At 38.8% G+C, this 474,594-nt stretch overlaps 1 protein-coding gene across 1 annotated transcript; it reads left to right on the top strand.

Moving 5' to 3' along the window:
• Positions 1-78,723: 78,723 nt before the first annotated feature.
• sorcs3a (sortilin related VPS10 domain containing receptor 3a) lies at positions 78,724-469,030 on the top strand. Its single transcript, XM_057842965.1, has 27 exons — positions 78,724-79,469; positions 256,267-256,334; positions 308,087-308,186; positions 314,419-314,577; positions 348,693-348,766; positions 358,781-358,845; positions 360,367-360,485; positions 372,016-372,105; positions 377,078-377,257; positions 392,351-392,497; positions 398,606-398,708; positions 411,477-411,553; positions 411,807-411,898; positions 423,506-423,613; positions 427,758-427,875; positions 427,980-428,113; positions 433,274-433,387; positions 435,045-435,216; positions 439,038-439,224; positions 441,657-441,790; positions 447,351-447,474; positions 447,788-447,900; positions 453,889-454,020; positions 454,115-454,214; positions 459,591-459,696; positions 460,180-460,337; positions 467,429-469,030. Exons 1-27 carry the CDS (start codon positions 78,900-78,902, stop codon positions 467,485-467,487), a joined length of 3,603 nt encoding a protein of 1,200 aa, XP_057698948.1. The 5' UTR covers positions 78,724-78,899; the 3' UTR covers positions 467,488-469,030.
• Positions 469,031-474,594: the final 5,564 nt, after the last annotated feature.

Genomic DNA, 474,594 nt, shown 5'->3' on the forward strand with positions numbered 1-474,594 from the left:
ACATTCATAGGTTTTCATTAGAGATGTCCCAATCAATCGGGATGTGCCGATCGATCGGGTCTGAACACGTCATTTTCAAAGTATCGGAATCGGCAAAAAAGTATCGGACATGCCTTTTTAATATATATATATACATATATATATATTATTATTATTATTATTATTATTTTTTAATTAAATCATTTTCTAATTGTATTTAACGTTACAGACAAAATGTCTTACACTCATCCAGAGTCTTTAGTTTTGGCTTAAAGTGGGGCTGTCAAATTTATCACGTCAACGGCGGTAATAACATTAAATATTTAACGCAATTAACGCATGCGCTGCACTACCCACTCACGCATTGTCGCGTTCAATCTCTAATGGCACCGTATTATGTATATATAAAACTACAAGGCAACGTAAAATGAGTAGAGAGAATTTTGGCAGCCTTTGAAGCCTTTTTTAATTGGCTAAAGCCTTACAATCCCTCTCTCAACGATCAGAAATATCGTAGGAAGCAATGTGGGGAAGAAAGATAGTAGTTGATAATTTTATTTCCTAACGCTGAGAAGATATATCAATTGGTACCATTACGCACAGTCATGGTTGCAGTTCCCATCATGCATTTGGGCAGAAGTTAAATGGCTGAATTATCATTTACTGAAAGCTCATAAAAATCCACTAGATGGCAATATTTAGTCACAATATACAAAGCCACATTTGTCCTTTAAGAATTACAAGTCGTTCTATCCGTGGATCCCTCTCACAGAAAGACAGTTAATAATGTAAATGCCATTTTGAGGATTTAAAACAAATACAGTACTTATGTACTGTATGTTGAATGTATATACAGTATTCGTCCTAGTTTTATTCATTTTTTTCTTAATGCATTGCCAAAATGTATATGATCGGGAAAAATTATCGGGAATGATTGGAATTGAATTGGGAGCAAAAAAAAAAAGCAATCGGATCGGGAAATATCGGGATCGGCAGATACTCAAACTAAAACGATCGGGATTGCATCGGGAGCAAGAAAACATGATCGGAACAACCCTAGTTTTCATAGTTTATTGAGGATAGTATGCAAACAATGACAGAAGGAGGAAAAAATAAGTAAGTGAAACATCACATTTAATATTTTGTGGCCCACCCTCTGGCAGCAATAACTTCAACCAGACACTCCTGTTGCTGCATATCAGTCTGGCACATTGATCAGCACTAATCTTGGCCCAGTCTTCTTTTCAAAACTGCTGTAGTTCAGTCAGATTCCTGGGGTGTCTGGCATGAATCGCAGTCTTTAATTCATGCCACAGCATCTCAATGGGGTTCAAGTCTGGACTTTGACTTGACCACTCCAGAATGTGTATTTTGTTCTTCTGAAACCATTCTGAAGTTTATTTACTTCTGTGTTTTGGATCATTGTCTTGTTGCAGCATCCATCCTTTTTTTAGCTTCAACTGTCTGACAGACAGCCTGAGGTTTTCCTGCAAAACATCCTGATAATTTTTTGAATTCATTCTTCCATTAATGATTGCAAGTTGTCCAGGCCCTGACAGAGCAAAACAGCCCCAAATAATGATGTTCCCTCCACCATGCTTCACAGTGGGGATGAAGTGTGGATGTTGGTGAGTTGTTCTATTTTTCCTCCACACATGACGTTGTGTGTTACTCCCAAAACAATTCAACTTTTTTTTCATTAGTCCATAAAATATTTTTGCCAAACTTCTGTGGAATGTCCAAGTGTCTTTTTTTGCAAACACTAAACGAGCAACAATGTTTTTTTAGACAGCAGTGGCTTCCTCCGTGGAGTGCTCCCATTAACACCATTCTTGGCCATAGTTTTGCATGTAGTTGAGACATATTGGACTGTGCCAGTGATTTCTGTAAGTCTTTAGCAAACACTCTAGGGTTCTTTTTTACTTCTCTGAGTATTCTGCGCTGAATCCTTAGTGTCATCTTTGAGGGGACAGCCACTCCTTGGGAGAGAAGCAACAGTGCCAAAACTCTCCATTTGTAGACAACTTCTCTGACTGTCGATTGATTAACATCCAGACTTTTAGAGATGGTTTTGGATCCTTTCCTGGCTTTATTCAAATCAACAATCCTTGATCTTCAGAAAGCTCTTTTGACTGAGTCATAATGAACATCAGACAATGCTTCTCATCAAGTCAATTCTTACCAGTTGTGTGTTTTATAGTGGGCAGGGCAGCTTTAAACCACTCATCAATGATTGGGCACACACCTAATTGGTAAAAATTGTATTTAATTGTTCTTTATGTAGAAAGAGGGTTCACTTACTTATTTTTCCCCCTTCTGTCATTGTTTGCATGCTATCCTCATTAAAATATGAAAACCTATACATGTTTGCGTGGTTTTAGTTAAAGCAGACACTGTTTTTACATCTGTGTGATTGTGATAAAGATCATACCACATTTGATGGTGATTTTATGCAGGAATGTGAGAAATTCCAAAAGGTTCAGATACTTTCTCATACCACTGCACCTATATTTAAAATAAATCTATATTTACACTATCCCTTTGTTTTAGTTGCAAATTCTTAAAAACTCAATAAAATCATCGTCATCATTATAATAACATCGTAAACCTGTATTAAAAAAAATAATAATAAAAATGTGTATAGCATCGAGCTGAGGATATGAAAAAATATATAAATAAACATACAGACTGCCCAGTCCTAATTTAACATAAAATGTAGCTAGCTTAATGTTTTCTGTACTGATTTATGCCAGGAGACAATATGGTTTCAATGTTGATTCGCCCATGACTGGAATGCAGTCTACATACAAACGAATGAAATGAGGAATACTGCAAACTCATACTTAACATTTAAACAAGCGTAACATGAAGACAAAAAAGAGGTAACGAGAGTGAATATGTGTTTGATTACTATCACTAGCCTTTAAAGTCCTGGTGGCATGTGGTGTTTTAGTCATTACATTAGACATAAGACAAATAGTCACGTCATGCTAATGAATTGACATCTGCAAATATCAAAGTGTCACAAGCTCTCTTTTAATAGCCTTGAGTCGCCAGTAATTATGCCTAGTGTGTACTCTGAGCTAATTTGTCTAATGTCTCTTGGTAGGTTAAGCTCCTTTGTTTTGAAATTCTCCTTCTACACCATAGCATTTTCCTATTTATTTCTTTGCTGCCCTTTGCTCACTATACATATCACACAAAGACCATAAGTATCTTTATAGTATCTCACAGTGGCCATTACTGCTTCTATTTGTCCCACCTTTCTCCCAAACTAGCATTAGACCTGTCTGTTATGATGACCATTAAGGTTGGGGCCAGGAGTGCCTGTGGGCCTGCTTCTTCCCTGCTTCCATCCCTGTTGCACAATAGTGATCTTCTTGGCTTGGAGCAGCTAACAAGATGTGCATTTAGACAGTTGATGCCACAAATGGAACTGTGCTGGAGACCAATGTCCAACTGGGGTTCCTCTGAATGTTTTGACTGATGGAGGAAGGATGACCAACTTAGTGTTGTCTTATCAATCCCTCAAGGATTCTGTGAATTCAATCATTTTCCACAAATAATACTGTATGTGATCTTCCAGTCTGGATGAATCCGTGTAAAATTTTCATCGTCATGATTTATTTATTCACAGTTGTGCTCAAAGTTATTCAACCCCCAAAGTAGATAAGTGTTTTTGCAAGTTTGACATTTATTTTTCATCTTGTCCACAATCACATTAAATAATGACATGTCAAATAGACAAATACAACTGAAATAACAAAAATATTTGTGGGAATATTCCAATTTATGGCGTTTCTGTGATTACTTCATTGACAAAATTATTCAACCCCTCTGGTACAGTGCTGGCCAAAAGTATTGGCACCCCTGCAATTCTGTCAGACAATGCTCAATTTCTCCCAGAAAATGACTGCAATTACAAATGCTTTGGTAGTAATATCTTCATTCACTTTGCTTGCAATGAAAAAACACAAAAGAGAATGAAAAAAAATTAAATAATTATCATTTTACACAAAGGTCCAAAAATGGGCAGACAAAAGTATTGGTACCCACAGCCTAATACTGTACTTGTTTGCACAACCTTTCGACAAAATAACTGCAGACAATCGCTTCCGGTATCGATCAATGAGTTTCTTACAATGCCCTGCTGCAATGTTAGAACATTCTTCTTTGGCTAACTGCTCCAGGTCTTTGGGATTTGAAGGGTGCCTTCTCAAAACTGCCATTTTCAGATCTCTCCACTGGAGTTCAATGGGATTCAGGTCTGGACTCATTGATGGCCACTTTAGAAGTCTCCAGTGCTTTCTTTCAAACCATTTTCTACCGCTTTTAAAGTGTGTTTTGAGTCATTTTTCTGCTGGAAGACCCATGACCTCTGAGGGAGACCCAGCTTTCACACAGTTTCACACTTTCCCACCCTACATTGTCCTGCAAAATGGTCAGTAGTCTTCAGACTTCATAATGCCATGCACACATTCAAGCAGTCCAGTACCAGAGGTAGCAAAGCAACCCCAAAACATTAGGGAACCTCTGCCATGTTTGACTGTCAGGACCGTGTTTTTTCTTTGAAGGCCTCATTTTTTCCCTTGTAAACTCTATGTTGATGCCTTTCCCTAGAAAGCTCTACTTTTGTCTCATCTGACCAGAGAATATTCTTCGAAAACATTTTTGGTTTCCTCAGGTAAGTTTTGGCAAACGCCATCCTGGCTTTTTTTATGTTTCTGGGTCAGAAGTGGGGTCTTCCTGGGTATCCTACCATAGAGTCCCTTTTCATTCGGACGCCGACATTACCATTTGACACTGTTGTACCCTCGGTCTGCAGGACAGCTTGAACTTGTTTCGATGTTGGTTGAGGTTCTTTATCCAACATCCGCACAATCTTTCATTGAAATCTCTCGTCAATTTTTCTTTTCCGTCCACATCTAGGGAGGTTAGCCACAGTGCCATGGGCTTTACATTTATTGATGACACTGCGCACGGTAGGCACAGGAACATTCAGGCCTTTGGAGATGGACTTGTAGTCTTGAGATGGCCCATGCTCCCTCAAAATTTTACTTCTCAAGTCCTCAAGACAGATCTTTGGTCTTCTTTTTTCCATGCTCAATGTGGTACACACAAGGACACAGGACAAATTGACAGGTTGAGTCAACTTTAATCCTTTTTAACTGTCTGCAAGTGTGATTATAACTATTACCACTATCTTTTATGTGCCACAGGTAAGTAACAGGTACTGTTAATTACACAAATTAAAGAAACATCACATGATTTTTCAAAGGGTGCCAATACTTTTGTCCGGCCCAGTTTTATGAAAATTTTATGATTTTTTTTTTTTTCCATTCTCTTTTGTGTTTTTTCATTGCAAGCAAAATAAATGATATTTCTACCAAAACATTTGTAATTGCAATCATTTGGTGGGAGAAATTGAGCTTTATCCAACAGAATAGTGAGAATGCCAATACTTTTGGCCAGCACTGCATGTAAAACTTTAGCACTTAGTTCAACATCCTTTGCAACAATAACATCCTTTAGACTTAAAGCATAGCTTGACACAAGTTTCTTGCAGTGATCCACAGTTATCTTTGCCCATTGCTCATGAGCAAAGGCCTCCAATTCATTAAATTTTTTGGGATTGCGCGCTGCAACTGCCTTCTTCAAGTACCGCCAGAGATTTTCAACCGGATTGAAGTCTGGTGGTTGCGATGGCCACTCTAGAACCTTCCAGCACTTCTTTTGCATCCAAGATGTGGTAGATATTGAGGTATGCTTAGGATCATTTTCCTGTTGGAAGGTCCAACCTCACCTAAGCCTCAGCTTTGTCAATGACTGCATGACATTTGCATTCAAGATCTCCTGGTATTGAACTGAATTGATAAAACCTTACACACGATGAAGATTCCCTGTACCTGAAGAAGCAAAACAACCCCAGAGCATGACTGACCCCCCCACCGTGCTTCACAGTAGCTCAGGGGATCTTTTTTTTTTTTTAACCTGTCCTGTTCAGCTGTTTGACACAGAGAATGGAAGTCTAAGTGCCCAGGTTGTCTGAACAGTTTTAATGTTTCACATTGAGAGTCTTATATACTCCCATTGTGATCATTCAAAATACCTTTTTATTATGACAAAGCAGCGAACAGGAAGGGATTATGGGGGACAGAAGAAAAGCAACACAAGAGAAGAAAGAAAAGAAACACATACACAAACAACAACAAGAAATACATAGAACATCTAGACTAATTATTAATATGCTAGTGCCATCGTCAGCGAGATGTATTTCCGGTTTACACAAACGGGGGTGGGGGTGTCTATAAGCTAAGTGATTGAGAGAGAGTGTACACAAATCAGTTCTGTGATCTAGAACCCAGTAATCATGTGAATCTCTTATGAATGTAAGCCCGTTGGCGACCAACCCTACGCCGCCCCATCGCCAATCCCGGCACCAGGACCCCCAACCCGAGCATGCCCTACCGCATCCAGCGGCACGTCAGCCCCACCGGGTGCGCGACAGCCACGCAGGCGGGTGGGGAAGCTGCGCGGGCGCCAACCCAGGGCCACGGCCCCCACCCAGCCAGCCCGGGAGGGCTTTGGGGGGGTCAAGCGCAGCCCATCCCTCCTCCTGCCGCCCAGCAAAGGAGCCATCGCCCCCCCCCCCCACCCCCCCGGGATCCAGGGTGGTCCCCCGGGCCACCCACGCACCCATCAACCTGCCTTCAGGGATGGCAGGAGGGGACGCACCACCAACCCCACTGGGATCTTTTCTTTATTGGCATCATTCTTTCTCCTTCACATGTACTGTTGATCCATTGGCCCAAAAAGTCCCAAAACCTCATGGCGAGGGGTGCGCCTGGGAGTTCTTGCATGGAAACCATCACTTCACAGTGTGCGCCCTTTTGTCTGGGATGAAACCTAAAAACCTTCCTATGAAATGTCCTGTCGTAGTTCCTTAACTGTCACCTAGGGATTTCTCTCCACCTTTCGTGTCAGGTATCGCTCAGCAGTTGCAGACACTAACCTCTTTCTACCACACCCAGGTAGCTTTTCAAATGTGCCTTTAACTTTAAACATAAGGACTATGCTCTCAATTGTGTCTCGTGAAATTTTTAGTCCTTTTGCTATCTTTTTATATCCATATCCATGCTTATGAAGTAAAATGACCTCCTCTGTGGACTTTTTTGACCATACTTTGGACTTTACCATGTTGTAAAGATGTCATTAACTGCCAAGAAGAGCTATGTGTCACAGTGCTTTTAAATCTTCTTAATTGCTGCTCATTAGTGTTCCATTCACATCTACAGATATTTTCATCAGCTGTTTGACAACACCTGATTGAAACCTTTGTTCTTAAGAGTGGTGGACTTCGGGCGTTGAATAATTTTGTCAATGAGGTAATCACAGAAAGGCCATTAATTGGAATATTCCCAAAAATATTTTATTTATTTCAGTTGTATATGTCTATTTGACATGTCATTGATGTGATTAGAAACAAGATGAAAGATGGATGTCAAACTTGCAAAAACACGTATCCACTGTGGGGGTTGAATAATTTTGAACACAACTGTAAATTTTAATATAATTCATTATATTTATTAGTTTCAAATTCTTCCACGGGTATCAACGCTCGCAGGGCCTCACTTCCTAACGTAGCTGATCTGATAGTTCTTATTCAACAACTAATATGCACGTAACATTGTTGAAAGCAACACTATGTAACTTTCAGTTTTGGTCGATTTTAGCGATATCGGTGGACAAGAGTGGTAGTGTTTTGACTTAAAAAAGACTGCTTTTCCCATGAGGACCAGTGCACACCCACACAGTGTCGTAATGATCTCCAAGGTAACCTGCAGATAAATTAAACAACATTTGTGTTTCCAGTGGCTGTTTGAAGGATGAACAGTTATAAGGTAATTAATCCAGTTGTGGCTAAACAATAACATATGACGGTTAGCAACCATTTGGCTTAGTGGAGCTATCCTCCCACCCCACCTGAACTCGTGAGTGCTCACCATTTCGGTGGTGGTGGTGGTGGGGGGGGGGGGGGGGGGGGCGTTATGCCAGCGAATGAATGCCCGGCCAATGTTTATTCTGTATTACCTGGTAGCCTGCCTATTTTTTCCTCCTCAGACAAAACGTTTATTGTCTTTTGTTGCTCTGCCATCTTTACAGAATTCACACGAAAGTGCGGGTCTTTGTGGCAGGACCAGGGGTCAAGTCATCAGCCAACCAAATGTTCGTTTGGGGGTGGTGGTGGGATGGACTGGCACATTCTGCAAGTGAAAAGGAATAACTAAGTCTTAAAATAATGAAAATAGTTCACTTAATAATTGTAGGGTCGATTCTACCCTTACAACATATGGTAAGACAATCTAAATTTGTTACTGTAATTTTTGGACTGTAAGCCGGTACTTTTTTCCCTCATTTTGAGTCCTGCGGCTTATAGTAGTCCAGTGCAACTTATTTGTTGATTTATTTGGGTTAATAGGTAACACTTTATTTGGCAGTGGCGTCATAAGAATGCCATGAGACCGTCAGAATTATGAAATGACATTATCATGGGCATTAATGAATGTTTTTGACAGGTGTCATTAAGTGTCATCCAGCAAATTATGTCACTAACTCCATTTATGCCCAGCTCGGATCTTTTACAACCATTCAAAAGGGAGATAACTTGCCAGAGGACACAAAATGACATCTGTCATAAGCATTATTTGATGCTCATGGCAGTGTCATGTCATAATTTTGATGGTCTTATAACAGCCTGATGGTGTCACCTTCAAATAAAGTGTTAACGAATTCCATAACTAGCAAATATTAAAACAACTAGAACAGTAACTGAAGAAATAATTAGCACAGAACATGAATTTTGATTTGTTATTTACATTTGTAGCGTTGCAATGCATGCTGGGAAGCATGTTGGATGACAACAGTGTTGATAGCAGCTGGCAGCAGAGGTTGACTGTGTCCCTCAAGAGAACAATGATGGCCAAATGAAGCTTCTTGACGCAATAAAGCTTTGGAGCTAATTAGTTCAAAGCTTCATGGTGGTTCATTTGGTCTTATGACAGTCTTATGATGCTGCTGTCAGATAAAGTGTTACTGTTTGATATCTTTTGGTCTAAATATCCCATAACACAGTGAGGATAGCTGTGGCTTATAGTCTACTGCGGCTTATCTATGAACAAATGTCGTTTTTGTGTAAAATTTGGTGGGTGGCGGCTTATAATCATGGGGGGTTATGTCCCTATGCAAACCTACACCCTTGCATTCAAGAGGTTGTCAGTCGGCGTGTCATTACAAATGTTACGAAAATATTTTTATAAAGGTCGGAAAGTTGCCTAGTCTTGCTTTATCATTTGCCCTGTATTTTTAACTCGTTTTTTTTTTTTTTTTTTTTAATCAACATGGACAGCCGTATTAAAATATATAATGGACAACTGCAAAACACATTTGGAGCATGACTGAAGCCAGATGTAACTTGTTGCATTCAGCCAGCAAGGAAAGGCAATTATTTTCATATAGTCCTTTCACAATAGGTGCAGCTGCACGAAAGCACATTATAAGACCTCATAAAAACCACAATGCGCTTTTTACCATTATTGCCTGTAAACCTGTTTCTACTACATCTTTTCCTTTCCTTTTCTTGTCTATTGATGAGCTTAGACACAGAGCTCTGCGAACAGCCATCCTCTATACGCATTGACCATTTGTGTCAATAGTTGTTTTTTTTTGACAACTGTCAGGTCAGCAGTCAACCGTACGGTTGCCTAGCTTACCTACAGAACTAGAGAGAAAGATCATTTAAAAGCCTTTTGAAAGTGTTGTCAGTTAATTAGCTGCCGAGAGTGTCTTTGGAAATGACCCTTTCCAGAATCTTTCTGACGTACATTGTTCCAGGACCTGGTTTGTAAGTCGATATGGTCATATGTCGAGCGGGATTTTCCCATAAGAATACATGTTAATTCATTCCAGAGCCCAAAAACCTACGCTAAATCCTCCATAAATACTGCACGTACAATTACTAATAGCAATTTCACACAGCAAAACAAATAAGTTATAAATACAAATCAGAATAAAAACAATGTAATACAGGTAACAATAATATCAGATTAATGTACCAAATTGAGTTTTAATGTGGCAGTTGTTTTGCATGCTGTTCATGAAACTCACCAACCTCATCATTTCCTTCTTAATTTCAATGGTAAGCGTCACCTTTTTCCTTTTTTCACCACCTACACTAACGTTCTTGGGACCCATATTGATTTTGCTCACAAGAAAATACAGCGTGCATCTGTCTCGCGGGAAAACAATGAAATTGCGACACTGTCATAAATCTTAATATTTCGAGCATTTCGTCATATGTCGTGACAAATGGCGAGTCAAATTTTACCTCGGATGTCGAAAGGATCATATGATGTATGTCGGCATAGGTGGAGTTTGACTTTTGGGGCATGGGGGGCACAACATGTTGATGACCCCGAAACGTAGTGTCAGCAATAAAATTAACTTACAAGAATATTTATAATCATAAGTTGACAATGAGTGTTTTTTGTTTCCAATTATTCTTGAGGGGAATTCAAAATCAGGCTGCTTCGGCAATACTTTTCATCATCCATTGAATGGTATGGTACGCCCGCCGGTGTCGTGCTAATGTAGTTACCCCAGTCAAAAATTGTTATCCCCTGGGCGGAGCCATATGGCGGTAGATTTGTGTCTTTATTATTCAACCAAAAAAATGTTGCTTCAATAAAAAAAAAAAAAAAAAAAGTGTTTGAATGGAAAAAAAAAATTAACGCAAAAAAATGCACGTGACAGCTAATTTTCTTTGATTGATTGATTTTTTTTTTTTTTTTTTTTTTTGATTGAAGTCAAGTTTTTTTGATCAAAGCAACTTTTTTGATTGAAGTTGTGTTGATGTGTTTTTGGGCCACATTTCGGCTAGGACATCTGTGTCTGTATTATTAAATGAAAAAATAAGTTGCTTGAAAAAAATATAGATTTTAAAAAAGAAAATCCCTTCAATCAAAAAAAAGAAAAAATTCAATCATAGAAAAAGTTTTTCAATGCAAAAAAATATTTGAGATTGAAAAATTTGCATTTTAACACTTAATTTTTCATTGAAAAAGTTTTCTTTGATTGAAGCAATCCTTCTTGTGTTTGGGCCATATTATGGTTAGGACATTTGTGTCTAAATCATTCAATCCCCCCAAAAGTTGCTTCAATCAAAAAGATATTTTCGGTCAAAGAAAAAAATCATTTTTTAAAATTAAAAAAAAAAAAAAAAAAAAAAAATTAATTATATGCAAAGCAAATGACCGTCTAGGTCAGGGGTGGGCAAACTATTCCACAAAGGGCCGCAGTGGGTGCGGATTTTTGTTCATACCCATCATGAGGACAGCCTTTCACCAATCCGGTTTCTTACAAGTGCAATCAGTAGATTTCAGTCAGGTGCTTCTTGTTTCCACTGACACCTCATTGGCTAAACTGTCTGTGCTGAATAAGTTTGAACAAAGACCAGGACCCACTGCGGCCCTCGAGGACCGGTTTGCCCACCCCTGGTCTAGGTGCTTGAAAAATAATTTTGACCCATTATAAAAATATTTATTTTTGTTCATTTCATTCATTTTTGTTGCAGTTTTATTGCCTTTCAACTTTTATATATATAGGAAAGTCAATTACATGCAATGACACTTTTCGGACACCAGGGGGGGGTCTGGCCCCCCTGCCCCCCCATAAAATCCGCTTATGTATGTCGAGGTACCACTGTACTCAACTTAAGGTTTTCCTTAGTTGTCAGTTATAATCATCAAAATAAAAGTAAAATAAAACTTCAGCCAGCATCTGTATTGTGCTTTTAACTATACCATCACACTATACCATCACACTGCCCAAAACAACAGTTTATGTTCACCCATTCAAGCAAATACAGTACATTTATGCACCTGTATGCAGTGCTGCTGTCATGTTATGCTGCCATGCCCACTGGTGTCTTGAGCAAGAATACTTTGAAAGTTGACTGGTGGGATTAGTACCACTGACCAGCTGTGGACTCGGGGGTGGAGTCTTTGAGAGACTGGCCTACTTCATGCATGGTGTTGAGAGCCATTCAGCCAGCAACACCACTGCTAATATTCACTGACTCTGGCCAGAATTCATTCAGGACTGTGGATTTACAGTTCCATAGAAGAACTGTTATCTGATCAAGGTAGTTATGTAGGACTTTTAATTGCACAGTTTTTAGTAAGGGAGTAATTACAGAGTTCCACAACTCATATTCACTAAACATGGCCATACCATATTCAAAATTGTGGAGTAACAGTACCACAAAAATGAGAACTGTAGTCTGTAATTGGATCAAAGTCCACATTTAGGATATTTCATTCTAATTTTCTAAATATTGGTACAGTAAAAATGCAGTTTTGAGTCTGAGAGTAGTCAGAGAGGTCAACTTCTAATATTCACCATCCTTGTTCAGAACTTATTGAGAATTGTGGCTTTAGAGTACTGCAAAAATGAGAACTGTAACATGATCAAGTTCACATGCAGGACTTTAATCCATTTTTCCAAATATTGGTACAGTAAAAATGCATAGTTTTGAGCATGGGAGTAGTCAGAGAGGTCCACTACTAATATTCACCAACCTGAGCCAGTACGTATTCAGATTTGTGGATTTACAGTGCCACAAAAAGAAAACAGTAACCTATCGTCTGCTAGAAGTTGCTCACGGGAATGGCATAAGATTGTACTGACATGACAGCGCACGTAACACACATGTAGATGGAACGGTTTTAAGATCACGCAAATTTATTTCATTTTTGAATAATGACAATGGTGGCGTTATATATTTTAGAGTGTTGAGAGCAAGGGCGTAGGTTTGGTCTCAATATTGGTAGGGACGATATAACAGCATAACCTGCATGTACAATTTTTGCTGGGGACGAGACGTTAATAAGACTAAACAGATTGTGTGAACGGCGGTCAGGGCTACATTTCTCACCAATATGAATCTAATTATTTGATAGGCTAAATGATTAATGCAAAATAAATCTGTATTGACTTTCAAACTGCAGATTTATAACGTCTTTATCTGATCATTTTTCTTAAATCTAGTCGAATAATGTTCTCCATTTTGTTTTGAGCGTTGAAGTTCTTCAACTTATTTCAAGTAAGTAATACTGTAGTATTTGTTCTTATTACGGTCGTACATCCAAACGTTGGTCAATTTTCACCTAGATCAAGAAAAAAAAAAATGCTTTCAAATAATGTTTTGAATAATATCTATTCTTGAATTAAAAACATTTCTGACAAACAAGTTTTTTTTTTTTTAAATATACAAACTTTTTTTAAAAAATAGGTGTTAAGATTATTTTCATCTAGGTATTTTTCTTATTTCAAGAAATCTGAGTAAAATTTACTTGAAGCACTAGCATATTATTTAATTTAGTTCTAGTAGATTTACAATGAAAACAAGGGAATTTCGTTTTTTTTTTTGTTTTAAGGAGGTGGGTTTTTGCAGTTTTGGTTCAGGTGATACACAGTTAAACTTTGTTTTAAAAAAACTACTTAAAAAAACATTTTCAAAACCTCCTGAACAAGTGTCACAATTTTATAAGCAAATTTAAATTGCAGAATTTGAATACAAGTTATATTAAAATGCACAAGAAACAAAAACTTGTTAATCATCTCTTAACTATCAAGTAATGCTAACAAAAAAAATGATTCTGCATATGCACGTAATGTTAAAAATGGCCGCGAATGCAGCGGTTCCAAAGTAAACACTACAAACTTTCGATAAAGAAAGGAATATTTACTTACGTTTTATCATGGACGAACATGTATAAAAGTTGTCATCAGACACATCTTGCCTTGTGGCTGCACACAACTCAACTGCACGCCGCTTTCTCACTGTTAACGTCTTCACTGTGTCTTTAAGCATTTATTCATGCCATATTCATGTTGCACGTGTATGTTTATGATGTAACTTGTTTATTTAGCACCTTTGGATAACATTGAGAGTCCAACTGAATGTAAAAGATTGCTTATTCACCACCACAAAAGCTTCGGGAGCAAAATATTATCCTGGTGAAAACGTTGACAAAACACTGGCTATGAACTCGTGTGTGTGTGTGTGTGTGTGTGTGTGCGCGTGTGTGTGTGTGTGTAAGGAGGGGGGGTCAAGTCATCAGCCAATCAAGCTTATGTTTGAGGGGGGAAAAATAGACTAGCACATTCAGCAAGTGAAAAAGGGTCAAATTAAGTATGAACATATTGAAAGTACTGTAATTCACTTAATAACAGGGGCGGACTGGGACTAAAAAGCAGCCCTGGACTTTGACTCAGCCCAGCCCATAAGAATCGCTATACGAAGGGAAACACAGACCCCATAGGGGGGTCCGGGAACATGCCCCTCCCGGGAGAATTTTTTTTTTTTTTTTTACATTTTATTGTAAAATGCACCAATTTCGTGTACTTTGAGAGAAAAATGAAGAAAATGTGTCTAGACTGTGACTGTCTGACTACGGGCGCTCAAAGTACTGCAAGGCTGAACTGGAGTTGGATTCATTTTCTGTACTAGCTCTATGATCAACCTGAATAAACAAATGAAAGAATTTATTTTTCAAAGCAAGTTTTACGTATCCAATTGATTATAATATATCTCTATAGATCTCTGTCTATAAAATGACTTCATTGTTTATGCCATAATTCAGTGGTCTCCAAACTATTCCACATAGGGCTGCGGCGGGCGCAGGATTTCATTCCAACAAAACAAGACAAAACCTCTGCACCAATCTGGTGTCTTACAAGTGTAATCAGTTGATTGCAGTCAGGTGCTGCTTGTTTTAGCAGAAACTTAATTGGTTAAACTGTCGGTACTCGATCGGTTAAAACAAAAACCAGGCCCCACAGCGGCCCTTGAGGACCGGTTTGGAGACCCCTGCCATAATTAATCTTGCCATACAAATAATACATTTCAATGAAAATACAATACACATTTCAAGACAAATCCTGTATACATAAACTTCATTGGAAAGTATTAACCAGAAAACAAAACGATATATAAATGATTAATAATGTATATAACATCAATTTAACTCCCTAAACTTTAAAGTAAAACCATTCATTTTATTAATATTTTGTTATATTTCTTCTGAATTAATATTGCTATGCTGCGTGTGCATACATTGTTTTACGGCTAAAATATTTTTTCTTAGGAGAGGGATAGTAGGACTAGCATACTGTAACTTGACACGATTGCAAACGGGTACATCGACTAGCTGGCACTAACCCTTTAATTGTCATTTATTTGATTTAAAATGTAGCTACCTGATGGATAACAATTGCCAGTTTACAGAGCAAGTAACCCTCTTCATCCCAATTTACTTGCCCTGCGCTTGTCTGGGGAACTTCCAACAGTTTATCGTTGCCCCCTCCCTCTTCTTTTCTCTCTCCCAGCACCGTCTGCACGTCAGAGCGGCTGCAGCTCCCTCTCACCATCGCCGGGAGCTGAGCTGTTGTTACCCGACGTGGCCGTTGCAGCCAGACTGCTGCTTGCGAAAATATTTGTCGATTTATGACATTTTAATGCTTCACTCTCCAGTTTCTTTAATTTTTTCTCTCTAACCTTCTCCGCGCCACCCTGCTCTTTTCAGTTTTTTTGCCACCACCATCCATATTGTGCATTAACACTCGTCGCTATTTTGCTTCCACAAGGAAGGAACCAATGAAGGCTACTCTGTGCTTTCGTCGTTCCTAGTCTATCAGATTGGCGGTGAAAAGCCAGGCGCATTGCTGCCACCTGTCGGATTGGATGCGAACTGTAGATAATCAGAGGATAGGGGGGATAAAAACAGTGATGCATAATGAATGGCGGCCGCCGGCCGTCCAGGGCACCGGCCGTTCTGTGATCCTCCAGAACCCACAGATTACCAGTCCGCCCCTGCTTAATAATGGTAGTGTTAATTATATCCTTACAACATGGGAAGACAATCTAAATGGTCCGTGTCTCTTTTGGTAATTGGATATTACGTTTTGAAACGAGTTTGAAAAACAGAAAAACGGCTGGTTATTTGGTTTTCGTTTTAAAACGGAAAAATCAAAATTGAAATACAGCTTGATTTTCTTGTTTCTTATATGGAACGAGTAAGGAAAAGTCCCAAAACAGTTTAATTTTAAATGTTAAATTCTTTAACCAAAATAGAATTTAGCACGAGACAAAAATCGAAAAATGGTCCGTATATTTGTTTTTAGTTACCGGAAGTTCTCCTTCTGACCGGGAGATGGCGACAGCTTGACGCCTACACATATGTCTGCCATCCGGTCTTTGTCAGGTGACGTAACACTTGCAAAAGCTACAGTGCATTGTGGGTCGAATCGCCATTTTGGATGTAAACAACTGAACAACGATAAACGTCTGCTTTCATTATTGTCTTTGATAAAATGGGACACTCGTGTTGTGTGAAAGGCTGCCATACTAAATCACAAGACAAAAATGGCACTACGGCGTAAGATTTTTTCGTTTTCCCGCTTGGAAAAGAGGATATGGAGAGCAGGTTGAACTAACGAAGCGGCCTGGGTCAGAGTGGTGGTGAGACGGAAGGGCATCACTTTCAACACCATACAGTGCTGCTCGAAAGTTTGTGAACCCCACAGCGATGGTCAGATTTTTTGTAAAAAAAACTAAAATAACCTTATTAAATGTTAAGTTATACCCAAATCCACAATACTGACATTCCAAATAATGGACTGAAACAAAAGAAATAGTTATATTGTCATTCTTTATTTAACAAAAGTGGTTGATTTAAGAAAAACTCAGATATCATGTGTGCAAAAGTATGTGAACCCCTTCAGTTAATAGGATATTGCGCCTCCTTTTGCAGAGATTACCTCAACCAAACGGTTTCTGTAGTGACTAATCAGCCTCTCACATCTACTTTGGGGGATTTTTGCCCATTCTTCCTTGCAGAACGCAGTCAGTTGAGAGAGGTTTGATGGGTGTCTGGCATGAACTGCTCGCTTCAGGTCCCGCCACAGCATTTCAATGGGATTTAGGTCAGGACTTTGACTGGGCCAGTCCAGAACACGAATCTTCTTCTTTTTCAGCCATTCCTTGGTTGTATTGCTGGAATGCTTTGGATCATTATCATGTTGCATGATCCACCTTCTGCCAAGCTTTAACTTCAAAACAGATGGCGTCAGGTTATGTTCTAGGATTTGACAATATTCCTCAGAATTCATGATTCCCTGGACTATGTGGAGTTGTCCAGGTCCTGAGGATGAAAAGCAAGCCCAGATCTTGACATTCCCACCTCCATGCTTCACTGTTGGGAGAAGGTTCTTTTGGTGGTATGCAGTGTTGACTTTTCGCCAGACATGGCGGTTTTGGTTGTGACCAAACAGTTCAATTTTGCACCTACATCAGTTGATGAAAACTCTTTTTAATTTAGTCTCGACAACACAACTGTTAAAAAAACAAAAAAAAACTACTGAATTGATTGATTAGGAAATCAGGTTGAAATAATAGAAAATTCCAAAATGTTGAGGGGGTTCACAAACTTTTGAGCAGCACTGTATCTCCCTTCATGCGCGTTTGCTCTCGGCATTTTCATAAAGGCAAGTCTTTTTTTTTTTCGTTCAAGTATGGATACTGAATATGCTGTTTTTTTTTTTTTTTTTTTTGCTTTCTAAAGTCGCTATTTTCTCATTGGCTAACCTTAGCTAGCTAGCTTCAGTTGTAAATTACAGGCAAAGAGGGGGGCAGTGGAAATGGGTTAAACCAGGGGTGTCCAAACTTTTTGCAAAGGGCCAGATTTGGTGTGGTAAAAATGTGGGGGGCCGACCTTGGCTGACGTCCTTTACGTAGAACAATATATTTAAGAAAATTTTAGCAAGTCATTCTGTGTGTCACATTTGCTCTATTTTTATTTTTTATCAATAATAATTTCAACAATGTCGCATCTAGCCTTTGTGGCGTTCTCTTTCGACTCTCGGCCTATTGCGAAATACTAATGCTGTAAAATTAAACTAGCTTCAAATTGCTTCAATTTCTCGCGACGAATCTTCCCTGTAATCTTGTCGTACATGTCAATGTGTCTTGTATGGTAATGTCGCCTCACATTGAACTCTTTAAAAACAGCGACTGTCTCTTTGCAAATGAGGCAGACTGAGTTGTTGCGTATTTTAGTGAAGAAATAGTCCAATTTCCACCTATCCTTGAAGTGTCGGCCGTCGTAGCCAACTTTCTTTTTTTTTGTTGATTGTCGCCATTTTAGAAAATTGGAAGGGTCACATGGGGTAATGTTGTTTAGAGTGCTGCTGCCTTTTAGTGGGTAAATGAGGAGCAGCATTTAGTGTGTAAGCTAATTCGTATGCTGGTAGCAGCACTGCTGACCAATTTATTAAGTCTGTGCGGGCCAGACGTAATTGATTTTATGACAAAGGCTGTGGGCCGGATGAAATTTGACCGCGGGCCGCATTTGGCCCCCGGGCCGGACTTTGGACACGCCTGGGTTAAACTGTTCGTGATAAATCAGTGTTTAATTTATTTAGTCATCGTTTATAAAAACATTACAGAGTGAATGATTTGAAAGATAAAGATAAACAGCAAAAATGCACAGAAATATTTATCAATGCATGAGTTTTGTGATCTGATAGGATGGTAGCAATTCTAATTAAGTGGTTACGATTGTGAAATGCCATGGAAACATCCAATCTTACCTAGCTTTCTAAATAAAACCTAACGTGATTGCAGGTGAACCAGCTTATGAAATGATGGAGACTGACCCAGACTGGTCAGTGGTCACCTACATCTGGGACACACATCTGTTACACCGACATACACTGCACGCTCTGCAAGTAGGCGTGAGCAGCTATGGAAAGAGACACTGTAAGCACCAGAAATGGTGGTCCAGCAGGATGCAAACATTGAAGAGCTGCAGACCAAGGAGAGACCATCTGAGCCTGGTGAAATAAAGAGTCACCAACAGAATAAGGAGGGGACACCTGATGCTGGAGAAGAAAGTGGTCGGCTACAGACTGAAGAGGGGACACATGAAGCTGAAGAAGGTGATCAGCTAATCACAGAGGATGAGACACACAACACCAGTCAGGATGTAACATTGTGTGCAAAATTGAGGCGTTCGATTGTATGGCCAGGTAGAGACGCGCTGCACACAATTATGCCTCACCAGTTTGTGGAGGCCTTTGGAAACAGAGTGGCAGTGATTATTGACTGTTTTGAAAATGTCACTGAGAAACCATCAAATATGAAAACACGTGCCCAAATGTTTTCTAGCAACAAGCACCACCACACTATGAAGTACTTAATAGGTATTACACTCAAGGGAGCAATTTGTTTCTTATCAAATTTGAGAATCCATGTTTAAAGGGTCATTGGAAATGTTTGTCAGAAGTATAAGCTCTTAACAGGAACCATGCCCATAAACATGATTTTTCCATGTGAAGGTGAAGAAGCCAGAATGTTGGATAAGGTTGTCACTGTGTGCTGTGCACTGACAAACCATTGCCCAACAATAGTTTAATACAATTAGTTTTCTTTTTGTAGTATTTGTGCAAGCAAAGTTTTTATACGTTTTTAGATGACTTAAACCTGTTTAATAAAGTATGTCAATGACAATTTTGATGTCTTCTTGACTCTCTGCCTCTCAAGTACATAAAGAACCAGTGTTGGTTTTGATAATGAAAAGTTCTTTACTAATTACATTCAATTTTGTGGAGATTAACACTGAATAGGAAATACGATGTTTGCTAACAAAACGAGAAGCTTTACAGTTTTACTTTTTTTAGATGTATAATTTTTACTAAAATTCTCAAAACAGCAGCAACACAATGGTAAACAGAAAATAGCAATACAAGGAAATATAAAGTGTGCATACGAAATAAGATAACACTAGTTGTAGAATAACGTATTCAAGTAAATTTGTCCCACTTCACATGACAAGTCCTGCGTTGAGAGAAGTGCACATCTTTACATGGCAATGTCAACACTGAAACAATATATTGTGCACTATACATGAATTTGCATGTCATTATGACAGTTCCTTCACCTGTTTGTCATGTGATGTTTAAGATGATATTCAAGGAAGCGCTATATAAGTATAACACCATTTACAATTCAAGTTCAACAATGTTCAAGCATGGTCTATGGTTCAAGTGAGAGCTGTATCATGTTTCTTGGAGGAGCAACGAGAGCAGATCCAAAAGTCTTTAGCGTTCTGTGTTGTCGCAGTCCTGCGGTCGAAATGCTGAGAGATCCTGCACCCAGCCATTCGAGAAATGTCCGTGAGCTTCGAGAGATTTATAGTTTAAACGGTTCATATGTGTAAGCAATGATACCGTAAACGAGGTAGTTTGTTATATCCAGCGATGAAGTTGGAGGCAGTAATGTGGCGTCGGAGCTCCATTCTTTTGTAGGGAGGTCGTACGGATCTATATTATTGATAGTCGACAATTTAGCCAAATACCGATCCCTGGCCTCCTTGATAAGTTTGTCCCTGTACGGTATCCTCTCATGCTTTAAGCAAAAAGTTTTAAAACGGTTTAAAAACTCACTGCTTCCCTGGCTACTCATGCTCTGGTTTGTTTACATCCGCGGTACACCCAAAATGGCGACTGGGGGCGCGTCCGCTAGTTTGGGCACGTGACTGACAAAGACCGACGGATGGCAGGCATATGTGTAGGCATCAAGCTGTCGCCATCTCCCGGTCAGTAGGAGAACTTCTGGTAACTAAAAACAAATATACGGACCATTTTTCGATTTTTGTCTCGTGCTAAATTCTATTTTGGGTAAAGAATTGAAAATTTAAAAAATCACACTGTTTTGGGACTTTTCCTTACTCGTTCTAGATAAGAAGCAAGAAAATCAAGCTATATTTCAATTTCGATTTTTCCGTTTTAAAACGAAAACCAAATAACCAGCCGTTTTTCTATTTTTCGATTTTTCTATTTACGTAATATCCAATTACCAAAAGAGACACGGACCCTAAATTACCTATATAATTGAAGTCATTATATAATGCATATAAGGTTGCATAAAATTTGGTGGGGACAATTTGAGCATTGTCAAAAGTTGGTAGTGTTATGTACCTACCGTCCATATGCAAACCTACGCCATTGGTTGGGAGTGTTTTTAAGAGTTGGTAAGAACGTGAGCACAAGAAAGTCAACTGCCTTGCAGCTCGCTGCATTTACCGTAATCCTTCGATTACGTGGGTGTACTTATTTCAGTGTTCCCTCATTTGGCCATGGCTCCACCGGCCCATCGGGGAAATCCGTGGTATCCCCGTGTGCCAGTCCGCCCATGCAATGCACTGACCCTTAGCTCTTTAGACAGCCCACTCACTGAACTACTGACGGACATGCCTCATTTATAATATGTCTTGCATCAGTGCATGAAGGGGCAACATTGGGAACTGTCTAGCAGATTTTTATAATGTGCTACAATTGTGCTAAAAAGCCAATTGTGCAATGACGGATGTTCTTAAAAAAAAAAAAAAAAATACTTGCCATTCTGTGAAAACACCTATGTGCTCTTGGAAAGAAATCTAATAAAAAGACTGAATGTGATGTTGGGGAATAGGGAGCAGACTCCGTAGATTTCTTTCCCTTTCTCCCTATAGTGATTTCTCCTGGTGATAGAGCATAACCTTGAGTCATATAGGGTATTTCTTTAAAGAATGAGCAGGACGTGTCACAGGAAAAATGAACCATTTTCATTCATGCAGCAGTTGTTGTTATGAGAGGCTCATAGTGATGATATCTTTTTGGAGACACATTTTCCGGGGATTAAAAAGCCACCTAAAGTATAGATATTAAGATAGATTTCCTCAATTTAGAATGTCAATGAAACGGTTGATGTGTGTGTCTGGGTGTACAATTATGTCTTAGATACTGTATTAGACTACACGGAATAGAGGACTTATGATGATGTGCTTGAATTTCTTTAACATTCAACGGTATGTTAACCTTAGGCACAGCAGACATCCAGAAATCCTGAGCCTCTTATTCTGCCTTAAGCCTGAGTTATGCTCCCGCGTTGCGATGACGGCGCAGCTACTACGACGTCATTCGACATTCGATGGTTCTCTGGCCAGGTGACGCGTTGCTCTGTAATTCACCGCCAAGCCACTAGAGGGGTGTTGCATTATGTTTGTACGGTTTTGGGGCATGCTTGTTGACTTCCTTTTGTCTAGTAAACTGAGAAAAAATAAAAAATGCAAGATGGAACGCTTGAATGTGGATCTTATGCTCATCAACATTGAATAAATGTTGATCCTACAAATGTTGAGGCGCAGGCGAAGGTTTCGAGGCAGTCTGTCCAACCTTTGATGCCGCATAGAGTTCTCGCCTAGGGTGAAAACCAGCTAGCTGTGGCGGCTAGCTTCAAACTGTTGTCGAACACTGCGTCCAGCGTTTTGTCCGAGGTCTGCAAAGCCCTCCAGCCCCGTTTGTGTGCCGTGTCCTACAACCAGCCAGTGGCAAGCCATAGCAGATTTCTGGCGTCTATGGAACTTCCCAAACTGCGTTGGAAGCCTTGATGTTAACGTTATCATAAAAGCACCGAGGCACTCTCAATCAGTGATTATGTGTCGTGTGTGAACTGTCAGTTGTTGAAAATTAAAGATCATAACAACTCTTTTGACATCAGACCTGTGCTTTATTCTTCATATACTTGAAGTGTGACACGTAAATAAGTCACAAACTCACAGCAAACATATATACACAATAAATGATGAAGTGCACCAACCAAAAATATGACATAAAGTGATAAAAAGCTGGCAGTTTTTGGCCGACTGGGTCACCGCTTTGTGTGGCCACTCGAATCCGAACACACACGTCTCGGTGGTTCTTCCATGTTTTTTATTCAATCGCTGACCTTGCCATTTAGCAATCTTTATGATGTCTTGACGAGACTTGCTCTTCGATGATACTCCCGTCGGCTTGGTCCATTTTGGCGTGTAGAAAATTATTTAATTAATCAATTAATTAATTAATTAATTAATGTTTTACAATGGCGGTGATTTCGCGCTGAACCAAAAACAACAGTCTGAGCAGACCAATCACAGTCCATTTTCCCCACGTCATATGCGTTGACGTCACGATAGGATTTGAAAAATCAATAGGTACACGTCACGCTACAGCGCAGGGTCGTAAATCGGGTCTTCCTTGATGGCGCAGGTCTGACGCGGAAGCATAACTCGGCCTTTACACATGGAATTGGACTACTATACTTCTAAAACTAGGGTTTGACCGACTTCTATTTATTTCAGGCAGGTGTGACTCCAATATTTAGCAGTACTAACATATTGGACTAATTGAGTGATTGATCTAATATACAAGGCATCTCAAAAAGAATGTCCTAAAATCATCACGCGATATTTCAAAAACATTACAAAATTCAGGCTTGGACACACATGTTGAACACGACTTCATGTTTTGCATGAAATTCCTCACTAACACGCCTAAGCATGTTGCAGTCTACTGTGTTGATCTGGGAGTAATTCTTGTATAAGCTTGATGCTGTCTGTGCTGCTTGTGATAGCCATATTTGAGAACTGAACTAGTAAAACATGAAATACCATGAAGTACCACGAGGTACGATGTTCTCAGTGCATTCGCATTTGTTGATGTGGTGGCCCTCAGTAATTCTTTCTGTCCTTCATGGTCGCTCTTTTCTCTTTCAAAAAATTCCAAAGGCTTAACTTTTATTCCAAGGTGCTTAGTCTCTATGTGCCGGAGCAGCTTTGAAGGCTTCATTGACTCATTTGCTAGCTTTTGGCCATATATTATGGAGACCGGACTTGGTGCCCGACTGTCACCTGTTGCGACGAACCCATATTTTAGGCAGGATTGTTGGTATTGTCTGTTAAAAGAAGATATTGTTTTCTTCGAGCTTGTAGGCTCATGTTCTGGTTCGTCTCATGCCCTTTTCCCCATAAAGAATCCGTCCAAAGACATCTGTTTTTCAGTCATCTTCGCTAGTGTGGGGACTAATTATTTCCGGGAACAAATGTGACGTCATAAGTTTTTATCGAGGACAAGGTCACATAGATATAAAAAGCTAGATGTACTGGTATCGTTAATAAATGATTTATTAATTCTGTGCGGTCCGGTAGCAAATGCGCCACGGGCCGGTAACGGTCCCTGGCCCAGCGGTTGGGGACTCCTGTGCTAAAAGACAAGCTAACTTCGGCAGCTGTTGTGTTATTGCAGTTCTTGCTGTTTCGTCCTGCTGTTTGTGCCTTTATGAAGCATCGCTAGTAAGTTCAATTCTAATATTGTTTCATATACACAGGGTGAAAGTGGGCCGGAACAGTCAGGGACGCTGGTGCTTTGATCCCGAAAATATGAAGGCAACTGTCAAATTGCATTTATAATTTCATAATTAAGGAACACATGGGCTGCACTTTAGAATAAGTGTCCCAAAAACATTCAGTAATGGTTCATTAAGGTTAATTAATACTTATGAGGTAAGTTCAAGTCAAATAATACCATACTTAAGGTTAGGTTATAATATATAATATATATAATACATTACTTAACATTAATTCACATATACATTAATGCATTAATAAATAATTATTAATGTATACTGGTACTAGGAAGTGATTGTTATTTTAAAATGAGAAAACCTTCTGTTTTATCATTTAAAGATAGATTCAAGTCTGTCACATCATGGGGGAGTTGTCACGTAATTTCCTGTTTTATTTTGAAGGCTTCACCCTCTTCATAGTTGCGTACTTGCCCTTCCTCTTGTCATCTAATTACCTATTGTTTCCACCTGTTCCCAATTACCTTGTGTGTGTATATAATGCCCTAATTCCCCTAGTCTTGTGCAGAAGTGTCTTTCTACCAAGGTCAGTCACGTCAGCCTCTCGCCATAGCCTGTCATAGTGATACTGAATATTATCCTCCACTTGGAGCGCTTTGTGTTTGAGCCTTTTTTGATCTTAGCCATCTTGACTTTTTCATCCATTAGGAGTGTTTTTAGTTTTTGCCTTTCCTCCCTTTTGGAGTGCGTTTTTGTTTGAACTGTGGTTGCCCTGACTTATTCCTCCGTTGGAGAGCTTTTTGTTTGTATTTTTTCTCATCCCCGCATGTCAGCGGAAGAACCTCTGTTTTCAAAATAAAGTTTTTTGCCTGAACCTCCGCAACTGAGTCCGCCTCTTCGTCTCGGCCTGACAAAGTCAAGATTTTGCCGATTTAGGAGTATTTTAAATAAAAAGTTACTTAGGTTAGCTAGGAAGATTCACTACAAAAGAGTCTTTCTGAGAAGTCTACTGCTTTAAAAGCTGTTTAACAACGCCGCCGAGTCTGTCATTTCTCATGTAGTTCTATATGCATTTGATATCTAGGCGTAGATTGTAGGCTGTGGACTACAGTCAGGAAATAGTGGAGCCTCCTAGCCTAGCATTGCGTTTGCTAAAGCATCACAACAAACACTCTTCTCGCTCCGTGTCCCTGACTTTTCTCGCGTAATTCAACCAACGTAATGCATAGTAACACACATTGTCTCGTTGCCGAAACGGTGACAAAATCCAAATGGATAGATTGTGAACGTACGGCGCACACATTTAAAAATCAGTGCTCACTTGTACAAATTACGCCGAAATCGTACAACTTGACAGGTATGTTATTTAATATATTAATAAATGTTAGATAAGCAATTATATTAATTATTGTAATGTTACTTAAACATTAGTTATTGTCTAAAAATGCATTAACTAATGTTAATTAAGGGGCCCTTATTGTAAAGTGTTACCGAAAACAATCTACCATCGTCAGATTTACAAACGCCACTGTTAACAACATGCCTAATAAAGTGCTTGTGCAGCGTCATCCGTATCTACCGATATTTGTTATTTATTTATTCCATGGTGTTCTCCTAGCGTGTATGTATTTGAGTCTGACAAGGCAGTCGACTCTCGTCAACGTGGGCATGCACATAGCAAACCACATTGCTTGGACTCCAGCAGTCCGTTCAATTGGCTGACAGACTGACATGTGATCAGCATGGATAATTAGCTTTGATTGGTTTGAATGCACATGTTTCTGGGACAACAAAAAAAGAAAAAACACAAACAAGCTTGTGGAATTAATGTGATAAAAACGGGAGATGCAAAGAAAGGAAAGAGTTGAAGAGGCCTTTTTTATTTTATTGTATTTTATTTTATTTTCTCTGATAGGAAGGTTCAAAATATAATAAGAATTTTTTAGCAAATTTTTTAGAAAATAATTTGCATACATGTTCTCTAATTTGTATCATAAATGATACATTAAGCATTACAAGCATTTCTTGTGGTAAAACAAATATGACTAAAGTGAGATAGAACACAATCAGGTTTCAAACAATTTTTTTTTTTTTTTTAATTGCAATAAGGTCCAGAAATGGTTGTCTCGGATGTGACATATTTGGCAATGTAGTTAATGTGCACTTTGGACTTATTTTTGTTCGGTTACCAATGTATGTTAGGCTATTTAACTATTTCCTTAATGATATAAAAATTCAATGTTTGTGCTATCCTCAAAATATATTTCATTTCACTGTGCATAATGTAAGTCATTTGTACTTATTTTTGTTAATCTACTAGTATGCTACTTTTTAAAAATAATATACAGTATGTCTATGTTTACATTATCTTCAATTTTAATTTACTGTACATCCTATGTTCTTAAGTAGTTAAGATTGAGATTTTGCATTTAGATCTGATGAAATGAAGGAAAAGAAGTATAGGAGATGGAGGTTGCGGTTGCTGTTATATTGCACATCATTGAAAACACACAATTTTGAATGAAAAACAGCTTCTCATGTACGCCTTATGTCAAGGAGTTCTGGCAAGAAATTCTAGCCACTTTAACCCCTGCATATACAGTACATGAGCATTGTGTAGCATATAGTGTTGTGTATATTTCATTTGTTTACACTTATAGTCTAATGTAGTTACTTTATTGCATTGCTCGAGCGGGAATTATCTATAACAGTATTTATTATTTTTCGCATGATGAATCATTTTTCCTAAAACGAAGCGATAAAGCTTCAGAAAAAAATTCTGTAAAATGATTTTTTTCGTATACTGAAGCTTGATCGTAAATGGAGAGTACTTATATAGCGCTTTATCTACATTGTTACAATGCCCACAGCGCTTTACATTGCACACATTTACCCTTTCACGCACACATTCACACACCAATGGTGCTGCTGCCAACCCATTGGGGGCAAGCTAGTGTTCAGTGCCTTGCCCAAGGGCACTTTGACAGTGGGCAGTCATATCGAATCGAACCGCTGACCCTTCGGTCCCAGGACAACTCAAGCTACCGTATACATACAGTGGGGAGAACAAGTATTTGATACACTGTCAATGGGTGTTCGATACACTGCCAATGGGAAAACCCATTGACAGTGTATCAAATACTTGTTCTCCCCACTGTATATATATATATATATATATATATATATATATATATGTGTGTATATGTATGTATATATACTGTATATAAACATTCCTCGAGTGGTATGTTTGTGCAGGTGATGAAAAAAGGAAAGAGGTGAGACTTACCATTTAAATGAAGATGGAAATGATAATGATGGAAAAATGGTGTGCACGTCCATGAACTGGCTTGACAATACGGCCGTAGAATGTCTACAATCGGTTCGCCAGTTTTTTTTGTAAGTTAAGGTAACAATTATTGTGATTGTAACATCACTAAAGAATTGCCACAATATTGCATTTTAAATACCATAATTTTCGAACAAAATTGCATGACTTTTTGTCACACTTTAAAATCTTTAAATGACAATTCATGTCGGGTAGTCACAAATGTTGTTCATGCATTTCGTGCTGAGCCTTCGCAGACATTTTTGAAAGAACCCTCATGAGGCGATCACTATTTTACGAGTGTGAGTGCTCCATTACATTGCAACAACGCTCTGAGTTACCAAGTGTAGCAGTGCATGGTTGGACAACTTGAGCTACATTTCCAAACACAGCCCACACAGGCCATAATAGCCTAATGCTGTTACTCTTTATTTATCCTTGAAAATTAGCCAGAATTAAATTACAGAAAATTGACAGACTAACGTGTGATTCTAGAGTTGTTCGATATAATTGACCTAATGGGCTTGTATTACCTTCTATATACTCAAATTGCTTTGACACTATTCAAACAGGGCCGCTGGATGAGGTGGAATGGTGTTGAGAAGAAGATGCTCTCATGGAGCGAACTCTGGGGCATGGAATCCAACAGGTTGCGTTTCATCATTGGAGCAACGTATGATGCGCTACCATCTCCTGTAAACCCGTAATTACGGTTTGGAAAAGGACACAGAGTGCCCCCAGAAGCATTCAAGGACATCAAGGTGGGCTGCAAAACCAGCCTCACTTAAGGCATATCGATACAAACGAAGACACAAACAGGTCCAGAGATGTCTTGATGATGATGCAAAACCGTTTCCATCAATACCCTACCCACCGTCAACCAACATCTGTACCATAACCCGCCGTCATTTGTCCGGGAGGGGGGAAAAGCAGAGGTCAAGGCCTTCATACCCTGACCTGGACCACTTAATGCAGCCAGGGACTTGCAGATGCAGGTCGATTTAGATCGGAGGCTCACTTTCCTGCTGGAGATCGCAACGACCACCCTATGTCCAGACTGGAGGAGGCTGAAGTACTTTGGTGTATCTAATCAAATGTTGGCCATGTTTATGTTGCTGCTGCTGTCATTTTTTATGCTGCTGTTTACCGGGGCAATAACTTCTCCGATATAAATTGTCACAAGCTCGCTCCCTCTATCTACTGTATTGATCCGTCCGTCTGTCCGTCCGTCTATCAATCTATCTATTTAGACCTTGTCTTGTGGTCTAATAAATCCAAGCTTGTCTACATCATTGAGCTAACAGTTCCTTGAGAGAATGCCGTTGAATAAGCGTATGAACACAAGAAGCTGCGGTACTCTGACCTAGCAGCTATGGCTATAAAAAGGCTGCAAGGTGATGGTGTATCGGTGGAGGTGGGGGTGGCAAACACCCCTGACAGTTCAAGCCATTGGCTGTGACTGAAGAGGAGCGAAACCACATGGGCCACTAAGGCAAATCCCTGAGACACATACCTAGGAGTGGTCAACCTGTGGTGGGCCTGCCTCATCTGAGGGCATCTTGTGATAATTGGTTGAAGTGCCCAGTGATTTGAGAACACACCTGATGATATGTCTCAGTGGCTTAGCAAAGCCTTGAAGCAGCAGCTCCTTTTCCACCCAGATATGCGGTCAGGCACAAACTTGGCTAAGGGAGGAGATCACCCCTGCCATGCATAGTCAGAGGGATTGTTACATCTAGTCCTTTCATCGACTCTCATTCACCGAATATTGTCGCAGCATCAGTATCAGCATAACGTTCAGTATCTTGCTCAACAACGCGTTGAAATGGTCACCAGGGCGGTTGAATCAAACTCACTACCTTTAGTTTGGGAGACAACTATGCTACCACTACCGTGAGTCAGCATGTTCATAACGAATAATAAAGAAAAATGAATTGATGTGCATTGTTTGATGTTTAAAAATGTGTGACACAGCATCAGGGACAACTAAGCACACATCTGAGACGTTCAAACAGTAAGACTGGATTTAAACCATTGGTATTTATCCTATGCCAGTCTTTTGAAGTTGGGCAGTTTCAAGGCACTTCAACACTCACTGTGCCTGTCAGACCTCATGGCTGTACGCCAGGGGTCCCTTATCACAGATTTGAAGTGCAAGGAGATATTTTAATAATATAACAGTTCAATGACAAATCAGTCCAGACCTTGTCTCATTTCACAAGCACATGAGCTGTCCTCGTTATCCGGTAATGAATTTATTTTAAGAAAAAGCTTCTAGATGTAAAATTTCCACTGATAAACTCTACGATGAGTAAATCACTTATTTATTTCTGCAGCAAGAGGGAGGGGGACGGACAGAGAGACAAAGACTGCCAGATAATGAATCCCAGGGACATCACTCAAAATGTTCTCTGATGTGTACTTGAAGACAGACAGATCCGTTTCCACTTACACTTAACTTCACTCTAATTTTTTCCAATTTTCTCAGTAAATCCATCTAAATCCTTCCTAAGCCTTTCATTTAAGAGTAATCCCTTAAACTCGATCAATTTAAAGGAATTCATCCACCAAATTGCAATCAATCAGACTCCCCGAAGGAAAAAATAAATCTTGTGTAAGGGTGTTGGGGATGCTGCAGTTTACAGCGCCTAAGATGATTGTCACTCGGTTTTATGGATGCCTAGAAATTAAGCCCCTAGAAGAGACGATGGCAAATGTAGCATACAAGGCAATGCAAGGCAAATTTATTTGGGTAGCACAATTCAACACAAGGCAATTCAAAGTGCTTCATCACATGAAGGTCATAAAAATCACATTATACCAAAAGAACGTTAAAACAAAGGCAATCGAAACAGGAAATAAAATTATACATGACAATTTCATTAAATTGAAATCAGAAATGGAAATAAATAAATAAATAAATAAATAATAAAGCAGAGGACAAAAAGCAAATAGCTTGAAGTTTGAAATATGTAGACAGTTATGGATATGCTGTAAAAAACAAAAGTGTTTATAGCCCTGATTTAAAGGAGCTAACATTTTTAGCACACTTCAGATCTTCAGGTAATTTGTTCAAGAGGTGAGGAGCATAATAACTAAATTCTGCCTCATCCTGCTTGGTTCTTTGTTCTTGGTTTCAGACGACCTTAGAGGTCTAGAAGTTTCATAGGGATCCAACAAATCAAGCATGTATTTTAGTCCAAGGCCATTAAGTGTTTTGTAGACGAGCAGTGGTATTTTATAGTCTATCCTTTGACTCACTGGAAGCCAGTGTGACGATTTCAAAACCGGTGTAATGTGGTCAAATTTCCTTGTATTTTCTAAAGACTGGCAGCAGCATTCTTTACTAGCTGCAGTTTTCTGTCTGATTTTTTAATCAGGACCTGTAAATATAGCGTTGCAATAGTCCCATGGACTAAAAATGAATGCATGCAGAAGTTTTTCCATGTCTTGTTGAGTCAGAACCCCCTTAATTCTGGCTATATTTTTAGGTGGTAACAAGCAGATTTAGTGACAGACTAAATGGCAAGATGGCTGTAAAATGTACATATTATACATACATATATATAATATATACATATATATATTAGGGCTGTCAAACGATCAATATTTTTTAATCGAGTTAATTACAGCCTAAAAATTAATTAATCGTAATTAATCGCAATTAATCGCAATTCAAACCATCTATATAACATGCCATATTTTTCTGTAAATTATTGTTGGAATGGAAAGATAAGACGAAAGATGGATATATGGTTTTCCCATTGGCAGTGTATCAAATACTTGTTCTCCCCACTGTATATTCAACATGCGGTACATAAGGTACATGCGGTACATAAGGACTGTATTTGTTTATATTAACAATAAATCAACAAGATGGCATTAACATTATTATCATTCTGTTAAAGTGATCCATGGATAGAAAGAATTGTAGTTCTTTATGATGAAATGTTAGTACAAGTTATAGAAATTTTATATTAAAACCCCTCTTAATGTTTTCGTTTTAATAAAATGTGTAAAATTTTCAATCAAAAAATAAACTAGTAGCCCGCCATTGTTGATGACAATAATTACTTACACTATAAAATCAGTCGCACCCAAGCGCCAGCAGAGGGCAGCAAAACTCCGCAAAACACAATTAACAAGCGGGCCTTTCACTCTACTGTCATTTAAATCTGTCTGAGCTGGGCAAGTGCGTTAATTGCGTCAAATATTTTAACGTGATTAATTAAAAAAATTAATTAACGCCCGTTAACGCGATAATTTTGACAGCCCTAATATATATGTATGTATGTATGTGTGTGTGTGTGTGTGTGTGTGTGTGTGTGTGTGTGTGTGTGTATATATATATATATATATATATATATATATATATATATATATATATATATATATATATATATATATATATATATATACATATATATATGGCGGAAAACACTCAGGTGACTTGAAGTTCCGCACTGAGACCCCCAATGTGGCCAAATTTCAAAATTGTCCGATATGCACGTGTGATACATCATTGGAAAGCTTAAAATCTCTATTTTCTGGTGGAAGAAATTTTTTGAGCAGGAGGACATTGTTTGACACCTGAAAAGTACATCAAATCAAGTTAGTTAAAAATATACATTTTTGAGACCTTTGACATTTTCTGTAAGTTTCTGACTAAAAAAAAAAGTTTTGAACACCCATCCTGGTACATAATAAATAACAAACACTTCAAGTAACATTTTGTAACAGAATTTTTATTGGATTAATTTTTTTAAATATGAATTCCCCCTTCCTTGTCATGTCGTAATCATTGGGTGAAAGGAATACCCATCTGTAAAAGTCTGGAGGCCCTTGTTGGATGATGCCAATGTTGTCCTCCCTGCCGTACATGTACAAGGTCCCCTCCTTCAAATATCTCACAGAGAAGCAATTAAATGCATGCACTTCAACTACCTGTTGACTAAAAGGGAAGATTTATATTTAGTGTACAAAGGAATACTTCACTGTTAATTGAGGATTAGAACAAAAATGTGCCAAATAAAAAAAATCTTCCTTGAATGCAGAGCTGAGGCGATAGAAGGCATCCTTCATCAGTGTTTTTTCTTTCTGATCAACCGTTGCTACCAACTCTGCCAGCTTCTTGGCTTGCTTTTGGGCATAGTCCCTGTTCTTCATCCGCCTCACAGCCACAGATTTTCGAGCTGAATTCTGGCACCTCGAGTACACACGCAGAGCACTGCAGTGGACGCTTCTCTTCTCCTCTGGTGTCATCAGCCTAGATAGGATAGTATATATACACTGAAAAACACACCTCATTACAACTTGTTAAATTCCCTTGTATTCAGCATAAATCTACTATGAACTAGAAACTAATTTCTGAAGAAATTACGATGGGCCTTTACTGTGGTAGATACAGCTCTATCGGGTCACTTCCTGTTGATTTGGGGACATTTTGTGGACACTTCCTGTTGATATTTTGACGTACATGGCTGTCAATGGCATAGACGTGCATGGCTATCAATGGCATCAACTTATTTGGGTGCCAGTTGAATGTCAATGGGTTGTAGTGGTAAGTTGTTGATTAAAAAAAAAAAAATCACAAAAACAGGTTTTTCTGCAATTGAAAATGAATAGAAAATTTCGACGTACATGTTTGTAAAAGGCATGGACTTTCATGGCTGTCAATTGCCAACTAGTCTAACACTGAAAACAAGATGGAGAAAATAATCTGACTAGATTTAAGAAAAATATTCTGAATAAGACGTTATAAAATAGCAGTTTAATTTTCATTCGTTAGAAATGCTAATTTAAACACCATTCATGTAAAAACCAAATAAAGTAAATCAGGCAATATACTATGTAGATCAGGGGTCCCCAAACATTTCCTGTTAGGGCCACATAACTTTTCCCTTCTCTGATGAGGGGCCGGGGTCAGTTTGTAACAGAAAAAGCGTGACGATTGCAGGACTGCCTAATGGAAAAAACTATTGTTTTTCAGATTGCCACAATCAAATAACCCTTTCTGGATTCTTCACGGGAAAAAAAGTAAATAAAATAAAATAATAATATAATATAATAACACTTTTATTAAATATATAATAACCAAATAACCCTCTCTGGGTTCTTCACAAAACAAAACAAAAAGCCAGTGAATAGACAACAATATTGGGAAAAAAAAAAAAAGTTCAGGGGGCCGGACCAAATGCGGAGGCGGGCCGTATGCGGCCCGCGGGCCGTAGTTTGGGGACATATTAAATATATATCTACACTGTAGATGCATAACACATAAATACCTTGGCTTCTTGCCCTGTGAGCATGCATCGCAGCACTTCCTTGGTGGGAGTGGTGTCTCTGCCAAAAGGCTTCTCCTGGTGAGTTGTTGGCCATTGTTTTCTGCCTCTTTTAATTTGTTCTTCATGGCATAGCGCTCCCTTTGCTTTGCATTTCTCTCCACACGTTTTCTTTCCCCTTTCGCAAGTTCCTCCTGCGTCATTTTCCCTGAAATAATCTTCCGTCACTTCTCTGCGTCCCTTTTTCTACCCGCTTCTAGTGACGGGATCTGTCGTTCACTTGAGTAAACGAATCCATTCCGGATCGTTCAGTAAAAAGATTCGTTCAAACGAATCGTTCAACGAATCGTTTGCCCCCCTCATCTCCCTCCCCGCCCAAATGAATCGTTCGGTTACTGAACGGGAAGTGACGTTGCCGAACGAATCACCAAAGACCGCTTCGCAGTATAGACCCTACCCACGTGACGTCATAACTCCGCTCTCCTGAATGGTACCGCCCACTTGTCCGTCAAAACATAGTGTTAACCTGTTACGGCTACGTACATTTCTCCTATTTACGGCGTGTTTTTCTGCTCCTTAACATTAATAATCAAAATGGTGAAGGCGTGTGTGGCTGTTGGTTGCACTAACAGAGAAGATGGAAGGAGAGACTTGAAGTTTTACCGTATTCCGAGGGATCCAAAGAGGAGAGCGAAATGGACGGCTGCAATTCGACGTGAAAACTGGGCACCAAAAAATCACCACAGACTATGTAGTAGTCATTTTATATCCGGTAAGATGCATTTAAGATATACTTAGAGCAGTGGTCTCAAACTGGTCCTCAAAGGGCCGCAGGGGGTACTGGATTTCATTCCAACCAAACGAGACAAATACCTTTTCACCAATCTGGTTTCTTACAAGTGTAATCAGTTGATTGCAATCAGGTGCTGCTTATGTTAGTAGAAACCTCATTGGTTGAACTGTTTGTGCTGGATCTGTTGGAACAAAAACCAGGACCCACTGCGGCCCTTTGTGGAGTCGGTTTGAGACCGCTGACTTAGAGGGTTTTGGGCTGACAAATAACCACAATTAAGATCATTGCGAGGCTAATCGCCGACAACATACGACGTAGTACGACATAGTTTCAAATTCAAGATGTTTGTGACTTCCCTTTCTTCCACCATCGTTATTTTTTGAATAATATTTAGCTGGTACCAAGGGAAAGAAACTGGCCTCGTCTACGGGGCTGACAAATAACCACAATTAAGATCATTGCTAGGCTAATCGCCGACAACATACACGTATGTATGTAGTGAGAGTGCTAACGCTAAACCATATAAACATTAAAAGCCTTAACTCCATTGACAAACGACATGAAATACATTAGACTTGACAGTGGATGTTTGCAATAACAAAAGATTTTGAATTGAAAATTTCGTAACTCACCTTTCCAAGCACAAGATAGATTCCTGCCGAACGAGGACCTGTTTCACCCAACCAGCAACGAAGTATTTATAAGCCTCCAAGCTCTTGAAGTTTTTCAAATTTTCGTGGGAATAGGCTGATTTTGTGTGGACAAGATAATTGTAAATATCAGCGTAGCAGATGTCAGGCAGACAGGGCGAAGACAGTGGGTCGAAAAACATCGATTTGGGCATCAAATATGGATCTGGCGACTGTATAGAACGAAGCTTTTCCACATAACGCCTTTTATGCAACACATCCAGTGAGTTTACGGCATCAGAAAGCACCGGGTCTTCCATGAAATGCATTTTAAATTCCTCGATCAATTGAAAACAATGCTAATACAGAGACAAAATGACGGACAAGTGGGCGGAACGACACAGCGAGCACGTGGTTTTGTGACGTCGGTGGGTAGGGTCTATAACTGAACGGGAAGTGACATTCTTGGTCCCTCCCTCTCTCTTGCAGACAGGCTCCTCATTGACCGCTCGTCGTAGTTTCAGTAATGAGTGACAGGCAATATCATTCTGCTTTCACAGACAGCCTCGTCTCCCTCCCTCCCGCTGCTGCAAAAGCGAGGGAGAACTTCCACGTCGTCTGTCCTAGTTCTTTGGGTTCAAAGTCATGGCTCGTGCTTGCATTTCGATTTAGGACACGGTTAAACATTTTCCTTTTGTGGGAGGAGTGGGGGTTTGGGGTCGGGGGCGCACGGACTTTCTTTAGCATGTTCTTGATCACATATACAATGCTGCTGCTAGCCTGCTACCAGCCAACGCAGCATGCTTGCTGTCACGAAAATAAAAATAATTCGAAAGTTTAATTTCTAAATATGGAACGACCAACACATCATATTTACCTCTCGCTCTGTTGTATTTTTGTTTTTATGCTCATCACTATTATTTTTAGTCAGTGAATGAATGAATGAATGAATGTTAAAACTATAAGTGTAAATAGCTAGTTGTCGAATGTGCTGCTCTGAAATAAAGACAATACTGCATTTTGATATTTGACAGTTTAATTGCAAATCAGTATTAAGATGATCGTATTGAATTTTTGCACTGGTATTAATAATAAATAAAATAATCCGATCAGCTCCCCTGTCGTCCCCGCATCTCAGATCGTCAAATGCTGACGAGAAATGATTGTTTGCTCTTTACGATATCGCCTTTCTACTCTCATTAGTCTGTTAAGAAAAATGTAGACAGATTGCGACATCTCCTGTGTCCATGTGCGTTGTTGTGGGGCGCTTGAGTAGCACATGATGGACGGATTGACATAATTTGTCAAACCAACCAACACCTGACACTTGGAAAAAATGGACATGTATATTCCGTTTCATTGCAAATCAGTATTATGGTGATCATACTAAATATTCTTTTGTTCTGTGCACATATGAGGTAAATATCGCTGCCATGAAGCCTCCATATAGTGACAGTTCTTTGCCCCCTTCATTGCCGTCACGCGACCGCAGCTCAGCTTTTGCTTGCCTCGTAGCTACCCGTGTTTTAAATTACTGTAAATTTGATAGTATGTCGTAATAGGTAGTCCCGAATCTGTTGAGAAAAGTAGTACACTAAACCATGCTCGCTAGATTTGTGTGGTGTTTTTGTCTTTTTGAGCTGCATTTGATAGGCTCCACGTTAACAAATATGTGACAAAGTCCTTTCCTTTCATTTTTTTGATTCGTTCACCGCATAGTCATTACTGGAAAGTCACGTTAGCAGCAAGCTAGGTCAGGAACCGGAGGACCGAGTCACTGAACGGGAAGTGACAAAACTCAGTCTTGCCCCCTTGCCTGCACGCTGGCTGCTTATTGGCCACACGTGGAAGTGAGTGACATATGCCCTGATTCTGTTTCCGGTCCATCCCCTGCCCGCGATGAGGCTGGCGTCTGATTGGTCGTGTGCGATGTCAGAAGACGCTGCCGCTTGCTCAACGCCCTCCCACGCAGCGGACAAGCACCAACTTCATAGAACGAATCAGTGCAGATGGTGATTAGTTCGGTCTCGTTCACCCAAACAATTCGTTCAAAAAGAACGAATCGTTCGCGACCGATACAACACTACCCACTTTGCCTATCCGCTCATGCTCATTCTGGCTCATTTTCTCTGCTGTGTCGACTTATGTGGCATAACTTCTGAAAAGCAATACAGGCAATAATGTGAACGTGAATCGAGAATTATCAATAAAAATATCTAGCTAGCGATCGTGTTTGGTCTCGTACCCTGGCTCTAGTTCGTTTGAAAAAAAAAAAAAAAAAAGTCACTAAAAAGGTGAAACAGCCTTTTTATAACATCGTGAGAAAATGAATAACGTGAATCGCGAGCATGAACGAACATAATTAAAGACGCCCCGATTTTAACGAGATATTATCGCATAAGTACCGTGTGTCGAAGCAAAAACTCCGTGTGGCGTGTATCATCGAGTCTAAATACACAGCCGTGAATGGCCACAGCCGCACTTAGCTTGGATCTTAACAGCAAAACACAATAATATAGAAAAAAACGCGATTTGAAAGTCACGGACATCAAGGAGTGGTCGAGATTTTCTTTTTCAAATATTTACCCCTTTAAACGTTTTTTTCCTAATTTTTTTTGTTTGGATCAATTGTTTATGATCTAAAATATCGGGAAAAATGCGACAGGAACAAAAAAAATACAATTAAGCCATAGTTATGAGGTAGATATCCGTGACCTATTTACAGACACCATTTTTTTTCATTGTCACATAATTTGTTTAAAAGTTAAAAAATATGCGAGTGAATAATTTTTCAAAGTCGTTTTTTTTTTAAACTAAATATTAGACCTCAATTAACTATTCTAAGCCAAAAATGATAGACATTTTGACTAATAAACATGATTACTTACCTTCTTTTTATGGCTGGGTTGAAACTAAAGCGGTTGCGCGATGTCTGTAAACGGGGGTTTTCGGGGTAAAACGGACAAATAAAAAATAGTTCGGGGACTTCATGCGCCATGAATCTGCTATTGCAGCATATAGACATATTGTTCTATCAAACGCAACAGTTGTTTTGTCTTAAAATACAGCAGTTTATTTTAAAGAGGGGTGCAAGAGCAGAAACTGCTTTTTCAGCCTTGCCTGTGTTTTCCGCCATATATATATATATCAGGATCAATCGCAATATTTAACATATCATATAAGTTTTTGCCCGAAATACCGACTTATTTCTTTCAAATGAGTGCAGTTTTGACATGTTTTCAACAGCTAATATATCACTCAGTTTTCACATCAGAAACTTAATACCTTACCAAAAGCATGCTGAATCATCTAATTTTGTACCCAACAAAAGCATATTTCACTTTTTTTTACATGCACACCCAGGTTAAATTCCGATGTCCCTATTGCCTCGGGACGTCTTGCCGGCTATCTGGCCCTTGTCATTTTTAGACTGAAGTGTTACATAAATTAAAACACGTAAATTCTGATTAAAAAAACATTTTTTTTGTATGAATGCAGAAATGTCTAAGGCGGAAACACAGAGAAGGCTAAAAAAGCAGTTTCTGCTAATGCACCCTTCTTTACAATAAACTGCTGTATTTTAAGCCAAAACAACTGTTGTGTTTGATAGAACAATATGTCTATATAGCAGATTCATGGCACATTCAGCCCCTAAACAATTTTTAATTTGTCCGTTTTACCCCGGAAACCCCCATTTACAGTCGTCGCGCAACCGCTTTTGTTTCAACCTAGCAATAAAAACAAAGGTAAGTAATGGTATTTATTATTCAAAATGTCTATCATTTTTAGCTTGGAATCATTAATTGATGTCTAATATTTAGTTAAAGAAAAAAAATTATTCACTTGTATATTTTAAACTTTTAAACAAATTACGTCACGATGAAAAAATTTGTATCTGTAAATAAGTCATGGATATCTACCTCATAACTAATGCTTAACTGTATTTTTTTCGTTACTGTTGCATTTTCCCCAATATTTTAGATGATAAATAATCAATCCAAACAAAGAAAAATTGAAAAAAAAAGTTTAAAGGGGTAAATATATGAAAATAAAAATCTCGACACCTCCTTGATGTCAGCGATTTCTGCAGCGCGACCCTTGTTATATTACCATGTTTCACCCTTAAAATCCGCCAAAAATCCGGCTGTGGCCATTCACAGCTGTGTCTGACACTCGGTGATACATGCTACGTGAAGTTTTTGGATCGAAAAGAGGTACGTATGCAATAATATCTCGTTAAAATAATGGCGTCTTTTAAATTTTCTTCCCCCAGAAAAATGATATTTTAGGCTTTCCAATTATGTATTACATACGCATGTAGGACAATTTGGATATTTGGCCAAATTGGGGCTCTCTACCGTGGCCCTGAAGTGCAAAACACAACGGCAAATCAAAAAACACAACGGCAAATTAAAAAACAAAATGCCAAATTAAAAAACACAACTGCAAATCACATAACAAAATAACAAATTAAAAAACAAAACGCCAAATCACGTAACAAAAAAACAAATTAAAAAACACAACTGCAAATCACATAACAAAAAAACAAATTAAAAAACACAACGCCAAATTAAAAAACACAATTGCAAATCACATAACAAAAAACAAATTAAAAAACAAAACGCCAAATCACATAACAAAATAACAAATTGAAAAACACAACGCTAAATAAAAAAACACAACTGCAAATCACATACCAGAAAAACTAATTAAAAAACACAACGCCAAATTAAAAAACACAATTGCAAATCACATAACAAAAAAACAAATTAAAAAACAAAACGCCAAATCACATAACAAAATAACAAATTGAAAAACACAACGCCAAATAAAAAAACACAACTGCAAATCACATAACAAAAAACCAAATTAAAAAACACAACGGCAAATTAAAAAGCACAATTACAAATCACAAAACAAAAAAAAACAAATTAAAAAACACAACGACAAATCACATAACAAAATAACAAATTAAAAAGCACAACGACAAATCCGAAATGAAATTACATTTCGGCCCGAAATGAAATTACATTTCGCCAACCGGAAAAGGTAGGGACCAGTCAAAATGTTAACTCATCGCTGATTGGACGAATCCACCGGAAACAGTACGCTCATCGTTGATTGGACGAGACGGAAGACTTGACTGCAAGACGGCGCCTACCAGCAGGGATAGTTGCTGCTCGCTTTTGGTTGAAGTTCAACATTTGGCCAAAAATACGTAAAACACAACTGAATTCTTGAAGTATAATGCATTGCCAGACCTGTGGAAAGCAGTTGGTGGAATTTTCACCTAATTGTTGCAGCGGCTGTGACAAGAGGCTTCGAGAAGTTTCTAATGTCAATGACGCAGAACGTCCTTCGAGTAAGTAAAACAGTGCAGTATGGCTTTCTTTACCTCTACGATACATACGTTTACCGGAGAAAGCTAACATTATTCATTCGGTTACCAGGCCTTAATACGATTTCCTTGACATGTCCTAATTATGCACTTTCATTTTGGGAATAAAAGCATTGCGTAATGCATGCCAATCAAATGATCTACTGCGTTGTTGCCATTCTTATTTCAGAGAAAGTTGCAGCCGTTTCCCTGGAAGAAGTTCTGATGTTCACTACAGGTTTAGCAGCATTTCCACCAGCCCCTTCCACGCATCGAGTTCTTGACACTCACGGTTCCACTCGCCAACCCTTGTGCCAATACATTGTCAGCTTTATTTTAAGACACATATGGTGTCTTCAAGCAAAACATGGACTTCGCAATCCAGAATTCACCTGGATTTGGGTGTTTTTAATGTACTGTATTTACAATGTTTTTTGTATGACGTTTTGAGAAACATCCTATGAAATTTTTAAAGTAACAATTAACTCACTGCCATTGACGACGCTAGATGTCAAATCGATTGAAATGGGAGGGTTAGCAAAGGAATGGATGTTCATTCTGTGACCTCACCTATTTTAAATGGATTATATGTCTGCTTGTGATATTGAAATTCACAGCAGAAGTATGAAAAGAGCCATGTGGTTATATGTCTATCATTGTCAATGGCACTCAGAGTTTAGGATTTGTCGAAGTCTTTTTGCACTACTGCATGTTAGCCAAGTAGTAACCCCCTGCACCATAAGAGTTCTGACATTGTGGACTCAAATGTGGCCTTGTCTGTTTAGTGTATGTTATTCTGTTTATTAATATGCCAGTTCTCACCAGGTACTGTTGACCGGTGTTCAGCGATTCCTTACTTACACGGCGAAACGTCCCACACAATGCTCAGCGCGCTTGCGCAAGCATTGGCACGTATGCGCACATCGGTTAGAAGTGGCGAGTAATAGGCCTGAACGATATTGGGAAAAACTATTGCTGCGATTTTTTGGGGGGTTTACGATATATTGCGATATTATATTGCGATATTAAAAAAAAATTATATATATTTTTTTCAAGATATTTTCACAAGATGACTTAAATAGCTGTTTGGAAAGACTTTAGATCACCACAGTGTACAGTCATCCCTTGTTTTTCGCGGTTAATGGGGACCAGAACCCGCCGTGATAAGTTAAAAACCGCGAAGTAGCCCACCCCCCCATTTAATTTTTTTTTTTTTTGTGTGTGTTTTTTGTGCCCAATGTATTTATTCAGATTTAGCATTGGAAAGAGATACATACAGCATGACCCCAAAAAAAGTTTACACTCAGTTGACTGCTTGTTTAAAAGCCATTGAAACATATCTAAATAGGTTGTCATGCTTAAGTGATTCATTAAGGTCACTCAGTGCAGCTGGTAATCTCTCGTCTCTACAATTCCTGTGCTTCTGCTGAAAATGAAGAAAACTTTAGCTGTACCTGAATTGCTGCGTGCCGGTCTGACATCTACTGAGATTGCAGCAAATCTGAGAATATCCAGATGTGCAGTCTACAAAGTTAAAAAGAAGCTGAAAGATATTGGAACAGCCTCACGAAAACCTGGGTCTGGAAGTGCCGATCTGTGCGGACCAAATAGTTGATTGACAAGGTGATATGTGGCCACCCCAGAGTCCAGATCTCAATCCCCTGGATTACAGCATATGGGCAACTGTGGAGGACAGTGCCTGTAAGAAGCCACAAACTTCTGTGGCAGCCTTGGAGAGGTCCATTGTTAGATCTTGGGAAAAGATGACAGCATCCTACATAAAGAAGCGTTCCGCAGGAGCCTGGAGGCTGTTGTGACACTTAAGGGAGGACACATTGAAAAATAGAGTGTACTGTACATGTTCTTTACAATAATGTATAATTTGTAATTCAATTCTAATTCTAAGCTGAATAAACATGGCATTTAAGTTGTATTATGGCAGTGTAAACTTTTTTTGGCGTAACCATGTATAAGACATGTTTTTTTCTCACTCCCCCCCCCAACTCCCCCCCCAAAGTGATTTAAAAAATGTATATAAATAAATGGTTCTTAAGCACTTCAAATTTCATAATTATGATAAGTTTTAAACATAACTGTCCAACCAAATCATTTTTTAACAAGAATAAAGTACTGTAGCAGATAAATGCTTGGCTTTATTAAATGCTTCTGTTTATCTACTTTAGCTGTGACCGTTGAAGTGACATGTAGAACTTTCAAACTCCTCATGATCACTTCTGGCATTTAAATGTCTCCAACGTCCCCACAGTACACACATTCATTCCAGCGCGGCTTCCTTACAACTGTTTAACAAGTTAAACGATGATTGACAGATGCCCGTGTGAAGTCTGCTTCTTTGGCCAGATCAAAGCCATTGTTGTGCCGCAGTGACTGAGAGGATCAAAAGCCTGGGAGAGGGAGGGTAGGAGGACCATAAAGTCCAGAAAGTGACCAGAAAGTGAGGCGTATGTGGATCAAAAAAAACAAAAACTATCGCACGTGCTTGCATGGGACTATTGCGCACACGCACATCGCGATGGCGATGTTTAAACGATATATCGTTCAGGCTTAGCGAGTAAACACTATTTTTGTTTTTTAGTACCTTTTCATTGCCTTAAAAAATACTTTTGCATGTATTACCCTTTCATACTTTTTACCATCGTGTTTTTCTGTGTCAGCTTTGAAGCAGTTGACCACATTAGTCACGTAGCGTATTTAAACTGTCCTCATTACTACATTTAAGTTTTCTTAAGGCATTTTTTTTTAGTACGTTCTGCCTGTATGCATCTAAACAAAAGTTGAGAGCGCAAGGTAGTACTTTGGGTGTCAAATTCGACTCATGTAGAACGTTTCGCCAATGTAGGAAATTTTGGCAGAAACTGGTACTAAAGTTCTGAGAAGCACCTAGCTTTATTTTTTTCTCATGATTATAAATCTTTAATAAAGTTTACATTGAGAGTGCCAGACTTAATTTTTAACTCATTTTTCTAGTATATATGTTTTTAAACATTCCATGTTGCTATGCATGTACTGGAAAATGGTATTCATTAACTGTACATTTTCAAGTCAGCCAATACATACGGAAATTAATTACTAAATGCACTGACCACAATAATTTATAGACGAGGGTGAATACATTTACTCGGAAGTGGCCAAAAATTTAAAATTCTTTGTGCTTAACTTTTTGGGTTTCATAATAAGTACCAGGTAAAATGTTACCATAGCAAGTTTATTGTGAGGAAAGAAAAGTCACATACTATGAGCGAGTTTCAAAAATACTACAACCCAGCTATTTCCTTCAGAGTAAAATACAAATCTGTGGGTGACTTCCAGTCCTGTGGCCGCAGTAGTCAATGTTGCTGAGCAGCGTGCTGTAGGTATTCTTCAATATTTGGGTCGTTGCACAAGCCTATGGTTTGCCTTGCCTCAGGAAACACATCCAGTTCCCTCCCAACAGGAAATCCACCGTCTCTGGAACCGTATATGCAAAATGAGAAAATACGATTAAGGTTTCCTTACACAGATCAAATTAGACGTCAATCTCAGACATCACTACTAAATGAGTTTAAATTAACAGCATTTCCCCCATTTTGTTTGGAAAATCAGTTCTGATGGAATCATTTAACTGCACTTCGATATATTTCAGAGTCCCAAGTAATTGCTTATCAGGTGATGGAATAGTAAATTGATAGAGAGCACTTATTCTTAAGTTGCTTTACCCATGTATACAGTTCACACACTTTGATAGACTAATAATGTGTATATTTTATGACATAAAATGTGATACAATTCAACATGAAACAATTACCTATGGGGCAAGAGATAGTTCATTTGATATCTCTCCAGGACAAGATGCAAGACCGCTTGGACGAATCCTGTGCTTGTTCCAGTGGTCCTTGCATTCATCCAGGTCTTTTTGTACACCACCACTGAAGCAAAATCCTAGCAGGCAGTTCGTGGCTTCCACTGAAACTTCCATAGTCTCTCAGGTCTCCAAAGAAGCCTATCCAAAACTGAGACCTGGGGATACATAAGATTTTATGTGGCAATAATTAACCCTTATATGAGGTGAATTAAATAAATTAAAAAAAAGATTATAATTTGAATGACTCGCTTTTGGTATACACAATTTTGTTTAAAATGCTGTGATCCTCTCATATACACACTCACCTTCTTCTGAACAACGACCACCAGGATTTAATCCGCTGATTGCCGATTGATGATCCATAACGGTGGGTGGATGAGCCGGCGTAAGTCTAAGGCGTTGACGGAGGGCACACTGTATTGCTGCCATTGACCCATTTTCCGTGCCGAGGTCTGTTTGCATTCTCATTGGGATGGCACAAAGACCCGTGACGCAATTAATAGAATTGCACGCGATTACAGACGGATTGTTGTTTGTTGCGCCACAAGCCAGCCACATTATTCTTCTCGAGAATCCATACACCCAGAGCCAGGCCAAAGGGTTTAAGTTTATCCTAGCCATCCACGTGCCTGATGTAATTTGGCCCCATGGAGTGGTACGTGCGTCTCACAAACCTTTTGCGAGTATGTCAATAGGACTTCATACGTATGCCCCGAATAAAAATACTCTTTTATAGCGGCAGCCATGTTCGCATCTTCAGTAAGGCTCATTTTGAAATTCCACGCCAGAAGCGGAGAAACTTCCTTCTTCATCAGTACTACGCTTTCCGGTGGATTCGTCCATTCAGCGATGGGTTAATATTTTGACTGGTCCCTACCTTTTCCAGTTGGCGAAATGTAATTTCATTTCAGGCCGAAATGTAATTTCATTTCGGATTTGTCGTTGTGTTTTTTAATTTGGTATTTTTTTTATGTGATTTGTCGTTGTGTTTTTTAATTTGTTTTTTTTGTTTTGTGATTTGTAATTGTGCTTTTTAATTTGGAGTTGTGTTTTTTAATTTGTTTTTTTGTTATGTGATTTGCAGTTGTGTTTTTTTATTTGGCGTTGTGTTTTTCAATTTGTTATTTTGTTATGTGATTTGGCGTTTTGTTTTCTAATTTGTTTTTTTTTGTTATGTGATTTGCAATTGTGTTTTTTAATTTGGCGTTGTGTTTTTTATTTTTATTTATTTATTTTTTTTGTTATGTGATTTGCAGTTGTGTTTTATAATTTGTTTTTTGTCATGTGATTTGGCGTTTTGTTTTTTAATTTTTTATTTTGTTATGTGATTTGCAGTTGTGTTTTTTAATATGGCGTTTTGTTTTTTAATTTGCCGTTGTGTTTTTTAATTTGTTATTTTGTTATGTGATTTGTCGTTGTATTTTTTAATTTGTTCTTTTGTTTTGTGATTTGTAATTGTGTTTTTTAATTTGGCGTTGTGTTTTGTAATTTGTTTTTTTGTTATGTGATTTGCAGTTGTGTTTTTTTATTTGGCGTTGTGTTTTTCAATTTGTTATTTTGTTATGTGATTTGGCGTTTTGTTTTTTAATTTGTTTTTTTGTTATGTGATTTGCAATTGTGTTTTTTAATTTGGCGTTGTTTTTTAATTTGTTTTTTGTTATGTGATTTGGCGTTTCGTTTTTCAATTTGTTATTTTGTTATGTGATTTGCAGTTGTGTTTTTTAATTTGGCGTTTTGTTTTTTAATTTGCCGTTGTGTTTTTTGATTTGTTTTTTGTCATGTGATTTGGCGTTTTGTATTTTAATTTGTTATTTTGTTACTTGATTCGCAGTTGTGTTTTTTAATTTGGCGTTTTGTTTTTTAATTTGCCGTTGTTTTTTTAAAATTTGCCGTTGTGTTTTTTGATTTACCGTTGTGTTTTGCACTTCAGGGCCACCGTAGCCCTCAGAGCGGAACTTCAAGTCACCTGCGAGTTTTCCGCCCTAAATTGTATATATATATATATATATATATATATATTGCCAAAAAACAGGCAGTTGGCCGAAAATTACCTGATTATTTGAATGTAAAGTTAAACTATTGTGTATGGATACAAAATCCAACATGGTAGCCATCAAAAAACAAGCTTTTTAAGTTGAAAAGTTGAAAATTCTGGAATTTCTATAGATATGAACATAAAACAGTCTAGATTCTTGGCTAAAAGAAAAAAAAAGTGCAGTTAGCATTTTTTAAAATAAATATATCAATCTAAAGTTACGTTAATTTTTACCATTGATTTCAGTTTTTTCGCAATGTTTCATAGTGCATTCATGGTGCTATTTTATTAATAATTACCTTGAATCCTCAACCAAATAACTCAAGCCTGCAAAAGCCCTTTCGTGCCGTTTCCACCTAAATCCGGCGTTAGAATGCAGTGTGTGTTTGAGTTTATTGCAGTGAAAGCTGTCAGGCCGCTCTGCCTTGCCCGGCCGCCTAAGGGAAGCCTTGGCACAATGTCTGTAGGAGTTGTTTCGTCAACGGATAATGAAGTCTATGTTTTAAAATAATTATGTCGAATGTTAGCATCCAGAGCTGTCGTGTGCTTTACATGATTAGGATATGCAGTGAAACACAGCAGTTGTTTGGCGTGCGTTAGATGGCCACTGTACCGCTGCATTGGACGTGTCTGAATCCGTCTGAGTGGCAGTATTACTCCTATCAGGTAAATACTGTAACGATACACTTACTGCCTGATGAACTGACTGAAGAGGTGAATTTCACTTCCAAGCGTCTTGTAAGGGAAAACAGTCGGAACAGCATTTAGTTTTAGTTTCCGCTTAAATCCAGCTGCTCCAATCTAGTCTCTCTGAAAGCAAGCTACGAGATGTTTCTGTTGAATTTTATTTTGTGCGCTGTACAGATTTTCTTTATTAGAGTATGTGCAAGCAGTGCAAGCTTAAAGAGAACATTGGTCGCATCCTAGTATAATGTCCAGGAATTAACTTGGACATGACATGTATGAAAGCAGCTGGTTAATTCCCGGGTCACAGTGCGAAGGCTCATGATGCAAATATCATAGTTGGCCGATCGTCATTTCCTCTTCCTTAGCAGTCAGACGAAAAGCAGTTAACAAACATCGCAATTATCAACATGAAAAACTGAAAAATTTAACTGGAAACATAATGAAATTAAATTGCTACTCAATCCATCTTTATTTTGTTGCCGACCAAAATTGAAGTAATGTCTCTGTTATAAAATCCCGTCCCCTGTCCTCCCCGTACAGAGAGCGGGCGGAGTCGCCAACACGGGACAAGTCTGAAATAGTCCAACCCGGGTAACTACCAGTAAAGCTCCTTGTCTGAAAGCCAAGACACAGGTAAATCTCGTGCCACATCACACGGGAATTTAGCTGGATATAAGTCTGAAAGGGGCTCTAGTTTCGAGCTGCTATTCTCCCAGCAGCAAATTAGCCACCCCTCTGTGTCATCACTCCCAGCGTGCATTGCACGCGTAAAACATGAGTCAAAATATGTATCAAATATTACAAAATTTTAAATCAATGGGAATATTTTATGTGTTTCTAACATATTTTAGTACAAGAGAACAATTGTGGCATATTAGGGCATACAAGTCTTCATATCCGTGAAGACAGAAGAGGAGCCTACAACTAAGTCCATTCTGCATAATATGTGGCTGAACGCTGGCAAATGAGGCAACAAAAGCAAATGCACTGAGAGCATCATGCCTCGTGGCGAACCATATTGCTAAAGCCAAGAAAGAAGAGCTAGCAAACGAGGCAAAAAATGTGAATGCACTGAGAGCATCATACCTCGTGGTGAACCGTTTTGCTAAAGCCAAGAAAAAAGAACTCGTTTTTCCTGCAACCGAGGATATTTGCCGTCAAGTTTTAGGAGATGAAGTGCACCACTAGTTTCATAAAAAATCACACAACGTAAGCAATTACTCACAATGTTACTCATTACTTGAACATTCAATGAATACTTTTATATTTGTAAATGAGTAAATTTTTGGATGACTACTTTTACTTGAATAATCTAATTTAGAAGTAACGCTACACTCGGGTAAAATTCTTGGCTACTCTACCCACCTCTGCCGATATCTACAAAAAATATGAAAAGCCTCAAAAACAACAGAAAGCATCCCGGTATACCAACCATCTAGCAGAGCTACCACCGCAATTTCTCCAGAAATTGCATTTTCTAGTTATGTTATGATCATCGTAGTATTCGGTGGAAATAGTCGTATTGAGCACCTTGAAAGGTGGAAAAGCGCTATATAAGTATAACACCATTTACCATTTTTCACAATCATCAACACATTTTAGCAGTTGGCAGTTAGCAGTTAGTGTTGAAATATCTATCTATGGTTAATCAGTAATTTTCTTTTAATCCTTCGAAGGTGTTCAAAGAATCCTAAATTCAACACCCGAAAAGACAAGTCAAAAACTGAAGTCTGAAGTTATGTACAAGGGATAATTGCTTCAATTATTTTTGCCGGAGTTATTTTATACTTGCTTTCTGACAGGTTGGTTTATCATTACTATAAAGATAAAGTAGGCAAAATAGCCAGAACTCATTATCATCACAAGTATTCAGTGAACTTAACTATCCTCTTTTTCTTCCAGAAACGGTTTGTCTGCTTTTTCTGTCATCCCCTTCGAGATTGAACACTTTGCATTTAAAAACTGGGCCACCCTGGCAGCTTGACAAATGAAAGCAATAGCATATTTGGAGACACCTGTTTCAACAGTTATTGAAGTTGATCACATATAATTTGCATATAGATAAGGCATTCTTACCTAGAGTAAATCTCAGCATACAAAGTAGTCTTATTTTACTCCAGTCTGTATTATACTGACAAATACTGCATTGCAATTCGAATCTGGAATGGTTTGAATGTTTGGGTAGCTGTTTATAGCGAAATTTAATGAAGGCAAGCCAAGCAGTCTGCCAGTAGAGTATGTAATTATAAATGATAAATATTCATTACCCCTCTAAAAAGGTGCAAGAGGCAAACATTTTTCATTTTTGGGAAAGATATTTACTGTGCAGTTACTCAATACGGAGAATTAAATCTCAGTTTTACCCATCAGTACTATGGCTTTGATCATGGATCATGAAGGAGTAATCTAATTAAGGAATAATTACGTACAGATGATGTTGTGACATACAGCGACGTTTGTGGCTGATGAGGCACTGGTATAAGAGTCAGATTTAAATATTTATGAGCGAAACAATCTGACGAATGGGATTCTGTCTGTCTCTCCGTCTGTCCAGGGTGTGCATTTTTTTCATTCATTCATTCATTTTCTGAGCCACTTATCCTCACAAGGGTCGCAGGGGTGCTGGAGCCTGTCCAAACTAAAATCATTGTAAATATTTTTTTTAAATTAAGTTTTGGGGATAAATGGTGTTATTCTATATAATTAATTATCACAAATAAAAACTGGGACAAAGATTAAAATTTGTGCATTTGAGTCATGTTGACAACGGCGCTTTATGTCAAATACTTAATTTTTTACAGTGCTTTAAAGATGCCATGTGCGGCGCTTTATGTAAAATACTTCATATTTTACAGTGCTTTACAGATGCCATGTGATTGAACAGCTAGTGTTATCATAGACCGGCAAACTTGAGTCTGACTGGTGTAATGGAATCATGTGATTATCAGTGTTGTTAATCTTACTTTAAAAAAGTAATTAATTACAGTAACAAACTACTTCTCCAAAAAAGTAATTAAGTTAGTAGCTCAGTTACCTATAAATTATTTATTAGTTACTTGGCAGAGTAACTGGTATTACTTTTGATGTTTTTTTGTTGGTTTTTTTTTCATTCCCAAAAAAAAAAAAAAAAAAAAAAAAAAAAAAAAAAAAAAAAAAAAAAACATAGGTCACACTATGTGAAGTTCAAAGGGTTTTTTGGGGGGGACAATTGGCTGTAGTCCAATTTTTTACCCTAAACTTAACTTGACAGGTGTATTGCGGATATTGCGATAACTAGACGGTAACCTTTGCTATTTTTGGAAGTCATTTAATGTTGTGAATCAACTGTTAAAGTTGTTGAAATTGCTCCCGTTATTGTATATGCTCTCTTCTGTCTAGTTTCGACATTGGAAAGTTTTAAAACGGTTTAATCATTTAAAGATACTAGTAGATTCAAGTCAAGATTTTGATGTTCTACCGTATTCCGAGAGACCCGGAGAGGAGAGCGAGATGGACTGCTGCAATTCGACGAGAAAACTGGGCACCAAACGATCACTACAGATTATGTAGTAGTCATTTTATATCTGGTAAGATGCATTTAATATATAATTAGAGGGTTTTGGGCTGACAACCACAATTAAGATCATTGCGAGGCTAATCGCCGACAACATACAGTTTCAAATTCAAGATGCTTATTTCTTCCACCATCATTATTTTTTGAATAATATTTAGCTGGTACCAAGTGACAGAAGTTAAACAGGTGTGTCCAAACCTTTTGCAAAGGGGGCCAGATTTGGTGTGGTAAAAATGCGGGGGGCTACCTTGGCTGATTTACATAGAACAATATATTTAAACAAATTTTAGCAAGCCCTTCTGTGTGTCAAATTTGCTTTATAATTTTTTAAAATTCATAATTTCAACAATCTCGTCTTTGTGGCGTTCTCTTTCGACACTCGGGCTCTTGCGAAATACTGCTGCTGTGAAATTAAACTAGTTTTAAGTTGCTATAATTTCTCGCTGCGTATATTCCCTGTAATGTTGTCGTACATGTCAGCGTGTCTTGTTTGGTAATATTGCGTCACATCGAACTCTTTGAAAACAGCGAATGTCTCTTTGCAAATGAGGCAGACACAGTTGTTGCGTGTTTTATTGAAGAAATAGTCCAATATCCACCTATCCTTGAAGCGTCGGCCATCGCAGTCAATTTCTTTTTTTTTTAATTGATTGTCGCCATTTTAGAAAATTGGAAGTAAAGGGTCACACGGGGTAATGTTGCTTAGAGTGCTGCTCTTAAAGTTTTTCAAACTTTCCTGAGAATAGGGTGATTTTGTGTGGACAAGATAGTTGTAGATATCAGGGTAGCAGATGTCAGGCAGAGAGGGCGAAGACAGCGGGTCAAAAAAATATCGATTTAGGCATCAAAAATGGATCTGACGAATGGATAGACTGAAGCTTTTCCACATAACGCCTTTTATGCAACACATCCAATGAGTTTACAGCATCTGAAAGCACCGGGGCTTCCATGAATTGCACCATAAATTGCACGACAAATTGAAACCATTGAGAATATGGATAAACACTGACGGACAATATGGCGGCCGGATACAGCGACACGTCATTCTGTGACGTTGGTGAGTAGGGTCTATATACAGTACATGTGATATCTACCGTAGCATCATGTGGGCGTAGTTTGCAGGCTATCGGCTACAGTCAGTTGGAGCCACCTAGCATCGCGTTTGCAACGGCGTCACAACTCCCCTTCCCTCCTCCCCACTCCCGCTCTGCTCTCTCCGGGAGTGTCTCTCAGATTTTTCTCACGTCATTCAACCAACGTAGTAACGCATAGTAACGCACGCCTTTACATCTTCAGTAACGGTAACAGCGTTGCAATGATGAGAAAAGTAATTAATTAGATTACTCACTACTGAAAACAATAATGCTGTTACACTCTAATGCCGTTATTAACAACACTGAAAAAAAGAAGTAAAATTTAATATGTAGAATAAAGAGGAAAAATGTAACAACTAGTGTACACCAAAGTAGAGGAGTAAGAGTAGCGTTCCCTCTTCCCGAATCTACTCAAGTAAAAGTAAAAAGTATGGCTTAGTAAAACTACTCTTAGAAGTAAATATTTCTCAAAAAGTTACTCTAGTAAATGTAACGGAGTAAATGTAACACGATACTACCCACCTCTGAAAAAGGCATACACGAGAAACCATTTTTCATTCAAAATTGTATTTTTCAATGATGTGCAAAATAGCCCAAGTACAGTAAGTAACCCAAACCTCCATCCCCTATTTTTTTTATTTTTGCTCATTTCTTTAAATATAAATTAGGGCTCTCTAACGAGTAATATTTTTAATCGAGTTAATCACAGCTTAAAATTTAATTAATCGTAATTAATCGCAATTCAAACCATCTCTAAAATATGTATATAAATATAAATTATTGTTGGAATCGAAAGATAAGACACAAGACGGACATAAACGTTCAACATACTGTACATAAGTACTGTACTTGTTTATTATAAAAATAAATCCACAAGGTCACATTAACATTATTAACATTCTTTCTGTTAAAGGGATCCACGGATAGAAAGACTTGTAGTTCTTAAAAGATAAATTTGAGAACAAGTTATAGTAATTTTATATTAAAACCCCTCTTAATGTTTTTGTTTTAATAACATTTGTAAAATTTTCAATCAAAAAAATAAACTAGTAGCTCGCCATTTTTGACGTTTGCCGAGCAGTGACGTCACATCGGGCTCCCTGCCATTCTTCCACGGTGTCTTTAACTATGTAATGTAGTGATTGAAATCCACCACAAGGTGTCAATGGCGAGTTTTAAATTAATTTAAGATCTAGCCAAGGCAAAGTCTGAGTAAGTTTTATATGTATTTTGCATAGCTATTTTGATTAAGAATGCCAGTTCTCTTTGCATTGAGCACTTTTCTTTTTGTGAACATTATTTTTTTGAGGGATAGGAATATTATTTTTGTTGTGCTTTCACTATATGATACTGTAGCGACTTAACTGTTCCGCTAAAATACATGATGGGAAGTTGGGCAACCATGACTGTCAGTGGTGGCTGTAAATGGTAAATAGTATGTTCTATGTTGTGTTCAATTAGATGTGTTAAGAAAAAAATTGTCTCCCGTGAGAGAAAGCAATATTATTATTGTTGTGCTTTCACAAAATGATGCTGCAGCGAAAAGATCGTCTCCTGTCATTCTTCCCCACGTCCCTGGCCACAATACTTATATTTGTTGTGAAGGAGTTGCCAAAGCTTCAGTCAATAAACAGCGCATTCTAATGAACGCCTGTGTCCACTCGCATTTCTCTGCCTTTTCGCTCTCAGTGTGCTAAAACGGCATCATTGTAAACTGTTTGAGGCAACGCATGAACGGGTCTTTCCGTGCATGCGTTAATTGCATCAAATATTTAAACTTGATTTAATTTAATAATAATTTAATAATTAATTACCGCCCATTAGCGCGATAAATTTGACAGCACTAATATAAATGCAAAACCTCTATTTTAACTGCTCTACAACATAACATAGGATGTATATTACAACTGTTGATAATGTAAAAAATAAAATCAAATAACAAAGATTGAAATGCAATATGATTTAAAGATAACATTGACTTTTTTCAATTGTAAGGAAATAAATAAGTAGCCTAATATAAACAAAAATAAGTCAAAATGTGGTACATGATGTTCTGAACCTCCCCATCAGATAAATAAATAAAATAAATCTCTTCAACTGTCTCCTTTCTCTTAAAGTTCTGATCAATTTCGTCCTTTTTTATCGCATTAAATTCAATAAGTTGTTCGTTATCTCTCTGGATTGTTCTTTTTTTTTCTTCATTTATGTTGTTTCACAAAAAGTGCATTTGAACCAGTCATAGCTAACTATTAATGCTGATCACATGTCAGTCTGTCAGCCAACTGAACAGACAACTTATGCAAACATCGACTCGTCAGGCTCAGATACACTGAGACGGAGCCGCTGAGCAGAACTCTGTGGAGTAAATAAATCATAAGTATCGGTGGAAACGGATGATGCTGCACAATAACTTTATTAGGATTGTTGTTAACAATTGGGTATGTAAATCTGATATTACTAGATTGTTTCCCTATTGGAGATGCATGAGTGTCAGCCTGGCAGTCTTTTTTTACAAGGGTTTTGACAGTTGCCGTCATATTTTCAGGATCAAAGAACCGTTCCGGCCCCCAATCTTTTTCCGGAATGTCGTACCGGACCGTTCTGGCTCACTTTTACACCTTCCTGAAGTGAACCGAATAGATTGTACCTTCTCAACCAAAAGCGCTGGAAGTCCGGGGGGCGAGCACTGTCCTGGCGTTAAATGCATTCTCCATCTGAGCTGCTGATTGGCCACTGTGCCTCCAAATTAAAGGAGAAAAGGGACACTCGGTCCAAAGCTAGTGTGGTAATGAGGTAACCTGGGAATGAAAGGTTTGCAGCTAGTCTCCAAAAGTTTGACCGAGTCTAATTAATCCTGCTAGTTAAAAAGGTCAGGGCTCTGTGTTAAAGGGCTTGGGAAAAGATATATAAGGACCTTTCACAGTGACCTTATTACTAAAGCTTCATCATCATATATTAGAATTGCATTGATACTTTCTAAAGGCTGATTTATGAATCTGAGTTGCGATGACGGCGCATCTACGCCGTTATCACAGACCCGATTTATGACCCTACACTGTAGCCTGATGTGCGCCTCCAAAAAATCCTGACTACGCGTCATGCCAACGCTTCATGACCTGAACGTCAAAGGACCATGATTGGTCGGCTCAGAATGCACAGCACAACAACAACACAGTTTTTAAACATTCGCAAACATCTACTGTGTTACCCATGCTTCAATCTTTGTATAAACAACGTTTCTTGTTCATTATTGATTTTATCTGCAGCTGCAAATACACACAATCCAGCTCTGTTGCCATTGCTGTCTATGACCAGAAAAAAATTAAAGTAATTCGACAAGAGTCCCCTAAAACCATACAAAGACAAAGCCACACCCCTCTAGTGGCTAGGCGGTGAATTACAAAGCAACGCGTTCCCTGGACGAAGAACTTTGAATGCTCAATGACGACGTACAGTCCTTGTCTAAGTTCAAAACTTAGCTAAATGGTGGATTGCAAGCCTATCTGGTGCCTAACGCCATCTACTGTACAAGAGTGTGGTGGTTCTTATTGGTCATTGTCTTGTTCACCTGTCCAATCTTCCTTGTACTCGTGTTGCTGCCTCAGTTATAGTATAGTTGCACGGGAGGCATGAAAACGAAACTATCAATTCACAATGAGAAAATCAACTTGCTTTAACCAAGATTTGAGACTGTTTTACATCCATATCTATAAAGAATTCAGGGATTTAAGCATTGATTCACAATAATTTGAACATAAAAAGCTCTGTGTTGTGGACTTGTGGTAAGGGGGCGCCACAGTGAACTTAAAGACGAGCCGCACATTCGACATATTTACTTAAAATAAATGCTACCTGCACGGTTTCTTTTGCTTTAAACCAAGAATCGAGACTGTTTTACATCCATATCTATAAAGAATTCAGGGATTTAAGCATTTTTTTCACAAACATTTTAATGTAAAAAGCTCTTTGTTGTGGACTTGTGCCAAGGTGGCGCCACAGTGAACTCAAAGACGAGCCGCAAATTCGACAGATTTACATAAAATAAATGCTACCTGCATGTTTGTTTTTTTTTTTTTTTTTGCTTTTAACCAAGATTTGAGACTATTTTACATCCATAATTATGAAGAATTCAGGGATTTAAGCATTTGTTCACAAGAATTTCAACATAAAAAGCTCTTTGTTTGTGATTCCACTCGGTCAGCTTTGACGGCTTCGCCAACAATGCAGGCCCCCTATTTATCGGCCCCGTTCCCCGTCAATTACATTATGAAGTTTATGACTGAGATTAAAGCCTTTTGGATTTTCACTACACTGCCTGGCCTCCCTGTTTTCTGCATTTGATTCCACCTTGCCTCCAAATAGGCCTGTCACGATAACAAATTTTAGTGTGCGATAATTTATCTCATAAATTATTGCGATATGCGATTTTATTGCACCCCCCTATCCTTCTTTATTTCCATTCATTCAGTCATGGCGGTTTATAATTCATCGATGTAGTATATCGACTACGTGTCCCATAATCACTCTGGGCTCACGTAGCCAATATCATGGGACGTAGCACATCTAGTTTGCTATTTCGTGATATCTAGTGTGTGCGCGCTTTACAAAAGTTAGCAAACGCCACAGAAGTCACGTCTGCTCATTACTGCACAACACCAGCATATGACAATCGACTTTCATAAACAGGACGAGTTTGAAGCACAGCGCTATTAATTTGCCACTCAATGTTCATCATGTCCGTTGTCAAAGCGAGGTTGTTCGTAGCAGCCAAGTCAGTAACGATATTTTGGCGGACTTCGTTGTAAATAGCCGGTGTTTAAAAATATTGCCCCGCGTGAAATGTCACCCCTGACGGGAGCGCCCACACGTCAACAACACCGGCACGGAGCACTGATGCGGCCGGTATACGTTGAACAATAGGATATAATGGGAACGATTGGCTCCGGCGCTATTTTTTGCCGGACCTGGAACGAAGATGCATTTTGCGCAGTTGGTAACAAGGAATCCGAACTTTTAATCGCATGTCTGCCTGCCGCACGCACGCACGTGCACGTGAGGCGATAAATCGCAGCAGAAAAATTACCGCCTTCATTTTTATTTATCGTGCGATAAATTGAATTATTGCATATTGTGACAGGCTTACCTCCAAACCGTAACAGAATATAATCATTCATGGACCCAGCAGGAAATACCCGGCGTTGACATGCTCGCCGACGCCTGGCTGCATGCCTCAGACCCAAAAGCCCCCCTCCACACCTATTTTTGGGCTCAGATTTTTCAGACTGAAGAAGGCCACAAATTGGTGAACCTCCTCTCCAACACAGATTCCGCTACGATTTTGATTACATGACTTTTTTTCCACCCTACCAGTTTTGTCCCCTCTCTCTCGTTCCAGGTCATCCTGCCAGTCTTCCCCAACGGACCCTTACCTATCTTGGTAAGCCAACTATGCTGGGCCTCAACGTGGTGCCCTCCGGGGGCACCTAGGCAATTAAACACCCCGCCCAACCAACCAAGTTACGTGTCACTTAGTCTGCCTGTGAACTCCATCCGGAAGCACTGGCGTGATTGCCAGCCGCCACCAGACCCAGACTGTTGGCCCATGGCGGCCGAGCAGCCATGTTTTCCCTCTTTGAAGGGGAAACAGAGACTATTCAGTTGAGGTGGGAATCTTGTGGCACCTAACATTTCTATAATGATCCAGAGGCTCCGAATCGATTATTCATGCACACCCCCACCGTTTTTAATGTTTTGTATGTAAGTTCCAAAATTGTTTAAAAAAATCCTCTCAGGCTAAACCAAACTACTATTTCAGTATCAAGTTAACAGTTGAAAACAGTAAATAAAATACTCAAGTCCCCATTCTGTATCAGCAGCTTTAACTAAATTCAATTAATTTAATGTTGTGAATCAACCGTTAAAGTTGTTAAAATTGCTCCCGTATTCCATAATTTCCCTTCTGTCTACTTCCAACGTCAAAGTTTTAAAACTGTTTCATCATTTAAAGATAGATTCAAGTCCAGATTTTACCGATTTAGCAGTATTTTAGATAAAAGTTAATTAGTTTCGCTACAACAGAGCCTTCTAGAGGCGTCTACTGCTTTAAGATGATGGCTGTTTACTAACGCCGGCAAGTCTGTCATTTCGCATCTAGTTCTCTATACATGTTCTAACATTGCCGTCATCTGCCATTTCGCATCTAGTTCTACATATATGTGATATCTACCATAGCCGCATGTGGGCGTATGTTTGTAGCAACTAGCAACTGGGCGTTGTTTGCAGCGGCTGTCGGCCGCAGTCAGATATTATTGCTTTTTTTTTTTTTTAATCTAGTGGCATGAGTTGAACATGATATTTACTCTTGGTCCGTTCCTCATTGCGTCCTGAAGACTGTGCTGACTGTGTTTTAGTTCCCTTTTACCTGGTATAATTCAATAATCTGAATTTGGATGTTTGTGAATTGTTCTCGAATCTTCCACGGCCGAATCGCGAATAATCTAAGAATCGGAAATTTCGCACGCCTCTACTATTCAGTCTCCCAAGCGAGTACTGGATCGTCCCCTGCTGCCTCCTCGTGGTGGCTCATGCCCAGAACACCTCACCAGGGAGTAGTCCAGGAGTCATCATAACCAGATGGGTGTGTTGCCTAGTTTATCTCCTCTCGTCACTCTTCCCAGATGACCTAACTTCTCACCCAATCTTCTGTATTACATTTTATAAAATTGATTTTTTTGTTTTTGTTTTGTTTGTTTGTCTGTTTTTATTGTTAGTTACAGAGGTTAAAATAGCTAAACTGTCTATCTCTTACTGATTAACAAAACATACACAACGGATGAACAACGTATTCTGTGCTAGCAGTAAAAGTTTGAATTTGTAGTTGACATACAGAGGCATCCACTGCTACAAACCCCTATACAAGTAGTCCCCCGGTTACAAACGAGTTCCGTTCCCACCTTGGTGACGTTACCTGAACTTACGCGTGAATCAGAATTAATCTTTTAAGTACCCCAAAATACCCCAATAAATTTCAAAATAACTATCCAAAAACAAGTATTATACGTCATTATACTGTCCTCTCCAAGACATTGGAGTTAAGTCCTAGCTAGATAGTGAACTAAGCTCCGAAATGGCGATGTCAGATGGCTGCTCATGACATCAACACTTGCCAAATGAAACAAAAATAAAATTGAAATTAAATGAATTTCATCTTCGATAACAGAAATTCAAATTTGCATATATAACTAGCTGCTGATACAGCAATAACAATCCACACAAATGATTAGCATGTATCAGTTAGTGTCCGCACATCACTGCTCAAATGTCTCGAGTCAAGACAAAAGCACATGCAAACACAGAGAACATGCGAGCACAGATAGAACATAAACACTTCACACAGCAAGGCACAAAGGAACATTCAAACTTTGATGCAGACTGGCAAAATGCATGCATCACTGACACAGTTTTGATCAGCTCCTTAAACATTGGTCTGCTCGTGAAATGCACCATCAGAATCTCATATACGCTGGACCAAAGGCTTTATGTCTGTCTGATGTATTACGAATCGGTCTGTGAAAATTGGTGGAAGATGGGAAATGGTATAATTGAAAGTTCTGTTCCTCATCTCTTCAGTCCAGTGCTTTTTCATACTTATGTCATCAGACTTTACTGACCATGGGCTTGAAGTCGACTGCAAAGTCAATCGTTGACTTTCATTTCAGAACTTTTTTTTGTCTGGCCCTTCTACCCTTTTCTCTCTGTCTTGTCTCTCAGGCCTACAGAGAGAGAAGAAACTTGAAAAGGTGCATAGTGTATTACCTGCTTGCTGAAGCAGCTACTATGAGGTGCTTTTCACTTCACAACAGCAATGCACATAAATTATTCAAAAGGCACTGTTATAAAGCAGTTTAAAACCTCTATTTCTTAAGGAGAAAAGCAAAATTGGTAATTGAAAATGTCGGGGTATGAGAAAACAACGGGCAGTCAAAATGAAAAATATACAATTAAAAAAAAAAAAGTCAAGTCAGAAAATTAAAGGTCTTTAGTTTTAGATTAGTTACCCCTTGTTCTTCCCTTTGCTTCCTCAAATGAATTACTCAATTTTGTTTTAACTGATTCTTCATTGCCACTGTGTGTCAATAAGATCATAATTTGGATAAAACCTTATTCGACAGTGGTATCATAAGACTGCCATAAGACAGTCATAATTACGACATGACACTGTCATGAGCATTTACAGTATGAACGCTTATGACAGAAGTCATTAAATGTCATCCATCAAATTACAGTGATCCAGCACATTACAGGCCTCCGTGCATTGCAGATTTTTAAAAATCTTGTTATAGCTACCTTGTTATAAGAAAAAAAAGAGTTCTAAAAACATGTTTATGTCCACTTTATTTACATCTACGTATGTTTAGTCCAACGATACCGTTCAAATACCAAAATGACCGAAATTCTCGTGCGACGCAGGGAATCTTCCAAATTACCTCCAAAAAATTACCATTTATGCCAAATTGTGTGTTTAAAAAAAAAAAAAAAAAAAAGTTTTTCAAAATGTGTTTGGTCCTACAATTTTTATCCAATACACTGTAACTCATACATAAAATATTCAGGAAGGAAAGGGGCCCAAAAGTTGTATACAGAAATGTTCCTATTCTGTTCTAATAGGATGCTATTGCCATGTACGTTGTTCCATTCGTTTCTAATGGCCAGAATTTCCCCGTTATATTTTCAAAGGCAGAAAAACATGGGTGGTTGTGATTTTTAACCAAAAACTTACCATTACAGCACATTGACATTCAATTGGCACCTGAGTAAGTTGATGCCATTGACAGCCATGCACGTCCATGCTATTAACAGCCATGTACATCTTTGCCTCTGATGGCCATGTATGTTAATGCTGTTGAAAGCCATGTATCTCGATTCTATTGATGGCAATGTACTTGGATTCCGTTGATAGCCATGTACGTCAATGCCATCGACAGCCATGTACGTCCTTGCCATTGACAGCCATAAATGATGATTCTATTTATGCCAATGTACTTGGATTCCATTGACGCATATGTGAGTTGAAATGACCTGATATCAAGAGGTGACCATCTGTCTGTCTCTAAATAAACAGAAAATGACCTTATATCAACAGGAAGTAACCCTGGTCCCCAAAGGTTCCCAAATCAAACGGAAGTGACCTGATATTTGCCTGGAACTCCAGACTCATCACCATTGTTCCAGCAATAGTCTGGCGATCGTTCCGCGTATCAAAGTCCCAGGGCGGAGCAAGCCAAAGCAAACATGGGAAAGGGTTGTTGGTAAAGCGAAAAGAAACTCTAGAATGAAGAAGCACGTCTTTTTTTAAAGGAAATGCTTCCAGTGCTGTCAGTTGCTGGGGTTTTAGCGACACGATGTGTTTTTGGTCATTTAAAACTGAATTTACCACGGATTGGAACTTATTCTCAACTCCCCCGTTCGCCTTCTGTGTTGTTATGGAGACGACTTCCGACGCGCAAGGTAACGTTGTTCGTTAAGAACACTTCACGCAAATAAACGAATCTTGGTTGCACGGATATGTTCGTTCTGGTTCGAGTGGCCAATGTGGAGCTTGGTCCCAGACTTTTCTTACGGAGTTTGAAAAATACAGGGAGAACAGTCTGGCCGTGCCAGGCAAACCTGATATCAACAGGAAGAGACCCTGAAATGTCTCCAAATCAACAGGAAGTGGCCTGAAATCAACAGGACGTGACCCCAAAGCTACCATCACAATTTCTTTTTATGTAGGTTATTTATGTTATTTTATTTACGTTTCAAACTACCGTAATTTCCCGAATATAACGCGCACTTTTTTCCCCCCAAAATCAACTTGTAAAATCATGGTACACATTATAAACCAGGGATGGAGACAAAAATATTGGCAAGGCAAGGCAAGGCAAATTTATTTATATAGCACAATTCAACACAAGGCAATTCAAAGTGCTTTACATCACATGAAGATCATAAAAATCCCATTTAAATCAATACAACGTAAAAACCAAGACAATCAAAATCGGAAATAAAATTATCCATAAAAATCGCATTTAATCACAAATAGAATAAAAAAAATTATAATAAAAATAAAACAAAAACTACTACTAATAATAATAATTGAAATCAGCAATGGAAATAAGCACAAGAGGAATAGAAAGCAAGTAGATTGAAATATATTGACAGTTATGGATATGCAGTGCTAAACAAAAGCGTTTTTAGCCCTGATTTAAAAGAGCTAACAGTTTGAGCATACTTCAGACGTTCAGGTAACTTGTTCAAGAGGTGAGGAACATAATAACTAAATGCTGCCTCACCCTGCTTGGTTCTTGTTCTTGGAATATGCAGGAGACCGGTTCTAGACGACCTTAGGGGTCTAGATGTCTCATAGGAATCGAAAAAATCAAGCATGTATTTTAGTCCAAGGCCATTAAGTGTTTTGTAGACAAGCAGTATAGTCTATCCTTTGACTCACTAGAAGCCAGTGTAGCGATTTCAAAACCGGTGTAATGTGGTCCAGCTTCCTTGTGTTTGTGAGGACTCTGGCTGCAGCATTCTGTATAGCTGCAGCTTCCTGACTGATTTTTTATCAAGACTCGTAAATATACCGTTGCAATAGTCCAATCTGCTAAAAATGAATGCATGCATACGTTTTTCCATGTCTTGTTGAGTCAGAAGCCCCTTAATTCTGGTATATATAAATATATTATATACAGTTGTGGTCAAAAGTTTACATACACTTGTGAAGAACATAATGTCATGGCTGTCTTGAGCTTCCAGTTATTTCTACAACTCTGATTTTTCTCCGATAGAGTGATTGGAACAGATACTTCTTTGTCACAAAAAACATTCATGAAGTTTGGTTCTTTTATGACTTTATTATGGGTTAACAGAAAAAGTGATCAAATCTGCTGGGTCAAAAATATACATACATGGATCTGAAAAAGTGAATCATTGACTTGAACAAGTCAGGAAAGTCACTTGGAGCCATTTCAAAGCAGCTGCAGATCCCAAGAGCAACAGTGCAAACAATTATTTGTAAGTATAAAGTGCATTGCACTGTTTTGTCATTGCCACGATCAGGAAGAAAACGCAAGCTATCACCTTCTGCTGAGAGAAAATTGGTCAGGAGGGTGAAGATTCAACCGTGAATCACCAAAAAGCAGATCTGCCAAGAATTAGAAGCTGCTGGAACACAGGTGTCAGTGTCCACAGTCAAGCGTGTTTTGCATCTCCATGGACTGAGAGGCTGCCGTGCAAGAAGGAAGCCCTTGCTCCAAAAGCGGCACCTTAAGGCTCGACCGAAGTTTGCTGCTGATCACATGGACATAGATAAGACCTTCTGTAGGAAAGTTCTGTGGTCAGACGAAACAAAAATCGAGCTGTTTGGCCACAATGCCCAGCAATATGTTTGGAGGAGAAAAGGTGAGGCCTTTAACCCCAAGTACACCATGCCTACCGTCAAGCACAGTGGTGGTAGTATTATGCTGTGGGGCTGTTTTGCTGCCAATGGAACTGGTGCTTTACAGAGAGTTAATGGGATAATGAAGAAGGAGGATTACCTTCAAATTCTTCAAGGTAACCTAACGTCATCAGCCCGAAGATTGGGTCTTGGGCGCAGTTGGGTGTTCCAACAGGACAATGACCCCAAAAACACATCAAAAGTGGTACTGGAATGGCTCAATCAGGCTAGAATTAAGGTTTTCGAATGTCCTTCCCAAAGTCCTGACTTAAACCCCATTGAGAATTTGTGGACAATGCTGAAGAAACAAGTCCATGTCAGAAAGTCATCAAATTTAACTGAACTGCACCAATTCTGTCAAGAGGAATGGTCAAAGATTCAACCAGAAGCTTGCCAGAAGCTTGTGGATGGCTACCAAAAGCGCCTAATTGAAGTGAAAATGGCCAAGGGACATGTTACCAAATATTAGCGCTGCTGTATGTATATTTTTGACACAGCAGATTTGATCACTTTTTTCTGTTCACCCATAATAAAGTCATAAAAGAACCAAACTTCATGAATGTTTTTTGTGACAAAGAAGTATCTGTTCCAATCACTCTATCAGAGAAAAATCAGAGTTGTAGAAATAACTGGAAACTCAAGAGAGCCATGACATTATGTTCTTCACAAATGTATGTAAACTTTTGACGACAACTGTATATATAAAGACCGCTTTTTTTTTATTGACACGGCCATGTTGTGTTGAAGAAACATATGCGGCGATCCGTTGCCGACCATTACGGTACGTGACGTCACCATTTTGTTTCGGTCGTGGCGAGCTAGGGAGGCGGAGTATCAAACAACGGAGCTAACCCGCGTTGCTTTATTGACATTTAGGCTGCAAAAAATACGGTAGCAATGTCTGTCTCACATGCAACCCGCGGAATATAACTATCTTTCCGACTGTTCCCTCAACAAAATACCTCCCCCCAGGAACTATACAACGTGCCAACATAAGTTCCGCCTGTTATAACTCGTTACACGGTGATACTTCACTCTGATTCCTCGAATGATTTCGTCTGTGTTATATTCTGCCTTTTTCACTCTTCATAAAGCACAGAATTTAGTTTCTTGAACTCATTTGAGTCAACGTTTATTGCAGCTCCGCAATTCGGACCGTAACAAATGTAACACAACACAGACTTTCTGTGTCCGTCAACTATATCTGTCCCTTAGGAAACTCAAACCCAAATAACAATAGTTCCTCTTGTTAGTTTACAGCGATGCGTGTTTTCGGTTTTCCGACTTCTAGCCTCACTTTTATTTTACCGTATCTATCCACGGAAGAAACATTTATTCATCATGATAAAACGAGCAAGTTATACAGCAGCCTTTAAAAGAAAAGCCACATCTGTTTTGTGTTCTCCTGGATTCTGTTAAGTTGGAAAAGTTGTCAAATCATATTATTACCGTACATATTGTCAGTTTACGGTGATGTTTTGAACTACCAACGTGCTATGCTTGTGCTGTGTTTCACCAGTCAGTAAAATGACATTTCTGTATCCGTACACGAGCTCTGTTTTCTTGTATTCTTCTATTTTATCGGTGCTAAAATTAGGGTGCGCGTTAGGTACAATAATTTTCCCTAGATTTTACAAGTAAATTTGTGGTGCGCGTTATACACGGGTGCGCCTTATATTTGGGAAATTACGGTATTCTTTAATGTTCTATTGATAACATATGCATTTATAGGGTTTTATATACATTTATTATAGCTACACACAAAAAAATGTATGTTAAATGGGGGGGTTGTGACACTACTTTGCGGTTTTTCACTGTATATATATATATATATATATATATATATATATATATATATATATATATATATAAATATACATACAGTATAGACTCACCAGTGGCCAGTGAGTGTACCACTTTATTAGAATTGAGAGAAGAATTGAGGCAGTTCTGAAGGCAAAAGGGGTCCAACCCGTTACTGGCATGGTGTACCTAATAAAGTGGCCGGTGAGTGTATACATATATATACATATATGTATATATATATATAACTCTTTCCTCCCCCTCCCCCCATCTCCACTGGTAGGGTGGGTGACTGTTCATCTTAAACTCAGGTCCTCTACCAGAGGCCTGGGACTCCTGGTCCTGCGCTCTTCCTAGGACTGTGCTCTTCTGGATGGAGATGTCTGATGTTTTTTTTTAACGTGTTTGCTGGAGCCACTTCTCCAGGGAGAGGGACACGGCCACCAGTGCTCCTATGACAACGGGCACCACGCTTTCACTGCCCAAGCTCTCTCCAGCTCTTCCTTGAGCCTTTGGTATTTCTCCAGTTTCTCGTGTTCCTTTTTCCTGATATAGCCATCGTTGGGGAAAACAACATCAATCACAACAGCTGTCCTCTGCTGGTTATCCACGATCACGGCATCCGGTTGGTTGGCCACAACCCTCTTTTCAGTCTTTATCTGGAAGTCCCACAGGATATAAGCCCTCTCATTTTCCACCACTTTGGGAGGTGTTCCCCATTGCGATCTAGGGGTCTCCAGTCCATACTCTGCACAGATGTTTCTGTACACTATACCGGCTACTTGGTTATGGCGTTCCATTTATTCTTTTCCTGCCAGTATCTTACACTCTGCTGTTATGTGCTGGACTGTTTCAGGGGCCTTTTTGCACAGCCTGCACCTAGTATCCTGCCTGGTGTGGTATATCTGGGCCTCTATTGCTCTGGTGCTCAAGGCCTGCTCCTGTGCTGCCATGATAAGTGCTTTTGTGCTATCTTTCAGTCTAGCCCTCTCTAACTATTGGTAGGACTTGTTAAGATCTGCCACTTCAGTTTTCTGTCGGTGGTACATCCCATGCAGAGGGTTTTCCTCCCGTGATGGTTCCTCCAACTCCTCTTTTTCCAGTTTGCAGTGCATGAGACATTCATTAATTGCTTCATCTCTTGAGGCCATCTTCGTGATGTATTCGTGGAGCTTGGATGTTTTGTCTTGGATAGTGGTCCTGATGCTCACCAACCCTCGGCCTCCCTCCTTGCGCTTAGCGTATAGCCTCTGGAAACTGGATTTGGGGTGGAATCCTCCATGCATGGTGAGCAGTTTCCATGTTTTCACATCTGTAGTTTGAACTTCCTCCTTTGGCCAGCTTATTATCCCAGCAGGATATCTGATCACTGGTAGGGCATAACTGTTAATTGCTCGGATCTTGTTCTTACCATTGAGCCGACTTCTCAGGACCTGACTTACTCGTTGCGGATACTTGGCCGTTGCAGCTTTCCTTGTTGCCTCTTCGTCGTTACCATTTGCCTGTGGTATTTCAAGGTACTTGTACCGTAAATTCCGGATTACATGCCGCTACTTTTTCCCCTCATTTTGAATCCTGCGGCGTATGCAATGATGCGGCCAATTTATCAATTTTTCTAACGACCGCCAGGAGCGCTCGAGCATAAAATGCAAGCATAAGACACGTGGAATATGTGTGTCGAGGAAGACGCTAGTTGGCACTCTTACCCGTATTTTAAGTTTGTGCTTTGTGCACGAATAAAAGTAGCAGACCCTCATCTTTGTGCATTAGTAGAATTAGCATAGCCTGGTACTCCAGACTCACCGCTGTTCCAGCTATTGAGTCTGGCCACCATTAAGCGGATAAAATTTTCAGAGCGGAGCAAGCCACAGCAAACAGACAGCGGAGTGGACCAATCAGCGACGGGCGGGACGAGGGACTTGCGCGCGGAAGTAAACATACGAGCAGAGCGGAGTTTATTCAACATGGCTAGCGCGAGACAGACTGTTGTCACTGACTTGTGTCGATGTGTTTTTGGTAATTTAAAACTGATTTTACCGTGGATTGGAACATATTTTCGGCTCTCCTGTTCGCCATCTGTGTTTTGGAGACGACTTCCGACGTGGAAGAGTGACACCGCTCGTTAAGAGCACGTCACGCAAATAAACGAATCTATCGATTGATTTTGTACTTGCTCGAGAGGGCATTAATGGGCTGGGTCTCAGACTTCTCTCAGTGTTTGAAAAACACACGGAGAACAGTCTGGCCGTGCCAGGCAAGAATTAGCATACCCGCATCATGCTAGAAGAAATGGATATGATGTGCCGAGTTGAATTGAAGGCTTGGATGGCCAGCGGCGTCAGATCGTTTACAAAAGTGGTCGTATGCGAAGAGCAACTTTTGCAAAAGTCTGACAGCATGGAGCAGCGTGAAAAAAATCCACCATCACCAACGGGTTTCGAAAAGCCGGTCTGCTGCGTGATGAAGAGGACGACACGCTAAGGAGTGAGCTTGAGGAGTCAGCTAAGTGCCGTGTTGCTGGCGCTGTTTGGAAAGAAAAGTTAAGGTATTGTAACGATGACAAATAGTAACCCGTTAAGTTAGGTTGCAATTCTTTATTTTGGAAACTCGTCGAACAACACACGACTGCTGCCTCTAGCAGCCAACGCACACACACAGACACACCCGCAACAACAACGACAGCACGTCTCTTGCTCTTCCGCACCTCCCTTACCTGTAAGTCACGTGCTGTATCATAACCCGATTTGTTAAAATATGGTATTTAAACTTGGAAAACTGTGTATTTCTTTATAAATATTTCAGTTTAATATGTGGGCACACGCGGCTTATAGGCAGGAGAGGCTTATGTATGTACAAAATGCTTTTTCCTTTAAAAATGTACTGGGTGAGGCTTGTAATCCGGGGCGCTCAATGGTCTGGAATTTACGGTAGTTCTCCTCAACATCTTCTATCCTGCCCTCTGGGAGTGCAACCCCATCTGTCTGGACTACCTTCCCTCTCTTAGTTACCATTCGGGCACATTTCTCCATTCCGAATGACATTCCAATGTCCCTGCTGTAGATCCTGGTGGTGTGGATCAGTGAGTCAATGTCTTGCTTGCTATTAGCATACAGCTTGATGTCATCCATATGGAAGAGGTGACTGACTGTGGCCTCATTCTTAAATCTGTATCCATATCCATATCTGCATCCAGTCTTGTTAATTAATTGGCTGAGGGGGTTCAGGCCAATGTAGAAGAGCAGTAGTGATAGGGCGTCTCCTTGGTATATGCCCCATTTTGTGGAAACTTGCGCAATTGGCTCGAGGTTGACCTCAGTCTGCCACAGCCTCATTGAGTTAGCAACGAAGGCTCTTAGTGTGGTGTTGACTTTCTACAGCTTCAAACATTCCAGGATCCATGTGTGCGGCATTGAGTCATAGGCTTTCTGATAGTCAATCCAAACAGTGCACAGGTTTGTCTGTCTAGTTTTGCAGTCTCGGGTGACAGTTCTATCAACAAGTAGTTGGTATTTGGATATATATACGTATATATATTGTTCATTTCATTGTTTTTGTTGTTTGTTTTATTACGTTGCAACTTTTGTAGACAACGTTTTAAAATGCCTAGGCTAGGCTAGAGCTTTTAAGACATTTTGGATTTTTTTTCTTCTTAGAAATCATCATTATCTTTCGAATTCTAACTCAATTTAAATATCACCACGGGGTATGTTCTTACCATTATTGATCAAATTACCCGTATGCATGGTAGGAAAAAATACGTAATGACTCCCTCAGCAGTTTAAGTAATTATTCGTGTACTGCCACGAGTTAAGATAAACCCCTAAAGAGGTATTAGTGGATCAAAATTGATGGCAAATGAAATAAAAAGGTCATTTAGAGATGCTTGTCCAAGGACGTCCTATCACACAGCCTGACCTTTTACTTTCGTGTGCCTGGTAACTCACAAGTGGCTCATTCAGCTGTCACTATACCTGACAAGGCCCAAGTCCCTGGATTCAGCTGTCTTTAAAGTATTTACTCTTCTACTTGTATGCACTGATTTGCAATGTAGGGTGCAAATTCTAATGAGTGAAATTTGAAAATTAAATGCTTAATATGCCATTAAAAAAAAAAAAACCCTGTCAAACCATCCCACTCATTTATTTTCTGAATAGAAACTAAAGAGCTGCATGTCAAGAGTTGAATATTTAATGCTATACTGATTGACCCTCCTTGTGCAATGTGTCAGATTTAAAAAAAATGTAGTCTGGTAAAAGTACGGTGTTAAATTTTTTCTGTGATCACTATATAACGTTTTTTCTGTGTTTATTGTGCTAATTGTGTCAAGTTAAACCTAAAAAATGTCATTTTGAAAAAAGAATAGATAAATTATGAAAGTACTTCAAATAAACAAAACATTTCCGTCACACAAAACCATCAAACTGCCGTCTTGTAAGATGTCACGCGAGACGACAGCTTATGCCGCGTGACCTTAACAAACCACCTTGCTGAAGGGCACCTCAACAGTCAAAGCTGACAGTCATGTTTAACAACCTGCTGCCATTTTGTTTTTAATATTTGTCCAGTTCCAAAATACTGGATGAACTACTGCCACACAGAATATTATATATTCATTCAAATGTATTAATAACAATTTAAGACAAAAATCTAGTGAGTATTCAGATTTTTTTTATTGTCTTCTGTGGCAATAACTTAACTTTCTTGTGAGGTGGACTTAAATTAGTCATTCATTTATTTTGTTATACCCACCATTTATTTTGTTATACCCACCATTTTTTAGACTGTTATGATTGGAAATCTGATGAAATTCAGATTGGGTCTCTTGGGTTCTCCCTGATGGACATTTTGTTGACAGTCAAGTTGACAGGCAAGGACACAACAGATGAGTAACCCTCAAACAGACTCTCTCTCTTTTTACACTACTACACTTCTGGGCTTTCTCTTGTCATTTATGCACGTGTCCATGTAGACACATGCACACACTTCTCGTTTTTTATCTCTATATTTTTGCCTGTACAATACATGACATTACATTCCAGCAGGCAATCTTTCCTCCCATTCTCGATATGTTGCTACTGACTTTTTCCTCGCCTGGGAATGCTGCAACTTGATGCCAATTCTCCTCAATCCATCGGTGAATGTTCTGCTCCCCTGAAGCACCACGTTCAAGGTTACCCCTCCTGTGGCCTGCCGTCAGACTGACCTGGTCTCGTCACCCCTTCATTCTCAGATAAGAATGCTGGTTAATGTAATGGACAAATAAGGACGTGCAAAACGATTAAATATCATCCATCAATTTACCTTCTTCCGCTTTATTCAAGGCCAGGTCGCGGTGGCAGCAGCTTCAGTAAGAAGAGCCCATATTTCCCTCTTATTAAATGCCTGCAATCAGCACAAATTGCCGCAGGACGACTTTTGACGATGAAAAGAATGTTTGAGCATATGACTTTGATGGTGGCGGGTTTGCATTGGCGATTTAAAGAATTCATTATTACTTATATCGTTACACTTTTTTACCATGTCGATTTAGTGACATGATATTTTCCTTATAAAAACGTTTATACCAATGACTAGCACTTTAACTGGGTTTTAACATTTCATGAGTAGGATAATCTTGTTTCACACTGAAAAATTTGTCTTAATAAAAGACTGTTTGAGCTTTGTGTATTTTGTACTCCTTACACACACACACACACACACACACACACGCACACACACACACGAACCTGTACCCCCACCCCCCTCCACACACACAAAAAAGCACTACGCAACAAGTACACATACAAGTCTACATACGAAGTTAATTCGTTCCAGGACCTTGTTTGTCAGTCGAAATGGTCGTATGTCAAGCAGGATTTTCCCATAGGAATACATTATAATTCTGTTGCAGTTTTTCTCGATTGCTAAAGCACAATTTCTTGATCTCTGAGCACAATGACCAGTTGCCTAAACACATTTATTAAATCAGGCCACTAGTTGGCTTAACTATACACACATTTCACCCCAATCTCCAATTTCACAAAACTCTAAACAAAATTGCAATTCTCTAAATACATTCACACTTAGGCTAAACACTTGCACACTTGCTAAAACACACGTTGCACAATCATATGAACACATTGCCATTCACTGAACAAATTTTGCTCACACAATGCAAAATGGTAGACTCAGACATCAAAAGTTGAACACAATGAAAGCACGGGCGTCATTGCTTAAACACGGTAACTCAAGATTGAAGACAACTGAGAGTATCCACGTTGGCCTCTTGAGAATGCCACTCAAAATTGATGCTCTCCTTGGGTCCTTCAACAACCAGTGTCTCCTCACATTCTTGGAAGAGCTACAGGACATCCTGATTGACCGTGAGCAGCAGAATGTGGTTCCAGCACAGCCTCCTCCCATCTATGTCATAATCTGGGACAACATCGGCTTTCACCGCACCAACCAGATTAGAGAGTGGTTCAATATACACCAACAATTCCTCAATCTATGTCTGCCACCCAACACACCTTTCCTCAACCCCATAGAGGAGTTCTTCTCATCATGGCGGTGGAAGGTGTATGACAGGGCAACATAGTGGAGAGAACCTCCTCAGGGCAATAGACCTGGCCTGTGATGATGTGGGGGATTACTCAGACTGGGTCCGGCATGCCAGAACTTTCTTCCCCTGCTGCCTGGCAAGGGAAAACATAGCCTGCAATGTGGACGAGGTCCTGTGGCCCCCGCACAGCCCCCCCCCCCCCCCCCCCCCCCCCGCAGACACAATATAGTACCTCTTTACTGTACATACAAGAATTTGTGACATGTATACCCATGTATGCTTTTGTTCTCTTTTGAAATATTTGTTTTGAGAAAACTACATTTGTACAGGTTGTCATCAATAAATGGGGTTCAATTCTCCTAAAAATAATCTGTGACATACTATTGATTACGGTACAGATGATGGGGTACTTAGAACATCACACCCTGAACAATGTGTTTTCAATCTTTATTGAAGTGTGCAATTTTGCAAGCTGTGAGGACCATTTTGTTATCAAAGTTTAGTCTTAGCCATAGGAGCAACAGTTTTGTGGTGAAAGTTTGGGTTTTGTGGTTGAAAGTTTGGGTTTTGGATTGAGAGTTTCGTTTTGCAAAGAGAATGCGAGTTTTTGTGGAGCTAGCTTGAGAAAAGTGTTTTGTGTTTAGAGTTTAGAGAAAACAGAGGGCAGTTTCCTGAAATGTGTTCTGATATTCGAGAAAAACTGTATTTCGTTCCACAGCCCAAAAACCTATACATTAAATCCTGAATAAATACTGCTGGTACTGTTACAAATGGCAATTGCACATAGCAAAACATATAAATTATAAATAAAAATAGGAATAATATAATAATAATAATAATAATAATTCCTGTAATAATGTAACGAATTGGGTTCTAATGTGGCAGACTTTTTTTGCTGTACCTGAACGCACCGCGTGGTTGACGTGACAAGGAGAGGGAACGGTGAGCTTGAGTTTACTTTCGTTTTCAATGTTTTCTTGAGAACACGGTTGGCGTTTTCTGTTGGATAAGTTGTGAAATAAATGATAAAAACGTGAAAAAACTGGCGATTTCTTTGGCGATGTTACCACAATAATAATTGTCACCTTAACATATGAAGACTGGTGAGCGGTGGTCGGAGGTTGACTGTGGAGATGTATTGTTGAGCCAATTCACGGATGCGCACCCCACGCTCATATTTCTCAATAATTTGCATCTTCATTTAGCCGGTAACTGTCACCTTTTTCCTTGTTTCACAACCTGTACCAACCGGTTTGAAACCTGTGTTGATTTCTCACAAAAGAAAATCCGCTGTGCGTTCGTCTGCGGTACTGTCATGTCGTCGTATTTCGAGCATGTCGTTGTATGTAGAAACAAATGGTGAGTCAAATTTTACGTCGGATGTCGAAAAGATCGTGTGTCGCAGCGATCGTATGTCGAGGTACCACTTTATACATTTTAATTAAATACAAGTTAATGATATACAGTTTTATCAACCTGTTGTGAACACTATTTTTTAGTAAGTAAGTAGTAACTTGCAGCTGGAAAACATGCCTAACTTGATGTATATCAGTTAAGTCAAATTAGAATAAAATTTCGGTACCCAGTGTTCTTTCATACATGCGCAGATCTGCCTCATCTTTTTTGCACCAAAACATTTCCACACACGTCCACTGTGAACCACGCTGTCAACTACAGCTCTGTTCAGCACCTTCACTTACTTCACATCGATTTGGTAAGTAAATATTTTACTCTTTTATAAACTGTTGCGTTTCCTTGTTGTATATGGCAACGTGGCCGTTTATAAAAGGGTAAAATATTGTAGTCTATCTATTCAGCCGCAATGGATGAAGGGTTGTTGTGCCATCGCTGATGGAGAGTAGTGATTACTGTTATGTCATGTGTGTTCTGTTCTATAAAATGTATTGTTTCTTGGGGTCTTGCGGTGAATGGAGCAAAAGAACAGCAAGTGTTAAAAACAAAAGCCAGTCTCTATCATTCTTCTCCACGTCGCTCACCATAATATTTACGTACCAAATAGATGCAAAAGTGTTGAAAAGAGCACTGTTTATAGTACTGATTGTTCATTTCACACCAAGCATGAACAAAATATTCAGCAGCATGTCAAGAGCCAATAACTATTTTGTCTTGAATCCATTGCTGAGCATTTGAAAATACTTGAAATACCCTCTGTTAATCCTTTGAGTGTTCTCCATTTATTTGGGGTTAGGGTCATTACTGTTTGAAAATGTGTTATTAATTAAATTAGCATGTTTTTTATATTCTATCATTATTTCCGGTAACAAAAATGAAGTTCACTTGCATATGATGAATGAGCAGCACAAAATTTAACTAAGGTTTCACTTCAGTATGGAAAACTTAAATTCAGTTAGTCCCTGGGTTACTAACGAGTTCCCGTCCTACACTTATGATGTTACCCAAATTTCCGCATAAGTCGGAATTAACCTTTTAAATTCCCCTAAATGCCCTCAAAATCTCAAAATAACTATCGAAAAACATGTATTCTATGTCATTGTATTGTCCTCGCCAAGATGTTGGAGCTAAGACCTAGCTCGACAGCGAGCTGAGCTCCGAAATGACGATGTCAGACATCCGTGTTGTTTGACATGACATCAACACTTGCAGAATGAAACTAAAATAAAAATGAAACAAAATCAGTTTCCTCTTCAATAACAGCAATTCAAAATTACATTTATAACTAACTGCTGACACAGCAATAACAATTGACACAAACGATTAGTATGTATCAGTTAGTGTCCGCACATAATCAAAAACAATCACATAAACTCGCCACAGGTCTTCAACCACAATTGAAAATGCACAAAGAACAATACAAAAAGCGTTATATACAGGTGTTGCCCGTTGATGGGGGTGCGAGTGGCCCGGGTCGACGATGGTCCCTTTGTTGGGCTGCGGGAGGAGAGATGTGCTGTGCTGGCTCACCAACCCCCACCACTCATAGTTAGTTAGAGTAGGTGTTTAATGTATTTCTTGTTGTTGCTTGTGCTTTTTCTGTCTCGCTCCCTCTTTTCTACAGTTCCCCCAAAATCCCTTCCTGTTAGCTGCTTTCTCCTAATAAACGAGGTACGTAGAATAATCACAATGGATGTACAGTATGTTGAATGTATGCTCAGATCAATCGGACACGCATATCTCCATGTCATGCAGCTGTACAGGACAGGTTACAAAAAAAAAGAAGAAAAAAAAAAGTAAAAACTCTAATGCACCTCTCTCACTCTGTCACATCAGCCACGCACTGTGTTCAGGTACACCACACAAAGCACACCCGCCACGTTAGAACCTGATTTGTTACATTATTACTGGCACAGTGGTACCTCGACAAACGATCGCTTCGACACACGATCTTTTCGACATCTGACGTAAAATCGCCATTTGTTTCTAAATCCGACGACATGCTCGAAATACGACATGACGAACGCACAGCAGTTTTTCTCATATCATTCTGAAAGGATTTAGTGTAGGTTTTGGGGCTGTGGAACGAATTAATGGAATTATAATGTATTCCTATGGGAAAATCCTGCTCCACATACGACCATTTCGACTTACAAACAGGGTCCTGGAATAAATTAACTTCGTATGTAGAGGTACCACTGTATTGTTATTACTATTATGATATTACTATTCCGATTTTTACTCATAATTTATTTGTTTGCCCCGTGAAATTGCTATTTGCCAGCAGTATTTAGTAAGGATTTAGTTCATAGGTTTTCGGGATGTGGAACAAATAAACAGAAACTATAATGTATTCTTATGGAAAAATCCTGCTCGACATAGGAACATTTCGACTTACAAAGGTCCTGGAACTAATTAACTTTGTATGTAGAGGTACCACTGTAAATATTTTTTTTTTACTCTTTCTATATCCCTGTGAAGAATGGATTCAAAAAAGATTTGTTTGTCAAAGTCTGAGTTGAGGCAATACGTGCCTGATCATATCATTTTATATTCTTTATTTTATAGTTGATATGACAGAAGTGGAAGAATTTAGTGCCCAGATAGCAGACTGACATTAGGCGATGGTTGGGTTAACATTGTTTTATAGTTGATGGAATAATTTTGACAAATAGTTGATTTTTGATTGACCAGGAAATATGATTGAAAAGTCAACGAATTATGGATGAGCGGGAGTTACAGTATGGTCAAAAAATAATTTTAGTGTGGTTGTTAGTCGTGGTGTTCATGGTTGAGCGGGAAGACTGCGTATCACCTCAAATGAACCCCACTGGAAAAACCTCATTCATTACTGGATAGCCATATTTAAAGGTAAGCCTGTTGCTTTTCTTCAGAGCCTTTATCAGGATCGATGTCTTAGAGTAGAATAAACCGCGTTTTTAAAAATTTTTTTTTATCAAAGTTGTATATAAAACAGTTTGCCTGACACAACGTGACAACGTTGCCGAAATTGTAAGAAACTGTATTTGCTGTGACTGGCATACAAGCGAAGATCTACTTAGTCTGGATGTTAGCTAAGTAGAATATAGTTCAGACAAATGTAATTCTTTTTCCAATTAAAGCACTAATATCACTAGATATGACACAATCGAGCCAAGTATAAAATAATTTATTGAACACCAAGACAGTGCGGTCATTTTTCCATCATTGCTAGATAACTCGTTAGCTCCGTTCCCATATGTAGCCCTAATTTGGTTATAGATTATTTGAGAAACTCACTTCACCACAAAATAATGAAGTATGTCATACTAACCCAAGATAAGTGCTTGAATTCCTTGATATGAATTCATTTCTTTTTTTTATTTATACTCACTCAAGAGGCAGATCGGGATGGACTGGTCACAATATGCATTTGCTGCTGTTGTGCAGAAGTGGCTACCCAGATAGCAGACCGACATTGAATAAACATTGATTTTCCATCAAAATCGTCAGTATGGTTGACATCAACATTTTCAACGTCAAGTGACGTTAAAACAACGTTGTTCTATGGTATGTCAGGCGATGGTTGGGTTAACATTGTTTTATTGTTGATAAACTAATGTTGACAAATACTTTATTTATGATTGACCAGGAAATATGATTGAAAAGTCATTGAATTATGGATGAGCGGGCGTTTTGGTCGAAAACATTGATTCAGCATTGTTCCAATATTATTAATAATCGAAACGACGTTTAGGTTTTGTAAGGATTTGAACGTTGAAACAACATACATTGAGGGTGCAAAAGTGACGTGGATTCAACGATATAAGATCGACAGCGGAATGTTGATCCAACATCTTTTCAACGTCGGTCTGCTATCTGGGTATGCTATGCCCCAGACCGCGCTGGTGGCAAAGTTCGCAGCAAAGCTCGTCCGACTAAGGAGGAGACTTAAATTTAAATTGAGAGCGTTAATGAAGTGTCCAGTTGTTGTGATTCTATTAAAAATAATTTGAAATCTAGCCAAGTTTTAATTTTTATTATTTATTTATTCATTATAAAATTATTTATTTGATATATGGCGGAAAACAGACAACGCTGAAAAAGTAGTTTCTGCTCTTGCACACCTCTTTAAAATAAACTGCTTTACTTTAAGCCAAAAGAACTGCTGTGTTTGATAGAACCATATGTCTATATGCTACAATAGCCGATTCATGGTTCATTAAGCCCCCGAACTATCTTTAATTTATCTGTTTTACACTGGGAAGCCCCATTTACAGACGTCGCACAACTGCTTTTGTTTCAACTCAGCCATAAAAAGAAGCCTAGTAATCATATTTATTATTTGAAATGTCTGTCATTTTTATCTTAGAATCATTAAATGATGTTTCTTATTCAGTAAAAAAAACAAACAAAAAAAAACTTTAAAATATTATTCACTCGCATATTTTAAACTTTTAAACAAATTACGTCACAATGAAAAAAATGGTGTCTGTAAAAAGGCCATGGATATCTATCTCATAACCATCCCTTAAATGTATTTTTTTTGTGTTACTGTCGCATTTTCCCCGATATGTTAGATGATAATCAATCCAAACAAAGAAAAGTTGAAAAAAAAAAAAGCGTTTAAAAGGGTAAATATATGAAAAAGAAAATCTCGGCCACTCCTTGATGTCTGCAATTTCTGCATCGCGACCCTGTTATATGGTACACAAGAAAGCCTGCCCATCTCATCAGACCAAAGGACATGGTTCCAGTAATCCATGTGCTTTGTTGACATGTCTTCAGCAAACTGTTTGCGGGCTTTCTTGTGTACGGTCTTCAGAAGAAGCTTCCTCCTGGGGTGACAGCCATGCACACTAATTTGATATAGAGTGTGGCGTATGGTCTGAGCACTAACAGGCTGACCCCCCACCTCTTCAATCTCTGCAGCAATACTGACAGCACTCCTGTAACGAGTCACATGACATTTTGGAGGGAAAATGACAAGCAGTACTCAATTTGGAACTTTTAGGGATGTACGTAGTTTCTAAGTGGTGTACTCACTTTTGTTGCCAGGGGTTAATAGCTATATTTAGAGTTATTTTGAGGGGAAAATACATTAAGTATTATATGAGCTGCACACAGACTACTTTTCATTGTGTCAAAGTGTCATTTTGTCAGTGTTGTCCCATGAAAAGATATACTTAAATATCTGCAGAAATGTGAGGGGTGTACTCACTTTTGTGATACACTGTATCTGGGATGGATTCAAAAAGATTTGTTTGTCAAAGCCTGAGTTGAGGCAATGGGTGTCTGATTATATCATTTTATATTCTTTATTTTATAGTTGATAGGACAGAAGTGGAAGATGAGTTTAGTTCCATATAAGCAAAAATAACAACAGTTGATAAAGGATTGGTACAATTAATAATGTTACAAGGTGGTATATAATTATTATATTTGGTGAAATTGAAATCCCTATCATCGCATATGGCTATGTTGGTCAGATCTCTTGGGGGAGGTGGGGTTGGGGGGGGGGCAGTACCATGGACAGTCACTCCCTTCCTTCCCTCCTCGGTCTCTTCCGGGCGCGCACTAGGCAGCTGGCTGCGTTACAGCTCCTCCCTCCAATGTGTGGCTTTCCTCACCAAAGAACCTTGGACGTGAACAGTTTCGCTGAAGAGCACCATCCCCTTTGAAATAACCAGACTGACAAGCCAGGCTTCAGTTATTCTATATCAACCTGAGAGAAAGAAGTTGAGATTTTGGACTCCGGAGCTCCATCCTCTCTTAAATCTCTTTCAGCGATGGAGACCTGGACTGTCTGCAGCCCGGGCTTGTACTTCGCTCTGGGTGCGTGGCTCATGATAGTCACTCACACCTTCCAAAACACTAAAGCGGAGATAAGTTGCGCATCTTGTCCGTCTCCAGTTCAACTTCCCGCCGGCGAACTGCGCGCTAAACCAACAGATGGAATGAGCGCCATCAAAAATATCAAAGTGGAGTTTAGAGAATTCGGGTTACAAAATGAAGAACAGGACAACAACCAAGATGATGCACCTGACTTTGGGAAAGACGCTGCTATCGGGAAACCTGATTTTGGTGATGGAGCTGCGCTACTGAGAGGGAAAAGAAACAGCCCTGAGTTTGCCGAGTTTATTGAGATTGGGCTGCCAGGCCAAGCTGACCTGAATTCGGGTACCTCAAGTGAACGGATGCCGGACGGACTCAGGTCCACCGGACTGAGTAGATCGGAGTTAAGAAAGACCAGGAATGGACAACAGGATGAGCACAAGATCACAAGCAGCACTTTCGCCCTGACTGGGGACTCCGCACATAACCACGCTGTGGTCTACTGGTCAGGACAAAACAGCAGCGTAAGTCGAACTTGAATTAATTGCCACATGAAGTCCACAATTTAAACGAACTATTCATTTTGGTCAGCTGTGTGCATGGTTGGCAATTGCAAGATTAGAAAAAACTGAGCTGAATACTTTGGGGTCGGTCATGCGCAGAGTTGGCTGTTAGAAAGAGGTGCAAATGCGCACGACAACATATCAATCCGCCACTATGAATTAAATTCGAGGAGACTCTCACGTAGCAGTTACGCACGAAAAGCTCTCCGTGCAGTGGTAGGGTATCTATTTTCTGAACATTGCCATTTAAGTCCATTTCAGTGCGTGGCTCGAAGGTCACGCACTGTAAGAGCAAGATTTTGTTCCTCTTGATTTATAGCTGAGAGGGAGGAATGGCTATGATCTATTTGCCATATACTAAGGCATGAATCATTCCCATCCAAATTAATTGATTTGGAGGAGGAACTCATAAATGATTGCTTAATCAACCACGAGCCCTTTCATTTATAAGTGGAAGATTTTAGTTTTCCATTCGATTTTTCAGCCTGAATGATTTTGTCTTCTTGATTAGTGATTGCTTAAAAGAGCAGTGGTGAATATAAAAATTAATTATCAAGTTTGGCTCTCTATTCCGAGGACATGGTTTACACTAATCAGTCGAATCACCAAACTAAAGGTTAAATAATTCACTCACTTGCACTACAATGTGAATGCTTTGGCAAAAATGTGTTTATTTTGTATTTTTCAATTTCATTTAATTATACAACATGTAACCTAAAAACACACTCTAAATTATATGTAAATATCTGTGCATTAGAAACTATTACTCTGGATGGCATACTATGTAAGACATCAACATTAAGTGCTAACACTACATACTAAATAATACAACAACACCACCATTAAGACAAGGGCTCTCATAGGACAGGGAATTTGCCACAAAATGAATCAACCACCAGTGTAAAAGATCTTTGTCCTCTTAGCAGTTTTGCACACTTAATGCGTTGTTGTGGTTTCTGCTCATGCTTTATTCCATTTGAAGAAAAAAAGAAAGTCATATTCAAGCTTGTCTGAGCTGATTATAACATGGTGCCTGAACTTGTTTTTTTACCCGCAGTAAAGACTGAGGCGATGTGAGTGGAACATGTTTTTGTGCACATGTATGCGTGTTTGAGTGAGTGTCTGCTGCCCACTGATCTATGTAAGAGCACAACTGTACTACTGTCCGTAAGCTTATGATCTTTAATTATTATCTTGATCAGACTATTACTTCAAAGTATTTATTTCCCCTAAATGGCAAATGGAAAATAACCCTTGGCTTAAGGATTATCGGCAAGACATGTTACTTAACCTTCATCGCCTTCATAACCTTCATGGTGTGTTGATGAGTGGTGTTAAAAGACAAGGAGATTAACCACGTAGTCCTCTGACTTGTGTCCAACACTAGTTGTTAAAATTAGTGTAAAGGCCTTTTCACACTAGCACAAGCAATGCGCATCGCACCTCCGACAAACCTAATCATTGTGTATGTAGCTTGGTAAGAGGGGGGTGCTCCAACCTAGGGGGGGTCCCCAAATAAAAACATACAGGTCCCCGGGTTACGAACGAGTTGTGTTCCTACGCAGGCAATGTAACCAAAATAATTGCAGTATGAACAGCAACATTTGTAATTTAGAAGCTCTGCAGAGGAGCAGGGCGGAGTGATATCACATCGGTTTTTTGTCACTGCTGACTTTTTTATTTCGTAGCCAGCAGCAAGTGACTGATGCTGCATTCGAGGAAGGTGGGAAGTCAGAGTTTACAACCTCTGATCTGGAAAAATATCATTAGTACGCCTCCACTATTTGATCGCTTAGAAGAAGTCTGGTTTGCTGGAGGTCAAAATGTCTTTTGAAGGCCAAAATAAAAAACAACTTCTCGCGATCAGCCACATTTGCTGTTTACATTCGCTTCGAACATTTTGAAGTCACAAATTGTACCATCCGAGCGGGAGATGTCCGACTTCCAACCTTCCTCGAATGCAGCGTGAGCACAAGTGACCAAGCCACTCCTCTCTATTGTGGTCGTATTACGCATGTAAAAAAATAATAATCCAGCAGAATAAAATGAATTATGTCAGTTTTTTGTGACTTTGTTTTGGCCCCATGGGTGTTTGGAACAGTGATATGCATTTTGAATTTATTGGATCTGTTCGTCGATCCAATTGTTTTTTTTTTTGTTTTTTGTTATTGGCATGCTAAATTGGTCACATTAACTCGCGCTAGCTTAGCCACTCCGGAGCCCTGAAACTAACAAATAACTTGCAAACGAAACTGAATTTTTTAAAATCAACTCCACCAACTAACTAAACCCCTGCTAACTCGAAGATTAAGCCTATTGTCAAAAATCTTGAACTTTCACTTTCTCAAAATATTTATCCAATAAGTCCAAAAGTATTGCAGTTTGTTTAATGATGCACATACACTACCCTCTGGTGACAGCATTGGGTCTGGCTGTACTATCGCCCTGTAGGACTGAGGAGCAGATTCGTCTGACATGGATAAAGAACAAGTTGCGCTCTGGTTTGGCCCACATAAGGCCGTATGTTGTTTCAGCTATTACCGTATTTTTTGGACTATAAATTGCACCTGAGTATAAGTCACACCAGCCAAAAAATGCGCATTGGAGAGGAATAAAACATTTCTAAGTCGCACCGGAGTGTAAGACACATTTTTTGGGGAAATTTATTTAATAAAATCTGACACCAAGAACAGACATGTCATCTTGAAAGGCCACCTAGCTCTTAGCCAACGATTAGCTTTTTTTGTTTTCTTTATTTCAGTAAGAGTAACCTCATTTCGCCCGTCCCTTACCAGTTTCTCGCTAACGCCAAACTTTCTTTCTGCTGCTCGGTGCTGCTTTTCAAATGCATATTCCACTAGTTGCAGCTTGTTATCTGCAGAATGATTTTCTTTTCAGTGTCATTTTGTCCAGCCCTTTTGAGTTGTTTTTATTTGGTTTTATAAGTTACCGTCAATGTTGAAACACTGGCCTTGAGCGCCCTCTTGCGGTTTAGTGTGAAAAAAACATGTGAAATGATTTAATATTGTGTCAATAATTTCACCTATAAGTCGCTCCAGACTATAAGTCGCACCCCTAGCCAAACTATCCGAAAAATCCGGTATATGCATGTGTTCTTGGGCTGAACAATATTGGAAAAAATTAACATTGCAAATTTTTTGGGTGTTTGCGATATATATCGCAATACTGAAACTAGAAGAATTTTCACTTGAACTTGAACAGCTCACTTTTGGAACACTCTTGTTGACTCACTATGACCACATTATCTTCATTAGAGATGTCCCGATCTGATCACTTGATCGCAAATCGGGCCGATCGCGCCATTTTACAGAGGATCAGAATTGGGTGAAAAAGATCTTTTTTTTTTTTTTTTTTTTAATATATTTTTGTTTTTCTGCTTCATGCTCGTAAAGCCTCTCACCCTCCTTCCTGAAAAGCAGTGCGACCAAACTGTTTTTCTTGGTCACAAGTGCAGCTGGTGTTTGGTACTTAAAGATGATTGACAGATTTGTAGCTTTGATCTGGCTATACACGCCTCAGTAGCTCTACGATCAAAGGCACAAAGGTGTTAATCATCGTTAAGCATGGTACACAGTCTGAAGTGTTCTGTGGCAACCCATTCATTGTGTAAGTGAAAGGCAAACAAAACAAACTTTTATCGGTATAGGATCGGGACTCGATTTCGACAAATTCACCAGATCATGTGACTTCGACTCAGACTTCAGTGCAAAAATATGCGATCGGGACATCCCTAGTATTCATATAATACCGTTAAACCAGGTTTAGGGGGATTATCTGTGAATGATTAAGATCGGTGTATATAAAAGAGATCCAGGAAGCCATGCCTCTGCACAATTGCTGCTTTTATGACGAAAAACAAAAGTTTACATTAAAAAAACAAAACAAAACAAAACAATCATACGTCCTGCGATGGGACTATTGCGCATGCACACATTGCGATTGCAATGTACAAACTATATATTTTGCAGGTCTATTGTGTACGTATTTTTAATTAAGTTTAGAGCTACAGTTTGTGAGTGATTTGCTATGAGAATTATAAATAAGTTAGCATTCGTACCATTTAAGCTGGAGGACTTTTGTTAGGCAAATTGGGCTAATTTAATCTAATAAATTTACATTTTGATCAGACTAGATGGACGTTTGAAAACCAATTGTTGTGTGTTAAGTGTTTTATTGTTAAAATGTGTGGCGTTTTGAACATAAGTACATGTACATGTGTGCATTACAGCTTTAGAAATGGTCAAAAATGAAAGAAGTAAAAAGCTTCAAAAACCACAATTGCCTTGTTTGCTATCTATCAAGCTGAACAACTTCATGTTTAGTAAGGACAGAACATATATTAATAAAGTAAAATAAAAATTAAGATACTGTGAGGTACAATGACTTATTGTTTACTGTTTGAAAAAAAAAAAAAAAAAACACGACTGGACACAAAATGTTGACTGAGACTCCAGCTTCGTAAAGTCGAAATCAAGTAAGTCGAGTATGTGGAAATCCGGGGACTACCTGTATTCTGTTACATAGAGGCAATGCTCTGATGTCAGAAAGCGCTTCCAACGGGAGAGCGACTGGCTGCGGGATGTTGTGCTATTCTGTGTACATATTCACAAGTAATGACACGACTAGTGCTGCAACGATTAATCGATTAACTCGAGTAATTCGGTTCGAAAAAGCTTTGAATCAAATTTTGCTGCTTTGTGGGTTCGTTTATTTAGAGGGGCTTTGTAATGGTTTGTTTTGAAAGTGTTTGAATTTAGTTTTGTTTATTTGGGTGAATACAGTGCCCTCAAGTGGCAATAGTGAATGTGACATAACTCATTTAACATGGCTAAATCCAGCTGCTCCCTGTTAAGACCAATTAAGTTCAATTTTTGTTTGCGCTAATGTTTTTTTAATGCATTCATAATTTAGTTTATAGGTATATTTAGCAATTTTCGTGTGAATATGTGTTTGAATGATTTGTTAAGAGCATTGTAAAAAATTGTTTTAGCATTTTATAGCATTTAAGGTAGCGGACTTTTGCTACGCAGGTTAGCGAGTTGTTCTTTTGCTGTACTTAGATCCTAATTTATTTATTTTTTTATACGGTTTGAGGCTAAGTTCAGGTATTTTAATCTATTTTTAACCTATTGTGAAATGCAAGTGCAATTCTGCATAGTTTTAAGAAACACTCGGGAATTTTATTTTGTACTTGCATTTAATGCTCTTTTGAAAGTGTAGTCTTAACAAGCCTTTGTGTTACATCTCCTAAAATGTATTCTTCAACACATTAAATGTTCCCAATTCGATTACTCGATTATTCGAACTGACCAGTTGATAGATTAATTGATTACTTAAATAATCAATAGCTGCAGCCCTAGACATGACAATAAAAGAAGCCTTGATAAATATGCTTTCGTAGAATTTCCCTAGGTTTGTGACACTCGAAAAAGGACTTTCAAATTCCTCCTTGCTCAACCTAAATTATAGCTCAAAGCAGTTTGGGTTCAACTGTGGGCCTTTAACATTAAACTCATGTTTTTGCCATAACTAGTATAGGTCTTTTTTATGGCTGCTATAGTATCCCCTTCCTCCTTAAAAGCTCAAAGCACTGGCTTTGGACTCAGTGACGAAAAAACCTTCTGTTTACTTCATAAAATGCTGTTACATCACTTCCAAAAAATTGGTAATGCTGGCGAGTGGGTCCCAACTTCTTTTTGTGGTGCTGCTCTTTCACCTTGCTGCCACTAGTGTGAAAAGGCCAGTAGTGGTTGCCTAATAAAGAGGGCTGCCCTAGCCGCAGCTCAGATCAGTCACTTTTTAACAGACTATTTGATTCTTATTTTGCTCTTAATTGCACTGCTGAGACTTTTGTCAACAGAATTGGTTATTTAATTAGACACTTAAAGCCACCCGGGCTATAGTTTTGTTTGTGTGATAATTTAGTCCCTGCGGTTCTGATGAGGGACATGTTCTGCACAACACACACTGTTACCTTTTCCTAACACTCTACTTGCTCTCTTTGTTTTTCACCTATAAGGTAATACCTACACTCCACATTTTCGGTACATATGAGTGTATGAATGACTGTTTGTGTTCTTGTGCCCTGAAATTGGCTGGGAACCAATTCAGGGTTACTGCATCATCTATCGCGATATGGGCTATAATATATCACGATAGCAATATGCCACAATATAATCTACTTTTTCATTATTTTCTAAGACAGTCTTCCTCTCTCACTTTTCTCATTATTATTTCCCATATTTACAAAACAGGTACATGCATGGAGACAATCATATTACTGTAGGGCAGTACTTGTCAAATAGTGGGGAACCCCTTATCTTTGCTGCTGTGTTGTTATGGGCACTGTAAACTAATTTCCCTGAGGGAACTCTCCCATGGGATAAATAAAGTTTATTGAATTGAATTGAATTGAATTGAAGTGGGTGGCAGTAGCACTCTCATTTTCAGAGTGTGCGCAGTATTTTTGAACCAAACAAAAGCTCACAGAAAGAGCAATGGAGATATGAAGCGTTAAGACAAGGAAATATGACAAAGCGTATGTAGTGTTTGGCTTTTGGCTTTGACTTTTAAAAGAGTGGGAGACAAGGAAAGACTAGCCTCTTTACTGTGTCTAAAAATGTTTGCAGCAGGCAGCAGGAAGCCAAATCAATTAAGAAGTCACTTAAACACATTAGACCCCAATCACATTGCTAAGCTACTTCATTTTTTTTTTTTCCGGCGAAAACGTGCCAAATATTGCCAACAATCGTCCCACTTTGTCAGTGTTACGTCAGTAAACCAGCGAGTACTGTTGGCATCATATAAGGTGGCATACCAAGTTGTGCAGTGCAAAATAACCCTACATTATAGCAAAGGAGCTGATACTGCCAGCAGCAAAAATGAAAACTATCTCTCTTTCCAATGACAGTGTCGTTTTTGTTCTATTAATTTTTGATTTTTCAGTCAAATTGTTTGGCATATTGTCCTCATGGTACATCATACCTGATGTACTTGGATAATCAAAAACACAGACACACATCTTATTAAAATTGCTTAATCCATTACACCTCAAACAAGCATCCTTTTTCTATCACAGACACCTAGAGGTAACTTTCGGCAAAGCTGATGTTCTAAACTATGATCAGTAAGTGACTAAGGTGTGCAGGCTTGTACATTTACTCTCTGCCCAACATAACCTCATGATGATATGTAATTTTATATAGTTTTGACGATATACAATGCCTTCCATAATTATTGGCACCCCTGGTTAAGATGTGTTTTTTAGCTTCTAATATATATTTTTTAATTCAAATAATATGCGACCTTAATGGAAAAAAAGAAACATCCAACCTTCAATACAAGTGCATTTATTCAGTGGGGAAAAAATCCCACATAAAGAAATAATTATTTGACATCAAATAATGTGTGTCACAATTATTAGCACCCCTGGTGTTAATACTTTGTCCAACCCCCTTTTGCCAACAAAACAGCACCTGATCTTCTCTTATAATGTTTCACAAGCTTGATTTTGTGTCTGGTGAACCATTTCTGTGTAGATTTGGCCATATGTTTTGGGTCATTCTCTTGCTGAAAGACCCAGTGACGACCCATCTTCAGCTTTCGGGCAGAGGGCAACAGATTTTGATTTAAAATGTCATGGTATTTCAAAGCATTCATGATGCCATGCACCCTAACAAGGTTCCCAGGGCCTTTGGAAGCGAAACAGCCCCACAGCATCACTGACCCACCCCCATACTTCACAGTGGGTATGAGGTGCTTTTCAGCATGCGCATCTTTCGTGGCACGCCAGACCCACTTAGAGTGTTTGTTGCCAAAAAGCTCAATCTTGGTCTCATCTGACCAAAGCACACGGTCTCAGGCTTCAACTGGGACCGCATGCTTTGCTAAACATATGGCCAAATCTACATGGTTCACCAGACACAAAATCAAACTTGTGAAACATTATAGGCAGGGGTGCACATAATTATTTTGCCCAGGTTCTCAGAGGAGGACCTGGAGATGTGACTTGGTCCTCATTGAGCTTGAGAGCCGACACGCCTAATGCGATAAATTTATGACAAGCTTTACTTAGAGCCAATTAACTTTAATTAATTATATTAACAATTAATGCCTGATTAACATCAACTGGCACAACAAAATTGCCATTACTTTGAAGTGAAATGTAAAGAAATAAACATAAACGCACCAATTCAAAATAAAGGGCATTATGTAGCTCCCACATTAACTCCTAGCCTTTTTAAAAGTGGAATGTCCTCCTCATAAGACCTCATTGAACGTGCATGTTTAGCTTTGTAAAATGCGAGCAAAAACACGTTTGTAAGTGCATGGCGCTGTTTTCATTACCTTTATTCCGCCACTTGTCCATAGGGCGACTACGGTGCTGTCAAATTGTGCATCATATTGCCTCTGTAAAGCCCTTTGAGACCTCTGTTGTGATTGTGGGCTATACAAATAAAATTGAATTGAATTGAATTGAATTGACATTGATAGTTTGCTTAATTGCCACATGCTCTCTGTTTTTTCTTGCTTTTCAAAGTTTGGATGGCTGAAATTCTTTGACCCTACATAAAATGCGCTGCTCTTATCGGCGACATTGGGATTCTCACGGCACATTTTGTACCGCATTTCCGTGCGAGCATCATTTACTTCTAGCCACGGTACCTCCTGCAGCCACATTTCAGCAAAAGTCCTTTTTTCGGTAGCTCCGGTGACGTCTCTGTCGTCTGTCTGTCTTTTGACGGGGGTGGGGGAACACGGAAGTAATTACTCAGTGTGGCCTGCCTCTTTGACATTTTGAGAAGTTATTTTCTCGTGTCCGCCGTAAATACAGTGGTCAGCCATCGGTACGCAAAAGCGTATGGAACCCGTTGAGGGCCAGCGCGTTTGTCTACGTCCAGTACGCATGCGCGCATGCGGACCACTTATATGCACTCCTGATTATAGGAGAAGATTAGGTGCTGTTTTGTTGGCAAAAGGGAGTTGTACAAAGTATTAACACCAAGGGTGCTAATAATTGTGACACACATTATTTGATGTCAAATAATTATTTCTTTATGTTGGATTTTTTTCCCCACTGTATAAATGCACTTGTATTGAAGGTTGGATTTTTCTCTTTTTTTCCATTAAGGTCCCATATTATTTGAATAAAAAAAATATTAGAAGCCAAAAAACACATCTTAACCAGGGGTGCCAATAATTATGGAGGGCACTGTATATCATCACATTAGGGCTGCAGCTATCGAATATTTTAGTAATCGAGTAATCGACTAAAAATTATATCGATTAATCGAGTAATCGGAAAAAAAAAAAAAATTTTTTTTTAGGTGAAAAGCAATTATAAATATACATGAGAAAACAAGAATTTCATCAAATATTGAACAATTTTCAGTCAATCAATGTCTTTATTTTCGATGTCCAGTACAATGTTGAAAACAGCCAACCATTGCATCTCAGATGTAACTCGGTTACAAAAAAAGACTAATTTACTGCTTTCACTCCAAAAACTTTTAGATCTTAAAAAAAAAAAAAAAAAAAAAAAATATATATATATATATATATATATATATATATATATATATATATATACATATGTATATGTATTTCTTACCTAAAAATGCCATTACGCTTGATAACACACATCACTTTAAAGTTAAGTGTTTTTCCCACATGTTTCAATTGAATTTCTATTTGTGTCAAGCTATTTTTAAGTTTTAGTAAAGTTTTTTAAGTTTCAGTAAAGTTTTTTAAGTTTAAGTCTAAACTGTAAGTCCTGATAGGATTTTGAGTTTTTGCAGTGTTCAAAATAAATGTATGATACCTGCTGTATTGGAGCACATTAGGGACCAGTGCTACTTGGTGTTTTATCCAGCAATGACCACTGAGCTAAAGTTGACAGTTAGCATTATCAAGTTTACATCCTCATCACTCTACAGTGCTATGTTTTCACTGATTAAATAAAGCCTGTATGTAAGACACGTTAGCCAGGCATCGACAGTGGTCATAATTAATAGAAACCTAACCCTCCGCAGGGCTAGCGTTACGTGAGCGAGTGACAGTAACGTTAAACGTATTTATTAACGCTTAGAAGTCTACTGCTTTAAGATGGCGGGTGTTTACGAACGTCGCTGATTCTGTCATTTCACATCTAGTTCAACATACATGGGATCTGTGAGACGCATCAGACGCTACCTGCTACCAATGTAGCATCATGTGGGCTAGCTTTTAGCAACGTCGGCGTCGTTTGTAGCGGCTGTCGGCTGCAGTAAGTTTATTTTATTTATTTTTTTTATTGCTTCTTCCTCTACGCACGTGACATCAGCGCGTTGTCCAGCATTAAAAGCAGTCCGGGCAAAACGTGATACTTAGAGCTGTCAAAATTAAACGATTACTCGAGGTGAATAAAATTACTCGGATCAGTTTTTAAACTCGAGTTACTCGAGTTGCTCGAGTATTCATTTCAGCTCTACATCACATCGTACATCACTACTGCCCATGATTAGCTGGGATAGGATCCACAACCCATGTGACCTACAGCATGCTAGATGGCTTTTCTGTGTAGTAGAATTGACTCTCTAGCCTGTCACAGGCATCCACAATACTCTATCAACACATCATTCCTATGTTAAATATGTTTAAGATTGAAATGATAAAAAAATATGAGCGGGGTGTGCGCATCTGTGAACTGGCTCGACAAAACTCCGACGACCTGTTCGCCAGTCTTTATCAGTTAAGGTGACAATTATTATTGTGGTACCATCAGCAAAGAGATCGCCAGCTTCGTCAGGTTTTTAATCATTTATTTCAGAACTTGTGCAGCACAACACACCTAACGTCTCCGTAGTTGACGCCAGCAACAACAGAACGTTAAAAGAGAAAGTAAAATCTCAGCTGCACCTTTCTTACTCCGCCACGTCAGTCATGCAGTGCATTCAGGGACAGCACGCAAAACACGTCCGCTACATTAGAACCTGATTCATTACATTATTACAGGTATTATTATTATATGATTATCCTGATTTTTATTCATAATATATTTGTTTTGCTATGTTTAATTGCCATTTGTACCAGCATTAAGGAATTTGTGCAGGTTTTCGGGCGTGGAACGAATTAATGGAATTCTTATGGGAAAATCCTGCTCGACATACGACCATTTCGCCTTACAAACAAGGTCCTGGAACGAATTAACTTCTTATGTAGAGGTACCACTGTATTAAAAATTGTAGGTGTGTGTATTGAGAGTAACAATAAAATTAACAATTTTATTCCTCATAATTGTGTTCATTCATTCATAAAATTCAAATAAATCAGACAATAAAATAAAAACATTGCAATGATGATATCAGTAGTAAAAAATTCAGGGAAGCATTTTTATTTGAAGGTGAAAATGAAATGAACGGTAGGCCATTTATTTATTATTTAAAACAGAAATACAATCACGAGGATTTAAAAAGTGTGATATAGAGGCCTATACAATGAACACCTGAACATGAAATAAATTTAATAAAATAAAAATAAAACTACTGAAATTATTATATCCCTATTCAAAGTTGTGGAGTGTGACATTTGAAAGACTGTTCACCCCCCAAAGGAGTGAGGGGCAGTCACTCATGCAAGCATAGTGGGCATGGTGTCCCAAGTGTCAAACCCAGTGTGGATCTCATTTCTCTTAATTGCAATGCTCTTAGCTCTTCAATTCTCAACACTTCAACGATGACCCTGAAATTGTTCTCATGACACCATTTTAGGGAACATCTTAGTGGTTTTACTTTGCCTCGGCCGAGAGAGGAGCTATAAATGTGAAACCACTGTTGTTTCCTCTGCAGAAGTCTTAGCTCCTTGACCGTGACATATAAAAATGGCCAAGTGATTTTATTGTCAACATGCAGGAGAATGAAAAGCATAATGACCACATGGAAAGTTTGATATGTATACTGTATTCTCTTTTTTTGTAAATGAGGGAGATGATGGGAAAAAATGGATCTTTGTGCTGATGGTTTTTGCTCTATGCAGTGGATGTGAGTGCCACCCTAACTCAGTGGATCAAACACATCCACCAACAATAATGACTCTCCCCCCCAAACTACTTCTGTCATATTACAATGACTATGTTCCAAAATAATAACGACAGCAATAAAAAGAAAGTTTAGAAGAGGATTTCTTCAAAAGGTTCGAGGATGAAATGATTAGCTCATCAGCAAGCTCTGCAGGAGCCTGATAACGATCCTGATTATTTGATTTAGGTGTGTTAAAGGAGGGAGACATGGAAAACTAGCTGGATTGTGGCTCTCGAGGACCGAACTTGCAGACCTCTGGTCTAGACAGTGTTGTTCCTCCCAGTTGTACAGTATAATGCTGGCCAAAAGTATTAGCACCCCTGCAATTCTCTCAGATAATGCTCAATTTCCCCCAGAAAATGATTGCAATTACAAATGCTTTTGTAGTAATATCTTTATTTATTTTGCTTGTAATGAAAAAACGCAAAAGGGAATGAAAAAAAAAAAAAAAAAATCATTGTCATTTTACACAAAACTCAAAAAAATGGGCCGGAAAAACGTATTGGCACCCTCAGCCTTATACTTGGTAGCACAACCTTTAGACAAAATAACTGCGAACAACCGCTTCCAGTATCCATCAATTAGATTCTTACAATGCTCTGCTGGAAGTTTAGACCATTCTTCTTTGACCAACTGCTCCAGGTCTCTGAGATTTGAAGGGTGCCTTCTCCAAAATACCATTTTCAGATCTCTTCACAGGTGTTCTATGGGATTCAGGTCTGGACTCATTGTTGGCCACTTTATAAGTCTCCAGTGCTTTCTCTAAAACCATTTTCTAGTGCTTTTTGAAGTGTGTTTTGTGTGTTTTGGGTCATTGTCCTGTTGGAAGACCCATGACCTCTGCGGGAGACCCAGCTTTCTCACACCTGGCCCTAAATTATGCTGCAAAATTTGTTGGTAGTCTTTAGACTTCACACACGCGCACACGGTCAGGCAGTCCAGTGCCAGAGGCAGCAAAGCAACCCCAAAACATGAGGGAACCTACACCACGTTTGACTGCGGGGGTCGTGTTCTTTTCTTTGAAGGCCTTGTTTTTTACCCCAGTAAACTCTTATGTTGATGCTTTTTCCCAAAAAGCTCTATTTTTGTCTAATTTGCCCAGAGAACATCCTTCCAAAGCGTTTTTGGCTTTCTCAGGTTAGTTTTGGCAACTCCAGCCTGGCTTTTTCATGTTTCTGTCCTCACAATTTTGCTTCTCAAGTCCTCAAACAGTTCTTTCTTTTCTCCATGCTCAATGTGGTACACACAAGGACACAGGACAGAGGTTGAGTCAACTTTAATCCATTTTAACTGGCAGCAAGTGTGATTTAGGTATTGCCACCATCTGTTGGTTAGTAACAGGTGCTGCTAATTACACAAATTAGAGAAGCATCGCATGATTTTTCAAAGGACGCCAATACTTTTGTCTTGACCATTTTTGTAGTTTTGTGTGAAATGATTGATGATTTTTTTTTTTTTTTTCATTCCCTTTTGTGTTTTTTTTCATTGCAAGCAAAATAAATGAAGATATTACTACCAAAGCATCTGTAATTGCAAATATTCATTCATTCATTCTTTCTGGGTGAAATTGATTATTTTCTGAGAGAATTTCAGGGGTGCCAATACTTTTGAGCAGCACTGTAGGTGAATAATGTAAGCAGTCTGAATGTTGTACAGAAGTGCGGAGGAAAAGAGATGTGCAATGTGGCAGCCAGGTAGACATGTCATGTAAGGGATTTGCAGTTTAACAGTCTAATGGCCATGAGAACCAAAATATTTATGAACCTAGTGGTACTGCACCGCACGGTGCAGAACCTCTTACCAGAGGATAGCAGGGTAAACAGTCCATGATGTGGGTGAGAGAGTTCCCTAATAGACATGTGCCGATTATTGGTTTCAAGGTATACCGTATTATGAAAACGTTAGGTTTCAAAATAGCAAATATTTACCGTCATTCCATCTCTTATGTATTAGCTATTTTTTATGTACCAAAAATGCATGGAGAAATCCCTCACTTGCAGCTGTAAGGCTCAACCTTCCCCCACCGGTTGTTGCTCAGTGGAATTGAATCAGCTGAGCAACACAATGGCTGGAGGAGGTGAAACTCCTGAAATTTTTCCCCCGTCGAAGAAAACAAAATCGCTGGTATGGGAATTCTTCGGCTACAGAAAAGTTACAGACGGTCGCGGTTTAGAGGATGAGGGCGCGGGATAAGCCCCGATAATTTTCTGTGCTGTCCTTATCTTTGTTTGCTATTAATTGTGGTTCTACTGTTTAAAATATTAGAAGTTTTGTTTGTGAGATGGTCTTATATTATGTCAATATTTGCTTCATATCTAATTCTCCTGTTTCCGATGCTTTCTTCGCGAGTTCTTTAAATCTAATACCAGTAGTTAAAAATTGGAATATTGAGATCAGATAATAGAGGGGGTAAAGTCCCCAAAGCAGGATCCTTATTTTTTGACCAGGTTACTTTAGTCCTAGTTTTGAAGCAGTTAACTGAAATAAAAATACAGGACCAATAAGGACTTCTTCATTGTAACAATGCATTCCATTACACAACAACCAGAATTAAAATTTTAATAGATAAATAATAGGGGTGTAACGGTACACAAAAATCTCGGTTCGGTACGTACCTCGGTTTTGAGGTCACAGTAAGAAAACAAAATGCAAAATTTAAATGTGCTAGTTGTTTATTACACACTTTTGTGCTTTCAACAACAGGAACATTAGCCTATAAAAAGCTAGAATTCTGCTCAAAAAGTAGCGGGTATTTAAAGATAATAATCCAACAACAATTTGCCATTCAGACCCCGCGTATTGGTGAGCTTTGTTTCTGGAAGAAAGAAAAAGAAGTCCTGTGCTAAAGAGAAAAGCAATCCCAATGACAAAGATTTTAACATGTATTTTACAAATGAAATGCCTCAATGAATCTTTTTTTTTCTTATGAACGGTTTTCAAAAGCTTTATTGGTGGATTTTCTCAAAGCGCCACACAGAAATTCATAAATTTAATTGTGTAAGCGGGATCTTATTATTTAATTACAGGTGTTTTAGCTCATTTCAATTTATTTTTTTTGAATGGGCTATTATTTATTATATTATGTGTTTATATTTTACAAATGTGATGTAGTATTCATTGATATATTATATTTTATGTTGTATAACTTTAGTTCCTATGTGAATATTAGTTCCTACTTGTTTTGTTGTGGTCCGAGGGTTTTGTATTGAACATGGTGCTGTGTCGGTTATTTTTATAGCAGAGAAGACAGCAGTAAATCAACAAAGACAAGTCAACTGTGCCCCGATCTACCACTCAAGAGATATGATGGACTCAAAAAAGTGAGTTACGATTGCATATTAGTTTGAAAATCGACCGGATCCACCGTGTTTTTACACGAGTGACTTCCGGTCAGCCCGATGCTAGCTAGTAATATGTATTGACGCAGGAGGGCCGGTGTAGGCGCACTATCCTATTCCCCTCACTATCCACTCGCGGGGGCCTACGCTTGTCAGTGACGTTCCTTATTCTCGCTATATGAATATACAACTTTAGCATTTGTTAATAATATGCTCTGTGTGTAGTATCATCCATCGATTTTCCTTTTTAAATGAGCACTTTTAAGCGAACGCAAGAAGTAACAACGGGAACATTTTTAAACAGGCATTTCACAGGAGAGCATTTCGACTCTTCGGCCAATCACGGGAGAGCATTTCGACTCTTCGGCCAATCATATAGCGAGAGTGAGTGGATAGTGAGGGGAAGAGGATAGTGAACCTACACCGGGCCGTGTCTCGCGTCAAATAATAAACTCTGCCGTTATTTTCTTGTGCGTCGCGTTGAGTCGCTTCTGACACGCAGCCGCACTGCGACTGGTGTGCGTTGGCTGATTGACTTTAACGCCCGCGTTTCACTGCGTTCTCGCGGCGCGACAACGTGCGCGACTGTGGTGGTGATGTAAAAATCAATCAATCAATCAATCAATCAATCAATCAATCAATCAATCAATCAATCAATCAATCAATCAATCAATCAATCAATCAATCAATCAATCAATCAAAATAGAACTAATGACAATTAATTAATGAAAATGGTAACTACATAACCAGAAGTCCATTTCATTGGAACTGAATATTGAGGAATACTCATATGAGGACAGTCTAAATGTCAGTTTTTAGTAATTGCCAATTAATTGCCCATACCTACTGTAAATAGGATGCCATGCTTCTTTTGAATACTACAAGTAACAAAACGAAACAATGGCAGGATAACTGAAGTGATATCTAATCGCATCATATCTTACTGCATCACAACTACTTGTTATGGTATTAGTGCAATCCTATCAAAGACCCTTTTTCACAAATCTTCTTAAACATTCCCACGCAGGGCCTTGGCAGTGAGTTGAAGTGATTTAGGACCCAAGGCTTGTAGGTTACCTTTCACTTTTTACTGACTCATCACATCCCTCAACCTTAAATTACTGATGGAAATACATTATAGAGTGGCTTCCATCCACTTCTGCTGTCCTGGTGGCCCTCTGCTATGGAAGAAGAGAGAGGAGGAAAAAATAGAATATAATGAATAATGCAGCCTTCCAGCGGACCTTATCTCCCTCATCGCTCAATCTCTCCTCCCTCCCCTCTCTCTAATTAGTCTACAAATTTGTTTCACTTGTTCCTTTTTCTTTTTTTTCTGTTTTTTTTTTTTTTTTTTTTTTTTTACCATAAAGCAAGCGTGAAGGCAATCTTTACTTTTCTGCAGACCTAATACTACTGGTTTATTTGCTTTCTACCTTTGTTGATCATACACACACTTGAACCCACACAAAAATCAAAACCACAGATACAGTCTTTAACCTTAACAAAACCAACTCATTACAATGTGATTATTACATGGTATGACTCCTATAAATCATTGTGTCAGATAATGGTAAAAAAGTAAGTTCATGTTAAAAATCTTTATACGTAAGCCATATTTGACACCAAATTAAAGAGGACAAAAAGAAGAAAAATGCCATTTTGTCAGAAAAATGTGCACACAGGATTGTAGATTCCATCAATCCATCCCACTCTATTCTTAAAAGCGATGTGCAAGTTTACAGTGAAATTCCAGTCTGCAAGACAGTAATCAAGCAAATGATGTACTGTTATAATTTATAATATTTTTTAAAAATCAAATACAGTCCCTGACAAAAGTCTTGTCGCTTATCCATTTTGTAGAAACAATTGCTAATAACCTGACTTTTAACTATTCAATTGGTTTCAGAAACGGCTCATATGAAAGCTAAGACCCTCCCAAATGATGTTTAATGTACAAAAATATATTTGTTACACTGAAAAAAGATTTATCATTTATTGAAGACATTAAGGTCAAATTTTGGCAAGACAAAAGTTTTATCGCCTACAGAAAGTAGTGTGAAAATTGAACAAAAAATGTACTTCAAATACAAAAATAAGTTACATAACATAAGCGAATTAAGTAGTGGTGCTGTGAGATCCAAATTTAATATTTTGTATGACTTCCATGGGCTTGAAGGACTGCATCCATGCGGTTTGGCAAGGATTCTTACAATTTATTAATGAAGTCATCAGGAACATCAGAAAAAGCAGTCTTACATGCCTCCCAGAGTTAATCAACATTCTTGGGTTTCGTCTTCCATGCTTCCTCTTTCATTCTACCCCAGACATGCTCAATGATGTCCATGTCTGGTGACTTGGCTGGCCAGTCCTGGAGGATCTTGATCTTCTTTGCCTTGAAGAAGTTTGAGGTATGGATTGAAGTATGCGATGGAGCACCATCCTGGTGCAGAATTTGTCCCATTTTATGGTTAGGAATGTCAGAGGCAGCTAAGATTTGTTGATATTTCAGACTATTTATGTTGCCTTCCAACCTACAGATCTCTCGCACACCTCCATACCGGATGTAACCCCAGACCATGATTTTGCCACCACCAAACTTCACTGTTTTGAGTTATTCCCAGATTCATGCGGGCTCCAGTAGGTCTCCTGCAATATTTGTGGCGACTGTGGTGTAATTCAATGGAAGATTCATCTGAGAAATCCACCTTTTGCCACTTTTCCAGCGTCCATCCTTTTGACAGGCTGTGGGCCTTGGCAAATGCCAAACATTTTTTTAATTATCTGCATGCTGAGAGATCTGGATTTGGATCTCACAGCACCACTACTTAACACGCTGATGTTATGTAACATATTTTTGTATTTGAAGTACATATTTTGTTCAATTTTCACACTACTTTCTGTAGGCGACAAAACTTTTCTCTTGCCAAAATTCGACCTTTACGTCTTCATTGACAAATTAAATGATCTTTTTTTCAGTGAAACAAATATATTTTTGTACATTCAACATCATTTGGGAGGGTCTTAGCTATCATATGAGCTATTTCTGAAACCAATTGAATAATTAAAAGTCAGGTTATTAGCAATTGTTATTTCTCTTTATCCACCAGCCGCATAATCTTTCATTGAAATCTCTCGTCAATTTTTCCTTTTCCTTCCACATCTAGGGAGGGTAGACACAGTGTCATGGGCTTTACACTTATTAATGATACTGCACACGGTAGACACAGGAACATTCAGGCCTTTGGAGATGGACTTGGAGCCTTGAGATTGCCCATGCTTCCTCACAATATTGCTTCTCAGGTCCTCAGACAGTTCTTTGCTCTTTTTTCTTTTCTCCATGCCCAATGTGGTACACACAAGGACACAGGACAGAGGTTGAGTCAACTTTAATCCATTTTAACTGGCTCTAAGTGTGATTTAGTTATTGACACCACCTGTTATGTGTTACAAGTAAGTAACAGGTTCTGTGAGTTTTGTGTAAAATGATAATAATTTAATGGTTTTTCCCAATTCTCTTTTGTGGTTTTTCATTGCAAGCAAAATAAATGAAGCTATTACTACCAAAGCATTTGTAATTGCAATCATTTTCTGGGAGAAAATGAACATTATCTGACAGAATTACAGGGGTGCCAATACTTTTGGCCAGCACTGTAAATGATTTTAAGATTCACTACTCACACACTCAACCGCACACACACAAATAGAGAAACTGGTAGTCTGTCAAAAATGACTCGGCCAACAATTTGTCCAACATGTGGCTCTCCGCCCCAAATGTAGGCAATCTTCCAGTGGTACTGTGAGTTTTAGTCTGGGTTGAAAGTAGGCCGGAACGGTCAGGTGCACCATTGAAACATTTGGGAGTGTAACGGTGCTTTAATCCTAAATATATAACGTCAACTGTCAAAACTTCATGTTAAAAAAAACCTGCCAGGTTGCCAAACACGCATCTTCAAGAAGAAAACAATCTACTAATGTCAGATTTACATACACAAGTGTTAAAAATAAGCCTAATAAAGTGCTTGTGTAGCGCAATCCATTTCAACCGATAATTAATATTTATTTATTCTACGGAGTTCTGCCAGGTGGCTTCAGTGTATCTGACAACGAGTCTCATCAATGTCCTCAGTTGTCCGTTCAATTGGCTGACAGACTGACATGTGATCAGCATGAATAGATACTGTTGCTCTGACTGGTTCAAATAAATGCTTTTTCTGGAACAACTAAAAAAAAATAAAAATAAAAAATAAAAAAGACAAACCAGAGAGGTTTTTGCAGCAGGTAACGAACAACTTGTTGAATTAATGTGATGAAAAAAGGACAATGCAACGGAAATTCAATCAGATCTTTAAGAGGAAGACAGCTGAGGCTAATTTTATTTTATTTTACTTTATTTTCTCTGATGGGGAGGTTGAGAACATCTTCCATGTTAATGTGTACATTTGGACTTATTTTTGTTCATTTATGTTAGGTTACTTATTTCCTTATAATTTAAAAAAGGGGATGTTTGCATTACCCTAACAATATACCAGGGGTGTAACGGTACATGTACAGTATTTGTATTGAACTGTTTCGGTCCAGGGTTTTCGGTTCGGAATGGAGACGTACCGAACGAGTTTCTGACGTTATGTAAAGTGCTGTCAAATTTAGCACGTTAACGGGCGGTAATTACAGTACTTTTTTGAATCAATCACATTAAAATATTTGACGCATTTAACGCAAGCGTGAAATGCCCGCTCATGTATCCCATAATCCCACTGTTACGTCCCACGGACGGCTCGCTAAGGGCGTAACATAAAACGAGCCACACACACAAGTTGCAAGTGGACACAAATTTATTCACACAAGTCGAACTCGCAATGAACAAAATGTGGAAGAAGCTGGCTTCAGCGTAAGCCCAGGACAAAACAACAAACAAAATGAAACTACACTTAAACCCCACCCGCTAAGTAAACCCTGATCGTAAAAATGAAATAACAAGACAGCCACTACCCTGGCTTCTACACTAAACAAAACAGGTTGAGGGAAAACGACAGTTTACCTCTACTGCTGCGGTGCTCTTATTTACAGTGGTGAACAAAACGATCCAATAACGAATGAACACAAAATACCTCGCTGAAAAAGCGGGAGTGTAACAAAATAGCGATCAAATGCACAGGTGAATGGTGAGCAAAACGCTGGCGAGGAGGTACGCGGCACATATGCTGTCAAATGCGAACTCTGAGTGTTGACTGTAAAATGACGAGCGGTCAGATGACTTTTGTTAACGCTGCCTTTATTTGGTTAACAAGACTCAGGCACAATACAACGCACACGCGGGGATGTGAGCTCAAACTACCTTGTATCGGCTTAGCTGCCGTAAAGCAAGTGTCGTTATTGCCGCAAATGTAAACAAAGCGTTACACGATGGATACATGACAGACAGCGGCTAGTTTTTGAAGTTGGTACCCTTCCTCGGGTGGCCCATCAGCGGCGGCGACGTCGTCTGCCCGTCCGGCGTCAATCAGATTAAGTCACGTTGGGAGGGGAGGCAGCCAGCTGGCGGACGCGACGATCAGCTGACTGACAGTCTCAAAAAAGATGACAATTAAACGGCCAGGGCCGTCGCACCACTTAGAAGTGCAGTGAGCAGTGTGGGTAATGGTTAAACGTAAACATGGAAGAAAATCAGGTTGGCCCTCTGGGTGGGTAATTCAAATTAAAAAAGAATATAGATGGAATAACTCTCAGAAAATGTAAATAAGTTGGTTTGCCTCAGCGACTGGCTAGAGGATGAGCAGAGAAGAGGGCCACATTTATGTATACACTACACACACTTTGCACACATTCTAAATAATACTGTTTCTTTTACTGTTCTCAGACTGTTGTGTGTTTGTTTTTGCAGAGAAAAAGAAAATGTCTTCAACAGAAAGAATGTTGATGTTAATGCCATCTTGTGGATTTATTGTTATAATCAACAAATACAGTACTTATGTACAGTATGTTGAATGTATATTTCCGTCTTGTGTCTTATCTTTCCATTCCAAAAATAATTTACAGAAAAATATGGCATATTTTAGAGATGGTTTGAATTGCGATTAAGTACGATAAATTAAATTAAAAAGCTGTGATTAACTCAATTAAAAATTTTAATCGTTTGACAGCCCTAATAACACTTTCTTTTCGAGGCTGTGGTCATAAAGTTAATATGAGAAACTTGAAACTGTTCAGTGTTGCAACTGTTCATTTGCACATCAGACATTTTTTTAAACAAAAAGTCTGAGCCAATATTATTTATCGTTATTTTGTTTTTAAAAATATCTACATTTCAGAATATTGTTTTTCCTATTTTTGAGCAGAATTCTAGCTTTGTATAGGCTAATGTTCTTATTGTTGAAAGCACAAAAGTGTGTAATAAACAACTAGCATTTATATTTTGCATTTTGTTTTTTTACTGTACTGAAAATGAACCGAACCGTGACCTCAAAACCGAGGTGCAGTACGTACCGAACCGAGATTTTTGTGTACCGTTACACCCCTACAATATACAGTGGTACTTCTACATACAAAGTTAATTCGTTCCAGGACCTTGTTTGTAAGTAGAAATGGTCGCATGTCGAGCAGGTTTTTTCCACAAGAATACATTATAATTCCATTAATTTGTTCCACAGCCCCGAAAACCTACCTAAATCCTTAATAAATGCTGGTGGCATACCAATTACACAGAGCAAAACAAATACATTATGAATAAAAATCGGAATAATATTATAATCATAGTAATAATAATACCTGTAATAATGTCACGAATCAAGGTTCTAATGAGACGGACGTGTTTTGCGTGGTGTACCTAAACACACCGCGTGGCGGACTTAATAGAGTGAGAGAGGAACTTTTAGCTTTCACTTTGTTCAGTTGCAGCGGACAGTAGGCTTGTTGTGTTGCATATGTTTTGAAATAAATGATTAAAAACCTGACGAAGCTTGTGATTTTTTTGGCGATGTTACCACAATAATAATTGTCACCTTAACTTATAAAGATTGGCGAACGGAGGTCGGAGGAGAACTGTCAAGAACGTACACATTCTACGGCCGTATGTTGAGCCGGTTCATGGACGTGCGCACAGCGCTCATATTTTTCTATCATTTCCATCTTCAATTTAATGTTAAGCCTTACCTTTTCAATTTTTTCAACACCGCCACTAACATTCTTGAAACCCATGGTTATTTCTCTCACAAGAAAATCCGCCATGCGCCCGTCTTGCGGGAAAACAAACTGGCGGGAAACTACGGCGCTGTCATATATCGTATTTCGTGCATGTCGTCAGATGTAGAAACAAATGGCGAGTCAAATTTTACGTTGGATGTCAAAAAGATCACGTGTCGAAGAGATCATATGTAGGCCGGTGGCAATATGCAATAATTCCATTAATCACACGCTAAATAAAAATGAAGCCGGTAATTTTCCCGCTGCTGTGCGTGCGTGTGCGTGTGGCAAACATGTGGCAGACGTACAGCTAAAAGCTCGGCTTCCTTGCTACCAACTACGTAATATGCTGCGACGAGGATTCAGGGCCCAAATAGACCAGATGCATCTTCGTTCCGGGTTCAGTCCGGATCCGGCAATAAATAGCGCAGAGCCAATCCGTTCCCATTATATCCTATTGTTCAACATATACCAGCCGCGTCAGTGCTCCGGATTGACTGCTGACCATCTCCGGCGTATGGTTTAGGCCAGGGGTCTCCAACCCGGTCCTCAAGGCCCGCTGTGGGCCCTGGTTTTTGTTCCAACCGATCCAACACAGACCGTTGAACCAATGAGGTTTCTGCTAAAACAAGCAGCACCTGACTGCAGTCAAGTGATTGCACTTCTAAAACACAGATTGGTGAAAAGGTGTCATCTTGTTTGGTTGGAACAAAATCCTGCACCCACAGCGGGCCTTTATGGAATATGTTGGGGACCCCTGGTTTAGGCTATTTTCTATTTTTGCCGAGACGCATCCGTCAAAATGGGCGGAGCCGGGCCTGGACTCAATAGCCCAGTTGCCTGTTCACGGTTTAAACACCAGCGAACATGGACGAAGAACGCTCCATCATGGCGGTGAAAAGTCACAAAGTGATCTACGATACTGCAGATCATTATAAAGATAAGATTAAAAAGGAAGCTGTATGGTGTTCTATTATGTGTTTTTTTCTGGCAATGATATCAAACACACGACGTGTTTTTTTATTAAAACAATGCGCTATCAACATTTCCTCAACCGGTGGCTCTCGGCAGGCTATGTCTGTCTCACTGCCGCGTCACAGAACAAAAGAACATCACCGTTGCGTTCGCTTCAGGGTGCCTCGGAAAACATCCAATCAGAATATTACACATGGAATGTCATAGCAGAAGCTATGAGGGGAAATGTTTTCATTTGCCTAAATGCTTAAGTTATTAAGTGCAATTTAATTTTTTTCTTTTTTCTTTATTTATTCTCTGTTTCTGTGTGGTACTAATATTATTGTCTTTTACTTAAAAGAGGCATACTCTATTGTTTTTAGTTGTGATTTTTTAAAAAGTATTTTTGAAATTAAGAGTAAACATTTATTGTGTTTAAATGGGTGGACTTTTAATACTATTAATTAGACTATTAATTTTATACTGTATTCTCACTGTGTTGTTGTAAATTGGTTTAAAAATATATATATTTTGGGGGGGGCAATAATATTGCATATCGCAATAATTTATGAGATAAATCGCCCACTAAAATTTGTTATCGCGACATGCCTAATCGTACGTAGAGGTACCACTGTATTCCATTTCAATGTGCATAATGTATGAGTCATTTGTACTTATTTTTGATAAATTATAAAAATGTAAGTAACATACATTTAAAAACTAAGTCAATATTTACATTATTTTCAATTTTAATGTACATCCTATGCTCTTACGTTATGTTCTAAAGTAATGTAATTTTTGGATTACAGTATAAACCGCTGCTTTTTTCCCCTCATTTTGAATCCTGCGGCTTTTAATACAGTGTGTTTTATACGTTCATTTATTTGGGTTAATAGGTAACACTTTATTTGACAACAGCAGCATTATGAGACTGCCATAAGACCGTCATAATTATGACATTCACGATCATGGGCATTGCTGAATGCTAATGACAGGTGTCATTAAGTGTCATCAGGCAAATTATGTCACTATTTCCATTTATGTCCAGCTCAGATCTTTTACATCCATTCAAAAGTGAGATAATTTGCCGGATGACACTAAATGACATCTGTTATGAGCGCTCATGCATGCTAATGACAGTGTCATTTCGTAATTATGATTGTCTTATGACAATCCTATGTCGCCACTGTCAAATAAAGTGTTACCAAATACCATAACTAGCAATTAATGAAACAACTGGAATAGTCACTGAAGAAGTAATTAGTACAGAACATGAATTTTGAATGTTATTTACATCTGTAGCGCTGCCATGCATGCTAGGAAGCATGTTGGAAGACAACAGTGTTGACAGCAGGTGGCAGCCGAGGTTGACTGTCTCCCCCAAGGGAGCAGTGATGGCCAAATGAAGCTTCTTGAAGCAATGAAGCTTTGCAGCCAATTGGTTCCTATGATGCCGATGCTAAATGAAGTGTTATCGGTTAATATCTTTTGGTGTAAATATGCCAGTATAGAGTTAGGACAGCTGCTGCTTATAGTTCAGTGCGGCTTATTTAGGAACAAATGTCGTTTTCGTGTCAAATTTGGTAAATGCCACATTATAGTCAGGTGCGCCTTATAGTCCGAAAATTACCGTAGTAAAAAGTGAGGTTTTTGCATTTAGATGTGAGGAAATGAGGGAAATAAAAAAATCGGAGGTGACGGTTAGTGTTCTTGTTAACTATTATTTTGCACATCAGTGAAAAAATACAATTTTGAATGAAAGTTACTTTATCATACAGAATATACTGTATGCCTTGTTACATGCAGTAGCATGATGCATGTGTAAAGCCTGATTATTTTTTTTTGTGTGTGTATGTGTTATAGGAAAACTGTGCCAAAAGTAGTTTTCTTTGTATTTCGGTGGTTTTAGGAAGTTTGACCCACCCTAAAAAACTGTGTGGCAACCTTAATGTCAGGGAGTTCCGGCAAGAAATGCTAGCCACTTTCACCCCTGGTTTTCGTGCAATATCGTGAGCTACACCACTTGATTGCAATAATGATTGCAGTGTGAGGTTAAGATTGTGAAATTAGTCATCCATGAGCCTTGGCTATAGCAACATCCCTAGTGATCAAGCTCTAATATTTGCTGAGTTGGGTGTGAGAATAAGGTGATGAACATACACAAAGAAGTGCAATGAGTTTAAGTATCGCATTTCACTGTTAGTCTGAGTGAATGATGTCATGCCCGGAGGAGGCTGCCATTGATGGAGAATAATGTTGACACATCACAGCCCAGGATCTGCAGTCAATTAACACATTGTCTAATTAAAATGATCTACTGGTACTGTATATATATGTGAGATTGAAAGTGGCTGTAAAATGGGCACATGCCGCATTAACTTTACAATCAGGCCCGCTTCTTTATTTCCATTTGGGTTTTAATGTTAATAACTTGCTTAAACGTCTGTCATTACCAAAACACATTATGTAAGCATCTTTGGCAGATGGTAGTAGAAAACAGGTGATGTTTTTTTAATGCCTTAATGCTCTTCACAATCTGAAAAATCTTACAGCAATGTACAAAACAGAAATATAAATTACTTGCAGGTCCAGTATTTTCCTTTTCCTTGAGAAGTGTCCTTGAAAGAAGTTGTCTGGCTATTTTGTCTTTTTCACTTTTTGGTCTTTTAAGTTGTTGTGTTGAATGAAAACCACAATATATTGCAATGCATCTCCTTATTTGCTTCTCTTCTACCACTTTTAAATGGTAATGAGCCTGAAAATGTTGTTTAAGCTGCTTGCCAAGACAAAGAGGTGGTATGTAAAATAGTCAAGAATATCAGTAATTATTTATCCTCCTGCTCTTTAGTGGTGTTTTTATGTGATCCTTCTTAAGCTCAGAGTACAATGCTCTCTCTTAATTCTGTGGAGAGAAATACTGTGAACCATTAAGAGTGAAGGCAAAGCCACTAATGATCCCTTCGGTGAGTCAATAAATTGAAATGACACTTAAGACTGTAACCTGGCATTTAATTTCCATTGGGGCCCCATTAGAAAATAATTTAGTAAGATTCTTAGTGACTACAGAGAGTACACAAGTACTTGATGCATTGCAATGCACATTTTGATGCTATTCTGTGCCACTCGAGATTGTTGTTGCGTTCTTTAAATAAGGTGTGCAGCCTTTCATTTTCCACATTGTTTATTTCGTGTGGCACTGTGGGTGGCAGGTGTCTTAACCAGCTGAGAAGTCGTGCCTACATAGCTCCTTAAAAGATTGCCAACCGATCGGTTAAGTTGATACTGTAAAAGCTTGATTATTTACAAGCAAAAAAATCACTTACTTAAAATAACTTCTGTGAGAAAAAGGCCCGAGGAACAGTTGATAACAACTTCAAACAAACCAATGGAGTGATCCAGTTAAATTCCAACAAAGCTGTGGCTAAAGGCCAATTTGTACTTGCACGGGCGTCAAACCCTGCGCTGCATTACATGATGAATCCACGGCCCCTCTGCAACATTTGACGCACACATGACACAAATTGTCACCATCATAGAAGGCCGCACACATCATCTGACATGTACTGTACATTGGGGCTGGGAGATATAGCCTTAAGTACTCATCACGGTAAATTGAGCAAATTTACCTCGATAACGATAAATGACGATAAATTCGCCCAAACTGAATGTTATATACCGTAATTTCTGGACTATAAGGTGCACCTGACTATAAGCTGCCAGCCACCAAATTTGACATGAAAACGGCATTTGTTCACAGATAAGCCGCACTGGACTATAAGCCGCAGTTGTCCTCATTGTATTATGGGATATTTACACCAAACGATATTAACTGGTAACATTTCATTTGACAATTGCATCATAAGACTGTCATGAAACCAAATGAACCACCATTAAGCTTTGAACCAATTTGGTGCATAGCCTTATTGTTTTAAAAATCGTCATTTGGCCATCACTGCTCCCTTGGGGGAGACAGTCAACCTCTGCTGCCAGCTGCTGTCAACACTGTTGTCATCCAACATTCCTCCTAGCATCCATTACGGCGCTACAGATGTAAAAACAATCAAAATTCATGTTCTGTCCTAATTATTTCTTCATTTACTGTTCCAGTTGTTTCATTAATTGCTAGTTATGGTATTTGGTAAAATTTTCTTGGATGGTGGTGTCATAATACTGTCATTAATTATTACATGACACTGTCATAGGTATTATTGAATGCTTGTAATAGATGTCGGTTAGTGTCATCCAGCAAATTATCTCACTTTTGAATGGACGTAAAAGATCTGAGCTGGACATAAATGGAGTTAGTGACATAATATGTAACATGACACATTTTGACATCTGTCATAATTCAGTAATGCCCATGATAGTGTCGTGTCATGTCATAATTATGATGTTCTTATGACAGTCTTATGATGCCGCTGTCAAACAAAGTGTTACCTATTAACCAAAATAAATCATCAAATAAGCCCCACTGGACTATAAGCCGCAGGATTCAAAATGAGGGAAAAAAGTAGCGGCTTATAGTCCGAAAATTAGGGTAATTTGAAAATCTGAATCAATGCATGAAATACAAATCAACTGTTTCTCGTTGATCTATTTACCAGCTTTTAAGTTAACATATTTAAAAATCGTACACACAGTGTAAACATTAAGTATATAAAAATATCTCGTAAACAATAAGAATTCAAGTATGAACATTTATAACTGCTTGTATGACTTGAACAATGGACAATGTAATAAGTATAAATATCGTCACTGTGCAAAAATGTTATTGAAACACAAATGACTTACAGCAAGAGGGGCTTGAACAGTGCACTTCAAACAGAGGACCGAGTGTCAGACAACTTATTGTTAATGGCTGCTGTGACATGATTTCTCAACACAATTGTTTACTTCAAGGTTTCAGGTTTTTTTTTTCCAGAGCATTTTCTGAAATACACACACACATTAAGCTATACTGCTCTAATTCTTATGCCAGTGAAATATTTAAGATTTTATGAAAGCAGTAATGACACACAATAAAGCAAGCACATACAGAAAAATAGCTGTGGTCATTAAACGGTCATATTATAGGCTACATTGTTGGATTAAACTTTAAGCTGAACCATCATAAAAGCTATCAGAGAAATCACACGCACACAAAGATACAAAGTAACGCGACATACTAATTGCTGGATTCAGTCCGTGCCCAATCCACTCAATGAGTTCAGCCGCTTCGACAAGGTAGAGCTGCTGTCACAGGTGGTGATGGCGACTTTGTCTTTTTCTTTTTCCAGACATCCAATGTCGAGTTCTTTCTTGGCACCAACACCACACTTTGAGCGTCAACTAATGCTATAGTCGAAATTCCTGTGTCCTGGCTACTAGTAGCCGTTTCACTATTATCTGACTCCATCACGTTCACTTGTAGCGTTAGCCTCTAGCGTTAGCGTACCGGGCTTCTGTTTGTTTGATTTTCTGATAGCCACGTGACTTTACACTTAAGCACATAAGCACACTGGTTGCTTTCTTAAAGTAAGTATGACAAAAAGTCTTAAATAGCATTATTATGTGAATTACAATCATATTTTGAGACTATTCGACTATATACAACAGTTTGGTAAAGCGCAGATGACAAGAAATTAGTCTTTTAATCTGCCGTTTAGCCACACCTACCATTATAAGCCTCTAGCTTCCCCAACAGGAGGATGATGTCGGCAGGGTCATGGTTGCATCTGATTTAGAATTCGGCCCATTTAGCGAGAATTATTCAGAACGAGGAAAATACGATGAAGAGAGCCGCAAAATGTCATTGTTTCAGTCTCTCTACTACAATATTTTTACAGGATATTCTTTTTATCACAGTATTTTTCCCCAATTGCTAAATAAATGGTATGGTCATGACAAATAACAGTATGTTGTACATGGAATATGAAACATTAAAAAGGCATTTATTCAGTACGACATGGCAAAATTACTCCATAATTAACCTTTACTGTCGCACCTCCCGAACAATATTTTATGTCATCGAAGTTAGTCTAGCTTTTGTCATTTCCCTTCTCCTTCAGAGAATGTAAACAAACCAACAGGCGTGACAGCTAGCCGACATGCTAACCTGAACTAAGTGACGTCTCAAAGTCTTATTTTCGCTTTTCGAAGCGAAAAAACACACAAAACTTTCCCGATGTGTCACACGGCGGCGGGGTTGTCGATTGTCTTCGCCGGTCGGCAACCCGCCTAGCGGCGGGCAAGTTTCAGTTCATCGGACTTATTCCCCTGCTGAGGGCAGGAGAGCTAGTTTGCCAGGGAAGCAGCTGGAAAATGATCACCGAACAAACCGGCCGACGCCGGAGGAGCGCGTAGCTGCTACATGGTCAACACGAATATGGTATAAATTAATGCTTAACGACACGGCGAAGACGTAAGCGGGGTGCAGTTGTTGTGTGGAGCTAACATGGTAGGATGTGTCAGAGGAGAACTTTTCTACATGTCCGTCCACACATTCACATTACTCGCATTACTCATTTTCATGGCGCGGGATTCAAAAACTTAATATGTAAAACGATCACTTCCACACACATCCAAGTGGTCCATTTCATTCAGGAGCATAAAACACTGTGTTAGATATGAAATAAACATGCTTTTTGGTGTCATACGCACTTTTGGAATGAGCATAGCCGAATACATCGCCAAAGTGGGCTGAAAAGGGTTCAGTTTATCATTTCATTGAAAAAACGAATTTACCAACATAGTCAAAATTACGTCGGTCATCGTGAACCATCTCGGTAATGGTAAATTTTCAGTAAACCGCCCGGCTCTACTGTATATGAAGTGATATGCTGTGATGAGTACTCAGCTTCTCCAGTCTCGGTTCCACAATACTGCTATCTTTATAAAACAAGTACAGTTGTACCTGTACTTACGAAATTAATTAGTTCTGTAAGTAGTTTCTTAACTTGAAAATACTGTAAATAGAGACGCGTTTTTCATGTAAATGCTCTAATCAGTTCCAAGCTCCTCAATATTCAAACAAATCTTTTATAATGCATAAAAATGCATCAAAACATGTCACAAATACATGTTACAATTAGATTATTGCACAATAAACATAAAATCTGAGATGTGCATAATGTAAACAACCAAGAATAGAGTAAAGAATAAAAGTTAATACACTCATGTAAAGCTGTCGGAACACGAGGGGCGAATGAAGAGGACACTGGGATACACACATACACCTACAGAAGAGGTGTGAAGAGAGATCTTAGCTAATTGGATGCCAGGAATGCTAGACAATAGCCAATAGCACAGCAGCTTTAAGTATGTTACGTTCAGTCAACTCTGAGAGCTGCGAGTCCCAGCCATACTGTATTATTGCCTTTCTTATCCTGATATTTCTTTCTTAACAAGAGGCAATATTTTCCATTGAGGTGTGTCTTGACCTGAAAATTCTGTATGTAGAGGTACCACCGTATGTGCACAATAAGATTATGTATATCTTTATGATGCCGGCGCGAAACACTACAAGTATCAGCTAACTCCTGGTGTGAGGTTAAAGCAGCATTAGGTTCAAGAGGCGTTGGTAGGTCAACCTATGCTACTTTGTCAACTATGTCCCTAGTAACATTTACTTCATATTACAGATGGGACGATACACTTAAACTCATGATACGATACACCTTGATACGATATAAAATAAATGTTAAAGAAAAAAAAAACAAAAATATGCAATTCATTGACTCATTCATCTTCCGAGCCGCTTATCCTCACAAGGGTTGCGGGGATGCTGGAACCTATTACAGCTTATTTATTTTTGTTTCAGCTCACACAATGGAACACAAACACAAACAAGAATGGCAGGTGCTGTTCCGACCCTTGGTTAGGGTATCACAGCCTTAAACCTGAGTTATGCTTCCGCGTTGTGGTGATGGCGCAGAGACTACGGCGTCATTCGACATTCAATGGTTCTCCAGCCAGGTGATGCGTTGCTCTGTAATTCACCGCCAAGCCACTAGAGGGGTGTGGCTTTATGTTTGTATGGTTTTGGGGCATGCTTGTTGACTTCCTCTTGTCTAGTTTAACGGAGAAAAAAATAAATAAACAATGCAAGATGGAACGCTTGAATGTGGATCTTCACATTGAATAAATGTTGATCATACAAATGTTGGGGGCGCAGGTGATGCAGATGACAGTTTCGAGGCGGTCTGTCCAACTTTTGATGCCGTATATAGAGTTCTAGCCTCGGGTGGAAACCAGCTAGCTGTGGTAGCTAGCTTCAAACTGGTGTCGAGCACTGCGTCCAACCTTTTGTCCGAGGTCTGCAAAGCCCTCCAGCCTGATTTGTTTGCTGTGTCCTACAACCAACCAGTGGGAAGCCATAACAGATTTCTGGCATCTATGGAACTTCCCAAACTGCATTGGAAGCGTTGGAAGCCTTGATGCACTCTCAATCAGTGATTATGTATCGTGTGCGAACTGTCTTTTGTTGAAAATTAAAAATCAAAACAACTCTTTTGACACCAAACCTGTGCTTTTTATTCTTCATATACTTGAAGTGTGACACGTAAATAAGTCACAGACTCACAGCAAACATACTGTATGTACACAATAGATGATGAAGTGCACCAACCAAAAATACGACATAAAGTGATAAAAAGCTGGCAGTTTTTGGCCGACTGGGTCATCACTTCGTGTGGCCACTCGAACAGAACACACACATACTTGTCTCGTGGTTCTTCCATTTTTTCTTTTTCTTTGTTGAATCGCTGGCTGACCTCCAGCCCCGTATTTTCAGCAATATCCTCTCACGAATTGTTTGACTTTTGGCAATCTTCATAATGTCTTGGCGGGATTTTGTATAAGTTGTCGTACCTGCTCTTCGTTGATACTCTCGTCGGCTTGGTCCATTTTTGCGTGTAGAAAAATAATGTTTGACAACGTCGGTGATTTCGTTCTGAACCAGAAACAACAGTCTGAGCGGACCAATCAGTCCATTTCCACCACGTCACACGCGTTGACGCAACGCGAAGTCAGAAAAAAGGAAGGAGCCAGAGAGGCTACGGCGGAGGGTCGTAAATCGGGTTTTCCGTGATGGCGCAGGTCTGACGCGGAAGCATAACTCGGCCTTTACTTCACACTTTGAGCGCCAAAGTCGCAAAATTGCGACTTCATTGCGATGTAACTGTAACTGCACAATTCTTTTTAATTCTAGAGAAACATTGTTGACTTTGGCAGGCCAGAGCTTCAAATATGGTGCTTAATGTATCTACCACTTTGCACCGTTAGATGACACACATCTGCCATCTCTTGGTTTGTAGTAAGTACCAACTATATGAGGCACCATATTTGAAGCTCTGCCTGCTAAAGTCAGCAATGTTGCTTGTCACAATTTAGGGACTTTGGCACTTAAAGGGTTAAGTCCTGGCCCTGGTCTAGAACATTTCTTTTTTAAAAAACATAACATGTCAATGTGTTGTAGTGAAACATGTCAATGTGTTGTAGTGAAATCAGTGAACTTTGAGCAGACACGTCTCCCACCGTGGAAAAAACATGCTCACCAAGGACTAATGTAGCTGGAATGCAAAGGTAGGCTTTGGCAAGGGGGGAAATTATGGGGTAAGCACGTGCTTTCTCTTTCCACTCCTCTAGTGGATTTTTTTGACTGGGATCCTCATTTCTGTCCTAGAGTAGCTTTATTTCAATCCATATATCTCTAGGAGACCAGGTCTGGCCACAGTTGTATCGCTGTGTGCATACTTAATGTCAGTGCTGGAATTCTGACTCGTATATTGCTGAAATCATATGAAGTGCAAGCATTCTTGTCTTTATTTGGCGATCTTTTTTTTCCATCTCGATGCGAAACATGACGTTTTGTATTGCGGTATATTGCCAAATGATATTTTGTCCCAGATCTAATACAGTACATATCTCCTCATGCCCACTCCAACCTCTGAAAATATCACCCGATTGGCCCTATAATTTTTATTTCACGTAGGTTTTAAGCTGTCTAGCTTCATGCAACATCCTCAGTGATTCATTCATGAATTTTCTGAATAAATACATATTTTGGAAAGAAAAACAAAGACAAAAAGGTAATACCATGCTTTATTGTTTTTCATTATGCATGGTTACCTGCAAATTGGGGGAGCATATGATGCAAAAGTACAGAGAAAATGAAGAATGAATGAAATGAATGAAATTCTATTGATGAGAACATACTATACTTGAGAAATTACGGTACATTAATACTTTCTCCTCAGAGATAGCTGATTGGATACAAATGTAAAGTTGCATGTATTCTTTATGCCTCAGATGGTTAAGCCCAATAATTTTTAATATAAAGTTAAATACCAACCTGGTATTGCTGCTGACTTCAAGATTTTTTTCCACTTGTGCTGTAGTTAATGCTTAAGCAAGCATTATTATTGTCCTTATTCAGCAAAAGTCTCCCAGACGTGTTCCATGCCAACATGAACAATAACTACTAAAAGGGTTCAGATTAATGACAGTGCAGGTACTTGTGCTGATGAAAATTGTGGAGCTGAGAAGATAGAGTATCAAGTCAGTAAATTGTCCTTGACAAACAAAAAGGAATATACTAACTGTTGTTTAATTGACCCAACAAGTGTTCCTAGCTGTCTGTTAATAAAATAAAAAAACAAAACAAAACTGGTCATAGAAAGGTAAAACATTAATGAATAAATAAAATATAAATGATGATTTAAAAATATATTGATGAAAGAAGAAATCTGAATAACCCTGCATCTTGAAGTGTGAAGGATTCAAGAAGCACAAGCAGCATAAACAATATCTGTACTCATTAGAATTAGGGTTTGCTTTGTGGTTTCGTTTTCCTGTGTATTTTGTCCCTGTGATTGCACATTTTTGTCAGCTTTAGTCTGCCTGCTCCTTAGGTGTATCATATTAGCTTGCCTCTACCTCTCGTGTTCCCTAGTTGTGGCTCGTCTCAAACTAACTGTGTCTGTACACTGCAGACCTCCTTCAGGGTTAAATCCAACTAGTTGGCAGTAATGTAACGAGCCCGTTTGCAGGGGAACATAAAAAAGAAGAAAAATAAGGTCGACGATTTGTGTCGTGTGAAACGGTTGCTGCTCAGCATGATGCCGAGCGAACTGGAATATATAAAAAAATGCATAGGGGAAAATTAAACCACGAAAGGGAACTGCGTGGTACTCCAAGTCACAGGGGTGCATTCAATTTCACTTTCGTAACTTTTTGGACTGTCAAATTGTCGCCACTTCCAGGAGAGCGATACTCACGACAAGGTTCATAAGTTTGCAGATTTCTGCATTTATTAAGAAAGTATTTATGTGTACAACAGTGAAAATTAGAAGTAAACTTTGCATGTCGATTAATGCGCCCTTGAATCTTCTGCTTGTACCATTAAAATTTTAGTTTGGAGCCACTTTGCACCTAGTAAAAAAAAAAACTGTGTGAAGCCCTGGTTAAGCTTATTTTCAGCTTGCTATTTTTCTTACTTCAAGAAATCTACCGTAATTTTCGGACTATAAGCCGCTACTTTTTTCCTTCATTTTGAATCCTGCGGCCTATAGTCCAGTGATGCTTATTGGTTGATTTATTTAGGTTAATAGTTTCCCCTTTATTTGAAAGCGGCGTAATAAGACAGATAATTATGACACTCTCATGGGCAGTGCAGTTTTTCTCAAATGTCAGAACACATTTCAGGAAACTTCCCTCTGTTTTCTCTAAACTCTGAACACACAACACTTTTCTCATGCTAGCTCCACAAAAACTCGCATTCTTTTTGCAAAACGAAACTCTCACTCCAAATCCCAAACTTTCCGCACAAAACTGTTGCTCCAATGGCCAAGACCAAACTTTGACAACAAAATGGTCCTCACAGCTTGCAAAAATGTAAACACTATTGGATAGCTATCGCACACTTCAATAAAAATTGAAAACACAATGTTCAGGGTGTGATGTTCAAAGTACCCCATCATCTGTATAGTAATCAATAGTAAGTCACAGATTATTTTTAGGGGACATGAACTCCATTTATTGATGACAACCTGTACAAACATACTTTTCCCAAAACAAATATTTCATAAGAGAACAAAAGCATACATGGGGATACATGTCACAAATTCTTGTATGTACAGTAAAGAACTACTATGGGGTCTGTGGGGGGGCCTGTGCATCACGTTGTTGGGTGGGGTCAGGCCACAGGACCTTGTCCACATCGCAGGCTATGCTTTCCCTCGCCAGGCAGCTGGGTAAGAAAGCTCTGGCATGCCGGACCTAGCCTGAGTAATCCCCCACATCATCACAGGCCAGGTCTATGGTCCTGAGGAGGTTCTCTCCACTATATGGTTCCTCATCATACACCTTCCACCGCCATGATGAGAAGAACTCCTCTATGGGGTTGAGGAAAGGTGTGTAGGGTGGCAGACATACATTGAGGAATTATTGGTGTGTATTGAACCACTCTCTAATCTGGTTGGTGCTGTGAAAACCGATGTTGTCCCAGATGATGACATAGATAGGAGCAGTCTGTGCTGGAACCAGATTCTGCTACTCACGGTCAATCAGGATGTCCCGTAGCTCTCCCAGGAATGTGAGAAGACACTGGTTGTTGAAGGACCCAAGGAGAGCATCAATTTTGAGTCACTGTGCATTCTCAAGAGGCCAATGTGGATAGTTTCACGTGTCTTCAATTTTGAGGCACCGTGTTTAAGCAACGACGCCCGTGCTTTCATTGTGTTCAACTTTTGATGTCTGAGTCTACCATTTTGCATTGTGTGAGCAAAATGTGTTCAGTGAATGAGAATGCGTTCATATGATTGCGCAAAGTGTGTTTTAGCAAATGCAAAAGTGTTAGCATAAGTGTGAATGTGTTTAGAGAATTGCAATTGTGTTTAGAGTTTTGTGAAATTGGAGATTGAGGTGAAATGTGTTTATAGTTAAGCCAACTAGCGGCCTGATTTAATAAATGTGTTTAGGCAACTGGTCATTGTGCTCAGAGATCAAGAAATTGTGCTTTAGCAATCAAGAAAAACTGTAATGTTTAATTAAGTGTCATCTGGCAAATGTTGTCATTAACTCCATTTATGTCCAGCTCGGATCTTTTACATCCATTCCAAAGTAAGATATCGTATTGGCCCGAATATAAGACGGCCCTGATTATAAGACGACCCCCTCTTTTTCAAGACTCAAGGTTGAAAAAAGACTTGTTGAACACCAAATTAATCTTCAAACAGAAAATAAATAGAGTACATCTGAAACAAATGATTGTAACAATATATTTGAGAGAAAAAGCATGTTATTTTGCCTCATTCAAATCTTAATATCTGAACATTTAAATATGGAAACTAAAGTGCAATCACATTCGGAAATAAATGGTTTCTGGTTTTTGAAATGTAAATAAACCAATCTATTGTGATAAAACAACAAAATTGCAATAACTGAATTAACCATCAAAGTGAAGTCTAACTGTAACTGTCGTCTTGAAACAAATCTGAATAAGGAAAAACATTGCAATCAAATAATGCAAACTGGTTAAACTAGTAGCTGAGATCTGTCATGACAGATCATCGCTTCAATGATATCTGCCGCCATCTAGCGTTGTCAATGGAGAGAGTAGCTCAGATCTGTCATAACAGAACATTGCCTCAATGATATCTGGCGTCATCTAGTGTCGTGAATGGGTATAATGTCTACACCGCGAATATAAAACAACCCCCTCTTTTTCAATCTTATTTCAATGCAAAAAAATCCCATTTTATATTCGGGCCAATACGGTAATTTGCCGGATGACACTAAATGATAATTGTCATAAGCATTTATTCATTCTCATGGCAGTGTCATGTCATAATTATGACGGTCTTATGGCGCCACTGTAAAATATAGTGTTACCGAATTCTATAAGTAGCAATTAATTAAACAACTGGAACAGTAACTGAAAAAATAATTAGCACAGAACATGAATTTGAATTGTTATTTACATCTGTAGCACAGCATCGCATGCTAGGAGGCATGATGGATGACAACAGTGTTAATAACAGGTGGCAGCAGAGGTTGACTGTCTCCCTCAAGGGAGCATTGATGGCCAAATTAGTTTTTTGACGAAATGAAGTTTGCAACCAATTGGCTCAAAGCTTCATGGTGGTTCATTTAGTCTTATGACTGTCTAATGATGCCGCTGTCAAATAAAGTGTTACTGGTTAATATCTTTTGATGTACATATCCCATACAGTGAGGACAGCTGCGGCTTATAGTCCAGTGCGGCTTATCTCTGAACAAATGCTGTTTTTGTGTCAAATTTGGTGGGTGGCGGCTTATAGTCAGGTGCACCTTATAGTTCGAAAATTACGGTAAGTAAAATTTACTTGACGCACTGGCAAATAATTTAATTTGTTTCTTGTAGATTTACACTGAAAACAAGATAATATTACTAGTTTTAAGGAGGTTTGTTTTTTGCAGTGTAATAAGTTGTCTTCTTATGATCTTTTGTTTGTTACTTTGTATTTTTTTATAAGAGAGACACACTCCTCTTTCTCCTTGCGCCCTTGCTTTTGGATCCAGCCTGCCTTTTTTGTTATTCGGCTGCTACTTTACAATTCGCCGCTTTTTAATGACATTTTAGAAGGTTCTCTCTTAATTGGACATATTTGTCTGGCAGAAACGTTTGTCATTATGCCCTTATCTCCACAAATACGTGTGTACACTGAATCGGTCACAAATCACTTAATAGTACGATGATCACTGTTATGGCCTTGTTCAGATTGGCACCAAAATAAGATTTTTAGCACATTCAGTTTGAAAATAGATGGCTCTTTTGTAGTCTGAACAGTCATAAAACACAGACATCTGATTTTTGCGAGACGAAACCACATACGGGAGGTTGTTTCATATCAGATATGGACAAGATGCTTCTCAGTCTGAACAGCTCAGATGGATTTTGACTGTCTGTGACGTCACTCTATGCTGGATGACGCCTTAAGCCTGAGTTATGCTTCTGCGTTGAGGTGACGGCGTAGCGACGATGTAGATCCTACGGTGTCAATGAGCATTTGATAGGTCTGCGGCAAGGGAATGCGTTGCTCTGTAATTCACCGCCAAGCCACTAGAAGGGTGTGGCGTTGTGTTTGTACGATTTTGGGGGAATCTTGTCGACTTCCTCTAGTTTTTCTTCCTGTTACACAACAATGCCAACGGCGATGGAACGCTTTACTGTTGATCTTCAGCTCATCAACATTGAGCGACAAATATTGATCATACAAATATTGAGGCGCAGGCAACACAGAAGACGGTTGCGGAGGGGTCTGTCCGACTGTTGATGTCGCACAGAGACTGGCAGTCAGATTACGAACTCTAGCCTTGGGAGGAAGCCAGAAAGCTGTGCCGGCTAGCTTCAAACTGGCGTCAATCAACGTGTCCAGCGTTTTGTGTGAGATCTGCAAAGCATTGTGGACACCCCTTTCAGCCCCATTTTTTTTTTGCCTTTGTCATCCAACCTGCGAGTAGGAAGCCATAGCACATTTCTGGTGGCTATGGAACTTCCCAAATAGTGTTGGAAGCCTGATGGTAAACGGTAAATGTTATCATAAAAGCACCGAGGCACTCTCAATCAGTGATGACGTAGCAAGTGTGTGAACTGTCTTTTATTGTAAATTAAACATCAAAACAATTTTTTTGACACCAAACTTGTGCTTTGTTCTTCATATACTTGAAGTGTAAAATGTAAATAAGTCACAGACTGACAGCAAGCATTTGTAAACAATAATTGATAAAAGTGCACCAGCCAAAAATACAACAAAGTGATAAAAAGCTGGCAGTTTTTGGCCGAATGTTTCCACGCTTCGTGTGGACATTGCTTCTGAACTCACACATTATTTTTTGTTTTTCTATTTATTTATGCTATCACTGACCTCCAGCCATAAGCAGAGTTTAAGGGGCCAGCCCCCCCCCCCCCGGTGGCCGAAAAGTGTCATTGCATGTAATTGACTTTCCTACAGTGGGGAGAACAAGTATTTGATACACTGCCAATGGGTTTTCCCATTGGCAGTGTATCAAATACTTGTTCTCCCCACTGTATATATACAAAAGGTGTAAAGCAAGAAAACAAACAACAAAAATGAATGAAATGAACAACAAAAAAAAACAATATTTTTATAATGGGTCAAAATAATTTTTCGAACAGATCATGTGACTAGCACCTTAGACAGTTTGCTTTGCATATTATTTTCCAAAAAAAAAAACAAAATAGAGGAGGGAAATTTTATTTTTCAAATGATTTTTTTCTTTGATTTAAGATATATATATATATATATATATATATATATATATATATATATATATATATATATATATATATATATATATATATATATATATATATATATATATATTTACACACTTTTTTTTTTTTTTTTTTTTTTGATTGAAACAACTTTTTGGGGGATTGAATGATTTAGACACAAATGTCCTACCCATAATATAGCCCAAACACAAAAACGATTGCTGAAATCAAAGAAAACTTCTTTTTTAATGAAAATTTAAGTGTCAAAATGCAATTTTTTGAGTCTCAAATATTTTTTCGCATTCAATAAGTTTTTTCTATGATTGAAAATTTTCTTTTTTTGATTGAAGTCACTTTTCTTTTGAAAATATATTTTTTTGTATGAAGCAACTTATTTTTTGATTGAATAATAAAGACACAAATGTCCTAGCCAAAATGATGCCCAAACACAAAACAACATTACTTCAATCAAAAAAGTTGCTTCAATCAAAAAAAAAAATTGACTTCAATAAAAAAACAAACAAATAAACATAGCTTTCAAATGCATTGTTTTTAGTTTCAAATTTATTTTTGCATTCAAACACATTTTTTTTTATTGATGTGACTTTTTTTTCATTGAAAATATATATTTTGATTGAAGCAACTTTTTTTTTTTTTATTGAAGCAACTTTTTTTTTTTTTTTTTGATCGAATAATGAAGACACAAATCTACCTTCATATTGCTCCGCCCAAGGGATATAGTTTTTGACTGAGGTAACTATATTGGCACGACACCGGCGGGTATACCATATTCAATGGATGATGATCTTGGCGAAAAGTATAGCTAAGAACGAATAGAAATTTTTAACTTATTATTATCAATATTCTTATAAGTTAATTTTATTGCTGACACTGTAATTCGGGGTCATCAACATATTGTGCCCCCCCTGCCCCAAAAGTCAAACTCTGCTTACGCCTCCAGCCCCATATTTTCAGCAATCTTCTTCCACAAATTGCTTGCCATTTGGCAATCTTGTTAATGTTTTGACGAGAGATTGTGGAGGTTGTCGTACTTGCGGACCTCTTCGATGATGCTCATGTCAGCTTGGTCCATTTTTGCATGTAGCATAACAATGTTTGATAATGGTGGTGATTTCACGCTGAACCGGAACAAACAGTCTGAGCGGACTAATCACAGTTCATTTGCATCACGGCACCACGCGTTGACTTGACGCTCAGTCAGGAATCTGTGGAGGAGCACATCAGGCTACGGCGGAGGGTCATAAATCGTGTCTGCCTTGACGGTGTAGGTCTGCCGCAGAAGCATATCTCGGCCTTTAGTTGCCACAGCAGTGTGTCCATAATGTGGCTCAGTCTGAACAGGCCTAGATCTGATTTAGACACTTACTACCATATTTTTTGGACTGTAAGTCTCAGTTTTTTTCATAGCTTGGCTGGGGGTGCGACTTATACTTTGGAGCGACTTACTGTATGGGTGAAATTGTGAACACATTATTATATCATTTCAGATGTTATTTTAGTGTTTTGGAGTGACACTGATGGTTTGGTAAAGTTGTTAGCATGTTCTTTATGTTATAGTTATGTGAATAATTTTTAATAGCTATGTTACGTTAACATACCGGCCACGTTCGTATTTCGTTGTTCATGCATCATGTAACTTTATCATACTGCACACTTATTCAGCATGTTGTTCTCTATTGTATTTTTATTTTAAATTGCATTTTAAGATGACATATCTGTTCCATTTTTTTGGATTTTATCAAGTAAATTTCCCCCCAAAATGCGACTTATACTCAGGTGTGACTTATATATGTTTTTTTCCTCTTCGTCGGGCATTTTATGGCTGGTGCGACTTATACTCAGCTGCGACTTTAGTCCGAAAAATACGGTAAAAATAGTGTGAACAGTCAGCCCTAAAAATCAGATCAGGAGGAATCAGATGCGCTGCGTTCAGACTGCAGGTATACATTTTAAGGTTTTTATACTTTGTCTTCGGCATTCAACCATTTCATGCTGTTCAGCAGCAGAGATCATTTTTTTCTTTGATATTGCCTGAAAATTGTTGCCCTACTTAATATTGTGGTACATCCTTCCTCTGCAGTTTTTCCTCTAATTGAGCCCACATGGCAAACTAACAGTCACATGTGTCTGAGATTGATTTCAGTGAGCTAAAGAGCACTGAGACACAAACCATCCATTAGCTTATTTGGAGGAAACAAACATTATCTCTATGAAACTCAAGCACAATTTCCATAATAATTTGTAACATAGTAGATGTCTTATAAGGAGGCTTGATGTCTTAAAGGAGAGTTGGAGTCTTTCTGCGTGCACAGACCCAATACATTAAGCAGACTGTCATATTTTCAAATAGGTTGTATTTTAAGGTTATTTAAAGTGCATATAACAGGATAGAAAAAGTCTTAAATAGCATTATTATGTGAATTAGAATCATATTTTGAGACTATTTGACAATTTGGCAACGCTCAGATGATGAGAAATTAGTCTTTTAATCTGCCGTATAGCCCTGACTGCCATTATAGTGCTCTAGCGTCCCCAATAGGAAGATGACTTTGGCAGGGTCATGGTTTCATCTGATTTAGAATTCAGCCCGTTGAGGGCGAATTATTCAGAATGAGGAAAATTCGACAAAAAGAGCCGCAAAATGTAATTGTTTCAATCTCTCTACTCCAATATTTTTACAGCAAATTCTTTTTATAAAACAAAATACAATGTTTACTCACTTCCTTTTAAGTCCAGTGGTCCCGCAGTTGTCGGACTTGTTTTGGCCATTCTCCGAGGGTGAACAGGAGCTTTTTGAAACCCAAAAAGGCTCACACGCCTCTCCTTGGTGCAGAAACAAATCCCTGCAGCACATTTGGCTGGCGTGATGCGAAAAATAAATGAATTAATCCGCAAAATCAGCTGAATCCGCAGTCCGCATGCTATAAAGCAATGCTGAATTGTGAGACGCTGACCCCGGTGACGTCACATTCGCATTCCTCCTCAAAACAGGAAGTTATTTTCATTGTGTGGGATTCAAAACATTTAATAAATAAAATGATCGCTTCCACACACATCCAAACATTTCATTCATACTGCGCGAAATACACATAATACATATACAATAAATTACAGTATATTTGAAAGTCAAGAAAAAGACACCAGATTATTATCCCGGGCCGTCGGAAAGAAAGCATCGCTGTTTTAAAATGTAATTATTTTTCTTAATAAAAAAATTTAAAAAACACCGGAATGCAAAGGAAACTGCTTTAGGCACAGCTAAACTTAGTATGACACACAATAGAACAGAACAAGTCTTACACTTACGACACTTACTGTACATTGTGCACTTTGAGGGATTTTGATGAGTGATGCCACTCCAGGCTCCATTTTTGTTTTCATAAGAGAACGTGGAAGACGGAAGTACGTCAGATAATTATCTATATTGCAATATTAAAACTAAAAGAATTTTCACCAGATGATTTCAATAGCTGTTTGGGAAGACTTTGGTTGACTCACCATTTTATTTCATATTAGTGTATTGCATTCACTATTTTATTGGATTATTTTTCCTGAGTTTCCCCTTTGTTTTTCTCATTCATCCTTATATTATTGATTTTTCTCATTTTATATTATTTTAACAATTTATCATATTTTTCTTTATAAAATGTTATTTTAGTGTCTGTATTTTTTTATCGTTGCATTATAGATTGAAGGTGCTTCAGTTTACCTGTATTTATGTTTTTAATAAAATTCATTCATTTAAGAACTGAAAGTGCAAAAAAATTGCAAAACTGCAATAAATGATGTTATTCCTCTAATTCCGTATAATCTAGGCTAACGGGGTTCACCTGTGAATAATGAAGAATGCTGTATATACAACAGATACAGGAAGCCATGTCTCAGCACACTTTCTGCTTTTATGAAGCAAACCAAAAGTTTATGTTCTGAAGAAAAAAAATAAATAAAAATAATCACACATTCTGCGATACAACTATTACGCATGCGAACATCACAATGGCGATATTCAAATTATATATTTTGCAGGCCTAATTTTCTATTCTATTCTTACTTCTGCATGTCTGTGTAAATGTCTATTTCAATTTGATATTGCTTTTCATATACTTCATATTTATTTAAACATGAATATAAATTACCTTTAGCAGTTGAAAACTCTTGCACATTGTCAAAAGTTGCATATTTTGCCAGAAAATGCAAATAGCCTTTCACTTTTGCCAGTACTATTATGGCCACAACATAACATTTGGACATCAATATTTCTTGGGAGAGGTAGCCCTGCTGCCCCAGTCCTGTCATATAGTAACTAATAGCACATCTTTCAGATCAATGGCTCCTCAGGATCATTCCTCAGGTGTCCACAGTATACCTCGAGGCATTGGTAAAAATAAATCATGGAAGAGTTCAGGACTGGTGAGACCATAGGGACACTAAAATTTTGCTCTTTAGAAGATGAAGACAAATTCAATCAGAAATGTTGACTTAGGCCATTAATACTTATGCTGTGACATTAGTTAATGCAAAAGTATTTGCAACAACCCAACAGTTTGCCTTTATAGTTTCTGTTCCTATAAAAGTAACCATGTTACTGTGCTTGAATTTCCCTACAATATTTTTCTTGAGCCCTTTTGCATAGAGACAATGCTATATTTTCTTTATAATCACACCAGTACACATTTATTGCATTGCATTGCGTGGGGTTGGTGTTGCGTCCCCTCTTCCCATCCCTAAAGGCCGGTTGATTGGAGCGCGGGTGGCCTGGGGGACCACCCTGGATCCCTGGGGGGTGACGATGGCTCCTTTGCTGGGCTGCGTGAGGAGGAATGGGTCCTGGTCTTTGTCTGGCCTTTATGTATTCCTTGGAGAGCAACAGTTTCCTCCTTGCACATCTCCCATGAAGGTAATACTTGTGAAGTCTCTTTCTAGCCAAGCACTGTCACATCAACAGTAGCAACGCTGCTGCAAGTCCCGTGATGACATTTTAGGGTTTTTGGTGACTTCTTTTAGCATCTTGCGGTCTGCTCTCGGGGTGAACTTGCTTGGACGGTCAGACCTGGGCATGTTGACAGTTGTTTTGAATGTCCTCCACTTGTAGACTATTTTCTGGACAGTGAAATCCCGTTTACAATCTTGTTTCTGAAGGCCTCAAACAGCTCCTTTGATCTCACCATGGTGTTTTCTATCACTTCAACAGTCAGTCACTGTTGAAAGTATTCTGCATTGAGGAGTGTGGCAAACTTTCTTCAGACGGATGTCAAAGACTGGTAGATGGCTACAAAAAGTGTGTCACTGAAGTTATTTCAGCCAAAGGGCGTAACACTAGCTCTTAGGTGGTAGGGTGTCCTTTTTCCTCGGTTATAATATATATTTTTGTTGATATATTTGGTTTAATGAGTAAAAAAATGTTATTTTATGTTGTATACCTTCAATTAAATCACTTTTTTCCAGAGATAAAGAAAAACAAGATCAGACATTGATATGTGAACATTTCTTAATAAAGAACTGAATATTTCATAGGGTGTCCTAATTTTTTCCTATGACTGTATATTCGATATATTGTCACACCCCTATTACAGTGGTAAGCAAAAATGTGGGTGCCCTCTGATAATTCTTCAGATTTTCCTTTGTAAATCATTGATTGTTTGGGGGGAAAAAATCATTTAAGTATATCATATAGCAGATGAACACAGTAATATTTGAGAACTGAAATTAAGTTTATAGGATAAAGAGAAAAAGTGTTGTAATTATTTTTTAAAACATTTAAAAATGAAGGCTGGTGGGTAAATTTGGGCACCCTGTGTTTTTATTGATTAAAAAATATTTAGTACACATTTTTGGAACTCTGAATCTGTTTGATAAACATATTAATGAGAATTTTGATTCCTTTTTAAGGGCTAGCTCTTACAGATCCCAAGTGGGTCCTCAATTGTTATAATTTTCTTTGGGTGAAAGGATGCTTTAATGGATTCATTACCAAATTATGTGTCAAGTAATTTACTAATTTTTTAAAGATCATTATCTAAAATATTCTAATTAGGATATTAATTTAGGTTCACAAAGAATGGACACGCATTCTGCCCTCCCCCCCAACTCACACACCAGCATTATAACAATCACATTTATACATAATAATAATCATGATAGTATGTAAAAATGTGATAATTATAATTGTAAAATATTCTATTTTTACGTTTGCAGTTGTGGAAAGATATTCTTATCATCTTATCACATTCAGATGGATTCCAACTGGGTTTAATCTTTGTGGTTCTTTCAAGTCTCAGAATTGAATATTATATGTGATACATAATTAAAATAAGAATCCTCATTGGTGTCATCCTCACAGCAGCTATGTTCCTAATTTCATTCCACTAGAATTCTAGTAGTGCTGACAGGAACAGAGAAACATATCTGGTCACTCCAGTAGGGTCGTGATTGAGGCATCACAACATCATGCAGACTATTGAAATAGATGAGGGGGTTGAGCCGGTGTAAAAAAAAAAAGAGACATTGCATGGAAGCCTCACAGGAGATGTAGGTCTAAGGCAACACTGTCTAGGTAATGATCCTGGCATGCCACTTAAATACAAATGAACCTTTTTTTCCAAAGCAGTGAGCAGTTTAATTAAGACTGTTTGTGTGCTTTGCTGTACTGTACGCTGGTCTATTTTTCTGCCTTTTGGGGACACTTTCTTTGTCCTGTGCTTTTCTTGAAATAAATGAATATCATTATTATTAGCATAATATTATCATTTTATTGCATACATTGGTGCGTATGCTCGTGTGTCAAATACACTAACAGTAGTCCCCACCTACTTCCACTCATATATTCTTAGATTTTAAATAGCAGTCCGGATTAGTAAAGATGAATCAAAATAATAATATTTTTATCATTTTAATAATTCTTTGGTTTTATATTTTTCTACCAAAGTGAAATTAAGTGGGATTGACTTTTTAGACCCTCTACGGACTTACTTATCTCGCCCACACATCCTTCCTTCCCTTAAATTTTTTACCTTTGACGTCTTGTGTTCTGTGCTGGTCAATGTGCAAATACTACAATCAAAAAGTAAAAAATAAAATATTTTCTGAAGGGAGCGGTGGCTTTAAAAAAATACTACTGGTTAGTATTATACTCTTTTGGTGTACAGTGGGGCAAATAAGTGTTTTTGGTCTTGGCCAAAGTGGAGTTTGGAGTGTGACTGATTAAGGTTGTGAACAGGTGTCTTTTATACCGATAATGAGTTAAAATCTCTCCAATCTTTTCAAGTAGGAAAACTTGCACAATTGGTGGTTTACTAAATACTTATTTGCCGCACTGTATACTTGGGGGTCCAACCTTGTCTTTCGACCCAAGATTTACTTTTCAGGTAGCCAAGTTCCCGAGGTCTGCCAATTTAGTGTCAACATCCCAAACCCACAAATTTTTTCTGCAGTAGAGGTGTGACAAATAGTGTTGAGTTGGTTGTGAACAATTCGTTCTTTTTGAAGGAATTGTTGGAGGAACAAGACGGAAGTAATTACCTTCTGCCTGATTAGTTCTTAAGGAAGTTGTGAATTGCGTGGGAGGGCTTTGAGCAAGCGACAGCGTCTGACATCATGCACGACCAATCAGACGCCAGCTTCATCGCAGACAGGGGAGGGATCAGAAACACAATCAGAATGTCTGCCAATCACTTCCACGTGTGGCCAATAAGCAGCCAACGTGCAGGCAAGGGGGAAGACTGAGTTATGTCACTTCCCGTTCACTTAAGCCTAATTTATGCTTCTGTGTTGCGGTGACGGAGTAGTAACGGCGTAGACCCCCCTAACGCGAGGTGTTGTGTTTGTGTAGTTTTGGGGGACTCTTGTCGAATTCCTCGAGTTTTCTTCTGGTTAGACAACAATTGCAACGGAGATAGAACGCTTGAATGTGGACCTTCAACTCATCAACATTGAACAACAAATGTTGATCATGCAAATGCGGAGGTGGTCTGTCCGACTGTTGATGCCCCACAGAGACTAGCAGTCACATTATGAATTCTATCCTCGGGTGGAAGCCAGCAAGATGTGGCAGCTAGCTTCAAACTGGCATCGATCAATGTGCCCAGCATTTGTTCTGAGGTCTGCAAAGCATTGTGGACAGCCCTCCAGCCTGATTTTTTTTGCTGTGTCCTACAACCAGCTAGTGGAAAGCCATAGCAGATTTCTGGTGGTTATTGAACTTCCCAAACTGCGTTGGAAGCCTTAATGGTAAACACGTTATCACCTAAGCACCAAGGCACTCTCAATGGCGTACCGCACCCCGGCTATTTTTAGACCGTGACGTTGCATCGTAAAGCGGAAGTAAAGCCGAAGTGGGACATTAGAGACCCGCCCTCGCATAGACACAACGCAATTAGTGCTACTTTTCGCCGGTAATCTTTCAAAAACGAACATGTCGATCACGCATTGCTTTTTTGGAACTTGTAGAAACGACTCTAGACATTACAACCACAAAGGATGTTTTCTTCATACATTTCTGGAAATTAAAAACTCGGGAGGAAAAAATGTGAAGACCGAATCAACTTGCGCGGACTTTAACACCAGCTTGGCGAATCCATTCACGTTTCATATGCAGTAAACGTTATGTTGGGTTGGCATGGTCTTTCAGAGGACAAGAGGTAAGTCATTTTTATATTATTAACTTATTTTTTTTAGCGTAACGTTGTGCCGTACTGCTTCTGTCTGACAATGAATGACCTGAAAAGAATTACAATGGTATCTGATTGCCACTGTTACCGTTTCTGTTAACTAAATTACCCCCAACAACGGTAAGAGACGTAGGACAACCAGAGGATATATAAGAAAGACAGGGCTGATGGTAAAGGATAGCTTGTTGAAACAGGAGAATGTCATTGTCAGTTGCGTCGATAAAAAAGCTAAAGCTATGCTTAGGTCGGCTCGTTTTCTTCGTCTTTTTCAGCCTTCGACACTAAAGCCATCTCTTTAACTGAACATTTTTATGTTCTTCCAAATCTTTGCCAGTCAATTTGGCACCAGGCACATCATATCGGAGAGAATTTGTAGGTTTGTCTCTGTAAACATCTCCTTCGTACACGATTTCCATTCATTTCCTATTAGGGACAAACGGTGGCTTGTCCCTACTTAGCAACAGTAGCTAATCTCATGAATATTAATGAGTGGAAGTGACGTGTTGCTTGTGGTACGCCATTAGGGATGTCCCGATCCAGGTTTTTGCACTTCCGATCCGATACCGATATTGTTTTGCACTTCCGATCCGATACCGATACTGGCCAATACCGGCCTATCTGAGCATTTATTAAAGTTTAAAGTTATTTAGCCTCCTTAATTAGTTGTCAGACTCATTTTGAAAAGGGTTTTAGTACTCTTGATAACAACTAGCCAGCTGAATTAGGTGAGTTTGAAACACACACAACTGTTCGTAACAAGAAACTGACCTTTTTATTCAGTGACAAACACAAAACATCATAAATAACAAACAGAAATGGCATAGTCAGTCAGTAAAACGTGCAAATAATATTGTAAACTGTCTTAAAAAAGCAAAACACACAAACAACCTCAGTGGAAAATCCCACAAACCCCCCAAGCTATTTGATGCTTTTAATGTTTTGTGCATTAGTTACAATAATTGTATAAAAAGCCTCTCAGGTTTAAATTAGGGGTGTCAAATGATTAAATTTTTAATCGAGTTAATTACAGCTTAAAAATTAATTAATCGTAATTAATCGCAATTAATCGCAATTCAAACCATCTATAAAATATGCCATATTTTTCTGTAAATTATTGTTGGAATGGAAAGATAAGACACAAGACAGATATATACATTCAACAACTGTACATAAGTACTGTATTGGTTTATTATAATAATAAATCAACAAGATGGCATTAACATTATTAACATTCTGTTAAAGTGATCCATGGATAAAAAGACTTGTAGTTCTTAAAAGATAAATGTTAGTACAAATTATAGAAATTTTATGTTAAAACCCCTCTTCATGTTTTCGTTTTAATAAAATTTGTACAATTTTCAAACAAAAAATTAACTAGTAGCCCGCCATTGTTGATGTCAATAATTACTTACACAATGCTCATGGGTGCTGAAGCCTATAAAATCAGTCGCACCCAAGCACCAGCAGAGGGCGGCAAAACTCCGAAAAACACAACAAGTACACCTTTCACTTTGCAGTCATTTTAATCTGTTTGAGCTGGGCATTTGTGCGTTCATTGCGTCAAATATTTTAACGGGATTAATTTAAAAAATTAATTACCGCTCGTTAACGTGGTAATTTTGACAGCCCTAGTTTAAATAAACGACTATTTCAGTATCAAGTTAACATTTTAAAACGGTAAGTAAAATACTCTACAGAATGGGGACTACTTGAGTATTTTACTTACCGTTTTAAAATTCAATTCATTTAATTTTGCGAATCAACTGTTAAAGTTGTTAAAATTGCTCCCGTTATTCCATAATTTACCTTCGTCTACTTTCGATGTGAAAGTTTTAAAACTGTTTTGAAGATAGATTCAAGTCAAGATTTTGCCGATTTAGGAGTATTTTAGATAAAAAGTTAATTAGGTTCGCTTGGAAGGTTTGGGAAGTCTTCTGCTTTAAGATGGCGGCTGTTTACTAACACATTTAGTTTACAATACTTCAATGTTGCTAACGCAGTCGAGTCTGTCGTTTTGCATCTAGTTCTATATACATATGATATCTATTATCTCCAGTAAAATGACGTTGACGTAGTTTGTAGCGGCTGTCAGCAGCAGTCAGGTATTCTTGTGTTTTTTATCCAGCGGCATGAGTTGAGCTAAGGCCGTGAGTTGAGCATTGGCATTACCCGGGTCTATGACAAGCATGATGTTTACTTTCGGGATGCAATGCGGTCAGTTTCTCATTGCGTCCCGAAGACCGCGCTGTGTATTACTTCCGCTTTACTGAACATAATTCAATAATCGGAAATTGGATGTTTGTGAATCGTTTTCAAATCTTCCACGGCCGAATCGCTCAAGGATGTAATGACGGCTGGGCATGTTGTACCGTTGTTCTAAGTGTTGGATGGTGCGTCTTTACTCACGAGAGATAATCCGTCATCCAGCTCGTCATCCAGAATGAATTCTTCGGCAATGACTCTTGTTATTCCCTGGGCTTTGGGACTGTCGAGTGCCAGTTTGTCACGCATAGCAAAAGTTTCTGCCAGTGTTAGTTGTGTAGGACCTTTCTTTTTGTCTACAGTTTTCTTAACATACTCCTTGTATTGTTTGTGGTGGTATTTCGCTAAATGCTTGATTAGGTTGGTTGTATTAAAACTTCTTACAGCTTTACCACCACGCTTGACTTTATTGTGGCATATGATGCACTCTGCCTCTTCGTCTTTGTTGTCGTTTAAGGTGAAATGATCCCACACAGCTGACATTTTTACCGATAGTCTCTCGGTAAATTGGGAGAAGGTAATGTAGTTTGTTGAAGGTGTGCCGTAAAATGCGGACCGGATTTTAGGGAAACCTCAGCAAAAACTGGAATGGGTTATGTAAATCGGTGCGCTGGAAAACCCGGACCGGACTTTCAATAAATCGGAGGTCTGGATTGGAATTTTCCCGTGTCGGACGATCCGATACCGATGCGCATTTTTTTTCCCATATCAGCGTTCGATCCGATCCAAATATCGGATCGGAACATCTCTACTCTCAATCAATGATGATGCATCAAGTGTGTAAACTGTCTGTTGTTGAAAATTAAACATCAAAACAACTCTTTGACACCAAATCTGTGCTTTATTCTTCATAAACTTGAAGTCTAAAATGTAAATAAATCACAGACTCACAGCAAGCATATGTAAAAAAAAATGATAAAGTGCATCAACCAAAAATATGGCATAAGATGATAAAAAGCTGGCCGTTTTTGGCCGGTCAGGTCACCGCTTTGTGTGGCCATTTGGTTCCGAACACACTCATACTTTTCTCGGAGGTTCTTCCATTTTTTTATGCATTCACTGACCTCCTGCCCCTTATTTTCAGCAGTCTCCTTGCATGAATTGCTTGCCATTTGGTAATCTTTATAATACCTTGACGAAACATTGTACAGGTGGTCGTACTTGTAGACCTCTTCGATGATCCTCTCGTCAGCTTTGTCCATTTTTTAGTGTAGCGCAAGAATGTCTGTAAATGGCGGTGATTTCACTCTTAACCGGAAACAACAGTCTGGGCCAGGGGTCGGGAACCTCTTGAGAGAGCCATGAACACCACATATTTTTAAATGTAATTCCGTAAGAGCCATGCAATATATTTAAAAATTAAAATTACAATTAATGCGTGCATTTTGTGTAATTTCAACACTTTTAAAGTACAATAAGTCTCTGAATTCTTTTTAATAGCATAGTTATGCTGTTGCTAATGAATGATGAGTATTTCTTACCATTATTGCGACTTCTGGTGCTGTATCGTTTTGCTGATGGCTTTGTAGGTAAGCTTCATGCAAGCGTTGAGAAACTTATGCACAGAGCACCATCAGAGCACATCGAAACGAAGTTTATCCATCAGTAGATTTTTTTTCATTACCAAACTCAGTGAAGGACTTGGATAAATCCTCCCCTCTTGTTGTCCCTTTCATAGTCAATAAATAGCTCACGTCTGTTGACTCATCCAAAATGAGAGAAAAAAACGGTGTTGCATTTATGTCCCGCTGAAAAGTACGATACTCCTAGTCTTTTCTAAAATTAGATGACAACGCGGAAAATCAAACTGAAGACGGGTTTACTTCCTGATCTAACTCACACGCGCACATCGGCCACTATTTTCGACAGCAAAATACAGCAACCCCCCTTGAACAGTGTCTCTGCCTCATCTGCATTGCCTATGCGATTGATAGATAGATAAATTGATAGATAGACACAACGACATGTATGTTTGGCACTTTCCCACTAAAATTACTGCGAGCCGGCTTTCTAGTCGCCGGTTGTAGTATATGGACTACGTGTCTCATGATCACCCTGGGCTCACGCAGCCAATGGCATGGGACTTGGGGGGATCTAACGTCGCACATCAAAGTTGCGATTTGATGATATCTAGTGCGAAGTGCGGGAGTGTTGTTATAGCATTAAAAAAAAGTTAACATACCCCGCAAAAGTCACGTCTGCTCATTACTGCTGTTAGGTCTAAACTTAATACTTGAACTAAGAAAACAACAAAGACCTAGGAAAGGACAGAGGAAAGATCAGACTTGAGACGAAGACAAAATTTTCACTGGCGGCCACCAGGGAGAGGGTCGAAAGCGCAGCTCGCTCGCTCTCAGTGAGCCTCTCTCAGCCCCCTCCCTGGGGTTGCGTCTTTTATTGACAAGTGGGAGAGCATTCATTGCACATGCGTAAGTTTCGTTTAACGAGAAATAGCTGTTATGGTATCGTTTACTGAAAACAGAAACCTTACTCTTTTTATTGTGTAAGCACTAAAGCACAAGCGAATAGACTGTTACATGAGAAAACATAATCATAACACCTAGTTTTAAACACATATAATTGGTTTAATTATTGTAAATACTGTTAGTGTGCAAAAGCATTAAAGCACATCTTACAACTGCATAACAACAGCATATGACAGGTAACCGTCGCCGTTTCACACAATTCGCAAAGAAGTAATTTGAATATATTATATCTATAAATATAAAAAATATATATTATATTCTATAATATATATATATATATATATATATATATATATATATATATATATACACACACATTGGCAGTGTATCAAATACTTGTTCTCCCCACTGTATATATATATGTGGGGCAAGTAATTATTTAGTCAACCACTAATTGTGCAAGTTCTCCCACTTAAAAATATTTTAGAGACCTGAAATTGTCAACATGGGTAAACCTCCACCATGAGAGACAGAATATATATATATATATATATATATATATATATATATATATATATATATTTATTTTTTTTTTTTTAATTAATTAAGGATTTGTCTGCAAGCCAGATGTAGCCATCATAAGAGCCAGATCTGGCTTGGGAGCCATAGGTTCCCAACCCCTCGTCCGAGCGGACCAATCACAGTCCATTTGTGTCACGTCACCACACGTTGACCTGAAGCGTATTCAGGATTTTGTTGGTGTGCAGGGTCATAACTCGTAAATCGGGTCTGCCTTGACGGTGTAGGCAGAAGCATAAATCAGCCTTTACTCGGTCCTGACAAATATTGCTGCACACGACACGTAACTTGACTTCCCAGTCACACAGTGAACGAGTCAAAAACTGAAAGGAAATAGCTTTTTCACATATTCTTTAATGTGGGGCCTATCATATGCTACTCAAACGCACACAAAAAAAAGACTCGAGACTACATATGACAACATACTATCAACTTTACAGTACTTTAAAACTCTTCACCGGTAGCTAAAGGCAGTCCAAACCTGAGCTGCGGACATGTCACGGCAGCGAGGGGGAGAGAGAGTGCTTTCTCTATGGCAGCGATATTTGCCTCATCTGTGTACAGGAAAAATGACAATTTAGCATGATCACCAAAATACTGATTTCTAATGTAGCAGTATTTTCATGTCATTTTTTTTCGAGTGTTTTATTTATTTATTTTTTATTTGTGTCTGTGTGTGTTGGGTGTTGCTTTGATAAATTAATGTGGAGTCCATCCGTCTATCCTGTGCTACTCAAGTGCCCAAAAACAACACACGCAGGGACAGGGGATGTAGCCATATGTCTCCATTTCCTTAATGGACTAATGAGAGTGGAAAGGTGACATCGTAAAGAGCAAACGATTATTTCTCGTCAGTGACCATTTGAGATGAGGTGACAACAGGGGAGGTGACGGAATTATTTATTTATTAATACCAGTGCAAAAATGATATTTCAATACGATCATCCGAATACTGATTTGCAATGAAACCGTTTCATATCAAAATTTAGTATTGTTTCATTGGTTTTAATTTCACAGCAACAAATTTCACAACTAGCTATTTAGATTTACACTTTAGTTTTAACGATAGTTACCAATAATAAAAGTGATGAGCATAACGTGAGGTAAATATGATGTGTTGGTCGTTTTATATTTAGAAGTTAACTCATTCACTCCCAGCAATTTTCACCGGAGCAACCCCTTTCGCTCCTGGCCGTTTTACTGGATTTTGACTGATTTTGCAACGCCCACAGAAAATTCTGTTCTATTGCTATATAAACATAACCCACCAAAAGAAAGATTAGACTCTCTTCTTTCAGCAGGAAAAAAAAAGTAAGTTCACATCTTTTTCCATTCATTAGATATCAGCATTAGAAAATTGCTTAGTTTAAGCAATTTGCCAATGTCTGATGAAAAAACAGAGAAATTGATCTTTTTGTAAAAGCATACATTTCAAACATAACTTTGACTGTAAAATAGCTATTTTTAGCTTTTGTGACATCCCAAACATCTGAATAATGTTTTCCTTCTACAAAATAACAAACAACAAGACAAATAGAGCTTTTGATAGCAAAGTAACAATTTATTTGCACATTTGAAATGAGAGATGACGCTGTTGTGGCTTGACAACCTGTAAACTTTTCCTTCATCGCCGTCTGTCTCATCAAGATGGATTTTTTTGAGTCTTTCTTTTGTGGTGACCACTGCCTTGAGGCGGAGTTCGCCTGGGGAACTTGTGTTCCTGGGGGGGAACTGGTTTGGCCGTGCGCATTTCCGGCTGAGTTGCGGGACCCTGGAGGGTGCGGGGGACGCTAACGACCGAGCACAGCGGCGTGGGCTCTGCTCGGCGAGCAGCACGGAATAAACTGCATCGTCCGCTGCACTGGTGGTCCCGGTTGTTCTGCTCGGTTTTCCAGCGCCTTGCATGCCGGGTGTCCTCCCGGTTGTTCTGCTCGGTCGTCCACCGCCTGACATCCTGGACGTCCATACGGTCGTCTTCCGCCGGCGCCCTGGCCGTGCGGCCCGGCCGTTCGTTCCGTTGAACGGGGTTGTGGGTCGTACCAAATGCGCTACTACCCTCCAGTGGCCAGTTTTATTGCTTTAAAATGGATTTTCAGCGTTGTGCTTTGGAGCTAAGTTGTATTAGAACCTAGAGATGGCTCTTGAAAAAAAAAAAAAAACTTAAAAGACGTATAAATAAGTCTTTGGGACACTGAAACAATTAAAAATAGAACATATTTATACGTTTTTGGGAGCAAATGAGTTAAACTTTCGTTTTTTCTTTTTATTTGAGTTACGCCGCAGCAAGCGTGTCATCCAGGCTCGTAGTGGCAATATTGTACAGTGGTACCTCTACATACGAAGTTAATTAGTTCCAGGACCTTGCTTGTAAGTGGAAATGGTTTTATGTCGAGCAGGATTTTCCCATAACAAAACACTATAATTCCATTAATTCATTCCATAGTCCGAAAACCTACACTAAATCCTTAATAAATACTGCTGGTACTATTGCAAACAGCAATTACACAGAGCAAAACAAAAAAATTATAAATACAAATAGGAATAACAATATGATGATAGTAATATTAATAACAACATCTGTAATAATGTAACAAATCGGGTTCTAATGTGGCAGATGTGTTTTGCGTGGCATACCTGAACACACCGTGTGGCTGACTTGAGAAAGTGAGAGACGGACTTTTTACTTTCACTTTGTTAAGCTGTGGCGGACAGTAGGCATGCTGTGTTGCACAAGTTCTGAAAGAAATGATTAAAAATCTGCCGAAGATGGCCATTTCTGGCGATGTTACCACAATAATAATTGTCACCTTAACTTATAAAGACTGGCTAACGGAGGTCGGAGGAGGACCGTCGAGATCGTAGACATTCTACGGCCGTATTGTCAAGCCAGTTCACGGACGCGAACAACACGCTCATATTTTTCTATCATTACCATCTTCATTTCAATGGTAATTCTCACCTTTTTGCTTTTTTTTCACCACCTGCACTAAAATTCTTGGAACCCATGTTGATTTCTCTCACAAGAAAATCCGCCGTACATCCGTCCTGCGGGAAAAACAAAGAAACATCTTCGTATTTCGAGCATGTCGTCGGATTTAGAAACAGATGGCCAGTCAAATTTTACATCAGATGTCGAAACGATCGTATTTCAAGGTACCACTGTATATGTGATCAAGATCATGCAAGAGAAAGTCTGTGCAACCCCCAAAGAAAGGGTTTGTTTAACCATGTCCTAAACCAAAATGCAAGCACGAGCCATGACTTTGATCCCATAGAAATATGATGGACGACGCGAAAGTCTTCTCTCACTATTGCAGCAGCGGGGGAGGAACGAGGGAGCGAAAACAGAACAATAGCGTCTGTCACTCAGTGACACTCATTTCTGAATCTATGATGAGCGGCAAATAAGGAGCCTGTGTGCAGGAGGGGGTGGGACCAAGCAATGTCACTTCCCGTTCAGTCATATTGCTAAGCGGTCATAGGTGATTCGTTCGGCAACATCACTTCCCGTTCACTAACCGAATGATTCATTTGGTGGGGTTGGGGGTTGAGGGGGGGGAACGATTCCTTGAACGATTTTTGTGAACAAGTCTTTTTACTGAAGGAACTGTTTATCCTGTAACTTCTGACAATATCTCAAAATGGCGATGTATCACGATACTTTGTATCCCAAAAGGTTATCGATATGCTCCTGCCAAGAATCCATTTAGCATTTTAAAATGGTGTCACTGTTTAAAAAAAATTGACCAGCAGTTCTCAATAAGTTGCGTTCAAGAGAAAATGGTGGCCACACCATCAGTTTCTTGTCTCGTATGCCCATAGCAGCCAGTGACTCAGTGGTATTCCTTGCAGCATGAGATAGGGCATTGTCATGCATGAAGATGATGTTTTTTGTCAGAACGTACTGTTCTTCTTTTTGTACGATGGAAGAAAGTGGTCAGTCAGCCTTAAGGGACCGAAAAGGGACTTACCAGTTCTCTCCCTTTGATTCCAACACCAAACATGACACCCCCACCCCATTGCTGTCGTTTCAGCCTTGTTGGAATATTGTGGCCATTCACCAGCCATCCCCTGCTCCAGCCATCTTGGTCATCTAGGCTTGCACGGCACTCATCAGTTAACCAAACTGTTAGAAAATTAGTATTCATGTATTCCTGAGCCCACTGCAACCGTTTCTGCTTGTCGGTTTTGTTTAGGGATAGCCAAATATTAGCTTTAAGCACACATGCAACTTCTTGAGGATCCTACACCTTGAGTTTTGTTCAGGGCCATTCCTGACCAATTTGGTGCCCTAGGCAACATATTTGAACATTTTTCTTGACACCCTTTTGGACGCTGCTGCGCCCTTAGGCAGTTGCCTAGCTCGCCTTATGGGCGGCACGTGTCTGGTTTTGTTGAACTGTAAAAGCACCATTGGCTTCAAATATGTCTTTGTAGAGGCCCCATTGGCTTCAAATATGTCTTTGCTGCTTTACAATAGCCTTTCAGAATCTTCTCTCTCGATCCGATGATGTTGTATGCCAGAAACGTCTCCTTTTCTGCCTGCCTGAATTAGCAACAAATTTCTTTACAGGTTACAGGTCTCGCTTAAGGTTTTTGGAAATATGCAATATTTTCATTCCCCGAGCAAGGTGCTGCACTATCTTGTTCTTTTCAGCAGCAGGGAGTGCTGTGCCCTGCTTAATATTGTGGAACATTACTTTTAAGCAGTTTTCCTTTAATTGGGCTCACCGAGGAGACAATTTATCAAAGGTGTCTGAGATTGATGTCCATGATCTCCGAAGCCTTAAGGCACCATGCCACTTATGAGTTTAATGGAAAACATTTTCTTTTTATACTCAAAAATCAAATTTGCATAATAATTCAGAACACAGTGTTGTGTCTGTGTTAGCTCATTGGCTGCATTTGACAGCGCTAAATGTCCAATCCATTTTGACTGGGAGAGTCAAGGATAGATTGGACATCTAGCGCTGTCAGTGGCTCTGAAACAGAGCATTCACAGCCAGTCTTCCTGGTTATGGGGGCATTTATAGGTCACTTCATGTTCATTTTTGGCCATTTACAGGTCACTTCCTGTTGATTTGGGGACATTCCCGGGTCACTTCCTCTTCAGTAACCCAAAATCAACAGGAATTGATCCATAAATGCCCCAAAATGAACGGGAAATGACCCGCAAATGCACCAAAATCAAAAGAAAGTTACCAAAAAACAATATGTTGTACTATATTGTAGAATAATTTTGTGACCCATGTATCGATAATTGTTGTATCGCCATATCATTAGATCATTGTAATCGTGAGGCTTGTATCGCAAACGGTATCGTATCGTGAGGGACCCAGAGGTTCCCATCCCTGGTCTGGAGTAACTAGAATTAGCATATTTCTTATTGTCATACATACCACTAGACATCAGATTGCTCTCAATACTCTTCTCATTCACACATACACACTGATCTGCAAGATGAACAATAGCCATATCTGACCTTAATATGAACCATACTGAAACATAAACCAGATAAAAGACAGTAAAAAGGGTTGTTTCAACATATCTCCAGAATGGCTTCTCATGCTTTGAAAGGTTCGGGGGGAAATGACTGCTGTGTTTTCAAATGAGTGCTAATGGTGTTTTGGAGCTTTATTTAATTGAGATAATCATGAAATCTGAGCTGTACAGTTGTATTTCAAAATAATTTTTTTAATAGTATTCTGGCTGAAGGATTTTGTTATTTGGTTTGCATATCAGGGCGGCAGGCTAACATATTTCATAGGTGCTCAGTGGCCCCTGACTTAAAATTTTAGGGGCACAACAGAAGATTCAGGGGTGCACACTGTAAATCTACATCCAAAGTTTTTTTTTTTTAATTTTCGCTTTTTTACTGATAAATACTTTCATGATAAATGTGTAGAACTGCAAACCTATGAATCTATATTCTCTATCAGTTTTGACATCAATTAGTATACTACTTAGTAATTAGATTAACACGGGAAATTTGCTCTACTTCTGTCGCCGTCACCAGGCACCACAACCAATCAGCAATAGATTCGTTGACATCCACACTTTGTCAACATGGAGGAGTGAATCATTTTAGCAATGTGTGACCAGCACATACTTTATGATACCTCACGACATGATTTCCAGGACATAAATAAAAAAGTATGGGAAGTTGTTGGCGCCAGGGCCGGCCCAGCCTATACGCATACTATGCAGCTGCTCAGGGCCCCTGACCACTAGGGGGCCCCCAATCTGGCAATTGTTTAATTGATATTCTATTTTGTTTACTACATTTTGCTTTATTTGACTTTTGTGAGTTTTGATACTTGATTACAAGCTTAAAAAAATAAAAGTTCTTCCTTAACTTCTTTCTTTCCTCTTTTAGAATAAAGCTTTGGCGCTATCTACTGTAAGTACTGACAATCATTTAGGGTGAGAAGTTTGAAGTATGCAGTTCAACAAAATCTAATATACAAAATATGGATGTATGGGTTGGATTGCATGTATGGGTTTCACAGTACACTGTGACGAAATGGGTTTCACAGCACACGGTGACGAAATGGTGGGCCAAAAATATGGGCCCCTTTGCATTATTTTGCTTAGGGCCCCCAAATGGCCTGGGCCAGCCCTGGTTGGCGCTCAGATAAGACCTTCACCTTTTTTTTCTTCTGTTGTATTTTCCCTTGGCTCGTTACATTACCGCCAACTTGTGGATTTAAAGCAACACTAGGTAACTTTTCAATATTTTTAAAAATATTTTCATAACATAGGTGATGATATGTCGACTAACAACTAGTTCAATGACACTTGTTTTATATCTTGAGGGGGTCAGTATCACTTTCACCAGCACTAATTAACTTTGAGGAGGGTGGCAGGAACCCTGCCACGCAGAAAAATATACAAATGTGTTGACTGCTTTACGGCATACCTCACTTCCTCCTTACCCCATTCATTATAAAGCTGGAAGTCAATACGAACCCTTTAGTGCGAATTCTTCATAGATGGCAGAGAAACAAAAGAGACAAAAAGTTTGGTCTGAGGAGGAAAAAAAGGCAGGCTGCCAGGATATACAGAATAAACATTGGCCCGGCTTTCACTCGCTGGCATGACACCCCTTGTATATAAATATCAATCTTTGAACTTGAATACGATGTAGTTTTTTTCCACAGGAGTGCACGTTCACAAAGAAGTTTATTTTTCAAAAGCTCACAGAGAAAACATTTACACATATTCTTTTGCCTATGTTTTAGAGTGTCTTATTGTAATGTTGTAATGTAATGTTTGTTTTAGATGGCATTTCTACAAGTTAGCTAAAGGCTGAAATCCTGCAGATGTCAGGCGGGGGTTTGAGTTCTTTCTAAACTGATATATTGTTCATCCGTCCACAAGATGTCACTATTGTAACTCCGGACTCTACCGTTTTTCCGTGGCTTTGCTATGTGCACTTGGCTTCCCCTAGTGGTGACTTACAGGAAGCAGCCGGCAAAAAACATGACTCTAGTTGGAAAAGAATACTTGAGGTGTACAGACGCTACACACCTCCTCTGCACTATACACCCTTGGGAACTCATGATGAAACAAAATATGTAAATTTGCAAGTTTTAACAGAGGGTCTGATATCATTTCAGTGTGTTTATTCTATTACTTTGTTGTGATTTATGTGAAGCGAAGGAACATGTTTTTGTGCTAAGCTAAATTAACCACTTCATTTGATTTGCTCATAACAGAACTAGTCTTAATGTGGCTTCTTATTCCTGGTGCTCGGCAGCTATTTTTTCCGCAGTCAGGGCATCGAAACTTGGAAGCAAAATAAAAACATTGGACGGTTCCGAGAGAACCGGATTGTTATTCCAGGATCCTAGTGATCCTGGATGCCCAATCATAGTGCTGACGAGTTTGGGTGGGATGGTGGCGTTAGCCACTCTAAGCCACATGGTTGCTAACCGTCATCTGCTATTGTTTAGCCACAACTGGATTCATTACCTTATTAGTATTCATCCTTCACACAGCTGCTGGAAACAGAAATGTTGTTTAATCCATCTGCAGGCGACCGAGAGGTTGATTTTTGATTGATTGTTGATTTTACAACACTGTACGGGTGTGCGCTGGTCCTCATGGGAAACATAGTCTTCCTTAAAGCAAAACACTACCGCTTTTGTCCACCTGCGTGGCTAAAATCGACCAAAGCTGAAAAGTTACCAAGTGTTGCTCTAACCGTGAAGGAGTTTGTCAGCAACAACAACAACAAAAAACCTGAGATGTTACTGGTCGCGCATGTGCGAGTAGATGGAAAAAATACTCCTTCTGACTCTAATCTTAGGCAAAAAATATGACAATTTGGTTAAAGTCAGGAACTCTTTTGTTTTTCATGTTAAATACAAAAATTTTAAAACTCGTCCCATCTAGGGTTTTTGAGAGCGATATAGCACCGATCTCATAAGTTTTTGCGAGATTTCACGCAAGCATAACTTGTTAATGGCGCTGTCAAAATGATGAAATTCCGCAAAGAATCTTGACTTTGCAGGTCTATTGCAAGAAATATTTATTTTGTGGTAAGAAGAAAACAAATATATCAAATGATATCACTTCCCGATACTATGTGCTGTTTTTGTAGCAATGACTGGATCACACTGCTTGACGTCCTGTTGGGCCCGCCCCCACCCACAACTTTGGTTTGTTGTCAAGCTGATCTCAAACAACATTAATAAGTCTTGAATTTAACTTTCCATGAGCTGGAGGAACCCTGTCAACATTTTCATTTCCATTCATGTCTACTGTATTACTGATAAATGCAATGCTTTTGCAACTTATTTGTGCATTGCTGCCAACATTTAGGCTTAAGTGTGGAGTAGAAATTTTTTAGCCACAAAAAAAGTAAAATAAATCAATCGATCAATCAATCAATCAATCAATCAATCAATCAATCAATCAATCAATCAATCAATCAATCAATCAATACGCATTGTGGCTGAGTGGTTAGCACGTCCGCCTCACAGTTCTGAGATCAAGGGTTCAATCCGGGCCTTCGGCCTTCCTGTGTAGAGTTTGCATGTTCTCCTGTGCCTGCGTGGATTTTCTCCGGGAACTCCGGTTTCCTCCTACATCCCAAAAGCATGTATGGTAGGCTGATTGAACACTAAATCAGATATGTCCAAAGTCTGGCCCGGGGGCCAAATGCGGCCCATGGTCAAATTTCATCCGGCCCCCAGCCTCTATCAAAAAAATCAATAACATCTGGCCCACACACAGACTTAATAAATTGGTCAGCAGTACTGCTACCAGCATATGAAGTAGCTTACACACTAAATGCTGTTCCTCATTTACCCACTAAAAGGCAGCTGCACTCTAAGCAACATTATCCCGCGTGACCCTTTACTCCCAATTTTCTAAAATGGCGACAATACACAAAAAAAAGAAAGACTGCGATGGCCGAGGCTTCAAGGATAGGTAGAAATTGGACTGTTACTTCACTAAAATACGCAACAACTGTGTCTGCATCATTTGCAAAGAGACAGTCGCTGTTTTTAAAGAGTTCACTTTTGGCACACCTTCCATGATGAAAGCCCTTGAGCCCAACTCTGGCGCTCCGGCTGACATTTTTAAGACACACGTTAAAAATCTCGGAGTGATATTCGATAGCAGGCTTAACTTTGAAAAACAGATTAGTTCCGTTGTAAGAGCAAGTTTTTTCCAGCTTCGTCTCTTAGCCAAAGTGAAGCCTTTTCTTAGTCGCCACGACCTTGAAAAAGCAATTCACTCTTTTATAAGTTCAAGGCTGGACTACTGCAATGCACTTTATGTTGGCCTACCCAAGTCCTCGATCTCTCGGCTGCAACTTGTTCAAAATGCTGCTGCTCGATTTTTAACAGGTACACCTAGACGTGAGCATATTACCCCCGTGCTATCATCACTCCACTGGCTTCCAGTCCATTTTAGAATTGATTTCAAACTTTTACTGTTTGTTTTTAATTCTATTAATGGCCAGGCTCCATCTTATCTATCGGAAATTTTAACTTTTCGTAACTCTGGCAGGGGCGGCACGGTGGCTGAGTGGTTAGCACGTCTGCCTCACAGTTCTGAGATCAAGGGTTCAATCCCGGGCTTTGGCCTTCCTGTGTGGAGTTTGCATGTTCTCCCCGTGCCTGCGTGGGTTTCCTCCGGGAACTCCGGTTTCCTCCCACATCCCAAAAACATGCATGGTAGGCTGATTGAACACTCCAAATTGTCCGTAGGTATGAGTGTGTGCGTGAATGGTTGTATGTCTCCTTGTGCCCTGCGATTGGCTGGCAACCAGTTCAGGGTGTCCCCTGCCTACTGCCCGTAGTTAGCTGGGATAGGCTCCAGCACCTCCGCAACCCTTGGGAGGAAAAGCAGCATGGAAAATGAATGAATGAATGAATGAACTCTGGCAGGACTCTTCGCTCGACCGGCCAGCTTCTTTTAGATGTTCCAAGGTCAAAACTTAAACAGTGGGGAGACCGATCCTTTGCGGTTGCTGCCCCCAGACTGTGGAACAGCCTTCCCCCCGAAATCCGCACCACCACGGATGTAGGTCTTTTTAAGTCTCGGCTAAAAACACACCTTTTTAGACTCGCCTTTTACAAAGATTAGGATAGCCTGGTTTTATTAGCTTAAGGGCTTTTTTAATGTTTCTTTTCGATTTTATCGGTTTTATTGTTTTACTTGCTGGAATTTTATTGCGATGCGCTCTTTGTTTTATTTTATTTTGTAAAATGTCATTGTATAATATTTTCCTGCCTTTTATTTATCTTGAGCCATGTTTTGTTGTAAAGCACTTTGGGGGCCTTTCGGCTTTTGTAAAGGGCTATATAAATAAATTTGATTGATTGATTGATTGACTGTGTCTGCATCATTTGCAAAGAGACAGTCGCTGTTTTTAAAGAGTTCAATGTGAGGCGATATCATCAAACACGACACGCTGACATGTACGACAAGATTACAGGGAAGATACGTAGTGAGAAATTGAAGCAACATGAAGCTAGTTTAATTTCACAGTAGCAGTATTTCACAAGAACCCGAGAGTCGAAAGAGAACGCCACAAAGGCTAGTTGCAAGATTTTTAAAATTATTAATTTAAAAAAATAATAATAAAGCAAATGTGACACACAGACTGGCTTGCTAAAATTTGCTCAAATATATTGTTCTACGTAAAGGACGTCAGCCCCCCACATTTTTACCACACAAAATCTGGCCCCCTTTTTCAAAAAGTTTGGACACCGCTTCTCTAAATTGTTTGTAGGTATGAGTGTGTGCGTGAATGGTTTTATTTCTCCTTGTGCCCTGCGATTGGCTGACATCCAGTTCAGGGTGTACCCTGGCTACTGCCCGTAGTTAGCTGGGATAGGCTGCAGCACCTCCGCAACCCTTGGGAGGAAAAGCAGCATGGAAGATGAATGAATAAATAAATCTGTAGAAATCCTACTTGCACAGGTGCAAGTAGATTAAAAATTTACTTGCATTGTGTCAAATTTTAGGGGTGAAATGCTCTTTTTAAGAGCAGTCTGGAGACCTGCATATGAAGGAATAAACATACTACTGTATATACAGCCTCTTTTATGCAATATCGTACAGCAGCTATTTAGCCTCACATGATTTTTTATTGCATAATCTCCACTGTAAACAAATTCCACCTTCTATCCTTTATTTTAGTTGTTCAATGTCTGCTCTTATCTCCTAACTGCTGCCTGAGCCCGTTTGCTGCCCTTTCACAGCTCACTTGCTACACATGAAAATGTTTATGTGAACCTAATTGAATTAGAGCTACTTGGTTTACCAGACAGAAATGCAATTGTAGAGCAGGCTGCTGCAACAGCAGTAATCCAGCAAGGATTATTTGATTTCTAGTCTCTCTCTGCAAGTCTCTTTGTCAGACATTTACATTTTAGCTGAGCAATGGATGCATGGATGCAGCTGTCTCAGTTTGCACGAAGATGCCACTGTGTTTCCAATTAAATTGTGGATCCCTTTCTTGTTCATTTAATGACTGCAAGGTGGTTTAAATGCCAACCTGATATAAGAACAGCCAGAGTAATTATGGCATTCTGAATGCACTACCAAACATTAGGTACTTCCTATTGTTGTAAAGATGATCACATAAAAGCGTTGTAAAGACGGGTGGCAAATACATCTCATTAAAAGTTTATTTGTTGTTTGAGTATAATTTGATTGGAATGGTACTGCGTTAAATTACACAAACTATTTCATATAGCCCACAGTATGATGAATAATAATAATAATTACAATAACACATGTAACTCATGTAATTGAGAATTTGTATACAGGTAGTCACCGGGTTATGATCGAGTTCCATTCCTAGGCTGGCGACATAACCCGAATTTCCGCGTAAATTGGAAGTAACCCTTTAAGTACCCCCAAATCACAAAATAACTATCCAGAAACATGTACAGTGGTACATCGACATACGATCGCTTTGACACACAAGCTTTTTAGGCGTCCAACGTAAAATTTGACCCGCCATTTGTTTCTACATCTGGCGGATTTTCTTGTGAGAAAAATAAACATGGGCTCCGAGAATCTTAGTGCATGTGGTGAAAAAAGGAAAAAGGCGAGGCTTACCATTGAAATGAAGATGGAAATGATAGAAAAATATGAGTCTAGTGTGCGTGTCCGGGAATATTATACAATACGGGCATAGAATGTCCACTATCTCGGCGGTCCTACTCCGTCCTCGGTTCGACAGTCTTTATAAGGTAAGTTGACAATTACTATTGTATAACTTACGTTGCCAGCTTCGTCAGGTTTTTAATCATTTATTTCAGAACTTGTACAACACTACATGCCTACTATCTGGCGCAGCTGAAAGTAAAAAGTACTTTGTCAAGTCAGCCACGCTGTGCGTTCAGCTACACCATGCAAAACACATCCGCCACATTAGAACTGGATTTGTTACATTATTACAGGTAATATTATTATTTTTACTATGATTATATTATTATTCATAATTTATTGGTTTTGCTCTATGTAATTGCTATCTGCAATAGTACCAGCAGCATTTATTAAGGATTTAGTGTAGGTTTTTGGGCTGTAGAAGCAGTTGATGGAATTACAATGAATTTTTATGGAAAATTCCTACTCGACATACGACCATTTCAACTTACAAAGTCCTGGAACGCATTAACTTGGTATGTAGAGGTCTTACTGTATTATTCGTCATTGTACTGTGCTGACCAAGAAGTTGGAGCTAAGTCCTAGCTAGACAGTGAGCTAAGCTGTAATCTTTTCCCACTTTCTCTGACTTGGCTGCATGATTTCTTGGGAGCAAATGTGCTTTTCCTCATGAGTGCGCGTGCCCTCTTCTTCATGTGAAAAAATACGTTCTTCTTCGTGTGTAGTGTACATGCGCTCATACTCGCGATTAGAAGTACTTCAAGCTCTACACTTCCTGCGCCAAAATAAACGCATGTATTACAAAACAAAAGTCAACATTATAATCAAATACACGTTTTTCCAAAGGGCAGAACAATCAAATTAATAAAATACAGTACAAAAATAAGAGGTATAATGAGGTACTGTTTACGCGTGTTTTACGAAATTTCCGGGTTCGCAGCGAGTCAGTAACAGGCACACTTTTGCAAATAATACAATGTTTAATATAGAAAAAGGAAGAAAACAAGAACAATGACACCTGCGCTAGATTGCTTCTAAAATCCCCGCGCTACTGTTAAAGCAAACAAGAACAGTCAAAACTCTTACTGATTGATAATCGGGCAGAGAGACCTATGCTCAGTAGAGTTGCAGAGGAATACAGGCGTAGTTGACTCTTGGGTCTCCAGAAAGGCTAAAACAGTGTTCAGCGTCTTGCAGCTACAAAAACTCCTTCCTGAGAGGAAAATGTCCTCGGCTTATATAGGGATGCATGACGTCAGGAATGAGGTCAGAGATGTCAGTCCCTTATGAAGAGCCACTCGCCCCTTGTTACACATGTCTTTGTATTCAAAGTAGCGAGGAAGCAGTCATTCTTTGTAATCACGCATCACAGATAGGTCAAAGTGGCGAGGAAGCAAAGTCATACATCATGGAGGCGCCAAAGTGGCAAAGCTCTAATACGGTACGGTCCTCTAATACGGTACGGTCACTAAGGGAACTAAGAGAAACAATGCAATAATGCTAATTCAATCCGGGGCATATATTCTGGGTATATTTATCCCATCAACGCGACCAAAAAAAAAAAAAAACTAACAAAAAAAAAAAAAAAAAAAAAAAAAAACGACTGGAGACAAAATGGTGGACAAGACTCCGGCGTCGAAATCACGTAAGTCGGGCAGGTCGTATACGCCGTATACCTCGTAATCCAAGGACAACCTGTGTTTACAAACTAGAGAAAAAAATGTGGATTTCTTTGTTTTATTACAATAGAAAAAAATACTTATTTAGCATGTCCTGATCGCGTATTTTTGGACCCCTGTCCAAGTTCGAGTCACCTGATTTTAAGAATCTGCTGATACCGTGTTCCAATCCGATCCGGAGAAAAAAAAAAGTTTTTGTTAAAGAGAAAAGTTCCAAACGTCTTACCGTCCCACCAGGCCGCCTTCATAATGTGAATTATTTTGAAACAAGAATAATGTAGAAAAATGCTTGTCTTTATTAAGTACTTCATTGAGTGTCCACTCAAATCCACTCACGCTTTGACGCTCACGCTGATGAGAACATCCTCCCACTTACACAACGAGTTGCCACAGCACACTTATGCAAGTTTAACAACGATTGATGTGTCCCTTTGGTCGTAGAGCTACCAAGCCTTCTGGCAAGATCAAAGTTACAAACTTGACAATTATTAACTTTAAGTACTAAACAAGCTGGCCAGTTTGGCTGCACTGATTAGCAGGAGGGAGGGTGAGAGGCTATGGTGCTGTACGAGCATGAAGCAGAAAAACATAAATACAACCCCTAGCAAAAAGTATGGAATCACCAGTCTTGGACGAGCACTCACTCAAACATTTTATCATGTAGAACAAACTTAGATAAAAAGCTTGAAAAAATAATGAATTAGTTCAAAAGTGCAACACTTTAGCATTCAGAAACAATAAAAGAAATGAATAACAATCATTGTTTTCTGAGTGAATCTCGGATCCATGCGGGCTCCAGTAGATCTCCTGAAATATTTGCGGCGACTGTGGTGTAATTCAATGGAAGATTCATCTGAAAAATCCACCTTTTGCCACAAAACAGTGAAGTTTGGTGGTGGCAAAATCATGGTCAGGGGTTACATCCAGTATAGGCATGTGCGAGAGATCTGCAGGGTGGAAGGCAACATAAATAGTCTGAAGTATCAACAAATCTTAGCCGCCCCTTACATTCCTAACCATAAAAAGGGAAAAATTCTACAGCAGGATGGTGCTCAATCACATACTTCAATCAAGATCCTCCAGGACTGGCCAGCCCACTCACCAGACATGAGCATAATTGAGCATGTCTGGGGTAGGATGAAAGAGCTCATGGAAGACGAAACCTAAGAATGTGGATGAACTCTGGGAGGCATGCAAGACTGCTTTCTTAGATGTTCCTGATGACTTCATCAGTAAATTGTATGAATCCTTGCCAAACCGCATGGATGCAGTCCTTCAAGCCCATGGAAGTCATACAAAATATTAAATTTTGATCTCACAGCAGCACTACCTAATTCGCTTATGTTATGTAACTTATTTTTGTATTTGAAGTACATTTTTTGTTCAATTTTCACACTACTTTCTGTAGGCGACAAAAGTTTAGTCTAGTCAAAATTTGACCTTTATGTTTTCATTAAATTACAAATCTTTTTTCAGTGAAAAAAATATATTTTTGTACATTCAACATCATTTGGGAGGTTCTTAGCTTTCATAAGAGCCATTTCTGAAACCAATTGAATGATTAAAAGTCAGGTTATTAGCAATTGTTTCTACAAAATGGATATGCGACAAGACTTTTGTCAGCGACTGTATTTAGTAGCACCGCCTCTGGCTTTTATGACAGCTTGCTGTCTCTGAGGCATGGACTTGATGAGTATTCTTCATCAATTTAGTGCCAACTCTCTTTGATTGCAGTTGCAAAATCATCCTTGCAGATCGGAGACTGTGGACCATTTGTTTCAATTTCCACCACAGGTTTTCAACAGGGTTGAGATCTGGGCTATTTGCAGGCCATGACATTGACTGGATGAGTCTTTCTACAAGGAATGCTTTAACAGTTTTAGCTCTGTAGCATGATGCATTGTCATCTTGGAAAATTACAAACATATTTTCAATTGAAGGGATAAGAAAGCTGTCTAAAACTTCAATGTTAACTTGTGCATTTATTGAAGATTTAACCACAGTGCCCCAGTGCATTCGCCTGACATGCAGCCCCATATCATCAAGAACTGAGGGAATTTTGATGTTTTCTTCAGGCAGTCATCTTTTTAAATCTCACTGGAACAGCACCAAACCAAAGTTCCAGCATCATCACATTGTGCAATGCAGGTCTTGACTCTTGACACCTTGTCCAATGCAGATTCTTGACTCTTGACAAGGTGATGATGCTGGAACTTTGGTTCCCTCAGTCCAGTTGCACTTTTGAACTAATTCATTATTTTTTCAAGCTTTTTATCTGAGTTTGTTCTACATGATAAAATGTCTGAGTGAGTGCTCGTCCGAGACTGGTGATTCCATACTTTTTGCTAGGGGTTGTATATATTTTTAATTAAAAACCCGTTCCTTTTCATTCATTTTGAACCAGATCGGGACATCTCTAATAATTATAGCTGATTTCAAATACAATGAAGGGTAAAAGTGGGCCAGAACTGTGTAGGACGCTGTACTATTAAAAGATTCAGGTGTTCATGGTGCTTCGATCCCGAAAATATGACGGCAACTGTCAAAACCCCTCGATTGGAATTCCAGACTCACTGCTGTTCCAGCGATAGAGTCTAGCGACCGTTTGAGGGATCAAATTCCCAGGGCGGAGCAAGCCACAGCTAACAGACAGCGAAGTGGACCAATCAGTGACAGGTGGACGTGACGTTGGTAAAGTGACAAGAAACTCTAGCGCAAGGAAGTAAACATACAAGGAGAGCGGAGAACGGAAGAATTTATTCAACATGGCTAGGACAAGACAGTTTCTGGGGTTTTAACAACTCGATGTGTTTTTGGTCATTTAAAACAGAATTTAACGCAAATTGGAACATATTCTCGGCTCTCCTGTTTGCAGTCTGTGTTGTCGTAGAGAAGACTTCCGACGCAAAAGAGTGATGTTGCTCGTTAACTCATTTGCTCCCAGAAACGTATAAATACATTCTATTTTAAAATGCTCCACTGTCCCAAAAACGTATTTATACGTCTTTTGCGTTTTTTTTTAATAAGAAGCATATATAGCTTCAGCTGTAACTGAGAAACAAAGAACAGCGCTCCAGACCCATTTTAAAGCAACAAAACTGGCCACTGGAGGGCAGTAGGACATTTTGTAAGACCAGGCAACCCCATTCAACAGCAGTGAATGGCCGGGCAGCATGGTCAGAGCGCTGGCGACATGAAGCCAGGCGGCGCTCCGACCGAACAAAACAACGGGAGGACGCCTGGGACGCCAGGCGCTGGACGACCGTGCAAAACGAGTGAAACCCCCCGTCGAGCGGCTCGCCAAGCAGACCCCGCAGAAATGCAAAAATATCCATCTTTGTGAGACAGACAACGATGAGGGAAAAGTTTACACAGCTGACGTGGCGACAACGGTATCATCTCGGCGACAAACCGTTATCTCTCAGTAGTCATGTGTGAATAAATTGTTGTTTGCTATCAAAGCTCTATATGTCTGGTTGTTAATGGTATTTTGTAAAAGGAAAACATTATTCAGATGTTTGGAATGTAACTAATGCGAAAAAATAGCATTGTTAAAGTCAAACTTATGTTTGAAATGTATGCATTTACAAAAAGCTCATTTTCTCAGTTTTTTCATCAGAAACTGGAAAATTGCTCAAACTAAGCTATTTTCTAATGCTGATTTCTAAAGAATGGAAAAATATACGAACTTACTTTTTTACTGCTGAAAGAAGAGAGTCTAATTTTTCTTTTGGTGGGTTCCATGTTTATATAGCAATAGAACGGAATTTTCTGTGGGCCTTGCAAAATCAGTCAAAATCCAGAAAAAAGGAGCGAAGGGCCTTGCTCTGGTGAAAATGGCTGGGAGTGAATGAGTAATAACACATCACACAAATAAGCAAATCTGATTGCACGGATGATTTCGTTCTGGCTCAAGAGACCAATGAGGAGCTGGCTCCCAGACTGCTCTCCCATTGTTTGAAAAATACAGGGAGAGCAGTCTGGCCGTGCCAGTCAAATGTTGGATAACCTGCCAGGCAGCAACAAACCACTAATATAATATTACTAATAATAATAATAATAATGTCAGATTTACATATAAACATTTTAACAACAAGTTTAATAAAGTGCTTTTGTAGTATACATCGTTTCCACTGATATTAAAGTGCTTATGTAGCCGAATCTGTTTTCACCGATATTTATTATTTATTCCACAGAGTTCTCTCTGGCTCCATCTTAGTGTATCTGCGACCAATAGGCATGGATAGTTAGCTCTGATTTGGTTCAAATGCACATGTTCTATGCAACAACAACAAAAAAGAACAAATGAACAACTTGTTGAAGTAATTGGATAAAAAAGAAAAATTGATCAGATCTTTCAGAGTAAGGAGAGTGTAAGATGCTTACTTTATTTATTTTATTTTATTTTATTTTATTTTATTTTATTTTATTTTATTTTATTTTATTTTATTTTATTTTATTTTATTTTATTTTATTAGCCATGGGGAGGCTCAGAAGACCTATTATGTTAATGTGCACATTTTGACTGAGTTGAATTTTTTTTTTTATCCCAGACAATTGTTTTAGGTTGTTTTAATTACCTGACATGTTTCGACGAACACTTCCAACTTCATCAGAGAGTCACCGAGGAAGTTAGTGAATGGTTAGTGTAGACAAAATGAACTCAGTACAAACACATTTTGACTTATTTTTGCTCATTTATCTTAGACTACTATTTCCTTACATTAAAAAAAAAAAAAAAAAAACTCAATGTTTGAGTTATCTTCAAAATATATTCAATTTCAATGTGCATAATTTAAGAGTCATTTGAACATTTTCATTAATTTATGTTACTTCATAGACTTCATAATGTTTTTGACAAGACACAAGGCGTGGAGCCGATTAATAGGGGGCTTGCATTGTTGCCGTGGCGCCATGATTAATAACACAGTTGACATATGATTTACTAGATTACATTTTTTAATCATTTGACAGCACTAATATGTATATATATATATATATATATATATATATATATATATATATATATATATATATATATATACAAATGATCACAAATCACACAGTTGACATATCACTGATATATATATATATATATATATATATATATATATATATATATATATATATATATATATATTAGTTCTGTTTAATCATGATTAATCACACAGTTGGCATATATATATATATATATATATATTAGTTCTGTTTAATCATGATTAATCACACAGTTGGCATATGACTGTTCTGTTTAATCATGATTAATCACACAGTTGGCATATGACTGTATATATATATATATATATATATATAATAGTTGCCCGTGAAGGTGTTCTGTATGTTGGGTCGCCCGATGCTATCTGGATGAGATTTTCAAGGCCCTTGTCTTCGACTAAGTTAATGGGTCTACAGTCTCTGGCTACCCATCTAGCAATAGCAGTAGTCAACCTACTTGTTGTCTTTTTGTTGACAAGTCCGAGTCCGCACTCTGCCAGTGTAGCTTGATGACTGCGGCTTGTTTTGGCGGTGTTAGTGTCATTGCTAACACTAGCGAAGATATGCTTTGCCCGAAGGTTGTACTTTAGGCTGGTTGTGCTTCGATGGAAGGACAGTTCATCACAGCAGTATGTGCACACAACTTTTGTTTTATCCAGATTTCCATTAGGCAGCTTTTTAAAACGGAATTTGCCAAGAAGCAGTCCTGGGTCATCATCCTCACTCATCGTTGCTGGGTGCATTTTGTCCTGCATTGCCGCGCGGAGAATGTAAACATCACCGTGTGGGACTACGGCAGGCAGTTGTGGCCAAACTTAGTGTGAGCGGTAAATTGCGTTATTTTTTTTTTAATGCATTAATATTTCCAGATTAATCATGGTCGTTAATGCGTTATTGTTGACAGGCTTAATATATATAGATACTGTATATATATATATATATATATATATATATATATATATATATATATATATATATATATATATATATATATATATATACAGACCTTTTCCGGTGAAAATTCTTGTGAATGAATGGTTAAATCCCTTAATCTTTATAGATATGGGCGTAAAACAGTCTCGATTCTTGGTTTAAAGCAAAAAAATAAAAAATAAATAAATAAAAATAAAACGTGTAGTTAGCATTTATTTTATGTAAATATGTCGAAGTATGATGCTAGTCCGTTAGTCACTGTGGCGGCAACCTTACAACAAATTTTTTTTACATTGAAAATTCTTGTGATAAAACGAAAAATATAATAATTACCTTGAATCCTCGAACAAATCACTCCTGAGATAAATCCTTCCTTTTTGTATCCGACGTTGGATCACTGCATGTGTCACTGCGACCGACTGCGAATAACTGAAGCGGATTGTGGGATGGCCCCCTACTTGAAGGTGTGGCGCAGTCGAATCTGACCCGTCAATATCATTATAAAGTCTATGGTTACTAATTTCTATCTTAATTGTTTAAAAAATCATACATTTTAATGTATCTCCTATGTTCTTAAATTATGTTCTAAAGTAGTTGAAATTGAGGTTTTTCATTTAGATGTGGAGGAAATGAGGTAAAATAATATTAGGAGATGGATGAATGTGTTATAATGAAATATTGATACATCCCGTCAGTCTGTCGATTACTTATTGTGACAAAGAGCGCAACGATTTATTGCAATATCGATTTTTTTCCCCTAGCACTAATTTGGGGTACAGAATTCACACACAGCACACGCGGATATCCATGGGAACTCAAGAGTGTTGCCAAAATGTCGTCATGCCTAAGTGACACATTCATCATGACGCGCTGGGCTATGAAGTGAAATGATATGAAAACGTAATTAAAATAAAATCATTTCAAACAAATCCGAGAAAAAATAAAAATGAAGATCCATAAATAAGCTGCTTCGTTATAAAATCCACAGAGTGCAAACAGAGAGAAAAAAGTAGTGGTTTACAGTCCAAAAAGTACAATAGCCATGTTGAAACTGTATACATACATACAGTGGGGAGAACAAGTATTTGATACACTGCCAATGGGAAAACCCATTGGCAGTGTATCAAATATATATATATATATATGTTCCTCTTAAGCAGGATATCAAAACAATTGATCTACAACAGCATAAAACCTCCATGCTTTATAGGTCTATAGCATTGGGTTGGCCCAAGAAATACATATAAAGAATGTGAATATATGGGTATTATGGAGAGATTCATTTTTTGCTCTGGTGCACTCAGTCATCTTGGAGTGGGTAATTCAACTGAGTGGAAAGTGTCCTATTAAGGGACAGAAAAAGAGTGTGCCTATATGCCCAAGTTACCTCTTACACTCAAACTATTTCCGCAAGATCAACATTCTGGATAATTACAGCAGGAGCATAACTGTAGGCCTCTGAAATAGGTGCATAAAACATGGATATCACGGTGTATGGATTATGTAATTATTCTCAGAATTTATCTATAGCAGTTTAGATTTCTGTGCTTGTCTATTTACTTTTCATTCAATACAGAATTTAGTATACTATATATGAAGCATAGACTTCATAGTTGTATTGACGGGTCATTTCCGTCAGCCACTGTGCAACACCTTTAAGTAGGGGGCTGTCCTACAGTCCGCTTCAGGTATTCGCAGTCGGTCACAACACATGCAGGGATCCAACGCCAGATTTAGGTTGAAAGTACAAAAGCTGTACTGCATACAAACAGGAAGGATTGTCTCAGGAGTGATTTGTTTGAGGATTCAAGGTAATTATAGTATTTTTCGTACCATGCATGCATGAAACGTTGTAGAAAAAATAAAAATAAAAAAAAGGGAGAAATTAACCACTACGGCATTGGCGTCATTCTTCGACATATCTACATAAAATATATGCTAACTGCACGTTTTTTTTGCTCTTTTAACAAAGAATCGAGATTGTTTTACGTTCATATCTATAAAGAATTTGGGGATTTAAGCATTTATTCACAAGAATTTTCACCGGAAAAGCTCTTTGTTGTGATAAGGGGGCTGCCGCAATGGCTGACAGACTAGCATCATTCTTTTACATATTTACGTAAAATAAATGCTAACTGCCCGTTTTTTTTGCTCTTTTAACAAAGAATCAAGATTGTTTTACGGTCATATCTGTAAATAATTTGGGGATTTAAGCATTTATTCCAAGAATTTTCACCGGAAAAGCTCTGTTTACATATGTCGCCCCCCATGTTGACTAACAGACTAGCATCATACTTTGACATATTTACTTAAAATAAATGCTAACTGCTCGGTTTTTTTTTTGCTTTTAACCAAGAATCGAGACTGTTTTACGTCCATATCTATAAAGAATTCAGGCATTTAGGCATTTTTTCACAAGTATTTTCAACTAAAAAAGCTGTTTGTCTGTGATTCCACTCACCTTTGACGGCCACGCCAACAATGCAGGCCCCCTCTTAATCGGCCCCGTGCCATGTGTCCCGTCAATATCATTATGAAGTCTATGATATGAAGTACATACAGTTACTGTATGTTTCTGAACATAGGGTATGTGCAGTTGGTTTAGATAGCCAGCGGGGAATAACCATGTTATGGGAGTGATATACAGTGTGGGTGGATTCACAGTTTAGTCCATATCTGGCATATGCAGTATAGATAAAATACGCTAAAAGAGCCCACTCTTCATTTTTCTCTTCTCTTCAACATACTGTCACTGTGCTAGAAAACAACCTTTTTGCCACCGTGAATGCCGCATACAGTTCTGTTAAGGATAGGGAGCGTGACCTGAAAGCTTATAAATTTGATAGCATTACTGCAGTGGCTTCGCGTATGATCAGCATCGGAAATTGCTGCCATTTAAGTTTTGTGGGTGATGACTAAACCCATAGGAGAGGGGAAGGATTTAATCCGTAGCATTGTGACAATGACTGTTCAAAAGCTGGAGGGCAATTCCTCCTTCCAAAAACATATAACAACACATTTTCTTTTTAAGTGTTTTACTTTGAATGAATTATATGAAAGGCTCTCAGTAAAACTACACTTTAAAGTAAAAAAAAAGAAAAAAAGTCAATATTGTAAATGCCCAAAGTACAGTATAAGGTATCCCAACAATAGATCTTTGCTCTCATTAATTCCATCTCTCCTACTCTTTTCAGTGGATAATACGGATTAAAACAGATTACAAATGACCTGCCCTTCACACAATCATAATTGCTTAGCTAATACATTATGATGATACAGTATAGCTTTGTTTGTTGACTCTCTAAAAAGCCAGTTTTCCCCATGTGCCTTTTTGAGATGGATTTTTCCTCGTCTCTTTCCCTTGAATCTGTTTGGTAGATGCAAACAAACATTTTACTCACTGAGCGAGAGACAATAAATACATCCATATTTTGGGGGTAGACAGAAACCTCCCATATGCCATTCTCTGTTTGATTAAACTTGAACTGATTTGTGTTCTCCTCCTGTCTAACATCAGTTTTAAAATTTGAGCAAGCACAGAGGTAGAGAAGAGCACCATTTGCCATGTCCTGGAGTGTCCCATTGAAATGCAGAGTTAAAAGGAATTTTGTGACGCAATATGGCACGATTCCCTCTTGTGACTAGTTCCGAGTCACCCCGTACAATTATTCAGAGGCTTCAGCATTCAAACATATTTGGCAGTAATATTTATTGACATTTCACAAATTGATATACAGTATAACGCTGCTGGCCAAAAGTTTTGGCACCTCAGCAATTCTGTCAAATAATGCTCAATTTCTCCCAGAAAAATGATTGCAAATACAAATGCTTGGTAGTAATATCTTCATTTATTTTGCTCGCATTAAAAAAACAAAAAAGAGAATGGAAAAAAAAAAAATCATTATCATTTTACACAAAACTCCAAAAATGGGCCAGACAAAAGTATTGGTTCCCTTTGAAAAATCATGTGATGCTTCTCTAATTTGTGTAATTAACAGCACCTGTTACCTGTGGCACTTAACAGGTGGTGGCAATATCTTAATCACACTTGCAGCCAGTTAAAATGATTAAGGCCATGCCCACACCAAGCAGGGTTTTTTTTTAGAAACCGAGGATCCTGCCCTCATACGTTGGGAAAAAATAATTGCGACCACACCTGCGCGTTTGCAAAAAAAAAAAAAAAAAAGGAAAAAAATAACTTCCACTGCCAACCGCTTTCATTCATTTTTAAGTACATTTATTACAATAAATTAACCATAGTACCATTCTTCAATAAGAGGCACAGCAAGAGTTTGAAAAAAAAAAAAATAGAAGCAAAAAAGCGCCTGACTAATTTACTCGAAATGTAAACATTGGTCTCATATGAGGACAAAGTTTGTCGCAGTCAGTGACGTTTCCTAGCCTGGTACTCCAGACTCACCGCTGTTCCAGCTATTGAGTCTGGCCACCATTCAGCGGAAAAAATTTCCAGGGCGGAGCAAGCCACAGCAAACAGACAGCGGAGTGGACCAATCAGCGACGGGCGGGATGAGGGACTTGCGCGCGAAAGTAAACATACGAGGAGAGCGGAGTTTATTCAACATGGCTAGCGCGAGACAGACTGTTGTCAATGACTTGTGTCGATGTGATTTTGGTCATTTAAAACTGATTTTACCGTGGATTGGAACATATTCTCGGCTCTCCTGTTCGCCATCTGTGTGGAGACGACCTCCGACGCGGAAGAGTGACGTTGCTCGTTAAGACACGTCATGCAAATAAACGAATCTGATTTGTTTATTGATTTTGTACTTGCTGAAGAGGCCGTTAATGGGCTGGGTCCCAGACAATACTCTCAGTATTTGAAAAACACTGGGAGAACAATCTGGCCGTGCCAGGCAAGACATTTCCAGTTAAATCTTCGGTTATCAGTGTCCACATGATGGCGCCACAAACGCAGAATTCCCACTTCTTCACTTTCCCCATCATTCTTAAGAACCCTGGTTTTAATGTGCGTGTGCTTGTGGATGATAGGCCAAACCGTAGAAAAATGTATTCTTTTTGCCAAATATCCTGCTACTTGTGGACATGGCCTCAATTTGACTCAACATCTGTCCTGTGTCCTTGTATGTACCACATTGAGCATGGACAAAAGAAGACTAAACAACTGTCTGAGGACTTGAGAAGCAAAATTGTGAGGAAGCATGGGCAATCTCAAGGCTTCAAGTCCATCTTCAAAGACTTTAATGTTCCTGTGTCTACCGTGTGCATTGTGGTCAATAAGTGTAAAGCCCATGGCACTCTGGCTAACCTCCCTAGATGTGGATGGAAAGAGATATTTCAACAAAAGATTGTGTGGAATGTGGGTAGAGAACCTCGACTAACATCCAAATAAGTTCAAGCTGTCCTGCAGTCCGAGGGTACAATAGTGTCAACCCGTACTATCTGTCTGCGTCTGAATGAAAAGGGACTATATGGTAGGTTACCCAGGAAGACCCCACTTCTGACCCAGAGACATAAAAAAGCCAGGCTGGAGTTTGCCAAAACTTACCTGAGAAAGCCAAAAATGTTTTGGAAGAATGTTCTCTGGTCAGATGAGACAGAAGTAGAGCTTTTTGGGAAAAGGCATCAACATAGAGTTTGCAGGAAAAAAAACGAGGCCTTCAAAGAAAAGAACACGGTCCCCATAGTCAAACATGGCGGAGGTTCCCTAATGTTTTGGGGTTGCTTTGGTGCCTCTGGCACTGGACTGCTTTACAGTGTGCATGGGATTATGCAATCTGAAGAATACCAACAAATGAATGTATTGAATGAATTGAGTCCAGATCTGAATCCCATAGAACACCTTTGGAGAGATCTGAACATTGCAGTTTGGAGAAGGCACCCTTGAAATCTCAGAGACCTGGAGCTTTTGGTCAAAGAGTGATCTAAAATTCCAGCAGAGCATTGTAAGGAGCTCATTGATGGATACCGGAAGCTGTTGTTCCCAGTTATTTTGTCTGAAGGTTGTGCTACCAAGTATTAGGCTGAGGGTGCCAATACTTTTGTCCGGCCCATTTTTGGAGTTTTGTGTAAAATGATACTGATTTATTTAAATTTTTTCATTGTCTTTTGTGTTTTTTCACTGCAGGCAAAATAAATGAAGATATTAGTACCAAATAATTTGTAATTGCAATCATTTTCTGGGAGAAAAAATTTAGCATTATCTGACAGAATTGCAGGGGTGCCAATACTTTTGGCCAGCAGTGTATATATTTAAAAAAAAAATGTACTGGCTTAGCTTTGCACGGTGGTTTTGCCCCTGCCTTTCAGAATCACTGTTTAAACATGCAAAATCTGGTAGAGCAAATTTTGTAGGGTTTAATAAATCACAATCAATGTGATAAATTAGTCAATTTCCACATACTCTTGCCACAACACTCAAAATGATCCAGAAACCCAAGGGTAAGAACATTTTACCCTCGACAGCATCATGTTTAGGTATGTTGTGCTGAGGAAACCAAACACAAATAAAAAGAAAACCACAACTGCTAGAGCTTAAAAAAATATTTAAAAAAAAACAGTCATTTCAAAATTGGAGTTTCACTTTATGGTGGATTGATTTCAGAGACCCGCTTAAAGCAATAATAAAATGAAAAAAATATATTTCCCCTGGTCGAATATAAAACCTTGAAAGTAAAGCTATGATGTGTAAGGGCTTCAGGCCTCTGGCATGCCATTAGAGAGCCGCTGTTCGAGATTCATGGCCGTCCCCATGCAAACTAAGGAGATTTATTGATATTCAAGCAAAATGACACATTTTATTTTCTGCAAAGCTTGATGAAAGGAACCCTAGACTGCAAATGCTAGATGACAGTACCCCTCCAGCCATTTCTCTTCGGGTCTTTGGACTGTATCATCATAAATTTGGTGTAGGCGAGAGATGAATGTTGATCAATTACAGTAAACAATGAAATGTGGTGACTGCCATGCTTTCCGTGCGCGTACAGTTAAATGAAACTGTTGCATGAGAGCTGCTGTTTTAATCTTCCCTGTTCAATAGAAATAATAACCAGTACTACAATCCTTAATATTATTTTCTATTTACCAAACAATGGGGACATGTGTTTCACAATTCAGCAGTGTTGTGATGATGAACAAAAAGAGTGAGCCGAAACAACTGCATTGAAAAGTACAGAACGTGACTACAAACTAAAATATTTACTGCATATATTTTATGCAAATCTAATGATTTGATTTATGCCAGAACTATTGGTGCCATTTGAATTCGGATCAGTCTACCATGTTCTGTACTTTTCAATGTAGTTATTTTGGTAATAAAATATATGCTGTATAATAGGCCTGGAGGTGGGGCACGATGGTGAGCGCCTGGTGGCCGGGTCTGCACCCATGGGGTCTGGCATGTGGGTTCTCCTTCCCAGGGGCTGACCACCTGTGGGAGGGGCCAAGGAGGTTGGGTGCGCAGAATGTTGGGTGGCAGCCAAAGGAGGGGTCCTTGGCGATCCGATCCCCGGCTGCAGAAGCTGGCTTTTGGGACGTGGAATGTCACCTCTCTGGTTTGGAAGGAGCCCGAGCTTGTGCGTTAGGTTGAGAAATTCTGACTCAGTGTACTCGGACTCACCTCCACACATGGCTTGGGCTCTGGTACAAGTCCTTTCGAGGGGGGATGGACACTATTCCAATCTGGAGTTGCCCATAGTGAGAGCAGGTGTGGACATAATTATTACCCCCCCGACTTGTCTCCTGTACATTGGAGTTCAATCTGGTGGACGAGAGGGTAGCCTCCCTCCGCCTTCTGGTGGGTGGACGGGTCCTAACTTTTGTTTGTGGCTATGCACCAAACAGCAGTTCAGAGTGCTCACCCTTTTTGTCACTTGCTCACCCTGAGTCCTTGGAGGGGGTGCTGGAGAGTGCTCCTTCTGGGGACTCCCTCGTTCTGCTAGGAGACTTCAATGCTCATGTGGGCAATGACAGTGAGACCTGGAGGGCCGTGATTGGGAAGAAGCCTTCTCCAAGTCCACAAAACACATGTAGACTGGTTGGGCGAATTCCCATGACCCCCGGAGAACCCCGCTGTGGGTCTAGAGCTGATCCACTGCTTGCGGCCTGGACGAAAACCACACTGCTCCTCCTGAATCCGAGATACGACTTACCGACGGACCCTCCTCTCCGGTACCCCTGAGTAGACCTTCCCAGGGAGGCTGAGGAGTGTGATCCTCCTGTAATTGGAACACACCCTCTGGTTCCCCTTTTCAAAAAGAGAGACAAACACCCGGGTCTGCCAATCCAGATGCACTGTCCCCGATGTCCACGCAATGTTGCAGAGGCGTGTCAACCAAGACAACTTCACAAGATCCAGATCCTTTAGAAACTCCGGGCGGATCTCATCCACCCACTGGGCTTAGCACCCGAGGGGCGGTAAACTTTATAATTATGTGAAAACACAACGAAGATTGCATCGCAATGCAGCAGTACTGCAATGATTCATACCCACATGCTGGCACACTCGCCATTAATTTGACTTAATGATTAGTGTCAATTGAATGTCAATAATTGACTGACTTGCTGCAAAGAATCTTCTGTTTTACTGACAACAGAAGGAGAATAGCATAAAGCAAAAAGTTAATTTCTTTTGATTGATGGCTTTATTGTCCTAACTTTTCTCTTTTCTATGCAACGCAACAATTTTAGTAAAACACGATGGAAGTTAACCAAGAAATTGTGACTGATACTTGGTCAGTGCATCCTTGATCACACAACTTAATTTTAATGAAGGAACTTACCACATCCCACAAAACATACAATCACCACATACCGTATTTTTTGGACTATAAGTTGCACCTGAGTATAAGTCGCACCAGCCATAAAATGCCCAACGAAGAGGAAAAAAAAACAAAAAACATATATAAGTCGCACCGGATTATAAATCGCATTTTGGGGGGAAATTTACTTGATAAAATCCAACAAGGCAATTTAAAATAAAAATACAATAGAGAACAACATGCTGAATAGGTGTACAGTATGATAATGTTACATGATGCATGATCAACGAAATGTGAACGTGGCCGGTACCTTAACATAATAGATAGCTATTATGAGTTATTCAGATAACTACAGCATAAAAACATGCTATCGAGTTTACCAAACCACCGGTGTCACTCCAAAACGCCAAAATGACATGTGAAATTATATAATAATGTGTTAATAATTTCACACATAAGTCGCTCCAGAGTATAAGTCGCACCCCCAGCCAAACTAGGAAAAAACTACAACTTATACAATAAATACTATAACTGTTTTTGGAGGAGCTGAACTTCACAATCTTTACTGCTTTACTGTGATAACGTGTTGCCCCATGTTCCACTGGGGAGGGGGTTGGAGGTTCAGTGTCACTTCCAGTTTGCCATCATCTCTCACTTTGACCTATTTCTGCTTCTTTTCGCACACTGCTCTGGCCGCTAGCATGGAGCTGACCCAGTAACCTCCTCCAACACCTGGCCAGTGGCCCTCTGGGAGTTAGACAAAGGGTGAGGGTTCAAACTAATATTATAAAATGACAGGACCTGGCTTCTAGGTGCATTGAAATGTTAGATATACATACTTCCAATCCTTTCCTAAAATAATATATGATACAACAAATAAGTCACCCAAAAAGGTTGAATCAATGAAAGTCGACTATTTTTGTTGAAGATGCATTACTTTTAATAAAGTAAAATATAAGAATAATATAAGTTCCTCTACTAATGCACTAGTGGGGCTAACCCCTGGTGTGTGGTTAACAGTCGAGTGTTATATGTCAGTGAAATGGCCTGGATGACAAAGAATCTATTCAGACTGTAACGGTATTTGTTCCGTCATGGTCGGGCATCATGGTTTGGTGCATGTTGTCAGACGGCCTGTGTTTATGTTTTGAGAAAAACATATTCAGGACTCCAGGGAAGCGTACGAACAAGATGCCTGAGCCACATCAGCTGGCTCCTCTCAACGCGGAGGTGTAGCGGCTTGACCCTCAAGTCCCTCCCGGATGACCGAGCATCTCACTCTATCTCTAAGGGAGAGCCCGGACACCCTGAGGAGGAAGCTAATTTTGGCTGCTTGTATCCGGGACCTTGTTCTTTCAGTCAGAACCGACAGCTTGCGACCATAGGTGAGGGTAGGAACGTAGATCGACTGGTAAATCAAGAGCCTCACCTTTTTGCACAGTTCCCTCTCCACCACTGATACGGAGTTCGTATCCCTGCACCGATCCACTCATCGATCTCCCGCTCCCTACTACCCTCACTCGTGAAGAAGACCCCAAGATAGTTGAACTTCTCCACTTGGGGCAGGATCTCATCCCCGACCCAGAGAGGGCACGCCACCCTTTTCCTACTGAGGATCATGGTCTCGGATTTGGAAGTGCTGATCTTCATCCCAACTGGGTCGGCTTTGAACCGCTCCAGTGAGAATTGCTTGATGAAGCCAACAGCACCACATAATCTGCAAAAAGCAGTGATCCAATGCTGAGGCCAACAAACCGGACCCTCTCAATGCTCCATCTGCACCTAGAAATTCTGACTATAAAATTTATGAACAGAATCCATGACAAAGGGCAACCTTGACGGAGCCCAACCCTTTATTTTAGCCGATATAAAAATATATCTTATGTGTGTATGTTCGCTGGTAACGGTTAACTGTGTGTAATCCAATATTGAAAATGGTTGTGTCTTATTTTTATTGAAAAAAAAAAACAAAAAAGTTACCAAGGTTGCCAGCTGGCGAGTGCCAGCGGACTTCAACAGTTACTGATTCCTACAAAAAAGAGTGTTTTGTCAATTATTGCACATAAAATGTGAATTAAAGAATGTTAGAACAATTAAAACACAAACTCACAAGTTGAATGTTTTCTTCTATCAATTTAGCCCCTTAATAAGAGCTGCTTTTTAGTTTTAATCAATAGAGCAAACTTTCAAATGCTGTGATGAAATAGCCTTTTTGTTTTTCCGGTTTTACCGTATCCATACCGAAACATTGAACCTGTACCGAGGTATGTACCAAACCTTGACTTGTGTGTACCGTTACCAGTGTTGTTAATAACGGCGTTACAATATAACGGCGTTACTAACGGCGTTATTTTTTTCAGTAGTGGGTAATCTAAATAATTACTTTTCTCATCTTGGCAACGCCGTTACCGTTACTGAGGGCGGAAAGGCATGCGTTACTATGCGTTACTATATTGGTTGAAAAGTCTGAGGGAGACGGACTCACCGAGACGACAGAGCAGAGCAGGCAAGAAAGTTGTGACGCTGAGCAAACGCGATGCTAGGTAGCTCCAATAATACATGTTGTAGCCGATAGCCTACAAACTACGCCCGCATGTTATGGTAGATATGGTAGACATGGTAGATATCCCATATACTGTATATAGATATAACTAGATGCAAAATGACAGACATGGTACTAAATGCGTTAGTAGACAGCCGCCATCTTGAAGCAGTACACTTTTTAGGACGGCTCTGTTGTAGAGAACCCTCCTAGCGAACCTAAGTAACTTTTTATATAAAATACTTCTAAATCGGCAAAATCTTGATTTGAATCTATCTTTAAATGATGAAACAGTTTTAAAACTTTCATATGTCGAAAGTAGAGAGAAGGGAACTAATGCAATAATGGGAGCAATTCTCACAACTTTTAACAGTTGATTCAGGGTAAGGGGTAAATTAGGGTAAAGAATTGGGCTCGGGCCAATTGTACCAAAAACCTTCACAAAAAACTTCACATAGTGTGGCCAATGTTTTTTTTAATGTGTTTTTTTTTTTTTTTTTTTTTTTTTTTTTTTTTTTTGAGGAAAAAAAAAAAGTAATTATCACCAATTACTTTGCCAAGTAACTAATTACTCTTACATTCAGGTAATTGAGTTACTAACGCAATTACTTTTTGGGAGAAGTAATTTGTAACTATAATTAATTACTTTTTTTCAGTAAGATTAACAACACTGACCGTTACATCCCTAGAATCCACAGACATAAACATGTTTTATAAGTAAAAGATGTTAATGTCAATATTAAAAGTTCAGACACTTTCTCTGCAAGCCACACGTTGAAGAGGAACGAACAATTTGGTGGACGAGTGGACTACGGTGGAAAAGAGTAGTGCTAGCGAAGCACTATTTGGATACAGATGATCGGAGAAACATTGCAGCTTTGACAACTGGACTCTAGTTATCCTTTTGTATCAACAGCTGCTAAAATTATTCTTGGAAGGATTTCTTCTCAGCTTAGGAATGTGTTTATTTGAATTGTTTGACCGTTGTTGTTGTTGTTGTTTTTTTTTTTTTTTTTTTTTGTGAGGTTACACAGATTTTGGATTAGAAGGCCTTGGTCTTATTTTCTGCTCTAACCCATACAGTACAAAAGGTGTTCTGTCAAGTTTAGGTCAGGATTCTGCATGCCAGTTAGCTTCATTCAAATAATGGGTAAATTTGAGCCTAACCCAGCTGACTTTGGACAAGCGACAAAGGAATAAATAAATAACAACAGGCATGCTCCTTCATTCTTCACAACCTTGTGTGCGGCAATATCAACACTTGGCAACACTTTAGGTATTGTCACTGGGGCAAGGGCACCAAGATAATGAGCCTGCAGTGCACTCAGGGGGCATAATATGTCCTGTGCTTAATTGATGAGAATAATTGATGACATATCTGACATCACGTTGAATGTCTTTGACAAAAGGAGACGACAAACTGTTGTGGACAGTTCGTCATCAATTTATTGCCCGATGGTTAAGCTCCTATATCACATTTTTAGGAAATATCTTTGAGTACAGCCATTACTCAATACAGTAGTTTATGTCAAGTATCAAGGCAAATGAAAATAACTAGGGCTGTCAAACGATTAAAATTTTTAATCGAGTTAATTACAGCTTAAAAATTAATTAATCGTAATTAATCGCAATTAATCGCAATTCAAACCATCTATAAAATATGACATATTTTTCTGGTAATTATTGTTGGAATGGAAAGATAAGACAAGATGGATATATACATTCAACATACGGTACATAAGGACTGTATTTGTTTATTATAGCAATAAATCAACAAGATGGCATTAACATTATTACCATTCTGTTAAAGTGATCCATGGATAGAAAGACTTGTAGTTCTTAAAAGATGAATATTAGTACAAGTTATAGAAATGTTGTATTAAAACGCCTCTTAATGTTTTCGTTTTAATAAAATTTGTAAAATTTTCAATCAAAAAATAAACTAGTAGCCCTATTCTGTCCTCAATGTGTGTGAGTACACAAATTGACAGATAGCGAACATAAGTTCCAAAAAGAAATCAGATGGTGTGGCAAAGTTGCATGGGCTTTACTGAAGTCATCTCTTTTTGACAGGAGCACGTTTCTTGTATTTTTGTAAAACTGAAAATAACAAGGCAACGTGTCAATAACTTGCATAAATAACAAAATAACATAAAATGTACACACACGTGTCCATTTGAGCAGTAGCACTAGCCAATTAGCTCACAAGCATCTAACAATGTAACTGCATTTCACCATATATGTGAACAAATTCAAATACACATCATCAATAACTATCTAATGCTCATGAATATAAACAAAGGAGGAATATAACTCACAAGCGATGCATGTATTAGACACAAACAGTGTGATGGGGCTATGAGAACTGCCACTGAATACTGGATGCGGACATTAGCTGGTCTGAATAGCACTGTCTATTAGTGTGAGTTCGCGTCGACATATAATCACGTCAGAAAAGCGCACCGAAACCCAAATAATCAGCTGCACTGAATCGCCAGCAGAGGGCGACATTACGCCACATAACATATGCAAGTCACACCCAAGCGCCAGCAGAGGGCGGAAAAACTCTATAAAACACAATTAAGAAGTTGGCCTTTCACTGTACTGACATTTAAATCTGTCTGAGCGGGCCTAGTGCATTAATTGCGTCAAATATTTTAACGTGATTAATTTAAAAAATTAATTAACGCCCGTTAACGCGATAATTTTGACAGCCCTAAAAATAACGTAAAATAGATAAATCCTCTCCACACACACACACATATACTGTATATACACTAACCGGCCACTTTATTAGGTACACCTGTCCAACTGCTTGTTAACACTTAATTTCTAATCAGCCAATCACATGGCGGCAACTCAGTGCATTTAGGCATGTAGACATGGTTTAAGACAATCTTCTGCAGTTCAAACCGAGCATCAGTATGGGGAAGAAAGGTAATTTGAGTGAATGTGAACGTGGCATGGTTGTTGGTGCCAGAAGGCCTGGTCTGAGTATTTCAGAAACTGCTGATCTACTGGGATTTTCACACACAACCATCTCTAGGGTTTACAGAGAATGGTCCGAAAAATAAAAAATATCCAGTGAGCAGCAGTTCTGTGGGCGGAAATGCCTTGTTGATGCCAGAGGTCAGAGGAGAATGGCCAGACTGGTTTGAGCTGATAGAAAGGCAACAGTGACTCAAATAACCACCCGTTACAACCAAGGTAGGCAGTAGAGCATCTCTGAACGCACAGTACATCGAACTTTGAGGCAGATGGGCTACAGCAGCAGAAGACCACGACGGGTGCCACTCCTTTCAGCTAAGAACAGGAAACTGAGGCTACAATTTGCACAAGCTAAATCGAAATTGGACAATAGAATATTGTAAAAATGTTGCCTGGTCTGATGAGCCTCGATTTCTGCTGTGACATTCGGATGGTAGGGTCAGAATTTGGCGTCATCAACATGAAAGCATGGCTCCATCCTGCCTTGTATCAACGGTTCAGGCTGATGGTGGTGGTGGTGTAATGGTGTGGGGAATATTTTCTTGGCACTCTTTGGGCCCCTTGGTACCAATTGAGCATCGATGGAATGCCACAGCCTACCTGAGTATAGTTGCTGACCATGTCCATCCCTATATGACCACAATGTACCCCACTTCTGATGGCTACTTTCAGCAGGATAATGTGCCATGTCATAAAGCTGGAATCATCTCAGACTAGTTTCTTGAACATGACAATGAGTTCACTGTACTCAAATGGCCTCCACAGTCACCAGATCTCAATCCAATAGAGCATCTTTGGGATGCGGTGGAACGGGAGATTCGCATCATGGATGTGCAGCCGACAAATCTGCACCAACTGTGTGATGCCAATATGGACCAAACTCTCTGAGGAATGCTTCCAGCACCTTGTTGAATCTATGCCATGAAGAATTGAGGCAGTTCTGAAGGCAAAAGGGGTCCAACCCGTTACTAGCATGGTGTACCTAATAAAGTGGCCGGTGAGTGTATATAATATACACATATACTGCGGAAAACACTCAGGTGACTTGAAGTTCCACTCTGAGACCCCCAATTTGGCCAAATTTCAAAATTGTCCTGTATGCATGTGTGGTACATCATTGGAAAGCTTAAAATCTCAATTTTCTGGGGGAAGAAAACTTTTGAACAGGAGGGCATTTAAAAAAATAAAATAAACCCCTAAACCCTAACTCAAGGTGAGAGTATAGTAGAGCATAAATAAAGACACCATGATTTTAACTAGATATTATCGCATACTTAACTTGTTTCGATCCAAAAACTCCATGTAGCATGTCTCACCGAGTGTCAAGACACAGCTGTGAATGGCCACAAATTTTTTTAGGATTTTATGGGTTAAACACTATAATATAACAAGAGTTGCACTGCAGAAATCACAGACATCAAGGAGTGGTAGAGATTTTCTTTTTCAAATATTTACTCTTTTAAAAAATTTTTTTTTTTCCAATTTTTCTTTGTTTGGATCGATTATTTATAATCTAAAATAACGGGGAAAATACGACAGTAACAAAAAAAAATAAAATAAAAAATACAATTAAGCGATAGTTATGAGGTAGATATCCGTGACCTATTTACAGACAGTGTTGCTGATTACTTTTTTTTTTCAGAAACGAGCAATCTAACACGTTCATTTTTTCAAGCCAGTAATCTGATTCAAGTTAGTTTCCTTAGTGTCTGTGTGTGTCTTGTTGTTGCCTCATATTGTATGTAGAAAGAAGAATTCTACAGACATGTACAAAGAGCATTTGAATAGAAAATAATGCTCTTGAGTTTGGGAGTGACATCACATCTCACATTTTCTCATCGGGAAAAAAAATCGAGTCACATGTATTACCATGCAAGAGCTGTCTGCCACGGCGGTCAACAACATAGAGGAGATATACCACAAACGGCTGCATTTACATACAGCCATTTCTGTCCATTAAAGATGACAAAAATATCTCAAAAGGACTGTCGACCGCTAAAAACTCGACATCCAATTCAAGGACCCTTGGAATTACAGCACAACGCGACAAAACTCGAAACAAAGCCTCCAGGTAAAGAGACAGCCAGCACTTCTATAGTTTGCAACCAGCCTTTATGTACATTTTATAGTTATAGTTTGTAACCATAGGCAGAGTTTTACTTTAGCGGGACTGTGTGCAAAACATGTTGATGACACAAAAGTCAAAAGTTTATATATATATACAGTGCCTTGCAAAAGTATTCGGCTCCCTTGAACCTTGCAACCTTTCGCCACATTTCAGGCTTCAAACATAAAGATATAAAATTTTAATTTTTTGTCAAGAATCAACAACAAGTGGGACACAATCGTGAAGTGGGACAAAATTTATTGGATAATTTAAACTTTTTTAACAAATAAAAAACTGAAAAGTGGGGCGTGCAATATTATTCGGCCCCCTTGCGTTAATACTTTGTAGCGCCACCTTTTGCTCCAATTACAGCAGCAAGTCACTTGGGGTATGTTTCTATCAGTTTTGCACATCGAAAGACTGACATTCTTGCCCATTCTTCCTTGCAAAACAGCTCGAGCTCAGTGAAGTTGGATGGAGAGTCTTTGTGAACAGCAGTCTTCAGCTCTTTCCACAGATTCTCGATTGGATTCAGGTCTGGACTTTGACTTGGCCATTCTAACACCTGGATACGTTTATTTTTTAACCATTCCATTGTAGATTTGGCTTTATGTTTTGGATCATTGTCCTGTTGGAAGATAAATCTCCGTCCCAGTCTCAGGTCTTGTGCAGATACCAACAGGTTTTCTTCCAGAATGTTCCTGTATTTGGCTGCATCCATCTTCCCGTCAATTTGAACCATCTTCCCTGTCCCTGCTGAAGAAAAGCAGGCCCAAACCATGATGCTGCCACCACCATGTTTGACAGTGGGGATGGTGTATTCAGGGTGATGAGCTGTGTTGCTTTTACGCCAAACATATCGTTTTGCATTGTGGCCAAAAAGTTCAATTTTGGTTTCATCTGACCAGAGCACCTTCTTCCACATGTTTGGTGTGTCTCCCAGGTGGCTTGTGGCAAACTTTAAACGAGACTTTTTATGGATATCTTTGAGGAATGGCTTTCTTCTTGCCACTCTTCCATAAAGGCCAGATTTGTGCAGTGTACGACTAATAGTTGTCCTATGGACAGACTCTCCCACCTCAGCTGTAGATCTCTGCAGTTCATCCAGAGTTATCATGGGCCTCTTGGCTGCATCTCTGATCAGTTTTCTCCTTGTTTGAGAAGAAAGTTTGGAAGGACGGCCGGGTCTTGGTAGATTTGCAGTGGTCTGATGCTCCTTCCATTTCAATATGATGGCTTGCACAGTGCTCCTTGAGATGTTTAAAGCTTGGGAAATCTTTTTGTATCCAAATCCGGCTTTAAACTTCTCCACAACAGTATCTCGGACCTGCCTGGTGTGTTCCTTGGTTTTCATAATGCTCTCTGCACTTTAAACAGAACCCTGAGACTATCAGAGAGCAGGTGCATTTATACAGAGACTTGATTACACACAAGTGGATTCTATTTATCTTCATCGGTCATTTAGGACAACATTGGATCATTCAGAGATCCTCACTGAACTTCTGGAGTGAGTTTGCTGCACTGAAAGTAAAGGGGCCGAATAATATTGCACGCCCCACTTTTCAGTTTTTTATTTGTTAAAAAAGTTTAAATGATCCAATAAATGTTGTTCCACTTCATGATTGTGTCCCACTTGTTGTTGATTCTTGACAAAAAAATTAAATTTCATATCTTTATGTTTGAAGCCTGAAATGTGGCAAAAGGTTGCAAGATTCAAGGGGGCCGAATACTTTTGCAAGGCACTGTAATATATATATATATATATATATATATATATATATATATATATATATATATATATATATATATATATATATATATATATATATATATATATATATATATATATATATATATATATATATATATATATATATATATATATACATCTTGACACTGTTCGTGTTCAATCAACTGTTTAAGCTCAGTTGTTGGTAGCGTTTAAAAGCTTAGGTTTAAAGAATTCTAAATATCCATCTTGCCTCCTCAGGTGTAGTTTTGGCTAAACAAAGCAAAGGACTGTCTCTAAGGTGCTAGTCACATGATCTGTTCGAAAAATGATTTTGACCCATTATGAAATACTTTGTAGGATTGTTGTTCATTTCATTCATTTTTGTTGTTTTATTGCTTTTTAACTTTTATAGTCATTAGACATTAGTCATTAGTCATTTTATAGTCATAGTCATATAGACATTTTAATGGCTAGGTCTCTTTATTTTAAAGGGGAAGTTCATATTTTTTTTTACATTAGGCTTAATCTTGGCGTTAGTGGGGGTTTAATTAGTTGTTGAAGTTGATTTGAACAAATTCCGTGCAGTTTGTCAGTTATTTGTTAGTTTCAGGGCTCCGGAGTGGCTAAGCTAGCGCGAGTCCATGGTGGTCGAAATCAACTTCATCGACTAATTAAACCCCCGCTAACTCAAAGATTAAGCCTTATATGAAAAATACAATTACATGCGATGACATTTTTCTGTTTTCATTTTTGTTGTGGCAGCAAAAGGAGAAAAATTGTAAAAAGTAACTGATAAGTTCATTTTAAACTAACTAAGTAACTTAGTTACTTTGATAGTAAAGGAATCAGTAAACTAACTGGATTACTTTTTTGAGGCATAATCAGTAATTAATAATGAAATTACTTTTTAAAGTAATCCGTGACAACACTGTTTACAGACACTATTTTGTTCATTGTGATGTAATTGGTTTAAAAGTTTAAAATATGCAAGTGAATAATTCTATAAAGTTGTTGATTTTTTTAAACTAAATATTAGACATCAATTAATGATTCTAAGCTAAAAATGACAGACATTTCAAACAATAAATATAATTACTTACCTTCTTTTAATGGCTGGGTTAAAACAAAATCGGTTGCGCAGTGTCTGTAAACGGGGGTCTCCAAGCTAAAATGGACCAATTAGAAATAGTTCGGGGGCTTAATGCAATGCGCCATGAAACTGCTATGGCAGCATATAGACATACTAGTATTGTTCTATCATACAACTTTTTGACTTAAAATACAGAAGTTTATTTTATAGAGGGGTGTCTGTGTTTTCTGCCATATGTATATATACATTTAAACTAATTGTTCATTCCAAACAATACCCTCTGTTAAGAACGATTAGTTTTGCCGTGGGGCGTTTTTGTCTATGAATTCAATTAAATCTTTAAACATTCAGTCGCAAAATATCCTCTCTGTGCTTAAATTTTCTCTGTTAGTGGCATAAACATCAGGCAATGTGTGGTCTGAGCTTGAGGGCATCCATGCAAGCTTTTAATTTGTCTCATTATTATGTTACACAAACAAAATGAATTCTCCCCGGGGAGTCGTGGCAGAAGATGATCTTAGACCTCAGACCAAATATGATTCTGAAAGAGTTGTAACTATAAATTCATTAATTGTACCAAAGAGACCACTGTGTTTCACGTCACAGCTCACACCCAGGTTTTGCTCATGTGAGCCCAGATTTGAATGATAAATCAATGCATCGAACCGATTTTATTATACATTTAAACAATTTAAAAATAATCATCAATTGGCCCCTCAATGATATGAGATTACTGATCATTTTTATTACCTTGAAAAATGTATATCCATTCACCTCAATGTCCTCCTCGTGTATCAACTTAAAATTTGAAGTGTAAAATGACCTCATCCTGTCAAAGACTATTCATCCTTAACCATTTCGAGGATGGCGACACTTTACCATCATTTCTGCCCTTAGGAATTCCTACAGCAGCGATTATGAAATAGCATTGGTTAAAAAGAAACCTGGATGTTGCGTGCATGGATAACGCCAGCACTCAGTATTCTGAACGCTCACGGCAGATAGCAATTATGAAGCAACACAAAGCAGCTGAAGTCTGATTGCACAAAAACATGGAATGGAAACAGGGAAGTTAAGAAAAAGAGTCACACTATTAAAAATAGATAACAGAGAGTAAGTAATAAAGGAATTCATTGAAGTGGTAAAAGACCCTCAGTGCTTTTGATACTGTTTAGGCCAGCAGAGAAGGCTTTGAAGTTCCCTTTGGGATGCCACCAATATTTTGTGTAGTGGTACCTCTACTTACGAATGGCTCTACATACAGAATTTTTTAGGTTAAGACACTCCTCAACGAGAAAATATTGCCTACTGTTACAAAATAACATTTCAGGATATGACAGGAAAAAATACAGTATGGACAGTATACTCGCAGCTCCCAGAGTTTACTGAACGTAACATACTTATAGCAGCTCTGCCATTGGCTATTACCTAGCATTCCTGGCATCCAATTGGCTAAGAGGGACTTCTACTGTATTTGTATGTGTGTATCCCAGCGTCCTCTTCGTTTGCCTTTTGTGCTTCGTCAGCTTTACATGAGTGTATTAACTTTTATTCTCTGCTCTTTTCTTGTTTTTTTTCACATTATGCACTGTTTATTGCGCAATAATCTAATTGTAACATGTATTCGTTACATGTTTTGATGCATTTTTATGCATTATAAAAGATTTATGTCTGAATTTTTGGGGGGCTTGGAACGGATTAAGGCATTTACATGGAAAACAAATCTCTAGTTACAGACTTTTCAGGTTATGCAACTACCACCAGAATCAAATAATTTCATAAATAGACAGTAGAGCAGGTGTGTCCAAACTTTTTGCAAAGGGGGCCAGATTTGGCGTGGTAAAAATGTGGGGGGCCGACCTTGGCTGACGTCCTTTACGTAGAACAATATATTTAAGCAAAATTTAGCAAGCCATTCAGTTTGTCACATTTGCTTTATTATTTTTTTAATGAATAATTTCAACAATCTCGCAACTAGCCTTTGCGGCGTTCTCTTTCGACTCTCGGGCTCTTGCGAAATAATACTGCTGTGAAATTTAAACTAGCTTCAAGTTGCTTCAATTTCTCGCTGCGTATCTTCCCTGTAATCTTGCCGTACATGTCAGCGTTTCTTGTTTGGTAATATCGCCTCACATTGAAATCTTTAAAAACAGCGACTGTCTCTTTGCAAATGAGGCAAGACACTGTTGTTGCGTATTTTAGCAGCAGCTCTGCCATTGGCTATTACCTAGCATTCCTGGCATCCAATTGGCTAAGAGGGATTTCTACTGTATGTGTATGTGTGTATCCCAGCGTCCTCTACGTTTGCCTTTTGTGCTTCGTCAGCTTTACATGAGTGTATTAACTTTTATTCTCTACTCTTTTCTTGTATTTTTCACATTATGCACTGTTTATTGTGCAATAATCTAATTGTAACATGTATTCGTTACATGTTTTGATGCATTTTTATGCATTATAAAAGATTTATGTCTGAATTTTTGGGGGGCTTGGAACGGATTAAGGCATTTACATGGAAAACAAATCTCTAGTTACAGACTTTTCAGGTTATGCAACTACCACCAGAATCAAATAATTTCATAAATAGACAGTAGAGCAGGTGTGTCCAAACTTTTTGCAAAGGGGGCCAGATTTGGCGTGGTAAAAATGTGGGGGGCCGACCTTGGCTGACGTCCTTTACGTAGAACAATATATTTAAGCAAAATTTAGCAAGCCATTCAGTTTGTCACATTTGCTTTATTATTTTTTTAATGAATAATTTCAACAATCTCGCAACTAGCCTTTGCGGCGTTCTCTTTCGACTCTCGGGCTCTTGCGAAATAATACTGCTGTGAAATTTAAACTAGCTTCAAGTTGCTTCAATTTCTCGCTGCGTATCTTCCCTGTAATCTTGTCGTACATGTCAGCGTTTCTTGTTTGGTAATATCGCCTCACATTGAAATCTTTAAAAACAGCGACTGTCTCTTTGCAAATGAGGCAAGACACTGTTGTTGCGTATTTTAGCAGCAGCTCTGCCATTGGCTATTACCTAGCATTCCTGGCATCCAATTGGCTAAGAGGGATTTCTACTGTATGTGTATGTGTGTATCCCAGCGTCCTCTACGTTTGCCTTTTGTGCTTCGTCAGCTTTACATGAGTGTATTAACTTTTATTCTCTACTCTTTTCTTGTATTTTTCACATTATGCACTGTTTATTGTGCAATAATCTAATTGTAACATGTATTCGTTACATGTTTTGATGCATTTTTATGCATTATAAAAGATTTATGTCTAAATTTTTGGGGGGCTTGGAACGGATTAAGGCATTTACATGGAAAACAAATCTCTAGTTACAGACTTTTCAGGTTATGCAACTACCACCAGAATCAATTAATTTCATAAATAGACAGTAGAGCAGGTGTGTCCAAACTTTTTGCAAAGGGGGCCAGATTTGGCGTGGTAAAAATGTGGGGGGCCGACCTTGGCTGACGTCCTTTACGTAGAACAATATATTTAAGCAAAATTTAGCAAGCCATTCAGTTTGTCACATTTGCTTTATTATTTTTTTAATGAATAATTTCAACAATCTCGCAACTAGCCTTTGCGGCGTTCTCTTTCGACTCTCGGGCTCTTGCGAAATAATACTGCTGTGAAATTTAAACTAGCTTCAAGTTGCTTCAATTTCTCGCTGCGTATCTTCCCTGTAATCTTGTCGTACATGTCAGCGTTTCTTGTGTGGTAATATCGCCTCACATTGAAATCTTTAAAAACAGCGACTGTCTCTTTGCAAATGAGGCAAGACACAGTTGTTGTGTATTTTAGAGAAGAAATAGTCCAATTTCCACCTTTCCTTGAAGCGTCGGCCGTCACAGTCAATTTTTTGTTGATTGTCGCCATTTTAAAAAATTGGAAGTAGAGGGTCACACAGAGTAATGTTGCTTAGCCCTTAAATACCTGAAACATGAAGCAATTATCAGAGAATCCCAAAATTTGAAAAATAAGGTCCTAATGAAACCTTTTTTTCAAATTTGTGAAAAGAAAAGTCAAAATGAATATGTGTAATAAGCGCTCTAATATCTATAACCGATACTAGATCATGTTTTTTTTCTCATGGAACCTGCTGATGCATGTGTCGACTTGCATCCATCATTTTTTTTTTTCAAAAATAAATGTCAAAATTCTAAATTAGTCTGAAAATCATGAAATTTTAGGTGTATCAAATGTCATACATTTGGCAATAAAGGCTTAAAGTGCTGCTGCCTTTTAGTGGGTAAATGAGGAGCAGCATTTCGTGTGTAACCTACTTCATATGCTGGTTGCAGTACTGCTGACCAATTTATTAAGTCTGTGTGCGGGCCAGATGTTATTGATTTTATGACAGAGGCTGGGGGCCGGATGAAATTTGACCACGGGCCGCATTTGCCCCCTTGGGCCAGACTTTGGACACGTCTGCAGTAGAGGTTTCACTATATATCATTCTAGAGCCATTCGTCAGAGAAAGAGGAATTTAATTGACTGGATGGCAAGAAACATTGATTTTAACTTTACATATTCGTTTTCACCTGCAGCTTTAGAATAATTACATAAAACCACAGATGGTTTGAGTGCCCAACCTATTTCTGTGACTCGGATAAAATCAAGAAATGGTTGAAGTGTGTTTTGCCGACTGGAGTTCCCCCTATTTTATGTAATATATGTAGGGATTAAATTGGACCGGGTTAGGTTTTGCCGCTCTGCCCACTCGCAGCTGAGCTCCGCCTCTTTAGTTAAATAAACAAATAATCCAATTCAAACTGGCAGTAGCACCCATAAACTGTTTATAAAGGTAGCGACACAGACTAGATATAATTTTCGCATGCACAGACTGCATGGCTCTCCCATATGTAAGTGCTGACATGCTCAACAAATCAGAGCACAGCATCAGTCACTGCTGGCCCCGCCTTCTTTAACACGCAGTATCTACAGTATCTAGTCAGTCAAACCACAAGTGTTCGTTCGAATTGTCTATGGTTTGAATGTTTCTGCGGGAGTCTAAAACAGTGAACAGACAAAAGAAAGTGAATAGCGGCAAATTTTCTTAGATGAGGAAGTTCTATAATATTCAACAATTCATCAGGTCAAAAGGAAGAAAATACATTTTAAAATGGCAAGCTGCTTTAGATTATATGCTTTTTGTAAATGTTAATGTTATCCCACTTAGCTTAAAAAGTAGAGGCTGTGGCTGCGATTAGCAGGATTGTTATGAATATTATTAAAACTGCTGGAAAATCTAAGTGTTAATATGTGATCATTTCATTTTTAAAGATGGAGTAGCATGAACAAAACAGAGGGCAAAAATGAAGTCTTGTTTCACTCACCTGTGGGTGTTTGGGTCTCACTTTGAACTTTGTCCAAGTTGCTCTGTTACGCTGATAGTTTGCTGTTTGTGTTAATTATCCATGTTCGATTGCCATGTGTGTTTTACTGTTAATATGACCTGTATTCCTCTTTTGAGAATACATGTACATAATTTTCCCTGCTGTGCTGCAACACCGAATTTTAGGGCTCATGCACCTGTCAAATCCGACTTTAAGCACTGGTTATATGTATATACTTATGTACAGGGGTGAAAGTTGGCCGGAATACAGTACCTGTAAAAAGTTCGGGGCTAGAACGGGCGGAACGGTGCTTTGATCCCAAAAATATGACGGCAGCTGTAAAAACCCCATGTTAAAAAAAACAGACTTCCAGGCTGCCACACAGGGATCTCATCTCCAGGAAGAAAACACTCTGCCAATGTCAGATTTACATACACAAATGTTAACAACAGGCATAATAAAGTGCCTGTGTCGCATAATCAGTTTCCATTTATATTTCTTATTTATTTATTCCATGGAGCTCTCCAAACTGCAGCAGTTTATCTGAGTCTAATGTAGAGCTGAAACGAATTCTCGAGCAACTTGAGTAATTCGAGTTTAAAAACTGATCCGAGTAATTTTGCGCAATTTCCCCGGTCAACTGACAAGGAGATTACGCGGACATTTCAGGGGTCGCGTTTTTCCAGGAAAGTCCTGGGACGAGGCTTATATGAAAGCAAGCGTTAAATTCCCAGGTCACAGCACGATGGCTGATGACATAAATATCATGGCGGGCCGATCGTCACTTCCTCTTTCTTCGCAGTGAGACGAAAAGCGGTAAACGGACATTGCAATTATCACCATAACAAGCTGGAAAGAGCTGAATTAAAGTTACAGTAAAACATAATGAAATTACATTGCTACTGAATCGTAAAGTCGAGGAAGAGAGTCCATCGTCCATCTTCGGAAATGTATGGTTTGTTTTGTTGCTGATGGTAGGGTCCGAAACTGCAGAAACAAGGTTTTACCTCAAAGCAGAAAACAACGGAGGGAAGCGTTCAAGGGTTTATTAAATACAAACAAAAAGGCACACGATCGTGGAAAATGGGGAATAACACATAGGGTCCGTGACAGTAGGTCGACGGGGATCAATAATACTAACCTAAGTGAGACGATAAGACAACAAAACAAATACAATCACATACCAGCGCAACGTAGGGGATTTCAAAACAAGGGTGGCAGAGGTGTCGAATGATGCCCAGCAAGTTAATATCTCGCACACCCTTTTCTTGGATCGCCTGGGCTTGAATACAGTCTTGATGAGCTTGAATTGGCTGCAGTTACGACGTCGGGAACGCTCCCACTAATGGCTCTGTAGATAAAACACGATTTGACCAACATTGTGACAGCCGATGCCGACCAAAAATGACTTAATGTCCGGGTTATAAAATGGCGCCAGCAGCCCTCCCTGCACAGAGGGTGCCAGTGGGCAACACGGGACAAGCCTGTGAAAGTGTCCAACCCGTGTCATTGCCGAGATATCTCTAAATGCGTAGAATCAAAGACACGAGTAAATCCCGCGTCACCCTGCACGGGAATTTACCGGGATATGTTTGAGAAAGGGGCTTAAGTGTAATACAGTAGCCGAATGTATGTGTAAAACCAGTTTTTGTGTGTATGTGTGTTATAGGTATAACTATGCCAAAAACAGTTTTCAGTGGTTTTAGGAGGTTTGACAGCACCCCCCCCCCCCAATAAAAAGAAAAAATACATTAAAATATTCTGGTTCCGTGGGGACCTTTATGTGCGGGAGTTCCGGCAGGAAATTCTAGCCACTTTCACCCATGCCTATGTACTGTATGTATGGTTTTCCCCAAGTGAAAGACATTCAAAGTCATTCATGAATCTTGGTGTCAATCAATAGTTTTTTTCAGACATTGTTTTAGACTGTTCTGCTAGTGAGCTCTTGTGATCACTGTGTGCGTATAGTGACGCTTTCAAGGGCTCAGAAAATGCAGCGCTCACTTAGCATGAAACACGAGTAGAACTTAAAAGGAAGCGACAAAAATACAGAAAACATTTTGTTCGATGTATCTACTTTACATGTCTGGATAAACATATAAATATGAAATACCCTATATCAAATAAAGGTATGAAATTTATATGATGGGGCAGGGAGGATTGTTGATTAGAGGTCAATGTTTAGCACCTCCCCCCCCTTTATTGTTGATTCCAAATTAGCTAATAATACATACCAAAACTAATATTAAAGAATTTTTTAATAGTTTTAGATGAGACACACACACATTGTGCTCACTCACACATAAATAGCCTCCGAATCTGAGCTATTTGTGAAGCTGTTTTCGAGAACATTTTGTCCATGTGAATACCCTTGTTAACTTTTTGGGTCGCTTTATTGAATTCAGATATTATTCTTACCATGCATGGCAGAGCAAGAGTATGCTGAGAAGTAATTACGAGTTTAATGACTCCCTGGGCTGAAATCTCCTAAATTGAATGCCCAGAATATATTAAGCCAACACACATCTGCTTGATTTGTCTTCTTAAATGCTCGTTAATTTTGTCTTATAGTTTGCTTTTATGATCATATTTAAAAGCTGGAATAGCTAACTGAACTATGTGAAAGAAAAGTTCAGTACATTTTCATTGTTGATTTTAACATCGTAAGAAAAGCATTTTTGTGTTATGAGAGTGCGGCCATTTCTTACATGTTGTCTTCCTAAGTGGTTGGTGACACTGGAAGCAAGAAATAAAAAAGTGTGACAAAAACATTGCCCATTGGCGGAGAAGTGTGTTAGTGTACGTTTTAAAGAACAAGGACAGGGGTGGAAGTGGGCCAGAAGGGTCTGGTACAACGTACTGGTAAAAGGGACCGGAACAATCCAGTACAGTGCTTCAGTCCCAAAAATATGATGGCAACTGTCAAAAACCCATGTTAAAAACCCTGCCAGGCTGCTGCCACAGACGCATATCCAAGAAGGTAATAATTTACTAACGTCACATTTACACGCAAGTGTTAACAAGTAGAGTAGTCCGATAATGACTTTTTAATCAACATCTCCAAAATTCCGACACCGATATCAAACCGATATTGATATATGCGGTCGTGGACTTAGCATATTATGTTATGTATATATATATTATAATGTGCTTCTGAATTATTCTTGTGTGCTTGTGTAGCTTAATGTGTTTCCACTGATATAATTAATAAATAATAAAAAATAATGATAAATATTAATGAATATAAATATTATATACATATATATGAATAAAAATAATAAATATTATTTAGTTTTTCCAGAGTTCCCGCTGCCGGCCCCCTCTCAGTATATCAGAAGAGCTGAGGTGGGTAGTAACATGTAACATATACTTCGTTCCATTTACGTGAGTAACTTTTTTCAGAAAAATGTACTTCTAAGAGTAGTTTTACTAAACCATACTTTTACTTGAGTAGATTTGGGAAAAGGCAACGCTAGCATCATATGACTCCATTACACCAATCAGACTCAAGCTTGCCGCTCTACGATCACGCTGGCTTGTGGCCTGTTCAATCACATGGCATCTTTAAAGCACTGTATAAAACTTAAGTATTTGACATAGAGGACTGTACTTAACATGATTCGAAAGCGTGATTTTAACCTCCCTCCCAGTTTTTCTTTAGCACAGATTGACCACGGAAAACCGGTGATATGATCCTTTCAATATCATAATAGGAAGAAATGTTTTCTCCGCTAGAGGGCACTCATGCTTTGTAGATGAATGATGCTTCATTTCTGTACATTTTTTCTCTCGTCGGAATGTAATGTTTTTTTGTTTTGTTTTTTTAATTCTTTGACGTAATGTGATTACATCATACAGTAGGTTATAGTACAGTGTACTGATAACAGTTCATATAGAACTTTGTGCTAAGAAAAGAAAAATCAAACATTGTAAACAGTTACTTTTCACTAAATACTTTTTTTGGCTTGTACTTGAGAAATATTATTTTGAAGTAACGCTACTCTTACTCGAGTAAAATGTTTAGCTACTCTACCCACCTCTGTTGACAAGTCTCGTCGATGTGTGCTTGTGCACAGGGAACCACACTTGAATCAGTTATCCATTCAATTGAATGGCAGATTGGCATGTGATCAGTTACAGTAAGTGTAACACAGTAGCCCACTAAATGTGTAAGAGCTATTGTGTCTTTTTGTGTTCCCGGTAAGTGCCAAAGCAGTTTTCTTTGCACTTTGGTGGTTCTTTTCATTTACATATGGTGTCAGTAATCTATATATATATGTATATATATATATTTAAATTTTTTGTTTGCAAATGCTGTTAACCAGCGATTTTTCATGTTTGAAGTGTCACCTTTTAACCGCAAGTTTGCGTTTTGGAGAAGACTGCCAATGTTTTATAACAGGCTAATGGTAGGTTGTCTTTTTTCCCCATTAGCCTGAATGTAGCAATGCTAACATTTTCTCTGTTTAATGTAGATGTGTTTCCTTATTTTGTATGTTTGAACTTTAGTTCTACGACGTGTTGATGACCAATTAACATCTGTGAAAGCAATTAGAGTTTCATGTGCCATCAACACGCACGCACAAATGTATGCACGCATGCACACGCCAATAAAATGCAGCCGTGAAAATTTTTATTTACCATGCGATAAATGGACTCATTGCATAACGCCACAGGCTTAGCATCTTCAATAAAACATGCCGTTAGTTTGTTCAATGGACTTACTATCTGCCAGCTTGTTGTTTCCTGTCGTCTTCCAAAATTACAACTGGGTGACGGTGCTTTAAGTGTTCATTCACAGCCCACGTGCAGCCTGGTATGCAAGCTTGGCATTAAAGTAAAAACAGTTTACCCTTCTTTGTTTCGTTGAAATACGTTTTGGCCACTCTGGTGCGCTTTTTTGGCTTTTTTGGCTGCATACCGAGCGTCTGACATTCTGAACTTTCCACGCATATATTTTTTTAATCCTTCATTAACCGTCGAGGGGATGTTGTGCTCTTAGAGAAAGAGAGAAATTCTAGCTACTTTCACCCTTAACACAGGGTTCAGGTGTGTTAATGGATGGAGACTTGGAAAACAAGTTGGATAGCGGCTCTCAAGGACCGGACTTCCAGACCCCTGCCTTAACATGATGTGATGGCATTAAAATCTGAGGTAAATTCTCAAGGGGGACTAATTTAGATGCAAAAAACAAAAGTCCTTTTAAATGATAGGGCTCCAGACTTCCTCTAAAAATTGATGGTTTAAACTGGATTTGATATTTTGGTTTTTGATGTGCCTCTATCTAGTTTTTGGCTGTCAAAGTAAAGACAAGACACAGTAGGTCATTTAAGTGGTAAAGGGCTTACTGTATATAGAAACTTTATCTACACCATGATATTGCCCAAAGTGCTTTACTGCCTCACATGCCATCATGCAACAATTTGGGGGTCAGTGTCTTGCCCACTGGCTCTTGGGTCACTGGACAACCCACTCTACCGAATGCACCACAGCCAGCCATTTGATATAAAAATGAAAGGTGGAGAAAGACATTTAGTGTGATAAAATAAGCTTTTGCTTTCAACTCCTTTTCGAAAATGTTTTAGTGTTTGTTTATTTATCATCATTCCTCTATGTGAATTTGCTGCTTGTTTTCAAATTACATGTTTGAAAAAAGCCTTTATTCATCCTGTTATTCATTCATACTGTTTCATGTACCTTCTTTAGCTTGTTACAATCGTGGCAACATTCCCAAGCCACATGCCAATCAGACCTCTGCAATTAATTGGTTTTCACAAAGTTGATGACTCGATCTCTGATCTTGTTAAGAGGCTTTTAGAGGATGAAGATGGTCTGAGATTCTGAGCAACGATTTTTATCTGTGAACACAGTTCAGTTTAGCCTGCCTGGGATGTGTAATGATTTATAATGGGATTGGAAAAGCACATCATTCTTAGTTATGACAAGAGAGTTTTATGAGGAAACTAACAAGAAGGATGCATATTCTTTGGCAGTTTGTTTCCATGATTTCATGAAATTATTTTGGGGGACTCAAAAACCCTAATGTTGGGGTTTTGCTATGTCATGATTAGACATGTGCCAGTTACTGGTTTTATGGTATTCTGTGATATAAAAAACGTCACGGTTACAAAACCACTAAAATTTTTCGTCATACCGTTCCTATAGTACTAGCTATTTTTTATATCCCTAAGGTAGAAATCCCTCGCTTGCAGCTGCAGGGCTTTCCTCTCCTTCACCTGTTGTTGCTCAGTGAGTCAGAGTCAGCTGAGCTACACGATGGCTGGAGGAAGTGAATCACCGGAACTTTTCCCTCATCGAAGAAAATGAAGTTGTTGTTATGGGAATACTTCGGCTACAGAAAAGTTACAGACAGCGGTGGCTGAAAGGAAGAGGGCCAACCGACATGTAAAACATGTTTGCGGAGGGTGGCTGCCAGAGGAGGCAATACCTCCAATATGATTTTGCATTTACGTGACCACCCGTCGCTTTATACAAAATTAAAAGTTAGAAAACAGTGTTATGAAAGTTTTCCACGAGCTACGAGTTAACTAACTCCAGTGTGTTTAGTGTCTCTAGCAGTGGTAAAACAAATACGGAAATTAGATAATAATTCAATTACTCTTGTTCTGATGATAATAATGTTGAGCTGCAGATGAGGGCTTAGGCTCAACTGAAGGAGTGCATTTATTAGAATTTTATTTAGAATATCTAATTATCTTTGGTTTCCAATTTCATAATACAGTGGTACCTCGACATACCATCGCTACAACACACGATCTTTTTGACATCCGGCATAAAATTTGACTCGCCATTTGTTTCTACATCCGACGACATGCTCGAAATAAGACTCGTTATGACAGCACCACAGTTTCTTTGTTTTGCCGCATGACGGACGGACGCACGCCGGATTTTCTTGTGAGAGAAATCAACCTGTATTCCAATAAGGTCAGTGCAGGTGGTGGAAAAAGAAAAAAAGGTGACCCGTACCATTGAAATGAAGATGGAAATGATAGAAAAATATGAGAGTGGTCATCCGCCTCGACAATACGGCCATAGAATGTCTAAGATCTCGACGGACCTCCTCCGACCTCTGTTCGCCAGTCTTTATAAGTTGAGGTGACAATTATTATTGTGATCACATCGCCAAAGAAATCGCCAGGTTCATCAGGTTTTTAATCTTTTTTTCCAGAAATTGTGGAACGCAACACACTTACTGTCCGCCTCAGCTGACGCCATCAACAAAACATAAGAGAAAGTAAAATCTCTACCGCACCTTTCTCACTCTGTCCCGTCAGCCACGCGGTGCATTCAGGTAGAGCATGTCACATCATACAGTCATGTCAAACACGTCCGCCACATTAGAACTCAATTCGTTACATTATTACATTATTATCATTATATTATTTTTCCAATTTTCATTTATGATTTATATGTTTTGTTATGTGTAATTGACATTTCTAATAGTACTAGAAGTGTTTATTAATGATTTAGTGTAGATTTTCGGTCTGTGTAATGAATTAATGGAAATATTAATAAATGTATTCTTATGGGAAAATCCTGCTTGTCATATGACTATTTCGACTTAAAAAAAGGGTCCTGGAACAAATTAACTTTGTATCTAGATGATCTATCTATATGTTGTTTTGAAAAATAAAAATCCTGTTCAATAAAAAAAATGTTTTTAACACAGACATCTCAAAATAACACATTTAAAGAGCTGTAATTACAATACCGTGAAACGGTGATATTTTTGTTTAGGTTATCATACCATCAGAATATCATACCGGCACATGACTAGTCATGATGTTTATGAAGGAGTCATCCCACTTTTGAATTGATGTAAAAGATCCAAGCTGAACATAAATGGAGTTAGTGACAAAATTTGCCGGATGACACTTAATGACATCTGTCATAAACATTCATTAATTTCCATGACAGTGTCATGTCATAATTATGACGGTCTTATGATGCCACTGTTAAATAAAGTGTTACCAATTAACCCAAATAAATCAACAAATACAAGCCGCATAATTCAAAATGAGGGAAAAAAATAGCGGCTTATAGTCAGAAAATGACGGTAAACGTGGCTAGTGAATTACCTTGGGGCCATCATATCAAATAAAAACTTTAATGAAAGTGTTAAAAAGTAAACAGTATAAAAGGACCTTCATTTCACGACTCCTTCAAGCCTTTACATTAGTTGTGGAGTAACAAGCACGCGTACACAACGGGTGTTAGGTCATTGTTTTTAAATTGTGATGGTTGCTAATACAGTGGTACCTCTACATACGAAGTTAATTCGTTCCAGGTCCTCGTTTGTAAGTCGAAATGGTTGTATGTCGAGCAGGATTTTCCCATAAGAATACATTATAATTCCAGTAATTCCTTCCAGAGCCAAAAAACCTGCACTAAATCCTTAATAAATACTGCTGTTGCTATTGCAAAAAGCAATTACAAAGAGCAAAACAAATAAACTATGAATAAAAATAATAATAATAATATAATAATGGTAATAATAATAATAATAATACCTGTAATAATGTAACGAATTGGATTCTAATGTGGCGGACTTTTTTGCTGTACCTGAACGCACCACGGGCCTGACGTGATGGTGAGCAAGAGAGCGTGGTTCTATTTTACTTTATGTTTTGATGCTGGTGTCAACAGCAGATCGAAGCTGGTGATTTCTTTGGCGATGTTACCACAATAAGAATTGTCACCTAACTTAAAGGGCTGGCGAACGGAGGAGGACCGCCGGCCAAGATCGACATGCTACAGCCCTATTGTCGACCCAGTTCATGGATGCACACATCATGCTTATATTTTGCTGTCATTTACATCTTCATTTCAATGGTAAGCATCACCTTTTCTTTGTCTTCTCCACCCGCACTAACCTTTTTCTCACAAGAAAATCAGCCGTGCGTCTGTCTTCTGGCAAAACAAAGAAACTGCGGCGCTGTCAAAAATTGTCGTATTTCAAGCACGTCGTCGGATGTAGAAACAAATGGCGAGTCAAATTTTACGTCGATGTCGAAAAGATCATGTGTCGAAGCGATCGTATGTCGAGGTACCACTGTACTGCAATGTGTCATATTTTTCATGTTAACTATACAGATATGAGTGCTTAAAAGTGTCTGGTGAATGATTTTGACATTGTATGCTGTCTTCTTTTATCGGACAAATTTTCCATATATTGGTTTGAAGAACGAAGGCCAACAACATGGCGACTGTCATGGTGCCGCACAAAACAGGGGAAGTGGAGAGCAAATGGAGCCCGGTTAACGCAATGTGTAACGTCATCAAAGATTTGGCCAGTTCTGTTTTGCCTCTTTGCTTAAGGCGCACATCCAACTTAAAGCTTGAATAGTTGAGTTTTGCCACAAAAACCCCAGGCCAGTGCTGTCCTAACCTAGCCTTGTTGCATGAACTGATGAAGCCTGCTCAGATAAGACGTGACACATGTACTAAGACAACCAGAACTGTCGAGTTGTGAATGATGCAATGGCTTGAGAATTATCTGACCTGGATGAATGAGAATATTCAGCTGGAATTAATGGAAGCTGGGGAAAATGAAGATTGTGATTTGTGAATAATAGGGATGTGAAACAAACTTAAATTTGCCTCAGGGTAATGTTTTATAGTAAAGGGGAATGACTTTGGTCTCAGTTGAGAGTGATTGGAAATTGTGTTTTATAGATTTTATCGCGCTATGATGAATAAAGAGGCTTCTGCAAAGGGGAAAAAGGAGCACATTTTCTTTAACTTCCATATAACTCAATTCCAAGTTTCTTTATTAAATATATATATTTATATCAGTAGAAAACTATTCCACCAGTAACTCTAAAAAAAGTTGCCGAAATTCCATGCCGAGTTCTGTCTGTTTGTGCAATGTTTAATTGAAATTTAGCAGCACACACAGCAATATTTCCATATTGTTTAAAACGCTGGTGATAAATTGAATGAAGTGAAATGAAACAGGCATTTGTTCTACTGGCTCTTGATAAGGAATTGTTGTTGTCGTGGAAGCACTGCATGATTAAACAATCAAACAATATTCAAGACATGGTATTATTATGCATGCATACTTATCCTGTTTAATTTTGATGACTTGGTCACAATGATGGGTTCAGAATAATAATTTGTAATTGGTTGTGAGTCCATAATTGTCTTTTATGTATGGACTTGGCATCAAAGTTTTGTTTTGTTTTTTTTGTGCTCACCAAGGTAATTAATACATTTTGTGGCATACAGATAAACTTTCCTAATTAACTAGAAGTTGTGGTTACTTTAAGCCTCATATGGTTTTCATTAGGGATGTCCCGATCGCATATTTTTGCACCCGAGTCAGAGTCACCTGACTTTGAGAACCTGTCGATACCCGATCCCATACCGAGAAACGGACGCACGGCGGACTTTCTTGTGAGATAAATCAACATGGGTTCCAAGAATGTTAAAGCAGGTGGTGAAAAACGGAAAAAGGTGAGGCTTACTATTGAAATGAAGATGGGATGATAGAAAAATATAAGCGCTTGCAAAGATGACGCATAACTAATCTTCATTCAATGAAGTAGCCCTTATATACCAATCAGCAAAGCCTCATATTCATAACTTTCATTTCATGTAACATTAATTTTTGATGCTATTTTTAATGAATCAAAGGTCATGCACATCACACACCCCTGTACGTTCACTGCATGATTGGCACACTCATGACCAGGGGTGTCCAAACCTTTTGCAAAGGGGGCCAGATTTGGTGTGGTAAATATGAGGGGGACGGACCTTGGCTGACGTCCTTTACGTAGAACAATATAAGCAAATTTTAGCAAGCCATTCTGTGTGTCACATTTGCTTTATTATTTTTTTTTTATTAATAATTTCTATCTCGCAACTAGCCTTTGTAGCGTTCTTTTTCGACTCTCGGGCTCTTGCGAAATACTGCTGCTGTGAAATTAAACTAGCTTCAAGTTGGTTCAATTTCTTGCTATGTATCTTACCTGTAATCTTGTCGTACATGTCAGCGTGTCTTGTTTGGTAATATTGCCTCACATTGAACTCTTCAAAAACAGCGACTGTCTCTTTGCAAATGAGGCAGACACAGTTGTTGCATATTTTAGTAAAGAAATAGTCCAATTTCCACCTATCCTTGAAGCGTCGGCCGTCGCAACTTTCATTCTTTTTTTTTTTTTGTTGATTGTCGCCATTTTAGAAAATTGGGAGTAAAGGGTCACACGGGGTAATGTTGCTTAGAGTGCTGCTGCCTTTTAGTGGGTAAATGAGGAGCAGCATTTAGTGTGTAAGCTACTTCATATGCTGGTACCAGTACCGCTGACCAATTTATTAAATCTGTGTGCAGGCCAGACGTTATTGATTTTATGACAGAGGCTGGGAGCCGGATAAAATTTGACCACGGGCCGCATTTGGCCCCCGGGCCGGACTTTGGACATGTCTGCTCATGACATTGTCATGAGTTCATTGTTTATTGTTCACTCTACCAAGTTACGATCCGTATCCACATGGATTTGTTGTACTTTGGACTGACAGCTGTCTGGACTCTAAAGATTATTTGCGTGTGACAATATTGCCGCGGTCGAGTGGTCGGAGCTGAACGGCAGTGGGTGCGCCAGTAAATCACTAATTTGGAGTATGAGTGGCTACTTCACTGTTCAATCTAGACTGGTTAACCGATGGTGTGGAGTGGGATTTTTGTGAGAGATAGAGAATGTGGATGACTGAGTTGCCTTTTGATCGAAAGATCGAGAGTTCAAATCTGGCTTGCGCACATTGTCACTGTGCCCTTGGACACGACACTTCACCCAAGTTGCCTCCAGTGGGTCTGCCATTAATCAAGATTATTTACTTGATATGAACTGTACTGCACTTCAAGTCCCCCTATCATGTCAGGACTCAGGTATGTAAAATGAACCAAAAAAGCGCATAACACAATTTCTAATATTCCTTTGCCACTGTTGGCCAGGAAACAAATGTCAGTAATCGGAAGAGATGCAATCAAAGGCAGGCTTTTTCACACGCAGCGCCCTAATCAGTTTAGCTTCATTGCTGTGGCAGCCAGTGTTTTAGTTGTTTTTCCAAGAAATCTAATCGTTTTTAATTGTAAAAATAGTTAATATGTTTTGTGTATGGAACGATGGCAAATATACGTTGTGTAGGAAATTGCTCCAACACCAACACTGCCGATATAAGCCTCTTTTTTTTCCCGTCCGACCAAGAAGTGATAGTGTGGGCAAGACGGTAAGTTTTCTGTTGTTTTGACCAAGACATTTTACTGAAGATAACAAATATTAGTAGGAGATATATCCTGTTATTGCCGATATTCAATATTATTGTTTTTAACCAATTCAACCACTGATGTAGTGACATCTGGGAAAAAAATCACATCTTCAAATGCAATACATTGTTATTCTCAAACTATATTAAAAATAATGAATATTCTAATAAACACACACAATGCATAGCGAGACATTTGAAAGCTACTGTAGCTAAGTGCAGAATAGGAAATAGGTGAGAAACCGAACGCCATTTGTTCTCTGCCAATTAGAGCCCATCGAAAGTGTTTATTTGATCTAAATAACCGTCATCTTGTCCTGCAAAGTGTATGTCAGCAAATTTGAAGCCAAATTTTCCATTACTTATCAGATTTTTCATAATGGGTGTCATTTTAAAGACTACAACGACACTCAAAATACCTATTCTGCACATCTAAGCAGCTAAACTGCAAAAACACTTTCATCAGTAAAATTAGTTAAACTCCCTTGTTTTCAGTGTAAATCTAATAGAAATAAGTGAAATAATCTGCGTGTGCTTGAAGTAAATTTTCCTCGCTTAGATATTTTAAAATGAGAAAATATCTAGCTGAAAACAAGCTTAACAGACTTATTTTAAGCAAAAGATAGTATATTTAATGTTAAAAAAGCTTGTTTGTCAGAAATGTTCTTAATTGAAGAATTGATATTGTTCAAAACATTATTTGAAAGCAATTTTTTCTTGATTTAGGGGAAAAATTACTTTTAGATGTATGGGCTTAATAAGAATAAATAGTAATGTTTTCTTCAAATACCGTCATTTTTTTGCAATAAAAGCCGCAACTTTTTCCCTCCTTTTGAGTCCTGCGGCTTATAGTCCAGTGGGATTTATTTGTTGATTTATTTGCTTTATTAAGTAACACTTCATTTGACAGCGGTACCATAAGACTGTCATAAAATCAAACCCCAAGAAGCTTCATTTGGCCATCGCTGCTCTGTTGGGGGGGGCAGTCAACCTTTGCAGCCACATGCTATCAACACTGTTGTCGTTCAACTTGCCTCTTAGCATACATCGCCGCGCTACAGATGGAAATTACAATGGAAATTCATATTCTGTGCAAATTATTTCTTCAGTTAATGTTCTAGTTGTTTCATTAATTGCTAATTATGGTATTTGGTAACAATTAATTTGACAGTGGCGCCATAAGACTGTCATAAGACCATCATAACTATGACATGACACTGCCATGAGCATTAATGAATGCTTATGACTGATGTCATTTTGTGTCAACCGGCAAATTATCTCACTTTTGAATGGATGTAAAAGATCTAAAATGGACATATATGGAGTTAGTGACATAATTTGCCGGATGACACTAAATGACAATTGTCATGAGCATCCAATGCCCATGAAAGTGTCATTTCATAATTCTGACGATCTTATGGCCTTCTTATGATGCCGCTGTCAAAGTGTTACCGGATAATATGTTTTGGTGTAAATATGCCATGATATGGTGAGGACAGCTGCGGCTTATATTCCAGTGTGGCTAGAAATGCCATTTTCGTGTCACATTTGGTGGGTGGCGGCTTATAGTCAAGTGCACCTTCTAGTCCAAAAATTATGGTAAGTGGAATAATCTAACACATTAACTTGTTAACTAGACTTTAACACTCAAAACAAGATAGAGAAAATTATTTGACTAGATTTAAGAAAGAAAATATCTGATTAAGATGTTGCTGATTTGCAGTGTATACAGGACAGGTTTAAAAAAAAAAAAAAAAAAATCTCACTCAGTTTCACCACTTCTTCTTCTATTTGCACATACTCCAACTGCCATTCCATCTTAAAAGAACCACATTTCTTTTTTACTCTGGCCTTATGAGTTTAGTATCACTGCCCGTTCCTTTCGCCTTGATAAGGGGTTAGCATTTGCGTCTCTTATAGGCTATCCCCCTCACTGTTGTAGCTAACTAACTTGCACGGTGTGTATGGGCAACACACATATCCGCAACACTGTCAGTTTGATGATTGGCTGCATAACGTAAGTGAAGTGAACTGTATCATATTATTGGCTAGACACCTGTTGCTCATTGAGTTACGTTACAAAATGGTACAGAAAACAAATTTGTTGGTCGAATTTACTAGATTATATCAGTTCTAAAATTAGATATTAATTAATACTGACGCACTTTCAAAGATTGGCAGCAGAATGTTGCTTTAGTAAATCAGCACAGGAGTCATGCACATCATAACTATATACAAACCTGGTGTAATAACCCACCAATGGGAGTGTTGCGTTGCCATATCGAACACACCAATCGGAGTGTCGCGCTGACACATCGCTGTAGTGCCCGTAGTAGTCTTGATGCTACAATACATTTCTGTTGAATTTTATTTTCTTGTGCACTGAGTACGTGCAAGCAATTCGCAATTGTGCACACATGCACAGGTTAGAGGGAACATTGCATGCAACCCCTGCCCACTTTTATACTCATTTTTTCAAAACAAGCTTTGAATCCCTGGACAGTTAGCGAGCTGAAATATGTCTTTTGTAAAATACTGTTTTATCATTTAACTTTTTCCATCGACTGATGTGAATAAAATTGACACTGCGAGTCAATTTCCTAAGTTGCCACACATACCCAAGTCGAATAATTACATTTTCTTGGAACGTGATTTAATCATATTCAGGAAGCGGCATTGCACTGCTGTTTCCTTACTCCGCATTTTATTATGTACCATGTCTTGGGGTGCATTAATTGCATAATCTAAAATATCCAGTATAAGAAAATTGCATGAGCGAGATAAGTGCTGTAATGAAAAAAAGAAACATTGTTTTTATTAAAATGAAATGAAGCCCAATCACCCTGCTGTCTTTTTGAAGATCCTTTGGTTGATAGTTTTCCATACTGAAAAGAGAGTATTCCCTTCTGTGATTTCAACTCTTGTCCATTAACTGACAGGGACAATGACAATTGGTCAAGAGCTGAATAATTTAGATTCAGAGAGAAGAAATCTGATCACCAAATGGTTCAGTGAGCACTCAAGAGAAAGAGAGGAAATACAGCTCCAGCAATTTGATGGATTGTATTGCGCCTCAGGCAGGGAACTTTAGAAATAAGTAATAGAAAAGAGAGCAGAAGCAGGAGAGTATTTATATCAGTGGGATGGGGGTGGGGTGGTGGAGGCGGGGTTATACCATCCCATTCCTTTATCCAAAGAAGTGATGGAGCTTGTTATGTTGTTGGTGGTGCAATGTTTTGAAAAAAAACTTTACTGCCTCCCGGCTCCAGTAGGTGTTTTAGTGGAATAGAGTTGAATTATCCATTTAGTATTAGATGGTCAGTTCATGAACTTTTCCTCCTCCACTCCCCCGCACCTCCATTAGCCACCCACAACAGCATCTATGGTCAAGGTTAGGTCTACCTATTCTACACTTCTTGGATCTGTACTGAGGCAGGGAAACTTGCCACACAGTTTATCTAAATATATTGTAGTATATTGCTCTCTTTAATGATTATATTGTAATGCACTTTTTAAAATTTAGCTTATCAAGCAAATTACCAATATTTTGTGTTTGTTCTCCTGCCATGCCTTTGCCTACCAAAGTGTTTACTAGTATAAAAGTTTTAAATTTGGTGGGATGAATCAGTCATAGCTGTGTGATTCCAAAAAGTATTGAAACTCAAAGAGAGAATATATTTTCATCCAATCCACTGGTATAGATAATAAAGGTACATCAAACTTGATTGATGTTGATAATTTGGTTGCTCATTGAAGTATGAAATGCTCAATCCAATTGGGAAGCTGATAATTGGGTTTCTTTTTTTGAATTTTAAATCCTCTTTGCGGAAAATGCTTTGAAATGAAAAACCTCCGGAAGGCACCCTGATTTCAAGCAGTTTCTTGGGCCCACAGAATGGTGTGTGTTATGCAGGGAACTCGGTGACATAAAGGTCCCCGCTGAGGCAGATTTTTTTCTTTTGTTTGTGTGGTGGCAGGGGGAAGTTGAACCTCTTAAAATGACCAAAATGCAAAGAAAACTGCTTTTGGCCCAGTTATACACTGCAAAAACACACATCCATAGAACTAGTTAAATTCCCTTGTTTTCGGTGTAAATTATACTAGAAATAAGGGAAATTATTTGCCAGTAATTCAAGTAAATTTTACTCAGATTTCTTGAAATAAGAAAAATAGCTCACTGAAAACTTGAAAAACCATCCATCATTTCTAAGTGGGAAAACTTGCAAAATCGCCGGGTGTTCAAATATTCATTTCCTCACTGTAAAGATATATAATATTAATATTTATTTTATATATTGTATATTATTAATAATAACATTATAATATATAAATGTAATAGAAAATGGAACTTGTTGTCTTTTGCATGGACTAAGTCTATTGTGCATTGTAGGTGTGTCTATAAAATAAAATAATGGTTCTGATGCTGAATATGAAAAACATTGGTCTATTTTTATTTTAATAATAATTTTAGTTTGGTCGAAGAGACTGAAAAATAAAACAGCACAAGCTCAATAAAGGCCTTAATGAGGCAAACATGCTGACTGCTGTCATGTGTCTTTTGTGAAACTGACAGAGGATGAGACCTTTTTTATGAGGCTGGCAGTGAAGACTGTAGGTGAAATATGTGCCTCCATGTGACACATAGCAGGGCTCCAAATGAGGGAACGGATGATGAGATACAGTGGATTTTCCCCACAGAAAATAAAGACTGGGTATCTTTTTTTGTTTTGTTTTTATCTTCTGTCATGCTCATACGCATACCATCCATTGTGGGCTGTGTAAGCTGCTGTTGACTTTTGCCGATTTGCTCCCTTCTTTTTTACCCTCCTCAGTAGATCTCAATAATTTAATTAGTTCCTTATATCTCATATTACATTTGTTGCATTATTGTTCAGGGTGTACGCCCATAGTCACCCGGGATAGGCTCCAATACCCCTGCAGTCCTCAGGTTGCACTGTTGCTAACTGTGCTGGTGTTAGCTAGCTAACCTGCACACTGCATATTGGACAGGTCACATAGTGTATACGCAACACGTTCAGTGCTATGATTGGCTGCGTCGCATAAGTGAGCCTAAAGCTGGGTTCATACTACAGGTCTTAATGCACAAATCCGATTTTTTGCCATATCTGTTTTTTTGGCGTGCCCGTTCAGACTGCCTTTGTCCATTGATACCGTTCAAGTATCACGCATGCGAGATGCGCTCAGCAAAGAGATCTGCATGCGCAGAAGCATCAAAACCAATTACCCATGCTAGCGTATGTCATTCCAGAGTGATCATATTTTTATTTCCAAAAAGAGGACACAACTAACAGAGATTAATATTCCCCGTTTAGTCTTATATTCAAAGTTTATATGGACTGATAGAACGCATACACGCACACACATGAGCCTTGACGTGTACGTGAAATGACGTGGGTGCGTCAGTTTGCCCTGACTCGGCCATGTGTGCAATAATGAGATAATGCTCATTCGGCGCACAGAATGAAAATCGAAAATTGTAAGGCTTATTCTTTTCTTCATTTTATTTTTTTATGACTGTGGTCAAGCCCGCTTTGTGCTTAAAAGCAGACTTCAAGCTAGGCGCTAATGCCTACATGGCTGCCGTCCTCCGTGCCTCTTGCTCTTTGCTCACGTAATTGCTGCACGGATTCCGATTTGGGAGTCTTGACAGTTCAGACCGCCAGTCAGGTTCTGAAAAAATTTGGCCTAGATCGGATTTGAACCACATATGAAAGTGACTCAGATCGGATTTGAAATGGTCCACTTCTGTGCGACTTGTCCCGTTCAGACTGTCAAGTTCATGCCTGACTCGAGTCGGAAAAACACGAAAAAATCGGATTCGTGCATTAAGACCTGTAGTATGAACCTAGCCTAAGTGAACTGCATTATTGGCTAGACACCTATTGCTCATTTAGTTGCGTTGCAAAATGAGTACAGCAAACCATTTTGTTGGTCGAATTAACTAGATTATATCAGTTCTAAAATTAGATATTAATAAAGACTGTAGCGCTTGCAAAAATTGGCAGCTGAATGTTGCTTCGGTAAATCAGCACAAGAGTCTAGCTCATTATTCACTCTTATTTTTTCTCTGCAACCATCCATGTCATGCACCTCGCAACTATTTAAAATCGTGGTGTAGTAACCAGTGTTGGGCACATTACTTTAAAAAAGTAATTAGTTATACAGTAGTTACTCACTACTTCTTCCAAAAAGTAACTGAGTTAGTAACTGAATTACTCTACAGTAAAAGTAACTAGTTACCAGGGAAAGTAATTATTTCCGTTACTTGAATAAGAAGTTGTTGTATGTCAAAGAATTTGAAATTTTCTGAGCAGTATTCGAGTCAGTTGAATAGAGAAGAACAGACAGGTAGTTGTGTTATAGAACCTTGCAATATTTATTGCACCTCACCAGCAGCAGATTTATCCTACACTTGAAGTGCAACAAAAATAAACAGTAAACATTATAATAAAATAACAATCAGCAATAAACAATATAAAGTGAGTTTAATCAATTAAATCTAACTCTCACAACCTGAGACAACTGGTCAAGTAGACATAGCCTACTGTACTTCAAGTATTTTGACTTAAAATAGTGTTTATATCTCCACCTCATAAAGGACAAATTTTCCTCTAAACGCTCTGCCATCATATCCCTCTGCATCTGTTTTGCGTGTGTGTGTTTGCCGCACACGCTGTTCCGGTTTGTGTGGTAAATGGTGTTATACTTATGTAGCGCTTTTCCACCTTTCAAGGCACTCAAAGCGCTTCACACTATCTCGCCATTGACCTACTGGTGACACAGCACCAGGAGCAACGTGGGGTTCAGTATCTTGCTCAAGGATACTTAGGCGAGTTCATCAGGGCGAAGAATCGAACCCATAACTTCTGGGTTGGGGGACAACTACTCTACCACTGAGCCACGCCACCCCACGTGTGAAAACACCGGCTCTGATTGGCTTACCATGACACATGACTCTAACCCTCAGCCAATCACTTCCATCGCATCTATCCAGGTGGTGCATTCAGGTAGCCTCGTCCCCCTACTCCTCCCGTCACCCTCAAAGCGTCTGCCGTCCTCAAGATGGAAGCAGCATTCTTGCTGGCTGACAGTTGGGGATGGGAACGAGGCTAGCATTCAGGTGTAGCAAACACAAACGTTAGCAAGCTTTGGAAAGCATTGTCTAATTGAATGAGCAGGGACAAACAGCCTGGAGTCATAAGAAGCACGTGCTGTAATATTCTGTTACAGAATTATCCGAGGCACCCTAAAGTGCACACAGCGCCAATATTGTTTGGCTCACATGATGCGGGAGTGAATTACAGACACGGCCTGCCGAGAGCCGTATGTTTGTGTTAATGTTGAAGTTATATGTGCTATTAAAGGAACAACGTGCCAGCACGTCCTCTGTGGTATATCTTTGCTAAGAAAAAGCACAAAACAAAACGTGCGCTATTCTCGAACCTGAACGCACCCCAAGTCTTGGATGACAAGTAAAGAGAGCAGAGTTGACTCGCTACGGCTGGTAGTTTCTTCAATTTATTCAGAGTAAGTAACGCACCGCTTTTGACCGTCAGTAACGGTAACGGCGTTTTAACGGTGGAAAAAATAATTAGTTAGATTACCCCGTTACTGAAAAAAAATAACGGCGTTATTCCCAACACTGGTAGTAACCCACCAATAGAAGCGTAGCGTTGCCGTATCGAATGCACCAATAGGAGCGTTGCGTTCCCACTTCAAACGCACAAAAGGAGTGTCGCACTGACACATCACTGTGGCACTAATAGTAGTCCTGGTGATGCTACAATATGTTTTTGTTGAATTTTATTTTGTGCGCTGCATAGATTTTGTTGTCCCCTGAGTATATACTGGACTGTCTCAGAAAATTAGAATACACAATATTCTAATTTCCTGACTGTCTCAGGAAATTAGAATATTGTGTATTCTAATTTCCTGAGACAGTCCTGTACAAGCAGTGTGTGATTACGCAGATGCGCATCTTGGAGGGAATATTGCCTGTAACATCGCTCTCTCAAATTGAATTAAAGTTGCAGCATGTTTATCTGAGTCTAAAGCAACCAGCATGAAGTAAATTTGGTGTCACTGCAATGCACATAGGCTGCAGGCTCCCAAGTAAGACTTTATTTTCAGTGTGTGTGATTGCCAATGAGATTTATGAAAAATTGATCACGTAATAATAGACAAAAATTGGATGATAATGATTGGTGCCTGATCAATCGAAGACCATGATCATGATTCTTTTCAAATCATCTCACTGGGCGGTGTACACATAAACCATCGGCCATGAGGATAGATAAATGCCGTCCGCAACATATTTATATCCCAAGTCTTGTCAACAGCTAATGTAATGATGGTGTCTGTTGTCCGTTGTCACATTGTCTAATAGCAGTGACTATGCTCCAATCTCTCATTGATTGCACCGGAACCTTTTCTGCACAGAGATGTCTCTATGCAACATGTGAGTGCTCCACATGTAAAGGTAATGAGAGAGGCAATTGTGATTAATTGCCCAAAAAACATTCTTTCAAAGCTTGTGTGTGTAAACTTGTGGAATTCCTAACATTTGGTATAAAATGCCTCCTCACACAGTTGCCGACCAGCTCGCTCCAGTACCAAAACATGATGTGATATCCTGTAGGTAAAACAGATACCATCTTCGTAAAGGCTTGTTTCCTTTGTTGCCTATAATTATTTATTGAAGTAAATAGAATATTGCGTGTCATGATCTCTCGGGGACAGTGGTCTATCATTCTGATTGATGTTCCCTTACTTCATGAGTAGTTTGTGCTGGTAAAGCTTGAATTCTAATCTGCATGGATGAGGTCTGTTTCCTGGTCTTGGTCCACCGAGCCTAGATAAACATTCTCAGACTTAGATAAAAAGAATTGGGCTGTCAAACGATTAAAATTTTTAATCGAGTTAATTACCGTTTAAAAATTAATTAATCGTAATTAATCGCAATTAATCACAATTCAAACCATCTATAAAATATGCCATATTTTTCTGTAAATTATATATATATTCTGTAAAATAAATTGTTGGAATGGAAAGATAAGACACAATATGGATATATACAGTGGGGAGAACAAGTATTTGATATTGGCAGTGTATCAAATACTTGTTCTCCCCACTGTACATTCAACATACGGTACATAAGGACTGTAGTGGGCATTTCACTCTACTGTCATTTAAATCTGTCTATGCTGCCCTCACTCCGAAGTGTCTACTTTTTCCAAAGCTAGACAGCTAGTGAACGACGCTTTAATAATCAGACTTCTTCCTTTTTCATCTGATTTATTAATAAAATAGCCTCAAACCATTGTCCTCTTTAGACCGTCATAAAACTACTAAAAAAAAAAAAGTACACAAGCATTGCATTAGCAACAATGTTAGCTTAGCACCTATACAGGTTCACTAAACATAAACAAAAAGCGTCTCATACAAAAAATAGAACATTTCGCTTACTAACATAATATGTACATTCTTTACAACAACCATACTTACGGACAAATCTTGTCCAAGGATCATATAAGCACAACATTACAACGTAGGCGTCAGCCCGAGACATCGTGCAGCCATATTGAACTGGCAAGAAAAAAATAAACCATGTCGCATGTTAGACAGCACAAAAAGCCTTGCTGTAAAACTTACCAAAAGGCAGAATACTGTCTGAGCGGGACATGTGCGTAATTTTTGTCAAATATTTTAACGTGATTAATTTAAAAAATTAATTACCGCGCGTTAACGCGATAATTTTGACAGCCGTAAAGAAGAAATTTTGGAATTTTGCGTGACATTTGTCTTATGTAAACTGTTAAGCCTAATTACTAAAACACTGCATCATTGTGTCATTATTAACCACTGCTTGAGGACCTTGCGAAAATTAATATCTATCCATCCAATCAACATCCATTACATTTAAATGCCAAAGGCTTATCCCTTTCAAGACAACAGACCTTTTAACAGTGCTTTCTTTGTTCATGTTTTGTAACACTGACAAGACCGACAAGCTTTCCAGTGATTGTAATGTTCTGCTCCATTTTAGAAAACACTGTCACCATATTCACTAATTATACTGAGATTCTTTCATTGAAGTGTGTTTAACACTTTTGTCATTGTTTCAGCTGTGCAGTATTTTGAGACGCTTTGAAATGACTCAGACAAACAACGGTTAAATGTAAAAGTAATGTGAATTTTCCAACCAAGGTAAATCAGCAGTCAGGGCTAACGCCACAACATTCACAGCACTTTAAATGATTTGCCTGTGTTGGGGTGTCAAACTTCAATACAAAGTGGGCCAAAATCAAAAAAGTGGAGCAAAATTGTCAGCTAAACCTGTGACAAGAATTTATACAGAAATTGTTCATGTTATCCTTTTTGTCTGCAAATGTAATGTAATCCTTTTCAATTGAACACCAATTTTAGGTGGACCATAAATGGCTATTCATTAGCAGCCCGGTGTGAAAAGTGGCCAGCGGCAAGTGCAAAATTGGAGGAGCCACGGAGGCTGACGTAGACGCTGTCAGGAAGTGAAGAGAGGGTGGACTCCAGAAGCATATTTACCATAGTACAAAGCACCAATGCATTTATTTTTCATTGTTGCACACGAAAAAAGTGTATTTTCCTATTTGAAGGAATAGGGAGATTATAATTACTGTGTCATAGACTTCATAATGTCTCAAACAGTCTCAATTATTGCTTAAAAGCAAAAAAAAAAAACGGGCAGATAGCATTTATTTTACATAAATATGTCGAATGTGCTGCTAGTCTTTGGACTGCTTTGGCGCCGCCTTATCACCACAAAGAGCTTTCTACATTGAAAATTCTTGTGAATAAATGCTAAAATCCCTGAATTCTTTATAGATATGGACATAAAACCGTCTTGATTTTTGGTTAAAAGCAAAAAACCGGGCAGTTAGCATTTATTTTACGTAAATATTGCAAAGTATGACGCCAATACCGCAGCAGCTATTTTCTCCCATTTATTTTTTTCATGTTTCAAAATGCATGCAATGTACAAAAACATAATATTTACCTTGAATCCTCAACAAATCACTCCTTAGACAATCCTTCCTGTTTGTATGAGGTACAGCTTTTGTACTTTTTCAACCTAAATCCGGCGTTGCGTTGGTTTTAGGAATTATTGCGACCGACTGCGCAGCGTTACTCAGCCTTAACTGAAGCTGAGTGTGGGCAGGGGTCTGGCGGAAGTGTCATGTCAATATATTATGCAGTCTATAGCTGTGCAAACAGATTTACTAGTTTTGGTAAGATGGTGAAAAGTATGTTTTTTTTTGTTTTTTTTTTTTTTTTTTTTGTTACGCAGACTGTGCGTTTGTGTTTAAGAATTGAGAAAATATACGTATGTTTTTTTGTATTGTTATTGTTATTTTGCCAGTATTTCCGCTCCAAGCCTTCACGACAATTTTGCACAAAAGACACTTTCATTTTTATTCTTAGAACGACCACTACAATACCTTAAACTCAATTTTTTTTTCTTTTCTTTTCATGCGTATCCCTTTAAAGTGTGCGTGTCCAATTGTGACAACTATATGACTACTGATTATTAAATCAGCTTTGCTGCGCTGACAGGAAAATAAAGAAAAAAATAAAATAAAAATGGAAAAAAATTGACATAAAAATGCTGCTTCATTGAAAATTAGTATTATGGTGATCGTACTAAAGAGTAAATTTTACTATGCACGGATGATATAAATTCTGCTGCCGTGAAGTCTCCCCAGCTCAGCTCGAGTCTCCTTCAGCTCTCACCCCATCTCTACTGTGACATCGCCATAGCTCAGCTATAGCTCGCCTTGTAGCCACTAGCGAGTTTTAACCCTTCAACACCTGAGCCTATTTTGTTCGAATTTGCATGCCTTTGAATTTGCCTTTATTATTTCAAAGAAAAAATGGTTCACAATGGCCTGGTTGGGTCCCATTTTTTAGGACACTATAACCTTCATGTCCAAACTCTTGTTTTCTTCACTGACCAATTATAATCAAAATTTTGGACCCAAAAAGACAATAAAATCCCACGGTTTGTCAAAATTTGTAACATCGATGTCCCATTGACAACCAAACATGCTTGACGAACTGTTTTGAAGCTTGATAATATTTATTCAACTTATTAGGATAAACATTTAACAGAGAAAAATAAGGCAGAATACCGGTAGTTTTATATTTGACAATTCAATATGGTATGGTATGGTATGGTATGGTATGGTATGGTATGGTATGGTATGGTATGGTATGGTATGGTATGGTATGGTATGGTATGGTATGGTATGGTATGGTATGGTATGGTATGGTATGGTATGGTATGGTATGGTATGGTATGGTATGGTATAGGCCTGAACGATATTGGAAAAAACTATTGCTGCAATTTTTGGGGGGTTTGCGATATTATATTGCGATATTAAAAAAAATATATATATATATATATATATATATATTTTTTTTTTTTAAAGAAATTTTCACTAGATGACTTGAATAGCTGTTTGGAAAGACTTTGGATGACTCTCAATGACCAGTGTGCAGGGATCCCTCGTTTTTCGCGGTTAATGGGGATCAGAACCCGCCGCGATAAGTGAAAAACTACGAAGTTGCGCCCCCGCCCCCCCAATTTTTTTTTTTTTTTTTTTTGTGTGTGCTCAATGTATTTATTCAGATTTAGCATTGGAAATAGATACATATAAGGCATTTTTTTTTCTCACCTTTTCCCCAAAGTATGTTTTAAAAAAAAATATATATATATATATATATATATATATATATGTATATTTTCTCACCTTTTCCCCAAAGTATGTTTAAAAAATATATATATATATATATATATATATGTATATGTATATGTTAATAAATGATTTTAAGCACTTCAAATGTAATAATTATGATCAGTTTTAAACATAACTGTCCAACCAAATCATTTTTGAACAAGAATAAAGTACTGTAGTAGAAAAATGCTTGGCTTTATTAAATACTTCTGTTTATCTACCTTAGCTGTGACTCTTGGTGGACATGTAGAAATTACAAACTCCTCATGATCACTTCTGGCATTTAATGTATATGTCTCAAACGTCTCCACACACACACACACACACACACACACACATTCATTCCAAAGCGGCTTCCTTGCAGAAACTGTTTTACAAGTTAAACGATGATTGACAGCTGCTGCGCTGTGATGTCCGCTTCTTTGGCAAGATCAAAGATACCAGCATTGTTAACTTTAATAAGCAAGTGCTGCAGTGACTGTGAGGTTCAAAGAGCGTGTGAGGCTCTGCGCAGAGCAGAAAGCAGGGCGTATGTGGATTAAAAAAAATAAAAACTATCGAACGTCCTTGCGATGGGACTATCGCGCACGCATACATCGCGATGGCGATGTCTAAACGATATATCGTTCAGGCTTGGTATGGTCTGGTGTGGTCTGGTCTGGTATGGTATGGTATGGTATGGTATGGTATGGTATGGTATGGTATGGTATGGTATGGTATGGTATGGTATGGTATGGTATGGTATGGTATGGTATGGTATGGTATGGTATGGTATGGTATGGTATGGTATGGTATGGTATGGATGTATGTATGTATGTACACAATATACATGTTATATACAGTAGACCAACAGTGCAAAAAACTGAAAAAATATATATAAATACATATATATCAACTAACTTAAAAATGGTTTGGAGGATAGGTCTTGCAGGAATGATGAAATGACAATGAAAATGCGACGCTGTTGTAAATCGTCGTATTTCGAGCATACAGTCATATGTCGAGACAAATGACGTGCCAAATTTTACATCAGATGTCGAAAGGATCGAATGTCAAGGTGTTCGAATGTTGTGGTACCACTGTACTTAAGTGTTTTTTAATTTTTTTTCGTAATTATCAAACATTTACCATATGGTTCATTATCTGTATTACCTGAAAAATCCGATTCAGACAAGTGTTAAGTGTTATTGATGAAGTTACAGTAAATGAAAATGACCCATCATAATACGATGTGTTGAATTCATCCATTGATACTCTATGCATGATATAATGGTTTAACTAAGCTTTCAGCAAAGTCTTTACATGCCAAGTCAAGGCTGAAGAGGTGACTAGAGGGTGCAGTCTCTGTGTGCGTAGCATTTGAAAGGTCAGTAGCTGCTTCAGCCTTTGACAGACGCCTCCAACAAAGCCGGCTAACAGTGCTGAAATGAGGCAGGAGTTGTCAGACACAATCCATCCACTGCAGACTATGATGTATTTTCTGATAAGATGATGAAGTAGGCTTACAACTATAGAGAGAGAACAAATATGTAATATATTTCTACAAATTTACTCAGTTCATACACTGACAGACACAATGTTAAACAAATTATTGTAATCTTAACATTTAGACTAGACTTAAGGGGATCCTCGATCATAAAGACATGTAGGCTCTAACAAACCACAATTGTTCTCTTGTACTAAAATATGTTGTGAGAAACACATAAAATGTTAAATCAATGGCAATATTTTATAATATTTAGTACATATTTTGACTGATAGCTGGCGCCATGTTTTGCAGAGTGATGACGTAACTGGGTCGTTTGCAATTGTGTACAATAATTGTGTATTGCTGCCAAAACTCGCTAAGTAAAATGCCATGATGTGCTGCTTTTGGATGCAATATCCAGTCAAATGGACACAAGGGGAGTGATGCGAGTCTCCACAGATTTCCTATTGATAAGAACGGGTGAAAGGTTTGGTAAAATGCCCGTTGACTGACAAAACTTCCCAAAGACCCAAGGCTTTGTTCTCGCCATTTTTTTCCTACCGTGTTTGAGGCTTTTAGTCGAGACAACTTATGAAAAAGCTCACCGGAGCGGCTGGATATAAGCGAAGACTAAAATCAAATGCTGTTCCAACTATTTTCCCTCATAAGAAGCCTCCACTGTCTTGGATAGCCTGTGAAATGCACGCAATAAAGCGCCAAAGACAAACTGCTGGCCACTCTCTTGAGCAGGCAAGCCGCTCCTGTAGCTACATTGGTATGCGAACCTTCTGGCGTACCGCAAATCACAGAGGATGCTAATAATTCACCTCTACTGTCAGTTCATTAGGCAGTAAGTATGTCTGTTCAGTATTCACCTAATATGAGTGATGCTGCCACTCAAACTGATCCAGACACGTCCAATGCAGCGATACAGTGGCCAGCTGATGCGCGCCAAGTACTTAATATGGACCGCCAATAATAATTCAAACACAGTGGAAACTCGACATGCGATCCTTTCAACATCCGATGTAAAATTTAACTTGTAATTTGTCCCAGCATATGATGACATGCTCGAAATACTATGATTAATGACTCTGTCGCAATTTCAACGTTTTCCCGCAAAACAAGATTTTCTTGCGAGAGAAATCAACATGGGTTCTGAGAAGGTTAATGCAGGTGGTGAAAAAAACGAAAAAAGGTGACGCTTACCATTGAAATTAAGAAGGAATTGATGTAAAAATATGAGCATGAAGTACGTGTGAGTGAACTGGCTCGACAATATGGCCAGTATGGTGACAATAAAAATGCTTATTTATTTTCGATTTATTATTATTATTGTAACATCAGCAAGGACATCGCCAGCTTCATTTGGTTTTTAATCATTTATTTCAGAATTTATTAAACACAACACGCGACCCTAACAACAACTCGAAAAAAAAAAAAGTAAAAACATCCTCTTCTATTGCACCTCTCTCTGTTGTCAGTCACACGGAGCGTTCAGTAACAGCATGCAAAACACAACGGTCACATTGGAACCCGATTAGTTACATTATTATTATTACTATCATTATTATTATTATAATTTGTATTTTTACCAGCAGTATTTATTAAGGATTTAGCGTAGATTTTTAGGCTGTGAAACAAATTAATCAAATTATTAAATTAAAATTATTCAATTCTAATGGGAAAATCCCGCTTGACATACGACCATTTCGACTTACAAACCAGGTCCTGGAACGAATGAAATTCGTATGTTGAGGTACTTCTATAAAGTTTCTGAAAAGGTCTGCCCTAGAGTGAATAAAACTGAATTAAAATTTTCTGACGCTTGACGCTTTCTTTAAGGCCTATTCTATGAATTTTCTGTTGTCAAAATTCTCAAAATAAGCCCTTATGTTTAATGCAATCAGTGTAAGGTATATTTGTTAATAAGCATTGGCTAGCTTCCTACAACTCTTAACATGATGAGTGTACTGTACTGTATACAAAATGTGCCAAGTGATTAAATAGTGACCAGACTAGGGTATTCCACGCCTCTTCACATAGTTCAGCTTTGGTACCATCAGGAGTCAAAGCGGGTAGAATTTGTTGCTGGAACTACCTGGCATAAAGCACGGAACTTGCTTTTTTTTTTTTTTGGTTGGGGTTAAACCTCCTAAAACCACCGAATGCAAAAACTGCTTTTGGCAAAGTTATATGTATAACACAGGCTACTACTGCATTACACTGAAACAAGGCATAAATGAGAAACTGATTTTCATTCAAAATTGTATTTTTTCACTGTTTCACAAAATTCCATCTGAAACATCTAATTTTTATTTCCAGTCATTTCCTCAAATGTAGATGCAAAACCTCAATTTTAACTAGTTAAGAACATAGAATTTACATTAAAATTGAAGATAATGTAAACATTGACTTTTTTTTTTTAAATAATACTAAAGATATAAGTAACTTACATTAGCAAAAATAAGTACAAATGACTTATATTATGCACAGTGAAATGAAATATATTTTGAACATAACGCAAACATGGCCTTTTTTTTTTTTTTTTTTAATTATAAAGAAATAAGTAGCCCAACACAATTGAACAAAAATAAGTCCAAAGTGCACATTAACATGGAAGATGTTCTGAACCTCCAAGTCAGAGCAGTAAAAAAAATAAATCAATAAACCTCTTCAACTCTTTACTTTCTCTTAAAAATCTCTTAAATTTTCCCTTGCATTGCCCTTTTTCATCACATTAATTCAACAACATTGTTGTGTTTTTCACCACCTCTATTTGTTGTTCCAAAAAAAAAACGTGCATTTGAACCATTCAGAGCTAACTATCCATGCTAATCACATTTCAGTATGTCAGCCAATTGAACGGACAGCAAAGTCCAGGGTTGTTTGCTCATTGTTGCGCACATTGACGCGACTTGTCAGACTCAGATACTGACTAAGAAACTGGGAAGAACTACGTGAAATAATTACTTCAATAATAAATATTGGTGGAAACAGAGTATGCTACTCTAGCACTTTATTAGGCTATTTTTAACACTTGTGTATGTAAATCTGACGTAAATCTGCCGAGTTGTTTTTGGAGATGTGTCTGTGGCAGTCTGGCCTTTATTTATTTATTTTATATATATATATATATATTTTTTTTTAAATAACATGGGGTTTTGACAGTTGGCATTATATTTTCGGAATCAAAGCACCGTTCCATCCCTGAATCTTTTCCCTGAACAGTGTTCCGGACTGTTCCGGCCCACTTTCACCCCTGGGTGCTATCAATCCCCCCCGGTGATCCTAACCAATATAATTTTAAATGGATAAATGGTTAGAAGTGCCAATAGTTTTAGAAATCAGTGATTTTGCCAAAATCATTTCGGCATTAGAACAGCCTTTTTGTCATCTTGGTTTTCCTCAACCACCATCTTGCTTGCCATTGTTCTGCGTGTTCCACACACTCAAACCCTACCCGTTCAAGAGTTGCTGCTGGTCATGAGATTTGCCAGCTGTGGTCTCGGAGCCCAAGGATTATACCGTGATGTGTTGTGTCATACTTTAGCATTAAGTTCTGATGTTTATACAATTATCTTCACTATAAAAAATAAATCGAGCCACCAAATGATAAACGGGAAAAATACAGAAATAAAAACAATAATCACCAGTTTGACATAAGTTGATTATTAAAACAGGGCTCTGATTAAAAAGGTACTTTGTTATATTGTGTTAGAGCAATTTCAGCAACAAAAAAAATGAATGACTTAATGAACATTGATTTTTGAATTGCTGCTCTGTTTTGGTCTGTGGGAAAACAGAGCTCTTCAGAAAATGTGAAGCAAGTTGCAAAATCAACAGATCTTTGTTTTCCTGGTCCTTTGAGTAATTATCTTCTCATTTTAATGGAAAGCTAGCCATGTTCCTCTGTCATTTTAAAGGCACTGACATTATCGCTGTGTATGAAATGATTCTTGATTTTCTGCAAACCTTGACCTATGCACTCAGATTTCATTTGGTTATCATCCATGTTCCAGAAATTGGCTTGGGCTTTCACTTGTCACTTGTTCACTTATTTGACAATGTAACCCCATTCACCTACTGATGACGTAGCATCAGGGTCAACGTGGGGCAGTGGTGGATGAAGTACCGTATTTTTCGGACTATAAGTGGCACCTGAGTATAAGTCGCACCAGCCATAAAATGCCCAACGAAGAGGAAAAAAACATATTTATGTCGCACCGGAGTATAAGTCGCATTTTTGGAGGAAATTTACTTTATAAAATCCAACCAATAGAACAGATGTCATCTTGAAAGGCAATTTGTTATAAAAATACAATAGAGAACGAAATGCTGAATAAGTGTATAGTATGATAATGTTACCTGATGCATGAACAACGAAATACGAATATACTGTCCTCACCAGGGCGCTACGGCTCGGTCCTGGCTATACAGCAAGCTAAACTCCCAAATGACGATGATGACGTCCGTATAATTTGCTGACTTTATTTTGGCCGTCGTAATGACACCATCATTTGAAGAGTGAAACTAAAAATATAAATAACACAAATGAATTTAGTCCTCGATACCAAACAGGTTCCCATCAACATAAATAAATGATAATTAGCTGCTGTTACAGCAATGACACAAACGGTTAGCATGCGTTCGCTAGCATTAGCACATCGTTCAAACAACCACACAACTGGCTCTAAGTGTCTGATCGCAGGTGGAAAACACACAACAACAACAGAAAAGATGATACACATAGGCGTTGAACGTAGGTTCGCAGCCGTGTTTGTCTCTCTCTCTCTCTCTCTCTCTCTCTCTCTCTTTCTCCCCCACTCACTCAGACGCTGCGTAGCTGTCCGTCTTCTTCTGGCGTGTGAGCGCTCTTCTTTGCGTAAACAAATGCGAGTGCGGCCCCACCTGGGCGTGAAAGCGCCACAAACTAAAAGCATGCATTTCAATATAAAAAAGTCAATAATACAATCGAACACACATTGCCAAAGGCAGAACGCGAACGTGGCCATAGCTATTAAGAGTTGTTCAGATAACTATAGCATAAAGAACATGCTAACAAGTTTACCAAACCATCAGTGTCACTCCAAAACACCAAAATAACATGTGAAAACATATCATAATGTGTTTATAATTTCACACATAAATCACCCCCAGTCAAATTATGAAAAAAACTGTGACTTATAGTCCGAAAAATACCGGGAAAAAATAACTTTTTTTTCGGGTTTTAATTACAGATACAGGGGCAAAAAAATACTTAATTAAAAGTAAAAGTATCCAAGAAAAAAAATGACTCAAGTAAAAGTACAAAAGTACTTGCTTTAAAATTTACTTTACAATTAAAAAGTAAAAGTATTTTCTCCCATTGCAAAAATATGATATATATGTATGTAGGTGTGTGGGGGTGAGTGTGTGAGGGAGATCTGAACTAATATTCGAACAATTAACCATTTTTCATGTTAGAGCCATCCGTACAGCTTTGTTATGCACCATTTTTTTTTTTTTTTATTACATTCGTTTAAGAATTGTTTGACCAAACAACGGCAAAATAACCCAAATGGTGAACTTGAGTACATTTTTTGGATGACTACTGATGGCTAGAAATCCGAGTAGTTCTTGAACGTGACACGAGCAGCTATCCAACAGCGCCATGGTGCCAAGCAAGCTTAAACGTCATCTGCAAATGAAACACCCATCGCTTCAAAACAAGTCAATGAACTATTTTGTTCGCCTTCGTGAAAACACAGAGAAAGAGGTGACTTTTTTTGAGAAAAACTACAAAGGTAAATGAGAGAGCCTTTGGAGCCAGTTACTTTGTTGCTAAATCCAAAAAGTTCCACATTGTGGCAGAGACATTAATACTACTTGCCTGCAAATCCATTGTCTGTGAGATATTCTGCCCTGATGCGGTTAAAGACACTGTTAAAGTCCCCCTGCCAGATAATTCTGAGTTTTTTTAAAGCCTAACTGCTATAAAATATAAAAACAGAGAGAGACTGAGAGCAGTTGAAGAAGATTCCTGCCAGGATATCGGCTTTGTGTTCATCTAAACAGGCTCAAGTTTCACACTGAGTAAATATAAATACGGAAAAAAAAAAAAAAATTATTATTAAATATACCGTACGGAAAATAATTTTGGAACATTTTTGGTTTGTGGTGTGCCGCGAGATTTTTTCCAATGTAAAAATGCGCCGTGACTCTTTAAAAGGTTGAAAAAACACTACCATCTACCTGGAAATGATTGGTGAACAGTTCAGTGTGTATTCTGTGTTTTGGCTGATGTATGTTTAATAGACTAAAGAATGCATGGATGAAAAGTGAAGTAAAAGCATTCATGCCTGCGATTTCTGGTAGCAAGGCCCATTTTGCCCCCCATTTGCTCCCGACCCCTTCCAATGTGAAACTCAAATACTAGGTAATACATGAATGCTAGGAAAAAAGGTCTTGCTAACTTTGTCCACATTTTAAAATCCAATAAATACAACTACATTCTTTTTGGACTCTTAAAAATGAAAATAATTTTGCAAATAACTGCCAGTACAGTTTATTTCAGAGTTAAATGGGAGAAAATGGCACCAAATATAACACATAACTGTTGGCTTAAGCATTTATTTAGTTCACCATCAAATAGCAGCAAGGTTAATTGAGATGAGATGTCAACTTTGGGATTGGTGAATTCATCTTTACTATCCCCCAGCAACTGGGAAGTGTCAGCTATTTCAATGAAAGACTTAAACTTTTAGAGAGCATGAAAGCAATAAAGGTTGGCAATAAAGATGGGGAAAGATGGCCGGGGGAATGAAGGCAGCAGGAATGTTGAAAAAAAGGGGGTTGGAGTGTACAGACAAAAGGCAGCTTGAGACAATTTGAGACAATGGATACTTTCTGCCTCTGCAGCCACTAAGTTTTTTCCACGTCTTGTTTAAGGAGTGCAGTCTCTTCTATCGGAGGTTTGGGGCCTGTAATCCTGAGAGTTCTCCATTAAAGCTCAAACTGAATAATATATATGTCAAAAAGGAGAAAACACCAAAGGCATCAGTCTTCATTCATTTTATTTCTTTTTCTTCCTGAGGAACTATTTCTATTAAAAAAAAAAAAAAAAAAAGGTGCTGGAATTCTTTTTTATAAGGACAGTGTTGACGTTGAAAGCTATAGTATATGTATATACTGTACACTAGGGCTGCAGCTTTAGGTGTTTCTCCTCACTTGTTTCAATTAAATTTCCATTAGTGTCAAGCTATTTTGAAGTTCTAGTGAAGTTTTAAGTTGAAGTCTAAATTAGAGATGTCCCGATCCGATATTTGGATCGGATCGGACGCCGATATGGGCAAAAAATTGCGCATCGGTATCGGAACACGGAAAAATTCTGATCAGACTTCCGATCCAGTTTTTTTTTTAAGTCTGGTTCGGGTTTTCCAGCACATCGATTTACATAATCCATTCCAGTTTTTGCTTCGGTTTCCCTTACCTTTGCAAAATAGGAAAAGGATTTGTACAAAGTATAATACTAGCCCAACAGTAAGAAAGTAAAAATAAGTTCATAATAATAAACTCTGAACTGAGTAAACTTTTTTAAACCTCTCAAAGGCCAAACAGTGCAACTTTCATTAAATTATTGTCACATTCTGCTGCTGGTTCGATTGTGTTTTGTTGCTGGGCTGTTAGTGGGGGCGTTCCTGACGTCGCACCTGAATCCAATGCAGGCTCATCAACCCCGCATTTAAGCACGGGTGAGCTCAGAGAAGGCTATTTGCTTTCCTGATTGCCATTTGACATCTCGCTTGTTACGCCCCTGCGTTGTTTTTTTTTCTGTTAGTGTGCTGCACTCGTTTGTAACCTCTACCCTGTGCAGGTATTTGAGTGTTTTTATTTTGACTTTTTGGCTCGCTGCCTATCGCCTTAGTTAACCTTCGAGTTTGTAGTATTGAGCTCCGTCGACCTGCTGCCACGGACTCCTTTTGTTATTTCTACCATCCCGCGATCGCGTGTTATTTTTTTATTTGCAATCATTAAACCCTTGTACGTATCCCCCGCTTGTTGTCCGCTTCGAGGTCCAACCTTGTTTCCGCATTTGCGGACACTAACAATTATAAGTAATAATAATTGACCACAGCATCCCGTCTCTCTATTAGCCTCCTTTTTTCGGGAGGCGGGGGGGAGTCCCTTATTTCTATTTCTGAAAGGTGGCAACCCTACTTTGGAAACAGTTCCCAAATTACTGCAGCATTACTTTAAGTAAAAGACAAAGTAAAGTTGACGTAGTGAACTGACCAGAGATTGTTGCACCGCTCCAGCGCCCTTCCATAGCAGTCCTGCTCTTGCAGGCTCAAACTCGTCGTGTTCGTTCACGCTTCGTCTTCAAATGTTTTATCATGTTCGAGGTATTGAAACTGTCCGATTTAACTCCACATCTCGAAACTTTCAGGCCGCAAATCTTGCATGCAGCCATTGATTTTAATTGACGGGATTTCTATTTTGAAATATTTCCCGACCGCCGCTATGTCGGCGCCGCCAAGCGGCCTTGTCATTGGTCAGGAGTGGCTATTGGCCCGTTGTCATTGGTCTGGAGCAGGCCAATAGTGATAGCTACTTGGTGTTCACGTGTCATCACACAACACGGAGACAGAGTGTAGTGAGCGCCAGGAGGAAAAAAAAAAGGCTGCGGTCAAATGTTATAATAATGGACCGGTAAATGGTATCGGCGCCGTCTTTGTTGGTACTCGCCGATACCGATACCACCATTTCGGGCCGGATCGGCGCCCCCTGCCGATACTAGTATCGGTATCGGTGCATCTTTAATCTCACGTGAGTAAAGACGCACCATCCAACACTTAGAACCACGGTACAACATGCCCAGCCGTCATTACATCCTTGAGTGATTCGGCCGTGGAAGATTCGAGAACAATTCACAAACATCCAAGTTCCGATTATTGAAATATGTCAAGTAAGCGGAACTAATACACAGCGCGGTCTTCGGGACGCAATGAGAAACTGACCGCATTGCGTCCCGAAAGTAAACATAATGCTTGTCATAGACCCGGTGTTCTGCCAAAATATCCTACATCGGCGAGACGTCTACATTAGTCGAATTTGACACCCAAAGTACTACCGTGCGCTCTAAACTTGTTTTGTTTGCATACAGGAATAACGTACTAAAAAAATGCCTGCAGAAAATATTTAAATGTAGTTATATCAAATAAGGACGGTTTAAATACGCTACGTGCCTAATGTGGTCAACTGCTTCAAAGCGAATACAAAAAAACACAATGGTTGAAAATATGAGAGGGTAATACATGCAAAAAGTATCTTTGAGACAGTGAAAAGGTGATAAATAACTAAATAAAAACAAAAATAGTGAGTACTCGCCGCTTCTAACCGATGTGCGCACGCTTGTGGATGCATGCGCAAGCGCGCTCAGCATTGTGTAGGACGTTTCGCCGCGTAGTAAGTAATGGCCGAACACCGGGTAATGCCAGTGCTCAACTCACGGCTTTAGCTCAACTCATGCCGCTGGATAAAAAACACAAGAATACCTGACTGCTGCTGACAGCTGCTACAAACTACGTCAAAGTCGTTTTACTGGAGATAATAGATATCATATGTATATAGAACTAGATGCTACACGACAGACTCGACTGCGTTAGCAACATTGAAGTATTGAAAACCAGATGCTTTAGTAAACAGCCGCCATCTTAAAGCAGGAGACTTCCCTAGTAGGCTGTTGTGAACCTTCCAAGCGAACCTAATTAACTTTTTATCTAAAATACTCCTAAATCGGCAAAATCTTGACTTGAATCTATCTTCAAAACAGTTTTAAAACTTTCACATGTCGAAAGTAGACAGAAGGGAAATTATGGAATCATGGGAGCAATTTTAACAACTTTAACAATTGATTCGCAAAATTAAATGAATTGAATGTAGTTTAAAGCTGCTGATACAGAATGGGGACTTGAGTATTTTATTTACTGTTTTAAAATGTTAACTTGATACTGAAATAGTCGTTTATTTAAACCTGAGAGGCTTTTTATACAATTTTTGTAACTAATGCATGAAACATTAAAAGCATCAAATAGCTTGGGGGATTTGTAGGATTTTCCACTGAGGTTGTTGGTGTTTTGCTTTTTTAAGACAGTTTGCAATATTATTTGCACGTTTTACTGACTGACTATGCCATTTCTGTTTGTTATTTATAATGTTTTCTGTTTGTCACTGAATAAACAGGTTAGTTTCTTGTTACCAAGCGTTGTGTGTTATTCAAACTCACCTAATTCAGCTAGCTAGTTGTTATCAAGAGTACTAAAACCTTTTTCAACATGAGTCTGACAACTAAGTAAGGAGGCTAAATAACTCTACACTTTAATACATGCTCAGATAGGCCGGTATCGGCCAGTATCGGTATCGGATCGGAAGTGCAAAACAATATCGTATCGAATCGGAAGTGCAAAAACCTGGATCGGGACATCCCTAGTCTAAATTGTAAGTCCTGATAGGACTGAGTTTTTGCAGTGTTCAATATAAATGTAAAGGTACCTCCTGTAATGGAGCACATTAGGCACCAGCGGAGGCTGGTAGTAAAGCGTTACATGTACTACGTTACATTTACTTGAGTAACTTTTTGAGAAAAATGTACTTCTAAGAGTAGTTTTGCTAAGCTATACTTTTTAGTTTTACTTGAGTATATTTGTGAAGAAAAAACGCTACTCTTAACCTGCTACTTTGGGCTACTTTATTCTTTGTTAGATTTTATAGGCGTTTTTTTTGCCAGCGATGACAAGAGTAGAGACGTACCTGGTGTATTACCGGGGAAGCTCTACCGATCTCACCAATGACACGTCGCAACAATAATCACATGACTCCATTACACCAATTAGATGCAAGCTTGCTGTCCTATCTTTACGCCAGCTTGTTCAATCATGTGGCATCTTTAAAGCACAATCGATAATAAAGTATGTGATATAGAACACAGCCCTCAACATGACTCAAAAGCGCATATTTTAACCTCTCTCCCAGTTTTTATTTGGCACCGACTGACCAGGGAAAACCTATGATCCTTTCAATTTCAGAATAGTAATTATGAAGGAACTCTACACCAGTGTTTTTCAACCAGTGTGCCGCGGCACACTAGTGTGCCGTGAGAGATCGTCAGGTGTGCTGCGAGAAATTATCTAATGTCGCATTTATATATATAAAAGTATTGCAATGTCCGTAACTAAGCGGGCCCTTGAAGGGGCCATCAGACTGCAGATTGGTGACGTAGCGGGAAGCAAGCAAGGAGGGAGGGAGAACGGCGTGAGAGCGAAGTTATGCCACTGTTATTTTGTTTATTATTTTCCTTTGTTGCCACAATAAAGTGGGAAAGTCATCACCGACTCCTCTTCTTTCCATTTCGCTATTCGGGGCTATGACAATTTTTTTTTTTTTTTAACGTCGTCGGGCGGAGTTGCAGTAGGTAGGTAGGCAGGAGTAGGTAGAAAGTTCTCGGTCGTGTGCAGATGAGCGCTCATGTCGCATTCAAAAACTGCTCGGATTTCTAGCCATCAACGACCTTGCTGTCCGCGACAATGTGGACTCCAGCACATTATTGCTCATTATTTGGTTAGAATCTTGTGCGATATTTCTCGAAAGTGTTCTTTCTATTTTATCCATATGTGATGATCGTCAATCCCCCCCATTGCACTGTTGACACATTGTCAAGGACAGCAAAATGGCTGACAGTTAGAAATCCGAGCAGTTCTTGAAGGTGACATGAGCAGCTCTCCGAAACGTCATCATCAAACTAAACACCCGTCACTTCAAAACTACTCTATGGACTATTTTGTTTGCCTTCGTGAAAACACAGAGAAACAGGCAACTTTTTTGATAAAAACTACGAAGGTAAATGAGAAAGCCATCAAAGCCAATTACTTTGTTGCTAAATCCAAAAAGTCTCACACCGTGACAGAGACTAATACTACCTGCCTGCAAAGCCATTGTCTGCGAGATGCTCGGCACTGATGTGGTTAAAGACATTGCTCAAGTCCCATTTTCTGATCATTCTGAGCTTTTTCCAGCCTAACTTCTATTAAAAAAAGAAATATAAAAAGAGAAAGACTGAGAGCTGATGAAGAATGAGGACATTGACTTTGTGTTCATCTAAACAGGCTCAAGTTTCACACATACACATACTGAGAAATTTATAATTAAATATACTGTACAGAAAATAATTTTGGAACATTTTTGGTTTGTGGTGTGCCGCGAGATTTTTTCCAATGTAAAAACGTGCTGTGAGTCAAAAAAGGTTGAAAAACACTGCTCTACACTATTCAAGCTTGGAACTATTTTCTTCACCAGAAGGCAGTCATGGTCTTTGGACGAATAATGCTTCATTTATGTAATTTTTTTTTCTCTTGTCGGAATTTAAGTCAATATATATATTTTTGTATTTCTTTGGCTTAATGTGGTTATGTAATGGGTTATTGTACAGTATCATTATAACAATAGTCCATATAGTTAACTTTGTGCGAAAAAAAACAAAAAAATACTGTTGTTTAAAAAATATATATATATATATATTCTGAGGTAACGCTACACTTACATGAGTAAAATTTTTGGTTCCTCTACCCACCTGTGGCACCAGTGTCACTTGATGTTTTATCCGTCAAAGACTACCAAGCTAAAATTGACAGTTAGCTTTATTTTGTTTTTATTTCACACCAACATCACTCTACAGCACTGTGTTTTTACAGATTAAATAAAGCCTGTATGAAAGACATGTTAGCCACGCATCGACAGCAGTTAAAATCAGTGTTGTTAATCTTACTGAAAAAAAGTAATTAATTATAGTTACAAATTACTTCTCCCAAAAAGTAATTGCGTTAGTAACTCAATTACCTGAATGTAAGAGTAATTAGTTACTTGGCAAAGTAATTGGTGATAATTACTTCTTCTTTTTTTCCCTCAAAAAAAAAAAAAAAAAAAAAAAAAAACATTGGCCACATTATGTGAAGTTTTTTGTGAAGGTATTTGGTAAAACTGGCCCGAGCCCAATTCTTTACCCTAATTTACCCTTTACCCTGAATCAACTGTTAAAAGTTGTTAAAATTGCTCCCATTATTGCATTAGTTCCCTTCTCTCTACCTTCGACATATGAAAGTTTTAAAACTGTTTCATCATTTAAAGATAGATTCAAGTCAAGATTTTGCCGATTTAGAAGTATTTTAGATAAAATGTTACTTGGGTTCGCTGGGAAGGTTCTCTTCAACAGAGCCGTCCTAAAAAGTACTGCTTTAAGATGGCGCTGTCTACTAACGCATTTAGTGCTATGTCTGTCATTTTGCATCTAGTTATATCTATATACAGTACATATGATATCTACCATGTCTACCATATCTACCATAACATGCGGGCGTAGTTTGTAGGCTATCGGCTACAACATGTATTATTGGAGCTACCTAGCATCGCGTTTGCTCGGCGTCACAACTTTCTAGCCTCTTCCCCACTCCTGCTCTGCTCTGTCGTCTCGGTGAGTCCGTCTCCCTCAGACTTTTCGACCAATATAGTAACGCATAGTAACGCATGCCTTTCCATCCTCAGTAACGGTAACGGCGTTGCCAAGATGAGAAAAGTAATTAATTAGATTACCCACTACTGAAAAAAATAACGCCGTTAGTAACGCCGTTATATTGTAACGCCGTTATTAACAACACTGGTTAAAATTAATAGAAACCTAGCCCTCTACAGGGCTAATGTTACTAAGCAAGGTACAGTAATGTTAATCCTATTTATTAGCGCTATGTTAACTTAATTATACCTTGTCCTGAGTATCGCTCCTACGCTCTCGGAGAAAATGTGGGGCCTTCGGTGGAGCGGGGGCTAGGTGGAGAGGTTGCGCGGTGGCGCCCGACCCAGGTTACGGGGGCGGTCATCGATCGCGGGGTCCAGTCGGGGGTGCCGAAGCGTCGGCGGGTCCAGGCGGGGGTAGTGTTATGCAAGCGCTGTCTTACAGTGAATACATGAAACAGTGTTCGCCTTGGTCTCCAGCTTGAAATGCTCCCACACTTTTGATATGTTCTGCTTTTTCTTGGTGCCTTTCTTTTCACTTTCATTGGCTTTTCGTCGTTACCTCTATATTCATGCTTGGTTGAAATCACATATATATCCGCCGCCTCTCCCTTCTTCCTCTACACACGTGACGTCAGCACGTTGTGCCGCATTAGAAGTAGTCCGGGCAAAACGTCATGCTTACAGCTAGCAAAATTAAACGATTCCTCGAGGCGGAGAAAATGCCTCGATCAATTTTAAAATGGAGTTACTGGAATTATTCGAGTAATTGTTTCAGCTCTAATATACACTGCTAAAAAAAAATTTGAGGAACACTTCGAAAACTCCTCAGATCTACACAAGGGGGAAAATGGTCGTGAATATCTTTCTTGAATAAGTAGGTGATGCATAAGTAGCAAAATGATGGCGCATTTTTTCTTTTCTTTTTTTCTGTTCAATGTATTTATATACAATATATATTAGACATGTTTTTTCACTGTTTTTACCAAAGTATTATTAAAAAACATAGCTATATATATTATTAAATGTTTTTTAAGCACTTCAAATGTAATAATTATGATACGTTTTAAACATGTTACCGTCCCACCAAATTATTTTCAAAGAAGAATAAAGTAAAACATGCTTGTCTTTATTAAATGCTTGTTTGAGTGAATCCACTCAAGTCCGCTCAAGCTGCTCACTTACACACAACGAGTTGCCCCAGCAACTGTTTAACAAGTTAACCGATGACTGACGCATGCGACACTTTGAAGTTCCACCTTTCAAACATCTGTGGTAAGACAAAAACTTAACGTCTGTCAATCATTGTTAACTTTAATAAGCAATTCCAGTGCACTTCCTGACCAACAAAGAACAGCAGGAAGGAGAGTGAGACTACGTGATCAGTTCAGGACAGCTCATCTGTATTTATTTATTTTAATCGGGGAAAAAAAAAAATCTGCGATGGACTGTTGGCGCGAAATTTGAAGCGCAAAGTAGCGAGGGATCAGTGTAATGAAAAATACTTACTAAAAAAATAATAAGTAAAAATAGAAATGGGAAGGAGGAGGCTCAATCAATACAATCATGCAAAGAGGTCAAAGACTGTAAACATTTCAGAAGGGGTATACAGGTTTTGTTATATTCTCCATGGAACCCTTAAGGGAGGACTCAAATAGTGGGGTGCAGTATTTTTGAACCAAACAAGAGCACACAGCAAAGAGCACTAGAGATATGAAGCGGTAAGACGAGGAAGTATGACGAAGGGTTGTGTTTGTCTTTTGGCTTTGAATTTTAATATAGTGGGAGATGAGGAAAAACTGTTTTCTGTGTCTAAGGACTGCAGGAAGCCAAATCAATTAAAACCTCACTTATAGACATTTGACCCCAATCACCTGGATAACTTGCCAACAATCGTCACGCTTTGTCACTGTTACATCAATAAACCAGCGAGCACTTTTAGCATCATATAAGGAAGCATACCAAGATGCTCACTGCATAATAACCCCACTCCAGAGCAAACGAGCTGATACAGCCTGCAGCAAGAATAAAAACTCCCTGTCCTGTGACACTGTCGACACATTGTCCTCATGAGTTAATGTTACTAATCAATTTGAATTTATTATTATTTATTGATTTTATGAAATGTTAGTTTTCTGTCTCAAATGGTCCAAAAATTTACCTTGGATATTTTTACAGTTTGGATGTGACTTTTTAAATTCAGGCAAATTGATGCACTTTAAGTCTTTTCTGTTACTTATACTTTATAGTAAATTGATCTATATAACTATTTTCTTTAACATTAAAAAGAACACAATGTTCTGCAGAGGTGTACATATAATGAGAATAATTTTATACACAAATGATACTACTTACAGTGACGGCGGAGAGTTAGGGGGATGCGAAACATTTACATCTTCCTGGGGGGCGCATAACAGAAAATAATTGAGAAGTACTGCATTAAGGGAAACTTGAGTTTTTCCAGGTTGATTGGAGATAGCATCCCTTTTATTATCCTTTTGCAAGAAAGAAGTCGAGGTAGTCTCCAGTTAAATGCAAGTACTATCCTGATATGTTTTGAGGCAAGGGGCTGCAATTGTGCACCAAAAAGGGCCAAAGAAGGATGTCAACTGTTTAGGCTATTTTACAAGTTTTAAAAAGTTCTGTCTCAAATTGGGTAATTTGAAATTCACAAGCAAAATGATACATTCCCACCATTTTGTCTCACTCACTACACAGTGACTTTCAAACCAATGGGTTTGATATTATGTACCTTTGTGAATGTGTGAAAAAATTTGTTCGTTGTAAACACCGAACAACATGCTGAAAAACATCTATCTACGAATGATGCTAGGTTCAAATTTGAACTGCAGTGTGAAGATAGCCAAAATAAAATGAGTGCAGTTAGATTTTAACTCTAATTTGTAAGTGAATAGGTGTAAGAAATGTGTACTTGTCAAATTTTACCCATGACATTAAAATAACTTTTTTATTCCTCTGTCTCGCTGGCTTTGAATGACCTTTGTTGCTCAATTATTTGACAAGCACTCACACAGCTGCACTCAAGCTTGACAAGTTAAGTGTCTCTAAAGTCTGTTTCAGACTGTCATGTGAGAACTGAACTCGCATCAGTGCCTTGCATGCAAAGAAAATAGCTCCTTTTCTCAGTAAGCCAACTTCTTTATAACCCACTGAAACAAATTAATTTCTCCCCTTTAGTAAAGTACAATTATCTTTCTAATGAATATAGGACTTTACTGGTGGATTTATAGGCTGATCAAGAAGTTTAGATACTGTGCGTTGACTCAGCAAGGTTCATAATGTGGTGCATGATGATATATTGCAACACAATACACCACGCTATCTACATGTGGGTTATGTGTGCTGTTACATTATGTACAATATCATGTGTTCCCTTTAGTAACTGGTCGTTTTAGTAGAAGGCAGGTTACAGTTATCATTTTTGTGGCACTATAGATCCACAAATCTGAATAAATTCTGGCCAAGGTTGGTGACTATTAGTAGTAGACTTTTCTGTCTTGGCATTTTTGCTGTACTAATATTTACAAAAAATGAATTAAAAGTCCTACATGTATACTTTGTTCAAGTTAGATGTTCTCATTTTTGTAGTATTGTAAATACACAATTTTGAATAAGTTCTGGCAAAAGTTGGTGAATTTTAGTTGTGAACCTTTCTGACTGCTCACATACTCAAAACTAAATCTAAATGTAAATCTACATTCTGTATAGGCAACTTTCCTGAGCGAAATATGGGCGGCGCCATCTTGGACAGTGTCTGCCCCAAACTTTCAGTTCAGAACAAACAACATGAATTACGGTTGAAGTAAACAGTGTGTTGACAAAGTTAAAACTGCAAAATTAAAGGAGAGGAACTCACAGAATCTCCAAAAATGGATTCAGCACGACGTAGATGAGATCTAGATGAGATTGTATGATTGTTCTTATCACTTCGTTGATCATTCATGGACAAAATTATAACAACCTGTCAGCCTGTGTTGACGTGAGGTATAGAATAATACGCCGGCTACTTGAGTGACCAAAATGAGGTGAAATTACAAATTATATTACCGTATTTTTTGGACTATAAGTCACAGTTTTTTTCATAGTTTGGCTGGGGGTGCGACTTATACTCAGGAGCGACTTATGTGCGAAATTATTTTCACATTATGATATCATTTTATATGTTATTTTGGTGTTTTGGAGTGACACTGATAGTTTGGTAAACTTGTTAGCATGTTCTTTATGCTATGGATATCTAAATAACTCTTAATATCTATGTCCACGTTCGCGTTCTGCCTTTGGCAATGTGTGTTCAATTGTATTATTGACTTTTTTATATTGAAATGCATGCTTTTAGTTTGTGGCGCTTTCACGCCCACGCGGGGGTGCACTCGCACTTGTTTACGTAAAGAAGAGCGCTCACACGCCAGAAGAAGACAGACAGGTACGCAGCGTCCCTGTCTGAACGAGTGTGCGAGAGAGAGAGAGAGAGAGAGAGAGACACAACTGCAAACCTACGTTCATTGTTTATGCTTGTAAAATATCTCTACAGAGGCAAAGCCTGTGTGGGTCATCTTTTCTATTGCTGTTGTGTGTTTTCCACCCGCGATCGGACACTTAGAGCCAGTTGTGTGGTTGTTTGAACGATATGCTAATGCTAGCGAACGCATGCTAACTGTTTGTATCCTTGCGGTAATAGCACCTAATTAAATGGTGTTATACTTGTATAGCGCTTTCTACCTTTCAAGGCACTCAAAGTGCTTTACACTACATTGCCATCTACCTACTGGTGACGCAGCACCAGGAGCAATGTGGGGTTCAGTATCTTGCTCAAGGATACTTAGGCGAGTTCATCAGGGCAGGGAATCAAACCCACAACCTCTGGGTTGGGGGACAACTACTCTACCACTGAGCCACGCCATCCCCATTATCATTTATTTACGTTGATGCGAACCTGTTTGGTATCGTGGACGAAATTGATTCAGCAAATTATACAGACGTCCAGCATCGTAATTTGGGAGTTTAGCTCGCTGTTTAGCCGTAGCGTCCTGGTGAGGACAGTATTTTCGCATATCGTTGTTCATGCACTGTACACTGTACACTTATTCAGCATGTTGTTCTCTATTGGTATTTTTGTATTAAATTGCCTTTCAAGATGACATACCTGTTGTATTTGTTGGATTTTATCAAGTAAATTTTCCCCAAAAATGCGACTTATATAGGTATGTTTTTTTTTTTTTCTATTCGTTGGGCTTATTATGGCTGGTGCGACTTATACTCAGCAACTTGTACCGTATTTTTTGGACAACATTTGCCGAATGCAGAAGGGCTGACACGGATTTAGTTGTTACAAGGAAATACTATAAGGTATGTATTGTACATATAAACAAAAACAGTATGTCATTCTTTTATATTGCAGATATTAAATCGCAATAAAACATTTGGACAACATGATTCCATTTCTTGTTTTATTTAAAACGACTGGTGCATATGCAAAACAGGTCAATAAATCACAATTTATAAAATTATTAGAAAAATATTAACGAAGGTTGAGCATATGAGGAATGTGTTATTAGACAGCAGAGCTTAAGGGAGCCAAACTTTCACCCGGCATTTCGAGACCTTCGGCGGCATTCAGACGGACTTTCTTCCGTTGTCCTTGGTAATTCCAGCTCTAATAGCGTATCTTAAAGTTGCTGCAGTTAAAAAGCTCCTAGTTGGATCTCGGGATTGAGCTGACAGTCTGCCATGTGGCGAGCCACTGTCTGTCCCAGCCCCTGCCTCTCGGCCGCCCCGGGAGTCGAGCCTTCCATCATCAAAGTAGAACGCAAGTAGTCTCGATATATGTCCATCAACGAAAAGTCAAGTTGTCTTTCCTTGCCTAACAGCGTTTTCCGGCTGTCAACAAATGAACAAAAAAGTTGTGACACTTGCATTTAGAGTTGGAATAATTCTGCCATTTGCGCGTACTGATTAGCAACAGGCTAGCAGCAGATACAGTAGTTGTAGTAAATAATATTAAAGATCACGAGCACGAGCTTGGTCCCACATCCTTCATGAACATGTTGTCTTTCCCTGTTGCGATGACGGCAGATGGATGCGGTATTTTCAAATTGTCTTTTTTAAGGGATTTTGATGAGTAATGTTACTCCAGCGCCACTGTTTTGAATGGAGAAATTCTAAAACGGAAGTTGCTGGCAGACATAAAGAAGTAAAGCGTAAGTACCTCAGAGACTTGTCTATAAATTCTGGCCAGGTTTGGTAAATATCTGAGTGGACCTCTCTGACTACTCAAAAACTCAAAACTGTGCATTTTTACTGTACCAATATTTAGAAATGTTGAATATAAAGTCCTACATGTGTACGTTACAGTTATCTAATGTTTTACTAATGTTGTAATTTATTGTATCAACGACCTGTTTGCATTGAAATCACTACCCTGGTGTCATTATTTTACTCTAGGCTAATTAAAGGCTCAGGTTATTGTTTACTATCTGATTTTTATCCAAAACAACATCACACATTGTTTTGATTTTTTATCAAGATACATGTACTGGTACTTATGTTGCCGGCTGGATGGCTTCCAACACCGTCCATGAAGTGGCCAGTATTTCAATGAATCCTGGGCCACGCCATCCCACCCAGTCCGTCTATGACTAAGAGGAATATTTGCCAACCTAAAGGATGCGTTCCCGGCGGCAAAGAGTGCTAGCATCATCATAGCATTCTGATTGGTAGACATAGACACACGTCGAAGCCTAAGAAACCTATATACAAATGCACTTTTTTGGAAATTTGGGACACGAAAATTGATCTCAAGCCCCCAATTATTATGATAAATGAGATCTCGATATATTTTTGTGTGAAACTGTAGTTCCCAACATCATCAAAAAAACTATTTCATTCTCGCCAAAACGTGTAATGCGCTTTAAAAGGCTATTACAATATCTTCTGCTCCTTAAAATAAGACTTGTTTTCTTGTGCAATAAGTGGAATCGAGCGAGAGCCAGGCAAGTGGGCCGTGGTCTAGCGGTGACGAAGCCGTGCGAAGTCGCTCCCGACTGAATTAAACTGCGATTGGCAGAGGGTGTGTGGAAGTTGAAAAAATGTGACGAAAAGAGGAAGTGGTTGCGCCATAAAATTAGTGTACTTAACCACAGCAATTGCACATATGTATATGCATTTGATCACTACTTTAGTATACTGCTTACTTGATTAAACTCCAAACCATAGACTTCATAATGATATTGACGAGTCAGAGTCGACCATCACTGCGCCACGCCTTCAAGTAGGGGGCCATCCCACAATCCGCTTCAATTATTTGCAGTCAGTCGCAGCGACACATGCAGTGATCCAAGGCCGGATTTATGTTGAAAAAGTACGAAAGCTGTACTGCATACAAACAGGAAGGATTGTCTCAGAAATTATTTGTTTGAGGATTCAAGGTAATTATCATATTTCTCGTCTTTTCACAAGAATTTCAACGTAAAAAGTTCTCTGTTGTAAGGCTGCTGCCACATTGTCTAACAGTCTAGCATCATTCTTCGACATATTTACGTCAAATAAATGCTAACTGCACTTTTTTTTCACTTTTCACCAAGAATCGAGACTGTTTTACCTCCATATCTATAAAGAATTCAGGGATTCGAGCATTTATTCACAAGAATATTCACCGGAAAAGCGCTGTTTACATATAGCGGCTGCCACATTGACTGACAAACTAGCATCGTACTTCAACATATTTACGTAAAATAAGGCTAACTGCACGGTTTTATTTGCTTTTAACCAAGAATCGAGACTGTTTTATGTCCATATCAATAAAGAATTCAGGGATTTAAGCATTTATTCACAGGAATTTTCACCGGAAAAGCTCCTTTTACATATGGTGGCCGCCACAATGATTGACAGACTAGCATCGTACTTCAACATATTTACGTAAAATAAATGCTAAATGCACGTTTTTTTTTTGTTTGTTTTGTTTTTTTTTGTTTTTTTTTTGTTTTGCTTTTAACCAAGAACCGAGACTGTTTTACCTCCATATCAATAAAGAATTTGTTATGAACGGCAAGCCGTTAATGTGGATCCAAAATACAGACCAGGAGATCAGGTAGAGTGGATGTATGTATTTAATAAGAACAACAAAGGGAGCATGCTAGGAAACACGAGTATTCTAAAGTACAACTAAGAGAGCATGCTAGAAAACGTGAGTATAACAAAGTACAACTGAGAGAGCAAGCTAGAAAACGCGAGTATGACAAAGTACAACTAAGAGAGCACGCTAGAAGGCACGAATATAACTGAGTACAAAATTCTAACTACAAAATCCGAAAGACCACAAAAGTAAGAATGATCAAACCCAAACACGACCGCAGAATGTCGGGAAGCACGAAGGATGACAATGAGCACACAGTGGTAAGCAAGGCAAGTAGCAACCAACTATGCAATAGTACGACACTCGTGTAAGGTGACAAATCTTTTAAGTAATGAGTGCTACTGATGCGCCACATGTGTGTTGTGCAGCCCCGCCCATCCAGCTGATTCATGTGCTGGAATGAAAGGAAAATAACTTAGAAGGCACACAAACATGGCAGAATTCAGGGATTTAAACATTTATTCACAAGAATTTTCACCGGAAAAGCTCTGGTTATATATCGAGACCGCCATATTGACTGACAGACTAGCATCGTACTTCAACATATTTACGTACGTAAAATAAATGCTAAATGCATGTTTGTTTGTTTTTTGTTGCTTTTAACCAAGAATTGAGACTGTTTTACATCCATATCTATAAAGAATTCAGGGATTTAAGCATTTACTCACAAGAATTTTCAACGTAAAAAGCTTTGTCTGTGTTTCCCCTCGGTCAGCTTTGACAGAGATAGGCCCCCTATGAATCGGCCACGTGTCCCGTCAATATATTATGAAGTCTATGACATAGCAATTACAATCTCCCCTATTCCTTCAAATAGGAAAAGTCAATGTTTTCTTGTGCAACAATGAAAAATATATGCATTGGTGCTTTCTACTATAGTAAATATGCTTGCTGGAGTCTACCCTCTCTTCACTTCCTGACAGCGTCTATTTCAGCCTCAATAGCTCCTCCAATTTTGCTCTTGCCGCTGGCCACTTTTCACACTGGGCTGCTAATGAATTGCCATTTATAGTGCACCTTAAATTGGTGTTCAATTGAAAACGATTACATTACATTTGCAGACAAACAGGAAAACATGACCAATTTCTGTATAAATTCTCGTCTCGTGTTTAGCTGACAAGCATTTATTCACAAGAATTTTCAACGAAAAAAGCTCTTTGTGATTCCGCTCGGTCGGCTTTGACGGCACGCCAACAATGCAGGCCTCCTATTAATCAGCCCTGCGCCACTAGTCCCGTCAATATCATTATGAAGGCTGTGTCCAAACTACTCACGCACAGGCTCAAATGCACTGTACTTGATGTGACGCAGGACATCAATGGAAAGCAGCCTCAGAACGAGCGTGTAGCAGCAATGAAACAAAATTATTTTATTTTCCCTCAATTAATAATTTATATATTTCTTTGATACCTCAAAATAATTCCAAACAGCGGACAAGTTGGCAACGGGCCAGTAGTGTTGCTTCTCACCATGTTTTGATTAGCTATTTTCGGTTGAAAGTTTTCATCGCCGAATTTTTTTGGTCACCTCTCGAAATCAGTTAATTGTAGTCAGGTGCTGCTTGTATTAGCAGAAACCTCATTGGTTAAACGGTCTGCGCTTGATCGGTAAGAACAAAAAAACAGGATACACAACAGCTTTTGAGGACCGGTTTGGGCACTCCTGAATTAAGTGATGTCCTATATGATAACCACATTGTTGCAGCAATGTTTCAGAGGCAATGACTTTAGTGTACATTGAGAATAATGCAAAACTTCCTTTGTTGTGGCAGCGCAAAACCAGACTAATGGAGGAGTACACTAACTGATTCAATGGTTGCTGTGTAGAATTGAATCCCAATGGGACAGATGTACATCCTTTTTGGGGGTTAAGTGAATGATGGTTTCCTACTTCACATCCAGAATCTGGCTATTTTGATTATTGGTACAGAAAAGCAGTGCCAAAACTTCAGGAACCTGAAAGCTGGATGAGTTCAGGTGCAATTATTCGTGTAGAAGGGACTCCAGTATTGATTCTGTACAGCGCATGAATATGTGATTCCCCACAATCTCTCCTGCTGTGCCCTGCCTGTTAGGAAGCTGTTAATCCCTTGGTAGGAAAAACACTCAGCTGGAGATTCTAGGTTGAGAGGAGATGAGGGATGATGGGGTTGAATGCAGAAATTGGGACCTGAAGTCAAACTGCAGGGGTGCCAGCAGGTGCCCTGAAAATGCTCATGTATTTTAACATAATATTCTATCACATGTGGCAAATCTAATGAGTGCGCATTGAGGGCACCCATTAGCACACCGCTGATACGATATAAATGTGAGTGGAAAGACAGGTGATGACCTGGGAAATATATAACACAAAATGAGCAGTTTAATAAGGAAGTGTGGTATAAACATTCTTTCTAAGACCTCCAATTAGCCTAGAATTTTTGATGCATTCTTCTTTTCGCCTCCTGACTTCAGAGAGATGGAAACTCCTAACTCTCAGAGAGAATAATACAATACAGTAATACAATCACAAGACTGATTTACTGAGCACAATATGTCAGCCAATCCTGCACCACTTATCATACTGTCAGCGAATATTATGCAGAAATTAGTTTGTAGTTACCTGATATACTACGTACATGAGGGTAAAAATATTGTGACTGTGTGACTGAACTTTTTTTCTTGTTACACTGGCTATGTGACAGGAGGGATGAGGCAAAAAAAAAAAGAAAAGAAAAACATTGCAAGTGATACTTTCAATCAAATATTTTTCTAAAATGTCTGTAAATGAACCTCATTGCCCATACAGCACTTGAACTTGTATAGATTGCATATTAAAATGCAGGATTTAAACTGTACGCCAATGTATTAATACTGCAGTATCCATCTGCCTATCCCAAATTGAGCAATTACTCTGAGCAAGGAAGCAAGCAAACTCAATGTGTATTAGCGCCTAGAATTCAAAGAGACTTACAACACCTTGTAAGAATGACATTCAAGTGAAATATTGCTTCCCAAATTATTGAGTAAGTATTCCAATCGCACATTTTCTAGACAGGTTTCCTGAGCGAAACTTGGGCGGCGCCATCTGTGACATTTCCTACTAAAGACTTCCGGTTTAGACAGAACACCATGAATTGCGGTTGAGGTAGACAAAATTTTGAACTGCCAAATCAAACCAGAGGAACCCACGGATTCTCCAAAAATGGATTAAGCACGACATAGATGACACTCCGAGAGTTTATGTGCTGTGCTTGGTTGTGTGAACTTGGAAATGAAATGTTTTGAACAGCGTCCAGCTTCAAATCGCCGGTGTGGATCTACCTCACCATACACCCTAAATAGAAACCAGCAGCAGATTAAGGATTTGGCTCCCAGTTTTAACACGAAAAGATTCACCTAAAAGATTGCATGTTTGTTCTTATCACTTCGTTGATGGTTCATGGACAAAATTCTAACAATCTGTGCAGCCTGTGTTAACATGGGGTGTAGATTGATACGCCGGCCTCTTGAGTGACCAAAATGAGGCAAAATTACAAATATTACAGTTGCTGAATGCAGAAGGGCTGACACAGATTTAGTTTTTACAAGGAAATACTATAAAGTAATTTTCATCTAGTTAAGTTATAGTTATGGTATTATGAGGTCATCGCACAAGTACATTTAAACAGAAATAGTAAGTCATTCTTTTTTTATTGCAGAAACTGATCGCAATAAAACCTTTAAACAACATTATTCAATTTTTTCGGTTTTATTTAAAACAATTGGTGAATGTGCAAAAGAGGTCAACAGGTCATATTTAGGTTAAAAAGCCCGTGTATGACTTGTATTAGATTAATTATTGTTTTCCATTCTTTGTCGTTGAAGCTAATGCAAAGCTAATGATGTCTCAGCTGTGACGCAACACAGAATTGTAGTCAAATTAAACATTGTAACTGTTATGGCTTTGTGGTGGCGCTGTCTTGGTTCCACATCTGCCTTTATGAACACAAAATTCCCATATTCATGTATTAGAACACAATCAACATAGTGCCTCAGAGTTTTTCAGGTACCTGATTGTGTTTCCATCCAATGCCATTAAATCAATAAAACACAAAACTATTCTGGTTGTGGCGACTCGTAGCCATTTCTTCATGTTGTCCTTGCATGTCGTGATGACGACAGATGGATGCGGCATTTCCAAATTGTCTTTTTTGAGGGATTTTGATAAGTATGCCACTGCAGCTCCATTGTTGTTTTGCTTAGAAAAAGTTTCAAACGGAAATCGTGAGCAGAAATGCGGAAGTTAAGCGGAAGTACCTCGGAAACTTGTCTATAAATCTCTAATAACTGAAAGTGCAATATTTAAACACATAAAAAAATGACATAGCTTATGAGTGGAGCCATTTTGTTACATCAGTTTTACCCTATGCACATGAACATCAATAGATTCAAACACAGGTGCATGGGACAAATGGAACGATTAATATCATAACCAGTGTTGTGCATCAACGCGTTTAATCAACGATCGTTCATGAACGCGTTCATATTTTGGGCGAAGGCAAACTGAACACATATTTTTGTCTCACGAACGTCATTGTGAACGCTCTCATTCTAGCGGTTGTGAGTGGCGTTCATAGCCTCGGTCGTTGTCAAGTACTGATATTGTGCAGCAATGAACAGACGCGACTACTGCAGTATTTTTGATGTCAACTCTTGTGCACATCTCACTAGATACAGTATCATATAACAGAACAGTGATTTCCCCCATTAGATCTCTCAAGTGTCATCCCACTGGCTGACCAAGGTGATCATGGGACACATAGTCCGTATACTACTGTACATTCACGAATTCAGAAATCGAACTAGTAACCTATTTATGTCACACTGCTGTTGCCATAGTTGTGCGCTCCCTGCGGGTGTGGTATTACGGTAAAAAGGAACCTCTTTGATGAGTCGTGTGCACATTTGATGAGAAGCACACTAAATAAAGAAGTGTTGTTCCACTCAAGTCTCGACCTTTAACGTACTTAGACTGAGGAAGTACATAACAAAAAGTAGCGACGAGGATGGGATCCCGTTTCCACAAGTGAACATTCTGAAGTGACTGCTGAACGTCTTTATACTGCACGTGAATCGTGACTGCCTGATAGACTTGATTTATATGTAATAAGTGGGATGGGAAAAGCAGGAAGTTCTTTTGTGTTTATTTCTAGAACCTGTTATGTAAGGGGTGAGGAGATGTACCATATGTTACACTGCTGTTGCCATTGTTGTGCGCTCCCTGTGGGTGTGGTATTACGGTAAAAAGGACCCTCTGTGATGATTCGTGTGCACATGTGATGAGAAGCACACTGAATAAAGAAGTGCTATTCCACTCAAGTCTCAGCCTTAAATGTACTTAGATTAAGGAAGTACTAAACAGAGCCTTTCCGACAAAACTGAAGCTAAAGCCATGGGCTAAAAAAACATACCTGCAAAACGGGAAACAATCCATACTGGCAAATCAAGCTGTGTTGCTTTAGCAAATACAGCAGCTTTTGCTCCCGAAGCTTTTATAGCAGCGAATAACCTTTTTTTTTTTTTTTATATTCAGTTCGACTTTAAATGTTATCCAAAGGTACAAAATAAAGAAGTTACATCATTAAAAAATTCTGTAACATTAAAATGGCGTAAATAAATGCTTAACGGCACGGGTCAAGACATGGTGAGAGTCCATGACCAAACGCAAGTACATATTCCTTTATGGCAAGTTTTTGGTGTTTACTTTGGAATCGCTGCATTCGCGGCTGTTTGTAACAATGCGCGCATGTGCAGAGCAGAAAATGTGTTTATGCCCCTTTAGTCATGCTATAGGTAGTATTGGCTCCTCCCTAAATGCATAACATGTTATGCTCCTGGGCATGTCAGCAGTAGTAAAGAAGCAGACAAGCGTCTCTCCAAAAACAACATGGACTTTCCATTTGATCCTAAGAGGACAGGCTCAAAAGTTCACTCACTTTGTTCTTCTTGTTGGGGACACTAGGCAAATCTAATACTCCTCTGCTACTTGGGGACGGATAAGAATGAAATTTGCTTGGTATATTCTTTGAATTTCTCAATATTGTTATTTTTTTCTCTCAGGGCTGATTAATTACAGTGACCCCTCATTTTTCGCGGTTAATGGGCACGCGGAGATTGAAAATCCACGAAGAGAGAAAATGTGGATATTCATTTATATACAGGGTGACCCAAAAAAAAGTTTACACTCAGTTGACTGCTTGTTTAAAAGCCATTGAAACATATCTAAATAGGTTGTCATGCTTAAGTGATTCATTAAGGTCACTCAATGCAGCTGGTAATCTCTCGTCTCTACAATTCCTGTGCCTCTGCTGAAAATGAAGAAAACTTTAGCTGTACCTGAATTGCTGCGTGCCGGTCTGACACCTACTGAGATTGCAGCAAATCTGAGAATATCCAGATGTGCAGTCTACAAAGTTAAAAAGAAGCTGAAAGATACTGGAACAGCCTCACGAAAACCTGGGTCTGGAAGTGCCGATCTGTGCGGACCAAAGAGTTGATTGACAAGGTGATATGTGGCCACCCCAGAGTCCAGATCTCAATCCCCTGGATTATAGCATATGGGCAACTGTGGAGGACAGTGCCTGTAAGAAGCCACAAACTTCTCTGGCAGCCTTGGAGAGGTCCATTGTTAGATCTTGGGAAAAGATGACAGCATCCTACATAAAGAAGACCTGTCAAGCGGTCCGCAGGCGCCTGGAGGCTGTTGTGACACTTAAGGGAGGACACATTGAAAAATAGAGTGTACTGTACATGTTCTTTACAATAATGTATAATTTTTGATTAAATTCTAAGATGAATAAACATGGCATTTAAGTTCTATTATGGCAGTGTAAACTTTTTTTTGGGTCACCCTGTATATAAAAGAAAACAATGATTTGTACATGTATGCATGCATGTATCTTAACAAAAAAAACAGTTACATCGCCACTCTAATTAAACAAATCCCCGAAGTAGCAAAATTTGATTCGAAGCTTTTTCTAATCGAATTCCTCAAGTTAATCGATTAATCATTGCAACACTAGTGAATGCGCACTTCATGTGATGCTTGGATGATGCGGCTCGGCAAAACAGCGCACAGATTTGAGTAAACAAGTAAATCCGAACAGGTCCGGGAGCGTCAGCCAATCAGATTGCTCGGGGTAAAAGGTTGCTGCGTTGACTGCATTTCTCATGTCTCTCTTTTTTTTTTTTTAATACCTCAAAAATCCGCGAATAACTGAAACCTCAAATTTCGAAGCGTGAATTGGCGAGGGATCTCTGTAATAGCAAACCTGTAGTTGATCCAGTTAACCACAAGATGGCAGTATTGTGTCTTGTGTTATTATTATTAGCATTATTATTTTTCTCGGGTCTGATTCACGGACTTGTTAGCGTAATGTTGCAAGGATCATGAAACGTGAGCACTAATGAGTTACACCAGGTTCATCCTGGAGCTTGCATTCATTTGTCAGTCCACTTCCACAGTTTAACGCTACGCCTACACTAGGACGGATAATGGCCTCACACGTATAATTAGTTGGACTATACGGTATGTCGGTTACACTAATATGCCTATTATCCGGATTAGTTGTTATACGGATAATGTAGGTGGGTAACATTACCTGCCACCTAATATAGACTGCTGTACAACAATCGGATACTGAGGAAGTGACGTCATGCCATCGCCATTTTCACTGCAGCAGCACGGCGATTACGACGTGGCATTCCTGCTCCTCTTTTCTTTTCCACACATTTTTCTTGAACCTTCAAACTACGTTGCAATAATATGATTCAATTCAGTGGCCATTTATGGTCCGCCCATCGCAGATGACGCGGAGATGAGCGTTTTTTACAGAGCTCGTCTCCCGCGTTGTCTCCGATCAGCCCCTCCCAACTCAATGCCAACCGAACATGAGTATATAAAAATAGGTAGAGGAAAATTAAACCCCGAAAAGTGACCTGCGTGGTACCCCCAGTCAAAGAGGCGCGTGATCAGTTTTTTTTCCATGACATTTATGCCTGTCAAAACTGTCGCCACTTCCAGGATCACCACTGCTATGCACAAGCACTCCTGGTTGCGGCTTCCAGGAAATATACGCAGTGCCACACCATATACTTCTATTTGTTATTATCCAAGTGGGGAGAGCGCAACTGAGCATCTATTGTAACATCCCAAGTAACAAAGTCAGGCTTTTGTTGTTTTCTAAAGATATATTTTAATCACAACTCGGCGACTGCTCGTAAAAGCCCAGCGTGCTCTCCCTTCAATCTCGCTCCTGCGTGATGCGTTCAATTGTGGAAAAAACAGTGATCGCAAAATAATGACAGTCTACAAGGTGTAGTAATTTCGAAATTTACCACCCCCGAGTAATGAGTTTCTGGTTCATAGGTAAACCACGTGGGCAATGACGTAAAATGCAGACATACCTTGCAGAAGCTGGGTTGGACGTAAGTGTGGACAGGTATAAAAATTGTCGGCAAAATACCCTGGCAAAAATTATCCGTCCTAGTGTAGCTGTAGCCTAAATGAACAACAGCAAAAATACTAGTATGTGTTTAATATGTGTGTAACAAATTCAAATTGCAAAGTTTTAGTTTAAAAAAAAAAAAAAAAAAAAAAAAAGTTCACACATGCGACTGACAGGTAAGTAGTCCAATGAGTACACCACCTGCTAAAATAGGCTGGAGGTTACCAGTGAGACCAACAACCCACAACATTCAGCACCACTCCTGTGACTGTACACCCAGAAACTTTCCTGAGTCACTTTACTGAACTTATTGCAATCAATAGGCACAATACTTTTCTTTTGAAGATCACTTGTTTTTATTAAAACCGTGGGTGACCTGGAGTCCGGATGACTCAACACTGAGACCACTAGACAATTTAAAACTGAACGACTTCATTCAATCAATAATGCTGCCAATTTATTTAGCGGAGCCGTGCACAAATGGGGAGTAACTCGAATTCGTATCCGAGCGGGCTGGGAAAAGTGAATCATAAAAAAAATTAATATTGCTGCATGTACAATGATGAGAGGAAGTTGGCCGAGACAGCCTTGTAGTGGGCGTTATGTGGAACAAGTGCCATGTCTACATTGTTTTGAAAATAGCTAGACATCTTATGAGTATGTAAATTAAACTGTTAAACAGCCAGTCGATAAAGCCCATCTTGGCAGTGTCTGTCTCCACTGCTATGAGCTTTAAACAGTTTTACAAATGTGTGACGTTTTTTTTTCTAAGCACTATATACAATTATACAGTAGGAGTAAAACTAATTGATGGTAGCTTTACATGTAATGCAAATGCTAGCATCTATAATATTATTTTAATATTATACCATCTATAATATTATTTCAATATTAATATATTCATATTTAATTTTATTTATCCTTACTGTTGTTTGCGCATATGCATCGAACAGCAGCTCAAAGTACCCACCCTTTTTGGAGTCCTTTGAGGGTGTGCTGGAGAGCCTTCGCTCTGGGGACTCGCTCGTTCTACTGGGGGATTTCATCGCTCACGTGGGCAAGGCAAGGCAAGGCAAATTTATTTATATAGCACAATTCAACGCAAGGCAATTCAAAGTGCTTTACATCACATGAAGATCATAAAAATCACATTTAAATAAATACAACGTAAAAACCAAGGCAATCAAAATCGGAAATAAAGTTATACATAAAAATCGCATTTAATCACAAATAGAATGAAAAAACAAATAAAAAAACAAAAACTACTACTACTAATAATAATTGAAATCAGCAATGGAAATAAGCACAAGAGGAATAGAAAGCAAGTAGATTGAAATATATTGACAGTTATGGATACGCAGTGCTAAACAAAAGCGTTTTTAGCCCTGGGCAATGACATCGAGACCTGGAGGCGCATGATTGGAGGGGACAGCCCTCCCGATCAAAACTCGAGCGGTGTTCCGCTACTGGACTTCTGTGCTCGTCACGGATTGTCCATAACGAACACCATGTTCAAACATAGGGGTGTCCATATGTGGACTTCATACCTGTCAAGTTGTACAGTGTCGGCGTAATTTGTACAAGTGAGCACTGATTTTTAAACTTGTGTACGTCATACATTCAAAATCTTTACGTTTTTCATGCATTGTGGGGTTTTTTGTCCGTTCGGATTTTGTCACCGTTTCGGCAACAAGACAATGTGCTTTATTATGTGTTCCTACGTTGGTTGAATGACGCGAGAAAAGTCAGAGACACGGACGGAGAAGAGCGGGAGTGGGAAGGAGGGAAGAGTGTTGTGAGGCTGTTGCAAACGCAATACTAGGCTAGGTGGCTTCAATATTTCCTGACTGTAGCCGACAGCCTACAATCTACGCCCACTTGATGCTACGCTAGATATGATGTACATAAAGAACTAGATGTGAAATGACAAACTGCCGCTATGCTAAAGCAGGAGACTTCTCAGAAAGGCTCTGTTGTACGATCCTTCCTAGCGAACCTAAGTAACTTTTTTTTTTAAAATCTAAAATTCGCCTAAATCAGCAAAATCTTGACTTGAATTTATCTTTAAATGATGAAACAGTTTTAAAACTTTCACATGTCAAAAGTAGACAGAAGGGAACTAATGCAAAAATGGGAGCAATTTTAACAACTTTAATGGTTAATTCAAAACATTAATTAACTTCCAAACATAGCAAAGGTTATTATGTTTTTTTTTTTTTTTTTTTTTAATGGAAAAAAAAACATGAAAGGTAACACCAGTTACTTTGCCAAGTAATTTGTAACTGTAATTAATTATTTTTTAACATTAAGATTAACAACACTGGCCATAAAGATGCAGTCTGCAGAATGAAAAGCGATACTGTGACGAAAGCGGATATTTTATTCTGCCAATTTGTTGCCGAACACAATTTGCCTGCAACTATTGCTGATCACTTCTTAGAATTAGCAAAAGAAATGTTGCCTGAATTAAAGATTGCATCAGTATGTTAATTATTTCAATTGACCTTTTTAATTTATCATTGGACAAACTAACAAACTACCTTCAAGTCAAACTGAATTGTGACCTGAAGTGCAGCCATCAAAAGACATGATAGAAATTGCCAAAAGTGCTCCATACAATTATAACAAAAGTCACTATTAAATTTTAGTAATCATGATGTAGCTGAAGATATTGATTGTTCTTTGATTGCACCAGGTTATATGTGACAGTATTACCAATAAATTCATATTATTTTAAAAATTGAGTTTTATTTTTGTTTCATAATGCACGCTATGTAAAACATAAGATTAGTCACCAATTTGTAAGGGCATACGTCACTATTTGTAAGATTGCCAACGGCCTCGAGTTGACAGGTATGGAACTTGGAACCAGAACACCCAGAGGCCACAGTTCCATGATCGATTTTGTAGTTGTGTCATCGGATTTGCGGACGCATGTTTTGGACATTCGCGTGAGAGGTGCGAAGTTGTCAACTGATCACCACCTGGTTGTGTATTTGATCTGATGGTGGGGGAAGATGCTGGCAAGACCTGGCAGAACCAAATGTATTGTGAGGGTCTGCCGGGAATGTCTGGCAGAATCATCCGTCAGAAAGAGCTTCTACACCCAACTCTGGCAGAACTTCTCCCTTGTCCCAGGGGAGGTGGGGGACATTTAGTCTGAGTGGACCAAGTGTTCCGTGCCTCCACTGTTGAGGCGACCGATTGGAGCCGTGGCCGTAAGATGGTTAGTGCCTGTCGTGGCAGCAATCCCAGAACCCACTGGTAGACACCAGCGGCAAAGGATGCCGTCAAGCTGAAGAAAGAGGCCTATCGGGCCATTTTGGCCTGTGGGACTCCGGAGGGAAGCAGTCAGGCTCCGGCTGGCGAAGCGGAATGCAGCTTCAGCGGTCGTTGAGGCAAAAACTTGAACATGGGAGGAGTTCGGTGAGGCCATGGAAAACAACTTCCTGATGGCATCGAGGAAATTCTGGTTCACCACCCGGCATCTCACGAGAGGAAAGCACTGCATCATTAACACTGCAGAGTGGAGATGGCAGCAATCATACTTGTCAAGATGTAAGGTTTCGAAGTAATTTGTACAAGTGAGCACTGATTTTTAAATGTTGAACGCCGTATGTTCAAAATCGTTTTTTTGAGCATTACGTTATATGTTTTTTTTTTTTCTCCGTTCTGATTTTGTCACTGTTTCGGCAACGAGACAATGCACCAAATTAGTCTGTAGCCGTTTGCTCGAGAGACTTGTGCGTTGAGTTTAGCGTCTGATTCTTCCAATCACGTGACTCCACTTGCATTTCCGCCACCATTTGTTGACTCGCAGTCGACAAAGTTGATAAAAACGTTATAAAAATATGGATGAACCAGCTCGTAAGAAAAAAAAAACTGTTGCCCATGGAAGCCATCTACCAGAATGGAAGACACAAACTGGCAAATACGCTGGACGTATAAAAGCGTTTTCGAAAGGACCACAGTATTCATTTTGCATGCCGTGTGGATTGGACATTAAAGTTTCGGCATCAGGATTCTACGAGCTCAGAAAGCACTTTGAGACAAAACATTATAAAGATGCAGTCTGCTGAATGAAAAGCTACAAGCCTATGAATGAACAATTTTTACAGCAAAACAAAACCACGCACTCATCGGATGCTGTGACGAGCGGAGATTTTATTCTGCCAATTTGTTGCTGAACACAATTTGCCTGCGACTATTGCTGATCACATCTCAGAATGGGAAGAAATGTTCCCTGACTCAAAGATTGCATCAATAAGTTAATTTTATCAATTGACCTTTTTAATTTCGTTTACAAAAATATTGTTATGCACTGTAATTTTATTCAAGCTTATGAAAGCGTATGAAAACGCATGTACTGTATATAGTTTCTTGGATTTCTCTCAATAGTTAATTTTTTTTCTGCAGAACAATATGGTTATATATGTGACAATATTACCCATAAAATCATATTATTTTAAAAATTGAGTTTTATTTTGTTTCATATTGCATGCTAAGTAAAACGTAAGATTAGTCACCATTTTGTAAGGGCATACATCACTATTTGTAAGATTGCCAACAGCCTCGGGTTGACAGGTATGAGCATTGCATCTCTGTTTTTTGGAGATGACGTGGTGCTGTTGGCTTCATCAAGCTGTGATCTTCAACTCTCACTGGAGTGGTTCGCCACTGAGTATGAAGCAGTTGGGATGAAAATCAACACCTCCAAATCCAAGACCATGGTCCTAAATTGGAAAAGGGGGGCGTGCCCTCTCCATGTTGCGGATGAGATCCTGCCCCAAGTGGAGGAGTTCAAGTATCTTGGGGTCTTGTTTACGAGTGGGGGCAAGGGGGAGCTGGAGATCGATAGGCTGATTGGTGCAGCGTCTGCGGTGATGGGGACTCTATACCAGTCCATTGTGTTGAAGGAGCTGGGCTAAAAGGTGAAGCTTTCAATTTTACCAGACCATCTATGTTCCTACCCTCACTTATGGTCACAATCTGTGGTTCGTGAGCAAAAGAACAAGATCCTAGATACAAGCGGCCGAAATGAGTTTCCTCCCCAGGGTGTCCGGGCTCTCTCTTCGAGATAGGGTCAGAAGTACGGTCATCCAGAAGGGACGAGGTCGAGCTGCTACTCCTCTGTGTTGAGAGGAGCCATTTAATGTGGCTCAGGCATCTGTTTCGAATGCCTTCTGGACGCCTCTGTGAAGAGTGGCATATCCCACCAGTGGGAGGCCCTGGGGACGACCCAAGACATGCTGGAGAGACTATGTGTCCAGGCTAGCCTGGAAATGCCTTGGGATCCCGCCGGAGGAACTGGCTAGATAGTCTGGCCTTCCCTGGTAAAGCTGCTGCCCCAGCGACCCGACCCCAGATTAAGTGGTAGATAATAGATGGATGGATGAAATTTGGACTACCGGTATATATATATATAAATATATATATATATATATATATATATATATAATATATATATATATATATTTTTTTTTTTTTTTTTTTTTTTTTTTTTTGGGGGGGGGGGGGGGGGTTGTGAACATGGCTGTTTTTATTATTTAGATACTTTTATAGACCATTTCACAGAAAATAAGTAGTTACAGTATTAACAAAAAAAAAAAATGTTGCAAGATATATCCATCTTAAAATCACATATGGAACATAATCGGAGATGTAGGGGCTAACATGAAGGGAAAAAAAGGTGTTGGGCTCCCGCTCATTACGGTGACTAAATTTACCTTCCTGCTGATTTCTATATATAACATTTGTTTTGATGTGTTACCATGCCAGTAATGGGAATTTTTCTATGGTTTAAAAAAGTTTGGAAAGTCATAATTAAACAGGTAAAGAGAAACTTTTTGTTTATAGTCACTTAAACAAAACAAAACAAAGCTTTGGTGACTTTGGGGAGGAATAGAAAATGTCTATTGTCTATATTATGATGGCGAAAACCTTGCATCAAGCAAAAAGTCAGGGGTATTGAAAGTCTAAAAATGGTGGTACTACGCAAAACCAAAAATGGGCTGGAGGATGTTGAGAGGAAAATGAAATTAACAAAATTCCTGGAGGATGCTGATTTTGGAAACCTGAAGCAGAGAGCTATATCATGTGAATGGGAATGTATTCTGGGTACGATTGAAATACACTAAGAAGTAAGTTCTTCACGAAAGGTGATTTTGAATATTAACACCTTTAATGACCAAATTATCAAATTGGACAAATACCCTAATTTTCGCACTATAAGGCGCACCTGACTATAAGCTGCAACCCACAAAATTTGGCATGAAAACTGCATTTGTTCATAGATAAGCCACACCAGACTATAAGCCGCAGCTGTCCTCATTGTATTATGGGATATTAACACCAAAAGATATTAACCGGTAATACTTCATTTGACAGCAAAATCAAACAACTTTCATAAGACCAAATGAACCCCCATGAAGCTTTGAACCACTTGGTGGCAAAGCTTCATTTGGTCATCCCTGCTCCCTTGGGCGAGACAGTCAACCTCTGCTAACACCTGCGGTCAACACTGTTGTTGTCCAACAGGCCTCCTAGCATGCATTGCAGCGCGACAGATGCAAATAACTATCAAAATTCGTGTTCTGAGCTAATTACTTCTTCAGTTACTGTTCCAGTTGTTTCATTATTGCTAGTTATGGTATTTGGTAACACTATATTTGACAGTGGCGCCATAAGACTGTCATTAGACAATGATAATTATGATATGACACTGTCATGAGCATTTATGAATGCTTATAACAGATGTCATTTAGTGTTATCTGGTAAATAATTTCACTTTTGGATGTAAAAATGCAAGCTGGACATTAATGGATTTAGTCACATCATTTGCCAGATGACACTTAATGACATAAGCATTCAGTAATGCCCTTGACAGGGTCATGTCACAATTATGATGGTCTTATAACAGTTTTATGACACCGCTGTCAAAAAAAGTGTTCCATTTTAACCAAAATAAATCAACAAATAAGCCGCACTGGACTATAAGCCGCAGGATTCAAAATGAAGGAAAAAAATAGCAGCTTATAGTCCGACAATTACGGTAATTAAAAGTAGGCATCTCCTAACTCAGACAGCTATTTTTATTTTAAACACTCTGTTAAGGTCAGTGAATGCGTACGCAAGGTTGGACCCAAAGCAGACACTTCAACCAAAGGAGTGTGCGAAAAGATTTACTGGAACACAGGAAACACAGGAACACAGGAAACACTTTTTCGTGATCGCGAAAAAGAAGATAACTAAAAGGGATCTAAAAAGAAACCCGAGGGTAACTGAAGCAATGGGTGGAGTGCCATGAGAGAAGGGTGAAAACAAACAATCAACTCAGTGCCAGCACAAGATAGAGGATACAAACAAGAACTGAACAAGCACACTAATGAAAGTGCGCATGTAACGAAGAGTGTCAAAAAGACACGAGATTCCAAATTGTCAATGGCCACCAGCAAGGTAATTCACCTTCGTTTAAATACTGTGGTAAATACGAGATGGAACACAGTTGTGATGCAGGGAACTCTGTTTATCGCCACACACCTGGGCTTTGTAATGCAAAACACAAACAGCACCAGCAGCAGAATGTGACACACTCCAGTGTATGTGCAAACATCGTTTTAAGTATGAAATGTCCATTCCATTATCCATTATCTTCCGCTTAGTCCGGGGTTGGGTCGCGGGGGCAGCAGCTTTAGCAGGGAAGCCCAGACTTCCCTCTCCCCAGCCACTTCAGCCAGCTCCTCCGGCGGAATTCCAAGGCGTTCCCAGGCCAGCCGAGTGACATAGTGTCTCCAGCGTGTCCTGGGTCGACCCCGGGGCCTCCTGCCGGTGAGACATGCCCGGAACACCTCTCCAGGGAGGCGTCCAGGAGGCATCCGAACCAGATGCCCGAGCCACCTCAACTGGCTCCTCTCAACGTGGAGGAGTAGCGGCTCGACACCAAGCCCCTCCCGGATGACCGAGCTTCTCACCCTATCTCTAAGGGAGAGCCCGGACACCCTGCGGAGGAAACTCATTTCGGCCGCTTGTATCCGGGATCTTGTTCTTTTGTTCACGACCCACAGCTCGTGACCATAGGTGAGGGTAGGAACGTAGATCGACTGATAAATCGAGAGCTTCGCCTTTTGGCTCAGCTCCTTCTTCACCACAACGGACCGGTGCAGAGTCCGCATCACTGCAGACGCTGCACCGATCCGCCTGCCAATCTCCCGTCCTACCCTCACTCGTGAACAAGACCCCAAGATACTTGAACTCCTCCACTTGGGGCAGGATCTCATCCTTGACCCGGAGAGGGCATGCCACCCTTTTCCGGCTGAGGACCATGGTCTCGGATTTGGAGGTGCTGATCTTCATCCCAACCGCTTCACACTCGGCTGCGAACCGCCCCAGTGAGAGTTGGAGGTCATGGCTTGATGAAGCCAACAGCACCACATCATCTGCAAAAAGCAGAGATGCAATGCTGAGGCCACCAAACTGGAAACCCTCAACGCTTCGGCTGCGCCTAGAAATTCTGTCCATAAAAATTATGAACAGAATCGGTGACAAAGGGCAGCCTTGGCGGAGTCCAATCCTCACTGGGAACAAATTCGACTTACTGCCGGCAATGCGGACCAGACTCTGACACCGGTCGTACAGGGACCGAACAGCCCTTACCAAGGGGCTCGGTACCCCGTACTCCCAGAGCACCCTCCACAGGATTCCCCTAGGCACACGGTCGAATGCCTTCTCCAAATCCACAAAACACATGTAGACTGGTTGGGCGAACTCCCATGCACCCTCGAGGACCCTGCTGAGGGTGTAGAGCTGGTCCACTGTTCCACGGCCGGGACGAAAACCACACTGCTCCTCCTGAATCCGAGATTCGACTTCCTGACGGACCCTCCTCTCCAGCACCCCTGAATAGACTTTACCGGGGAGGCTGAAGAGTGTGATTCCCCTATAATTGGAACACACCCTCCGGTCCCCCTTTTTAAAAAGGGGGACCACCACCCCGGTCTGCCAATCCAGAGGCACTGGCCCCGATGTCCACGCGATGTTGTAGAGGCGTGTCAGCCATGACGGCCCTACCACATCCAGAGCCTTTAGGAACTCCGGGCGGATCTCATCTACCCCCGGGGCCTTGCCACCGAGGAGCTTACCAACTGCCTCAGTGACTTCAACCCCAGAGATCGAAGAGCCCACCTCCGAGTCCCCAGACTCTGCTTCCTCAAAGGAAGGCGTGTCGGTGGAATTGAGGAGGGCTTCGAAGTATTCTCTCCACCGACTCACGACATCCCGAGTCGAGGTCAGCAATACACCATCTTCACTATACACAGTGTTAATAGTGCACTGCTTTCCTCTCCTCAGACGCCGGATGGTGGACCAGAATTTCCTCGAAGCCGTCCGGAAGTCGTTTTCCATGGCCTCACCGAACTCCTCCCATGTCCGAGTTTTTGCCTCGGCGACCGCCAAAGCCGCAGTCCGCTTGGCCAGCCGGTACCTGTCAGCTGCCTCCGGAGTCCCACAGGCCAAAAAGACCCGATAGGCCTCCTTCTGCAGCTTGACGGCATCCCTTACCGCCGGTGTCCACCAGCGGGTTCGGGGATTGCCGCCACGACAGGCACCAACCACCTTACGGCCACAGCTCTGATCTGCCGCCTCAACAATGGAGGTGCGGAACATGGCCCACTCGGACTCAATGTCCCCCACCTGCCCCGGGACAAGGGAGAAGTTCTGCCGGAGGTGGGTGTTGAAACTTGTTCTGACAGGGGATTCTGCCAGACGTTCCCAGCAGACCCTCACAATACGTTTGGGCCTGCCAGGTCTGGCCAGCAACCTCCCCCGCCATCGGAGCCAACACACCACCAGGTGGTGATCAGTTGACAGCTCCGCCCCTCTCTTCACCCGAGTGTCCAAAACATGTGGCCGCAAGTCCGATGACACGATTACAAAGTCGATCATTGAACTGCGGCCTAGGGTGTCCTGGTGCCAAGTGCACATATGGACATCCCTATGTTTGAACATGGTGTTCGTTATGGACAAACCGTGACGAGCACAGAAGTCCAATAACAGAACACCACTCGGGTTCCGATCGGGGGGGCCGTTCCTCCCAATCACGCCCCTCCAGGTCTCACTGTCATTGCCCACGTGAGCGTTGAAGTCCCCCAGTAGAACGAGGGAGTCCCCAGAGGGGGCGCTTTCCAGCACACCTTCCAAGGACTCTAAAAAGGGTGGGTATTCTGAGCTGCTGTTTGGTGCATAAGCGCAAACAACAGTCAGAACCCGTCCCCCCACCCGAAGGCGGAGGGAGGCTACCCTCTCGTCTACCGGGGTAAACCCCAACGTACAGGCACCAAGCCGGGGGGCAATAAGTATGCCCACACCTGCTCGGCGCCTCTCACCGTGGGCAACTCCAGAGTGGAAGAGAGTCCAACCCCTCTTGAGAGGATTGGTACCAGAACCCATGCTGTGTGTGGAGGAGAGTCCGACTATATCTAGTCGGAACTTCTCTGCCTCACACACCAGCTCAGGCTCCTTCCCTGCCAGAGAGGTGACATTCCATGTCCCAAGAGTTAGCTTCTGCAGCTGGGGGTTGGACCGCCAAGGCCCCCGCCTTTGGCTGCTGCCCAACTCTCTGCGCACCCAACCCCTTTGGCCCCTCCCACAGGTGGTGAGCCCATGGGAAGGGGAACCCATGTTGCCTTTTCGGGCTGTGCCCGGCCGGGCATGGGGACAGGCCCGGCCACCAGACGCTTGCTTTCGAGCCCCACCTCCAGGCCTGGCTTCAGAGGGGGGCCCCGGTAATCCGCGTCCGGGCAAGGGAAACCTGAGTCCATTAATATTATTCATCATAAGGGGTATTGTGAGTGATGCTTTGTCTGGCCCCTCACCTAGGACCTGTTTGCCATGGGTGACCCTGCCAGGGGCTTAAAGCCCCAGACAACATAGCTCCTAGGATCATTGGGACACGCAAACCCCTCCACCACGATAAGGTGATGACTCACGGAGGAGTTTTAAAATACAGGAGAATTTAAAACACAGATATATATTATTTATTTTATAACAAGTATTCCTGAGTTTAACATCCATACATCATTTTAGTATACATATATAAATATTTATTTATCGGAAAAAAAAAAAAAGAGTGATAGAAGTCCGCCCCGCCCCGACCCAACCCGAACGTAAATAATTGACATTTTGGGCTTGGGTTCGGGCTTAAGATCTTGCCTCTAGTACAGGGGTCGGGAAACTTTTTGGCTGAGAGAGCCATTAACACCACATATTTTTAATTTATATTTGTTAGAGCCATACAATATGTTTTAGACCAAAAATACAAGTAATATGTGTAAAGTACAATAAGTCCCTGAATTATTTTTAATAACGTACATAAATAATAATTTAAATTAAATAGTAAATATTGAATCATATTTAAAAAATAGTTATTAGAGCAAATTAGAAATGACCCGACTGTGCTTATTAACACTTATCAATTTAAATATGCACATTCCTATTGTAATGAAATAACAATAATATTCTGTAGCCACAAATATTATTCAAAATATTTCCTTCTTCCTTCCAAGTGCAACAACCAGTTATAATCATTAGAGAGCAACAAAGATGAAAAAACATTATTAAACCCCCCCCCCCTTTTTTTTTTTTTTTTAAGGATTAAGTATAATAATTTATTGCTTAAAATAAGGATGTTAAGCTTATTTTTAGCTAGCTATTTTTCTTCCAAGAAACGTGAGAGGAATACACTTGAAGCGCTGGCAGATAATTTCACTTATTTCCCATAGATTTACACTCAAAACTGACTAGTTTTAAGGAGGTGTGTTTTTGCAGTGTAGTAGTGTTATATATGTTAGGAATGGCTTACTTTTAAAGGCATTTTTGTGCAACTTAGGTATTTACTCTGTAAGTAATTGCTGCCAAAAGTTTACCATTACACAATGTCAGACAATCTGTCATTATATAGATGTTGGAATTTACTACTTGTTCATATTTGATGTTGAAAAAAAGAGCAATAAATTATATTTTTGCACAGTAACATTTTCTCTTGTGTATACTTTAAAATTTTACATAATCTTTTAATAGAATTATCGGCTTGATATTATCGGTTATTGGTTGAAAAATGCATTATTGTGCATCACTAATAATTGGTCCAGCCGTAAAACCTACACCAAATTCTTAAAAAATACTGCAGGTATAATTACAAATACCAAAACAAATACATTACAAATATAAATCGAAATAATAATAATGTAACGAATCGGGTTCTAATGTGGTGGTTGTGTTTTGCATGCTGTACCTGAACACACCGAGTAACTGATGAGGAAGAGGTGTGGAAGAGTGAGAAGTTTTTACTTTCTCTTTTAATGTTGTTGGCGTTGGCAATGGCAGACAGTGGCCGTGTTGTGTGGCACCCAAGTTCTGAAAGAAAAGACAGAAAAAACCTGATGAAGCTGGCGACTTCCTTGTCAATGTTACAATAATAATAAATCTGAAATAAAAACGCGTTTTTTTAATATCACCTTAACTTATTGAGACTGGCGAACGGAGGTCGGAGGAGATAGCAGGTGGATTAGAGGAGGATACCTCTGCTTGAGGGTCGTCGAGATTGTCTGGCCATATTGTCGAGCCAGTTCACCACACTCATATTTTTCTATCCTTTCCTTCTGAATTTCATTTGGTAAGCGTCACATTTAGAGTTTTTACTTTCATTTTTTATGTTTTGTTTTTGCCGTCAACTACGGCGATCAGTAGGCGTGCTGTGTTGCACAAGTTCTAATATATATGATTAAAAACCTGACGGAGCTGGCGATTTCTTTGGCAATATTACAATAATAATAACTTTCACCTTAGCTTATAAAGACTGGCAAAAGGAGGTCAGAGGAAGACCGTCAAGATTGTAGACATTCTACTGTGGTATTTCGAGTCCATTCACGGATGCGCACACCATGCTCATATTTCTCTATCATTTCTATCTTCATTTTATTGGTAAGCGTCACCTTTTCCCTTTTTTCACCATCGGCACTAACCTTAGGGAAAACAATGAAATTGGGAAGCTGTCATAAATCGTTATATCTCAAGCATTTCGTCATATGTTGAGACTATTGACAAGTAAAATTTTATGTCGGATGTCGAAAGGATCATATGTCGAGGTACCACTGTACTTATACAGTGCTGTCAGAAATCAAATACTGTTACTACACAGTCAGTAAGCTTACTGAGGTGTTTCTGAATAGCAAATATGTTTTCTTTAAAATCAATATACAATAGTTTTTTTCTCTGATGGTTCTTGGCCTTCACTAGACCGAATCTGCGTCAGGTTTCCTTAGCAAGGGTCCCTAATTAGCACCCCGTGACCCTTGTGTAGATAAGTGGAACGGATGATGAATGAATGGATGCTTATTATCATCTTTGTAGGCTTGGTGATGCGGAACAGGAGGTTAAAAATGTGCATCTGGAGGAAAAGGTGCTGGTACACTTGTTAAAATACCATTTATCCAGGGATCCAATTTCTTCTTGTCCTAAATGTGTTGCTGATGCCTGTCAGAAGAGTCAAGGTCCAAACTCTTTTGTATCTGCTTCCAGCACTGTGATTCAAGTCAGGGTTGTCAGGTTGGTTTAAACAAGCATGGGCTGGGAGGGATATGCTAATAACAAACATTGATGTTAACAAGAAAGGGCACAAACCATTTAAAGTAGGAAGGAAAACAACAAACTCATAAATGTAAATGGCATGTAATATCTCAAAGTAGGTTTCCCAATTGTGCTCAGGTCAAGTTGTGACAACATCGTGTAGCAGAGGTGGGAAAAAGTCAAACATTGTTTGGGGAAGTCACTAGCAAGCGATCTCGTGTCGTGACCTTCCAAGTTTTAAGCCCATGTTACATATTGTATTTACGTACATATGTAGATAAGGTACATATGTATGTACTTATGTACATGTAGCACACGCACACATACATAAATAAGTACGTATATAGGTTCATACGTTGTGTATGTACAAAGTGTACGTACATGGGTACACTTAACATTGCTGGTGATTGCCGGTGTGTCGGCTGGATGTTGCCTGCTCCGGCGGGGGACCCTGCCCTGCCCTGGGCTTGGTGGGCTGCTGGGGGTCCCGTGGCGTGCCGTGCCGGTTGGGGCTGGTGGTGCGTCCCCTCTTGCTATCCCTTAAGGCCGGTTGATGGGTGCACGGGTGGCCCAGGGGACCACGCTGGATCCCGGGTGGGGACGATGGCTCCTTTGCTGGGCTGCAGGAGGAGGGTTGGGCTGCTCTGTGATAGGGCGTTCCCGGGTGGGGGGTCCCGGTGCCAGGTTTGGCGATGGGGTGGTGGCGTAGGGTCGGTCGCCAACGGGCTTACACTCACAAGGGATTCACGCGATTACTGGGTTCTAGATCACAGAGCTGATTTGTGTACACTCTACCCCTTTCAATCACTTAGCTTATAGACCCTACTCACCGACGTCACAGAATGACGTGTCGCTGTATCCGGCCGCCATATTGTCCGTCTCTGTTTAGCCCTATTCTCAATGGTTTCAATTAGTCGTTCAGTTTATAGAGCAATTCATGGATGCCCCAGTGCTTTCAGACGCTGTAAACTCATTGGATGCTTTGCATAAAAGGCGTTATGTGGAAAAGCTTCAGTCTATCCATTTGCCAGATCCATATTTGATTCCTAAATCGATATTTTTCGACCCGCTGTCTTCGCCCTCTCTGCCTGACATCTGCTACCATGATATCTACAACTATCTTTTCCACAGAAACTCGGCCTATTCTCACGAAAAACATTAAAAGCAGCACTCTAAGCAACATTACCCTGTGTGATTTCTAAAATGGCGACAATCAAAAAAATTTTAAAAAGTTGACTACGATGGCCGACGCTTCAAGGATAGGTGGATATTGGACTATTTCTTCAATAAAACACGCGACAACTGTGTCTGCCTCATATGCAAAGAGAAAGTCGCTGTTTTCAAAGAGTTCGATGTGACGCGATAATAACAAGACACGCTGACATGTACGACAACATTACAGGAAAGATACGCAGCGAGAAATTATAGCAACTTGAAGCTAGCACAGCAGCAGTATTTCGCAAGAGCCCGAGTGTCGAAAGAGAACGCCACAAAGACGAGACTGTTGAAATTATGAATTTAAAAAATATAATAAAGCAAATGTGACACACAGAAGGGCTTGCTAACATTTGTTTAAATATATTTTTCTATGTAAATCAGCCAAGGTAGCCCCCCCAATTTTACCACACCAAATCTGGCCCCCTTTGCAAAAGGTTTGGACACACCTGTTTAACTGATGATCCGTAGACGAGGCCAGCTTCTTTCACTTGGTACCACCTAAATATTATTCAAAATGTAATGATGGTGGAAGAAATAAGCATCTTGAATTTGAAACTGTATGGTGTCTGCTATTAGCCTCGCAATGATCTTAATTGTGGTTGTCAGCCCAATACCCTCTAAATATATATTAAATGCATCTTACCAGATATAAAATGACTACTACATAATCTGTGTTAATCGTTTGGAGCCCAGTTTTCTCGTCGAATTGCAGCAGTCCATCTCGCTCTCCTCTCCGGGTCTCTCGGAATACGGTAGAACTTCAAGTCTCTCCGTCTATCTTCTCTGTTATTGCAACCAACTGCCACACACGCCTTTACCATTTTGATTATTAATGTTAACGAGCAGAAAAACACGCCATAAAAGGAGGAATTTATGTAGCGGTAATGCGTCAACACGACAAGTAGACGGACAGTATGGCGCGGAGGCGTGGTTGTGACGTCATGTGAGTAGGGTCTATAGACTCCCCGTCCCCCTCTTTCCCTGGTCAACAGGCCCCCAACATGGTGTCAACCGGAAATACATCTAGCTGACGATAGCACCTACATATTAATAGTTAATGTAGACGTTCAATGTATTTCTTGTTGTTGTTTGTGTTTATTTTCTTTTTTCTCTTGTGTTTCTTTTCTTCTGTTCCCCCATAACCCCTTCTTGTTCGCTGCTTTGTCATAATAAACGAGGTATGTTGAATGATCACAATGGGAGTATGTCATACTCTCAAAGTGAATAATTAAAACAGTTCAGACCAACCGGGCACTTAGACTTCCATTCTCCGTGTCAAACAGCTGACCAGGACAGGTTTTAAAAAAAAAAGTAAAAAAAAAAAAAAGTAAGTATACTTTGAGTAAAAGTACAGATAGAGGTGCAAAAATATGAAAGTATCTAACCAAAAAAATTACTCAAGTAAAAGTACAAAAGCACTTGCTTTAAAATGTACTTTACAAGCAAAAAGTAAAAGTATTTTTTTCCGAAAAAAATAAAAAAATGCATATACTAGTACCTCGATATACGATCGCTTCGACCTTTTTGACTTCCGACGTAAAATTTGACTCGCCATTTGTTTCCACATCCGACGACATGCTCAAAATACGACGATCGAATTGAACAAAATCAACATGGGTTCCAACAATGTTAGTGCAGGTGGTGGGAAAAGGATGAAGGTGAGGCTTACAATTGAAATGAAGATAGAAATAAAAGTAAAATGAAATAAGCGTGATGTATACGTCCGTGAACTGGCTGACAATACGGCCGTACAATGTCTACGATCTTGGCGGTCCTCTTCTGTTTGCCAGTCTTTATAAGTTAAGTGCATTTGACAGCAAAAAGCATGTTTATTTCATATTTCGCACGGTATTTTATGCTCCTCAATGAAATGGACCGCTTGGGCGTGTGTGGAATGTTTTTAATCCCGCGCCATGAAAATGAGCGACTTCCTGGATTAACGAAGAATGTGAATGTAACATCAGTGGGCTAATCATCTTCAATATACAGCCAATACTACAGTATGCAGAACTATCCAGATGATTTTGTGGATTATTTCATTTATTTTTTGCATCACGCCAGCCCAATGTGCTGCAGGCTTTTGTTGCTGCGCCAGGGAGAGGCCTGTAAGCTTTTTTGGATTTCAAAAAGTTCTTGTTTACTGAGAATAATGGCAAAAACATTTTCTACAACTGTCGGACCATTGGATCGACGAGTAAGTGAGTAAGCTACGTGTTTTATTGTATGTCAAATACTGGGATCATAGCACACATTTTAATAAGGAAGTGGCTTGCATTTTGTGGGAGGCAATGCTACTTGTCCACCGAGAAGGCCGCTCGGCAGACCGCTTGTCACACACCATGGTCCTATTCGTGGGCTCTCGGAGAATGTGCTTTCCTCGCGAGGAGCAGTGCCAGCCCTCCGTGGCCGCAGCAGATAAGTGAGCCGTAATTTATATGAAAATTATGTCAATTGTTTGTGTTTTCTTTTTGTCCTGTTACCGTTGGAGATGTTTATAACTCTTTTATAGTTTAATCTGAGGTCAATCAGCCAGTGTCAGTCGTTTGTGCTGTAAAAAAAATTGTCGTTTGTGCTGCTATCGTTTTAGAGATATTGAGCTTTTAATTTCAAAGGGGGGGGCAACTTCATGGAGGTCTGTAGAGATGGTCACAAAGCACATATAGCAATTGAAGGAATCTGACCTTCTAGCCAGACCGCCGGAATCGCGCCAGCGGGACCAGCGCTGGCGCAGCTCCAATGGTCCAATGGCCCACGGGACCCGGGCAACCTGGCCAGAAGGGCAAACTCCGCGTGTTCACCTTAGTCTTAACCCCTTGTACTGACTTCATTTGGAAAGGTTTAAAGAAGGCTCACTGAAAACAACTTTACAATTTATCTAGGTCGACAGAGATCAAAATTGTAAGGCCAAACAGAAACACTCAGGCAAGGTCACCCTATCATAAGTCAACAAAAGGTTCCCGAGAAAAATGACGCTTAGTTAAACATTCAGTCTTTTGAAGGCTCTCGCGGGACGGACCGTGGGCAGGAAGAAGTGTGTGTTTGGGATTATTGTCTGTTTGTAGATTGGACAGGAGGATTTGGAAGTTACTGTTGTCCAGGCAACGAGGGTCGTGGATTTTGCCACCTCAGCGTCAAAGGCTCTTGCAGTCCTGTCAGTTGTGTTATCAGTTGGATATCAGGTGTTCTCCTGTGTTCCTTGTGTTAGGACAAACTGTCCCGCCATTTTTTGTGGACTGTCCGGGAGAACTGATTGCGAGACTTGGTGGTGCAGACGTTGGCTTGTCCTTTGCATTCGTGTTGTGGCAATTGGGGTTCGTGCTTTTGCCAATTTGCAATCGCGCTTTCGGAATTGGGGATCGTCTTGTGGCAGTTTGCCTTCATCTTTTGTGTTCATGTTGTGGCAATTGTGGTTTGTGCTTTTGCCAACTTGCAGTCATGCTTTGGCAAGTGGGAGTCATGTTGTGTCAGCTTGCATTTGTGCATTTTTTTCTTTTGCAAAGCGTTTGCAATTGGGGTTTGTGATTTTTTTCTATTTGCAAAGTGTTTGGACATTGCATTTTGCCTGACACCTCTTGGCCACCGTAAAAAACACGATTTACACTATATACATATTTAACTGACTATTATCACTTACCACTATCTGCTATACCTCACCTACTCTCCATAGTCAGCTGAGATAGACTCCAGCACTCCCGCAGCACTCATAAGGAGAAATCAGAATGGAAGACGAATGAATGAATGAATGAATGAATGAATGAATGAATGAATGAATGAATGAATGAATGAATGAACAATACGTGCGAACAATTCATTTCAATTTCTATATCATGTGTTTTAGTGAAACAAAAATTTATAAAATACAAAATAACAATAAATCTTTGCTTTGAATTCAGACAAAACAAAAAGTGTAGGGAGTTAAGAAACTCAGTAGCAACTCTTTTAAAGTTAAATAAAAATATATAATCACTCCCTGAAATACAGTAAATGTAATAAACATTTTATTAGAACTCAAATGACTTTGAACTTTAAGACAGAAGAAATGACTGCAGTTTCCAAGCTCGCACACGCACACAGCCACACATACAGACACATGCACGTACACGCACACCCACCCCTGTAAGATTCACTGCCTCCGATCAATTACACTGCCCAACCTACCACGTTCTGGTGAGGCATGGCATTGTTAGCTGCAAATGCCTGGATAGCTGCATGTGTCCCACCAGATTCCATATTTTTCTTCCTCAGAAATATAGTGAATAGTGAATGCATGAATGAATTGTGCTATACAAATGCATCTACTTTACCTTCCCTAAATTGTCCTTGATTGATCAAAAAATGCACTTACAAATAAAGTTATTTATTATTGATAAAAAGTTATCCTATTTTTCCAACTAATGATTTAACCGTGCACCACTGTCGACATTTTTTAATATACACATGCATCTGCTAAAAGAAACCTAAAACAAACAAACCTTATCACCAGACATATTTCACTGGTGCACGTGCCCCAGTATTGATCTGCAGAGCCCCAGTATAAATGTTTCCGGTAAAAAAAAAAAAAAAACTTCAATTTTAAGTATACATAGCATAATATACAGAATGTGTCTATTTAATATGGTCAAACTAATATGTTAATATTGCAATTTATGCACGTAACTTTTGCTGTGATAGGCATATAAGTTCACACTTCCGCGAAGCACCTTCGGGAGAGAGGCTGCGTTCAAGTGTGTCGGGAGTTCCTGAGTTGGATAATCGTTCTGGTGTGTTGTAAAGTCGTGATGTAGTATAAAAACATTATTGCTACAAAGAGGAGTAGCCTATTTGAATGCCCCAACGATCACATGTTGAGTGACTGTTGGGCACTTTTTATAGACACCAGGTAGTAGAGAATATATTTTTTTCCGATTACTCCAACAACACATGAATGCAGCATCAATATTACGGTGCATGTTCCAATCATACAGTTGATGGTGCAAATTACACCTTCCCACCTGCTTTACAGGTTAGTGCCAGATAAACTGTCCATCCTTGTTGCCTGTTTTTACCTTTGTGTTGATGTTTTTTTGGTTGCCTATTCCCATGAATTGTGAATTTAAATGATTCAACTTTACTCTTTACGTACTGAGTTAACTACTTTGGTTGCAAATTGAAGTACCAGATTGGCTGCCGTCTTTTAGCTAACTGGCTATGAATACAATGACAAGTGTGATTTGAGTGTAAAGCTCTCACTCTAGAGCTTTGTCTAATATTGTGTTAATAAGACATGTAGTACTAGAACTGTGTCAATACTGATGCTATTTATTGCTTTTTGTTTATTTGAAAATATAATCAACCTGTATGAATTACACAACACTCACAACCTACCAGTTGAGAAACACTGATTAACACTGAAAGTCCCGTTTTTTTTTTTTTTTGCAATAAAGAAAGACCAGAAAGGCATCAAATGACCCCGATACCAAGCTGACTACTTGGCTTTGTCAAACAATAGACCACTCAAACAAGCAATCAAGCAGACAACCCCCCTACACACTCCTGTGGAGTCGCTGCCTAGGTGTGAAGGGGGGGTTTCACTCTGGATAGCTGCAATTAGCATCTTGAATATTTGCAAATACAGGGCTCCCATGGCTTTGTCAAACTCAGAGGAACACGACCAATAGCTGTGTTCTTCAATATGATTGACATGGCAGTACTGAATGCATGTGTTGTATCAGGCATGCACCGGAAGGCAAGAGAGACGGGTGGACTTCTTGATCAGTCTTGCAAAGCAATTGGCTCACTCTCATGTGGGCGCAAAGGGAAAAATTGCTTCGGCAACAACCGCCAACACCTAGCCCCGGGAGAAGGGCGAAGTGTCATATGTCACCAAATATTTTTTTTTTTTTTTTGTTTCTTATTACACCGTCCCTTGTACAGTATATAGTTTCCTTTTTTGTCATATATGTTTCTATATTGAATTTAAAAAAAAATTATGTGCAAAAAATGACTTGTGTTGTGCATCATCAGCAATATGACAATTATAGCTCCATACATACTGTAAACAAACAGTGCAACTGAATATTCAGAGAGATTGAGACAGCTGTTCTTTCTCAATGCTGTAATGTCAGGCAGTCCTCCGCAAACAGGCAGCCCTACCCTGCAAACACTCAAGATGCTAATTGGAGCAATCCAAGTATGTGGTTTTGCGAGTGTGAATGGGAATGACTAATGAGGACCTCAATGCTCACAAAAGATATGCTGATTAGAGTCAGATGACCCTTCTCTGGATACAAAAGTGATTTGTATAAACTGATCCCCCCTTGGTAGTTCTAGTGTTTAAATGCATAACAGTTACAGTGATATATCCCTACATCTGTCCATACAAAGTGGAGCAGCAGAGTGTAGACAGAGGTGAAGGAGAGATGGAAATTGATGAGCATGAGCAGGGGTAAACTGAGAATTGACAACGGATGTTCCAATTTTTATTTTGAATACTGATGGCTGAAAAACAGAAAAAAAGTCAAAACGAAACATGTATTTTGGTTTGATTATACCGTACATAGTTTAAAGCGCTATTTCTATTTTTTTATTTTACGATCGATAAGTGCTCAAAAAAATGTTGATCGCTTGCCAGTGCCCCAGTATTGTATCAGTGACTCCCCTGCTTGTAACAATGTTTTTAATACTCTCTCTGTATTTTCAGGTTATCCTGATACTAACCAAGCTCTTCGACTTTCACATTGGCAGTGTCACTGAGAGCACTCTATGGAGGTGAGTAAAATATTCATTCTGAACCATTTTAATGTACTGTATTTTAATATTTTATAAAACGTTGTTTGTGTGTGTTTTTTTTTTTTTTATTTTTTTTTATTTTTATTTTTTTTTATAATATTTTTTTGATAATTTCTGACATCCTGGTGCAGTACATTTTACAAAGGCAATTTTTGAACACTTGACTATGTTTATTTCATATTAGTGGAACCTTCAGTCATTTTTTTTTTCATGATAATTTCTGACATTCTACTGCGGTACATTTTACAAATGCAATTTTTGAACACTTGACTATGTTTATTTCATATTAGTGGAAACGTCAATCAATAACAGTGCTTTTTATGTTAACAAATGTGTTTAATGAGGCAATATCAACCCTGAAAAATTTCACTGTCATTAATTTTTGCTCATCCAGTATCTCAAAATATCTTTCCTTTTGATTTCCTAGTATTTTTGCTATTCCTAATTACATATGTTTGTGTTGTGTTGGGCAGAGCGCTGACAGATGAGCCATCACAATGAACTCTTGTTAACCAAGTGAAAGAAATTGAGTGGCACACACTGATGGTGTTAACTTAAACACTCTCAATCAGGACACAACACTTAAGCCACTTTGCACACACTATTAACATATAGGATCAATGATATCAGTACACATTGCCAATCACATCATTTCTATGGTTCCAAACAAGTCCCTGTATTTTCTCTGACCTTGTCTTCTTCATAAAAGTATGACCTGATCCATCCATCTTCAACCGCTTATCCGAAGTCGGGTCACAGGGGCTGACCTGTTATTATTGAACATTCATCTTCTGTGCTTCCTATACTATCTCATATGTAAACCAGTGGTGGAGGAAGTACTCCTTTTTTTTCTTACGTAAGTGAAAGTGCAGATACAGGCATAAGAAATTACTTAAGTAAAAGAAGTAAAAGTATCTAAGAAAAATAAATACTGAAGTAAAAGTACAAAAGTATTTGCTTTAAAATGTACTTTACAAGTAAAAAGTATATTCTCCTGATGCAAAAATTAAATTTACGCATGCATATTTACAGTTATGGATGAATTTATTGGCACCCCTGGAATTTTTCCAGAAAATAAACAGTTTTCCCCAGTCATTAACACAATTACAAATGTTTTCAGTATGAATGTTATTTTTTGGATTTGCATTGGAAAAAAGCCAACATTTACACAATTTTACACAGAATGCACAAAATGGGCTGTAAAAAATTGTTGGCACTCTCAACTCTGTATTTGGTTGTGCTTCATATAGAAGAAATAAAAGAAAGCAATCACTTCCTGTAACTATCAACAAGTTTCGTGCACCTCTCAGATGGAATTTTGGACCACTCTTCTTTTGCAGGTCTCTCAGATTTGAAAGGTGCCATCTTGCAACGGCAATTTTGAGATCGCTCCAGAGGTGTTCAATGGGATTTATATCCGGGCACATTGATTCTCCAGCGCTTTGTCTCCAACCATTTCTTGGTGCTATTTGAGGTATGTTTTAGGTCATTGTCCTGTTAGATCACACATGACCTCTGACGCAGACCCAGTTTTCTGACATTACATCCTACATTGCGGCCCAAAACGTTTTGTTAGTCTCCAGATTTAATGATTCCTTGCACACTGTCAAGGCACCCAGTGCCAGTAGCAGCAAAACTACCCCAAAACATTATTGGACCGCCACCGTGTTTGACTATAGGCACTGTGTTCTTTTCTTTGTAGGTCTTATTATTTTTTCTGGCACTGGTCACTGGTCTCCAACCATTTCTTGGTGGCGGTCCAATGATGTTTTGGGGTTGTTTTGCTACCTCTGCCATTGGATGCTTTGACAGTGTGCAACGAGTCATGAAATATGGAGACTCTCAAAATATTTTGGGCAGGAATGTAGGGTGTAGTGTCAGAAAAGTGGGTCTGTGTTAAAGGTCAAGGGTTTTCCAACAGGACAATGACCCAAAACAAACATCAAATAGCAACAAGAAATGGTTGGAGACAAAGCACTGGAGAAATCTGAGGTGGCCATCGATGAGTCCGGAGCTTAATCACATTGAACACTATGGAGAGATCTCAAAATTGTTGTTGCAAGAAGGCACCCTTCAAATCTGAGGGACCTGGAACGGTTCGCAAAAGAAGAGTGGTCCAAAATTCCATCTGAGAGGTGCACGAAAATTGTTGATGGTTATAGGAAGCGACTGATTTCTGTTTTTTCTCCAAATGATGTGCAACCAAATATTGAGGTGAGGGTGCCAACAATTTTGTCCAGCCTATTTTCTGAGTTTTGTCTAAAATTGTGTCAATTTGGACTTTTTTCCACAGCTGTTTTGTGTTTTACCAAAGCACATCCAAGAAATAAACACATTCATACTGAAAAAAGTGTAAATGCATTGATTTCTGTGACAATAATTTTGTCCATGACTGTACATACATACATACATACATACATACATACGTACCGTATTTTTCGGACTACAAGTCGCACCTGAGTATAAGTCGCACCAGCCATAAAATGCCCAACGTTGAGAAAAAAAACATATATAAGTCGCATTTTGGGGGGAAATTTACTTGAGAAAATCCAACACGGCTCAGTACTGGCTATTCAGCGGGCTAAACTCCCTAATGACGATGCTGGACACCCGTATAATTTGCTGAATCAATTTCTTCTTCGATACCAAACAGGTTCGCATCAACGTAAATAAATGATAATTAGGTGCTTTTACAGCAATGACACAAACGGTTAGCATGTGTTTGCTAGCATTAGCACATCGTTCAAACAACCACACAACTGGCTCTAAGTGTCCGATCGCGGATGGAAAACACACAACAACAACAGAAAAGATGATACACACAGGTGTTGCCCTGTAGAGATATTTTACAATCATAAACAATGAACGTAGGTTGGCAGCCGTGGTTCTCTAACGCTAACTCGCCCACTCACTCTGAGCCACGTAGCTGTCGGTCTTCTTTTGGCGTGTGAGCGCTCTTCTTCACGTAAACAAGTGTGAGTGCGCCCCCACGGGGGCGTGAAAGCGCCACAAACTAAAAGCATGCATTTCAATATAAAAAAGTCAATAATACAATTGAACACAAATTGCCAAAGGCAGAACGCGAACGTGGCCATAGGTATTAAGAGTTATTCAGATAACTATAGCATAAAGAACATGCTAACAAGTTTACCAAACCATCAGTGTCACCCCAAAACACCACAATAACATGTGAAATGATATCATAATGTGTTGATAATTTCACACATAAGTCGCTCCTGAGTATAAGTCGCACCCCTAACCAAACTATGAAAAAAACTGTTACTTATAGTCCGAAAAATACGGTACATACATACATGAAGGGCTCTGAGTCAACATTGAAAGAACAAACCACAAAATTCATTTAATGCTCGGTTTTATTCATTTATTTAACTGTGCAGCATGGAAAAAAACAAGCACTAAAATTGACTGCATTGTAAACAGAAGCTTAACAAGCTCAAAAACTCAAAATTATAGCGGATGGCAGGCAGGTATCAGGTGCATACCACCACCTACTGTACAAAGGTGCGCAGCACCCATCTGAAGGCGAGCTGCAACACTGTTGTTTTTTATTGGTCAATATCTTGTTCACCTGCCTACTCTTCCTTGTATTCATGTTGCTTCCTTTAGTACTCAATTACGATACAGTTACACGGGACTTATCGATTGCGCTGGAGGTAAGAAAAATAAACTATCAATTCACAATGAAAAAAAAAGAAAACAACCAAAAGTAACGTTTAACGCAGGCGACGATTTGGAAAGTAGTGGAGTAAAAAGTGCACATACGTACGTGCTGTGAAATGTAGTGAAGTAAAAGTAAAAATGACCACTTCATATTTGTACTCAAGTAAGGTACCGAAACATAAAAATGTACTCAAGTACAGTAACAAAGTACTTTTACTTCGTTACATTCTACACACACAACTGATGTAAACTAGAAAATACATTCATTCATTCATTTTCCATGCCGCTTATTCCTCACGAGGGTCGCGGAAGAAAATACATTTTCTGGAAAAATTGCGATAGTAGCTTGATTATGATGGTTGGTATATCGGAACACTTGCTTTTCATTTTGAGGGATCTCAGGTTCCCTGTAGATATTGGGTCACTTCCTGTCTATATTGGGGCATTTCGGGTTCACTTCCTGTTCATATTGGGTCACGTCCTGTTGGCTTATGGGCATTTCTGGGTCACATCCTGTAGATATCGGTTCACTTGTGTTGGAAATCAATTGTCATGCCATGTCATATCCTGTTTTATTTTGAAGGCTTCACCCTCCTTGTGTCTGCATACTTGCCCTTCCTCTGGTCACCTAATCACCTATTGTCTCCACCTGCTCCCTATTAACCCCTGTGTGTATATATTGCCTTAGTTTCCCTTGTCTTGTGCAGAAGTGTCTTTCGTCCAAGGTCAGTCACGTCAGCCTCTTGTCATAGCCTACCGTCACAGTCTATTATAGTTCTACTGAATGTTATCCTCCATTGGAGCGCTTTGTGTTTGAATTTTTTAATCTTCGCTATCTTGGCTTTATCCTCCATTAGGAGCGTTTTGTGTTTTTGCCTTTCCTCCCTTATGGAGTGCTTTTTTGTTTGAACCCTGATCGTGGTTGCTTTGACTTATTCCTCCATTGGAGAGTTTTTTGTTTGTACATTTTTCTCATTCCCGCATGTCAGCGGAAGAACCTGTTTTCAAAATAAAAGTTTTTGCCTGAACCTCCGCAGCTGAGTCCGCCTCGTCATCCCGGTCTGACAGAACACTTCTGCCAGAAATGGACCCAGCGGAGGCCCCCGAATTGTTTGCCACGCTCCGAGAGCAATCTGGTCGTCTCACCCGCCAGGAGGACTTCCAAGCCACGATGGCTGCACAGCTGGTCCAAATGAACAATCAGCTGATGGAGCTCACAGCCCGGCTACTCCCAGCACAACCAGCTTCCGTTTCCAATAACCCTGACTACCCCCCTCCGGTTTCTTCCTCCCTGGTTCCTGGAAGAGGACCAAGATTGGCGCCGCCAGAGCGATTCTGCGGGGACCCAGGTACTAGCCAAGCTTTCATCACGGAATGCAGTATGCACTTTGACTGTTCCCCCCACGAGTTCACCACCGACCGTTCGCGCATTGCCTTCATGGTGTCCCACATGTCGGGACGGGCCCGGGCCTGGGCCATGGCGGAGTGGGAGCGCGATTCACTATCATGCCATGTCTTGTCCTCATTTAAAGACGCCCTAAAGAAGACGTTTGACCCCGTTTGTTCTGAGCGAGACCGAGCCAGAGAACTCAGCAGCCTGCATCAAGGTAAAGCCTGTATTTCTTGTTGTTGCTTGTGTATGTGTTTCTTTTCTTTCTTCTCTTGTATTTCTTTTCTTCTGTCCCCCCATAATCCCTTCCTGTTCGCTGCTTTGTCATAATAAAAAGGTATTTTGAATGATCACAATGGGAGTATGTCAGACTCTCAATGTGAAACATTAAAACTGTTCAGAATCCGGGCACTTAGACTTCCATTCTCTGTGTCAAACAGCTGAACAGGACAGGTTTAAAAAAAAAAAAAAAAAAAAAAAAAGTAAAGCCTCAGTCAACGACTATGCTATTCAGTTCCGTACCCTGGCCACGGGTTGTGGCTGGTGCCACACTGCCCTGTATGACACTTTTTTCAAAGGACTCTCTCCCACTATCCGGGATCGACTCGTACCGCTCGACCTTCCAGAGGGGTTGGACGACCTCATCGCCCTAGCCATACGCACTGACCACCGTCTTGAGGAGCTTAGCAAAAGCCGACCTATCCACGCTGTGAGACCGCCTCCTGAGTCGCCGGAGCGGTCCGAACCTCGCCGCGCTCACACCCCGCCGTTCGCACCTCAAAGGGACCATAACGATACCGTACCAATACAACTCAGACCCACACGTACATCCCCAGAGGAGCGCAGACGCCGATACCAGGAGAGACTGTGTTTCTACTGTGGGAGCTCGGAACACCTGGTGGCAGTTTGCGCCGCCCGCAGAGCTAAGCCCAGCCACAACAATCAACCTGTGTGTGCCACTCCTCGTTCTATGACCACCGTTCAAGTAAAACACAGGTCCTCCTCACATACACTCCCCGCTCTCATTGACTCCGGCGCTGATGACTGTCTGATGCCATGGAGGGTTTGCAACCTTCTGGGTCTACAGGCTGTCCCACTCGACCGACACCTGGTGGCCAGATCCCTCAATGGAGAGATACTGTTTACCATCACCCATTCCTGCGAACCAGTAGAAATCACACTCCAAGGACACACTGAGACCATGTCATTCCATTTGTTTCCTGCCCAAGCTCAGTCATTGGTTTTGGGACTCTCATGGCTTCGCAAACACCAACCCCACATTGAGTGGAACTCCGGGTCCATATTGGGGTGGGGTGGGGGCTGCTGGGGACGTTGTCTGGCTATTGAGAATGCTGGGGTTGGCGATCCTGGTGTTGGTGAGACTGTGATTAATAAGTTTTCTCTTTCTGTCACTCCAGAGCTAGAGATCGACTTGAGCACCGTCCCCGAGTGTTATCACCACCTACGCCAGGTTTTTAGTAAGACCCGAGCCCAGTCTCTGCCACCCCACCGTCCCTATGACTGTGCTATTGACCTTATCCCGGGCTCCACTATCCCCAGGGGGCGCCTTTATCCTATCTCCGGTCCTGAAAAAGCCGCCATGCGTGAGTACATTCAAGCTTCCTTGAAAGCAGGGCTCATCCGTCCTTCCTCGTCCGCAGCTGGGTCGGGCTTCTTTTTTGTAGGCAAGAAAGATGGGTCACGCCGTCCCACCATAGACTACCGTCAGCTCAACGACATCACCATCAAAAATCGCTATCCACTCCCCCTCATGTCTTCAGTATTGGACCAATTGCAGCAGGCCAAAGTCTTCACTAAATTAGATCTACGCAACGCCTACCACTTAGTCCGTATTAGAGAGGGAGACGAGTGGAAAACGGCCTTTAACACCCCAGATGGCCACTATGAGTATCTGGTTATGCCCTTCGGCCTCACCAATGCACCTGCATTCTTCCAAGCTTTAATCAATGACGTCCTCCGTGAATTTCTTGACCGTTTTGTATTTGTCTATCTGGATGACATCCTTATTTACTCCCCGGATTTAGCCACCCACAAGCAGCATGTGGAATCAGTTTTGAAACGCCTTCTCACCAACGACCTTTATGTTAAAGCCGAGAAAAGCGAATTTCATGTTGACTCAATCTCCTTCCTGGGCTTTATTATAACCCCTGGGGGGGTCCAGATGGATCCAGCCAAAGTAGACACAGTGGTTAACTGGCCGACACCGGGCAGTCGTAAGAAGCTTCAGCAATTTCTTGGGTTCGCCAACTTTTACAGGCGGTTTATCCGCGGTTTTAGTACCATTGCAGGCCCTCTCCACGCTCTTACGTCCACCAAGGTGCATTTCGAATGGACCCCTGCGGCAGAGGCAGCGTTCCGGGCCTTGAAGAACCGCTTCACCACAGCCCCCATCCTGACCATGCCTGATCCTCGTCGTCAGTTTGTGGTGGAGGTCGACGCATCCTGTGAGGGCATTGGGGCTATACTGTCCCAGCGAGCGGAGCATGATGGGAAGATGCATCCCTGCGCCTTCCTTTCCCGCCGCCTATCTCCAGCTGAGCGGAACTACAATGTGGGCGACCGTGAACTACTCGCCATCAAGACCGCTCTGGAGGAGTGGCGGCATTGGCTCGAGGGCGCGGAGCAACCCTTCATAGTTTGGACAGATCATCGAAATCTAGAGTATCTAAAGACAGCTAAGCGACTCAATTCTCGCCAGGCCAGGTGGGCGCTCTTTTTTGACAGATTTTCCTTCTCTATCTCTTACAGGCCGGGGTCCCAGAACATCAAAGCAGATGCCCTCTCACGCCTCTATGACCCCGAGCCTGTAGCCAAGGAACCTGAAACCATCCTGCCACTGAATTGTGTGGTAGGGGCGGTAACTTGGCAAATAGAAACGGAGGTTAAGCAGGCATTAGGGGGGGTCCGGACACCTCGGGGGTGCCCAGAGAACCGACTATTCGTCCCGGCTGACCTACGCCCCCGGGTGATCTAATGGGCCCACTCCACGCCGCTTTCCTGTCATCCGGGAGTCAGGCGCACCATGCACGCCATCTCCCGGAGGTTCTGGTGGCCAGGCATGGAGCCGGAGGTCCGGGAGTACGTCGAGGCTTGCTCGGTCTGCGCCCAGAACAAGACGTCCACCAGACCACGCATGGGCCTTCTTCAACCCCTCTCGATTCCCTCCAGACCATGGGCTGAAATTTCCTTGGATTTTGTCACGGGGCTTCCTGTATCCCAGGGAAACACAACAATCCTGACCGTAGTTGACCGCTTCTCCAAGATGGCCCACTTCATAGCCCTGCCTGCCTTGCCCTCTGCCAAAGACACTGCAGGGATCATGATGCGGGAGGTATTCCGCATTCATGGCTTCCCCCGGGACATTCTCTCGGACCGGGGGCCACAGTTCGTGTCACACTTTTGGAGGGAATTCTGCCGCCTCATCGGGGCTAAGGCCAGTCTCACGTCAGGATACCATCCGGAGTCCAACGGCCAGACCGAGCGCCTCAACCAACAGTTGGAGACCGGCCTCCGGTGTTTGGTATCCCAGAACCCATCCACATGGAGCAACCACCTGGTCTGGGTCGAATATGCCCACAACACACTTCCCACCTCCGCCACAGGTATGTCACCCTTTAAATGCGTCCATGGCTACGATCCGCCTTTGTTTGCTGCACAGGAGCGAGAGGTCTCTGTCCCGTCTGCCTATGCCTTGGTCCGCCGTTGCAGACTCATATGGGAAGCAGCTCGCCAAGTCCTCGTCCGCCAAGGGGATCGAGCGAAAAGGGCTGCAAACCGCCACCGACGCCCAGCACCCGCCTACCAGGCGGGACAGCGAGTGTGGCTAAGCGCACGAAACCTTCCCCTCCGGGCCACCTGCCGGAAGTTGGCCCCCCGCTTTGTGGGTCCATTTCCTGTATCGAAGGTTGTAGGCCCAGCAGCGGTACGTCTACGTCTTCCACGCTCCCTGAGAGTCCACCCCACCTTCCATGTCAGCCAAGTCAAGCCTGTGGTGGAGAGCTCAATGGTGCCTATGCCACGCCCTCCACCTCCTCTGGACATCGACGGCGGCCCTGCCTATCAGGTCAAGAGGTTGCTGGCAGTGCGACCCCGAGGTCGGGGCCGCCAATACCTGGTGGACTGGGAGGGCTACGGCCCGGAAGAGAGACAATGGGTTCCTTCGCGGTTCATCCTGGACCCCTCGTTGATCAGAGACTTCCACAGGGACCACCCCGACCAACCTGGACCGTCTGGTAGCCGGTCCTAGAGGGGGGGGTTCTGTCATGCCATGTCATATCCTGTTTTATTTTGAAGGCTTCACCCTCCTTGTGTCTGCATACTTGCCCTTCCTCTGGTCACCTAATCACCTATTGTCTCCACCTGCTCCCTATTAACCCCTGTGTGTATATATTGCCTTAATTTCCCTTGTCTTGTGCAGAAGTGTCTTTCGTCCAAGGTCAGTCACGTCAGCCTCTTGTCATAGCCTACCGTCACAGTCTATTATAGTTCTACTGAATGTTATCCTCCATTGGAGCGCTTTGTGTTTGAATTTTTTAATCTTCGCTATCTTGGCTTTTTCCTCCATTAGGAGCGTTTTGTGTTTTTGCCTTTCCTCCCTTATGGAGTGCTTTTTTGTTTGAACCCTGATCGTGGTTGCTTTGACTTATTCCTCCATTGGAGAGTTTTTTGTTTGTACATTTTTCTCATTCCCGCATGTCAGCGGAAGAACCTGTTTTCAAAATAAAAGTTTTTGCCTGAACCTCCGCAGCTGAGTCCGCCTCGTCATCCCGGTCTGACATCAATAGGAGTGAATGGAAGTTTTTGTGATATTGAAATGAATGGTGAATAGAGTCATTGGAAATCAATGGGATATTTTGGCCATTAAAAAAGAATCATCAATCATAGCATTGTCATGTTGTGTCACTCATGTGATGTACAGCGGCACTACAGTCTCCAGGCTTGCACACATGGTAAGATTTGTGTTCTTTTCTTGGCCAGAGAGAATATGCAATGTTGCTTTAGCCTTTAAATGTCCGCACTGATTGATCATCACACACTAAATGTAACTCTTAGCGTTAGCATAGCATTCCCGGTAGAATTAGCCTTTTAGAACTTTTTTCACACACAGGTCATGGCGTCCAGGTGGGGATAATTTATTGAAAATAATGTACTATTTTGCTGCTGAGTGTGTATTATCACCAAGTTGGCGTTGTCCTTGTAGATGCTGCTATATGTGCCCATCTGTCAATGTTTATTTGAAATACTTTACCTTTATTTATTTATTTGTTTTTGAGTAAACATTTTTAATTTAACAGACCAAAATATTTTTGTAAATGACGAGTAAAACTAGACGAAATTAGTCTTAAGTTTTAGTCAACAAAAACTATACAAAGACAAACACATTTTGAGATGACTAAAATATGACTAAGACTAATGAGTATTATCATCCAAAAGACTAAGACTATGACGAAATTTAAAAGGGTTGGTATAAATGATGTGATTTGGACAAACATTGTAGGAAAAGTAGTGTTTTGAAATTTTACAAAAACAAAAATAAATAAAAAGTAGCGCTTTTGGCCACACAATAATTTTTGCGGTTTTAAATGAGGGAGAGCCCGCGTTGCATGAGAATTGCAGTCATTTTTGGTGCATGAATAGTGTCGGTGGGTCAAACGGTTTTGGCTGTGCGGCGTGCTGAAGAATAATAACAAAAGAATATTATCAGCGAATCTTCGCCTGTTACTGCTATGTACACTAGCATTGTTCATTTCTTTGGTTGCATTATTTTAAAATAAGATCCACTTAAGTCTTAAAATGTCTAGTCATGTTAGTACGAAACTAAATAGTAACAGAAGAGTGAATTGAATCGAATGGTATTCTGTGTTATCACTTCAATTCCTGCTGTTCTGCTATGCAGTCTGAATGGGGTCACTTGCAGGTGAAGAGGAACATCCTCTAAAATTGCATCATTTTGCGAGGAATGCTCACAGGCGATGTGGTATTTTACAGGTCAGTGCCTCTAATAACTATCCAACTCTGAGAGACACCCAGCTGATATCTGTGACCTTTGGCAATTGGTCTTGCTATTTCCCTCCATACCTTACCATTGTGACCAAAAGTTAACGGAACATCTTAGAAAAACAACTACTCTAAAGAGATCCTCTGATTTTGAGCTATTACATTGTTTTTAAAGCAAGCTCTTTTCAGTGACCTGACAAACTATATCTTTCATAAAATTATATGCAAGTTACCAACTTCTTTGACCACTCGAGCCACTAATTTTCAAAATTGTGACTAGGAACAAATGTGAGAGTAAGAAACATACCCTCTTGTGTTAACCTCAGTTGGAAGGAACCAAAAAGAGGACTCATTGGCATCTCATCTAATTACTGTACTTTAAAATTAGAAGTGGGAATAGTCTCTGACTCTACCAAATTTCTAGAATATATTCTTATAAATGATGAAAGCTTTCTTCGTTCCATTCATGATTTAGCACTGAGGTTCATGTTGAAATTCACGGTGTTCTTACAACCTTTTAAAATCTAATTTAATGCTTTTTAAGACATTTTTAAGACCTTAAAAGTATCATTTAAGACTAAAACATGCCGCTAACATTTGTACGATATGATTTAGGATACAAGGCTCACAATAACGACAATCACACGATATGGCTATACAGTATGTTAAATACTGGGATCATGGCACATGTTTTAATGAGGAGGTGGCTTGCATTTTGTGGGTGACAATGCTCCCTGTCCACCGAGAAGGCCACTCGGCCAACGAACGGCGACTTGTCATACACCATGGTCACTTCCACCCCCTCGGTCCTCTTCGTGTCGCCACCAATAGACCACTATCCTCGCCTTGGGCTCGGGCAGCCCCCCGCTCCGACGTCGCCCGGTATGTCCAACGAGAATGCGCTGTTTTCGGCATTCATTCCTCTCTCTGCCACAGCAGAACGAAGAGCTTTAACTTGCTCGCCGCCGGGGGCTGGCCAATCGGGGAAGACAATCAACCCCACCGCTGTGTGTGACATGAGTGAGGGTAGTTTCGTATGATTTTTCCCTTTTTGAAAGGCAAGAATAAGAAAAGCTGCTTGGTTTGGATTAGCAGTTCGGCTAGCTGTCACGCCTCCTGTTTTTTCCTCCTTCTCCAAAGCCGGGGCAGGGAAATGACACAAGCTGGACTAACTCCGGTGGCATAAAATACTGTTCGGGATAGGAATAAGTCGGCAGTTTTGACCATTATGCAGTAACTTTGCCTTGTCGTACTGAATAAATGCAATTTTAATATTTCATATTCCATTTAGCACGAGACTTATTTTTCATGACCTTACAATTTATTTTGTAAAAAAACAAAACAAAACAAAACAAAAAAACTAAGATAAAAAGAATATCCCGTAAAAATATTGGAATAATGAAATTGAAACAATCATGACATTTTGCTGCTCTCTGTGGCATTTTCCTCATTCTGAATCTTTCCCCTCAATGGGCTGAATTCTAAATCAGATGAAATTGTTACCCTGCCGACGTCATCATCCAGCTGGGGACGCTAGAGCGCTATAATGACAGGCGGGGCTAAACGTCAGATTAAAAGACTAATTTCTCGTCATCTGCACTTTGCCAAATTGTTGTATATAGTCGCACCGTCTCAAAATATGATTCGAATTCACATAACGCTATTTAAGATTTTTTACATGCTTTCACAGGCACCATAATACCCAATAAAGTGCAATGTCATAATTATGACACTTATGACAGTCCTATGATGCAGCTGTTAAATGAATTGTTACTTATTAACCAAATAAATCAACAAATATGCCACACTGGACTATAAACCGCATGATTCAAAATGAGGGAAAAAAAGTAGTGGCTTGTAGTCCCAAAATTACGGTATGTTAGTAAGTGAACACATACTGTACATCTCTGTAAAGTCAGTGAAGTCACGAGTCATCAGTTTGGCAACAAAGGCTTGTTGCCTGAAGCGTCGACTCCTGAGTTTATCCAAACTGACACAAGCATTTCCATGTAGCACAACATTCTGGCAGCTTGTGGTGGCCATGATGCAGTTGGATGAGTGGGTGCTATGAAAGATGCCAGTTCAACATTCCCTTCAGAGAGGCCAAGGTCAGATCTACGAAGATAGACAGAGGGTTGCCAACATGAGTGCTGAAGAATAGGAAAAAAGTTCTCAGTAAACTTTACTCTTTAGTTACCCCTTCTTTACTTTCTGTCTTCGGTGAAACTTCATTTTCAAATGTCTGAGTTTTAAGTTACACTTGACTGGCTCTGGAGCTGCTTATCATAAAGAAGAAAGGTAGCAGATAAAGGTACTGCGGAGTCACCTAGGATGGCTCCCACTCACCCTCCGTGAGAAAACATCTTTTTTTCTGTCTTGAAAAAGTGACAAGTGAGTATATTTACCCGTGTGCGGCTGCAAATGTATGCACACTGGTAAATGAGTTTGCAATCAAACAAAAGGATTCAACACATACACAGACTTCTAAAATGTTCTGTGTGGCTTTTACAACGCCTACGTTGTCAAGTCAAAAGGAGGTGTTCTACAAATCATTTGTAACTTATATGTTGCCAACAAGCAACTACTGCTATGGCAGGAAAACTCGAGAATGATTCGAATATAGACTATGCATACATATACACAATGCTGGATGAGCCTAACTACTGTAGGTGCTGTGGCAGGCATGAAGAAAAAGGTAAATCCAAAATCCTCCTTTAAGAAACGGTATGGAATGCACTTACCAAATTTCATTAATTGATTTTTACTGTATTTCAAACAGTTATCAAATAATAGCAGTGATCCCTCAATGATTGCTGCTAATCGGGACAAGTACCGATGGCGTAAAATGTTAATAATGTAAAAAAACATACATCAAATAATTTATAAACCTAAGTACTGTAATATGTACTGTACATTCATTCTCTCACTATCTCTCATACTGTATGATATATGTGTGTGGGGGGGGCTTGAGTGGGGGTGTTTGAGTGTAAAGGCTGATTAATGCTTCTGTGTTTGGGGGACGGCAGAGCCATGGCGTAGACCAGGGGTGTCAACCGATTTCACAAAGGGCCACAGTGGTCCTGGTATTTGTTCCAACAGATCCAGCACAGACAGCTCAACCAATGAGGTTTATGCTCAAACAAAAAGCACCTGACTGCAATAAATTGTAAGACACCAGATTGGTGTCTACCGTCACCGCTACACAGAAGTATAAATCAACCGTAAGAGTACATACTGTACATACAGTGCCCTCCATAATTATTGGCACCCCTGAAAAAGATGTGTTTTTTAGCTTCTAATAATTTTTTTAATTCAAATAATATGGGACCTCAATGGAAAAAAAGATAAAAATCCAACCTTCAATACAAGTGCATTCATTCAGTGGGGAAAAAATCCCACATAAAGAAAAAAATATTTGACATCAAATAATGTGTGTCACAATTATTAGCACCCCTGGTGTTAATACTTTGTACAACCCCCTTTTGCCAACAAAACAAGGTCTGGGGACTGAGATGGCCATGGGAGGAGCTTGATTTTGTGTCTGGTGAACCATTTCTGTGTAGATTTGGCCATATGTTTAGGGTCATTGTCTTGCTGAAAAGACCCAGTGACGACCCGCCCACCAGACCCACTTAGAGTGTTTGTTGCCAAAAAGCTCAATCTTGGTCACACACAAAAATACACAAAGCCTGGGACCGTGTGCTTTGGTCAGATGAGACCAAGATTGAGCTTTTTGGCAACATACACTCTTAGTGGGTCTGGCGTGCCACAAAATATGCGCATGCTGAAAAGCACCTCATACCCACTGTGAAGTATGGGGGTGGGTCAGTGATGCTGTGGGGCTGTTTCGCTTCCAAAGGCCCTGGGAACCTTGTTAGGGTGCATGGCATCATGAATGCTTTGAAATACCTGGACATTTTAAATCAAAATCTGTTGCCCTCTGCCCGAAAGTTGAAGATGGGTCGTCACTGGGTCTTTCAGCAAGACAATGACCCTAAACGTATGGCCAAATCTACACAGAAATGGTTCACCAGACACAAAATCAAGCTCCTCCCATGGCCATTTCAGTCCCCAGACCTTGTTTTGTTGGCAAAAGGGGGTTGTACAAAGTATTAACACCAGGGGTGCTAAAAATTGTGACACACATTATTTGATGTCAAATAATTTTTTCTTTATGTGGGATTTTTTTCCCCACTGAATGAATGCACTTGTATTGAAGGTTGGATTTTTCTCTTTTTTCCATTAAGGTCCCATATTATTTGAATTTAAAAAAAAATATATATATATATATATGTATTAGAAGCTAAAAAACACATCTTTTTCAGGGGTGCCAATAATTATGGAGGGCACTGTACTTATATGTAACTATGGGTACATAAACATATTTTTTGGGACTCATATAATAAGATCATATTTTTAAAAAAATTGCGGCGCACTGAGGGCGCAAAGGTTGAGCCGTGAAGGAATCTGACCTTTTAGCCAGATTGCCGGAATCACGACAGCCAAACTGCCGGACCTGCACTTACACAGCTCCAATGACATTGCCGGCAAAACCAGATAACCCGGCCAGAAGGCCAAACTCCGCGCCTTCACCTTCATCCTAACCCCTTCTACTAATTCCATTTTGAAAGCTGGAAAAAGGCTTCGAAACACAAGTTGACAATTTATTCAGGTCGACAGCGATCAAACGGCAAGGCAAAACAGTAATAGACCCAGGCGAGGAGGCAGACTGGTTCCAGGGTCGCCTTATCACAAGTCAACAAAAGATTCCCGAGAAAAAATGACAACAATTACTTAAACATTGTCTTTTGTTTTTTAGGCTCTCGCGGAGCGGGCCGTGGGCTGGAAAAGGGGTGTGTTTGGGTCTTCTTCTGTTGCAGATTTGAGCGGTCAAGTTCGTGTGTCACCGTTGCTAGATCATGGTTAATGAGGCAACTGAGGTTGGAGGTTTGGCGCGCCTCACCGTCTGAGAAGTGCTGAGCTATCAAAATTAGAGTTCTTTTTGTTATCGGGTGTTGTGGTATTAAAGAACGTCCCGTCATTTGTTCTGGACTGTCCTGAAGAGCTGATTGCGGGATTTGGTGTTGCAAATGTGGGCCTGTAAATATCTTGCCGATCTGCATGATGCATGCGTTGGGCTTCCGTGGTCAGAAGGTGTCATGTATCTCTTATGCCCTATGATATGTCAAATATATTCTGCTTGTTTTCCTTAAACTATGATATAAATGCTATTTATTTTATATTGGGTATGTTAGAGTAATACAAACAGTCAAACAGTAAAAATACGAGAAAATACACTATTCCTTCAGCCTTGAAGTAGCGAGGGATCACGGTACAACAACAAAGAAAAGAAAAACAGACATATATATATGTCTGTAGATGTTTGTGTGTAGCTAGGCCTGTCGTGATCACAAATTTTAGTAGATGATATATTGTTTCATGAATTATTGCTGGTATGGCATATTATTGTCAGTTTTTTAACCAATTCGACCACAAATGTAGTGGTGACAATACGTCCAGTGTTGTTAATAACGGCGTTACAATATAACGGCGTTACTAACGGCGTTATTTTTTTCAGTAGTGGGTAATCTAATTAATTACTTTTCTCATCTTGGCAACGCCGTTACCGTTACTGAGGACGCAAAGGCATGCGTTACTATGCGTTACTATATTGGTCGAAAAGTCTGAGGGAGACGGACTCACCGAGACGACAGAGCAGAGCAGGAGCGGGAAGGAGGCAAGAAAGTTGTGACGCCGAGCAAACGCGATGCTAGGTAGCTCCAATAATACATGTTGTAGCCGATAGCCGGACAAACTACGCCCGCATGTTATGGTAGACATGGTAGATATCACATGTACTGTATATAGATATAACTAGATGCAAAATGACAGCCGCCATCTTAAAGCAGTAGGCTTTTTAGGACGGCTCTGTTGTAGAGAACCTTCCTCGCGAACCTAAGTAACTTTTTATCTAAAATACTTCTAAATCGGCAAAATCTTGACTTGAATCTATCTTTAAATGATGAAACAGTTTTAAAACTTTCATATGTCGAAAGTAGAGAGAAGGGAACTAATGCAATAATGGGAGCAATTTTAACAACTTTTAACAGTTGATTCAGGGTAAAGGGTAAATTAGGGTAAAGAATTGGGCTCGGGCCAATTGTACCAAAAACCTCCACAAAAAACTTCACATAGTGTGGCCAATGTTTTTTTTTTTTTTTTTTTTTTTTTTGAGGGAAAAATAAAAAGTAATTATCACCAATTACTTTGCTAACTGATTACTCTTACGTTCAGGTAATTGAGTTAGTAACGCAATTACTTTTTGGGAGAAGTAATTTGTAACTATAATTAATTACTTTTTTTCAGTAAGATTAACAACACTGAATACGTCTTAATAAATCTCCCATTCAAATTTAATAAGTGTTTATTCTTAAATGAAACACAAACTATAGTAAACATTAAAAAAAGAAAAGAAAAAAACACACAATCAGTGTTGTTATTGGCAGCCCTTTTCATTTTTGTCTTTGTCTTAGTCTTTTGGACGATAATCCTTATTAGTTTTAGTCACATTTTAGTCATCTCAAAATGTGTTTGTCTTCGCGTAGTTTTTGTTGATGAAAACTCGAGACTAATTACATTTAGTTTTAGTCGACGTTTACTAAAAATGTTTTCGACTGTAAAATTAAAACATTTTACTCCAAAAATAAATAAATTAATAAAGGTTTCCAACTATTTCGAATGAATATCGACAGATGAGCAAATATTTTGGCATCTACAAGGACAACGCCAACTTAGTGAGAATACACACTCAGCAGGAAAACAGTACATTATTTTCAATGAATAATACCCATCTGGACACAACGAACTGTATGCTAGAAAAGTTGTTTAAGAGGGTGCTTGACGTTAGTATTAGCTTAATGATAACGCAAACGCTATGCTAACACTACGAGTTACATTTACTGTGTGGCGATCACTCAGCACAGACCTTTATAGGCTAAAGCAACATTGCATATTCTCTCTGGGAAAAATAAGAAAACAAATCTTACCGTGTGTGCAAGCTTGGTGACTGGAAAGGACACTGGTGAGTCTTAGGGGTGGGGAGGTTGCAGCATGTCACATGAGTGACACACCAGACACTGCTGCGTTGCTGGCTAACTACACATAAAATGTCACACAATGTGAACATGTGACGGAAATTATGGCGCATTTTCGTCTTGTTTTCGTCGCGTCAGACAAAAACTGGCATTAGTCTCGCTGCCTTTTAGTCTCCCAAGAAACATGTTTTTAGCTCATTATCGTCTCGTCATCATCATGAAAAAATTGTCGACGAAATGTTTTAAGTTATAGTCATCGTTGATGAAAACGACAGTGCACACAATGCATAACGAGTCACTTGAAAGCTAGCTAAGTGCAGAATATGAAATAGGTAAGCAACCAATGCCATTTTTGTTCTCAAATTAGAGCCAATCAAAAGAGTTCATGATTTAATCCAAAATGACTTTCATCTTGTACCGCAAAGTGTGTATATTAGCAAATCTGAAGCCAAATCATTGATTGCCAATCAGATTTTTCATAGTGGGTGTCACTTTAAAGCAATTCTTAGTGTACAATCTGAAGTATGTGAGATTAACTCCAGAAATCTCTATTTACGTGTTGATCATGACTTGCTTTCATTTTGAAATGTTTACCAGAAGTATGTTCGCTAAACTGCTAACCGTAAGCTTTACACTCAGTAAAAAAAATCTCAATTAAAAAAAAAAAATAAATCTATTTTCGTCATGCATGTGGAGCCAGTAATAGAAGTTTCCTGTTTTTTTTTTTTTTTTTTTTTTTTTTTTTTTTTTTTTTTTTTTTTTTTTTGCCTCTTTTGCAAATGCTGCAAACATGCGAGTTTTTGTGTTTGAAGTGTCATCTTTTAACTCCACTTTTGCATTTTGGGGAAGACTGCCAATGTTTTATAGCAGGATAAAGTGGTTAGTACATTGTCTTTTTTCCATTAGCCTCAGTGTAGCAATGCTTACGTTTTGTAATGTTTATTTTTGGATGTCTTTCCTTATTTTCTATGTCTGAACTTTAATTCTACGCTGTGTTGATGACCAATAAACATGTGAAAGTTACTGGAGTCTCATATGCAATCAACAAGCACGTTTGCCGAGTGCACGCAGAATACACAAACTCACGCACGGACGTACGCACACAGTGATAAATCACAGCTGGGAAAAATTAATGACCTCATTTTTATTTACCGTGTAATAAATTGACTGATTGCATACCGCGACAGGCTTATTATATGTATTATCTTGAAAAGGAGTAGGAAGAAGTCAGGTCTCATATAGTCCTTTAAATTTTCAAGGGACACAGTCACTTCTCAAAATCATCATCACCATCGCCATTGTGATCTGTCCGACGGAGGAGTAGCTATTTTAAATCTGCAGTTAATTAATCCAATTAATCGGCCTTAAACCCAAAAAACAAAAGCAGGCTCCAAGGATCGATGTGTGTACGTTCCTTGAATACCTACCTATTGAAAGGCTAACATTCTACCTACTTTACTATGACGCAAGGGAAGTTTGAATTGCCTATATTGTATTGCTTAATTAACCTTAAAAAAAGGGAAACCATGATCCAAGGGCTCAGCTAATTCTATTAATTCATTGAATATGAATTACAAATCAATCAATCATCATCTCATCTGCAAGATATTTGCAAGCTTAACTAGAAATGTTTAAAAATGGGCATCCTAGACATTTCCATCCCACATTATATTCAAAACATAATAAGACAATCAATGTGACATCTTCACTTGACCTCAGTGATGTTTGCACCCCATCTGGTACCCCACACCCCACCACATTGCTTGAGAAATTAATTTCGAGTGACAACGTGACTTGCAGCCCCCTACTTAGTGCAAAATGAACAATGTTCATGTACTGTATGTTGTGCTATGTTTGCGCTAGTTGTTGGGACACCCCTCAGTTATTGAGAGAGTTGGTACGCTTCGTCAGCCAGTTGGCGATTGACGTCATCACAAACAAAAATGTTTGCAGCACAAACTTAGCATAAACGAATGGCATCATTTCGTCTCCATTTTGCAATAAATGAGGGGCTGCGTGACGTCATCACTCAAAATTAATTATCTCAATATCTCAAAAGCGATAGTAGAACAAACATATTTTTACAGCACACATGTAGCACAAACGATTGACACCATTTTTAGCCATTTTTAATCAAAATGGGCGGCTGGTTGATCTCAGATTAACCTATAAAAGAATTGTTAATATCTCAAAAACGATTGCACAATCAATGTTTTTTTTTTTTTTTTTTTTTTTTTTCAGCACAAATGAGCACAAACCTAGCACAAACGAATGACATACTTTTTCTATAAATTTTTGTCTGATGGGGGGCCAACTTTACTGATGTCTTTATTTGGTGTTTGAAAAGATGGAGGCTTTGTCTTTAGATGAAATGGCACGTCCAAACAGGAAATACTAAAAGGCGTGACATTAGCCTTGATATCAGAAGCATTTTCTGGATAATTTTTCAAGGACTCATTGTGAAGCCGAAACCAAGCAACGATACACACGCCCACCAAAAAAAAAAAAAAAACTTAACTTCCTCAACAAAGTGCAGAAATCTCATTACTCAGACCATAATTTGCAGAATGCACAGCTTTCTTTTCAGCAGTCCAAGCCTTTATTTTTGCTAAAAATACTTTATACACAGCCATGTCTTACTCAAATACTGTATACATTAGAATGTTCTCGAGTCTTCAAAAGAAAACATATTGGTGAGTGTCATGTTTGTTTTGGAAAATTGTTTTAGTACCATTAGTTCATAAGAAGAATAGTCCTCGGGAAGAAGACCAGCATCTCTCCATAAGCAGTTATCTAGTTGTAAAGCCTGAAGTCTGACTAATATTAGAAGTGGCTGCATCTTTGTCTGGTTGTGAGAGGATGTTGCTTGCTAATCGTAGGGGGAAAAGAACAGTACAAAGAGTAAGGAAGGTTCACTTTGCAATGATATAAGTTTCAAAGCACTGCTGGAGGTTCACAGTGAAGAGAAGATGCATGTCAAATAATGTTTTAAACACAAAGAGTGGTTTCGGACTTCATGAAAAAGTTATTATGTCTGGAAGCAATATTTAAAGATTTATACTTTATTTAAAAAAAATAATTCATGAAAAACAGCTTGGTGAGTGGTTGAACCAAGATATTTTTCTACTCACTGTCAAGGATGACTGGAGAACAGGAGCAGTGAGTGGATACATGACAAATGTTGACACTGAGAAAAAGAAACTTGAATGTCAGCTCTTCTATGCCTTTAGGGCATTTTCCTGCAATAAATTTGTGTTATAGTTTTCAGGCAAAATTCTGAAAGTCCTGGTGGCAAATGAATATGAAGAGACTTTTTGTTTACCCCACCTGCTGTCCTCTTCCATTTACCTGTGTTCCACTCCATGTGTGTTTATGTTTAAAACTTTGTTTTACATTCCAGGATCATCTCCCAGAGCTTTAGCAGCATGGGTTGCTGTCTTTGTCTGTTTCACACATGACTTGCGTCAACATTTTTCTTTCACTATCTCTTGCTAACACGGACAAATACAACAAAACAACACACAGACATTCGCGCACATGCACAAACACATTTCTTAATCTTTTGAGAGACAGACTTTGGCATTCAGCGCTCAGTCTTTGGAGGTTCCATTATATTTTCTTTGCTTCAGCAACCCCAACCCTCATGTGTTTTACTGACTCCATGTTTACCAATTGAAACCTGCCTCTCTGATCTCAGTGTGCCAATTTTCCAAAGTAATTTTCAATTCTGATAACATGTATTCGTCATTGGCACAGTGAGTGGCAGTTGCCTTATGTGATAACATGGCAAAACATGAGTGTAAGTATAAGCAGTGTTACTTCCAAATGGTATTACTCAAGTAAAAGTAAAAGTAGTTATCCAAAAAAATAAATTAAAAAATAAATAAATAATTAAGCATTCAGTGAAAATAATACTCACTGTTTGATTTATTAGGAAAAAAAAAAAAAAAAAAAAAATGTACCGATAATCAAAATTATATGCAAATAATGAATCAGTCTGACTGAAATTATTGAATTCGCTAAATTTTTGTAAATACCTAACCTGCCGAACTATGAGTACTTTATGGCTGCAATCTTTTAATATCTGCTATCATTGCTACTTTGAATTAACCTGATAAATGTTAATATGATAATGTTTTTTAATCCGACATTGTAAAACTGGAGCTGTTGTAACGAAAAAACAATTATCTCTACCAAGGATGTAGGTTTGCATAGGGACGGTAGGGCGATAACACTATCAACTTTTCAGGATGCTCAAATTGTCCCCACTAACTTTTAAACAACCTCATTTGCATTGTATAATTAGTTTAGTTATGTAGGTCATTTAGTTTGTCTTCCCATAAGTTGCAAGGATAGAATAGACCCTACCCTACCCTACCCTACCCTACCCTACCCTACCCTACCCTACCCTACCCTACCCTACCCTACCCTACCCTACCCTACCCTACCCTACCCTACCCTACCCTACCCTACCCAAACCTTTTTTTTCCCCCCTCAAACGCACGTTTGATTGGCTGATCACTTGAAGCCCAACCACATAAGCACACACACACACACACACCCACACAGCCCCGACAGATTAATGTTGACAACATGCCGCCTCTTCCGCCCCCTTCGAAGAGGACAGATATTATATATATTTTTTTTTTTCCCCCCCGGCCAGCAGCAGCCACTGGAAGTAATGTAAAAATATGTCAGTGTTGTGGAGGTGGGGGAAACACCACTAATTTTGCTACTGAAAGTCCGCCTGCATCAGAGTTAGCGTAACATTAAACTGTGTGAACTTGCTAACCTACAAAACTACTGTGTAATGCAATGCAGTGGCTTCAGAATGCAAGTCCCTTTATTAAAAAAAAAAACAACAAAAAAAACGGGCAGCTGTCCAAGAATGGGTCCACTTCAGGGGAACACTAACATGAACTGACATGAAAAAAAAAATCTGTGAAATGAGAAATGAAATCACACATCAGAATTTCATGAGAGTATTTTGGTTCGAGTCATGGGGTAGTACGCCTCAGATGTACATTGGTCCTTGGATATCTTTTTTTTGTTTGTTTTTTTTTTTTCCCCAAATCCCTTTTATATTACAATAGTTTGAGTCTCGGGGTACTCCAATGTCCCCCAGAAGTGGGCCAATTCTTGGATAGCTCCTTGTTTTTTTTTTTTTTTTTTTTTTTTTTTTTTTTTTTTTTTTTTAATAAAGGTACTTGCAAAATGTTTCTTTACTAGTTTTTTAAAACAAAGGTTTGACTCGAACATTGTATCACATGAACCAATACACATTAAACTTAATTAGGTTCATATATTTGAGAAATGTAGCCCTGACCCCCATTCAATAATATGTTTGGTCTTATGAATGTCCCATTCCCAGCAAAAAAGCGTACATGCCCTACCAATGATGAGACCAAACCTACGCCCTTGATCTCTACCATTCATAATTTGTGAAACTTGCTTCAACTCATGCGTTTCTAGAAAATGAAGATGTTCATTCTCTTTGGTTTCAACATCAGAGACTGTTACCTCTGCCATTTTCGCAACACTTTTTAATTCGGCATGCCCACTATTGCAAGGTTGTGTGTGGTCAAGTGACTATGGAGGACCAAATTGGGCAGAATGAAATATATAAACATTGTACATCTTTAAACAAATTCCTTAATGTGCCATTAATTAATTAAAATGGGAATTAAATCAGTAAAAGTTTCATTAAATGTTTCGTTAATTCATTGAAATAGTAGTCAATTGAATGTTAAAATATATATATATATATATATATATATATATATATACAGTGCCTTGCAAAAGTATTCGGCCCCCTTGAATCTTGCAACCTTTCGCCACATTTCAGGCTTCAAACATAAAGATATGAAATTTAATTTTTTTGTCAAGAATCAACAACAAGTGGGACACAATCGTGAAGTGGAACAACATTTATTGGATAATTTCAACTTTTTTAACAAATAAAAAACTGAAAAGTGGGGCGTGCAATATTATTCGACCCCTTTACTTTCAGTGCAGAAAACTCACTCCAGAAGTTCAGAGAGGATCTCTGAATGATCCAATGTTGTCCTAAATGACCGATGATGATAAATAGAATCCACCTGTGTGTAATCAAGTCTCCGTATAAATGCACCTGCTCTGTGATAGTCTCAGGGTTCTGTTTAAAGTGCAGAGAGCATTATGAAAACCAAGGAACACACCAGGCAGGTCCGAGATACTGTTGTGGAGAAGTTTAAAGCCGGATTTGGATACAAAAAGATTTCCCAAGCTTTAAACATCTCAAGGAGCACTGTGCAAGCCATCATATTGAAATGGAAGGAGCATCAGACCACTGCAAATCTACCAAGACCCGGCCGTCCTTCCAAACTTTCTTCTCAAACAAGGAGAAAACTGATCAGAGATGCAGCCAAGAGGCCCATGATCACTCTGGATGAACTGCAGAGATCTACAGCTGAGGACGGAGAGTCTGTCCATAGGACAACAATCAGTCATACACTGCACAAATCTGGCCTTTATGGAAGAGTGGCAAGAAGAAAGCCATTTCTCAAAGATATCCATAAAAAGTCTCATTTAAAGTTTGCCACAAGCCACCTGGGAGACACACCAAACATGTGGAAGAAGGTTCTCTGGTCAGATGAAACCAAAATTGAACTTTTTGGCCACAATGCAAAACGATATGTTTGGCGTAAAAGCAACACAGCTCATCACCCTGAACACATCATCCCCACTGTCAAACATGGTGGTGGCAGCATCATGGTTTGGGCCTGCTTTTCTTCAGCAGGGACAGGGAAGATGGTTAAAATTGACGGGAAGATGGATGCAGCCAAATACAGGAACATTCTGGAAGAAAACCTGTTGGTATCTGCACAAGACCTGAGACTGGGACGGAGATTTATCTTCCAACAGGACAATGATCCAAAACATAAAGCCAAATCTACAATGGAATGGTTGAAACATAAACGTATCCAGGTGTTAGAATGGCCAAGTCAAAGTCCAGACCTGAATCCAATGGAGAATCTGTGGAAAGAGCTGAAGACTGCTGTTCACAAACACTCTCCATCCAACCTCACTGAGCTCGAGCTGTTTTGCAAGGAAGAATGGGCAAGAATGTAAGTCTCTCAATGTGCAAAACTGATAGAAACATACCCCAAGCGACTTGCAGCTGTAATTGGAGCAAAAGGTGGCGCTACAAAGTATTAACGCAAGGGGGCCGAATAATATTGCACGCCCCACTTTTCAGTTTTTTATTTCTTAAAAAAGTTTAATATATCCAATAAATTTTGTTCCACTTCACGATTGTGTCCCACTTGTTGTTGATTCTTGACAAAAAATTCAAATTTTATATCTTTATGTTTGAAGCCTGAAATGTGGCGAAAGGTTGCAAGGTTCAAGGGGGCCGAATACTTTTGCAAGGCACTGTATATATATATATATATATATATATATATATATATATATATATATATATATATATATATATATATATATATATATATAAGAGAGAGAGAGAGAGAGAGAGAGAGAGAGAGAGAGAGAGAGAGAGAGAGAGAGAGAGAGAGAGAATTTTCATCTCACTACTTGATTAATTATTACCATGGACATGTGTTGCAGCACTTCATTAATGTATTTTATCTGTCTAACTCACCCATTAAAGTCAGTGTGCGGGACTTACACCTGATTGGTTACCAAGCACATCAAGTCAGGACGGGTCGATTTTAGATAAACGATCGATGCAGAGCCAGTAAACATTATCTGACACACTAGATAGCGCTTCCCTTACTCAGGTCAAAAAAGTGGAGGATGACTGACAGTTTTGCTCATTAATTCATGAAGTGCTGCAACAAAGACCCGAAATGTCGCTAACAACTTCAATAAACTCCTCTGCTTTGCATACTAAATATTCTTGGTCAGCAGGTCCCGCTTCCATGTAATCAGAAAAGTCTAAGATACATCTAACCAACTTCCGAGAAAGTTGAAGTATATGCTCCGTTGTCACCATGTTTTGAAAGACTTCAGACGACAGCAATAGCATACCGCACAAATACTATTTTTAGACCGCAAGTCTATGTGACGTCACCATCGTAAACTGGAAGGGGGTCAAGATAGAAGTGCGCTCGCATACAATACATGCAAGTACTGCTTGTTCACTGCCGGTAATCTTTCAAAAAACAACATGCCGAGTAAACACTGCTGCTATGGAACGAATGACTCTAGACAGTACAATCATCCACATATGAAGGATGTTTTCTTCATACGTTTCCAGAGGCCAAAAACCCAGAGGGAAAAAATGTAAACAATGGATCAACTTGTGCAGACGTCCAAAACAGGGGTCCCCAACCTTTTTTGCACCGCGGACCGGTGTTATTTGGGTCTTTTTTTCACGGACCGGTGTTCTGACAAATTTTGCAACACATCAAAAATTGCAACGATGCGGTTCTGCGCATGCACGTAACGTTAAACATAGCTGCAAAATGCGCAAATGCAGCGATTCCAAAGTAAACACTACAAACTTTCTTGAAAGAAAGGAATATTAACTTACGTTTGATCATGGAAGGACTCCTCAGATTCATCCTGCCATGTAAGCTTCACACAACAGCTGCACACCGCGCTCACCATTAACGACTTCGCCTTGTCGTTAAACATTAATTAAGAAGCCCGCTTCACAAAGATATGATGTTGGAAATTGTAGCAAGGTTTTCAACGCTCTTGTCACGATGTCAGGATATTCCAAAATGACTTTAATCCAGAACCTCGGTAGAGTTGTTGTCTCAAATGTACGTTTAATAAGGTCGCAGTCATTTGCGATCTCTCTGTTTATACACAAACGGGTCACGAATCCACTCCTTCGCAGTTCGTGGGTCTTCGAGGTTGTAGGCTCGTCAGGTGCCCTTTTCGCCGTAAAAATATCCTTTTCGCCGTAAAAATATTTCCAAAGACGTCTCTTTTCCTGTTATCTTCGCTCGTGTGGGGGCTAATTATTTCCGGGAACAAATGTGCTGCACCACGGCCTTGTAATACGCTATTATCGAGGACAAGCGCACATAGATATATTATATACACAAACAAGATGTACTGCTAGCAGTCCAATCAATGGACTTCTATGACAACATTGTAATCTATCCCATAGTATTATATTTAGAGTAGACAGAGATATTGGTGTGTTAAGCAGGGGCACAGGGTTAATTCGGCCAGAATGCGGCCGTTATTAAATTATTTTTTTCTTTGCGGCCCGGTCGCAAATGCGCCACGGACCGGTACCGGTCCGCGGCCCGGCAGATAGGGACCCCTGGTCCAAAAGACCAGTTTAACACCAGTTAGGTGAAGCCATTCACCTTCATATGCAGTAAACATTTTGTTGTGGGCCATGGTCCTACAGATGATAATCACAATCCATTGCCTGCCACGAAAAGGTAACCCATTTTGATATTTAGGGCCCGATCACTAAGCGTACGAAGGCAGCTAATTTACAGTGTTAATTGATTTTAATTGATTTAATCGATTCGTTGTCGCAGTCTTAGTGCGGAAAATATGGTATTCATATTTGTGAATCAATTCTACTGCATAATTATTTAAGTTTTGGATGTAGCATTATTTCTGTATTGATTCACTGGAACATGCGCCCCTGAGGAAATGTAACCTTTATGCTTTATCTGGATCAAGTTGAACATGACTGAAATGCAGAAGCTGAATGTACATACGGTAGTAAACTCATTGACAATTTGCAAAAAAAAAAAAAACATAGCCAGTTGCAGGACTGATTTAAAAAAAAAAATAACAAAAGTTTAAGGAGCTGGGGTGGCTTTACAACAACAGATGAGATTGTTTTTCTTATTTATTTTGATTTAATATTGAGCAGAGATTTTAATTTACAAGACTACTAGAATAGTCATTTATTTATTGCGTGTCTGTCCATGGACATGATGCCAGCATCTGCGGTGGGTGTTGCTGAAGCATAATCATTTATGGTCTGTATTTTCATTTGGCCATAAATGATATTGATCAACAAATTTTGTCTCGTGTCATGTGTCACGTGGTTTCCTGCATGCACAAGGAGCACAAACGTGAGTAGGAAGCAGGATAAGAAAATAGACGGTCAAACAATTATTCTAATCTGTTGTGTGTTGATACTGTTTAGCATTTCTTGTCTTGCTAAAAAATAGTGATTGTGAAATTACAGTAATGCATCGATAGCACAAATCTGAATGAGGTTTATAAGGGACTGAAATTACTACTATCTTTGAAGAAAAACAAATTATGGTAGTTTCTGTTGCACTTGTGTCAGCAAGTTCATATAGAACACACCTGTCCATTAGATCAGGTGTTCACCTTGTAATATGGGATATCTACACAAAATTTTACACAAAAAGCTTTGATTAATCATCAATCAAAAAACCCTTCACATGCGTCTTGGTATTCTTGGGAACATGACATGTTACAACTATCTTAGAGTGGGAAACAAAAGTTGTAATATTACAAACTATACATTTATCTTCCATTATGTTTATCCTCACGGGGTGCAGGAATCTATCAGAGATAACTCTGGGCAGTACGTGGGGTACACTGTGAATTGGTTGACAGCCAATGGCAGTTCTCGACCAAAATTTCCTGGGGCTGTGGGGGTCTGAGGTTGGGCCAGTGTTTTTTCATGGGGCCGCATATATGCACAAAGCAAGCCATTATTTAAGCTTTTAAAAAACAGTGGTACCTCGACATACGATCGCTTCAACACACGATCTTTTCGACATCTGACGTAAAATTTGACTGGCCATTTGTTTCAACATCTGACGACATGTTCGAAATACGACGACATGACAGCGCTGCAGACGGGTGCACGTCGGATTCTCTTGTGAGAGAAATCACCACATGTTCCGAGAAGGTTAGTGCAGGTGGTAAAGGGAAAAAGGTGACGCTTACACGGAGGGTCCTCCCAGCGACGAAACCATGAGGCGCAATGAATGTGAGGGCCGGCTCTCAGCAGCCGGTCGCGGAGGGGAGCCAGCCTGAAAGCTGCCGGGGAAGAAGCTCGGTGGCTTCTAACCGCTGGAGAGGCAGCCCGAAAGCTGCCGAGGAAGAAGCCCCAGTCCGCCCCGATCGGCGGCCGCGCCGAGGGTGAGGGGGCCCCATCCCTGCAAACCGGGAAGTGCGGCGCTTTTGCGCGATTTATTTCAGAACTTGTGCAACACAACACGCCTAATGTTTAGTTGACGGCAAAAACAAATCATGAAAAAAAAGTAAAATAGTACTGCACTATCTAACTCACAGTCATGTCAGCCACGCGGTGCGTTCAGGTACAGCAAAAAACATCCGCCACATAAGAACCTGATTCGTTACATTATTACAGGAATTATTATTATTATAATTATTTTATTATTCCAGTTTTTGTTAATAATCTATGTGTTTTGCTATGTGTATTTGCCATTTGTAATAGTACCAGCAGTATTTATTAAGGATCTAGTGTAGGTTTTCGGGCTGTGGAACGAATTAATGGAATTTTAATGTATTCTTATGGGAAAATCCTGCTCGACATACGACCATTTCGACTTACAAACAAGGTCTTGGAACGAATTAATTTTGTATGTAGAGGTACCATTGTAATTCGTTAGTTTAAAGTTTAAACAAAATACAAAATTGTCACATTCAGTACACAATGATTGGCTATATGAATGAATAAACAAATTAAAGTGAGCTCAATGAAGCATCATATCTCTCAAACCAGAAAAAACACAAATTCAAATACAGTGGTCTATACCACAAAAATAAATAAGTAAATAAATATAGTTTTTAGATATATTACTATTTACCATACAGTTAGCTGGCTGAAACACTACAACAACTTGCAGGTGCATGGTCCCTTAGTCTGTCCCTCAATCCAATTCTGCCAGTCTTCTTCCTCACTCTCAGATTGTCTCTCTCTCCACTTGTGACTCTCGCTCCTCCTCTGACTCTTTTACCACCTCTGGCTCTCTTTCCACCTGCTCCTGAGCTCTCTCACCGTCTTCATCATCCTCCTCACTTTCTCTATGGACTTTTTCTCTTAATGGTGCAAAAAAGGACATAATGTCCTTTCTGATTTTTTTCATGACGATCATGAGTTAATGGTGGAACTACAGAATGGAAAATGTACATTCCAAGGCTAAATGGTATGTGGGCTTAAAGAACACACTTGAACACACAATTCCTACATATACCCATTTAATCCTTACAATAGGGACATATAGAACAGACAGACATGACATTACAGACATACACAATAGCAATACAATACCTTTTTCAAGTGTAGTAATTAATATGAGCTTAAAAGTTGTTTTTAAAATGTTTTTTCAAGATGGAGAATCACTGGACAGTTTTAATTTCTTTACTGAGCTAATTCTAGATCTGTGGTCCCATACACAGCACAATCATGCTGGTACTTATCGCTGTGCATGTTGCACACACAGAAAAAAGTCCCTTGCATTGTGCTACTTGGTGTACATGTTTTCTGTCCTCAATGGCTTTGCTTGTTGACAAACAAAACAAGAGCAAGACGTGATTAAGCGCAATTAAAATTAGTTTTGATATTGTGGTGAACAACTCGAAAACACATTAGGGTTAACATTTCTATAGGGTTAAAATGGAAGACTTATTAAAAAATACCGTAATTTCCCGAATATAAAGTGCACCCGTGTACAACGCGCACCCCAAATTTACTTGTAAAATCTAGGAAAAATTATTGTACCGGTGTATGACGTGCACCCTAATTTTAGCACCAATAAATAAAAGAATACAAGAAAACAGAGCTCGTGTACAGATACAGAAATGTCATTTTACTGACTCGTGAAACACAGCACAAGCATAGCACATTGGTACTGTAGTTCAAAACTTTACCATAAGCTGACAATATATACAGTAATAATATGATTTGACAACTTCTCCAACTTATAAGAATCCAGGAGAAAACAAAACGGATATGACTTTTCTTTTAAAGGCTGCTGTATAACTTGCTCGTGTCATCATGATGAATAAATGTTTCTTCCATGGATTGATACGGTAAAATAAAAGTGAGGACTGAAGTTGGAAATGGGAAAGAGCGCATCGTTGTCGACTGTAACAATAGGAACTATTGTTATTTAGGTTTGAGTTTCCCGAGGGTCAGATATAGTTGACTGACACAAGAAGTCCGTGTTGTGTTAGGTTGGTTATGGTCCGAGTTGCCGAGTTGCAATAAACATTGACTCAAATGAGTTCAAGAAACTAAATTCTGTGCTTTATGAAGAGTGAAAAAAGCAGAATTTAAGACAGACGTAATCATTCGACCAATCAAAGTGAAGTATTACCGAAACAAAATGGTGACATCATGTACCATAATGGTCGGCAACAGATCGCCGCATATGTTTTCTTTAACACAACATGGCCGTGTCAATAAAAAAAATAAAAAAAAAAACTGTCTTATATTCTTATATATACATACATATATGTTTATATACTTCGGAACCGGTACCCGAAACCACTCTTGGTGATGATCTGGCTGAGGGGGTTTAGGCCTATGCTGAACAGCAGGGGTGACAGAGCATCTCCTTGTAGATACCGCATTTGATGCTCACATGTGCAACTGGTTTCGAGTTGGCTTCTAGAGTTGTCTTCCACAGCCCCATCGAGTTCTGGAGGAAGGTCCTTAGTGTCCTGTTGATGTTATACAGCTTCAAGCATTCCAGTATCCATGTGTGTGGCATTGAGTCATAGGCTTTCTTGTAATCAATCCAGGCAGTGCACAGGTTGGTGCTCCTATCTTTGCAGTCCCTGGCGACTGTGCTGTCCACCAGTAGTTGGTGCTTGGCTCCCCTGGTGTTATTGCCAATCCCATTCTGTGCCCTGTGCATGTATTGCTCCATGTGCCTGCTCATTTTAGCCGCTATGATGCCTGATAGGAGCTTCCATGTGGTGCTGAGGCAGGTGATAGGCCGGTAGTTGGATGGTACTGTCCCTTTCTGGGGGTCCTTCATGATGAGGACTGTCCGACCTTGGATTAGCCACTCTGGGTGGGTCCTCGACCTCAGCAGCTGGTTCATTTGTGCTGCTAGGCGTTCATGGAGTGCAGTTAGCTTCTTAAGCCAGTAGGCATGAATCTTGTCGGGCCCTGGAGCTGTCCAGTTCTTCATCTTGGACAGTCTTCTCTGAATGTCTGCTGTTGCGATGAGTACTGGGACTTGATCTGGGATGTTGCGATCTTCTGACTGCAGGTCTGCCAGCCATTGGGCGTTAGTGTTGTGAGACGCCTCTTTTTCCCAGATACTCTTCCAGTATTGTTCAGTCTCAGCCTTGGGTGGTCTTTGTACCCTGCAAAAAAAAAAAAAAAAAAAAAAAAAATATATATATATATATATATATATATGTTAGGGCTGTCAAAATTATCGCATTAACGCGCGGTAATTAATTTTTTAAATTCATCACGTTAAAATATTTGACGCAATTAACGCACATGTCCCGCTCAGACAGTATTCTGCCTTTTGGTAAGTTTTACAGCAAGGCTTTTTGTGCTGTCTAACAGCGAACTCTTGTGGTCGCTTTGCGACATGGTTTATTTTTTTCTTGCCAGTTCAATATGGCTGCACGACGTCTCGGGCTGACGCCTACGTTGTAATGTTGTGCTTATATGATCCTTGGACAAGATTTGTCCGTAAGTATGGTTGCTGTAAAGAATGTACATATTATGTTAGTAAGTGAAATGTTCTATTTTTTGTATGAGACGCTTTTTGTCTATGTTTAGTGAACCTGTATAGCGTGCTAAGCTAACTTTGTTGCTAATGCAATGCTTGTGTACTTTTTTTTTTTTTTTTTTTGTAGTTTTACGACGGTCTAAAGAGGACAATGGTATGAGGCTATTTTATTAATAAATCAGATGAAAAAGGAAGAAGTCTGATTATTAAGGCGTCGTTCACTAGCTGTCTAGCTTTGGAAAAAGTAGACGCTTCGGAGTGAGGACAGCATAGACAGATTTAAATGACAGTAGAGTGAAATGCCCACTACAGTCCTTATGTACCGTATGTTGAATGTACAGTGGGGAGATGGTATATATCCATCTTGTGCCTTATCTTTCCATTCCAACAATTTATTTTACAGAATATATATATAATTTACAGAAAAATATGGCATATTTTATAGATGGTTTGAATTGCGATTAATTGCGATTAATTACGATTAATTAATTTTTAAGCTGTAATTAACTCGATTAAAAATTTTAATCGTTTATATATATACTAGGGCTGTCAAACGATTAAAAATTTTAATCGAGTTAATTACAGCTCAAAAATTAATTAATCGTAATTAATCGCAATTAATCGCAATTCAAACCATCTATAAAATATGCCATATTTTTCTGTGAATTATATATATATTCTGTAAAATAAATTGTTGGAATGGAAAGATAAGACACAAGATGGATATATATATACATTCAACATACTGTAAGGACTGTAGTGGGCATTTCACTCTACTGTCATTTAAATCTGTTTATGCTGTCCTCACTCCGAAGCGTCTACTTTTTCCAACGCTAGACAGCTAGTGAACGATGCCTTAATAATCAGACTTCTTCCTTTTTCATCTGATTTATTAATAAATTGGCCTCAAACCATTGTCCCCTTTAAAACTACAAAAAAAAAGTACACAAGCATTGCATTAGCAACAACATTAGCTTAGCACGCTATACAGGTTAACTAAACATAAACAAAAAGCGTCTCATACAAAAAATATAACATTTCGCTTATTAATATGTACATTCTTTACAACAACCATACTTACGGACAAATCTTGTCCAAGGATCATATAAGCACAACAGAGACGTCGTGCAGCCATATTGAACGAGAGGAGAAAAACAGTAAACCATGTCGCAAAGCAACCACAAGAGTTCGCTGTTAGCACAAAAAGCCTTGCTGTAAAACTTACCAAAAGGCAGAATACTGTCTGAGCGGGACATGTGCGTTAATTGCTTCAAATATTTTAACGTGATTAATTAAAAAAATTAATTTTGACAGCCCTAATATATATATATATATATATATATATATATATATATATATATATATATATATATATATATATATATATATATATATATATATATATATATATATATATATATATATATATATATACCTTGTTTGTAAGTCTAAATGGTCGTATGCCCAGCAGGATTTTTCCATATGAATAGTTTATAATTCTATTAATTCGTTCCACAGCCCAAAATCCTAGACTAAATCCTTAATAAATACTGCTGTTACTATTGCAAATAGCAATTACAAAGAGCAAAACAAATAAATTATGAATAAAAGTCATAATAATAATACTATAATAAAAGTTATAAAAACAATAATACCTGTAATAATGTAATGAATCCGGACATTTTTTGGTGTACCTGAACACACCACCAGCCCTTCTGACACCAACAACCATGCCACGTTCAAAGTAACTCAAATCACCTTTCCTCCCCATACTGATGCTCGGTTTGAACTACAGGAGATTGTATTAAACCATGTCGACATGCCTTAATGCACTGAGTTGCCGCCATGTGATTGGCTGATTAGAAATTAAGTGTTAACGAGCAGGTGGACAGGGCTGGTCTGAGTATTTCTGAAACTGCTGATCTCCTGGGATTTTCACGCACAACCATCTCAAGGGTTTTCAGAGAATGGTCCGAAAAAGAGAAAATGTCCAGTGAGCGGCAGTTCTGTGGGTGGAAATGCCTTGTTGATGCCAGAGGTCAGAGGAGAATGGCCAGACTGGTTCGAGCTGATTGAAAGGCAACAGTGACTCAAATAACCACCCGTTACAACCAAGGTAGGCAGTAGAGCATCTCTGAACGCACAGTACGTCGTACTTTGAGGCAGATGGGCTACAGCAGCAGAAGACCACGCCGGGTGCAACTCCTTTCAGCTAAGAACAGGAAACTGAGGCTACAATTTGCACAAGCTCATCAAAATTGGACAAGATTGGAAAAACATTGCCTGGTCTGATGAGTCTCGATTTCTGCTGCGACATTCGGATGGTAGGGTCAGAATTTGGCGTCAACAACATGAAAGCATGGATCCATCCTGCCTTGTATCAACGGTTCAGGCTGGTGGTGGTGTTGTAATGGTGTGGGGAATATTTTCTTGGCACTCTTTGGGCCCCTTGGTACCAATTGAGCATCGTTGGAACGCCACAGCCTACCTGAGTATTGTTGCTGACCATGTCCATCCCTTTATGACCAAAATGTACCCAACTTCTAATGGCTACTTTCAGCAGGATAGTGCGCCATGTCATAAAGCTGGAATCATCTCAGACTGGTTTCTTGAACATGACAATGAGTTCACTGTACTCAAATGGCCTCCACAGTCACCAGATCTCAATCCAATAGAGCATCCTTGGGATGTGGTGGGAGGGGAGATTCGCATCATGGATGTGCAGCCGACAAATCTGCACAAACTGTGTGATGCCATCCTGTCAATATGGACTAAACTCTCCGAGGAATGCTTCCAGCACCTTGTTGAATCTATGCCACGAAGAATTGAGCCAGTTCTGAAGGCAAAAGGGGGTCCAGCCCGTTACTAGCATCATGTACCTAATAAAGTGGCCGGTGAGTGTATATACTGTATATACAGTGGTACCGCGACATACGATCGCTTCAAAACACGATCTTTTCGACATCCGACGTAAATTTTTACTCGCCATTTGTTTCTAACATTCGACGAAATACTCGAAATACGATGACATGACAGCACTGCAGACGAACACACAGCAGATTTTCTTGTGAGAGAAATCAATACAGGTTTCAAAAAGGTTGGTACAGGTGGTGAAACAAGGAAAAAGATGACGCTTACATTTGAAATGATGATGCAAATTATAGAAAAATATGAGCGTGGGGTGCACATCCGTAAACTGGCTCAACAATACATCTCCACGGTCCTCCGACGACCACCGTTTGCCAGTCCTTATAAGTTAAGATGACAATTATTATTGTGGTAACATCGCCAAAGAAATCGCCAGCTTTGTCAGGTTTTTATCATTTATTTCAGAACTTATCCAACACAAAAGCTGACGGTGTTCTCAAGAAAACATTGAAAGTGAAAGTGAAACTCTCAACCTCCACCGCTCCCTCTCTCTGTCACGTCAGCCATGCGGTGCGTTCAGGTACAGCAAAAAATGTCCGCCACGTTAGAACATTACAGGAATTTTTATATTATTATATATATAATATTATTATATTATTATTCTGATTTTATTTATTATTTATTTGTTTTCCTATGTGTAATTGCCATTTGTAATAGTACCAGCAGTATTTATTAAGGATTTAGTGTAGGTTTTTGGGCTGTGGAACGAATTAATGGAATGATAATGTATCTTATGGGAAAATTCTGCTCGACATACGACCATTTCGACTTACAAACAAGGTCCTGCAACGAATTAACTTTGTATGTAGAGTAAGGGAGTTCCAAAAAATGGATTATTACATGCATCGTGATTTGTCACATGATGATTGGATTACGATTCATAAAGGTTAAAAAAACGATGATTTCCCCTCATAACTTTATGAAAGCCGCTCGTAGCGGAACGAAATTCAAGACATGTCTGCCGCCCGGACTCCTTTAGCGGACGCACGTGCAACATTATGACGGATGCTGCCGTTTACTGAGCGAGATTTACTCCTTTTCAAAAGACTGAAAAGTTGTGTATCAGACAAGTTATTTTTTAGCGCGAGAGGGGAAGAGAGGTAGTTCGCTGCTCCTTGTCTTTCAGATGTCCAGCAGTAGTTTCAAGTAATGTCAATTAAAAAATGTCCTAAGTGTGTTGCTAAGACATGTGTGCGTCAATAAGAGGTGAGTACATGAACCCTCTTGTACTGTTTAGCCTTTATTGTTGTTGTTTTTGAGATAATAGTTAATAGTTAGCGCTGAGCGCTATGCTAATTAGCTAATTCGCTAATGTGTATTTCGTTTGCAGAATGTGTAAAACCATGATTAAGTACAGCGGTAACACTACAAACATGCGAAATAGTACAGAAATCTGTTAAAACGAAGAAGTCTTATTTCTAAAGGCACTTTGTTTCCAGAAAATATGGAATTCACTCCACCTGTGTAAAATTGTATTGTTGAGAGAAATAAGTACTCCCTTTAAAACGATTAATGTTTTTGCACATTCTTGTAAAAAATAAATAAATTAAAAAGCAGCTTGAGAGCAGCATTTTGTTGTATGGGCTTGTTTCCATCGTTCCTGTTGAATCATTAGGATGTTTTAAATAAATAATGGACACACATTTGTTTGGCTACATTATTAATTAGTAATGTACGATGCATTGATAATCGCGATAATAGTGATAACCGAGATCATCGTCAATACCGTGATCATCGTTCAATAATCGAATCGTAGCACCCTGAATCATAATCAAATTGAATTGTGGGGTGCCTAAGATGACACACCTCTAGTGTAGAGGTACCACTGTATTTTCTTCCATCAATCTTGGTTTGATTGGATTTTTAAAAAGGTCCCTTTTTGGGGCTGGGGGGGTTTCCTGTACAAGGGGGTCAGTTGTTCCTAGATCAAGCTGCAAAAAGCTCATATAAACCTGGACTACCGTATTGGCCCGAATATAAGACAGCCCTGATTATAAGACGACCCCCTCTTTTTCAAGACTCAAGTTTGAAAAAAGACTTTTTGAGCACCAAATTAATTTCTATACAGAAAATAATTACAGTACATGTGAAACAAATGATTATAACAATATATTTGAGAGAAAAAACATTATTTTGCCTCATTCAAATCTTAATATCTGAACATTTAAATATGTAAACTAAAGTGCAATCAAATTTGTAAATGAATGGCTTCTGGTTTTTGAAATGTAAATAAACCAATTTATTGTGATAAAACAACAAAATTGCAATAACTGCATTAACCATCAAAGTGAAGTGTAACTGTAACTTTAGTCTTGAAACAAATCTGAATAAGGAAAAACATTGTAATAAAATAATGCAAACTGGTTAAACGAGAGTAGCTGAGATCTTTCATGACAGAACATCGCTTCAATGATATCTGGCGCCATCTAGAGTCATGAATGGGTATAATGTCTAGACCGCGAATATAAGATTCTTATTTCAACGCAACAAAAACACTGTCTTATATTCGGGCCAATACGGTATTTTTATATTAAACATTCACTTTCTAAAGGATCTGCTGGGGTCAAATTGAACTATGCTAGCAATATTAAAGTAACATAGTGGTTAGTATACTGCATATAAATGAATGGGAATAGACATTAGGATGAGGTCAAGCAGGATTAGAAATAAATGCATCGGCGGCGGCGTCTCCAGCTTATCCAAATCCGGGTCGTGGGGCCAGCAGCCTCAGCAAAGAGGACCGGACAACCCTCTCCCCTGCCACTTCCACCAGCTCGTCTGGGAGAATCCCAATCTAGGCCAGCAGAGAGATATAATCCCTCCAGCTTCCTCTCAGTCTGACATGCCTGAAACACCTCCCGAGGGAGGCGTCCACGGGGCATCCTAACCAGATGTCCGAACCACCTCAACTAACTGGCTCCACTCGATGTGGAGGAGCAGCAGCTCTACCTCGAGTCCCATGCTACTCACCCTATCTCGATAGCTGAGCCCGGCCACTCAGTGAAGGTAACTCATTTCAGCCGCTTGTATCAGCTATCTTGTTCTTTTGGGCATTACCCAAAGTTAATGGCCACAAGTGAAATAAATGCATTTGGACTAAAATTGTGTGCATTTTCCTTGGAACCATGCAATCATGAAAGAATTGTCTTGGCAGCTGTATGTTTCACGAGAAGTACAGTATATGGATTTTTACTTAGCCAAATTAAATTTACTATAATTTCACTTATGCAGTGCTTTAATTCCACGTGTGTTTAGGGGTCTGTTGGCCCATGCAGTATTATTATTCTTGTATTGTAATTTATTTTATATGCTTTTTATTGTTGTTTTTTGTTAATTTTTTTCATTAAAAGTTCTAGTTGTTGTCATGTAACTCTACTCTTGTTTCACTGCCAATGTTCAGTTTGCTGCTTTCCTTGAATTCTAACAATATGTAAGCCTTTAGTCAAGGAGCAAAATTGGCTTTGTCATCTCAGAGAGTCTTTTCCCTAGCCAAAAAACTGGAGCAATTTAGACAATTGCAGTGGAAATGTCTGCAATGTAATCAAGCATCTCAACCGCTGACCTTTTAGCGCTATATTGTAAGTGTTCGGTTCACTGGTGCCGTCAGTATTTTTCAAGCAAATCATTCAACGAGTGTTCAGAGTCCTCGAGCTTGATTTTGCCTAAGGGTTGTCTGCTTGGGAAACTTTCCTCACTATGTCTTGTTTTTGGAGACGTGTGTGTCTGTGACTTTCAGGGGAGACAATTGACTTTCTGTTGTTTTTGGTTCAACAAACATATGATTTTTCTCCTGAATGCTGATGAATATAGATTGATTGTGAGAGGGTTTTCTATTCTAATATTTTCTCCCACTGCTTTGAATGCAAATGCAAATACAACATCCATTTTGCGCTAAATGCACAAGAGTCGACCTTGGTTTCCTTAAAGCATGTTTACTGTGTGTGTATAGAGAGATATTTGCGTAAATAATTGAAAATATTGCCAAGGCTTAATAGCTACATGGCACTTTACCACAAATCAAAATATTTCATAAAATGTTATATTTATTCCCTTAATTACTTTTAAGCAGAGTAAAAAATATTGGCCTACTTAATAGTATGTTTTATATATATACATATACGTATATATACATATATATATATATATACACACACACACACACACACACACACACACACACACACACACACACACACACACACACACACACACACACAGTGGGGCAAATAAGTATTTAGTCAACCACTAATTGTGCAAGTTCTCCCTCTTGAAAATATTAGAGACGACTGTAATTGTCAACATGGGTAAACCTCAACCATGAGAGACAGAATGTGGAAAAAAAAAAAACAGAAAATCACAATGTAAGAATTTATTTGCAAATCATGGTGGAAAATAAGTATTTGGTCAATACCAAAAGTTAATCTCAATACTTTGTTATGTACCCTTTGTTGGCAATTCGGAGGCCAAACGTTTTTTGTAACTCTTCATAAGCTTGTCACACACTGTTGCTGGTATTTTGGCCCATTCCTCCATGCAGATCTCCTCTAGAGCAGTGATGTTTTGGGACTGTTGTTGGGCAACACGGACTTTCAACTCCCTCCACAGATTTTCTCTGGGGTTGAGATCTGGAGACTGGCTAGGTCACTCCAGGATCTTGAAATGCTTCTTATGAAGCTACTCCTTTGTTGCCCTGGCTGTGTGTTTGGGATCATTGTCATGCTGAAAGACCCAGCCACGTCTCATCTTCAATGCCCTTCCTGGTGGAAGGAGATTTTCACTCAAAATCTCTCGATACATGGCCCCATTCATTCTTTCCTTTACACAGACCAGTCGTCCAGGTCCCTTTGCAGAAAAACAGCCCCAAAGCATGATGTTTCCACCCCCATGCTTCACAGGGGGTATGGTGCAATTCAGTATTCTTTCTCCTCCAAACAGGAGAACCTGTGTTTCTACCAAAAAGTTCTGTTTAATAATAAGCTAATAAACTGATCACCAGTACCCACTTTGTGTCCTAAAGGCCAATGAACACAAAAGTGATGGTCAACTAACATGGAGCCTATCTGCCGACGAGAGGTCACCTTTAAGTGGGTGTGTTCTGTTTGTCTGCAACCAATGTTCCACTTAATTTTCCATGTCTCTGAGCAGACACACAAACTGCCTGAGCACACTGTGGACCACAGTAAGCAACATTAGAATCGTACACTGTGGCCACACACCAGTATCACGCCTGTTCAAAACCTTGGATCGTAGCAAGTTATATGCCTTATTAGAAGAATGAAATTACAGCAGCAATTTTCATTACTTTACTTTTAATATAATTGATTTGGTCCACTTAAAATGAAAAAGACCAAATCTCGTTGTTCATGAGATGTGTACTTTGTTATATTGGAGAGTCCTGCTAACCATAGCAAGAGTCCTGCTTTGGCCTGGGTAAGGTCCAGTTGTAGCATGGGTGAGCTAATAAATAAAACATAATGAACAACCACAATCGGAGGACATCAAACTTCCACATTGAAACTGTTCAAACAATAAGTACACTCAAGATTCCTATTCTCGGTGTCTGAGCAGCTACACTGCAAAAAAACACCTCATTAAAACAAGTTCAATTCCCTTGTTTTTAGTGCAAATCTACTAGAAATAAGTTAAATGATCTGCCAGAGCTTCAAGTAAATTTCCCTCACTTAGATTTCTAGAATTAAAAAAAATAGCTAGCGACAAATAAGTTTACCAGACTTACAACTTTAGATGTATGGACTTAATGAAAACAAATATTAATATTTACTTAAAGTTAGTGGAATAATCTGATGCATTAATCTGTTAACTTGCTTTAACACTCAAAACAAGATGGAGAAAAGTATTTGACTAGATTTAAGAAAAAAAAAATCTGATTAAGGCGTTATACATTTGCTGTGTATACAGATCAGGTTAAAAAAGGGGAGAAAAAAAAAACAAACTGAAAAAAAAAACACTTAGTTATTTTATTTGCACATCCGACAGCCATTCTATCTTAAAAGAACCGAATTTCTTTTTTGCTTTGGCTTGATAAGTGTAATATCGCTGACCGTTCCTTTTGCCATGATAATGGGTTAGCATTTACGTCTCTTAACTCCGCTGCACTGTTGTTAGTTAGCTAACTTGCATGGTGTGTACGGGCAGGGCACATATGCACAACACTGTCAATGCTATGATTGGCAGCGCAGCGTAAGTGTAGTGAATTGTATCGTATCTTCGGCTAGACACCTGTTGTTCATTGAGTTACGTTGCACAATGGGACAGAAAACAATTTTGTCAGTCTAATTATCTAGTCTATCAGTTCTAAAATTGTATATGAATTACCGTATTGGTCTGAATATAAGATGGTGCTTTGCATTGAAATAAGACTGAAACAGTGGGGGTCGTCTTGTATTCGTGGTCTAGACATTATACCCATTCATGATGCTAGATGGTGCCAAATATCATTGAAGCGAATGCTAAACTTGAGGAGTAATGTTCTGTTATGACAGATCTCAGCTACTCTTAAGTTTAACCAGTTTACATTATTTTATTCCAATGTTTTTCCTTATTCAGATTTGTTTCAAGACTAGAGTTACAGTTAGACCTCACTTTGATGGTTAATGCAGTTATTGCAAATTTGTTGTTTTATCACAATAGATTGGTTTATCTACATTTCAAAAACCAGAAACGATTCATTTACGAATGTGATTGCAGTTTAGTTTACATATTTAAATGTTCAGATATTAAGATTTGAATGAGGCAAAATAACATGCCTTTTCTCTCAAATATATTGTTATAATCATTTGTGTCAGATGTACTTAAATTATTTTCTGTATAAAAAAATAATTTGGTGTTCAAAAAGTTTTTTCAAACTTGAGTCTTGAAAAAGAGGGGGTGGTTTTATAATCAGGGCCGTCTTATATTCGGGCCTATACGGTAATACTGTCGTGCTTGCAAAGAATGTCAACGGAAAGTTGCTTCAGTAAATCAATACAGGAGTCTACCTCACTTTTCACCACCAATGGGAGCGTCGCGTTGGCGTATCAAACACACCAACGTGAATGTCGCGTTGCAGTATCGAACGCACCGATAGGTGTGTCGCGCTGGCACATGACTGTGGCGCTGACAGTGACACTCCAATACGTTTTTGTTGAATTTTATTTTGTGCGCTGCATAGATTGACTTGTGTGCTGAGTATGTGCAAGCAGTGCACGATTGCGTACGAACGCAGCTTAGAGGGAACATTGTCTGCAATTTGCAAGTTCCTCACAATCCTGTCCCACTGTGTTGTTGAACGCAAATTTGTTGATGGCACACAGCTTTCCAGCGCTGGTGCTCAGTGCAGCTGGGGTCTTGCTCTCACCCTCTGTCTGGTCCACTAGCTTTTTCACCAGTCTGCTTGGAACGATGGTGGTAAAAGCCTAGCTAAATTCCAGGAAGATCATGTCCCATAGAATTATTATCATGAATATTGACATTTTTACGGCTGCTCACTTGCAGTTGGACGGAGAGACATTGAGCTGAAGTACTTAAACAGGATCCTTATTCAGGTTCTTCAGATATTGAGATCTTGCAGGATGAAGTGCAGCCCCGTGTTGACTAAGTTACTTACCGGTTTGCTTGGTCGGCAACTGTCAGCCATGTAGCCTTCTAATTTTCCTCTGCTTGGGGTGTTGGTCTCCTGTAATTGGTGATTTATTGCAGGCCATTCCACACTGACACAGAATCTTTAACAGTAAACTGTTTTTTTTTTCCCCCTCAGCCTTTCTTTATTGCTTCTATTTGCTAACTTTAATTTATTTTGTCAGCAGGTTATGTATCTTTCTTTACAAAGCACAATTTCCACTTTGATAAGTGTCTTTCTTAGCCTTGCAAAGTCGATGATGTTTGGCAGTGAAGCACAGCTTGCTGTTGTTGAATATGTAAAACACACATCTTCACAAAAGTTGATTTAAGATACCACCGGCTGCTGAGAGAATTTTCGAAGATGCTTTACTCTCTGCAATCCAAACAATCCTGTAGTTCTAGCTGTGCCTAGGTAATCCACTTTTTCTCTATTTTCAGCAAGGGCTTTGCACATTTGAGTTTGTACCTGTGTTTTTGTATTAAGTGGAGTAAACAGTGATCAGAGACTTCTGTGAAGTTGGCCCCCCATGAGACGCAAATTTATATAAAATGATGTCAACGGTTTGTGCTACATTGTTGCTTCTTTTTGCTGTAAAAAGATGTGTTGTGCAGCTATAACTTTTAAAATATTTACAATTATTTTATAAGTCAATCTGAGGTCAATCAGCCCCCCATTTTGATTAAAAATGGCTAAAAATGGTGTCACTGCTTCGTTTGTGCTGTAAAAAGTTTGTGCTGCTAACGTTTTTGAGATAATAATTTCAAGTGATGATGTTGATCAGAGCCTTTATTGTTGGGGACAGTCGATGTGCTTTTTATGTTTAGTCAGCTTGTTGATAACTTTAGCTCTCTTAACCCTTTATTACCAAATGTATAACGCTTGATACACTTAGATTTTCATGATTTTGAGACTAATTCAGAATTTTGAAATTTCTTTCTCAAAAAAAAATTGATGGATGCAAGTCAACACATACTACATCTGCAGGTTCCATGAGAAAAAAAAATCAGGATTTAGCAAGTGTTATATTAGGGCTGTCAAATGATTAAAATTTTTAATCAAGTTAATTACAGCTTAAAAATTAATTAATCGTAATTAATCGCAATTCAAGCCATCTATAAAATACGCCATATTTTTCTGTAAATTATTGTTGGAATGGAAAGAAGACACAAGACGGATATATGCATTCAACATACGGTACATAAGTACTGTATTTGTTTATTATAACAATAAATCAACAAGATTGACATTATTAACATTCTGTTAAAGCGATCCATGGATAGAAAGATGTGTAGTTCTTAAAATATAAACGTTAACGTTAGTACAAGTTATAGAAATTTTATATTAAACCCCTCTTAATGTTTTCATTTTATTAAAATTTTTCAATTTTTCAATCAAAAAAAAGACTAGTAGCTCGCCATGTGATGTAAAGCACTTTGAATTGCCTTGTGTTGAATTGTGCTATATAAATAAATTTGCCTTGCCTTGCCTTGCCTTGCCATTGTTGATGCCAATAATTACACAATGCTAATGTTGTGCTGAAACCCATAAAAGAAGTCACACCCAAGCGCCAGCAGAGGGCGACAAAACACCGAAAAACACAAGTAACAAGTGGACATTAAACCCTGCTGTCATTTTAATCTGTTTGAGCGGGGCATGTGCGTTAAAACCGTCAAATAGTTTAACATGATTAATTTAAAAAATTAATTACCGCCCATTAACGTGATCATTTTGACAGCCCCTAATATATGTATATATTACAGTGCTTATTACACAGATTCATTTTGATTTTTCATTTTTACAAATTTGAAAAAATGGTTCCATTAAGACCATATATTTTTTTAAATTTGGTATTCTCTGACAATTGCTTCATATTACAGGCCTTTAAGTGTTAAGTCTCCTAGGATAACAAGGGGCATCAGTCTGGATGCTTAAAACCCCTGGCAAAAATTATGGAATGACCAGTCTCGGAGGATGTTCATGCAGTTGTTTAATTTTGTAGAAAAAAAGCAGGTCACAGAAATGACACAAAAAGAAATCGAGAAGATAAAATGTGGTAGTTGGCAATGTTCCCTCTAAGCAATCACGCACTGCTTGAACATAGTCTGCGCACAAGAAAATATATGCAGCACACAAAATAAAATTCAACATAAACGTATTTTAGCGTCACTACTACTGTGAGCGCCGCAGTAGTGGGTCAGCGGGACACTCCTGTTGGTGTGTTCGATACAGCAATGCGACGCTCCGATTGGTGCGTTCTATATGGCAACACAACACGGACAACTGTCTGCGCCACTGTAATGAGTCGGCGCGATACCCCTATTGGTGCATTCGATACAGCAACATGACGCTCCGATTGGTGGTGAAAATTTACTTGACAAAATCCAAAACATAGAACATATATGTCATCTTGAAAGGCAATTTAATATAAAAATACAATAGAGAACAACATTCTGAATAAGTGTACAGTGCATGAACAACGAAATGTGAATATACTGTCCTCACCAGGACGCTACGGCTCGGTCCTGGCTATACAGCGAGCTAAACTCCCAAATGATGATGCTGGACGTCCGTATAATTTGCTGAACCAATTTCGTCCACGATACCAAACAGGTTCGCATCAACGTAAACAAATGATAATTGGGTGCTATTACAGCAATAACACAAACAGTTAGAATGCGTTCGCTAGCATTAGCACATCATTCGAACAACCAACAACTGGCTCTAAGTGTACGATCGCGGGTGGAAAACACAACAACAACAGAAAAAAATGATACACACAGGCGTTGCCTCTGTAGAGATATTTTACAAGCATAAACAATGAACATAGGTTCACAGCCGTGTCTCTCTCTCTATCTCTCTCTCGCTCTATCTCTCGCCTACTCGCTCAGAGACGCTGCATAGCTGTCCGTCTTCTTCTGGCGTGTGAGTGCTCTTTTTCGCGTAAACAAGTGCGAATGCGCCCCCACGTGGGCGTGAAAGCGCCACAAACTAAAAGCATGCATTTCAATATAAAAAAGTCAATAATACTATTGAACACACATTGCCAAAGGCAGAACGCGAACGTGGCTATAGCTATTAAGAGTTATTCAGATAACTATAGCATAAAGAACATGCTAAGAAGTTCATCAGTGTCACTCCAAAACACTAAAATAACATGTGAAATGATATCATAATATGTTAACAATTTCACATATAAGTCTCTCCTGATTATACGTTGTTGGAATTCGCCCCCTGGCCAAGCCGCACGGAAACGGCGACAGGCGAACGGAAATGGTGCTCCGCTGCTTACCGCTTCCGTGCGCCAACTGGGAAGGCGAGAATTCCGCGCGTTCACCTCTTGTGTTAACCCTATGTACTGACTCCATGTTCTAAAAGCTTGAACAAGGCTCACCAAAAACAGGTTGACAATTTATTCGTCGACATTATTCAAAAACAAGGCAAAAACAGACGACGGAGGAACAAGTCTGGATCCAAAACAAGGCTACATAGAAAATGTTTCCGAGCAGCAAAATCTGTGTTACCTCAGTGTCCAGTGTTTTTTAAGTCCGTGATGGAGTAGGCCGGGCTGAAGGTGTGGCTGAGTGTTGTTTCGGGGCCATCCCTCTGTGGCCGGTTTTGGGCGGTTAGGGATGGGACGTGGTCGCCACAGCGACTGACGTTGGTCTTGAAGTCCCAAGCGCCTGCTATCAACTTTAATATCCGGGCTGGCTCTACTTGTTTTAGGACAAGGCGCGCTACTCTTTGTCCTTGTTGGTGTTCGGGAGAACTGATTGCAAGAGTTGGTGCGTCAATCTTGCTCGTGACGCACACGTCGGGCTTCTGTGATAAGATGGCGTTGTGTATCTATTCTGCTTCTTTTCATTAAACTATGGTGTGCTATTTATTTTATATTAGGTGTGTGTTAAAATAGTACGGTCCTACAGTAAATATGAGAAATGATACTATTCCCTGATTAATTTTATTACGTGTGTTAGAGTAATGCAAACAGTTCGACGGTGCCTACGAGAAACGGTACCATTTTTCCATTTCCCCCTCAGGAGCCCTGATAAGGTGATTCACTTTACTGTGTCCAAGGGCATGGAGTGAAGTCTGCCTAAACTATAGTTAGATGAATGTGTTAGACTAATGCAAACAATTATATGAATATGTTAGACTAATGCAAACAATTATATGGTGTGTGTGAGAACAGTACCTATTCCCTTCAACATTGCACCCCCAGCCAAACTATGAAAAAAACTGCGACTTAGAGTCCAAAAAATACAGTACTAACTTTGTGCTCAAAATAAGTCTGTTAGGATTGGTAGCTCAAAATAAGCCTATTTCAGGCTATCTAAGTGAGTAAAATTTGGCTAATAATTTCAAGTATTTCTAGAAGATTTACACTGAAAATAAGGGAATTTAACTAGTTTTAAGGAGGTGTGTTTATGCAGTCTAGCTGCTCAAACACTGAGAATAGAAATCTTGATTTTCCTTATTGTCTGAACAGGTTTAATATGTGAGTTTGTTATACTGTTCTCCCATTGTGGTTGGTCATTGTTTTATTTATTAACTTATCAATGCCAAAACTGGACTTTACCCAGGCCAAAGCAGGATTCTTCCTGTGGTTAAAGCAGGACTCTCACATATAACATAGTACACATCTCATGAACAACGAGAGTTTTGTCTTTTGTTGCTTTTCAACTCAAAAGTAAACTAATGAAAATTGATGCTGTAGTTTTATCTTTTAATTAGCCATGTAACTTGCTATGATCCAGGGTTTTGAACAGGCGTGATACTGATGTGTGGCCCTGTTGTTGCGCACCGTGGTCCGTAGTGTGCTCAAGGAGCTTGTGTGTCTGCTCAGACACATGAAAAATTAGATGGAAAATTTGTAGTTGGTAACAATTGCTTTTTTCGACCGAGCCGAAGGAAAAAAATGTGGAATCAATCAATTTTGAGTAATTCATTCAAATTAATGTACCTGGTCAGAGTTTGCAGTGCATTGTTCATGCAAGCCGTGGATGTCAGACTGCAACAAGTAATTAATTAAATCGGTCAAATTTGATTATTAAATCAGTTACAAACGAATTTGATAATCGATTGTTGCCAGCAGCTTTGAGCAATCCCGTTTAGATCCTTCTCTGTGTGTAATGTGAGGCTGCGCGCACACCAGTGATTAAGGCGAGAGAGACTGAGTTCACTGCTACATTCAGGTTGGGTTGCTGAATCAGTAATATTACGAAGTATCGAAAATTAGACTGTCTTTTTTGTTGTTAGATCAAGAGTGCCTCCGTCAGAGGTGAGTAAATGAAACCGATCGTATCGTCTTTGTTAATGAGACGTTACTACTTACCACGGAGCGCTAAGATAGTTAGCGATTATGCCAATTAGTGACTTAAGTGTCCATTTGTTTTGTATTTTGGAGAAGTATATTAGCACTTGAATTATTTTTAGATGGTATGGTTGTCTTATTTCTTTTGATAAAGAATCCACGCATAAACCAATTATATAACAGCTTGAAGTCTCAGCACAAACTACAATTCAAACTAAAACATTGCCAATATGAGAGTGTGCTTTGAAATTGGAGTTTGATTGTATTAATGAACAACTGTTTCATAAAGAAAGTTGATTCATTAAAGTCTACCTCCTCCTTATTCGATGTTGTTTTTTAGTTTGTTTAAAGAAAAATGATTCATTGACACAATTTATTGTCAGCACTTTCCCCTAAAAAAAAAAAAAAAAAAAAATCAATCAGCACAACTTAGTCTAGGTTCATACTGCAGGTCTTAATGCACGAATCCGTTTTTTTTCATGTTTTTTTGACTCGATTGAGGCATTAACTTGACGGTCTGAATGGGACAAGTCGCAGAGAAGTGGACCATTTCAAATCCAATCTGGTTCACATTCATATGTGGTTTAAATCTGATCTGGGCCACATTTTTCCAGGATATAGCGGCGGTCTGAACTGTCAAGTCTCCCAAATCGGAATTCCTGCAGCGATTACGTCAGCAAAGACCGAGAGCGGCACGCAAGACAGCATTGATGTAGCTGTTCATTAGCGTTAGCGCCTAGTTTTTACCACGCAGGAGTAGGGCTTGACCACAGTCATAAAAAAATACAATGAAGAAAAGGACAAGCCTGATGATGCTTGGTTTCTTACTGTGTGCCAAATGAGCAATATTTCTGTATTGCTTACATGGCCGAGTCGGGGCAAACTGACGCACACACATAATTTTTATGTGTGTGTCATGCACGCACAGTACGTAGTTATTTGTTTTTTTCATGCTTCTGTGCATGCGGGTCAGTTTGCCTAGTGGACTACGAATTAGTGCGGATACGTAATACTTGAACGGGCTCAATGGACAAAGGCAGTCTGAACGGGCATGCCAAAAAAGAAGACCTGCAGTATGAACTTAGACTTAGAGTCTCCTTTAAACGTGTACTTCTATTCAAACTGTAAATTGTCATACAAGACAATGTGCAATGAAATTGGATTTGGACTGTATTTATGAACAACTGTTTGATAAAGAAAACTGATTCACTACAGTCTGCCTCCTCCTTATTCCATTTTGTTCTTTAATTCGTTTAAAGAAAATAAATTAGTCATTTCCACAATTTATATCAACACCCCCCCCAAATGCCAATCAGCAGAACGTCTTTTTATTTGAATGAACAGAACTTTTGTCTGATTTGTGTACTGAGAAATTCGTTTCATGTTTTATACTCAGAACCTTTATTATAAACATGTTTTATTTACAGTACTTAAAACAGTACATTGTTAGACTACAGTTAAGTCAAGAAGCTGTAATAAAATATAATTTTTGAAGAAATAGTCATCCATTTTGTCTACATTGTCACAACACGTCTAAAGCAACTTCAAGTTAAATTGTGAAGGTAAATGAAAAAAGTGACATTTATCCGAACAATCGATGAATCATTTAAATAACCGTCCGATGAATCAATTAGAAAAATAATCATTAGTTGCTGCCCTGCTTGGATGGCATTGAGAAGCCAGCAAGGATAAAGGAGCAGCACTCTCACAGTGATTAGTACGGCATGCAGTTCAGAAATAGCGACTTCAAGCGTGTCTTGAGCAACGTGACGTCCCTTTGCTTTACCCGAGAGTTTTGCGTCATTGTACGCTTGTCCAATTTGGAAGCCAGGCAGTTGTAACGTGGTGTCTGGGGCACGTCCACTGAGCCAGCATTCGATAAAGTGAAAGAACGTGCAAAATCTTTATTGGTTCTTGTGAGGAATAGAAGCTTGTCTATTTTGTTGGGCATCGAGTGTGGCTGTGTCAAGATTAGGTCAGATTGTTCAAAATGAATGTGTGCGACGTGGTTGAAGTTTAGTTATGTATGTTGTTTGTGATTTGATTGCAATCGCTTATGTCAGTTAAAACACTCGGCAAAAGAGCAGATTTCAAATCGGTCACACTGTGACATCACAATACACCTTATTACGCTTTCTACATGCCCACTTACCTCAGGAGAATTCAGGATACAAGGTATCTCTTAACTTGCACCGATGACATGCAAAGCTGCTGAAGTCAGCGTAACTCGGGCAAGTTTATAGATGGTTTCATGTTATTTTGTTTGAAATACCCAAAGCAGAGCATAGCCCATAGTTATCTGGGATAGACTCCAGCACCCCCGCGATTCTTGTGAGGATCAGCAGTTTGGAAGGTGAATGAATACATACCATAGCATTTCAGACACAGGATTTTAACATAAATTCCAAAAAATGCGGCACCACTGGCGACTAATTTGTTGAACAAGCACAAACTTCTCTATCAAGCCACAACAAGCCCCCGTTTGTACAAACATTTCCTGACCAATTATGGTAAATGTGTTAATTTCCCATGGCGTACTGAAGATAATATCTCAGGACATAGAGTAAAAGTGCTATGGCACAGAGGTTTAGAATCACTGCTCTAGAGGGACTAGGCTAGCTAACAGGCTCATTCCCACTACTGCATTATTAAAGCCTTTGGATTCTAGAATGCCCACGTTTTAATTTTATTTTATTGCACTTGTCATATATTATTTTGGATTCAGCTATTTGGAGGGAATTAATTATTCACAATGCTGGTCCCTAGACACGTTTGAATGGTTACTTTCTGTTGGCTGCCTGATATGATTGGTAAACCCCTTCCAGGCCCGTCCTTTCTATTACCAGATGTTACAGTCCTTATCAGGTTTTTCTGCAGTATTTCATGCTGCAAATTTTTATTTATTTTTTCATTATTTTGGCCACCTTTTATTTTGTTGGAGCATATTGAATATATTTTCCTCTTTGGTGTCTCTGTGTGTATATGTCTATGTATTCAGATCTTCTGACTCCGGCTCTACATATGTGAAAATGAATGACAAAGTTGGGTCTAAGACTGTTCTGAGTTACCTCTACGTCTGTCCAACCAACAAACGAAAGGTAAACTGTTGCATGTTATCAATCTTGATATTATTTATGTTAAAATGTCGTGTTCACATAATGTTTCATAAACATGTTTTTCTTATTCTTATTTTTGAAAAAAATGTCTTTATTCAGGCATTGCATTTCATGTGGTACATTAAAACACTTTCAGCCTTTAAAAACATTCAGATTTACCATTCCCCATGTGTTAACGGGACAGATCAAATGGGGGGAAAAAAAGATAAAAAAAAGAATGCAAACAATGTGTACATTTAGCATGCCAGAATTTATTAGGAAACAACATTACCTAGGGGTGCATTATATCCATTTTTTTTAACCGATATCGATAACTTCTTGCTCCTCAAAGCCGATATTGTTAACCGATAATAAATATATAATTTTTTAAATGCATAACCTGAGTTTTTGAACACCTGGAGGTTTAAAAAAAAAAAAAAAAAAAAAACTAGTGGTGGATTCAACATAGATTTGCCTTTGATCTCACCAGATTTGTCATAATGACATGAACAAAATGGTGCGTTTCACTTCTGCACTGCCGGACAGCCAGCTAAGAATGAATGCACTTCCATAAATCACAAGGCTTGGTCTTTTCTTGCTTTTATGGGAAGACACTCATCTCAAAATTGTGAAAGGACAACAAAAAAATACATATTCAATACTCAATATACAACAAACTGCACAATACACGTATAAGTATACACAACTATTATAGGTATAGCATAGCACACTAGCTTGAGCTTCTAAAGCATTGGCTGGCTTCTGTAACACAACAACTTATGAACTTCTGTACATATGACCCTTCACCACAGAAGTAAACATATATTGCACATCCATCTCTTATACTAAACATAAAACACTTACATATATTTCCGTGGTGGAAACGTAACAGAAAGCATTCACGATTGTCAATGCTACCGCTAGACACCGCAATGTGTAAGTGAATGAGCCAAACTACTGTAACAAAACATAGATGCAGCGAATTATTCTGACCAGCAGGTAACAGCAATGCCCCGCAAATAGTCAACTGATTTCCCATACCAGTGTGTAAACTGTAAAGCCAGCACAGCACATATTACCAACAAATATCAGACCAATAATTATCCTGCACCCGTAACATTAGCCGAAAGCCACTCAATCGCCAGAGTAGGGTGGCTGCAAAGAATATGTCACCATAGTTACTAGAGTTCGGACAATACACTTAAACTCACAATATGATGTACTTCAATATGCCAGAGTCATGGTACGATACATCAGGATAACATATTAAAAAATGTACCAAAAAAAATGTAAAAAAAAGTAAAAATAAATAAATATAAATAAATATATATACATATATACATATACAGGGGTGAAAGTTGGCCAGAATGGTCAGGAACGCAGTTCCGGTATACGATTCAGGGCCAGAACGCATTTCTGCTATAAGATTCAGGGCCGGAATGGTGTTCTGGTACACGGTGCTTTGATTCCGAAAATATGACAGCAACTGTCAAAATGCTATGTAAAAAAAAAAAAAAATGCTAAGCTGCCACCAAAATCAGATTTACATACACAAGTGTTAACAACAAGCATAATAAAGTGCTTGTGTAGCGTAATCCGTTTCCACCAATATTTAATATTTATCTTATTCCACGGACGGCATGGAGGTTTCCCTAGCTGCTGCAGTTATCTGAGTCTGGCGTTGATGAGTCACATCAAAGTGCAAATACACGCAGCAAAGCAAAATGCCTGGACGCATTTATCCGTTCAATTGGCTGTCATACTGACATCTGATCAGCAGAGATAGTTAGCTCTGATTCGTTCAAATGTGCATGTTTTCTGGAACAGCAAAAAAAAAAAAAAGGTTGTTGAATTGAGGCGACAAATAAAGGGGCAATGCAAAATAAAATTGATCAAATCTTTAAGCGCAACGAAACAGTTGAGGAGGCTAATTTATCAGATTTTGTTTTATTTGCTCTGATGAGGAGGTTCAGAACATCTTAGCTGTCAATGTGCACTTTGGACTTAAATTTGTTCATTTATGTTAGGCGACTTATTCATTTCCTTATGATTTAATAAAGTCAATGTTTGCGCGATCTTCAAAATATATTCCATTTCACTCTGCATAATATGAGTCATTTGTACTTATTTTTCTGAATGTATGTTACTTATGTCTGTTATTAAAAAAAAAAAAAAAAAAAAAAGGTAAATGTTTACATTATCTTCAATTTTAATATACATCCTATTAGAGGCGTGCGTAATTTCCGATTCTTAGATTATTAGCGATTTGGCCGTGGAAGATTCGAGAACGATTCACAAATATCCAAATTCCGATTATTGAATTATACCAGGTAAAGCGGAAGTAAAACACAGTCAGCGCGGTCTTTGGGACGCAATGAGGAACCGACCGAGAGTAAATATCATGTTCAACTCATGCCGCTAGATAAAAAAAAAAACAATCATACCTGACTGCGGCTGACAGCCGCTACAAACAACGCCCAGTTGCTAGTTGCTACAAACATACGGCTGCAGTAGATCATATATATGTAGAACATGCAAAATGCCAGACGGCGTCGGTGTTAGAACATGTATTATTGAACAGAGATGCACAATGACAGACTTTCCGGCGTAAGTAAACAGCGCCATCTTAAAGCAGTAGACCTCTAGAAAGCTCTGTTGTAGCGAACCTAATTAACTTTTCATCTAAAATACTCCTAAATCGGCAGAATCTTGTCTTGAATCAGTCTTTAAATGATGAAATAGTTTTAAAACTTTGACAAAAGTAGACAGAAGGGAAATTATGGAATAACGGGAGCAATTTTAACAACTGTAACAGTTGATTCACAACATTAAATTAATTGAATGTAGTTTAAAGCTGCTGATACAGAATGGGGACTGGAGTTTTTTTTTATTTACTGTTATTTTTGTATTTTTGTTATTTTTATTTTTTTATATTTGTTGACTTATAAATTAACTTGATACTGAAATAGTAGTTTGGTTTAGCATGAGAGGATTTTTGAACAATTTTGGAACTAATGTACAAAACATTAAAAGAAAAAAAAAAAAAAAGAAAAAAAAAAAAAGGAGGGGAGTGCATCAATAATCGTTTTATAATCGAATCGGAGCCTGTGAATCGTAATCGCAATCGAATCGTTAGGTGCCCAAAGATTCCCAGCTCTACATCCTATGTTCTTAAGTAGTTAAAATTGAGATTTGGCATTTAGTATGTGAGGAAATGAGGGAAAATAAAAATTAGGAGATGGAGGTTGGGGTTATTGCTGTTTTTTGTTTTTATTTTGCAAATCATTGAAAAAATACAATTTTGAATGAAAATCAGTTGTTGTATGTGTTATAGAAATAGCTGTGCTAAAACAGTTTTCTTTGCATTTCAGTAGTTTAAGAGGTTTGACCCCCCCCCCCCCCCCCAAAAAAAATAAAAAAAAATAATAATAATAATAATAAATGAATAAATAAAAATTCTGCCTCCTTGGCGACCTTCACGTCTGGGAGTTCCGGCGAGAAATTCTCGCCACTTTGGCCAAATTTCAAAATTGTCCAATATGCATGTGTGATACATCATTGGAAAGCTTAAAATCTCAATTTTCTGGTGGAAGAAAAAATTTGAACGGGAGGGCATATAAAAAAATAAATAAATAAAAAAAAATGTAAACAGCAAAACCCCAACTGGAGGTCAGAGCACACGAAAGCATATTTAAAGACGCCATGATTTTAATGAGATACTGTCGCGTACTTACCATGTTTCGATCCAAAAACTCCATGTAGCATGTATTATCGAGTGTCAAGACAAAGATGTGAGTGGCCACAGCTGGATTTTTGGGGGATTTTATGGGTGAAACATAACAAGGGTCGCGATGCAGAAATCGCAGACATCGAGGGGTGGTTGAGATTTTCTTTTTCATGTATATAACCTTTTAAATGTTTTTTTTTTTTTCTCAATTTTCTCTGTTTGGTTTGATTATTTATCATCTAAAATATTGGGGAAAATGCGACGGTCAGAAAATAATACAATGAAGCGATGGTTATAAGGTAGATTTCCATGACCTTTTTACAGACTCCATTTTTTCATTGTGACGTAATTTGTTTAAAAGTTTAAATTATGTGAGTGAATAATTTTTGAAAGTCGTTTTTTTTTTTTTTTTTAACTAAATATTAGACATCAATTAATTATTCTAAGCTAAAACTGACAACATTTCGAATAATAAATATAATTACTGAGCTTCTTTTTATGGCTGGGTTGAAACAAAAGTGGTTGGTTACGTCTGTAAACCAGGGTAAAACGGACAAATTCAAAACAATGCGCCATGAATCTGCTATGGCAGCATATAGACATATTGTTCTATTAAACACAAGTTTTTTTTGGCATCGAGTACAGCAGTTTATTTTAAAGAGGGGTGCAAAAGTAAAAACTGCTTTTTCAGACTGTCCATGGTTTCCTCCATATACAGTATGTGTGTGTTTCAGTTAAACTACAGTACAAAGCGGCCACAAAATGACATCCATGGTTTATCGATTTCGGGCTGTGAAAGAATGTTATCGGGCTAGTGAAATACACCCCCCCTCCCAAAAAAATAAATATAAGAATCTGTGACCTTTGACTATAAATGAACTGCTATTACCTTTCGTGGTTTGTTGAACGGTGGAAGTCTGTTCTTCTGTTCCAAAATCAACGAGAAGCAGTGGCGCCACCAGGGGGTGGCCAGGGGTGGCCACGGCCACCCCTATAAATTGGTTGGCCACCCCACTGGCCACCCCGCTTGCCAGTATATCGTTAGACTGTTGTAGCATCAGTTATGCATTTCATCCCAAATGAATGCATTTATTTTGTTTTGTCAAATGTAGGGCTGTCAAATTTATCGCGATAACGGGCGGTAGTTAATTTTATTAATTAATCACGTGAAAATATTTATCGCAATTAACGCATTCGCGGTACGACTCATTCATGCATTGCCGCAAACAGCCTACAATGGCGCCGTTTTACTTATATACAGAGATAAGAGGCAGTGTCAAGTGAGTGGAGTAGATACAAACATTCATTGGGGCCGTGCTTTTAATTGGCAAAAGCTTTGTCATCTCTCTCACAGCAACTATAAATATTGTGGGAAGCAACGTGGGGAAGAATGACAGGAGTTGATCTTTTTCTTAACACCCTGTAGTGTACCCAATGCAGAGAAGATACAGCATTTGCAGCCACCACACACAGTCATGGTTGCACCACTGCCCAACATGCATTTGGGCAGAACAGTTAAGTCGCTACAGTATCATTTACTGAAAGCTCACCAGATACACTAGATGGCAATATTTTGTCACAATATACAAACTCACATTTATCCTTTAAAAATTACAAGTCTTTCTATCTGTGGATCGCTTTCACAGAAAGAATGTTAATAATGTTAATGCCATCTTGTGGATTTATTGTTATAATAAACAAATACTGTGCTTATGTACAGTATGTTGAATGTATATATCCGTCTTGTCTTATCTTTCCATTCCAACAATAATTTACAGAAAAATATGGCATATTTTAGAGATCGTTTGAATTGCGATTAATTATGATGAATTCATTTTTAAGATGTGATTAACTCGATTAAAAATTTTAATCGTTTGACAGCCCTAGTTAAATGTACACCTTATGCCTGATATATACACAACACAATGAAACCGAATTGTTGTGGAACTCAAAATGTTGACTGGACAGTTATGGACTATGCACATTAAATCATTAGTAACTTCAAATATTACACAATACACCAAAGTATATCTGTAGCCGTGTCCTTAAGTCTTTCTGATAGTTTTCCCCTGACCTTTTTACTGCAATAATATAATGAAAGCCTGAAATTATGGCTTTTAGTTTTGGCCACCCCAAGATTTTAAGTGGCCCCATCTGGCCACCCCTATGAAAAATTTCTGGAGGCGCCACTGACGAGAAGTGAGCCATAAATGTCCCAAAATCAACAGGAAGCGACAAATATTCAATATTCAATATTCCCAGGCTTAATCCTTCATCCTGGTTTTGTGCAATACCCCTCTGGTTGTTGTGAACGTCTCATTTGCAACTACAGTAAATTACTCATCATTTTGTCTTTTAGGTATTAGTTCAAGCATATTTTTTGAAGGAGATCAGAACACATTTAATCATCAATGTTGTGCATTTTATATTTTCGCTTGAAATATGTATGTTTGTTCTTTTCAATCACAATTAAACAACAAACATTAATTCACTCGCATTCTCCCTCAGATAATGGTGCTGACTGATCCTGAGTTTGAGAGCAGTGTGCTAATCAGCTCTGATGAAGGAGCCAGCTACCAGAAGTATCGCCTCACTTTCTACATCCTAAGCTTGTTGTTTCACCCTACTGAGGAGGACTGGGCTTTAGCCTACAGTCATGATCAAAAGGTAAGATTGACCTTGGTTGGTGTCTTCATGTGCCATGATTACATATACTGTAAATGATGCACATTTTTGATGAGAATTTGACTCGTCTTTGTTTTATTTGTCCTTTTAACATATTATAATAAATAGTTTGACGTCAGTTTTCATGTTTTAAAAATCAAGTCAATTTTGTGCCTTACAAAATTCCTGTGGCGTCCCTCTGTTGACATTGACAGTCACTCATCATCAATTTATATGAACATTACACACGATATGCTACATGCGTAAGGAACAGCACTAGCTTGCATTGTTATATACGGTATACTCGCACACACCAAGAAAATAGTTCTGCTGAATAAAAAAGATAACAATAAGCGTTTTCCACTGCATACGACTTAGTCAGTTATACAACCATTTAGCCTGGCTTCCACTATTTCATTTTCCACCAGAAAAAAGTGGGTTGGATATAGTGCTGCAACGATGAATCTATTAACTCGAGTAATTTGATTGGAAAAAAGCTTCGAATAGATTTTTGCTGCTTCGAGGATTCGTTTAATTAGAGCAGCATTTTGATGGTTTGTTTTAAAAGTGTTTGCATTTAGTTTTAGGGATTTGGGTGGATACACTGCCCTCTAGGGGCAAAAGGGAATATGACATAATTCATTTACACTGCTGGCCAAAAGTACTGGCACCCCTGCATTTCTGTCAGATAATGCTCAATCTCTCCCAGAAATTACAGCAATTACAAATGCTTTGGTAGTATTATCTTCATTTATTTTGATGGCAATGAAAAAGCACAAAAGAGAATGGAAAAAAATAGATCATTATCATTTTACACAAAACTCCAAATATGGGTCGGACAAAAGTATTGACACCCTTTGAAAAATTATGTGATGCTTCTCTAATTTGTGTAATGAACAGCACTTGTTACTTGACAGCCACATGACAGGTGGTGGCAGTTACTAAATCATACTTGGAGCCAGTTAAAATGTGTTAAAGTTGACTCAATCTCTGTACTGTGTGTACCACATTGAGCATGGAGAAAAGAAAGAAGACCAAAGAACTGTCTGAGGACTTGAGAAGCAAAATTGTGAGGAAGCATCTCAAGGCTACAAATCCATCTCCAAATACCTGAATGTTCCTGTGTCAACCGTGCGCAGTGTCATCAATAAGTGTAAAGCTCATGGCACTGTGGCTAACCTCCCTAGATGTGGACGGAAAAGAAAAATTGACGAGAGATTTCAACGAAAGATTGTGCGGATAGTGGATAAAGAACCTCGACTATCATCCAAACAAGTTCAAGCTGTCCTGCATTCCGAGGTTACAACAGTGTCAACCCGTACTATCCTTGGGCGTCTGAATGAAAAGGGACTATATGGTAGGATACCTAGGAAGACCCCACTTCTGACCCAGAGACATAAAAAAGCCAGGCTGGAGTTTGCCAAAACTTACCTGAGAAAGCCAAAAACGTTTTGGAAGAAGTTCTCTGGTCAGATGAGACAAAAGTAGAGCTTTTTGGAAAAAGGCATCAATATCAACAAAAAAATTAGGCCTTCAAAGAAAAGAACACGGTCCCCAAAATCAAAAATGGCGGAGGTTCCCTGATGTTTTGGGGTTGCTTCGTCACCTCTGGCACTGGACTGCTTGATCGTGTGCATGGCATTATGAAGTCTGAAGACTACCAAAAAATTTTGCAGCATAATGTAGGGCCCAGTGTGAGAAAGCTGGGTTTCCCACAGAGGTCATGGGTCTTCCAGCAGGACTATGACCCAAAAAAACCCTTCAAAAAGTACTAGAACATGGTTTGAGAGAAAGCACTGGAGACTTCTAAAGTGGCCAGCAATGAGTCCACACCTGAATCCCATAGAAATCCTGTGGAGAGATCTGAAAATGGCAGTTTGGAGAAGGCACCCTTCAAATCTCAGAGACCTGGAGCAGTTGGCCAAAGAAGAATGGTCTAAATTTCAAGCAGAGCATTGTAAGAAACTCATTGATGGATACCGCAAGCGGTTGTTCGCAGTTATTTTGTCTAAAGGTTGTGCTACCAAATATTATGTTGAGGGTGCCAATACTTTTGTCTAGCCTATTTTTGGAGTTTTGTGTAAAATTATTATGATTGATTTTTTTTTTTCATTCTCTTTTGTGTTTTTTTATTGCAAGCAAAATAAATGAAGATGTTACTACCAAAGCATTTGTAATTGCAATCATTTTCTGGGAGAAATGTAGCATTATCTGACAGAATTGCAGGGGTGCCAATACTTTTGGACACCAGTGTAGCAGGGCTGAATCCAGCTGCTCCCTGTTTTTGTTTGATCTAACATGGTTTTATATGCATTTACCATTTAGTTTAGAGGTATATTTAGTATGTTTTGTGGAAATAGGTATTTGAACGATTTGTTAAGAGCATTGTTAAAAAAAAAAAAAGTTAGCATTTCATAGCATTTCAAAGCACTTAAGATAGTGGATTTTTGCTATGCAAGTTAGCCTGGTCTTTTTTTGTACTTAGATCCTCATTTATTCATATTTTTATTCCATTTGGGGCTAAGATCAGGTCTGTTAATATACAGCGGTGGCTCTACCTACAAAATTAATTGGTTCTCCAAGTAGTTTCGTAAAGTGAAAATCCCCGTTAGTAGAGATGCTTTTCCAATGTCAATGCCCGAATCCATTCCAATTCCCCCAAAATTCAGACATAAATCTTTTATAAAGCATAAAGATGCATCAAAACATGTAACAAATACAGTACATGTTACAATTAGATTATTGAGCAATAAACATAAAATGAGAGTTGTGCATGTTGTAAAAAACAAAGAATCGAGTTAATAATTAAAGTTAACACTCATGTAAAGCTATCGGAACACCTCATGGACCAAGGGGCAAATGAAAAAGATGCTGGAATACACACATACACATACAGTAGAGGTCCCTCTTTGCCAAGTGGATGCCAGGAAGATGATAGGCAATAGCCAATGGCAGAGCAGCCATAATGGTATTATATTCAGTAAACTCTGGGAGCTGCGAGTGGCAGCCCATATTTTTTTTCTGCCTTTTTTATGCTGAAATTTCTTTCGTAACAAGAGGACATAATTCCTAGTTGTGGCACGTCATAACTCTGTAAAATTCTGTATTTAAAGACGTTTGTAAGTAGAGGTACCACTTAGGCCTGAACGATATTGGAAAAAACTATTGCTGCGATTTTTTGGGGGGTTGCAATATATTGCGATATTATATTGCGATATTAAAAAAATATATATATATTTTTTTTGCACTGGAAAAAGATACATATTATACATATATTAGACATGTTTTTTTCAAAATGTTCCCCCTAAAATATGCTTTAAAAAATGTATATGGCTAACTTTAAAAAATGATTCACTTGCATATTTTAAATTTTTAAACACATTACGTCACAATGAAAAATATGGCGTCTGTAAAAAAGTCACGGATATCTACCTCATAACTTTCGCTAAATTGTATTTTTTTGTTACTGTCGCATTTTCCCTGCTATGTTAGATGATAAATACCTTATCCGGAAAAAAGAAAAATTGGGGGGGAAAAAAACGTTTAAAAGGGTAAATATATGAAAAAGAAAATCTCGACCACTCCTTGATGTCTGCGATTTCTGCATTGCGACCCCTGTTATAGTACCATGTTTCACCCATAAAATAAAATGAAATAATCCAGCTGCGGCCAGTCACAGCTGTGTCTTGACACTCAGTGATACATGCGACATGGAGTTTTTGGATCGAAACAAGATAAGTGCGCGATAATATCTTGTTAAAGTCATGGTGTCTGTAATTCTGCTCTCGCATGCTCTCACCTCCAGCTAGGGTTTTGCTGTTTAAAAAACATTTCTTTTTTTTTTTAAATGCCCTCCTGTTAAAATTTTTTCTTCCCCCAGAAAGTTGAGATTTTGAGCTTTCCAATCATGTACCACGTGCAGATCATCGAATCATTTTTAAACAAGAATAATGTACTGTAGTAGAAAAATGCTTTGCTTTATTTAATGCTTCTGTTTATCTACCTTGGCTGCAGAATCACTTCTAGTGTTTATTTCCAGGACACAACACAACAGGTGTACCAAGCATACCCATTCGTCAGAACACCGGCTGTCCCCAACGTTTCCACGCACACACATTCATTCCAGCGCACGCTTCCTTCATGCAACACGTGCTTAACAAGTTAAACGACGACTGAAAGATGCGGTGTGATTGAAGTTCGCCTCTGTGGCAAGATCAAACACAACCATCGTTAACTTTAATAAGCAAGTGCGCAGAGGAACAAAGACCTAGGAGAGGAAGGGAGGGGGAGAGGGAGGTTGTGTGAGTGTGACTAAAGCGATCAGCTCAGGACAGAGAAAGCATGGAGAACATACATTTGTGGTTTAAAAAAAATAAAACTATCGCACGTCCTTGTGATGGGACTATTGCACATGTGCACATCGCGATGGCGATGTTTAAACGATATATCGTTCAGGCCTACCACTGTATTTTTAAATGCATTTTAAATTATTATTTTTTTATATTCACATTTAATGCCCTTTTGAAAGTGCAATCTTAGAAAGCCTTTGTTTACATCTCCTAAAATGTATTCTGCAACACATTAAATGTTCCTAATCCGATTATTCGAACTAACTAATTGATAGATGAATTGATTAATTAAATAATAGATCGCTGCAGCCCTGGTTAGATTTAGGGTTGCCAGGGTTGCCAACCGTCTGTTGATAAACAGAATTGTCCCGTATTCAGAAACAAACGTACGTGGCCCGTCTTGAGTTTACAAGTGATGCACTTTGTCCTATATTATCATGATAGTCCAAAGTAGATTTGTAGAATGAACGAATGCTGGTGGTCGGGTGCTTTTTAAGGACATGCAAGCAAACTTATTCCCCCGCCTATCCTGCTTTATGACCAATCAGCATACGAGTATCACTAAGACAATATGAAATCCTGCACATCTCATAGGTCGAGGTACTGTTGTTTGTTATGACAATAACGCAAGACAACACAGCAGCAGCATGGACGACCCATAAAATAATGCAGCACTTTTTATATGTTTGCACTTTTTTTTTTTTTTTAAAAGTTCTGCTTTGCATATTAACCTTTACTAGTCCTATGACTCGAACCCACAACCCTTGTATGATTATTTATACAATAAATGTAAAATGATTTATATTGCAATTAGTCTTGAATATCTTGCAGTTTAGTTTTAGTTTTTGTTCCCTCCCCATTACTTTACTCCTCTCACAATCTCACATGACATTCAAAGTTCAAAGTTCATTCAAAGTAAATGATTGATTGCTTACCCATTTTTATCTGACAGAGTAGCGCAGGTAGAATAAGACAAGTCTGCAATAATTCACATGGGCATGAAATGGATTTTTTTTTAAATACATATTTATTTATCTATTTATTTGCAATGAGCATGAAGTAAAAGAGTAATTATTATTTCTGTAATGTATCCTACATCAAATAATTCAAAGCTCTATATTATTTTTTTCCCCCACACATTGGTCACAAAACAACTCTTTCATAAATTTAAACTCAGCTAAAGCTAATCTGCACAGAAAGATGAATGTTCAAATCAATCAAAGCAGGAGTTTAAGCATGAGTGGGAATGCAGATTAAAGGGGAAAGATTTATTCTTATTCTTATTGTTCATTTGATTGAATTACAAATATACATCAAAGACAGTTGGTTGTAATATGTTTTAATTCTATGAAGTACCAACGCAGTGTGACGCAGCCGCATTATAGTGAGCCACAGTGAGAGACCGAGCTGTGGGCTCACATCCAACAAACACAAAACAGTACAAAAACACCAAACAAAATGTATACAAAATAGCACAATAATATGCAGAGGGTCGTTTTACCTGCAACAGTGCGCAAGGAGTAAGATGGTGGTCATGTCGACAAGTGCGTCTTTACTGTACTACACAACACATGAACAATGGCGCATTATTAGTAAGTTTCCGTCCAGAACTATTCACAAACAAGATTAAACTGAGTGCTAACTTTGTGTCACTACAACGATGGGAAGCTATACAGGAAAACCGCTTGGTAGAATGTGCAATACAAGCAAAAGATGACTTATTATTGTCATTTCTGTCGACCATTGCAAATGTGCGACTCACCAGCAGTGTCCTCCTTGCAACTGTGCCTTTCCCGCGCTAGTTTGCACGCGTCCCCTTCTGCGAGCGAGTCATGACTTCCGGCATAATTTAACAAGCATATTTACTCCATTACATATAAAGCATCTGAACCTTTTGGAATTTCTTACATTTCTGCATAACATCACCATCAAATGTGATATAATCTTTGTCAAAGTCACACAGATGGAAAAAAAACAGTGTCTGCTTTAACTAAGACCACCCAAACATTTATAGGTTTTCATATTTTAATGAGGATAATATGCAAACAATGACAAAAGGGGGAAAATAAGTAACTGAACCCTCACATTTAATATTTTGTGGCCCACCTTTGGCAGCAATAACTTTAACCAGAACGGTTCCTGTAACTACAGATCAGTCTGGCACATCGATCAGGACTAATGATGGCCCATTCTTCTGTACAAAAATGCTCAGTCAGATTCCTGGGATGTCGGGTATGAATCGCTGTCTTTAGGTCATGCCACAGCATCACAATGGGGTTCAGGTCTAGACTTAGACTTGGCTACTTCAAAACGTGTATTTTGTTCTTCTGAAACCAATTAGAAGTTGATTTACTTCTGTGTTTTGGATCATTGTCTGTTGCAGCAGCCATCCTCTTTTTAACTTCAACCGTCTAACGGATGGCCTCAGGTTTTCCTGCAAAACTTTTGAATTCATTCTCCCATTAATGACTACAAGTTTCCAGGCCCTGAGGCAGCAAAACAGCCCCAAATCATGATGCTCCCTCCACCATGCTTCACAGTGGGGATGAGGTGTCGATGTTGGTGAGCTGCTCCATTTTTCCTTCACACATGATGTTGTGTGTTGCTCCCAAACAATTCAACTTTGGTTTCATCAGGCCCCAAAATATTTTGCCAAAACTTCTGTGGAGTGCCCAAGTGCCTTTTTGCGAACATTAAACAAGCAACAATGTTTTTTTAGACAGCAGTGGCTTCCTCTGTGGAGTCCTCTCATGAACATCATTCTTGGCCCTAGTTTTACATATAGTTGATGTGTGCTCATACATATTGGACTGCGATTTCTGTAAGTCTTTCGCAGACACTCTAGGGTTCTTTTTTACCTCTCTGGATATTCTGCGCTGAACTCTTGGCGTCATCTTTGGTGGACGGCCAGTCCTTGGAAGCGAAGCGACAGTGCCAAACACTCTCCATTTGTAGACAACTTCTCTGACTGTCGATTGAATAACATCCAGACTTTTAGAGATGGTTTTGTATCCTTTCCCAGCTTTATACAAATCAACAGTCCTTGATCACAGGTCTTCAGACAGCTCTTTTGACCGAGCCATGATGCACATCAGACAAAGCTTCTCATTAAGACAATTCTTACTCGGTGTGTGTTTACAGTGGGCAGGGCAACTTTGAACCACTCATCAGTAATTGGGCAAACACCTGACTTAAATCGTTTGGTACAAATTGGTTTCAATTGCACTTTAAGTCTCCTTAAGCAGAGGGTTCACTTACCTATTTTTCCGCCTTCTGTCATTGTTTGCATGCTATCCTCATTAAAATATGAAAACAATATACTGGTCCTCTTCATGTATTACATCCTCTAAAAGTCCCAGATATAATACCTGACAGGATTTGGGAATTGCGTATCCCAACATAACACAGAGAGCTGAGTGAACCTTCTCCCAGAATAATTGAATATTAATGCATGTCCAAAATATATGTGTATGGTCTGAATTCTCCTTGTGGCTGCAAAAAAGGCCATAACAAAGAACTGGTTAAGAACTGAATCTCCAACATATGAACAATGGCTGCTAATAGTGGATGAAATACTCGACATGGAACGGCTAACATATAGGCTAAAGATAAAAGAATATTTGTTTTGGAAAAACTGGGGGAAGTGGCTGTCTTACAGGGAAAAAGGGGGAGAATATGGATTTCTGGCTCATCATGATAGAGGAGAACACAGGCCCGTTTGGTGCTCATTAGTCATATTTTTCTTTATGTTTGGTGTTGGTGTTACTCGGTGGTGGGGAATGTTGTATTTGTGTTTTTGTGTGGAAAATTAGAAATAAATTTTTTTAAAAAATGTAAAAAAAAAATATATATATATGAAAACCTATAAATGTTTGGGAGATTTAGGTTAAGCAGGCACTTTTTTTTATCTGTGTGATTTTGACAAAGATCAGATCACATTTGGTGGTGAGTTGATGCAGAAATGTGATAAATTCCAAAAGGTTCAGATACTTTTTCAGACCACTGTACCTTGTAATGCAATGGGTAAGATCAATAGCAGCCACGTCCATTGATCTCAATGATACATCTCAGCAATGAAAACCAATTTCAAATCAAGCAAAACGATTCATGAAATCTGTGTGGTTTCTAAAATTGAGCTACATTTGGCAAATCAAACATAACACGACATTTGGGCTCATGCAATCAGATGGATTTGCAATTTGCATCATCGTTTCGACACATTGAAACCAAAAGAAAAAAAAAGCACCAGAAGATTGCTTAGGCTACACTCATTTCCATTTCCCCCTGAAGGTGTCATTTACAGACTAGCTGCCACTAAATCCTCAGGATGGTTAGAAAAATATGTTCTTCATCTCATAGGTCAAGAGTTTACACAGATGTTATTGGTCTCTTAATTCCCCTGACAGCCCCTACCCGTCATGTACTACATTTAGCCCAACAGCATGCAGTATTTTAAATGGTAGTGTTCAGCTTGCAACTAGTTTATAGTTTTTTTTTGGTTTTTATTAAGACTGTTGGTATAAATCTATGTGGCATGTGGCTTTTAATTCACTAGCATGCAATATAAAATCAAAATCCATTAAGGGGAAAATAAAATAGAGCTGATTTGTTCTCATTCTTTATTCTATTCTTTGTCTTAAAAAAAGTCAAATAAATTAGGTTAGTTCCTTCCTCAAGCACATTTGTATATTTTTAGGAGTATGAACCCATACTGACCTTTAATACTCTTCTCTCAGTGAGCGGTTTTGGAGATGTTCATTGATTGATGTAGTGTCTGCTTGGCTTCTGAAAAAGAAGCCTTAATTGTAGCTGCCAAGTTAAGGAATTATGTCAACAGTCTGATGTAGAACAAAACAAACTGAAATGCTCTTCCGCTTTCTGTTCCAAAAATTTGGTGCACATAATATTTAAGCCAAGTACGCAATTGAGTTTTCTTTGTTCCGGTTAAGCTTCTGTGCATTTGTTTTTTTACTTCTCTATGTAGATCACTGACATAAATTATTTTGATAATAATTACGTATAATAATTAGTCATTTGTATAATTACTTAGTTTCCCAATTGAGCTTAATTAATAAAATGTTTTTTTTTCACATTATTAGAACAGTTTTCAAGCAGATGGGGTCTAATAGTACTGTTTCTGCTGTTGAAAAGTTGGAAATAGCACCATGCTCTGGGGAAAGAATGAAAACACCAGACACTTCAGGAAAACAATCCTACGATTAAATAATTGGTGTGTGACTCAGAAAGACGATGTGTTTGTTGTTCCAATGATTGTATATTAAGGAATGTTTCTGTCAGGCAAATACATCATATTAAGGGAGAATCTGTGAAAAAGCAACTGATATGCAGGAGGTATTTGAAGCCATTGTTGTCTCTGGAGTCCCAAAAAATACTCAATGCCGGATCCCACAAAGGCAGTCATGCAAAATGCTTAATTTCAGCATCTCCAAGCCAATTTCACCAGGGGAAATGTTTGCAGTGTGTACAAAAATACATTAGGACTAATGTTCAAAGAAAATTGTTTCACCAATGAATTCCATGATACTTTGGAAAAACCAGTTGGCTTGAATCAAGGATGGTTGGTTGAAGGCCAAGCTAAGCCAAGCCAAGCCACATTTTGTTTTAGCACTTTTTAACAAAGAAACAACAACTGAAACATGTGTCTCTCCACCTGACTTCTCTATCAATATCCTTGTCTCCTCCATATACAGTAATTACGGGTGGAAGGAGCTATTATTTAAAGGAAATCGTGATTTGAAAAGTAGTGGAGTAAAAAGTACAGTTACCTGCTTTAAAATGTAGTGAAATAAAAAGTACCATTTAATATTTGTACTCAAGTATAGTACAGATTAGGGTTGGGCATCGTTTGAATTTGAACGGTTCCGTTTCCTATTCCATGTTTTCGATCCCGGTTCCAAACGATTCTTGATTCCGATTCTTTTAATAGGCGGGGTAAAAAAAAATTAAATAGTTTATATTAATTTAACAACTTCTCGATTATTTTATTTGTTTTAATTGTATGAACTTTCAATTAACTATGAATGTATCACAGGGACTTGTATATAAATATCAGTCTTTGAACTTGAATATGATGAAGTTTCTTTCCACACGAGTGCACTTTCACAAAGATGTTTATTTTTCAAAAGCTCTCAGAGAAAACATATACGCATATTCTTTTGCCATACTTGTACCTTAGCTGGGAGCTACAATGAAGCATTAGCATAAATTCTTCTATTGATTATAATTTGATGTAGCTGAGGCAAAATAATATTTCCTTATTTGTGAAACTAATTTTGTTGTGTTTACAGACACATCCAATCTTTATGTTGTAACAATACCAGTTAGGCCAGTGAGTGGCGCTGTACGATTGTGTACATATAATGCATAGAAGAAGAGATGTGAAAATCTGCCTAGGATGCTATGTATAAAGGCACCGAAATATGGAATTGAAATTTAAAAATTCAAACGCTTCCAGGAGCATCGGAGTGTTAGTCCCGGATCCCATTTATGCTCGATGCCCAACCCTAATACAGATACAAAAAATGTACTTAACTATAGTAACAAAGTACTTTTACTTTGTTACATTCCACCACTGCAAAAACATGAGGAGGCACTTTTGGCAAAGATGTCGACAAATACAACAACACTGTCATGCCTGTTACATCATCATACTGCGACACCCAAACTGAAAGGTCCTCGGCAACAGGCCAATTGGAAAGCAGAATCGTGTTACTGAAGCATGACTGGAATGAATGTGACCAATAAGTCAGCAAAATCATGTTCTGATCAGTACAGCAGCAGAATCTTATTGTGCGATGTTTAAAAGCAGAAAGCACGAAGCACATACGTATCTTTTACATTACGTAGAATCTTTCGTGTTTTGAATATTTAGTTCTTAATATGAAGTGAAAAAAAGTGTCGAAAAACCTTTCATAATATGAAGATTTCTTGTGCAGAAGCGCCCTTATGTCAAGGTACCATTCTACTTCAAAAAGATTGTTGTTTATTTATCTATTGATTTAATCTCGTGTTTGGGAGGAACAAAACCGTTTGGTGGTCATGTGCGTTGTGAGCACATTTATTTTAACTTTTTTTTTTGTCAATGATGTTTCTGTTTCACGATTGTTTATTGTGTGGTAGTTTGTTTTACTGATGGTGGAGACAATGGCAATAGCTTCCTAAGCTTTCCAAGTGATTAAGAGATAAACAGTAGCTACACAGCAGTAAACAGTACATTTATCAAGCCAGTCGGCAAGAAGGAAATAATGGTCAGCTGCAGCAATAAAATATATTGTGTCCGCATATTTTTTGTTAAGTTAAAAAAATACTGAATATTAACCTTGACCTATTAACTGCATGTAAATATAGCCACTGACTGAAGTTGACTGAGGGATTTTTTTGGAAGTAACATTGCTGGCACTTGCTCTCCGCAGATGTTCTTTCATCTCCTAGGTTTTTCCAGGACCTAGGTTAAAGAGAACATCTGCTTGTCTCTAAATAGATTCCCTCTCAGAGTCTTTCAATCCTTTGGTTTGACAACATTGATCTCAATAAGTCAGACCTCAATCTGTCTGGCAAGGGTCAAAAACAGTTTTTGTCCTCAGCAGTCAGTAATATGCCTAAAGTGTAGGTTGAAATTACCTCTGTTCTCTATGATGCAGATGTGACACTGTAAAAGAACGGTTACATTATGCAAAGGCTCATTAAACTATGCATGTATGGTTTGGTCCCATGTTTTTTTTCTCATAATAATTTGGTTTAAAAAACACATGATGATGATGAAACTTTTTTACTTCAAGTATGCACAAAAAATAGAAATACAGTATAATTCTGAAATATTATTTGCACTCAAAGAGGGGATGGGAAGAAGAAGAAAAATGTATTTAATCCCACCCCTGGCCTCATCGTCGAGTGTCTGAAACTTTGTGCTGTGCGTTGCTGTGCGAACTCCTGGATGCGGCTAAATATATGGTTTGAAGGGGAGTGTTTTTATCACTGACCAGCTACAAAGCGGCACTGCGGATGTACCCCACCATACGCCTTACATCTGAACCCAGCAGACAATATTTCAAGAGTGCGGATTGCTTCTCTTAACTTAAAGGCTCCACCTAAAAGATTATATGTTTGTTCTTATCACGACGTTGATAAGAAACCCACCGAAGAACATCCTTTCCCGGAACTTGTGTTGTGTTGTTGTTGTACAACCCCTAGCAAAAAGTATGGAATCGTCAGTCTCGGACGAGCACTCACTCAGACATTTTATCATGTAGAACAAACTCCTATAAAAAGCTTGAAAAAATAATGAATTAGTTCCAAAGTGCAACTCTGTAGCATGCAGAAACACTAAAAGAAATGAATAAAAAATATTGCGGTGGTCAGTAAATGTTAATTTTATAAGGCAAGTGCAAGGAAATATATACGGAATCACTCCATTCTGAGGAAAAAAAATATGGAATCATGAAAAACAAACAAAGAAATAACAATCAAAACACATCTCTGGTATTTGGTAGCACCACCTCTGGCTTTTATGACAGCTTGCGGTCTTTGAGGCATGGACTCGATGAGTATTCTTCATCAATTTGGTGCCAACTCTCTGTGATTGCAGTTTCCAGATTATCCTTGCAGGTCGGAGCCCTACTGTGGACCATTTTTTTCTCCAATTTCCACCACAGGTTTTCAATAGGGTTGAGATCTGGGCTATTTACAGGCCATGACATTGACTGGATGAGTCTTTCTCCAAGGAATGCTTTAACAGTTTTAGTTCTGTGGCATGATGCATTGTCATCTTGGGGAATTACAGATTTTCAAATGAAGAGATAAGAAAACTGTATAAAATTTCAATGTAAATGTGTGCATTTATTGAAGACTTAACCACAACCATCTCCCCAGTGCCTTTGCCTGACATATCATGAAGGACTGAGGGAATTTTGATGTCTTCTTCTGGCAGTCATCGTTGTAAATTTCACTGGAACAGCACCAAACAAAAGTTCCTGCATCATCACCTTGTCCAATACAGATTCTTGACTCTTGACACCTTGTCCAATGCAGATTCTTGACTCTTGACAAGATAATGATGAATAAAATTAACATTTACTGACCACCACAATGTTTTTTATTCCTTTTAGTGTTTCTGAATGCTAAAGATATGCACTTTTGAACTAATTCTTTTTTTTTTTTTTTTTCAAGCTTTTTATCTGAGTTTGTTCTACATGATAAAATGTCTGAGCGAGTGCTCGTCTGAGACTGGTGAATCCATACATTTTGCTAGGGGTTGTAGAACAAAATGCAAAGGAAAAAAAAAATCTTTCTCTTCGAGTGGCACAATGTCCTATTTTACTAGACTGATGGTGCCTATCGCCAATCTCACTCTTTGTGAAACAAAAACGCGAGGAGACTTATGCTCCAATGTGCTCATAATGTAATGAAGCATGTTTGGGCTTAAAAAAACTTTTTGTGAGACAAAAATATGAGGAGTATTGTGCTCTTTTGGCTCAGACATCGACCTGCTATATCAACAAAACACCGCCAACTTTGTAGTGATAATACACAATCAGCTGGAAAAGAAGTACATTATTTTCAATTAAACCTACCTAAGCCACGATCTGTATGTAAAAAAAAAAAAAGTTTGCTCGCCATTAGGAAGCTAATGCGAATGCTATGCTAACGGTAGGATTTAAGTTAAGCGTCAGATGATCACTTAGACCTCTAACACTAGAAGTACCCTGGGTGTCCCATTTTGGGACATCCTGGGATCATCCCAAAGACTGTCCCACTTTGGGGCAGAGTGTAGCCTTTGTTTTGTAGTTGGGGCCATTTCTGATGCACCCCAGGGGGGCACGTCGGCCCAATCCCATTTCTATTTTTCTACCCCTGCCCCTTGGCCCTTCAAACGGAGCAATAAGGGGCAGGGCTTGAAACGTAAGCCCTACGAATTGGGACACCCCTTCACACTCACGTACGTCATAGGTCCGTTCGGCCAGTTGCTACGTAACCAAAAGTGACGATAAAAAGTGCACTAAGTGCACTTGTGCATTTAGCAAAACTGAAAAACAAAACGAACATTACAAATGAAGAAACAAAATGAACAATGAACTAACATTACAATTAGTGGTTTCCTTTTTTTATTTATTACACCCCTAATTAGTGCACTTTTTATTGTGATTAATCTTTTTTAACTATTACTTTTCTGACTGAAGAAAACTACTGGTCATGCAAAGTTGTTTCATTTAATTTAAGCAAAGCAAACAAAACAAACACTTGTAAGTAACGGAAGGGTCCACAACACATTGATATAGATGTGGAGCACTAGTTCAGTTTAATTTAATTTGGTTTCAAATTCAATGTAATATTTACACCATTATATGAAACCTGAATGATAGTTTGTTTCTGAACCAAGAGTGGTATTTACTAATCTTGCATATTTTTTTCCAGCAATTTCATGTGAGGTGCTTTTCTTTTCACCACTGTTGGTTGGTGTGCTTAGTTGTAGTATTTCTAAATAGCTTTGTATATCAATGTAGCTCCACAGCAAATTGTTAATTGATCTGTTCAAAAATGTTTTTTTTTTTTTTTAACATGTAGAGGGTATTCAAACAAATACATCCGAATAAATTAGAATGATTAACATACTATTATTAAAATATCCTCAGAAGTTTTGCAGTTTAGTGTCAATTAAGAAGTAACAGTGTCTGAAAGTAGCCTGACTCTGGAAGGTTTCGCCCAACCCCTTTTCAGCTAATGGCTGAATTTGCAAGTCAAGAGAAAGTAGCCTAACTCAGGACTGGCAAACCAGTCAGGCAGGTTTGGCCCTTCCTGAGACATACTCATGAAGGCCTGATTTGCAAATTCAGCCATTAGCTGAGGTTTTAATATCAAATTATTATAACTCGTACTAACATTTATCTTGTAAGAATTACATGTCTTTCTATCCGTGGTACCCTTTAAAGGCTAAAGCAACGTTGCATATTCTCTCTTGCCAAGACGAGAAAACCAATCTTATTGTGTTTCCAAACAAGCAAGATGGAGTGCAGCTTTGCTAGAGACACATCCAATACTCCGGTAGGGAGGGAGAGCACATCTTACATGAGTGACATGAACCAAACACTGCCACAATGCAAGATGACATAATCCACATACAATATGAAAATGTCATGTATTATGACCATATGACAGAAATGATGTCGCATTTGCGTCTCATCATCATATCGACAGACAAAAACTGGCATTCGTCTTGTTATTTTCTAGTCTGCTAAGCTAAGTTTTTGGCACATCATCATCATCATGAAAAAATTGTTGTCCCTGAAGGCCGGTTGATGGGGGCTGGGGTGGGCCGGGGGGACCACGGAGGGATGGGCTGCGCTGGGTCAACCCCCACAAACCGCCCTCCCTCCCCGGGCTCGCTGGGTGGGGGCCGTGGGCCTGGGGTGGCGCCTGCGTGGCTGCCGCGTGTTTGGTCGGGCTTGCGCGCGGCTGGATGTGATTGGGCGCGCTCTGGTGGGGGGCCCCGGTGCCAAGATTGGCGATGAGGCGGTGTAGGGTCGGTCGCCGACAGGCTTACACTAACTAGGGATTCACATGATTACTGGTTTCTAGATCACAGAGCTGATTAATGTACACTCCACCCCTCCCAATCACTTATCCTATAGACTCCCCCACCCACATCCTCTTCTTTCACTGGTCAACAGGCACCCCACATGGTGTCAACCGGAAATACATTTAGCTGACAATAGCACCAACATAATCATACTTAGTGTAGGCGCTCAATGTATTCCTTGTTTGTGTTTTTTTTTTTCTTTTCTTGTGTTTCTTTTCTTTTCTTCTGTTCCCCCATAACCCCTTCCTGTTCGCTGCTTTTTATAATAAACTAGGTATGTTGAATGATCACAATGGGAGTATGTCATACTCACAATGTGAAACATTAAAACTGTTCAGACCAACCGGACACTTAGACTTCCATTCTCCGTGTCAAACAACTGAACAGGACAGGTTAAAAAAAAAAAAAAATCAAGAAATTGTCATCAACAAAATATTTCGTTATCGAAACGTTCACCAAAACAACGATGTCTTCGTACAAATTTGTCTTTGTGCATTTGTCACACCCCTGCTAAAAATGTACAAATCTCACATATGCATTATTATCACACAAATAGTATATATCATTTGTATTTCTCCCCAATTAACATTAAATACAGCCTGAATAGATAATCACTTGAACAAGAAACTTCATTATCTCAATTGTCTGGGCAAGGTCACTGTCTGTAATGTCCTGATCATGTGTTTCAAATTAAGACCATTAAAAGTACAGCGAGTAGGCACGTCTGCTTCAGTTCAATGGAGCACAGCAGAGATGTCGCAGACAGAGACAAGGATGGCGAGCACTAAAGGTACTTGCCATCTGGAGAAGCAGTGAGCTGAAAAATCCACTGCAGCAGATGTGAAGCTTTTTTCAATCAAACTTGATGTCACTTATTAGAATGAGATAAAAAGTGTTTTTTTTTTTCTCTCCAAATCTTAATATAGCCTTGTTGAATATTTTGTGTGTGTGCGTGTGAGCAATCATCATTAAAAATCATCTGTACTCATTCTCTACCAGGTATAGACTACTGTTCTTGTCACATCGAGTCTCCAGTTGCTTTTGGTAGCTTCTTGTGTACAGTTACCCAAACATGACTGCTTTAGAACCATATAAGCTGATCTTTCATTTATAATCCTTTCACGTAGAACCATTTACTGTGACTGTAAAATGACACTGAGAATGTCTAGAGTTTAACTGCTAAGCAAATCACTAAAAATGCTGCATTTTTGTTTGACCCAGACAACTGAACTATAACTGTGAAAGCACAACTACTGCGCGAAGTCATGAGGAAAAAGTACATTACTTGCAGCAATTAATGCCATTTTATTTGCATTGCTCTTTCCTCAGACTGCCACCTTTGTATTATCCTAACCTCTGTGAACAGTGCGCACATCATTAATCAAAGGAAACCAGCCGTCCAACTGCCCTGCCCTTGCCAAGATTATGCCAACAAAATCAGTTTGATAAGGCACACCATGGAAATGTTATTTAATGTAGTGTGCTTAATTACAAGTGACAAAAGTGATTTATACTAATTATGCTCCAGCGGATATCTATAATGCAAGAAATATCTTAAGACTTTTCGACAATGCCCCAAAAATGTAGAAAAACAGTGCTAAATTGTTACAATGACTTATTTACGTTGACACTAAAACATAGCAAAAATACACCTCCAGTGGTCAGCTAAAAATCATATATGGTTAATCAAAAACTGAGTTGGAGGTGCGCATGCATGAATATGGACCATGGGGGTACATTTGGTGATTACAGGACTAGAAAATATAGTGTACCATAAGATATTCATAAATGCATTTTTATATTTTCAGCCAATCACATTCCTATGCTAGCAAGGCAAGTCGAATCCGCGTAAGTCGGAATAAACCCTTAATAAACTCCTAAATACCCCCTAAATCTCAAAATAATTATCCAAAATCATATATTATACTTCATCATAGACTTGATAATGATATTGACGGGTCAAATTCGACCTTCACTGTGCCACGCCTTCAAGTAGGGGGCCATCCCTCAATTCGCTTCAGTTATTCGCAGTCTGTCGCAGCGACACATGGAGCGATCCAACGCCGGATTTATGTTGAAAAAGTACGAAAGCTGTACAGCATACAAACAGGAAGGATTATCTCAGGAGTGATTTGTTCAAGGATTGATAGTAATTGTTATATTTTTCGTTTTTTCACAAGAATTTCCAATGTAAAAAGCTATTTGTTGTAAGGCTGCTGCCACATTTTCTAACAGACTAGCATCATTCTTCGACATATTTACGTAAAATAAATGCTAACGGCACGTTTTTTTTTTTTTTTTTTTTTTTTTTTGCTTTTAACCAAAATTAGAGACTGTTTTATGTCCATATCTATAAAGAATTCAGGAATTTAAGCATTTATTCACAAGAATTTTCACCGGAAAAGCTCTGACATTGACTAACTGACTAGCAACGTACTTCGACATATTTATATGAAATAAATGCTAACTACCTGTTTTTTTTTTTTTTTTTTTTTTTTTTGCTTTTAACCAAGAATCGACACTGTTTTACGTCCAAATCTATAAAGAATTCAGGGATTTAAGCATTTATTTGCAAGAATTTTCAATGACAAAAGCTCTTTGTCTGCAATTCCACTCGATCAGCTTTGACGGCCACGCCAACAATGCAGGCCCCCTGTTAATCGGCCCCGCGCTCCGTCAATATCATTATGAAGTCTATGACTTCATTGTACTGTCCTCGCCAAGAGGTTGGAGTCGTAGCTAAACAGCTAACTAAACTGTAATCTTTCCCCTCTCTCTCTTACTCGGATGCACGACTTCTTCGTAGGAGCAAATGCGCTCTTCCGTCAATGTGCGTGTAGGCTCTTCTTTGTGTGCGTAAATTTGTTTTTCTTCGTGTGTACATGTGCTTTTACTCGCGTGCGCATGTACTACCTGCTCTACGCTTCCTGCGCCAAAATAAAAGTATGCATCACAAAACAAAAGTCAACATTGTAATCAAATACACATTTCGCCAAAGGTCAGAACAGTCATATTAATAAAATAAGATACTGTGAGGTAACGTTTGCGCGACTGGAGACAAAATGGCGGACTAGACTCCAGCATCGTAAAGTCAAAATCACATAAGTTGGGTATTTCGTAACCCAGGCATTACCTGTATATATCAAAACTTGCCAACCAAAGACTATAGACCCTACTCACCTACGTCACAAAATGACGTGTCGCTGTATCCGGCTGCCATATTGTCCGTATTTTTTAGACCTATTCTCATTGTTTTCAATGACGCTGTAAACTCATTGGATGCGTTGCATAAAAGGCGTTATGTGGAAAAGCTTCAGTTCATCCATTCGCCAGATCCATATTTGATGCCTAAATCGATGTTTTTCGACCCGCTGTCTTCGCCGTCTTTGCCTGACATCTGCTACCCTGATATTTACAACTATCTTGTCCACACAAAATCAACCTATTCTCACGAAAGTTTGAAAAACTTTAAGAGCTTGGAGGCTCATAAATACTTCGTTGCTGGTTGGGTGAAACAGGTCCTCGTCCACGAAAATTCGGCAGGAATCTATCTTGTGCTCGGGAAGGTGAGTTACGAAATTTTCAATTCAAAATATTTTGTTCTTGCTAACATCCACTGTCAAGTCTAATGTATTTCATGTCATTTGTCAATGGAGCTAGGGCTTTTAATGTTTATATGGTTTAGCGATAGCACTCTCACTACATACATATATAATATGTAATAAATATGAAGTGCGATAGCACTACTCCAGATTGTCCCTAGTTGTATTTTTTGGCTTTTGACCTCAATAGTGAAATTGTAAATTAATTGTATGACAACTGTCTTATTATCCCCTTATAATTATATATTTTCAGGTAGTTCATTCACAACGTCTGAGTGTATGTTGTCGGCGATTAGCCTAGCAATGATCTTAATTGTGGTTGTCAGCCCAAAACCCTCTAAATATACCATTACCAATTACCAGATATAAAATAACTACTACATAATCTGTGGTAGTCGTTTGGAGCCCAGTTTTCTCGTCGAATTGCAGCAGTCCATCTCGCTCTCCTCTCCGGGTCTCTCGGAATACGGTAAAACTTCAAGTCTCTCCGTCTATCTTCTCTGTTTTTGCAACCAAACGCCAAACACGACTTCACCATTTTGATTATTAATGTTAACGAGCAGAAAAACAAGCCATAATAGGGGGAATTTACGAAGCGCTAATTCATTAACATGATGAGTAGACGGACAACATGGCACAGGGGCGTGGCTGTGACGTCACGTGAGAAGGGTCTATAGAGAGAGGATGCAACATGTATTTTTGTTTTTAGCAGTAATACCATATCAAAGTATATTCAGTTCGATTCATTGTTAATGGAAGACTGTCAATGCCTGTTCAACTGCCAAGTGGCAGAGGCGGTGCTAGCAGACATACAAGCAAGGCAGTTGCTTGGTGTCCCAGCCAATAAAGAGGCCCCCAAAGGCTGCCACAATGTACTCCACAGAAAAGACAAGAATTTGCCATTTGCAATGACACTGCAGGCAAACCCCTCCTGTGGAGCTCCACCCCATCTGGCATAGCAACCTGCACTTGACCCCACGTATTTCATGAAAAGTCAAACTTACGTGTGTAATTTTAAGTGTGTAAGTTTATTTTGTTTCATATTATTTGTACTATTATAGTAAATGTTTTACATACAATGTATTGCCTGCGGACTTTTTCTTTTAATGTGGCTTTATACATTGTTTATTTACAGTATTTATTGTGCATTCATGTGTGCAAAAACAAAATTTTGTGGTGTGCACGGGTGGAATGGGGGCCTCAGGGAGTTCTTGCTTGGAGCCCCAAGAGATCCTGGCAACGCCACTGGCAAATGGTCACATTTAGCATGTAATTAAACACTGCTGTCATCTGAAACATTCGTACCCAACTGTGATCATGTATTCTATATTTCAGAATTTGAGATTTAACATTTCCAAATAAAAACAACAAACAATAAAACAGATGCAGTGGTTCTAGCCTTTTTACCTACCTGTTTTGTATCACAGTCACAAGAGAATCAAGTACAGTGGTTCTTAACCTGGATTCAATCGAACCCCAGGGGTTCGGTCTATGTCTAAGGGGTCCGGCGAAGACGCACAGGGCCATATTTTTGTACAATGGCTAAAGGCAAGTTTTTGTTTTAGACTGGTTTGCCCCCAATTTACAGACTTCATTCCATTTCTTACGACAGCTAGCCCCCTATCTAATGGGAGGAGAAACCGGTTTGCTCAGTGAAAGGTTGACCCATACTTGGTAGGAGGACGTATAACAAAAAAAAAAAAAAAAAAAAAAAAAAAAAAAAAAAAAAACCTTTGCGTTACATTTTACATTATGAAAATATTATGTGATGCAAGGATGCAACACTAAAATGAGAATGTAGACATGAAAACAAAAACAGACTCCAATATCAAAATCAACAGTAAAACACACAATTATTTGTAGTATATTTGATAGTATAAAGCAATTTGAGTGGGAATTCACTCAGATATTAGCTTGTTGTACCTTAGCTATACCAGTTTTGAATTTGAAAATAAAAATGCTTATTATTTAATTCCAAAAGGTTCAGTGAATGCACATGTGAAACTTGTGGGGTTCAGTACCCTTAGCAAGGTTAAGAATCATTGATCTAGTGCTTCACTGGAAATAAAACATAGTGCCTGCTGTTAGCAGCATGTTGTTAAGACTTCCACATGCACATCTGAAATCCCATGGGACCCCAAGATGCCTCAGATGAATAAATAAAAACTGCTGCTGATATCCCCAGTCACAAATTGGTTGCATTTTTCTTAGTATGAGAATGTCTCTTTCTGTTTTCACCCATTTGATTGTATAACTTTCACTAACGATGTGAACTAAATAAATATATCACTTGTTTTCTAGCCAGCCATGTCTGTGCCAGCTGTTATAGTTAGATGGAGCTGCATTTTCACAGTTGACAAGTTGCCTTTGATGTGTTATATTTTTGCTGTGTACCCTGTATTTAAAAGCAGGTTCTGTTGTCTTGAAATTATGTCTTTGTGCGCCAAAGGGACTACAACCTTTATCCTATGTTGATTCCACAAACTATTTTTAATTTGTCCGTTTTACCCTGGAAACCCACGTTTACAGACGTCGCACAACCGCTTTTGTTTCAACCCAGCCATAAAAAGAAGGTAAGTAATCGTATTTATTATTTGAAATGCCTGTCATTTTAAGTTTAGGATCATTAATTGATGTTATATTTAGTTTAAAAAAAAAGACTTTAAAAAATTATGCATTTGCATATTTTAAGCTTTTAAACAAATTACGTCACAATGAAAAAAATGGCGTCTGTAAAAAAGTCACGGATATCTTCCTCATAACTATCTCTTAATTGTATTTTTTTTTTCGTTACTGTCGCATTTTCCCCAATATTTAAGATGATAAATAATCGATCCAAACAAAGAAAAATGGAAAAAATACGTTTAAAAGGTAAATATATGAAAATGAAGATCTTGACCACTCTTTGATGTCTACGATTTCTGCATCGCGACCCTTGTCATATGACCATGTTTCACCCTTAAAATTCCCAAAAAATCTGGGGGTGGACATTCACAGCTGTGTCTTGGCACTCGGTGATACATGCTACATGGAGTTTTTGGATCGAAAAAAGGTATGTACGCAATTAGGAATGGGAATCGAAATCCGATTCCAATTCAGAACCGGTTCCTTGTGTTTCGAGGCCTCGACATCACAATGAAAAAGCCTGAAACATCCCTTTAACGATTCCTAAAGACGCCTATTGCATTGTGACATGTCTTGTTATCCAGACGCATCAAACTAGCATGACGCCAAGAACCACCCGCTCCAAAGTTTGGCTACACTTCACCAGGAAAGACGGTGAAAATGAAAGGTTACGATGGTTTAGCACGAGCATTGCAGCTGTAAACATAACAATGACAGCACGTAGGTTCAAACGCTCGAAAGTGTGTCTTACTTCACGAGGAAAAATTACAACAAAACGACATGCAGTCTTGCAAGGTGGAGATAACTGCATCGGGAGGGAAGGTGGAGATAACTGCATCGGGAGGGAATAAGATTGCACTGTCCTCACAGAGATGCTAAGGCTTAGTCCTTGCTATATAGCTAGCTAAACTCCCAAATGAGGATACAGAAGACGTTGATATAATTTGCTGACTTTATTCAACCATCACTTGAAGAGTGAAACTAAAAATAGAAATGAAACAAATCAATTTCATCCCCAATAACAAACAGGTTTGCATCAACGTAAATCAGCGATGATTAGCTGCTAATACAGCTAAACGGTTAGCATGCGTTCGCTAGCATTAGCACATCATTCAATCTCCTACACAACTGGATTTAAGTGTCCGATCACGAGTGGAAGCACACAACAACAACACAAAAGACGATACATACAGGCGTTGCCTCTGTAGATATTTTACAAACATTAAAAAAGAACGTAGGCTCGTAGCAGTGTTCCCCTCTCACGAACTCGCTCACTCACTTGGATGCGGCATTTCTTCTTCGCGTGTAAGCGCGCTCTTCTTCACGTGAACGCGTTCTTCTTCGCGTGAAGAAGCGCAAGGGCGCCCCCACTTAAGCGTGAAAGCGCCATAAAAACTAATGCATTTCAATATACTGGTAAATAATACACTTTAAAAGGGGTCCCCAAACTACGGTGTTATTATTATGTATTATTATTATTATTATTATACTATATTATTATTTTTATTTTATTTACTTTTGTTCTGTAAAGAATCCAGAAAGGGTTATTTGATTGCGGCTTTCTGAAAAGCAATAATTTTTTTACATTTCGGCACTCCTGCAATCATCACACTTTTTCTGTGTTCTGTTCTAACTGACCCCGGCCCCACATCAGTTAAAAGTTATGTGGGCCTCACAGGTAAAAGTTTGGGGACCCCTGCTTTAACACATATTGCCGACGGCAGAACAACGACCTATATGCCAATATTCATTCATTCATTCATTTTCATATTTTTTATTTCTATTAGAAAAATGTTTCAGTAAATGTTACACATTCTTGTGCATTTGCCACTTATTGCCACAGTTAACATTGAGGCTTTGGGCCTCTTTTGACCTCGTTGTGAGTTTGTAAGGTTGTGACTTCTGATTAAACTCGATGCCAATCAAAACGTTTGTTCTTCTTTTTCTCCAAATTAGAATCGATAAGAGAATCTATAAAGAATTGAATCGTTAAGCAATATCGATAATGGAATCGGAATCGTAAAAATCCTATCAATTCCCATCCCTAGATAATATCTCGTTAAAATCGTGGTGTCTTTAATTCTGCTCTCCTCGCCTCCAGTTAGGGTTTTGCTGTTTACATTTTTTTTTTTAAATACCCTCCTGTTCAAAATTTTTCTTCCCCCAGAAAATTGAGATTTAAAGCTTTCCAATGATGTATCACACATGCATATACAGTGGGGAGAACAAGTATTTGATACACTGCCACTGGGCAGTGTATCAAATACTTATTCTCCCCACTGTAGGACAATTTTGAAAATTTGGCCAAATTTCAAATTGTCCAATATGCATGCTTAAAATTAATTAGAAAGCTTAAAATCTCTATTTTCTGGGGAAAGAACATTTTTGAACAGGAGGGTATTTTTTGACACCTTAAAAGTAGGTCAAATCAGGTGAGTGAAAAATAGATATTTTTGAGACCTTTGAAATTTAGTTTTGAAATTTTGAAAGTTTCTCATACAAGAAAAGGTTTTGGACACCCATCCTGGTACATAATAAATAACGAACACTTCAAGACGACCCCCCCTTTGTCCACTCAAGTGTTTGATAATCAATATGCATGCACCAAGACATATGGGAGGATGTACAATAATAAAGGAAATTGGTGTGTGAGTAAACAGATTTAATTTTGCCGTTTTATTTTTGTAAATAAAGATGGCTAAACGGGGAGTTAGCTGTATAGTTAATGATAACTTTACTGCATACAGTTTTTGATTTGGCTTGATTTTATTCTGTGCAAAGAAAAAACATTTCCAGGGGAATTTTAGGAGTTAAATTCCAATACCATAATATTTTAATTTTTCCAGTGAGCTTTTAAAATACTTTTTCAATTATGATTAAAGAATGGGAATGTGAAATACTGAGAATAAAAGGTTCGATATGCATAAAGGGAACATATAAATGTGAGTACATAACAATATCTATTTATTGTAATTAGCCTTGAAGCCTAGGACCTAGACTTTATGATTCAAGCATCTAAAGTATCTAATAAATCGATATCATTCCATAATAAGCAATCCAAACGGCAACAAGGGTTCAAAAGATAATGGACAGCACGATAGTCAGTTAGCCTGCTGTGTCCATAATTGTTGTGGTACCGTTCGACTGCAATGTAAGTCTTTTTGTGGCTTTCCAGTAACTCGAGGTGAGAGCATGAGAGAGCATAATTCAAGACACCATGATGTTAACGAGATATTATCTTGTACTTACCTTGTTTTGATCCAAAAACTCTGTGTAGCATGTATCACTGAGTGCCAAGACACAACTGTGAATGGGCGTGATGCAGAAATCAAAGAAATTAAGGAGTGGTTGAGATTTTGATTTTCAAATATTTACCCTTTGAAATGTTTTTTTTGGTTTGTTTTTTTCAGTTTGTCTTTGTTTAGATCGATTATTCATCATCTAAAATATCGGGGAAAATGTGACAGTAACAAAAAAAATACAATTAAGTGATAGTTACAGTGCCTTGCAAAAGTATTCGGCCCCCTTGAACCTTGCAACCTTTCGCCACATTTCAGGCTTCAAACATAAAGATCTAAAATTTTAATTTTTTGTCAAGAATCAACAACAAGTGGGACACAATCGTGAAGTGGAACAAAATTTATTGGATAATTTAAACTTTTTTAACAAATGAAAAACTGAAAAGTGGGACGTGCAATATTATTCGGCCCCCTTGCGTTAATACTTTGTAGCGCCACCTTTTGCTCCAATTACAGCTGCAAGTAGCTTGGGGTATGTTTCTATCAGTTTTGCACATCGAGAGACATTCTTGCCCATTCTTCCTTGCAAAACAGCTCGAGCTCAGTGAGGTTGGATGGAGTGTTTGTGAACAGCAGTCTTCAGCTCTTTCCACAGATTCTCGATTGGATGCAGGTCTGGACTTTGACTTGGCCATTCTAACACCTGGATACGTTTATTTTTGAACCATTCCATTGTAGATTTGGCTTTATGTTTTGGATCATTGTCCTGTTGGAAGAGAAATCTCCGTCCCAGTCTCAGGTCTTGTGCAGATACCAACAGGTTTTCTTCCAGAATTTTCCTGTATTTGGCTGCATCCATCTTCCCGTCAATTTTAACCATCTTCCCTGTCCCTGCTGAAGAAAAGCAGGCCCAAACCATGATGCTGCCACCACCATGTTTGACAGTGGGGATGGTGTGTTCAGGGTGATGAGCTGTGTTGCTTTCACGCCAAACATATCGTTTTTCATTGTGGCCAAAAAGTTCAATTTTGGTTTCATCTGACCAGAGCACCTTCTTCCACATGTTTGGTGTGTCTCCCAGGTGGCTTGTGGCAAACTTTAAACGAGACTTTTTATGGATATCTTTGAGAAATGGCTTTCTTCTTGCCACTCTTCCATAAAGGCCAGATTTGTGCAGTGTACGACTGATTGTTGTCCTATGGACAGACTCTCCCACCTCAGCTGTAGATCTCTGCAGTTCATCCAGAGTGATCATGGGCCTCTTGGCTGCATCTTTGATCAGTTTTCTCCTTGTTTGAGAAAAAAGTTTGGAAGGACTTGGTAGATTTGCAGTGGTCTGATGCTCCTTCCATTTCAATATGATGGCTTGCACAGTGCTCCTTGAGATGTTTAAAGCTTGGGAAATCTTTTTGTATCCAAATCCGGCTTTAAAATTCTCCACAACAGTATCTCGGACCTGCCTGGTGTGTTCCTCGGTTTTCATAATGCTCTCTGCACTTTAAACAGAACCCTGAGACTATCACAGAGCAGGTGCATTTATACGGAGACTTGATTACACACAGGTGGATTTTATTTATCATCATCGGTCATTTAGGACAACATTGGATCATTCAGAGATCCTCACTGAACTTCTGGAGTGAGTTTGCTGCACTGAAAGTAAAGGGGCCGAATAATATTGCACGCCCCACTTTTCAGTTTTTTATTTGTTAAAAAAGTTTAAATGATCCAATAAATGTTGTTCCACTTCACGATTGTGTCCCACTTGTTGTTGATTATTGACAAAAAAAAATAAATTTCATATCTTTATGTTTGAAGCCTGAAATGTGGCGAAAGGTTACAAGATTCAAGGGGGCCGAATACTTTTGCAAGGCACTGTATGAGGTAGATATCCATGACCTATTTACAGACACTGTTTTTCATTGTGACGTAATTGGTGTCAAAGTTTAAAATATGCGAGTGAATAATTTTTTTAAAGTCATCAAACTAAATAATAGACATCAATTAATGATTCTAAGCTAAAAATGATAGCCATTTTGAATAATAAATATAATTACTTACCTTCTTTTTATGGCTGGGTTGAAACAAAAGTGGTTGCGCGTTGTCCGTAAACGGGGGTCTCAACGGTAAAACGGACAAATTAAAATTAGTCCGGTGGCATAATGCTCCATGAAACTGCTCTGAAAGCATATAGACATATTGTTCTATCAAACACAACAGTTATTTTGGCTTAAAATACAGCAGTTTATTTTAAAAAGGGTTGCAAGAGCAAAAATGCTTTTTCAGCCTTGTCTGTGTTTTTGGGCATATACTATATATGTTTGGCTGATTAAAAACAAATTTGCACTTTAAATTAAGCATAATAGTCACAACAATACTCACCCCAGTGTCATATGGACATCGTCAGACCAGCACTCACCTGTGGAAGTGGTGACCCACCATATATTTTGAAGCAAAATATAAAATAGTCTTTATAGCGCTATGGCAAATATAGGTCACTCTATCGCAATTTTCACTTTTCAAACATAAAGATGATCAAATACAAATTTAAATGAGATTGAAACATCTTTACACGCAGCTTCAACTTTTTCCAATATGCAACTTATAATAATCAAAATAGTGTCAAGTGCTGTAAACATGTGACCTAACTCCTTCTGTGGTCCACTTACATATCTGAACCCCAGTTTGTAAATGCTGCCTTAGCAGGTCAGCATGCGGCGCACTTTCTTCCGCTGCAGTCGCAGCTCGCCCTTGTGTTGGCCTTTAGCTCAATGGCGATGACTTTCATGTTTCGCCATCACTCATAGTCTCCCGTGTATTTTGCCCCTTACAAATGGCAGTGGGACATACTGGGTCTCATAGTGACAGGAAAGCAATGTTTGTTTGTTTGTTGGTATTATTTTGATAACTTACTTGCTGACGCATCTTTGTTTTTTAGGGGAATTGTGGCTGCGGGGCCTGAATAAACTTGTATGTTTTATGCATTTGTCCGCATCATCTTCCTGGGCCTTTAGGCCTCCTTTTCTCCCTCTCTCGGTGCCGCCTTTCCTCTTTTTTTTATACTGTTTCGAGTCCATAGGTGAACTTCGTCTATTAGATAAATTTAGATAGATAAATTTATTAACAGACTCAAGGCTTGGACAGACTCAAGGTCCAAGCCACAACCACATAATACAAGGGAACGAACCATACAAAACTAAAAACAACATAACAATAAAAGAAGGTAGACTTCAGGTAAACTTTTAACATTGTCTCTATTTTGTCCTCTTGCCGCAGTCAACAACTATTGTCTCCTTCCTACTCTGTTCGCGACACACACCGTGGCACCGCAGCTGCAGGTGCCAGACACGTTACATGTTGTTCTCTCCATTTAACCACTGTTGTGTGGCTGATATAGACATTTAGGGCCGGTGTTACTGGAAACAAAACAATCATCTTGCCCTCCTTCCATGGTTCTGGCCTGAGTGGCCACTGGTTGGTCTGGCCTGCTTCTCATGACCAGTGTACGGGAGGCCAGTATATAAAAAGAAAAGAAAAAAAATAGAGCGAGGGGCGCAGGTCAATCTTTGAGCCCGTGCAGGTGGAATTCTCCACCCTCTTCCTACGGACTGTGTGTCCACATATAAATGTGTTTTTTGGTGTTTTACTTTCCATCTCACAATTGTATTTGCACTAAAGCAGTTACTTCAGGAACATTACAGTGTGTGGACACGCACTGCAAAACAGGGAACAACCATGACTCGAGTGGCCAGCGTCAATGTTGTGACTTGAGTTTAACATTGTATCACATGTCCAGTTTGCTGGCCAATACTACTGCAGTGTTTTTCATATTGTTTACATTGTCTGGTCATACAAGTCATCACCGTTTCCTCTCTTCATGGTGGAGAACTGAATGGTTTAAAAAAAAAAAATATTCGTTCCTGCTGCTCTAAGTCTATAACTGCTCAGTCTGAATATGTTTTAATAAGTTTTGTTTAAATTTTATGAATGTATGGTTACTGGATGACATAATTTCTCCTACTCTTCAAGAACCTGTGTGTGCGTCTTTCTGTCTGTCTTCTGTCTAATTCACCGTTGATCCTGCCAAACGATAACTACACACATAGACTTTCTTAATGATATTGACGGGACACGGGGCCGATTAATAGGGGGCCTGCATTGTTGCCCTGGCCTTCAAAGCTGACCGAGTGGAATCACAGACAAACAGCTTTTTTCGTTGAAAATTATTGTGAATAAATGCTTAAATCCCTGAATTTTATAGATTTTTTAGATATGGATGCAAAAAAGTCTCGATTCTTGGTTAAAAGCAAAAAAAAAAAAAAAAAAAACAGGACAGTTAGCATTTATTTTTCGTAAATATGTCGAAGTACGATGCTAGTCTGTTAGTCAATGTGGTGGCCGCCATATGTAAACAGAGCTTTTCCAGTCAAAATTCTTGTGAATAAATGCTTAAATCCCTGAATTCTTTATAGATGGGAACGTAAAACAGTCTCGCTTGTTGGTTAAAAGCAAAAAAAAAAAAAACGTACAGTTAGCATGTATTTTACGTAAATATGTCGAAGTACAATGCTAGTCTATTACTCAATATGGTGGATGCCATATGTAAACAGAGCTTTTCCGGTCAAAATTCTTGTGAATAAATGCTTAATTAAATCCCTGAAATCTTTATAGATATAGATGTAGAACCATCTCGATTCTTGATTAGAAGCAAAAAAAAAAAAAAAACATGCAGCTAGCATTTATTTTACGTAAATATATCGAAGGACGATGCTAGTCCTTTAGTCAATGTAGAGGCCGCCATATGTAAACAGAGATTTTGCAGTGAAAATTCTTGTGAATAAATGCTTAAATCCCTGAATTCTTTATAGATATGAATGTAAGACAGTCCCGATTCTTGGTTTAAAAAAAAAAGAAAAAAAGTGCAGTTTGCATTTATGTTACGTAAATATGTCGAAGTACGATGATAGTCTGTTAGTCAATGTGGTGGCCGCTATTTGTAAGCAGAGCTTTTCCGTTGAAAATTCTTGTGAAGAAATGCTTAAATCCATGAATTCTTTATAGATATGAATGTAAAACAGTCTCGATTCTTTGTTAATAGAACAAAAAAACGAGCAGTTAGCATTTATTTTACTTAAATCTGTCGAAGAATGATGCTAGTCTGTTAGCCATTGTGGCAGCGTCCTTATCACAACAAAGAGCTTTTTACGTTGACAGTTCTTGTGAATAAATGCTTACATCCCTGAATTTTTATAGATATGAACGTAAAAGAGTCACAATTCTTTGTTAAAAGAGCAAAAAAACGGGCAGTTAGCATTATTTTACGTGAATATGTCGAAGAATGATTGGTTAATCAATAATTTCAAGGGTTCAATCCCAGGCCTCGTTTGGCACCTGACTGGTAATGTAGTTTGATTTATCTACTGTATGTGAGTGGGAAATTATGATGCATACTGTGTGACAGTTAGGATGTTTTCAAATCCAAGATGTCGATGAATTGATAAAAGAGAGAGATATAATGCTATTCCAGCTGGTGCATATGTCACTGTCCAAAGAGATGAGGTATCCTGCTTGCCTCAATTTTGCATAACTCCAAATGCTCCAGCGAGTGATACTTCTTATTAATTGGGTAGACGAATCAGAGAGACAAAATCAAAATCGCTGGTTTTCATTGAGTTCAGTAAAGCATGTAACACACCAAACTGCCCGCTGAATATTCTTTATTATAACTGATAGAGACCAATTATACTGCATAACACCTGTAAGTTATTGTGTATTGAACTTTAACTTCTCAAAGGTCTAGACAAATGTGTGCTTCCATCTTACAAAGATTCCATTCCTCAACATCAGAGACAAATAGAAAGAAAGGAGTAGTCATCTAACATCTCGCAAAAGCTCGCAAGTCATTCACTGTAAATTCTGCGAACACAATGAGCTGGCAGCTCACAACAATTTGTAAATGGCTTTCTCAATAATCGATAGGGTGCTGGGAGCGAGCACTAAAGTGAAAAAAAAAAAAGTGTTCTAGGAAGCTGCCATTCTAGTTAGTATTTTGAAGAAGCAAAAAACGTATTACAGGTAATCTCCGGCTTGCGACGTACCCAACTTACATGATTTCGACTTTAAGACGCTGGAGTCTCATTCACCCTTTGGTCTCCACCTTTTTTTTTTTTTTTGGTAACACTTTACAATAAGGGTCCCTTAATTAACATTAGTTAATGCATTTTTAGACAATAAATAATGTTTAAGTAACATTACAATAATTCATTTAATCCCTTATCTAACATTTATTAATACATTAATTAACATGAGTTAATGCTTTAAGTTAATGCATTACTTAATGCATTTTAAGACAATAACTAATGTTTACGTAACATTACAATTACTCATATAATCCCTTGTTTAGCATTTAGTAATGTATTAATTAGCATTAGTTAATGCATTAGTTAATGCATAACCAGACAGTAACTAATAGTTTGTTAAAGTTAAAAACATATATAGGCTATAGGCCTATAATTTAAGCATTTAAAATTTCTTAGTTAAGGGACACATGTGCTATGTTTTACTATAAGGGTCCAAACACATTCAGTAATGGTTAATTAAGGTTCAGTAATACTTATGAGGTACGTTCACGTGAAATAATACCATACTTAAGGTTAAGTTATAATACATAATCTATATAGTACATTACTTAACATTAATTCACATATACATTATTGTATTAATAAATAGTTTTTAAAGTATGCTGGTAAGTGATTATGTTATTTTAAAATGAGAAACATTGCTCTTTGAGTCCTTGGGTGCTGCTAACCTAACCTTAAGTATGGTATTATTTCATGTGAACGTATCTGGCGGCCTATTACAACCGAGCTCAACTCTTTACCAAATGTTTGCCCAAATAAAATCAATATTTTTTTTTTTTTTAAGTAGTGATTGAATATTAAATTGCAAAAAAAAAAGCCTGCTCACAGGATGTCAATTGGACAAATTCATGCATCAAAGGAGCATGGTTACTCCATTAGGCAAATGTGGTGTTATTATTATTATTTTTGTTAAAGATTTCAAGTCAGTATATTCATTGTTTTTATTTGTGTGTACATGCAATTTGCCTTTACTAACATACTAGACCAATCTGCAACTGTAAACACCCGAAAAGGTGTAAATAATACCGTAGACGTAAACAATGAAGAGCAATAATACAGTAATGAATAGCAGTGCTCCCCATCCTTTTTTGCTCCACGGACTGGTGTGATGTGGGCCTTTTTTTAATGAACCGGCAATGCGTGGCAAAAATATACAGTAAATCTAAAATAACACGACGGGTTTAAAATCAAATAGTAAGTGCAGGGAAAATGTAACTCACGTTCCTCCTCAATCAGTCCGACCTTATAATGGTTTGGTAATGGCAAATATCCTTGGTCACAAGTTTTTTTTGAAAGGCAATTTTGAAAGGCTTTTTGGTTTTAGCAAAACGGGTTCACCACGTGGTATGATGCCCTCACTGCATTCGCTAACCCTCATTGTTTCTATCCTTTGTGCTTGCGTTTTTTTGTATTGTTTTGTTTGTTTAAAAAATTCCAAAGGCTTGTCCATTCCAGGGTGCTCAGTCTCTATGTGCCGAAGCAGGTTTAAAGGCTTCGTTGCCTCGTTTATCCATATATTATGCAGAGTGGACTTGGCGTAGGCTCCTCTTCTGACTTGTCAGGTGGCCTTTATCCCGTAAAAGCCGCCAAAGACATCTGTCTTTCAGTAATCTTCGCTAGCGTGTGGGCTTATTATTTCCGGGAACAAATCTGATGCGCCAACGTCATTTCATTATCGAGGACGAGCGCACATAGATATAAAAAAATATAGATGCTAGCTTCAATTGATTTCTGTTAAGACATTCTATCCAGTTTTATTACTGTATATTTTGACCATTCCGAGCAAAATGACCAGAAGTACCTCGTCCACCATTGCTGGGGTGTGCCACACACAGCCAGCAGCAGGCAGCTAACGTTTACATTGACTGACGCTGGGCTGCTAATGAGGTGTGTAACCACCACAGTAATGGCGGTCACCATTTGAGGGTAACGTCCGCTTATCTCTACTCGGATTAAAAGAGGCAAAGGCCAGAATGAGGTCATTAATAAATTATTTGTTATTTCTGTGCAGCCACAAACCAGTACCGGTCCCTGGCCCGGTGGTTTGGGACCACTGAGTTATAGCTATTACTTTTCCATACTACATACTAAAAATACAATTTTTTAAAAATTGAATTAACTCAACTATCTCAATATGGAATAGAAGTGCACTTAAAATAGCTCCATGTTTCTTTTCCTAATAAACCTGGTATGCAGATGCATGTTTGCTTATAACAAGGTTGGTGTAAAGTGTATAAATTCAAAGATTAAGTAAAAGTGGCTATATTTAAGGTCTGGATTATTAATAATGTAAGAAACTCTTATCTAATTCGCAAAGTGGAGCAAAATACAATATCTATGACATTATGTTGCTTGAATGGGCAGTAGATAACAGTGTTGGCAGTCCAGTGTTATCCCCTGATAATGGTTTAAACCCCAGACTAGCCTCCATTCAGGAATCACCTGGCTATGACTCAAGTTTGTATTTTTTCAAATTTCAAATGAGCTCCTCCAATTTGAAGCCACATTCATGTCAAACCATAAATTTATCATGCTAACATGTTTTTTGTTTTTGTTTTATCTCATATCCACAGTTGTACAGCTCATTAGATTTTGGACGAAAATGGCAGCTCGTCCATGAACATGTTACTCCGACTAGATTTTATTGGTGAGTACATCTTTTCTTTTCTTTCTATGCCATTCTTCTCCTTCAAAGTTCTCTTTATGTGGGAATGCTGATGCCCAAGCCTGTTTTCTTTGTGACTGTGCAAGTGGTATTGATTCTTATAAGGAGCATGTCTGGTTGGTGAAGCTGCTAAAATTCTGCACGTTTACTACTGTTGATACAATCAGGCAGTGATTAATTTTCCCCTTGAGGGAACACTTTGGATTCAGTATCTGTAGGCTTGTTAACATCTACCTAATTCATTATGTTATCTTGCACATTTCTAACGTCTAATAGATACGTATAATAACTACATTTTTTTGGTTTTCATTTCAACAATGGCTTAAGACATTTGAAGTTTTACTCCAGCTAAAAAAATGTAGGCTATCAATTTGTTTATATAAAAAGCATGCAATGCATTGTGAGGAAGATTTCACTTAAGAAATCAAAATTCAGAGTGTCTTATGTGTCTCAAAACATTATTATTCTTATTAGTAGTAGTAGTAGTCGTAGTAGTAGTATTTCGGGAGAGTGGGGCAATGTGAGACATTTTTTTACATTTGCTCTCCTCCAAGCAAGCTAAAACAATAAACCAGTAACATTTACATATTTCCCATTAATTTAGGATGTTTCCTCGCAATGAAATTTATCAGAATTAACACAGGATGAATAGTATTGAAAATATAACTAGTTAAATAAAAAAGTGGTATTGTGTCTTACTTTACCCCATCTAAAGTGCAACTTGAGACAGACTAGAAAAATTAAAGGAGTAAAGTGAACCAATGAGGGGTAAACTGATTCAGTTACTTTTTCCATCTTAATATCCAAAATCATGATAGCAGATATTGTGAAAGTTAGAATCCTAAAAGGGAGCTTGACAATAAGACGATTTAGAATGATTATCAGAATAGTAAAAGCATCCTAGGGTTTGGTCCATTAAACACATGTTTAAACACCTCAAGATCTACTACACCATAATAGAATATCATCACACATCATAATATAATATGACACAATTACCCATGACCAGATCTATGTTTCCTGAATCATTTCTTTCATCTTCCTCTTCATTGGGCAAGTGGGACGAGGATATCAGTCACCACAGAGCGAGCTGCTAACTACAATTTTCTTTTTGGACGTTTTCTTTTTCGGGTTTGTCCTTTCTTTGCAACTTTGCTTTTTTCCAAACAATTTCTGACTGGGACCCTGTGGCTCATGAGTCAGCTGACCAGACTTATCCAGGTGGACCATGTGCAGTGGATGGATTAGTATCAGTTATTGAATTGTCTGAAGTAAGCAGTTCATCTGCTGGTGGATCATCTGCATGGATGGGCCATCCAGATCATCTGCAGTGGCAGGCTGCAGCTCATGGTTTGGCCTGTCTCACACCATGCATGGTGCACATGCTTAATCAGAGAAAATTCAGATGATCTAAATCCAGATGTAATGTTGTGTAGTGTCATTGCTGACCAGAGGTGGGTTGTAACGCGTTACATGTACTCTGTTACATTTACTTGAGTAACTTTCTGACAAAAATGTACTTCTAAGAGTAGTTTTACTAAGCCATACTTTTTATTTTTACTCGAGTATTTTTGTGAACAAAAAATGCTACTCTTACTCCTCTACTTTGGGCTACACTAGAGTCGTTACATTTTTCCTCTTTATTCTACATACTACATTCATTATTTTTTTTACAAGAGATGCCAAGAGTAGCTTTACCAATTTCACCAATGAGACGTCGCAACAATAATCACATGACTCCATTATACCAATCAGACAACAGCTCGCTATTCTATGATCACGCCACTGACACCAACCTGTTCAATCACGTGGTGTCTTTAAAGCACCGTAAAAAATGAATTATTTGATAAATCGCTGCCTTCAACATGACTCAAAAGCGCAGATTTAAACGTCTCTCCCAGATTTTTTTTTTGTTTTTTTTGGCGCCGACAGACACCGGAAAACTGCAGATATAATCCTTTTAATTTTATAATGGTAACTATGAAGGAACTATTCACTATTCAAACTATGAACTATTTTCTCCATTAGAGGGCACTCATGCTCTTTGGACAAATAATACTTCATTTCTGTCATTTTGTTTTTTTCTTTTGGTTGAATTCAATGATTCTTTTTGTGTGTGTGTGTTTTTGGCATATTGTGGTTATGTAATAGGTTATTGTACAGTATCATTACAACAGCAGTTCATATACAGTGGTATGAAAAATTATCTGAACCTTTTGGAATTTCTATCATTTCTGCATAAAATCACCATCAAATGTGATCTGATCTTTGTCAAAAGCACACAGATGAAAAAAGTGTCTGCTTTAACTAAAACCACCCAAACACTTGTACGTTTTCATATTTTAATTAGGATAGTATGCAAACAATGAAAGAAGGGGGGAAAATAAGTAAGTGAACCATCACATTTAATATTTTGTGCCCCCCCCCGCCCCCCCCCCAGCAGCAATAACTTCAACCAGACACTTCCTATAGCTGCAGATCAGTTAGCACATCGATCAGGATTAATCTTGGCCCATTCTTCTCTACAAAACCACTGTAGTTCAGTCAGATTCCTGAGATGTCTGGCATGAATCGCTGTCTTTCGGTCATGCCATAGCATCTCTATGGGGTTCAAATCTGGACTTTGACTTGCCCACTCCAGAATAGAGCAGGGCGGTAAACCGAAAATTTACCGTCACCGAAATTCTTAACGATGACCGACGTAATTTTGACCATGTCGGTAAATTAATAAAACAAGAAAATAGTCTTTTCATCCCGCTATGATTCTGTGTTGTTCGTCTATGTTCATTCCCCTTTAAGAAAGCAGTGAATGTGCTTACGTAGGGAGTCACGTGATCATCAGGAAGCCAATCAAACAAAAGCTCGGAAAGCTAACGCTAGCAGCTAACGCTACAAGCAAAACGTGATGGAGTGTGGCTTAAGGGAGGTTCACCAAACTTTCAACCGACATTTAGTAGACTCTTGGTGGCATCCAGACGGGCTTTCACCCGCTGTCCTCCTTTGTTCTCACGATTTCCGGAGATGGTGCTTTCAGTGCTTTCTACTGGTAGCCAGGCTAACGCTAGCTAGCGGCTAACGCTACAAATGAACGTTATGGAGTCGGATAGAGGCTCTAACCTTGTCGAAACGGCTGAACTTAATGAGTGGATTGGGCACGGACTGCATCTAGCAATTACTATGTGGCGTTATTTTGTATCTGTGTGTGATTCCTCTGATAGCTTTTGTGATGGTAAAGAATTCTGCATAAAGTACAATCCAACGGCGAAACTTATAATGACCGAGAAATGGCCCCAGCTATTTTTATTGTGCGTGCATTTATGAAAAAATGCACTGGGGGGGGGAAACCCTTAAACCATAAAGTAAACACTTGTATTTAATAATTATATCACAGCAGCCATCAACAATAAGTTGTCTTTTTGAAGTGTACTGTTCAAGCTGCAAGTCATTTGTGTTACAATTACATGTTTGCACAGGCATATTGATTTTGACAATGTACATTGTTCAAGTCATACACGCTGTTATAAATGTTCATACTTGAATTCTTATTGCTTACAATACATTTTTATTAGGGCTGTCAAACGATTAACATTTTTAATCGAGTTAATTACAGCTTAAAAATTAATTAATCGTAATTAATCGCAATTCAAACCATCTATATAATATGCCATATTTTTCTCTAAATTATTGTTGGAATGGAAAGATAAGACGCAAGATGGATATATATTTTCAACATGCGGTACATAAGGACTGTATTTGTTTATTATAACAATAAATCAGTTCTAAATCAGTTATAGAAATTTTATATTAAAACCCCTCTTAATGTTTTCGTTTTAATAAAATTTGTTAAATTTTCAATCAAAAAATAAACTAGTAGCCCGCCATTGTTGATGGCAATAATTACTTACACTATAAAATCAGTCGCACCCAAACGCCAGCAGAGGGCAGCAAAACTCCGCAAAACACAATTAACAGGTGGGCCTTTCACTCTAGTGCAGTGCTTCTCAATTATTTTCTGTTACGCCCCCCCAAGGAAGACGTAAATGTTTCGCGCCCCCCCAACTCTCTGCCGCCACTGTAAATAGTATCATTCGTCTATATTACTATTATAAGTACGCCTCAGCCTAACATTGTGTCCTTTTTTTTCTATTAAAGAAAAAAAGTAACATAGATAAACTTATAATAAAGTATAACTTTTTTAACATTGTGTTGCTTGTAACAGAAAAGACTTAATGCGCATCAATTTGCCTGAAGTTAAAAAAAAAAAAAAAAAGTCACATCCAAACTGTAAAAATACACTCAAGGTACATTTTTGACCATTTGATACTGAAAAATAAAATGTAATAAAATCAGTAAATAATAACAAATTCAAATTGATTAGAAACATTTACTCTTCAGGACAACATGCCAAAAAATTTGACCGAAAAAAAACAAAACTGAATAGAAGGGGGGAAAAAGGTCTCTGGACAGAAGGAAAGTTTTTATTTTCGCTGATTCACCACAGTGCTCACTGGTTTACTGATATAACACTGACAAAGCGGGACGATTGTGACAATTGGCAATATTCGGCACATTTTCGCTGAAAAACGTGGCGTCTTAACTGATTTGGCTTCTCTGCTATAATCATTTTTAGACTCAGTAAACAGTGGTCTTTCCTCATTTCCCACTATATTAAAAGTCAAAGGCAAACGGCCCGAAAAAAGCGCATTCTCGGCGGCCGAGGGAGAACCGTAGGTGAGGGCGGTGGTCGTGACGATCCCAAGCCGAAAACAGCACTTCTCGCCCGGACACGTGAGAAAGACAGTGGGTCGCTGCGTGAGTCCAGCTCTGCATGAGTCTCTTCCGTGTGCTCTTGCTTACTTCAAAAATACTGCACGCACTTTGAAAATGAGAGCGCCACTGCCACCCACGGAGTGGATGTGCAAGTACACTTTATTCTAGTACGGCAAAAAAAAAAAAAAAAAGCATGTTCCCCGAGGTCACTCGCGCCCCCCCTGGCATCGCTCTGCGCCCCCCTGGGGGGGCGCGCCCCACCATTTGAGAAGTACTGCTCTAGTGACATTTAAATATGTCTGAGCTGGGCAAGTGCGTTAATTGCGTCAAATATTTTAACGTGATTAATTTAAAAAATTAATTAACGCCAGTTAATTTTGACAGCCCTAATTTTTATAAATTTAATGTTTAGACTGCACGTACAATTGTTAAATACAGTATATCAAATTGAATGCTGGTAAATAAATCAACAAGAAATAGTTAATCTGTATTTCATGCATTGATTCAGATTTTCAAATTATATAACAGTCCGCTTGGGCGAATTTATCGTCATTTATCGTTATCGAGATAAATCTGCTCAATTTATCGTGATACATGTTTAAGGCCATATCGCCCAGCCCTACTCCAGAACGTGTATTTAGTTCTTCTCAAACAATTCTGAAGTTGATTTACTTCTGTGTTTGGATCATTGTCTTGTTCCAGCATCCATCCTCTTTTTAGCTTCGACTGTCTGAATGACAGCCTCAGGTTTTCCTGCAAAACATCCTGATAAACTTTTGAATTCATTCTTCCATTAATGATTGTAAGTTGTTCAGGCTTTGAGATGTCAAAACAGCCCCAAATCATGATGCTCCCTTCACCATGCTTCACGGTGGGGAAGAGGTTTTGATGTTGGTGAGTTGTTCCATTTTTCCTCTACACATGACGTTGTGTGTTACTCCAAAATAATTCAACTTTGGTTTCATCAGTCCACAAAATATTTTGCCGAAACTTCTGTGGAGTGCCCAAGTGCCTTTTTGCAAACATTTAACGAACAACAATGTTTTTTTAGACATCAGTGGCTTCCTCCGTGGAGTCCTCCCATGCACACCATTTTGGCCATAGTTTTACATGTAATTGATGTGTGCTTCTCACCAAGACAATCCTGACCAGGTGTGTGTTTTATAGTGGGCAGGGCAGCTTTAAACCACTCATCGGTGATTGGGCAAACACCTGACTTAAATTGTTTGGTAAAAATTGGTTTCAATTGCTCTTTAAGTGTCCTTAGGCAGAGGGCTCACTTACTTATTTTCCCCCCTTCTGTCATTGTTTGCATGGTATCCTCATTAGATTATGAAAACCTATAAATGTTTTGGTGGTTTTAGTTAAAGCAGACCCTGTTTTTACATCTGTGTGATTTTGACAAAGATCAGCTCACATTTGATGGGGATTTTAGGAAAAAATGCGAGAAATTCCAAAAGGTTCAGATACTTTTTCATACCACTGTCGATAACTTTGTACTGAGAAAAAAAATACATTGTTTAAAAAGAAAAATCTAACAAAAATTTAAGCAGTTACTCACAATGTTACTCATTACTTGAGTATTCTCTTCACCAAATAGTTTTTTACTTGTCCTTGAGTAAATTTTTGGCTACTCTATCCACCTCTGCTGCCTACTTGAAGGAGTGAAGTATGACATCTCAGTTTACCCAACATCATTTGCCTCACTTTACCCCCATCGCCACAATTCTGTAAAAACAAAAAAAACAAAAAAACAAAAAAAAAAAACACAGGCTAACCTTAAGATAGCATAATCACATGGTCTTATACTGTATGTTGCTAGTTCATCACTACGTGTGAAAAAATATTTTGGAGCTAAATCAGTTTGCTTTGGCACAACAGCTGATTAAGTTGACAGAAATAAAATGTACTTTTACATGCAAATATACAGTGGGGTAAATAAGTATTTAGTCAGCCACTAATTGTGCAAGTTCTCCCACTTGAAAATATTAGAGAGGCCTGTAATTGTCAACATGGTTAAACCTCAACCATGAGAGAGAGAATGTGGGGGGAAAAAAAAACAGAAAATCACATTGTTTGATTTTTAAATAATTTATTTGCAAATCATGGTGGAAAATAAGTATTTTGTCTATACCAAAAGGTCATCTCAATACTTTGTTATGTACCCTTTTTTGGCAATAACGGAGGCCAAACGTTTTCTGTAACTCTTCACAAGCTTTTCACACACTGTTGCTGGTATTTTGGCCCATTCCTCCATGCAGATCTCCTCTAGAGCAGTGATGTTCTGGGGCTGTCGTTGGGCAACACGGACTTTCAACTCCCTCCGCAGATTTTCAGTACCTTGAAATGCTTCTTCCGAAGCCACTCCTTTGTTGCCCTGGCTGTGTGTTTGGGATCAATGTCATGCTGAAAGACCCAGCCACGTCTCATCTTCAATGCCCTTGCTGATGGAAGGATATTTTCACTCAAAATCTCTCGATACATGGCCCCATTCATTCTTTCCTTTACACAGATCAGTCGTCCTGGTCCCTTTGCAGAAAATCAGCCCCAAAGCATGATGTTTCCACCCCCATGCTTCACAGTGGGTATGGTGCAATTCAGTATTCTTTTTCCTCCAAACAAGAGAACATGTGTTTCTACCAAAAAGTCCTATTTTGGTTTCATCTGACCATAACACATTCTCCCAGTCCTCTTCTGGATCATCCAAATGCTCTCTAGCGAACCGCAGACGGGCTTGGACGTGTACTTTCTTCAGCAGGGGGACACGTCTGGCAGTGCAGGATTTGAGTCCCTGGCGCATTGTGTTACTGATAGTAGCCTTTGTTACTGTGGTCCCAGCTCTCTGTAGGTCATTCACTAGGTCCCCCCGTGTGGTTCTGGGATTTTTGCTCCCCGTTCTTGTTATCATTTTGACGCCACGGGGTGAGGAGGGAGTTGAAAGTCTGTGTTGCCCAAAGACAGCCCTAAAACATCACTGCTCTAGAGGAGATCTGCATGGAGGAATGGGCCAAAATACCAGCAACAGTGTGTGAAAAGCTTGGGAAGAGTTGGAGAAAATGTTTGGCCTTCGTTATTGCCAACAAAGGGTACATAACAAAGTATTGAGATGAACTTTTGGTATAGACCAAATACTTATTTTCCACCATGATTTGCAAACAAATTCTTTAAAAAATCAAACATTGTAATTTTCTGGGTTTTTTTTTTCACATTCTGTCTCTCATGGTTGAGGTTTACCCATGTTGACAATTACAGGCCTCTCTAATATTTTCAAGTGGGAGAACTTGCACAATTAGTGGTTGACTAAATACTTATTTGCCCCACTGCATATATATTTCTGTGGAAAAAAAACGTGTTTCTTACAGTAGGAGGAGGATCTTATCTTCATAGACAAGGTGAATTGGTAGGGGCTTTAAAACATGATGGTTGCATGATCACAAATGTGCTCTCTCACTTAGATACATGGGGTGTCTCACATTACCCAAAGCTCCTGTAATAGTAATAGTAGAAGTGGTAGTTATATTAACACATATTGAGCCAAGGACCATGTATTACTTTGGAAAAAAATCCCATGGAAAAACGTCAAACAAAAATATATATATTATAAAAAAAAAAAGTACGCAAGATAGTTGTGAACCTTCTGCCATACAGTGCAATAGCAACAAATTGTTCTGCACGTCACTTCGTGTTTCTGGCATAGGTGTTTGATGATACATTATTTGTATTAAATTCGTATGCTTCAGACCAATTAAGTTAAATTGGACAAATTCCCACATGACTCCTGTTGATCTCTCACTCAACATGTACAGAATGTGCCGTGGTGCATTTCTCGGAAAGAATATTTTATACTACGATAATCATAATAAGGGGCGGACTGTGGGGGGAGGATGTAGTGGCCCGGGAGTCATTGAAAGACCGGCCCACTTCATGGACGGAGTTGGAAGCCATCCAGCTGGCAACACAAGTACCTGTACCTTGATGGCAAAAAAAAAAAAAAAACATTTGATGTTGTTTTGGACAAAAATCATACAGTTATACAATAACCTGAGCACTTAATTAGCCTAGAGTAAAATAATTACAACAGTGTAGTGATTTTAAGGCATGTCGTGATTTTAATGCAAACAGGTTATTGATAAAATAAACTATATGATGAATAAACCATTAGAGAACAGTAACCTGGTCAAAGTACACCTGTGGTACCTTTAATTCAAATTTTCTAAATGTTGGTACAGTAAAAATGCATCGTTTTAAGTTTGTAAGTAGACAAACAGGTCCACTACCAGTATGTACCAAGCTTGGCCAGAATTTTTTTCAGAATTGTGGATATACAGCACCACAAAAATGAGAACTAACCGGATTAAAGTTCACATGTAGGACATTTAATTAAATTTTCTAAATATTAGTCCAATAAATATGCAGTTTTGAGTATATGAGCAGTCAGAGAGGTTCACTACTAAAATTCACCAACCTTACCCAGAACTTGTTCAAAATTGTGGATTTACAGTGCCAAAAAAATGATAACTGTAACCTGATGAGAGTATACATGTAGGACTTTAAATTCATTTTTCTAAATATTGGTACAGTAAAAATGCATTTTTGAGTATGGAAGTAATCAGAGAATTTTTATTTAATATTGTACTGACGTACTGTAACGGCGCAAATAATTTATGTGTAGCTTGAGCTGTTTTAAGATCAGGCGACTTTATTTCCTTTATTAAATGATGACAATAGTGGTGTTGTATATTTTAGAGTGTTGAAAGTGTTTTTAAGAGTTGGGAACAACGCGACAACACTGAAATCAACTGCCTAGCCTCAGTCGGAATGCATTTACCGTAATGCTTGGATTACGTGAGTGTGCTAATTTTAAGGTCTGCTCATTGTACCGCGGGAACTTGACAACAGTCCTCAATACCTACTTGTTTTTTACCCAATACTTGTTTTTCACGTGTACATGTAAAATGTGTAGCGTCTCAGTTCGTGTATGTGTAGTGACACCATACTTAAATTAGGAATTCCAATCCTCTCCCGACATCGGCCCAACTGGGAAATCCCCAACAACCCCATATGCCAGCCCGCCCTTGATGTACTCAGATCATTTAAAACTATAGTGTTATATTTTTCATTCCTGCAAACACTTATTTCAGTTTGTAGCACTCATTTCAGTTTGTAGCACTTTATTAACCAGCATTTTTGTGTCAAATAGTCCTGTGATCTGTTATCCTCTCCCAGGTCTGTTTCAGGTCTAGACAAAGACTTGGATCTTGTCCACATGGAGGCCCAGACGCCAGATGGAAGTGAGTTCATTTTTCACATGTATTTAAAAAATGCACAACAAACATCTATATGGCCATCTTTGCAAATAATCAAATGTATCTTAAAATGGTTTGTCTTTTTCACTACCAAACAGCAGGCAGCAAAAACTCTGCCAAGCTGTAGGCTAATATAAGCCCTCCTAAAGGAGGGGGAACTAGAAAATATCTGAAATCTATCCATATGACTTCTAGTCTGAAAAACATTCAATGCAGCATCCAAATAAAGATTATGGAAAGACAGGCATTTAAGATGATTAGATCACAAATGAACATCAACATCAGAACTGTGGCACTGGTTGGATTGCTCAGGCTTTCTTTTAGACCTGCAACTAACAATTATTTTTTTTATCATCGATTAAACGGACGATGAATTAATCGATTTATTGGGGAAAATGTCACTTTTACCAATCACCGTCACAATTTAATTTGAAGTTGTTTTAGGCATGTTGTAAGTAACAATGAAGACAAAATGGATGACGACTTCCTTCAAAAATAATCTTCCTGACTTAACTGTAGTCTACAACTGTACAAAAAACGTGTTAAAGTTTTTAATAAAGGTTAGGAGTATAAAACATAAAAAAAAATTTCTACATGTAGTTTTGTACACATATCAGACAAAAGTCCTGTTCGTTCAAATAAATAAAAGTGCTGTCGATTAACTTTTTTTTTTTCTTGTTGGCAAAGCGCTGAATTGTCTCACTGACTCATTTATTTTCTTTAAACATACTAAACAACAAACAAAATTGAATAAGGAGGAGGCAGACTCTAATGAGTCAGTTTTCCTTACAAAACAGTTTTTCATAAATACAATTCAAATCCAGTTTCAAAGCACACTCTCTTGTATGACAATTTAAATTTGAATGGGAATTTGTTTTAAAAGGAGACTGTTATATGAATGGGTTCATGTGTGTTTTCTTTATAAAAAGAAATGAGACTTTACTATCCAAGAATAACTCAAGTGCTAATTTGCGTCTGCAAAACACAATACAAACGGACAGTTAAGACACTGATTAACATAATCCCTAACTAGTTTAGCGCTCCATGCTAAGTAGTAACGTCCCATTAACAAAGAATACGACAATACAATTGGCTTCATTTACTCACCTCTGACGAAGGCACACTGGACCTAACAACACAAAAGGCAATCTAACTTTCAACACTTCGTAATATTAGTGATCTGGGAGGAGCAGTGAACTCTCTCTCTCCTTCTCTAATCTCTGGCGCACGCGCGCAGCCTCACATACAAACAAGGACCCAAACGGGACAGCTCATACCTGCCGGCAAAAATCGATTATCAAATTAGCTGGCAACTAATTTATACAGTACATTGATTTCAATTGATTTAATCGATTAGCCGTTGCAGCTTTACTTTCTTTGTTATCTTGTATGTATTGTGTATATAACCTTTGCTATGCTTCTGCTCAATTTGTAGCTTGTTACTGTTGTATCAATACTATGGTAAGATTGCTAAAGTCTAACACTTACTGTATTTCCAATGTACAGGTGTGCAATATATCACATGCAGAGTGCAGATGTGCACTGAAGCTAACAGGAACTACCCTTTTCCTGGATTCATTGATATCAGTTCGTTGGTGGTTCAGGATGACTACATATTCATACAGGTGGGTAGTTAAGGCACTTTAAGATGCATGCAGTTAATTTTTTTAATCGATTAGAATCAGTAGTTCTTTGGGGAAAGGAAATACAGTACATGTACTGTATGTATTCAAGTATTGCCTGCACAATGCAGGAATAGAGTGCAAATGCAGTGGGTACTGTTGATCTCCCCAGATAGGGGCCTGGGAGGCCAGACAATCCTGGTAGGGTGGCTAGCTGGGCCAGCGGTGTGTGCAGACTGGCGGGTGCGCGCCATCCTCCCATTCCAGAAAGCTGGTTGGGGGTAACTCAGATGGGTTGGAGGACAGCCACTGTCCTGGGACGCAGATGGTGCTCCATCGGTTATGGCCGTGGGCAAAGGGACTCACAGTGCTTGTTTCTTTTTATCTACAAAGGTTTCATACTGTTTTGAAGATCATCTACAGGGATGTTTAGGAGGTTTAAAATAATAATTTTTACTGGCTGAAGGACTTTCAGGTAGCACTCAAATAGTGGTTGCTCTTCTTGTTGTTCTTAAGGACACTAACTTTGAAGTCCTACTTTTATGCATTTATATTTTTAAATAGGTAATTCATTACCAGGTAATGTAACCAGATTCCCTGGATAAAACCATGCAATTGCTTTGAAAAGTATATATACCGTGACCAAATCAACATTGTATTAAATTGGGATGCAACAATACTCGATTTTATATTGAACCGTTCGATACGGCCTCTTCGATTCAATATGTAAAAACATTCCATCCAAAAGCTCTCAAAATTTATTTTCAAAACGTTTTGTTGTGTGTGCTCGCCAAAGCTTAGCACTCTGCCTTGAAAAAAAGCTCAGAGAAAGCTCCTCCCCACAAGCAGCCCTTGTCCCCTCGTCCCCCAAACTGCCTCGAGGGCTCGGTCAACCACGCTGCTTTTGTTTGTGACAGATACGGGATCATGGCTAGTGAGAAAAGACAAAAGTTTGAGGAGGCGTCCTCAACGTCGTACAGATCCGCTGAGTGGGAGCACTTTGGGTTTGCTGTTCGTTACACTGATCGGGGAGAAAATGGTGATTAAAACAAAAACTATTGCCTCACAACAATACCGTACATCCTGAGCAACACCACCATTATGACCACTCATCTCTGCCACCATCATCCAGACAAGTCATCTGGAAGTGGGATAGAGGACAAGCCGGTAACGCGAGCCAAGTCTCAGAGCAGCATATGGACGCCTTTCAAATGAAGTACACTTTCAGCTCCAATAACATAAGAAAATCACACGTGCTGTTGGAACATTTGTTGCCAAACCAAAAGTCGATTTTCATATGCCGGTGTTGTGCAGTAATGAGCAGACGTGACTTAAGCGGCGTGTGTTAACTTTTTTAATGCTCCAACAACACTCGCGCACTTCATACTAGAGATCATTACATAGAAACCTATATGTGCTACGTTAAATCCCCCAAGTGCCATGCCAGGGTGATCATGGGACACGTACTCCATATACTACATCGATGAATTAAAAACCGCCATGACTGAATGGAAGTTGAGCAGGCGAAATCAATCCATACCAGGGACTTTATATAATGCTGCAAATATTGTTAATTCAGTACGTGAAAAAAATGGACTCGGACCACAAATAGGATTGTGACCCGGTGGTTAACAAGTGTCAAAGTTTGACTTGTACGACCTTATGATGTCTGATTAGAATTTGTTAATTTATAGGACCAGTGCATCAGAAGCTAGAATCAACTCACAGGAGACAACGTGCACCCGGCAGAAGCTAATAAAACTCAAGACAAAAAATAATGTGGGTTTTTTTGTGTGTGTGTGTAATAAAAACAATATTGAACTATTTACAATATGTACATTAAAAAGCAAGAAAAAAAATTAAATGCATAAAACAATTGCTCAATTTATCAAAAAAAAAAAAAAAAAACCTGTTACTTAACCCACCCTAACTTTACTAAGTGCACTTAAGTGTTTTTTCTTTAGCGTCTTATTACACTCCCAAAACGCTATGTGAGCTCACATGTGAATCACTTGAATATTACGGAAAGTTCCACCCAGACTCCCAGCTGAAACCAAACAAGGTGTCCAGTTCAGGTTTGAAAATTGGGTTGGCTCGCCACCGATCACCCCTTCGATAACCACTCGTGTGGCTCGACTGGTCAAGAACGGAAAAAATAAAACGGAAAAATATATATGCTCGATTAGCGATCTCCCACGATGTCCTCAATGAAAGAAAGACCCGGCCTAAATAGGCTAAGCTAGTATTAACATCATGCTTCAAATTCACCTTTTTGCTTCAACATGTCATATAAACACTCACCAGAACGAGGCGATGACGGCACGCAGCTAACGGGTTGTTAGCTAATCCAAGCAGTCAAGAACTGCCTGCCTAATGGCCATTTGCGATGATGACGTAGCAAAAATTAAATTAACATAAATATTCATCTTTTTTTTTTTCTTCATAACAGGTCATGTAAAACACTCACCAGAATAAGGTGATGACAGCACGCAGCCAATGGTTGGTGGCCAATCCGCGCTGTCACGAAATGCCTTCCTAACTGTCATTTGCGGCGATGACATAGCAAAAATTAAGTGAACAGTAATATGACGCCACTAAATTAGTGGCAATACAATAGTGTACCGGACGCAGGCTATTTTTAGACCGTGACGTCGCATCGTAAAGCGGAAGTAGAACATTATATACATGCCCTCGCATGCAAACCATTATATTTCGGCCTTCTTTCTCCGATTATTCACTGTTACTATGGAACTTGTAGAAACGACTCTAGACATTACGACATATAAAGGATGTTTTCTTCATACTCTCCCGGAACCAAAAACTCGGAGGAAAAAATGTGAAGAATGGAGCTACTATGCTACTAAGGCGCGGACGTCTAAAAGCCGTTGACATTTCATATGCAGTAAACATTTTGTTTGGGCCAAGAAGTAAGCCATTTTGATATTATGACTTATTTTTTTAGCATGGCGTTTTGTCGTTCTGCTTCTGTCTGACAATGAATGACCTGAAAAAAAATCAAAGTGGGATCTGACTGCCACCGTTGTTACCTTTTCTGTTGTAAAGAAACAACTCTAGTAAGGGGGAAGTATAAATAAATTAATAGGATTAAGATTTGTTATTAATGAAAAAATGAAGTGTTCGTTGGCTGTCAACGAGTAGCATTTGCGATCGCTACACAAAACAGCAATGTCCCCCAAAAGAACGGTCAGAGACGTAAGACAACCAGAGGATATAATATATAAGAAAGATGGGGCTTAGAGTGGTAAAGGATAGATTGTTGAAACAGGAGAATGTCATTGCCAGTGGCGTTAGAAAAAGGTGTCGATAAAAAAGCTAAGGGTAAGTTTAGGTGGGCTCGTTTTTTCCGTCTTTTTCAGCCGTCGACACTCAAGCCATCTCTTTAACTGAACATTCGTATGTTCTTCCACATCTTTACCAGTGAATTTGGCACCAGGGACATCATTTTCGGACAGAATAGGTAGGTTTAGCGCTGTAAACATCTCCTTTGTACACTATTCCCATTCATTTCCTATTGGGGACAAACAAGAGCTTGTCCCCTAGCTAACGTCATAAATATTAATGAGCGGAAGTGACGTGTAGCGTGCGGTACCCCATTGATTTTACTTACAATTCCAATGACGCACAAAGACCGCAGTTGAATCCAGGTTGTTGTTGTTTTTTCACAGTGTTTGTTACTGTCTCACACTCCGCTCATCTGCCTAGAACCTGCTCGCCCATTGGTTAAGAGCGAATAATATCACGACTTCCCATTGGCTTGTCGATCGTTGCATTTTAAAAAGTAATTAAATTAAACGATAATTTTTTCTAATAACCGTTTTTTTCTCACTAAGTTGATGTCTACAACTTTTGTTCGCGTTGATATTTTTTATCATTCCTAGCTCACTAAATTTCCATATGAATCATGTTCAATGTTCTCTATCCTAGGAATTTAGGTTATAGGGTTTTTTGCCCATGTGGTAAACCTAGCTGCTTAGAGAGCTGTAGCAATCAACAGTGTGCCCTGCCTCACTTTACAAACAGTAAGATTGTTCTCAGCACTTTTAAACAAAATTTCTTCAGATCAGTAAGAAGTAAGCACATAAACAGTATGCTCTAAAATGCATGTCTATAAAATCACATGTTGGCAAAATAAAACAACATTTAAAAAAATAAATAACACTTGTATTTTTTGTATCAGAGCATTAAATGTAGTGAATCGAACTGAAAATCGTGTCAAAAGTCGTACCGAACGGTGACTTAATTGTATCGTTGCATCCCTAGTATTTAATATGATATAAATGTATTATCCCCATCATTAATATAATAATTCTTGTTTCCTTTTTGTAGTATAAACAAACATCATTCATGAGCGATATATTGATTGGTCAAGTATGATCGAATTGAAATTGATCAAAATGCAGTTAATCGATCAACACTGTTATTTAAGCCGGTCTTTTTTTTTTTTTTTTTTTTTTTTTTTTTTCATTCAAACCTCAACAACAAAATTTTCAACAACATCAACATTGCTTTGTATTATTTGTGTTAAATGAGCACATAATATTGTGTTACATTGATCAAATACCCTTGAGTTGCATCAAATCATGGACTTCATAATACCAGCAAATATGATATCAATGTCCAAAGAATCAATACCGGATATATCATTTATAAATATTGATTCACACCCCTAGTTCCTTTTTGGAATGTCTAAGCATCCTGTAATGTTTTGCTGTTGTTGTTTATTTGTTTTTTGTTTTGTTTTTTGTTCAACACCCACAGAACATACAGAACTTGGTGCTTGGATGCAATAGTAATATTCACCAATGTTTATACATTTTTATGGCCTAGTTTGTTCATTTACCCATAATTAGTAAATAGACACATTTGAAATGCTCATATAAAATCAAATAATTCTGCATTTTGAAGTCCTTTGCCTCATGATTATTATGTGTGGTGACAAGAGGGGAATAAGGCTCCATACATTTCTATTCCTCACAGAAAGCCATTCTAATTAGAAGGGTTGTTTTGTTCTTACTCTTCTAATTCTAACGCTAGACTGTTTGTTGAGGTTTGCTTCAGAGAAGCTACTGTAATATGGTGTTATTGTACACTTGGTGGTGGGGAATCAATCATAGCAATTCCTTTTAAAGTTCAAACTGCCTCTGGTTATCTTGTGATCGATCTCGTGCTCTTTCCTTTGATTGCATGTAGAACTGTTTCTTTCATGTTCAAATACCTGTATGTTTCTGCTTGGTCCTAATGGCGATGATCTTTTTTTTCTGGACTTTTCATGCTATTTTGTGTTTAAAACATTACTATCAGCATATGTTCTTTTTATTTAAACCTGTATTCTCAAATGTTTTAAAGTTTGACAAACTAACAGTATTCTGCCCAATTTTATCAAAAAGTGAGTGCTACACAAAGGCGCATTCCCACTTGACATGATTTGTATAAAAACGATTGGCTTTCATTGCTGCTGTGAGAAGTGTTGCAACATAAAAACTAAGATTTGTTATATCAGTACCCGACCAGTACTGAGCAGTCCCCAAGCAGTCAAGCAGTCTTTTTTACCCTGACCTTTTTACGCTATTTGTTCATACAGCTTTACTGTCTGCGTGTTCTTTTTAGTTAAACCTGTAATCTCAAGTGTATTCAGGTTTTTCTGCCAAAACACACGGTATTATTCCCATTATTATCAAAATGTGAGTGCCATGTCAAGTTGCAATCCGACTTAACATGATTTATATAAATTAGTGCTGTCAAATTTATCGCGTTAATGGGATGTAATTAATTTTTTTAATTAATCACGTTAAAATATTTGACGCATTTAACGCGTGCATGGAATGACCCGCTCATGCATCGCCTCAAACATATTACAATGATGCCGTTTTTTGCTCATTGAGAGCTAAGAGGCAGAGAAAGGCAGTGGACGCAGACGTTCATTGGACCGCGCCGTTTATTGGCATTAGCTTCGGCAACTCCTTCACAACAAACATAATTAAAATTTAGTGAAAGCACAACAAAAATAATATTCCTATCTCTCAAAAAAATTAAATGTTAAAAAAAAAAATGATATATATGATATATATATATATATATATATATTTATAAATAAATAAAAATTATGTTCACAAAAAGAAACGCTCACTGCAAAGAGAGCTGGCATTTCCAATCAAAATAGCTATGCAAAATACACATAAAACTAACTCAGACTTTGGTCAAACTCTATTCAAACATTTCATTTAGCTCAACAAATACACTGGATGGCAATATTTAGTCACAATATACAAACTATCAGTGGTCTCGTACGTTGTGAAGCCAGCACTCAAATGAAAATGAATCACAATTGACCCAGTCTAAAAAAACAAAAAAAAAACAAGGAGCTACGGCATCAGCCGAGGGACAAAACACTCATTGGCTTGATGTCTAAGTAATTTAAAATTCGCCATTGACACCTTGTGGTGTATTTTAATCACTATCTTACGTAGTTAAAGACACCGTGGGAGAACGGCTGTGACGTCACCGCCCGGCGACGTCAACAATGGCGAGCTACTGGTTTATTTTTTGATTGAAAATTCTACAAATGTTATTAAAATTAAAACATTAAGAGGGGTTTTAATATAAAATTACTATAACCTGTACTAACATTTATCTTTTAAGAACTACAAGTCTTTCTATTGATGGATCCCTTTAACAGAAAGAATGTTTATAATGTTAATGTTGAATGTATATATCCGTCTTGTGTCTTATCTATCCATTCCAGCAATAATTTGCTGAAAAATATGGCATATTTTGGACATGGTTTGAATTGCAATTAATTACGATTCATGAATTTTTAAGTTTTGATTAACTCGATTAAAAATTTTAATCGTTTGACAGCCCCAATATAAATATGATTTTCTTTCATTTCACTTACAGGTTAAGCCCAGGGTGCCCATGTCCGGTCCTTGAGAGCAACTATCCAGTTTGTTTTCCATGTCTTCCTTCTTTAACACACCTGAATTAAATAACCATTGTCACGACCTGATCATGACGGGCTACCGGATTGCGACGAATTGCTATTGCACATGCACCAACCGACGCCCTTTTCTCTCGAGGGATGACGGGAGAAATAGATATGTATGTGTTCGATTAAACAATAAATATAATTTTCAAAAAAATCTGGCGGTGGGTGACAATGGTTTCTTAAGGGTTTACTTGGGGAGAGGAAGACTCTTTAAACTGCACTGTGTATATTCTTGTAAGAAATATCAAATGTATGTATAGATCATAGGGGTGAAGGCATGGGTACTGCATATTCTTGCACAATTTATGGCAGCATGCACCTAAAAGTTGCTTGCAATCTGCCAGTAATCAAAACAAGATTATTTTTTTTTTTTTTTATGTGCCGTGATGTCCCAAAGGTGATTCCTATGTTAAATTCAGATATATAAAAACATTATTATTCAACGCACATGCCAGACCATTCGAACAGTAATTAATTTATTTGTCTGAATGTCCCTGATGTCTCTCATTTGGAAGCATAAAGCCAACGAGAGAAGTGACGTAACGCATTCAGGTAAACAGCCAGTGGCAATTGGGTAGCCATACTGCGCATGCGCGTTAAAAAACTTCTTGCAATCAATTTTCAGGTGCATACCTCCACCTAATGTATCTGTCTACCTCTCAACTCACCCCAGTGAAACCCTTCAGAGACCATTAACGCGGTTAAAATTTAAACCAACAACTTTATTGAAACATTACAGACTTTGTTAAATCATACAATGTTTTTCAGATATCTACTGTATATCTTAACTAGCCTTTTTAGTTGTTCTTTGATAACATATATGTAAGAAACCGTGTTATTGTAAAAATGAACTGATGCTTGGGAGTCCTATATTTGCTTATGTGAGCATAGTTTGTTTGGGTTTATGTTCTACACATGTACTGTACATTAAAACGGTTTAAAGGCATTGTCTTTATTTATATCTATGGCATAATCATTGGATGGTTTTAAATGCATACATACTGTATTGGCCCGAATATAAGACGACCCTGTTTATAAGACGACCCCCTCTTTTTCAAGACTCAAGCTTAAAAAAGACTTTTTGAACACAAAATTAATTTTTATACTGAAAATAATTACAGTACATCTGAAACAAATGATTATAACAATATATTTGAGAGAAAAAGCATGTTATTTTGCCTTATTCAAATCTTAATATCTGAACATTTAAATATGTAAACCAAAGTGCAATCACATTCATAAATGAATGGCTTCTGGTTTTTGAAATATAAATAAATCAATCTATTGTGATAAAACAACACAATTGAAATACCTGCATTAACCTTAAAAGTGAAGTCTAACTGTAACTGTAGTCTTGAAACAGATCTGAATCAGGAAAAACATTGCAATAAAATAATGCAAACTGGTTAAACTTGAGAGTAGCTGAGATCTGTCATGACAGAACATTAATTCAATGATATCTGGCGCCATCTAGCGTCGTGAATGGGTATAATGTCTAGACGCGAATATAAGACAACCCCCACTTTTTCAGTGTTATTTCAATGCAAAAAACACCGTCTTATATTCGGGCCAATAGGAAATGCTAGTATAGTATCACCCCCCCCCCCCCCACCCCCCAAAAAAAATATTTTTTTAAATCTTATAATCTAACACATACATACACACACATCTGACGTCCTCGCTCAAGAGAAAATGGCTTCGGTCTGCGCATGAGCAGTAGCAATCCTTCGCTATCCGATAGCCCGTCACGATCGAGAAATGACAATCAGCTCATCAGCAAGCTCTGCTGAAGCCTGATAACGATCCTGATTATTTTATTCAGGTGTGTTGGAAGAGGGAGACATGGAAAACAATCTGGAGGACCAGATTTAAGCACTTAAGACTGGGTTAAGCAATGTGTTATTGCAAAGGGGCTAAACCAGCACTGAGCTGTCCCCAACCATTGGTCCGTGGGCCATTTGGTACCAATTCACGCAGTGGTTAAAAATGGGATTTCATAGGTGAGGGAGCCCTAAAATTTAATGTGCAGTAGGGAAATTTACACACATGTATTGTCAAAAGAGAAATACAGGCCGGATTAACAGGAAAAACACACATGCCAATCTAACATGGCTAAATAACACAAACAGCAAACTAACAGCCGAACACATCGACTTGGACAACAACTAAAGTGAAAACTAAACCTATAGACACACAGGTGAGGGAAACAAGTCCTTGTTTTTCCCCTATGTTGTCTTTATGTTCCTCCATCTTTAACAACAAAATTAGCAGATATTAACAATTAGATTTTCCAGCAGTCATATAATTATTCATAACATTTGTAACAATCCAGCCAGCTACAGGCACTACTTACAGTATGAGAGAAAGATGACCACAGTAGAGCAAATTCAACTTTAGTCCAGCATCTGACTTTTCTGTAGAGCCTGATATTTTCGCTATCTGTCGATTTGTTTTCATTCACACAAATTGAGGCCAGAATAAGTGCCTTATTAGCACTTGCACTATTTTGATTTCAACAATAAATATAGTGGTGCAACATTAGCACTTTTTCCATAACATCAGTTGAAGTTGTACTGTTATTTTTCACAGAATGTTTATTTGGAAAACCATGAAGTTGTTACATTTATCTTTAGTAAAGCATCCAATAGGGTATCATAGTACAATTGGCCGTTATATATTAAGTCCATGACTGCCTATACCGGTGTTGTTTTGATATTGGATCGGATTTTGGAGTTGGACAATATCAGGATATTGGTTATAAAGTCATTATTGGATAACTCCAATTCAAACCATAGACGATTCAAATGAAGACTGTATGGTGGTTTGATTGACTTGGTAGATGCTGCGTGTAAAAGAAGGCGAGGCTAGCAGAAGGTGATGCTGCACTCTGATTTGTTGAGCATGTCAGAAATTCCATATGAGAGAGCCATGCATACTGTGCATGTGAAAATGACATCTAGTTCTTGGCACTACCTTTACAGTATATACAGTCTATGGACGCTACTGCTCGTGGCCAGTCGCGGTGCCAGATGTTAAAGTTGTAGAGACTTAATATATATATATTCAGTTTTGCAGTCTAAAAGTTTTTATTTTTAAAATTAGGTGCATCTGCTTATGTCTTTGCATACAACTCAAAACACTTGTCTCAGGCGCGTAATACTGTAGTGAAAAGGTTAAGCAAGTATAAAACAATTGCTTGTCACTTGTGTTTCAACCTCACCCCCAGCAGCTCTGACCCGATTGGTATGGATGTATGTGTGTGAGACCTTACACAGTGGTATGCAGCACTGCAAAGTTCTGTTGTTAGGGGTGCAAAAGATGTGTCTAGACTCTGCATATCCCAGACAGCAACAGAGGCTTGATTATGGAACTTAAATGTTTCCCTCAACAAAGAATAATTGCACTATTGATTGTCCTAAGGCTTATTTACCAGTCCACTTTAGAATCCTCAAAGTGCCTCCCGAAGACAGCATCTTATGAATGCAAACCAAGTCATTGCTACAAATGGCTCTGTATAATCTTAAATAAGCTCGTACTCGATACACACCCAAAACAATTATAAAAAGAGGATTGAGATATATGAGTTTTCTGCCAGAAAAATATGGTCGGCTCAGTGTACACAAAACACGACACCAGATGTCAAGGATATCTGGAAAAAAAAAAACACTTTTGCAATGTTTGATTAAAGTTATGTATTTAGAGCCTTATATTTGGATGCCACACAGGTGTGATCTGATGTAAAACAGAGTTTTGTACAAGAGCAAACCAAGTCACTTGTTTCAGAATTTGGTAGTCAGCTCGGCACTAAGATAGGAGTAGCTGCTTATCGAGGGTGTGTCATTGCAAAGACGCTAGATGCAAGTGTCAGTTTGGTGGACAAGGAAATGGTCCACTTTTACCTCGCTGTTAAAGAACTGATCTAAGTTTTAGGGTGCAGTGGACAGATTGAGGCACAGACAGACAGATACAAGTATTTCTCATAATTACATGAATATAATGCATTAAACCCTCTGAATCATTATAGCAATTACTTCATTAGTAAATTATTATAATTATCATGTATTATACATTTTACATTATTGGAAGAATCAGAGCCATGGATGTGGGTGGCGGAGGTGCCTCACAAGAGCATGTATAATTGCAATGGGAGATGGTGTTTTTAGAGTGCAGATTTCCCTAGCCAACTACACAATCTACCCATGATGCTTACTTGTACTTTCTCATCCTAAGTGTGCATCGACCTTTCAGTGAGCAAACCAGTTTCTCCTTGGTAGACTTCAAGCAGTACCGCAAATAGGCCACAGTTAAAGGAAATTCAAAGAAGACTGCTCGTTGGAGTGAAATAAAATGCTAGCACACAACAAATTTAGCATATATTAAGCAGTTTTATTAAATACAATACTAAGCTAATCTCTGGTCTAAGGGTTTACCAACAAAAACTCACAGTTTTTTATTTGTACATTTATATTCAGCAAAATGACAATTATGTTTACAAAATTGTGTTTAACTTGAAATATTGTTTTATAGGTGCCTACATCAGGAAGAGCTACTTATTATGTTTCCTACAAGAGAGACCAGTTCATCCAAATCAAACTTCCAAAATATTCCTTGCCAAAGGTAGGTTGGAGTGAATTTTATGTAATTTAGTGACTGTTTAATCAAGTTTATTCTGTATGTCAATGCACTTGCCAGGAAAAGTATGACAGTCCCTTAGATGTCCCTCACTTTTTGCATTGATGACAGCCAGGAGCGTCACTAGACCTAATACAATACTGTGGTACAACGGGGCACTGGCGAGTGACCAATTTTCTTTTTTTTTTTTTTTTACTTAGCACTTATCTATCATAAAAAGTCAGAAATAGCATTTGAAACAACATGCACTGAAACCTAAAATTTAAAAAATTCTATAAAATGTGACATTTCTTTTTTGTTTTTCAGCCATCAGTTTTCAAAATCAAAATTGGGACATCTTTTGTTTATAGTCAATTCACCTTTGCTCGTGCTCATCAATTTCCATCTCTCCTTCACCTCGTCCTACACTCTGCTACTCTACTTTGTCAGGACAGAAATTGGGCTATATCACTGTCTCTGTCATGCAATTAATCAGTGTTTCTCACCTGGTAAGTTGTAAAAGTGGTTTATGTTGCCTAGGTGGGTTACCTTGCTTACATCTGTCATACCTCTTTGCTGATTTAGCCTTACTGTGAGCAAATAACTTTCCAATATATATTTGCAAGAGTAATTCTGTTTGAGTCAAATAGAAATTAAACAAGAATTTAAAGATTACCATGACTGCAGTAACATATAAAATGCTTGTAAAACAGCTGGAAATGACGAGCATGCATACAAAAATTGTTAGAGGTTTCATCCCAAAGATAGGCAACTCATTCATACAGATTGATTCTATTCATTTTGGTCATATAAACAAATAGCAATAAATAGCATTAGTATTGATACAGTTCAAATACCACATATCAGATTAACACAATATTAGACAAAGCTCTTGATTGAGAGCTTTACACTCAAATGACATTTAATTGTCAGTGTGTTCATAGCCAATTAGCTAAAAGACGGCACCTAATCTGCTACTTCAGTTTGCGACCAGAGTAGTTTACTGCAGTTAACTCCCTGATACGTAAAGAGTAGAGATGAACCATTTAAATTCACAATTCATGGGAATAGGCAACCAAACAAACATCAACACAAAGGTAAAAACGAACAACAAGGATAGGCAGTTTATCTGGCACTAACTTGTAAAGCAGGTGGGAAGATGCAAAATGCACACGCACCGTAATATTGATGTTGCATTCAGGTATTGTTGGACTAATTTTAAAAAATGAATCTTTATTTCATGGTGTCCAAAAAAAGCACCAAATAGTCACTCAACTTGTGATGTATCGTTGGCGCATTAAAATATGCTACCCTTCCTTGTCGCAACCATATTTTTATCCCACATTACGACTTTAAAACAGATAAGAACGATTTTCCAACTTGGGAACTTTGATCTCCCTATACACATGAACGCACAATACTGTATATCCCAAGAGTGTGGAAGTGTAAACTCATATGCTTATCACAGCCAAAATTACATGCATAAATTACCATATTAAGGAGCCATGTGCAGATTGTGTATATGGAGTGACGAGAGTAAAATAACCATATTAACTAGTCACATTCTTTAGATTCTGCTATGTAGACTCCGAAGTATTTTATTTTATTTATTTATCTATTTTACCGGTAAAATTTATGCTGGGGCACTTCAGACCAGGCACGTGCCTCAGTGAGATATGTCTGGCTCATGGCATAGAATGTATGTTTCAAGTTCAGTCACATAATGAATTGAACTCATAAGTTAAGGTAGCACGTTTGTTTTTGGGTTTTTTTCCCTATTGGAGATATCTAAATAAATAGTTTAAGAATATGTCTACATGACATCAATCCATTATAAGACAGTCTATAGATGAAGAAAAGTTCAGCACTGTCACATATCACCTTGGAGTGTCTGCTACAGAACAATGTACAGTAGAATGCTCAATGAGGTGAAGAAAAAATCCAAGAGTGTCAGCAAAGTCTTACAGATACCTTATCTCTGGCACATACCATAACATCTCTGTTGATAAATCTACAGAGAGTAAAACATTAAACAAAACTGGAAGTCAGAGAATACCAGTTACCTCACTCCCTTTACAAACAAAAAAATAAAAATTGAAACAGTCCCTGGATTTTAAACAGTGCTACTGTTAACTATTGTGTGGACAGATGGTTGGGAAAGAGCAAGCAAAGCTATTTGGGAAGAAAAAACACAGCACACTACCAAAATCCCATCCCAAATTTGAATTATGGTTTAGGTGGCAACATTGCTTTGCTAACACATTGTTATCATTGACAGATAAAGGAATTTTGCTGGAGAGCTTCACAATTTTTGATTTCCAACTGAAGCTTAAATTATGATAGGTGGTTCCACGGAACAACAATATAAAGGTCAGACATCGATCAACAATTGAAACGCTTCAATAGAAAAAAAAAAAAAAAAAGTTACTGGAGTTTGGACTTCATCCCAAATGAGATGCTTTTGTGTGTCCCCAAGAAAGTGTATTTCTGAGCTAAAATAGTTTACCACAAAAGAGTGATCAAAAATTCCTCCAAAATGTTGTGGTGGGCATTTGCAAACAAGAAAAAGGTTAAATTGAGGTTACTGCTGCCAAAGAAGACTCAACCAGTTATTAAATGTTAACATACTCTTATGTTTGTCTATTGTGGTGACAGAGATAAAGGCTGCAACTCATTTCATGCCCGTGTCCCAGGCGGCTTTTCCTAGGCTGCCTTCGCCCGCATTGGGTGGTTGTTGGCTGTCAGCACAGGTTTTTAGCTTTGTGGTCGCAACACTCAACACATTGGATCCACTACTACACTGCTGGTCAAAAGTATTGGCACCCCTGCAATTCTGTCAGATAATGCTCAATTTCCCCCAGAAAATGATTGCAATTACAAATGCTTTGGTAGTAATAATTTCATTTATTTTGCTAGCAATGAAAAAACACAAAATACAATGGGAAAAAAATAAATCATTACCATTTTACACAAAACTCCAAAAATGGGGAGGACAAAAGTATTGGCACCCGCTGAAAAATCATGTGATGCTTCTCTAATTTGTGTAATTAACAGCACCTGTTACTTACCAGTTGCACATAACAGGTGGTGGAAATAGCTAAATCATACTTGCAGCCAGTTAAAATGGATTAAAGTTGACTCAACCTCTCTCCTGTGTCCTTGTGTGTACCACAATGAGTATGGAGAAAATAAGGCCAAAAGAAGTGTATGACGACTTGAGAGGCAAGATTGTGAGGACGCATGAGCAATCTCAAGGCTAAAAGTCCATCTCCAAAGACCTGAATGTTCCTTTGTCTACCGTGTGCAGTGTCATCAATAAGTGTAAAGCCCATGGCACTGTGGCTAACCTCCCTAGATGTGGACAGAAAAGAAAAATTGACGAGAGATTTCAACAAAAGATTTTGCGGATGGTGGATAAAGATAATCAACTAACATCCAAACAAGTTCAAGCTGTCCTGCAGTCCTAGGGTACAACTGTGTCAGCCCATACTATCCATCGGTGTTTGAATGAAAAGGGACTCTATGGTAGGATACCCATGAAGATCCCACTTCTGACCCAGAGACATAAAATAGCCAGGCTGGAGTTTGCCAAGACTTACGTGAGAAAGCCCAAAACGTTTTGGAAGAATGTTCTCTGGTCATATGAGACAAAGATAGAGCTTTTTGGGAAAAGGCATCAACATAGAGTATACAGGGAAAAAAATGAGGCCTTCAAAGAAAAGAACATGGTCCCCACAGTCAAACATGGAGGAGTTTCCCTGATGTTTTGGGGTTGCTTTGCTACCTCTGGCACTGGACTGCTTAACCGTATGCATGGCATTATGTAGCCTGAAAACTACCAACAAATTTTGCAGCATAATATAGGGCCCAGTGTGAGAAAGCTGGGTCTCCCTCAGAGGTCATAGGTCTTCCAGCAGGGCGTAACCCAAAACACATTTCAAAAAGCACTAGAAAATGGTTTGAGAGAAAGCACTGGAGACTTCTAAAGTGTCCAGCAATGAGTCCAGACCTCAATCCCATAGAATACCTGTGGAGAGATCTGAAAATGGCAGTTTGGAGTAGGCACCCTTCAAATCTCAGAGACCTGTATACATATATATATATATATATATATATATATATATATATATATATATATATATATATATATATATATATATATATATATATATATATATATATATATATATATATATATATATATATATATGTATATATATACCACCATCAAACACTTCCGTTGCAATTTTCTCTCTCCTTTCATACGCTGGGGAGAGCCCCTTGATTGGCGACTAGAGACCATGTGTTGCCAAATCAGACAATTGGTTGCAGAGTCGCTTTCCAGGGTGCTGATGATTCTTGTGCTTTTCATGGTGTTCCCGGTGGCGTTGCTGTCCAAGGTGCCAAACCTCTGTGGCGAGCCCTGTGGAACTCACCACTGGGTTGCCACAATATACAATATATTTACTGTAAATTAATTTTATTGCTGACACTGCATTTCGTCAACATGTTTTGACACCCCCACCAACAAAAGTCAAACTCCTCCTATGAATAATGATTTTTTTTTTATAACATTAATGAAAAATATTTTTTCCAAGTGTTCTAATTCTGTCATAGTGACCTGTACCAGCAAGTAACGCAAGTAACGAACTTGTAAAATATTACTTTTTTTAAAAGTGTAATGCCATACAATACTTGTTACTGTGATGAGTACTTTTATTACAGTAACGTGTTACTTTTACACCCAACACTAGTACCTGGGTGCTGTTTTTTGAAAGCCATACTTCATATTGCATCAGAAATTGATTTATGGCACAGGCTACTGTGCACAATATACTGTGCAATTTTTCATTAACTGTATATATTCACAGCACATCAGTGATGCCACGAGCAGTCGCACTGGGTCAGAATGTTCTAATCTTAACCCTCTTCTCCCTCTGGTCATAACTCCTCTTAATCTTTTCCTGCTCCCTGATAGGATTTACACATTGTCAGCACAGATGAAAAGCAGGTATTTGCAGCAGTGCAAGAGTGGAACCAGAATGACACCTATAACCTCTACCTGTCTGACACTAGAGGCATCTACTTCACCTTGGCCATGGAAAATGTCAAGACTACTAAAGGCATGGGAGGGAACCAGATGCTGGATTTGTATGAGGTAGGCTCATAATGTAATTGGTCTTTAATGGAAGAAAATTCTCAGCGATTTAATCTATTGAGAATTAAAAGGACTTTTATCATTTTACTACATTCTGTGGCTCACTATACCTCAAATCATTTGCACAACACTATTTAAATTGTAGGAAATGGTACAAAATTGATGTTTCTAATATATTTTTTTTAATCTTTCAGATGCTAAATATATTAATATACTGAAATTTTCCTGAAAAATTGTTCATTAATAGGATCTACCAATTATACACATTGACACCCGTGTGGTTTTGGCAGCCATTTTTAATCTTCTTAGTCACATTTTAGTCATCTAAAAATGTGTTTGTCTTTGTCAAGTTTTTGTTGACGAAATTTTATTCCATCTGTAAAATTAAAAAAATAATAATTTAAAAAAAATAAAAAAAGGTTTCCAACTATTTCGAATGAACATTGACAGACGAGTACATATTGTAGCATCTCCTAGGACAACGCCAACTTGGTGATAATACATATTCAGCATAAAAACTTTACATTATTTTCCACTAGAAAATGCAATTTCTGCAAAAATTGTGATGGTAGCTTTGTTTTCGCATGTAAACCCCGTAGGGTCATGTCCTGCTGATTTCAGGCCACTTCCTGTTAATTTGGGGACATTTCAGGGTCGCTTCCTTTAGATATCAGGTCATTTCCTGTTGATATTTTGACGTACATGCCCGTCAATGGCATGGACATACATTGGTGTTTATGGCATGAACGTGCATGGCTGTCATTGGAATCCAAGTACATTGGCACCAATAGAATTGACATACATGGCTGTCAATGGTATCAACGTACATAGCCGTCATTGGCAAGGACGTACATGGCTGTCATTGGCATGGACGTGTGTGGCTGTCAATGGCATCAACTTACTTGGGCGCCAGTTGAATGTCAATGGGCTGTAATGGTAAGTTTTTGGTAAAAAATTAGAACAACCCATATTTCTCTGCTATTGAAAATGAATGGGAAATTTGGGTCATGAATGGAACAACATTCGGTATATGGCAATGGCAGCCCATGAGAAACGAATCGGAAAAGCCGTAGGTTTTTGGCAAATTCTGGATACAACTTTTATGCCTCTTACCTTCCTGAAATTTGTGATGTATGATTTATGTGAACTGGATAAAAATTGCACGATTAGATACAGTACATTTAAAAAAGAACAATGTTTTGGCGTGAACGGTATATTTGAGGGGTCATTCAAAAGATTCCCTGCGTCACACGAGAATTCCAGACATTTCAGTATTTGAACTGTGTCGATGGCAAACAGTTTGGGCTGTGCGGTGCCATTGAACCCCATTAAAAAAATTCAAATGAATAACATTAATGCTTGATTTCATATTACAGGCAGAGCTACCATCAATTAATTATGCCTATCTGGACACCACGAACTGTATGCTAATAAAAAGTTGACCGAGAGTTTAAGAGGACGCTCGCTGTTAGCATTAGCCTAATGCTAAGGCTAAAGCAACATTGCATATTTTCTCTGGTCAATACAAACGCAAATCTTAATGTGTATAGGCCTATGTGTGTGCAAGCCTTGAGACTGCAGAGGAGAGGACACACTGGTGAGTCGGGGCGGGGAGGGGCGCAGCACATCACGAGTGACACAACCAGACACTGCTTCCATGCAGGCTAATTACACATAAAATGTCACACATTGTGAAATTTTGACGGAAACTATTACTCATTTCCATCTCATTCTCGTCTCGTCAGACGGAAACTGACATTCATCTTGTTATGTTTAAGTCACCCAAAACACATTTTTAGCTTGTAATCATGTCGTCATCGTCATGAAAAAATTGTTTGTTGACGAAATATTTTCGTTATAGTCATCGTTGACAAAAACAACACTGAATGACACTAACACAATGATTATTGCCAGTGAGTCATAATTAGTTTGCGTAGGCCTATCCACTAACAGCACATAAAAGTTTCTAAGTGTTTCCAATGAATTTGAACTTGTGGGATAGCCTCAACAGCCACTTGTGATGAGGCGCTGAACCCATCCAACCCTGCAAACTCGCATTTGTCCTTAGTCAATGTCAGAAATGTGTAAAGTGAAATATACAGTACAAAAGATGAAACATACAGTTCGAGCTCATACGTGTACACATACAATATATACATATACTCGTACACATACTCAAGACACAGCTTCTGCTCTCTCATTAGCTATGGTTCCTATAAATCAGGGGTGTCCAAACTTTTTGGTGGCCAGATTTGGTGTGGTAAAAATGTGGGGGGCCGACCTTGGCTGACGTCCTTACGTAGAACAATATATTTAAGCAAATATTTGCAAGCCATTCTGTGTGTCACATTTGCTTTATTATTATTTTTTTAATTAATAATTTCAACAATCTCGCAACTAGCCTTTGTAGCGTTGTCTTTCAACTCTCAGGCTCTTGCGAAATACTTCAAGTTGCTTCAATTTCTCGCTGCGGACCTTCCTTGTCGTACATGTCAGCGTGTCTTGTTTGGTAATATCCTCACATTGAACTCTTTAAAAACAGCGGCTGTCTCTCTGCAAATGAGGCAGACACAGTTGCGTATTTTATTGAAGACATAGTCCAATTTCTACCTATCCTTGAAGCGTTGGCCGTCGCAGTCAACTTTCTTTTTTTTTTTTTTTTTTTTTTGTTATTGATTGTCGCCATTTTAGAAAATTGGAAGTAAAGGGTCACACAGGGTGAGTAATGTTGCTTAGAGTGCTGCTGCCTTTTAGTGGGTAAATGAGGAGCAGCATTTAGTGTGTAAGCTACTTCATATGCTGGTAGCAGTACTGCTGACCAATTTATTAAGTCTGTGTGCGGGCCAGACGTTATTGATTTTATGGCAGAGGCTGGGGGCTGGATGAAATTTGACCACTGGCCGCATTTGGCCCCTGGGCCAGACTTTGGACATGTCTGCTATAAATGATTGGCTCAACAAATCTTGCCTCCTACTAAACACAACTAACTGTATGATGTTTACAAAAAACCCTTTGGACATCAAACATTCAGGTGTATTTTCAGGAGGACAGGAACTACAAATTGTCTCTGAATTCAAGTATCTTGCAGTGACACATGATTCAACGCTGTCTTTTAAAAGCCATATTAAAAGAATATGTAATACAGCGAAATTCAACCTGAACAGTTTTAAACAAATGAGATCTTTTTATAACACTTGGGCTGCTAGAATGTTTCTACACTCAATTGTTTTTATCACACATTCAATATTTCATTACATGTTGGCAACTGGCAGGTGCAAATACATGCAGTAACATAGAATAACTCTACAAAAATTGTAAAAGGTCTTTGCCAGAAACCCAATGTCATTCCATGTTTGTAACATTTTAAAATATTATTTATTGAGCCTTGAGAACTTTTAAATTTGTAAAACGGCTTGTCTAATATACAAGGTGTTACATTGACTCCCATGTCGGACATTTTTAAAATAAGGGCTCACAGCGGTATTAGGACCAGGGTCACAATTCTCTCTCTTTAAAGGCCAGTGAAATCCACTTGCCATCAGGGAGTGTCCCACAACACGAACCTTCAAAACTCAGCTCAAGCAGTGGTTGAAAGTAAACCAGTCCTGCAATCACTGAATTAAGTTAGCAACCTATTCTGTTGTGCTGTTTTATTGTAATGTTATGTTCTTTTGTGTGTGTGTGTGTGTCTTTGTGTACCAGCCTACAGACTGCGGATGTAAATTATCATTTTTGCTACAATCTGACATATTTACATCTTTTAAATGTTCATCAATGTGCACTGTCCCTATTAAATAAATAAATAAAAATAATTAACCATATTGTAAACAAAAGAACAGTAGTGTCAAAAACCGATGCTACATTGCAAAGCAGCATGACAAGATGTTACCAAACTCCACAAAAAACTACTGTATGCATATGGACGTGCGACGCTTGTTGATTCTAGATAATGAATGCCTTAGTAACTTGGGTAGGTAGGCCAACCGTTTGGTATTGACCAGTTTCTAAGTTATGAAAACCCAGCAGAAATGGGTTTGAAAACTGAAAAATAATTGTGTCGTGGAAAATATTGGAAACCGAATCATATGAAAAAAGAAGTTACAAAGACATAGTGTTGCTTTTACAAATTCCCCACATACATAGTGACTGCAAGATGATCACCCAGGCAGTCCCGGGTGATCATCTACTATATGAAAACTGCTCCAAGGTGTATTTGCTGTGGCTTGTCTCTTTTCTGTTGCTGTGGTTCTCCTCTTGCCATGTACACAGTATAAAGATGATGCTTAATGAGGCTCACCTCAATGGCCTCTGGACTTATAATGACCTTGTTAGCTTGTTAGACATCTACTGTATGCTTTTAAATGAGTATTTACAGCAGAAAAGAAATATCTTTTTCACAACCCATCGTTACCTAGTTTATCACATAACACAAGCCAGCGTGACATAGAGGATAAGGTGACATATTGACAAGCATAGTTGTTAGCACTATTGTAATTTAAAAGGCCATTATTTTTCCAATTCAGTATGTGCTTCTGTGATAAAATGTGAGCATCTCCTGTTGTAGTTAAGCATTTTATAGAAGTGGATACACGCCATGAAACCCAAGGTGGTTATTGCTTATTGGACCTGATAAACTACCTTTGCACCTTAATCAGGTATGGACTGAATGCCTGATTATGGATGTGACTGAAATCAGACAAATATTAAGAATTTTGAGAACGAAACAAAGTGTTGTTTCCGTCGAGATATAGGCACAATTGCCTTTCATTCATTCTTTCATTTTCTGAGACAAGTTTGTTGAGACAGCTTGTTGTCCATGTCTTCCTCCTCCATCATACCTGACTCACATAATAAGGATCGTTATCAGGATCCTGCCGTGCTTGCTTATGAGCTGATCATTTGATTCCTGTGTGTTAAAGGAGGGAGACTTGGAAAACAAGCTGGATAGGTGCTCTCGAGGACCAGGGTTGGATATCCCTATTCTAAGGGGCTGTTTACATGGTGACACTCTAAGAATACGACAAATTTCATGTTTGCATTTAAATGTTTTCGTCTCCATTTGAACTACAGTATGTCGCAAATCCACGTGAAAATGATGTAGTATTTATGCCAGGCTCTAGGGGGCAGTGCAGTGAAGATGCCCCTCCTTGACAATAACCTCCTCAGACTGGAAGACAACATACCCGCCCACTCAAAGCAATGGAGTCGACGCGGTTTTATCTTTTGCTTCAAAAGGTACAAAAGCGCAAACATAAAATATATTTGAATAGCGTACCACATGTAACACGTCACCTTTGCTCCTTAATATTCATGAAGTTAGCAACTACTGCTCGGGGGCCAAACTCGCGTTTGTCCCTCATGCTAGACGCAATTAAATAGTGTACAAACGAGATGTTTACTGAGCTACACCTACCAATTCTGTCCAAAAATGATGTCCCTTGTGCTAACTTCACTGGTAAAGATGTGGAAGAACATACAAATGTTCAGTTAAAGCTTGAGTGTCGAGGTCTAAAAAAGAGCCGACCTGATCCAGAGTTAGCTTTTTTATCGACACCTTTTTCTTGTGTGCATTGCTTTACGCCAGTGACAATGACATAGTCCTGTTTCAACAAGCTGTCCTTTACCACCATATGCCCTGTCTTTCTTACATATTGTATCCTCTGGTTGTCTTACGTCTTACGTGTATCTAACAACATATTTTAGTAAAAGATAATAATTGTGGCTTATGAGTATGGAGGACCAAGAGTGCAAAAATTCAATAAATAAATACACAATTAAATAAATAATTAAAAGTGTCATTAAAATGCTTTTATTTCAATATTTATTTATTCATTTTAATATTGATTTAATTTTATATATATTTTTTTATGTATTTATTTCAATTTATATTTATTTATTTTAATTTTTATTTATTTATTTCAATTTTTATTTATTTATTTCAATTTATATTTATTTATTTCGATTCATATTTATTTATTTCAATTCTTATTTATTTATTTCAATTTATATTTATTTATTTCAACATTTATTTCGATTTTTACTTATTTATTTCAACATTTATTTATTTCACTTTTTATTTATTTCATTCTTGCACTCTTGTTTCCCGTGTGGCCGCATGAAATAATTTTATCTGTCATTGGCTCATCAAACCCGGTGGGCGGGCATAAACTAGGCAGGGTTTGAGTTGATCGAGTAATAGGCGATTGCTTCGTCCTATTTCCTTCCAACATGGCGGCGTTATCTGAGATTTTGCATGAGCTCTCTCGGGACATGTTAGATTTCTCAGAACAAATTGAAGCAGGACATTTGGACCCTGAGTACGTGTCTTACAAAACAGAGCAATTAATTAACGTTATTGGCATCATCTCAGCTCTGTCAGATCAAGATGTTGATCAAAGAGTTTTCGATAATTTTGAATTGCGGTCAAGCCAGCCTCCACTCGTAAAAACGAAGTCAAACCAGCCGCCCCTCATTTGGATTATTGTTTGCATTATGTGCATTACGGTTATGCAATGCGCTGGCTTCAAAATGCAATGAGGTGGCTTCAGAGCGCAAGTCCCTTTATTAAATATATGAAAAAAACAGTGACCTATTCGACAACAGGTCCACTTTAGAGAGACACTGGAGCACCCCTAGACCCAAACTAAATCATTATGATGTAAAAATGATGTCGGAGTTCAGAATAAAACTACTTAGAAAACCGCTAGTTATTTCTGTCATTTAGCCTTATTTCAAAACTTGATAAAAAAAAAAATAATAATAATAATAAAATCTGGGAGATATCCAAGGACCGTTCCACTTCTGAGGTATACTAGAGTTTCCCGTATGCACACATCAGCCCGCTTAAAGGCCTACAGTCCGAGGTTCCCTTTAAAGAGTGCCGACTGCGTCTTGACTCAAGTTTTACTTGAAGTCATTGTTCCTCTCCAGTGAAACGAGACAAGTCATTAGCTAAAGGTTGGGTTTATTCCGCCCATCGGACGCTCAGCGTCTACGGGGGTCTATGGGCAATGGGCGGGGCTCGGCCGGCCTGGACTACGCACTTCATGCATAATGAATTGATGATCTTCTTGAAGCGGAATCTCTTTTTGATTGACAGCGAAATGAACGAATCAACGATATTGTGGTGGAAATGTCTGTGGTAGCATTTTTCAATTTTCATTCTGTTATTCTTAGTTGAACTGGAGACTTTCCTAATCATCCTAGTGACATGCGACCTAGTGATCTGTTAAAAATGACTAGGGAAAGATTGTGCTTCTATTTTTTTTTTTTAATCTATTTATTTATTCGTAGCTGCTTGCGTTCGGAGACTGACTTTTATCGCTCTGCATTTTCTGTCCCTACTGAGCAGCGGGTGGTGCTGAGCCCTTCCACCATCACAAAGCACTCACACTTCAGGCGGACACACTTTGAGCTTCTCCTAATTGAAAGTCCAGCATGCGCCACTGGTACTGAAGCATATCCCAGCTATGGGCAATAGTCAGTAATGGTGTAACGGTTCACGTGGATGTATTGAACCGTTTCAGTTTTGCATTTTAGGTTCAGTTCACTTACGTACCGTTTTAGTTGTATGCACTTTTTACTGCATAAAATCAATTATTAGCGCAAGCTGAGCGCTAAGTGCGGAATCAACTTAGAGAGTTGCTTCACGGACACCTTAAGTGTTGGACGCTCGGGGCTTCTTTTTATTTCACTACTCATAGGCGGGCCTGCCTTGAGCAGCTGGCGCTGTTGCAATGGACGCCCAGGCTGCTCCCGGCGGGAGACGCTAGAATCGATGGCAGCGCGGGGAACACTTTTTGGATTCCCCATTAAAGTTACCAATGGACATAGGCAGGTGGATGAATCCAAAGTTGTATAGATACTGCTGCACGGATATTTTAAGCCACTTGATACGGCATAATCCAACAAAGAATGTTGAACCTCCACATAAGAAAATCAGCTAGATACAGTAGTACCTCTACATACAAATGTTATTTGTTCCAGGACCTGGTATACAGTATAAGTTGAAATGGTCCTATGTCGAGCAGGATTTTCCTATCAGAATACATTATAATTGCATTAATTCGTTCCACAGCACAAAAACCTATGCTAAATCCTCATAAATATGGTAGGTACGATTACAAATAGCAATTACACATACCAAAACAAATAAATTGTGAATACAAATTGGAATAATAACATTAATATAATAATAATAATATTGTAATGAAATGGGTTCTTATGTGGTTCAGGAACAGCTGTTCCTGAGAGCATTCAAAACTGTGACTCTGGAGAATAAGAGAGGTGCAAAAGAGTGGAAAGTTTTTACTTTCTCTTTTCATGTGCTGTTGTTGGCATCGCCTACGGCGGACAGTAGCTGCTTTGTGTTGCACAAGTTCCGAAATAAATGATTTAAAACCTGACGAAGCTGGCGACTTCCTTGCCGATGTTACAATAATGATAATTGTCACCTTAACCCTTTAAGGTCTAGGCCTATTTTGCCTGATTTTGCATGCCTTTGAAGTTGCCTTTATATTTCAAAGAAAGAATTGTTTACAATGGCCTGGTTTGGTCCCTTTTTTTTTGACACCTTGAACTTCATGTCCAAACTGTTGTTTCCTTCACTGACCAATTATAAATCATCATTTTGGGCCCAAAAAGACCAAAAATTCCAAAATCGTTGTCAAAAGTTTTAATATTGATGTCCAATTGACAACCAAACATGCGTAACGAACCGTTTTGAAACTTTGTAATATTTATTCAACATGTTAGGATGAACATTCAACCAAAAAAAATTAGAATCAATAGTCTTATATTTGACAATTCAACATAAACAACAGGTATAGCCATAGGCGTTTTTTGCCTTTATACATGCTCTAGTCAAAACAGGTTATATACAGCAGACCAAACAGTGAAGAACAGTGAAAAAATATATACCATCTAACACAAAAAGTATTTAGAGGCCATCTCTTTATGAGTTTAGGTATTGTGGCCCATCACCTGATGAAAACTATGTACACACAATCAAGCTTCTTGAACACACATTTATATACACAAATTGAGAAGACTGATTGTGGGAAAAAATATATATATATAAAATTGGGGGAAAAAAAGTATTTTCAAAAATATTTACAATAAACAAGTTAAATTTTTTTCAGGCATGCCACTCCGAAAAGCAGTTTCGTCCTGGAATTAGACACAGGGCTACATCACACAGCTCACACTTCCATGGGGTGTCGGTCCTCTTTCCACCCTTCCACCCTTCCATTTTCATTTCACTTTACTTTCATTGTCACTATAAATGTACATGAAAAAAAGTCAGTATTTATGAAAATAATAAAGTATAAAATAAAAATATATACAGCAATAAATAATAATGGAAATCTATATGTATGACAATAGAAAGAATACCATAGCTGAATATGTGCTACATCCCTAATCTTCATATAGAAAGAAGAACACAGCAAATTATAAATTCCTGCCTGGGATACCCACAGTGCACGTACGACTTTGATCTGATATGCACATTATTATATACACAAACACACACTTATATTGCATCAAAATTAACTTTGTTTTGCAATATCAAAAGAAACTTTCAAAAGAAACTTTTTCAGCATAAAAAAAAAAAAGAGTGAGTTGGCTTACCTCTGGTCGTCGATGGCATGACCCACGTGTTCAAATCCGTCACTATCTTCACTCGAGGACTTCCGATGATGACAAATTTGGACCATCCTCTTCCTCAAGTTGATCAAAAAGCACAATTGCTTGCGCTAAATTTAGTTTTCCGTTCATTCTCAAAGTCACACAAAGTCGCTGCTCGATCCAAACGGCCGTCGCTCGCCACCTCGCTGCTTCAGAACACTCCTCCCTCTCGTTCGGTAGAACCTCGCACGGCAGTTATATTTATTAAAAAAAACGCATTTTGTGCTTCCACTGTGACTTCGAAAGGGTTCGTTTGATTTGTGTTTTTTTCATGGAGCTTCCGTTTTGAAAAAGGACAAGAAATGATGGAAATATAGACATAAACAAATGATCCATGCAGCGTTTTAATGTTTTTTTGAGAGGATAATAAAACTATAAAACTTAAAGGACAATATCTCACGTTCTAGTTGGTCGATTGACTTCAAATAATAACGAGAGTAAACCGCAACTTCCGCACTTTAAAACGAGACCAACCAACGGCATGTGGGTGACGTAATTAAAGCGTGAGGGCGCTTCAAAGACGGCGCGTCCTTCAACTCTCAAGGGTTAACTAATAAAGACTGGCGAACAGAGGTCGGAGGAGGACCATCAACATTGTAGACATACTCCAGCCATATTGTCAAGCCGGTTCGCTGACACGCACACCACGCTCATATTTTTCCATCATTACCTTCTTAATTTCAATTGTAAGCGTAAACTTTTTCCTTTTTTATCACCTGCACTAACCTACGTAGGACCCATGTCAATTTCTCGCACAAGAAAATCTGCCGTCATGCGGGAAAACAATGAAATTGCGACACTGTTGTAAATTTTCGTATTTCGAGCATGCCGTCATATGTCGAGACAAATGACGAGTAAAATTTTACATCGGATGTCGAAAGGATCGTTTTACGATGCTATCGTATGTTGAGGTACCACTATAATGTCATTGCAAACAGATACAGTATACACTTTTTCATCAGAAATCTCATATGTTCATCTCTCGGGCTAAAAAACTTTAAACTTAGATCATTACATTTGTCAGTTTCAGATTCTTGCTGCTAAGGATTCAAAGCTTACAGTTTTGCTTGTTAATTCATAATTTTAAGATTGTATAATGGTTATCGATGTTTTATTTATGTTTTTATTTAGGAACTCAGTGTGTCAGGGGGCACTATTATTTATTCAAACAAGTTCTATAGGTTACATTTTTTAAAAATAAAAGCACAGAATTGTCCACTATGTGTTGGTATCATGAAGCATTCAAAGTTCCTTTCACAGGAACTATGGCTAGGTTCAGACTGCAGGTCCTGATGCACAGTTTCGATTTTTCGTCATACCTGTTTTTGGCGTGCCTGTTCAGACTGCCTTTTTTCCATTGAGCCTGTTCATGTATTACGCATGCGCACTAACACGCACTGAGTAAACGGACCCGCATGTGCAGAAGCATCAAAACAAATGACTACACATGCTGGCTCTACGTCATTCTAGGAAGATCATATTATGATTTCCAAAAGAAGACACAAATAAAAAACATAAATATTGGCCGTTTAGTCTTATATTTAAAGTTTATATGGATTGATAGAATGCATGCACGCACTGTGCGTGCATGACGCACACACATACGGTCAGTTTTCCCCGACTCTTGGCCATTTAAGCAATACTGAAATATTGCTCATTTGATGCAAAGAAAGAAAACTGAGCGATGTCAAGCTTATCCTTTTTCTCGCCTCATTTTATTTTTTTAAGACTTTTGTCAAGCCCACCTATTCCCTAAAAGCCGAGTTCAAGCAAGGCACTCACGCAATGTACAGCTCCATCGCTGCCATCCTCCATGCCTCTCTCGCTCTTTGCTGACGTAATTTCTGCGTGAACTCCGATTTGGGAGACTTGACAGCTCAAACCGCAGCCACATTCTTGAAAAATGTGGCCCAGATCGGATTTTAACCACATATGAAAGTGACCTAGATCAGATTTGAATTGCTCCACTTTTATGGGACCTGTCCCATTTAGACTGTCAATTTTATGCCTCACTCGAGTCAGAAAAACATGAAAAGATCAGCAGGATTTGACTGTGCAGAAAGTCTGCGACTTCTTTACACTATGTGCCTGAGTATTTGCTGACGCCTCTCTGTCAGTTTACATGGCTGAGTTGCTGTTGTTCCCAAACTCTTACATTTTCTTTAATAAAGCTGACAGTTGACCGCGGAACATTTAGGACTGAGGAAATTTCACAACTGGATTTGTTGCACAGGTGGCATCCTATGATAGTTCCACGCTGGAATTCACTGAGCTCCTGAGAGCGATACATTATTTCACAAATGTTTGTCTAAACAGTCTGCAGGCCTGGGTGCTTGAGTTTGTACACCCGTGGCCAGGCCAAGTCATTAGGACACCTGATTCTTATCATTTGGATGGGTGAGCAAATAATTTTAGTAATACAGTATAGAAATAAGAATTCAACAGATCGCGGCACAGACATTTTTCTCTCCATCAAATAAGGTTTTCTATCCCTGGGAAAATTTTGAGACAGCAAGCAGTCTGCCTTTTCTATTTTTTGACAGTTTGAACAGCTGCTGAAGAAACAACTTGCAAATATTTGGAGGGGCTTCCAGTAGCACCAACGCAGTGCCATTGTAGAGCGTTTGAGTTGTCCAATACATCACATTTTAGTCAGTGGTAAAAGTGGCTAGAATTTGTTGCCGGAACTCCTTGACTTAAAGGTCGGCATGGAGCCATTTTTTTTTTTTTTTTTTTTTTTTTTTTTTTTTTTTTTTTGAAAGGGGGAGTGGTCAAACCTCCTGAAACTACAGAAATGCAAAGAAACTGCTTTTACATATGCGGTTATATTCAAAACACACAATGAAACACAGCAGGTTTTATACATTCATTGGACTACTACATTGCACTTACTGTAAAGATATCCTTAAGAACCTGATTTAATTCAAAATTGTATTTTTTCATTGATGTGCAAAATAACAGTTAACAAAAACACTAAATAATAACTCCAACCTGCATCTTCTAATTTTTATTTTGCCTCATTTCCTCACATCTCACATGAAAACCTCAATTTTAACTACATAAGAACATGGAATGTACAATAAATTAAAATTGAAGATCATGTAAATATGGACTTCCAGTATATATTATTAAAAAAATAAATAACATACATGAACCATAATAAGTACAAATGACTTAGATTATGCGCATTAAAATGGAATATATTTTGACGATAATGCAAAAATTGATTTTTTTCATATTATAAGTAAACTACCATAGGTAAATGAACAAAAATAATTCCAAAGTGCACATTATATACATATATCTAAATATAAATATATATATATATATATCTAAATATATATATATCTAAATATATATCTAAATATATATATATATATATATATATATATATATATATATATATATATATATATATATATACACACACAGTGGGGAGAACAAGTATTTGATACACTGCCAATGTATCAAGTGTATATATATATATATATATATATATATATATATATATATATATATATATATATATATATATATATATATATATATATATATATATATATATATATATATATATATATATATATATATATATAGACTAATTAAAAAAAAGTTTAAATTTTGTTATAGTATGTTTAAGGACCACACAAAGCTTTCAGATTAAAAAAAAAAAAAAAAAATCTGAATTTTATGTTCATTATTTTTGGGGTCAGGCATTATAACATGGAAGATGTTCTAAACCTCCCCATCAGAGCAATGAAAATAGAATAAGCCACTTCAACTCTTTCCTTTCTCTTAACGATCTGATCAATTTTCTGTTGCATTACGCTTTTTTATCGCATTAATTCAACAAGCTTGTTCTTGTTTTCCCTTTTTTGTTGTCCCAGAAACATGTGCATTTGAACCAATCAGAGCTAACTATCCATGCTGATCATATGTCAGTACGTAAGCCGATTGAACGGAAAAACTGGGGTCCAAGCAGGGTGTTGCTGTGCACGACGCGAGTCGATTGTCTCGTCAGACTCAAATGCACACGCTAGGAGTACTCTGTGGAATAAATAAATAATAAACATCGGTGGAAACGGATTACGCTACACAAGCACTTTATTGGGCTTGTGTATGTAAATCCGACATAAATAGATTGTTTTCTTCTTAGAGATGCGTGTGTGGCAGCCTTTTTTTTTTTTTTTTTTTTTTTTTTTTTTTTTTTAACATGACAGCTGCCGCCATATTTACGGGATCAACGGACAGTTCCAGCCCACTTTACCCTTGACCGTAGTTGAAATTGGGCTCTGTTTTGCTAATAAAAGTAAAGCAACTTGACCTATTGAGATCAAAATCCCATTTGCCACTTCATAAGTATTGAACGTAGTGAATACTGCGGGTAGCTGTTGCCATTGGCATGTCATGCTCATGTCAGGGTCACAGTTCGCAAGTGAGTGTCAGGGCTGCTGGGTATGTATCGGATAGTATTTAGTTTTCAACAAGATTTCACAAATATATCTCTTGTCCCATATCCTGCAAAAGCCCATTATTCACAGAACACTGGAGTCACATAGCCATCATTCTTTGCACTCTTTCTCTCTCAAATTTAAACAGGGAAGCCATGGTGGCTGGGTATGCAGTGTTAACATAGCCTTATTGCAGTGACTGGGGTGGCATCAGACAAAGAAGCAAAAATCCTCATTAGGCACATTCATTTTGCGTGTTGTATGTCTCTGACAATGTCAAATATGCCATCTATTAGTGGCACTTACACAATTGTACCTCTCAGGGGAGTAAGACACATTCAACTAAAACTCTTCACTATGGTAACCTTTTGGAATGGCTGTGTCCTTTCATTCTTAAGACATGCTTTGGATCTGCTAAAGGTTATGTCTAACCTCTGAGAAACAACAACCATAATGTTTTGTGATGAGTTTTGTTATATGTACTGTATATCTCTTTATATACGTTCGTGCAGGCCTGTGAGTGTTATGAGGACACAATCTTCCTACAAGGTGTCACTTATCAATTCCTGATTTGTTCCATGTCTCCACAAAGACATATTGGAAACACTTAACATAGAGGAAGAAATTTTCCGGGCCTTATGTACTGTATACAGTGGGGAGAACAAGTATTTGATACACTGCCAATGGGTTTTCCCATTGGCAGTGTATCAAATACTTGTTCTCCCCACTGTATGTTATGTTGTCAACCACAGAAGAAAAAATGCAGATTAATTGCAGTACATTTAACTGCACGCGAGTGAAAAAGATAAATAAATAAATAAAACGCTATTGCTAATTAGTGTGTCCCCATGCTTTGTGACTGTGAATGCGATTAACTCAATGACAAGTGTAAACACTATCCAGAAGCAGTACAAGGAATGTCTCAAATAAAATGAACTTTGTGTTTGGCCTTCAGGTGGAAGGCATTCGAGGCATGTTGATTGCAAACAAACGACAGAACAACCAGGTAAAGACTTTCATAACCTACAATAAAGGCAGAGATTGGAGACTCTTGCAAGCCCCTGCTCGTGACCTGGATGGAAATGAAATTCATTGCATTCTGGTAAGGCACAATAAACCCTATGTTTTTATTTAACAAATGTAAACAATGATGAATGCATTCACCCCACAAAGCACAAAGTGGTACAGTTTAATGTTTTTTTATACTTAAAGGTCATGATTTCTGGATGAGTATGTACAACAAAAGAATAAATTATGTATTTTAGTCCACATCTGGATAAAGGATACAGGATGCGTGATCTATCTTCGGCAGGGGGCCGTGAGAGGGGCGGGACAAATTCAGGAAAGCTCAGCAGCATTGTATGTTGCGAGCTACTGATGAAATGACCAATTCAAAATGATTTGAATTCTAACAACGAATGTAGATGTATATTTCATCATATGTTGCACACACAAAATAATTAACAATTTACTGTATTTTCACGACCATAGGGCGCACAGTGTTAAAAGGCGCAGGCTCATTTTCAGGTGATATTTTTGTATTTAACACACACACAAGGCGCACCTCATTATTGGACGCATGAAAAACATACGCCAGCATGCGCGCTAGCATGCACGCTAGCATATTTATTTTTTAAAAGGCAGTGGGAGCAAAACTGAGAAGAATAACAGTACAGTGATCCCTCACTACTTCGCGCTTCAAACTTGGCACCCTCAGTCCATTATTTTTTTTTCAATTAAAAAAAAAACATATACAGAAGAGCTGTCCCAAGCCGATCGTGTAGTCTCGCTCTCACTCCCTCTCGCTCCCTCCCTTCCTCCCTTTCCATGCTCTTTGTTTGTCAGGCAGTGCACTGGAGTGGCTTATTAAAGTTAACGATGATTGATAGATGCTTGGGTTTGATCTTGCCAGAGACACGAACTTCAAAAGCGCTGCATGCGTCAATCATCATTTAACATGTTAAACAGTTGCTGTGGCAACACATTGTGTGTAAGGGAGCAGCTTGATGCCAAGCCAAGCATTTTTTCGACAACTTTATTCTTGTTTAAAAATAATTCGGTGGGACAGTAACATGTTTAACCCTTTAAGACTGAACGTGTCAGCGGCGACATTTTTGCGCATATCATCTTTGAAGACTTGTCACACTGTAATTACGTCACCCACGTACCGCTAGTTGATCTCATTTGAAAGTGCAGAAGTTGAGGTCCATGTCAGTTTTTACTTGAAGTCAATCGACTGAGTAAAATGGAAGATAATTTCATTTGAGTTTTATAGTTTTATTGCACTCATAAATAAGCATTTAAACGCTGCATGGACCATGTGTTTATCTCCATATTTCCATCATTTCTTGTACATTTTCAAAACCGAAAGCAGCACAAACAACTACATATCCCAGGAGCCGTTGTGAGGTCAAGAAGGATGAACCTAATGTGAGCATTTTTAATAAATTGCCGAGCGAGGCACCACCTGAGGAAAGGGAAGCATGGGAGCGAGCGATGGCCAGTTGGATTGAGCGGGCGACTTTGAAACTTGCAAAATGAATCGAAAACTAAATTTAGCGCAAGCTAATGCATTATTTAATCAACTGAAGGAGGAGGATGAGCCTTTGTTTTCCTCGGATGAGTCGGCACGTTAGAAGAGTGACAGGCTGACAGCAGTGTGCTAACGGCGGAAGAGTAGGCTGTGTGACGTTGTGTGTGAAGTAGTTCCATGTCCTGTTCAAGAGGAAACTTTGAGTCGCATTCCTGAAAAAATTGAACTGAACTATTTTATTGTCATTATTTTTGAAAAGACTTTTTTTTAATGTTATATTTGATTTTTTTTTCTTCACTATCAATCTTTTCAATTCGTAAATAGATTTGTGTGTTCGAGAAGCTTGATTGCATGTATATACGTTTGATAGGTGATGGGTACAATACCGAACCTCACAAAGAGATATCCTCCAAACCCTTTTAGTGTTAGATGATATATATATATAGATATCTGTACATACATGTTTCAAAATATTTTGCACTGTATATAACCTGTTTTGACAAAAATGCCTATGAACATACCTGCTGTTTGTGTTGAATTGTCAAACATAAAACTATTTAATCTTATTTTTTTCTATTGAATGTTTATTCTAACAAGTTGAATACATATTATCAAGCTTCAAAACGGTTGGTCGAGGATGTTTGGTTGTCAACGGGACATCAACATTACAAATTTTGTCAATTTTTTACAATTTTGTCTTTTTGGGTCCAAAATGTTGATTATAATTGGTCAGTGAAGAAAACAACATTTTGGACATGAAGGTTATGGTGTCCAGAAAAAAGGGCCCAACCTGGCCATTGTGTACATATTTTTCTTTGAAATATAAAGGCAACATCAAAGACATGCAAATTCGGCCAAAATAGGCTCAGGTGTTAAAGGGTTAAAACTATAATATACTCATAATTATAACATTTAAGTGCTTAAAAACCGTTACAGAAAACGTTTGGCCTCCATTACTGCCAATAAAGGGTACATAACAAAGTATTGAGATGAACTTTTGGCATTGACCAAATACTTATTTTCCACCATGTTTTGCAAATAAATTCTTTAAAAATCAAACAATGTGATTTTCTGTTTTTTTTCCCCCACATTCTGTCTCTCATGGTTGAGGTTTGCCCATGTTGACAATTACAGGCCTCTCTAATATTTTCAAATGGGAGAACTTGCACAATTAGTGGTTGACTAAATACTTATTTGTGCCACTGTATATATAGATATATGTATGTATGTATGTATATATATATATATATATATATATATATATATATATATATATATATATATATATATATATACTGTATATATATTTTGAATTACACTTTGGGGAAAAAAAGGCGAAAATCACATCTTATATGTATCTGATTCCAATGCTAAATCTGGATAAAAACACACACAATTTTTTATTTTTTTTTTTTTAGCTACTTCGCAGTTTTTCACTTATCACGACGGAGTCTGTTCCCCATTAACCGCGAAAAACGAGAGATCACTGTACGCACATCAATCTTAATCAATTCAGAAATCCATCAAAGTCCTCATCTTCTGTATCCGAATTGAACAGCTGCGCTATGTCTCCATCAAACACGGCAGCTCAACTTTTCTTTAGGTAGCGTCTTCCTGTTAAAAATACCAAGAGGGGGCAGTTCCTTTTTGTTTCACGTAATAAGTTTGAACTGGGCTTCGTAAGCATGTCTCTTCGCAGTAGATGCAATTTTCAACAGTCCTTCGCCAAACCAGTGTTGTTTAGCCTAATGCACACAGGCGAACTTTACAGCTACTGGGGCACACCCCTGATCACACGCAACCATCTACCTTTAAGGTTCTCATGCAGCTCTCACTCACATCGGCCTTTTTAAAAATTGCTCAGTCAACAGTAGGCCTGAACGATATTGGAAAAAACTATTGTAGCGATTTTTTTGAGGTGTGCAATATATTGCGATATAATATTGCGATATTAAAAAATATATATACATATATATCTTTTTTTAAGACATTTTCACTAGATGACTTGAATAGCTGTTTGGAAATACTTTGCATGACACACCGTGACCACAGTGTATTCATACAATACCGTTTCATTTGTGAATGATTAAAATTGCTGTATGAAGGGATCCAAGAAGCCATGTCTGCACAAAATAGATAATTTATTGAACACAATATTTGACACTTCAACAGCAGCAAATACATTAAATGACAAATAAAAGAGCAGATGCATTAGTCCCCTAAGTTTTTGACAAAATATAACAATAAATAAAAACTTCTGTAAAATAATGAAGGAATTTAGTCCTCCCAGCCCAAACCGCACGGGGAGGCCGGCAACAGAACGGAAATGTGCTCCGCCACTCGACGCCCCCGAGCGGAGCCAGGCCAGGAGGAAGCTAAACTCCGCGCGTTCCTGTGTTAATCCTTTGCACACTGACTCCATGTTTCAAAAGCTTGAAGAACACTCGCCGAAAACAGGTTGACAATTTATTCGTCGACAATGGTAAAAAACAAGGCAAAAACAGACGACGGAGGGACAATTCTGGATCCAAAACAAGGCTACATGTTTCCGAGCAGAAAAAAATCTGTCTTATCTCAGTGTTCAGTCTTTTTGAAGTCTTTGCTGACGCGGGTCTTGTAGAAGGCGTTTCTGGGCGTTGCTTTTGGTCCACCCCCGCTGTGGCCGGTTTTGGGCGGCTTAGGTTCGTGCGCGGATTGGGACGCCCGCTATCAACTTTGCTGTCCAGGCTGGTTGTACTTGTTTTAGGACAAAGCGCTTTGTCCTTGGAGTTTGCTGGGAGAGCAGATTACCCGAGTATGTGCGTCACTCTTGTGATAAGACGGCATTGTGTATCTCTATTTCTTCTCATTAAACTATGGTGTGCTATTTATTTTATATTAGTAGTGTAGTCCTACCGTAAATATGAAAATGATACTATTTCCTGATTAATTATATTACGTGTGTTAGAGTAATGCAAACAGTTAGACGGTGCCTACGAAAACCAGTACCATATGTATGTGTTAGACTATATATGTGTTAGACTTATGCAAACAGTTATATGGTGTGTGCGATGACGATATCGTTTCCCCTTCAATAAAAACTTCTGTAAAATAACAACAAAGTGCGTAAACATATTTGAACAAAAATATTAAATATGACAAATAAGAGTTGTTCACAAACTATAACAATAAATAAAAACCTCAGTAAAACAACAATAAAGTTTTCAACATATTTGAACTTAAATATTAAATCTGTCAAATAAAAGCGCAAGTGCCTGAGTTGTTTACACAAAATATAACAATATAAAACTGCAAAACAGCAACAAAGTTGTAAAAATATTTAAACAAAAATATTAAGTATCAAAACTTTATGTGCAGCTGTACTATATATAGTTATTTGAAAAATACGATTTACAATTAATTTAAATATAAAAGAAACAAACTCGATTGAACTTGTAAATAATTGAACTGAATAACTGCAAATAACTGTGATGAATAACAGAACCATTTTAACTCCCAAATTTCCTGCCTTTCTGATAGCTGTCACATGAATAAAAAGTCATTCAAAAGACATTCCTGCAGCTGTGTTATGTATTTGTCTGCATATCGTCCACCTTCCTTGCTCAGCAATTCTCAACTGGGTCTCATAGGTTTTTGGCCAAGACTACTAGTTTATCCACCATTGCAGGCTTGAAACTAGAACGTTGGCACGTAACAATGTTCCCACCTGTACTAAAAAGACTGATGGGAAGCTCGTAGCAGGAATGCATAGATACCTGCGTTTTAAATGGTCCCACATGTTCAACGGATTACTTCTTGTTGTGGCAACCACGGTGAGGCACTGTCGACAGGGCTGTTTTTTGTTCCTTATATTCTTGTCGATAGCCAAAATACTTCCAAAACTCCTTTTGGAGACAATCTTCCCTAGCTTGCTTGCAACGTGTTGCTTGCTTGCTTTCACTTTGAAAACGGCCTCTCCTCCTCCGCTCTGCTGTTCGGCCCCTCCTCCCTCCTTTCCGCTGTAGCAGGGGAGGGGGAGGAGCCGATGACTGCGAGCTGGAGGGAATGAGAGGCTGTGCGCTCTCCTTCCCGCTCCTTCCTCAAAACAAACGTTTGTGGATTAAAAAAAATGAAATGAAAAAACTATCGCACGTCCTTGCGATGGGACTATTGCGCATGCGCACATCGCGATGGCGATGTTTAAACGATATATCGTTCAGGCCTAGTCAAAAGTATTTTGGTACTCAGGCCACACAATAGGCGCACTGTCCATTATGGAGATTTTCTTTACTTGTAGGTGCGCATTATAGTCGTGAAAATATGGTACATTTTTTTGCCCTTTTTGATGCCACGATCTACCCACACTAGCATTGCGATCGAATGATAAATCGCGATGGGCGAAATGACCCTGTTGTATAGGGTTATTTATATATGATTTATTTTCTTGTTGTTGTTGTTGCTTTTTTTTAGGGGGGGGGCATTTCGTAAGCTTTCACTTGTTTTATTTTAACCAACCAGAATATCAAAACTCTCATTACCTTAAATGACGACATGCAGATCTTCCAGTTTATTAGACCTGTATATTCGCTGTTTAACAGCCCTCTGCTCTAGATTATTATCCTACGCTAGATTAGGCTTGTCTAGTTGAGTCTTGTCATTGTTTCAAACTTGTAATCCTGTTTTTGCCTTATTTTCTAGCCATTTTGTTCACTCCATCTCCAACTACAAACTTCAGAGAACCCCTACTTATCAGGGGCAATCTCCACAAAGAGCTCTGCACCTGGAATTATAGTTGCCACGGGTAAGAAAGTCAACATCGACTGTATTTCGTGCAATTAGAGAATTGTGAAATAATTTTTAATATAAAATTTGCATTGAGTGCCGAAACATCTCAAATAGTTTAAAGCAGAGCAAGATTGGCACTACACTCATTATTGAGACACCAGATTAATCTTAAATCTTAAAAGACTTCACTCAAACAGTTTTGTCAAGAGAAACTTTAAAGGCAAAGCTTTGGAAACAGACGACTATTTTACCCTTTTCATCTTTCTTTTTTACAATGCCTTTATTTAACCCTGATTATTGTGACAACAACAAACATGATAATATGCAGTATAAGCCAAGGATTCATAATATATGTTTCTCACACTGATGCTGATAACATCCTGCTTCTTAAACCCAATGCCAACACCTGATAGTTTTTTTTTTTTTTTTTTTTTCTTAAAAGAACTTTTTATCAATTATGAAATTAGCTAGTTAAGTAAGAGAAAAAGTGTTTTGATCTTAAAGTATTTGATCTTAAAGTAACTCAAGGTAACACTGATGTTTCTGAAACTAATTACTCTAATAATGCATGAGTGAGAACAATCTGCTTTTTCATCATATTTATGTGCCTGCAAGTGAAGAAGTCTGCATTTCAATGTGGCGCTGATCACTTTTTTCTTGATAGTTAAGGGTGCCCACCCAGTATATCTAGAGAAAAAAAAAATCAAACCATGTTGACACAGTATAAAGGATATTGTATATACGGACAGGCAGTAGATCATCTAATAGGACTTGGACCATATGGTCATGGTTAGAAATGGAAAAAAAAAATAATAATAATAATTAAATAAAAAGTCCAATGTGATGTCCTTAAGCAACCCAAGTGCCCCTTCATGTTGCCTCTAACACAACACAACACAACACAAAACGTAAATATTTTCCATTGAGGGATTGTATTATCTATGATACAAAAAAATTCATTAAATTATACAGTGCACTGTATAGTATACACTGGTGACCTATCCGTTGCTTTTGCCCTTTATTGGTTTGATTTACTGTAATTTGCTTGCTGCACCTTTTAAGACATGAGCTCACTCAAAGACCACATTATGTTGTCTGACAACTGCAGGCGTTCATAGGGGAAATCTTGCAGTCTTCTATTATTTACATGAACTGAAGAACAGTTTACAGCTCTGAAAATGGAACGTGAGGAATGTTAGTTGCATGCCTTTTATGAAGTGAACAATAATCGACTACTGACTGCTCCTCGTGCAGGTTGTCATCAAATTAGCAAGAGATGCTTTCAAGTGAAGAGTTGGAAGCTGTCCTAAAATATTGTTTGCCAGTTTTTATTTTAATGTTTTAACAATCCGAGACTCTAATAAAATATATTTTCAAAATTAAATAAAGTCTAATGCCAAATTTTCAAAAGTTATTTTTTTTCCTTGCATGTTTGGTGGGCACTCAGAGATGCTTTGACACATTCATTCACTCCAGGCACAGCATGTCAGAAAAATACTGGGATGCCCACTCTCAGCATGCTCCTGGAATCCAGACAATCTGAAATAAATGTTGCTATGCAAAAGAGAGGGCTTTTAATGAGAGATGAATAAAAGGCCATTGCATATTTGTTGATGATTTTTTTAGAAACATGAACAGTGCAATGCTTCCAACAATTTAAATGACAGACAATACACCCTTTCTTGTAGGTATCGACTGAGGTAACAATTAAAGTCAGGTAGCACTCGGCACCTAGCAACCTGGATAATGTTTTTTTTAATATATAAAAATAAGATACTACCATTTTCAATGTTGGATTACACACAGTTAACTGTAACCATTACCAGTGAACATACTCTCCCACTTTATATTTTTATATTGGCTAAAATAAAATCAAAGGTGCAAATAGTTCCAAAACTGAAAAAACATCTCTTAAAATACTGCAAAAATAAATACTCACTCATACACTGCAAATTTCTAACGTCTTAATCAGATTCATTCATTTTCCATGCCGCTTATCCTCACGAGGGTCGCGGAGGTGCTGGAGCTTATCCCAGCTAACTATGGGCAGTAGGCGGGGTAAACCCTGAATTGGTTGTCAGCCAATCGCAGGACACAATGAGACAAACAACCATTCATGCACACACTCATGCCTATGGCGTACAGCAAGCAACACATCACTTCCGCTCATTAATTTTCATGACGTTAGCTACTGTTGCTAAGGGGGTACATGCTGCCGTTTGTCCCCAATAGGAAATGAATGGAAATCGTGTACGAAGGAAATGTTTACAGAGCTAAACCTACCAATTCTGTCCAAAAATGATGTCCCTGGTGCCACATTCACTGGTAAAGATGTGGAAGAACATGAAAATGTTCAGTTAAAGAGATGGCTTGAGTGTCGAGGGCTGAAAAAGACGAAAAAAACGGGCCAACCTAAGCATAGCCTTAGCTTTTTTATCGACACCTTTTTCTTATGCGACTGACAATGACATTCTCCTGTTTCAACAAGCTATCCTTTACCACCAGCCCTGTCTTTCTTACATATTATATCCTCTGGTTGACCTACGTCTCTGACCATTCTTGGGGGTAATTTATGTTGTTAGTTTTGTGTCGCGATCACAAATGTTACTCAGTGACAGCCAACAAACACTTTTAATTTTTTCATTAATAACAAATCTTTAATTCTATAATTTATTTACACTTCCCCCTCACTATAGTTTTTTTTTTTTTTTTTGCAACAAAAAAAGTAACAGTGACAGTCAGATACCATTTTAATTCTTTCCAGGTCATTCATTGTTAGACAAAAGCAACACGGCACAACGTCACGCTAAAAAATAAGTTAAAAATATCAAATTGGCTTACTTCTTTGTCCTCTGAAAGACCATGCCAACCCAACAAAATGTTTACTGCATATGAAATGTGAATAGCTTCCCCGAGCTAGCGTTGAACGTCTGTGCAAGTTGATTCATTCTTTACATTTTTTTCTCCGAGTTTTTGGTTTCGGGAAACATCCTTCATATGTCGTAATGTCTACAGTTGTTTCTACCAGTTCCAAAAAAGCAATGTTTGATCAGCCTGTTCGTTTGTGAAAGATTACTGGAGAAAAGTAGCTGAAATAACATTGTTTCTATGCGAGGACGGGTCTATAACGTCCCACTTCCGCTTTACGATGCAACGTCACGGTCTAAAAATAGCATTCGGACGGTACGCTATAGACCCTACTCACATGACGTCACAACCATGCCCCCGCGCCATATTGTCCGTCAACTCATCGTTGTTGATGCATTACTGCTACGTAAATTCCTCCTATTATGGCGTGTTTTTCTGCTCGTTAACATTAATAATCAAAATGGTGAAGGCGTGTGTGGTGGTCGGTTGCAATAACAGAGAAGATAGACGGAGAGACTTGAGATTCTACCGTATTCCGAGAGACCCGGAGAGGAGAGTGAGATGGACTGCTGCAATTCGACAAGAAAACTGGGCTCCAAACGATTACCACAGATTATGTAGTAGTCATTTTATATCTGGTAAGATGCATTTAATATATATTTAGAGGGTTTTGGGCTGACAACCACAATTAAGATCATTGCGAGGCTAATCGCCGACAACATACCGTTTCAAATTCAAGATGCTTATTTCTTCCACCATCTTTATTTTATGAATAATATTTAGCTGGTAACAAGTGAAAGAAGCTGGCCTCGTCTACGGATCATCAGTTATACAGGGGTTTCCAAACTTTTTGCAAAGGGGGCCAGATTTGGTGTGGTAAAAATGTGGGGGGCTAGCTGGGCTGATTTACGTACAACAATACATTTAAAGAAATTTTAGCAAGCCCTTCTGTGTGTCACATTTGCTTTATTATTATTATTTTTTTTTAATTTATAATTTCAACAATCTCGCCTTTGTGGCGTTCTCTTTCGACCCTCGGGCTCTTGCGAAATACTGCTGCTGTGAAATTAAATTAGCTTCAAGTTGCTTTCATTTCTCGACTGTCTCTTTGCAAATGAGGCAGACACAGTTGTGTATTTTATTGAAGAAATAGTCCAATATGCACCTATCCTTGACGCGTCGGTCAACTTTTTTTTTATTGATTGTCGCCATATAAACATTAAAACCCCTAGCTCCATTGACAAATGACATGAAATACATTAGACTTGACAGTGGATGTTAGCAAGAACAAAAGATTTTGAATATAAAATTTCGTAACTCACCTTCCCGAGCACAAGATAGATTCCTGCTGAATTTTCCTGGACGAGGACCTGTTTCACCCAACCAGCAACGAAGTATTTATAAGCCTCCAAGCTCTTAAAGTGTTTCAAACTTTCGTGAGAAAAGGCTGATTTTGTGTGGACAAGATAGTTGTAAATAAAATGGTAGCAGATGTCAGGCAGAGACGGCGAAGACAGCGGGTCGAAAAACATCGATTTAGGCATCAAATATGGATCTGGCGAATGGATAAACTGAAGCTTTTCCACATTAACGCCTTTTATGCAACGCATCCAATGAGTTTACAGCGTCAGATAACACCGGGGCTTCCATGAATTGCTCTATAACTTGCACGACTAATTGAAACCATCGAGAATAGGTCTAAAAAATGACGGACAATATGGCGGCCGGATACAGCGACACGTCATTTTGTGACGTAGGTGAGTAGGGTCTATTTGAAGTGTTCAATCAGCCTATTGCGCATGTTCTTGGGATGTGGGAGGAAACCTGAGCCCCCAGTGAACACCCACGTAGGCACAAGGTTGTTTTGAGTGTTAAACACTAGTTAACAGATTAATGTGTTAGATTATTCCACTTTAAGTAAATATTACTACTTGTTCTTATTAACCTAAAAAATGGTCATTTTCCACCTAAATCAAGACAGATTTGCTTTAAAATAATGTTTTAAACATTATCTATTCTTGAATTAAGAAAACTTCTGGCATTTCACAGTTTTTTTAAATAATATATACCAATTTATTGCTTAAAATAAGTCTGTGAAGCTTATTTTCAGCTAGCTATTTTTCTTATTTCAAGAAATCTGAGTAAAATTTATGAACGCACTGAGAGATAATTTCACTTGTTTCTAGTGGATTTACACTGACAACAAGAGAATTTAACTAGTTTAAAGTAGGTGTGTTTTTGCAGTGCAAATACTCAGTGTGTAATGACTTCACCCCAGGTCTACGCTGCAAAAACACACCTCCTGAAAACTAGTGAAGTTCCCTTGTTTTTAGTCAAAATTTTACACTTGAAAAAAAGAAAAATAGCTAGCTTGTTGTTGGTTTAATGTTGGTTACCGGTACCACCCGCTGGATTGGAGTAGGGAAACTCCAATATGTTTTTTTTTTTTTCTAACTGAAACGTGGTCACCAGAGCCAGTCTAGAAAGAGAGTTGTGACCCTCCCTGATCTTGCCGCGAGTGATCACATGGTTTATGTAGGTGTGAATACTTCCAAGCACAAGCAGCAATGGTTTTCTATGGAACTAACAGCAGGGATTGAGACATTTATTGTAAAAAAAATGAAGAAAAAAGATAAATTGCATATCTAAGAACTTGTTTGAATCTGTCATTGCATTTTAACATGTTTGTAAAGGCTAGTTTTACATCTGGAGTGGTAAAGCGACAACTGAAAACTACCAGTATGTAAACTTTTACGCAGAAGGGAACTCTCCCAGGTTGTGGTGGGAAAGCTTCATGTTTGTGTTCGCATTTAACACAGGAAATAAACCCTTACATTGAAAGGCAAGCTGATTTAGTTTTTTTTTCCCCCCACAACTAGAATACTGTTTTTTCATTGCCTGGCACAGCAAGACTATTCTCCCAGTATTTTTCAAACACTGTGAGAAATAGTCTGGGACCCAGCCCATTAACGGCCTCTCGAGCAAGGTACAAAATCAATCGTCCAATCAGATTCGTTTATTTGCGTGACGTGTTCTTAACGAGTAACGTCACTCTTGCGCGCCGAAAGTAGTGTCTACAACAACACAGATGGCGAACGGGAGAGCCGAGAATATGTTCCAATCCGCGGTAAAACCAGTTTTAAATTACCAAAAACACATGTAAACAAGTCACTGACAACAGTCAGCATGGCTCGCGCTAGCCATGTTCAATAAACTTCTCCATTCTCCGCTCACGCTAATTACTTGTCGCTTTAACAACGTCACGTCTGCCCGTCGCTGATTGGTCCACTCCGCTGTCTGTTGGCTGTGGCTTGCTCCGCCCTCGGAATTTGATCAGCCAGACGGTCGCCAGACTCAATCGCTGGAACAGCGGTGAGTCTGGTATACCAGGCAAGTTTTTTCATAGAATGTCTAGATTTCCTTGATTCACTTACCTGTGGTAATACAGTGAACAATCAACTTACCTCCGAATATACTTGACAGTCAGCCATTCAAATGAATGGGGTCCGCCCTCGTCGAAGCCATGTTTGGAACTATTCGAGGCTCCATTACCTCGACATAATATCGTGTAATGGATCCCTTTGGGAGTGTCGCAACTCTGTTTTTACATGGCTCTAGTATTCACCGTCTGACTGCTTGCACCGAACCATGACGAATACCAATACCATTGCACTCATAGTAGATGGACAGACAGAATTTATTTTTTAATGTGGTATTCACAATTGAATCCAGAATGAAATGTTGCATTGGACCTCGTAGTGTTGAGAATAAAAAAAATCAAATAATAAACAAATTATTAAATAAATACATTTGTAGAATTTTGCTATCTGGGCCTTTGCATAGTAAAGCCCTATATAATCCACCCCTTAGCAAAAAATTCAAAAGTGCAACTCTTTAGGATCTTTAGCAAAAAACATTGTGATGGTCAGTAAATGTTACTTTAATAGAGCAAGTGCAGGGAAATGAACTTATAATCACTCCATTCTGGAAAAAAATGGAATTACTCCATTTTGAGTAGAAAATACAGACACACCCAGTCAATTTCCTTTCCTTAATCGGGCCCTTGCCTCAGATTAGATCTGCTCGTTAGTCAGCAGTTAAAAAAAGTGCAGTTATCCCACCTTGGAAGGCTGCTGGACCAAGTGGATTCACAAGAACCATGGGTCCAACAAGAGAGATGTCTCATGAGACCAAGGAGAGGATTATCAAACTTCTTGAAGAAGGTAACGCTACACGTATGGTTGCCAAAGATGTGGGCTGTTCACAGTCAGCTGTATCAAAAATCTGGACCGAGTACAAACAGCATGGCAAGGTTGTTAAAGTTAAGCATACTGGTAGACCGAGGAAGACACCAAGACGTCATGACAAACAACTAAAGACCATATGTCTTGAAAACAAAAGATGCACAACAAGACAAATAAAGAAGAAATGGGAGGAAGCTGGAGTCAAGGCATGGGACAGAACTGTGCAAAATTGCCTAAGGGGAATGTGATTTTCATATAGGAAAGCTAAAAGGAAACCATTATTGACATTTAAACAGAAAAGAACAAGACTGCAATGGGCTAAGGAGAGGCAATCATGGACTGTAAATGACTGGATGAAGGCTATTTTCAGTGATGAGTCAAGAATCTGCATTTGACAAGGTGATGATGCTGGAACTTTTGTTTGGTGCCGTTTTACAAAGATGACTGCCTGAAGAAAACATCAACATTCCCTCAGTCCTTGATGATATGGGGCTGCATGTCAGGCAAAGGCACTGGGGAGATGACTGTGGTTAAATGTTCAATGAATGCATAAGTTGACATTGAAATTTTAGACAGCTTTCTCACGCCTTCAATGGCGTACCGCCCACAGGCTATTTTTAGACCGTGACGTTGCATCATAAAGTGGAAGTAAAGCCGAAGTGGGACATTATAGACCCGCCCTCGCATAGACTCAACGTAATTTATGCTACTTTTCGCCGGTAATCTTTCAAAAACGAACATGCCGATCACGCATTGCTTTTTTGGAACTTGTAGAAACGACTCTAGACATTACGACACATGAAGGATGTTTTCTTCTTACATTTCCGGAAACCAAAAACTCGGGAGGAAAAAATGTGAAGACTGAATCAACTTGCGCGGACTTTAAAGCTGTAGTTGGAACTAATTTCTTCACATGCCAAATAGGGTCACAAGTAAAGTAATTAAACATTGTCCAACAAATAAAGCATGAAAAAATAATTTATATGTTGTATATTTGACAAAATAGTCGCGTTTCCGAAGTTCGAGCCTGAAAGGGGACGAACCCGGAAGTAATACGTCACACCGGGAACGCGATGGCACCTCCATACATACGGCCGCCATACAAAGCCCTTCAAACAATGATCCAAACAGCGATAGATCAAGCGCAAGGGAGGAGATGCAAGTTTTTGAAGAGTTGGAGGAAGAAGAGGAGATTGGAATTTTATGTTATTAGCCAGACGCCAGTCAGGATGCCAACAATGTGCCTAGACTTCCTGACATGGAATGGATACAAGACCCATCGAGATTACAACATTGGTAAGATATAGGCTGTTATTATTTTCATGATTTGAAGATGCAGGCATTTGCACATAATTTTATGGTTTTGTCTATCTGATGACATTGTTAAAAAAAAAAAAAAATCAGACTTCATGTTCATTTTGGCAGATCCGGCAGCTCTCGTGCATATTAAATAATAAAACAAAAACGTTGGGGGGGCGGGGGAGGAGATGAATCGTTGTTATATCTTGACCGAGTGACCCACACGACACCTTTATTGGCTTTTACAACTTTACTCATCGTCTTGCCAAGTGACTCTGAACAATAACGTTTTTCTCTTAGTGAAGGAGTAAGGCACAAACAATAACACATCTAAATGACATGCGTACACTCTACTGGTCAATTCCCGTATTACAACTAAATAATATCCACTATATCACAGTCGCCGATGACTTTCTCCACTTTTTTGAGGCATCATTAAGAAAACAAAGTGGCGTCTAATGGCGTGAGGAAATGTAGTTTTTTCACACAAGCGAACAGATTACAAAGCACCAATTCAGTGTTGTCCCGAGACTACATTTCCCATGATTCACTGCGTGGCCTGCGCGCTCGCTGATTCGCTGCCAGACATTAAAAGCAACACTTGTCACCTGTCAGCGGCTCTCGCAAAGCGGCGAAACACAAACTAGAAGGCTATCTGCAACATGACCGTGAATTATCGCGACGCCGACCCGCTTATGTGCACATCCACACCCCTTTCCCGATTGATAGTGGATTAACCCTTTCGGACAAGATCGTAGATGACGCACAATTTAAACACGCTTAACCTAGCGAACGCAACAACAACTATGATCGGGGATAGCCTCGGCTAACGTCGCTAGCTTATACTGTTCATTCCACAACAGTTGGCAGCCTCTGCTTTGACAAAGTCATCAGTCATCTATCCAAAAATCACACTTACTTTTTGGCAAATCCTTGATCATAAGCAGACCGGTTAAGGAAGCAGGCATCTTCCAAGTGTTTGCAGCAGAGAACACTACTCGATGATGGCATGAAATTCATTCGCTTCGTGCGAACGAAAGATGTCCATTTACGTGCCCTGCTATCCTTTGGCCACTCATACAACTTTTCGTTTGAGTGAGAACAAAACATGGCCACACACCGCGGTGGCATCTTACCGAGAAACAATGCAACAAACAATACTGTTCTATGGCGGACTTCCCTCGCACTTCCCGGTGTGACGTAATTTCCGAAGATTTCCGAAGATTGCCGAAGAAAAGCATTTTCGTTGTCAAGGGCGTTGCTATGGGTTAAACAAAGAATCTGGAAGGGTTGCGTAAAAAAAAAAAATGAAAATATGCTTATAATTGTTTAGCCATTGATATTATTCAAAAACATGGTTGGCCAACCTTACTTCAAAGTTCCCCTTTTAACACCAGCTCGGTGAATCCATTCACATTTCTATCTATCACATCTATATATATACTTATATATATATATATATATATATATATATATATATATATATATATATATATATATTAGGGCTGTCAAAATTATCGCGTTAACAGGCGTTAATTAATTTTTTAAATTAATCACGTTAAAATATTTGACGCAATTAACGCACTAGGCCCGCTCAGACAGATTTAAATGTCAGTACAGTGAAAGGCCAACTTGTTAATTGTGTTTTATGGAGTTTTTCCGCCCTCTGCTGGCGCTTGGGTGTGACTTGCATATGTTATGTGGCGTAATGTCGCCCTCTGCTGGCGATTCAGTGCAGCTGATTATTTGGGTTTCGGCGCGCTTTTCTGACGTTATTATATGTCGACGCGAACTCACACTAATAGACAGTGCTATTCAGACCAGCTAACGTCCGCATCCAGTATTTAGTGGCAGTCCTCATAGCCCCATCACACTGTTTGTGTCTAATACATGCATCGCTTGTGAGTTATATTCCTCCTTTGTTTATATTCATGAGCATTAGATAGTTTTTGATGATGTGTATTTGAATTTGTTCACATATATGGTGAAATGCAGTTACATTGTTCGATGCTTGTGAGCTAATTGGCTAGTGCTACTGCTCAAATGGACACGTGTGTGTACATTTTATGTTATTTTGTGATTTATGCAAGTTATTGACACATTGCCTTGTTATTTCAGTTTTACAAAAATACAAGAAACGTGCTCCTGTCAAAAAGAGATGACTTCAGTAAAACCCATGCAACTTTGCCACACCGTCTGATTTCTTTTTGGAACCTATGTTCGCTATCTGTCAATTTGTGTATATTTTAAGAACTACAAGTCTTTCAATCCATGGATCACTTTAACAGAATGTTAATAATGTTAATGCCATCTTGTTGATCTATTGTTATAATAAACAAATACAGTCCTTATGTACCGTATGTTGAATGTATATATCCATCTTGTCTTATCTTTCCATTCCAACAATAATTTACAAAAAAATATGGCATATTTTATAGATGGTTTGAATTGCGATTAATTGCGATTAATTACGATTAATTAATTTTTAAGCTGTAATTAACTCGATTAAAAATTGTAATCGTTTGACAGCCCTAATATATATATATATATATATATATATATATATATATATATATATATATATATATATATATATATATATATATATATATATATTACGGCTGTCAAAATGATCGCGTTAACGCGCGGTAATTAATTTTTTAAATTAATCACGTTAAAATATTTGACGCAATTAACGCACATGTCCCGCTCAGACAGTATTCTGCCTTTTGGTAAGTTTTACAGCAAGGTTTTTTGTGCTGTCTAACAGCGAACTCTTGTGGTAGCTTTGCGACATGGTTTATTGCTTTCTTGCCAGTTCAATATGGCTGCACAACGTCTCGGGCTGACGCCTATGTTGTAATGTTCTGCTTATATGATCCTTGGACAAGATTTGTCCGTAAGTATGGTTGTTGTAAAGAATGTACATATTATGTTAGTAAGCGAAATGTTATTTTTTTGTATGAGACACTTTTTGTTTATGTTTAGTGAACCTGTATAGCGTGCTAAGCTAACGTTGTTGCTAATGCAATGCTTGTGTACTTTTTTTTTGTAGTTTCACTACGGTCTAAAGAGGACAATGGTTTGAGGCCATTTTATTAATAAATCAGATGAAAAAGGAAGAAGTCTGATTATTAAGGCGTCGTTCACTAGCTGTCTAGCTTTGGAAAAAGTAGACGCTTCGGAGTGAGGACAGTATAGACAGATTTAAATGACAGTAGAGTGAAATGCCCACTACAGTCCTTATGTACCGTATGTTAATCCCTACTTAGCAACAGTAGCTGTCATGAATATTAATGAGCGGAAATGACGTGTTGCTTGCGGTACGCCAATGACAATATGTTTGGGAATGATGAAAAGATTTTCCAAGATGACAATTCATTATGCCACAGACCTAAAAAGAAAGACTCATCCAGTCAATATCATGGCGTGCAAATAGCCCAGATCTCAACCCTATTGAAAACCTATTATGGAAATTGAAAAAAAATGGTCTGCAGCAAGGCTCCTACCTGCAAGGATGATCTGGCAACTGCAATCAGAGAGAGTTGGCACCAAATTGATTAAGAATAGTTAGTCACTCATCAAGTGCCCCATGCTTCAGAGACTGCAAGCTGTCATAAAAGCCAAAGGTGGTGCAACTAAATATTAGAGAAGTATTTTGATTGTTATTTCTTTGTTTTGTTTCTCATCTCATATATTTTTCCTAAGAATGGAGTGATCCTATATTTATTTCACTGCACTTTACTGACCACCACAATGTTTTTTATTCATTTCTTTTAGTGTCTATGAATGCTAAAGAGTTGCACTTTTGAACTAATTCATTATTATTTCAAGCTTTTTATCTGACATAACAAAATGTCTGAGTGAGTGCTTGTCCGAGACTGGTGATTCCATACTTTTTGCGAGGGGTTGCAATAATATTATGGTACATTGGATGAGTGGTTATCATGTCGCTTCACAGTTCTGAGATCATGGATTCAATCTCATTCTCTGGCCTTCCTGTGTAGAGTTTTCATCATGTTATGCCCGTGTCCGCGTGGGTTTTCGCTCTGTTTCCTCCTACATCCCCAAAAATTGCATGATGGGTTGATTGATCACTTCAAATTTTCCGTAGGTGTGAATGTGGCAATGAATGCTTGTTTGTCTCTGCAATTTTGGGGAAACCAGTTCAGGGTGTTGTCTGTTTCCTGCTCATAATCAGATTGGATAGGGTCCTGCACACACCAGAACCTTGTGAGGATAAGCGGAAAATTAAATGAATGAATAATATGAATAATAATAAATTCATGGATTGTAATCCCGGATTTTTTTTTTTTTTTTTCTCCTATGTAATCAAATATATGTAGTTTGTTCATACATGTTCTTGATTGCAGGGAATATTGGAACCGAATTGTCATACAACAATGTTGGAATGTATATATCATCTGATGCTGGAAATAGCTGGAGACAGGTAGGAGTTACATAATAATTAACATAATGGAGTGCCATCATATTATCATTATCATAACAGCTTTCGAAATCTCACATCCTGGTTTATTACTTTTAGCACTGTTATTGACACCACTAAACCATTTGTACAGGGGTGTGTGTGCGTGTGTGAAATTGCACCTTGTGATTGAAATTCTCCATGCGGATAATTATTTTAATGGATATTCTGAGGGTGGTTGTCTTGTTACATCTCACTTTATCAATATTTTGTGCAGATTTTTGAAGAGGAGCACAATGTTTGGTTTCTGGACAAAGGAGGTGCCCTTGTTGCTGTAAAACAACCTTCTGTGCCAAACAGACATTTGTGGTAGGTGAATGTAATTTGCTCAGTCTCATAGTGCTTTTTATAGCCACAGAAAGTTAGTTTGTTATGATTTTAATAGGTGTCATGGTGAACGATTGATTACCACTGCCTCCCAGTCCTGAAGTTTGGGATCGTGTATTGTTGCTTGCATGAGTTTTTCTGGCTTGTCCAACTTCTTCCCACAGTCCAAAATCATGATACCGTGTTTGAATTGTACTTTCGCGGCCTCTAAATTGCCCTTCAAAAACTGATTTTATTTTGTACTCATATATAATATGCTATGCAAATTTGTTGGTATCCATGCAAAAAAAAAAAAAAAAATTGAAGTATGAAGCAGTAGCAATTTGATAGATTGTGATTTCTTGTGTTCAGACATTTATTGTTCTCTCTAATTCTGTCACCTTGGCAATGTTTCTGCATGCCACATTCAGGTATTCCAACTCGTTCTCTTTTCAGCTTCAGTGTTGGAATTCTGTCAAAATCAATAGCACTAGTTTCCGAATGATGAAAGCTCCCCCTAACATTGTCCCGCTCTATCCTGCAGCAGTTGCACATGAAAAAATTATATTTTGTTGCAGCTTTTTCCCCCATCAAAGTAGTTTTGCTTCTCATATTATCTGATATGTACAGTGCCTTGCAAAAGTATTCAGCCCCCTTGAATCTTGCAACCTTTCGCCATATTTCAGGCTTCAAACATAAAGATATGAAATTCATTTTTTTTTGTCAAGAATCAACAACAAGTGGGACACAATTGTGAAGTGGAACAACATTTATTGGATAATTTAAACTTTTTTAACAAATAAAAAACTGAAAAGTGGGGCGTGCAATATTATTCGGCCCCTTTACTTTCAGTGCAACAAACTCACTCCAGAAGTTCAGTGAGGATCTCTGAATGATCCAATGTTGTCCTAAATGACCGATGATGATAAATAGAATCCACCGTTGTGTAATCAAGTCTCCGTATAAATGCACCTGCTCTGTGATAGTCTCAGGGTTCTGTTTAAAGTGCAGAGAGCATTATGAAAACCAAGGAACACACCAGGTAGGTCCGAGATACTGTTGTGGAGAAGTTTAAAGCCAGATTTGGATACAAAAAGATTTCCCAAGCTTTAAACATCTCAAGGAGCACTGTGCAAGCCATCATATTGAAATGGAAGGAGCATCAGACCACTGCAAATCTACCAAGACCCGGCCGTCCTTCCACACTTTCTTCTCAAACAAGGAGAAAACTGATCAGAGATGCAGCCAAGAGGCCCATGATCACTCTGGATGAACTGCAGAGATCTACAGCTGAGGTGGGAGAGTCTGTCCATAGGACAACAATCAGTCATACACTGCACAAATCTGGCCTTTATGGAAGAGTGGCAAGAAGAAAGCCATTTCTCAAAGATATCCATAAAAAGTCTCGTTTAAAGTTTGCCACAAGCCACCTGGGAGACACACCAAACATGTGGAAGAAGGTGCTCTGGTCAGATGAAACCAAAATTGAACTTTTTGGCCACAATGCAAAACGATATGTTTGGCGTAAAAGCAACACAGCTCATCACCCTGAACACACCATCTCCACTGTCAAACATGGTTGTGGCAGCATCATGGTTTGGGCCTGCTTTTCTTCAGCAGGGACAGGGAAGATGGTTAAAATTGACGGGAAGATGGATGCAGCCAAATACAGGAACATTCTGGAAGAAAACCTGTTGGTATCTGCACAAGACCTGAGACTGGGACGGAGATTTATCTTCCAACAGGACAATGATCCAAAACATAAAGCCAAATCTACAATGGAATGGTTCAAAAATAAACGTATCCAGGTGTTAGAATGGCCAAGTCAAAGTCCAGACCTGAATCCAATCGAGAATCTGTGGAAAGAGCTGAAGACTGCTGTTCACAAACACTCTCCATCCAACCTCACTGAGCTCGAGCTGTTTTGCAAGGAAGAATGGGCAAGAATGTCAGTCTTTCGATGTGCAAAACTGATAGAAACATACCCCAAGTGACTTGCAGCTGTAATTGGAGCAAAAGGTGGCGCTACAAAGTATTAACGCAAGGGGGCCGAATAATATTGCACGCCCCACTTTTCAGTTTTTTATTTGTTAAAAAAGTTTAAATTTATCCAATACATTTTGTTCCACTTCACGATTGTATCCCACTTGTTGTTGATTCTTGACAAAAAATTAAAATTTTATATCTTTATGTTTGAAGCCTGAAATGTGGCGAAAGGTTGCAAGGTTCAAGGGGGCCGAATACTTTTGCAAGGCACTGTATATAGACTGTATATAGACTGTATATATATATGTGTGTGTGTGTATATATATATATATATATATATATATATATATATATATATATATATATATATATATATATATATATATATATATATATATATATATATTTTAATTATTATATTTTATTTTCTCAATATATTTTCTTCAGCAGCTGCAACATTTACTTCAAGATGCACTTGACATGTGTTTTCTTCACATCATTTTTCATAACCTTGGATGCCATTTTACCAGTTTGGAACAACCATTTTCATTGAATGTGCCCAGAATTTCCTGTTTCAAGCCATTTTAGTTGGTCCTTTTTGAAATATTTTGCTGAATTTTGAATTCTCATCACTATGCCAGGCACCGGAGATAATTTGCATATTCTGTGCTCTGATTGACTGTCAGTGGAGATGGTGTGTCATAATGCGGAAGCTCGTGGGCATTGCGTGTGTGGTGATTGGCAGATTATGCAGACGCAACTGCAATCTTCTTGAAAATGAAACAAAGCTTCGCAATTTCGCAAATTTCGCAATTGAAAAAAAAAATGAAATATTCATTCACTTTACACTTCAACAGCGTTCAACGTCATTCTTCGCGCGCTTGTGCGCGGGGAAGTTTATTTGAGTCAAGGAGGCAAGGCTTTCCCTAAAACCACTTGGTTATAAATCCCCTTAATTCTAATTAAATAAAGCATTAACTCATATGATACCAACACACTCGCTAACATGGTTCGTGGAACTAATCGTCGACTTGCAAGTGTTGAGAGACAATGCAAAGGAGTTAGGGTGGGTCGATCAGAAGAGGACGGCAACTCTTGGCTGTGAACAAGCCACTAGAAAGGCCTGTTTGCCGTTGCGGAGGAAGAACCGTCGAGCGAGAACCATGTAGAGCAGGGGTCCCCAACGACCGGGCCGCGGACCGGTACCGCAGAAATAATAAATAATTTATTAACGACTGTATTCTGGCCAATTAATTGGGCCTGTGCCGCTTAACTTACCAATATCCCTGTCTACTTTAGATACACAACTACAGGATAGGAGGTCGTCATAGAAATGCATTGATTGGACTGTTAGCAGTACATCTTGTTTGTATATCTATGTGCGTTTGGCCTCGATAATAACGTATGACGTAGGGCGGGCACATCATATTTGTTCCCGGAAATAATTAGCCCCCAGATTAGAATAACTGAAAAAAAGATGTCTTTGGACAGATTTTTTTACGGGGAAAAGGGAACCTGACGGGCCAGAAGATGAGCCTACAACCTCGAAGAAAACAAAATCTATGCTACTTCCCGATCACTAAAGCCCCACGAACTGCGAAGGAGTGGATTCGTGACCCGCATCTGAATAAACCGAGTGATTCGAGCATGTCTGTGCAACAGGAATATCAGCTTGTAGAGATCGCAAATCACGGCAACCTTAAACGTACGTACATTTGAGACAATAACTCTACCGAGGTGCTGGATTAAAGTCATTTCGGAATATCCTGACATCGCTAGGAGTGCACTAAAAACTGTGCTACAATTTCCAACATCGTATCTTTGTGAAGATAGCTTCTCTCACTCTCCCATCTCGGGACCATCTCGTCACAACGAAACAAGCTCAGGCCTCCCACTGATGCAGCGGGTGAGTTGTATTTTCCCTGCACTTAACACGACGGGGCTAAAAACAAATGTTTTTTTATATTTTCTGAATTTTTGTGCCGCACATTGCCGGTGTTCTGACAAATTTGGCATGCGCGTAACGTTAAAAATGACGGTGAATGCAGCGATTCCAAAGTACACACTACAAACTTTCTTTAAAGAAAGGAATATTAAGTTACATTTGCCATGTTAACTGCACACAACTGCTCGCAGCTCTCTCGCTTAATGACTTCACCGTGTCGTTAAGCATTCATTTACGCCATTTTCGTGTTGCACATGTATGATGTAAATAGTTTTTTTAGCAAGGTTGGATAACATTGAGAGTCCAAATGAATATAAAAGAGGGCTTTTTTCACCGCCACAAAAGCTTTGGGAGCAAAATTTTCTAAGGGTGAAAAATTTGACAGAACACCGGTCCGTGAAAAAAAGACCCAAATCACACCGGTCCGTGGTGCAAAAAAGGTTGGGGACCCCTGATGTAGAGGCCGGCTTTTGGCAGTGAAGCAAGCCAGCACAGCTGCCTCGCTTGGCCAGACGAGGAGGAGCATGGCAGAGGAAGAACTGTCGCGAGACCAAATGAGGACGGCGACTTTTGGAGGCAAAGAAGCCATTGGACCTGGTACTCTGCCGGGTTTGTGGTGGTGGAGCATTGCAGGATGTCTGAAAAAGTTTGTGGGAGGAAAAAACGTCAAAGAAGTAGCCACCTTTACCCTTTAATTTAGGTTCAGGAAGTGGCAACCTCCAGACCGCTTTTTTCAGTGCTCAGCGCTCCCGTTAGTAGTGGGCGTGAAGGAAGTACAAATAGGGCAGGAACTTGCATATTTGTGCACTGTGTGACGTCACTGATTGCACAATTTCAAATCCTAGGAGGCCCGTCTGCAGGAGAATTTAGGCCACGTCTACACTTAGGAGGGATAACTTTCTCCCGGTTATTTTGCAGACAATTTTTATATCCGTCCACACTACGTTTAAGGTGCGTTTAAGGCCCCCCCTCGCTTCTGCAAGGTACACTGATTTTGCGCAGACAACGCATGCGTAGAAAGGACCAGTCTCATGTGTAACATCATTGTCTGCGCGGCTTATCTCCGAACCGGAAAATCATTACTCACCGGCGGAGAATTTCGAAATTACTACACCTTTTAGACTAGCGGTCAGGAACTTTTGTGAGCACAGTTTTTTTTCGTGAACGCATTTGAACGCATTATACGGAAGCAAGTGTGAAGGGACTGCAGGCGCACTCGGCTTTTACAAGCAGTCGCTGAGTTGTGATTGAAATAATTTTTTAGAAAAAACAACGAAAGCCTGAAATCATTACTTGGGATGTCACAGTTGTTGCTCCATTGCGCACTTACCACTTGCGGAATAAATAGAAACATGGTGGGATGTTGCGTGTATTTCCTGGTAGTGCAAACAGCAACCAGGTGGGCGTGTGTTTAACAGTGGCCGAGACAGGTGAAGCCTCTCAGGGCAATTGTTTTGCGGGTCTTGCTCTCCTGGAAGTGGCGACAATTTTAACAGGCGAAAAAGTCATAAAAGTGAAACTGATTGTGCGCCTCTGTGACTTGCTATACCACGCAGTTTACTTTTTGTGGTTTAATTTTCCCTTACGCATTTTGAAATACTCCAGTTCGGTTGGCATTGACTTGGGAGGGGCAATTCCCTCTACTGGCGATTGGAGACAACGGGCGAAACAAGCTCTGTAATAACGCTCATCTCCGCGATTGGAGGACTACCAATGGGCACCGAATTGAATCATATTATTGCGACGTACGTTTGAAGGTCCAAGAAAAATGTATGAATGCATTATCAGCTCATCACAGCTCGTTCATGTCGGGTGAGCCGGCCGGTTCCACATTTAAAATTATGGGTTGGCGGAGAGCCAGATGCACTCATCAAAAGAGACGATATGACTCGCGAGACATACAGTAGGTTCCTGACACTTCTTCTACACTCTAGAGGATAAACTGGCGTGCTCCATGATATTGCTTTATTTGTATCTGATTTTATACGGCGACACTCGTCTTTATTAAGGATACCTACTCTGTGCAAGAACTTACCGTATTGGCCCGAAGACGGCCATGATTATAAGAAGACCCCCTCTTTTTAAGACTCAAGTTTGAAAAAAGACTTTTTGAACACCAAATTAATTTTTATACAGAAAATAATTACAGTACATCAGAAACAAATGATTATAACAATGTTTGAGAGAAAAAGCATGTTATTTTGCCTCATTCAAATCAATATCTGAACATTTAAATATATAAACTAAAGTGCAATCACATTCGTAAATGAATGGCTTCTGGTTTTTGAAATGTAAATAAAACAATCTATTGTGATAAATCAACAAAATTGCAATAACTGCATTAACCATCAAAGTGAAGTCTAACTGAAACTGTAGTCTTGAAACAAATCTGAATGAGGAAAAACATTGCAATAAAATAATACAAACTGGTTAAACTAGTAGCTGAGATCTGTCATGACAGAACATCGCTTCAATGATACAGTGGGGAAAATAAGTATTTAGTCAACCACCAATTGTGCAAGTTTTCCTGCTTGATAAGATTAGAGAGGCCTGTAATTGTCATCATGGGTAAACCTCAACCATGAGAGACAGAATGTGGAAAAAAAAAACAGAAAATCTTTTTTTTTTTTTTTTAAGAATTTATTTCCAAATTAGAGTGGAAAATAAGTATTTGGTCACCTACAAACAAGCAAGATTTCAAGCTGTCAAAGAGGTCTAACTTCTAACAAGGTCTAACGAGGCTCCACTCATTACTAAAGATGCACCGATACCGATACTAGTATCGGCAGGGGGCGCCGATCGAGCCCGAAACGGTATCGGTGAGTACCAACAAAGACAGCGCCGATACCATTTACCGGTCCATTATTCTAACATTTGTCAGCAGCCTTTTTTTCCTCCTGGCGCTCACTACACTCCGTCTGTGTTGTGTGATGACACGTGAACACCAAGCAGCTACCGGTATTGGCCTGCTCCAGACCAATGAGAGCGGGCCAATAGCCACTCCTAACCAATGACAAGGCCGCTTTTTCATATGGAGGAAAAACAAACCAGGAGAAATGGCAGCGGTCGGGAAGTATTTCAAAATAGGAATCCCGTCGATTAAAATCAATGGCTGCATGCAAGATTTGCGGCCTGAAAGTTTCCAGATGTGGAGTTAAATTGGCCAATTTCAATCCCTCGAACCTGAGAAAACACTTGAAGACGAAATGTGAACGAACACAACTAGTTCTAGCCTGCAAGAGCAGGACTGCTACCCAGAGGAAGGGCGCTGGATTGGAGCAACAATCTGGTCAGTTCACTACGTCTACTTTACTTTTATTGTGTTTTACTGAAAGAAATGCCGCAGTAATTTGGGAACTGTTTCTAAAGTAGGGTTGCCACCTTTCAGAAATAGAAATAAGGGACTCCCCCTTCCCGAAAAAAAGGAGGCTAAAAGAGAGACGGGATGCTGTGGTCAATTATTATTACTTATAATTGTTAGCGTCCACAAATGCGTAAACAAAGTTGGAACTCGAAGCAGACAACAAGCGGGGGATACGTACAAGGGTTTAATGATTGCATACAAAAAAATAACACGCGATCGCGGGATAGAAGAAATAACAAAAGGAACCCGTGACAGCAGGTCGACGGAGCTCAATACTACAAACTAGAAGGTTAACTAAGACGATAGACAGCGAGCCAAAAAGCCAAAATAAAAACACTCAAATACCTGCACATGGTAGAGGTTACAAACGAGAGCAGCACACTAACAGAAAAAAAACCCAATGCAGGGGGGATGACAAGCAAATGTAGCGAGACTCTAGTGTGAGATGTCAAATGGCGATCAGCAAGGCAAATATCTGTGAGACCACCCGTGCTTAAATGCTGCGCTGATGAGCCTGCGTCAGGTGCGACGTCAGGAACGCCCCCACGACCAGCCCAGCAACAAAACACAGTCTAATTAGCAGCAGGATGTGACAATAATTTCATGAAAGTTGCACTGTTTGGCCTTTGAGAGGTTTAAAAAAGTTTATTCAGTTCATTCAGAGTTTATTATTATGAATTTATTTTAACTTTCTTACTGTTGGGCTAGCAATGTACATGTTTTATTAATTTCACAAATGTAGCACTATTTTGGCCTTTGAGAACCAAAGGTTTATTCAACTATTGTCTACTAGGGTTTAGTAGACTATTCAATTTGTACTAGTCTTTTTCCTATTTTGCAAAGGTAAGCAACAGCCTGACAAAGCCTTGATAGAATGATTTCACATCCAATTATGTGGCTCTTTGAAAAAAAAAAAAAAAAAAAAAAACGGGTTGGTCTCGGTATGGTATCGGTATCGGCCGATACTGCACAGCCAGGTATCGGGGCCAAAAAATGGTATCGGTGCAACAGTACTCGTTACCTGTATTAATGGCACCTTTTTTAACTCATTATCAGTATAAAAGACACCTGTCCACAACTTCAGTCAGTCACACTCCAAACTCCACTATGGCCAAGACCAAAGAGCTGTCGAAGGACACCAGAGACAAAATTGTAATCTTGCACCAGGCTGGGAGGACTGAATCTGCAATAGGTAAAACGCTTGGCGAAAAAAATAAACTGTGGGAGCAATTATTAGAAAATGAAAGACATACAAGACTACTGATAATCTCCTTCGATCTGGGGCTCCATGCAAGATCTCACCCCGTGGCGTCAAAATGATAACAATAACGGTGAGCAAAAATCCCAGAACCACACAGGGGGACCTAGTGAATGACCTACAGAGAGTTGGGACCACAGTAACAAATGCTCCTATGAGGAACACAATGCGCCGCCAGGGACTCAAATCCTGCACTCCCAGGCGTTTCCCCCTGCTGAAGAAAGTACACGTCCAGGCCCGTCTGTGGTTCGCTAGAGAGCATTTGGATGATCCAGAAGAGGACTGGAAGAATGTGTTATGGTCAGATGAAATCAAAATAGAACTTTTTGGTAGAAACACAGGTTCTCGTGTTTGGAGGAGAAAGAATACTGAATTGCCTCCGAAGAACATCATACCCACTGTGAAGCATGGGGGTGGAAACATCATGCTTTGGGACTTTTTTTCTGCAAAAAGACCAGGACGACTGATCTGTGTAAAGGAAAGAATGAATGGGACCATGTATTGAGAGATTTTGAGTGAAAATCTCCTTCCATCAGCAAGGGCATTGAAGATGAGACGTGGCTGGGTCTTTCAGCATGACAATGATCCCAAACACACAGCCAGGGCAACAAAGGAGTGGCTTTGTAAGAAGCATTTCAAGGTCCTGGAGTGGCCTAGCCAGTCTCCGGATCTAAACCCCATTGAAAATATGAAGAGTGAGTTTAAAGTCCGTGTTGCCCAACGACAGCCCCAAAACAGCACTGCTCTAGAGGAGATCTGCATTGGGGAATGGGCCAAAATACCAGCAACAGTGTGTGAAAAGCTTGTGAAGAGTTACAGAAAACGTTTGGCCTCAGTTATTGCCAACAAAGGGTTAATAACAAAGTATTGAGATGAACTTTTGGTACTGACCAAATACTTATTTTCCACCATGATTTGCAAATAAATTCTTTAAAAATCAAACAATGTGATTTTCTGTGGGGTTTTTTTCTACATTCTGTCTCTCATGGTTGAGGTTTACCCATGTTGACAATTACACGCCTCTCTAATATTTTCAAGTGTGAGAACTTGCACAATTAGTGGATGACTAAATACTTATTTGCCCCACTGTATCTGGCGCCATCTAGTGTCGTGAATGGGGAGAGTAGCTAAGATCCGTCATAACAGAACATCGCTTCAATGATATCTGGCGTCATCTAGCGTCGTGAATGGGTATAACATTTAGACCGCAAATATAAAACGACCCCCTCTTTTTCAATCTTATTTCAATGCAAAAAACACTGTCTTATATTCGGGCGAATACGGTATAGACCCTACCCACGTGACGTCACAACTCCGCTCTCCTGAATGGTACCGCCCACTTGTCCGTAAAAACATAGTGTTAACCTGTTACGGCTACGTACATTTCTCCTATTTACGGCGTGTTTTTCTGCTCCTTAACATTAATAATCAAAATGGTGAAGGCGTGTGTGGCTGTTGGTTGCACTAACAGAGAAGATGGAAGGAGAGACTTGAAGTTTTACCGTATTCCGAGGGATCCAAAGAGAGCGAAATGGACGGCTGCAATTCGACGTGAAAACTGGGCACCAAAAAATCACCACAGACTATGTAGTAGTCATTTTATATCCGATAAGATGCATTTAAGATATACTTAGAGGGTTTTGGGCTGACAAATAACCACAATTAAGATCATTGCGAGGCTAATCGCCGACAACATACGACGTAGTACGACATAGTTTCAAATTCAAGATGTTTGTGACTTCCCTTTCTTCCACCATCGTTATTTTTTGAATAATATTTAGCTGGTACCAAGTGAAAGAAACTGGCCTCGTCTACGGGGCTGACAAATAACCACAATTAACATCATTGCGAGGCTAATCGCCGACAACATACGACGTAGTACGACATAGTTTCAAATTCAAGATGTTTGTGACTTCCCTTTCTTCCACCATCATTATTTTTTGAATAATATTTAGCTGGTACCAAGTGAAAGAAACTGGCCTCGTCTACGGGGCTGACAAATAACCACAATTAAGATCATTGCTAGGCTAATCGCCGACAACATACACGTATGTATGTAGTGAGAGTGCTATCGCTAAACCATATAAACATTAAAAGCCTTAACTCCATTGACAAACGACATGAAATACATTAGACTTGACAGTGGATGTTAGCAATAACAAAAGATTTTGAATTGAACATTTCGTAACTCACCTTTCCAAGCACAAGATAGATTCCTGCCGAATTTTCGTGGACGAGGACCTGTTTCACCCAACCAGCAACGAAGTATTTATAAGCCTCCAAGCTCTTGAAGTTTTTCATATTTTCGTGAGAATAGGCTGATTTAGTGTGGACAAGATAATTGTAAATATCTGCGTAGCAGATGTCAGGCAGACAGGGCGAAGACAGTGGGTCGAAAAACATCGATTTGGGCATCAAATATGGATCTGGCGACTGTATAGAACGAAGCTTTTCCTCATAACGCCTTTTATGCAACAGATCCAGTGAGTTTGCGGCATCAGAAAGCACCGGGTCCTCCATGAAATGCATTTTAAATTCCGCCATCAATTGAAAACAATGCTAATACAGAGTCAAAATGACGGACAAGTGGGCGGAACCATACAGCGAGCACGTGGTTTTGTGACGTAGGTGGGTAGGGTCTATATGGAGAAGAATTACATTCGTGTAGCTGACATGCCATATAGTCTAACTAACTACACGTTTAAGGACATTATCTGTCCCAGCGTATATGTAGCCTTAACTTCTAAACACGATAGCAATCAAATAGAAAACACTTGAGTAACACACTTCAACCAATGGCACACTTCCATATCTTATGAATGAAACAGTTCAAAATATTGGAAACCGAGTCAAGTGCATCTTTAAAACTTTTATAATTATTTACACAGATTGTGAGTCTTGTCTGTTGAGACCACTTAGCCATTCTGATCCTCATCTAAATCCTCCACTATGACCAGGCTCTAAAGGAGAGTGTATGTTTCTCTGGCGACTGTATGTTTCCGTGCCATTGCTGTTGCTGGGTTTGTGATGAAAATGTGTTTTGACACACATATACAGGGTCAGCTTTGATGAAGGGAGGCAATGGACCCAACACAGCTTTTCCTCAGTGCCTCTGTTCGTGGACGGCGTTTTGGTAGAAGCTGGGGCAGAGAATCAGATTATGACGTAAGTGTGACAAATTCCCTAACTGCAAAGAGTGTTTGAAATTATTTGTCTTCGAATGTCTTGCAATGTCTTTTGTGTATATGCGGTCACCTTGGTTAGATTTTGCAGAGCCCAAAGGCTAAAATAAATGTGGGACAGAATTGTAAGTATTTAAGGCACACTGGCATATATTCTTTAAAGCAACAATTTGAAATGGCAGTTTAATGCTCATTAAATGCATTTGTTACACTTTTAATGACTCCAGTGCACCAAATGAAGCACAGCATACTTCATATATGAGCACTACCAGTTATTTGAGTGCAGGAACATTAAAACAATTGGATTCAGCACTATTTTTGGTATGAATGAGATGATTTTTTTATTGTGTATTACTCTTGCCTTTGTTTGTTGGACATATGAATAATTGTACTTTAGATTTTTGTAAGACTAACCAAAACTCTATTTTCACAATTTGAATGTACCGTAGATGGAAAATTTGGACTCTTTTCCAATCTTTATAATGGTGGTAATGTACACATTATCATCTACTGTGTCACCAAGCCAACATAGAAGGATATTTGTCCATACCTTAAAGCAGTATCAGGGATGCATCTGGGAAATTAAAAAAAGGGGCCAGTTGGCCCCCTTGTGTCTGAAAAGGGGGCCAAATTCTAAAATTGATGGGGCCCCATTTAACTAGATTGCCGAAGTATACAAAACTGATTGAAATAAACCAAAATACATTCATTGGAGCATGACATTTCTAAATTGCAAATGAAAAAACATTATTTGAGTAAAATCTATTTTTCTAATATATCAACAAACAATTTTAATTCAAGTCAAAGAATTTTCATACCTTAGCCACGTGTATTTCTTCAGCCACTCTTTCTGAAAGACGTGATCATATTTTTTCGTACCACCATTGTCATTATCACCAACGTTCGTAATAGGTTCGTTTTCTTCATCAAAATAATCCATATTGTCAGTTTTCATGGTTTCTCTGGTGGCGGCAACGTTTCACTATCCAAAGTTTCGTGTTCTTTCGAATCATTCCCATTATCCACTAAATTCCAATCATTAACAGCAGTTTGCTGCAATGAATTGTCACTACTCTCCGCAGACTTATTCAATTATTTCTTCAAATTGAATATGTTTGTTTGCTGCCTGTTTTTAATGTCTTTTAGAGTTTTACTCCTGTTCTCGTGCTCCATTTTGCAACCATCCTCCATGTTCAATGTAAATACTGCAATGCACCATGCTTACTCATGATTGGCTGTGCCGACTATGACTCATCTTCGTACTTACTCGTGATTGGCTGTGCTACGTTGACCCGCTTGCTCCATCCGCTCTCTCGATTGGCTCTTATGCCTTTCCCCCGCGGAAGTGTTAGCTTTCGTTATGAAAAACATTCGGCTATATCGGACAGGCATTAGGAAATGTTACAATATGTTAGATTTCTTTAGGGTAGGTCAGGATATGTTATTATGTCATATGTGGCGCAGATCATGTAGCAATATACGCCAATCGTAATAGACTTGCGGCGGTGCTGGCGCAGTGGAGTTACAAAGTTGCGCCAGTGGCTGTCAAAATGTGTAAACGGGTGTGGCCCAGATGCATCCCTGCAGTATTTCTCAAATAGTGGGCCACCAGAGCGATGCCGGGGGTTGCGCATGTGACCCCGAGGAACACTTTTTTGCTGTACTAGAATAAAGTGTAATTACACATCCACTCAGTCGGTGGCAGTGCCGCACTCATTTTCAGAGTGTTCGCAGGACTTTAGAACCAAACAAGAGCATGAAGAGCTAAGACGAGGAAATATGAAGAAGCGTATGTAACAGTTGGCTTTTGGCTTTGATTATTAATACAGTGGGAGACGAGAAAAGACCAGACCAGGTTCATACTGCAGGTCTTAATACACTAATCCGATTTTTTCGTTTTTTTCCGACTCGAGTTAACTTGACGGTCTGAACGTGAAAAGTTGCATAGAAGTGGACCATTTCAAATCTGATCTGGGTCACTTTCGTATGTGGTTAAAATCCGATCTGGGCCACATTTTTCCAGAATGCGGCTGGCAGTCTGAACTGTCAAGTCTCCCAAATCGGAATTAAAGCAGCAATGAAATCAGCAACGAGCGAAAGTGGCAGGCGACCTCGCTCTGCATTAACTTCTAGCTTGAACTCTGCTTTTAAGCACGAAGCGGGCTTGACCACAGTCATAAAAAAAAAAAAAATGTAATTAAAAAAAATGAAGAAAAGAATAAGCCTGACAATTTTCGATTTTCATTCTGTGCGCCGAATGAGCAATATTTCATTATTGCTTGCATCGCCCTGTCGGGGCAAACTGACGCACCGACATCATTTCACGTATACAACGACGTCATTTCACAGCTTATGTGTGTGCGTGTATACGTTCTATCAGTCCATATAAACTTTGAATATAAGACTAAACGGGGATTATTAATGTCTGTTATCTGTGTTCTCTTTTTGGAAATCAAAATATGATCACCCTGGAATGACATACAGCTAGCATGTGTCATTTGTTTTGATGCTTCTGCGCATGCGAGTCACTCTGCAAATTATTGCGCATATGTGATACTTGAATGGGCTCAATGGACAAAGGCAGTCTGAATGGGCACACCCAAAAACAGATATGACAAAAAATTGGATTTGTGCATTAAGACCTGTGGTATGAACCTAGCCTAAAAATGTTTGCAACAGAGAGCAAGAAGCCAACTCAATTAAGCTGCCACTTAAAGACATTAGACCTCAATCAGATTGATAAGCCGCTTGATTTTTTTTTCAGCGGAATCGTGCCCAATATTGCCAACAATCGTCAGGTTTTGTCTGTGTTACGACAGTAAAACATACCAAGTTGGTCAGTGCAAAATAACCCCACACCATACCAAATGAGCTGATACTGCCTGCAGCAAAAATGAAAACTCTCTTTCTGTCCAATAACACTATAGTTTTTGTTCTCTTAATTGTTTGCTTTTTTTTGGTCAAATTGTTTGCCATATTGTCCTCATGACTTGACAGAAAATAATTGAGAAGCACTGCCTTAAAGGGACTGTGGGGCCATTTTGATTTGTTTATAAATGCATGAAGTATGTTTGAAGATGATGACTATGGGTCTGTGCCAATAATATGAATGTAGGACTCGTCCACAAGCTGTCATTGCGCTGGTTTCTTCTGCGTCACACTTGGATGTTCATATCTTGGAAACAACTATCCATCAGACCATTCCCATTCATATTCACATGTCACGCATACCTTTGGGTACCCTTGGTTTGGCCGACACGACCCACACCCTGATCGGTCAACCACGGCTAGCCTCTAATGGGACTCTTCTTGCTACCAAGTCTGCCTCAAGCAAAACACGGACCTTGGCCTGTATTCGTACATTCAAGCATATTAAGTGCAACCACTTTGCTCAGAAAGGTTTTTAAATGTTTAATTTACATCAATGTTGTTATCTTTGTTTAGCTTTTTATACCATTATTTTTATTGTTTGAATGTTCGGGGTTTGGGTATTGCTTTGAATTCATAAAAAAACTGATGTTATGTACAGGTACTAATGTAAAATAATGTCATTCATTTCATTTTGTTCTTTAAATATTGTAGCTAGACTTTAAAAGCTAACTTTGGCACACTAATTCAACAATTTAATATCAGGTGTCTTTAAAGGGGCTGTATGGAGTTTGTCACTTTACTCGCGTAACTTCCGGCCTAAAGTGTCATGGCAGCATGTGTTAAACTTGTCGATGGCACACATGCTTGTATGAGCACAAACTTAAATCAGTAGCAGAATTGTAAAAACAGTAAACATGTTTTTTGTACTGTTAGTAGCAAGTCTTGAGTGGGTTAGAAAAGTGTTTTTGCCCAGCGGAGACTAGGTGGAGGCTCCATGAAACAGTGCTGCTGCCGCAGAGACGCTCATGGACGTGCACAGGCGCGTGTTCACCCAGAAAGTTTCACCCGAACGTTCTCTATTGAAGGGAAGAAAAAAGGCTGTTTGGGGCAGTCTCAGTTAAAATTTCAGGGCTCTGTGTACTCTCAGGGCATTGGTGTAGCATGCATGGACCACAAAAGTATTTTACATTTAACACTAAAAATTCTGTATAGTTCCTTTAAATAGCGACTGTATATTTTCATGCATTCTTTTTTAGATTTTTTGGACACTTCAGCCACCGCTCTGAATGGCAGCTCATCAAGATAGACTATAAATCAATATTCACTGGAAAATGTACTGAGGAGGATTACCAAACGTGGCACTTGCACAATCAGGTATGTAAGGAAATAAAGAAATTACCTCCCATTTTGCTGTAAAACCTATGAAAAGATCATCACTTAAATTTTTATTTTATTTTATTTTTATTCTTCCCCTGTAGGGTGAGCCATGTGTAATGGGACAAAAACAGATTTACATGAAACGCAGGCCTGGGAATTACTGCATGATTGGTAAAGACTACTCAAGAATCCTATCGGCTGAGTCCTGTATCTGCCGAGCCCATGATTTTGAATGGTAAGCTAAACAATTAAAACCTGTTCTTTATCACACACAGCTTGGCAGTATAGAAGCAATCAGCTTTTTTCGGATTCACTAAAGTCCTAAATAGTGTGTATTAAATTGTGTTCAAGGGGAAATGTGCGTGTATAAGCTGAGCACAAATCAGTGGTGATTCAAATTGGTATTTGAGTGGGAATGAAAAATGTTTTGGGAATCAAATGAAAACTAAGATTTTCGGGTCTATAAGAGAGCAGTGGTGGACTGTAACGAAGTAAAAGTACTTTGTTACAGTACTTAATTACATTTTTGTGTATCTGTACTTTGAGTACAAATATGAAGTGGTACTTTTTTAATGTTACTTCACTACATTTGACTGCACGTGTCTGTACTTCTTACTCCACTCCTCTTCATATTGTCATCTGCATTACACATTGCTTTTGTTTGTTTCTTTTTTTTTTCTAATTGTTAATTGATAGTTTTGTTTTCATGCCTCCGGCGCAATCGATAAGCCCCGTGCAACTATACCGTAACTAAGCACTAGAGGCGAACATGAGTACAAGCAAGGTTAAGCAGGTGAACAAGATATAGACCAACAAAAAACAACAGTGAGAGGAGCGCACCTTCAGATGGGTGCTGCATACTCTTGTACAGTAGATGGTGGTATGCACCTGATAGTTGTTTGCAATCCGCCATTAAGCGTTTTAAATAAAACTGAGCAGTCAATGAATTTTCTGGTTCTTTGAATATCTGCTCAGATCTGTGTGCGTAATATATATGTGTATATATACAGTATTGATACACTGTAATATTTGATACACTGCCAATGGGTTTTCCCATTGGCAGTGTATCAAATACTTGTTCTCCTCACTGTATATACACAGTATATATGTATCACATTTTTGCGCTAGCAATACTTTTATTTTTTTACTTGCAAAATAAAACGTAAAGCAACTAGATTTGTTCTTTTACTTGATTATTTTTTAATGAGATACTTGCACTTTTACTTAAGTAATTTTTTATCTGTACTTTTACTTAAGTAAAAAAAAAAAAAGTGAGTACTTTATCCACAACTGTAAGAGAGAGCAAGTTGTCCCATAGAAATATCCTCTGCACGGCTTATCGGTGGAAAAATAGGCTGCATATTGCTTTCTGTTGAGTCCCCCTCACCAGTATTGGCACCTTTGAAGTTGAAGTACAATATTTGGGAATAACAAATGGGGGAAAAAAATAATTAAAAGTTTTTTGTTTTTTCAAATACTTTGGACATCTAATTAAAACCTCTTGTTTACATAAATTTGTGGATTTCAATTTATTTCAAAAGGAAAATTGATAAAAACCTTTTGTGATACATGTTGAGCAGAGCAGTACATTTCACATTAATATTTTTTCCCTAAGGAGCCCACAAATATCTGAACATATTCCTTGGGCGGAGTAACCAAAATAAAAATAAATAAAAAAAACAATGTGTATTAAACAGCAAAAATAATGCATTTTTACATTTGAATCAGCAAGCTAGCATTAGAGGAATACTGTCTGGTTGACTTATCAAATAACAAGCAAGGCTTTGATGAACAGTGTATGAGAACATGGAAGTGCCTGTAAAGATTAATTTTAACATAAAATTGAACTTGGCCTTGAATGTGAACACAGCCTACTATGAGGGGCCGTACAAGACATTTTTCATTCTGGCCCTCTCACACACATACATTCTCCTTTCACATACATATATATTCACTCTCACACACATACATTCTCCTCTCACATGCATACATTCTCCTTTCATATCCATACATTTTTACTTTCACATTCATACATTTTCACTCTCACATTCATACATTTTCACTCTCACATTCACACATTTTTACTTTCACATTCATACATTTTCACTCTCACATTTATACATTTTCACTCTCACATTCATACATTTTTACTTTCACATTCATACATTTTTACTTTCACATTTATACATTTTTACTTTCACATTTATACATTTTCACGCTCACATTTATACATTTTCACTCTCACATTCATACATTTTTACTTTTACATTTATACATTTTCACTCTCACATTCATACATTTTTACTTTCACATTTATACATTTTTACTTTCACGTTTATTTTTCAAAGTACTTTTATTTTGAAATAATACATCAGAATTTTATCAGAGTACTTTAGTTCAATACTTGGGGTAGTCTAGTATACCCCAGAAGTGGAACCGTCCCAGGATATCAACCAGATTTTTTTTTAAATCAATTTTTGAAATCGGGCGAAATGACAGCAAAAATGGGCAATTTTCAAAGTACTTTTATTTTGAAATGATACATCAGAATTCTATCAGAGTAGTTCGAGTCTAGTGGACCCGTCTCGGGATATCAGCGAGATATTTTTAAATTAAAATTTGAAATAAGGGTAAATGACAGAAATAACTAGCAATTTTCCAAGTAGTATTACTCGGAATTCCTAAATTATTTTTTATATCATAATACTTTAGTTTGGGTCTCGGGGTGCTCGAGTGCCTCTCTCAAGTGGACCCATTCTTGGATGGCTTCCCGTTTTTTATTCATTCATATTTATTTATTTTTTCAATAAAGGGGCTAGCGCTGTGAAGAACCCGGGGGACTTGCGCTGTGAAGCCACCGCGTTCCATTATGAAGCCAGCGCGTTGCAGTACCATAATGCACACAATGCAAACAATGATCCAAATGAGGGGCGGCTAGCTTGACTTCGTTGTTACGAGTGGAGGGTGGCTTGACCGCAGTAGTCTGGGAGCAGGTCATATTAGCTCCCACTTGGACAGTTGAAGAGGTTCGAGAGTTGCTCGGTCTAAAAATGTCTCTCATTTCACTTTCGACTGCGTCATAATTAGCACTGTTGGGTGCAGTTGATTGTGTCCTTTGCCGCCGCTCGAGACAGGAAGCCAAAGAAGTTAGTTTCTGGGGTCGACAAAATGTTTTGCAAAAGTCCAACTGCTTGCCGAAGTGATTGTGCGTCCTCTTCCTTGTTATTTTCTGAACAGTAACCCGCGTCAGGTTCTCAGCCAATCAGAGCTTACCAGTCAGAGCTAGCCAATCAGAGCTGGCTTCCGTTTCAACTAGACTCCTTCCGTTTTCACTATACTTTCACTCATACATACATACATTCTCCTCTCACGTTCATACATACTTTCCTCACATACATATATATTTACTCTTATACACATATATTTTGTTTATACAAACATACATTTCACAGACTAAAAATGTGTGAATGTGAGAGTAAACATGTATGAATATAAGAGTGAAAATGTATAAACGTGAGAGAGAAAATGTATAAACGTGAAAGTAAAAATGTATAAATGTGAATGTAAAAATGTATGAATGTAAGAGTGAAAATGTATAAATGTAAAAGTAAAAATGTATGAATGTGAGAGTGAAAATGTATAAATGTGAAAGTAAAAATGTGTGAATGTGAGAGTGAAAATGTATAAATGTAAAAGTAAAAATGTATGAATGTGAGAGTGAAAATGTATAAATGTGAAAGTAAAAATGTATAAATGTGAAAGTAAAAATGTATGAATGTGAGAGTGAAAATGTATGCATGTGAGAGTGAAAATGTATGAATGTGAGAGTGAAAATGTATAAATGTGAAAGTAAAAATGTATGAATGTGAGAGTGAAAATGTATGAATGTGAGAGTGAAAATGTATGAATGTGAGAGTGAAAATGTATGAATGTGAAAGTAAAAATGTATGGATATGAAACGAGAATGTGTGCATGTGAGAGGAGAATGTATGTGTGTTAGAGTGAATATATATGTATGTGAAAGGAGAATGTATGTGTGTGAGAGGGCCAGAATGAAAAATGTCTTGTACGGCCCCTCATAGCCTACCACAGCCTTTACATGACTGCATATGTGTTTGCATAGACTTCATAATATATTGACGGGGCGCAGGGCCGATTAATAGGGTGCCCTTTAATCGCCGTCAAAGCTGACCGAGTGGAAACACAGACAAAGAGCTTTTTACGTTTAATTTTTTTTTTGAATAAATGCTTAAATCCCCAAATTCTTTATAGATATGGACGTAGAGCAGTCTCGATTCTTGGTTAAAAGCAAATAAACAGGCAGTTAGCATTTATTTTACGTAAATATTGCGAATTATGACGCCAGTGCCGTAGTGGCTAATTTCTCCCATTGATTTTTTTCAAAATGTATCAAAATGCATGCATGGTACCAAAAATATAATCATTACCATGAGTCCTCAAACAAATCACTCCTGAGACAATCCTTCCTTTTTGTATGCGGTACAGCTTTGTACTTTTTCAACCTAAATCCGGCGTTGGATCACTGCATGTGTTTGAGAATAACTGCGACCGACTTCGACCGACTGAAGCGGAGTGTGGGACGGCCACTTGCTTGAAGACCTGGCGTAGTGTCTGGGGAATGTGTCCCGTCAATACCATTGTGAAGTCTATGGTGTTTGTTAGTTTGAAAGCATTTTCTTTCCTCCATTACATTTTATTGGCTGCATCTTTAGCCTTTGGGTTCCCATACACACATCAGCTACATATCCGATTTACAGTATTTACTTACATAGGAACAAAGCTTGAGTTGGATTACAAAATTGCTGACTTGTATTTTTCACATTTCATGAAAAAAATCAGATACATGTCATATTTAGGCAAAAACAATTAAATAAATCATGACTGGCCTATTGTGTGAACATTGCCTAAATAATCTCTTTCGTCATCTCTCTCTTTGGTGACACTTGTCCGAGTAGATATGCTGCACCCCAAAAAACAAGAGGGCGTTTTTACAGTCAGATAAACTGAGGTCTATCAGTTTTCATTTAACATTATATATTTACAGTATGTATATATATATATATATATATATATATATATATATATATATATATATATATATATATATATATAATTTGTGATCAGGGTTTTTTACAAATTGGAATAAAAACTATGATTGAGATAGACACTTATGGGTAAGCGAAAAATTCATAATAAATGTGATCAAGTACTTAGGGATTGTGGAAAAGGTTTTATTCTTATTGCTTTATTATACATACTGTCTAATGTTGCAAGGTTTTTTTTTTTTGTTTTTTTGTTTTTTGTTTTTTTTAAATGCTGAAATTGATCATCCCCCTTACTATTTTTTATCTATTACTATTTTTTTGTCTGACAGCGACTATGGATACGAGCGGCACAGAAATGGGAACTGCAGGCCCTCATTTTGGTTCAATCCTTCCGCAACTTCCAGAAGTTGTAGTCTGGGTAACAACTATCTCAACAGTACAGGGTGAGGACAGTCTGAACACCTTAACTACCGTATTTTTCGGACTATAATATATATATATATATATTTTTTTCATATTTTGGCTGGGGGTGCGACTTATACTCAGGAGCGACTTATGTGTGGAATTATTAACACATTATGATATAATTTCACATGTTATTTTGGTGTTTTGCAGTGACACTGATGGTTTTGTAAAGTTGTCAGCATGTTCTTATGCTATAGTTATCTGAATAACTCTTTATAGCTATGGCCACGTTCGCATTCTGCCTTTGGCAGTGTATGTTCAATTGTATTATTGACTTTTTTATCTTGAAATGGATGCATTCAGTTTGTGGCGCTTTCACGCCCACGTGAGGGCGCACTCGCACTTGTTTACGTGAAGAAGAGTGCTCACACGCCAGAAGAAGACGGACAGCTACGTAGCTCTGAGTGAGTGAGTGGCCGAGTTAGCGAGAGAGAATAGACGGCTGCGAACCTACTTTCATTGTTTATGCTTTTAAATCATCTCTACAGAGGCAACGCCTGCGTGTATCATCTTGTCTGTTGTTGTTGTGTGTTTTCCACCCGCGATCGGACACTTAGAGCCAGTTGTGTGGTTGTTTGAACGATGTGCTAATGATAGCGAACGCATGCTAACCTGTTCCTTATTACTAATAGTACCTAATTATCATTTATTTACATTGATGCGAACCTGTTTTCTATCGAGGACCAAATTGATTGAGCAAATTATACGGACGTCCAGCATTGTCTTTTGGGAGTTCGCTGTATAGCCAGGACCGAGCCGTAGCGTAGGACAGTATATTCACATTTCGTTGTTCATGCACTGTACACTGTACATTTATTTAGCATGTTGTTCTCTATTGTATTTTTATATTCAGTTGCCTTTCAAGATGACATGTCTGTTCGATTTTATCAAGTAAATTTCCCCCAAAAATTCGACTTATACTCCGGTGCGACTTGTTTATGTTTTTTTTCTCTTCGTTGGGCATTTTATGGCTGGATCGACTTATACTCAGACTTGTAGTCCGAAAAATACGGTACATGGATAACTTTGTGTATTACAACTCAAACAAACAAACATTTGTGTTGATTATTTTTGAAAAAAATGTTATTTCTCTTAGCCAGGTGTCCTGTTTGGATTCAGCAGCACCTTGAAGACTAAAACCCTTGATTTCAAAATACTCAAGATTATTTAGCATGTTATTCTCCATATATGGGCCAAATTTCAGAAGAAAATATTGTACTATGTACACATTGTAAAAGACTACAAAGTATACAATCATATTGCTGAGCTCCCTGGGAACAGGCCTGTTTAAGGTTTTGTTATATATTTATATGGTTATATAAAATTGTTCATGAAAATTGTGATATTGTTGTCATTTTAAATGTTCTTGTACCATGATTAAAGGGATTTAAGTAATCATTGTTCAGAGTGAATCGGTAGTCTTAGGTAAAAATTGAGCTGGCCATTTACTCAGAACTGTTACTGTCCAATTGCTACGCATCCCTTTAACGCTCCAATCGTCAATCATTTCTCCCACCAACACATTAATGTATAGCCCACGTATTCATAACTCCAAACAGATGTACTGTATTTAAAGATAGTGTGCTTGCATGTCAAAAACACAATTGATTTTTCAACTTGTGTGTCATTTTGAAGGTACCGTAAAGTGGTTTTGAATAACTGCACCAAGGGAGTAAAAGAAATGTATACAGCTCGAAAGCAACAATGCCCCAAGAAACCTCCCAAGGGACTTTTGTTGACCACCAAAGATGGTAAATTCGTTGCAAACATGGGCACTAATGTTACCTTCCTGGTTCATCTGGATGAGGTGAGAAAAATTGATGAAAGATTTGCTGTTATGAATCTACACAGACTTTTTACTCTTTGCTCTTTAATTTGCAAGCAATCATCACATAAGACTTTTTTTCTGACTCATGTCGCTCATATGCATTGGTAGAAAAAAAATACACTCATCTTAACTGATGACTTTGTTAAGTTTTCGTTTGCTTGCTTTCTCATCTTTGCCATAGCTTTAACATTCATATTAAAATATTTAAGATAGTCTAAAATTAAAAATAATAATTGTGAGGTGCCCATCATAGCGGTATACGCCAAATCAATTGGTGGACACCACCCATGAAGAAGTCCTATCGGGCCTTTTTGGCTTATGGAATTAAGGAGGCAATTGACAAGGTTTATACAAAGATGAGGAAGCATGAATTTATCAAAAATGGATGGATTATGGTTTATTTAAGAGGTGGTTGGCCTCTGGTCAAAATAACAACAGTGCCTGATGAAGTTGACTTTTGAAAGAACCCTGCAAGAACCGACTGGTCAAGCCAAACGCAGCTTTAGTTGTCACTGAAGCTAAAACACGGTAGGAGGAGTTCGGTAAGGCCATGGGGAACAACCCATGACATGCTGGGAAGACAATGTCTCTTGCTAGGCCTTCTTCACAAGCTTGACAAACTCAGTAGGAAAATGAATGTCTGGTCCTCCCTGATGAAGCAGCTTCCCCTGCGGCCCAAACTCAGATAAAGCGGAACAAGATGGATTATTGTATGGATATAAGTACAGTTATGAGTAAACTTTTTTTTCTTTTGGTTTTTATCATTTGCACCATCTGACCCTCTTTGTAAAATCACATCACCCTTTAGATCTATCTTGTCTTCGATTGCAAGCTTGACTGCATGATTACACAGATGTTGTTAGCAAGAACAAAACAAGTTCTTCACTCAGAAGAGCACAGCTGAAACAGAGCATAGTATACTTTTTTCAGTTTGTTATCACATGGGTCCAAAGCGTAAAACAAAGCAAAATATTCCCCATCTTGGCAATATTGAAATAAACTAGTGTAGTATGCCCAAATGTTTTTTTATTTTTTATTTATTTTTTTTTTTTATATGTACTGTAAGATAAAGTTGAACGGTATTACCTTTAGAAGGTGTTCCTGAATATTAAAAAAAAAAAAAAAAAAAAAAAACAGTTCTAAAACATTAAATGTCAATGTGAATGTTTGTAGTTTAAGTAGAATACAACTAAATAATGATCAGTCTAACATTTAATTCAGTCAATGTTCAACCTACCACTTGTCCATGCACAATGGGTGGTACTCATACCACACTTTGTGTATCACTGGTATAGGTAAAACCAGTGATAACAGTACAGCCACTCCTGTCTAGAAACTGTATTACCTTTAAAATCAGTGGTCCCCAACCTATTTTGCACCACGGACCAGTGTGATGTATGCCTTTTTTCACAGACCAGCATGTGTGACAGAAAATTACTGTAAATATAAAATAACACAACAGGGCTAAAAACAATCATTTCAGTGCAGGGAAAATGTAATCAACCTTTTTTAACAGCGGCCTCTGCTAAAACTGGACCCCAAATATCCTTGATCGCAGTGACGGAAACTTACCTCTTAGCCAGATTGCCAGAATAATGCCAGCCGAGCCACCGGTACCGCGCTAGCGCAATTCCAACAAGCGACAACCCGGCCAAAAGGTCAAACCCCGCGCGTTCACCTGTGTCTTAACCCCTTGTACTGACTCCATTTTGAAAGCAGGAAAAGGGCTTCGAAACACAATTTGATAATTTATTGAGGTCGACGATGATCAAATGGCAAGGCAAAACATAGACAGACCTAGGGGAGGAGGCAGACTGGTTCCAGGGTCACCATATCACAAGTAGACAAAAGATTCATGAGAAAAATGACAACGATTAGTTAAGCATTCAGTCTTTTTGAAGGCTCTCGTGGGGCGGGCTGTGGGCAGTAAGAAGAGTGTGTTTGGGTGTTGTTTAGGGTAATCTTCTATTGCAGTTTGGGCTGTATAGTTCGTGCGTCACAGTTGCTGAGTCACCGTTACTGAGGCAACGGGAGTGAGAGTTTTTCACCTGCCTCAGCGTCAAAGGGTCGCTTGGAGTCTTATCAGTCGTGTTATCAATTGGATGGCAAGACGGAATGTCCCGTCATTTGTTCTGGACTGTCCTGAAGAGCTGATTGCGGGATTTGATGTTGCAGACGTGGGCTTGTAGATTTCTTGCCTATCACCTGGTTGTCAGCGTCAATCTTGCTCAGTCAGATGCATGACGCGCGCGTAGGCCTTCTATTGTCAGAAGGCGTCCTGTGTCTTATCTGCCCGTTGTCTTGGTGCTGCAAGTTCTAATCATTCCAAGGCCAAGTGTTCATCATATCAAATATATTCTGCTTGTTTTTCGTAAAATATAATATAAATGCTATTTTTTTTTTATTAGGTATGTTAGAGTAATACAAACAGTCAAACAGTAAATATGATACTATTCCCTTCAGCAGGCATAATGAGTTATTATCCAATCATGCAATGTTTCTTGGCTTTAGCAATACCGTTCGTCACGAGGTATAATGCTCTCAGTGCATTGGCTTTTTTTTGCCTCGTTTGCTTGCTTTTAGCCACATATTATGCAAAGTAGACTTGGTTGTAGGATCCTCTTCTGGCTCGACAGGTAGAACCCCCCCCCAAAAAAAAAAAAAAACGCTGTCCAAAGATGTCTGTTTTAGGTCATCTTTGCTAACGTGTAGGCTTACTATTTCCGGGAACAAATCTGATGCCCCTACATCATTAAGTACGCATAGATATAAAAAATAGATGCTATATTTTAGCTCCAATGGATTTCAATGACAACTTACTATCCAGTTTTATTATTTGATCATTAATCCGAACAAAACGAGCTGAAGTACCCCGTCCACCATTCTTGAGGTGTGGCGCCCGCAGCACACAGCCAAAAGTAGCTAACGTTACTGTTTAAATTGACTGACGCTGGGCTGCTACAGGTGCGTAAACACTCCGGTAATGGCAGCCAAACACTACAGGGTGATGTACACAAATCTCTACTCGGATTAGCATGATGTGTCAAGAGGCACAGGCTAGATTGTAGTCGTTAGCAAATTTATGATTTCTCTCCGATATGGTAGCAAATGCGCCAGAGACTGGTACCAGTCCCTGGCCCGGTGGTTGGGGATCCCTGTTTAAAATGACAGAGTTGTTGTCTTCTGGGTGTGCACATGTAAATATACAGTATTTTTAATATCTTATGTACAGTGGTCCCTTGCTACTTCGCCGGTCAACACACGCACCCTCAGTGCGGATTTTTATATATTTATATATAAGATATTATACTATTGTATAAAAGAGTGCTGAAAACATATTTATGTAAACTCTATTTACATCTATGTATGCATGTACACTTATACACATGTATCATATGAGAATGAATTTACAGTACATATTATGTATACATTATTCTATGTATGTTTATAGATTTAATATTTTTATTTACATGTTTCAAACATTTCTTTAATGCATGCTTTTATAGGTTTTTATATACACTTGTTGACATTATATACTGTATAGGTTCTGGTCCTCATTAACAGTGATAATTGAGTGATCACTCTATTAAAAAATTACAGTTCACTCCATTTCAATTCCAACAAGCCTTTCTGTCCTTTATGAATTGAATTTCCTACTGTTTTTCTCCTTTTTTAATATCCCAGTAAATGTGCCGACAAAATCTGTATATAATATAGCCTTCTTCCAGACGAAAGATATGGCAGTATAATCCCATTGTGTTTTGAAAGGTGGACGAAATGACATTTGTGCTCTCTTTCAGGGGGATTCTTTACGGACGAATATCCAACTGGATTTTGGTGATGGCATAGCCGTGTCGTATTCGAACCTCAGCTGGGCTGAAGAAGGGATCAAACATGTCTACAAGTCAGCAGGGATTTTTTGTGTCACAGCTTTGGCAGAAAACTCCCTGGGTTATGAAACAACAACATTCTATCTGCATGTCACGTGTAAGCTTGTCGCTGTTGCATTTTGGAAATTACACTTAAAGAAATAACGTGCTCTTTTCTCTGATATATAAATGCATATGTTAATATTAATGCTGTGAGTTAATAAGTTAGAAACAGCGTTAACACAAACCCAGTTTAACCACGTCAATACCAAAATATAGTTTGGACAATAAGACAATCCACGCGTTCCATAGGCAGTCAGAGTAGTTCTCAGACAAAAGTTTATTTTGATTCCCCTTGTCAGGTGCAATTCAACTTTGGCTGTTTTAGCCAAAATGTGGCAGGCTGAGGTGCAATATGACGTTTATTGTCGTTTCCATAGTTACATCTAAATCAGTGTCCATATGATAGCGCTACAAACGCAGAATTCGCACATCTTCACTTTGGTAGGAGATTTAAAAACCCTCATTTTCAATGCTCAAAAATGCATGTGCATGTGGATGACAGGCCAAATGGCTTTTTGCGATATACCCTGCTATGTGTACATTAATACAGTGCTGGCCAAAAGTATTGGCACCCCTGCCATTCTGTCAGATAGTGGTCAATTTCTCCCAAAAAAATGATTGCAATTACAAATGCTTTGGTAGTAAGAGTCAGGTTCTGCTTGTTTTAGTAGAAACCACATTGGTTAAAAGATCTGTGCTTGATCGGTATGAACAAAAACCAGGACCCACAACGGCCCTCGAGGACCGGTTTGGAGAATCCTGCTATAGACAAAATTACTGCGAACAACCGCTTCCGGTATCCATCAATGAATTCCTTACAATGCTTTGATGAAATTTTAGACCATTCTTCTTTAGCCAACTGCTCCAGGTTTCTGAGATTTGAAGGGTCCCTTCTCCAAATTCCAATTTTCAGATCTCTCCACAGGTGGTCTGTGGGATTTAGGTCTGGATTCATTGCTGGCCGCTTTAGAAGTCTCCAGTGCTCTGTCTCTCTCTCAAACCATTTTCTAGAACTTTTTGAAGTGTGTTTTGGGTCATTGTCCCGCTGAAAGACCCATGACCTCTGAGGGAGACCCAGCTTTCTCACACTGGGCCCTATATTATGCTGCAAAATTTGTTGGTAGCCTTCAGACTTCATAATGCCATGCACACGGTCAAGGAGTCCAGTGCCAGAGGCAGCAAAGCTACCCCAAAACATCAGTGAACCTCCGCCATGTTTGACTGTGGGGACCGTGTTCTTTTCTTTGAAGGCCTTGAATTTTTTCCTGTAAACTCTACTGTATATTGATGTCTTTTCCCAAAAAGCTCTACTTTTGTCTCATCTGACCAGAGAACATTCTTCCAAAACGTTTTTTGCAGTCTCAGGTAAATTTTGGCAAACTCCAGCCTGGCTTTTTTATGTCTCTGGGTCAGAAGTGGGGTCTTCCTGGGTATCCTACAATAGAGTCCCTTTTCATTCAGACGCCGACGGATAGTATGGGTTGACACTGTTGTACCTTCGGACTGCAGGACAGATTTAACTTGTAATGATGTTAGTTAAGGTTCTTTAGCCACCATCCGCACAATCTTTCATTGAAATCTCTTTTCAATTTTTCTTTTCCGTCCACATCCAGGGAGGTTAGTCACAGTGCCATGGGCTTTATACTTATTGACGACACTGCGCATGGTAGACACGTAACATTCAGGTCTTTGGAGATGGACTTGTAGCCTTGAGACTGCCCATGCTTCCTCACAATTTTGCTTCTCAAGTCCTCAGACAGTTCTCTGGTCTTCTTTATTTTCTCCATGCTCACTGTGGTACACACAAGGACACAGGACAGAAGTTGAGTCAACTCTAATCCATTTTAACTGGCTGCAAGTGTGATTTAGTTATTGCCACAACCTGTTATGTGCCACAGGTAAGTAACAGGTACTGTTAATTACACAAATTAGAGAAGCATCACATGATTTTTCAAAGGGTGCCAATACTTTTGTCCGGCCCATTTTTGGAGTTCTTGTGTAAAATTATATTTATTTTTTTTTTTTTTTCCATTCTCTTATGTTTTTTTCATTTTAAGCAAAATAAATGAAGATTTACGACCAAAGCATCTGTAATTGCAATCATTGTATGGGAGAAATTGAGCATTATCTGACAGAATTGTAGGGGTGCCAATACTTTTGGACAGCACTGTATTTGTGTCTAATGGAACCTAGTCTAGTGGCACGTGAACACATTGACAATTTCACCAAATCATAGGTACATAATCTTCAGATTAAATTTAAGAATATTTGCCATAATTTGATACATTAAATCAAGTTTAAATAAAAATAAACAGTCTGCAATACACTAACATACTGCATGTGTATTGCAAACTGTTTATTTACATACAGTACATTTATACACATACACTATGTAAACTAACTATTGCACAGACCCCAGTTTGTTTTTTTGTGTCTGTTTTCTTGTCAAAGACAATGACTGCAAATTTTTGTATGCTTTTTTCTTAGGTCCTGTGGAGCATGTTCACCTTCTTGCTCCCTTTGTCGTCATAAGAAACAAAGAAGTTAACATCTCAGCACTTGTGCTACCCACTCATCCTCGCACCGTTACCTATTTCTGGTGGCTTGGCAATACCACTGAGGTAACTCTTTAGAAACGCTTATAGTAATGTTGTCCATAGTGTCTGTCTATTTAGTAGTTTAAAAAAGTCTAGAAAGCCCTAATAAAATGCTAGATTGTATCCAAATGTATCCTTGGTAAGGGTTTCCACTATTGTTTCAACCTGTTAAACCCGAATGAAAGAAAAAAGTACAAAATTTGATACTAAAAATAAACAACTGAGTTACTGTTTTTGTACACACCTCCATCTCACTGGGGACGTGATTGTACTCAGAATTAACTAATAACATTGAAGTGCAGGTTAATGGTGAGTCATTTACAGTGTATCTGATTAATTGATGCCTAATTGTGACTCTTCTAGTAGACAGAAGGTGGAAGGATTTGCACAATCAATGACTAGTTTTTGAAACTCTTCATAAATCACTTCCAGTGTTGTTTTTGGCAGCCCTTTGTCATAGTCTTTTGGACGATAATACTTTAAATTAGTCAGTCATATTTTATTCATCTTCAAATGTGTTTCTCTTCCTCTAGTTTTTTGGACGAGAACTCAATTCTAATTTCTTCGAGTTTTACTCTACATTTTACGAAAAATGTTTTCGTGTATAAAATTTAAAAAAAATTACTCCAATAATAAATTTTTTCAACTATTTTGAACATTGACAGACAAGCGCATATGGCAGCGTCTACATGGACAACGCCAATTTGGCCATAATACACACTCAGCTGGAAAACAGTACATTATTTTCACTAAATTATATGCACCAGGACGCCACAAACTGTATGTATGTAAAAAAAAAAACAGAAAAAGTTTAAGAGGAAGCTCGCCGTTAGCGTTAGGCTAATGCTAATGAGTTACATTTATTGTGTGATGATCAATAAGCACAGACCTTTAAAAGCTAAAGCAACATTGCATATTCTCGCTGGCCAAGATAAGAAAACAGATCTTACCGTGTATGCAAGCCTTGAGAGGAGCGGACACTGGCGAGTTAGGGTTGGGGTGGGGCGCAGCACAACAAATGAGTGACACAACCAGACACTGGCATTTGTCTCATTATGTTTTAGTCTCCCAAAACATGTTTTTAGGTCGTTATCATCTTGTCATTGTCATGAAATAAGTATTCGTAGACGAAAACAACACTGGAATATAACTTAAATGATATTAACATACACAATAAATACAAACTTGTTAATAATCTGTTAACTACCCAGAATTGGAACATGAGTCTTAAGACCACTCAACATTGTCTGTCTAAATAAATTAATTAAATATAACTGAAAAAACTTCTTAGTTAGGGTATAACAAAAGTGAATAAAAATGGAGCCTTCCTTTAGGTAAACATTTCTGCTTTTGTCCACAAGCACAGCTAAATTGAATCTGAACATAATGAAAATAATTCACTTCATAAGGGTAGGGTGAATTATATCCTTACAACATATGGGAAGACAATCTAAATTACCTATATAACTGAACACATTATATAATGCAAATAAGGTTACTTAAAAGTTGGTGGGGACTATTTGAGCATCCTGAAAAGTTGGTAGTGTTATCTTCCTAGCGTCCCTATGCAAACCTACGCCCTTGATTTTGCACCAAATGCAGGATGCTTTTGGATGTGTGGCGACAAAATGATCACTGCACATCACCCTGAACACATTGGTGTGAAACATTGAAGTGGCTGCATCATGCCGCGGGGCAGTTTTTCTTCAAAAGTGGGAGAGAAAATGGTCTGAGTTGATAGTATGATAATAGGATGGTGAGATAGATTGCGCCAAACAGGGTGCGACAAAATAATTGAGAGTGGGGTGGAGTTTACCTTCCAGCAAAACAATAACCCAAAACATACCAGATTGATGGAATTGTTTGGAGCTAAGCATACTCATGTTAAAGTGGCTCTGTCAAAGTCTAGACTTGGAGATTGCTCTTAACTGATACTCTCAACCACATATTTTGCACAAGGAATGAGTGAAGAACAATCAATATCAGGATTTGCACCGCTGGTAGAGACATAGCCAATGCACAGCTGTAATTGCAGTGGAAGTGGTTCCACTATTGCCACTCAGTCTCAGTATTAAAACATTTGCATATCACTCTTCTTTGCACCAGCAATCTCAAACAAACGTTATGAATAAATGCAAATCCCACTTGTACACGGCATGTATTCTTCGAGATATGTAATGTGTAGGAATGTCCTCGACACGATCACATGATCAGAAATCGGGCCAATTGGGCCATTTTTCAAAGGATCGGAATCGGTGAAAAGGATCAGGGTTTTGATTTTTAATAAAACTTGCTAGCCCTTGTGATCGATGGAGCTATCCCCAATGATGGCAATATGAGGAAGAAGTAACATAAGAAACTAGGGCTCAAGGAAGAGCTGGAGAGAGCCTTGAAGGTGAAAGCAATAGTGGTGCCCGTGGTCATAGGAGCACTGGTGGCCGTGTGGGGGACACGGCCACCAGTGCTCAATTGGTCTGGTAGAGGACCCGAGCTTGAGATGAACAGCCACCCACCCTACCAGAGGAGATTGACAATAATGACATATTCAATAGCAGTGTTGGTCAAAAGCGGTGCGTTACTTACTCAACTCTGAATAAATTGAAGAAACTACCAGCCATGTTGTGTCTACTCTCTGCTCTGTTGATTTGTCATCCAAGACTCTGGGTGCGTTCATGTTTGAGAATAGCGCATTGACTTCTGACTCCAAGCTGTTTGTCCCTGCTCATTTTATTAGGCTACGTTCATACTACAGGTCTTAATGCACAAATCCGATTTTTTTGTCATATCCAATTTTTGGGCGTGCCCGTTCAGACTGCTTTTGTCCATTGAGACCATTCAAGTATTAGCAAGTAAGTACTGGACTGTCTCAGAAAATTAGAATACACAATATTCTAATTTTCTGAGACAGTCCTGTACATTAATCCACCATTTAAAGCAGGGGTGTCCAAACTTTTTGCAAAGGGGACCAGATTTGGCGTGGTAAAAATGTGGGGGGCCGACCTTGGCTGACGTCCTTTACATAGAACAATATACAGGACTGTCTCAGAAAATTAGAATATTGTGTATTCTAATTTTCTGAGACAGTCCAGTATATAAGTATAAGTAGCATCAAAACAAATGGCAAGTCATCCGTCATTCCAGGGATATCATATTTTGCTTTTCAAAAGGAGGAGACAAATGACAGACATAAATAATCCCCGTTTAGGCTTATATTCACAGTTTGTATGGATCGATAGCATGCACGCACTGTCCGTGCACGTCACACACACATACGGGCAGTTTTCCCCGACTCTCCAAGACGGGCTGCAGCCAGACCCCTCTCCCGACTCTCGGCCGTGTGGGAAATGTTGAAATATAGCTCACATAGAGCAGAGAGAAAACCGATCATTCTCATGCTTATCCTCAACCCATTTTTATTTTTTATGACTGTTGTCAAGCCCAGCCCTTCCCCAAAAGCCGTGTTCACTGCAAGCTAGGCGCTAATAACGCACAGCTGAAATCGGATTTGGGACACTGGACGATACAGACCGCCGCGACAGCCTGGAAAAATGTGGCCCAGATCGGATTTGAACCACATACAAAAATGACCCAGATCGGATTTACAATGGTCCACTTCTATGAGACTTGTCCCGTTCAGACCGTCAAGTTAATGCCTGACTCGAGTCGGAAAAACACGAAAAAATTGGATTCGTGCATTAAGACCTGTAGAATGAACGTAGCCTTAGACAATGCTCTCCAAATCTTCCTAACGTTTCCGTGTTTGCCACACTTGAATGCTAGTTCGGGCATTTTTCCAAGTAAGGCCAACGACGTCATGCATCAAGAGAGACAATAGCTAATTAATATGCTCACTCGCCATCCTGTGGTCTGGGGTGTGGATTGCAACCTGTCAAAATGACGGATGGACTTCAGTTTTTTCCGTCACCGTTTTAAAAAACCGGTCAACGATGAAAAATATTCGGTTAACGCGACCCCTGATATATATATATATATATATATATATATATATATATATATATATATATATATATATATATATACACTGTATACATACAGTGGGGAGAACAAGTATTTGATACACTGCCAATGGGTTTTCCCATTGACTGTGTATCAAATACTTGTTCTCCCCACTGTATATACATATATACTGTATATATCGGAAAACACTCAGGTGACTTTAAGTTTTTCTCTGAGACCCCCAATTTGGCCAAATTTCAAAACTGTCCTATTACCATGTGTGATACATCATTGTAAAACTTTTCTGGGGGAAGAAAAATTTTGAACAGGAGGGCATTTTAAAAAAAAAATTAAACCCCTAAACTCTAACTCGAGTTGAGAACATGATAGAGCATAATTATAGACACCATGATTTTGACGAGATATTATTACATACTTACTTTGTTTTGATCCAAAACTCAAGATACTGCGGTGAATGGCCACAGCCGGATTTTGGGGGGATTTTATGGGTGAATCATGGTAATACAACAATAGTCACAGTGCAGAAATCACATACAAGAAGGAGTGGTCGAGATTCTCTTTTTCATATATTTTCCCTTTTAAATGTTTTTTTTCTTTTTTCAATTTTTCTTTGTTTGGATCGTTTATTTATCATATTAAATAGTGGAGAAAATTCAATGAAGCGATAGTTATGAGGTAAATATCAGTGACCTATTTACAGACACTATTTTTTTCATTGCAACGTAATTTTTTTCAAAAGTTTAAAATACGCGAGTAAATAATTTTTTTAAAGTCGTTTTTTTAATTTAAAACTAAATATTAGACATCAATTAACGATTTTAAGCTTTTCAAAATAATAAATATAATTACTTACCTTCTTTTTATGGCTGGTTGAAACAAAGAGGGTGCGCGGGGTCTGTAAACGGGGGTCACCAGGGTAAAACGTACAAATTAAAAATTGTTTGGGTGCTTAATGCGCCATGAAACTGCTATGGAAGCATATAGTTACAGTATATTGTTCTATCAAACACAACAGTTCTTTCGGCTTAAAATACAGCAGTTTATTTTAAAGAGGGGTGCAAGGGCAGAAACTGCTTTTTCAGCCTGTTCTGTTTTCCACCATATATATATACAGTATATATATATATACACTGTATTGCTCTCATGTTATCATATTTTAAAATATGTTGGGTATTTAGGCTCTCTCGGTCAAAAAGGTTTTTGCCCTGGAGTAAAGGAGGACTAAATACGACGTTTTTTTTTTTTTTTCCGAACGTATTTGCCGTCTGACTGTGTGCACTTAACCTTAACGATATGGGATGAATACAAATAACGTTACACTCTGGATAAATGATATAATCATTTTGTATGTCGTCATTGTTTTTAGCAGACACACAACCTGTTGAAATACCAAGTGTCGATCAATAATGAAACCACTCTCATTTGTTAGCTTGACCTTTTAAATATACTCAGCAGAAGGCTCCACAGTACCGGAGGCTCGGTTCCACAAAAAAAAAAAAAAAAAAAGATTATATGACTCTACACAAACTGCAAATGTATTTACATTATATTGCTATAACCTACTTGGAGTGATATATTGATTGTGATCTCTCTGTTTTGTATTTAGGCAATGCTAACATTGGATGGGAGTGTCTCATACACCTTTCCCAATGAGGGAATGTATTCTGTAACAGTTCAAGTAGCAGCCGCCAACATAATATTCCAAGATACCAAAACCATAGCAGTTAGAGGTAAGCCAGTTGTTTTTTGAAAGTCATAAATGACACAATTCCTATTTTATGAAGAGCAATCATCTTTGTCACAATGTTAACCTCTACATTTGGATGTTTTTTTCCTACAAGCGTCTTTGAAAGACGATTCATTTATCGGGGGGCGGGGGGGGGTTGAAGTTGAGTGGCTGTAATTTTGCCAAAGTAGTGTGCCGTGGATGTAACAAATCAGAGACTGAATATAAATCAAATGCCTCCCCTCTGAAAATTAATTACCACATTTACAGAACTGTATATTGAAGTGAGCTGTTTCTTCCTTGGCTCTCCTTGACAGAATTCTTCAAATCTCTGCTTTTATCATTTTCCCCAAATCTGGATGAGTTCAACCCAGATTTGTCTGAGTGGAGGCAGGACGTGGGGAGAGTAATTAAGAAGGCTGTTCTCCAGGTGAGTGATTTTCATTTGCTCATGGATACCCTGTCCTTTTCCTTCCACCTCCCGTCGCTCTGCCTTTGATATTATTTCCTTCTATCGTCGTATCAGCTATATGACTTCTGGTCTAGATTTTACTCAATTATTTTCTATATCCCTATTACCTGTGCTGTCTAATATTCTGAACTCATTGATGTGGCAAGAGAAAACCCTCAGGCCTCCCTGTGATTCATCATCAGACAGGTGTGAAGAGGCCTCTGCTTTCTTTCTCCCACAGGAAATAACCCCATGAGCTCTAATTCTTTAATTTTAAAAGTCAAACACACTATTAAAATGATCTGCTAACTTCTGAGCACGCAAGCTTTGTAGAGACCTATTCTTTTCGCTGTTTGTGAGAGTAGGCGATGTACGGGTGTGTACGTGCAAGCTTTCCACAGCCTACTAATGAGCCGTGAGTGGGATTACAAAGTACAATATTTTGAAAAATCTGCAGCTATTCAAGTATCCTACTGAAAATTATTTTGAGTATTCAAAAAGGGCGTAGGTTTGGTTTCAACCAGTGTTGTTTTTGGCAGCCCTTTTAATTTTGTTCTTAGTCTTAGTCTTTGGGAAGATTATACTTATTAGTCTTAGTCATATTTTAGTCATTTCAAAATGTGTTTGTCTTTGTATGGTGTTTGTTGACGTAAACTTAGATTAATTTCGTCTAGTTTTAGTCGATGCTTTTGTCTGTAAGTTTTACTCCAAAAATAAATAAATAAAGGTTTCTAACTATTTTGAAGGAACATTGACTGAATAGCATATAGTGTAGTGTCCACAAGGACAAAGCCAATTTTGTGATGATAATACACACTCAGCAGGAAAGCAGTCCATTATTTTCATTTAATTAAACCCACCTGGATGCCACGAACTGTATGTAAAATGTATGTAAACAAAAGTAGTCATAGAGTTTAAGAGGATGCTCGCTGTTAGCATTGGGGTAATGCTAACGCAAATATGAATGCTATGCTAATGCAACGAGGTGCACTTGTGATGACCTTTAAGGCTAAAGAAACATTGCATATTCTCTCTTGCCAAGATAAGAAAACAAATCTTACCATTTGTTTCAAAACAAACAAGCCTGGAGAGGACACTGGTGTGTTGGGGTGGCGCACAGCACATCACATAAGTGACACAACCCGACATTGCTATGATGCAGGCTAACTCCACATAAAAATGCCATACATTTAAAACTGGCATTCATCTCGTTATATTCTCCCAAGACACGTTTTTTGCTTGTTATCATCTTGTCGTCGTCATCAAAAATTGTTTGTCAACGAAATATTTTTGTTATAGTCAACGTTGACGAAAACAACACTGGTCTCAACTTTGGTAGGGACGATATAACAGTATAACCTGCATGTACACTTTTTGCTGGGGACGGGACATTAACAAGACCAAACAGATAGTGTGAACGGGGGTCAAAACTACATTTCTCAAGAATATGAACCTAATCAATTGATAGGCTACACGATCAATGCAAAATAAATCTGTATTGACTTATACTAACTACTAATTAAATATAACTGAAATGCCCGCTTAGTCAAGGAATTACAAAAAAAAAAAAAAAATGGAGACCTCCTTCAGGTAAAACACTACTGCTTTTGTTCACAAGCACAGCCAAACTCAACAAAAAAAGCTCCTTTTGGCTGCTTCAAGAGCACATCAATAAAATAAAAATTGGGGAGAACGGGGTAAACCTCGGTTCTCTACATTTCTCACAAATTAACGTTAACAGTAGAAAATTCATACAGGACGACACTTCTTTCTAAGCAACTTCCTACTCGAGTTTTGCAGGTTAGCAAATTCACACAGTGTAATGTTCTGCTAACTCTGATGCAGGTTGGACTTTCAGTAGCAAAATTAGTGGTATGTCTCCCACCTCCACAACATTAGCATCTTTCTACATTGCGTACATTGGCTACTGTGCTGCTGGCCGAAAAAAAAAAAAAGCTTCTGTCGGGCACGGAGGAGATGGCATGTTGTCAACATGTTGTATTTCTGTCGGGGCTGTGAATGTGTGTGTGATTTCTGTCGGGGCTGTGAATGTGTGTGTGTGTGTTTGGGGGGGGGGGGTCAGCGGGCAAGTCAACAGCCAGTCAAATGTGCGTTTCAGGGGGGAAAAATGGACTGGCACATTCGGCAAGTGAAAAGGGGTAAATATAAGTCTGAACATAATGGAAATAATTCACTTAATAATGGTGGGGTCAATTATATCCTTACAACATAGGGGAAGACAATCTAAATTACCTATATAACTGAAGTCATTATATAATGCAAATAAGGTTGCTTAAAGGTTGGTGGGGACAATTTGAGCATCGTGTAAAGTTAGTAGTGGTATGTCCCTACTGTCCCAAACCTACGCACTTGGTAATCAAGTTGTTGGTGAAAAAATATATTTTATTTTGTTGAACAGCATTTAGGAATACACAAAAGAAATTACAAGTTTACTTAATATTGTTCAACCAATTAGATTCCTTTTTTGAATAAGCATCAGATTATATTTTTTCAATTAAATATGTAAATAGCAAAGCATATTTTCAGTAATCAATTTCAAATTAAAGAATGATAATAATTAGCTCAAATAAAGACAGAGCATTTTTAATGGGTGCCAAGCCTTTATGTTGTTTTACTTCAGCAGCCAACATTTTGGCATTTTAGCAGTGACATTATAAAGCAGGTTTGTGGCTTTGCATTTATGAACTCAGACCAGCTGACTTTGGATAGGACATATATTATTATTACAACTAGAAGTTTGGGGAGTATTCAAAGTCAAATAAAGACATCTACACTGTATACTGTATTGGACCACAACAATTGTGTTGCGGAATGGCCTCACCTTTACACGGTGATGGTGAAAACAGAAGGCAGAGACGCAAACTTTGATTCCGGCCTCCAAAATGGGACGATTCGATTGCGAGGATTGCTCCACAACCATATGAATGGAACAGTTTCGCTCCGATAACGTCGGCACTCGCACATGCCACATTGGGAATGTGCAGTCGCTGCTACTGAACATTCAAAACAGCAAATTTGGCTGAACGTCGGCTTTAATTTACTGTTTTCATCATATTTTTTAATTTAAAAATATTTTATGTTTGCATTTTTGTGCCTTTTGAAATAAAAGACAAAAACGCGTGGGCGCCATTGCTTCGAGTAGGCGATTATGTTGTTTTCCAAGCTGAGGAGGTTGTTGTTGTCAAGGAAGTGCATCATTGACTCCCGGCTTGTAAAACTGCACTGCCCCCTAGGGCCTGGCTTGAACACTATATCGTTTTTACACAAAATTGCAACATTGTCGGTATGGTGACAGAACCATGTAAATGCAAACATGAAATGTGTCGTATTCTCAGAGCATCACCATGTAAATGGCCCCTGAGTACACATAATTGACGACTGATTATAATTGGGACCTGATCAACCCTAGTTGACTAGACTCCCCTATGAAGATTGTATCATTCCTGTTGCCTCGATATGTGCAGTTGTTGTTGTTGTTGTTGTTTTCCCCAAACAACAAGTCACTGGACAAATAGTTAAGGTTTTTGAATGGGGAGTTGGAGAAGGGTGCTTTTTTTTATTTTTTTTTGCTCTTTCTTTTTTCTTTCTTGGTCGCCATATTTCCACCTCTTTGGATAAATTATGCCTGCCTCCCCCTCGTTCTTTCTTCATGTGCAAGTTTTTTTGTCTCAGTTAAAAGAAGCATGTGACCTTTGAGGTTTACAATTAAATTGGCAGAAGAATTTCCCCAAGCATTTTTTGTACTTAAGTACCCATTTCACCCCTATATTTTACACAGCAATTTCTCAGCAGAATCAGTATATCCCTTTGTAAATGGGTATAATATATAAAGGTTGAACTGAATATTAATGACAGTTGGCCTGATAACAGCAGTGACTATTTTAGAAAGTGGTGCTCAAACCTTATACACTAAGTACGTCATTCTCACCTAAAGACACTTAAGATTCTTCAATTAACCAAATCTGCATGTTTCTGCAATGTGGGAGGAAACCCATGCAGACAAAAGCAGGACATGCAAATGCCATACACAATTTGAACTTATGTCCTCTGAACTGTGTGGTGAATATGGTAACCTGTCACCAGAGATAGGTAGAGCAGCCAAAAATCTTACTCAAGTAAGAGTAGCGTTACTTCTAAATAATATTACTCAAGTAAAAGTTGAAACTTACGCAAGTAATGAGTAACATTGTGAGTAACTGGTTACTGCTTTCAGAGTTAGATTGTCTTTTGTGTTGTTAGATCCAGTGTGCCTCCGTAAGAGGTGTGTAAATAAAGCCCCATTGTATTGTTTGTATTCTTTGTTGATGAGATGTTACTACGTCGAATGGAGCACTGAGCCAGTTAGTGAATATGCTAATCAGTCTCTTAAGTGTCTGTTTGTATTGTGTTTTGGAGAAGCATATTAGCACTTGAGTTATTGTTAGATAGTAAATATAGTCGATAGTATTATTTTAACAAAGAAACCACACACATAACCCATTCATATAGCAGCTTAGAGTATCCCATCAACACAAATCGCCAAACTGTCAATTGTCAAACAAGAGGGTGTGCTTTGAAAATGGATTTGGATTGTATTTATGAACAACTGTTTGATAAAGAAAACTGATTTATTACAGTCTGCCTCCTCCTCATTAGATTTTGTTGTTTAGTTTGTTTATAGAAAATAAATTAGTCATTGAGACAATTTATATCACCGCTTCGCCCACAAGAAAAAAGCAGCACTTTTTTATGTGAATGAACACAACTTTGGTCTGATTTGTGTAATGAAAAATTTATTTTTATGTTTCACACTCAGAACCTTTATTAAAAACTTTAACAAGTGTTATGGACTTAAAACAGTACAGTAGAAGACAACAGCACTGTTAAGTCAGGAAGCTGTATGAAATATTATTTTTGAAGGAACTAGTCCTCATTGTTATTTACAACATGCTTAACACAAAAAGTGACATTTATATGATTAATCCAATAATTGTTTAATCAATCGTCAAATTAATCGATTATAAAAAAATAATTGTTAGTTGCAGCTGTAGACAAGGCATTACATGGACAATGCTTTACATAAATGCTTTATAGAATGTACAGTGGTAACTCGACATACGATCGTTTCGAAACACAACCTTTTTGACAAAAAATTTGACTCTCCATTTGTCTCTACATCCGCCGACATGCTCGAAATACGACGACGTGACAGCACCGCGGACGGACGCTCGGCACATTTTCTTGTGAGAGAAATCAACACAGGTTTTAAAAAGGTTTATACAGATGGTCAAACAAGGAAAAAGGTGGCAGTTACCACTGAAATGAAGATGCAAATTTTAGAAAACTATGAGCATGGGTGCAAATCCGTGAGCTGGCTCAACAATACATCTCCACGGTTCTCCTCCGACCACCGTTCGTCTTTATAAGTTAAGATGACAATTATTATTGTGGTAACATCGCCAAAGAAATCGCCAGATTCGTCAGGTTTTTAACATTTATTTCAGAACTTATCCAACACAAAATGCCTCCTGACCGCCAAAGTTTACAGTGTTCTCAAGAAAACACTGAAAGCGAAAGTAAACTCTCAGCCGCTCCGTTCCCTCTGTTTCACGTCAGCCATGCGGTGCGTTCAGGTACAGAAAAAAACGTTCCCCACATTAGAACCCGATTCGTTACACTATTACAGGAATTATTATTATTATATTATTATTCAGATTTTTATTTCTAATTTATTTGTTTTGCTATGTGTAATTGCCATTTGTAATAGTACCAGCAGTATTTATTAAGGATTTAGTGTAGGTTTTTGGGCTGTGAAATGAATTAATGGGATTATAATGCATCCTTAAGGTAAAATCCTGCTCAAAATACGACCATTTCAACTTACAAACAAGGTCCTGGAACGAATTAACTTCGTATGTAGAGGTACCACTGTATATCGCTTTTGATGCAATGCTTTCTTTGTCATAGGTGGCTGAGTTCCCAGAAGAACAGCTTTTGGTCGCTGTGCTCCCTGGAGTTCCAACTGCTGCTGAGCTATTCCTGTTACCGAACAAGAACCAGTCACTGGACAAGAAAAAGAGTGAGGAGGAGCTTGAACAAGTATGGATGAAAACTACATTGTTATGTTGACAACGTTTGTTGAAATAATATCATCCTAAAAATAATTTAAAACCATGTGGCGTTTTCCAAACAGGTATCAAACATAATTGTTAATGCACTCAACCAGAATCTGGTGGCGTTTGAGCTGAGGCCTGGTGTCAGAGTGATTGTATATAACACACAGCTAACGTTAGGTAAGAAAGGCTTCCTTTTATAAAAATTTGTTTCATTTTCTTCATTTCATTTAATATTTATGTCTATGTTATATTTATGACCATTGAGTTAAATGTAGTACTGAAGGGCAAAGATAGAATTCAGAATTATAAAAAGTCAAGGCACCTGCTGTAATGCCTTTTTTTGGTTTGCTGCACTCCACTGACATTGACACTTTACCCATCTGGAGCCCAAATCATATCAAACATATGAAGCATGAACAATTGCTGCTCATCTACCTGAACAGTACTGATCAGGCAGGTCCATCTATCAAAATGTGTCACTGAGGATAGAAGGGAATTAGTAATGCCTCCAACTGTATTACAATTTTTTCTTTTAGCAAGCAAGAATAAAATAAGTACAAACTCTTTCGTGAAGCACTTTGGAACATATACGTGCAAAAAAATGTATGCCTCCTTTCAAATAGGTGGGTTGCACGCTTGTCAGTTGAGGGGATAAATCTTGCCAGCTACACACATTGGAAAAAGAAAATGTTTCAATTGTAAAAATAATTTGCACGATATGGAAATCAGGTTAATTTCCTGGGCAAAAATAAATCAGACTTGGGCTATGTCTACACGTAGCAAGGTATTTGACGAAAATAACTTTTTCTACGGCTTGGCCTATCATCCACATGCACACGCCCATTTTGGGCATTGAAAACGAGGGTTCTTAAAAACCGAAAGACCAAAGTGAAAATGTGCATCTTCAGCCTTTGTACTGCTGTCATATGTACACGGATAACCAAAAATTTAACAGTCGAAATGTCACGGTCTGCGACAAACGTTCGTATGTCATACATGAGACTAATGTTTACATTTAGAGTCAACGTGAATACCATCGCAGTGTGTTTAGTCGACATTTTTGCTAGTCTTGTTGGTTTTTTATTCTACGATGGAGTATTAGGGCCGGGAAAAAAAGGACAATGAAATTAAAGTTGTACTATTGATACAAGAAAAAAAATTGAATTATTATTATTAATGTAGCTGTAATCCGCTGTGCACTATGCGTACATATACCTTAGCTGGAAGCTACGAGGAAGCATAAGATTATAAATCATTCTATGGATAATAATATGATGTAGATGTGCCAACATATTAAAGATTTCCTTTTTTGTAAAACCGATTCTAAAACACATGATACCTTCAATACTTTTTATTTTAATAGAGGTGGCAACGCACGATGAAAAGTACGTAGCTGCTTATACAGCTACATTAGCCCTACAGTATAATACGACTTTTATTCTCGTCTTAATAGTACGAGAAAAAAAGTTGAACTATTAAGACGAGTAAATGTGTTGAATTAATAGTTTTCTAAATAAGGAAATCCTTAATATTTTGCATCATCTACATCAAATTATAATCAATAGAAGGATTTATACTAAAGATGTACGATAATATCGGCTACCAATAATTATCGGCTGGTAATGGCAATTATGACGTCACACAGATAATCAGGGGTGAAAGTGGGCCAGAACGGTCAGGAACGCAGTTCCGGTATAAGATTCAGGGCCAGAACGCAGTTCCGGTATAAAATTCAGGGCCGGAATGCTGTTCCGGTACATTGGTCTTTGATTCCGAAAATATGACGCCAACTGTCAAAATGCTATATAAAAAATATAAAAATAAAAATGCTAAGCTGCCACACATGCATTTCATCTCCAAGAAGAAAACAATCTACCAACATCAGATTTACATACACAATTGTTAACAACGAGCACAATAAAGTGCTTGTGTAGCATAATCCGTTTCCACCAATATTTATTATTGATTTTATTCCACGGACGGCATGGAGATTTCCCCAGCTGCTGCAGTTATCTGAGTCTGATGATGATGAGTCACGTCAATGTGCGAATGCACGCAGCAAAGCAAAACGCCTGGACTCATTTATCCATTCAATTGGCTGACATACTGACATGTGATCAGCAGATATAGTTAGCTCTGATTGGTTCAAATATGCATGTTTTCTGGAACAGCAAAATAATAAAAACAAAAAGTATGTTGAATTGATGCGACAAAAAAGGGCAATGCAACATAAAATGGATCAAATCTTTAAGAGCAACGAAAGAGTTGAGGAGGCGTATTTATCATATTGAGTTTTATTTGCTCTGATGGGGAGGTTCAGAACATCTTAGCTGTCAATGTGCACTTTGGACTTACAGTGTATCACAAAAGTGAGTACACCCCTCGCATTTCTGCAGATATTTAATTATATCTTTTCATGGGACAACACTGACAAAATGACACTTTGACACAACGAAAAGTAGTCTGTGTGCAGCTTATATAATCATTTATTTTCCTCTCAAAACAACTCGAAATATAGTCATTAATATCTAAACCCCTAGCAACATATGTGAGTACACCCCTTAGAAACTACGTACATCCCTAAATGTCCAATTGAGTACTGCTTGTCATTTTCCCTCCAAAATGACATGTGACTTGTTACAGGAGTGTTGTCAGCATTGCTGCAGGGATTGAAGAGGTGGGGGGGTCAGCCTGTTAGTGCTCAGACCGTACGCCGCACTCTACATCAAATTTGTGTGCATGGCTGTCACCCCAGGAGGAAGCCTCTTCTGAAGACGGTACACAAGAAAGCCCACCTGTCTCATCAGACCATAGGACATGGTTCCAGTAATCCATGTGCTTTGTTGACACGTCTTTAGCAAACTGTTTGCGGGCTTTCTTGTGTTTTCGAAGAGGCCTCCTCCTGGGGTGACAGCCATGCTGGAACGAATCACATGACATTATGGAGGGAAAATGACAAACAGTACTTAAATATCTGCTGAAAAGCGAGGGGTGTAATCACTGTATATTTGTTCATTTATGTTAGGTTTCTTATTCATTTCCTTATGATTTAAAAAGTCAATGTTTGCGCGATCTTCAAAATATATTCCATTTCACTCTGAATTTTATAAGTCATTTGTGCCTTTTTTTCTAAATGTACATACTTACATCTTTAATAGAAAAAAAAGTTAAATGTTTACATCAACTTCAATTTTCACATACATCCTATGTTTTTAAGTAATTAAAATTGATATTTGGCATTTAGTATGTGAGGAAATGAGGGGGAAAAAATTAGGAGATGGAGGTTGGGGTTTTTGCTTTTTTTGTTAACTTTTATTATGCAAATCATTGAAAAAAGACAATTTTGAATGAAAATCAGTTTTCGTATGCGTTATAGAAATAACTGGGCTAAAACAGTTTTCTTTGCATTTCAGTAGGTTAAGAGCTTTGACCCCCCCCCCCCCCAAAAAAAAAAAATGAAAGAAAAAAAAAAAATAAATAATAAAATTTCTGGTTCCGTGGCGACCTGCACGTTGGGGAGTTCCGGCAAGAAATTCTAGCCACTTTCACCCCTGCAGATAATCCAGATTAAAAAAAAAAATTCAACCGTTAATGCAATCTGATAATTATTTTACTTGATTTAGCCTCGAAATGTGCGCAACCGAAGAATTCAGCACTGCCGCCTCCTCAACCCCTCCTCTCTCTGAAGCCTCTGAGGGAGGAGGGTTTGAGGAGTACGGCGTCATAGAGGAGGCGGCGTCACACAACAGGGTTGAGGCGCTCTCACTAGCGTGCGTTGATTTTTCTGTGTGTGAAATACACGACGCCATCTACAAAACATGAACTGCAGAAGTTCCACGAGGCGGAAAGAAAGCGTCCTCATTCAACACCACTAACCCAGCAGCCATTTTAAACTGCATCACAAAGATTTTTGGAACGAATACGAGGCTGCTGCCAGTGCGAATGCTAAAGCTATTGTAAACACAAATAAACTAAGCTAAGCTGCGGGGCTTGTGACGATACAGAGACGCTGCGGCCTTCCCGGAGTCGGGTTGTTTGGGAATGCAGCCCAAAGCGGGTGGTAAACTCCCTTCTAAGGCTAAACATCGACCGATAGTCAACAAGTAGCCGTCTTCCGACGGAGCCCGCTGCTCTGGCCGGTCCGGCAGGCCGCAGCCGTAGGTGGGGCGGACAGGCGGCAGGACATCCAGCGAACACTCCGGTTTCTCGAGGGTTCCCCCACGGCGTGCAAGACGCGAGGCGCGCGCCTCTGTCCAGAGCCGGGCAGGGGGATATCCGCCCCGGCCACTCATCTCCGGTTCAACTCAACGAGCACCACGGCCAGAAAGAGGCCTGGGCGGGTGCTAATTTGGCGGCTGTTAAAGACTAGTTAACAGATGAATGCGCCAGATTATTCCACTTACTTGAAGTTAATATTGCTATATGTTCTTATTAAGCCCATACATCTAAAAAAAAAAAAAAAAAGGTCATTTTTTACCTAAATAAAGAAAAAATTGCTTTCAAATAATGTTTTGAACCATACCTATTCTTGAATAAATAACATTTCTGACAAGTTTTTTTCAGGATTAAGTATCATAATTTATTGCTTCAACTAAGTCTGTTAAGATTATTTTCAGATAGCTATTTTTCTTCAAGAAATCTGAGTGAGATATACTTGAAGCGCTGGCAGATAATTTCACTTATTTTCAATAGATTTGCACTGAAAACAACGGATTTTAACTAGTTTTAAGGAGGTGAGTGTAGTAATGTTATACGTTAGGAATGGCTTACTTTTAAAGGCATTTACTGGACTGTCTCAGAAAATTAGAATACACAATATTCTAATTTTTTGAGACAGTCCTGTGTATATATACAGGACTGTCTCAGGAAATTAGAATACACAATATTCTAATTTCCTGACTGTCTCAGGAAATTAGAATATTGTGTATTCTAATTTCCTGAGACAGTCCTGTATATATACACAGGACTGTCTCAAAAAATTAGAATATTGTGTATTCTAATTTCCTGAGACAGTCCAGTATATCCTACTTAGGTATTTACACTGTAAGTAATTGCTGCCAAAAGTTTACCATTACACAATGTCTTTATTTAGATGTTGGAATTTACTACTTGTTCACATTTGATGTTGAAAAAAAGAGCAATAAATTATATTTTTGCGCAGTAATATTTTCTCTTGTGCATACTTTAAAATTTTACATAAATCTTTTAATAGAGTTATCAGCTCAACATTATCGGTTTTCGATTGGAACGAAGAGGAAATTATCGGTTATCGGTTGAAAAATGTATTATTGCGCATCACTAATTTATACTAATGTTTCGTCGTAGCTCCCAGCTAAGGTACATGTATGTAAAGTGCGTAGCGGCTTACAGCTATATTACCCCTACGTAATAATATGACATTTAGTACAACTTTAATCTCGTAGTCCTTTTTTCTCCTTTTCTTTATTGGCCTTAATACTCCATCTTAATATTCTAAAACCAAGTTTAGAAGTAATTCTTCTTTTCCAATCTGAGAAAGGAAAAATGACTAATAAAATGACTGTGTTCCTACAGCACCCTTGGTGGACTCCAGCCCTCGACACAAGAGCTCTGCCATGTTGATGCTCCTTGCAGTTGTTTTTCTTGGCCTTGCAGTGTTTCTCATCTACAAATTCAAAAGGTTCAAACTTTAATGATTATGTTCACCTTCTCCACAACAGAATTAGTGTGCGTGGAAAACCAATATGTGTACAGTTATCATATAATCCATTATTAATGATCCCATTTGAGCAGAGTAAGGCTCATCACAGTTCTCTGGAAGGCTTCTCAGAATCTTTTGGAATACTGACCCAGATTTTTATACTGTGGCATCAGGCAGCATCATTCCAGCATATGCAGGATGTCAGAATACCATTAGTTATACAATGCAGTGTGGACAATCACAAGTAAATTATTCATCATTATGTCTGCAAAATTTGATATTATTAGTGATTACGGAATTCTTCCCACTAGGCAAACGATAAAATTTACCCAAATTCACACTTAATAAGTAAAATTAAAGTTGACTTGAAATTATTTTGGACTTGATTTAAAAGATGAATTTGTTGTATTTTTTATTCCATACCCTATGTGTGTTCTAATATCTGCTTTTTTGAACTTTTAGGAAAATACCTTGGATAAACATTTATGCAGAGGTAAACCAGGAGAAAGAGCAAGAAATGTTTAGCTCTGTAGGCCAAGGAGATAACACACCAAAAATAACACTGAATGAGTTCTCATCCAAAGACCTCATGGAGAAAGAACTGGATGCAAGAGTCAAAAGTAAGTTAATGAACACCCATTTCATTAAATATTGTGAGTTAATAATCATAGATTAATTCATGAAAATAGAAAATTAACATTGATCCACTATACCAAAGGTCGGGAAACTACTGTATGTCTCGTAAGCCATATCTGGCTCTTTTGATGAGTGCATGTGGCTCTCTGCCAACCCGTAATTTTAAATGTGCCCCCTGGCTTGTTTGACATGAACGAGCTGTGATGAGCTGATTGTCCATTCACACATTTTTCTTGGACCTTCAAACATACGTCGCAATAATATGCTTCAATTCAGTGCCCATTGGTGGTCCTCCCGTTGCGGATTGCATGGAGATGGGAGTTAGTACAGAGCTCGTCTTGCGCCTTGTCTCCGCCCAGCCAGCAGCAGGGTTTGCCCCGCCAACTCAATGCCGAGCGATCTGAAGTATATAAAAATGCGCAGGGGAAAATTAAACCACGAAAGTGAACTGCGTGGTACCTCAAGTCATAGATGTGCGCAATTAGTTTGACTTCAATGACTTTTTCGCCTGTCAAAATTGTTGCCACTTACAGGAGAGCGAGACTCACGAAATAGCTGCTCCGACAGGCTCCACCTGTCTCGGCCACTGTTATTTTCAAGTTCCCTGGTTGCGAATCCTACTTCCAGGAAATATACGCACAGGGTACCCGCAAGTTATTAAAAGTATTTAAAAAAGCATTGAATTTAGTTTTCCATTATTAAAGGTATTAAAAGTATTAAATTAGCTGTCGTAAGTCTGGAATTTTTTCACCGTGGTTTTAATTTTGAAGAACATCTAGTGCAACCTAAATTATATCCGTGACGAAGTTGTTTTTTTTTTTTTTTTTTAATCCATAACGAAGATGACGCGTAGAATTTACGATGCACTGCATCTCGTGCGTGCGCGCCGTTAGCTTCATTAGCATAAACATCACAACAGCAGGCAGTCGCACAGTACTGTGTGCTAACGCAAGGAACTGCTCAGATGCCTTAGTTGTTATGTTCGACGAAAGCCTCAACAAGACAACCAAGTCCAAACAGTGGACCAGCATGTGAGGTATCGGATCGGCGACCAAGTCGTATCCAGATACTTTGGGTCGCAGTTTATGGGTCATGCGAAGGCAGTGGACCTGCTTAACATTTCAAAGTAAGTTGCCAATTTCTCCAATTAATATGTGTTAGATGCAATAATGTATTTCTGCACGGTTTGCCTTTCGAATGAATGTGAATTTCGCAGTTTTAACTCAAGAGTTAGCTATGTTCAATGGGGTATTGGCAGGTACACTAGCCTTAGCATGGATAAACCGGAGTCGTAGATCAACAACTGTTGTGCCGAAAAATAGCCGCCTCGCGTGAAATGTTCCCAGCCGACGGGAAAGCTTATTTATAACGCTTTATTGAGCGTTTATTTTATTTATTTGCTTTTTTATTTTATTATTGAGCGCCCACACGCCACTCGTACGAACAGCTTTTTCTTACCAAACGACGGACATGGAAACGATTTTCTTGTACCGTGAATATGTATTATTTTACTCTGCTTGAACTAATAAATGTCATACCTTTGTGATTGTCATTGGGATATGGTCTTGAAAACCTGTAGACTAATACATTTCAGGTCAAAGTTGGTTATGTGGCCCAGTCCACGATTTATTACTAAAATACAGTACTACTACTTTGTGTAATTTATTTATTTAAAACTTATTTTACAGTCGTAAATCCATTCCTGTAATGCGTCCATGAAAACATTTGATACATGTTTTAAAGCGTTATAAACAGGGGTGCACATAATTTTTTTGCTCAGGTTCTCAGAGGAGGACCTGGAGATGTGACTTGGTCCTCATTGAGCTTGAGAGCCAACCCGCCTGATGCGATAAATTTATGACAAGCTTTACTTAGAGCCAATTAACTTTAATTAATTATGTTAACAATTAATGCTTGATTAACATCAACTGGCACAACAAAATTGCCATTACTTTGAAATGTAAAGAAATAAAAAGCACCAATTCAAAATAAAGGGCATTATGCGGCTCCCACATTAACTCCAAGCCTTTTTAAAAGTGGGATGTCCTCATCATAAAAACCTTATTGAACGTGCATGTTTAGCTTTGTAAAATGCGAGCAAAAACACGTTTGTCAGTGCATGTCGCTGTTCATTACCTTTATTCCGCCACTTGTCCATAGGGCGAGCGGGGTCCTGTTTGACATCGATAGTTTGCTTAATTGCCACATGCTCTCTGTTTTTTTCGTGCTTTTCAAAGTTTGGATGGCTGAAATTCTTTGACCCTACATAAAATGCGCTGCTCTTATCGGCGACATTGGGATTCTCACAGCACATTTTGTACCGCATTTCCGTGCGAGCATCATTTGCTTCTAGCCATGGTACCTCCTACTTTTCAGCTAAAGTCCTTTTTTTCGGTAGCTCTGGTGACGTCTCTGTCGTCTGTCTGTCTTTTGACGGGGGTGGGGGAACACGGAAGTAATTACTCAGTGTGGCCTGCCTCTTTGACATTTTGAGAAGTTATTTTCTCGTGTCCGCCGCAAATACGGTGGTCAGCCATCGGTACGCAAAAGCGTATGGAAGTCGTTGAGGGCCAGCGCGTTTGTCTACGTCCGGTACGCATGCGCGCATGCGGACCACTTATGTGCACCCCTGGTTATAAATAAGTGTTCCCGTCAGGGGGGACATTTCACGCGGGCGGGCGGGGGGCATTTTTCGGCACAACACCACCATCACCCTCAAATACACAACACGGTTGACACTATTATTGGAACGAGTGCGGGTAACGTTGATCTGAATGACATGGCATGGTGATAGGCAAATTATAATATAGGTGATGGTAAAACACCTCCTGGTATATATATATTTTTTTTCTTTTTTGAATAAGAGTATGGATTTTCTCTATCTGATTAAAAGAAATGTCTTCAATAGCAAATAAAGGATTAACATGTGTTTTGTATACTTGTAATGTGATTAGAAAAAAACAATTACCAAGGAAAATGGTCATGTGTAGCTTTTTTATTTTGTGGTAATTAATGGTAAACTACTGCCATTTAGTGGCTATTTTTTAAACTTTCACTGCCAATTGCAAGATTTTCCCAAGCACTTTACAGTTAAGGTGACCAGCTTGACAATCACCAGTTAAGGTGACCAACTTGACAATCACCAACCTACCACATTGACTAGGTCCTCTTAAAAGGGAAACCTGTTGTATTGCAAATGTAATTTCTGAAGTTGCTTTACAAAAATAGTGTAAAATCCATTTTATCCTGGGAAAAAAAAAATCTGAAAGACCTTATATTTAAATGTGTTTTAATTGTATCTTCAGTAAATGTGCATTCTTTTGTCAAACACACTTGGTAATTGAGGTTAAATTTGATGTTCAGTGCTTTATTTTTTTAATATGATTCAATATTATCTAAATAATGGGTGCGAGAAAAGTATTAATTTTCAGTTGAAATGGCATTAAAAAAGGTCTTAAAAGTCTTGAATTTAGATTTATCAATCCTGGGGGGACCCTGTATGCAGTGCCACACCATGATTCTATTTGTTATTTTCTAAGTGGTGAGTGCGCAATGATTGTGATATATGAAGTAACGATGTCAGGCTTTTGTTGTTTTCTAAAGATTAATTTCAATCACAACTCGGCGACCAATCGTAAAAGCCGAGCATGCCCTCTCTCTTGCTTCTGCATGATGCATTCAAATGCGCTCACGAAAAAAAAAAAAACAGTGATCACAAAGCCGACTCGGACAAGCTGAAAACAGAATATGTAAAAAAAAAAAAAAAAAAATATATATATATATATATATATATATATATATATATATATATATACATATATATTGTTGAATCTATGCCACGAAGAATTGAGGCAGTTCTGAAGGCAAAAGGGGGTCCAACCCGTTACTAGCAGGGTGTACCTAATAAAGTGGCCAGTGAGTGTGTATATAATACATACATACATACATACATATATATATATATATATATATATATATATATATATATATATATATATATATATATATATATATATATATATATATATATATATATCACCATGCTATATATAACACCACTGGTTTCATTTTTTTCTTAATAAAGTATCCAGCATAAAGCCAGCGAATCCATCTAACACGTCTAAGTGTTTTTATACACCTCGCCACTTTCCTGAAGGAAGCACCAGACGAACCGACGACGTACAAGCCACGTAAATCACCGGTCCACTCCCGACCACAGTCCGGAGTTGAAAGCACTGCAACTTACCAAAACTGCAGATTGGTAAAAATGTATATGAAGCTGGTCCTTGCTGACACTGGAACATGAATCATGATGAATACTTCAGTCTCCATCCCTGTACCTGTGGAAATGCGCACCCATGATTTTACAAGTGCATTTTAGGAGTAAAAGTGCGTGTTATATTCGGGAAATTACGGTAATACTAATAATAATAATTCCTGTAATAATACAAACGAATCGGGTTCTAATGTGAAGTACATTTTTTGGTGTACCTGAACGCTTCGTGCGGCTGACGCGACAGAGAGAGGAAGCGTTAAGGGTGACAGTTTACTTTCAATGTTTTCGTGAGAACACAGTCAACTGCGGCGGAGAGTATGTATTTTGTGTTGGATAAGTTCTGAAATAAATGATAAAAACCTGATGAAGCTGGCGATTTCTTTGGCGATGTTACCACAATAATAATTGTCACCTTAACTTATAAAGACTGGCGAACAGTGGTCGGGGGAGGACCATGGAGATATACTTGTATTGTTGAGCCAGTTCACAGATGCGCACCCCACGCTCATATTTTTCTAAAATTTGCATCATCCTTTCAATGGTAAGCGTCACCTTTTTCCTTGTTTCACCACCTGTACCAACCTTTTTGAAATCTGTGTTGATTTCTCTGACAAGAAAATCTGCCGTGCGTTGTATTTCGAGGATGTCATCAGATGTGGAAAGATATGGCGAGTCAAATTTTACGTTGGATGTCGAAAAGATCGTGTGTCGAAGCAATCGTTTGTCGAGGTACCACTGTATATATACTAGTATATAATATAAATGGACCCGCCTCATTCATTCATAAAGCAATAAATTCCACCTGAACTTTAACGCTGATAAGACATTCCTGTGAACTATAAAAACCATTTCAGGTAACTATGTATTTAAACAGCATATGACACGAGAAAAAAAAGTCTTAAATGGCATTATTATGTGAATTAGAATCATATTTTGAGACGATTCGACTATATACAACAATTTAGCAAAGCACAGATGACGAGAAATTAGTCTTTTAATCTGCCGGTTAGCCACGCCTACAATTATAGGGCTTTAGCGTCCCCAACAGGTGGATGACGTCAGCGGTAGACTGGGCTCATCGGTTTTACTTTTCAGCCCATTGAGGGGGAATTATTCAGAACGAGGAAAACGCGACGAAGAGAGCCGCAAAATGTCATTGTTTCAGTCTCTCCAATATTTTTACAGGATATTCTTTTTATCCAAGTATTTTTCCCCAATAGCTATATAAATGGCTTGAGAAGGACCAGTCAGCCCGTCAAGGGGGAACTATTCACAACGAGGAAAACGCGACGAAGAGAGCGGCAAAATGTCATTGTTTGTGTCTCTTCAATATTTTTACAGGATATTCTTTTTATCCAAGTATTTTTCCCCAATTGCTAAATAAATGGCATGGTCACGACAAATAACAGTCTTGTGCTGAATGGAATATGAAATAATAAAAATGCATTTATTCAGGACGACATGGCAAAATTACTCCATAATGGTCAAAACTGTCGACTTCACCTTTACTGTCGCACCTCCCGAACGATATTTTATGACACCTAAATCGGACATATGTCATTTCCCTTCCCAGGCTTCGGAGAATGTAAACAAACCAGAAGGCGTGACAGCTAGCCGACATGCTAACTCGAACCGAGTGATGTTTCAAAGTCTTCGAAGCGGAAAATCACACATAACTAGCCTGGATTATTTGACATGACGACCCGGTTGTCGATTGTCTTTGCGGATCGGCAAACCGCCCGGCGGAGAGCAATTTACAGTTCGTTCCCCGGAGGAGGGTGGCTGGAGTTGTTGTGCAGCTAACGTGCTGCTGCTAATGAGCATTAGGAGAGCTTTTTACATGCCTATCAATGATCAAACGTAAGTAGTCCTTTATTTAAAGGAAGTTTGTAGTGTTTACTTTGTAATCGCTGTATTCGTATTTGACATAATACAAAACAAGATGTTTACTCACTTCCTCGTAAGTCCAATGGTCCCACAGTAAAACTTCCTCGTAAGTCCAATGGTCCCACAGTAAATATCCACGGTGAATGGGAACCTTTTGAAACTCCAAAAAGGCGCATATGCCTCTCCCTCATACAGAATGATTTTTCTGCAGCCGTTTGGCTGGCGTGATGCGAAAAATAAACGTATTAATCCGCAAAATCAGCTGAATCCTTCGTCCTCATACACAACAGTACACTGTAGCGTGAAGAGGACGTCTTCTACCGTACACGTCACAGCGCCCTCCTCCTCAATGCAAGACCGAAGCCGGAAGTCACTCATTTTCATGGCGCGGGATTAAAAAAACTAAATAAAAATAGCGATTACTTCCACACACATCCAAGCGGTCCATATCCTTCAGAGGCATAAAATACTGCGTGTATTATGAAATAAACATGCTTTTTCGTGTCACAGGCACTTTAAGCTCATCGAGAGAAAGTCAAACGTGTGCAAACAAGTAATCAGACCAAAGGGTGCCTACTTTGAAGGAACTACAATATTAAACATCTTTTCAGTTATTTCACCCTTTTTGCTAGGTACACAATTCCACGTTTTCATTCAGTTTTGATATGTTCGGTGAGAATCTACAATATAAATACTAATGAAAATAAAGAAAACACAAACTTTTGTGTCCAAGCATTTGGCCTGTACTGTGTATATATATAATAGGAATACAGAATATGCGTGCAGCTCGCAGTGTTTTTTCCTGTGGAAACGGGTCGAAATAGATCTTTGAGTGTTAAAGTTTGCAAACCCCTGATCTAATGATTACTTCTAATGCTTGATATTTTTTTTCTCTATTCTCTGTCTCCTCAGGAGGAGTTGAAAATTCCCGTGAAAGCACAAGGGAGATTCCAAACTGTACAAGTGTGTAGAATGTGTACTATACAGCAATCTTGTCAAGGGGTCTCACTTTCAGTTTTGTAACTCTCAACACAACTGCTGTTAATAATTTTCTAAGAGACCTCTTTTTCATGGCCGTGCATGGAAGTTATGCTCAGCAAAATCCATGCCGCAAATCAACAAATTAAATGAGATTATTGTATTGTCTACAAACAAAACATCAATCAGTTCTGTGAGTGTATCTATCAGTACATTTGTGAAGGTGGCGAAAATCATCTCTACCACATAGTCCAATAATTTAATTAAAATATTACTAACTCATTCACTATTATTACCTGTTTGTATTGGGTTGTATAATGTTTCAAAGACCCATCAAGTATCATGCTGAAAGATCAGATTTAGCAATCTTTTGAAAGTCTGTTTCAAAAATGCATCAGAGTTGTTTTGATAAGGTGATGGACCAGTGCCTGTTGCAACTGAAGTTTCATTTTCTGTAAATAAATATTGTAAATAGTTGTTTTTCAGTCAGTTATCCCCCAAACCATATTTACTCATTTTAAGAGGTCTGCTCTTCTTGACATCTTGAAAGAAATGTATATTTGTTTCTACATCTGACACATTTTCATACCCTAAATTTTCCAGAAATGTACATTTGCAAAATTACCATGTTAAATGGTCATACCTTCATTTTGTACTGTGTATAGAATGTCTACTGAGATAAAACATCTTCAATATTGACTCTGCCTCTATCAATAAATTAAATGTCAAAACTGGCGTCAGCACAGATGCAAGGCGAGATGTAGTGGGCGGGCTTGCAACTTGTACTAATATTCACTTATTGGTGATTGCAGTGATCCCTCCATACTTTGCGCTTCAAACTTCACACCATAAATCCAGATTTTTTTCAAATTTTAAAAAAAAAAAAAAAAACATTTTATTTAAAAATGTCAAGATATATGCATGGATACATATAGAAATCATTTTCTTTTTTATACAGTGGGGCAAATAAGTATTTAGTCAACTACCATTTGTGCAAGTTCTCCCACTTGAAAAGATTAGAGAGGCCTGTAATTGTCAACATGGGTAAACCTCAACCATGAGAGACAGAATGTGGAAAAAAAAAAACAGAAAATCACATTGTTTGATTTTTAAAGAATTTCCAAATTACAGTGGAAAATAAGTATTTGGTCACCTACAAACAAGCGAGATTTCTGGCTGTCAAAGAGGTCTAACTTCTTCCAACGAGGTCTAACAAGGCTCCACTCGTTACCTGTATTAATGGCACCTGTTTTAACTGATTATCGGTATAAAAGACACCTGTCCACAAGCTCAGTCAGTCACACTCCAAACTCCACTATGGCCAAGACCAAAGAGCTGTCGAAGGACACCAGAGACAAAATTGTAGACCTGCACCAGGCTGGGAAGACTGCATCTGCAATAGGTAAAACGCTTGGTGTGAAGAAATCAACTGTGGGAGCAATTATTAGAAAATGGAAGACATACAAGACCACTGATCATCTCCCTCGATCTCGGGCTCGATGCAAGATCTCACCCCGTGGTGTCAAAATGATAACAAGAACGGTGAGCAAAAATCCCAGAACCACATTGGGGGAGCTAGTGAATGACCTACAGAGAGCTGGGACCACAGTATCAGGCTACTATCAGTAACACAATGCGCCGCCAGGGACTCAAATCCTGCATTGCCAGATGTGTCCCCCTGCTGAAAAAAGTACACGTCCAGGCCCGTCTGCGGTTCACTAGAGAGCATTTAGATGATCCAGAAGATGCCTGGGAGAATGTGTTATGGTCAGATGAAACCAAAATAGAACTTTTTGGTAGAAACACAGGTTCTCGTGTTTGGAGGAAAAAGAATACTGAATTACATCCGAAGAACACCATACCCACCGTGAAGCATGGGGGTGGAAACATCATGCTTTGGGGCTGTTTTTCTGCAAAGGGACCAGGACGACTGAGTGAAGTAAAGAATGAATGGGGCCATGTATCGAGAGATTTTGAGTGAAAATCTCCTTCCATCAGCAAGGGCATTAAAGATGAGATGTGGCTGGGTCTTTCAGCCTGACAATGATCCCAAACACACAGCCAGGGCAACAAAGGAGTGGCTTCGTAAGAAGCATTTCTAGGTCCTGGAGTGGCCAAGCCAGTCTCCAGATCTCAACCCCACAGAAACCTCGACCACTCCTTGATGTCTGTGATTTCTGCATTGCGACCCTTGTTGTATTACCATGTTTCACCCATGAAATCCAGCTGTGGCCATTCACAGCTGTGTCTTGACCAGGGGTCACGTTAACCGAATATTTTCCGTCGTTGACCGATTTTTTAAAACGGTGATGGAAAAAACTGAAGTCCATCTGTCATTTTGACAGGTTGCAATTCACACCCCAGACCACAGGGTGGCGAGTGAGCATATTAATTAGCTATTGTCTCTCTTGATGCATGACGTCGTTGGCCTTACTCTGAAAAATGTCAAGGCAACTGAGTGTCCGAAGTTTCTTCAAAAAACTCCAAAAAGACGATGGTGTTGATAAAAGAGGTGCAAAAACAGGGACTGCACAAGCGGGCATGCAATTCAAGTCCATGCGCACCAGCAGGAAGGTGTAAGACTCCATTCAGGCCACAGCAGGTGAACTGTTAATTTCATTGTTCCATATGTAGCCTACCTACTGGGGCCACAGTCAGCTGTTTTTGTCACTGCGGAGAAAAAGTTACATATTCATCTGCTTGATGTGTGATGGCACGGTGTGGATTCTCTGTTAAGCTTGTTCGGACAGAATATTAATTTAAAATGAATGAAAACTAAATACAGTGGTACCTCTACATACGAATTTAATTCGTTCCAGGACCTTGTTTGTAAGTCGAAATGGTCGTATGTCGAGCAGGATTTTCCCATAGGAATACATTATAATTCCATTAATTCGTTCCAAAGCCTAAAAACATACACTAAATTCTTAATAAATACTGCTGGCACTGTTACAAATGGCAATTAAACATAGAAAAACAAAATAAGTTATAAATAAATAATTCAGAATAATATAATAATAAGAAGAAGAATTAATAATTATTCCTGTAAATAATGTAACGAATCGGATTCTAATATGGCGGACACTTTTTACTGTCCCTGAACGCACCGCGAAGGTGACGTCTCAGTGAGATAGGTCGGTGCGGTAGAGATAATACTTTCGTTTTCTTGAGAGCAGTCAACTGCTTAAGACAATGGGCGTTTTGTGTTGGATAAGTTCTTAAATAAATGATAAAATCGTGACGAAGCTGGCGATTTCCTTGGCAATGTTACCACAATAATAATTGTCACTTTAACTTATAAATAGTGGCGAACGGTGGTCGGAAGAGGACCATGGAGCTATTGTTGAGCCAGTTCAGGGACGCGCACCCCAAGCTCATATTTTTCTATAACTTGCATCTTCATTTCAAAGGTAAGCATCACTTTTTTCCTTGTTTCTCCAACTGTATCAACTTTTTTTGAAAACTGTGTTGATTTCTCACACAAGAAAATCCACCGTGCGTTCGTTTGCAGTGTTGTCATGTCGTCGTACTTCGAGCAACTCGTCGGATGTAGAAACAAATGGCGGCTCAAATTTTACGTCGGATGTCGAAAAGATCGTGTGTCGAAGTGATCGTATGTAGAGGTACCACTGTACTATTGAATATGTTGAAGCGGTATGCAATGTTAAGAGTCTTGTTAGCTCGAATTGCTGTGTCCAGCTGCTGTAGCTCTGCTGCTCTCTGTGAACTCTCTATTCAAGCCGGAACGCGCGCGGCTCTTAAGTGTCTCTGTCACGTGACTGTGTCGTAGCCGGTAACGCGCTCGGCCAAATGGAAACACAAGTACGGAAGGTGAATTATGCCAAACAAAGGGTCACCACAATGTCATTATCACCATTTTAAAAATTTAAGTGACGGGTAAAAATAGATTATGACCGGATTTTTATGACCCTGTCAGTCAAAATGACAGACAACGAAAAAATTTTGCGCAACCTCTGGTCTTGACACTCAGTGATACATGCTACATGGAGTTTTTGGATCGAAACAAGGTAAGTATGCGATAATATCTCGTTAGAGTCATGGCGTCTGTAATTCTGCTCTCGAGTGCTCTCACCTCCAGATAGGGTTTTGCTGTTTATAAAACTTTTTTTTTTCTTTTTATGCTCTGTCATGTTTCTTCCCCCAGAAAATTAAGATTTTAAGCTTTCCAATGATGTATCACACATGCATATCGGACAATTTTGAAAGTTGGCCAAATTGGGAAGAGCGAGAGACGTGCCTTCCTGTTGTTGTAGTGGGTGTGTCTGTGTGTGCGTCAGCTGCTTCAGACAGCAGTCGTGTGTTGTTCCATGAGTTTCCAAAATAAAGAATTGCAACCTTACTAAGCGGGTGACTCTTTGTCAACGTTACAATACCTTAACTTTACTTAGCACTTAGCTGAATCCTCAAGCTCACTCCTGAGCATGTGTCGTCCTCTTCGTCACGCAGCAGGCCGGCTTTTCGAAACCCGTTGGTGATGGTGATTTTTTTTTTTCCACACTGCTCCACGCTGTCAGACTTGAGCAAAAGTCTCTCTTCGCATGCGGCCAGTATTGGTAAACGATCTCTCGCCACTGGTCATCCAAGCCTTCAATTCAACTCGGCACGTCATATCCATTTCTTCTAGCATTTTCCATGATGCGGGTCAGCTAATTTTACTAATGCACATAGATGAGGGTCTGCTACTTTTATTCATGCACAAAGCACAAAGTTAAAATACGGGTAAGAGTGCAAACTAGCGTCTTCCTCGATACATATATTCTTCGTGTCTTATGCTTACATTTTATGCTTGAGCACTCCAGGCGGTTGTTAGAAAAATTGATAAATTGGCCGCATCGTTGCATACGCCGTAGGATTCAAAATTAGGGAAAAAAGTAGCGGCTTGTAGTCTGGAAATCACGGTAATAGCGCTACGTTATCTTAATTTGACCTTGTCGTGAGTATCGCTCCTCCGTGGTGCCTTCAGTGGAGCAGGGGCTAGGCGGGCAGGTCGCGCGGTAGCACCTGGCCCAGGTTTCAGGGGCGGTCATCAGTTGCGGGGTCCAGCCAGGGGTGGGGAAGCAATGGCGAGGCCGCCGGGCCGGGGTAATGTTATGCAAGCGCTGTCTTACAGTGTTTACATCAAACAGTCTTTGCCTTGGTCTACAGCTTGAAATGCTCCCATTTTCTGCCTTTTCTTGGTGCATTTCTCTTGGCTTTTGTCGGCTTCTTCGCCATTATCTCTATATCCATTTTTTTAAATGTACAAAGTTAATTATGTTGTGTGAGCCACATCTGTGGTAATGACCCCCCCATTCCCCCCCGTTAAGGTAGATCGTGGGAGGTTGTCTCCTTGAAAAGTAGACCTTGGGAGCAAAAAACAATGAGCACCACTGTTTAAGAGCAGCATTGTTAAATATGATGATTAAAATGACTTGCATTTAATTTAGATTTACAATTTGCAGCTACTGTATATCATATAGTATCTGTTTTCACTTCTGCGCATTCAATCAAATCACGTAGGCTCCATTCAACTTTTGAGAGCTTTTGCTCAGATAGACACCGTGAGATTTTTAAAATTTGGCAAAACTTGTGATTCTTGGAATTGGCAAAAAGAAAGCATGCTTTGCATTGTGTGTTGCTGTATTGGGTCACACTACTTTTAAACACAAGTTAGAAAATGTCATCATGCCTACAACTTACAAAAACATGCATGCATGCATACATACATACTAGGGGTGTAATGGCACATACAAGTCACGGTTCGGTACGTACCCCGGTATGGGTGTCATCGTTCGGTAAGGGATCAGTACAACAAAAAAAAAAGGCTTTTTTCATCACAGCATTTGTTTATTTAAAACTAAAAAGCAGCTGTTATTAAAGTGGCAAATAAATAGAATAAAACATAAACCTTGTGATTTTATTTTTTATTGTTATAACATTCTTTAATTCACGTTTTATGCGCAAAAATAGAGAACACACCTGTTTTTTGTAGGGATACTATGAGGTAACAGATAAAGTCAGGCAGCACTCGCCAGCTAGTAACTTTTTTTTTTTCTTAAATAAAAATAACATATTGCCATTTTCAGTGTTGTTTTACAAACTGTTAACTGTAAACCAGGGGTCTCCAAACTATTCCACATAGGGCCGCAGTGGGTAGAGGATTTCACTCCAACAAAAGTAAACCACACCTTTTCACCAATCTGGGAGTGTAATCAGTTGATTGCAGTCAGGTGCTGCTTGTTTTACCAGAAACCTCATGGTTTAACTGTCTGTGCTCAATCGGTATGAACAAAAACCAGGACCCACAACGGCCCTTGTGGACCGGTTTGCAGACCCCGGCTGTAAACCATTACCAGTGAACATACACTCCCACATAAGATATATTTCTATATCCTCTAAAATAAAATAAAACGTGCAAATAGTTCGAAAAGTGAAAGAGCATCGCTTGAAATAGTGCAATTACCTCTACCGCCCTCTGGAGTCGAGGAGGCCTTACTCTGACATGGATTTTTTTTTTTTTTTTTTATCTGAGGACTTGAGAAGCAACATTGTGAGGAGGCATGGGCAATCTCAAGGCTACAAGTCCATTTCAAAATCTGAATGTTCCTGTGTCTAACGTGCGCATTGTCATCAATAAGTGTAAAGCCCACGGCGCTGTGGCTAACCTCCCTAGATGTGGACGAAAAAAAAAAAAATTTAAAGAGAGATTTCAATGGAAGATTGTGTGGATGGTGGATAAAGAACCTCACCTAACATCCAAACAAGTTCAAGCTTTCCTGCAGTCCGAGGGTACAACAGTGTCAACCCGTACTATCCGTCGGCGTCTGAATGAAAAGGGACTCAATGGTAGGATACCCAGGAAGACCCCACTTCTGACCTAGAGACATGAAAAAGCCAGGCTGGAGTTTGCCAAAACTTACCTGAAAGAGCTAAAAAACTTTTTGGAAAAATGTTCTCTGGTCAGATGAGACAAAACAGATGAGACAAAAGTAGAGCTTTTTGGGAAGAGGTATCAACATAGAGTTTACAAGGGGGAAAAAAGGCCTTCAAAGAAAACAACATGGTCCCCACAGTCAAACATGGTGGAGGTTCCCTGATGT

This window comes from Corythoichthys intestinalis, chromosome 8 (assembly GCF_030265065.1).
Source record: "Corythoichthys intestinalis isolate RoL2023-P3 chromosome 8, ASM3026506v1, whole genome shotgun sequence".
NCBI lineage: Eukaryota > Metazoa > Chordata > Actinopteri > Syngnathiformes > Syngnathidae > Corythoichthys > Corythoichthys intestinalis.

What these genes read in the sequence shown, in the direction of transcription:
- sorcs3a (XM_057842965.1), top strand. Translation starts at nt 78,900, where the DNA reads ATGGAGACCTGGACTGTCTGCAGCCCGGGCTTGTACTTCGCTCTGGGT. An exon ending in CCTACAGTCATGATCAAAAG is followed by an intron (nt 314,578 to 348,692) that starts GTAAGATTGACC and finishes TCATATCCACAG; the next exon opens with TTGTACAGCTCATTAGATTT. An exon ending in ACTCCGACTAGATTTTATTG is followed by an intron (nt 348,767 to 358,780) that starts GTGAGTACATCT and finishes ATCCTCTCCCAG; the next exon opens with GTCTGTTTCAGGTCTAGACA.